We start from the raw sequence: 576,716 nt of genomic DNA, 5'->3' as shown, positions 1-576,716 counted from the left end.
TTGTACCGTGAGAGCCCACCCTTTTTTCTTCTTTCAGATTTCTCATTTCCAGCTCAGATGTCACGTCTTCAGAGCAACCGTCCACCTCCAATCAGAATCCATTTAGTCTGCGTTCATCCCCCCCCCAGCATTTTATTCATACCTCTATCACTTACCAATTATGATTTGTCCTAATGTTAATGGAGCCTGTCTCCTCTACTCAACTGAGTCCTTGAGTGTCCCCAAGCAGAGTTAGTCTCGCCACCATGATACTTTAACTTAATGTTCAAATTTTCTCAGCTTACTGGCATATAAATATGGAACAGGAACTACCTGCAAATGGGCTACGTGGATTCCCTCTTCCTCACTGGGCAGTAGCTCCCTTAACAACGTGGAGCAGACTCCGTAAATTTCCAGTACCTGTTAGATACCAGAAGGTCTCGTGATCTGGTTTAGACCCCTCCTCCTTCTCCTTTCCTAGCCTTACGTCCCTCAAGTGTTGAAAAGAGAGAGGAGGCATGGTGGACCGTAATCTCCTTGTGTGGTAAGGGGCTCTCCCCAAACTCACTTTGATACAGTCTAGTTCCACCCGTGGCTCGTGGCTGTCAAGTACGTGGGGTGATGGCGTTCTTAGGAAAAGATTAGCTTTAACCGAGCACCGTCCACAACTGGGGGCCCCTCCCAGAAGGGTGCCACCATCTCTTATGCTCACTAGGCAGGCTCACTGCTACTTCTTGGTTAAACCTGGTATCCTTCACGGAGAGCGGCCGGGACTGCCGGAGTCCTCTCCTACACCCTCTAAGGCCGATGAAGAACTTGAATGAGGTGCAAGCCATCCCATCTTCTCCCCAAACACCTTATATTACAACCCATCAAGCCTGCTAGCCTGGCCTCCTGCAATGGGTCCTTCATCCTCAGAAATCTCTAGATCTGAACTCTGTTGGTCCAAGGATGTCCCCCAACTTCAGGGAACTTGTGAGATTCTGAGACCCAAAAGGACAATGTAAGCTCTGCCCTAGAATTCCAGCACGCTCCACCAATAACCCTGAAAGCATTCACAGTGCATGGGCGCATCAGAGTGCCCCTGGGAGGCCGAGAGCTCAGCACACGGCTAGTCAAGGAGCAAGCTGCCAATCTCCACATACTGAAGTTCCCTCCAGTCTTTAAGAAAAATTCTATTAGAAGCCCTCTTGTTTGGCTTTAGGAATGGGAGGCAATGGCCTCTCACCTGGGGCACTGCGCTGTAAGACGCCCCTGCCCTCCCAACGCTCTCGCCTGACAGGGGATGGTGGGGCTGGGGCCAGCACGACTCTGGTCCCTCCCAGTGAGCCCTAAGGAGGCAGCACTGGCTTGTGTGCTCAGGAGTGTCTTTGGAATGTGGCGCATGTGGGATCTTTCTCCAGCTACAATTCTGGGGCAGAGAAAAACCCATTTTGAGGGCCTCCCTGGTGGCGCAGTGGTTAAGAATCTGCCTGCCAACGCAGGGGACACGGGTCCGAGCCCTGGTCCGGGAAGATCCCACATGCCACGGAGCAGCTAAGCCCGTGTGCCACAACTACTGAGCCTGTGCTCTAGAGCCCATGAGCCACAACTACTGAGCCCGCGAGCCACAACTACTGAGCCCGCGTGCCTAGAGCCCGTGCTCCGCAACAAGAGAAGCCACTGCGGTGACAAGCCCGCGCACCGTAACGAAGAGTAGCCCCCGCTCGCTGCAACAATAAAAAGCCCACGCTCAGCAACGAAGACCCAATGCAGCCAAAAAACAAATAAAATTAAAATTTAAAAAAAAGCTTTATTAAAAAAACCCATTTTGACACACTGTTAAATGTCTTCTAAGTACATACAGTCCTGTTGGCCTTATCACTGTTTTTTATAACACATTTTCTAAATGCACATCTCCCCGCAGACACTGGAAACTCTTGAAAAGACTTTATCGTCAACATTTTGTTTCACCAAACGAGCACTTCACAGGTGGGCAATAAATGTCCGATACATTATTTTCTAATCTCCAAAAAAGTTAAAGTACCAGGATAATGATATGCCAACCTCCTTATTTTTCAGAAGGCGAAACTCAGGTCCCAAAAGATGAGGTCGCTTATCCAAAGGCACACAGCTAGTTGGGATTGCATTTCACATACAAATTTCTACACTTAATGGTATAGCAGAAGCAGAAGCCAGCCAAGCAGATTTGATGACTGGCCTTTGGAGAAAAGAAAGTGGGTAATGGAAAACACTGTACAAATTCCAAAAAGTAATTTTTGCAGATGAGGCACATTTTTCATTCCCTGGTCTGGTAAGGTTTGCCAGTGTGTGCCGTGACTAATTTCTGTTGGCCCAGCCTAGGATTCTTGTTTGCAGGGCAGCATGACAGATTTGTTGGTATAAGCTGGCTTTAATTCATTTCAGGCCAATCCTGGAAACCAGAGGCTCTGTCATGTCTTCATTGCAACATTAACTCCATTTTTCTTTCTTCACTCCTTCTATTAATAAGCAGAGGCCACTCAATAGGGCAATCTTAACTGCCCGCTGAAGGTGGCAGCCAGAAGTATAAATAATTCTTCTCATGGACCCTTTTCTTCTTTTCCGGGAAGAGTAGTGGTTTTGTTCTCTTATCTCTCAAGGAGCTCCAAAGCGGATAAAGTCATTCAAGACAGCTTAAAGGTTTCCCGGAGAAATAGAAATTCCAGGGCAGGCTTCCCAAGAAGGCGCAAGTCCTCCAGTGCCATCTGATGAACTCCCCGGGATTTGGAGTGGCTATAAGAATTCCCTCTAAGCCCCAGTTGTGTCCACACTTAACTCCATCTAGGAAAGCGTGGAGTGGTTGGGACCTGAGATATTATCCAGGGAGGTTTTTCCCCTGCTTTGTCTACAAACACAAGAAAGCAGCTGACTTATTGAGAAATCTCAGAATAGGGGTGGAGAGGAAGAAAGGTGAAAAGCAAAGCCTGCAGCTGTGGCCAGAGTCCTCCACGTGTGGGTGGATCCACAGGGGCACTCGGGACAGTCTGCGAGGGAGGGCGGTCTCTGGGCACAGACCCTTTGGAGGGAGCAATGCGTGAGTCAACAGCCCCCAGCAGAGGCACCTGTCTGTCTTGTTCATCTTCATGCACTGGGAAAGGCCTCATCTAAACCTACCCAAGTGCAAAGCCATCCTTGGCAGAGAAATAGAAGCCAAACACTTTGTTCACTGGTGCGTCCTTTGCCTCACCATGAACTAATCAGCTCAGCCAGGGCAATGTGGAACACCGGCTGGGCACGGTGTACCGTGTGCCCACACCCAACTCTGTGAAGGGAAAAGAGCAGCCAATGAAGAGCAGAGGGGCACCCACAAGACATGGGGAGCGAGGCAGAGGGTATTCCGCCGAGGAAGAGTGCTGGGCAGACATCTATACATCAGCACGAACCCCTATACACTTTTCAATTTATATTCCTAAACTCACTCATTAACGCATTACCTAAGATAACTGTGATGTTTCCCTTAACATTTAGGTATTTACGTAAGGCCTAGTGAATCCACTGGACATAATATTAAAATGTATTGTGCTCTTCCAGAGACTGTTAGGCTGTGTACACAACACCCAGGAACTGTATAGCCTGCTTACATTCTGTGCTTTTCCAGCAATGTAGCGTATGTCAAATTTCTGTGTCAAGTGTCCTATCATTCCCAATCAATTTCTTTCCTTTCCCACCTCTAAGAGTCACATGGAACATTTTTAGAAATACGCAAGTATTTCAGAATGGAAAAGATGGGGAAGGCATATTGCTATCAATCCGTCATATTTATCTATGGGAAAAGTTGAAATATAGAACATCTAGAGGGTCTAAGAATAGTAACTGATTATGTTCAAGTATGTTTTCAGAAAGCAAAGCAACAGTAGAATTTTCTTAGACAAAACCTAATTCTCACAGACTCACAACTTAGAGAACGAACTTACGGTTACCAGCAGGGAGGGGTGGGGGGAGGGATAGATTGGGAATAGGGGATTGATATGCACACACTACTATATTTAAAATATATAGACAACAAGGACCTACTGTATAGCACAGGGAACTCTGCTCAACACTCTGTAATAACCTAAATAGGAAAAGAATTTGAAAAAGAATAGATACATGTATATGCATAACTGAATCACTTTGCTGTACACCTGAAACTAACACAACACTGTTAACTCTACATTTTTTATTTATTAAAAAAAATAAATAATCAAACAACTTCCCATGAGCACTACTTCCCAGGAGGCCCTTAATAAAAGCTTCATAACGATGGCAAAAAAACCAAACTAATTCTCACAAGGTATATTAAAAGAGAGGCTGATATCTCTACGTAGGATCTGGAAAGCTGGGAGTTCCCTTTTCCTTAATACTTCTCCTTTTTCTCATTCTGCTGCTGGACCCGTGACCATTACTTCCATGACACAACTTCTTGATACTGCAAAGGTAACACTAGGCTGATTGCCCCATTCATCACATGATGTGACCAGGAGTCCCCAGTGCTACAAGCAATACCACAGACAAGCAAGCGCCAGTTCCCGTCATTTTCATTTCACTCTAAAGTAAATGCGGGCAGCCAAGAATTGTGAGTGTTCATCATGGGGTGTTCTTGTAAGATTTCATACGTTTCTCATCTGCCATCAGCATAACACTAGACTTTTGGTATTTCTTATAAATGGGTCTTTCCTCTTCAAAGAACATCTTAGCTGCTCTCTGTCCAAAGATTCACTTAAGAAAAAGCATGACCTAAGGGAAAATAAAAGAATCACAATCTCTTTTACCTTCTAAATCTTCTCACCAGCAAATACTTAGCTCTAAAGGGAAGAGATGAGAAGGTGCTGGGGTTATTGATTAGAGGAGGCTCTAATCCTTAGGTAGAAGGGCATTGCTCTAAGCAAGGCAAGGATGGAAAAAGGGAGAAGGAACGATAATTCCTTATAATGGTTGCTTCACTCCAAGCACTCCCTTAGATATGAGGTTGACAAAGATAAATAGAAAAAGATTTCCATCCCTCAGAGAAATCAAACTCATAGGGAAGACAGACATGCATATTAACTAGAAAAGTGTTTCATGCGTAGATGGGGTCCATTCAATGCTTGTTGGCCTGATGATTTACCTATAATAAAATTCAAATTCTCATACTGCACCATACCTGGGTCAAACTCTGGCTCCACCACCAACAAGCTGTGTGGTATTACACAGGTTACTCAACATCTCTGTGTTATTGTGAATTACTTTGCTCAGTGCCTGGCAAATAAATGTAGTAGTAGTTAATATTAATATTATTATTGTTACTGCCTGCCTCATCCTTCATCTCTCACTATGCTCCCCCATCATCCCTTCCTTATAACCTACACTCCGGTCATACCAATCCAGGGGCTGCTTTCCGGACACACCATGATACTTCCCGTTTCTGAGTTTGAGATTTTCGTTCTGTCTTGTGCATCGAGAGTGGGCTTCTCAAACTGGCTGTGAACGCTTGGAGGGAGGCACTATGCTTTTTCACATTCATCATTCCAGCACCTGGCACATTTCCTGGAACAGGGTAGACACTTAACAAATATTTGTCGAATTAACTATGTGTTAAACTAAATCATGTGAATAAAACTGTACACATCAAGGTAGGGAAAAAGTGAGGAATTCTTCATAGGGAATAAATCAGAGAAAGGTTTCCCATAGGAACAGACAGTTTAACCTGCAAGGCTTGGAAGGATAAATTCCTCAGGGGCTGGAGGTTTGGTGTGTGTAAGTGTTGCAGTCGGCGTAAGAAAACACAAGACGTTGCATAGAGTGCGTGCTCTCTAAGCAGGGAGCTGAGTGAAGGAAAGAATGGAGACACACGTTTGTTCTCAAAACAACAGCTTTTTTTTTTCATGCTAAGAAAAAGCCCAACTTGGACTGTTTGGCTTCATTTTAGCCTCTTCCCTGCATCAATAATATTATTTTTGTAAACTTGTGAGTAGTGAGGAAGGAAAAGGTCTTAGACATTTCTCAGACTTTAATAGATAAACCAAATAACAATAAACAATCCTCACTATTATTCAGTCCCCTCATCTTCCAAGTCTCCTTTGCCCCAGCTCTTTACTCCCCAAAGGCAATGGCAACCTCTTCTCCATTCTCTTCTACATCATCTTCATCTGAGCCTGTGGAGAAGCAGACCTCAGCAACCTGATGTTCATGGGGAAAGGGAGTTTTGCTCAGAGTCACACCTTTATAAAATGTATACAGTACAGACCAGCTATTTTCCTGTTTATCCGTGTACAACAAGCAATCTAACAAAAGGCAAATGTGGTACAAGACCTAAACCAAGGCATATCACCAAACCTCCCATGAAGTCTGCCTCTAGATATTCTGCTAGGGTTGGGTGGAAAGACATAAAGGGCTAAAGAAAATGAGGAAGGGGCCACACAGAAGATCAGCGAGGACCAAGACCTGCGGCAAGAGGTACTTGGTATGTTTGGGGAAGAGCAGGGAGAACAAGGGAAGCGGGGAGGCAAGAGTGGCAGGAGGTGGTGAAAGCAGAGAGATCAAGGACCAGACAGGTTAGGTGTTGACGGCCATGGTAGACTCTTTGGATGCACAAGACAGACATACTCCCATCCTTTATACACAAATGGTCTACCAGGGAAAAGATACGTCTAAGAAACAGTCGTCACAAACATGATAAGCACTATGAAATGAAAATGCAAGTATTAGAGGATCATCGGACGAAGGACACTCATGCACCTAAGGGATTTACAAAAGGCTTCCCAAGTTCTTTAAAGAAAGTATCAGTCAAGCAATAGATGAGTTGGGGTAGCAGGTAGAGCATTCCAGGGAGAGGAAACAGAATGGACCAAGTCTCAGGATAGAGAGAGAGAGAGAGAGAGAGAGAGAGAGAGAGAGAGCACTTGAGGCTAAACAGTGAGTCTGAGGAGGAGAGAGGTGCTGAGGAGGGAGACCACAAAGCGTGACAGGGCTGGATCTTAGGAGCCCTTGTAAAACATGGCAGAGATGTTGGTCTCTATCCTAAGAGCTTCAGGAAGCCACCTTAAGCGTGGAGAAATTTATCAGATGGGAGTTTTAAGAAGGTCACATTGGCAGGTAATTTAGCGTGGCTGAAATACAGAGTGTGGAAGGGAGGTGGCGAGAGATAACACTGGGGAAGTTAGCGGAGGCCAGGTTGTGCAGAAAAAAATACAGAAAGCTCCTTCTGTCCAAAAATTTTTTAAAAAGAAAGAAAAAGAAAAAGGATAGGCAATCTAACACGCACAAAGGAAAATATCAAATGTCTCTCTTGGGAAATATTGCTCTCTTGCCCACTAACTTTATTTTCTTGACCAATGAAGCTGAAAGTTATGTTTCCACCTTGCTCTTAGCTTCACAGTAACTGCCAACGTACGGGTCATTTACACTAGTGCTTCTCACACTCACTTGAATGTGCACTAGGATCCCTGGTGACATTAATAAAATGCAGATTCTTGTTCAGTAGGTCTGGGGCAGGGTCTGAGATGCTGCATTTCTAACATGCTCCCAGGTGATGCTTGGGATGCTGGTCCGTGAACCACACTTTGAACAGCAAGCCATATACAGCTCTAGAGCTAAACAGAAGGTATTTGGGGCTTTCTGAACATATATGTAATAGCAGTGTTAAAAATGCAAAACAAGCAAGCAAACAGAACCAGCAGATTATGCCTCAGTTACTGTGCTGCCGGCTTTCAGAGAACCTGGGTGTGACATGTCTTTCTGTAAAGAGACTTGAGGAGATGTTCAGTGCGTAACTTAACTGGAAGCAGTTCAACTCCAACAATGCTTCTCTAGGAAGCTCAAAACTGGAGTCCTTCTGACTGTGACCCTACACCACAGTGACACCTACTGGTGGATTGGTGGATTACATGTTAAGGCTTTGAGAATAATTTGAGTCAAGTGAGCAAACTTTTTCACACATAGCTTTAACGGAAGTGCAACTTCTGGTTGTGAAAGGACCCTTTAAAATAAAATGTCAGAAATACCTTGATAAAGATTAAGGTCTGCACAGTAGTATGCTGATAAAAGTTCAACAACTGGCTCTCCAGGAAAAAAATACGTGAGTAAATACATATATTATAAATTTTACTCATATAAAGGATATGCAGCACATGATTTATCAATAACAAGAACAGGTTTTGTTGTCAATTCTGAATAGAAATTTATTCTCACAGAATACTTTCTCTTATTTTGCCAAACTCGTATCAGTTGCTAATCCATAACTGCAATTTGACAATGTTTTGACAAAAATAGTCTCTGAAAGAATGCTTATTTAGTATGCAATTTCCCAAAACTCCATTCATGTCATTGATGGCATGAATGTAGTTCTGACATGAACGTTGGTTGGTATTTTTGTTTACGTTAATGAATAAAACAATGAAACAACACAAACATACGTTAGGACATCACTCGTTACTCAATGACATGAGAACGACTTCTTTGTGAAACTGGGCGACAGTTTTGAATACTGGAAGACTACTTCTTCAATTTGGGGACTATTTATAATGTAACAGGTAACGACATGACACAATTTTAAGTTTAATCTGCATTAATAGCACTTCTCCATCATTTTCTTAAGTCTAGTTGATCAACAAAACAATAAATCCAGACCTGACCTGTGGCATTTTCCAGCTTCCATGTTATAAATACTCCCACCAAGACCAGTTTCAAGCTACTGAGGTGGCATCACTGACTGTGAAGTTGGGAAGATGTGCAGGAGCACATAATTCTATAGTATGTCTACCATGCAGGTAAAATAGAAGTAAATAACTTCAAGAGTATAGGTAAAAGAAACCTGTAGTAAAATAATCAAGAAGCAATCAAGTTTTGAGTGTTTTACCTGTGTTTTTAAACAGTTTATTTAATTGTAATATTGTATAATTTAATTTTTAATAGTGACTGTTTTTAACAACCAGCTCACAACATTCCTAAAAATTTGACAGCTGGTTCTCATGAGCCAGTAAGAGCCAGCTCTAGCAACACCACTGGGTCTTTGGGATGGGGAGGTTTGAGGATAACATAGAAAAGGATTCAGGGAGATTGGAGGCTACTCTAGGACTTGAGACCTAAGAAAGGTCTATGCCAGGTCTTGACCAGGTCAAAAAAAAATGGCAAATGAAGTTATGGAAATCACAGTGGAATATAGAACTACTCCTGATGTGGGGAAAGAACTAAGACAAGTTGTTCTACTCAACAGTGGACTTTAGCAGGGACGTGGAAGGGACAAGGCAGGGGGCTGAGGCAACGACAAGGTTGCCAAAAGGGAAAGAAGGGAGAGAGGGCAGACTCCCGGGGCATAATCTCTTCCAGCAAAATGAAGAGGAGGAACTACTCCCTGATTCATTTTATGAAACAGGTATTACTCTGATACCAAACCAGACAAAGTACAAAAGAAAAAACATACAACTACAGCCAATATCCCTCATGAATGTAAACACAAAATCCCTTAATGAAATATTAGTATATAGAATCCATAAATGTATTTTTTAAATTATATGTTATGACCAAGTGGAGTATAATCCAGGGATGCAAGAATAGTTCAATATTTTAAAAAGTCAATGTAATCCACCATACTAGCAGGCTAAAAAATATGACATGATCATATCAATCAATGCAGAAAAAGCATTTGGTAAACTTCAATACCCATTCATGACTTTAAAATTTTTTTTAAATTCGGAAAAATAGGAAATAAGGTGAACTTCCTCAACTTGATAAAGTGCACCTACAAAAAACCTACAGCTAATATTATACTTAATGGTTAAATACTGAATGTTTTCTCCTTGAGATCAGGAACAAACAAGAATATCCACTCTCATAGCTCTTATTCAACATAGTGCTAGAAGTTCTAATCAATGCAATCAGGCATGAAAAGGAAAAAGAAGACATAGAGATCAGAAAGGAAGAGATAAAATTGTCTCTATTTACAGATGACATAATGATTGTCTACACAGAAAATCCCAAGGAACCCAAAATAAATTCTGGGAACTAATAAGTGAGTTCAGCAAGATAAATATACAAAAATCAATTGTATTTCTCTACAGCAGCAGTGAACATATGGACACCAAAAATTAAAAATACGATACCACTTATAAACAATACATAGGGGTAAATATAACAAAACATGTTCCAGACTTATATGCTATAAACCACACAAAACTGAAGAAAGAAATCAAACATCTTAATAAATGGAGAGAAATGCCATATTGATGGATTAGAAGACTGAACACAATAAAAATGTCAATTTTCTCCAAATTGATATACAGTTTTAATGCAATTCCTAGCAAAAATGTCAGCAAGTTTTTAAAAAAATATAGACAAGAATATTCTAAAATTTATATGAAAATGCAAAGGAACTAGAACTAAAACAATTTTGAAAAAGAGGAATAAAGTGGGAAGAATCATTCTACTCATTTCAGGACTTATTATATAGCTACAGTACTAAAGACTGTATGGTACTAGTGGAGGAATAAACACATAGATCAATAAAACAGAATAGAGAATCCAGAAATAAACTCACACAAATATGCCCAACTGGCTTTTGACAAAGGTGCAAAGGAGGAAAGATAGCCTTTTTAACAAATGGCACTGGAGCAACAGGATATCCACAGGCAAAAAAAAAAAAAAAAAAAAAGAACCTCGAGCTAAGTCTTATACCTTATATAAAAATTAACTTAAAATAGATCACAAACTTAAATATCAAATGTAAAACTAAAAAATTTTTAGGAAAAAACAAGAGAAAATCTTTGAGATCTAGGAGCTAGGCAAAGAGTTCTCAGACTTAACACCAAAACATAGATTGTAAAAGGAATTAATTATAATTAAAATTAAAGTCATAAAATGATAAATTCAAAATAAAAAACTTTTGCTTTGCAAAAGATCTTTTTAAAAGGGTGAAAAGACAAGCTACAGAGTGGGAGAAAATGTTTGCAAACTACTGACCCAACAAAGGACTAGTATCTAGAATATATTTTAAAACTCTCAAAACTCAGCAATAAAAAAGGAAGCAATTCAATTAGAATATGGGCTAAAGACACGAAGAGACATTTCATAGAAAAAGATATAGAGGTGGCAAAAGAAGCCCATGAAAAGATGTTCAGCCCATGAAAAGATTATTACCTATTAGGGGAATGCAAATTAAGACCACCATGAGATATCGCTACACCCCTATCAAGATGGTGAAAATTAAAAACAGTGAGAACGCTAGATGCAGAAAAACTGGATCACTCATATGTATTTGATGGGAATGTTACAGCCACTCTGAAAAACAGTTTGCCAATTTCTTTAAAAACTAAATATGCAATTACCATATGACCCAAAAATTGCACTTCTGGGCATTTATCCCAGGGAAATAAAAACTTATTTTCACACAAAAACCTATATCAAACTTAATTTTAAAATATTGAATTGCCTTCTCGAGAGTTACACAGACGTATAAAAGCAGACACAGGACAAGATCTCTGTCCAGTCCTCTGCCTGGTCACCACCTCTCTGTTCATTATATCTGGAATGGCATGTTAAGTTTTGTCTTCATCTGATGGATAATGGATGCTTGCAATTCTGTGATGAAAAGGATTCTAAGGCCTTGGAATTCCAAGGTTGGCAGGAAAAGTTTTCACAGTTAATTAGTGTTGTCTGCCATGAATATAACCAGTAAGAATGGCAATATACAAGCTTAATATTTGCCAGTTGTAAATTGAAATATGTTGCCTCACCAATCATAGAATACTAAAACCAGAATAGGTATTAGCAATTACCAAGTAGATAACTCTTTTATTTTACTGATGTGGAAACCAAAGAAGTAAAATAAGAGAGAGCCAGACCCCAAGTTTATTATCTGACCTCTCCATTTTACCAAGCCCAGCCTGCTTCCAGTAGTAACTGACTAGATATTTCAAGTCCATGAGTTTTCTCTTTGTGTGGAAGGGATTTTACTTCTGTGGTTATTTCTCACAAACAGCTTCTTGATGCTGGAATTGTCCTAGGAAAAAGGGGAAAGCACTCTAGAAAAGAAAATATCCAACTCCAAAAATCTGAAACAGAATCTCTTTCATATTCATCATCTTGCTAGCCAGGCTAAAGTTCTCAGAGACTATCTGGCCTTACTTTAAGAAGTACAAGTGTTCTTCTCTCATATTTTGGGAAGTGGAGAGATGTAAAAATGTGATGCTGGTACCTTCAAGCCCTTTGCCTATGAAAATCATCACTGCATCGTGCTGGGAATTTACAGAGGTCTTTTCAGGCTTCCAGAAATAGCAGGTTCCATCTTCCCTGTTAGTTCCTTTGCCCTGCTAATATCAAAGAGATCACTAAACTAAACTCCATGAATAAATGGAATCAAGTTAAGATTTTCAGATTTTGACTTTCATGTTTTAAAAGAGGGAAAGAAGACAGCTACTTAAACCCTTTGCCCCTGAGAACAAGCTGTGCTAAGAGATCTGAACTCATGACTGGCTGCTTTGAGTCTCACGTGCCTTGAGACTTACAGAAACTCTGTCTGAAGCCTCGCTACAACCTCCCCAAGTAACTACGTAGTGACAGTTAATGAATATGCAAGAATTTGAGGATCAGGCTGGGGTGAGCAGGCCTGACATTTGATCTTTTGAGTGAAACTCATGATAACAGCTCTCAGTGTGCCTTCTGAAAGCCTCCCATGGCCCTTACTGCTGCCAGCCTCCCACCTTATCTGCAGGCACCAAAAGCTTCAAATTACAGCAGCTAATCGGATGAAAGCAGAAATGCATCCTTCTAATGGAGGGAGAGGTTAATGCCCTGACCTTTTTCCTTCACTGGCAGAGGCAAAACAAAAACACAGATGAAGGTTGTGAAGCAGAAAAGCAGATGAGCTCTGCTTCAGAGCCCCCAGAGTGGACGTTCCAGCTAAAATCTAAGATGTTTTAGAGACTACAGACACACATCAGAAGGACAGAAAACAACCCAAGATAGCAGTTACCAAATTATCCCCGAGACAATATGCAAATCCCTTGCTCAGTAAAAGTGATCAGTAGAATTTACTTCCATACATAGGTAAGTTACTTTGCACCTAAAATTCATTTCATTTATGGCCTGGTTTTATGATATTTTTATATCTTTGACACCCTATATGGGCCCCAGGAATAAACAGAGCTGAAAAATAAGAAGCATCGAAATAAAGATTTAATGTGAAATGTGAAATTGTCTAATGCAATTGGGACTCATAATTTAGCCCAAAGAGTATCTTTTTCTTGAGTATTCTGTTGCACCAACAGATTTCTTCTGGACTAATATAGTTTGTATTAAAAACATATTTGCCATTGATTCAGGAAAGAAGACTCTTCTGACATCAACCTATTTTATCGAAAGAGGTGCAGTTAAAAATGTATGTGGAGTAATTTCATCTTTTTATTCAATTACTCTGGAGAGCAATGTTACCATAGGGTGATTGAGACACTAAAATTCAAAGAAACTTGAGAGTGAGATAAATTGGATTTATATCATTTGAAAGATAAGTCTGAGATCAAGGTTCTGGGTGATTTTCTTCTGACAATCACCATGTGTGGTATATTTTAATGTGTTTTTATACTCCACTTTTGAGGGATGAAATATGTGAGTGCCTGAAGGAAGTGTCATCCTGATGGCAGGGGGAACAGTGGGGAGTGAAAAGAGGAAAGATGATAGTAATCAGGCAATTACAGAACTTGGTATTTAATACATTTTTAAATAATAGCCTACCACTCAGTGCGAGGGAAAGAAAAAGAGAAAACTCTGTGAGAGGCACTCAAAATGCCTAATAGTGAGCTAAATGTCTTCTCTGGAGTACTCACCTTATTGTTTTGGATAAACTTCTAGATCAATAGAGGCCCATCATGTTCTGCCATCTGAGAGTTTGGTTCACAGTGTCAAACCAACAAACCCATCTCTCTTAATCACCAATTAAAAGCGGAGCCTTGGATTATACACTGCACAAATGACCAACATGGAACAGACCTAACATTCAAATGACATAAAGAATATACCAATTCCATGACCAAAAAAGTGCCGCTTGTCTGTTTTATTTTGTCAGCTAAGGGATCTCTAAGTACGTGCTTTGGAACAATTCTGTTTCTTTAAAAAGTATATTGCAGAATGGTCATGAACTTGGATCTATACCTGGACTCAGCTATTTACTTGCTGTAAATTTGGATAAGTTACTTGACACACTGAATCTGTTTTCCCATCTGCAAAAATCAGAGTAATACTACTTTCACTTTACAAAGTTGTTTTGGGACTCGAATCACATGACAGCCACAGGTAAAAATGTTTGGAACACAGTAGATTTATATCGAGCTATAGCGAATGCAAAGACATGAATGAACCCCTAGGACAAGATAATCTAGTAGATGAGCTACAACTTGGGAATATCCTAAGGCAACATATAGACACACATTATATAAACACAGAGAATATAGACAGCCCACATGAATGTTACAGTTACTCGAAGCAAGCAAAGGTCATCTTGAGGGAGCTTAGTCAGAGAAAACTTCCAAGAGATTTTAGCCCCTGGTAGGGGAGTATGATCTCTCCATAAAGTCTGAAACCACAGTACATCGTTGGCATTTCAAGCGCGTATATATTTCCAAAGGACTTCTTGAATGCTTTACCCAACTTTCTGACACTTAGCAATACAACCTATTCTTCAACAAACATGTATCAAAAGCCAGCTGATTTCCAGGTGTTCCTTCTCCTGGGCCTGTCACCAACTGTACAGAAACAAGAGAACCCATCCAGGCTTTTCCACCCCCTGAGGAAAACAAGGAGCCCCACCTTGATCTCGGCAATCAGCACTCTGAACTGGCACTCAGCTTCCTCTTTTAAACGTGGTAAAGAAAAATGTGTACGCTATTTGGCTGCATTTTCTCTGATTGGTTATTGTCTTCTCTTTTAGTATACGCTTGATTCTCCAAATATGGCTTCTTTCTATATATTATATCTACATGTTTACCACCGGCAGTAAGGCTTGGCAGATTAATTATCCAAATTAATTACCTAGGCTTGGCTTTAATTTCTATTTTAAAGGATAATGTCTTGAATTAGAAGTACCAGCACATGAAAATACTGCCTAGGTTTATGGCGAATTTTAAACAGAAAATGTTTTAAATTCAAACGTATTTGTAGATGTCCATATTTTACTTAACTCACTCATGAACAAGTTTTCAATTAAGGTCGAACATGCTACTTATAAATCATTAACTTGGATAATATAAGTGTGTATAGGTAGGATTCAAATTCATAAATGAGATTCATTCACTCATCGATTTTGCTGGGCACTAGGGATATATACAAAAACAGAAACAAAAAACACCATCTGACCTTCAAGATACTTAGTCTGCAGTAGACAAACATGTAAACAGATCATTAAAGTGGCTATATAGTAAGTCCTTTTAGAGACATTGCAGGATCGGTTTTTCCCATCTCCCTTTTCTCCTCCTGATCTCAGGTGCACACCAGACAAGGATGACAGGAGGGAACAGGAGACAGATGGTATTTTAGCAGGACAATCTACAGGACACGCCTATGGGATTGCAGACGCTACATCGTCCAGAATATCGGGGAAGCCTCCTTCCCTCCCCCTGGGGTGGCATCCAGCAGAGGGCTTAGCAGTGAGAGGAGACTCACCTGCAGAGAGAAGCAGACCCTGAGTGGGCAACAAAAAGTAAACGTGCTAAGTCTCAGACCAGCTGAGACAGACCAGAGAAGGAGAAGTTAATGAACTGTGGTAGGAGAGGCTCCCAAAGCCTACCTCCTCATTGAAACTCTTAAATGAGCTAGAAGGTAGACCCAAGAGTCAAAAACCCTTCAATGTGTTCCTCCTCGTTCCTGTGGGTATGGGGCTGTGCACACAGGTAAGTAACGCACACATGAGCTCACCCTGTCAACTGTCAAGACTATTTGGGGAATGGGTTGTCCTGTTTCCTCCTTCTCTACACTGGAGTATAATCTTGGTGATTACAAAGGAGAAATATACAATGTGTAATGAAGGAAAAGAAGAGAAAATAATAATAGTCTTTGAGGGTACTAGGGAAGGCTTCACTGAGGAAATCATTTGAGCTGAGTCTTGAAGCATAAATAGGGATTCATCAAACTGATATTCCGAGCAGAGGAAATAAAAGTGTATACAAAGATGCAGAGGTCTGAAGAAAGCATGGCGTGTTCAGGCAACATACAGTTAATTTGGTACAGCAGAGCACAGGGGCATGCTAATAAACAGGGAAGATGTAAGAGGTGAGCTTAGAAAGTCAGGGAAGGGCTGTTTCAGAAGAGTCTTTATCCCAGAGGGAATGTGTGGCTATTAAAGGATATTAAGCTAGGGAGTGTCTCATTTACAAGAGGAAGGTTTTTGTTGACAGAAAGGTCCCAAAGTGTGCAGACTACAAAGTCGACACCATGTAAATAAACTGGGGAAAGGCTATGCAAAGGTCATTGAGCTGTGAGGTGGAAGGATGTGGGGCGTGACCTTGGAAGAGACCCACAGCGCTCCTGAACTTGGTGGGACTAGATTGTGGTTGGTGAGGTCCTACACAAAACGGTGGCAGAAGGAAGGGACTGATGTGAATATGTTAAAAGAGTAGATTGCTAAATGGGATGGGTTAACATGGAGAGAGAAGGCAAGGAAGGAACAGAGAGGATGCCCGGTTGTGTAGTTTTGGAGATTTGACAGACCCATCTATGGGGAAAGATCTCGATTTCCATCTCGTTAAGGTCAAGGGGCCTGGGTTGAATCTAACTCAAGTGTCCCAGTGGGTAGTTGAACATACACTTTGATCATGATTAGAAGCGTGGCTTTGAGGAGAAAAAATGTTTGGTGTCAGAAGACAGATCAGTGATTGTCTAGGGCCAGGAATGGGGGAGTACTGACTAGAAAGGGGAACAAGGGGTCTTACTGGGGTGATGTACATGTTCTACATCTTGACCGTGGTGGAGTATACACAGCTGTATACATCTGAAAAAAACTTATTGAACTTGAAATGGGTACACTGTAGTTTATGTGATTATAATGCAGTAAAAGTTCATTTTTTAAGAGGTTTTGTCTTAAGTATACGAATGATAGTTGAAAATGCGAAGTGGACAAGATAGATGAGAAAAGTTATAGAGTGAAATAAGAAGAGGATGGAGGCGAAAACTGTATCGCAGGGGTAGGAGAGGAAAACTCGCAAAATCACCAGCTAGTTTTTAGTGTTTAGCCGTGAAACAGAATAGTACCATCTTACAGCTCTTTGCGGGGGACTTCCCTGGTGGCCTGGTGGCTAAGACTCCACGTTCCCAATGCAGGGAGCCCGAGTTCGATACCTGGTCAGGGAACTAGATCCCGCATGCCGCAACTGAAGATCGTACACGAAGCAACAAAGATCCCGCGTGCCACAACTAAGACCTGGTACAGCCAAATAAATATTTAAAAAAAAAATAAAAAAGCTCTTTGGGGGCTTATACGTCATCTAGTTCTACTTCATTTTACATATGAAGGAACTGGGATTCGTACTGAGGTAAAATGCTTTGCTCAAGGTCACAAAGGTAGTTAATAGCAAAGGCAACACTAGTTCCAAGCCAGGACCCCTGAGCCTGGGATGGCTCTGTCCTGGACTACTTCATCAGTGGGACTCAAATGTAAAAGGACACCCTACACCACAAAAAAGGGGTCCCACTGGTGTCCCACTGGAGTCGAGCCATATATTTCCTCCTCTTAGTTACTGCTTTCTTGTGCAGGGCTCATCAAAGAGCCACGTGACCCTAAGAGCTTGCAGAAAGCTTTAGAAGACAAACTCACCTTCCACTATCTGAGGTTTTGGAAGTGAAAGGAATACGGTTAGATCTAGACGTGCACCACCATGACTGAAAACAGAGGAGACATTTTTTTCATCACACAGATATCTACCTACAAAGCAGGGGTTTTGGTTTTGTTTCGTTTTCCTGGGATGACACATCTCTGGACATTGCACAGGCACTTTCTGACAAATCAAATAAACGAACATGTCACGAGTCAGTGAAAATTAAGAAAGAGGAGGTGTAGAGAAGGTATTGAACAATTTATCAAGCCAAACACAACCTTTCCATTTTTATTTTCTTTTATGTTTCTTACAAAAATGAACTCACATAAGTGTACTTTTGTTTATAATAAGAAAAGAGACCAAGTGTTGACTTCCTTGGTGAGTATTGAACAGATGGAGCCAGAAGCATCGAGGGGAGAGGAAATAGAGACAAATATCGTTGTCATGGTTTCTTTGAGATGCAGTAAACGAAGGGACCCAAATGGACAATGAAAGCCCCCATTGGGTAAAACCACGTCACTCCTTTCTTTTTAGGTAATTGCCAAGCTCACTTGGAAGGTCTGAAGTCCATGGGAGATGAGAAAACAGCAATGCTGTCACTCACCCCTGGCTATTCTCAAATTATATTTACCCTGGAACCATCCTATCCTCCCATATAACAGACATCAAACAATTAATGACTACCTCAGATTAATCTGTTATCCCAGTGGGCAGTGCCCTGCAGAAATATGTGACACATGTAAACACAAGACATGAGGGAAGCTGGGCACTGCCCAAAACCAAGTTGTCTGTTTCATTGGGAAGCAGCAAGCACATATGCAAAGAACAGTATTGTGAAAGATCTGTAAATCCTGGTGACACATTCAAGGTCCCTGTCTTGGTGTCACTTTCCAGTCCTCTCCAAATTAACCCAAATCCACCTCCACTGTATTCCAGGTAATATGCAGATCGGACGAGAGCTTGATATACCTGTATTGCCCAATCATGTCCCCATAATTTGTTTATGGGGGTGTTGGAAAAGGAGGGAATGGGAGTAGAGAGGGACCCCTTCTCAACAGCTTTTCTGAGGGCCAAATCGAAGTCCAGCGCAATGAAGACTGTCTCTAGGTGATGGAGAACAGGCGAACGTCGGAAACATTCAAATGTTTGGCTGAACTCACGTGTTTTGTCTGGAGGTTCTGATCAGGTTGATACAAGGTCTTTTCCAAGGTCAGCGCAGAGGCTGCCAGCGCTGAGATCAGACTGTTTCAACCCCGAGCTCTACAGCAGTCCCCGTCCTGTGCCTGCCAAAACAGATTCTCCCCAGTCCACACAAGATCAGGGGCTGTTTTCTCCTTGTTCTCCATGCCCTGCGTGAATGACCCTCTAGTTTGTTACAGGCTGGTGCAACGTGAGCAGAGGTCCTGTGTTGAGGGGAGGAATGTGGCTGTGTTTAGGAAACACCGGTTCTGGGGTGATGGGCGGTGACACGCCGGGCACCCGAGCCAGCTGCACACAGAAGGAGGAAGGGGGGTTCACCTTGGCTCGGCTGCATGTCCTCAGAAGCCAAGAAGAGCAATTTTTAGGCTGTTGAAATGTATCTCTCTCGTGAGTCTGTCCCCAAAGCCCAAAGCCTGCAACATCTCATTTCCTGTTTGGGGATTTCCTGAAATCAAAACGGAGATGTTGGCCTCTGTAAAGAAACCTGTAGAAAGACTTTTCTCTGGAACTAGGACCATGTGTCTCAGCTTCAGCGTACAATTTGGCCTCACCAGCTTGATGCTCTTTTCCCATCTCCTCTGAAAAGTGCATGTACCACACCTCTCCTTCATTGCCCATACCCTCTGTTCCTGGTCATTGGCACTCCCCCTCAGTTTTTGAAAATGCGAAAGCCTCTTATTATGAAGTTTATTTGGAGTTATTGCTTTTCCAGAAGAGGGGGGCAGAATATGAATTTGGGGGAACCACATTATCCCCTATAATTGCAAAACTGAAGGAAATTTTGGATAAGCATCAAATTAGAAAGAACACAGCCTTGATGAATGGTATCTTTGTTTCTTAGATCTGGGACTTGTGTGGGGAGGGTGGAAATGGGCATAATAAGTAGGCCATAGGAAATGGCATCATACACTCTTTTCTTTGACCCTTAAAGCTGGTTTTCCATAACCATGATCATGGTTTACTAGAGTGTCACTTCCAAGATCCAAACATTATTTTTTTCTGAGTTCTTGTTGTTCACACAAATACATCATCATTACTTCACAAGTCCTTTGTGAGCTTTACTCTGCCAGCTTTCACAATGGAGAAGAAGAAGGACTTGTGTCTACAGAATCGCATGAGCCTCTGCAAACAAATAGGCGCAATACCAGCAAACTGAGACCTTCCCAAAGATGGGAGTATGTTTAAGGCCAATGTATGGGCTTTCCCAAGTGTTTCACTTCCCAATATATACAAACCAAATTACTTATACTTCCAATATCACGAGAAAGCTTCTGAAGAAGAAACAGATTGACTTATAAGCATGACACAAACTCCCCTCCACTAGTAAAGAATTTCATACCTATTTTAAAGGCTATAAGGGTAGAACTAGATTTTTCCATATCAGTGGGGATAGGGACATTTTTTTTCAGAGGTACTGTAAAGAATTGCAGCCACGTCTTTCTCTCCCCATGGGAGAAAACAGAGTATGGCGGAAAGAATGTGAACAAACAAAACAATCTTGGGTTTGAAATTTGGATCTGTCATTTATTAGTGATATGGTATTGCATAAGCTATGTATATAATTATTGTGTCCTGCTTTACCATCTTAGGTGAAGTAAAATCACATTTCTTTTAATATGAGCTTCCACATTCCCTATCTCAAAAAGGATTTTTTCTCAAGGGAACCCTCCTACACTGTTGGTGCAGCCACTACGGAAAACAGTATGGAGGTTCCTCAAAAAACTAAAAACAGAGCTACCCTATGATCCAGCACTCCCACTCCTGGGCATATATCTGGAGAAAACCATAATTCAAAAAGATATGTGCACCCCAATGTTCACAGCAGCACTACTCACGATAGCGAAGACATGGAAGCAACCTAAATGTCAATCGACAGATGAATGGATAAAGAAGATGTGGTACATATATACAATGGAATACTACTCAGTCATAAAAAAGAATGAAATAATGCCATTTGCAGCAACATGGATGGACCTAGAGATTATCATATGAAGTGAAGTAAATCAGACAGAGAAAGACAAATACCATATGATACCACTTATATGTGGAATCTCAAATATGACACAAATGAACCTATCTACAAAACAGAAACAGACTCACAGATGTAGAGAACAGACTTGTGGTTGCCAAGGAGGAGGGAGTGGGGGAGAGATGGATTGGGAGTTTGGGATAAGCAGATGCAAACTATTATATATAGAATGGATAAACAAAAAGGTCCTACTGTATAGCACAGGGAACTATATTCAATATCCTGTGATAAACCATAATGGAAAAGAATATAAAAAAGAATATATATATGTATAACTTAATCACTTTGCTGTACAGCAGAAATTAACACAACTTTGCAAACCAACTGTACTTCAATTGAAAAAAAAGATTATCAAAATGTATTTTCAATGGCATCCCTAGAGTTACTGCAAAAATAAACAAATTACGGAGAGGAGCGTCACAGCAGATGTGTTTCATTTTCTTATTTCTGCTTCATCACCTCCAGGCTAAAGACATACACTGAAGTTGGGATTTTAGACCATGAAAACAGGAAGTAGAAGACATCTGTGATTATACTTGACTACCTAAAGATGTTCATCTAAATGACCTGCATTCTCTCAGACTAGCAGATAATATTATTTCACTGGTGAAATGAGTCTCCTTATTAATGGTGTGTGAGCTATATACACGATGACTGAATGCGACTGGTAAGATAAAACTTTTTCAGGTGCTGCAACTAAGTGAATATTGACTTGCCCCAGCCCCGTACTGAAGGTGAACAGATGGAGTTTAGCCACACAGCGGGACGGCTTGCCCAGTGAGCTCACCATTGTTATTGCCATTCCCAAGTCAGTTCTTATTCTTGCCGGAAATCACATGACGTTGACAGGAGAAATGTCTCCTCTTCTGGGGAACAGGAATAAAACAATGGAGTAAAAAATGAAAAGAACAGAGAAAGGATTTGCTTTCAGACTTGCCAACTCACTCCAAACCTGAACTTTCAGTACTTTTAACCATCTTGTCAATATAGCACATTTAGTACACCCTATCAATATAATCCACTTATATCACATCTCATGCTTCAAATAGAGTAGTAGAAATTCAGGAAATAAATTCCATCTCAAGGGGCTCTTACAGAATAAAGAAACAAAACCTTCCTGGAAGTGGTTTGTATTTTGCTAAGGCGCTTCCATTTTCATTCCCCTACTAGAATTAACACGTAAGCTCTATGGTGGCAGGGGTTTTGTCAGTTTCACTCACTATTGTAGCCTCTTGGCCCAGAATAATTCCTGGCACATATTAAGCGCTCAATAAAAAATTATTGAGTAAATTAATAAATTCCAGGCAGCCTGACATTCTGAGTGACCCAAATAATGATAATTTCCTTGATAATATTTTAAAAATAATTTTCTTGTTCTTTAATACATTTTTTTCTTGTTTCCCTAGTGAAAAAAACCAAAGGCTTCTTTTCCTTCATGGAAAGTTCTGATTACCTTTTACCTTACCCCAATTTTCAAGTGATCAATAATTTTAAAAATATCCACTAGAAACTCCATTCTCCCTTATGGAACACTTCAACCAAAAAAACTAAAAATTTATTTATTTAAAATAAATGCTCTCTCTCTAGTATATAACACTATTTCTTCCTTCCTTCAAATTATAAAAACAAACTAATAAACTAAAAACTCCTGGCCTTTCTCACCTTCTGCGATGGCCCACACTCTATCTGCGGAGTGTGTTTCTCTCTAAATAAATCCACTTCTTACCTAAAAAAAATAAAAATAAAAATTCCTTTACACGTCATCACCTCTGTTTCCATTCAATGTCAAAAGTAACATTTGTTAGTCTCATCAGGAGAGTCTCAAGAATCAGGAAGTTGTCAAGTTCAAAGTGGTGGAAATTAGTTTTCCAAGATTTTAATTTTCATTTGAAAGCTGAAATTTTATCATTGGCAACAGAGTCTATTGGTTCTCTTAAAGTGACAGGCTCACTACATTTCCATGAAGATGACTGACAAAAACCCATCACTGAACAGCCCACAGTTTGCCAGACACTCTTTTGAGCAAAAATGGTTTTCCAGGGAAAAGTTTAGCTCACAACTCAAACAATCACACAGTGCTTTTCTTTGAGATTCCCATTGTGCTTTGGTGTGCAGCAGACATGCTTTATATATACGCCCCATTTTGTCACATAGAATATTAAAAAGACATGTACTCAAAGGTCAAGGTTTTATAAAATGAGTCACTTTTATTACTTCATCAAGGACATCATTAAGTAAACTGGCTTTATTTTTCTGTGAGTGTGACTCATCAGATGAGTCTGCAGTCACGTTTACTCTGTATACATAAGAAGCCATCTATGTTGATAGATATAGATAGATGATAGATGATAAATAGATAGATAGATAGATAGATGGATGATAGTTTTGTTAGTCAGCCTTAGTCTTTCAAATCAGAGGTAGAAGTCTAGAAATTTATTCTACTTCCTGCAAATTATTTTTGTTTTGATTTGTATTCATGGAGTACACAAAAAATGTGAGGTCAATCTGATAGTACCTACTCTGCCACTATTCTACTAGTTAAACTTAGTGTTTAGCTGAACACATGGCACATATTAGGTGCTCAAAATTGATGAATCAATTGCTAGGTATATGACTGTTTAGGTGGTTTCGAATATATTGTTATATGTTGTCAGCCTCCTTAAATACTTCTTGAAAATGAGTTAACGTCTATGTTACGCATTTTGAGATTTAGGCTAAGTAAATTGTTTGAAATAGTTCTATGAGTAAAAGTAGAGCAATATTTTGAATAATTTTAAACCTGAAGTGGATTTTAATAGAAAAATAATCTAGCTTGGTTAGGTAAATAGCCAGGTTATAAAGATTTCAGAGTGTCGGGGAGAATCACTGACACTACATGCTTTTAAAATTCTGTCCAAGGATTGGAGAAGAATTTAATGAAAAGTGAGAGTGAGTTAATCTCTTTAGTATTTATGATAATATATAAGAAAACCACATTTTCAGAAACTAAAGTGAAGTAAAATAGAATGGATAATTTTAATAAAAATGTACATAATATTCTGTAGTGGATGTTTTCCTTTTATTTTATGTTGAACTTACTATAGATTATTAAATTTGTTTATGAATCCTGTTTATAAAAAAAAAAAAAAAAAAAAAAAAAAAAAAAAAAAAAAAGAAGCCATCTATGTGAGGCTCATTCCAAAGGCTCCTGGGATACTGCCCTTTCCTTAAAACCATTAATGGCACCCACTACCTACATTGATAGTCTCTAAAATCTTTAATTACCTACTCAATCAGTTTTTTTTTCTTTTAATTAAGGAGTTTGTGATAGTAAAATTCCAAGTATTCCTAATGGCCTATTGGGGCTGGTTGTATAACCTCCTCTGGTGAGCGAAGCTGGATGATGAGGTCATGGTTTGCAATGGGAAATAAAATAGGGAACAAATTTTTGACTTAATGTTCACAATTCTCTTGGAGACATTGATCAGCGTTCAGTCCTGATTCATTGCAGAAGCTTCAAGAGACAGAGAGCTGAACGGCTCATGTCACTGGCTCCAGGGGGATACCACGGAGCAAGGGTAGTTATCAGGGAGGAAGCCCAGAAAGGTGAAAGGAGGTCTCTGCTGATCATGATAGGTCATACCCTCCTGGGGATACAGTCCACCTCTGACTGACCCCACGCTTGGCTGTTAAGCCCAATGCGTTGAGAGGACAAAAATCATGGAGGGTCACTCCTGCCCCTTCTCACACTTTGCATCCTGCCCAAGTCCTTAATAATTCCCCTTCCACCAGCACCAACGGGGTCACTAATTTAATCGGTTGGGCCCAGGATATTGATGAGGTCACGTTTACTAGTCAGAGAGGTTACTATGACTTAAAAGGGGGCTCTCATGCAACGCACCCCATATTCTTGCATCCATAGCAAGTGGAGAGCAAAGAGGGCTTGTCTCCTGAGAGGTTTCCCCCTCTTTTATTCCTGTTTTGATCCTTGGTTAATGAGTAAGCAGGGTGAGGACTTACAGACTTTCTCTCCTTTCTCTTGGCACATTGAACAGGCTGGTCCTAAGACTGAGAACTGAGAAACAGAAAGGCCGTAAAAGATGCTCCTTAGGCTTGAAATCTAAATTATATGTTCAAATCCAGCTTTTACCGGAGTTCATTGCACTGGGTTTATTTGGGTTTGCACAGCAACTATAAAGAGGTTGTTGAGTTTCATTATGCTCTTGGGAACTTTGTGTAAAACTCCATCAGAAATCCCATGGAAGGGAGAGACAGAGTACACTTCAAGCATTCCTCTGACCCTGGTTTTAATACCATCCGCGTATCACAATGCCCCTCACACCTTTCTCCATTGTCCTGCTTGTATCTGCTCAGTGCCTACCACAATGCCCATCTCATAACAATAAATATGTCTGAAACAACTAAACGAAGAACAAAAGGGTACCATCCCTGGTTCAATCATTAGTCATTCCCTTTTCCTGAACCAATCTCAACCCGGGTCTTCACAAACAAAAGGGTGATGGCCACAGATAGCTGGAACTACAGCTCGCATTTACTGAGAGAAGTATGAACACAAGCTTACTTAATCATCACAACAACCTCATAGGGAGCAAACATGACACATGAACAAGATAGCGCTTTAAAAGGTCGAATAACTTGACCAAGGTAATAAAGATGGTACATCAAAGAGTAGGGACTAAAATCAGGTCTTTCTCATTCCAGTCATAGCTCATAATTCTATATTCCCTCTGAGTTCCTAAAGCATTTTCATTTCTGTAATCAGAAGGAAATAAAGATATATGTTGACATTAGAATTATGAGGTAAAGATATTATTATCTAAGATATTACCTAACGACAACAAGCAACAAAAATGGAAACAAAGGAAAGAAATTTCCGAAAGAAGGGCGAAGAAATTCTTTGTAAAATATTCAAGATTGCAAAGGTACTTGAAACATAAACTGACTACCTTTATTCGTGGCCTGTGGGCTTCTATACTGTTTACTTCGAAGATTCTAAGAAAGACATATGTCATTTATGCAGAGTTATACCCTCCTGGCTTTAGATAATCAACATTATTCATTGAAAATTAACTTTACACTGGATTCCCCTAAGGAATTGTTGTCTTTAGCAGGAATTATGTGCTACTAATAATTTTTAATGCACAATATTACAATGGGTATTTCAAATTTCAAGTTCAGGTCTGTACTGTGCTTAGATCCTTAAGGTGTTCTATTGATACTGAGCCATTCTCCTATGTGTAATACACAATGTTTGACCCTGAAAGAATGATGCTCATTTTTGCCTATGTCTTTATTTCTGAGAAGTGCATAGAACACTGTATGCATTCAATCTGTTACTAATAATGATAATGACCTCAACTGATATTTGAGTTGCTAGAATCCAGTCCTTAAGAGCAACACAGAAGCCAGTCAGCATTCAGGTTCTGAAATATTATATTTGCTACGTGATCAAAGGTCAAAGTTGCCTCCATTTTCAGGAAGAAGTAAAGACTATTAACTAACATTAGTAATCATTTTTTTCAATATTTCTGAAAAGGTTTCTGCCCACCTCATCATACTGCTTTGAAAATCAGTCTTTGAGAATAATCCAAGTAAAGCGTACTGAAACACTAAACAGAAAGCTGCATTGCAGGAAGTCCTTCACAGCCATGAGCCATTCCACACAACAGCCTGTGAGGTAGGACACTTGCTGAATCATATTTCAGAAATGGAGTCACTGAGGTAAAGAGAAAGGTGTCTTATGATGGGGTCAACACAGATAAAATACACGGAGGGCCTTCCATGGAACTCCAAAAGCAGAGCTCCCATTTTGCAGATAAGAATCATTCCATGATAGCAATTATCACAGACAAGAGGGCATTATCTTATTAATGAAAACCCTATTGCAAAAGACACATATGTTAAGCAAAAAATAATAATAAAGTATCAAATCTATGGGTACTCAAAGAGTTCCAAAGAATCCTTGGTTTATTTTCTTGAAATACATCTCATTTTTATTTTTATTTTTTTATTTTTTACAATTTCTTTATTTTATTTTATTTATTTTTGGCTGCCTTGGGTCTTTGTTGCTGTGCACGGGCTTTCTCTAGTTGCGGCGAACAGGGGCTACTCTTCATTGCAGTGAGCGGGTTTCTCATTGCAGTGGCTTCTCTTGTTGCGGAGCATGGGCTCTAGGCACGCGGGCTTCAGTAGTTGTGGCATGCAGGCACAGTAGTTGTGGCTTGCGGGCTCTAGAGCACAGGCTCAGTAGTTGTGGCCCAAGGGCTTAGTTGCTCTGCGGCACGTGGGATCTTCCCGGACCAGGGCTCGAACCCGTGTCCCCTGCACTGGCAAGCGGATTCTTAATCACTGTGCCACCAGGGAAGGCCCTACACCTCATTTTTAATCCCATGAAATTCCCTCTCCTTTATCCTCTTCCTCCACAAAATTTTTATACCACATTAAATGAGCAATGATTTTATTTCACTAAATTTGCTCAGCACTACATACTGCATACAAGTTTAGGGTGAATTTGATCGATGGACTCGTGATGAAGAACCAAGCAGAACCAAAAAAACACATGAAATGTTGGGGTTTAAGACCTACATGCAGGGACTTCCCTGGTGGCGCAGTGGTTAAGAATCCGCCTGCCAATGCAGGGGACACAGGTTTGAGCTCTGGTCCAGGAAGATTCCACATGCCGCAGAGCAACTGAGCCCATGTGCCACAACTACTGAGCCCTCGTGCCACAACTACTGAAGCCCACACTCCACAACAAGAGAAGCCACCGCAATGAGAAGCCCACGCACCACAATGAAGAGTAGCCCCTGCTCGCCCAACTAGAGAAAGCCCATACGCAGTAATGAAGACCCAATGCAGCCAAAATTAAATTAAGTAATTAAATAAAAATTTTTTTAAAAGACCTACATGCAGCACATAAGCACGGGGGGGTATCTGCTTAAGGCATTTGTGAAGGAGAACTGAATCTACTTGATAATGTCTCATCAGAGGCACAAATCATATCCTGGGCTTTTTTTAAGAGTGGGGAAAAAAAGAAAGAGAAGAAAAGAAACAAACAAATAAACCCATTTAATATACAATTTAAAATCTGGCCTTTCCAATCCTTTCCCTTTTGATATTATCAGATAAAACAGCAGAGAGATAAATAAATTCCTTTCCATCCCCAACACTACCCAATAAGTATGCTTCCTCCTTTAAAGAAGAGTGTGCTTCCCTTGAAAAACACACAGTGGCTCTAACCTAGTTTGTTACTGTCCTAGTAAAAACACCTACAAAATGAAGCTTCTTAAATTTCGATAATTAAAGAATGTTACACAGAAAAGAACTTCCAAGACCAGCCCAATCACTTCTTTTTAGGTACAAAAACTAAGGCCCAGGGAGGTTAAGAGATTTGTTCAAAATCATAGTTAATGGCAGAGCTGAGATGGAGAAGAACCCAGTCAGAGGGAAGAAACAATGTGACCCCTCTTGCTGCTAAAAGAATGTACTGGTTTCCGTCTTTATTTCTCTGGCACAGCCAGAAAGACAGCTACATAAGGAAGAGATCGCCCTTGGCAGGAACAGAAAGGCACTGGCCTGTGATACAAAGGCAGCTGGTGCCGAGAGGGTGCTTTCCTCAGGTTTCCCCTGATGCCACATCAGGGACATGAGTACCCAGGACTCCTCCTGTCCTCTGGAGCTTACGTCTTTCCACAATAAAGAATATCAAAGCCATCACACGTCGGGTGGCAACAGGCTTTAGTGTGATCTAGAAACCTCCCCACGCTCACAAGGAAAGAGAACGAGAGCCAGTGTTTTCTCCTTGTCTTTCGAGAAGCTCCAGTAGAAGCTCCAAATAAGACAGCTGAAACTCCTCTGTGACAGGATCAGAAATGACAGGGAATGCCCCCAAACTGGCAGGGCTGCCCACCACTGCAGGCTGCGCATCACCCTAAGACAAGACAAATCCGCTTCCACACCACTGGAGTTCCCCAGGGCACTCACCTTCATGCTCACAGCGATCAAAACGCACAGGCTGTCCAGCCTGAACCACAGGACTCTCTGTCCTATTCTGCTCAGTGGAATACGGGAACATAGGGAACAACTCACCACTCAAAACACACAAGGAAGAGGCACATCTTCCCAAGACGTTCGCTCCAGGGAGGAACGGGGGAGGACGCAGGGCAAGGTGGTAATAAGAAAGGCGGGAGAGGTGGCTGAAAGTATGGAAGAGGCAGAGACGTGCTATGTTCTTTAGATCTGGGGACACAGCGGATCAACCCCACGCAGCCTTCACTACTCACTCACATGCCTGGAAACCAACAGATGGCATCTCTCATTGCCAAGTTCTAACGCATTTCATGTTCCTGCTCAGCGCCGGGACACTGGGCTTGCCAAATACCAATAAATACAGCCAGTGAGGTGAGTGTAAGAATCCACAGCTACACCCTCTGCCTTCCTTGCAAGGACTCTTTCCTTGCAGCAAGGAAAACACTCATTCTACAGTAGGTGAATTTCCACACAAGGCGGCAGGGATGCGGGTTCAGACATGTACACTGAAGGTGACCAGTGTTCATAAGAAATATTTCTTTTCTAGTATAAAAAACAGAGAAGTGACCCCTAGGGGTAACTCGTATCTATTATTCAATAGAGCTCACTATGAGTACGGCAGCCATTAATTCTCATCCTAGTGGATCGTCCACAGAGCAGCTATTATATTCAGATACTAAGGCAACCTAGAAAATAAAACTGACACTTTTTGATATTAGTCCTTGAATACTAGGGCCCAAAACTCTTGAGTTGAAAAGTTTTGATTCCTATCAACCAGCCACCTTAGTGCTTGGGCTTCTTTCTTCGATTGTTGGAAGCTTGGTATCCACATCTCTCGCAAAGAGCTCTGACGTGGGGCGAGGGGTGAGAAAGCAAACGCTGTAGGCTCTGGACAGCTCAGGTGGGTAATGTCTGCCTTCCATCGTTTGAGTGGTAAGCCCTGCATTGAGAGACGGGGCGGGGGGGAGAATTAAAAACATAAGATAAGTTAACACAGGTCTTATGTTCCCTAAAGCAAGTACCTTCACTCCATAGAGTCCACAAAGTTACGCGCTGAACAGTTGAAGGACAAAGAATCTAACATTGAGAGTATTCTGTGCACTAGATACTTCGCTAGGCGTGTTACATAGCTTGTCTCATTCAGTCCTTCAATCCATTCAACATAAACAGTCTCGTGCCAAAGTACAGTCTTATGGAATTTTATTTATTTATTTTTAATATTTATTTATTTATTTGGCTGCACCGGTTCTTAGTTGCGGCATACGGGCTCTTAGTTGCGGCATGTGGGATCTAGTTCCCTGACCAGGGATCAAACCCGGGCCCCCTGCATTGAGAACGAGGAGTCTTGCCCACTGGGTCACCAGGGAGGTCCCATTTATGGAATTTTAGAACACAGGGAAAAAGGAAGAGATTCTACAACATTCCTAAGAGGAAAAGACCAATTCTGAGGGTCAGAAGTTAGGATGGTTTTGGATTTCTGGACAGTAACACTGGAAGTTAAAAAGCAGTGGTGAAATTCATTGATGAATATTAACATTAGTAAGCACAACTTTAAGGAGAAAAAGGGTATTTGCATAGCCTCAAAATACCTCCCCCCCACATATTTATTAATTATTGTGGTGTTTTAACATGTCCACAAATTATTTTATATTCCTCCCTCAAGGAGGTGAAGCTTAATTCCCCTCCCTTTGAGTGTGGACTGGACTTAGTGACTTGCTTAGTGGAAAGAGAAAATTAGTAACTTCACAGAGGAAAAATCTAGCAGACACCAAGTGATCAAAGTTAGCATCACCAGTAACATGTCATGTTGATATCATTTATCCTCTGATATGATACGATGAGAAGACCTTTCTCACCTCTGTGGTATTATTCTCCCAAATCCAAAACCCAAGTCTTAACATGAGAAAACATCAGAGAAACCCTACGGAGGGACATTCTACAAAGTACTGACCAGTCCTCTTCAAAAATGTCAAAGTTATTAAAAATAAGGAAAGACTGCACAACTGTCACAGACTTAAGGAGTCTAAGGCGACATGAGGAGTGATTACAATCTGGTATCCTGGATCCGATCCTGGAACAGACAAAGGATATGAGTGGAGAAGCTGGTGAAATAGGACTGAAGTCTGTAGTTCAGTTCCTAGTAGTATTAACAGTCAATATTAGTTTCTCGGTGTTGACAAGTGTGCCGTGGTTATGTAAAATGTTAACATTAGAGGAAGCCAGGTGAAGAGAATTCAGGAACTCTGTACTATCTTTGTAACTCTTCTGTCAATCTAAAATCATTTCAAAATTAAAAGTTTTTTTTTTAAGCCAATAACAAAATGCCTTCAAAATTCTGAGAAAAACTGATGACCACTTTAATAGTTTACATTCAGCTGAACTATAGCTTAAATGTTAAAATAAAATGAAGACATTTCAGACAACCCCCATACACCAGGAAGCTATATGAGGAACAATCAACCCACAAAAGAGGGAAAGCTAAGAAAAAAGGAAGAAAACATACAGGAAACAGAGATGTCAACACAACAGAAAAAGACAAGGAGATTCCCAAAACACTGGGGAAGGGAGATCTCAGGCTGATGTTCTACACAGTGTAGAGGGCAGCCAGACGTATTGATGTATGTCAGAAGGCTCCGGGAGAGATTTACTCAGCAAGATGAAATGAACTGGATGCCTGGTATAGCTGAATGTCTTCAAAGGAGATTTCAACAATCAACAAGGATTGAATTAGTGATTAAAATTTTAAAATAAACAAGTAAGAAATAAGACAAGTATTAACTAGAAGGAAACCAAAAGCTGTACAAAGGGAAACAAATCATAGTATACTACATTGCTCGTATCTATAACCAGAGAAACACTGAATATCAAAAAATTAGTGTATAAGAGCATGTTATTTAGAAACATTGAGTAATAACCAAAATAATTAGCTAACTATGGTGATAAGTGGCTGCATCTAGGGAAGGAGAAAAGGGAAAAGAAGTAGAAGACTTTTTTTTTAAACTAACTTTGCAGAACTATTTGATACTTTAACCTATGCACATGTACATCTTTTTCTAAAAAAAATTTTTTTTTACTGTGAAGATAGTAGGGTTTCGGGGGTGGAGTCAAGATTGCGTACTAGGAGGATGTTGAATTCACATCCTCCCACAACCAGGGCACCTACCAGGCACCAGTGGGTGACCACGGACACCTAAGGGGGCGGGATGAACCCCCAGCGACCGGGTAGGACGTGGAGTGTTGGGGGGAATGAGGGCGGAGAAGAAGTGGAGGCGGGACAGGACTGGAGCCCCTGAGGGGTGGCTGGGGGAGGGGAAGGGGTCCCACACCTGAAGGGGTAAATTGAGGGACCACTGGGAGGGCAGAGGATCAAAAGGGAGCATGGACAGGTCTCCCCCACCCACTTGGGCCCCCAGGAGCCTGCTGAGATCCTGGGCCTGATCTTCTGCCCACCAAGGCCTCCTCCAGCTGCGCGGGTCCTGAGGGAGTGGGAGGGAGGGAAGGGGGAGCAAAAGTAAAGGCCCAGGGGACCTGGCACCCCTGGGGGGCGGCTGGGGGAGGGGAGGAGTTCCTACACCCAGCGGGATCCACCCACAGTTAGGGGTCCAGTGGGGACAGGGGAGACGCTGGCGGAGACCCTTGAGGTGTGGCGCGGAGGAACAGAAGGGAACATGGCCAGTGCTTTCCCTGTCCACTTAGGCACCGGAGAGCCTCTTGGGCTGCCAGGCCTAATCCTCTGCCCGCAGAGCCCAAGCCCCGCCCCTAACCCCCACCCAGGGCCTTACCTCCAAACTCCGGAACTCCACACTTCTGAGGTCCCGCTTTGGATCTGCAGCGTCTCCCCTTCCGCGCAGGTCCTAAGCAGGGGCCCCACCCTATGCTTGAATATTGCCCCGCCTAGGCCCTGCCCCCAATGCCTTTTCCAGTTGCATGGGTCCTGAGCCCAGGCCCTGCCCCATGCTCAAATGTCACCACCCCAGACTAGATCCCGCCCCACCCTAAACCCCGCCCCTACCTAACTTCCACCCGGGCTAAACTCCGCCCCTCATAGCCAAGACTTTTTTTTTTTTCTCTTTTCCTCTTTTAGATTGGGGGTCTGTTTTACCTTGCTGTTGATTCATTTATATTTTTATGTTTTCTAATAAATCTTTTATTTTTCTAATTTTATTTTATTTTTTATACTTTGTTATCGTTCTGCTCCTTTTGGCTTGTTCCCCCTTTTTTTTTTCTGTTGTGGTTTTGTTTTACCTTGTTGCAGTTGTTTAAATTATATTCTTATTATTCTTAATATATATTTTATCTTTTTAATTTTATTTTGTTTTTTATTCTTTGTTATTATACTGCTCTTTTTTTTTTTTTGCTGCACCATGCAGCTTGAGGGATCTTGGCTCCCACGCCAGAGGTCGGGCCCGAGCTCCTGTGGTGGGAGCTCTGAGTCCAAAGCACTGGACTAACAGAGAACCTCAGATCCCAGGGAATATTAACCGGAGTGAGGCCTCCCGGAGGTGCTCATATCGGCACCAAGACCCGGCTCTATCCAACTGCCTGCAAACTCCAGTGCTGGATGCCTCAGGCCAAACAACCAGCAAGACAGGAATACAGCCCCACCCATCAAAAAAAAAAGATACGACAAAAAAATATGTTACAGATGAAGAAGCAAGGTAAAAACCTAAAAGACCATATAAATGAAGATGAAATAGGCAACCTACCTGAAAAAGAATTCAGAGTAATGATAGTAAAGATGATCCAAAATCTCAGAAACAGAATGGAGAAAATACAAGAAACATTTAACAAGGATCTAGAAGAACAAAAGAGCAAACAAACAGTGATGAACAACACAATAACTGAAATTAAAAACACTCTAAAGGAATCAATAACAGGATAAATGAGGCAGAAGAACGGATAAGTGAGCTGGCAGATAAAAAGGTGGAAATAACTGCCAAGGAGCAGAATAAAGAAAAAAGAATGAATGAAAAGAATTGAGGGCAGTCTCAGAGACCTCTGGGACAACAGTAAATGCACCAACATTTGAATTATAGGAGTCCCAGAAGAAGAAGAGAAAAAGAAAGTGTCTGAGAAAATATTTGAAGAGATTACAGTTGAAAACGTCCTTAACATGGGAAAGAAAATAGTCACACAAGTCCAGGAAGCACAGACAGTCCCATACAGGATAAACCCTAGGAAAACACACCAAGACACATATTAATTAATCAAACTAGCAAAAATTAAATTCAAAGAAAAAATATTAAAAGCAGCAAGGGAAAAACAAAACATAACATACAAAGGAATCCCTGTAAGGTTAACAGCTGATCTTTCAGCAGAAACTCTGCAAGCCAGAAGGGAGTGGCAGGACACATTTAAAGTGATGAAAGGGAAAAACCTACCACCAAGATTACTCTACCCAACAAGGATCCCGTTCAGATGCGATGGAAAAATCAAAAGCTTTACAGACAAGCAAAAGCTACAAGAATTCAGCACCACAAAACCAGCTTTACAACAGATGCTAAACGAACTTCTCTAAGTGGGAAACACAAAAGAAAAAGACAGACAAAAACAAACCCAAATCAATTAAGAAAATGGTAATAGGAACATACATATCGATAACCACCTTGCATATAAATGGATTAAATGCTCCAACCAAAAGACAAAGACTGGTTGAATGGATACAAAAACAAGACCTGTATATATATGCTGTCTACAAGAGACGCACTTCAGACTTTGGGACACATGGAAATAAAAACAAAATAAACAAATGGGACCTAATGAAACTTAAAAGCTTCTGCACAGCATAGGAAACCATAAACAAGATGAAAAGACAACCCTCAGAATGGGAGAAAATACTTGCAAATGAAGCAACTGACAAAGAATTAATCTCCAAAATATACAAGCAGCTCATGCAGCTCAATATCACAAAAACAAACAACCCAATCCAAAAATGGGCAGAAGACCTAAATAGACATTTCTCCAAAGAAGATATGCAGATTGCCAACAAACACATGAAATAATGTTCAACATCATTAATCATTAGAGAAATGCAAATCAAAACTACAATGAGATATCATCTCACACCGGTCAGAATGGCCATCATCAAAGAATCTACAACCAATAAATGCTGGAGAGGGTGTGGAGAAAAGGGAACCCTCTTGCACTGTTGGTGGGAATGTAAATTGATACAGCCACTATGGAGAACAGTATGGAGGTTCCTTAAAAAACTAAAAATAGAACTACCATACGACCCAGCAATCCCACTACTGGGCATATACCCTGAGAAAACCATAATTCAAAAAGAGTCATGTACAATGAACATGTACAATGTTCAATGAACATGTACAATGTTCACTGCAGCTCTATTTACAATAGCCAGGACATGGAAGCAACCCAAGTGTCCATCGACAGATGAATGGATAAAGAAGATGTGGCACATATATATACAATGGAATATTACTCAGCCATAAAAAGGAATGAAATTGAGTTATTTGTAGTGAGGTGGATGGACCTAGAGTCTGTCATACAGAGTGAAGTAAGTCAGAAAGAGAAAAACAAATACCATATGCTAATGCATATATATGGAATTTTAAAAAGCGGTACTGATGAACAGAGTGGCAGGGCAGGAATAAAGACGCACATGTAGAGAATGGACTTGAGAGCACAGAGGGGGAAGGGTTAAGCTGGGATGAAGGGCTTCCCTGGTGGTGCAGTGGCTAAGAATCTGCCTGCCAATGCAGGAGACACAGGTTCGAGCCCTGGCCCGGGAAGATCCCACATGCCACAGAGCAACTAAGCCCGTGCGCCACAACTACTGAGCCTGAGCTCTAGAGCCCGCAAGCCACAACTACTGAGCCCACGTGCCACAACTACTGAAGCCTGCACGCCTAGAGCCTGTGCTCCGCAACAAGAGAAGCCACAACAATGAGAAGCCCGCGCACTGCAACGAAGGGTAGCTCCTGCTCACAGCAACTAGAGAAAGCCTGCACACAGCAACAAAGACCCAACACAGCCAAAAATAAATAAATACATAAATTTATTAAAAACAAAAAGCTGGGGTGAAGTGAGAGAGTAGCACTGACATATATACACTACCAAATGTAAAATGGATGGCTAGTGGGAAGCTGCAGCATAGCACAGGGAGATCAGCTCAGTGCTTTGTGACGACCTAGAGGGGTGGGATAGGGAGAGTGGGAGGGAGGCTCAAGTGGGAGGGGATATGGGGATATATGTATACATAAAGCTGATTCACTTTGTTGTACAACAGAAACTAACACAACATTGTAAAGCATTTATGCTCCAATAAAGATGTGAAAAAAAAAGATAGTAGGGTTTATAATGTGTCAGGTTTGTAATGATTAGACTCTTCATACATACTAAATTTAGAAAGCAGAGCAGAAAAACCAATCTGAAATATAACAATGTAGGTGCCTACCTACGGTTGGATGAGCATATTCTCTTTCCTTAAAACTCCAATAGAAAACATATGAGAAGACACTAAGGGTGTTTAGCCTGAAAAAGAGATGACTTTGAGTGAACATAAAGCTTGTTCTGAAACATCTATAGGGACTATAGGGGACTTCCCTGGTGGTCCAATGGTTAAGAATCCACCTTCCAATGCAGGGGACGGGGGTTCTATCCCTGATCGGGGAAAGAAGATCCCACATGCTGCAGGGCAACTAAGCTGGCGCACGGCAACTACTGAGCACGTGGGCCACAACTAGAGAGCCCGCACGCCGCAGCAGAGGATCCCACATGCCACAATGAAGATCCCACGTGCCACCTTGAGTTACACACCGATTCCTTGACCAAATCACTGAAGCCAGGAGGATACAAGTACCTGCCTCCTGACCAATTGTGGTGACCAGGGAGGCAAGGCCACACATAATGACACCTCCCTTTCTAATTACATGTCTAGAAGAGTAAGGCAGAAGCAGAATCTGAGGAGAAGGGGCAGTTCTGTCCCAGAAGACAGGAAGAGTGCTAGGCAGATAAAATAAATGTTCCTACATACACAAGTGAGAATCTGAGTTAGCTGGGAGAACATCTTAAAATTAAACCGCGAATCTTGCTATCGTTCCACATGTGGTAAATTGAGAGGTGAACATGTGTCTTCTGAAAGAGCTTTCTGGGAGTTTATGATAGGTATCCTAACCCCGGAGAAGCCCCTCTTATATAATGGTGTGTTACTTGTGTAACACGTGTGTGTGTAACTAGGCACCACAGGCCCAAGGGTAATAATAGGGAAATAAATAAAAGCATAGATCCACCAAATCAAACTTTAAATAAATAAAATAAGTTAGGCACATCCGGGCGCTCCTGCGCCGGCCGCGGGCTGCATAATTGATGGAGGGCCGGGCGCAGTTCTGGGTGTCCTGCTGGCACGCTACACCTTTCACAAGTCTACCTGTCCGGGAAGAAATGATGGCAAAATACTCTAACCTTTCCTTGGAGAGTCATAACATATCACTGACTGAACATTCCAATATGCCAGTCGAAAAAAATATCACTTTAGAAAGACCTTCTAATATAGAACTCACATGCTAATTCACGACATCTGGAGATTTGAATTCAGTAAATGTGACTTGGAGAAAAGGTGATGAACTACTTGAGAATAATTATCTCATCAATGCAACAGGAAGCATCCTGTATACCCAATACATGTTCACCATCGTTAATAGCGAACAAATGGGAAGTTATTCTTGTTTCTTTGAGTAGAAAAAGGAACAAAGGGGCACATTTAATTTCAAAGTCTCTGAACTTCATGAAAAAAAGAAACCGTTGATCACTTATGTAGGGGATTCAGTTGTCTTGATGTGTAAATGTCAAGACTGTTTTCCTTTAAATTGGACCTGGTACAGTAGTAATGGGAGTGTACAGGTTCCTGTTGGTGTTCCAATGAACAATAAGTATGTGATCAATGGAAAAAATGCTAATGAAACAAGGCTCAAGATAATGCAACTTTCAGAGGAAGATCAGGGATCTTACTGGTGCCATGCAATATTCCAATTAGGCGAGAGTGAAGAACACATTGAAATTGTCATGCTGAGTTATTGGGTGCCCCTCAAAGCATTTCTTGCAATAGCTGCTGAGGTTGTTCTTTCAGTGGCTATTATTCTGCTTTGTGAAATGTACACCCAAAAGAAAAAGAAGCACTCAGATGATGGGAAGGAATTTGAACAAATTGAACAGCTGAAATGAGATGATAGCAATGGTATAGAAAATAATGCCCCCAGGCACAGAAAAAATGAATCTGTGGGCCAGTGAATGAGAAACATCATGTCAAGAGTCACAGGAAGATGTCAAAGAGTTTGGATTTCAGCCTTGTTTCTGCTTCCTGTTAAGAACACGTGAATTTTTATTTTTAAAAGGATGAAAAGTTTATGCAAGATGCTCAGCAGTAGCTTTGTAAATAATATATGCTATTTCAGATCTAAAGATAAAAATAAATAAATAAATAAATAAATAAATAAATAAATAAATAAAATAAGTTAATGTGGAAAAAAAAAAAAAGATCCCACGTGCCGCAACTAAGACCCGATGCAGCCAAAACTTTAAAAAAAAAAAAAAATATATATTTTTAAATGTGTGGGTGTATATGTTCTTGTAAATAAATAAATAAATAAAAATAAAGGGACTACAGGTGGAAGAGTGAACTAACTTGTTCGGTAGAGCATGAAGGGTAGAGTTGCCTAAATCCTCCCTTCCCTTGAGCACTACTGACAGATGGTCATAGAGCTTGGCTTCCAAGAGCCTGAAACTAGAGTAAGGATTCTTTACCAAGACAAAATTGAGCACAGAAAACCAGAACACAAACCCAAATAGCAAACCATTAGGAAATGCTAAGACTTACAATTTGGGAAGTCTAAACACCAACTGAAAGTTCAAAGGATCAGAAGCAGACTCAAAACTGGGGTTACTATATCCAGAGTTCATGGTTGTGTGGAGACTGTATTTGGAGCAAGACAGCAATCAAATAAGGAGGACTCCAAGCGATTACTACAAAACAGCTCTGGAAAGGCCATTGCTCACCTTTATTGACTGATGGGTACAGACGCAAGGCTCTATCTCACTGAACTAGAGTCAGAAGCAGGTAGCTAAGAATGAACTACAGAAGGGGAAGTCTGGGTTCAATATAAAGACAAATATAACTGTCAAAACTAACAAAAGATAAAATTTGCTACCCTAAAAAATAATGAAATTGCCAGCACTGGGAATGTTCCAACATAAATTAGTGGATGACTTGTTCATGATACTTGAATCACCAGTCAGCTGGAAGCTGTACCGACCACATAACTTCAATGGCCTTCCCAACCCTGACCTTGCATAGCTTTCTACATGAGAAAGTCAGTAGTAATACTCTCTTTCCTTGCCTGCCCACTCAAAGTTCTTCCAACAGTGTAGGATAAAGTTCCATCTGAGGTGACGTCATAGAGAAAAGAATCTTGTGAAATGGACTCTTTTAACTCTAGTGTTCTTCCAGAAATATTTCACAGTGTGACCTGAAGGAAGTGTGTCTGATGAAATAGTTATGACGTATTTAGAAGTGACTAGCTTTCAGCATCCTAAATTGCCTTTCCAGCGGAGGTCCTGGGCAGAAAAACAAGCTGTTCCTAAAGTACAATTAATAAATATTTTGTCTCCAAGGAGAATATGGCTCCTATTTTAACAATAAGGAAAAAGTCAGATAATCTACAAATTCATAACTTTCCTTGAGTTCATCGGGGAACCGAGATCACAACAACCAAGTAAACTAAATCCCAAAGAGTGATATGCCCCTCCAAGGAAAGATGGATACAGGATCTATTTCACCTTTGGCAGAACACAGGAGAATGAGGTGGCTACCACACAAGTAGGTAACAAGAAATCAACTAAAATTTTAACAAATCCTTAAAGGTATGGGCTACCATGTTAGTTTGGAATAGCTGGGAGTTTGCACCAATGAAGAGCTCAAACTCACTCAAAAGCTCTTTTCCATGGACCTCCATTAGATGCCCAGGAAGAAGACTGGGGGCAGCGCAGGACCCTGGAAACAGGCCCCCTCCTTGGCTCAGTGCAGGGAGGGAGACATTCAGGAAGTCCCTTCCATCACCTAGATTCTTCCCTCACAAAGAGAAAAAGCTTTAAGACACTGAGGAAGCAGGAGCAAGGGAAAATCTACCTTTCGCCCACACAAAATTCATCTATCTGTCTCATGGTTTGAGGGAGGCTGGAAACTAGGCCTAGGATCCTACTGTTATACCAAAGGTCTCCTACCCCTGAGAGGGACACAAAATTCTTTCCCATCCAAACCAACCCCAGATAAAAGGCAAGATTTGGCTGCCATATGAAGGAGAGGCAAGAACAATGAGAAAGCTTCACTCCTGAGGTCCAGGAATGCAAAGCCTGTCTAAGCCTGAGGCTGCCAAGATAACAAAGAACGCACCCTGCCCACACCATGAGCCTACCACTCAGTAACAGGCAACAGCAATTTACTGCCGATGGAGGAGCAAGAGCATGGAGACCTCCTCTGTGACCCAGCAATGCAGGAACTGCCAAGAGCTGAGGGTAGGGGAGAAATGCTGAGAAAAACTATTTCGTCCCAGGTCCCACTGCAAGCACAGGTAATTATTATAATTATCAATAATAATATTTAATTATTTATTATTATAATTATCAATACTGGAATAATTTGAAGTTGTGGAGCACTAAAGGTAACAGTAGCAACACAAACCCAAATTTAGCTCAATTCCTGACTAGACCAACTCAATCCCACATACACTAACAGCCTGACAGAAAAAGAGGCATGCCCATTTCTGAGAATAAATGTTATTTCCCTCAGTCTCTGTACTTCCATACATGATGTCCAGCAATCAATCAAAAATCATGAGACATATTAAACAACAACAACTGTCAAAAGAGAAAGCAATCAACAGAACCAGACTCAAGGATGACTCAGATGTTGGAACAATCAGGCAGGAACTTTAAAATAACTACCATTAATATGTCAAAGAACACAGTGGAAAAGGTAGACAACCAGCATGAATATAAGGGGAATTTCAGCAGAGAGATGTAATATAAATAAGAGTCAAATGGAAATGGTAGGATTCAGCAGCTTAAGAGATACTGAATTAGGTGATCTCTGAGCTACTTTTAAGCCTGACATTCTATGATTTTAAGACCATCACTTCAATAAGGTAAGAGAAGAAAAATCAAAATAATGAAATGGATGGTTTACATGGAGAAAACCTGAGGCAACTGGTAATCACACACTTGGAATTGTTCCCTCACATCTTCAATTTAAAATATTTTTAAAAATGAGAAATTACTATACACACCTTTGGTTAGAAAATAAATTCTATTAACCTAAAGACAGACTGTCTGCTTTGTTTATTTTATTCTTTTAATAGATCTTTATTGGAGTATAATTGCAATACTGTGTTAGTTTCTGTTGTACAACAAAGTGAATTAGCCATATGCATACACATGTCCCCATAGCCCCTCCCTCTTGAGCCTCCCTCCCACCCTCCCTATCCCACCCCTCTAGGTCACCGCAAAGCACCGAGCCGATCTCCCTGTGCTATGCTGCTGCTTCCCACCAGTCAACTACTTTACATTCTGTAGTGTATATATGTCGATGCTACTCTCACTTCGCTCCAGCTTCGCCCTCCCACCCCATGTCCTCAAGTCCATTCTCTATGTCTACCTCTTTATCCCTGCCCTGCAACTAGGTTCATCAGTACCAATTTTTTTTTAAGATTACATATATGTGTTCGCATACGGTATTTGTTTTTCTCTTTCTGACTTATTTCACTCTGTATGACAGACTCTAACTCCATCCACCTCACTACAAATAACTCAATTTCATTTCTTTTTATGGCTGAATAATATTTCATTGTATATATGTGCTACATCTTCTTTATCCATTCACCTGTCGATGGACATTTAGGTTGGTTCCATGTCCTGGCTATTGTAAATAGTGCTGCAATGAACATTGGAGTACATGTCTCATTTTGAATTATGGTTTTCTCAGGGTATATGCCCAGTAGTGGGATTGCTGGGTCATATCATAGTTCTATTTTTAGTTTTTTAAGGAACCTCCATACTGTTCTCCAGAGTGGCTGTATCAATTTACATTCCCACCAACAATGCAGGAGGGTGCCCTTTTCACCACACCCTTTCCAGCATTTATTGTTTCTAGATTTTTTGATAATGGCCATTCTGACTGGCAAGAGGTGATACCTCATTGTAGTTTTGATTTGCATTTCTCTAATAATTAGTGATGTTGAGCACCTTTTCATGTGTCTCTTGGCCATCTGTATGTCTTCCTTGGTGAAATGTCTATTTAGGTCTTCTGCCCATTTTTTAACTGGATTGTTTGTTGTTTTGATATTGAGCTCTATGAGCTGTTTGTATATTTTGGAGATTAATCCTTTGTCTGTTGTTTCATTTGCAAATATTTTCTCCCATTTTGAGGGTTGTCTTTTTGTCTTGTTTATGGTTTCCTTTGCTGTGCAAAAGCTTTTAAGTTTAATTAAGTCCCATTTGTTTATTTTTCTTTTCATTTCCATTACTGTAGGAGGTGGGTCAAAAAAGATTTTGCTGTGGTTTATGTCAAAGAGTGTTTTTCTTATGTTTTCCTCTAAGAGTTTTATAGTGTTCGGGCCTTGAGTCTTTAATCCATTTGGAGTTTATTTTTGTGTATGGTGTTAGGGAGTGTTCTAATTTCATTCTTTTAAATGTAGCTGTCCAGTTTTCCCAGCACCACTTATTGAAGAGGCTGTCTTTTCTCCATTGTATGTTCTTGCCTCCTTTGTCATAAATTAGGTGCCCATATGTGCGTGGGTTTAACTCGGGGCATTCTATTCTGTACCATTGATCTATATTTCTGTTTTTGTGTCAGTACCATACTGTCTTGATTACTGTAACTTTGTGGTATAGTTTGAAGTCGGGGAGCCTGATTCCTCCAACTCCGTTTTTCTTTCTCAAGATTACTTTGGGTATTCGGGGTCTTGTGTGTTTCCATACAAATTGTAAAATTTTTTGTTCTAATTCTGTGAAGAATGCCATTGGTAGTTTGATAGGGATTGCACTGAATCTGTAGATAGCTTTGGGTACTATAGTCATTTTCACAATATTGATTCTTCCAATCCAAGAACATGGTATATCTCTCCATCTGTTTATGTCATCTTTGATTTCTTTCATCAATGTTTTATAGCTTTCTGAGTACAAGTCTTTTGCCTCCTTAGACAGGATTATTCCTAGGTATTTTATTCTTTTTGTTGCAATGGTAAATGGGAGTGTTTCCTTAATTTCTCTTTCTGATTTTTCATTGTTGGTGTATAGGAATGCCAGAGATTTCTGTGCATTAATTCTGTATCCTGCAACCTTACCAAATTCACTGATTAGTTCTAGTAGTTTTCTGGTGGCATCTTTAGGATTTTCTATGTATAGTATCATGTCATCAGCAAACAGTGACAGTTTTACTTTTTCTTTTCCAATTTGTATTCCTTTTATTTCTTTTTCTTCTCTGATTGCTGTGGCTAGGACTTCCAAAACTATGTTGAATAAGAGTGGCGAGAGTGGACATCTTTGTCTTGTTCCTAATCGTAGAGGAAATGCTTTCAGTTTTTCACCACTGAGTATGATGCTTGCAGTGGGTTTGTCATATACGGCCTTTATTATGTTGAGGTAGGTTCCCTCTATGCTCATTTTCTGGAGAGTTTTTATCATAAATGGGTGTTGAATTTTGTCAAAAGCTTTTTCTGCATCTACTGAGATGATCATATGGTTTTTATCCTTTATTTGTTAATATGGTGTATCACATTGATTGATTTGCATATACTGAAGAATCCTTGCATCACTGGGATAAGCCCCACTTGATCATTTTGTATGATCCTTTTAATGTGCTGTTGGATTCTGTTTGCTAGTATTTTGTTCAAGACTTTTGCATCTATGTTCATCAGTGATATTGGTCTATAATTTTCTTTTTTTGTGATATCTTTGTCTGGTTTTGGTATCAGGGTGATGGTGGCTTCGTAGAATGAATTTGGGAGTGTTGCTCCCTCTGCAATTTTTTGGAAGAGTTTGAGAAGGACTGGTGTTAGCGCTTCTCTAAATGTTTGATAGAAGTCACCTGTGAAGCTATCTGGTCCTAGACTTTTGTTTGTTGCAAGAGTTTTCATTACGGTTTCAATGTCATTACTTGTGATAGGTCTGTTTATATTTTCTAATTCGTCCTGGTTCAGTCTTGGAAAATTGTACCTTTCCAAGACTTTGTCCATTTCTTCGTGGTTTTCCATTTTATTGGCATATAGTTGTTTGTAGTAGTCTCTTATAACCCTCTGTATTTCTGCAGTGTCAGTTGTGATTTCTCCTTTTTCATTTCTAATTTTATTGATTTGCATCCTCTCCCTTTTTTTCTTGATGAGTCTGGCTAAGGGCTTATCAATTTTGTTTATCTTCTCAAAGAACCAGCTTTTAGTTTTATTGATCTTTGCTATTGTTTTCTTCATTTCTATTTCATTTATTTCTGCTCTGATCTTTTATGATTTCTTTCCTTCTACTGACTTTGGGTTTTCTTTGTTCTTCTTTCTCTAATTGTTTTAAGTGTAGGGTTTGATTGTTTATTTGAGGTTTTTCTTGTTTCTTGAGGTGAGATTGTATTACTATAAACTGACCTCTTAGAACTGCTTTTGCTGTGTCCCATAGGTTTTGGGTCATCGTGTTTTCATTATCATTTGTTTCTAAGTATTTTTTACTTCTTCTTTGACTTCTTCAGTGATCTCTTAGTTATTTAGTAGTGCACTGTTTAGCCTCCATGTATTTGTGTTTTTTACAGTTTTTTTCCTGTAATTGATTTCCAATCTCATAGCATTGTGGTCAGAAAAGATGCTTGATACGATTTCAATTTTCTTAAATTTTCTGAGGCTTGATTTGTGACCCAAGATGTCATCTATCCTGGAGAATGTTCCATGTGCACTTGAGAAGAAAGTGTATTCTGCCACTTTTGGGTGGAATGTTCTATAAATATCAATTAGATCTATCTGCTCTATTGTGTCACTTAAAGCTTTTGTTTCCTTATTTATTTTCTGTTTGGATGATCTGTCCATTGGTGTAAGTGGGGTGTTAAAGTCCCCTACTATTATTGTGTTACTGTTGATTTCTCCTTTCATGGTTGTTAGCATGTATCAAGGTGCTCCTATGTTGTGTACATAAACATTTATAATTGTTATAGCTTCTTCTTGGATTGATCCTTTGATCATTATGTAGTGTCCCTCCTTATCTCTTGTAACAGTCTTTATTTTAAAGTCTATTTTACCTGATACGAGTATTGCTACTCCAGCTCTCTTCTGATTTCCATTTGCATGGAATATCTTTTTCCATCCCTTCATTTTCAGTCTGTATGTGTCCCTAGGTCTGAAGTGGGTCTCTTGTAGACGGCATATATATGGGTCTTGTTTTTGTATCCATTCAGCCAGTCTGTGTCTTTCTGTTGGGGCATTTAATCCATTTACATTCAAGGTGATTATCAATATGTATGTTCATATTACCATTTTCTTAATTGTTTTGGGTTTGTTTTTGTGGGTCTTTTTCTTCTCTTGTGTTTCCCACTTAGAGAAGTTTCTTTAGCATTTGTTGTAAAGCTGGTTTTGTGGTGCTGAATTCTCTTAGCTTTTGCTTGTCTGAAAAGCTTTTGACTTCTCCAACGAATCTGAATGAGATCCTTGCTGGGCAGAGTAATCTTGGTTGTAGGTTTTTCTCTTTCATCACTTTAAATATGTCCTGCCACTCCCTTGTTGCTTTCAATATTTTTTCTTTGAATTTAATTTTTGTTAGTTTGATTAATTAATATGTGTCTTGGTGTGTTTTTTCTTGAGTTTATTCTTTATGGGACTCTCTGCTCTTCCTGGACTTGGGTGATTATTTCCTTTCCCATGTTAGGGAAGTTTTCAACTATAATCTCTTCAAATATTTTCTCAGATCTCTCTTTTTCTCTTCTTCTTCTGGGACCCCTATAATTCGAACGTTGCTGAGTTTAATGTTGTCCCAGAGGTCTCTGAGATTGTCTTCAATTCTTTTCATTCTTTTTTCTTTATTCTGCTCCTCGGCAGTTATTTCCACCGTTTTGTCTTCCAGCTCACTTATTTGTTCTTCCTCAGTTATTCTGTTATTGATTCCTTCTAGTGTATTTTTCATTTCAGTTATTGTGTTGTTCATCTCTGTTTGTTTGTTCTTTAGTTCTTCTAGATCTTTGTTAAACATTTTTTGAATTTTCTCAATCCGTACCTCCATTCTATTTCTGAGATTCTGGATCTTCTTTACTATCATTACTCTGAATTCTTTTTCAGGCAGATTGCCTATTTCCTCTTCATTTATTTGGTCTTGTAGGTTTTTACCTTGCTCCTTCATCTGTGACATATTTTTTTGCCATCTCATTCTTTTTTCTTTTTTTTTAACGAGTGGGATTGTGTTCCTGTCTTACTGGTTGTTTGGCCTGAGGCTTCCAACACTGGAGTTTGTAGGTTATTAGGTAGAGCTGGGTCTTGGCGCTGAGATGAGGAACTCCATGAGACCTCACTCTGATGAATATTCCCTGGGGTCTGAGGTTCTCTGTTAGTCCAGTGGTTTGGACTTGGAGCTCCCACCGCAGGAGCTTCAGCCCGACCCCAGACTCGTGAACCAAGGTCCCGCAAGCCATCTGGGGCAGCAAAATGATAAATAAATAAAATAACAATGTCAAAAATAAAATTAGACTGGGAAACTTACAGATATGTTAGGAAGAATATAAAAATAAAAATATAGATGAATCAACAACCGGAAGGTACATCACTACCACAGTAGTAAAAAAGAGGAGGAGAGAAAAGGAAAAAACAAAAAAACGGGGGGAGAAAGGCCTTGGCTGTGGAGGGCAGGGCATAAGCAAGGGTGAGGTTTGGGCAGTGGGAGGGGCCTATGCTCAGGACCCACAGGGCTGGAAAAGGCCCTGGGGGCTGTGGGAGGTGGGGCTTAGTCTCAAGGAACAGAAGGGGCCCAGCTGTGCTCCCCACCCCTGGTCTCAGAGGGCGGGGGACCTCACCTGGGAGCCCAGCAAGCTTCCTCAGCTCAAAAGGGCAGGGCAAATGCCCTCCGATCCTCTCCTGCTCCTCCCAGATGGCTCCTCCCACCTGCCTCTCCTGATCTCCCTGGCCTCCCTCCTTTGCCCCCAGGACCCATGAGGCCTGGATGGGGCTTTGGAGGGGGGGTACTGGCTTGGGAGCTCAGCAGGCTCCCCAGCCCAAGTGGGCAGGGCAATCGCCCTCCGCTCCTCTCTCGCTCTTCCCGGAGAGTCCCTCCTGCCTGCCTCTCCTGATCTCCCCGGCCTCAAGGGCACTGATCCTGTCTGGCCTCCACTTCTCCTACCCCTTCAGTCCCCCTGTGTCCTACCAGTTCATTTTGGGGTTCCTCCCATCTCCCTGGGCGTCAGTCTCCCACCAGCAGCCGGCAGGCACCCTAGTTGTGAGGAGACGCTAACTCTCCGTCTTCCCACACCACCATTTGTGCTTTGTTTATTTTAAATACAAATAGGAAATCTCTAAATTGTCTTGTCTTCTAGAAGCATGGCATACTGCATATTTCCTTTTTCTTAGAAATCCTCTCCATTTTCATACCTTATTTATAATTCTAACTTCAAAAGATCATCCAAGCTATTTACATCATATTTAATCTTTAAGAAGAAAAATTTTGACCTGAGGTATGTCTATTGGATGACTTTTAAGAGCTGACATTTATGATACAGGAAGAATAGGTCGTATACTCAGTAGGTATTAGATAAAAGTGTGTTCAAAGAAAAAAATGCAAAGCAGCTCTTTCTCTCCTGGCAGCTGTTCATTTGATAACTTAGGATTATTACTCCTGGTGGTGATTCAGTACCATCACTAAAATGACAGGAAGGAGTTTTTTATTAAGGCATAAATTCACAAGGACAAACAAAATAATGGAGACAACAGCAACAAATTTTTGGAACTTGCCATTTGGTGGCAAATGACTCAGTTGACCTGAGAAAGCTGAGTTCTAAAAAGCAGTGGGAAAGCAGTAAAGCAACTCAGTCTACAATGCAGAGTTCTCAAGATATTAGGAATTTGGTGGCATAAAGAATCTCTGAAAACGGGTAAAAAGATGGGACTAAAACCAGAGAGCTGCTTGTCATTTTTGGTAAGAAGCAATTAAAACGCCAGATCATCACTCTGCACAAACAGGAAACGGGTGTTCCCCACCCCAGAAAAATCAGAGGTGTATCCTCCAATGAAAGTTGAACAGTGGGTCTCTAGACTGGGGGAGAGTGGACACAGATGAGGGTAAGGACGCTGTACTCTAGCTGACACCTCTTCTGTACCTGAACCTCTTATCCTCACCTGTCTCTTGTTCCCGCTGTGTAGGGCTCTAACCAACTGGGCACCTCACCTCCTCCCATGTGACTCAACTTCCTTTCCTGAGATTTAACCATTGAAATCATTGTGAAACTCTTCTCAGCACCCATATCACACATGTACAACCTGAAAGTGAGGAGGAGCTAAGCCCAGTGGGGCAAACTTTTGATCAAAGGGAAACTGGAGCAATGGATAAATTCTCTCCCCTTCTTTACCTTAAAGGAATGGTCCTGAGATACAGTAAATGCTTCTCGGGGTGGGGCCCCAAGGATTAACCAATGCATCCCACTTAGAGGCACTCAGTTCAGTAAATTCTCAAACTGGCTCTCGTTCCTTCACTGCTTCACTCACCCGTTCCTCACTCCCCCTTTCTAGGACTGTACCCCCAGTCAAACCAAAGCACAAATGTCTCTGCTTCCATTTCCATTTTCTGTGTTTAAATAGTTGGTACCAGAAGTGGTCCTAGAGAGTATTATTCACCTGATGGCAATAAGGTCCCACTGCCAATAGTAAATTACCAATAAAATTAATAAGGCTGTAAACTGTTCATCATCAGCACTCAGCACATAAGTGAGAAAGGAGTCCCTGCTCAGAGAGGAAATAGCTTATATGCCAAAAGGACCTGAAGGACCTGGTTAGGATGTACAGGCAAGAATTGGGGCATGTGTAAGAGTGTATCTTGAGGTAGTGTATCTTGAGGGTGGGAGGAATATAAGGCTAAACAGGGCATTATGGACCTGGAGGGACTCACTTATGACATGGAACTCAATGTTCTGGCAATGTTCTGAAGCTGGTCCTAATAGCTTGTTGACTGGTTCTTTAAAACTTAGACATGATGACAGTCTACTATAAATGAGATAGAGATGCTTGTGGATGGGCATTAACATAAAAAGTTGACTGGAACAGCTCTGATCTGCTATACAGATACCAAATTCAGCAAGGCAGCTGCAGTTGGGTCTACTGTCAAGTTAAGTAAATGGTCATCCCCCACCGTTTTCCATGATTTATCTTGTTTTTGTCAGTGGTCAGAAAGGTAAATTAAATGTGGGGGGCAGATATGATGGGCCCATCATAAATCCCATCATAGAGTATGCCTAGTCAGTGCAGTAGAGGAAAAAGGAAGAAATAAAAGACAGATTGAGGGGGACAGGGGAAGAGTAAAATTGTCTTTATTTGTAAATGACATGATCATTTACATAGAAAAATCCTAGGAATTCAAAAAAAACAAAAAAAGATACCAGAACTAATCAGTGAGTTTAACAAGGTTGCAGTATACGAGGTCAAACATACAAAATCAATTTTATTTCTATATACTAGCAACGAACAATTGGAAAATAAAGTTTTTTTTAAAAAAAATACCACTTACTGTGGTATCCAAAAATGTGAACTTCTTAGGGATAAATTTGACCAAAGAGTTATAAAACTTGTACACCAGAAACTACAAAACACTGTTTAAAGAAATTAAAAAGACCTAAATAAATGAACAAATATATCATGCTTATTGATTAAATGTCTCTATATTGTTGTCAATTCTCCCCAAATTGACATATAGATTCAACAAAATCCCATGAAAATCCCATCAAGGATTTTTGTAGAAACTGACAAAATGAATCTAAAATTTATGTGGAAAAGCAAAAGACCGAAAATAGTGAAAATAATTTTGAAAAAGAACAAAGTTGGAAGATTAACACTACCTCATTTCAAGACTTATTAAAAAGCAACAGTACTCAGATATAGATATACTGATCAGCACAGAAACTGACCCATGCATATATGGCCAATTGATTTTTTAAAAAAGAAGCCAAGGTAATTCAATCAGGAAAGAATAATCTTTCCAGCAAATGAGGCTGATACAATTGGATATCCAAATAAACAAACCTCAACTCTTACATCACACCACAACACAAAAATTAACTCTAAGTGGATCATAGACCTAAATGTAAAAGTTAAAACAGCAAAACTTCTAGAAGAAAACAGAAGCAAATCTTAGAGACCCTGGGTTAGACAAAGATTTTTTTAAACAAGCCACAAAAAGCACAAGCTATAAAAGAAAAAATTTACGAGCTGGACTTCAACAAAATTAAAAACTTTACACTCCTATAGACACTATTAAGAAAATGAAAAGACAACCCACAGACTGAAAGAAAACATTTGTTAATTTTATAATTGACAAATGACTTGTATTCACAGTGTATAAAGAATTCTTACAAGTCAAGAATAACAAGTCAAACAACTCAGTTTTTAAAAAATGAGCAAAAGACTTAAAGAGATATATCACAAAAGAAGATATTGACAGCAAATAAGCCATCAAAAGATATTCAACATCATTAGTTATTAAGAAAATGTAAATTAAACCGCAGTGAGATACACTATACACCCACTAGAAAGGCAAAAATTAGAAGACTGACCACACACCAACTGTTAATGAATGAACTCTCATACAATGCTGGCAGGAATATAAGATGGAGAAACTCTAGAAAATAAATTAGTAGTTTCTCAAAATGTTAAACGGACATCTACCATATGACCTAGCCAATCCACTCCTAGGTATTTACGGAAGAGAAGTGAAAGCATATATCCATACAAAGATCTGTACATGAATGTTCACAGCAGCTTTATTTGTAATAGCCAAAAACTGGAAACAGGTGCATGGATAAGCAAATTTTGGTATATCCAAACTTCAGCAATATAGAGAAATGGACTCTTGATACACACAGAATTGTGGATAAACGTCAACATTATCATGCAGGATGAAAGAAGCCAGACACAAAAGAATACACACTACATGATTCCATTTATACAAAATTCTAGAAAGCTGCCTTGGCTTCTTTGTCAAAAGTGACAAAAAGCAGATGAGTGGTTGCCTGAAGAAGCGGGTGGAAAAGGGATAGATTACAAACAGACATGAGGAAACGTTTAGGGGAGAATAGAAATGTCTGTCGTCTTGACTGAGGTGATGGTTTCACAGGTGTTCGCACATGTAATAACTAATTCAACTGCAAACTTTAAATATATGCAGTTTATTGTACATCAGTTATACCTCAATAAAGCTAATTTTTTTAAGTTTACCCCAATTCTGTAAAGTTATACTCCTGATTATTCCATGTTGTCTCCCCTATTAAAGCCTCTTTGAGGACAGGATCATGTATCAATAAATGTTCTTTAACTAACATTAACTCCTGGGTTGGTCTCTTCAATACTGAAAGACTTTCCCCTACATAAATCAAGCAAACGACACTGAGAATAGGCCCACTCAGATTCACTAGGTGTGAGGAACAGATTCAAGATGGCCCCATGATATCCACACCTCCTGGTATTCACACCCTTGTGTTATCCCCTCCCCTCGAGTGTGGGTGTTACTTGTCACTTGCCTCTAACCAACAGAGTATGCCAAAGGTGAGAGGATGTATGTGATTACATGTATGTGGTTACACTCACGAGACTGTAGCACTGGTCTTGGCATCTCCCCCTCCCTTGCTGGCTTTGAGGAAGCAAGCAGCCATGTGGGGGAAGCACAGGACAGGGAACTGCGGGTGGCCTCTAGGAGCTGAGGGCAACCTACAGCCTACAGCCAGCAGGAAACTGAAGCCCTCCGTCCTACAACCTCAAGAAACTGAATCTGCCAACAAGCATGTGAGTTTGAAAGCAGACCTGTCCCCAGTTAATAAGCCTCTAGATGAGAACCCAGCCCTGACTGACACTTTGATTGCAGCCTTCCAGAGAACCCAGGTAAGCCACGACCAGAATCCTAACCCACAGAGACTGTGAAATAACAAAAGTTTGTTGCTTTATGCCACTAAGTTTGTGGCACTATTGTTTAAACAGCAGTAGATAACTAATACACTAGGCTTGTACGTTTATGAGAGGAGGAAGCAGAATAGAGGAAGGGGAAATGCATTGAATATTCTAATAGTGTTTTCTACATCTAAATACCATGATTTAAACTACTATCAATTGTAAGATAAAAAATAATCAGAGTTGAGGAGATCAAATTATTTCTTTCAGTTTTTATTTGTCTGAAAGAGAAAAAGTGAAGAAACATTTACGTAGCTTACTTTAAGGCATACCCTATATATAAGCTGTAACAAATCTTACAAACACAAATGAAAACAGCTGGCCTAATACCGTTTAATTTACTTTCATGGTATGTTTTGTTCTGCTTTTCAATAATGAGCACATTTGCATTTGAGAATTGCACCAAGTTCTCTGAAATGCAAGCAAAGCCGTCCAGTCACCTCCACTGACCACCTCTCTGGGAGGAGAAGAGTATGCTGGAGGACGGCTTACTCTGTTTCTCCTCAAAGACTCCAGAGAGAAGGACGTTCAACTACACCACCTTTAGGCACTCTGAAATACCACAACCAGACAGCTGGTTCTGTGGGAAATGCATGAATGTATGTATCCTCCTATATCTTTGAAAAAGCTATTGCCCAATGTCACTACACCCTCTTTTCCAGTCCCCAGTAATCATCCCAATAGGGTTTCTGTGAGATGCGGGAGCAGTTAGGGTTTGGGTGCTTCTTTCAGTTTTCTGTGAATATAATCTCCAACATCGAAAAGGATCGTGAAAATAAGCCCAGGCAAATCTTCATCCTCAGAAGTTCTGTTTTCTGCCTTGATATATTTTCAGAATCAATAATTGGTAAAGCATGGGCAATTAATGTGGTCTCTACTTTCTCATGTGTTTTTTGCAGGGGCATGTGTGTGTGTGTGTGTGTGTGTGTGTGTGTGTGTGTGTGTGTGTGTTTTGGTTTTTGCTGTAAGGTGGCCCTATAAATTAGGTCATAAAGGAAGTCACTGGAAATCAGGATGCATTCCCTGAGAAGAATGATGTAATATTTAGTGTTCCTGTTGCTGACCAAGACGCTCAGCTTAAAATAAAGATTTTATGAATAAAACTTTGCTATAAGAAACCAGATAAAATAATTTAACTTCTCATAATTATTAAAATTAGGAAAATAATGTTTCACATATTTTAAATCTGTCTAAGCATATACATATGTAGCACACGAAAGCCTCATATAGTATGTGTTCAATACATTAAAATAATTCCACACACTGTTTATGTTTATGTTTGACCTGAAATTTCTATGCTAGCTAAAATAAACATTTAAATATTTAACAAAATTGTTTACCTTCAGAGAATTTAGATAAAACGTTATGTGTATATGGGAGTCAAGGAAATGGTGGGTGACAGCCAAGTAGGGCCATCTCATATTTTTCTAGATTTCAAAGGTAGTTGAAAGTAACCTTTTTCTTTCAACAAGTTTCCTTTTAATGAATTCGTTTCTCTATAAAGTGGAACCATTCCTGTCATAAATAATAAAGTAAGCAAATAAACATTAAGAGCATCTAGAGGGCTTCCCTGGTGGCGCAGTGGTTAAGAATCCGCCTGCCAATGCAGGGGACACGGGTTTGAGCCTTGGTCTGGGAAGATCCCACATGCCGCGGAGCAACTAAGCCCGTGCGCCACAACTACCGAGCCTGCGCTCTAGAGCCTGCGAGCCACAACTACTGAGCCTGCGTGCCACAACTACTGAGCCCACGTGTCTAGAGCCCGTGTTCCACAACAAGAGAAGCCACCGCAATGAGAAGCCCATGCACCGCAATGAAGAGTAGCCCCCGCTCCCCGCAACTAGAGAAAGCCCGCGCGCAGCAACGAAGACCCAACGCAGCCAAAAAATAAAAATTAATTAATTAGTTAATTTAAAAAAAAAAAGAGCATCTAGAATTTGAAGATGTTACTAAGAACTTTAATTTTAATAATTTAAGAAAAAGAAGTCTTTTAAGGGTTATCCCCGACATTAATTGAATATTCTCTTTATATTAATAAGCATGTGTGTGTACCAGACACAGAAAGAGCAGCACTCAGGGAGTGAGAGGAAGTGAGAGAGAGAGAGACAGAGAGAGAGAGGTTAATTGAGTGTGTATATGAAATGAAAATAAGTTTCAAAATGGCAGTCCATGGGGCATGAGCATAAGGGGTCTGGCATAAACCACAGCCTTGATGGAGAGGTTAAAGGACTGACCATGTGGATGAGATTCAGAACTTTCCATATTTTAAATTTTTTGGCCTTCTCCCTCCCCTGCAGCTTCCTTGTATTACTGCCCAGCACCTGCAGTATATTATCCTCCAGAAGAAACAATAAAGGAGAATTTAAGGCCTTCAGGAAGAGGGACAGGACTAGTAAACTTCATGACCATCCTCAAAGAATAGAAATGAAATAGTCACCTCTCTGATAGAAGTGAGGACCAGTGATGGGGCAGCTGCAATAGAATAATGCAGAGCAGCAGAGAACATCAAGACGGCCATCCCAGCACCTCTCTGCCAAACCCGGATTTGCTTACCTTTTCCTGGAGCCTAATGTTATCCCACACCTTGGTGCACACCATACACTCAAATGCGTCGATGTAGTTGTCCTGCTTGATGTCCTGCACCCCCCATTTCCGTTCCCTGAGAGCAGTGAGAAGTCGCTGATTCGAAATCTCACCCTTCAGCTTCCATTCTATGTAGGCCTGGTACAGTCTGTCGTCGTGATCCAGCTGTCTGATGTAACTTGCCAGTTCTCTAGGGTGAGAAAATTCTGATACCAGGATAGCACTTCTATTACTTGGAAGCCAGTCTGCGATGCTGGGTGATCCGTAATACACAGGGACAACCCCCAGTTTCAGAGGTCTCCAGAACTTCTCAGTGATGTAGTCATCGCAAACCGCATTCTCAAAAGCAAGGATAAACTTATACTGGGCAAGGATCCTATAAAAGTCACCAGCGTCCATAGAGGCTGGACCGTTCAGCTGCTGAGGGAGAGCTTTGTTTCGCAAACACTCACCATAAGAATCGACCTCAATGTACGTCATCAGCTCTCGAACGTAGCTGTCTCTGTCTGAGGGTGGGTCACAGTCGGACTGTACGTACACCAGAGGAGCGAGGCTTTTTCGAAGGTTGTTTTTGGACTGCAAGGGGACCAGGTATCGGAGTGACTTCAGGACTTCTGTGCCCTCCAGGTACTGGGTAGTTAGTGGCAGGTGGGAATGCCGGCTGAAGGTGGCCGTGTAGTTGAACAAGGTGATGACTGGCTGGTGAAAGAGCTTATAATTGTTTTTCGGAGACTCTTCATGAAAAAGGGCCCAGTCGTGATGGGCTTTCCGAGGCAGAGGTAAGCTATCTATGTTAAAGTCAGTACCTAGGAGAAGAAAAGACAATGTAGTGTGTCCAAAGAACTCTGGGGTTTAAGTTTGAGTCCACCTGGTAAGATTAGTATACAGAGAAGTTTGAGGCTATAAATAAGTAGCATATTACAGTGTCTGCAAAATGCCTGGCAGTCAATCATGAAGCTTCCACCCTAGAAACTGCTCAGGGAGAGAATCACCAAGGAAAGGGACCCCCCTCTCTCATTTTATGAAAAAGGAAATGGGAGAAGTGCCTATCCTGATTTTAAAGAATTTATTCCACTGCCTCCTGGCTTTTCTTCCAGAGGCATTGCCTAAGAGAGGGAAGGAGAAATGAAGAGACAGTTCTTAAAAAAGAAAAAGCAAGGGGCTTCCCTGGTGGCACAGTCGTTGAGAATCTGCCTGCCAATGCAGGGGACACGGGTTCGAGCCCTGGTCTGGGAATATCCCACATGCCACGGAGCAACTAGGCCCACGAGCCACAACTACTGAGCGTACGTGTCTGGAGCCTGTGCTCCGCAACAAGAGAGGCCGCGATAGTGAGAGGCCCGCGCACCGCGATGAAGAGTGGCCCCTGCTTGCCGCAACTAGAGAAAGCCCTCACACAGAAACAAAGACCCAACACAGCCAAAAATAATTAATTAATTAAAAAAAAAAAAAGAAAAGGAAAAGCAAGAGAAAGGAAGCCAAAAAGGGAAATGCAACCAGCTTGGCAGACTGATTAACTGAAAAAAAAGTGAAATCATGCAAAAGTAGCCAGAACAAATATACAGGAAAAAAATTTTTTTTAAAATCTAAAATGATCAATTTCAACAAAGCACAGCGAATCAACCTTAGTAAAAATCGTAGACAAGAGGCTTTTAAAGACTTAAGAGCTGATAATAGCACTATGTTACAGACTGCTACAGGATGGACATGAATTAACAAGCACATCAAGAAATAAAGAAGGCATAACAGGATTATAGTTATGAGTGATTCCAGCTTCCACAGGATTAATTGGGGAAATCTTTGAAACACGATAATGTGCAGACAGAAGTGATGGATATGGTAAGCCATTGTTTCCTGACTGTGTGGGTGGAGACCCAACCAGGAAGAAGTTATTTCTATAACTGAGAAAGAAGAATTAAGACAATATCACAATACGTAATACAGAATTTCTAAGGTGTTCCGGACACTGATGATTTTTTGGCTCCGTGATTTGATTTTTTAAATATAAGAAAATGGCACACACACAAAAATCCATCTTCCAGCATCCACTGGGGGAAAACACACCAAATAAATTCTTCCAGCATAATAAAACATATTCTCTGGTAGAATTCATAAAAATTAGTTATTTAATGCCAGTGCACACTCTCTCAAATAAATATATACTCTCTGGTGCCAACAGTACATCAGTGAGGAATCAGTTAATCAAGAAAGGCTTTTAAACAATTAAAAACCAAATAAAATTATGCTGGAAGATATATACTGAGCCCACAGAAACTGCTGGAGAAAGTACAGACTACTGTCTTGATAACAGGCTTTCATTTCTCAATGATCAGGAATGAAAGACTAACATCTAAAAATGGTCATATATTTGTTTACTTGGCATTTGCTACATTGGACCTTTAGCATCAAAAAAGAATTTCATCCACACACCTGAAGTGTAATGGCATGCAGAGCTGGATGGTCAGTAATGGTTAATGACCAAACATGGAGACATGGAAGAGAACTTGAGAGGAAAAGCAATTTATCACATTGAACTAGCTGCTGCTCATAAAGGTTCTAGGCTGGTCAAGTGGCCAACAATGGGAACTGAACCCATAAATTTGAGTTAGAACATAAAGCTTCCACCAAAGGCAGAGCAGAGAATCAAGGCCATCTGCCTGGAGCAGGAAGAACCAGAGTCCGGTCCATAGGAGTCAGAGGCAGGGATCCAGATGTAAGATTAGAGACTGCAGGGAATACGGTTAACACTAACGTGGGTCTAGAATTAACTGGGGGATCCAGCACAGGTGCCTTGAGACGGCCACACGAGTGGCTGTCTGCCGCTGTTATCTGGCACATGGGTGATTCTTAATCTGCCTTACCCTGTGGTTGCCACGGCAAAGATCCAAACTGCAGAGCAGAAAGACACAAAGCCGACCTCCAGTGTTTCAGAGAATGGAGAGGGCCTGCCTTTCATCAGTGTTTGGCTACATCAGTGAAGTATTATAAGAGGAACTAAAAATGGCTGTCGAGACCTTTTCAGGGCCAATATCTAGGTCCGTGTGTTGGTAATAGGAATGAGACTTGAAACTGGTACCAGTTATAATGAGCTTTTCATTCATTATAGCTAGAGGTGAGTCTTCCAGGCTCATTCAGCCAAGTTGCTACTGGAACTTTGATGTTGGGAAGAAGGAGGGAAGAGCATAAGGTCCCTCAAACGTGCAATCTGTAGTAGAAAAAAAGCCTGCAGAATCTAAGCAAGAAACACTTATTTATATTCATGCCCTAAAAACAAACACAGTTTTTTAAAAATGAGAGCTTGAGGTTCTCATACATCTGAATTCTGTTTCGTTTGTAGGAGTGGGACTATCTTTAATAGTGGGGGAATGCCTCTTTAATAGAGAAGAAAGTTTAAGGGACCTAACTTTCCAGAAACATTTCCCATTATTTGCTACTTTAAAAAGTATTTCCTAGTTACTTCCCTAAGGTACACACACACACACACACACACACACACACACACGATTTTAAAACAGGTTTTTCTTCCAAACTAAAATTCTCTGAGGAAGATTAAAAAACATATGTCATTTTGCCCAGCAAGCTCCTCTCCTAAACTTAGAGCTTCAGATGGTAAACACTTAAGAATCCTAAAATTAGAACCATAACAGACCTAAAATACTACTTTGAGGATATCACGGCCTAGAACGTGAGTGGTGATACTGAGCAGTTTCTGAAAGGTATCAGATGTGGCTCAGGAACCAGCTGACTTATCTAGCTCTGACTCCAGGGCAATGCCCACTATAACGAGAGTTGGAACTGGGGTCTTTAAAGAAATGTAAATCAGTTAAACTATGATAAATCCATAAAAATGCGACTAACTTGCGTATGATTGGTTCAGTAGTTTTATACAGCCATCTTCACTAGCTTTACGTTTAACAACTTCAGATTTAAACTTTCGTTTCTCTGGATTATTTTGTGTTTATTGAATACTGACAAATTCACTCGTTCCTTTAACAGCTGACAGATAGATCTTAAGCACTAAAGTGCACTGTAAAGGGAATTGCAACTTGGAGCACAAATGGAATAAAATTAATGCTGGCGAACGGTGTCAGATTGCTGACGATGGGGACTGAATCTGAAATGGCAGAGAAGCAGAGGAGCGACCATCCTTTATGATATGTTTATGTGCTCCCTTTCTTCTGCAGGGGCATATACTCTTCCTTTATGGTTCCCACACAAACTGGTAGAAGCAGAAGGCAACACATACTATTAACTCCACTCTATGAAGAAAGTTTAGTTTGAGTCATGTACCTGGAGTTAAAGATCCCCGGTGGGGACCAGAATTTTCAGACTGGCTAATGGCAAAGGACCAGAGAGATCACTGGCCCCGCTACAATGCTGATTCTGTTGAATAACTTACTCTTGGCACTCCCAAGACACTCATGGAAATATTACCCAGCTTAAACCCAGCCCACCTGGGAAGAGGCATGCCTTCACTCAGAAAAAAGGAATGCTCCCACACAATGTCCCCCAGAGGTCACCTGTTTCTAAAAAGAACCTCTACTGTAAAACGGTGTTTTTCCCATAAAATGTGATCCTGCAAAAATACCCCGATAGAGGAATCTAAAACTTTGGAGGAAAAACAATCTAGGCCAAGGGGCTGCCTCATGATATTATCATTTGCATAGTTCATTGCTATTTTTAAAGCCATTTCATGTGACTTTTCTTAACCAACCCACACAGCCCCATCAGGTCTATTTTCTCTAAGGTTCTGAGGGTTAACTAAAAATGCCACACAGGCACCTCTGCAGACAGCCTGGCTCTAGCCAATTCAAAGGGGCTCTGGCAGGAGCCCTAACTTCTAGACCCATATTCTTCCCTCTTCTCCCATCTTCTCTATTCATGAGTCCTTTCACCTGCCGCTTAATCAGTTCTACGTCACGTAGTCCTCTCTCAAGTATACATGTTCAACTAGGCGTCTGTCCATTCTACCCCTGGACGTGGAAATTTCTCAAGCCCCCTCACTGAGCGCATGCTGAGGGCCAGTCAATAACTTTGTAGTCCCCTTCCTAACAGTGTAGGGCCAGAGGCAGGAGTACAAAGAGAGTCCCGCCCACCATAGGCCTGAACGTTTAAAGGCTATAAATCAATCTAACACGCTGCTACATGTTTTACCCTTCTACCTTTACATACGTATAGATTCATGACGTTTTTAAATGTGCAAAGCAACGGTTCACACCAAATATGGATAACATCTATTCAAAATTAACATCATTCTCTGCCACAAACCATGATTCTCTTTGGGGCCTGGCACGGGGTGAGAAGAGGAGGGAGAGGATTCTTCCTCACTTGTTGGCTCACCCTCACCTAATCCCTCAAACCTTCCCCTCCATTCGCTCAGGACACCACGGAGGAAACACCCACACTTGCTCTCCCTCCTCGGGGACTTGCCCTCTGCCCCCACTGTCCAGCTGCCTCCTGAAGCTCTCCGGTGTGTTGTCTCTAAGGCTTCTCCACCACTGAAAGAGTCCCCACCAGACAACCTCCTCCCCACCTTTCAAGGCCCTCAAAGGACCCTGCAGCTGAAGGGCAGGTTCCATTCAGAACTCTCAGACCCCTCCAAGTTCCACGCTAGCATGCAGGTGTGCCTGTCCCCCATTCCTTCCACCCCTGGCTCTGTCCCACACCGTGCGGACCCTGTGCACGTGGACGCGGACACCTCATTCTGCAAGTCCAAGTTCTGTCCTGTGCCCTCTTCTCACTACGCCTCAAGCTCGGCTGGCCACCTCCCTGGCTGCAGAGCCCAGTTTCACCAAGGAATCAGGCTATGCTGGTCTAGGGAGAATGCCCCACCTTGAGGTCTGACCAAGTTCCTCACCCCACACACTCGACGGCTCAGTCCCCTGGCTGCCTTTAGCAAGAATCCTGTGGCCTTCCCTGGTGGCGCAGCGCTTAAGAATCCGCCTGCCAATGCAGGGGACGCGGGTTTGAGCCCTGGTCAGGGAACTAGATCCCACACATGCCGCAACTAAAAAGCCCGCCAACCACAACTAAGGAGCACATGTGCTGCAACTAAGGAGCCGGCAAGCCACAACTAAGGAGCACGCCTGCTGCAACTAATACCTGGTGCAACCAAATAAATAAATAAGTAAGAAAACAACTGAGTACTTTTTCCAAAGCAAGTCTACCCACCAGGTAGATACAGAACTGCCAAATCATTCCATCCCACTTAGCCTTTGAGCCATTTTTTGACCCTAGTTGGAAGCTATGACCTGGAAAAATAAACTTTCCTTAGAGTCTCTCCCTACCCAAGAGAGAAGACTCCAGAATAAAGCACTGTCCTCCAGGGGATTCTCTGGCGGTCCAGTGGTTAGGACTTGGAGCTTTCACTGCCAGGGCCCGGGTTCGATCCCTGGTTGGGGAACTAAGATCCTGCAAGCCATGCAATGAGGAAGGAAGGGAGGAAGGAAGGAAGGGAGGGAGGGAGGGAGAGAGGGAGAGAGGGAGAGAGGGAGGGAGGGAGGAAGAAAGAAAGGGAGAAAGGGAGAAAGAAGGGAAGGAAGGAGGGAAGAAAGAAGAAAGAAAGAAAGAAAGAAAGGAAGGAAGGAAGGAAGGAAGGAAGGAAGGAAGGAAGGAAAGAAGGAAGGAAGAAAGAAAGAAAGAAAGAGAGAGAGAAAGAAAGAAAGAAAGAAAGAAAGAAAGAAAGAAAGAAAGAAAGAAAAAACTGTCCTCCAAAGTTAATCATGTGTAGGATACTCTCAGCTTGATTTTCTAATATACACAGAAAATCTAATCTTGACCAAGGATTTTAGGTCCACATTAAGAATCCTTAGTAACATAATGAATAAATTATATTTTATAGGCCCAAGTTTAATACTGTAAACAAATAAAATGCACCCCTCCTATGGCAGTCAAAAAGAGAAAGACAGTAAATGCATAAAGCAAAGAACATAAATACTTTCCTATAATTGTTATTTTATTTAAATTTTTTCATCCAATTCCTCGTATAATAAATGCTCGATACACGAAATTTTATTGCACTAAAGAAACATAAAAGAACGACCAGAGGGTAGAGGGGAGGAGGAGGAGAAGAAAGATCATCCATGTTCCCAAAGAAAAGCAAGGTTTCACGTCGGGGTGTACGAGTGTCTGAGTGTGTATGAGTGTGCCAGTGTGTCAGTATGTGAGCGTGTGTAGGTAAGATTCAGATAAGAACATATTTACTACAACTCTTCAGTAGAGTCACAGCTAATATGGCTTGGAAAAAATTCACAGTGATAATAGTTTATGCTGTAATTGTTCATACTCAAAGAAAGATAAAAGTTGTCCCAAAACACACCCTATCCTATAGAGACTGTGGGCCCCAAAATCAGAAATGAAAATCCCCTCATACACTCTCGTCCTGACGCGGGAAGCCTAACAGGTGAGACGTCTTGCTTCGCGGCTCAGTATATCCCCCCCTGTCCCCCAAAGCTGCAGTGCCAACAAGTGAGCAGGTGTTTGGGAGCAAAAGTACAAGACATGGAGTGAGAAAATGAGGCTGCTCGGAGAGGGAGGTCATCACACAAAATCTGGGGGTTGATGGACGTGTTCAGGTAGGTGAGGTCACAGAGGTTTCAGCAGCCACAGCCGTCAGATGACCGTGTGCAGAAATGGCAGAGGAGAAGGATGCTTCTGTGAACTGGTGAGCTGCTGAACAAACAGGGTAGCCTACCCCAGATTTCTGGCTGATTTAAGAAATAAATGCCTTGATTGCTAAGCCACTTTTTTTTTATAAATAAATTAATTAATTAATTAATTTATTTTTGGCTGCGTTGGGACGTCATTGCAGTGCGCGGGCTTCTCACTGCGGTGGCTTCTTTTGCTGCGGAGCACAGGCTCTACGCGCGGGCTTAGTAGTTGTGGCTCGCGGGCTCTAGAGCGCGGGCTCAGTAGTTGTGGCGCACGGGCTTAGGTGCTCCATGGCATGTGGGATCTTCCCGGGCCAGGGCTTGAACCCGTGTCCCCTGCATTGGCAGGCGGATTCTTAACCACTGCGCCACCAGGGCAGTCCCTAAGCCACCTTTGGTCACGTTCTTCATACTTGCAGCCTGATCCATCTGAATGACGATGGTCTTAGTCTGTGGCCTAATGTTTGGGAAGTCTGCGTGTTGCTGTACTGAGAAGCGATCTTATAGATGAGACCCCGCTGCTCTTCTTCTAAAACAGGCTAAATTGCTACTGCCAGTGGACCTGGAGGAGGTGAATTCTTCTGCAGGAAGAGCTTTCCAAGTTGCCCAACCCCTCATTTCGTTGTTCCCTATCCGATTATCTCGTGGTCTATTGAATAGGCCTGAACTATAGCATTTATCATACTCAGCTGTAATTATGTGAGTACCTGTCCAGCCCTCCAGCAGACAGGGAGGCTTTCAAGGACCCATGTCTTGTTTCACCTTTGCCTGCAGAACCTAACATACTGCCTGGGATGTAGCAGGTACTCAAAGATATTTGGAAAATAAATATAGATGCATTTTTTTGGTCTTATTTTGCAAATGTCAGGCCTAAGCTTATTTGGGCAAGAAGAGGTAGAGAAAGAGCAAGAAGTAAAAGTAGAAATTGGGTGTTAATGGCAAGCATTTGTCAAGGGGATAGAGCTCAAATGTGGAACCACTGGGAATTCTAAAAAAAGAAATCTTAAAATTAAGTCAAAGCATTGAAAGCCCTTCATACAAGTGTCACCTGCAAATTATGTAAGTCCCATCAAACAAACAGGAATTTCAGTTCACAGTCCTAGCTGTTTGATTTCATGACCTGCATCTCCACCCAATGAGGTCAACAGGTTTCTGTAAACATAAAAGGATAGGGCTTCCCCGGTGGCGCAGTGGTTAAGAATCCGCCCGCCAATGCGGGGGACACGGGTTCAAGCCCTGGTCCGGGAAGATCCCACATGCCGCAGAGCAACTAAGCCCGTGCGCCACAGCTACTGAGCCTGCGCTCTAGAGCCTGTGAGTGACAACTACTGAAGCCTGCACGCCCAGAGCCCATGTTCTGCAACAAGAGAAGCCACCGCAATGAGAAGCCCGCACACCGCAATGAAGAGTAGCCCCCGCTCACCGCAACTAGAGAAAGCCCGCGTGCAGCAACAAAGACCCAACGCAGCCAAAAATAAAAACAAATAAAATAAATAAATTTATTTTAAAAAAAACATAAAAGGATATATTAAGTTAGGGAGAAAGAGGTGAAATGAATTGATGAGAAAATCACTACATCATCTTAGGACCTTTCTCCTGCCTCATTTACTCTGACAAACATAGCAATTTTATTTTAATTACTTATGATAGTACTTAATGGTAGACTAGTGACACTACCACGCCATAAAAAAAAATAATGAAGTCTTAGCAACACTTTGACATCCAGTTATTAATTCTTTGCAAAAAAAAATTTGACAGAGTCAATGATTTGAGAAAGAATTAGTAAGTTATAAAAATTTAAAAATGGGATAGTAAGGAAAAGCTAAAGAACTAGACTCTTAACTGATCTTTGGTATGGAAGACCTTCTAGGCGGAGGTCATTTCTGTACTATTCAATATGTACTTCACAATTTTTTTTGATCACAATTAAAAGTATTAAATGTTGGCAATGTCAGAGCTCTTAAAATAGCATTCTGGAAAGCAGAAAAGTAATGAAGCTTAGTATGTCCTTAATAAAATAGGGAACCAAACTATAAAAAATATTTTTTTTTAAAAATCAGTTGAAATCAGGTAAGTGATACAAACCCAGCCCTCCAGCTGCACAGCTTCCAGCTGCATGGCTTCCGGAGGCATTCTCCCAGAGCTGGGTCCCTTGTAGCTGAGCCTTAAGGTGAGGAAACATAAAATGTCCATTTTTCTTGCCTTTCCTCTATTGTTTAGATGCTCATTCCCCTGGTGCCCTAATGTTCTTTACGGTATCTAGTAGAGGGGGCTAGGGCAACCAACTCATCCCAACTTGCCTGGGACTTCTCCAGTTTTATCAGTGAAAATCCTGTATCCGAGGAACCACCTGAGTCCTGGGCAACTCCAGACAGTTAGTCACCCCTCAGGCCACACTCCCACGAAAGAAAAAATCATCCAGGCAGAAGGGGCATGAGTCTTATTGCCTGTCAGTGTGGGCTACAAATCAGAGTTTCATCTCTTTTTGACTGGAAAATAGAGTAATCTCAAATATATGCTGCGAGACAGAAGCCAGACAAAAGAGGGTCCACAGTGTACAATTCAATTTATACAAAGTCTCTAAACGAGCAAAACTAACCTATAGTGATAGAAATCAGATCAAAGGGATAGCAGAGAGCAGGGCGTAGGGGCAGACTGGCTTACAGAAGGGCACAGGGGAAATGTCTTAACTGATAAATTGTCACCAACTGCTGACTTAGAATGTGTGCCTTTCTTATATGTAAACTTCACCTTTCAAGAGTTGATTTTTAAAAGAAGAGTGAGATCTTCCATCACCCTGATCTTCCTGAAAAGATTCAGGACAGACTGGGGCAACACCTTTTAGGGATGCTGTTGGAGGGATCCCTGAGGCTTGAAGAAAGTCAAAGATCTATGGTCACTCTCTGCTCTACGAGAGCATAACATTATCCCGGTCCCTGTATAAAACAAATTCAAAATTCACTCAGAGCTTGTGCAGTCCTTGATTACAGGAAATTGTACAGATTCCTTCTCTGGAAATATCGAAAGAAAAGCATAGCTACTGTTCTCCCATTCTACGTTGTTTGGTTGTTGTTATAACTATAAACTCATCAAAAGACCAGAAGACCAGAGGTACAATAGAAAGGGAGGTGGGGTAGATTTCAGTGCCTCTAATAATGCACTAGAGCAGCCCAACACAAACAGCTTTTAGTACAGAGATAATCCCAGCTGTGGGAACCTAATCTAATAAAAACGTGTGAAGTGGCTTTTGTTCAGGAGGTGCTCTCCATTCTGACCTTGAGGCTCTATTTACTTACTTCGAGGAAACATCTGAGAGTTGGCTACATACTAGGGGATGGAGGAAAAGACTTCCAGGTTGAAAGGATGGGGTACCTGAGAGGGAAACAGAGGATTCAAACCGATGCCCTTCAGTGAATCGTTAAGTGACCCTACCCTTCAAGGGAAACAGACCTTGAGTATTTGATTTTTTAGAATGTTAACCTTACCCTGATCCAAGGAAACCATCACTTTTCAGTTCTCTGCCTCTTCCTTGATTCTAATACTGCCCAGAGAACTGGTAGGCACTGAAAATAATTGGCATCTGAGGCTGGAACGGATGGAATCTGCTTTGTTGCTAGGCAGTCCGGCGATAGCTGTGATCCTGCAGCACCCACAGGAGGGGAGGTTCTGCATGCTGGTGGTGACTGTGGGAGAAGAAAGCAGTCCAGCCTTTAAAAGGCCCGTGGGGAAGCTTCCATGGACTTGCACTGGAGATTTCTCAAGTGAAAAGCCAGAAGTCTCCCACTTGTTACATACCTGGTGAGGGCTAAGACTCATGAGCCTCGGGAGTGTGCATGCGTGTAAATTTCCATGTGCCAAATGTCTGCGGGTTCCTGTTAGCCAGGAAAGCGGCTCTTTGCACTGCACCAACAGAGCCAAACATCTTCCCAGAATTATTTCCCAATTGGGAAATGGAAAGTTATTGGGTTGACTCTCCCATCTGCTGGTATGTAATGAAGTCTAGTCCATAGCTGAGATCCTGGCCGAGGGAAACATCAGAGCCAATTCCCTCCTCTGCAACTGTCAAGCTGAGCTGGCATGCAGGGGCCCCAGAGCAGTGCCATCTGCCCAGCCAGGCCCTTCAGGCCAGCCACTTGTTACTGATGACCACCCTGAACAGCCATTTCACTCAGGTTTCCTACCATACCGTCAGCTCCCCTCCATCTAATAATGAGCAGCGGCTGGGTGTTATGGTCCAGACCATTCAGATACCAAGCCTTGAAAATAAATCCTCCCCCAGTAACTTGGAGCTAGTACTCAGGAAAAATAATGGCACCACAGAGATATCTTTGAGCTTGCATAAAAGGAGTTAGAGGATTAGAATTGGTGAATGACGTTATGAGAAAAATAGCACATTCACTGATCCAAGGTACATAAGAAAATGAAGATAGAATAACACAAAATCAGGATGAAGGAGACAGACAGGGAAACGCTGAAGTAGTTTTAATCTACAGCTCAGGTGGAATGAGGCCAAAATGAACCACGGAACAGCATTTCTATTAATCTGCTCCCTAGCAGATATGCTGAAGAAGAGGTGCTGGTTTCCTCTTTACTGAATGGCTCTATCTTGAGTGAAAAACTGCATAGTACCATTAGTTAATTAGAAAAGGAATCTTTAGAAAAATCTTCATTTGGTGTTTAAAACAACAACATGTCAAACTAAGAGGGGTTAATCTGGAAGACCATTTCAGGACAAGCTCTAAGTAAAGCACATGTGAATCTCACTGAGCAGCATCAGAGAGTTTTGAAACTCAAAACTCTTAACTATACTTGCCAAGCATTCACCATTCACAGCTCAGAACAGGCATTTGACCACTACCAACCAGTTCTGGTTGAACATCGAGTCACACCTCCTCGTGGACATTATACAGGCCACTCAAACCACTTTGACAGAGTTAACATATGAGCAATGATTAAATAACAATGCACCATATTTAAAACCCATCCTTACTAACTACACATTTTCATTGTCTTTAAGTCTAAAGACCTGCAACAGTAAAGCCCTCAATAGCAGTGATACTCTCGACCTTCGAAATCAACATTACCAAGCTACTTTTTTGAAGAAGCCCTCAAAATATCTTCAAAGATATAAATACAGAGCCAAGGAAAGCAAAAGCAAAGCCCTGGGAATAAATGGTAAACCAGTGAGAAGCTTAAAAAGGCTTCAAAAACACTCAGCAATGACTATACCATTGGAACTGCAATTCGATCCAGTCAATTCACTCTTCAGCCTCAGAGCCATGCAAGGCAAGATAGAAAACACTGGCCATGTCATTCACAGGCCTAAGTGTCCATCGCAATGGGAAAAAAAGACCCACACCAAGCCACAAAACACCATGAATTTTTAGAAAACTGGTTATTTACAAAGGAATGGGAAGCAAAATAGTATCAGACACAAAGAGGCATATATACAAAGAGGTATATATAAAGGTGAACCCGATTCCAGCTACCGGTATTCTTAGTTAGTACTTATGGTACCTTTCCTTCAAAGACAGAAAGCTGTACCAAAATCAGAAATCTAAAGCCCCTTAATTAAATTAGCCTGTGTGACTAACTGGTCGCAAAGTTCACTTACAAAGGAAAAAGAATCAGAATGACATCGGACTTCTGGAACCCAAAGGAGCAAACCTTTCAAAATTCTGAAGGAGGACTTGCCTTATATTCTTAGGAAACAGTTAGAAGGGGCTGCAGCCACCCAAGGAAGTAAGTCAAGAAAGCGGGAAATAGACCTAGAAAATGAGGAATCCATCATAAAGCAGCAAAGAAAAAAAAAAAAAAAACCCTCAGGATATTTGAAATTCCAGGATGAGAATATTCAGCAGAATTAGCAAGTAACAAGTCTAAACTGAGTGGGAAGGGTGTGCAGAACAAATGTTCCCTGGAGGAGAAATAAAATCAATAGATTATCTAATATGTCAGACCATTTATTTATTAAACTTTATTTATGTACCTAAAATTTATTTGTTTTATATACACAAAAATTCTACCTACATAGATAGGCATTTCATATATTGGATGGAAAACTGTTAAAATAAAATTAATGATAATGAATTAATAAAAACTAAGCAATTTTTAAAAGACAATTATTAGCTCTAGGTTTAAAAGTATCAAAAAAGGAAATGTAAGATGATATAACATTTAGAAATTGTTTAAAATAATTAAGAGGGCAAGGAGGGGGCTTCCCTGGTGGCGCAGTGGTTGAAAATCTGCCTGCCAATGCAGGGGACACGGGTTCAAGTCCTGGTCTGGGAAGATCCCACATGCCGTGGAGCAACTAGGCCTGTGAGCCACAACTACTGAGCCTGCGCGTCTGGAGCCTGTGCTCCGCAACAAGAGAGGTCGCGACAGTGAGGGGCCCGCGCACCGTGATGAAGAGTGGCCCCCACTCGCCGCAACTGGAGAAAGCCCACGCACAGAAACGAAGACCCAACACAGTCAAAAATAAATAAATAAAGTGTAAAAATTAAAAAAAAAAAAAAAAAAAGAGGGCAAGGAGGAATGTGGGGATAATCAAACACAAATAAGAGAAGACTGATGATTGTTGAAGCTGGGTAAAATGTACCAAGATGAAAACTTAAAATTCTAACAATTATATAGTAAACAATGATTTCTGATGTCATTAAAAATAAACCAAATAACTGTCTCAAGAAATACAAGTATGCACGTATTATTTAGATATATGAACACAAATTCCAGGAAAGCTACAGGAAACAGAGGATAGGAGAGAGGGAAAGAGAACTTTTTTTTCATTTAAGAAAAAACCTTTTAGAAGATGTGGTACATATATACAATGGACTATTACTCAGCCATAAAAAAGAATGAAATAATGCCATTTGCAGCAACATGGATGGACCTAGAGATTGTCATACTGAGTGAAGTAAGTCAGACAGAGAAAGACAAATATGATATGATATCACTTATATGTGGAACCTAAAAAGAAGGTACAAATGAACTTATCTACAAAACAGAAATAGAGTTACAGATGTAGAAAACAAACTTACGGTTACCAAGGGGTCGGGGGGGAGTAATAAATTGGGTGATTGGGATTGACACATACACACCACTATATATAAAATAGAAAACTATTAAGGACTTACTGTGTAGCACAGGGAACTCTACTCAATACTCTGGAATGGCCTAAATGGGAAAAGAATCTAAAAAAGAGTGGATATATGTATATGTGTAACTGATTCACTTTGCTGTACACCTGAAACTAACACAACATTGTAAATCAAATATACTCCAATAAAAATTTTTTAAAAAACCTTTTAATACTATTTCATTTTTTTAATTGTTTATGCATTACTTTGGTAAAAATTAACAAAATTCTTTATCCTCATAAGATATTTTTTGTTACGGCTGTATATAATTTCAATGTCTTTTTCCCTTTATTTATTTAATGAAATGAAAAGAATTAATGAGGGGTGACATTTGAACATAAAAAAGCATAACTGGAAATGGTAAGAATTCAATAGCCGGTTCCATTACGAGGTTTGACTGTATATACTGCCCTCTAGTGTCATGTCAAGGGAGAGCATCTCAAATTTTATAAACTATAAATTTACTTAAATCTTCAAATGTCACATGCTCTCTTTCTCCTGGATCGTCTCTCCTCCCCATGTAGTAAGTCTCCTACTTCTAGGACCCAAAAATCAGGTTTGGACTATTAGTTTTATGGTCTGGCTTCATTATGGATTCAAAAGGTTTTGATAGGAGGGTCTTGGAACCTGATCATGATTAATGGGGAAGTGTTCTGAGTTCTTAATAACTGTTTATTCAGTTGGGGAAAAGAATACATTTGTTTTCCATTCCTTCAATCCCTTGAAGGTATATGCCTACAGAATCAAATACAGTGCTGGACAGAAGTCCAACATGTAGATGCTCCAAAAAGATTGAGTGAGTCTGGCAAGTGACTGATTTCAGAACTCATTTTGCTATTTGTGGGCAGTCAGGAGGGATGAAGTGTCACATAGGAAAGTGCTCATTGTTGTCATTAATAACTGCTTAAACCAAATATTTAAGGAATATGGAAGGCAACACGGACAATATAATCTAAATCATTCCTGGGGAGAAAATGGAGAGATTAAATGATGGAAGGTTCCCCTTGACAGCCTCCATCCCCTCCCAAGAGAAAAAACAAAACCAAAAAACACCCGCTTTTCACCACACTTTTGCAATGAAAAGAATGCATTTTCTTCCTAAGCTTTATTAACTATTAGATAAAATCACACATCTCTCCCTGCCAAAACGCTGACACACGTTCAGTTCCAAGATGTGTTCCACTGCTCTTAGATAAGGGGGGAGCCCTGTGATGCCCCCCTGCCCACCACCCCAACTTCAACCATTTTCCATTTCCAGAATGCTTGCTCCTCCTCCCATCCCCACCCTTGCTTTGCTGATCACAAAGAGATGCATTTGGACCTGCTGTTCAAATCATGCTGTGTCAATAGCTACAACAGCGTGGGCTGAGTTCTCCGGAGAAGCATTCTCTTGCAGGGCTTCACACAAATCTTCCTCCTCCAACAGTTCTAGTCAAGGTCGGAAATTCTTCAACTAGCTCAAGGTCATTCTAATGTTGGCTCTTGATCTATGAGCAGAGATCCTATTTCCTACATCCGTATTGCCTTGATTAACACTTTGGCCAAGAAAACAGTACAGTGAGTTTGTATCCATCCATATAAAACCAGGATGATAATTCCTGCAACGTGTGACCCTCATAAACATGCACACAGACCTTGGACATTTCAGATTCTGAGTCTCTGTTCGGAGATTATAAACTGTCAGTTACACAGATGTAGAGAATGGACATGAGGATGTAGGAAACAGGAGGGGATATGGGGGTATGTGTATACATATAGCTGATTCACTTTGTTATACAGCAGAAACTAACACAACATTGTAAGGCAATTATACTCCAATAAAGATTTTAAAAATCAATTAATTAATTAATTAATTTTAAAAAACTCTCAGGGACTTCCCTGGTGGCGCAGTGGTTAAGAATCCGCCTGCCAATGCAGGGGACACGGGTTCGAGCCCTGGTCCGGGAAGATCCCATGTGCCGCAGAGCAGCTAAGCCCGTGCGCCACAACTACTGAGCCTGCACTCTAGAGCCCGTGAGCCACAACTACTGAAGCCCGTGCACCTAGAGCCTGTGCTCCACAACAACAGAAGCCACCGCAATGAGAAGCCCGCGCACCACAAAGAACAGTAGCCCCCGCTCACCACAACTAGAGAAAGCCCGCGCGCAGCAACGAAGACCCAACGTAGCCAAAAATAAATAAATTTATTATAATAATAATAATAATAAAAAAACAAATTGTCAGTTAAATTGCAGTTTGGGGCGGGGGGGTTCTTTTTTCTTTTTCTTCTTCCAGCTTTAATGAGACACAATTGACATACCGCACTGTATAAGTTTACAGCATAATGATTTGACTTACATACATCATGAAATAATTACCACTAGTTTAGTGAACCTCCATCATCTCACAGAGGTTAAATTGCAATATTTTATATTTATGGTACACTTGCTTTCCCAAGGGCCAACAAGTCCGTAAACAGGGATGATAATTTCTCGTGTAAATGTTGAATCTACCAACATGGCACAAAACTGAACAGGGCCTGTTTCCCTTTAGGCATAATAAGTTAAAAAAGGCCATTGCCAAAATCTTTAAGAAGTTACCAGAATATCTAAGAAAGAGCATGGGCTTTTGAGCCAAGGGAGTCAGGGCTAAAAGCCCAGTTTAGCCATTCGAAGATGACTTGGAGCATATTATTATACACTCTGAGTCACAGGACCCTCGCCATTCAAATGAGGATAATACTGACCTTCCAGGACTACTTTGTGCCTGTAACGCAGAGGGTACTTGAGAAATACTAGTTTCCTCCCCTTCCTCTTCTCACGTCCCAGCACCCCGAACTCCCTCCACCCCTCCCACCCCCTCATCAGTCCCGTCCCCCAGGCAAGGAGTAGAACTGCCACCATGTGTCATAAGCTCCCAAACAAAGCTGTGGCGGCAAGAAGAAACTGGCTCCTCCCCTTTCTTTACACCTCCATCTGCATCATACGGCTTCTCTTTTCGGTTTATTGGGGCAGGAATCTTTCCAACCCTAGAGAGGCCTCCTGAGACGCAATAAGCCACAAACTTGCCCAACTCACATCTGAGCAGCCCCCTTCACTTCTGCCACCCTGGCCTCCTCTACCGAACTCCAGCTGCAAGTTTCTCCCTCTGGTTCCATTTCTCTTCTGGATAATCTGTTCTTTTGCTTCTCAGTTTTCACTCGTGTGTTCTCCCCTCCCTTTCCCCTTATTCCTGACTAAACAGCCTGACAAACTGCATTTTCTAACCTAAAAGACAAACCAGAGGCCTCTCCTCTGGCAGCTCTCTGCTGCCCCCTCTTGTCACAAAACGGAACTGGTTGCCACTCCGGCGGCAAAAATCTCATTTCAAGCTTCAGGAACACTCAGCATTTATTGAGGGCCTACTGTGTGCCAGGCACTATGGCAAGTATTGGAAATACAATAGTGAGCAAAACCAGAAATGCCCCTGTTCTCATGGAGCTTACAGTATACAGTGGAAAAGGCAGGCATTAATCAACTGATCACATAAGTAAACATAAGGCCAGAGCTCAAACGTGTCATGAAATGCTCAGAGAGCCTATAATAGAGAGGTCAGAGGGGTCAAGGAGGGCTTCCTGGAGGCAGTGACCCAGGCTGAGATTGAAAGACGAGTGGAATAAACAAATGAAGAGGGAGGAGGAACATCCCAGGGGGGAGGCAGCATGTGTTCTAAGGTCTATGGTAGGAGAGAACATTAGGAACTACAAGGGACCACAGGAAAATCAGTGCATCCAGAGGAAGTGGGAGAGTGCAGCTGGGTGAGCTGGAGGCCACAGAGGTGGTCCGGTTACGGTGGATTAGAGTAAAGCTGTAAAGGTAGAGCCTGAGAAAATGAAGAGATTAGAAAAAACATTTAGGAACTATATGCTGTATTTAGGAAATACAATCAAAAGAATTTTACGATGGACTGGACACCCATGGAGGGTAAGGGGGAGGAGGGCTCCAAGGATGACCTCTGCTTTCCTGACCTGCATAAATGGGTGCGCACTGCAGCCATTATCTGAGTTTCGAGGTGACTTTGTGACCCATAAAATGCATACAAGCAGACAATCAGTTATTCAGATACGGAGGGCAGAAGAGAGGTCTGGAGTGAAGACTTAAGCGCGGGCGTTATCTGCTTTTGGGCTGCAGCCCCTGCCCAGGAGGAGACGGCCCAGGGCAGTAGTTCTAAACTACTGCGCAGGACCCCCAGGGGGAATGGGAATTTTCCGGGGCTGGGGAGATGGGGGCGGGTATGTCACAGTGACTGGGGATTGCTACTGCCATTCACAGGAGGGGACCCAGGATGCCAGACACTTTGCAAAACGCAGTGCAGTTCACAGAGAAGAAATGTCTCATGCCCCACATGCCATGGAGGTTAAAAACCTGTTTTTAATGATCTGAGCCTGGAATCTAACTTTATCTTTAACCATATAAACACCAAAGCTTGTATTTCTTGCCTCGTTTCAAGTTACACTGAATTTTCCAGGAATGTAGGAACCATGTAAATTAAGGGAAAAGCGGACTACTGTTTGGTATTTATCCAGACCTACTCACCATTTCAGAAAATCTCATCACTGTCCGAGGTAACTGAGTGCCAGTTCAACACCTCTCTGTCTGTCTACAAGGTAGAGTCTCTGTAAACAACACCCACATTCACAACCAATGATTCTACACAGAGGCACAGCACTTGGCTACATCATTATGCCTTCATATGGCCAAGCACACACATACTGAAATGCCTATTACATATAAACTACTTTTCTTTATATTACAGAGAAAGCATGATATTTTTTAAATTACATATTGTTATAAGAAGCAGGCATTTAGGCTGATGGGATTGGGGACCACCAGCCAAGAGAGAAAGTCTAGAGTAAGAAACAGAGAGGGCCTTGGATGAGTCTTGATGGATTCCAACATTCAATGGCCAGCTACAAAAGGGTCTTGCGAGGGCAGACAAAGAAGAAGAAAAACCAGAAATGCTGGGTTGGAAAAGCATAGGAAAGAGGATATTTCAGGAAGGAAGACGGAGATACCGATGTCAAATATTGCTGAGAAGTCAAGTACGCTGAGGACTAGAAAATGCCTCCATCTCAGTTAGCAATCTGGAGGATCTGACAACAGGGATGTCACTGATAATTTAGCAAGAGCTGTTTCACTGGAAAGGTGGGGCTGGAGCAGAGAATTGAGAAGCAAGTAAGAGGTGGAGTGAGAAGACGGAGATGATTAGGATATGCTTCTTGGAGAAGTTAGGTAGTACAGGGAGAACGATAAAAGGTGATAAAATGTGAGTAGGGGATTGTGTTTTTGTTGAAGGGAATGATTTGCCTACATGTATTTGCTAACATGACCTTTGTTTCCCTAGTGGAAAATGATGACGTGGGCTCCCTCTACTCAGGGGAGCTTAGGTTGGTTGAAGTGGGCAACAGAGGAAGGGGAAGAAGGTGGGACCGTGGGCTGCATCTGGAGCTGGGGCCTGAGTTCAGACTGGCCCCCCTCTCACAATATGCAACATTTTAAAGAGCCCATAAAATTCACCTATTGGAGTTTATGAAATTAAGTTCAACTCTGTAAGTTTTGAATTAATCCTTCACATTCAAGCTTCCTATAAGCAGGAGAACAGGTAAGGAAAGAGCAGGTAAGAAAGGAGGTCATTACTAATGAAATTCACTGACTCATTAAACTAATCAATAATCTTAAGCATGTGGTTTAAGATTTCATGAAATTTAGGAATGCTATGTCTAAATTTAAAAGTTTTTTTTAAAACACTATCTATAAGCACTTCCCAACTTTAGATACAATGTGTCCCTGGAGATCGCATCTTTTTTTAAAATTTATTTTATTGAAGTATAGTTGATTTACAAGGTTGTGTTAATTTCTGCTGTACAGCAAAGTGATTCAGATATATATATACATATATATATATTCTTTTTCACATTCTTTTCCATTATGGTTTATCACAGGATATTGAATATAGTTCCTTGTGCTATTCAGTAGGACCTTGCTGTTTATCCATTCTATATCATTTTCTATATAACAGTTTGCATCTGCTAACCCCAAACTCCCAATCCATCCCTCTCTTGCCCCCTCCTTGGCAACCACAAGTCTGTTCTCTATGTCTGTGAGTCTGTTTCTGTTTCGCAGATAAGTTCATTTGTGCCATATTTTAGATTCCACATATAAGTGATATCATATGGTGTTTGTCTTTCTCTTTCTGATTTACTCCACTTAGTATGATTGTCTCTAGTTGCATCCATGTTGCCGCAAATGGCATTATTTCATTCTTTCTTATGGCTGAGTAGTATTCCATTGTGTATATATATGACATCTTCTTTATCCATTCACCTGTCGATGGACATTCAGGTTGTCTCCACGTCTTGGCTACTGTGAATAGTGCTGCTATGAACACTGGGGTGCATGTTGAAGGTCACTTCTTAAAGGGATTGCAGATATAAGGTGAACTCCGATCACACAGGAGGCACTGCCGACGTCTGTGGACAATACTGAATGAGCACTGAATGTGAAGTAGTGAAAAATAGGGACTGTGTCTATTCCATTTTGGTGCTAAATTACTTTTAGATAAGTTCGACCACTGGCTACGAGGCTTACAGTGATCTTGTCTAAAGAGCTTTAGAGACCTTGGGAAAGAAGGCACAGCAAGGAAGCAAAGAAGCTGTAGGAAAGGCAGTTAATTGTTCAGTGATCAGGCTGAAAATTTGCTCACACACTGCAATTCAAACACGGAAGAGGAAATGGAGTGTATCTCCTGTATAACTAATCCATTTTTGCTCCTAAATCCCCATCCACTGGGCATAAGGGAAAAGCAATGGATTCAGTCCAATCTAATGGAGAACCTCAAAACAATCCTCCTAGGTACTATCCATTCTCTCCAGGTAAAAAGGTCTATCAGCTTTCTCAGATTCTACCTCCCTCTCTACCTCCTCTCCATGGCCATGTCTGCCAGGGGAAAAGATGTCCTGGAACCTGTGTGGTGTCCTCTGATTTCTCTGAGCTGGAAGTGGACATCCTGCTGCTTTGACAGCTGACATCGGCACCTGGTGTAGCTCGTGATCTGGTCTCCTGAGGAGCCCTGCCAGGGCTGGGGATGCCCTGCTGATGACTCAGCCCCCCTCACTGCTCTCTGGGGACACACCTCTCTGAGGATAAGCACATCATTTATGGTACAATTAGGACACTTTTAAACAGAAGGCACTGACTGGAGAGGACGCTGGCGCTGCAGTTGAAAACAGGACTGTCCCGGGCAAACTGAGGCGTCCAGTCTCACTGCACCTGACTCTCTGTTACACACTCTACCGGGCCTTAGCCAGGCATCCACCCCCAGCCTTTGCTGATGGGCACTTCCCCATTAGGAGACATAAAACACGAGAACACAGAAGCCCCCTGCCTGGCCGGGCTGCTCTGACCAATGAACCATCACTGGACCCCACAAAAACCTGCCTGTCTTTGTGGTTTCTTCACCTTATCAAGATATTTCTAAAGGCTCCTCTTCACAATCTGAGCCCGAGGCAAGATTTGGGGTTGACAAGGACAAATTTAAACCTGCCTCCACCTTCCTCCTCTTCTCTCTCTTGGTTCTTTTCCCCCCATCACCTAGGACCAGAGAGGATGAGGGCTTTCTCCCTTCCTTATACCAAGGAGCAGCAAGGCGTGTGACCAAGCTGTCACAGCTGGAAGAATGATCTCAACAGGAGAAATCTATGAGCTGAGTCCTCTGGTCTTAGTTCCTGTTATGCTAAAGCGGGAGCTAAAAAAATTTAGAAAATCCCCTCAAGAGAACAGTCTGACTTTAGAAGGCTGCTATAATCTTACAGAAAATATCTTATTATGAAATTCAATGCTGAATATGAATTTCAAGCTTTTCTTCTGTAACAGTCCTATCTTCCCCCAAAACAGATAGAGGATGTGGACCAGCAAGAGAGACAGTAACCTACTCAGAAGGAAAGAAATCTTCTTTACCCAAAAATCATCTCTATTAGTTTAGTTTTTAAATCTATTACAATCCTATTATCAGCACTCTTTATATTAGCTCACCTAAATATAAACATGATAACAATCTTAAATGTGTATACACTTATCAACAGACTGTCAAACTACATGAGGCAAAAACTGATAGAAATGCAAAGAGAAATAGACAAATCCACTATTATAGTTGGAGACTTCAGCACTCCTCTATAGGAAATGGACAGATCCAGCAGGCAGAAAGTCGGTAAAGACATAGTTGAATTCAACAGTCAACTGGATATAATGGAGGTCTATACACAACTTCATCCAATAACAATAAAATATACACTCTTCTCAAGCTCACATGGAACATTCATCAAGAAAGACTAAATTCTGGCCATAAAACATACCTTAACAAATTTAAAAGAATAGAAATTATACAATATCTGCTCTCAGACAATGATGGAATTAAACTAGAAATCAAACACAGAAAAATAACTGGAAAATCCCCAAATATGAGCAGATTAAACATCACACTTCTAAGTAACATGTGAGTCAAAGAAGAAACCTTAAAATTAAGAAAAAATTAAACTACATGAAAATGAAAACACAACATACCAAAATTTGTGGGATACAGAGAAGGCAGTGCTTAGAGGTAAATTTACAGCATTAAATGTATATAATAGAAAAGGAGAAACATCTAAAATCAATAACGTTGTCTCCACCTTAGGAAAGTACAAAAAAGAAGAGCCAATTAGATCCAAAGTAAGCAGAAACAAAGAAATAATAAAAATTAGAGTAGAAATCAATGAACTTGAAACCAGAAAATCAAATGAGAAAAATCAATGAAATCAAAAGCTAGGTCTTTGAAAAGATCAATAACACCAATAAACTCTAGCCAGGCTAAAATAAAAGAGATAGAGGACACAAATTAGTAATATCAGAAACGAAAAGGGGGACATCACCGCAGACCCCATGGACATCAAAGGATAATAAAGGAATACTATGAACATAAACATTATGGTAACTCTCAGGTTATATTAATAATTCTACGCCATTATTTATTGAGCATCTACCATGCCCCAGGCAACACGATGTGCATTTTACATGAATTATCTTAAAACTTCACAAAAACCCTAAAGAAATTGGATTTATCCTCATATTACAAACAAGAAAAGAAGCTTAAAGAGTTTCAGTAACAGTGCTAATGTCACAGATCTAACAAGTAGTAGAGATGAATCCAGACCAGCTCTTACTGACTCTCAGACAGCAGGTCTTTGCATTCCACTACAGAGTTCCTCAAGCAATTGGGGGTATATAGTTTGGTTATGGTATAGCTCACCCTACCCTCTCCCTGCCAAAAAAAAAAAAAAAAAAAAAAAGCCACCATTATCTCTGAAAAGTATGGAAATATCAATACATAAAATTGACCTGCCTTTGGTCATGAAGAGAGAAGTTCTTCCTGTCAGCCTGAGTATTTAGTAGTAGTCTGGCTAGTGTAAAACAACTTTCAGCTTCTTTCTCCCAAGGAATAATGTGATATAAAAAGGAGCATGACAGCAAAGGAAACCATAAACAAGACGAAAAGACAACCCTCAGAATGGGAGAAAATATTTGCAAACGAAGCAACTGACAAAGGATTAATCTCCAAAACATACAAGTAGCTCATGCAGCTCAGTATCAAAAAAAACAAACAACCCAATCCAAAAATGGGCAGAAGACCTAAATAGACATTTCTCCAAAGAAGACATACAGATTGCCAACAAACACACGAAAGGATGCTCAACATCACTAATCATTAGAGAAATGCAAATAAAAACTACAATGAGGTATCACCTCACACCAGTTAGAATGGGCATCATCAGAAAATCTATAAACAACAAATGCTGGAGAGGGTGTAGAGAAAAGGGAACTCTCTTGCACTGTTGGTGGGAATGTAAATTGATACAGACACTCTGGAGAACAGTATGGAGGTTCCTTAAAAAACTAAAAATAGAGTTACCATACGACCCAGCAATCCCACTACTGGGCATATACCCTGAGAAAACCATAATTCAAAAAGAGTCATGTACGACAATGTTCATTGCAGCACTGTTTACAATAGCCAGGACATGGAAGCAACCTAAGTGTCCATCAACAGATGAATGGATACAGAAGATGTGGCACATATATACGATGGAATATTACTCAGCCATAAAAAGAAATGAAACTGAGTCATTTGTAGTGAGGTGGGTGAACTTAGAGTCTGTCATACAGAGTGAAGTAAGTCAAAAAGAGAAAAACAAATACCGTATGCTGATACATATATATGCAATCTGAAAAAAAAAAGGTTCTGATGAACCTAGGGGCAGGACAGGAATAAAGACGCAGACGTAGAGAATGGACCTGAGGACACGGGGAGGGGGAAAGGTAAGCTGGGATGAAATGAGACAGTAGCACTGACATATATACACTACCAAATGTAAAATAGATAGCTAGTGGGGAGCAGCTGCATTGCACGGGGAGATCAGCTCGGTGCTATGTGACCACCTAGAGGGGTGGGATAGGGAGGGTGGGAGGGAGACACAAGAGAGAGGGGATACGGGGACATATGTATACGTATAGCTGATTCACTTTGTTATACAGCAGAAACTAACACAACATTGTAAAGCAATTATACTCCAATAAAGATGTCCAAAAAAATAATAAATAAATAAATAAATATCATGTTAAAAAAAAAGGAGCATGATGGGGTGTTACAAAGAGAAACCTTCTATAGTTAATGACAGAAGAGCATGAAGCAATTGGGGAGGAAGAGGAGACAAGGGCAAAAATCCTGGTCAGTAAATAAGGCAGATGAGGTATGACTGCAGGGGAAAAGGAGGAGAAACACTTGATCTTAACTAAAATGAAAAGAAATAATCTAGGGACTACCCTGGCGGTCCAGTGGTTAAGACTCTGCACTTCCACTGCAGGGGGCGCGGATTCCAACCCGAGTCGGGTAACTGAAATCCCGCATGCCGTGAGGCCAAAAAAAAAAAAAGAAAGAATCTAGTTCATATTTAAGCCTAGCAAATCTTTCCCATGTGCTGAAATTCACCACCCCTACACCACCAACACCATTACCAACCACCATTTCATATGCTGAAACCGGGACTGAGAAAATCAACTACTTGTATGAGCACAATGGTGTCCTGGTACCAAATGTCAATTAAGACACAGCATTGGCTAAGGGGATCAAAGTTATAGGATAAGCAAAAACCAAGCAATCACTTGGTTGCCATGAAAAGCAAAAATGCTCATTTCTTCTTTATGCTTTCAACTCCTCTCCAGATACTGGCAACCCAACCAGGGAGTGTTTGGAAAACTGAATTTAGAGGTTGAAAGTAGGCAACTTGAGAAATTGGAGTGAGTATTCGCCTTCACTTCAAACTACGAGACAACTTAACTAGGAAGGTTGCAAGCTGCTTGATGTCAGATATGAAAATAAAAACTAGAGTTTAAAAAAAAAAAACAAACTAGAGTTTAGTTGCCTGGAGAATAAAGAAAAAAAGGGCCACGCTAGCCGATCATGTAGCAAAGACTCGAGTCTCTGAAATTAGGAGCTTTACAGTCATTGATCAATGGGGAATTTAAAGGGATTGTTTTGCAGGAATCTATGAACGTGTGCACCACAACAGACAGCTAAGTTAAATGACCTTGAGCCCCTGGCCCCCTTCCCCAGCCAGCCTCACTCAATAATTTTACAGTTTTACAGCAACACACAGAATCCTCTCCGCCCTCCCCCAAGGATGTGCATTGTGGGTCTGTGCACCACTGGGTGGAGACAATCAAGAAAAACTTGTATCTCATCCCTCCTGGATCCATGCTTTTGCTCAGCATCAGCTCAATAATAAGAATTGATTCTAAGCAGAGGCCCCCGGTTCTGATGTTTTCAGGCATCATCAGATGCTGCACTGGTCCAATAACTAAGTGCTCCCGAGAGACTAAATTGTGCCCAGGTGGCTAAAAGAATATCCTAATTGCATAATTCCTTTGAAAGAATCATCAAAATCCACATTTTCAATTACAAAGTTTTCCAGTCTCAACATAAAACATTCTTGGAAACTTTGTCACAAGGCAGATGTCTTTAAGGGGGATTTTATTTTCCCGAAGGCATGAAGTTATAATTGGATATTCTGTCACCAAACACTAAGCATCAAATAAATCATAGGCATACAGAAGTGACAACAGGATATGAAAGCAAAGACTCATCTACAAATTCCCATGATGGAACTTAGAGATTTTATATTAAGTCATAAAATATTAGTGGTGGAAACCACCTAAGAGATCATCTAAAAGCTGGTCCCAATACCCCCAGCCAGACTGGCCTCAACGTGACTTCCTGGGGAGCTTGGTAAAGAGCACAGATTCCCAGACCTCATCTCCAGAGATGCTGATTTGATATGAAGCGGAAAACAAAATGCGGTATTTTCCTCTTAATTTTTCCAGGTGATTCAAGACTCTTGGGGCGGGGGGTGGGGGGGAGGTGGGGGGGCATGACCCATGTAAATGACACTGCGTGTGTTCCTCCTAACTTACTAATTAAATGCTAAGGGCTTCATCAGTAAATGAATGAGCCTGATGAATCTGTATTTACATCTCTAGACGTTAAAGGTTTTGGTGCTGAATTATATGACTACCCTTGCACACACAGATTTTAATCACTGCTCCTCACATGCAGCTGAAATATATAGTCACCAATGATTTGGATGTCAAATATAGATGTCTGTACTCAGGAAAGTAAAATATGCAGATGTCAATAACCTTAAGGACTAAATATTTATATACCTATGAAAGCAAAATATTCAGTGATCAATAATTTACTGACTTATTTTTTTCACCTGTCAGGAAGGAAATGAATAGCATTTTTTATCCATCACAGTTGTGGTAAGTTGGTAACACAAGGTGGAACTAAGTATCTGAGAGGCCAAGGAGTTAAATGAATATGCACAGTGAATTTTTCTCCTTGGACACCTGCATAAATGAAAATAGATACCACTAAGACATCAGGACATCAATTCTATCTTGAAATCACATCTCAAATCTACCCATTTCTCTCTCCACTACATCCCACCCTAGTCCAGAGCAACATCACTTCTACTTATTTAGCAGGAACTGTGTCTTGCTTCCACTGTCACATTCCAATCCATTCTCCAAAGAGAAGCCACAGGGACCTTTTTACAGCATAAATGAGAACAGAGCAAAACAGAAGTCAGAGCATAGCACCCCTGCTTAAAACCTTCTGCTATTTCTCCATTGCCCTTAGAACACATCCAACTCTCTCACCCTGTCTTGGGGAGCCCTTTATCACCTGGCTCCTGTCTCCCATTCGAATCTCATCTCATTCTATCCTCCTTCACACCCACTCTGTACCCAGCACTGTGACCTTCTTTCTGACCCTCCATCACACCAAACTCCTTTCCACTCTCATTTGCATCTGCAGTTCCCTATACCTGAAATTAATTCCCTCCATCTTCACAGGACTGTCTCCTCCCACCTTTCAAGACTCAGCCTCAAATGTTACATCCTCAGAGAGGCCTCCCTGGTCACTCCATCTCAAATCAAAATGCTTATCCCTGCCTGGTAGCGTCCTATTTACCTATTTCATAAGCTCCATGAGGGCAGAGCCTGTTGTAGACAGGCTGACAGAACCAGGTAATAGAACCACTATAACCCCAGCACCTAACACAGGGCCACACATATAATAAATGTTTCTTCCATGTCAGTTGTACTAATGAATGAAGAACAGATCCCCAACATCAGGAACGGATACATCCTGAGACATTCTCAAACTCTCCCAAATCATGAACACCAGTAGCACATGATTTCCTCAAAAAATGGAGTTATGTGGTCTATTTCATACAGATCCAAACCTTAAGTTAGTCCAATATTCTACTCTTTAATCTATTTAAATAGCTAACTTCTGCCTGATAACCACTGTTTCTTAAAATACTTCTCTTTGTCCTCATTTCCATTATCAGCATTAGTAGTTTACTTTCTTCAAAGAGGTTATTTTTTCACTAATAAAGAAAGTGTTTAATATTTCAGGAGATTTCCAGCATACACAATATAACACAAAGCCAGTTGAGAGATGGACAGATGCTGGCTGTTCTTTTTTTTTCTTCTTCTCTTTTCTTTTTTTTTAATTTTTATTTTATACTGGAGTATATTTGATTTACAATGTTGTGTTAGTTTCAGGTATACAGCAAAGTGATTCAGTTTTACATATACATATGTCCATTCTTTTTCAGATACTTTTCCCATATAGGTTATTACAGAGTACTGAGTAGAGTTCCCTGCGCTGTACAGTAGGTCCTTGTTGATTATCTATTTTATATACAGTAGTGGCACGTGAGTCTCCAAGTACCCCCACCCCAAGGTCAGGAGACGCGAACCTGTGCCCTAGAACTTACCGAGGTGGTGTGGGTCAAACTGTGAATGTAAACTCTGCAAAAAAGAAATTTTCTGCTGTACTTACTCTTTAGTTGAAGTTGTTTTAGGTTTGTTTTGTTTTTTAATTTTTAAGAGCAAGAAAACGTATTCATTAAAGCTGGTTGGTTTTATTTTGGGCGCCTGTGAGAGATGGGCACCTACGAGAGATGTGCGCCTATGTTGTCTGCTCTGAAGAACGAGCTGCCAGCTGGTCTCAGAGGATCTCTGGGTGTCTGAGAATCTGCCTAGAACTGGATGGGTGCCAGCATATCCATTGGCTCAAATGGCTGAAACTGCAGTAATGAAATCTGTCTGCTGGCTCCAGCAGGAAAGCGCCTGACTCTTGGCCCTTGTCACTTCTGTGCTTCCTTTCAGATCTTTAAGCCCAACCTGAAAAGCGCTTTCTGATTTTCAGTCACTTCTGCTCTTCCTTTGATCTTTATACTATCACGTGCTCTGGAAGACCAGAGAGGGTCAAAAAGGCTGAGTTGGAAACAAAGGGGAAGGGACTTCCCTGGTGGCGCAGTGGTTAAGAGTCCGCCTGCCAGTGCAGGGGACACGGGTTCGGGCCCTGGTCCGGGAAGATCCCACATGCCACGGAGAGACTGGGCCCGTGTGCCACAACTACTGAGCCTGTGCTCTAGAGCCCGCGAGCCACAACTACTGAGCCGGCATGTCACAACTACTGAAGCCTGCGCACCTGGAGCCCGTGCTCCGCAACAAGAGAGGCCACCGCAGTGAGAGGCCCACGCACCGCAGCGAAGAGTAGCCCCCACTCGCCGCAACTGGAGAAAGCCCGCGCGCAGCAACAAAGACCCAACACAGCCAAAAATAAATAAATAAATAAATTTTTTAAAAAAAGGAAACAAGGGGAAGAGACCTCCCAGTCCTGACCAGAAAACCCTTAAAACTAAACATTAGGAGACTCACTACAGCCTATGTCCTTATATCAAACTAAATCTAGCAAAACTCAGCTGATTTATTTTTTTAGCTGGAAAGATTGAAAATCAGATAATATTAATAGGCAATTTTTTCATGGAAGGAAATGAGTACCTTAGCTGTAAAATATTAATATCTTTGCATAATGAACACTCTTCCTAAAATGTATCGATAAGCAAAAAAACCTAGGAATTGGATAATTTATTAATAACTGTTCTTACTGTCTTTGTGGTTAACTGTCTCCTAGGACAAAATGTCTCTGTTAATTCACTTTTTATTTATATCAAATTAATACCTGCATATAGCTTTAAATGCAAAATAGTTTTATCAAGACGATAACACAAGACAGCAGGGTGCTGCCCCACTCCACTCCCTATTTCTACATGCCAGAGGTCACCACCCCAATTTTTTCAGGTGTTTCTTCTGTATTTGCACTTCAAAAATATCTAAATAACAGGGTTAACGTGGTATTTCTTGATTTTTTGGTTTTAGATAATACCTATTGTCTTGTTGCTATGGAAGGTGTAGATTTAATTCTCCCTTCCCCCCACATACCTGTCTTCCCTCCTCATCCATTTTTGATTCAGGGTATACCCAGTACTTTCATTATTACAAGTATAAATATTGTTTACAGCTGCACCAAACCAGTGCATTACAGTCGTTTTCTTTCTTGAAAATTTTTGTTTTGTTTTGTTTTGATTTGATTTGGTTTCAAGTCTCTGGCCAACACTTACCACACCTTTCAAAAGCCCTGTGAAATGCTTCTCAAGCCAATGTCCCACGTGGGCAAACTGACATATATCTGACAGATTATGAGTCTTCAACACTAGAGATTCTGAGTAAGTTTGGAGTGCGGCCCAGAGACTTGGGGGTTTGTTTGTTTGTTCATCTATGATCTTGGAATGAGCTTGGTCTGGGAACCACTCACCCACAGCAAAACAAGTAGGATCAAAAACTCTCAAGTTTTAGAAATTTAAGTGGCAGAGAATTTTGGTTCAGCTCTCCACCATTCTCGCATCACTTGCATTAACTTTCTAGAGGTGGAAGTGAATGTGAAAGAATGACCCACACCTTCTATTGCATGAATGATCAACAAAACTATCACAACTCCTATCAAAAGGGCCAAAGTTTTAGCCAAGGTTTTGGTTTTCCCGCTTTCCAACCATGGACCTTGACACCAGAACTGAGCATTTTACAGTAAGACTGATAATCTATCATCTCCGACTGAGATGATAAAGGTTACAACACAACTGTCCCCACGTGGCCATGCTGACTTTCGGCAGCCCAGCGCCAGGCATGTGGCATCAGTGCGGAGGGTTTGGATCGGTGGGCAACCAGAGTGAACTCCCCTCCTCCTTTTCCAAGTCATAGAGGGTCCATTCATACTTTCTCAGCTCTCTTTTTGTCAGACAAATCATGAATAAAACTTGGTTCGGAGTTAGAGACAACAATAAAAAGTTTTTAATAATTAAAAAAGATAAAAGTAATAGTCAAGAGGTATTTTTTTAGGGCATAATCTGAAAGAGGCAAAGAGAGATAATTAAATAGCAATCATGATGGAAAGCAGAGTGAAGAGAGTCACTGACTTAGACTCCAGAAGGATGAATCTAAGGCCCGCAGGGGAAGGCCAATGAGCCACCTAATTTACCCATAAACCCACAGAATGCTCAAGAATTTGACAGCATTAGGTGCAGCTTGTAAACAAAGAAAAACAAAGAGAGTTGCTCACCACCCAGTTCTAGAAGGATTAAGTCATAACCCACTGCAGTTGCTGACCGACAGAACATTCGGAGAGGAAATTAAGGTGATAACAGGTCGCTCTGTGCTTTGGACAAGCAGGTCCTTGGATAGTTAGATGCGTGTCTCAGGAAGAATTTCAATGCACCAGATTCTTCCGTCTTCCTGTACATAGACAAGCACTAAAATCATTAGCTTGAGATATCCGTTCCTTGTGACTAGCAGTAATCTTTCACCAAGACGTGTGCTGGACCACGCGTATCCCCAGCCAAAAAGCACGTATAACTGGCTCCCCCCTGACCTCTTTGGAGCAGTTTCCTCAGAGCTAGCTGAGAGGCTGTGTCCTGGGTTATAGTCTCCAGTAAGACCCTGAATACAACTTAAACTCACAACTCTTATGTTGTGTGTTTTTCTTTAAGTCAACAATCCAAAAGTAGAGGTGAAGATGGGACTAAGCACAGAGGACTGTTTAAAAGTCAGCTTAAGGGACAGTTAAAAGCCCAGATCCCTTTATTCTGTGCAACTGAGCAACTGTCCCTTCCCCACCCTGAGAGAGTCCTGGAGGTTTCTACTCTCAGGAGTTCAAAAGAAAGGGTCTTCGGGCAGGGGGTACAGGGTCTTGTTGAGGTCAGGGGCATCACACTGAAAAAAGAATTAAGTGATAGTTTACAGACTGAGCAGTAAGAAGCTCCCAGAAGATGGCCACCCCTGTGATACCCTCCAGGTAGAGAACTGAAAGAATCCTCTCTGGGAGATGTGACCAGCCCAAGAGAAAACGCCTAAAAATACTGACATGAAGGGTAATCATACTACATAGCTGAGCTGTGAATTGCAATTATGTGAGTTATAATAACGTAAACGCTGAATAACAATCTAACTGAAATCCCCATGTTCCCTTAAGGGAAGTCAATGGATAATGCCTCAAATTACAAATTCCAAAATTGCAAAATTAGGAAGTAACAATATAAGCATGTTATTAAGAAAACAGAGAGCTGAAAGAGCAGAAAGTGGTTGCTTCTAGGGACTGGAAAAGGAGGGCAGATTCTACTGTTTCTTTGAAATAAGCCTTGCACCAGAGTGTTTAATTCAACTAGGTACACAAATAAATTTGATAAAATGTAATTTAAATAAACCAGAGTTTTAATCATAGGGTCTAATGCACTCATTCAAGAAGAATGCCAGGCACAACCTGGGTAAATTATATAACATCTTAAGACCCAGTGAAGATGATAACACCAATGTTCTCATTTCCTCCCCGACTCCATGTGAGGATCAGGCCGGCTTCACCTACTGAGTCATCCATTCGACAATGTTGCCTGAAGCCTGGCTACGTGTCGGGCACTGTTCCAAGCAGTGGGGTAACAGCAGTGAACCCAACGAAGTCCCTGTTCTCCTGACTTAGATTCCAACATGGCACACAACAGGTAACTGGTCCCAAAATAGTAAGAGAACTTCGGGGGGTTAATAAGTGCTATGAAAAGAAATAAAGCCGGGCAACGGTCCACGCCATCAGAGAGCCATGTGGGAGGGGAGCCCTATTTTGGAAAGAAGGTGAGGAAACAGGTCTCTCTGAGAAAACATCACTCCTGCAGAGACCCAGTCGGTGGGGAGGAATAACCCGGGGCAGAGCATCCCAGGTGGAGGAAGGCAAATGAAAGGTTCTGAGGCTAGAACAGGCTTTCCCTGTTTGAGGGACAGCAAGCGGCCCGGAGGAGAGAGGAGTAAGACTGAGGGTAAGAGACAGACCGGGAGAGGGGCAGAGCCTGCAGAGTCGGAGGCCATGGTGAGGACCTGGAATTCTAACGAGATGGGCCGTCACTGCCAGAGTCTGAGCAGAGCTCTGAGAATGGTTTTACCTTCTGTAAAGTATTATGCGATAATTATTTGCTTAAACAAAAATAAAGTCTATTTTTTTGCATTTTTTAAATTGAGATATAGTTGGTTTACAATATTATATTAGTTTCAGGTATACAACATAGTGATTCACAAATTTATAGATTATATTCCATTTGTAGTTATTATAAAATATTGGCTATGTTCTCTGTGCTGTACGATATAGCCTTGTAGCTTACTTATTTTAAACATAGCAGTTTGTACCTCTTATTTAAAGTAAGGGGTTTGATTACAGCAAAGATGTATATATGTAGATGGATAGATAAATACACATTTACATCTCTATACATTTATTGTATATCATATATGATCTATCACTTAGTTATGACCTTCTTTTTCACGTTCAACTTTGTTGCTGTCCACACAGTTCAAGTTAAGTCCATTTTCTTGCCATCTCCCAAGTAAGTCTTAAGCTGGCAAAAGCAATTACCTACTATCTGCATTCAATGCACAGGGCCCACGAAAGTCAACCTCCAGAAAAAAACTACTGGTAAGAATCAACTCACAATGGGTGAGATTGGCAGAAATTACCCCGAGAACAGTTCACAGATGTGTCACTCATGAAGTGTCAGGGACACTCAGTACAGTCAAGATGACCAGGGACAGCCGTATAAGGAAGTCTATCAAGGTTGTTACCATATCAACTGTGCTACAATCTTACCAAACTCTACTTGTTAGTTTTCTGTGCTTCTCCAACACATGGCAAAGGACCTGGCAAATTGTGACTGTGCAGAGACGTTGTATCACTGAATGTTGGGATGCAACTGACAGGACAGATATCAAGACTCAAAGTAATTGTGAGACAGAAGCCCCCACTTGCAGAATTCACAGAAGGAATGAAGGAGAGCTTGTTCTACGACTCTTGAATTCCTCAGCAAGGTCAAGAATACAGAAAGGGGTGAGAGAGAGTGGGGAGTCTTGGGTCCTCCTAAAACAAAGAGCCCTAGGCGGACATAGAGAGCTCAGCAGAAAGAAGCTGGATGTGTTGCGGGTACCAGGAGCTGGGAAGCGGTCCCACGTGACTACCTGGAGCAGAGAGGCGGCTCTCTGGGAAAGGACACTGGAAAAGCCAGGGTTCCAGCAGGGAAACTCCAAATGCCATGAAAATGCCCCAGAATAGAAAAAGTATACTTTAATCATCCACCAGACCCACTCAAGGCCATCAGATCAAACCAGCTGCTGAGTTCACAGGACATAAAGCCACACGGCCAAGTAAGAAATGTCCAGTCTCCTTAACTCTCCTCCCTTTCCTCATAGCAACTCTGCCAGTCTCCAGAAAGCAGCAGATGAGGGAGGAAGAAGGAGGCAAGCAGAGTGTAGAGAGAGGAAAGACTGCACTGCAGAAGAAGGACCGCAGGCCTGCAGCGGCGTGAGAGAGGTCCAAGCTGGGGATGCAAAAATATGCAACCCTAGGCATGGCATGGGGCTGAACGCTCCATTTACTAAGTTTGAAACTGTGTTTTCAACTGAAAGTGACCATAAAATTGTCCATTCCCTGAGAGTGAGAACAAAAGCTGGGGCTCTGCCAAAGCTTCCAGTTAGAGGACGGTGAAAATTAACCCCCTGAGTGAGGTCTTAAAGGGACAGTAAGAAACATAAATAAAGAATGTGTGTTTGCAAAAATAAACTCAAAGTGGCTTAAAGACTTAAATATAAGACATGACACCATAAAACTCCTAGAAGAGAACATAGGCAAAACATTCTCTGACATAAATCGTAGCAATGTTTTCTTAGGTCAGTCTCCCAAGGCAATAGAAATAAAAGCGAAAATAAACAAATGGGACCTAACCAAACTTATAAGCTTTTGCACAGCAAAGGAAACCATAAACAAAATGAAAAGACAACCCATGGAATGGGAGAAAATATTTGCAAATGATGTGACTGACAAGGGCTTAATTTCCAAAACATACAAACAGCTCATACAACTCAGTAACAAAAAAACAAACAACCCAATCAAAAAATGGGCAAAAGACCTAAATAGACATTTCTCCAAAGAAGACATAAAGATGGCCAACAGGCACATGAAAAGATGCTCAACTTTGCTAATTATTAGAGAAATGCAAATCAAAACTACAATGAGGTACCACCTCACACTGGTCAGAATGGCCATCATTAAAAAGTCTACAAATAATAAATGCTGGAGAGGGTGTGGGGAAAAGGGAACCCTCCTACACTGTGGGTGGGAATGTAAATTGGTGCAGTCACTGTGGAAAATAGTATGGAGGTTCCTTAAAAAACTAAAAATAGAGTTACCATATGACCCTGCAATCCCACTCCTGGGCGTATATCCAGAGAAAACTCTAATTCGAAAAGATACATGCACCCCAGTGTTCGCAGCGGCACTATTTACAATAGCCAAGACATGGAAGGAACCTGAATGTCCATCTACAGAGGAATGGAAGAGGAAGAGGTGATACATATATACAGTGGAATACGACTCAGCCATTAAATGCCATTTGAAGCAACATGGATGGATCTAGAGATCATCATACTATCGATAAGTGAAGTAAGGTCAGAAAAAGACAAATATCATGTGATATCACTTATATGTGGAATCTGAAATATGATACAAATGAACTTATTTACAAAACAGAAACAGACTCACAGACACAGAAACAAACTTATGATTACCGCAGGGGAAGGGGTTGGGGGAGGGATGAATTAGCAGTTTGAGATTAGCAGATACACACTACTATATGCAAAATACATAAACAACAAGGTCCCACTGTCTAGCACAGGGAACTATATTCAATATCCTGTAATACACCGTAACGGAAAAGAATATGAAAAAGAACAGATATAAATATTTTGAAATCCGTGGATGGGGCAGCAAGAAGCCTGCACCTGGAATGAAGGTCCGAGGGCCCCACCAATCACTCAGGACCCAGCCCCGGAGACGGATTGTAGTCTTCCTCTGAGGAAGACCAGAGCCACATTCTTCCTGTGTGTAACCTCCAGACTTCAACAAGGTGTGCTAATATCCACTTTCCTGAGGAAGTTAAACTCTTCAGTAGCCTGCTTTTCTCTTTCTGTCCATGTACCTGTATTTACTAAAAGTTCTATTTAGAAGCTCACCCAAAACAAAAGCAGTTCCCGACCCTAACTACCCTCATTCTCATCAAAGGCACTCCAACCCCTCTCTCATGACAGACGGGTTTCAAGAGAACTGTTTTAAAATGCAGAGCTGTGTGTTGAAATCACTACAGTGATGGTTTCTAAGACTAAATTCTCTAACTCTAAGGACTTTTGTTTTTAAAAAAATTATTCACTGGTGACTGCTTAATTTTTGTTTCAGAGAATTGCTGATCTAGCTGAAGCCTCACATTTCTCAAATGACTCAAACCAGACACAGAATTCACTGTATTTCACTGTGAAGGTCTTTTAACTATTACTTCCAGAAATGTGTTTATATTAAGTAAATGAATCATCTCTAGAAAGAAAAAAAAAGAAAGGAAGCTATAAAGGAAGCAAACAAAGTCAAAAATATTCCTGGTTCTAGATAAACAACAAGGTACTACTCTATAGCACAGGGAACTATATTCAATAGCCTCTAACAAACCATAACGGAAAAGAATATGAAAAGAATATATATATATAACTGAGTCACTTTGCTGTACAGAAGAAAATAACACAATGTTGTAAATCCACTATACTTCAATAAAATCTAAAAAAAATAAATTCTGGTTCACAAAAGCCTCAAGGTCACATAATCCTTTGAGTTTCCATTTCTGTTAATTAGGTCAGCCTTTGACACCTGAATCATTTTCCTGCCTTTTCTTTTGCAATCTTGCTGTACCAGAGTCCCATTTGCAGTTGTAAGTGACCTACTTAATTACAATATGGAACCCTCAGACAGAAAAGTGTATTGTATTCACTCTATTTCGCTCAATAGATCTTATTAAAGAACTGAATTTCTAATTGGGTTTGTTACAAACCCTACACTGTGAGCAATTCCAAAATCCAAATATCTAGGTTTTATTATAGTCAGGAGTGTACATGCAGGGAGAAGGAGCACAGGATCAGGCGTCAGTGCACCTTGGATCTCCGTCCAACGCTGCTGCTAACCCCTGTGTAATCGTGGCACATCCTTAACCTTCCTGAGCCTCAGACTCCTCACCTCGACAAAGAGGAGGTTAGACTCCCAGGTCCTTTAGGGCTCTAAGTATCTGTGACTACTTCCTGAGTGCCTAGCATGTATAAGGCACTATGCTCGTATGGGGAGAGGGGAAGTACAAAGATGAAGTGATGTTGCCCTGTCATCAAGAGCTTTACACTCTAATATGGAAGAGAAGATGATATAGGACAAAACCAAATGCCATAGTTTCCTTATTTATCTTCTTTATTCCTCATCATTGGCATTGTGCCCGGCATACTGTATTAATAGATGCTCAATTAAATGACATAAAAGAGATATAAAATGCCTATGGACATTTAGAGAAGACAGGCTACATCCAATGGAGGGGAATCAGAAAGCATTCACAGGTGTTATATTTGAGTTGGTTTTTAAAAGGGCATTCAACTTTCACTTGCTCCTAACACCATCCTCTAATTTGATGCAAAATCTTAAGCCAAAGTTCAAGATTCTCCATGCTCTGGTTCCAATATATCCTTCGATCTTAATCTCTCTCTTACATAAAATTATGCTGTAGCCAACCAATCTCCTTGCTGCAACCTCAGATATTACCCATAATTTTCTACCTCCATGCCCCCATTCATGCTGTTCTTCATACCGAAATGTCCTCCAATCCCAACATAATCCAATTCCATTATCCTTCAAGGCCTACTTCAAATTTCCGCTATTTTATGAAGGAGATTTTATGAAGCCTTTCTTGATCCCTCCAATCATATGTGCTCTCTCCCTTCTCTGAAATCCCACAAGACTTGTCAACATTTCTCTTATGGTATATACACCCTTTAGCACTGCATGACAGTTAGGTAATATCTGTGTCTCAAGATTATACTATTTGACATCAAAAACTGTATTATTCCTCCACATTGCCAAACAAACGGTAGTGTTCAGTAGATTATTTTGACAGGACAAATTAAAAAAATGCTCCAGGACACAGAAATTGAATGAACAATTGGTGCTAAGTCAGGAACATCTGTGGCATATGCCTAAAATGCTGACTCTTCCAGTTTGACTTCTGAACATAAGTTTAGCTGATATAATCACAGGAGTTAAGCTTAGAAGGCAGGCCTGAGTCATTACACAGAGCCTTAAGTGGCAGGGCAATAAAAATGGCATATATTCAGTTCTCAGTGGAGTCACTGACAGTTTTGGGAGCTGAACAGTGACAAAATCTGAGCTATGAAAAGCAAACCAGAAGCATCCTGGTTGACACATCAGTCTCCTGGGATTTTGGTTGGAGGCAAGTCCATCCCTGAGAGAAGAATCGGGTCTTAAGTGTGCAGATAAAATTAAGTGCATGCTCTGCAGGTCTGTGAGTCCTAAAAAAGTCACCAAGTAAATACTGCTTTGTAGGCTTCCCGGCAACCAGATATTTGAGTGCGCATCTCAATAGAAGGAAATAGACAAACACGAAAGCAATCATCACTGAATTTCCAAACTGGTGAAAAAGCGAAGGTTCTATATTTTTCTGCAAAAGGGAGAAGGGAACAAAAAAGCACACCACACACAAAGGACAGGAAATCAAAATAGCTCTGAATTCCTCAGCAATAACACTGGAAGCTAGAATACAGTGGGAAAATGTCTTAAAAATTCAGAAAGAAAAGAATTTCCAACTTAGAATTCTATGCTGAGCCAAACCATCAGTGAAAGTAAAGGTAAAATAAGCACATGTTTGCACATACAAAGTTTCTAAAAACTTACCTTCCGTGAACCTTTCTCAGGACACACTGAAATAAAGACACAAACCAGGACTTCCCTGGTGGTCCAGTGGTTAAGACTCTGCACTTCCACTGCAGGGGGCGCGGGTTCTATCCCTGGTCAGGGAACTAAGATCCCGCATAGCCAAAAAAAAAAAAAAAAAAAAAAAAGACACAAACCAAGAAAGAGGAAGATAAGGCATAAGAGAAACAGAAAATCCAACACACGAGTGAAGTACAAGGAATCCCCAGACTGATGGGCAGCTAGGACAGCACCTGGGCACCAGGCAGAAAGGATGACGGCTCTAACTGGACATGTCAGGAATCTCTGGGAGACATTTCTTTAAGAATATCTGGGGGCTTCCCTGGTGGCGCAGTGGTTAAGAATCTGCCTGCCAATGCAGGGGGCACGGGTTCGAGCCCTGGTCTGGAAAGATCCCACATGTCACGGAGCAACTAAGCCCATGCGCCACAACTACTGAGCCTGCGCTCTAGAGCCTGTGAGCCACGACTACTGAGCCCACAAGCCACAACTACTGAAGCCCGTGCACCTAGAGCCCATGCTCTGCAACAAGAGAAGCCACTGCAATGAGAAGCCTGTGCACCGCAACGAAGAGTAGCCCCCACTCGCCACAACTAGAGAAAGCCCGCGCACAGCAAGGAAGACCCAACGCAGCCAAAAATAAATAAATACAATAAATAAATTTTTTAAAAAAAGAAAAGAATATCTGGTGCCACTACAGGGAAAACGATTTGTGCAGGAAAAGAAATCTTAGTATCTTAAATCGTGGCTCACTGTGACTACACGATGATGTAAAAACTGGATGCTAATCTACCTAAAATGATGATATAACTTCTGGGGAAGAATACGGGGCTGAGAAATGAGTGGGGGGAGCAGGGGTGAGGGAGGAGAGTTAAATACTCATCTTCCATAGTAAGAATCAATATGTAATGCCTAAAAGTGAAAAACCAAGAAGTCACAATCTAAGTGTGTTACTTGAAAATACAGGAGCTCTATGTGCATGTATAACACGTTAAAAAGTTTTAAATGTTTAGCCCTGGCCTGGTCCGGCCCATCCCCCTCCCCGCTGGGTCCTTGAGGCCCAGCCTGGTCGGGCTGCTGGCGGCTGGGCGCCGACGGCCGGACAGATGGGCGCACGCGAGGACGGACGGACGGATACATGGAGGGCCGCGGGGACGCTCGGCCCGGGCCGGTGCTACGAGGCCCCCGCGGGAGGGCTGGGGACGCGCTCAGAATTTTTATTTGGCTGCTACCTTAAAATACAGGCCCTAAAAATGCCAGCTTGTTTGGACTTAGAAGATGACCTGGATAAATGATAAAAATTAAGAAAGACATTTTGATTTTTTATTGTCCACTTGGCACATGCTTCTGGAATAATATTCACCATGGTTTTGGATGACCTTCCAAACTCAGAAGACATCTATACTCCCTTGTGTTCATCAACAGTGGAGGACTCAGAGATGGATTTTGACTCTGGGCTAGAAGACAATGACTCAAGAAGTGATAGTATTTTGGAGGATTCCACGATCTTTGTGGCCTTCAAAGGAAATACAGATGATAAAGACTTCAAATGGAAACTGGACACAATACTGGAGAAAGTGCCCGATTTGTTACACATGGAATCCAGCAAGCTAAAGGTACAGAAGGTAGAGCCCTGGAACAGGATGCATGTGACATTCAACATCTCCCGGGAAGCAGCGGAGCGGCTACGGACCCTGGCTCAGGGCAACAACCAGCAGCTTCGGGATCTGGGAATTCTCTCCGTTCAGACTGAAGGGGAAGGTGCTATCAACCTGGCTTTGGCTCAGAACCAAAGCCAAGATGTGAGAATGAATGGACCCATGGGAGCTGGAAATTCAGTTAAGATGGAGGCGGGATTTCCCATGGCAGGTGGTCCAGGAATGCCTAAACGCCTCCCACCTGGCTTCTCAAAGGGACAGGCCAATCCGAACTTTATGCACGGTCAGGTGCCTTCGACCAGAGCAACCACCCCTGGGAATTCAGGAGCCCCTCGGCTGCAAGCAAATCAAAATGTCCAGCATGCAGGTGGTCAAGGAGCTGGTCCTCCTCAAAACCAGATGCAGGTGTCCCACGGGCCACCAAATAGGATGCAGCCCAGCCCCATGGGAATTCATGGCAACATGAACAGCCAACAGACTGGTAGTTCTGGGGCTCCTCAGGTGAACCTGGGCAACATGCACGGCCAGCCCCAGCAGGGCCCACCATCTCAGCTGAGAGCATGCACCAGCAGATCTTGCCCTCCCAGGGCCAGAAGGTCCAGCAACAAAAACCCTGAACCCTCAGAACCCTATGATCCTTTCAAGGGCCCAGCTTATTATGCAGCAGGGTCAGATGACGGTGGATCCTCAGAGCCAAAATCTTGGGCCCTCGCCCCAGAGGATGACCCCACCCAAGCAGATGCTTCCCCAGCAGGGCCCACAAATGATGGCGCCACATAACCAGATGATGGGGCCTCAGGGGCAAGTTTTGCTTCAACAGAACCCAATGATAGAGCAGATTATGGCCAATCAGATGCAGGGGAATAAGCAATAGTTTAAACTCAGAACCAATCTAATGTCATGTAGGGATCAGCACAGATAACGAGAAGACCAACTCCAAACATGCAAGGAAACATGGTGCAGTCTACGGGACAGATGTCAGGACAGATGCTGTCCCAGCAAGGGCCCATGAACTACAGTCCATCTCAGGCTATGGGGATTCAGGGGCAGGCCTTGAGGCCACCAGGGCCCAGCCCACATATGGCCCAGCAGCATGGCGATCCTGCTACTACAGCAAATAATGATGTCAGCTTGTCTCAGATGATGCCTGACGTCAGCATGCAACAAAGCAACATGGTCCCCCGCTCCGCCGCCGTGCAGGCCATGCTGGGAAACAGTGTCTCGGGAAACCACTTCTCAGGCCATGGGATGCCTTTCAATGCACCTTTCGGTGGAGCACCCAATGGAAATCAGATGTCCTGTGGTCAGAATGAGGCTTCCCAGTCAGTAAGGATGTCACGCTAACAAGCCCATTGTTGGTCAACTTACTGCAGAGTGATATCTCTGCAGGCCATTTTGGGGTAAACAATAAGCAAAATAATACCAATGCAAATAAACTGAAGAAGAAGAAACCCCCCTCGGAACAAGAAAAATAGTCAGCAGGATCTAAACACCCCAGGTACTCGCCCACCTGGTCTGGAGGAGGCTGATGAGCACCATTGCCTAGAGAACAAGGAATTAACTTGGACAACTCAGGCCCTAAACTGCCAGAATTTTCAAAGCGGCCACCAGCCCCTTCACAGAGTTTAGTCCCAAAGGAAACTCCAGCCACAGCACTGCAGGGGTCTGTTCCCAGACCAGAACTCGAGGCAAATGCTGCCATAGTCTCTAGACAAAGCAGTGAGCCCAAAGAGATAACTGAAAAGTCCAAAACTCCAAGCCAAAGAAACTCCCGAACTGAAGAGCCAGCTGTGGCTTCTGAAAGTGTGGAAAATGGACATCGTAAGCCATCCTCTCGGCCTGCTTCAGCCTCCAGCCTGACTGAAGACATAACCAGTGGGCTTCCCTGGTGGCGCAGTGGTTGAGAATCTGCCTGCCAATGCAGGGGACGCGGGTTCGAGCCCTGGTCTGGGAAGATCCCACGTGCCGCAGAGCAACTGGGCCCGTGAGCCACAACTACTGAGCCTGCGCGCCTGGAGCCTGTGCTCCGCAACAAGAGAGGCCACGATAGTGAGAGGCCCGTGCACCACGATGAAGAGTGGCCCCCGCTTGCCACAACTAGAGAAAGCCCTAGCGCAGAAACGAAAACCCAACACAGCCAAAAATAAATAAATAAAAAACAAATACTTAAAAAAAAAAAAAAAAAAAAAAGACATAACCAGTGCAGTGCAATCCAAGCGAAGAAAATCCAAGTAAACAAGCTGGACGACGACTTGATATTTGTAAATGTGTGTGACGTTTACAAAAAGCAATTTTGAGCTGTGGCTTTTTAAAATCCATTTCTGTACAGTTATTTTAATAATGTGGTCCTTTTCCTGGTCCCTGCAACCTGTTTCATAAAGTGCAATGGGGAAAGCAGAGTTGTTGAACCCTTTTGGTGTTGCAAGATGAAGTTCAAGGTTTCTATACTGTTGCCATGTATTGAGAGGAGCTAAATGCGATTATGTTATTAGTTTTCACACTTCCTAAGCAGCCTAGAGTACAGGGTGAGCATTTTTAGATCTTCTAATAATGTATGGTGCTGTGGAAGTACTGTGTGTGAAGAGCAGTAGTGGGGCAACAGGAATCTTCTCATTTGGAAATGTTGTAAATAATTTTATTATACAGTGTTTTGGATGTATTTGTTGTAGAAATGGACCAGTGAATAAAGAGAATCTAAGGGTTTGTACAATGTGAAAAAAAAAAAAGTTTTAAATGTTTAAAAGATAGTGACTGTGATACAACTGCTCTGGATATTGGTCTGGAAATTCATAAATGTAAATTCATACCAAATAATTCCACTGCTAGGTATGAATCCTCATGAAATCTCACACATGTACATGGATTGTTTATTGTAGCATTTTTTGGTCATAAGCAAGTTTTTTTAAAACAACCTAAATGTCCAACAACAGGAAAATGGTTAAATGAAGTCTGATGTATAAATACAACGGAATTCTATACGACAGTAAAATGGGTGAACTGGAGCTACAAGGACCCAACATTAATAAACCTCAAAAACCATGTAAGAAAAAAGTAAGTTACAGAGAGAGAAGGTTAACATATCATACTATTCACGTAATTTTTAAAACATACAAAAAAATACTATATGTTGTTTAAACACACACACACACACACACACACACACACACACATACACACACACACCAACTTCAGGATCATGATTCCCTCCCGGTAGGAGGAAGGAAATGGGATGGGGTCAGTGAGGGGCTCATAGAGGCTTTCAGTTTTACTTGTAATATTTTATTTCTTAAGCTATGTAGTAAGTACGTAAGTACCCATTCCATTATCTATATATTTTTGTGTCTAACTGAAGTATGTCTAGGGGCTCCTGGTAAAATTTGGGAAATTAAACTCATACATTTAATGTTGTTTCATCTCAAAACACCACTAGAGGATTATAGTCCCTTATCCAAACTCTCAGAGATTTATGTGTTTCAGAATTCAGAACTCTTTGGATTTTAGAAAAAGGTATCAGGATGCAATTCCATATGTTACATTACACCTTCAGTGGGACCTGAAATCGAGTGATGTTCAAAATAAGCATCTGACACTATTCAGAGGGTTGTTCGCCCCTCAGAAAAAATCAGCCACCAGCCTGGCGCTGGACAAACAGCCCTCACTCCTCAGACCTTCACTGACGCCCCTCTAAAAGCAGAGGAGGAAAGCAAGCGCATGGGGACACCTGCAGGCCTTTGGAGGCTCTGGACTCCACCACATCTGGATGTGTGAGTGCCTGGAATTCCCTGCCTCCTCACCTCTACCAGGCATGCGTGCCCATTGCTCTGCAGCCCTGACCAACTGTGGGGCACACACACCACCTGATTCCTGCCGAGCCCATTTTCTGCTTTATTTAAGTTGTTGTTGGGCAGATCACTGAGGATGACTCAGCCCTACAGCCCAGTCTCAGTCCTGCCACTCCAAAGCCAGCACTACACACACACACACACACACACACACACACACACACACACACACACACACACACACACACACACACACACACACATTCATACCACACTCTAAAGCAGATGTCCTTTCACTGACTTCCTAACCTTAGTGATTAACCTTGCCTATCTTTGGTCAAGCTTGCTAATCTGTGTTCCCCCGTGCCCCTATCACTCAGCCCCCAGGAGCTCCATATTTCTAACAGCTGCTGGCATCTTGCTACCTCCACCTGGCTGGGTCTGGCTGCCCTTCAATGCCAGCATGACATAGAATCAGCCTCGGGAAGTGATGAATACCAACTTGCTCTTGAAAGCTGATGCTGAACAATCTTTTTATTTTTATTTCTGAGTAATGAAATCATACTGTGCTGAGCTTATGTCCAATTAAACATCTGTTATGGTAATCAGAATCTCCTGGCCATTATCACAGATGACATTCTGAATTAATATCAGCAGTATAATCAATAGCCAATTCCTAAATAACAAATTCAGTAAGCACAATACCCAAATGTGAAAAGGTGAAAAGAACTAGGTCTTCTCCCCCATAAATACCAAGTGGCCCAGCCAACCACCCCTCTGTTGGTCCAGCTCACTGATTTATTGTATTTGCTCAATGCTCAGGCCTTCCACAGAGCAAGTGCAGAGGAAATCGGGCGTGCCAAGTGCTTTCAAGGGGAGCCCACCATCTCTTCCTTGGGAGAAAGGCAGTAACTCAGTGTTGAAGTAGGATGTCAGCAAGCTAAGGGAGAAAGGCAAAAGCCCTACTTACCATAGAAGAGGAAGGCTTTGGTCCTGTGATGATGGAGGTAGGTCCGGTTGATGGTGAAGAAACAAGTGTCTGCCCCGCACTGGCCTAGCCTTCCATTTTCCCCAGTCAGTGGGGACCACCAGAGCATGATGGGGTAGCTATCAGCTGCCAATGTTTTTTTCCTATTCAGCGTCAGTCCTCCTCTCTTAAGGAACGGATGGAGATGCATAGGCTCTTCTTCCATTTGTGCATGTCCGTCTTTCCAATTAGAATTTTTAAACTTCTTCCCTTCAAATTTTCCCAGCTCAACCACTACCTAAAAGAGATGACGATTATTACCAGTGTCAGACTGTTTAATTTCCTTCTGTACATCTCCCATTCATCTTGATGATTTAGCTTCTTATTAGTTTTCTATTGCTACCATAACAAATGATCACAAACTGAGCAACTTAAAATGATGCAAATTTATTATCATACGATTCTGGAGGTCAGAAGTCTGAAATGGTCTCACTGGGCTAAAATCAAGGTGTTGGCAGGGCTATGCCATTTTTCAGGAAACTCTGGTGGGGAATTTGTTTTCTTGCTTTTCTTTTAGAGGCACCCACAGTTCTTGGCTCATGGCCCCCTTCCTCCATCTTCAAAACCAGCAACGTTGCATGTCTCTGACCCTTCTCCTGTTATCGTATCTCTCTGTGACCACAGCCAGGAAAGAGTCTTCTCTTTTAAGGACTCATGAGATTACACTGGGCCTGCACAGATAATTCAGGGTTATCTCCTCACCTCAAGGTGTGTCCCTATAATTCCATCTATTTACAAAGTCCCTTTTGCCAAGTAAAGTAACATATCACAGTTTCCAGGGATTAGGGTAGGGACACAGCCTCCAAAATATCTACCAACAAGGATGCTGCATTCCACTAATCACGCAACAGATACATCTCTCCTCCATTTCATAGGCAAATACAGAATCCAGAAGTGGTTGTGTCTCTTAATGAAACCTGTGAGAGTCAGGGTTATTATCTGGCTATTGCTGGAGATTACACTCTGGGGAAAATAAGTTATAAATTACCAGTTGGTTTCCTTTTAGTACAACTAAAGGAGCCATAACATGGATTTTATATTTCTAATAATATCCACTATGGCATAGAGATGGCATAAGTACTGGGCTCCTTCTCACTTAAAACCATGTTTTTTAATTTATTTCAAGAGAGTCTGGGTCCTGGAGAGCTAGGTCATCAATCACAGTAATCTGAAGGGCAGGGTAGACTGAGTGAAATCAGAGGGGCAGTAGTTCTCCAAAAGTGCTGCCTTTTCATCAAACTTTAAGGTTTGATATTGACATGGCATTACAAAAATATGTTAGAGAGAGCAGTATAAAGTAGGAGCTGGTCTGTTTCATATATAACAAAACATTAGTAGTCACACTATACAACAAATAAAGCCGGTAAAAGAAGGCATATTTTCACGTATTAACTGGTCCACTTGTCAACAGAGGGCACTACCTGTGTGGCCCGCAGACCCCACTCTCAGCAGCCAGTGGTGGTGCCTTCTTTATGTATTTGCTACCTTTGGTGTCAGAAAAGGGCCCTGCCCACTGAGGTGATACAGAGTCTGTAACTCCCTGGGGAGGGTCTATAATGTTCACTGGATTCTCTGAGGGATCCAAGGCCAAAAAGCTATTAAGAGCCACTCAGTGAACGCCACATAGTATTCCAAATGGAAGAAAGAATTCTATTAGCTTTAAAAAAAAAAAGCACAGATCACTTGTGACACCAAAGTCATCATTAGAACAGTAAAACCATCACTGAAAACTAAAAGCCCTTGCCAATAACTTTCTAAGCCTCTTTATGATAACATAATAATGTGGCTATTCCCCAATAGCTTGATGGAATGGAGTTGACTTGTAGCTACAAACACTCTTTTCACCCAACCTTTCCTGCAAATATACAACCAGCAACTTGAAAGAAACACGTTTAGAAAGCCATGTTTATAACTTCAAAGACAAATTTTGCTCCACATTTCTGATCAAAGTCTACTATGTAAGGTATAAGGTCGTATCCAAATAATAGGGACTGGGACTTCCCTGGCAGTCCAGTGGTTAAGACTCCACGCTCCCAATGCAGGGGGCACGGGTTTGTTCCCTGGTCGGGGAACTATGGTCCTACACGCTGCAGGGCGTGGCCTAAAAATTTTTTTTAAATAAAAAAAAAAAACGAATAATAGGGATTGCTTTAAGGAGAGAGATTTCTGAAGCAGAAAACTCCAGCCCCTCCAGTTCAAGCAGGTCCTGGATACCCACCTCCAAGACAGACAAGCAGGGAGCCAGGGGTTTCCTCTGACCAGGATCCCAACCTGGCAGTGGAAGGTGGTGGAAGTACAGTGCAGTACTATCTGCCAAAGTCCTTTGATAAGCATAAGCTCATTCAGTCCTAAGCGAGGAGAAGGGAAGCCCTCCAGAATAACACGCCCAGAGAACACTTCTGTCTCCATCAGTTCCACATCTGAACTACTCACATCCACAAATAATCTTTAAAAGTCCTCTTGGATTTTGAAATGGACAGCTGGTCCTTGAGTGGGTGCTAAAAATATCTCAACTCGTATTTCTACTTCTAATATCACTGTGAAACTTTTATTTTACTTTGAAATCAGCAAATGAAGTTGAGAATAACCAACTAAATGAAATAAATGGGGGGACTGAAGAAACGTTTCAGGTCACTCACCCTACTACAGACAAATTTATTAATGCAGATGTGTGTGTCCTGCAGAGCGACTAGCTTGTCCTCAGAATAGTCACTATTTCTTCAAGAATGGCATCTTTTGGGGACTTCCCTGGTGGCGCAGTGGTTAAGAATCCATCTTCCAATGCAGGGGACACGGGTTCGAGCCCTGCTCCGGGAAGATCCCACACGTTGCGGAGCAGCTAAGCCCACGCACCACAACTATTGAGCCCGCGTGCTGCAACTACTGAAGCCCGTGCGCCTAGAGCCCGTGCTTCACAATGAGAGAAGCCACCGCAATGAGAAGCCCACACACAGCAACGAAGACCCAACGCAGCCAAAATAATTAATTAATTAATTAAAATTAATTTTTAAAAAAACAGAAGGGAATTTCCTGGCGGTCCTGTGGTTAGGACTCTGTGTTTTTCCTGCCGAGGGTGGGGGTTCAATCCCTGGTCAGAAAACTAAGATCCTGCAAGCCACACAGCAGGGCCAAAATAAGAAAACAAAACAAAACAAAACAAAAGAAGAATGGCATCTTTCAGAAGGGATCATGACTTGGAGTAAGCCATCCAATTCTGACCCAATAAGACAGACAGAACTCTACCTTCTGCTACTCTAAAACCAGTACCCTGCAAGAGTCGCAAACTGATCCCCTAACTCACTGATTTTGTTTCTACCTGACACATCCACTCACTAAACCTGACACATCCGCTCACTAAACCTCAGTTTCGTCTGTTAAAAAAGAAAGTATTTTCCTTGCTTTACATAGAAAATCCTGATCCTGAGAGATGATGCAAAAAGTAAAGTACTTGGAGAGAACGGGGTGGGTGGCAAAGGCCCAGGAATCAACACTGCATAACCCAAATTCTTGGTACCTGGAGTGTGACGAGCAGAAAGACAGTAGCCGTGACGCACAGGCAAGATGCCAGAAGCTTCCTCCTCTGAATCCGCACCATGCTGCCCTGCCCTGGGTGACTGGCAGAGGGCTAGCCTGGTTACCAGGTGTTCTCGAGTCGGCCCGCAGCCCAAGACAACTTCACGTGGAGGAACCATCTGGGTGCCAATTTCCTCCACTGCCATTCCTGCTGGGACCTGGTCTCCATGAAGGACTGAGAACTGAGCTTCTGAGTGGGCCTGGCTTGGCATTGAAAGGGGACAGCATGCAGTCTTCTTAAGCGATCATCAGAGCAGCTGGAGGTTCTTTAAACCAGAAGGCATCAAAAAAAAATCTGTAACAAATGAACAATATTTTAGCCATAGTGCAGAAGATTTCATAAATGTAGTCTTGTAGGGTTACCGTGTAGAAACCCAAAGCTTTAAAACTAAAAGGAGCCTTTGAGATCATTTAGACCTAATACCTCACTCACAGATGAGGAAACCAGGACCAGAGAGATGAAGTGACTTGCCCAAGGTCAGAAAGTCCATTACAGGAGAGTGAGAGATCGACAATCAGGTCCCGAGACTAAAATGATGCTTCCACTTAATTTTCCCTGCCATCAGACTTGAATTCCAAAAGTCATTGACATGTAGTCATTTCCTTCTATCTAAGTTTCAAAACAGCAGAGAAGTGGAGCAGAAATAACCAGGACTGTCCACCCACTCCTGTAAAAATTAGGGAGAAAACAAAGTAAAGTTTCAGGCATTGATTAGAAATAGAAATGATCAACTGACCCCAGTTCCCCCCAAGGAAAACAACTTCAGCTACAACATAAGGAATTCAGATTACTGATTTATTTGTTTAGTCCTTTATGGCAAGTGCACTAAAGCAGTGGGTTATATGGGCAGTATGGTTCTCTGGACATCTTGAAATAAGATTTCCATCCATCTGAAATGGATGATCTTTTCCAAAAGTTTTTTAAATGCGCTAAATAGTCCCATAGAATGCCTCTTATTCCCGGGGTTCTCTGAAGTCGAATGTCTTGAGCAAATGACCCTGTGGAGCTCAGAGGAAAGCAAGGGTCAACATTCCAGAGGAAGGGAGTGCTCCAAGGGCTGGTCCTAAGATCTGACTGTACACCTCTCAGATACAGAATTGAAGATACAATGAGAAATACAAAAATGATGTAGAATTCTGGTTAAATGTCTTGGTCTTAAAGGTATGCTCCCCTCTCATGCATCTACCTTAATTAACTTTTAGGTCTAGTCTATTTCTTCTCCTCAGAAACAAAATAACTCTTGGTCTCAGAAACAGCCAAAAGCGCATTTTTCTGCTTTCATCCAGGAAGTCCCGCAATCCACAGCGTCTAAGAGAACGGGCTCTAGAGTCAGCCTGCCAGGATTCAAATCTCAACTCCCCAGCCTCTCCTTGATTCAATTCCCAAAACGTAGATAATAAGGTGCCTAATCAGAGAGTTACTGTGAGAATTCTATGAGATAAAACTGACAAAACACTTATTTCAGAGCCTGACACATAATAAATATCCAAGAAATGTTTGCTATCCTCATGTTTAAATATTATTATAATTTTTATCATAGCTTTAAGTGGAAAATGAAGTTGAATTCATATAAAGTATGATACTGACAGATCAACTGGTACTTCACAAGGAGGAGATACTTTGCCAAAGAAAAAGAGATCACGAATATTTGCTGAGTGACCTATTACGTCCTTTCTTAAGTACTCAGCATGCATGAGCTCATTCAGTCCTCCCAACAACTCATGAAGTAGCAATTTTTAGCCTCGTTTTTAAGGGTAAGAAAACTGAATTTGAAGGAAGTAAAGTAACTTGCCCAAAACTATAACTTTGATGAGTAATACAACCAGAAACTAGTCAGACTCTGAAGTTCACACATTCTTTTTATATTTTGTTAACACAAAGGCTATAAAATTCCCACCAGATAATACTAACACTCACAGCTTGTCTGGCTAAATCACAGAAAAAAACCTGTGTACAATAGCTCTCTGTCAGATGATGTACCAGGGAAAAAAGCATCAAAGTCCAAAAGAACTCGAAAAGCGCCTTTCCTTCTACTCAGTAGATGCTAGTAGCTATTAATCACATAAAATGGGGAGCTAGCACATTTGGGCACCAATCCTAGCTGTCATTTATATGTAATATACATTTGGACAAGTTGCTAAATCTTTCTAAGCCCCAGTTTCTTCACAGTAAAGAATAAATGTTAACTCTCATTATTTCTTTCCCTTTTATAACAGAAAGATTATCTATTTTTCATTTTATATGCAAAAGCAATTTATTATAACTACAATTAATGTAACCCAGATTAGGTAATGAAATAATATTACCACTTTAAATGGATATAAAGCTAAATCATTTTCAAAAGATTTTTCAATATATCACTCCACTTAATCTTATCCATTAACCACTTTGTAATGTAGGTACAGCCATTATTATTATTCTCGGTTCCCACAAATAAGGAAACCGATCCTTGGTAAGTTGAAGTGATTTACCCAAGATCATAGTTTTTAAAGATGACATGGGTCTAGAAATCAGGTCACCTGACTCCAAGATCAGTGGAAAAGAAAGAGAAGGGGAAAATAGTGACAGCTTGTGAAGAGTACAAAAGAGTCAGGAATAAAGGAAACCAAAAGATGGAGAGAGTGTGTGAGGACACAGTTTGGGATATTTTTACAGCTAGTACATGGCTCAGACCTGTCCTCGGGCCTTTTTAAGTCTTTACATGGCTGTACAAATTATGACAGAAGAATTTAAGGTTACAAATTTCCTTCCATCCAAAGAATCTCAATTTAGGTTATATTCCCCAAACCAGAAGTACATAGTATGGTCTCAAGGACTGAGCTGTGGGTAAATACCCACCACTAAAGAATAGAATCAGCTAGTGTAGATGGTATTATGATTTAGAGCAGGCAGCAATCAACCAGGCCTTGGGGCACATCAATCTAATATACGTATGACATTAATTACCTGGGAGTTTGTCATCAAGGAAGCAGTTCCCCGGCTGGTGGGACAGATGGGCTTGCAGAGAGCACCGTGAAGGCCAACAAGCTCCAATACAATGGGACTCCAATGGGTCCCCAAGAAGAAAGCTCCCTTCTGTTTCATCGTTGCCCCCAGGGTGAATCTCAGAGTCCTCCAAGAGAGTGCCCCAGAACACTCCTTCCCAGGCTGGAGTAGTGTGTGTTTGTTCAGACAACCATGTAGATAACATCTGAAATGGACTTACTAACCGACCCTCTTGACCCAAGCACTGAGCTCTGAAATGCATCATACGGCTGTGTGCACGGCCTGGGGCCGGCCATCTGCTGCCCAGAGAGGGGTCTGGAGCTGAGCGTGACCACCTCACACTCCTGCAAGTGCTATTCCATCAAAACCAGCAACACTTTCACTCCAAAATAATTTCAGCGCTGTCCGCTTTAATTTGAATTAAAATGGACAGAAGATAGACTGAACATCTGAAAGTGAACTAGCAGCCTGAGGATGCCAGCTTCAAATGTCAGCCACACAGGGCCGGCCCAAGGTGCAGGTGAAGGGTCTCAGAAATGGGACTAAGAAGATTTCTGCGCTGTGCCTCTGAGTGTAAAATGAGAAGCCAACCCTAGGTGCCACACACCGGGGAGCTCTGGGAAGCCTCCTTGGATCATCTCTCCTCTAGTGATTGGTGAGTCATTTGGGTTAATGAGCGACTGTCTTAACTGAGTTTAAGGGTATACCAGGGAGAGCCTTTCAAAGGAATGTATCTAATTACCAAACTTAAATTATTCACACCAAAGTGCCATTTTCAAATAAGTTGACTCTCCCAACCTGTTTTCATTTTATAATGGGTAAACCCTCAGAGCGTCCCTTTAAGTGGGGTGCTGTCCTGGGAAAAACTGATGACAAGGCAGGCAGATGGGAAGGCCTAAGGCCCTCCGGACAACTCTCCAGGCAATTTTTAACTAACTCTCTTCAACTCTACTTGTCCTCACCTACACTCCTCATCCATTCCTACTTGGTGACTTCAAAAGCTTGATAACTGGGATTTCTACCAGTCTGACCCGCTAGCATCCTCCATTCAGCTGTAGAAATGTTATTGGAATGTAGATTGGATATCTCTCCTCTGATTAAAATCCATCAATGGCTTCCCAAAGAATTCAAGATAAAGACCAAATTCATCAGTTTAGAAAACAAGACTCCCTGGACCCCGCCCTACTTCTCTAGCTTCTACCACACATACCCTTTGTTCTGGCTGTTCCTGGGATAGAGCTCCCTGTTCTGTGCTCTGGCCCCTACCTACAACACCCATACCTCTTTCACTACCATAGCCATTCTCCTGGACGTTCAAGGCTACCTGCTTTGGGAAGGGTTACTCCTCCCCAGTACCAAGTCAGGAGATCTAGATCCATACCTTGTGCTTGTTTCTGTCACAGCAGTGGGGAGAATGCTGGGGGGTTTTAGGAAACTCTTTAAAGCTGCTTTATTGGGTACATATAAAACAACTGTTGAACATTAAAAAGTTGACTAATGTAAACAAAAAAAAAAGTTGACCTGTGTTGTTAATTATCAGAAGACTGTCCCTTGGCCTGATGAGCATGGTGTGATGGTTCCACAGTTTACGCTTTCATCCAGTTTTCTTTATTAACATTTATCTGTGTTAATCTGTTCCTCACCCTTTTTTAATAGACTTCATATTTTGCTGAGTATTTATTTTTAAGTAAAGAGTGCTCTGGCTTGCAGATTTCTGTCTGGGAAGGTGATCCTCTTGGACCAAGCACACATTGCAGGAGAAACAAATAGAGAATAATGAGAGAGAAAGGGATACTGACAGCCTCGTGAATCAAGACTGGTGATTAACGGGGGTGATTAACGGGGGGAAGGAAGTTGTAGCACCAGCACCTTTACTTTTCTATTGCAGAACTGAAGGTGATGCCATTCTTAAATTCTTAAATTCCAGACACATACTGAAGCACTCAAATTATACAGTATTTATACAATCTCACTTAGTGGGTCTACTTAATGTAGAAACTAGATAAAAACAAACCCAGACAGACAACTAAATAAAAAGACTGATATAAAGACCCAAATAAAAGCATTCCAAAAAAATAGGTTTTTTAAATGGAGGAGGGGGTCCAAGACTGGGAAAACTCTGTATCACACTAAGAGCTGAACCAGCGCCTCGAGAATAGGACTTTCTTTCTCCTCTTTTTCCTTGGAAGGTGTTCTTTTTAACTGTTCTTTCTCCAACAAGGGCTTACTGGTTACTCAGTAACAATTTTCCTTCCTGGAAAAAAGTTGTGAATTAAAGTCCCTCAACCGCTTTGATCATTCATGTAATCATGAGTGAGGAACCGATTAACAATGACAAAATCTGGCTAATGTTTCAGATGCCTAAAGACGAAGGGCTGGACCAGATGATCTTCTGAGGTTGCATCCCAAAATTAAGCTCTCTGATCCCATGAATAGTGCCCAAGAGCACCACAAAGAAGAAAAATTAATCAAGTAAAGAGATAGTAATCAAGACAATCCGAGTCATCACAAACTAAAGATTTCTGGAAATATATAAAACAAGAAATATTTCTATGTGACAAGTTTTAGGATTACTTGATCTTTATTCTCCTTTTGAGTAATTCAACATTAACTTCTGAAAACTCAAATTTTATTCTCAAGTAAATAAATATCTGAAAAATACTGTAAATAAAGATAAACTTATTTTTTTTAATTTTTAAAAACTCATGGTCAAGAACCCTATTACAAATGTTTATTGTAGAATGCTGGTAATTGAATTAGGTACTAGATTTCTTACTGAAATCAACTCTTTACATTCCAAATTTAGAGAGCATTTAAATATGGGTTGGAAACGTCTGCAAACTGAGCAATAATTACACATATATGAATCACATCATTGTTTGTCCAAACAGTACGTTCATTTTATTTCCTAACTTTAACCCTAGTTTGAATTTTTTTCAAAAATGCTGTTTTAAGATAAGAAGAATTTAAGCTGAGCCATAGAACAGTAACAGCTGAGACTGTATATTTAAATTCACTGCTACACACTGCCATCTAGCAGGAAGGCAGCAAATGAAGAGTCAGGACAGCAATTTCAAAAATGGGGCAGACGTAAATGATCCTCGGATGCTAGGACATTGCCTCTGGCTTACAGGCAGTAGAGGAAGAAAGTTCTAACACTGAGGCTAGATTGCTGGCTCTGCCCCTTTATTGTGCAAATACCTGGGCTGCTTATTCAATGCAGATAATAGCCAGGACCCACTTAAGAGTCCCCGTTGGGAGACCACGTGGAACAGGCAGGAGAAACAATGCCCTAGTTGTAGAGTGACATCACTAACGAGCCCACCAGTGGTCATGAGCTTCTAGGGTGTCTCATCTTCAGAGAAGGAAGGATGTATAAGGAGATTGAGGTCCTGAAGACCAACTTGCCAGATTCAAAATTACAAGCAGCCCTCAAATGAAATGAACAATCCAAGTCACGACATGCATACTACTCTCCCCGACTATCGCAGGGCGCTGTGACAGTTGGGGCCTGCTGGAGCAAAACAGTCATTTTGCGTGGCATTTGCTGTATATTAAAGAAGCGTTAAAAGAGCCCCCCAAAATGTCTTTAAATCACACCAATGTTCTTTTTATCCATTACACTAGCTGAGTCCTGAGGGCGCTAATCAGGTGCAAAAATACTTAAGAAATGGCTTGCATATGATAAGCAAAGCCTGCAGTGCCGGGGACTCTCGCGGAGCATCTTCTTCGTTAAACAGGCAATGCTCTCTACAGCTCGACAGCCAGAATCGCTCCTACTTCAGCACACAAATTTAGCAACAAGTGATTCTCAGTCAAGACGCGGGGAAGAAGGAAGCCGTTCACAAAGCACAGAGGCGGAGTTAGGTTCTGGAATTGGTGGGGCTGGGAAGATCGTGGCAGACGGGGAGGTACGCGAAAACCTTCCTTGGGAGGCGGGTGGGGGTGGAGGCGACGGGAACCCGCGCGCTTCCCGGGGCTCCCGCCGAGGCCCCTGCTCATCACCTGCCTCCCACCTGTGCTTTTCAGCAGCCAGATGGGTTTGCATCTCAGGCAGTGTCCCTGGAAAGCACTGCCCAAGGTTTCCCAAAGCAGACTTGGATTCCTTCTCAGCACACTACTCCGCCTTCCTCCGACACACACTCCCGTCTGGGCACAAAGAGGTTTCCTACGGCTGTGAGTCCGGTGGGCAGCGTCCCAGCTCCCGCGCGCGTCAGCCAAGTCTCTTTTCGTTTCTCGGCACCGAGACTCTGCTCCCACCAAGCCACTGCTCAAGCCAGGAGAGACCCAGAGGTTCACACTCACCTCGTCACGGAGAAGTAGGCTCCCACGGCCGGCTGCAGCCCCGCGGTTTTTCACTTTCAGTTTGCGCCCGGCCGGAGCTCAGGCGAAGACTCGGAGAGGAGATTTGGGAAAGGGGATAACCCTCGGCGCGTCCAGGCCCAGCGATCCTGGATCCGGGTTTTCATGGATGCCCCGTTTAAAAGCCTGCGGCACCTCGGTTCTGGGGAAACACCCGCCCGCCCCTCACTTGCCAGCCCGGGGCGCACAACCCTCTCAAGTTCCTGAGAGGCTCCTGAGACCCTCTTTCTTCTGCTTCTCAAACTCTAAGAGTGGAGCCCCTTCAAAGTCACCTATTCAGGAAAATTGAGAACCTTTTAAGCAAAGCAGAGGCCTGGGTACCTTTAATCAGCTGCCAGTGTTTGGTGGGCTGAGCAGGATGATCATTTAGCTCTATTTCACTGGAGAAGGAAAACTGACTTTTAGCTACTGAATTCCAAATTCAGAGAACCCAATTAAAATTATTTTGGCCTAGTGTAGACAGGAAGTGATAAACCTAGGGAGGTCTTTCAAGACCTTGGGAGGGCCGGGACTGAGGTGAGGCATCTAGGGATCAAAATTTGAGGAGGGATTGACCCTCAGAGTCATGCACATGCTGGGCACACTTGCAGGAACCTGTCAGTGATTGCTGCCACAGGCCTGCCCCACTCTCCTCCAGGTCCTGAGAGCTCCAGTGCCAAGCACCTCAATTAACTTCTCTGCAAAAGCAGGTTGCTAATAATGATATCAACTTCTAGAAAACACCAAACACAAAGGGAAAGACTGATAAACTGGATGTCATTAAAAGTAAGAAATACTGGGGCTTCCCTGGTGGCGCAGTGGTTGAGAATCTGCCTGCCAATGCAGGGGACACGGGTTCGAGCCCTGGTCTGGGAAGATGCCACATGCCGCGGAGCAACTAGGCCCGTGAGCCACAACTACTGAGCCTGCGCGTCTGGAGCCTGTGCTCCGCAACAAGAGAGGCCACGATAGTGAGAGGCCCGCGCACCGCGATGAAGAGTGGCCCCCGCTCGCCGCAACTAGAGAAAGCCCTCGCACAGAAACGAAGACCCAGCACAGCCATAAATAAATAAATAAAATTTTTTAAAAAAAGGTAAGAAATACTGTTCATCAAAAGACACTATTAAAAGAATTGGAAACAATCCAGGGAGTAGGTGAAGAAATCTGCAATCGATTTATCAAACAAAGAATTCATATTCAGAATAAAGCAAGAACATCTACAGTGCAATAAGGAAAACACAATCCAATAGAAAGGGGGAGGGAAGGAACCAAAGACACACAGCACTTCACCAAAGAGGAATCCAAATAGCCAATGAGTACGTGAAAAGATGCTTAACTTCGTTAACCATCAGGGAAATGCAACTTAACACAACAATGATATACTACTACACACCCACCAAAATGGCTATAGATTTTAAAACTGATAATACAGAGCAAAGGCAAAGATGTGGAACACATGGAACTCTTGTGCACTCTTAGTGGGGGTGTAATTGTTACAGCCACTTTGGAAAACTTGTCTATCAGTATTTACTAGAGTCAAATATGTACTTGCTTTGTGATCCACAATTTTACTCCAAGGTACATGCCTAGAAAACATGCATACATATGTACATCAAAAGACAGGTATACAGGGCCACAAAACACACCTTAACATAATTCAAAGAATAGACATCATACAAAATATGGTCTTAGACCACAATAGAATTAAACCAATTAAATCAGTAACAGAAATATTCTAAAATACTTGGCAATATTTTGGAACATCCCCAGATATTTGAAGATTAAACGACACACTTCTAAATAACACATGGGTCAAAGAAAAATTCTCCAGAGAAATCAAACTATTTCGAACCAAATGAAAATGAAAATATAACCTATCAAAATTTGTGGGATGCAGTGGAAGCAGAGCTTAGAGGGAAAATTGTAACACTGAATTATATCATTGAATGTTAGAAAAGAAAACATCTAAAATCAATATGCTAAGCTTCCACTGTAGGAAACTAAAGAAAGAGGAGCAAATTAAATTCAAAGTAAGCAGAAGAGAAGAAATAATAAAAATTAGAGCAGAAATCAATGAAATTGAAAGCATGGAATTAGCAGAAAATCAATGAAACCAAAAGCTGGTTCTTTGAAAAGATCAATAAAATTGACAAACCTTTACCTAGGCTAACCAGTAAAAAAGCGAGAAGACACAAATTACTAATATCAGAAATAAAAGAGGGGCTATCACTACCAGCCCCATGGACATTAAAAGATAATAAAGGTCAAGAGAATGAGACAAGTCCAGACTAGGAGAAAATATTTGCAAAAGTTATATATGATAGAGTCCGGTTATCCAAAATATACAAAGAACTCTTAACACTCAACAATAAGAAAGCAAACAACCCAATTAAAAAATGGGCAAAAGACCTGGACACATCACCAAGGAAAATATATAGATGGCAGATCAGCATATGAAAAGATGGTCAACATCATGTCATCTTGACTACCGTAATACCTTCCCAACAGCTCCCTGCTTTCACACTTGCCTCCACATGACAGCCAGAGTGATCCTTTCAAATCACAAATCAGGGCTTCCCTGGTGGCGCAGTGGTTGAGAATCTGCCTGCCAATGCAGGGGACGCGGGTTCGAGCCCTGGTCTGGGAAGATCCACATGCCACGGAGCAACTGGGCCCGTGAGCCACAGTTACTGAGCCTGCACGTCTGGAGCCTGTGCTCCGCAACAAGAGAGGCCGTGATGGTGAGAGGCCCGCGCACCGCGATGAAGAGTGGTCCCCACTTGCCACAACTAGAGAAAGCCCTCGCACAGAAACGAAGACCCAACACAGTCATAAATAAATAAATAAATAAATAAAAGACCGTGAATTTCAAAAAAAAATTTTTTTTTAAAAAATCACAAATCATATCATGTCCATATTCCACTCAAAAATAGCCATGTAAAATAAAGTCATGAACTATAAGGTCTTATACGATCTGGCTTTTGGCTACTTCTCCAATTTTCTTTCCCAGTATTCTCCAGCTCACTCATTGCTTTCCACTCACACTGCCCCCTTGCTGTTCCTCAGACACACCAAGCATGCCCAAACTCAGCCCCTTTGGATTTGCTTGTTCATATGCTTAGAATGGTCGTTCCCCAGGCATTTGCATGGCTCACTTTTTACTGTTTCATATTCAGGAAATCGTAGTAGTTTGTGTTTTTCAAGGGATTGTTTCATTTCATCACAATTGTCAGATGTATGTGTGTAAATTTGTTCATAGTATTCCCTTATTATCCATTTGATATCTTTAGTGATATCCCCTGTTCCATTCCTGATATTGGAAATTTATGTCTTTTCTCTTTTTAAATTTGTCAGTCTCTACAAGTTTGTCAATTAATCTTTTCAAAGCACCAGCTCTTTGTTTCACTGATTTTCTCTATTTTCCTGTTTTCAATTTCAATGATTTCTGTCCCTATCTTTATTATTCCTCCCTTCTGCTTGCTTGCGGTTGATTTTGCTCTTCTTTCTCTTGGTTCTTGAGTCAGAAGCTTAGATTATTGGTACTTTTCCTCTTTCCTGATGTATTTGCATTTAATGCCATAAATTTTTCTCTCAGCACTGCATTAGCTGTGTCCCACAAATTTTGAGATGTTGTATTTTTAATTTTCATTCAGTTCAATGTATGTGTTGATTTCCCTTGGGACTACATTGATTATTTATAAATATATTATTTACTTTCCACGTGTTTGGAAAATTTCCTGTTATTCTTCCAGTTATTAATTTCTAGTCTGATTCCATTGTAGGCAGATAACATACTCTGTATGATTTCAATTCTTTTTAAATTTGTTGAGGTTTGTTTTATGGCTCAGGATATGGTCTATCTTGGTATATGTTCCATGTACACTTGAAAAGAATGCATTCTATTGTTGAATGGAGTAATTTATAAATGTTGATTAGATCCCATTGGTTCATGGTGTTGTTGAGGTCTTCTATATGCTTGCTGCTTTTCTGTCTAGTTGTTCTATCAATTATTGAAGTGTTCAGCTAAAATTGTGCATTTGTCTATTTCTTCTTTCAGTTCTATCAGTTTTTGCTGTATATATTGAGCAGCTCTTTTGTTTGGTGCATACACATTTAGGTTTGCTTTATTTCCCTTTACATTTCTTTACCCTTCACCATTTATAACATAATTGTCTTAAGTACTTCCTCTACATACATTTAGAACCACATTAAACAATGTTATAACTTTTGCTTTAACTGTCAAACATAATTTAGAACATTCAAGAAGAGAAGCAAAACCTACTGTATTTATCCATAATTTTTCTTACCACGTTCTTTCTTCCCTCCTGATATTCCAATGTTGATCATTTTTGTTTAGAGAACTTTCTTTACCCATTCTTTTAGGATACATTTACCAGCGACAAATTCTCTTAGTTTTTCATCTCAGCATGTCTTGATTTCTCCTTCATTCCATATTTTTACTGGTTATAGGATTCTAGGTTGGGGTTCTGTCCCATTTCAGAGTTGGGACCAAAATCTTAGGGGCATTTTCTTCTTTTGTCATCTCTGTCATAGTATCTGACCCAGACCTTGTGGATTCACAGACACATCTAACTCAAATGTAGTCCTGCTTGGGAGATGTCCAGAGCTTTAATCTGTTTTACTAGTATTTTTTATTTTTTAAAGGTGGCTTACTGCTCTGACCCCCAGTTGCACACATGTCCTTTTTTTTTACCAGGTGGCATAAAGGTTGGAGGCATTGTGACAGGCGGGGAATAAAAGTTCTCTAAAACCCCCAACCCCCTACAAAGGCTTATATTCTTTTACATTTTTAGGAGTTGTATAGTCTTGTATTTTACCAAAAACCGTGTTGGGGATAACTTGCATCTTATCTGACCAAATGACTTTCAGAACCTTATATGGTGTCTGGAGCTTTAATTTTCCCCAGGTTCACTGTCCATCTTTTTTTTTTTTCCCCATATGTTTCAGCAAAGCCTACAAAGTGTCCTGCAACAGAGGTAAGTCTTCACGTGTTAATATTATATCATTAATGTAACTGGCCTGTTTTACTAATGTGAGGAAGGAGATCAGGGGCAGGTCTTGGGTAACCATCCCAAGACATATGGGTAACCTGTGTAGGTAACCTGGGGGAAGCACTTGAAAGGTTTATTATTGTCTTTCCCACGTGAAGGCAAGTTGATCTTAGTTATCAGAAATGTGTACTTGTTGGAGCTTTTTTTTTTTTATAAATCTCTTTGAAGGTGAAGTACCTTTGTTTTGTAGAAACACCTTTGTAAAAGCATCACAGTAAAACAATAACTGTCTGTAAATGATAAAAGACTTTAAAATAGCCATGGTTAAAGAGCTGATAAAAACTTTTTAAACACAAAATCTTTGTATTCTAGGCAGACTATATTAAAGGTAAAGAAAAACCTTTGTTCACAATTTTTTAAAAAGCAGAGTAATAATCTAAGAAAATTTTATTCTTTTAACAGGGAGAAAACCAAATTTTAATTTTGTACCATGCACTTTTGACATTTTTTCTTAAATTTAAATAATTTAGTTTAATCTTAGCTTGACCACAAATAAATTTTTTAAAGGTTTTTCCTTCACAAATCTTTTGATTTTTACAAAACTTGTGATTTTACAAATCTTTTGTGATTTCCATAAACATTTTGTAACTTTTTATATCTCATTAGGTTTCGTCTTTTTTTAAATTTTGAAATAATAATTTTATTTTAGGACAAAATTATTATCTTTTTAATGTAAAACATGTCCTTTATATCTGTGGACAAAAAGATGCCTGACATTCCAGTAAACAACAAATGTTCCCCACCATCAGTCCATCAGCTACCACAGTCTCCCCTGATGGTGTACCCTGAGGGGAACTCAGGATGGAGGAAAACAGGATACTGGCCCTAGATACTTAAGTGCGTATCAGTGGAAAAATTTCAGTGAACCCAGACGCTTGCATCTTCCCATACATAGAAAAGCACTAAAATCATTAACTTGAGATGTCTGTTTTTGTGATTAGCAGTAATCTTTTGAGGTTTGACTACACAGTTTTTGTGTTTGTTTTGGTTTGTTTGTTTGTTGCAAAAACTCCTATATTTAGGCTCCTCCCTTACCTCTTCGCAACAGTTCCTCACTAATGCCCTCCAATAAAACATAATTCTCAGCTTTTACGTTGTGCAACTTTTTTTATCGAAAAACAAAACACATTTTATTTTCTTTACCAGAAGTGCATCTCACCCTTCTTTTACCAGAAACACACATTCTACTATTTATATACACTGATTTTTTTTCATCCTTATTGTTTCTACTAGCTTTGTAAAAAAAAAAAAAAAAAAAAAAGGAAAACAAAACCTTAGTTCTTTTACAAATTGATTTTGGCAAGAGAACTTTTATGAAAAAGCCCTCCACCCACTCACCCATCCCCTTTTTTTTTAGTATCTATGGGCAATGTTTTGTTTAACTCCTGGGGTGTTTACATTTTAAAAACATGGTAAGGTTTACAACCACAAGGGACAGAGAAAAAAATGTAAGTTTTCTCCTAGGCTTTGGGGTAATTGTTATTTAAAGTTTCCCTTTGTATTAGGAGTCAGATGGCAAGAGGCTTTTTGTTCTTTTCTCATCAATCACTGCAACATCCTCCCCTTTGTTTTCTTCTTCTTCCTAGAAACTCCACCTTTTAGTATCCTAACCAGGTTTGTCACAAGCTCAGGTCTCTAAACTTACCAACCTGCTCTCCCAGCCTGTGTGTCGGCCCAGAGCTAGCAGAGCCGTGGATACTGCACATCCTTCCGTACCTCAGCTCTTCCTCTAACGTTTTAACTTTCATTTCAGCCTCTAGTTGGGCATCGATGTCCAGCCCGAACTGCCCCCAGTAGAGGCCAGCCCCCTGTGGCAGCCACAAGTTTCCCTTCTTTGTCACAGGGCACTCTGCACAGTTCCTTAAACAGCGCATGGCAGCAGCCGGCGTTCTCAGGGCGCCCCCGTACTCCTGCATTGGCCCACAGGCATCCCACACATCGGCCACGCCCGCCCACGGAGAGGTGGAGGGCCCACCTGGGATCTCCCCTGTGGATCCCTCTTTCCTACAGCCCATTTCTTTGGTCTCCTGGCTCACTCTTCCGCTGTTGGTTCGCAGCCTCCCAGGGAGCTTCCTGGGTGAAACGTGAAATCACCACCCCACCCCAGCACCACCGCCACCATAAGCAGGCAAGGGAGAAACCAAAGAGGCAGACCGCTCCAGACTGGTGGGCAGCAGGTTCAGTAAGCAAAGGAACTTACATCGGAGGCTGTAAGACAAGCAGATTTCCGTACCCACCCACCAAATCTTACAAGTTTACGCAGAAGATTACCTGGGCTTGGTCATGTACACAGTCCATGTGGTCTCAACATTGCATGACTGTCTCCAGGCTGTGTCCCTGGGCAGCTTCGAGATTGGGGAAGGCAAGCGGAGGGCACATTTCAAGGACAGGGGAGGGAGTGAGCAGCCGCTGAATGCCCGGGTCCAGCTTGAAGGCCAAACCTGGGGTCACGTCTTTCTGATGACCTTTCCCAACACATGGCTATGATGTCATCCAACATATTCTTACATCCTTCCTATTTCACGCAAAATGATATTTAAATCATGAAACTTAATCAGATTCAAAATCAGATTGGTTTTTGGTGAGGATACTTCATAAGTGGAGTTGTGTAGATTGCATATATCATATCAGAATAAGAATTTTGGTTTATCCTCTCCATCTGTGATTTTATGATTGATGGGGTACTTTGGACATTCTGCTGATGTAAAATGGTATCTAGTTATATTTGTAATTCACGTTTCACAATTATAAATTAGAATGAGCACATCGTTTCCTGTGTTAATTGACCATCTGTGTTTCTTTTCCTGTGATGTACCTATTCACATATTTTGTCCACTTTCTGTTGATGTTTCTCTTTTTTATTGATTAGTAGAAATTCATCATGTGTTCAGGATTCTAATTCTTCTTCAATAATATACATTTCAAATTGCTTATAGTCTGTTTTTTCTTTTCATTTTATTATGACTTTTTAAAAATAAATTAAGTAATTAATTTTTATTTTTGGCTGTGTTGGGTCTTTGTTGCTGCGTGCGGGGTTTCTCTAGTTGTGGTGAGCGGGCGCTACTCTTCGTTGTGGTGCGCAGGCTTCTCATTGTAGTGGCTTCTCTTGTTGCAGAGCACGGGCTATAGGTGCGCAGGCTTCAGTAGTTGTGGGCATGGGCTCAGTAGTTGTGTCGCTCAGTCTCAGTAGTTGTGGTGCACAGGCTTAGTTGCTCCGCGGCATGTGGGATCTTCCTGGACCAGGGATCGAACCTGTGTCCCCTGCATTGGCAGGCGGATTCTTAACCACTGCGCCACCAGGGAAGTCCCTTTATTATGACTTTTAATGCCCACAAGCCTTTCATTTTTGTGAAAGGTCATAATTACTAATCTTTTCCTTTATGGTCTGTGCTATTTGTATCCTAATTAAGAAATCTTTTTCTACATTGAGATCATAATGATATCCTCCTCTATTTTCTTTTTAATATTTTGTTTTCACATTTAGGTCTTTATTCTTCTATGAAATAAATTTTTATATGTATAATACAATATCCAATTTTATCTTTTTCCACATGAATGACCCATTGTCCCAACACAACTTATTCATAATTCATCCAGTCTGCACTAATCAGCAATGCCACCTCTGTCATATATTGGCTTTCCTTCTATGAGTAGAAATGTTTCTGGTTCTCTGTCCTGTTCCACTATTCTCTTTCTAAAACTTGGTGACATTGCACATTGCTGCAAATACTATATCTTTAAAATAAATTTTAATATCTTGTCAGGAAATGGTATTCACCTTGTTCATCTGTTCCGTGCCTCACAATTAGGTGTTTTGTAGCAGGACAGCTATCTCCCTTGAAGGTGGTTGATATTACCATTGTTAAAAATTATCAAGAAAGGCTCCAAAGTAGTCTAACTTATTTCTGACCCACCCTACTACCAAGAACAATTGTTAAAGCTGACAGAATATGATGAAAAGATGACAAAATATGAACACTTGTCAGGCTTACATCCTGAAGGGAAGGGAAAGCCAGAGAGGTGAGCCCACTTATACCCTCAAGGAACCTACATTTTGAAGGTGGCATCCCAAAGGCCTAGAAGGTGAGCAGAAATATGTAGCTGAAAGGATGTTGAGATGCTGAGCAAAGCTTTCAACAGTTTCACAGGGCTGTGGAGAGGAAAAATGGTCCAGGAACCACTGAAAAGGAGGGCAATATATAACTGACTATAATACAATTTAAGAGACATATGAGACATGTTGAAAAGTTCTAACAGAAGTGTCTTAGTCAATTTTCTACTGATAATAATTGCAATGATAACTCATTCCATAACGTTTTTTTCTTAATACATAGAGCTTTAAGATGACAGGATATTTTTTTAAAAACTATTTCAATTTATAACAATATTTCTGGTAGGGGATATGATAGGATAATCAATAAAGCACTTCTCAAGATTAAAAATATATTACATTAGGATAAAATTCTGTTGAGGAAATAGAATATATTTTTGTTCAAGAAGAAGGGGAACTATATAATATTTCTGACTGTTAGGGTTTATTCGGTTTTTGTTAATTAAAGATTTTGGTTTTCAAATCTCTATGATACTTAGGTTCCAAGAATCTAAATGTAATCTTCTAAAATGCCCATGTTTATAATATACCATAAATTACATAATTTTAACTATTTAAATTTACGATGAACATTCCTCGGTATCAGTTTAATAATGTGTGATGGAGCACACAGTTTTCCAGAGTCATTTTAGGGAGCAGCCCGGAAAAAAAGGTCAACGTTACAGCTCTAAGGTGATCTCACCAGGTTCACGGTTTTAAATGAGCTCCAAATGTATATCCATAGTGCTATTTCTCCCCTGAATCCAGAGTTGTATACTAACCGCCTTTTCAGCATTTTCACTTGGATATCTAATTTGGCATTTTGAACTTAGCAAGTCCAAAACTGACCACCCACCGAATCTGCACACTTCCCAGCACACTCTGGTCACCTAGCTAGGTGCTCAGACCCCAAATGGCAGAGTCATCATTGACTCTTTGCTTTCTCTCACATTCCACATCCAATCCATCTGCAAATCTTGTGAACCATACCTTAAAAATATATCCTACTACCTTCTAACTACCTAAATTCAACCGCTGTTAACATTTGGTGCCATTTGCTTGGCCATTCTTTCTCTGTTGGTCTATGTGTGTGTTTGTGCATATGTCTGTATACACACACACACACACACACACATCCCTACACATACATATTTTTTCCTGTTTCTTTTAGATCCTTTGCATTTCCATATACACTTCACAATCAGCTTGTCAAATTCTATAACCATCTTATTGGGATTATGATTTAGAAGGCACCGGATCTATAGATCAAGCAGTGGAGAACAGATTTCTTAATGATAGTGAAACATTCAAGTCTTGAACATGATATATCGTTCCACTAAAAAAATTGTCTCGACAAAGTTTTTGAAGTAGAAATCTGGTGTCAGGACTTTTGAAAGCCTCCAGTTTGTTTTACTGTGAAGGCGAGGCTGACTACACTTGTGCCTAATTCGGCCCCAGTCTGCTCCCCAGTCTCATGTCCTTCCTCTCTCCCCTTTTCTCACCACCCTCTGGCCCACACGTTCCCCGTGCTACTCCTTGATCACTCCAAGCATCTTACCTCTGGGACTCTGCATTTGCTCTTTATTTGCCTTTACAGATACTCATACGTTTTCATATGACTTATTCCCTCACTTCACTGAGGTTCCCTAGATATCATTTCCTCTGAATCCTTCTCTGATTACCCATTCTAAAAGAGCATCGCCCTTTCCACCTCTGTTCACTGACCTAGCTTTATCATTTTTTAAAATAACATTACTACTGCCTGACATCACATCATATAATTTGTTTATTTGCTTACTATCTGTCTCCTTGCTACCAAGTAAGCTCCATGAGGGCATAGATCCTATTTTTTTTTTCACTGCTGCATCTCTAGCACCTAGAACTGTATCTGGCACATAGCAGGTGCTCCAAATTATTTGATGAATTAACTAAAGGCTTTTGGAAGGAGGAGTGAAAGAAAACATTTACTTCTCACTTAACAGGCTTTAGAAAATAAACTAGCCTGCATTCTTGTATTACTTGTAATTATTTTTTTAAAAATATTTCTCACTTTGAGGATGTTTCTACATTCTGCATTTCCATTTGAAGTCCTCACTCTTTAGGAGGAAAACTTGTTAAGAGCCATTTCTAAGGTTGGTTGCAAGTCAAGATTATTTACCAAAAAACTGTTACAACTAAAAAACGAACTCAGGGGGCTTCCCTGGTGGCGCAGTGGTTGAGAATCTGCCTGCCTATGCAGAGGACACGGGTTCGAGCCCTGGTCTGGGAAGATCCCACATGCCGCGGAGCAACTAAGCCCGTGCGCCACAACTACTGAGCCTGCGCGTCTGGAGCCTGTGCTCCGCAACAAGAGAGGCCACGATAGTGACAAGCCCGCGCACCGCGATGAAGAGTGGCCCCCACTCCCCGCAACTGGAGAAAGCCCTCGCACAGAAACGAAGACCCAACACAGCCAGAAATAAATAAATAAATAAATAAATAAATAAATAAATAAATAAAAAAAGAACTCAGTAAGTTGCAGAATACAAAATCAATATACAAAAACCTATTGCATTTCTATACACTAATAATGAACTATCAAAAAGAGAAATTAAGAAAACAATCCCATCTACAATTGCATCAAAAAGAAAAAAATACCTAGGAATAAATTTAACCAAGGAAGTGAAAGATCTGTACACTAAAACTGTAAGACATTAATGAAAGAAACTGAAGAAAATGCAAATAAATGGAAAGATATTCTGTGCTTATGTATTAGGAGAATTAATATTATTAAAGTGTCCATCCTACCCAAAGCAATCTACAAATTCAGTGCAATCCCTATCAAAATTCCAATGGCATTTTTCAGAGAAATAGAACAATCCTAAAATTTGTATGGAACCACAAAGACCCCAAATAGCCAAAACAATCTTGAGAAAGAAGAACAATGCTGGAGATATCATGCTCCCTGATTTCAAACTATATTATGAAGTTATAGTAATAAAAAACCAGTATGTTATTGGCATGAAAACAAACACACAGATCATTGGAACAGAATACAAAGCCCAGAAATAATCCATGCTTATACGGTCAATTTACAACAAAGAGTGAAGAACATACAATGAAAAAAGGACTATCTCTTCAATAAATAGTGCTGGGAAAACAGGACAGCCACATTCAAAAGAGTAAAACTGGACGACTATCTTACACCACACACAAAAATCAACCCAAAATGGATTAAAGACTTGAATGTAAGACCTAAAACCATAAAGCTCCGAGAAGAAAATGTAGGTGGTAAGCTCCTTGTCATCAGTCTTGGCGATGATTTTTCAGATCTGACACCAAAAGGAAAGGCAACAGGAGCAAAAACTAACAAGTGAGACTACACTAAACTAAAAAGCTTCTGCACAGCAAAGGAAACCATCAACAAAATGAAAAGGCAGCCTACTAAAAGGGAAAACATACTTGCAAATCATGTTTGATAGGGGGTTAAAATCCAAAATATATTTTTAAAAAACTCATACACCTCAATAGCAAATAAAACCCACAAACAATCTGATTAAAAAATGGGCAGAATATCTGAATAGACATTTTTCCAAAGAAGACACACAAGATGGCCAACAGGTACATGAAAAGATGCTCAACATAACTAATCATCAGGGAAATGCAAATCAAAGCCACAATGAAATACCCTCTCACTCACACAAGTGTTGGTGAAAATGTGGAGAAAAGGGAACCCTCTTGCACTGTTGGTGGGAATGTAAATTGGTGCAGCCACTGTGGAGAACAATATGGAAGCTCCTCCAAAAATTAAAAATAGAACCACCATGTGATCCATAATTCCATTTCCGGGTATTTATCCAAAGAAAATGAATACACTAACTCAAAAAGATGTATGCACTCCCATATTCATTGCAGTATTATTTACAATAGCCAAGATATGGAAACAACCTAAGTGTCTATTGATGGATGAATTTAAAAAGAAAATGTAGTATATATGTACAATGGAGTATTACTCAGCCATAAAAAATGAAACCCTGCCATTTGCAACAACATGGATGGACCTTGAGAGCATTACGCTAAGTTAAATAAGTCAGAGAAAGACAAATACCCTATGATCTCACTTACATATGGAATCTCAAAACAAAATAACAGAGCTCATACAGAGAACAGATTGGTGGTGGCCAGAGGGGAGGGGTCGGATGGGGGCAAAATGCTCCAAGGGGGACAAAAGGCACAAACTTTCAGTTATAAAATAACTAAGTCATGGGGAGATTATATATATACATATGTCATGGGGATATATTATAACATATAATCAGCATGGTGACTGTAGTTAATCATACTGTTCCAAACTTGAAAGTTGCTAAGAGAGTAGAATTTTTTTAAAAAATCAGAATTAGTCTGTATTCTAAAACACACACACACAATCTGTACCAATTAAACACAATAAAGTTGAAAGGAGATATAAGTTAGGTTTTCTTTTTTTAAACAGACAATAGTAAAATACTAGTCAACTCACTATACACAAAAATAATGAACAGCAGCTTTGCATTAAAATCTCCAAAATCTTACTCATAACATTTCATGTAATGTTATATGTCAATTACACCTCAATTTAAAAAAATTATTTATGGGACTCACCTGTTGGGGGTGACAAGGGATGGAGTGTTATAGTAAATCATACTGAAAACATACACTATTTCCCCTACTTAATTCAGGGAGTGTGCTGCAGTCCAGGTGGTGAGTCTCGTCCAGCTTTGGAGTTCTTCCACATTTTCCAAACTTCCAATCAAGTTTTAACTTGATTTTACTAACATAAAAGGGTACGGGTATTTATAGTATGACTTTCCTCTGGTCTCTAAACCAGCCTTGCATAAGGCAGTAGGCTAGTGAGAAGCATCACACTGGTTTTTTAGGAAGCAATGTAAACTATGCTTTTAACATACTGTTACCAAGTCCAAGCCCGGTGCATGGCAGGCCAATGAATCAAAAGCTGAGTTACTGAAGCAAGGAAGAGCAATTATATTCGGAAAGCCGGCGGATGGAGAAGATAGTGGACAAAGGCTTTCTTTACACTAAAAGGGGAAGGGGTGTGGCAGATTGCTGCAAACTTCTTGGGGCCAGAATCCTTTGTTCTTGCAGCCGTCCACTAGGTCAGGTCAGGAGGCTCCTATTAGCCTCCAACAAGGCAAACGTTACTCTCTGCTCTGCAACTTTTTATCTCTATATGAATGGGAAAGGGTTACACCTTTAAAGGTCAGAGCCTTGAGGATGGGCTCTCCCGCATATTTCAGGCTACAGGCAACATTCTTTTAGTTATTAAGGTGTAGCAAAAGAAAGAGAATACAAAGGTGAACGTAAAGGAAGACTCCAATATGGAGTCACATTTGTTCTTCTCAGTTACAATAATACCTGCAGTCCTTGCATACACCCATTTTTCTAATGGGAAACAGTTTTGCTAAAGGTTGACTGACGTTCCCCAAAACATCTAGTAACTGAAGTTGGTTTTTATAACCTAAATTTGGCTCCCCAAACCAGTGCTAAATCAATGCTTTCTAACAGGGTGGTTCTAATGCCTAGTTTTCATCTGCATGCAACAAAATTATACTATTTATGATACACTAAATTATTTTATAATGTGATACGCAAACTAAGGGCCATCCTTATTCTGGGATTGTGCCTTTCTTACTCTACTGGTATTGAAGTGGCTTTTCTTTTGAAAAACGGTATGAGCTAGTAAAGATTTTCTTCTTCCCCTGTCAAAAGAAAAAGCGGGGGGGAAAAAATCTATTGTTTTTTAAATATCTGACCCAGGAATTTCGAAAGTCAGGACCCAATACCACACCAAACAAAGGGGGGTAAGTGCGGAAGCGAGGGTTTTAAGTCTAAAAAGCCCGCGTTTGAGGTCCACAGACTGGGCGAAGGAGCGAGAACACTGCAGCCCCGACGGCCCGGAGCTGAGGCCCCGCCGGCGGCGGTGCGCGCCCCGCGGAGGGAAGGCCCAGCGGGCGGGGCCGGCGGCTAACACTCAGGGACCGTCAAACCGCTCGCTGGACAGGGGCGCTCCCGGCGCTCTCGGCCTCCGCCCTTCGAAATGCCGCCGGCTCCTGCGCGGGCTCCCACGGGCCCTTAGCCGGGTTTACAGTCCCAAGGGGAGCCGGGGACAAGACCTAAGCGGTACGAGCGCGCGGTGACAGTCCGGTGGCGGCGGTGACCTGGCGGCGGGCGCGGAAGTTAGACCGACAAAGGGCGCTGCGCAAAGCCCCTTCCAGAACTCAGAACTCTCGCGATAGGCGAGACTGGGCTCCCCGGAAGTGATTCTCCGGAAGCAGCATGGTTGCTTCCCTGCCCTGGCCAGGCTGAGCCCGCTGAACCGCTGACAAGATGCAGTCAGATGATGTGAGTCCTCTTGCGCTGCCACCCGGGTTTTATGAAGTGTGTGTCGCTCGCTTTAGGAGACTCAGAAGCCAGCTACTCAGCTAGCCCATTAGCGTCGGGTGGCTCCGGAAGCGAGGCTTCCAGAGCCCTGATTTCCGAGCCTGGGGCTCTCACGTGTCTACCCGGGCCTTTCGGGGTTAAGGGGTCAGGACACCGCCACCTCAACCCCCAGGGTCGGTGTATCCAGTCCTTGGTGCCTAGCAAGGAAGGACTTTGCGTATGGTCCCCTGGGGACTCGGGAGGCGGCGGGGGTGGGTGGCGGCCTGGGGGACGGTACGGTGAAGCTTAGACACCAAATTTAAGCATCCTTTTCAACCACGTGCACGGTACTTTTCAGCTTGCTTTTCCTGTGTTAGGTTTGTTTTTTTTTTTACGTTTGCTCCACTCTCTGCCCGCGTCAAAATTTTGGAAGCATCCTAGATTTATTCGTTTAGTTATTTGTATGAGATATACTCAAGCGCCTACAGTGTGCCAAGAGTAATTACTGGAGATTTGGTTGTTATTAAGCCAGGCAAAAGACCTCTATTTTACTGGAGCTCTGGCGAGGGAGACAGTAAACACGTGAACAAATTAAATACAGTTGAACCGTCTAATACTACTATGAAAGAAACATCGGGGTGATGAAGTAGAGAGTGATGAGGAGAGACCACTTCGGATAGAGCTGATTAGGGAACGTTTCTCTGAATAGAAGGTATCTGAGGCGAGATCTAAAAGATGAGAAGGAACCGCCACTGGGGGCTGAGGGAAAAGCAATCAATCTGGGCAGTAAGAACAGTAAAGTACAAAGATCTGGAGGTAAGAGAGAAGGAATGTGGTAAAGGACATTAGTGTGACTGTGTTATAGAAATCAAGGGAAGAAAGGTAGGGAGTGAAGTTGGATATCTTTGCAGGACAAGATCATGTAGAGTCTTGGAGGAGGTGTTTTAAGGCTTTTTTTTTAATGAGAAGTGACATCTGACTTACGTTTGTGAAAATGTCTCTAGTTGTGAGAAAGGTTTTTGAAGGAGGGAAAGAATGAAAGCAAGGAGACTAGAGCATGATGAAAGTAGCTTCAACTAAGGTGGGAGTGGTCATGAAATGGATGAATTAGAGATCTGTTTTATCATTATAACCGGCAAGACTTGGTTATGGATGAAATGAAGAAGGGAAAAATCAAGGGATTTTTGGATTTGAACAAACCGTTCCGTGGTGGTTTTATTTATGGAGGTGGGGAAGACTAGGGAAGGAACCCAGTATTCTTTTGAGAGGTGTGGAATTGAGAGCTCCATTTGGACCTGTGAATGTGTTTGATGCCTTTTAGACATTCAAGTGGAGATGTCAAGTAAGCAGCTGCATGTATATACAAATCTGGTGCTCAGAAGAGAAGTCTGACCAGGAGATGACAGTTTGGGAGTCATCAACCTGGAGATGATATTTAAAGCCACAAACCAGAATAAGCTCCTACTTCTCCAGTTTCATTTCCTCTTACCTGTTTCCCGCCATCCCCTACCAAACACACATCCTGTAAAATTCCAAAAATGTTGTTCCATTCTTTAACGCTTCTTTGTGGTTTTCCCTTTAACTACTTTAGAGCCTTTCCCAATTCCTCAAGGCAGCTCACTCAAAGGCTCTCATGCTGTTACACACCTCTACTGTGGCATTTAGATTGCTGCTTTGTGGTGCTTTGTTTACATCTCTTTCTGTAGCTAGAAAGAAAAAACTTTTTAAGGATTGTACCTTCCTTCATTCAGCATGTGCCTGAGTGCCTCCTGTGTGTCAGGACTTTGAAATGTCAGTGTCTTACATAAGTATTAAGTGTACAATAAATGCTGAATGAATATAGAGCATATGAGTTAGTGGAGGCTAGCAACAGAGGATCTTCCTTGTCAATGAGATAAAATCATGGTATGTGTGGTACGTATATCCAAAAATCTAGTAGTGTGTGACGATGCATAATGAACACATTAAAAAAAAAAGTCACTACTATATATATAATCTCATATCGTTTAAAATATACATGTAGGCATGCTAGTTGGTATAATATACAAATTAAAATACTACGAAATTGTATCTCTGGGCAGTAAGGTTATGGTTATCGCTAATTTGTATTTACTTTTCCTACAAGAATCTGTTATTTGTGTAAAAAAAACAAATAAATCAGACTATTTTACAAAGCATATCTTTGTCCTCTCATTCTTCAAAGACTCGTTTCCTCAGGAAAGCAGGGTGCTGCCCTAGCGCATTGTTCTCTTGGATTAATATGGCATCTGTTAGGTAAGAGCAATTGAAATGGGTTCCTACTTTGTCTTGCAGGTTATCTGGGATACACTAGGAAACAAGCAATTTTGTTCCTTCAAAATAAGGTGAGTCTAGATTTTCAACTTGGATATAGATTCCATCAGTTGCCCTCTTGGCATCCCATCCTATAATCTTTGCTCTTTTCCTCTCATTCTAGAACCAAGACTCAGAGTTTTTGCAGAAATGAATACAGCCTGACTGGACTGTGTAATCGGTCGTCCTGTCCCCTGGCAAACAGTCAGTATGCCACTATCAAAGAAGAGAAAGGTAACTCCTCGGTTTTAACTTACAAGAGAAGTACTCAACAGCTTTTAAAAGGATATTCTTTAGTCTCTCCGTAAATAATAATAAAACTATTTATCCTGCAGGACAGTGCTACTTGTATATGAAGGTTATAGAACGAGCAGCTTTCCCTAGGCGTCTCTGGGAACGGGTAAGACTTAGGACATAAAATCATGACGACCATTGATCAAGAGCAAAAAGGCCACATGCTTTTCTCACTTCCTTGACCACATCTACCTTAAATTCTTGGAGCCATCCTTATTAGGCCCCATAAGTGTTGTTAACAGTGAAGACTTAATATTACCCTTGCCCTTCAAGCTTCCTTTCTGTTTAACAGGTCCGGCTTCATAAAAACTATGAGAAAGCACTGGAGCAAATAGATGAAAATCTGATTTACTGGCCCCGTTTCATTCGACACAAATGTAAGCAGAGATTCACCAAGATCACCCAGTACCTAATTCGAATTCGAAAACTTACACTAAAGCGACAGTAAGTACTGATCGTTCATTTATTTGTTTTTAAATTACCTTTCCATGCATCTTATTATGAAGCTGAGATATTGTGAAACCTCTAGTAATGTTCTCTGTTAAGTTCAACTTTGGGTAATTTTTTATGACGTGCTAAGCAGCAGCAGCTTTACCACAGATTAAAGTTGTGCCCTTTAATTTTGCAGGATTTTAAAAAACAGTAGAGTACAACTTGATTATCAGCTTCAGAAAATTGTCTTTATAACCCTGAGGGAATCCTAAAATTAGGGAGTTGAAAATGATCTAAAAAATGTGAAATGGAGTGTAAGAACTTTACTCTGGGTTCACTGAAAACTTATTTTTTAAAGTGATATGAGATCCACAGAATTAATTGCATGCCGTCTTTAAGGAGTGATAGGCCCTAATTCATTGTGACCTGCAGAGAAAGCTAGAGATGTCAGTCTTCTGTAGAAAATTATTTTTTCTTAGCTTGCAGAAGCATTAATCTTTAGCATTGTAAACACCCTCAGAAATTTCAGGATGCCTAAAGAAACAAAAACAGCCACGTATGTGAACAATGTCAAATATATGTAAAAATGCCTGACTTTTTATAGCATTAACTATCTAGAAAATTTTATGTAACTTGCTATATTTAGCTGAGCCCTACAAAATCAATTCCAATCCTTTTTTTTCTTTTTTTTTAAAGGAACGTATAGAACATGTACTTGGGGTCTCTGATCATGTGTTTTATTTCCCATAGGAGAAAACTTGTTCCTTTGAGTAAGAAGGTAGAACGGAGGGAAAAAAGAAGAGAGGTAACTTATTCTGATAATCGTAGGTTCTGTATTTTCATTGAGGGTAGGGCTGTGTAGTCAGGGCTCATGAGAACGATTCAGTCACTGCTGTCTGTGAACTGTTCAGGCCCTAGATTATGGACAACAGTATTAGTTGCATACGCTATCTGATATTCCATATCTGAAGATTATGACTTTCAGGGCAGGTTAAAATGTGGGTACTTTGGGGGTGTGTGTAACGGAGAACAGAAAAAATACCTTAAATAGAGATCCACAACTCCTTGTCTGAAATTCTTGAGGTCAGATTTAGAATTCTGGTATGTTGCCAATCTTATGTTTTACATATTACCCTCAGCCGGTTTTGAGCATTCTCATTAAACACACTAGTAGTTGTGCAGTGAAATATAACAGTGTTTCACTAGATGAATCCACACTAGATGGAATTTAAAAAATGTTTTTTTAAGGAGCCTCATGTCGGTTCAGGTCATATTGGGCATCTAACTGGGTTTTGGGGGTTCTGAAATTGCTGGTAGGGATTAATTGGGATTATTTGTTTCTTTGAAGTAAACGTGTCAGCTTTGTTACTGAAGTAGTGAACAGTGATAATATTTTGCTGTCCATGGATAATCTAGTCAGGAAATCCCAGCCTTTGTCACAGAGAGCAGTCTGCCACTCCACCTCATGAGACCTCACTCAGGCTGAGTATTCTTATGCTTTTAAGACCCAGGAATTAGCTTTTCCTGACAAGTTCACATTTTCAGTCATTCTAGCTATTTGCTTTGCTTACCTTCCTTCCACCAACAGACATTTACCTCATCATTTGTCATATCCTATCAAGGAATAGCTTTAATAATCTTGATGCTTTTGTTTCCATTAATCACAGAGTTCTGTATCTCAAACCTGTTATATCATTGGTCTCCAAACTTATTTTTTTGGTGCCGAAACCCGGGATTGAATCTCCAAACTTTTTTGATCACTCAACCCATCAATAAAATTTTTGAACATATGCTCCCCAATATATTACTTGTAAATGTTATTATACATGTATATTTGCACTAATAGGTGTATTATAAGTAAAAGTTTGTGATGTAGTGAAGTGAAGGTTTGGTTCTCAGCAGTGTAAATTTGCCTTTAAGGGCTGTCATAAGTGATAGAGAGCTCAGAGACAGAGAGAAAGGAGGGCATTTTTGAGTGCCTGCATTTAGTACTTGCTGTTCATTTTTCATTCTCTACCACCAATTATGCAGACATTTTTGTTTAAATCTGGCTAGTGAGTTTTCATCCTCCCTGAGTCAAAACAGGCATTCTTGCAAATCTTTCAGAAGAAATTAAAATTTTCTATTTTTACCAAATAAGTTTGAAGCCCTCTGAAATAGATTTGGAAGATTTTTAAATGGGTTAGAAAATTCCGTTTCCAAATTTTTTAAGTGTGTGATTGCAGTTTTTATAGAAGACACGTTTTCAGCAATGTCACATATAGATGTAATCACTTTTTAAAATGTTCTAGCCACAGAACAAGTTTTTTTTGGAAAAACAATTCTTTCAAACTCACTGTTAAAATATTGCCTTTCCTTTGAAAGAACAGAGTGAGTGTATTTATTTCTTAAAACTTCTGCTACAGGGGCTTCCCTGGTGGCGCAGTGGTTAAGAATCCGCCTGCCAATGCAGGGGACACGGGTTCGAGCCCTGGTCCGGGAAGATCCCACATGCGGCGGAGCAACTAAGCCCGTGCGCCACAACTACTGAGCCTGTGCTCTAGAGCCTGCGAGCCACAACTACCAAGCCTGTGCACCACAACTACTGAAGCCCATGTGCCTAGAGCCGGTGCTCTGCAACAAGAGAAGCCACTGCAATGAGAAGCCCGCGCACTGCAATGAAGAGTAGCCCCCGCTCACCACAACTAGAGAAAGCCCACGTGCAGCAACGAAGACCCAACACAGCCAAAAATAAATAAATTAAATAAATTTAAAAAAAAAAACAGAAAAACTTCTGCTACATTACATACTGCTGACAGCCATCTGTCATCTTAGAAAAGGTTGACAAATCTGGAACATTTTTCTTTTTGTGAAAAATGCATGGTTCTTTAAGTTCTACAACTCTTTTTAAAGTACTAAACCATTAAATAACCAGCATACATCTTTAAAACTACTCCCTATCTTATTGCAAAGTACTCAATATCATCTGTAAATCCACTTAACCAAGCAAATAGCTATAGGCTGCAATAATCTGAATAAAGGAGTGAGACCACCACTTTCAAACTCTTTGTGCAGTATTTTTTCCCTTGGCATATCTTGCTCACTGTAATGTAACACACAACTATTTCCTTTATGGACAGAGTCAAGGCAGCTATGTCAGTATGCATAAAAATGTGTAATAGTTAATATCTTAAAGAAAAAAATATACAAAAAAGTTGTGAATATTTGCTTGCTACATCGCAGTGGATCACCCCTGAGGTGTAAGCACCCGCTTTAGAGAAAAACGTAGATCACAGGAACCTTCTAACTGCTCTGTGTGCTCCCAGTCTCCCTGCATTGTAATTGATCCTGTGCATTGTTCATCCTAACATAGCTTCAGTGTGTGACACTAACTTTCTCTATGATTTTTACTCTCAAATTAATGCACAGTCTTTGGCAAGAAAGGTAGATTGAGGTTACATTTTTATGTTTTGTTTGTGTAAAGGTTGATACCATGTATCATTTCCTACAAAAGACCACTGAAGAGATTTTTTGATCTACTTTCTATCTAGCACATGGAATCTAACATGGTTTTAGAAAACGTAAATGGGTGAAGGTCTCTGTTTCCTTTTCGCAGCTTTTATGGAGTCTGCTTCAGGACTTCTAATTTTCTGAGACACTTAAATGTATGTAGACCTACTTGCTTTGTGTATCTGTCAAAGGCTTTGTAGAATTTAATTTAGAAATCTATTCGTAAGGGACCTCCCTGGTGGCACAGTGGTTAAGACTCCATGTTCCCAATGCAGGGGGCCCAGGTTCGATCCCTGGTCCAGGAACTAGATCCCACACGCATGCCACAACTATGGGGCCCACGAGCCGCAATTAAGACCCAGTGCAACCAAATAAATAAATTTTAAAAAAATTAAAATAAATGATCAAACTATTTAAAAAAATCTATTCATAAAACCATAGGAATTTTTAAAAAGATATATATATATCTGGTTGGACAGGCAGAAGTTCCTATTACAGTAAGAGGGAAAAGGGGATTACATGTTTCACATAAAAACTTGATTTCTCCGACTTCTGCAGGCTGAAAAATGAGTCTAATGAAGTAAATGGGTTTGCTCTTTTTCTCTTATAGGAAAAGGCATTAATAGCTGCTCAGCTGGACAACGCCATCGAAAAGGAATTGCTGGAGAGACTGAAACAAGATACGGTGAGAAAGCTAGGAACTCTGGGGTACAGATTTTATTTTTTAGGTGGTAATATGCTAGGAAATGTAGGAATAGTGGGAAATGTGTTTTATTTTTAAAGATGCTAGAAAGATCTTCACCTTGATTTTATTACTGGAATAAAATAAATATCATATAGGCCCTGGCTTCCTCATTTTAGTTCCTTGATCAAGCACATAAAATACTTTAGTTACCCTTGATACTTCAGTAGAGAGACCTTTCCTTTTTGCCATTATTCCCAACTCCTCCTCCCAAACACAACAATTCCAGATCTCTCTATAAAAGCCACACAGTGTTGGTCCTCCTGCCTAGTCATCCTAGTCTTTTAAGGTTCTTTAAAATGAATTTTTATTGTCTTTTGAAAAATTAATGTCATTTACAGAAACAACATGAATAAAATTTACTTTTTCCTTACTATTTCCCCTTTATCAGCAAAATTACATTTGTTCCAATCCATGGGTTTTATAGACTATTAAGTTTTAAGTGATCTGGTATCCATCCTTCATGGAAGGTGCCTGTTTGGTATTGATCGCTGATTATTTAAATGTCAAATATGGGTTTTTGAAAGACACTGCTGGCTCTAGGCCTGAAAATAATATAGTAATATTACTAATTATTTTTGTTTAATCACTGAGGAAAATAATACACTTGTTGGACAGTGGACTTCAAGCATAAGATCCAAATGTGGTTAAAGCTGACCCACTTTATGTTCTTTAGTATGGCGACATCTACAACTTCCCCATCCATGCCTTCGACAAGGCCCTGGAACAGCAGGAGGCAGACAGTGACTCTTCAGTTGCTGAGGAAAAAGATGATGAAGAAGATGAAGAAGTAAGCTTTGTGTTTATTCTTTGTCAAGCAGTAATCTATGGGATGAGATCTATTTTTATGTAATTGAGACAGAATATCATTTTCATTTCCCTAACCCAAAATAGATATTTGATTATTTTTTCCTATCATTTTTGATTAATTTGGTTCAGTAGTGGCTGCTTTGTTCTCCAGGTTCAGCCAACAAACTATTTATGCATTGACAATTTGATCTTATTTATTAGCATTCTAAAATTTTTCCTGCAAGATGACAAATGAAGGGTCCTTATTAGCTGAGGGAATATAACATTAAGGAACCTACTGAAATTTACAAAGGGCTTAATTTTACTGTTATTATAGGAGAAGTACTTAAATGATAGTATTTTTAGGTAAAGGGCAAATTTAACAAGTAGATTCACAATAGACTCACACAGGTACACAGGTGTAACTTTTCCTAGTAGTAAACTATTTTTTAATATTTGAACTTAATAGTTTTCATTGAATGTGCAAAGAATTGTTCTTGTACTGTATATTGACTTTAACCATTTAAAATTAGGATGTTTTATCTCTAATGATTTAAATCAGGCGTGAGAATTGATATCCCTAAAGTGTTTTAAATTCAGAAGTATTAAACTTGGAAATAAGTTAATTTTGGTTGCCTAGTAAGTAGACTCTCATTCTGTTTATGTTATTGATGCACTTATCAAAGAATAAAACCAGATGTCTAAGCTGAATTTTCATTATGTATCTTGAACATAACAGTTACATTTTATTTTAGGATGTGGGAAAAAGAGAGTTTGTGGAAGATGATGAAGTTGATGAGAGTGACATAAGCGATTTTGAGGTGAGGTTCATGGGTAAACATCTGTCCTTTGGCTTCAGACAAAAAAAGGAAGGGAAGTTCTGGTCACACAGAGCAGATAAATTCTCTAGTTTTAGTTCTAAATAGGCAGTTTGGGGAATGAATCTAGTGTCTTTCCCATTTTTTTCCCTCCCCATATTAGGACATGGATAAACTGGACGCCAGCGGTGATGAAGATCAGGATGATAAATACTCCAGTGAGGAAAAAGAAAAGGCCGTTGACACTAAACACAATGGCAAAGCACCCTTGAAAGGACCTTGGAGGAGGAAAAAAGCATATGTAGAGATAGAGTACGAGCTGGAGACAGAGCCCGAGGCCAAGGCCAAAACCACGTGATTTCCCTTCAGACGTTTATAAAGAGGACTGGACATCTTGAACTTCTTCCCTTTTTTTTATCTTAAACACATACACACTTCTGGGTTTTGCTCTTTATCTTGTTTTTAACACAATATTTGTGTTTTTAATATTTATGCTACTTCTGTGGGGCAAAAAATCTGGGAGGGAGTGGAGAAAAGCCTAAATTGTGAACAGAGTATTTTTATAGCATTGTTACATGTGCTGAAGTAACAGCTTGAGCCCAAGAAACGTAACAGATGAGTTTGTGGGTGTAAATATTTCTAAATTTTAAATGCTACCCACCCGTTTCCTTGGTATCCTCCCCCTGCATTCCTCCCCCTCCCCCCTTTATTTAGAAATGTCCAGACTTCAATTTTTTCATGTTCTCTTTTCCCTACTTCTATGGGAGTAAAAAGGAAAGAAGGAAAAAGAAGATCTAAGTTATAATGTTTAATATAAATATACCTTTTTCCTGAAATAATTCCATTTAAAACAACTGGAACAGAAAGAAAATCTTTTCCTCTTCAGGAAAGTAATACAAGTCTTAAGTTGCATCGTAGGGAGCGCCTTCAGAAACCTGCTGCACTCTTCGGATATAGTTCCCCACCTTATTGTCTTCACAGCTTTGGGGGATTTTAGCCAGGAGACCCTGAAACATCAAACCAAACAGTCTTTGTTTTTTTTTTTGTTTGTTTGTTTGTTTGATATGTGTTTTCCTTCTACCTTGGTTGTTCTTTCTTGGTACCATACTCAAAGAAGGGAAGGACGGATGACACTAGGGCACAGTTCACAGAACAGGTGTAACTTTAGAAACGGAAATGTCCTACTGGAGCACAAAGAAGCAGCTTACTACCAGTCAGGGTGAATCAGATTAAATCTAGGGCTTGAAAAGTGGCCAAGATTAAAAAGCCAAGATGAAATAATTTGAATAAACCATGCTACCCCTAAATATTTTTAGGATATGAATTTCTTTTCATGCTGCCTTATAACTTTCAATTGAAGATTTCTAAATGGGGTAAGAAATGAGACAATAATTTATAAATTATGTACACATGGACACACAGCTATTATATGCTATGGCTTTGAGAAGTTAACTTCTGCGGAATATGAGACCAAAGGAAGAATTCCCACGTGGATAAATAAGCATGTGGAAAACACAGTTGCCTCTGAAAAAGTGGAAACATTTCTGGTAACTGAATTACTTATTCTACCTAAATTATTACTCCTTGGTGGTTTATAGCCCATTATTTCAACCTTTTTATTTTTTCACTCAGACCACTAGAACAGAACTTAAATTTTACAAATTCTTGATCATGATCCTTTTGCCCATTCTCTGTCCTGGCTCCAGAAATATCCACTGATCCTCTTGCCTTTTGGTCTAAACAGTTCTGAATAGCTTTAAAGGAAGAATAAGGTATTAATCAAACTCCATTGAAGGCTAGAAGGCTCAGAGGTAGAGACGCGAACCCCCCATGTTCATTTACAGACGTGGTCAGGCACGTAAATGTAAATTAGAATCACAGGAATTACCTGAGGATGAAGAAGCCTATCTGAAACCAAGTCGCAGACTGTCCCTTACCTTCACCTGTCCTTGAGAGCAGCGGTCCAGGAGAATAAGGCAGTCTGTGGCCTCTTCTAACAAGGCACTCTTAACAGATTCGGGTGTGAGGCTTGAATCCGTTGCTACGTCACATATCAGTTTCAAGAGAGCCTTCAGTAAGACCACAAGTCTACAGGGAACTCTGGAATCAAGAAGAAAAATGATATTCAGACTCCGAATCAGGTTATTAAAACTGAAAGAGACTTCAAAGGCCATCCAGTAGAAAACCCTCATTTCATAAATGAAGGAACTGAAGTCAAAATTTAAGACCACAAGCTGGAAGCAGAACTAGAGACCAGACTCCAGATTTCTGAACTTTAAGGCCCTTGTTTTTTTCTACAGCACGCTGCCCATACACACTGACATTCTGGCCTGCCCAGGGATACCTAGTTTCCTTCCAGAAGCATGGTCCTACCGTAAGGAAACAGCCCCTCCTGGAAAGGGAGAACTGGGACCTTCCTTACCAGGGGCCTATACTTTTGACCAGAGAACAGGAAATGGCCCATAGTTCTTTAGCTTTAATGCGGTCTTAGGCCTGGAGATTAAAAATACAGTGAGGGAAATAAGCTTGGCTTTTGAGACTTGTCAGTTTGAGTTTTCTGTCACTATATTTCTAGATCCTAGATTACCATCAGTTAGGCCCAGTCTATTTACTTCTACTTAGTGTTTCTAAAAGTTTTTATGATAATGATTACACAAAATTGTAAATGCACTTAATGCCACTGAATTGTACACTTTAAAATGGTAAATTTTATGTATTTTTTAACCACAATAAAAAAATAAAAAGCCTTAAGGAAGCTGAAAAATAATTTAACTTGTAGTGTGAAAATATAAATAAACTATATTTGTGGGCAGAAATGTGACTGGGAGAAGAAAAGTTTGCATCCCTCATCTTGATCTAAAAAACATCAAGTGGTTTCCTGTAACTTGTGTGCTGCTCAGCCCTCCACCTGTCATCACTCAACACACAACTTGCTGTTTCCCACTCCCCAGGCCCCGCCCCCTCCATAATTGACATTAATTTTCTGACCTCTACATTTGCTTGCTGACCTCTTCTACTTGGACAGTATTAGTCTGATTCAATTTCATTCATGCATCTATTCCAGTCACTTTAAAAATCTGTGTACTTAATACCAGGTTGTGAGTAAGTTCTGGAGTTCTCAGTGTGCTAAAGGGGTCAGTCCTCCATCCTCCTGGAGCTTCTCGTTCAGCAGAGGAGAAAGACAGTCAGCAAATAAATGTAACCTCGTTACAAATGTGACTGGGGGGTACATTATTAGGAGATGAGAGAATATGGCTCAGAACAGAGACACACACATGTTGCTGAGGCACTGGACTCTCACTGAATTAAACATTGTTATTTCATGCAAGAGAGCCTTCTGCAGACCCAACATGTTTGGGTTCCAGCTTGCTGTTCGGGACACCTACCTCGAGCCAGAGTTGGAATGCTAAGCAAATATATCCCAGATCAGTATTCTGATCACTGCAGATGTTCAGTGATGTGCTATGAGTGCTGCATTCTCAATCAGATTTAAGAAACATTAGGGTGAACAAAGTTAAGTACGTCTACTGTAGCACTGCTAAATGGCCTTTAAAATTCTAATATGCATTATAAATCCAGAGAAATGTACACCTGAAGGAACTGACTGTATCTTTTCAGTGCCACTTTCACAGTGCAAAATCCAATTGGTATGGAAAAACAGGAGGTATTCAAATATATGGCACATCCTTAATACTTTCTACTGAATGTACATCTGGGCAAGTTCTGAAGGGAGTATTGGCTGAGTTTTGCCCCTCTTAGCACACCTGTCTGTTGGCTGTCATACCTGGGCCAAGTATACTGCATGAGAAGTTTTAGGGCTTCCAATATCTTCAATCTAGCCTCCTCCTCGGGTCCATCATAAACCTCCAGATAACCAATGATGACTCGCTCCAGCCTCTTTAAGTGCCGGACAGTTAAGATCCCCAACCTAAAAATGACAGAGAAAATGTGACTCCAAAGAGTGAAGTTGAGGAGTATGGCCACGCCCAGCTGCCCTGGGACTCACCTCTTCACAAAAGCCGGTAGGTTTCTTGCGTAAGTCCTGCGTAGGAGAAGGCGGTGCTCGGGCTCCATGTGCATCAGGATCAGCTGCAGGACCTCATCACAGTGTGTGCTGGGTCGGGCTGCATCTCCCTTCCAGTGCACGGCTTTCTCCAGGATGGGGAATAAATCCAGCAGACACAGGAGCACAGCCTAGGAGGAAGTAATAGAAAGGAACTGTAGTAAACTAATTTGTATTCACAACACTCAGATTTTTCTAGCAACTTCCACTAATCTACCATCCTTGGGGTCCATGTCATAGAACTCTAAAACAGTCTAGTAAATAAGTTTAATGTATATTACTTTACATTTTCAAACTTTTTTTACATTCTTTTATCTCCATCGGACCGTCTCAAGTTAATACCTTCTCCTCAGGACGATTCTTTGCTAATCTATAAAATTGGAAGAATAGCAGAGCTAAGACTTTAATCCAAAACTTAGGAGTCTAAGTCTACTGTCAGTAAATTCCTGAGTCTAAGTGATACTAACAAGTATTTACAATAAAACCACTCTCAAACAGAATCTCAGATGATCCTATTTGTATCCACTTTGACAGCCCTATCTGAAATTTCAGTGTCTAGGCACTCCCTTTTAGCTCTCCCGGGATCTTTGTTTTTTTCTTTTACGTCTTTTTTCCTTTTACCTTTTTTTTTTTAAAATCACCATCTCAAGAGCCCTAACACCTTTCTGGCTGTTAGCACAGCCTGGGTTCTCAAAACCAAAAATAGTATTTAAAAAAGAAAGGTGACAGACTGAGGTGGGAGGAGGGAGACTAGGCATAAAATAAGAAACAAGGTAATTTCGACCTCTGATTTTATATAACTTGTTTCTTCTGTCTTCAGAATGTTCTCTGCACACCCCCATAGCGGAAACTTTTTTTTTTTAACATCTTTACTGCAGTATAATTGCTTTATATTGTTGTGTTAGTTGCTGCTGTATAATAAAGTGAATCAGCTATATGCATACATATGTCCCCATATCTCTTCCCTCTTGCGTCTCCCTCCCACCCTCCCTATCCCACCCCTCTAGGTGGTCACAAAGCACCGAGCTGATCTCCCTCTGCTATGCGGCTGCTTCCCACTAGCTATCTATTTTACATTTGGTAGTGTATATATGTCCATGCCACTCTCTCACTTCATCTCAGATTACCCTTCCCCCTCCCCGTGTCCTCAAGTCCATTCTCTACGTCTGCGTCTTTATTGCTGTCCTGTCCCTAGGTTCTTCAGAACCTTTTTTTTTTTTTTAAAGATTCCATATATATGTGTTAGCATATGGTATCTGTTTCACTCTTTCTGACTTACTTCACTCTGTATGACAGACTCTAGGTCCATCCACCTCACTACAAATAACTCAATTTCGTTTCTTTTTATGGCTGAGTAATATTCCATTGTATATATGTGCCACATCTTCTTTATCCATTCATCTGTCGATGGACACTTAGGTTGCTTCCATGCCCTAGCTATTGTAAATAGAGCTGCAATGAACATTGTGGTACATGACTCTTTTTGAATTATGGTTTTCTCAGGGTATATGCCCTGTAGTGGGATTGCTGGGTCGTATAATAGTTCTATTTTTAGTTTTTTAAGGAACCTCCACACTGTTCTCCACAGTGGCTGTATCAATTTACATTCCCACCAACAGTGCAAGAGGGTTCCCTTTTCTCCACACCCTCTCCAGCATTTATTGTTTGTAGATATTTTGATAATTGCCATTCTGACTGGTGTGAGGTGATATCTCATTGTAGTTTTGATTTGCATTTCTCTAATGATTAGCGATGTTGAGTATCCTTTCATGTGTTTGTTGGCAATCTGTATATCTTCTTTGGAGAAATGTCTATTTAGGTCTTCTGCCCATTTTGGATTGGGTTGTTTGTTTTTTGCATATTGAGCTGCATGAGCTGCTTGTATATTTTGGAGATAAATCCTTTGTCAGTTGCTTCATTTGCAAATATTTTTCCCCATCCTGAGGGTTGTCTTTTCGTCTTCTTTATGGTTTCCTTTGCTCTGCAAAAGCTTTTAAGTTTCATTAGGTCCCATTTGTTTATTTTTGTTTTTATTTCCATTTCTCTAGGAGTTGGGTCAAAAAGGATCTTGCTGTGATTTATGTCATATAGAGTGTTCTACCTATGTTTTCCTCTAAGAGTTTTATAGTGTCTGGCCTTACCTTTAGGTCTTTCATCCATTTTGAGTTCATTTTTGTGTATGGTGTTAGGGAATGTCCTAATTTCATTCTTTTACATGTAGCTATCCAGTTTTCCCAGCACCACTTATTGAAGAGGCTGTCTTTTCTCCATTGTATATTCTTGCCTCCTTTATCAAACATAAGGTGACCATATGTGTGTGGGTTTATCTCTGGGCTTTCTATCCTGTTCCATTGATCTATATTTCTGTTTTTGTGCCAGTACCATACTGTCTTGATTACTGCAGCTTTGTAGTATAGTCTGAAGTCCGGAAGCCTGATTCCTCCAGCTCCGTTTTTCTTTCTCAAGATTGCTTTGGCTATTTGGGGGCTTTTGTGTTTCCATACAAATTGTGAAATTTTTTGTTCTAGTACTGTGAAAAATGCCATTAATAGTTTAATAGGGATTGCATTGAATCTGTAGATTGCTTTGGGTAGTATAGTCATTTTCACAATACTGATTCTTCCAATTCAAGAACATGGTATATCTCTCCATCTGTTTGTATCATCTTTAATTTCTTTCATCAGTGTCTTATAGTTTTCTGCATACAGGTCTTTTGTCTCCTTAGGTAGGTTTATTCCTAGGTATTTTATTCTTTTTGTTGCAATGGTAAATGGGAGTGTTTCCTTAATTTCTCTTTCAAATTTTTCATCATTAGTGTATAGGAATGCAAGAGATTTCTGTGCATTGATTTTGTATCCTGCTACTTTACCAAATTCATTATTAGCTCTAGTAGTTTTCTGGTAGCATCTTTAGGATCCTCTGTGTATAGTATCATGTCATCTGCAAACAGTGACAATTTTACTTCTTTTCCGATTTGGATTCCTTTTATTTCTTTTTCTTCTCTGATTGCTGTGGTTAAAACTTCCAAAACTATGTTGAATAATAGTGGTGAGAGTGGATAACCTTGTCTTGTTCCTGATCTTATAGGAAATGGTTTCAGTTTTTCACCATTGAGAATGATGTTGGCTGTGAGTTTGTCATATATGGCCTTTATTATGTTGAGGTAAGTTCCCTCTATGCCTACTTTCTGGAGGGTTATCATAAATGGGAGATGAATTTTGTCGAAAGCTTTTTCTGCATCTATTGAGATGATATGGTTTTTCTCCTTCAATTTGTCAATATGATTTATCACATTGATTGATTTGCATGTATTGACAAATCCTTGCATTCCTGGGATAAACCCCACTTGATCATGGTGTATGATCCTTTTAATGTGCTGTTGGATTCTGTTTGCTCGTGTTTTGTTGAGGTTTTCTGCATCTATGTTCATCAGTGATATTGGCCTGTAGTTTTCTTTTTTTGTGACATCTTTGTCTGGTTTTGGTATCAGGATGATGGTGGCCTCGTAGAATGAGTTTGGGAGTGTTCCTCCCTCTGCTAAATTTTGGAAGAGTTTGAGAAGGGTAAGTGTTAGCTCTTCTCTAAATGTTTGATAGCATTCGCCTGTGAAGCCATCTGGCCCTGGGCTTTTGTTTGTTGGAAGATTTTTAATCACAGTCTCAATTCCAGTGCTTGTGATTGGTCTGTTTATATTTTCTGTTTCTTCCTGGTTGTCTCAGAAGGTTGCGCTTTTCTAAGAATTTGTCCATTTCTTCCAGGTTGTCCATTTTATTGGCATATAGTTGCTTGTAGTAAATCTCATGATCCTTTGTATTTCTGCAGTGTCAGTTGTCACTTCTCCTTTTTCATTTCTAATTCTATTGATTTGAGTCTTCTCCCTTTTTTTCTTGATGAGTCTGGCTAATGGTTTGTCAATTTTGTTTATCTTCTCAAAGAACCAGCTTTTAGTTTTATTGATCTTTGCTATCGTTTCCTGCATTTCTTTTTCATTTATTTCTGATCTGATCTTTATGATTTCTTTCCTTCTGCTAACTTTGAGTTTTTTTGTTCTTCTTTCTCTAATTGCTTTAGGTGTAAGGTTAGGTTGTTTGAGATTTTTGTTGTTTCTTGAGGTAGGACTGTATTGCTATAAACTTCCCTCCTCGAACTGCTTTTGCTGCATCCCATGGGTTCTGAGTCGTTGTGTTTTCATTGTCATTTGTTCCTAGGTATTTTTTGGTTTCTCTTTGATTTCTTCAGTAATCTCTTGGTTATTTAGTAATGTATTGTTTAGCTTCCATGTGTTTGTAATTTTTACAGATTTTTTCCTGTAATTGATATCTAGTCTCATAGCGTTGTGGTCGGAAAAGATACTTGATACGATTTCAATTTTCTTAAATTTACCAAGGCTTGATTTCTGACCCAAGATATGATCTATCCTGGAGAATGTTCCATGAGCACCTGAGAAGAAAATGTATTCTGTTGTTTTTGGATGGAATGTCCTATAAATATCAATTAAGTCCATCCTGCTTAATGTATCATTTAAAGCTTGTGTTTCCTTATTTATTTTCACTTTGGATGATCTGTCCATTGGTGAAAGTGGGGTGTTAAAGTCCCCTACTATGATTGTGTTACTGTCGATTTCCCCTTTTATGGCTGTTAGCATTTGCCTTATGTATCGAGGTGCTCCTATGTTGGGTGCATAAATATTTACAGTTGTTATATCTTCTTCTTGGGTTGATCCCTTGATCATTATGTAGTGTCCTTCTTTGTCTCTTGTAATAATCTTTATTTTAAACTCTATTTTGTCTGATATGAGAATTGCTACTCCAGCTTTCTTCTGATTTCCATTTGCATGGAATATCTTTTTCCATCCCCTCACTTTCAGTCTGTATGTGTCCCTAGGTCTGAAGTGGGTCTCTTGTAGACAGCATATATATGGGTCTTGTTTTTGTATCCATTCAGCCAGTCTATGTCTTTTGGTTGGAGCATTTAATCCATATACATTTAAGGTAGTTATCGATATGTATGTTCCTATTACCATTTTCTTAATTGTTTTGGGTTTGTTATTGTAGGTCTTTTCCTTCTCTTGTGTTTCCTGCCTAGAGAAGTTCCTTTAGCATTTGTTGTAAAGCTGGTTTGGTGGTGCTGAATCCTCCTAGCTTTTGCTTGTCTGTAAAAGTTTTAATTTCTCCATTGAACCTGAATGAGATCCTTGCTGGGTAATCTTGGTTGTAGGTTTTTCCCTTTCATCACTTTAAATATGTCCTGCTACTCCCTTCTGGCTTGCAGTTTCTGCTGAAAGATCAGCTGTTAACCTTATGGGGATTCCCTTTTATGTTATTTATTTTTTTTCCCTTGCTGCTTTTAATATTTTTTCTTTGTATTTAATTTTTGATAGTTTGATTAATATGTGTCATGGCATGTTTCTCCTTGGATTTATCCTGTGTGGCACTCTCTAAACTTCCTGGACTTGACTATTTCCTTTTCCATATTAGGGAAGTTTTAAACTATTATCTCTTCAAATATTTTCTCAGTCCTTTTTATTTTCTCTTCTTCTTCTGGGACCCCTATAATTTGAATGTTGGTGCGTTTAATATTGTCCCAGAGGTCTCTGAGACTGTCCTCAATTCTTTTCATTCTGTTTTCTTTATTCTGCTCTGTGGTATTTATTTCCACTAATTTATTTTCCAGGTCACTTTTCCTTTCTTCTGCCTCAGTTATTCTGCTATTGATTCCTTCTAGAGAATTTTTCATTTCATTTGTTGTGTTGTTCATCATTGTTTGTTTGCTCTTTAGTTCTTCTAGGTCCTTGTTAAATGTTTCTTGTATTTTCTCCATTCTATTTCCAAGATTTTGGATCATCTTTACTATCATTACTCTGAATTCTTTTTCAGGCAGACTGCCTATTTTGTCTTCATTTGTTTGGTCTGGTGGGTTTTTACCTTGCTCCTTCATCTGCTGTGTATTTCTCTGTCTTCTCATTTTGCTTAACGTACTGTGTTTGGGGTCTCCTTTTCGCAGGCTGCAGGTTCATAGTTCCCGTTGTTTTTTGTGTCTGCCCCCAGTGGCTAAGGTTGGTTCAGTGGGTTGTGTAGGCTTTCTGGTGGAGAGGACTGGTGCCTGTGTTCTGCTGGATGAGGCTGGATCTTGTCTTTCTGGTGGGCAGGACCGCATCCAGTGGTGTGTTTTGAAGTGGCTGTGAACTTAGTATGATTTTAGGCAGCCTCTCTGCTAATGGGTGCGGTTGTGTTCCTGTCTTGCTAGTTGTTTGGCATGGGGTGTCCAGCACTGTAGCTTGCTGGCTGTTGAGTGGAGCTTGGTCTTAGCGTTGAGACGGAGATCTCTGGGAGAGCTCTCCCCGACTGATATTACATGGGGCCAGGAGGTCTCTGGTGGTCCAATGTCCTAAACTCGCCTCTCCCACCTCAGAGGCACAGGCCTGACACCCAGCCAGAGCACCAAGACCCTGTCAGCCACATGGCTCAGAAGAAAAGGGAGAAAAAAAAATAAAGAAGGAAAAATAAAGTAAAATAAAATAAAGTTATGAAAATAAAAAAATTTTTTTATTTGTTAAAAAATAAAAAAAAGAAAGAAAGAAGAGAGCAACCAAACCAAAAAACAAATCCACCAATGATAACAAGCATTAAAAACTATACAAAAAAAAAAGAAAAAACAGACAGACAGAACCCTAGGATAAATGGTAAAAGCAAAGCTATACAGACAAAATCACACAGAGAAGCATACACACTCAGAAAAAGAGAAAAAGGAAAAAAGTATACATATATGTATATTTTTTTAAAAAAAGGAAGAGAGTAACCAAATCAATAAACAAATCTACCAATGATAATAAACTCTAAATAGTAAACTAAGATAAACATAAAACCAGAGACAAATTAGATGCAGAAAGCAAACCCCAAGTCTACAGTTGCTCCCAAAGTCCACCACCTCAATTTTGGGATGATTTGTTGTCTATTCAGGTATTCCACAGATGCAGGGTACTTCGAGTTGATTGTGGAGATTTAATCCGCTGCTCCTGAGGCTGCTGGGAGAGATTTCCCTTTCTCTTCTTTGTTCGCACAGCTCCCGGGGTTCAGCTTTGGATTTGGCCCTGCCTCTGCATGTAGGTCGCCTGAGGCCATCTGTTCTTCCCTCAGACGGGATGGCATTAAAGGAGCATCTTATTCGGGGGCTCTGGGTCACTCAGGCCGGGGGGAGGGAGGGGTACGGATGCTGGGCGAACCTGCAGCAGCAGAGGCCAGCATGACGTTGCAACAGCCTGGGGCTTGCTGTGTGTTCTCCCAGGGAAGTTGTCCCTGGATCACGGGACCCTGGCAGTGGTGGGCTGTACAGGCTCCTGGGAGGGGAGGTGTGGAGAGTGACCTGTGCTTGCACACAGGCTTCTTGGTGGCGGCAGCAGCAGCCTTAGTGTCTCATGCCCGTCTCTGGTGTCCGAGCTGATAGCCGCGGCTCACACCTGTCTCTGCAGCTCGTTTAGGCGGTGCTCTGAATCCCTTCTCCTCGCGCACCCCGAAACAATGGTCTCTTGCCTCTTAGGCAGGTCCAGACTTTTTTCCGGACTCCCTCCCGGCTAGCCGTGGCACACTAGCCCCCTTCAGGCTGTGTTCACGCAGCCAACCCCAGTCCTCTCCCTGGGATCCGACCGAAGGCCGAGCCTCAGCTCCCAGCCCCCGCCCGCCCCAGCTGGTGAGCAGACAAGCCTCTCGGGCTGGTGAGTGCTGGTCGGCACCAATCCTCTGTGCGGGAATCTCTCCGCTTTGCCCTCCACATCCCTATGGCTGTGCTCTCCTCCGAGGCTCCGAAGCTTCCCTCCCGCCACTTGCAGTCTCCACCCACGAAGGGGCTTCTTAGTGTGTGGAAACCTTTCCTCCTTCACAGCTCCCTCCCACTGGTGCAGGTCCCGTCCCTATTCTTTTGTTTCTTGTTTTTCTTTTCTCTTTTGCCCTACCCAGGTACGTGGGGAGTTTCTTGCCTTTTGGGAGGTCTGAGGTCTTCTGCCAGCGTTCAGTAGGTGTTCTGTAGGAGTTGTTCCACATGTAGATGTATTTCTGATGTATTTGTGGGGAGGAAGGTGATCTCCACGTCTTACTCTTCCGCCAGCTTGAAGGTCTCTTCACAGCAGATGCTGTGCACCGCAGCCTGCCCAAGACCCTATTGTTTACATCTGTCCTGGTGTGATTCCAAACACCATGCCTGAAACTCTTATTCATCCTTTATAAGCAAATATCACCTCCTTACCCGATCCTCTTAAAACCACCCCAATACCATCAAACCTCGTTAGCTGCCTACTGTTCAACACCCACTGCACTTTACAGAAACCTTTTAATAGATTTATTACTCTGTATTGTATTTACATATACAGTACATATATTTGCATAAATGTCTCTCCAAAGGATTTCTTAAAGTCAGAAACCCTGTCCGACTCATTCATTCTTGGAACCTACAATGGTTACTGGCACAGAGTAGGTACTCAATTTCTACTGGATGAAAGAATAAATGACACAAAAAACCCAACATACAAGGCGTTCCCAGAGTGTGTGTTGATATAAAAGCAGCCCAGAAGGAAGGACACTTAAATTAATAAAAATGGAACTTTTTTGGGAGTTCCTGGTCAGCCCAGTGGTTAGGACTAGGTCCTTCCACTGCAGGGGGCTCGGGTTCAATCCCTGGTTGGGGAACTAATATCCTGAAAGCTGTGTGGCCAAAAAGAGAAAAAAAAGAAAAAGGAAAGAAAAAAAAAGAACCCATCTCTCTTTTGCTCATAAATAGGTGAGACTAAAAAAAAGTTAAAAATAAAAAACAGAACTTTTTCAGACATAAAGCTGCCCCCAAGTGATATATAATTGACCCAGATGAAGACAAAACACTGGCTTTTCTGTGGAGACTCAGGAATGTGGATGCCTCTTGGGACTGAGACATTTTCACTAGTCACTTGCTACCCCCATATTTTCAACTTGTCAATGGCTCTCGGTTATCATCTTTACCTTACACGAAGAGAAAAATGTGTACCAACTATTCTTATTCACATAGTGCCACCTTCTACTCAAATTTGAGAGCTCAGACTCAGAGTTATGAACAAATCTTACCATTACCTGAATGAGGTGGTGCTCCCGTGTGTACAGGTGGTTGAAAAGGGCATGGTATAGGACTTGGGCCCTGTTGTACTGCAGCAAATCAGCAGCTGGCTGCAATCAAACAAATTACCCAATTAAAAGCTTCCCAAGGTTGGCAAAATGTTGATAATTTTTGAGATTGAACATGGTACATGGGATTCATTATACCACTCTCTCTACTTCTGTGTATATTTTAAAAGATCCATAATACACAGTTAAAAAAAAAAAAAAAGCAGTTTCCTTGAGTAATAGCTTGCACATTTGGGTATAATCCCTTTCAGCTTCTGAATTTTTTTTCCTTGAAAGTCAGCTGTTAATGACTCAAAGTCTGGTTCTTCAGTTTGACGATGGTCTATGTTTCTTATATACATCACCTATGAGATACAACCTACTAGGTTGGCAGAGGAAAATACAGAGAGAAAAATATAAATTAGTGAATTGAGAGTCACATGACAGCATTAAAAGAAAGCCAGTTAATAAAAGATATAGACATAGGCAACAGTAGAGCAGTGATGACATGAACGAGGAATGGCCATGAAGACTCAGCCTGCGCCATCGGTACAGAAGACAGAGAACGGAGGCCACTTACCACATTTAGCACAACGTGATGGAGGCAGTGGACACCCAGGATTCTGTTCTCGGTTTGATAGTCATCTGAGATGAGCAATGATGGGGCAAGTACCCTTTCCAGATGTTGGCTCAGCCAGGGTCGAGTGACCTTTTGCAGAGTCCATGAGAAAACATGTTTGGTGGCTGGGTTATTCTTCCAGGAGTCCCTAAATGGAAATGTGAAACCACATTAAGTGACATGGTGTCCAGTTCAAGCTAAATGTATTTTCTTGTACTTGAAAAAAAATACATCCCACATAAGATAACTCTTGATGATAACAACATACATTTTTAAGATTTAGATCAAAATAACTTACAGAACTTACACTAAATACATTTATCACCCAGGGCTCTGGGTCTAAAGAATATCTGATGAAAAGCAGCCAGTTATAACCACAGCTATGTAAAGAATCTGTGGTGATGGTGGTGGTTACAGTGAGAAAGTGTTGAGAAGGGAGAGAGGAGGAAAGGAAATGTCTTCAGTATCACTATTATTATTATTATTACCACATGGGAGCAAATGAATCAATATTCAAACAGCAATTTATAGCTTATGAAGTGAGTTTACACACATTACTCAACCAATCTTCAAATACGGTGTAACAGGTAGTGTTATCTTTATATTGCAAATGATGAAACTGGTTCTATTCAGAAGCAATGAAAAGAAGCATCAGACGTCCTCAAAACTAAGCCTTTTACCTCCACGTTCCTGGTAAAAAGACAGTTATGTACTCACTTTTTTCTCATCGCTCCAGGGTCACAAACACAATGTACAAAGTAGCGAGTGGAAACTCACAGAAAATACTTTAGCTAACAGCAATCTAAAGGACTTTTATTTTTTCATCCTTTCATGCTTCCATATGTAATAACTAGCGATGCGTTTCAAGATCCCTAAGTTTAAATTCAAATCGTAAGTTTAAATCTTCTCGAAGTTTAAACCTTCTCCGAATCGATTCCCCAACCCCACCTAACTGAAAAAAGTTAAGGCTAAATAAAAGGGACAGAACTTCCAATTTCAGGGCAGTTGTCAGGACTGGAAAAAGCACTAGAAAATCAAGTCTGAAGACCTGGATTCTAATGTCGAACTTGCCACTACCGAGTTAATGTCATCACAATCACAACCGTTCTGGGCTTACACCTTTATGTCGCTGATGCAGAAACAAGACTCCTTTGAGCTCTAACCTTCTAAAACATTAGGCTGAAGCTTAAGTCGGTGGCCCTTACGGCAGGAGTACTCACTTATTCAAATCGGGTTTGAGAAGCCCCATAACCGCAGTAAATCTCCCTTTCTCATCTTCATTTTCTCCGTGGAGGAATCCAGCCACAGAACCACACTCGGTAACCTGAAGCAGTAAGGCGAGCACCTGTCCAGCGACGCCCTGAGATTTTGGGCTGGTCCATGGTTGCTCCAAGTTGTGTGTGACGGCAAAAATATAGACGGGTCCTGCCAAGTGACGGAGGCCTGCCTTCCATGAAGGGCAAACCAAGGAATTCTTAGCGGTCTCAACTTTCCTCAACAGCTTAAGGAAGAGTAACCCAACTGCTGCCGCTTTCTCGGCCACTTCGGAGTGACGATCACTTCCCCCTTCCGGCCCCTCGGGAGGAGCTGCATACTTCTCCAGGGCTTTTGCCACCTGCCCCAGCATCTCGGGCATTCCACGGAGCGAGGTGTCACTCCCCTCAAATAACTGATCACATTCTTTGGCTTCTAGTAGAGCACTGAGGTCCCGAAGAGCTGCATTTCTGGCCTTGCCCCGTCGGGATTCCTGGCCGGCAAACTGGTGCAAGATGTGGGAGAAGGCCTGTCCGAGGGCGGAGGAAGGCCACCGTCCAGGAAAGGAAGAGCCCTCCCGGGGTGGGGATTCCCGAGAGCCGTGAGGCTCCATGCCTCAGACCGAGGACGAGGATGGAGGCGGGCGGGGATCCGCTAAAGAGGGAAGGAAAGATAACTCCGGGGCTGGGACTCTCTCAAAGAACAGAACTAAAGTCAAATAAAACGGCGAGACGTCTTGGAGGACCGAGGGAGAGTCTAGCCTGCAGAAGAGTAAAGGTATAAAGGAAAAGATGCGGGAAAGGGGGTTCTCTGGGAGTAACAGAATCTCAGATTCCCAACAGTGGAGGGGAGAAATTACTCTTGCCTCTCTGAAGACTCAAACAAACAAACAAACAAAAAATCCCAAAGAGCCTAAGAAATAAATCTCTAAGGCGTAACACTAACACGGCCGCCGTTACCTGCAGCCCTTCCCGCACGCCTGCGCCTAACAGTATCCGACTTAGCAGACGTTGTTACCGCAAAGCACAAGGCTAGCTTCCGCCATTACCGCGGCTACGCTCCGTCATTTCACGACATACTACCGTAAAGCAATAGCGACCCGGGTTCAAGAGAGGGTGGAGCTATGGAGAGTATATTTGCATGGATAATAGCCGCATCGCTATTTTGTTTCTGTTTTCATTTACTGAGGTAGAAACAAAAGAAATATCAGGCAATGTCGGTGATCGTGATAAAACATACAGGATTTTTTATATCAAGTCTAAGTAAATATGCACTACATCTGTCACCTTTACTGTAAAGTTAGTGGGTCATACCCGGGGCTCCTTAGCCGACCAGTCACGTTGATCCTTTTGTAGTTCATAAGCGTGATGATTGGGTATTCACGCGCTTGTGTGACATGTGCCTCCTTCCAACCTTGTTACGACTGTGGCACATTACCCGTCTGACGTGAACTATGAAGGATCTTTTTATTTTTGTGATGATATAGGTATCGTTTGGTTGCTGATAGTAGTTATTTTTTTGTGTCTATTACGTGGTTGCAAAGCATGCTTATCGAGTTCTGTGTTGGCTTTGGTTTTTATTCTACAACTAGCTGTTCAACGTTGATTGCCGTGGGCTTTCAAAAAGAAAAAAGCTTAAGTCGCTGGGAAGCGAGGAGTTTAAAAATTGCGACGACGGGGGTTTAGCTAGAAACGCTGCTAGTCGGGGTGCGGCTTAGGTTCGTTCGCCCGCGGGTGTGGACGTGTGGTGCTCCCCGCGTGTGTCCCGGCGGCTCTCGGGGCGGGGTCGGCACTTGTAAGTGGTAGGGGAGGGGGGAGCGGGAGGAGCTAAGGGCCCCGTGCGAGTCCCCGTGCGAGTCCCCGTGCGAGTCCTTGTCTCGGTTGGTGTCTTGCTGCGGGTTCTGTGACGATGGAGCTGAGAACTTTACACCTTGGGTTCCCCATGGGCCGGTCACCGTCCCGGCCTTCCCTGGGCGTTTGCCGGTGACTTCTCATAACTTCCGTTGTGTGGTAGGTGCCCGGGGAAGCACACTGTATTTGCGCCAAGGCGTGGGCGGGAGCGCTGAGAAACGGGCTGCGGACACGGGGAGGAGTTGGAGAGCAGGTCTTGTCGCTTCTCGGGGAGGCATCCGCGGCATGCGGCCCCCGGCCGAGGCTCAAACTCACGCTGCCCGGGCGGCCGGCTTAGTTTCCGTCCCCCGTCCCGCAGGTTGCTTCTGGGCTTTAGAATTCTTCTGGTCTCCGACCCCCAAGGCGTCTAGAGCATGACCTGCGGGGTTTTCGGATCTTGGGGCGGAGGGGCCGCGCCGGGGGTGTGTCTAGAGTAGGCTCTGGTCCCCAGGGGGCTATTGGAGTGAAGGGAGACTTAAGGGCTTTCGTCCCGCCTTCGAGAAGGCACCGCTTACAGATACTCTCTCTGCGGATCTTGACTGCAAGTGCTTCCTTGCTACCCACCCCTCGCCCGTTCTGTGACCTTGATGGAAAGTTCGGCACCCTCTCCGTGCCTGAATTTTTTTAAAAGGTAAAATGTGGGTAGTAATAGTCCCTACTTCTTAGAATTGTTAAAGTTGAATATACTTAAACGGCTGAGAGCAATTTTTGGTCCGTGGTCAATTTTATACAGGTGTTAGTTCTTATTGTTAAACCACAGCTTCTGTATTAACTTACATTTTATCTTTTCAGGGGAATTTTATGGTTAGGACCCTTCCTCTCTATGTCTTTCCCTTGGTCTTCCGTTCTCCGACCAACTGGTGGCACTCATGATTTTCTAAGCAATTTCAAACATTGATTAAAAACTCCTCCCAAGGGGATTCTCCCATATCAAGATCTCCCAGATATTGACCCCTGTGGGAGCAAGATGGCAATCCACAGACAGTTACTGTATCCCTCCTGTGTGGGACACTGTCTTCCCTGTTCCACGTGCCCTTTGTGCTAAGCGGATCCAAGATCTCACTCCCTTAGGAAAGTACTTGTATTGCAAGCGTTCACCCCCTCTACACTCTGAGTTTCCTGAGGCCAGACACCATGCCTTGCTCTCCAGTGCCTGGCACAATTTAGTTATGCAGTAGATGTTTGTTGAACCCATATGTCCATCCGCAGAGGACTGGCTGAATAAAGCACGGTACATCCACACAATGCAGTTCTGTGCAGCCGTACAAAGGAATGAAGACCATCTCTGTGGAGGCCATGGAACGCTAGGATATATTGTTTAAGTGAAAAAAGCAAGGTTGAGACCATGTATATGTTGCTTCTCTCCTAAGAAAGGTGTGGTGCATTTGCTCACATTTTAAAGAAGCAGCAATGGCAGACTAAATTACAAACTAATAAAAAAGTGTTATATGTAAGAAAAGAACAAGGTGAAAAAAATGGGTGTGGAAGCTAGCCTTCTTTCCATATACTCTGTCTTATAGTTTTGACTTTGGCATCATGTAAGTACTTTACATAATTATTTTTTGAAAGAAAATGCAAAGTATTTCCTAAAAGAAAAAGTCATGAATCAAAGTATATTTCAAGTTACTGGCATAGCTGCATGGAAAAATAAGAAACTGACTTTAAAACTCATGATTTTGACTGTATATCCTTAGTGGGACTTACCCTCAGAACAGAAAGGAATGGCAAAGAAATCAAACTGCATTTAGTAATAGTAACTGTTAGTAATAATACCGGTGTTGTTAATTATATGCTGTCACATGTATATTTTACACATATCTGTGTATATAAAATAGGAGGTAAGTATCTTAGTGTTGTTAGAAACCAAGGTCTGCGGTGAAAGATAAAGAGATAACAGGTATCAAATCAATGAAATTAGATGTAAATTCTATAAGCAAAAATTTGAATTGACAATGGTAGTATGAATTCCTGATTAATTTTTCTCTATCTACAAAATACATATATCCTAGCTGTGTCCACTGAAAAGGCCAAGAAGCAGAGACAATCCAATGGCTATGAGCAGCCCTAGTGTCCAAATTCATAATCTAAATGCCATTGCCCGCTAAGAAGAACCAGGACTCCTTTAGGAAATGACTGATTTTAGAACGGGGGCAAGCAAGGATTGTGTAAGATGAGCTTGTGGCATTTTATTATGACAGAAAGCAAAGTAGCTATCAAATACTCCTGAGGTTATGTCAAAAGAACCCAAGAGCAAGGTTGAAGGGGCACCCTTTGGCCAAAGTGGAACAGTTTGGGCTTAAAAAAAGAATAATGACTAATGGATTGAAACATAATCTAATATATACAAATCCATTCATTCATTCACAGTAATACTAACAAAGAAAAAAAATCATCATTCATGCTTGGATCACCTAAGGAACCAACTCTTTTTTTTTGAAAATTGGTAAAAGGAAAAAATCAAGCATTTATTCTGCTGTATATTTCATGGTATCCAAATAGTTTGTAAGGGCAACAAATGACACAGAAGTAGTAGAATTAGAAAGTTACTGTTCACAGGTCCTAATGAAGCACTGGGCCTAGGCAACAATCATTCATGGCTATTAGAATTATGAAGTGGAGCATTGATGGGAATCTTACAATAGCTGGATCAAGCTAACAAAACCTGAACCCACCGATTTCTCTCAACATCACTGAAAGTGAGACAACCAGATACCGCGTGCCTCTTGATGCAGTGCAACGGTATATACCCACCATCTATGAAATACTGTTGCACAAAAATTGACCCTAAACCTAATCAAACATCTAGATCTAACTACAAAATGGCAAGAAATAGGAAGGACACAGAGACAGATTAAGACACCAAGACGATATGATCAGCCAAGCTAAGGATACAGGAAATTCCACAAATTACCCAGTTTCTTCAATTAATAACTAGCATGAAAGAAATGGAGTGGAAGAGAGAATTGATATAGTTTTTAAAGACACCTCAATCAAATGCAGTGTTAGATATTGTTTTCAATAAACATATTGCAAAAAGATATATTTAAGACAACTGGGGAAATCTGAACATAGTTCTGTTACAGGGTGTTCATATAATTATAATTTGTCATCTAAACAGGGCATATTGAGAGTTAAAGGAGACACTTTTAATAGTTATGCTGGTACAAAGGTGTAAATTGGGTCTGTCCTAGGCAAGCTTGATTGCCCAAAGTTTTGTATCACAAAACTTTGTGAAATTATTGTTAATTTGATAGTGTTATTAGGTTTATTTTTTTAACATATTAGTTTCAGCTGTACAATGTAATGATTCAATATATGTATATATTGTGAAATGATCACCACAAGAAGTCTAGTTAACGTCCATCACCACACAATTAAATGTTTTTTCTTGTGATAAAAACTTTTAAGATCTACTACTCTCTTAGCAATTTTCAAATATACAATGCAGTGTTTATTAATTATATCACCATGCTGTACACTACATCCCCAGTACATATCTATTTTATAACTGGAAGTTTGTACCGTTTGACCACCTTCACCCATTTTGCCTGCATCCTTCCCCACCTCTGGCAACCACTAATCTGTCCTCTGTTTCTATGAACTTGTTATTTACAAAAAATGCTTTCATGTTTTTTTAAAGTTATTTGTTAGAAAAACAATTCTCAAACACTTTAGCCTCAGAACCCCTTATACGCTTTAGAAATTATTGAGTCCTACAAAGATGACCAGAATCAAAAACACTGAAAATAAATTTTGGTAAGGATGTTGAGATAGTGAGACACTCATATACGGGTGGTTGAAATGTAAAATGGTGCAGCTGCTGTGGAAAACAGTTTGATGGTTTCTCAAAAAGTTAAATATAGAGTAACATAGAGTTAATCGTATGACCCAGCAATTCTATTCCTAGGTATGTAGCCAAGAGAACTAAAAACATGTATTCATACAAAACCTTAGACACTAATGTTCCTAACAGCATTATTCATAATAGCCAAAAGTGAAAACAACCTAAAAGTCCACCAACTGATGAATGGATAAACAAAATGTGGTATATAGGTACAATGGAATATTATTCAACCATAAAAAAGAATGAGGTTTTGATATCTGCTGCAATATGGGTGAACTTTAAAGGCCCTATGTTAAGTGAAATAAGCCAGACACAAAATACTTCATTTATATGAAATGTCCAGGAGAGACAAATCAGTGGAGTCAGAAAGGGGCTGAGGAGAGGGAAGAATTGACAGTGACTATTAACAGGTATGGGGCTTCTTTTTAGGGTGACAAGAATGTTCAGGAATTAGCTAGTGGTAATGGTTGCCCAACTTGTAAGTATACTAAAGCCTACCGAATTCTACTGTAAAGTGGTGAATCCTATGCTATGTGAATTAAATATCAGTTTAAAAACTAATTTAAAAAATTATTGAGGATCCCAAAGAGCTTTCTTTACATTAAATATTTTGATAGATATATTTTCTCTACGTTAGAAAATAAAACTGACAAATTTTTAATATATCCATTTAATTATTTTAAATATAGCAACAATGAACCCATTACCTGTTAACTAAAAACTTATTTTTATGAAAAGTGGTTATATTTTTCAAGACAAAACAAAAATAGAGGGGGCTTCCCTGGTGGCGCAGTGGTTGAGAATCTGCCTGCCAATGCAGGGCACACGGGTTCGAGCCCTGGTCTGGGAAGATCCCACATGCCGCGGAGCGGCTGGGCCCGTGAGCCACAATTACTGAGCCTGCGCGTCTGGAGCCTGTGCTCCGCAACACGAGAGGCCGCGATAATGAGAGGCCCGCGCACCGCGATGAAGAGTGGCCCCCACTTGCCGCAACTAGAGAAAGCCCTCGCACAGAAACCAAGACCCAACACAGCCATAAATAAATAAATAAATAAATAAACCCAAAGTTTAAAAAAAAAGACAAAAATAGAGAAGAGTAGCATTATTTTACATTTTTGTAAACAGATCGGTAAAAATTTGCAACTCTCATACCTGGTTTAGTAGGAGAAAGCTGGATTCTCAGATCTGTTGCTGCATTCAGTCTGTGTTGGAAAACTCCACCATACATTCATGAGAGAATGAGAATGAAAAAGACAAACAATATATTAATATTAGTATAAAAATAGTTCTGACCTGGCAGACCTCCTGATAGGGTGTTGAAAACCCTCAGGGTTCTCCAGATCACACTTTGAGAACTGCAACTGGAAATTTACACAAGTATTTAACAATTGATATCATGTGATATCTGGGATTCACTTTAAAATACTCCATAAAGAGGGGTGGTGGGAAGGAGTGATCAAGAGATGAATGAAAAACTCTGGTCAGGATTTCCCTGGTGGTCCAGTGGTTAGAATTCCGTGCTTTCATTGCTGAGGGCCTGGGTTCGATCCCTGGTTGGGGAACTAAGATCCCACAAGCTACAAGGCAGAGCCAAAAAAAAAAAAAAAAGCAAAAAAACAAAAGGTTATCAACGTGTTGACAATGTTGAATGTGGGAGTGGATCATGGGTGTTCTTTATATTAGTCTCTCTATCATAGTGGAAGTCTGATATTTTCCATAATAAAAGAATTGTTGTTCTTCCTCTCATTTTTAATCAATGCTGGTTTAACTGAGCAAAAGACCTTAAGGTAGTTGGTAGCAGGGAAAACCAAGTGAGGGACTGGATATATAAAGATGCAGCGAGGAGACTTCCCTGATGGTCCAGTGGTAAAGATTCCGAGCTTGCACTGCAGGGGTCGTGGGTTCCATCCCTGGTTGGGGAACTAAGATCATGCCATGCAGCTGAGGGTGGGGGAAAAATGCAGCGATGAATTCGATGCAGTTCCTGCCTTCAACAAGTTTTCATCTGCTTGGGGAAGAGATATAATGAAGGCACCTGAGAAAAAGTGGCACCTGTAAGGAGCACCAGGCACTCTGCTCAGGGCCTCAAGTCCGTTGCTTCCTCGTTACAGCCACCCGAGGAGGCTGGCATCATTATCTCCATCCTGCAGACGAGGAAACTGAAGCTCTGAGAAGCTGAGAAACTTGCCCAAGATCTCACAGTGGAAAGTGGTAAAGATGCAATTAAAGCTGAGTCCGTTGGACTCCCAAGGCTTTGCTCTTCCCGGTTCTACCCCTTTTTTGTAGACCCTCCAGGTATACAATCCTGAAGGTCACTCCCACTGTGTACCTCGTGAATGCCCTCCACCAGCAGAGACCCAGGTGGTGACCTGGGGAGCCCACAGTCTTTAGGAAAAGAACTAATAATAATTGTCAACTGTATTGGTTTTTACTCTGCACCTGTCCCTTCATTCAATCCACACAATTTAAATTCATGGAGTAGGCGTGTTATCCACATTTGGCTTCCTTTCCTTGACTCTCCTCCTCCAGCTTTTGGAAACCAATCTGCCAACATCCCTTAAAAGAATAAATGAATTCAGTGGCAACTGTAGTCTTGAGACTCTATCAGATACAAATAACTCTATGTAAGGATATGGGTTCAAGACCACAAGGATGAACAAGTAGGTTCTTTGTGTGACTGTTCATAGGGCAAAAACCTGAAAACAAAGTGAAGGTTCATCAAGGACACATCCCCACTGGGGAATCATCTAGCTATTTACTAAAAGAATAAAAAGTGGAGCTAAGCCAGAGGACCAAGAGGAATTTCCACAAGACATTGCTCGGTGATGAGTGTAAGATGCAAGAGATGCTATGATATCCCAGTTATAAGACAATGCCTTAAAAAGTGAATGCCAGGACTTCCCTGGAGGTCCAGTGATTAAGATCTGTGCTTCCAGGACTTCTCTGGTGGCACAGTGGTTAAGAATCCGCCTGCCAATGCAGGGCGCACGGGTTCGAGCCCTGGTCCGGGAAGATCCCACATGCTGTGGAGCAACTTAGCCCTTGTGCCACAACTACTGAGCCCGCAAGCCACAACTACTGAAGCCTGTGCGCCTGGAGCCTGTGCTCTGCAACAAGAGAAGACACCGCAATGATAAGCCTGCGCACCGCAACGAAGAGTAGCCCCCGCTCGCCACAACTAGAGAAAGTCCGTGCGCAGCAAGGAAGACCCAACACAGCCAAAAATAAATAAATAAAATAAATAAATCTTTTAAAAAATTAAAAAAAAATAAAAATAAAAAGACTCTGCGCTTCCACTGCAGGGGGCCCAGTTTCCATCCCTGGTCAGGGAACTAAGATCCCGCATGCCGTGTGCTGCAACAAAAAAAAAGTGAATGCCTTCAGGTCTAAGAATACTTGCATAAGGAGGACATTTGCGAGGCTACATCCCAGGTTCTCTGCACAGACAAACTTGGGTGCTGATGTGAGGTAAAGAAGGGACAGAGGAAGATGGAGGAGATCAGCAAAACCAAACCAAACAGAAAGAAAAAATGACCGCATATTTTTACAAAGCATATATGTGGTTATATTTTTATACTTATGTAAAATTATGTATGAATGTGGTTACGTATAAAGAGATTAGAGTTTTAAATCTTTCTTTTAAGGAGAAATGGAAGAATGCAGTAAATTCCAGAGATTTTGTGGCTGAACATTTAGTAATACCTCTCAGTTTTTCAAAGACCATAGGATTGACGATTTAAGGTGAAAACCTCTTCATAAAGAAAAACAAAAATGAGAGAAAGTAAAAAAGAAATGTTTGCTCCCTTTCATTCAACTAAGAGTAAAAAATGATGTGATTACAGCTTTACTGTATTCCAGTCATGTCTTTCAAGGTTCGTATGGTCTAAACATGGTTAATAATAGGATTTGCAAACACACTATAAGATTACTGCTTGCAGCAGAGTGACATTTCTGATTATAGGCCAAATAGAAAAATGATAATATAATGTTTACAACCCTGAATACCCGTGGAGAGTGAGGTGACCACTAGATCCTTTTGCATACGAGCCTATAAAATTTTTTTTTTTCTGTGTCCCTCTGGACGTAGGGAGGACACTTTTTTTTTTTAAAGTAACTATTTCTTTTTTCAAAATTTTATTTATTTATTTATTTATTTATGGCTGTGTTGGGTCTTCGTTTCTGTGCGAGGGCTTTCTCTAGTTGCGGCAAGCGGGGGCCACTCTTCATCACGGTGCACGGGCCTCTCACTATCGCAGCCTCTCTTGTTGCGGAGCACAGGCTCCAGACGCGCAGGCTCAGTAGTTGTGGCTCACGGGCCTAGTTGCTCCGCGGCATGTGGGATCTTCCCAGACCAGGGCTCAAACCCGTGTCCCCTGCATTGGCAGGCAGATTCTCAACCACTGTGCCACCAGGGAAGCCCTAAAATTTTTAACATTGATTATGACTCTAACTCTTGGGCTAAAGAATATACTAATTATTTTGAAGGTTCACATATTCATTAAATTTGTAGAACAAGCACCAAATGGCTCTTAATGAACCAAAATTCTTTTGAAACAGTATAGAGAGCTATAAACCAAAAGAATCTTGTAAACATGGAATATCCATCAAAATAACAAAAGTCGTAGCCATGTTGAAAATTTGACTAAATGAGTTGGCTTTCACTGTGACAAGAGTCCATTACATCTCCAATATACCTTTCTCCCTCCTAAAATTCTAGGTTCGCTTAGCTTCCTTTCTGTGTCTGTGCTGTCAGTTTAATATTTCTACAATCATTTCTTTTATTAAGGTAGTATATGATCTAAGAACATCTTACCCACGGGCTGTTCCTTCCTCAAGGGGTGTGGATCCTGCCCACTTGTTTTTCCTCAAGGACCTCATTCCAATGGCATGACCTTCCTACGTTCTCTACTCCATCATTCCCATTAGTTTCCAAAAGGCTCACTCTATTCCACCATTAAAACATTCTCCCTGGGACTTCCCTGGCAGTCCAGTGGTTAAGACTTCTCCTTCCAGTGCAGGGGGTGCAGGTTCAATCCCTGGTTGGGGAGCTAAGATGCCACATGCCTTGCAGCCAAAAAACCAAAACACAAAACAGAAGCAATATTGTAACAAATTCAATAAAGACTTTAAAAATGGTCCACATCAAAAAAATGTAAAAATTTAAAAAAATTCTCCCTAATGCCATTTTCCTCTGGAGCTACCACCCTACTTCTCTGCTCAGCAAAATGTCTTAAAACAAAAACGAAAACAACAAACATATTCATGTTGTCTCCAACTCTCCACTTACCATTCACTTAGATTTTTTTTTTAATTATGGAAAGTTTGCACCTGGTTGTATCTCTTAATTTTTTGTTTTGTTTTGTTTTGTTTTTGGTTTTTAATTAATTAATTTATTTATTTTTGGCTGTGTTGGGTCTTCGTTTCTGTGCGAGGGCTTTCTCCAGTTGTGGCAAGCGGGGGCCACTCCTCATCGCGGTGCGCGGGCCTCTCACTATCATGGGCTCTCTTGTTGCGGAGCACAGGCTCCAGACGCGCAGGCTCAGTAGTTGTGGCTCACGGGCCCAGCCGCTCCGCGGCATGTGGGATCCTCCCAGACCAGGGCTCGAACCCGTGTCCCCTGCATTGGCAGGCAGACTCTAAACCACTGCGCCACCAGGGAAGCCCTCTCTTAAGTTTTTAAAACTTTATAATACTCCCCACTCTTTTAAAAACAAAGGCCATTGAAGAAGGAGGGCCATTTGTTCTGTAAAAGGACCCAAACTCTGAATTCGGCAGATTGCTTCTTCTTGGTGTCATTTAAATTGTTCCTCTATCTCCCCCACCTCCTATGAAGAGCTAGTTGGATCTAGAGGCAGGATTACATTCAGGATCAGTCTTGGAGGGCAGGGCTGTGTACTGACTGTATCACAGGAGGCATGTAATTTCCCACTGTTACTGATAAGAGAAATATCTGATATAAAGTTCCTTATCAATCTCTACCCTGGTGGCATTAACAGCCATAGATGATCTTTGCTTTATTAGAGGTTACAAAATGGCAATTCTCTAATTTTATTACAGGCAGACCTCGTTTTGTTGCTTTTTGCTTTATTGCACTTTAAAGATAGAACGTTTTTCACAAATCGAAGGTTTGTGACAACCTTGCATCAAGCAAGTCTATCAGCACCGTTTTTCTAACAGCATTTGCTCACTGTGTGTCTCGGCATCACATTTTGGTAAGTCTCGAAGAATTAGAAGTGGAGCCTGAAGATGTGACTGAATTGCTGCAATCTCATGAAAAAAGCTAACAGTTGAGGAGTTGCTCCCTATGGATGAGCAAACAAAGTCGTCTCTTGAGATAGAATCTACTCCTGGTGAAGATGGTGTGAACGTTGTTGAAAAGACAACAAAGGATTTAGAATATTAAGTAAACTTAGTTGCTAACGTCATGACGGGGTTTGAGAGGACCGACTCCCGTTTTGAAAGAGGTACTGCTGTGGGTTGAATGCTCTCAAACAGCAGTGCATGCTAGAGGGAAATGGTTCATGAAAGGAAGGCAATGGATGCGGCCAACTTCACTGCTGTCTTAGTTGAAGAAATAACCACGGCCACTCAAACCTTCAGCACCCACCAGCCTGATGAGTCAGCCGCCATCAACATGGAGGCAAGACTCTCCACCAGTCACGTGAAATAAATTTCTTTTTCTTTATGGCTATGTGACCAACTTGATATATCTTTAGATTCACTTTTTATTTCTTTTCAGTTTTTTAGGAGTGGCTTCTTTCTTGCTTCTCAATCACTTTTCAACACACTCAAGCATGCCTTCACCCCCCGAATCCAGCAAAACTGCTCTCGTCCAAGCCATCAGTGGCCCCCTTATGGCCAGATTCAGTGGGCACTTTCATATCCCTCTTATCTGGTCTCTAAGGAACATTTGGCTCTTGACCTTCCTCTCCTTAACACTCTCTTCTCCTGCTTGTGGTCAGCCCACCCCTCCTGGTTGTCCTTCCATCTCTCTGTCACCCCTCCTTTCCTGGATCCTCTGCTTTCTCCTGGTCTTGAAAGCTTCTAGTTCCTCAGAACTTGTCAGGGATCTTTTTTTCATTGCCAACCCTCTCTCCTGAGGTGATCTCATGCCTCCCACGGCCTTCAACACCATTGATGTGTCCAAACCCCACTGTGGACATCTAGCCCATACCCATCACTGAGCTTCAGAATCACACATTCAAATTTCTACCTCTATCTCCTTTTGTAGTTCTCATGGGTAAATTTAACATTTCTTGTTTTTTTCTTTTTTTCTTCTTTTTTTATTTTTGGCCGCACTGTGCTGCATGCAGGATCTTAGTTCCCCGACCAGGGATCGAACTCATGCCCCCTGCAGTGGAAGTACAGAGTCCTAACCACTGGACCACCAGGGAATTCCCTAAATTTAACATTTCTAAACTGAAATTTGAACCTTCGCCTCCAAAGCTTTTCTTTCTATAATCTCATTCCTGTTGAATAACTCTTCCATCCACCAAGTCATTTAGCCAAAAACCTGACCGTCATCCTTGTTATTCTCTCCCTTCCAGCTGGCCTGTGGCTTTCATTCTTATCCACCACTCCATCTCCATTAAACAACTAACTCAAACAATGTCACTTCTGTTCTTAAATCCCATTATCATAAATTAAAACTCCTGTCCGTGGCCCTTACATGATCTGACCCCTGTGTCCCTTCAACCTCGTTTTGTACTGTCTTCCCCCCCCCCCCCATTAAGTTCCAACCACATGGAATTTGTTCTCCAATAAGCCAAGCTCTATTTTGCCTCAAAGTTCTCACATATGCTCTTCTGTCCGGTCTTTCCCCAACTCTTGCCATTCTTCTGGTCTCAGCTTAAATGCTTCTTGCTCAGAAAGGCCTTTCCTGGACTCACGTCCACACCCCCTCCCAGTTTAATTCAGGAAGGCACTGCATACTTTTTCATGGTTGGCACATGTATATGTTAACGTTTGTTTAGTCTCTGTCTCTCCTGTTAGACCGTAAGTGTCTTAGAAATAAGGACCATATTGGTTTTTGTGTGTTGGCACAGGGAACAGTGGCTGGCACATAGTAGGCACTCAATTAATATGCGCTGGCAGTTGAATAAATAGGAAAATTTTGAAATATATACTTTTCAACGTTTGACTCTAAGTACAATTATCCGTATCAGACTTCTCTACAAATGGCATGTTCAATAGGTATCCGCTATGCCCAGTGAAGTAAAAGCAAATCCTTTTTATGCAAAATGAATGCAGCACCTGCAACACAGTATATGCTCCATAAAGGATGCTGAATTCATTAGGACAACTAGGGGAAATACACAAGCTTTCTTATTTCTGCAGACCTATCATTTAGCCCCCTTATTTTTGGAGACTTGACTTTAGAAACAAAAAGAGCTTATATTTGAGAATGACTTTGAGCCTTTATTATGCATTCTTTATTTTTGAATTTTATTTAATTAATTTTTTTATACAGCACGTTCTTATTATCTATTTTATACATATTAGTGTATATATGTCAACCCCAATCTCCCAATTTATGCATTCTTTTATATACTCTTCCTGACCACACTCTGAGGCAGTTATTATGATCTCCATTTTACAGAGGAGAAAAGCGAAGCTTAAAGAGAGTAAGAAACAAAGCCAGGGCCTCCCAGCTAATTAGAGGCAGAGTTGGGTTTAAAACCCATTCTTTGGATTCCAATGCTGGCTTTGTTTATTCCACTATACAAATGAACCTCATAATGAGGAACAGAAGGGAGAGGGCCCCTGATTTCCTAAAACACAGCCCCAGTTCATCACTGACTCTTACCAGTGAATCTTTTGTTTCTCAACTACTGAGCCCTTACCCCTTTTAGAATGAATAACTATGGACAAAAATTGTTCATTCAAAATGGCTCTTTCTTGATCCGTGCTAGCTACATGCATTGCTCTTTGTAAACCAGACTTTAAAGAAATTCCTTCTAATTTATTTTACTCTATAGGCACGGCTCACTTTAAAAAATAAAACAACAGATTTTATATGAAGATTTTCATGTTTCAAAGTATGTAAATGAAAAAGTGAGAGTCCTTAGATCTCATTTTAAAGACTATTTTAGTCATTAAAAACTCAGAATTCCTTTTAAATAATGAAATCCACCTGGCACAGTTAAGGCAATTATTCAATTCAGTGTGCACCGTGGCCAGAACACACAAAGCCTGGAATGCATGGCCTGTTTCTCAATCTGAATGTATAAGTTTTTAATCTTACACACCTGTAATGAATTTGCTGGGGCACTGTCTTTGCTCTATCCTCAGCATACGATAGAGGAGTCTGCTTCTTTGCAGAATTAAATTGAGGCCATTAGGCTTCCCTGGTGGCGCAGTGGTTAAGAATCCGTCTGCCAATGCAGGGGACACGGGTTCGAGCCCTGGTCTGGGAAGATCCCACATGCCACGGAGCATCTAAGCCCGTGCGCCACAACTACTGAGGCTGCGCTCTAGAGCCCGTGAGCCACAACTACTGAGCCCACATGCCACAACTACTGAGCCCACACGCCTAGAGCTGGTGCTCTACAACAAGAGAAGCCACCACAATGAGAAGCCCGCGCACCGCAACGAAGAGTAGCCCCCGCTCACCGCAACTAGAGAAAGGCCGCGCGAAGCAACGAAGGCCCAACTCAGCCAAAAATAAAAAAAAATAAAAAAATAAAAATAAAAAATAAATAATAAATTGAGGTCATTGCATCCTAACCACAAGGAAATGCAGATTTCCCCCTCCTCAGCGTCTTCCTTTCGAAAAGGTTGCTTCAAGTGGCGCTTAAAAGATAATTCTAGCTTGCTAAATTTAGGGTGTGGAAAGAGTCCAAAATGAGAATGTTCCATGGGTAATTGTGCAAGAAATGTTAATATGTGCAGTAAGAGGAGGATGTCTCACACTTCTGATGCGCTTCTCTGTCTCTCTCACCCTCTCTCTCTTTTTGCCTTGACACCCAACATATAATTTAGCAAGGTGAGACGCTACCTGAGGCAGTGAAGGATGCTTTTCCACTGTGACCGCATTTTCGGTATAAAATGATTTCAAATCTGAATTATTTCTCAAACCAGCCTGAGTCAGAGCCACTCATCAAAATTTATCCACAAGTTATCAGAAAATCCTTATCTTCTTCATATTCGAGGTAGATTTCCAGTTATACTCAGTTCCCTTGTTAAAAAAAAATAGTTAGCTGTATAATTTAAGTTACCTGTACAAGAAATGTACTGGTATCTGAAGCTTGCTTTGAAATGCATTGAAAAGTACCTGGATTAAGGCTAGATGGATAGATAGGGGATAAAACAAATATAGCAAAACGTTCATTGTAGAATGCAGGTGTTCACTCTACAACTAACACATCCAATCTGAAACGGATAAAGGTGGGCGGTCCCCATGGATTCTGCTAAACATCCTACAAGGCAGCCCCACAAGAAAGAAAGAACCAATCCCAAATGTCACTTGTTCTGATGTTGAAAAAGCCCTGAACTAGAAAATCTTAACATAGATTAATAGTAAGACTTTTAATTAGCCAGTAACTGGAGAGAACAGGCATGAATAAATGAAAAGCTAAGAATGAAAATAAAATGTTGTCAGTCTAAGATTTATATGGGATTCCCTGAAATCACTCTAGATGATTAAATTCATATCTACTAGCAAATAATATTTTGACTTGGAATTTTGTCACTGTGATTTGAGACTTTCTGCCTTTCAATCTGTAAACATATTTTCAATACTGTGAAAAATACATCTGAATACATTCTTGGAAAAAAAAAAAAGGTGGCCGGTCCCAAGGTTGGTGGGAATCTGCGCCTTAGCTCCTAGGTAGCACCCAGGAGATGGTGCCAGTGGAGGCAGCTGTGTGGGACATGGACAAACTGGGCCCTTGACATCACAGCAGGCTTCCCATACTGCAAACCAGGCACGAAACCAGTGATAGAGGCAGGGTCTCTGGGGACCAGCGAATGGACCTCTCCATGGTTAAATAGTGTTTTCAGAAGGATGGAGGGAGAGGGTTGATCTGTGTAAGACTCTGACTCATGAATAATTTGGGGAGGAAGGCAAGCACTGCAGATGGAGAGAAAGTCTGTGACTCAGGGTCAAAGACAACTTAAAGAAAACTATACATTTCTGGAACGTCTGAGTTTGTGATGGAGATGCATGCTTACAGCGTAATGTTGAAGGTCACCACTAAGTTCTTTCCCCTTGCTCTTTATCCATCCACGCTTAAAATACTCCAGCTTCTTTCTCATGGTACTTTTTATAGCTTCTGGTTTTTTGCAGACATAAAATCTGAGCAAAACAATCCCATAGAGATCTGCTCAATACTGAAGAAGGCCAGAAGGATGACTCCCTGGCTGGGTATAGTCGTACTATTGCATTTTGGATTTGTTTGGATTTTTTTCTGACTTATGCCCAACTTGACAGCCACTGTGCTTCCAGATCCATTTCTCCCACTGATGCAAACCTGGTTTTTCCTTCTTTGGGGTTTGGATTTTTTAGCCTCTCTCACATTGCATCGTGTCTTTAATGTATCAGCATCACCATGGATTCTATTTCTGCCTTTGAGGATATCAGCCGCCTGCTTGAGACTTAATGAACATGTATAATATTAAATATATAGAAACTCAGAGGTGGTCCCTGGGGTTGCTTACACAATCATTTGGGTATAAACCCTTTGGAACTGGTGTTTCTTTTGAACTATTCATGACAATGATGGCCTGTCAGGAGGACTCTGCAATGGCTTTGGGGCTCTCCGTCGTAACAGAGAATAGGCTGGGATGAAGCAAGAGAGGGTAAAGAGAGGAAGAGGGAGAAAAAAGGAATGAGAGAAGAGAGAGGATGGATAAGAAAAATGTGCTGGGACTTCCCTGGCGGTCCAGTAGTTAGGACTCCACACTTTCACTGCTGAGAGCCCGGGTTTGATCCCTGGTCGGGGAACTAAGATCCTGCAAGCCGAGAGGTGTGGCAAAGAAAAAAAAAAAGAAACAAGAAAAAAGAGAAAGAAAAATGTGCTGAGCTGCAGCACCAGTGGAGAGGTGATAGATTGTGATGAACAGTCAGAAGCCGTCAAACACGTTTTCTTGGGCTTCCAGGTGCTGTTAGCTTCCCCTTTGTCTGCAGAGCACAGGCCCTAGTTTACAGCTGAGACTGTCACATGGAGACAGGATCCAGGGCCATGACAAAGCACGAAGGTGACATCGGTGACGTCCTCCCTTGTCCACAGAGTCTGCCAGTTTATCAGGGAAGGAGCTAAATGCCCATGATGCTTTTTAAACTCGGATCAGTAGGAATCCAATGCCGTTGTTGGCCTGGGGCATGGCAAACAGCTAGTCTCTTTTCCCATGAATGGCTTTGTTGTACAAGCTTGCATGACTGGTCATCAGTTTGTGCTTCTTGCCTCCAGTTTGGTCACATCTGGCCCTCTGAATCTGTGTATATGGCTTTAACAGAAGATTCACCTGTGAGTGATAAGGTCAAGGGCACTCCAGGTGTTATTCCGATGCCCAGGGAGATAGAAGAGGGTGGTAGAATGGAAGTCAGAGGATGGGTTAGACTTACGGGGAAAACATGGCACAACTGGGGAGGCATCAAAGGTCCTAGTGAGAAGGGGGAAAAGCCCCAGTGGGGCTGGAGGAATTGACGGGAGAAAGGGGGCATGGGAGGGCACAGTTCTTCAGCATCAGTTGCCCCATTCTCTCCAAGTCAGTGATTTTCAAATTCTGCTCTGAGTTCTCACCCCACTTTAATTAACCATTTTGTCAATGGTAGATCCACATAAGATTTCTTTAAAAGAAGCAATCCACTGCAGAGTTTTAAAAAATCTGTAATCCTGGATAATGGCAAGCACAAATCCTTTGACAGTTACCTGGGTTTCCTGTCCTCCCAACTGCATCAGCCCAGGAACTAAAAGCACCTGCTATTTTGAGTATCTTCATAGCGAGCAATCTGCTGCCAGAGCTATGTGGGGCATGGAAGCCAAGGATGCTTAGATCTGCACGAACGGAGTTTGTGTCTTGGTTCTGATGCTTATGTCTGCGTAGTTATGAGTAAGCCATTTATTTGCTTTCCAACACTCTTTTCCTGATCCCAGACTCAGAGGGATATACATAGAAAGGAAAGCAAAATGTATTTTGTGAAAGAACTTGGTAGGCAAGTGCTTATCTTTTGAATGATTGATGGTGTTTGCTTGCCATGGATAAGCTCATTGAAGTCGGAATCCTGGTCTGTATGATTATCACCCAGCTTCTTTCCGTTTTTTACCCTTTGAAACATGTCTAGAGTCAAATTTTTCAGTAATGGGAATAGTACTAAGCACAGTAGTTGCCCATGAATATTGTGTGCATGGATAAGATCATTGGCTTTGCTCCCAACTGATGGGTGCAGGTTTTAAAGAAACTTTAGGATTCTCACCCTGTCAGGTCCCAGGTTCCTTGCACTACACAGAACTCTCTAACCCCCAACCCTTCCGCGCTCCCACTTCACATGAATTCTTTGCACTCTCTGGCACCCACGGCGGTTAATCCTTGTGTCTTTTTCTCCATGTTACTCTCTCAAGCTCCAGCTCTCGTAATGTTTCCTTGCAGGCACCCCTGCTGTCACTTCCACACCGGTTGAGCTAAGAGTCTCTCTGCCATATGAGCTCCTCACCCAAATTAGTGTGCTTATGCCCTTCCCCAAGGCAAGGGCTGTCCTGTCTTCCAGCACCTGGCACAGTGCCTGGCCCAGGCAGCAGATGCTCTAGAAACTCTGAACTGAGTAACAAGACCACATTTATGACTATAAAATTGGGACTTGTGACTATTTAACTTGTGATCAGCTATTGATCGAATTCCACCTGATCAGCCAAAAAATACCCAGTGTTCCTGTCTCTGTGTGCTGTAACACCATTCTACCAAGCTGTGTTGAAGCCTCAAAGGTAACACAAGGCATTCTTACCATCGTTTTGACGTCAGGACAGTACTATTCCAATTTGCAACACAGACATTCTGGTGCCAACATTTTACTCAGAATACGCCAACACTGATGAGTTTTCCTTGAGATGAAGGGAAGTGGTGAGGGAGGGGCTGGAGAGGTTGAGGCCCACCTGGAGACCACCTGTTTCCCACCTCATTCCTGTGATGCATCCACCAGGAGGCGGCGGCAGGAGCTAGAGGGAGGGCTCTTTGTTTTGCCTGGGAAATGCATTGCATTCCCTGCACTGAAGCAAGCAGGCCCACCTGGAGGGGAGGAACTGGTGCTCTCAGTGAAGAGATCCAACCCTGCGGGGTTGGCAGCAACAAGCAGCGGGTAGAGGCTCTAAGGAGCAGCAGTTACTTCTCAGCGTGTGAAGAGGTGGCAAGAACAGGCGCACCGTGGGGCAAAGGACGCCACCAAGACAGGTAGCGACAACTTCACCAGGACTGTCAGATGCCCAAGGGGCATCTCGGGTCTGCCCTGCCATGAGCACCAACTGTGCCCACAGGTTCCATGGCTCAACTGCAGGGCTGAGAGGGCATCACACCTAACCTGTAGGTGTGGCTCCTCTGGAAGCACAGGCATCTCTTGTATGTCTGTGACCCACCACTACACTAGACTTTGCTCAAGACATTCTGGGAAGTGGAAGGTGCGTTCCTAAGCAGCATAGTTGGGGAAACACATGAGTTTGTGTTCTGTTTTACTGCAGCACTGATTTTTTTTTTTCTATTAAAGACAAACAATAATGCATTCTACTTCTGAGATATTGTCTCAAATGACTTTTTTAAAAAGAAAATAAAATCTTGGCAGTATGAGGAAAAAATAAGAGATGCTGGGATGACCATTGGCCCTGCCCTGTTCCACTGAGCGGGGCCCAACCACAGCCCAGCTGCTCCCTGCTTGTGATGGCCACGAAAATTGTTCCTGGCTCTCTCCATCCATTTTGCAAACCCACGATCAACTCAGCACCCCTTTAAGACGTTGACAGAGCACCGTTGGAGGGCATGGGTGCCAGATCTGAGTGCAGCTGGGAACACAAAAAGTTAACAATACTTCTAGATGTAGTACACAGGGCAGGATGAGTCAGTGATTGTCAGCTAGTGGGTAACAAAAAAAGTCTAATCAGAGAAAGAAATCAAGCCTCTATGGTAGCAATGTGGACCTTTCCTGTGTTAAGAGCTCAGTGGCTTGAATTACAAGGAGAATTCTATGAATGACAAGTCTTGGTAGCTGGAATGCTGTGGTGCCATACATCAGCTTTCTTTAAAAATATTCTAGAAATCATGTGAATGAGCCTGGCTCAGTCAGGTCTTCAAGCATATTGATGTTAGTCCTAACCTATGCTGAACAGGTAATAATTAATACGAATTCTTCTTGTCAAGGATCAGGCAACTTTGTGCACATGTATGTCCGCTCTGAGCATGGGAAAGTGAGAAGAGGCAGCTCGAGAACTTTGTTCCCTCTGTTGGCAGAAAAGGGCCAATGGACACAAGCCACAACCACAGGCAAAAGGTTAGAGAAAATTGTTATTAAATTTAATCTGCTTTAAATACATACCTTTTTCCCACCCTCACCCACTTGGGGGAGGAACAGAAAACCCCTACCCCTTCCATTTGGGGGATTCCATGTATAAAGCCTGAGATGGTAAGGATGAAGTATAAAAATACTATTTACAAAGGGGAAGAGGGTGTCCACCGTGACCTTAATATCCAGACACCCCCATCCCCAGGCCCCCTTTTTGCTCCTTTAGAAAAAACCCCTGGGAATCCATTTGGGTGTAGACCAAGCCCTTCCTCTGGGGCGGTGGATACTCAAACCCCAACAGGGAATAGGAAGCTCTGAGATCAACCGAGGAACAGTGAACGGATAGCACCTCAGATCTAGGAGGGGCAGGGGGCTGCCCTCCACCCCCTGTGGTCAGCAGGCCGGCCGGCCAGCCTTTGTTTCCATAGGTCCCATGTAAACATTGACTTTTCTTCTGTTCATCCCTGCTCTTTCCTATTTCCTACAGAGCCTCCCTCACTTCCACTGGAGGCACTTGGTTCCTCCATCTTTCCTTCCTTCCCTTCTAACCTTCCTCTGGAAGGAGTGGGGAGGGGGGCGGGGAGGTCACAGGTGGGGCAGAGCCCATCTCATCCCTTCTTCTAGGTCAGGGCAGCTTGTCCTCCTCAGGGGAACCCTCAAGGGGGTGTGCTCCAAGTTTTTGGCCAAATAGGAATGGATTTCTTTTCCCAGAGCAGGGACAAGGCAGGCAGAGAGTCCAGTACCAGGATACAGTGGTCCTGATGGGCAAGACCATCAGAACTGAGTAGCAGGGAAGCAGGCTTCAGGAAGCAGAGCGGTGGGCAAGTCTAGTCTCACCCTGAGGCTGGAAGACCAGCCCTGCACCCCCGTCCCTCCAGGTGAGCATGCCCATCACCACCCGACAGTCTTGTTCACCGCGGCTTCGCGGGAGGACCAGGCACCCGCGAGGCTAGAAGTCTTCTCCAGGCCTTGGTACGGAGGCAGCACTCACACTAGCTCATCCAATAGGATCCCGATGCTCTGGGTGGCCTCTGAGGGACCAGCAATGGGCTTGTTACACATGGGGCAGACACAGCGTACTTCCAGCCACTTCACCAGACACCTGCGGGCAAGAGATGACCTGTTTTTCCCTAAGAAGATACCAGTCTGCTCCAGCTGTCTTTTCACGGAGCCCAGCTGCTTCTCGGGACAAGAACCTCTCTATCTTTACCCTGGTCTAACCCCTCTGGCTTGCCTGGTGTCCAGACGGGATGAAGGGCATCACCGGCAAAGGGTAGATGGGAGGGGTCGGGATGGGAGGCTCTGGAAGATGCTCCCTGCTTCTTTCTTCCAAGCCACCCCGGGACACACATCCCCACTGGGGACACTTACTTGCGGTGAAAGGCGTGTTGGCACGAGAGCACACCCAGATCATCCTTGCCCTTGAAGTCTTCCAGACAGACTGCACAGGTCTGCTGTGGGAAGAAGGGGGCCGCGTGAGAGGAGGTGGGGGAGAGCCTCACTCCTCCATCCTGAATACCCAGCACCTCATCCTCACCCAAGAGAGAACTCACCCTGACAGGGTGGTGGCCATGAACCACAGGGGACCGCCTTAGATTTAAGTCGACCCAAATAAGAGGAAATTCAACATTTAGTTCCTCAGTCACACTAGCCACATTTCAAGTGCTCAGCAGCTGAGAAGTGGCTAGTGGTCCCCACACCGCATGGTCAGATAGAGAGCATTTTCTATCCTCAGATTTCCACTGGGCAGTGCTGTTATAGAGGAATCTTTTTTTTTTTTTTTAAACTGAAGTATAGTTGAATTACAATGTTGTGTTAATTTCGGCTGTACAGCAAAGCGACTCAGTTATACATATATATGTTTTTTCATATTCTTTTCCATTATGGTTTATTATAGGATATTGACTATAATAGTTCCCTGTGCTATACAATAGGACCTTGTTGTTTATCCATTCTCTATATCATAGTTTGCACCTGCTAATCCCAAGCTCCCAAATCCATCCCTCCCCTACCCCCCTTCCCCCTGGCAAGCACAGGTCTGTTCTTTACGTCTGTGAGTCTGTTTCTGTTTCGTAGATAAGTTCATTTGTGTCATATTTTAGATTCCACATATAAGTGATATCACATGGTGTTTCTCTTTCTCTTTCTGACTTACCTCATTTAGGAGGATAATCTCTAGGTCCACCCATGTTGCTGTAAAGAGCGTTATTTCATTCTTTTTTATGGCTGAGTAGTTATGATTTTTAAGCCTTTCTAGCCTAGGACCTTTGGTGGGGGGGCACTTATCAGTAACTAAAGGATGGGGGTCTGGTGTATGGTTTACATTCTTTAAATCCAGCCTTACATCCCAATATATTATAACCCCTTCGATCCCAGCTGAATTACTCTTCTGGAGGAGAGCTAAAGAAACACTGGAACTTGTGGACATCATGACAGTGGACCCCAAAAAGAGGGATGAGATGAGGCCACGTCCAGGCACAGTCTTGTGTGTAGTGAGACCTGTGATCCTCCCCACTCAGACAACCACACACACGCTCTCTGCAGGAGTGTCCATGGTTATGGAAGGAAGTCTTGGGAAATGAGTTAGGTGACCCCAAAGGCATAGGTGGGAAAGGAAGAGGAAATGGTGTAGTCCTAAAGGAGTCAGAGTTGAGGGGCCCCAGGGAGTGGGTGTGATGGGGGAGGGGAGGGGAATGGAGGGAAACAGGGAAGAACCTGAGGGCTGGACACACGCATCAGATCCACAGTCACTAGGACAGAGCATACACAAAGGTAACCTCTTTCAGACCAAGACCTGGGGGGGTCTGAGCAGGGGAAAGTTGCTGAAATCTGGCATGGAGTGGTCTTACCGTCTTCCCCATTAAGATTATGCCTAGTGGGCTTCCTGGGGCCATGGGTCACTCCATGTATCCAAACCCTTTTGTGATCCTTTTGTTTTCTGCCTGCGCTGGTTCAGTTCCAGACATAACGGATTCTGCATATTGATCACCTCCTGGGATGAGTTTTATTTGGCCCAAGGAAATAGGAAGGCAGGGACTAAAAAGGTTCCTGAAAAGGTCAGGCTGAGATTGCTGGAGAAGGTTTGCCTTACCCGCTGGGCACTCCCGCGACCTGTCCCAATGCACTCACCCCATATAACTGTAACTTCTTGGCATCACCTTTAAGCACCACCTGGGGAAAAAAGGGGAGGCCTGGTATCAGGAGCAACCAAACACAGGGGCCAGGTGGTATCAGCCGCCAAGGAAGGGAGCGAGTCTCTGGCCCCGCACAGGAGTGCCCCCGTGACCCTCCCGTGAAGGAGGAGGGCTTTGGGCCCTGCCTGGGCCCAGCCAGACTTGAGGACGGGGAAAGGAGTTAGCCTCAGAGGGGGCCAGAGGGGAGGCCAGGCCAGCTTAAACCCGCTCTCTGCCCGCACCCCCTCCCCAAGCAGGGCTAAATAGTGGATGAAGTCTCGGGGCAACACGTAGACTTCATTTACCTCTTTATATCCGTACCGTTCGCTCTGTGCCTGGTTCCGGAGTTTGCTGGGGAAGCAAGAAAGAGGGGAGAGAAGAGGTCCTTATGTCTTTGCACAAACAGCCATTCAGAGCAGGAGAGGCCGGCCGGCTGCTTGGGGCGTCCTTCTGGGGGTGGGGAGGTGTGCTTCCCGTAGACACACGGAGTATGCACGGCGCCCTCTGCAGGTCACCAGACTGGGTTAAGGACTCAAGACTCTTACTCAGGTTCAACTGCCTCAAAACTCACTGCCAGCTCCCCCAGATTGGGGGCGTCTCTGCAGAGCGCCCTAATATTGAGCTGGCCAAAAAGTTCGTTCGGGTTTTTCCGTCTGACGCGGCGGGAAAACCCGAACGAACTTTTTGGCCAACCCATAGTTCATTCACCCTCCCTGCCGTCTCTGGTAGGTCACCTCCTTCAGGCTCCCCGAATATACAGATCAACCATCTGCTTGCTGACTGTACAGTAGATTTTTTTTTTTTTTTGGCCGTGCCACACAGCTTGCAGGATCTCAGTTCCCTGATCAGGGACTGAACCCACGCCCTCGGCAGTGAAAGCATGGCGTCCTAATCACTGGACCACGAGGGAATTCCCAGAAGTTAGATATTCTTAAGAGGGACATTTCCACCAAGCCAGGGCAGCAGGATAAAGTCTGTTGAGCCTGGGGAATTTTCCACTCAGAGAACACAAGTATTCTGGAACCAGAGCACACGCCTTCCCCACTTCACAGCACCAGGCCAACACAGGCAATCCCTTCTTTGTTTTCCTCTTTTTGTTTCAAGCTGGTGGCCCGCATACAACCGGACTCTCAATGGCCAAAACACAATGGCCAGAACACGCCGTTACTAATGGCAGGAGCATAATTGTGATGGAGGATTTGCTACGCCTGATCTCTGCACCAATTCCAAACAACTTCCAGGGGGAGAGACGTCCCTTTTTGCAGATGAGGAACACGGCGTCCAAAGAAGTTAAGTAACTTGCCCAAATGCCAGAGCTGGTTGGCAGCAGAGTCTGGATTTGAATCAAAGTCGATCTGATGACAGAGGCCGAGCTCTTCAACACACACTGTGGCCTGCTTCACCAATTAGGTGGCACATACCATGGTCCTGAGAATATGAGATGGTTTTGGGAAACGCCCTTTCATCAACAAGCCTCTGACTCTGAATGGCTTACTATGCAGGTGGCTGGGACCATGATTACACATTGATCATAATTATTATTATTATTTTTTTTCTGTTTTATTTTCAGTGAGGGAAACCTTCTGAATTGCGCAGGGAGCTCTATGGCCTCCTGTACTTGGAAACTAGAGGGGCTTTCTCTCCCACGGATCATTTCAACCAAAGAGCTGCGTTATTGGAAGGAAACATCAGAAAACCACCAGGTTAGGTAGGATAGGGGTAGCAAACCACAGCCTCCTGAGAGCCAAATCCAGCTGACTGCTTGCTTCACAGGGCCTAGAAGCTAAGAAAGGTACTTATTCTTAAATGGCTGATAGCAGGAATCAAAAGAATATTTCATGCCATGTTAAAATTATATGAAACTCAAGTTCAATGCCTATAAAATTTTACTGGGGCAGAGCCACGTTATACTGGGTTGGCCCAAAAGTTCATTCGGGGGTTTCCACAACATCTTGCAGAAAAACCCGATCTTTTTTTGGCCAACCCAATAGCTTAGGTACCGTCTACGGCTGCTTCTGCACAGTAGGTCTGGGTGGTTCAGACAGAGATCATATGACCTGCAAAGCCTATAATATCTGGCCTTTTGCAGAAAAAGATTGCTGGCCTGAGTTAGAGGAAGAGAATCTCCAATCACGAGCCTCAGTCGAAGGGAGCGAGGTAAGATGCCCCAAGAGCAACACCGAGATGCTGGAACCAGAGTGGAGGGGGGTGCAGAAGGTCTGGAAGAGCCGTGCCTGATGCACAGCCAGGGGGCAGATTAAGATCGGGCTGCCGCCACCTCCATGGCTCCTAACAGGAGGTCAGGGGACAGGTGGGGTGGGTGTCCCCCTGCCTTGGTCTGAGGGTGGCATCGGACAGTTTCTGGTCATTGGAGGGTTGGGCTAAGGGCCTAACCAGGGCTTGCACCGTTCCACCCTTACCTTTGCACTTTCATATATACACTGTGTCCCCACTTCCAAATGAGAGGGGCGGGGAAGGATGTACCCAAAGCTTAAGTGATCAAGTGCGACCTGCCTGACACCGGGTTAACCTGGGGAAGAAAGAAAGTGATCGCATCGCCGGAGTGCTCACAGCCGCCTTCTGAGGGAGACACTGTTGCTCTGTTAGCAGGTATGCACAGAGTAAATAAGGAAGTGGTGAGGAGTCCACTTCCTGACTCAGAGCGAGGGGTTGCCCATCTCTTGAGCCTCGCCTGCCTCGCCTGCAACATGGCTACACCTACGGAGTACGTGCAGGGCCTTTCTGCTTGCTGTGTCGTAGGGTGCCTGGCGTGCGCCCTCCTTCTCCAGCCTCGGCCCTTCCATCTGCCTGGCTCCCTTTAATGGTCTCACCTGAGGATCCTCCAAAAGCCTGACTCTTAGAGCCTAAGACTATCTGTCGGAACAGCCAAGCGCTTCAGGGCCACGTTCTATATTCACTCTGCATGTAGATTTCCATATCAGGAAGGTATAGATTGTGATGAAATGGGGCCAAAAGGGTTGCAAGGGAGACAAAGCAAAAAGCAGAGATCCTGGGCCATCCCAGCAGGGGACGGAGTGCCAACAACTCTGGACAGGTGGCCTTCTCAGCTGTTGGGTGAGCAAAGCAACTAAAAATACCCTGCATTCAATGAGACCATTTCTAGCCGCTGCCAGTGGGCTCTCCCCAGCTTTTCCCTTTTGCAACAAACAATGCAGCCAGGTCCTGAAAATAATGGTTCCTTTCCTGCCCAGTTGTACTTCACGGGCCCCTCCATCCTGTGTAGGGCAGAGATCAGCTCCTGCGGTCGGGGGTTGGGAGTCAGGGAGACAGAGAGAGGGGGAGCTGGGGAGCAGAGGCTGGCCTTGGCCGATGAGCTCACCAGGTCAGGAGGGGGGTCACGGGCCTATTTTGGCTGAGGAGGAAACCGAGAAGCAGGGAGAGGAAGTGGCTTCTGTGCTTGTGTGTCTTTCTATATATAGACACTCCCAGGCTGCCACATGCCAGCAAGCCAGGGTCAAACTGGCTTCGGGCAGGCTGCAGGACAGAGGGCAGGGTGGCAAAGGGGCAGATTACTGCAGGAGGAACAGGTGGCGCCGAGCAGCCCCGCAGTGGGGAAAGCTTCTGGTATCATGTGGTTGCAGCTCTGTTCTTTAACTCCAGCCAAACAAAAAATACATCAGCCATACCCAGAGCTCCCAGCCCGTCCTTCTGCAGGACCACGATCTCTAGCTGCAAGGGGGTGGCCATGGATGCCACAGCTGTTCCCATTCAAGGAAGAGAAATCAGAGAAGACCAACATCTAGAATCTGAAAGACTCTCCCTAACTGTCATCAGACTAGCTCACCTCTCCATCTTCCTGGATATAGGACCTGCGGCAGATCTTTTACTGTCTGAGCATGCATTTCCTCATCTATGAAGCAGAAGCAGGCTGATACCGAAACTGGAGGCAAGTTCTGAGGACTAAGTAAGCTAAATGTTTTACAAAATGCTGACCATGATGCCTGGCACACAGAAGGCACCTGGCAAAGAGTAGCTAAAACCCTAAGATCACACCTATTAGTGGCAGCATCAGGAAATGAAGCCCGGTCACCCACATACTGGCTCAGAGTGATTTTGTAGAGTTTCTTCTCTTGACCACGTTTGCAGCCTGGCATGGGTGTGCCTCTGTGTGCGTGTGCAGGGGCCAAACAGAGTTGGTTTTACAGCCTCCTGCCAGCGTCACACAAAAATCTTTGCTATGTCTCCATCTTCCGTCTCTGGGGAGTTGCATAAATTGCTTCATATGGGGAGAGCGCAGTGGTTGGTGGTCAGGAAGACGAAAGAGTTTGCAGAAGAAAACTTAGGCTTGGGGAAAGGGGAGGGGTGGTGAGATACAGGAAATCTACCCTCACTTACTAATTAGATGCAAATTTTAGACTCTACCTCTTCTGCAAAGACTTGTAAGTGGAAAATTTCAGTCCGGGGGACTTTCTAAAGTCCTGAGAAAGAAGGAGCCCAAGGTAGTGGATGGGGAGTACAAGAGGGCAGGGCCCACGGGCACCTCCCCTTCTTAAGAGGGAGCTCCTCCAGCCCGAGGAATCCGGACAAGTCTCTACTTTCCCTCTAGCCTCCTGCCAGGTGAAGCACTCAAACCCACTGGGACATCTCCGTGGGGAACAGGAACTCCTTTTTCCTTCGTCTTAATTTAATCTTCTTAGGTGATTTGATCAGACGCCAGCCTAGACCCCAGCTGACATCCGTCTACCCAGGCGTTGGGTGATCATGTGTTTGTGTATGTGGGGTTGTGTGGCTTGGTTATCACAATGGCTCTCAGGACCATTAGCACGTTCTAATGGTCAGGGGTGTCCAGTGTTCCCCAAAGCACAAGACAGTCCCATACAATGAGGAATTGTAAATACCAGTAGGGCACCCTAGTCAGAAACACTACTGTATTTTCCACTCTGAATACCAGGCATGCCCCACATTTTTTTTTTTTTTTTTCCTGCCCCACATTTTTGATAGAAAACAGCCACCAGTTCCCTTGTCTGCAAGTGAAGAAAACAGTTCCTGGAGCTTGGCTAGCACTGCCACGCTCAAGACGTGATGGTTTTCAGTTTTTTCTCTCTCAAACTTAAGAGCTTACAAGGCAGAACAAACAAGCAGCTCTGCAGACACCAGCTTGCTAATATTAGCATCTGGAGGGATGACAGCAGGATTTCCCAGGAGGGTAGAGGATCATGACATTGGTGTAACGATGCCTCCCATCCCTGGCCATCCAGAGAGTGTGAATGGGCGGAGAGAGACGGCTAGGGACCACTGATGATATTACTTGGACAGTCATTCTAGGCAACCTGAGAATAACTGGCCAAAGGGTGGGAATGCAGCATGACCCATGTTGACCTTATATGCTCTCCAACAGCTTGATAGGCTGATGTAAATAGAAACACCAGGCCTCAGGGGCCCAGCCAGGGGCAGGACTAAGTCCTGTCCTCAAAGCAGCGGCCCCGGCTGGAGGCTGGTGACTCTGTGACCGGAGCCTCACTCAGTTCACCCTCCCCATGGCCGCCGCCTCCTAGACTCCCCCAACCCCAGGTCAGCCAGCAAGCCACCCACCTGATAAAATAGCAGCAGAAGATGAGGCTGAGCATGAAGACGAAGATGCCTGTGCCGAAGATGACCATGTAGATGTTGAGGGGAAGGTCTTGGAAACTGATGGGTGGCATCGAGCAGGACTTGTTGGTGCTCACCAGTCCCAGGCCGCAGAAACACCCTGCAAAGAACGGGGAGGGAAAGTATTACGATAGTGGGAAATTTACCATCGGGGCCACTCTGTGTGAGCAAGGACGCAGGGAGAAATGGCAAACCTCTGACTCGGGGGCTTACTTTTTTTTTTTAAATTGGAGTAGAGTTGATTTACAATGTAGTGTTAGTTGCTGGTGTACAGCAAAGTGATTCAGTTGTACATATACATATATTCTTTTTCATATTCTTTTCCATGATGGTTTATTACAGAATATTGAATATAGTTCCCTGTGCTATACAGTAGGTGCTTGTTGTTTATCTATTTTATATACAGTAGTTTGTATCTGTTAATCCCAAACTCCTAATTTACCCTTCCCTGATTCCCTTTCCCCTTTGGTAACCATAAGTTTGTTTCTGTGTCTGTGAGTCTGTTTCTGTTTTGTAAATAAGTTCACTTGTATCATATTTTAGATTCCACATACAGGTGATATCATATGCTATTTGTCTTTCTCTGACTTACTTCACTTAGTATGATCATCTCTAGGTCCATCCATGTTGCTGCAAATAGTGTTATTTCATTCTTTTTTATGGCTGAGTGATATTCCATTATGTATATATACCACATCTTCTTTATCCATTCATCTGTGGATGGAGACTTTGATTGCTTCCATGTCTTGGCTATTGTAAGTACTGCTGCTGTGAACATTAGGGTGCATGTATCTTTTCGAATTAGAGTTTTCTCCAGATATATGTCCAGGAGTGGGATTGCTGGATCATATGGCTATTTTTAGTTTTTTAAGGAACCTCCATACTGTTTTCTGTAGTGGCTGCACCAATTTACATTCCAGGGGCTTATATCTGTACCCTAGTTCCAACACTTACTAGCTACATCATCTTGGGTAAATTATTTAACCAATCTACGAAATGGGATCATACACACAGTACTTAAACCAGCATCCCCATCTAGGGGATCAAGGATTCAGGCAATGGGCGGAAAATGGAAAACTCACTTCCATCAGGGAGAAGCCTATACAGTGCAGTAGCAAAATGAAGAGCCTTAGGTGAGGAAAGGTACACTTGGGCTCCAATCCCACCTCTCCCTAGCTATGTGACCTTTAGGAAATTACCTCGCTAAGCTCCACTTTGTCACAGGAAAACAAGCAATGTGCAGAGAGGACCGAAAACCGTGGTGTAAGAAATACGCTTTGTAAATTGCAAAGTGCAGTTGCAAAGGTCATTTGTCATTATTAAGCTACCTGCTCCAGAAGCCAAACTGCACCAGGACCAGAATAGAAATTGCTCACTCTGAGGCTGGGCCAGCATTCCAGAAAGGGGCAGGGGGTGAGGGCTGGGAGCTACAGCTAACTTTTACTGGCCACCTTCCCCCGTTCTACTCAAAGCCTTGCCGTGCAGTCCCCTAATGGCAGTGGCATCCCCAGAGCTCGTCAGAAATGCAGACTCTCCGGCCCACCCCCACTGAAATGAATCAGAATCTGTTACAGTTTAACAAGGTCCCTTCAGCTTGGGAAGCACTGGTGGCCACTGGATGCTTCCCTTTCTCACATGACTCAGGGGTAAATCCTGATTGGTCCAAAGGTGGTAATCACCTTGTCCTTGCCAGGGGTTTGGTTTTGGGGTACGTATGTGACAGGGCTCTGGCTGAAGAAACAAAGAGCAGGTCTGTTGGAAAAGACAAGATTTTCTTTTTTTGGGGGGGGGGGGGTCACATCTCTCCAAAACACCTGCAAGGGTGGCAGCCAAGTTATAGCTGGAAAGAGAGAAGTTCAATATCAAGCTGGTGGCAGATTGGACAAGGAAAGAAGAAAGATGTTGTCAGTTGAGTTGCTGGATTAAGCAATCCTAGAGCCACTATCTTGGGACTGCTGGTTCTGAGAATTAGTAAATTTTCTATCATGTTTATAAAGAAAGAAAGAAAAAAAAAGATAGGATTTAACCACAAGCCAGTTGAGTGTTTTTTCCTGTTTGCAGGCAAAAAATATCAATGATCTGAAAGGTAAGCCTCAAACTCTTGGATTTCAGAAAGTGCTGGGACAAGAAGGCTAGACTTTACCATACACCTGCTATCACCCAAGCACATTCTCATGCTATAACTTAACCTTTGTAATAAGGCCACTGTGAAATGTTACTCCCCACCCCGCTATGGGGAAAAAAGACTCAATCATCATTAAACAATGTGTCTACAGTCAAACAGCTAAGAAGGCCTGGCTTCAAAGCCCTCTGGGGAATTCCCTGGTGGTTCAGTGGTTAGGACTCCGTGCTTTCACTGCCGAGGGCGCGGGTTCAATACCTGGTCAAGGAACTGAGATCCTGCGAGGTGTGATGGGTGGGTGAACCTCTAGACTCAAGCCCTCAATGTGGGTTTTAAGTACTTTCCTGACATCGTGGTTAGGAGCCAGACCACCATTAATACACTTTGGAATCCTACACCGTAATTAGCGAAGCGACCCCAACTCAGCGGAAGACTGGCTTGAAAGACTGGAGTCATCTTTGACCTCACACATCTCAGCCCTCTTCATCCCCGAGATCAATCTAGTGATCGATATAATGAACCTCCCTCCAAACCTCTTTCAGATTGTGTGCCAACTGTACTGCCAAGTCTCTATTCCAGACAGACTTGGAGCCCAATTCTACTCCAAGTGCCTATTAATTGATGTCTAGTCCCTCCTCTAATTTAGCCCACATGTCTGACATTTCCTTCCACTTGGTTTCTAACATGTGTTTCCCAGACTCATGACTGGCTTCAAGTCCTCCTAAACACGCGTGCATTGGGTCCCCTCTTTACCGCCCTGACTCAGTATCCTCCAGCCTCACCCCAGGTGGGCCAGCCTCCTCTCTAATTCTTGCCCATCTCTGTCTTCAGCTGCCTCCACACCTTTGTTCATGAAGCTTTCTCTGCCTGAAACTCCCTCTCCTTCCCCAAAGTCCCCCAAACCTGGTCTTTGTGATATTCCAGGGACTCCCCCACCCCGAAATCTATAGTGCTCACAGCCTGTATCACGTGTTCCGGCTCTGGCACACTCCGTAACTGTCTTATGTTGCCCCACTGTTCCTAGAATCAACTTCATTTAACTCGAACAGGCATTAAGCAGTGATTACATGACAAGTACCACAACAGACATTGAAGATAAAAAAGCAAAGAAGAAAGACAAGATGATTTTATCGTCTAGGGAAGAAGACAGACACAAAGGTTTTCACCATACAAAGTGAGGCCCATAGTAGAGGTGTGATTATATACAATCCTGAGATCAGAGATGAGGAGTTCTAACAAGCCTGAGTGCTCCTAGGTCTAAGGACAGCGACGTGGACTTTTGTACGTTCTCCAGTGCCTACCCTCGTGTTTGGCTTGTTTTCAATAACTAGTTAACAGATAAATAACTCCTGATTTTTCTCAAGACGATCTGGTCATCTTGGCAAAAGCTCTCACTTCAAAGTAAGGAGACTGAAGTTTGGGAAAATTGCCCAGAAACTGCCCTCAGCTAACAGATGACCAGTCAACCAACAAGTACTGCTGCTGGCTTGATTTACACACTGACCTAGACACTGTGGGGAAACAAAAAGTAAAAGTAGTTCTTATCCTGAAAGACTTTTTGGCTAAAGTTGGAAAAAAATTAATTCGCTACTAAACTTTGCTCAGCCCTTGCTTCTGAGCCTCCAGCTTGGGTTAGAAAGTTCTCACCACCCCTTCACCCTCCACTTAAATATTTGATCTCTGTGGGCCAAAGGAGATCAATTTTCCATGAAGACATCATGGTGGGCTGGCCAGGGAGGGACAATTTTCCGTCTACTCGAAAAGGGCCTTTGGGCTTCTCTTCCATGGAACTCTGTCCTCAATGCCAAGAGGCCTTCTTCCCCACCAGGCACATCTCCCTAATCCCTGTCTCATCAATTGTTGATGCTGTAAGAGGGTCTAACCCTCAACCTGCCTTTGCTCTCCACGCACCTTTTATGAGCTGGATCCTGGCATCTTTAGGGTCCCAAAGAACTTCACTGGGTTCCCTGTTCTGGGAACTTGCACAGCAATGGCCATAGCGAATACAGAGGGTTTACATGTATTCACTCTGGAGGCACTCTGGCCTCAGCACTTTATCAGTTTATCTTGACCAGGTTATCTTGCTGAGAGAAGCTTCCCCTGGGGCTCCAGGATTGAGTCAGTGAGTTTGGGACTTTCTGTGATAAAGAAGTATGGTTGAGAAGAGCTTCATAGCTGAGAAGAGATGGTCCATTTGCTTGCATTCTGATTAAAAAGAAGTGAGAAAAGTATACCTTGGGCTAAAAACTGACAGTGGAGTAGTTTTTCCTCTAAACTTATAAGGACAGAATACCAACCCCAGGAAAGAGGGGCTTTAGATATTTTTCACAAAGGTGTGGGGAGGAGGATTGCTTCTTCACTGGAGTCAGAACAGTCATCTCTCTGTCACTTTAAGAAGTGACAAGAGGGACTTCCCTGGTGGCGCAGTGGTTAAGAGTCCGCCTGCCAGTGCAGGGGACATGGGTTTGAGCCCTGCTCCTGGAAGATCCCGCATGTCGCGGAGCAACTAAGCCCGTGCGCCACAACTACTGAGCCTGCGCTCTAGAGCCTGTGAGCCACAACTACTGAGCCTGCGCTGTAGAGCCCGCGTGCTTAGAGCCCGTGCTCTTCAACAAGAGAAGCCACCCCAATGAGAAGCCCGGGCACCGCAACTAGAGAAAGCCTGCACGCAGCAATGAAGAACCAATGCAGCCAAAAATAAATAAATAAATTTTTTAAAAAACTATTAAAAAAAAAAAAAAAGAAGTGACAAGAACAGGGAACTATATTCAGTATCCTCTGATAAACCGTAATGGCAAAGAATATAAAAAAAGGAATGTCTATATGTGTAATAACTGAGTCACTTTGCTGTACAGCAGAGATGGACACAACATTGTAAATCAGCTACGCTTCAGTAAACAAAAAAAATTGAAAAAAAAGAAGTGAAAAGAAACACAACACTGTAAATCAACTATACTTCAATAAAAATTAAATAAATTAAAAAAAAAAAAAAAAAAAGAAGTGAAAAGATAAAGCAGCAAGTCCTCTGCTGGTCTAAACCCTCACAGGAAAGGGGGCTGCCCAGAAGAACCACCTTGGTTCTTCTCCTGAAGTCTGTTCCATTGTTTCCGCCGACCTATGAAAGCCTTGACATCAGAATGTTTCGTGTCTGAGCAGCGGGCCGGGAGCTGGAGTGACGTCAAGAGAAGGGCTGGCCAAGAAAGACCAGTGGATCTGGGAAACGCTTCTCCTTCCCAGCCAACAGGAATCTTTCCCAGATGCTGGGATGCACCGTCCTTCCTCACCCCACCCCCTCGTCCCCACTCCAGCAATGCTGCCGATCACACACACAGCTTGGTTCATTTTCAGGAAATTAGATCCTACCAGCAAGAGGAAGAGGGGGATGGGGGCCCCCTTATACACATGCTGCCCAAACCCTGCCTTAAAACAAAAGCCTCTTGAAATAATTAATGCAAGATCTGGAAAGAGTCTGCTCTCAAGAATGGATTTTTTTTTTCCCCCCTAACTAGCCAGCCTACCCTACTCAGGGATAAGGCCTGCTGCTTTGGTCCCCCCCGGTCCCCTTCCCCCTTTCACCAGAAGAAGTGCCTCCGCCGCGCTTCCCCCTTTCACCAGAAACTCTTCAAGCTTCAGAACAACGCAGTCAAGATTCTAGGGCCACTGGAGGGTATTAGGAGCCAAAGTTTTGAACTGACCCGTACAGAAGGGCCCTCTTTTCAGGTAGCCTGGGCGAGGAACCAGACCCAAGCCCAACCTCTACGCATCACCTGAACCGCTAAAAGCCTCAGGTGGGGTGAATTTAGCATCACCCAGGCCGGGGTGGGAGGGGTGATCGGGTCTGGAGGCGCGGCCACCGCCGAGGCACAGGAGCTAGTACTGTGGTCTGGCCTTGGGGCCCGTGAGCACAGCTCCCCAGGCAAGCCCTGCTCTCAAGGTTAGCCGGGCGCCGAAAACTCTGCAAGGCTTTATCAATCCAATAAAGCCACGCTCATTAGTCCGGCGTCTTCCACCGTCACAAAGCCCCCTAAGCCGCCGGTGCGAAGCCAACAAAGGCGCAGAGGAAGCCGCCCCGGCGCGCCGCCCCGCACGCCGCACTGTATACATATTTAAAATAGCCTGAAAAGTTTCAGGCCAGGAACTTGAGCTCCCTCTAGGAGATCCGAGCCCGAGCGCGGATTTAATTCTCCTCCGACAACCACAACAAAGAACAGAGTTTGAGCGCACAAAGGCAAGGGAAGGGGGTAGGAGTGCGAAGCCGCCACACAAAGGCCGGGAACCCCTCGGCTCCCACGCCCCCACCCCGCCCCGCCCGCCCGCCCGCCGCCAGCTCAAGAGATCCTTCCCAGCCCTGGAGTTAAACCTGAATTTTTTCCCCCCCCCAAATTCCGCGGTGTGCAGAGCAGAGTCGGGCGCCAGGACGCCTCCCCGCCGGTCCCGTTTCAGGAAAAACTTGGCTCGAGAGGGAGAACGAGCCCTCGGATCTGAAGCCTGGCGCCCCGCTCTCCGCGTCTCCGGCCGGCTCCGCGCCCCTCGCCCTCCCGGCCCGGGACTCACCGTTACACCACTGGAATGGGTGCATCAATGAACTCTCGGCTGGCTTCCTCGGGCGAACGAACGCAGGCGGCGGGTCTGGCAGGCGGGGTGGGCGCGCCGGCTGGCGGGGTCGCAGGAGGGGCGGATGCGGTGCGCGGCAGCCGCCTTCCTCTGCAAGTCGAACTCCCTCCGCAGCGGGGGGCTTCGGCGAGGTGGGTTTTAGAGCAACAAAGAGGAAAGAAGAGAAAACAAACAGAAAGGCCCCCGGATCAAAGCACCGCGGAGGAAAGGCAGGAAGGGCCCCGGGGCTGGTGGGGGGCGGGGAGCTGCGGGGCGCCGCAGGGCCTGGTGGAGGCGCCCGGTGGGCAGAGGAGGGAAAAGCCTTAGCGCGAGGCGCGATCCAGTTGCCTGGGCGCAGAGGGGAGAAGCCAGGGACTTCGAAACTGACACGGTGCGCGCACGCCCCCCTCCCTTATACTCCCCCTCCCCCTGCCCCGGGAAACTCCGCCCCCCCGCCGTCACCCGCCCTCTGGCCAATGGGAGCCTTTCTCTGGTCCCGGGCATTATTTGCAGGTCTGCCCGGATCGGAGGGTGGGGAGCATCTTTGCTCCTCGGGCGCCTTCCCCCTTCACCTTCCCAGTCCTCGGGATACTTGAGTCGAGAAAGAAGCGCGCAGCGCGGTGGGATGGCCGGAGCAGCCGGGGCCAGCCTCCCCCGCTAGGAAAGCGGAGGAAACGGAACAATTAGTGCCACATTGTTTTCTGCCTCCAGATCTGTTACTGTTTAGCATTTCTATAGCTCTTTGAGAAGCCAGCTCCGGGGAGTGGTTACATTTCTGCCCAGAGGGCAAGAACTTGGTCCTAGGTGGCGGCTCGCACGTTCCTTTGCTGGCTTCCAAAGAGGGAACTTTGCAGCAACAAGGTTGGACCCAGAGATTATCATGCTAAGTAAAGTAAGTCAGATAGAGAAAGACAAATATCGTAAGATAAACCTTATATGTGGAATCTAAAACAAATGATACAAATGAAATTATTTACAAAACAGAAATAGACTCACAGACAAAACAAAGTTATGGTTGGTTACCAAAGGGGAGAGGGAGGGATAAATTAAAAGTTTGGAATTAACAGATACACACTACTATAGATAAAATAGATAAACAACAAGGACCTACTGTATAGCACAGGGAACTATATTCAACATCTTGTAATAACCTATAATGGAAAAGAATCTGAAAAAGAATATCTGAATCACTTTGCTGTACACCTGAAAGTAACACAACATTGTAAATCAACTATACTTCAATAAAATAAATAAGTAAATAAATTAATAAAAAATTAAAATAAATAAAATTGCTGAATAGAATTCTATTGTATGACTATAACACAACTTTTTTGTCTGTTCACCAGTTGTTGGATATTTGAGTTATTTCCAGTTTGGGGCTATTAAAAATAAAGGTTTTCAGAACAAAACAAACAAAAAACAAAAGAGGGAACTGAAGCCAGGATTTGAAGCAGATGAATTAGGAAGGTGAGATCTGGAAAGTGCTTTAGCTGTCTTCTTATTTTTGGAGAGCCGTCACTCCACCACCCGCCCCCAGTTTTATAAACAAGGAGCTAAGGCCTGAAGCTTAAGCTTAAGGTAGACTTATCAGGGCTCTAAGCTCCTGAGCAGCAGAATCAAACCTAGATATCCACATTGGCAATACCATAAGGGCAGCATCTTCAGCATCTAGCACCACACAGATGTTGAAGAAATAGTACTTGGAAGAAAGGCTGAATCTCTTAATTTTCTGTCCAATGTGATGATTTCTTTTACCTGACATTGCATTGTTTCTTTCTGTCTCTCTTTCCCTTTCTTCCTGCCTTTCTTTCTTTATCTCCCTTCCTCCCTCCTTTCTCTTCTTTCCTTCCTTTCTTCCTTTATCTTCCTTTCTTCCTCTTTCTTTCTTTCTTTCTCCCTCCCTTCCTTCCTTCCTTTCTTTTCTTTCTTTCTCTCTCCTTCTTTTTCTATCTTCCTTTCCTTCTCCCTCCCTCCCTCTGTCCCTTCATTTGTCTCTTCCTCTGCCTCCTTTTTCCTTGCTTTGTCTTTCTGTCTTTCATTTTTTCAGAACACATTCACTACGAGCCTACTTTACGCCAAGAACTGTTTCACTGGAGACCCATCAATGTCCTCAAGCCTGCTCTCCTGGGATTTACATTGCATGAGGAGGTAAACAGTAAGCAAGCAAGAAAACAAATAAGAATGACTCAATCTAATCTTCCTATTAGACTTAATGTCTTAATTGAAGGTAAGTACTTTCCCTGACTCTTGAGAGTTTGTAACACTCAGATAAGACTATGAGGATCAGTACTTTGTCATTTAAAAGCATGATGGTTAAGGTATCAAATGACTTGGCCAAGATCACTTAGCAATCTGCAAAAATAGTTCAGCACTTACGTAATTGTCTGAAAACAGTTGTTTTTCTTTATGAGCTACTCTGGAAGGGCATCATGGACAGATCCAACTAATTTCATCTCCTAATTGGACAATTACAAAAGCTTCCTAATTGGTCTCTCTGTCTCTAGTCTATGTCTTAGACTTTAGAGCCTGCAAGAATCACTGTTATGCGAGAGATGTTACATATGCAGACTCCCGGGTCTCAAGCCTGGAGATTCTGATTCAGTAGTTAAAGGTGGTCCCCAGAAGTGTTCATTTACCATGCCTTCCCCGCTCCACCGCCAAATTCTCATGCAGTTATGCTGAAAGAAATAATGCTCTGATCTTACTCTCAAATCCATCCTCTCTGCTGGCCTCAGAGTTATCTTTCTAAAATATAAGTCTCATCATTTCTTTCTCTTGCTCAACAACGTCTATTGGTTCCTGGTGTTTACAGGACAAAGTTAAACTCTAGAGTGTGCCATTCGAATCATTTCTTTTTTTTTTTTTTTTTTCTGCAACGCGTGGCTTGCGGGGATCTTATTATAGCTCCCCGACCAGGGATTGAACCCGCCTGCTTGGCAATGAACGTGTGGAGTCCTAACCACTGGACTACCAGGGAATTCCCTCAAATCATTTCAGTCTGGCCTTTGCTTGTCAACCTAATGCCAAATGCACCCTCTCCTTCTCCATACACTTAATCAGCCACGAAGCTTCTACTGTTGTTCCTTGAATATATTCTTTCTTGACTGTGATTTTGTCCATGGTAGTGCTTATCTTTGGAATGCTCTTTTTCTTTCTGTGCCTGTTATTTTGTAAGATTTGCTAAAAATTCACCTCTTCTGTGGCCCACCATTGTCAGCTTTCCCCTCTCTACGTCTCTTTGAACACTTTTCATGTACAATGTAGTATGTAGTGGGATTATCAAAATAATTATATGATTTCCTGAATTTGATCCCTTCATGAGCCCTCCTCATAAGAGATTTTTCAAGGGCATGAATCATTTTTGTGGTGGTTCCAGTGTCTGGTTCAATAAATTTTTTTGGAATGTATGTGCGTGTGAGTATATAAATCACCATACAATTTGAGACAGATTCTCAGCACGCTATAGAGGATTAAAACAACAACAACAGTAGAGTTGTTACTTATTCAATAGTTCTTTCTATTGGCTCAGGGGAAAGGTGTTGATAGGTGAGTCAGATGGTATTAAGGAATTCCTGCTAGGTGCCTCTAGGGCACACCTGGGAAAGAGGGCGAGCCTTTGAAGGGAAAATTAACAGGAAGTGAGGAATACCTCTTCCCTGCCTTAGGCTAAGGAACCCAGGTGGGAAGACACTCTAAAGGTAAGAAAAGTGGAAATTTTCATGGAGACACAGCTGGTCAATTAGGGCAGTGGACATGGGCCATGAGTACAGTCACCAGAAAGTTCTTTAACAATTCAAGTGTTAAGCCTGACATTTTAAGCATTCACTAAGGTCTTCTGAGGCACTCAAGGACTCTAATTTAGGAAACCCAATGCATCCCTTCCCAATCTCCCACCCTCATCCCTCCTGGCCATTGTGGCCTTAGGGCAGTGCCCCAAATACTGTCTTAGATTGGGAGATATAGGTTGAAGGAAGAACTTTGGTCTTGAGCATTCTTGGTCCAGTGGTTAGGGCTCCGGGCTTCCACTGCATCCACTGCAGGGGGCATGGGTTCAATCCCTGGTTGGGGAATTTAAGTTCCCACATGTTGTGTGGTGTGGCAAAAAAACAAACAAGCAAACAAAAGGTTAGTTCAGTCCAGCATTTTCTTGGACTAAAGGGATGTATCAAAAAGAAGTTGATTTCTCACATCATGTCAATACAATTTAGATAACTCACCTTCCCCCCCCGACCTCAACCAATGATGCTTCATATGCCCAGCTTCTTGCAAATCAGGAAGACAAGTCTGGTTGTTTTGTGAGGAAGAGACGGAAACAGTAAAGAAGATGATGGATTATACATCCAAAGCCAAAGCCACTTGAGAAGTCTGAAGTAGAATTATGTTTCTAAATCTTCCACGGCAAGAGAGAAAAGTAATACTAAACCTCCAGAAAAACTTCTAAGGAGTCAGGGACTCTCTTCATTTTCAAGGCCGCACCTCAACATCCTCTTATACACCCCCAAAGCCCCCTCATTTTAAGGGCTTGTTAGCACTAGAGAAACGTATTTCGGAGAGAGTTAATTCTGTGGAGGAGACCAGAAACCTTAATCCCATCATTTTACCTTTACTAAGAAACTCCTCTTCCATGGGCCTCCAAAAGCAGCCCTAAAATATGGAAGAGAATACTAACCCTGGTTGGTTGTAAAAAGTGATAATTAACCCCAAATAATCATGTCATACTTCAAAATTAGACAAATTGTCACAAGCTTTTTCGTTTCTTAAGAGAACAATTTTCAGAGGAACATGCAATTCTGCAATTCTTTAAAGGGGTTTAGAGTTGTTCAGTTTATATTTGGGCAAATGAGGCCCTTCACTCATTTTTCTTTTTTAATTTTATTTATTTACTTTTGACTGCATTGGGTCTTTGTTGCTGTGCATGAGCTTTCTCTAGTTGTGACGAGCGGGGGTTACTCTTTGTTGTGGTGCACGGGCTTCTCATTGCGGTGGCTTCTCTTGTTGCGGAGCACGGGCTCTAGGCACACGGGCTTCAGTAGTTGTGGCGCATGGGCTCAGTAGTTGTGGCGCACGGACTTAGTTGCTCTGCGGCATGTGAGATCTTACCAGACCAGGGCTCGAACCCATGTCCCCTGCATTGGCAGGCTTAACCACTGTGCCACGAGGGAAGTCCCACCCTTCACTCATTTTATTCTTAAAAGATCTGGCCTTCCTCTGTCCAGATACCCTGGAGGTCTCAGTACCAGGATGTTTGTAGGGGTGATGATTGATGCAACTCTTTTTTTTTTTTTTAATTTTTATTTTATATTGGAGTATAGTTGATGAACAATGTTGTATTAGTTTCAGGTGTACAGCAAAGTGATTCAGTTATACATATACATATATTCATTCTTTTTCAGATTCTTTTCTCATATAGGTTATCAGAGAATATTGAGCAGAGTTCCCTGTGCTATACAGTAGGTCCTTGTTGGTTATCTATTTTAAATATAGCAGTGTGTACGTGTCAATCCCAAACTCCCGCTCTATCCCTCTCCTGCACCCTTCCCCCGTAGTAACCATAAGTTCATTATCTAAGTCTGTGAGTCTGTTTCTGTTTTGCAAATAAATTCATTTGTATGATGAATTTGGCCAAAGGTGTTCATAATTTTCCCAGCAAAGCCCAGGTCCTGTCTGTGGTTATCTAGGGAAGTGAAACAGCAATTTCCCCACCCCCGCCCCCAGCTCCCGACCCACCTGGGAAATCCAATAGGAGAATGAGGCTTTCATGTGACCTTGGAGGCAAATCTTCCTTTCTTTCTCCCAGAGGCTCATCAGTTCTGGGTTGATGGCCCAGGCTTTTCCTCAGGTATCTCTTAAGCATCCCTGATGATCTTCCTAAGTACCAGGGGAGGCCGGAAGGATACAGAAGCTATGGGGTTCAAGCTAACCTGGTTTCCCAGGAATCCTGCACGGTCCTGCTATGTCTTTGGATTTCTGGAATGAAGACAATACTCTAGGCCAGAGCTGAGCCATCATCCCTTGTGTGAGAGTGGAGATTGGAGAATAAAGCAGAGGAGGAGAGAAAAACTCCTTTGATTGACCACCTACTGCATGCCAAGCCCTGTGTTCAGTGCTTCACATATTTTCATGGATTCCTCACCAGAACCCTCGGGGTATGATTATTTTCTACTTTCTTATGAGATAAAATAGAAACCCAAGAAGGTTAGATTTCCCCCCAAATCACATAAGTGTTGTTGACAGAATTCCAACTGAACTTGTTCTCCATGAAACATGCTCTTTCCCTAAACAGTTAACCGTAATGAAAGCTCTGGAATCTGGCGTGGTATTAACTTATTTTCTGCCCTGGAAGATTAGGGCTTGTCATAACTCCACCACAGAGGGTCATATGAGAAAAAAAATGTTTGATAAGAGGGTCATACGAGAAACAACATGTTTGAAAAATGCTTTGCATGTACCTGGTCCATAAAAAGTCCTCGATAAATGTTCATTATTATTATCATCGAACTATATCATGAAGCATCATGGCTCAGAAGTCGCATTGGGCCAGGAGCCAGTACCTGTAGTGTATTAATTAGGATGCAGGCTAAGCTACTGTGGTGGGTTTGAAAATATGTCCACACATTTTTAAATACTCCTTCCTTCAAAATGGGGAGCCTACTTCCCATCCTCTTTAATGAGAAGAGATTGGGCTGGACTTGCGGACCCTTCTAACAAAATGAGTGAAGTGGAGGTGACAGTGGTTGATTTTGGAGACTGGGTCATAAAAATACATTGTGGTTTCCTTCTCTTTCTCTCCCTCCCCGCCCCCTCATCAGTCACTTGCTCTGGGGAAGCCAAGAGCCATGTCACAAGGACACTCACCTGTGAAGTCACATGGCAGGGAACTGAGGTCTCTGCTAGCAGCCGTGTGAGTGGAAGTGGATATTCTGGCTTTAGTCAAGCCTGGAATGATGGCAGGTTCTACCAATGTCCTGGCGGCAGCCTCTTGAGAGACCCTGAGGCAAAACCACACCGTTCAGCTGCGCTTGAATTCCTGACCCACAGGAACTAGGAGACAACCAATGTTTGCTGTTCTAAGCCACTGAGTCTGCGGGTAATTTGCTATTGAGCCATAGATAAACAATATAGTCACTGTCACAAAGAGACAGAGAAGTACAGGAACGGGAATTCCCTGGCGGTCCAGTGGTTAAGACTCTACGCTTCCAATGCAGGGGGCGCGGGTTCGATCCCTGGTGGGGGAATTAAGATCTCACGTGCCGTGCAGTGTGGGAAAAATAAAAACTAGAAAAAAGGACAGGGGCTCCAATCATCTAGTTTATTTCTGTCTCATGAATATTCCAAAGAAAGGAGGTGGGTTCCGCTTCACGAGGCCATCAGAGACCGGGGTTCCTTTCTCTCGCTGTTTGGCCGCGTCCTAAGATATGTTCCTTGTTCATATGGGGAAGCTGACTTACCAGTTACACAGCTGATGTTTTAACCCCAAGGGAGGGGATGAAAGAGTGGAAAGACAGCATTTTCCTTGTAGGAATTCAAGTTTTAACTTTTGTTCCCATTCCACTGGTGAGAGCTTAGTCACAGGGTCACACCTATTTGCAAAGAAGCCTGAAGAATGGAGGCTCCCGCTGGACAGTTGGGCTGAAGCTCGGGCATGTCTGTGATAACAGGAGGAAGTGGAGGATGGAATGTGGTGGATGGAGGCCTAGGAACACCCCTATCCCCAGTCCCAGTGTTGGCACCTTCTCTGTGGCTTGCAGTGACACTTTTCCAAGGCTCAGTTTTCTCATTTATAAAATGAAGGATTGGGGACTTCCCTGGCGGTCCAGTGGTTAAGACTCCACGCTTCCACTGTGGAGGGCTCAGGTTCAGCCCCTGGTTGGGGAACTAAGATCCTGCAAGGCGCCGCCAAAATAAATAAATTAAAAAAAAACAAAAACGATTACTGCACATGATGTTTCTAACCTACTTTATTATTATTATTTTACTTTTCATTTTATGTTGGAGTAGAGTTGATTAACAATATTGTGTTAGTTTCAGGTGTACAACAAAGTGATTCAGATACCCATAGACAGGTATCTATTCGTTCTCAAATTCTTTTCCCAATTAGCTAACCTACTTTAAAAAAAAATTAAAAATACAATGAAGGATTGGATAAGCTTGGTGGTTTTCAATTTTGTGTGTGTGTGGCAGAACGTTGTTTATTAAATAATATTTAAAAACAGACACTGCATGGATTAGAGATAAAAACAGAGCTGATCTGTTTGAATCATGTGGGGTTTCTGTCTCTACTCTCCACTCCCCTCACCCCATCAGTGGCCCCATGGAAAGCTATTTCAAGCACTAGAGCTCTCTGAGGCACGATCAGTCTCACCGAGTGAGAAGTTCTCCTGGCTTCCTTCCAGTTCTGGTATTTTTGAGGCTCTGATCACTCACCTGTGTTCCCTGCCCTGGGCTGGCACACAGCCCTGTCCTGCTTGGCAGCTGGGGGCTTGTACCCGGCATGTATTGGCGGAGGAAGATGGAATGAGCCCTTGCCCTGGGTCTCCAGCCTCACCTCATTTCCTTTCATCCCTTTTCTGATCTTGCGACATATCTCTCCTTTCTCCTAAGGCAAGTGAGGGTTCCCCCTCCCTGGACCAGGGGTCTAGGTGCCCGCCGTGGAGCTCAGGAGTGTTCCGAGGTGCCGGTACACCACTGGCCTCGTGCTCCACCCCTTGGATGGGGACGTGGAAATTCTCAGAGCACACGGGCTCCCTCCCCAGGCTAAGACTTTTGCTAACCCTCTTGTCTCTTCTGGGCTGCCATTGGCCTCACCTGGATTAGGAGCTCAGGCTCTGTCAAGGTTATAGACCGAGAATGTGGACTTGCTCAGCCCTGACCAAGTTTGTGAGTGACCCCCAGGGACCAAAAGGGGACACGCCTCCCCCCTCTGATTTTTCCCTACCCCAATTATCCCAGAATTCTCAAGAATACAGACTGCCATGGGGAAAGTTACCTAGGGGGAAGAGAGTTCCTTTCTTTTAGTTCATGACCATCAGAAGCTGGCTCCTCCAAAGATAAACATTTCCCTCCCTGCTTCCTGAGGTTCCTTCCGGAGAGTCTGCCACCTTCTCCCAGGCTGGCTCCAGACGCTGAAGGGGAATTTGATAGAGGCCTTAAGGAACAATCCCAGGCTATTCAGAAGACCAGTAACCACTGCCCACAAACAACATTCTAAGAATGGCTGGGACAATCCCACTCCTGGGCATATATCCGGAGGAAACCATAGTCTGAAGAGATACATGCACCCCAGTGTTCATTGCAGCACTATTTACAATAGCCAGGACATGGACGCAACCTAAATGTCCATAGATGGGTGAATGGATAAAGAAGATGTGGTACATATATACCATGGAATATTACTCAGCCATAGAAAAGAATGAAGTAATGACATTTGCAGCAACATGTATTGCCTAGAGATTATCAAACTGAGTCTAGTAAGTCATACAGAAAGACAAATATATGATATCACTCATGTGGAATCTAATTTTAAAAAACAATACAAATGAACTTATTTGCAAAACAGAAAGACTTACAAATATCGAAAACAAACTTATGGTTACCAAAGGGGAAACGTGGCAGGGAGGGATAAATCAGGAGCTTGGGATGAACACACACACGCTACTACATAAGATAGATAACCAACAAGGACCTACTGTATAGCACAGGAAACTCTACTCAGTATTCTGTGACAACCTATATGAGAAAAGAATCCAAAAAAGAATGAGTATATGTATATGTATAATGGAATCACTTTGCTGTATACCTGAAACTAACACAACATTGTAAATCAACTATACTCCAATAAAATTAAAAAAAAAAATTTATCTTAAAAAAAAAAAGAAGAATGGCTTGGGGCGGGGTGGGGACTGGGAGAAGATGAGGGCCAGTGGACCATCCCAGGCTTCTTAGGCTTCTTACATTTCTGGGTAAGACATTGGGACACAGTGGTGGAAGGTAGATTTACCCCAGGTTTGGAGGCAAATGATCTTCAAGAGTGAAGCAGGTCCAGTGTGAGGAAAGAGTTATGGGCAGTGATGACTGGAGGGCAGACATGTCCTTGTCCCAGTGGGACAGCCCCTGCTCAGACTGTTGTCATGTGCAAACGTGGGCTCACTGTCACTCTCAACATTTTAAGAGGAGCTGGAAATCCGAATGTTGCGTAACACTTCCCGGTTATTGAGAGGTTGCACAGAAAACCAAACACCCTCTGCTGGTGGGTTTTGCTCTGTGATGTGGAGTCCGTGCCCAATGCACCTTCTTCCCTGTAGTGTGTGCCGCTAGTTCTCAATTTTTAAATCGAAGGTAGAGATTAGTCCTGACATTTTTTTTAAACTTTGGGTTTATTTATTTATTTATTTATTTACGGCTGTGTTGGGTCTTCGTTTCTGTGCGAGGGCTTTCTCCAGTTGCGGCAAGTGGGGGCCACTCCTCATCGCGGTGCGCGGGCCTCTCACTGTCGCGGCCTCTCTTGTTGCGGAGCACAGGCTCCAGACACGCAGGCTCAGTAGTTGTGGCTCACGGGCCTGGTTGCTCCGCGGCAGGTGGGATCTTCCCAGACCAGGGCTCGAACCTGCATTGGCAGGCAGATTCTCAACCACTGTGCCACCAGGGAAGCCCAGTCCTGACATTTTAAATGTCATGTCCCTCCCCGTTCCCTCTCCCCACTGGTAACCACTAATTTGTTCTCTATATCTGTGAGTCTGTTTCTGTTTTGTTCTATTCACTAGTTTGTTTCATTTTGTATTTATTTTATTTATTTATTTTTCATGTTTCATTTTTTAGATTCCACATATAAGTGATATGACACAGTATTTGTCTTTCTCTGTCTGACTTATTTCACTTAGCAGAATACCCTCCAAGTCCATCTATGCTGTTGCAAATGGCAAAATTTCATTCTTTTTCAATGGCTGAGTAGCATTCCATTGTATATATGTGCCAATCTTCTTTATCCATTCATCTGTGGATGGACATTTAGGTTGCTTCTATATCTTGGCTATTGTAAATAATGCTGCTATGAACACTGGGATGCAGGTGCACGTGTCTTTTTGAATTACTTTTTTCGTACTTTCGGGTAAATACCCAGGATTGGGATTGCTGGATCATGTGTAGTTCTATTTTTCATTTTTTGAGGAACCTCCATACTGTTTACCATGGTGGCGGCACCCCTTTACATTCCCACCCACAGTGCACGAGGGTTCCCTTTTCTAAGGGCTCTGTTTGGAGCGATGGCCCTTCGGTGCGTGTGGTGCCCCCTCCAGCCAGCGATATTCGTAGCTGTCTGTCTGCTTTCTGGCTCCATCTGCTACCTTGGGGCCCAGGAGCAGCAGTTTTCTCTTTGCTGTCGCTCCCTGTGGAACTTCTCAGCTGGGATTAGTTACAGGGGGAAGCACTGGACTAACATTCCTCCCTCTCCCCAGAGTCGTCAAAGGCCCTGGGGCCTGCCCGGAGGGTTTGAGTCAACATCAGGAGACCAGGGAGGGCAGGCAGGGAGGATGAAGGGACGGACTTGAGTTGCAGCTCCCCAGGAGCACGAGGCTTAGCCGGCTGGAAGCACAGGCTGCAGCTAACAAGAGAATATTTATTCTTGTTCATTTTCAAGTCCTTGGCTTGGGTCCAACTGGTCCACTGCCCAAGAACCGGATGCAGGAGGAAGGCTTTTTTTTTAAGCATCTTTTTTTTTTTTTTAATATTTATTTATTTGGTTGCACTGGGTCTTAGTTGTGGCAGGGGGCTCCTTAGTTGTGGCATGCGAACTCTTAGTTGCGGCATGCATGTAGGATCTAGTTCCCTGACCAGGGATCGAACCCGAGCCCCCTGCATTGGGAGCGTGGAGTCTTATCCACTGCGCCACCAGGGAAGTCCCAGGAGTCTGGACTTTTAATGCCGGTTTTGGAAGGTGGGAGCGAGACCCACTTGTGACAGGTGTCACCTTCATTCCCCTTGGAGGGTAGGAGGACTGATTCCATCTGTGTGATCACCAGGCTGTGCTCTTTCCTTCTCTCCCTTGACCCCCAAGACACACACACACACCCCTAAATGGTGGAGGTGGAGGGATGCACAGCAGTGTGATAACTACACACACAGATTCAGGAGCCAGAGCTCCCATGTTTGAATCTGAGCTCCTCCGCTTACTATTTGTGTGTCCCTGGGAACGTTTCTTAACCTCAGTTTCCCTGTTTCTAAGCAATGACAGTGACACCACTTCACAGGGTTTTAAATGAGGATTAAATGACTTAATATCTGAAAACACAGAAGAGTGCCTGGGCAGAGCCATAATATGGCTTTGTTAAATAATAATAATAATAAATGTATATATATATATATGAATGATCTGCTCTATGAGGATAATCTGGAAAGCTGTTCTTTGGTCAAATAGACTTTGGTAGCTATACATCTGTACTAGAAGTTAGAATTAAATTCTCAAGTTATTCAGTTTGCAAGAAGTCTGAGGGATTTAGCCGAGGCACATTCAGACTACAAAAATAGGTCTGTGGCTGTGGGTTATATTAGTAGTGATATACTTACTAGGAAAAAGGAGGTGACAGCTCTACTGTAGCCTACATTGGTCAGATCATGGCTATAGTCAGTCCTTCTAAGAGCCTGAGTTATTTCTGGGTTCTTTTTAGTTATACATAAGTTACCCATGGTTCTGACAGGAAATCAATGCAATCTAACTATCAGGTTGGCCAAAAGGTTCGTTCAGTTTTTTCCATAAGATGGCCCTAATAGCACTTAGTTGTCTTTAACTTCATTCAAAACAATTTTGTTAGATTGTATCGTGACAGCTGTCATATCAGTGTGCATTTAATAAAAGACTTATCAAAATTGGTGAATTTTTGTGTAGCCATTTTAATATTGAAGATGGAAGAAAAAAGGCAACATTTTGGGCACGTTATGCTTTATTATTTCAAGAAAGCTAAAAACGCAACCGAAATGCAAAAAAAGATTTGTGCGGTGTATGGAGAAGGTACTGTGATTGATCGAATGTATCGAAAGTGGTTTACGAAGTTTCGTGCTGGAGATTTCTCGCTGGATGATGCTCCATGGTCGGGTAGACCAGCTGAAGTTGATAGAGATCAAATCGAGACATTCATTGAGAACGATCAACGTTATACCACGCAGGAGATAGCCAACATACTCATAATATCCAAATCAAGCATTGACAATCATTTACACCAGCTTGGTTATGTGAATTGCTTTGATGTTTGGGTTCCACGTAAGTTAAGTGGGAAAAAAACCTTCTTCACCCTATTTCTGCATGCGATTCTCTACCGAAACGTAATGAAAACATTCCGTTTTTAAAACAAATTGTGACAGGCGATGAAAAGTGGATACTGTACAATAATGTGGAACGGAAGAGATCATGGGGCAAGTGAAATGAACCACCACCCACCACACCAAAGGCTGGTCTTCGTCCAAAAAAGGTGATGTGTCTATGGTGGGATTGGAAGGGAGTCCTCTATTATGAGCTCCTTCCGGAAAACGAAACGATTAATTCCAACAAGTACTGCTCCCAATTAGACCAACTGAAAGCGGCACTTGATGAAAAGCGTCCAGAACTAGTCAACAGAAAACACATAATCTTCCATCAGGATAATGCAAGACTGCGTGTTTCTTTCATGACCAGGCAAAAACTGTTACAGTTTGGCTGGGAAGTTCTGATTCATCTGCTGTACTGACCAGGCATTGCACCTTCGCATTTCCATTTATTTCGGTCTTTACAAAATTCTCTTAATGGAAAAAATTTCCATTCCCTGGAAGACTGTAAAAGGCACTTGGAACAGTTCTTTGCTCAAAAAGATAAAAAGTTTTGGGAAGATGGAAGTATGAAGTTGCCTGAAACATGGCAGAAGGTAGTGGAAATAAAGCGTGAATACGTTGCTCAATAAAGTTCTTGGTAAAAATGAAAAATGGGTCTTTTATTTTTAGTTGAAAACCGAAGGCACTTTTGGCCAGCCTAATAGAATCAACATTCATAGCGAAGCCCTCACTTTTTCCCTTAGATAAAATTGTCTCTCGATGATAATAAAAATGTGAGGCCCCAGCCAGCAGATCTTGCTGGCCTCTCATCCCACAAGTCTTGCCTGAAACATTGAGACCAGTTCTAATTTTGGTTGCCACAATTAGAAAGGGGTACCAATACTGGCAAGGCTGGGGAGGAAACTTGAAATATGACAAATTCGGACTCGTGGAGACAAGCATAGCTGTTAGGCTGAAAGTGAGGGGACACAGGAGAGTCACAAGAGCTGCCTTCAGACCATGGAAGGGCTGCCATGAGAGATGGAGCTAGATAAAGAACACATTAAATACTGAGTGTGCTCAGAGCTTTCCATCGCATATCCAATTAAATGCCCACAGCAACCCTGCGGAAGTAGACAGACTATTGCATGTAACCGGGGGCGGGGGGGGGGGGGAGAGAGGTAAAGTGACCGTCACCAGTGCCCTGATGGATATGTGCCAGGGCCAGGGATCCTAGGCTGTCAGATCTTTCAGCCTCATCTCACCACCACTGTAACGTGATCGCAGGATGCAAGTGTAATATTAGAGCTTTCTAATACTGTGTGTGGGAGTTATGCAGTGATTCCTGACCATCAAAGATGGCCAAGCAGGGACTTCCCTGGTGGTGTAGTGGTTAAGAATCCACCTGCCAATGCAGGGGACATAGGTTCGAGCCCTGGTCCGGGATGATCCCACATACTGCAGAGCAACTGAGCCCGTGCGCCACAACTACTGAAGCCCACGCACCTGGAGCCTGTGCTCCGCAACAAGAGAGGCCACCGCAATGAGAAGTCCGTTCACCACAACGAAGTGTAGCCCCCGCTCACCACAAGTAGAGAAAGCCTGCGCGCAGCAACGAAGACCCAACGCAGCCAAAAATAAATAAATAAATTTATTAAAAAAAAAAAAATGGCCAAGCAAATTAATGCTTGATAACTATCGTCAAGTGATTTATTGAAAAGGCGATTTATTTATGCCCTGTTGGAGAGTGGAAATCGTTCATCTGTGAAGGTGACTTCTGACTTTGAGATTCTGAGTTTCTGTACTTTGGGGTAGAATATACACTTTAGATATATTAAGTGATTTTTTTTCCCCCTGTATTTTTCACTTCCTCTTACATCCCATCCCGTTCTCCCACTCATGTGGATATTCTGTTCTGGGAACATACCTATTTTGTTTTATTTATTTTATTTTATTTATTTGGCTGCAACGCGCACGGCATGCAGGATCTTAGTTCCCGGGCGGGGATAGAACCTGTGCCCCCTGCAGTGGAAGTGGGGAGTCTTAAGTACTGGACCACCAGGGAAGTCCATCACACCCTTTTCAAAAAGAGGGATGTGGTGGCCGGCAGTTTGACAGTTGGGATATAAGATCATACTATTCTCTCTGGTGGTGGAGTTTATTTTTTACGAAATTTACTAAGGAGATTATGTTACACTCCTCAGAGGAAAGCTTGGAAAGATTAGAAGAGGAAGCAGTCACATCTCCTCTCCTCCCCTCCCCTCCAGTTTCCTGGCACCAGGCAAAGCCCAAACCCATGAATGTGGGATTTAGGGCTGGGATTGATTTAAGATTAATATTCTGCTCTCCTACTAGCATGGGGGACTTGATATAGAAATCAGGTTGACTCTTTGAAAATAAGTTATATTTCTTACACCCCTGAGCTTGTGAACAGAGACCTATTTTAAGCTTGGGAGATGGAGGGTGTGCTCCGAGTCCTAACGCAGTTTGCAAATCTGAATTTTTTGGTCCTCTGCTTCCCCCGTGTGGACATACATGGAAATAAGTTCAGGATACCACTTGCCCCAGGAGTGTGAAATTGGACTGGGGAGAGACCTCCCCTAGGAACTGGTGGAGGTGTGAAGGCCGGTGAGGGCTTATGACCCTAGGAGGGAGTCAGGAGCTGTTCTCAGGGGACAGGTTCCGACCTCGTACAAGCTGTCAGTGATTCAAGAGGCTTGCTTCGTATTCACCATTTTTATTTTTCCTGGAGACACTTGGATCCAGTAAGCGAGGGATTATCTGCAGGCCCCGAGTCATGCACCTCTGCAGTTCTGGGCCACGACCAGCACCCATGGGCACCGTGTCAAGCCTCCCACGCCTCTTCTTCCCGGGGTTTGGAGTAACAAGTCTGTGGGTTTCTCCCTTAGCTTTTCACACCCTCTCTTCACCGTCTGTCCCTGAGCCACCACCTCCACACGACTCGACACCATCTCGTTTGTGTTTGCCGCATCCCTGATTCCTGGCAGAGGTACAGGGCAGGGCTGGTCCTTTTGTTCTGATACGCGGGGAAGGGGAGCACTTGAGCACAAAGAGGGGCTGTGAATCGCCGGGACCACCCTGGCTGGGATCCAGGACTGTCTTCTACCTGCAGCCTACCTGCCTCCTTCCCTGGCCAGCTCCCTCCTGGGTGACTGTCACACTGCCCAACCTCACCCCATCCCCCTCGATAGATAGATAGCAGCTATGGCCTGGGGCCACCTCCCAGCCCTCTCAGGAGAGAATGGGTTCGCTGGGCCGCCTCCAACCTGCCCCCTGGGCCTCCGCTCTCCAGCTGGGATCCAGGGACCCACAGGCCTGGCCTGACCTCCCTCCCTCCCTCGGCCCCCTCACGCCTCCAGACGCTGCCGCAGCCTGCGGTCCAGGGCCAGGAGCTGCCTCAAGAAGCCCCTGTTGGGGATGATGCCTCGGTGGTCCTTGACTTTTCTGATGGCCTCCACGAGGGTGAGGCGGTGGTACAGCATGAGGTAGGCCAGCACCAGGGTGGCCGAGCGGCTCACCCCCACGGCGCAGTGCACCAGGATCCTCCCTGTGAACGCAGACACGAGACACGGCTGGGGACCCTGCGGTGGGCTGGAGGAGGCTGGGGAGAGGGCCCCACGGACAGGCGGGGAGGAAGACAGGTAAGCAGAGGTGCACGGAGGCACAGACTGGTGACGGTAAGAACCCAGATCCTGGCCCGCGGGGGAGCCTGGACGGGATGAGATGGAGAGCCTGCAGCAGCGCAGAATCCGTAAACCCAAAAGGGGCTCGAAGGGAGAGCGTCATCCCTAAGGCAAAACCGAGCTTTGCGCCGAGCAGGGCTTCCTTCTACGTGTGCTGAGTGCGTCCATGGAAAACCCTTTACGTCTAACAGGGTCCTTCCTCAATCTCCCAGTCACTTTGGGGTGGATGATTAATAATATATTTTTTTCCTATTAAAAATTAAAAAAAATTTTTTTTTTTGGCCACGCTCTTTGGCGTGTGGGATCTTAGTTCCCTGACAAGGGATCAAACCCACACCCCCTGCATTGGAAGCGTGGAGTCTTAACCACTGGACTGCCAGGGAAGTCCCATATATATATGTGTATATATATATATTTTTTCCTGATCACTAAAGCAAGACAGGTTCAAGGTAGAAGTCATTAGAAAGTATAGAAATATATAAAGAAGCCAACAATTGAAAAATATATCGCCCATAATCTTACCACCCAGGTGCAACTTTCCACTCTCTCAACATTTGGGATTATTTCCTTCTTTTTATGGACTGCCTTGAAAAGATGGTTGAGAGGATAGTTTCCTTTCCTGAGCATTTTATCACACCATTCAAGTCTCTCTCTCTCTCCACACCCAGACCCCTGGGCTGTTCTCTAACCCATTGTCTGTTGGTCCTTCCCTCCTCCTTGCTCCCCCCCTACCTCCCGGCTGGCTCAGTGCCCGGTGGATGAAATCAGCGGCCGCCTGGAAGTGGACGCTCATATCGAAGGCTGGCGAGTCGTGGGCCTCGACCCCCAGGTAGCGGATGCCCAGCCCCTCGTAGGCCTCGGGTGTCCCTCGCCACCTGCTGTGAGAGGCGTTGAGGACGTGGCTGATGCCCAGGCGACGGAGCTCCCGGTGGTTGTTGGCTATTTCCCTGCATTGAGGAGTGGAGGTTAGGGGGGCGCGGAGCCGGGCAGTGGGACCAGACATCCTTGTCGGTACCCTGACCACTGCCTGGCCAACATCGTTGGCTCCGGGCCTCCACTTCACTTCCTGAGGACCCGAGATGGGCAATGAGCTGGCGTCTTGTCCTGGAGCAAAGGTGGGGAGTCCTGGGGAGATTTTGCCTGGAGGCGAGAAGACTGAGAGTTGGGCAAACACCAGCCATGATAACATATTGAAAGAATGCTCTGAGGCGGAAGGACTTTACTTGATCCGTGAAAAGGACTGACAGGGTTTGTGCTTCATGTAAGGAAGTACCTACCAACGGGGGAATCTAGCTGGAGAAAGATTGGGGCGCCTTGGGAGAGAGGGACTTTCTTCACACCAGGGTATTCAAGTAGAGAGAGGAAGTCAATGGATAGGGTCTGGAAGCGGCAGAGGGAATCTGAACATTGGATGGGTTGTTGGACCAGCTCACATTTAACGTCCTGCTAACTTTTTTTTTTTTTTTTTTTTTAATTTTATCTTAATTTTTTGGCCACGCCGCGCTGCATATGGGATCTTAGCTCCCTCACTAGGGGTTGAACACGAGCCCCTTGCAGTGGAAGTGCGGAGTCTTAACTACTGGACCCCCAGGGAAGTCCCGGCCCCGTTACTGTGGACTCTCTCTGATGCCCAGAATCTTCTTGTGTTTTGCCAGTTACTCCACGCTCATGGTTACCCTGTGGCGGAGGTCACCTGCAGATGTTCCTGTGGCCCGTACCCCTCAGCTCAGCCAACATGATCATATCAAACGCCCTGTCCAGCGCCAACTCCTCGAGCAGAAAGAGCCCTGAACTTGAACCTCCAAGTCCTGGCTCTGCTACTTACGACCCGTGTGACCTTGGGCCAGTCCCAACTTCTCTGAGCTTCCGATGCCTCCTCTGTAACCTGGGGATAGTGGTACCTACCTCACAAGGCTGTCGTGAAGATTAAGAGAGAAAAGGCATGTGAAAAACTCCTTGTAGCCTCTAAAGCCCTTGGGAGAGACAAGTGGGGCCTCCTCTTTCTTTGACGCCCTTCTCTCCATCGACCCCACGCACCTGAGTGGGCCTCTGCACACTCTGCGGCTTGGCTTGGTCAACCTTTCGCCTCACTGACCACTGTTCCCGGCCCCAGGGATGGCCTTTTCTCAGCGTACAATAGGTGGAAGGTCAGAGAAGTCATCTAAATGTCCAGCCCTTAGCAATGGCACGCAATCATACATTTTGCTAAATGAATGATACGATTACTTGAACAGAGTCTGTCTGTCCAGAGTTGGGTCTATCAGTAATCCTGTCCAAACTCCCCCAAACCCTCCTCCACTCTGCCCATGCACCCCGTCCCCTCCATCCTCCACGTGGAAACAGCAGCACAACTCAGCGCCTCTCTGCCACTCTTCTGCTTTCTTCCTGCACATACACACACACACAGACACTCAGCTGTGGCCCCAGTCTGCTGGGTACATACTGGTCTCCGAGGTAGAGGCCTGGCCAGACCTCGTCGGCGTGGTTACAGGCCGTCTTGCCCGTGTAGAGAAGCCTTTCCAACTCAAAGACGTTGAGGAAGGGATGCTGGACAGCTGGTACCTCTTCCAGGGCCCCTCTCGTGCGAACAGGAGGCCTCGAGCCACTCCGGGAGAAGCGGGCCATAAATGTCACCGAGGCCCAGAGCCAGTTACCGGGGCACATCTCAGAGGCGGCAGGAACCGTGGCAGCCACGGGGGTGGCCGCGGCGATGAGGGGTCGGTCTCCAGGTAGCTGCTGCTGGGAGAGGAAGGGATGTGAGACACACTTGAGTGAGTCTGGAGCAGCTGCTTCCCTTCCCGCCAGCTGGGCTGGCCCCTGGGGAGAAGATTCTCCAGGGACGAAGGTGAAGTCTGGCCCTCCGGTGCGGGAAGTGCTCCGGATGCTCCTCTTCTCTGAGCTGCGGCAGCTCCTTTTCCCTGCTCTTTGGCTCTGCCGGGCAAGGAGGTGGGAGAGTCACATGTCCTTGTTTACGGGAGAGGGAGCTGCCCGGCGGCTGAATGTCTGCTCCGACACTCCAGCCCAACTCCCAGCGCAGACGTAAACACGCACGCAAACATTTGGTATTTGGGTGGCAGGGCCCGCTGCCGGAGCCCTTGCCAGCCAGAATCTGGGTCTCGTCTGTCTGAGGCTACAGGCGGAGAGGCTGCAGAGCTGGCAGGGGCGTTGGGGGTGGCTTTGGACCCATGGGGGGAATTAGCATGAAGACAGTGGCAGCAGGGGCTGTGACACAGCACGCCTGCCTCCTCAGTGCCAGAGGGATGGGCTGCTTTAACCCGTTCCTGCCCTCCCTCTGCCTCAGCGATGAGCCTGCTCTGGGAAGTCTATGGTGGGGATGGGACGAGCGGGGAGTAGTAATAAAGACGAAGTGTCGGTGTTTGAAAACTACTTGCCGAAGGCCCTTGCTGACGGAGGGAAGCGCCAACCTGTGTGCGCAACAGGAAAGCGTCCTCCTTCGATCAGCATACAGATATCATGGATTAAACCTCATCTCTCTGGGTCCAGGCAGGGCTGGAGCATTGTGTGTGTGTGTGTGTGTGTGTGTGTGTGTGTGTCTGTGTGTGTCTGTGTGTATGGGTGTATGGGTGGGTGGGGAGAGGAGGAGGGAGGAAAGGGAAGAAATGAGGGATCCTGCCAGGCCCAGGGGCTCAGAGTCTGGAATTAGCATCTGTGTTGCTGGTGGAGTTTAAGTGGCCCTACTTAGCACAAGGGGTCCTCAATGAGGGGACTTGGCGGATGCGCCTCTGACTCTCTGTGGACAGCTGGGCCTCCTGAACGTGGGACCACGCATTGAGCTGCAGAGCTGGGAAGGGCCAGCCTTTGAGACTTGCCCTGGGAACTTCAGGGCAAGAGCCACGCCCACCCCCCCCTTCCTCTTCCCCCTCCTCCTCCTCCTTCTCTTTCTCTTCCTCCTCCTCCTCTTCCACTTCCTCCTCCTCTTCCTCCTCCTCCTACCCCTCCTCCTTCTCTTCCTCCTTCTCTTCCTCCTCTTCCTACCCCTTCTCCTCCTCCTCTTCCTACCCCTCCTCCTCCTCTTCCTCTTCCTCCTCCTCTTCCTCCTCCTCCTCTTCCTCCTCCTCCCCCTCCTCCTCCTCCTCTTCCTACCCCTCCTCCTCCTCTTCCACTTCCTCCTCCTCTTCCCCCTCCTCCTCCTCTTCCTCCTCCTCCTCCTCTCTTCCTCCTCTTCCTCCTCCTCCTCTTCCTCCTCTTCCTACCCCTCCTCCTCCTCTTCCACTTCCTCCTCCTCTTCCTCCTCTTCTTACCCCTCCTCCTCCTCTTCCTCCTCTTCCTACCCCTCCTCCTCCTCTTCCTCTTCCTCTTCCTCCTCCTCCTCTTCCTCCTCCTCCTTTCCCCCCTCCCCCTTCCCCCTTCTCCTCTCACACTGTGATCCTGACCCTCTGAAAAGGTGGGCTGGTCTGAAGGATCCCCCTCCCATTCCCTGTCCTGTCTTCTGCCCCAGGGACTCAAGAGAAAGTCCACAGTGAGAGGCCATCTTTGTCCTGCCCCCAGCCTGCTTCCCCAGCCACGCTCTCAGCCAGGGCCCAGCTCTCCCCATCCCCCATCCCCCAGGGCCAGAAGAGATCTGGCGCTCACAGGGCAAAAGGAGCAAAGGTCTTAGGATCAGGACCGGAGAGGGGAGACGGGATCTTGGGGTGTTTAGGGAGAGAGGCTGTTTTCCCTGGCTGGTCAGAAGGAGCACAGAAGCAGAGCACGAGAGCCACCACCACCACAGCCATCAGCTTCAACATCATCGCCACCGTCATCTACTTTTCCTCCGCAGGCCTGAAGACCCCACCATCTGGTTCCCAAACAACCTTTCCTGGAAACAGATTCTGCCGCCTGTGTGAAGCTGAACGGTGCAAAGAGAGCGGGAAGCAGACCAGGTGTAGCAGGAGCTCCGTGTGACTCTATTTCTCCCCATTCCGTCACGGGGTGCCCCCCCGGGCACTCTCCAACCCCATCCGCAGGCTTCTGGGGGCCCTGGTCCGCCGCCCCCCTCCCTCCCTCTGCGGTCGCGGTTGTAACAGGTTCATGGCTGTCGCCCAGCCCTCGTCAGCCCAGACAGCCTGGCGCGGAGGGCGGAGGGGGGGAGCCCAGGCGGGCCCCGCAGGTTCGCTCCCAGGCCCCTTCCCGCCGCCTCGCCCCGCAGCCCCGGTCCCCGCGCCTCGCCCACCCGCCCCGGCCCCGCTACCTCGGGAGGCGGCGCGGGTCTCAGTCCCGGAGGCAGATCGCAGGCTCAGACAGCCCCACGGCCATGACTCTGCTGCCACCGCCGCCTCGGCTGCCAGCGCCAGACCGGTTGACGGATTAGCATCTATTTTTAAGCCATGACACGCACGTCGAAGCAGGGCTGATATCAGTGTGCGTGTGTGTCAGTGACACGCAGGGACACAGCCTCACACCCGCTGGCCCGAGTGGACACGCGGCGTGGGCCACGCAGCCCGCACCCCCTGCGGCCCCGCCTCACAGGCATGCTAGTGTGTATGTGTATTTTCGGAGCTGCGCCAATGACAGGCACTTTGCCTAAAGCTGACATTATGTAAGTCGTCCCAGACTGTGTCTTGAGCACACACGCTCCCCCCCAGGCAGCATTAATTAATTACACAGACACGAGGATGATTCCCACTCACTTGTACATTTCTCCTTCTCCGAGAACACCGTGGTACAGATAACTATTGTTCGTAACCCTGATCAGTATTTACTATATACCACGTGCTTCACATATCTTAGCTCATCTTATCCTCACCACAAGTCTGTGAGGGAGGTGATATTGTTATTGTACCCATTTTAGGCAGGTGGAGACGAAGAGGCACAGAGAGGCTAAGTGATCTGCCCAGGGCACGCTGGGCATCGCCAGAGCTGAACTTCACACCCTGGCTGCCTGGCTGGGAAGTTCAAGTCCTTAACGGCTTTCTGAACAAATGTCCCCCGCACAGTGGGGAAGGCACAGTGGATTTCTATCCGGAAAGCCATTTCGGGCAGCTCAGCTCCTAGTGAATTTCCCTCTCCTCCACTCCTGAAGAAATTCATGTGCTGCTTTTTGGGGATATTTAGCTTCACTTGCTTTTCTACCGTAAGCACCTTGTAGGCTCCAGTATTGTAAACACTTGCAAGGCAAGGACAGTGTTGTGGTCCCCGGTGCCCAGCTCACTGTGTGATGTGGAGGTGGGGGCAGTAATGAATGTTATCAGGTGACGCTTTGAGAACCAGGAAGACTCGGACTCCAGGAGAGCTGCCTGACAGGAGGAAGGCAAGAAGAAGATAAGGTCATGCTGGACCTGGCTTAGGATGGGTAGGCGGTATCTACTGTAGCTGAAATCAGGATGGACTACATTCCCAGAGGGATAGTAGATCAGGCTTTGAAATCTGAGTCAGAGAAAGTGACACAATCCCCAGTTCAGTTCCATCACAGGGTGTCATCGAAGAATAATTCCCCCCTCCACCCAACCTTTTCCTCTCTAGAGAAGCAAACACAATTCCTCTCTGTTTTCCTTGTGCCTTCTTGGTATGCAATTTACCTGAAGACATGAATCCTCATCATTTAAAACAAAAAAAACCCTTCAGGGCTTCCCTGGTGGCGCAGTGGCTAAGAATCTGCCTGCCAAGGCGGGGGACACGGGTTCAAGCCCTGGTCCGGGAAGATCCCACATGCCGCTGAGCAACTAAGCCTGTGCGCCACAACTACTGAGCCTGTGCCCTAGAGCCCGCGAGCCACAACTACTGAGCCCGTGCTCCACAACAAGAGAAGCCACCGCAATGGGAAGCCCGCGCACCGCAACGAAGAGTAGCCCACGCTCGCCGAAACTAGAGAAAACCCGCGCGCAGTAACAAAGACCCAATGCAGCCAAAAATAAATAAAATAAAATAAATTAATAAACAAACAAAACAAACAAACAAACAAAAACCCCCCTGGGAAATTTGAAATTTGAATTTGTCAATCCAGGAAAGCCCAGGTGAAAAATGGTCACAAATCAAACTGTCAAAGAGCATATATCACACACTAACCTCATCTGAAGTGACAGAGTCTTTAGGGTTGGTAGGTTGTGAAGACGTTGTACATGATGAACTTCATCCCAATGTTTAGCAAGATTTCTGTTTCAACCCTGCATTGCACTTTTCTCAAAAAGCTGGGAAAATATGCTTTAAAGCATATGATAGACAATATAGGCAGATGTTTATGGGTAACCATAGAAACTGTCCCCGGATTAACATCTTCATGAGGATGGGGTCAACCTACAACTCAAGTGGCTTCATACTTTTCTTTGTAACTAGAAGGCTTATTATGCTTCCAGGTGACACCAACCTAAACTAAGGATGGAGTAGGGAGAGAGAATGGAGGAAAGAGTTAGCAAGGAGAAGGTAATGGAGAAGGTGGGACAGGTAACGGGCAGAAGGAAAGAGAAGAAGCATGTAATGATAACTTAGTCTCATCAATTCCTTGAACTTTCACATTTATCAACTCATTTAATCCCACCCTCCTTTTACGTGGGTGTTATTTTCCTCATTGAATACTTGAGGAGACTGATACTTGGCCAAATTAGTTAACTCACCCACAGCTAGTAAGTGGCAGAGCAGCGGTCAAAGCCCAGGGCTATCCGATTCCAAAATTTTATCTTCCAAGATGAGGCTGAAGTGTCACTTCCTCTACAAAGCCTTTCTGGATCTACTCTTATTTGTCCATTTCCTTCTTTGTGCCTGTGATGACTTCTAGCCAAGGACTTCTGAGCTAATTGGACTTCCTGAGTTTCTACATTTATTTAAATCTCTGTTCCCATTACTAGAAGTCATGAATGGATGTACCACACTGGGATAAACAGAACAGAGATGGAAAAATAAGGCTACTGAGAACTAGGAATAGATTTCCAAGTGGTTTCTAAAGAAATACACTCTCTTCTAAAAATAATTGCGTAGAGAGAGAGGGCAAAGAAGTTCAGTATGAGTAGAGAGGGGGAAAAACACACACACACGAAAGACTAACAAATATATGTTAAATGGTAATTCTAACTGCTATTGTTGAACTATGGACTCTGTGGTACTGGGTTAAATGCTAATTTAATCCCATAAATAGGTACTACTAATTTCATTTTACAGTTGAGGAAACAGGTTTAGTGGTGGTAAACCCATTCCGCAGCAGGTAAATAACTAATAATTGGGATTGGGGCATGGATTGAAACCTAGAACTGTTTAAAACCAAAACCTGGGCCTCAAAGCACTGTAGTATACCTGAAGAAAAATCATAGTTAATAGTTAAAGTGTATCAAGCCCTACTGTGTGCCAGGCATGCAGCAGCACTTACAGGAATTTCTCGCAAGAATCGGGAGCAAGGCATTCTCAAGCACCCCGCACGCCCCCCTTGTCCCTTAGGGGGCGTGGCTCCCCGGTGGCAGGATCTGCCCGTGCTGGAGGTTGGGAGCAGCGGCCTTTAGTCACCGGGGAGTGTCAGCTGCTGCTCTGCAATCCTTTCCCCTAAGTAGAGAAGTGCAGATCGAGAGGGACCTGGCTTCCTTTCAACCCCGCCCTCGGCACTGCCCCTCCAGCCTATTCTGGGCTGGTGCACCCGGACCTCACTTCGGCTGCGGGTTTAAAGAGCCCTTTCATCTACAGGTTCAAACCGCAGAGGACCGACAGGTGTGACTTTATTTAGCGATGGGAGTACGGTGAGGGGAGGCGGGGCAGAGAAAGACTCCACGTCTTTCCTTTGAGGATGCCCTGTATGGATGCTGACTTATTCTTCCAGATCTCCATCCTCCCAGGTCCTGCGCTTCTTTGGCTTCTTCCTCCTCCCCTATTTAGCATCTCCTCTTCCCCCGGTCCCTGCATGTGATTTGTGTGCCTGTCCTCCCAGGCGTCAGCCAGGGATTAAGGGGCTGGTTTCCCCACCCAGGCTCCTGCCAGCTCTGAATAGGCGAGGAGGGCTAGTGGGTCCTCTAGATAGAGTGAGAATCTGGGTTTTGCCTCAACTCTACAATCTTCCTTCTCCGTCTCTCCACCAAAGCGTTCTGTAGCCACTATCTCTCAGATTTAACTAGGGGTGGACACATCTTACCACTATGAATATTCATTTCTTCTAAGAACCACACGTTTATCACAAGGAGCAGATATTCTTTCCATTAGCCTGGTACTGTAATGAAAATAAACTCTGGGGAGACTAGTGGTCCTAGAGTGGAAATAAACGAGGATCATTATTTGCAAACAAAACAGGATATAGAAGGAATATACAGTAAATATCACTATTACAAAAAAAGAAGAAAAAAGAAAAAGAAATCATGTAGGAACACACATTTTGAAAAAGATTGAAAAAGAAATATGCCAGATATTAAAAGAGGTAAGCTCAGAGTGAGATTACAGATAACTTTTATCCTGTGCTTTAAACTGTCTACATTTCCCGCATTTTCTACAATCAGTATGAATTAATTTAAAATGTCAGTTCTATGAAACTGGTTGAGACTTCCTTAGTGGAAGTAACTGTCCCACCAGTGCTTGGAGAGAATATTCAATCTGTTTTGGGATACAAATTTCTATCTTTATTTCCCTTCTGTATAAGGTTTTAAATATTCTAAATTCTTAATTTCTGATCTTGTTTTACCAGCTTTTGAGGGAGGGATTAAAACCCACCACATGTTTGTGGGTTTGTTAATTTCTTCTTCTAATTCTGTCCATTTTGGGGGGTGGGAGACAGTACCAGTCTGTATTATTAGATACACAAAGTTCATAGGTTTTTTTTCCTTTAATTAATTAATTAATTATATTTTTGGCTGCACTGGGTCTTCATTGCTGCACCCGAGCTTTCTCTAGTTGTGGCGAGCAGGGGCTACTCTTCGTTGCCGGGTGTGGGCTTCTCATTGCGGTGGCTTCTCTTGTTGTGGAGCACGGGCTGTAGGCCCGCGGGCTTCAATAGTTGTGGCACCCGTGTCCCCTGCATTGGCAGGCGGATTCTTAACCACTGCACCACCAGGGAAACCCCAGTTCATAGGGTTTTAAAAAATGTATCCTTGTTATTTAAAAAAATTTTTTTTAGTCAATAGGCAGTTTCTCTAAGACTTAAAAAAATCTCTCTTTGTTGGAATAATATATCTTTACATATAATTCTATTTTAAGTGTAACTCAAACTGTTTATAGCTAGATTAAAAATTAATCTATATTTTAATCAGTGACTCTCTTTTTATATTTATTGTGTTTACTAGTATTTAAAAAAATGACTTCCACCATCTTATTTTGTGTTTTCTATCTGTTGTGCTTTCTCTTTCTTCTTTTGTCCTTTTCTTTCTTTGGGTGAATTTATCTAGTGTTCTTTATCCATGTTACTGCACTCTGTTGATTTGAAAGTTAACGTCTACATTTAATTGATACTTTTATGCTCTCCCTGAATAAGACAAGGATTTTTATTTTAATTTCCCTCAGAAACACTTTCTTTCCCATTTTCTTTATTATTATTATCTACTACTTTGAAACCAGCTTTAAAAAAATTTCTTTGTTTTAGTCATCAATCACATAAGGCACGTAATTTAAAGAATCAACGCATTCTGCAATATTTATACAAAAATAGCGACCTTCTAATTATTGTCTTTCATCCATATCCCAAGGAAACATATTGAACAATTTCAGGTATTAAAATTTTTGTACCTCTCAATATGTTTATGTTGCTATTTCTTAATTTTTCAGTTTTAGGCATTATCTGTTAATTTCTCACTATGAATGCTGAGGGTTTATTTCTCTTCTATTTCATACCTCCAAGATATATATAAGCATTCCCTCTTTATGCATTTTTTATATGTACAGCTATATCATAATTTTGTTATATAAATATTCAGTATTTGAGATATTACAACTATATAATCATTATTCACATTGAATCGTGTTGTTTGTTATGATTACTTTTTTTTCTTACATGACTTTGTTTTCCCTTCAGTTAATAATTATTTTTTTGTGTGTTTCATTGCTTAATTTTCAATGGATGTCTCACTAATTCAGCCCCACACTTTTCCCCAGTTGCCTAAATTTCCTGTCAGTAAACATATCAGTTATTTTCTCAGTATCGTTTTTTTCCCTAAGTCTTTTCTGGAGCCTTCTGACTTATCCCCATCTGGATAGGTTGCTCTCAACACTAGTGAAGAACTGTTACTCTGGGGTCGATCTCCTTTTACTCTCATGCTGGGAATTCCTTTTGCTTCTGGAAGCCCTGTTTCCTGGGCATCCTCTGTTCTTCGTATGCTACCACCATACTCAAATATCCCTGATATCCTCCCAGTCAAGAAAGGCTCTGTTTTACTTCTTTAGAGAATAAGCTTTATTTCTTCAAGGAAGGAGAAATTGCCTGATTGCAGTGATTGGAGGTCTGTGGAGTTTAATTTAAACAGACTTCCAATCCAGTCTATGTTTTTATTTATTTTTATTTTTTATTTTTTTTAACATCTTATTGGAGTATAATTGCTTTACAATGGTGTGTTAGTTTCTGCTTTATAACAAAGTGAATCAGCTATACATATACATATACCCCCATATCTCCTCCCTCTTGTGTCTCCCTCCCACCCTCCTTATCCCACCCCTCTAGGTGGACACAGAGCACCGAGCTCATCTCCCTGTGCTATGCGGCTGCTTCCCACTAGCTATCTAATTTACATTTGGTAGTGTATATATGTCCATGCCACTCTCTCACTTCGTCCCAGCTTACCCTTCCCCTTCCCCGTGTCCTCAAGTCCATTCTCTACGTCTGAGTCTTTATTCCTGTCCTGCCCCTAGGTTCTTCAGAACTAGTTTTTTTTTTTTTTTAGATTCCATATATATGTGTTAGCATACTGTATTTGTTTTTCTCTTTCTGACTTACTTCACTCTGTATGACAGACTCTAGGTCCATTCACCTCACTACAAATAACTCAATTTCGTTTTTTTTTAATGGCTGAGTAATATTCCATTGTATATATGTGTCACATCTTCTTTATCCATTCATCTGTCGATGGACACTTAGGTTGCTTCCATGTCCTCGTTATTGTAAATACTGCTGCAATGAAGATTGTGGTACATGACTCTTTTTGAATTATGGTTTTCTCTGGGTATATGCCCAGTAGTGGGATTGCTGGGTCATATGGTAGTTCTATTTTTAGTTTTTCAAGGAACCTCCATACTGTTCTCCATAGTGGCTGTATCAATTTACATTCCCACCAACAGTGCAAGAGGGTTCCCTTTTCTCCACACCCTCTCCAGCATTTATTGTTTGTAGATTTTTAGATGATGGCCATTCTGACTGGTGTGAGGTGATACCTCATTGTAGTTTTGATTTGCATTTCTCTAATGATTAGAGGTGTTGAGCATTCTTTCATGTGTTTGTTGGCAATCTGTATATCTTCTTTGGAGAAATGTCTATTTAGGTCTTCTGCCCATTTTTGGATTGGGTTGTTTGTTTTTTTGATATTGAGCTGCATGAGCTGCTTGTAAATTTTGGAGATTAATCCTTTGTCAGTTGCTTCATTTGCAAATATTTTTTCCCATTCTGAGGGTTGTCTTTTTGTCTTGTTTATGGTTTCCTTTGTTGCACAAAAGCTTTTAAATTTCATTAGATCCCATTTGTTTATTTTTGTTTTTATTTCCATTTCTCTAGGAAGTGGGTCAAAAAGGATCTTGCTGTGATTTATGTCATAGAGTGTTCTGCCTATGTTTTCCTCTACGAGTTTGATAGTGTCTGGCCTTACATTTAAGTCTTTAATCCATTTTGAGTTTATTTTTGTGTATGGTGTTAGGGAGTGTTCTAATTTCATTCTTTTCCATGTAGCTGTCCAGTTTTCCCAGCACCGCTTATTGAAGAGGCTCTCTTTTCTCCATTATATATTCTTGCCTCCTTTATCAAAAATAAGGACCATATGTGCAGTCTATGTTTTTAATTCATCTTCCAGAGATACCTAGAGCTGCCAGTTCCTTGGCCTTTTGGCTGCTCTGATGTGTCAATCATATCGATCACCAATGTCCCCAACTGACTTGCCTTCTGCTCTTCAGCATCCAATATATATATATATATTTTTTAAATTTACTTTTGGCTGTGCTGGGTCTTCGTTTCTGTGCGAGGGCACTCCAGTTGTGGCAAGCAGGGGCCACTCTTCATTGTGGTGCGCAGGCCTCTCACTATCGCGGCCTCTCTTGTTGCGGAGCACAGGCTCCAGACACGCAGGCTCAGTAATTGTGGCTCACGGGCTTAGTTGCTCCGCAGCATGTGGGATCTTCCCAGACCAGGGCTTGAACCCGTGTCCCCTGCATTGGCAGGCAGATTCTCAACCACTGCGCCACCAGGGAAGCCCCCAGCATCCAATATTTTGTTGTAATTGAAATAGTTCCTGTTCTTTTTATTCTGGTGGGTTTTATGTTTTTTAAAAAGTCTTTCAACTGTCATTTTTGTGGGGTTTCAGGAAGAAGCAGAATTAAATTTTTTTTTAAAAATATGCTATCTTTCACCAGGAATGACAGCTGGCTTTTGAAAACACACAAAAAAATGATTGATATTCTAATTGTTTTCACATGCCATATTTATCTAGCTTTACCAGCATGTTTTAACAATTCTTTTGCCTACTCTTGCTTCTTTATCCTGTTCATCTCTTCTAGGTCCTTTTTTTTCTGATTTTTTAGTTCTTTTTGTTAGGGATTGTTAATAGTAAATTTCTAAGTGCTTGAATGTCAAAAAATTTCTAATTTGCCTCAACTTGTAAATGATATTTTGCCTGACTTTAGAAATTTAGGTTCCCAATTATGTTTCCTCAGCACATCAAAGATATTACTTTGTTGTCTTCCAGCAGTTATTTTTGCTGATGAGAAGTCTTTTTTCTTTTTTTTTCAGTGTTGTCATCATTAGTTTATTGTAATCTGCTTTTTCTCTTCGTTGGCTTTAAGTTTTTCTCTTTGTCCTTGTAGAATGCTGGCTTCCCAATTAGTACCCGAAAAGCCTCTTGGTAACACAAAACTGAGTTTATTGCTTATTAGAGTAAGGGAGAATTCTAACTTGACAGATAGCATCTCCTAGAAGGAACTATAAGACCTGATCTATTGAGACTTTCAAGTCTGGTTTAAGGTGGGTCTTTCACTGCAGGGACTTGATTGGATTATCATGACATAGGAGTTTAGGATTTGTAGAAACAGCAAAGTGAAAGTTTTTGTTGTTGTTATTTTTGTAAAGGAAAGTACAACATTTATTGCAAGTGTCAAGCAAGGAGAATGGGCAACTCATGCTCCGAGACGAAGATTTTGAGATGAGGCATTTAAAGAGTCTTGGAATGTAAACTATGTGTTGATTCTTTCTGGAGTTGCTGGGCCTTTTGACAAATTTCTATGATGAACTATAATGTTATCTGTAACTTTCATCTTCTTGGACAAGAGTCACCTGGGATAGCAAAATGATGCTAACGAAGACAGTGAAATAGTAAAGTCATGTCAGTGCAGACAACAAACTGTGTGTGGGGTCCATCGCTTTGGTTTTCATTGTCCTACCTTGTGGCCATTTTTCAGCCTTAGCTGAAGCCATTAGTATCTGGGCACGTAATCAATCTAGATCGTCTCTGCTATTGGAGGTATCACAATCATGTATCAAATTTCTGGGAATGGTTGGTTCATTTGCAACTTTTATGTTTTTGACAAGAGTCACCTGGGAGAGCAAAGTTATGCCAATGAAGAAAATGAAAAGGAAAGTCACCTTATTAATATAGAATTAATTTGTGTGGAGCAAGTTATATGGAAGTAGATTATTTTATTTCTCATTCTTAATGTTCTGTAGTTTTATGAAAAGTATTGAAATGTGATTTGCTACAGGCTTGGGTGTCCTCAAGATGTGGTTTCCTGTAGAGGAACTGGTGAGAGAGAGAGAGAGAAAGAGAAAGAGAGAGAGACCCTCAAATGGAAGCCATAGTCTTTTCATAACCTAATATTGGAAGAGATATCCCCTTACTTCTGGGGTATTCTATTTATTTTGAAGAGTGTCACTAAGTCCAGTCTACACTGAATAGGAGGGGAATTAATTTCCACCCCATGGAGGAAGGAGCATCAAAGAATTTGTGGACCTATTTTCAAAACCACCACATTCAGGGAAGAAGTCTGGCTTCTATCCTCATTCCCTCCTCCATTTTGCCTTCTTCCCATTGTGTGTAATGATGTTAAAAATTATGCTTTATTTTTCATTGTTTAGTATAAGAAAAAAATGATCTTGCCCATCTTTTTCTTTGATAGCTTACTGGTAGCTTACTGTTTATACTTTTCTCCAAAATATTTTTTCTTAAACTTAACAATGTATTTTGAAGATCATTTATTTGCAATATAAAAAATACTCCTCATTCTACTGTGTAGTGATACCATAGGATATTCAACCAATACTCCACTGATGGACATATGCTTTGGTTTCAATCTCTTTTTACCATAAATAGTGTTGCAAGGAATATTCTTTTGATATTATTAAAAATTCTGGATAGTGGGTTTCAGCCCATTGAACTGTGGAATGGTAGCTTAGTTTAGTTTAGCCAAAACCCTGTCTCAGGATTTTGTTCTCAGAAGACAGTTCATATCTGAGTCCAGGACCAATGTGTTATAAAAACTCAGGGTTCTTGTTTTGTGTGGATACTTCTGTTGGTTTTTTTTTTAAATCTTGGCCCCTACATTTTATTTTTATTTATTTATTTTGGTCTCACCGCGTGGCATGTGAAACTTCCCCAACCAGGGATCAAACCCATGCCCCTGCAGTGGAAGTGCAGAGTCTTAACCACTGGACCTCCAAGGAAGTCCCAATATAGCTTATTTTTTTAACCAGTGATCCAATCAAGGTTCACAGATTACATCTGGTTGCTTTGCCTTTTGAACACCATGTTTCCCCCACCATTACATTGGCTTATGAGACATCCCTAGCTAGTTGTCTTAAAGGATGTCCCGCATACTGGACTTGTTTTATCATAGTGACATTTGAATTTTTCCTTTATTCCTGTATTTTCTGTAAGCTTAGAGTTCTGTCAAAAGCTGTGGGTCTTTAAACATTTTGACAAGAACCCTCATACATGGTGGTGTGTACTTCACAACACATTAGAAATGGCACTGTACTTTTCAAGTATAATTTTATATTCCTATTTTATTAAGCATTTTTATGTGTTTTCAGCTGGGACAAAGCACAACAATAGTGCTTTTTTTTCTTTCAGTTTAATTTTTAAAACTTTTGCAGATTATATTCCATTATAGGTTATTACAAGATATTGGATATAATTTCCTGTGCTATATAGTAAATCCTTGTTGCTTATCTATTTTAGGTATAGTAGTTTGTATCTGTTAATCCCATACTCCTAAAATAGCCTGGCAATCCAAATATTGAATGAATGAATAAATAAATACAAATTTAAAAGTTATGCCCAATGCTGGTTGGCATGAAGGGGAGTGTGGTTGAGAGACACCGTGAGGAAGATCTTGACATTTTTGTCATAACGGTCAACACCCCCCCCACCCCCCGGTGTTTAATTCAGCATTAATTTAAATCGGCCTGGTGTTTAATTCAGTATTAGCCTAAACACTGGAAGTCTATTGTGTGCAGGGCACAAAGCTTACCTGTCAATCTTCTTTATTCATTTTAGCAACACAGATTCCAGACATGAGAAAATACAATCACTGAAGAAAAAAGCTTAAATGATCTGTAATTTGGCTGCAGAAGGGAAGATTGAAGAGAAATTCAGAGATTTTTTTTTTTTCAGTTTATCGAAGTATCCTCCATCCTTTTTGAGGTCTGATGTGGTTCCATATTAGAGCATAAAAGTAGATAAAAAGGACTTCTAAACATGTGTGTCTGTTACAAAATGTTGCCAGCAATAAATACTTGTAATGAATAAATAAATAGTATAGCTTTAAGCCAGGATTAATTTCTTCAACCTGAAATGGTTTAAGTTAACTTCTATAGTACACCAGGTTGAGGCTCTCAGTGATATTTTTAGGGCTTTTCTGTACTTCTGATTGCAGGTTCAGAATAAGTAACAAAAATTAATTTAGCTGAATCTTAATTATCCATGGGGGAAGGAAAGTTGGGAGCTTAAATGTATGACTGACTAAACACCTATAATGGCCACAATCTTTACCAGTGATCCTGAGAAATTATATCCAGTGAATTCACTGGGAATTCCAGCTAGAGTTAGTGAAAGCTTGGTGAAGTGTATATAAAAATTCCTTGTACTATTCTTGCAAGTTTTCTATAAATTTGAAATTATTTCCACAAAAAATGTTAAAAATAAGGACTCTGGTGCCTAAGATGAATGAAATAGATATATTGAGTATATTTTAATCTAGGTACCACACATGCATTATTGTTAATATATTTTACTTTCATGCCCTTATCAAGCATATTTACCTTTCTCTGGATATAATCCCAACACGATTGGTGTATACTTCTAAATCAGTAGGAAATTAAAGGAAGCAAATCAGAAATCCAGAGTGGTGATATTTAATAACTTAAAAGCAATGGAGGTACAGGAAAAGGGAAAAATCCAAGAACTAAAAAACATAGAGGCAAATAGTCCCTCATACTTCAATAGCCCCTTGGGCATTGCTGTTTTGCAGCATTGCAAAATAATTGAGGGAATGAGTTGACATTGATGTATGAATTCATGTACGTAAAGCAATTAGAACAGTTCTGGCACATGGCAAGCTTTGAATAAGTATTAGCTCTTGTTAGATTGATCACGATATTCTTGTGCTATCACACAAAGGGTAAATTCAGCTCTATTACTTCTAGGAAGGCAAAACACTTTGCAATAGATTGTGTTGGATGAACGGGTGAAGGAAGTAATGAAACCTCAGTGCCTCCCTTGTGCTGTTTTTTTTTTTTTTTTTTTGGCTACTCCATGTAGCATGTGGGATTTTAGTTCCCCGCCCAGGGATCAAACCCACGCCCCCTGCATTGGGAGCGCGGAGTCTTAACCACTGGACTGCCAGGGAAGTCTTCCCTTGTGCTGTCGAGAAATGTTGACCCAGTTTTTCCCTCCTCCCTACACCCAGGTTGGTATAACTCATGTACATAGTATGTTCTGCTTGGGAACTTGCCCCAGTGGCTATAGCCGCATTGTGGACGTTGGAAGGCAGCTGTATATGGACTATCCCAAATGGTTTAAAAGCAATTGAGGGGGACAGAGGAGAGGAAGGGGGATAAAGGAAAGAGGAAGGTGTGAAAATTGGTGATAGGGCCGCCAGCAAGCTCTTGGCTCGCTAGAAAGCTCAGCTGTTCACAATGAGTCATTTCCTTCAAGTTCAGCTGGCACCAAGGACTTCTTTTTAATGATGGAATGAAAGGCTTTGTGTCTAGGAAGGGACTTTCAGAGCACAGGGGAGCAGGAGTAAATAAAGGCATGCAGTGTTTGAATGTTGGTTCTAGGCCTTTTTGCCTGTGGCAAATCATTAATCCCATTGAGCTTTAGTTCCTTGCCTGTAGTTTGGGGTAAATAGCTCCACCAGGCCCTGTTGACCTCATAGGGCTATTGTGGGGCTCATAGATGCCACACACACACACACACACACACACACACACACACACACACACACACACACACACACACACAGAGTGCGATGCAAATTGAAGGGGTTATTTTCAGGTTGAATGGTGGGGCTCAGGAAGCCTTTCCCAGACCTCTCCACAATCACCCCACCAGGGCCGAGAGCATATTTACTAAGGAAGACCACGGGCTTTGACCTCAGATACCTGGTGCGAATCCTGGCTTTCTGCCTGAGTGATGTGGACAAGTTACTTAAAAGTTTCTAGATCTCAATTTGCTCATCTATAGTGTGACTTGTTTGGTTGTGAGGATTGAATGGGATAAAGCACATAAAGCACTTCACTTACTCAGCACCGGTTTGTAGTAAGCACTCAGTAAATAGCTATTATTATTATTCCTGTGTAAATCATGTACTAACTCCTCGCCCATAGAGAATTTATTGGTTCATTCATTCCTTTATTTATGTTTCACATATATGTGTGTGTATGTGTGTGTCTTCTCTCATTTAAGTGGGCACAAAGAAGCAAGAACATGTTTAGAGATCATTTAAGGAAGTCATCCATGGGGACCACATTTTTGGAACCAAGAATCAGAATGCATGATCAGAAAAAGTATGAGTGACATTAGGGCATCATGGGACAGGATACCTGTAATTGGGTGGCCTCGGAGAATCTGGAATTTGTTGGAGGGGGTAAATGAACTGGGACCAAAAATACCAAAAAGCAGGGGTTTGGGGTTGGGAGAAGGAAAAGAGACCTGGGAGGAATTCACCTCTCCAGCCACTGGAGGCTGCTCTGGTTGTTCTTATAAGTAGCTCCATGCAGCCAGCAGACTTTACCAGCCAAGGAATCTCACACTGAACAGGGAAGAGTCAAGATGGGAAGGAACTATTATCAAACGGGAACACCATGGACACAGAACTATTCATCCCTGGCAGGAGAGAGACAAGTCATGAAAAGCGGGTCTCCTCTGAGGACAAAACAGCATTATTTATGAAAGTCTGGTGGGGAGGTAGGTCAGCTAAGCCACATGACATCTGAACTTTATAGAACTCAAGATTTCCTCCTAATTAGAGAACATAATGGGAACGTAAATACCTCTGAGGGAGAAGTGTCAAATTCACACTGATCAACATCAAATTCTTTCCTGACAGCAAGCTTTTGTGAGACACAGGAAGGAAATAGAACTGTTTCCTCTTAAAACCTGTTTCTAATTATAAACTTTTCCATCATGGGAAAAAAAATGCAAAAAACTGTAAAGAAAATATATTACTCTTATTCTCACAATCCAAAGATAACTTCTGCTGATGAAGTAAATTTGTTTTCAGTTTTAAGATTTGCCACTGTAGGTATAGAATAAATTTATAAGACCAAACATTTGGGAAACAATATTAATTTTTAAACTCTAGTATATTAAATATTCATCATTTTGAATTTGGCAAATGCCTGAAGTCACAATAAGAAAATAAAAAAGTCACTCCAAAATCCCAACACTCAGAGATAGACTGAATAATATTTGGCTCTTTTGCCTTCCATTTTTTACCTTGTGTATAGATACACAGATATTTTTATGAAAATCAGAATCATATTGTACATACTATTTTGTAAATGGCTTTTCCACTTGGGGGTATTTTCATAATTATTTCCCCATTCATTAAATATTTTTTAATATAAACCATTTTATACGGTTACACAGTATTTTACTGTGTGAATGCCATCACTGTGTAACCAATTAGAAAGAGACATTTTAAGAAATATGCAGGAAAAGAAGTTTTCTCGTACCTTTAAACATTTTGGAAATAACCATTTCAATCCAAACAATTCTAAAATTCTTACATGTTTACAAAAGAAGATTCAATAAGGCAGGTCAAATAGGAGATAGTCAAAATAAAAACAAAATAAAAAAATCATCATAAGAAAATAAAGCAAAACAAAACGAATACACAGTCATAACTTTTCACATAAAGTCTATAATTTAGTTTTCTATTAACTCAAATTAGTCTCTGCCCAGTGAGCCCAAACTAATAAGAGGCTTTTTCAATTAGTGTTTATCTTAGAAGCACTCAAACCTGATATACTCCAAACCAAACTGATTTCTTCCTTCTCCCTTCTCCTCCTGCTCTATTTCTTGTCTCATTAGGGTGCGGCTCCTTTTTGGTCCCTAATCCTCAAACCTAAACTCCTCAGCCTCCCTTGGTTCCTTCCCCACCCCAACCTGACTCAACAGGTCACCAAATTATGTCACTTCCGTAACGTTAATCTTTCAAAGCACCCCCCCCCACCCCCGCCATCACTGTCACTCCGTGGGTGGGTCCTCCTCAGTTCTTAGTTGGACCACACTGAGAGCCTCCAGACGGCTCCAACGCTCTCTACTTTACCCTGTTGGGGAGGAAGACATTTCCTTCTACCCTTCTAGGTGCTCTGGCTGGTCTAAGAGTTACATGGACATGAGACAGTTAAACAGGAGAAAGTCAAACAAAAGTTGAATAACATGTATCCATGGAAGAGATCCAGGAAAACTGAGCAACTCATCAAAATGGCCCAAGCCCTCCGCTTAAATACCATCTTCAGCTAAAGACAAAAAGAGGATGTTGGGGAGTAGTGGTTTGGGACTTCAGAAGAGAGGAAGGCAATGCACATGGAGATGGAAAGCAAATGTTTGGTAAACAAATGTTTGCCAAGCCCTGCAGAGACAGTGGGAGCCAGAGTGGACGCTGATATCTAGGGGGTTCCCCCATCACACCTGGTCCATATTCTTTGCAGATGTCTCTGGTGACAGCTTTATTCCAGGAACAGGCCCTCTAATTAAATTCTTTAAGCAGCTAAGGGGGGAGGTCAAAGTTTATTCCTGAGTCTTTTGGGCTGCAGAAATAAAATTCATATTTTGTGGCAAGACAAGGAAAATTTAAACATAAAAATTTTCTCTGCCTGTTGGAGTCTCCTCCCTGCATTAACCAGACCTCCTTAGGAGATAACATTCCTCCTTAATCTTGTAAGGGGTCATAATGACCCACTCTTGCTTTGTACATGCAAATATGGATGGTGTAAACTGTCATTATATCCTTTGATGTATAACCCTTTGTCTCAAGAACATATATAACTGTGCTTTGACCTCTAATGGATGAAACAGTCCTCAGAGCTTTCTGAAAGACTGTCTCCCTGGTTATAATCCTCAGGTTGGCTTGAATAAAATTTCCCATTTCTTTTTTTTTTTTTTTTTTTAAACAATCCCTCCAGGACATTCTTTTTTTTTTTTATTAATTAATTAATTTTTATTTTTGGCTGTGTTGGGTCTTCGTTTCTGTGCGAGGGCTTTCTCTAGTTGCAGCAAGCGGGGGCCACTCTTCATCGCGGTGCGCGGGCCTCTCACTATCGCGGCCTCTCTTGTTGCGGAGCACAGGCTCCAGACGCGCAGGCTCAGTAATTGTGGCTCACGGGCCCAGTTGCTCCATGGCATGTAGGGATCTTCCCAGACCAGGGCTCGAACCCGCATCCCCTGCATTGGCAGGCAGATTCTCAACCACTGCGCCACCAGGGAAGCCCCCCATTTCTTTCTTAGATCAACTATTGATTACATTTTTTGGCAACAGGGCCTTGCTTGTTTTCAGCTCAAAATAATCTGCATGCCAAAGAGACATGTTAGGGTGGCAAACTTTGATCCCCTACAACCTCAGATATATTTCTACATTGCTAACTGAGTAGCGATTTTTTTTTTTTTTTTTTTTGCCACACCGCGAGGCATGCGGGATCTTAGTTCCCTGACCAGGGATCAAACCCATGCCCCCTGCAGTGGGAGCATGGAGTCTTAACTACTGGACCGCCAGGGAAGTCCCCGTAGTAACTTTTTTAAGTGCACATTTCATTTTGTCCCTGTTGCTTAAAGTGGTTCATTGTTCCCCACTGGCTTTAGAGAAAAATCCAAACTCTTCAGCAGGGCAGCCCCTGTCTAACCTCATTTCCTATTTCCCACTCTATTGCACACCAGTTCCAAGGAACCATGTGCAAGTTCCAAAATATTCCATGTTCTTTCTCATCTTCATACCTTTGTAGGAGCCTGGGATCTCTTAGCCTGTTTTCCCTCCTTTTTTACTTGGCTCTATCTACCCATCATTTAAAACTCAACTCCAAGGTGATCTCACCCAGTAAGTACTTCTCTCTCTCTTCTTACTATCCAATCTGGAATAGTTATCTCTTTTATGTGCTTTTGTAGCCCCCAGAAGCACAATTCTATCATAGTGCTTATCACACTGCATTGTCATACTGGTTACTTGTTTCTCACTTACGCTCAACTTGGGGCCATCTGAGCCCAGGACACTCTTTTATCTCTGCTTTTCCCTCTAGGTGAGAAAGGGCTCACACCAATCTTAAATGTTAAAGTCAAGCATAACTGATGTGTGGGAACTTCTCAGGACCTGGGACCACTTGGGGCACTTCACTGAGAAAGGTAAGATCCTCACCAATGGGAAGGAAGAGGTAGGTTTGTGTTTCTAAATTAATTCTTTCTTAAGTTGATAGGTATGGTGGTATTAAAATATATCCATGTTTTTTTTTAGCTATCCATACATTTTTTTGATAGTTTTCCCTTTAAAAAGTGGAGCCTAATCTCCTCTCCTTGAATGTGGTCTATACTTACTGATTTTTTTTTTAAATTTGATTTATTTATTTATTTATTTATTTATGGCTGTGTTGGATCTTCGTTTCTGAGCGAGGGCTTTCTCTAGTTGCAGCAAGCGGGGGCTGCTCTTCATCGCGGTGCGCGGGCCTCTCACTATCGCGGCCTCTCTTGTTGCGGAGCACAGGCTCCAGACGCGCAGGCTCAGTAATTGTGGCTCACGGGCCCAGTTGCTCCATGGCATGTGGGATCTTCCCAGACCAGGGCTCGAACCCGTGTCCCCTGCATTGGCAGGCAGATTCTCAACCACTGCGCCACAAGGGAAGCCCTATACTTACTGATTTTTAAGAAAAGAATGTGATGAAAGTGCTGGTGTATGACTTCTGAGACTAGGTCATAAAAGGAATTGCAGGTTTTCTGCCTTGCTCTTTCTCAGATAACTTGTTTTTGGGAGACCAGTTGCCGTCCCCAAATCTGTTCTTGATTTTGAATGTTAAATTGGTCTAAGTTCACCCAATTATTATTTTAAAAATTTCTTTATTGTGGTAAATATATATATATATATATTTATATTTACCATTTTAACCATTTTTAAGTGTAAAATTCAGTGGCATTAATTACATACACCATGTTGTACAACCATCACCAGTATCTATTTCCAAAACTTTTTCATTACCCCAAACAGAAACTCTATAACCATCAAGCAATAATTTCACATTTCTCCTTCCTCATCCTCTGGTAACCTCTAATCTATTACACCTTCTGTGTCTATGAATTTGCTAATTCTAGGCATCTCATATAATGGAACCATACAATATTTGTCTTTTTGTGTCTGCCTGGCTTGTTTCACTTGGCGTAATATTTTCTTTTTTTTTTTCCCCGTGGCATATGAGATCTTAGTTCCCTGACCACGTATTGAAGCCACGCCCCCTGAAGTGGAAGTGCAGAGTCCCAACCACTGGACCACCAGGGAAGTCCGTGGCATAACGTTTTCAAAGTTCACTTCTGTTGTAACATGTGTCCAAAATTTATTCCTTTTTGATGGCTGAATAATAATCCATTGTATGGGCAAAATTAATCAATGGTGCTGGAAGTCAGAGTAATGCTTATCTCTGCGTGGGAGGGTATTGATTGGGAAGGGCCATGAGGAGGCCTTCTGGGATTTTGGAAATGTTCTGCAACTTTTTTGTTTTTTTTCTCATTTTTTCCAGTCTTTTTGAGATATAATTGACATATAAGGAAATGTTCTGTCTCTTGAACATTTGTGTTCTATTCTGCTGTACACATAAGATTAATGCACCTTACTATATGTACCTTATACTTCAGTTAAAAACAAAAGACCTGCCTTCTCACTTAGAGCTCCCCAGGTTCCCTGGCTAGCTTTCTTAGGGACCATGCCAGTCCTTAAGCCTCAGAAGAATGATACTTCCATAGGAGGGAGTACTTCTCTCTTGAGAAATTCTCCCTAACAGAAGTGGCAGCTAGGGAGGGTGGCAGGGAAGGCCTCATGGGGAGCGGGGGTGGGGGTGACCATTTGGGTGCTTGGTGTGTTAAATCTTCCAGGTATTGGGGTGAGGTGATAATTCTGAACAATTACTTAATAACTGTCCTGAACTGAGTCATCTCTTTTTAAAAAAAAATAAATTTATTTATTAAAAAAATTCCATTGTATGAATTTACCACATTTTGTTTATCCATTCACCTGCTGATGGACACTTGTGTTGCCTTCACCTTTTGGCTATTGTGAATAATGCTGGTATGAACATTGGTGTGCAACTGTCTGTTTGAATTCCTGCTTTCAATTCCTTTGAGGAGTGGAATTGCTGGATCGTATGATAATTCTACGTCTAGCTTTTTGAGGAACTGCCAGAGTGTTTTCCACAAAAGTCACACAATGCTATGCTCCCACCAGTAAGGCACACAGATTCAAATTTCTCTGCATCCTCACTGACTTTTGTTATTTCTTGTTTTTTGGATAACAGCCATCCTAATGGGTGTCGAGTAGTATCTTACTGTGATTTTCATTGGTATTTCCCTAATGGCTAGTGAAGTTCAACATCTCAGGTTTTGTGGGTTTCACAAACATTTTCTCACTTGGTTCCCCAAACCATGATTAGTATCATCATTTTGTAGATATTGAAACTGAGTCTTTTATACCTTGTGACTTGACGAAGTTTCACAGTTTTAAGAGTCCAAACCAGGAGGGGTATTCAGGACTTCTGACTCCAACGTGCCTTCTTGTTTTGTTAATTCTTAAACATCTTACAGTGCAAGGCAATCTTAACACTCTTTTTACATGGCAAGGTATAAGTCAAGGTTCTGGGCAAGCTTTTCTGTTTCAAGCATGAATATTTTGGGCACATGAAAAGCAGTACCCTTTTATCTCTTAAGAGTGGACAGTAGTTCCTGCTACCCACACTTAAGGTCATGGAGAACACAGGTGACTTATCGGTGAAAAATGTAACCATTTATTGATCAGGAAGGATCAGGGAGAATCTCTGCTTCCCATTCAGTATTGACAGTTCCAGGGAGAAAATAGAAGGCAGAAGTCTGGCCAAAAAAACCCCAAAAAACAAAAAACGCTTCCATAATCTTGGACCTGAATTCAGATTCTTTTTTTCCTGGGCTTAGTCTCACATTCCTAGAAAGTTCCTATTTGTACTTGGAAGGAAATACAAGTCGCTTACGCAAAATCTTTGATATTTTGTTTTTTCACAGCCTCAGCAAGCGCCACCTGGTGGAAAGATTCTGAAAATACAAGACTGCGTTTTTCCTCCCTTTAGGATGTTTGCACCAAGTCCCTTGGTTACTGTCTTCCTGCACGTGAAGTACCAGAAGGTGGCATGAGTCAGTGTTTTCTTTCTGGTGACTGTTTATTCATTTGTGAATCTTTTTCAATTTTATGTTCATGACATTGGATTTGGGGAAAGGAAGGAGTCACGAGTATATGGAATTGGGATATCCTTTTGTCTTTCAAATGGAATTGAGATCAAGGTTCCAATTGCCCTGAAGTTCTGGATCTGGTTCTGAGGCATCAGAAGTCCACCACTACTGCTGGGGACGGAGGTGTGTGTTGGAAATGGGCGTGGAGATGACCACGGAGGGCTCAGTGTTCAGAACACCCGTGGCAGATCCTGAGGTCCTCAGAGTAGATCACTTTCAGGGGAGCAGAGCCAGTGTGCAGCCCGGGTCCTGATCAGACTTCAAAGACCAGGATGATGCAAGAATCCGGCTACAGCGACATCCCCCAGAACAGCCCCTGCAGCCACTGGGCACACACTCCGGGTTCCTGCAGGTTTCCTGCTGGCTTTGGAGAACCCGGGAGATGCCACTGCTTCCAAAGTCTGCGTCCTAGCATCCGAATACATCGCAGGCAACACACATTCTCAGGACTATGTGTTTTCCACCTGGCAGTCAGGCTTGGATCTGCGTGGCCTTCTTTCAGGCAGTTTTCATCCAGTTTTCGGCGGATGGCTTTGCGCTTATGAAACAGTTTGAGGCTGTAGCAGGGTTTCTGATGCTGAAGATGGGCCCGAGAGATTCTGCTTGCCTCTTTCCTTTGTGAGGTTCTCTCTCAGCTTCCTTCATTTTCTGATCCAACTCACCAGTGTTGGCTCAATCAGCTTCCAGCCATCAGGGCACTATTCCGCTTCTTTTCATTTCCCACGTGTAGGCTGCTTGAATTGATCTGAGCGTCGGGACACGCGGAACTCGTTTCCCCGTCCTTTCTCCGCTGCTGCCTGCAGTCCTGGGCCCCTGTGAAGGTCCACGGGCTGTTTAAAGTGCTCCCACTTGATTTAGTCATGATTAACCCAGGGATTTGGGACTTTGTTTACATCTGCCAATCCCTTCAGAGCTGCATCTCAACTAAGGTTTGGCTGGCTAACTGGGAGACAGAATGCTACGGACCATCCAGGGAATAATAATTATAACCCAGCCCAGATAATCACAGAGCTGTAATTGAAACAATTCACAAATCCAGAGTATAAATAATATGTTTATGAATTTAACTAAACGACGGACGGGAAATGTTTTCACAGGCTTGGCTCTTGCTAGTTTAATTGCCTCTTTATATGGCAAGAATGATGCCATATTTTCTATAGCATGGACAGAAAAGTAATTCAGCCTTTCCTCCAGCACAGGTGATCCCAGTGAGTTTTCTAGGGCTGATCATTTAGAAAAGCTCCTTTCAGCTTCTCAAGCCCACCCTGGCTGGTCCCCTTCTTGGGTTTCCCCACAGTTTCTGGTCCAGCAGGTGCCACCTGCCAGGGGATCCTCTGGCAGCCCTCTGTCCCAGTTATGGAGAAGAACTTATGTATGTGAGGGGCCTTGGGTAGGCTGAAAATGGTCCCTCCAAAGATACTCATATCTATTCCATGGAACCTGTTACCTTGTATGGAAAAAGGATTTTGAGAAGGGGAGATTATTCTAGATTATCTGAGTGGGCCCTAAAAGCAATCACATGTATCTTCTTCTTCTTTTTTCTTTTTATTTATTTATTTACTTGGCTGCACCGGGTCTTAGTTGCAGCATGTGGGATCTTTGTTGCCGTGTGCAGGATCTTCATTTGCCATGTGTGGGATCTTTAGTTGCAGCATGCGAACTCTTAGTTGCAGCATGCAGGATCTAGTTCCCTGACCAGGGATCGAACCTGGGCCCCCTGCTTTAGGAGCACGGAGTCTTAATTGCTGGACCACCAGGGAAGTCCCCACATGTATCTTCATAAGAGGGAGGCAAAGGGAAATTGGACCCAGGATAAGGCAATGTGATCATGGGGGGCAGAGATTGGAGGGATGTGGCCACAAGTCAGGGAGGGCTGGGAGCCGCCAGAAACTGGGAGGGGCAAGAACAGATGTCCCCTAGAGCCTCTGGGGGGAGGATGGTCCTGCCGACACCGTAATTGGGGCCAGGGATACTGATTTCAGACTTGTGGCCTCCAGAATGGTGAGAGAATAAATATGTGCTGCTTTAAGTTTCCAAGTTTGTGGTAATTTGTTCCAGCAGCACATGAAAGTAATACAACCCTGAGGCTTAAGTTTGATTAGCTTCATACCAAACCCAACTGTTTTGATGTTTTAGGCTTTGGGACAAAAGATTGAAGGGGTGGGGGCGGGTGGAGAATCCATCTTCAGAAAGGTGTTTGGAGATTCCACGTATCTGCTAAGAAGGGCAGTCAGGTTATCGCTGTGGGACTCTGGGGGGCTCTTTGAGATTTCTCAGTTCCCCGATGTTGGCGCTTTCTGTCACTGCTCTGCTTACTTTCATGGTTAGCAAGAATAGAAGGGCTTGTGTGTTTGTTTTGGTAGAGACTGTAAAGGGGGCGCTGGATGGGAACAATGAATTCTTTTACATAGGAAGTCTTGGGAGAACTAGGAATAGAATCCTATGAAATAAAATCAAGGTGGCAGTTTTGAAGAGGGACTGGAAAAGAATATGTCAGGCTCAACACAAGAAAATGAGAAATCTGGGATTGGGAGTATGGGATTAGCAGAGGCAAACTATCATATAAAGGGTGGATAAACAACAAGGTCTTACTGTATAGCACAGGGAACTATATTCAATATCCTGTGACAAACCATAATTGAAAAGAATATGGAAAGGAATATATACATGTATAACTGAGTCACTTTGCTGTACAGAAGAAATTAACACAACATTGTAAACCAACTCTGCTTCAATAAAATTAAAAAAAAAGAGAAAATGGGAAATCTGAAGCTACTGCTTACCCAGAGGTGGGCGTCCATGGGTTCTGCCCCATCAGCACTGCACAACCTTACACAGACTTAATTCCTACTAGTGAAGATGCAAGAAGAAAGCTATTGGTCTGTAGCAGATTGCATTATTTTTCCCGATTATCTTCTCTTCCCACCCCTGTAAGAGGAGCCTACATCTCTGCCTGTTGTCATGAGATTTACTGCGTGTGACTTTGGGAGGAGGATCTTTCCCACCTCACCTGTATCAGGCTTAGCATATGATCTGATTTGGCTAATATGATTGGAAAGAGCAGTGTGCCAGTTCCCTGGAGAAGCTTTAGGAACCATCAGAATGTTCCTCTTGCTTTCCTGCTTCTCTCCTTCTGCCAGGGGATAAGTAAGTCTCAGGTAGGGACTGTTCCTTTGACCCAGACCCCCGAAGACAAGGAGGGAAGCCACGGTTGACCCTCCACGGACAAGTAGTAAGAACAGTCTCTGTGGTTTTCAGCCTTTGAGATTCTGGGGTTGGTTTTCTCACATAAACCCATAATTAAGTGGAGATTGGGGGGATATGAGAAAGGAGGCCCCCCCTTACCACATCTCCATTACCTTAAGTGTGAAGGCAAGAACTATAGTGGTGTTGTGAATGCATTTTCAGAAAAGGAAGCATGAGTGGGTGGACGAAAGAGTCCTTTTGACCAGGGAGGTTCCTGGTAAGAGTGAACTTTGAACTTTTAGAAGGATATGAAGGTGTTAGCTAAGTGGAAAAATAGGGAAAACACTCCAACAGAGAGTGGGGGACACATCCCAGGAAAAGTAGAGAACTGCACGAGAGAATGGTGCCTGCAGAAAGCCTGGGTGGGGACGTCCCTGGTGGCGCAGTGCTCAAGAATCCGCCTGCCAATGCAGGGGACATGGGTTCGAGCCCTAGTCCGGGAAGATCCCACATGCCGCAGAGCAACTAAGCCCGTGTGCCACAACTACTGAGCCTGCGTGCCACAACTACTGAAGCCCGCGTGCCTGGAGCCCGTGCTCAGCAACAAGAGAAGCCACCGCAATGAGAAGCCCGTGCACCGCAACAAAGAGTAGCCCCCGCTCTCTGCAACTAGAGAAAACCTGCGTGCAGCAACGAAGACCCAATGCAGCCATAAAAAAAAAAAAAAAAAAAAGCCTGGGTGGGACGGCTGCGCTTCGGTTGTGTGTGTGAGGTGTTGTGAATTTCTTGCAAAAGGATTTGAATTTCATTTCCAAATCTCTGGAGAGATAACAAAAGAGTTCAAGCAGGAACAGTAGTATCACATTTAGGTTTTATAACGGATGGAATGGATGATCTCTTAGGTAACGGGTTGTGCGCAAAACAAGTACTGAAGGGCTGAAAAGAACCAGTGAGCTCTACCACGTCCTAAGTGTTCCAGGTGCTTGGTTTGCAAAGGTGTTCTCCAGCAACCACCTCACTAAAGGCAGCAGTAGCGGGTTTCAACTTCTACGAACAAATACACATAATAGTATTGGAATATTCTTGGCCCTTTAAAAAGGGAACAACATGAGATCTTGCGAGTGTGTGTTAAGTGAGTGCCTTGTGTTTCTCCCACTTGGCAGATGGGCTACTCCTCAGCTGAATGCCCCTGGCTATGTCACTCTTAATTATTGTTTACTCCGTTCCTAGAATGTGCCATTGGTTGAAGAAAGGAAGTGTAAGGAACACAGATTTTAAAACATTACAAGTTAGGAGTAGAGATTGAAAATATTTCTGTAAATTCCCTTCAAGTAGATCTTTATCATCAGTTTGAGTTATCTCCCATCGATCAAATGTTTAAGAGACACATTCAATGTCTCTGGCCTAAAACATAGGTTAAAAAGAGAAAATAGAGTGGTGGGTATACAGCACTTCTCCTTTGCATTAAATGGGAGTAAATTCTGTTCGTACCCAAAATATGTTATTTGCAGAGAAGTACAGTTGACCCTTGAGCAGCATGCATTTGAACTGTGTGGAGCAACTTATACGCGGGCTTTTTTTTTTTATTATAATTTTATTTATTATGTTTATGTATTTATATTTATTTTTGGCTGTGTTGGGTCTTTGTTGCTGTGCGTGGGCTTTCTCTAGTTGCAGCGAGCAGGGGCTACTCTTCGTTGCAGTGTGTGGGCTTCTCATTGCAGTGGCTTCTCTCGTTGTTGAGCACGGGCTCTAGGCACGTGGGCTTCAGTAGTTGCAGCACGTGGGCTCAGTAGTTGTGGCGCACGGGCTTAGTTGCTCCGTGGCATGTGGGATCTTCCCGGACCAGGGCTCGAACCCTTGTCCGCTGCATTGGCAGGCGGATTCTCAACCACTGCGCCACCAGGGAAGCCCTACACGGGCTTTTTAAAATAGAAAATACTACAGTATTACTCGATCCTCGGTTGGTTAAATCCGAGGATGCAGAAAGTCGGATATGAAGGAACTATGAGTATAGAGGAACCACAGATGCAGAGGGCTGACTATAAATTATACACAGATTTTTGACCACGAGTAGGGTCAGGGCTCCTAACCCACAAGCTGTTCAAGGGCCAACAGTACTTGTAAATAGCATGTTCTCTCATCTTGGCAATTAGGAATAAAACACACAAATATTAAACGCCTTCATATTTTAATGCAAAATAAATGAATTCAGACATTTAGGGAGTGCAGGCAGTTTCTGCCTGGATTTGATGGCTTAACATAGGGTTGATCTGAATACATATTTTGATATAAATTCAGTCTTCAATGTAATTTGATGCCAGTTTAGAATTTTTGACAACAGAAATATTTTCTTCAACTTAAAAAATTTATTTATTTATTTTATTGAAGTATAGTTGATTTACAATGCTGTGTTAATTTCTGTTGTACAACAAAGTGATTCAGTTATATATATACATATATACACACATTCTTTTTATATTCTTTTCCATTATGGTTTATCACAGGATATTGAATATAGTTCCCTGTGCTATACAGTAGGACCTTGTTGTTTAACCAGGACATACTTTTTATTTTTTTTATTTTAATTTTATTGGAGAATATTGATTTACAATTTGTGTTAGTTTAAGGGGTACAGTGAAGTGATTCAGTGATACATAGACATATACATGTATTCATTCTTTTTTAGATTCTTTTCTCATATAGGTTACCACAGAATATTGACTATAGTTCCCTGTGCTATACAGTAGGTCCTTGTTGGTTATCTATCTTACATACAGTAGTGTGTGTATGTTCATTTCCAAAATATTTTTTCTATATAAAAAATTTAAGGGAAATTAAATGACATATCACGTACTAAATGAGACTCAGTTAACATGTGTCTATATGAATTAGCACAGTACCCGGCACACATCAGGGCCTCAAGCCATATTTATTGAATAAATGAATATATATTGTTAAGATTATATTAAAATAAATTTTATAATACAATCTTTCAAGACATATAGATCTAAAATATTTTTTCTACATAAAATTGCTTCCATATCGTAGATTAAGTAAAAGGGTGAAATAATTTTAGAAAATCTTAAGAAAGTTTGAGGTTCTGTATTACTGTTTAAGGGGCAGGACCACGGAGTGGCTGTCTCTAGGGGGCGCTATTCACACGGACCATAATGTGAAGGGCACTAGAAGTGAATTCAGAAATCAAGGAGATTGGGAACTTCCCTGGCGGTCCAGTGGTTAAGACTTTGTGGTCTCAATTCAGGGGACACAGGTTTGATCCCTGGTAGGGTAACTAAGATACCGCAGGCCTCCCCCCCCCCCAAAAAAAAAAGAAATCAAGGAGAATGACAAATATCTCTCTGCATAGAAGGTTTCATCACATCCTCCCACCATCTTGCAAAGATGGTATTATATCCTATTTCAGACGTAGGGAAACTAAGCCTAACAAGCTTATTGTCTTGTTCCAGGCCACGTGGCAGGTTAGTGGAAGGCTTCAGATCTAAGCACAGGTCTCCCTGGTCAGAATGCCTGTCTGGCTGCCTCAGATCCTGCCTTGAGGGCTTATTACCGAGATCTTAAAGGGCAACGAGGAAGACCTGAAAAGGTGGCGGGTCAGAGAAAGGGACGAACAGTCCGGAGCATTTAGGAGGTGGTCCATGGGCGTGGGGTGTGATGGAGCAGGGGCGGAGCTTGCCGCTGGGTGGGCGGAAGCAGGTGGGAATTGTTGGGGGCTGGGCTTCGGTTTGGGACACGGTGTTTGTGAGTCGCTGGGACAGTGACACGCACAGGCCAGGTTGGTAGTTGTCGGTGTTTGCCTGGAGCTTCGGAGTGTTGTCTGCGTCCCGAAGACGCTTTGGGCAAAAGCTATAGAGGAAACTACCGAAGATAATGTTGACTTCCTTCTAGATTTTGTCAGGGGATGGCGCTGGACAGGAACCTTGGCTCGGGGTTTACCTGGAAGTGGATGCAGCTGGGGCCCTGGGAGTGCAGGCAGGCCCTTCACAGTCTCACCTCCCTCCCCAGCCCCCGTGTTATCTTTATTTTATTTTTTTAAATTTATTTTTATTTTTTTGCTTTTTCAATCCCCTCCACTCTTCCCTCCTGGTAACCGTAAGTTCATTCTCTAATGAGAATTACGTTACTATGTTACTGTGTTATTTTTACTATGGGGGTGGAGGGGTTAGGTCAGGCCCTCAGCCCTGGGTGCTGCAGGCACTGCCCAGACTTTACTGTCTGTACAACCCAGCATTGCTCAAGGTCATGGGCACCGAAGGACGAACATCGCTGGGCCAGGGGCTTCACTCCGCTGCCACGAGCCTGAATTGAACCTGTGATCGTACCCTAGCCCGCCCTTTCCCTGCAGACCTGGCCTGGCTCTCTGCCTGTGCCTGTGGCTGAGCCGGGAGGTGGGGGCGGGGGGGGCTGAGATGCTGAGAAAAGGTGTGACGGGACAAGGTGCGTGTGCTTCCGCTCTGCCTCCAAGCGGGGCTTGGAATGTTGCCACGGGGTCTATTATAATGCAGTCAGTTTCTGACTTTCAGTGGGAACACAAAAGCTGTTGGCAGCTACGGCCCCTCCTTCCTGAGCTGCCCTGGTGAGCCTTTATAGGTGTGTGTGTGTGTGTGTGCGCGCACGTGTGTGTAGGTAGGTAGGATGGGGGTGGGCACAGAGGAAGGGCACGAGTTCATAAAGAAAATGAAAAGAATCACAAGGATCGGAGAGCGAGAAAGAGCTGGGGAAACAGTGACTCCTACCTACGTGAGCGATGATAATTTTCGCTAGGAAAGGGCAGAAGGTGTAGTGAGATGAGTGGCCTTTCTGGAGAGCGAGGGAGTCACGCGGGGAAGCAGAAGGAGAGGCACTGTTCTTGGCGGTGCCAGGGGCACTGCGGCTTTTATTAAAATAAGAAAGGTCCGCGATTTGTAGTGAGGTGGATGGACCTAGAGTCTGTCATACAGAGTGAAGTAAGTCAGAAAGAGAAAAACAAATACCGTATGCTAACATATATATGGAATCTAAAAGAAAGGTTCTGAAGAACCTAGGGGCAGGACAGGAATAAAGACGCAGATGTAGAGAATGGACTTGAGGACACGGGGAGGGGGAAAGGTAAGCTGGGACCAAGTGAGAGAGTGGCATGGACATATATACACTACCAAATGTAAAATAGATAGCTAGTGGGAATCAGCCTCATAGCACAGGGAGATCAGCTCGGTGCTTTGTGACCACCTAGAGGGGTGGGATAGGGAGGGTGGGAGGGAGATGCAAGAGGGAGGGGATATGGGGACATATGTATATGTATAGCTGATTCACTTTGTTATACAGCAGAAACTAACACAACAACGCAAAGCAATTATACTCCAATAAAGATGTCAAAAAAAAAAAAAAAAAAAGAAAAAGAAAAAAGAAAGGGCGGCGGAAGACAGGTGCTGAGAGCAGGCAGAGTTGTAGCGGAGTCGCTCACCGTGCCCCGAAGTGGAGGTCTTAGCTATTGGCTGCTGGCTTCTGCGGCCGCCACCACTTGTGGGGACAGCAGGTAACCCAGCTGTCCTTCCCACCCAGCCTCTTTGTGATGGGTAAGCAGCTGAGCACATGTTTGGTCAGAAATATGCATCCCAGATTCTATCTGGTCCCTGGGAGAAGGAGCTTTAGGTAATTACACATATTCAGCTCAGAGGGTGAATTCCACTCGACCAAGAATCCTCGTAGATACTGTGTCTCTACAGAACCTGTTCATTCGAACAGTGTTCTGTGCACTGTTTGCACCAGTGCACCAGGGAGGTCAGTTTCCAGTTTAGGGTGCTAAGGAGACTCAGTTCACGGCTCTCCTTTGTAAGCTGCTAAAATTCACTAACTTGCAGTGCCTTTCTCGGCCAGAAAGACTGTAGAGTGAAAGGACAGCTCTCCAATTTCTTGGTGCTTCTGGAAAACAAGCCAGGTCTTGCAAGGATTTTATTGTTGCCTCTTATGGGTTGAATTACATTCTCCCAAACTCATACATTGAAGTCTAACCCCCAGTAGCTTAGAATAAGACCTTTTTAAAAAAAATTTTATTGGAGTATAGTTGACTTACAATGTTGTGTTACTTTCTGCTGTACAGCAAAGTGACTCAGTTATACAGATACATACATCCGCTCTTGTTTAGATTCTTTTCCCATACAGGCCATTACAGTGTACTGAGTAGAGTTCCCTTGCTTTACAGTAGGTCCTTATTATTAGTTATCTATTTTACATATAGTAGTGTGCGTATGTCGATACCAATCTCTCATTTATTCTACTCCGCCTTCCTCCTGGTAACCCTAAGATTGTTTTCTACATCTTTAACTCTATTTCTGTTTTGTAAATAAGTTCATTTGTAGCATTTTTAAGATACATATAAGTGATATCATGCGATATTTGTGAATAGGACCTTTTACGGAAATGGGGTCCTTGCAGATATAATTAGTTAAGATGCAGTCCTGCTGGAGTACGGTGGTCCTTTAATCGAAGGACACCTTTTATTAAGTCCTTAATAAAAAGGAAATTTGGATACAGACAGGCATACGGGGAGAATGCCATGTGAACATGAAGGTGGCCATCTACAAGCCAAGGAGAGAGGCCTAGAACAGACACTCCCTCAGTCCTCAGAAGGAACCAATCCCGCTGACACCTTGATCTTGGACTTCCAGCCTCCAGAACGGGACACTACCTTTCTGTTTAAGCCACCCAGTCTGTGGGACTTTGCTATAGTAGCCCTAGCAAATGAATACACTGACCATTGGTGGTCACCAATCGGAAATAACCAATGTGCACACACTGCAAAAGGAATTAAGTTTCCAGAATTGTAGAAAACCTTTACCATTTTGGTGGGGTCCAGGTTGCCTTCTGGGTGTTCTCTGGCTTTTGCTTTCAACTAGAGTCTAGCATATCCCTTTTGAAATTACTCAGTCATTCTAATAGGTGATAGCATGTGCTATTTGTTCACATTATTTATTCTCTCTCCACCCTTGCCATATCTCCCTGAGCAGAACTCACATGCCCATTTGACTGCCTTTGGTTCTGGCCTTATAACTTGAGTTGGCTGGTGGAGCATGGGTGGATGTAATAGCCCCACTCCCTGCCAAACAGAAGCTTTTTTTTTAAAACTTTATTTATTTGTTGATATTTATTTATTTTGGCCATGACATGCAGCATGCGGGATCTTAGTTCCCTGACCAGTGATTGAACCCGTGCCCCCTGCATTGACAGGCAGTTATTTTACACTATTTTTAAAAATTAATTTATTTTATTTTTAATTTATTTTTGGCTGCGTTGGGTCTTCCTTGCTGCGCGCAGGGGGCTACTCTTCGTTGTGGTGCGCGGGATTCTCTTGTTGTGGAGCACGGCTCTAGGCACGCGGGCTTCAGTAGTTGCAGCACATGGGCTCAGTAGTTGTGGCTCACGGGCTCTAGAGCACAGGCTCAGTAGTTGTGGCGCACGGGCTTAGTTGCTTCGCGGCATGTGGGATCTTCCCAGACCAGGGCTCGAACCCGTGTCCCCTGCATTGGCAGGCGGATTCTTAACCACTGTGCCACCAGGGAAGCCCAAAAGCTAGTTTTTTTTTTTTTTTTTGGCCACGCCGTGCAGCATGCTGGATCTTAGTTCCCCGACCAGGGATAGAACCCGGGCTCCCACAGTGAAAGTGCCGAGTCCTAACCACTGGACTGCCAGGGAACTCCCGAGAACTACTGCTTTAGAGAAAATAACAGTGATTAAAAAAACTTCCCTGATGACTTGCTATTACTGCCACTTCTTGACCTGTGTAAGTTCCCTACACTTTCCACCTTTCTACCTGTAACATTAAGCAGAAGACTAGATGTCTCCACCTATGATCTGGGTCTCAGTTCTGTCTACCTCCTCAGAGGTGGTTCAATCAACTTTTCATTTTTTTCTCCTCTATTTTCCAAAGTTTTCTCTCTACTGGCTTTCCCTTCTGAATAGGCATGTATCTGAGTCTCTCTCATTTTATATATATAAAAAAAAGACAAAAGCAAAAAACAACTTCTCCTTGACACGATGCTGCCTTCTGTCTGCTTCCAGAACATTTATAACCCATCTTCTTGAAAGAGTTGATATGCTCACTGTTGCCACTTGTGGTAGGAAGAATCCTAAAGATGCCTCCCCCAAGATTCCTGTCCCTAGGTTTCTCAATCAAACACTAATCTAGATACTTCCGTGAAGGGATTTTGCAGGTAGAATTAGGTAATTAATCAGCTAAATTTAACATAGGGAGATTATCTGGGATTATCTAGGTGGACCCAACGTAATCACATGAGCCTTTAAAAGCAGAAAAGGAAGGCAGGAGAGATGATCCAGGTGGAGAGGTCAGGGAGATTTGAAGTGTGATCAAGATTGGACCAAAGTCAGCTATATTTGACTTTGAAGATGGAGCTGGGGAATGTAGGCCGCCCCTAGATGCTGAGAACAATTCACAGCTGGCAGAGAGCAAGGAAATGGGGACTTCAGTCCGACAACCACATGGAGCAGAATTCTGCCAACGACTGGAAAGAGTAGATTTTTCCGCAGAGTCTCCAGGTAAGAGCCCACCAGCCCACACTTTGATTAGCCTGGTGAGACCTGAAGCAGCCCTCTTGGCTTGTGACCTATCAGCTATGGCATAATAAACTTATGTTGGGTTAAGTCACTACATTTGTGGTAATTTGTTATGACACAAGTAGGAAGCCAATACACCACTCCCTCGTCTCCCATTCGCTCTTCTGCACATTGTTTTCAACTTTCTCCTCATCACTCTACTGAAACATTTATGATTAAGTTTTCAGTTATATTTTGTTGCTAAATCCCATGGATGCTTCTCAGGCCTGTCTAACTTGATGCCTTTGCAGGATTTGATGCTGCTTCTGCAACTCTCACCTACTGTGAATTCCATAATACTGCTCTCTACATTTTCCTGTCCTCTCTCTGTCACTTCTCATTTTTCTTCAATAACTTCTTTTCCTCTGCTGTCACTGAAATATTTAAATTCCCCAGAGTTCTATTTTTAATTCTCATTTTATGACCTTTCCCTGATTCCTCTTATTTTTTTTCATGACTTCTACCACAGAATGATGGACAAAGTTGTCAGGGAGGAAAAACTTTCCTTCTACACTGTTTGGTTCATGGTCTAGGGGCCTGTGAATTAAACTTATAGAAGAGAGATTAACAGGAGAAAAGTCACATAATTTTTATTAATGGGAGGTTGGGCCATTGATAGGGAACTATCAAGGGATAACAATAAAAACATAAAAAATATTGAGATATTATCTAACCACAATGAGCTATCACCTCACACCTGTTAGAATGGCTTTATCAAAAAGATAAGAAATAACAAGTATTGGTGAGGATGTAGAGAAAAGGAGACCATTGTGCACTGTTGGTGAAAATGTAAATTGGTGCAGCTGCTATGGAAAACAGTATGGAGGTTCCTCAAAAAATTAAAAATAGAATTACCACATGATCTAGCAATTCCACCCCTGGGTATTTATCCAAATAAAACAAAAACACTAACTCAAAAAGATATAGGCACCCTTGTGTTCATCAGAGCATTATTTACAATAACCAAGAAATAGAAACAACCTAAATGTCCATCAACAGATGAGTGTTAAAGAAAATGTGATATATATATATATGAATATTAGTCAGCCATAAAAAAGAATGAAATCTTGCCATTTGTGACAACATGGATGGACGGTGAGAGTACTAGGCTAAGTGAAATAAGTCAGACAGAGAAACACAAATACCCTATGATCTCATTTATATATGGGATCTAAAAAGCAAAACAAATCAAAATGAAACAAACAAGCTCAAAGATGCAGAGAACGTATTGGTGGTTGCCAGAGGTGGGAGTTGGCAAAATGCGTGAAGCGTGTCAAAGGTACAAACTTATAGTTATAAAATAAGTAAGTCATGGGGATGTAATGTACAGCATGGCAACTATAGTTAATAATAGTACTGCATTGCACATTTCAAAGTTACTAAGAGAGTAGACCTTAAACGTTCTCAACATGAGAAAAAATAATTCTGCAACTATGTATGATGATGGATATTAACTAGACTTATTGTGGTGATCATTTCACAATATATACAAATATCAAATCATTATGTTGTATACCAGAAACTAATATAATGTCGTATGTCAATTATACCTCAATAAAATAAAAGAAGAAATTTGATAAAATTGTTAATGACTGTTATAGTATTATATTTTTGGCCTTCTGATGGTATTTCCTGTTAAATAAGAAGAATTACTTTCAAAGGAATGAATATCTAATGGAATTTAAATGACGATAGTCCGAAACTACCAGCCCTGTTTACCAACTTAAATTGTATCAGTAAAGCAACTATCTTTCTACCTCTCCCAGAAAATTGATATTACTTTTGCTGATCTTTTTCCTCTCACTTCCACAATATGTATTTTCCTTTTCATCTTGTGGTTCCTCTAGGGCCTCAATAATCAGTAAGCTTCATCTCATAAATGAACTCTATTCTATTGAGAGTAACTGTTTGGAGCAAAGTCTTGTATATACTGTATTTGGGATTAGTGAGAAATAGAGCCAGGATCAGTTAGTAATGTCTACAATGGGAGTGGTTGTTCATATACAATAAATTTGCTCCTCCAAATTTAACCAAATGTTTGTATGATACCATTAGTATTATTTGACTAGACTGTGTGTCTACAGTCTTCAAGTGCTCAGAACTAGAAATTAAAATAGGAATTAGAAGTTAAAAAATCTTGAACAGATTTTTTTTTAATTAAAAAAAATTAAACCTCAGTAACACCAGTAGATCCTTTAAAAAACCTTTGAATACTGTAGCAGTGAAAATATCATCTTCTTGGCTCTGGACTGAAATCTGAACTTTAGCTAACTACAAGTTTAATTAACTTGATGTAGGCAGAGTTGGTCAGAAAAAGGCTGATTGTCTCGTGTCTTATGGTAAACTAAATATATATTCATTAATTAGCCTTAGAACAATATTATTAACTGGAACTGCTGGGCTAAGCTCATCCTTAATCGTGTTAACGATGATGTTACGTATTTCTGTGTGCTATTACTAGATATAAACATGCCACACATATAAAATAAATAAAAAATAAACATTTTATTATATAAAGTTTAATAAAATGTTTATTTTTTGCATGGCAGTTCACAGCAAAGAAGTGAAACTCAAAGAAGTGTTTAGACCTGAAGGCTTACATATCATTTTTAACAAAGGGAAGGGGCTTTGGGCTTCGGGGAATGATAAATCAATGGGAAGTGGCTAGGAACTCTAGGGGGGGAAACCAATGGAAGATAAAGATGATTTTAGAGGTTTGTTGATGCAGACTTATCTTCATTGCCAACTTCAGTGATATGAGTCACTCTCCTCTCCCTCGTATGGGAGAACAGGCAACTTCACAAGGGAAATTTATGCTCTGCTTTTAGGCAGACAAAAGGAGGCCAGAGAATTTCTCTTACATCTTTTGATTCTCAATTGCCTTCAGCTCAAAGTAATCCTTATGCCAAAATGGCATATTTTGGGGTAACATATCCTGATCCCCTTCAAAATCTTTATCTATAGCTCTATGACTATTATTATTTAATGAACATTTATCCTCTACCTGGTCCCACAGACACCTTAAGAAGAACTTGTCTTAAACTGAAGTCAACTTTTCTCTCACCTTTACGGGACCAAACTCTCCTCTTAGAGGGTCCATTTGTGAATAGCATCAGCATCTACCCTGAATTAGCTAGGATTAGGATTGAATAACAGAAAACCCCAAATAACAGTGCATTAAAATAGATGTTGGGCTCTCCCACAAAAGAAATTCACAACCAGGCCAATCCAGGCTGGTATGGTTGTATACTATGGACTATGTCTGTCTTTCTGCCTCAATATTATAGAACACGATTTCTGTAGCCCAGGTCACCTCATGGTCCAAAACAGACTATGTCTGTCTTTCTGCCTCAATATTATAGAACACGATTTCTGTAGCCCAGGTCACCTCATGGTCCAAAACAGCTGCAGAGATCCTGCCATCGTGTGGGATTCTAGGCAGCAGAAAGGAGGAAATGAGGAAGGTCAGCTAAGACTGTAGGGGAGAATGACTATGGGACATGTTGCCACCTTAAATAAAGTTCTCCATTCATACATCACTTCTTGCAAGAAATACTTCCTGACCTTCTCTCTCACCCAGTTTAGGCTAATTTCTCTCCCTCTGAGCTGCCCTGACAGCCTGTATAGACTTGTAAACTAAAGGGCAGTATGCACACTATTTTGTAATTGTCTATTTCTCTGTCCATTTTCTCCCATAGTGTCCAAACTCCTTGAAGGAATGGACCATGTCTTAATTATCTTTGCATATCTAGGACCTAAAAGAGTGCTTGGCTCTCAGTAAATGCTGAATTACTGAACGTGTCTCCAGAATAAAGCAGATTCTAAATACATATCTATTTCTCTATGATTAAATCATATTTACATCAACATTTCTAAAATTTAAAAAAGGTAGTAGAAAATGGGCACAATGTCAGGGCTTTGTCATAAAACAAATGTAACACTTAGGTTTCTGGTACACTTGAGTGGGAAGAGGTGGTCTTACTTGGCATTGGAGGGGTATGGACTTTGGATAGAAGTATGTTTTTTTTTTTTTTTTTTTTAAATTTCAGAAGTATGTTTTAATTCTGGCTCTGACACTTATAAGTCTTACAACCTCGGGGAAATTGTTTCACCTCTGAATTTTGGAATCTTTTTCAGTAAAAATAGAGTTAATAATGGCGACCTTTCGGATTCTTGTAAGGAGTAACATAAAATATAACGTGAGCAATGTGGTTTAACGCTTGCCACGTGGAAGAAAACCAACAAATAATACTATGCTTAATTCTTTCTCCCCAACTTCTCTTTCTATCTCTTTGCTTGATTCCTCTTTTCTTGCCCCCCTTTTTTTCCCAGACAGATATCATGTCGATGGAATAAAGAACTCTGTGTACAAAGATGGGAGTTTGAATCTCAGCCCTGCCACTGACTGTATTTGTTATGTTTCTACACTGCGTAAGCTGTTTTTATTTTATTCCTTGAGTTACATTTCTTTGCTTCACGCCCAGCCCCTACCATAGTGCTATGTACAGAGTTTATTCAGTCATATTTATTCATTAGGAAATATCCACTGGGCCCCTATGGTTTCTAGTTAAAGAGCCGCTCCTAGGGGAAGGATTTTCATGGCAGGGGAGGGTGAACCAGTTCCGGGATGAAGCAGCAGCTGCTGACCTGGCCCATCACTACGGGCTGGCAGCCATCTGCTTGGTCAGCACTTGATTGATGGGACATAGAAAGGAATGAAAACCAATCAAGAAAGATGACCTTTCGTGGAATTAAGCAATTTGCAAGCAGCTGCAGAAATCCTGGGAACCCACTCCCTACCCCGCCCGGTAAGAGCTCGCAGCTTTGCCGGGCTTTTCTGTTGGACTCACATCAAACTCGTTAATGTCAATAAGAAAGAAATTGAGCTAGTAGTCTTTGTTGTGAGCCTAACGAAGCCTTTGCTGGTGCACGGAATTTCTCCCTTTGATTTTCCTCTCTTTGCTTTTTTCTGTTTCACTTGATTTAGTGTCCTTCTTGGCAGTGGCTCTTTCACTTTTTATTTTCAAACAACAGAGGGGGGGATGGAGAAGGGGGAGAGAAGTTTAAAAACCAAGGAAAACTTTGAAGTGAGTGTTTACCCTTTCTCCAGCGTGAGGCACTTAGATCCTCCCCAATCCAAGTCTGGGAACACTTCGCCTTAGACTGATGAGTGGTGAGGGAAAGGTGGGGTCCCGTTATGTTGTGGGTTAGAATTCACTCCAAGGGAGAGCTGAGTCCCTCCTTCTCTGCTGAACCACTTCTCAATGTGCTGTTTCTCAGCTGGCAAGATTGGTAAGTTATGCCCTAACTTACTTCTAACTGGTAAGTTAGGTTGTAGATCACACGAAATCCATCTCAAACTGACTTAAGCCAAAGGGAGACTTTTAGCTCATCTAGCTGAAAACTCCCAGGGTGAAGTTGGCTTTAGGTAATGTCATCAGAAATTGGTTCCTCTCCATCTCTTGGTTTTATAGTCAGATTTATTGGCAGCCTTCATGCGGTAGTTTCCGGAAACTGCAGGATAATATCTACCCAAGGTTAAGTTCAACAGAAGAAAAGAGAGAAAAAAGAGAGAGAGAGAATCTCTTTCCTGCAGTTCCTGCATAAATCCTGGGGTTAACTCTGATTGGAACAATTTGAGATGACTGGACCAATCACTGTGGCAAAGGAATGAAGTTTGCCAATAGGCCAGACCTGGGTCATATATTCTCACTGACCAATCACTGGACTAGGGAATTTGGGGACCATGACTGTCAAGCCTTAGTTACACATTGTACTCTTGATCTGGGGTGGATCCCACCCAGATCATATGGCCTGAGAACAGAGAAGGTTTGTGTTCCTGCAAATAGAAAAGGAAATGTGACATACTATTGCCATTAAAAAAAACAACAAAAAAAGGAATGACTTCAAGGCAACCAAACCAAACCAAACCAAACAATTATCCGTAAAAACTGAGTGGTGGGTAGAGAGATGAAATTTCTTTTAAGTAGAATAATGCCATTCATAGCCACAGTTGGGCAAACATGATGAAGACTCTGGCTTAGTGCTTTATTCTCCTATTCCAATAATTATCATAGTCATAATCAGCATTTTAGTAATTACCATAATGATATGGAATAGATAATCTTATGATACATTGTCTCATTCTATGTATATTAGTCTTGACAATTCTTTTTTACTTTAAACTTTGTCATACACTACTTTTTGGTCCCCCACAAAGGCTGAAATAAAAGTAAATATAAACTAAAAAAGGAAAGCTTTTACAGATAATTATGACAGTGTACCATGAACCGAAGAGTATGATTAAATTAACTCTTGCCCCATGAGTCTAAAATTTTTTTAAAAACACATTTTTTTTTTTTTACCATGACAAATGTTCAGACAATATATTCTTAGTGTTCAACAAATACTTGAGTTACCTAGTCTTTTGGGATGAGGGACATCTTTTCATTAGTTTGAGGACTAAAGGAAATATTACCAAAACAGAGGTATAGGTTATGATGAAAACAAAAAAATAATAGAAATTTAAAAATATAAATAATTAAAAAACTGTTGTAGATATAAAACTTTTAGAATACAAAAGATTTGTTTAAAAGGGGAAAAAGTCTTAAAAAAGATGATTTTCTTTGAGTCACAAGGCATGCTGATTCACCTATATATAACTGAAGTAACAAAACAGTGAGGTCATGGAAACTCAGTAAACTGTCACAAGGTAGCTGGTTAAAATAAGCCTTCTGTGACCAAAATAGTTTACAAGCTAGTGTTCTAACAGTTTACTGTAGCAAATACTTTAACAAGTGTAGTTTCCTATAACAAATATTTATAGTATCAGAACTGTCAGTCAACAGCGCTTGGGACTATTAAAACAAACCTTTCAATATTACAGGAAAGTTCTTTGCTATTCTCAGTAAACAGTCTCAGACAGAAACTCAACTTTATGCCGACAGGACACAGAACAAGTCTACATTTAACGTGAATTTTATGATTTGTTGCCTGTGAACGTTCACTAAGCTTTTCCTCCAGTCTAAGCAGATGGAATATCTAGTAGAACACTTTGTCTTTTCAAAGTTCCCATTCCACAGTCTTCCAATTCTTTTCAAGCGTTCTCATTATCCTGCTAATTAGGTTTTGTAGCCTTTGGCTTCAGTTACATTTTCTAGTCAAGGTGGAATTTTAAAATCTGGGGCAACTCTGAAGGAGAAATGTTATCAGCGGGCTGTGATTTCTCTGGTGGGCGCTAGGAGCCCATCATTTACCATGACTGTGAGGTATGATTCTGGAATTTTACATTTTAACCTGATGGGGACGGGAGAAATAGGTTACCACACCAAGGCTAAGTGTTTTGAAGTCAAGCATTCTGTTCCTGTTTCTCTGTGTTCCCCGCAGGAAATGCAGATGTATAATAAATGCCATGTACGTATTGAAATGGATTCTCCTGCTCTTCTGAATTCAGCAGCAAAACCAAAGAGAATATAAATAGCAAGTAAATAATGTTACAGATTATGGCCCAGATCCACACCTTGGACTTTATGTTTTTCGGGTTCATGCTGCTGTTGTCTGAAATATTTCTGTATGCAGAGTGATGTTTTCCTCTGGGGCCCTAGAGACTCCTTGGCTAAAGCTCAGAGCATACGATTTTATTTTAACTGCATAACCGATCTTATAGGAATCCTACCTCATCTATTCCAAGTTGGTGAGCAAATGGTTATCTATCAGGGCCAAATAATGAGTGGTAATATGCCAATAATATCCATCTCCCAGCTTAGGAAAGAAAATTCTGAAATTACTCACTGCAGTATGAATTTGATAAGAGATGTCATTTACAGAACACTCTATGACATAAATCACAGCAAGATCCTTTTTGACCCACCTCCTAGAGAAATGGAAATAAAAACAAAAATAAACAAATGGGACCTAATGAAACTTAAAAGCTTTTGCACAGCAAAGGAAACCATAAACAAAATGAAAAGACAACCCTCAGAATGGGAGAAAATATTTGTAAATGAAGCACCTGAAAAAGGATTTATCTCCAAAATTTACAAGCAGCTCATTCACCTCAATATCAAAAAAACAAACAACCCAATCCAAAAATGGGCAGAAGACCTAAATAGACATTTCTCCAAAGAAGATATACAGATTGCCAACAAACACATGAAAGGATGCTCAACATCACTAATCATTAGAGAAATGCAAATCAAAACTATAATGAGGTATCACCTCACACCCGTCAGAATGGCCATCATCAAAAAATCTACAAACAATAAATGCTGGATAGGGTGTGGAGAAAAGGGAACCCTCTTTCACTGTTGGTGGGAATGTAAATTGATACAGCCACTATGGAGAACACTATGGAGGTTCCTTAAAAAACTAAAAATAGAACCACCATACGACCCAGCAATGCCACTACTGGTTGTATACCCTGAGAAAACCATAATTCAAAAAGAGTCATGTACCATAATGTTCATTGCAGCTCTATTTACAATAGCCAGGACATGGAAGCAACCTAAGTGTCCATTGACAGATGAATGGATAAAGAAGATGTGGCACATATATACAATGGAATATTACTCAGCCATAAAAAGAAACAAAATTGAGTTATTTGTAGTGAGGTGAATGGACCTAGAGTCTGTCATACAGAGTGAAGTAAGTCAGAAAGAGAAAAACAAATACCGTATGCTAACACATATATATGGAATCTAAAAAAAAAAAAAAAAGGTTCTGAAGAACCTAGGGGCAGGACAGGAATAAAGTTGCAGACGTAGAGAATGGACTTGAGGACACAGGGAGGGGGAAAGGTAAACTGGGACAAAGTGAGAGAGTGGCATAGACATATATACACTACCAAATGTAAAATAGATAGCTAGTGGGAAGCAGCTGCATAGCACAGGGAGATCAACTCAGTGCTTTGTGACCACCTAGAGGGGTGGGATAGGGAGGGTGGGAGGGAGACACAAGAGGGAGGAGATATGGGGATATATGTATACACATAGCTGATTCACTTTGTTATAAAGCAGAAACTAACACACCACTGTAAAGCAATTATACTCCAATAAAGATGTTAAAAAAAAAAAAAGATGCCATTTAATTTAGCCTTTGCTGGAGCTGTAAGGAAAACTCATCTGGCAAAGGGTCCTTCTACATAGTTTTCCTATTAAAGTTTAGATTTCTCTTTTTTGTTTATTTGTTTTTGTTTTTTTTGGCCACACCACACAGCATGTGGGATCTTAGTTCCCTGACCAGGGATCAAACCCGCGCCCCCTGCAGTGGAAGCACGGAGTCTTAACCACTGGACCCCCAGGGAAGTCCCAACATACAAATATTTGAGGGTAGTTAATATATTAAGTAATTAGGCACAGTAACTTGGCTTTCAGTTTATGTGATTTGCCAGAAACAATTAACCAGATCATTCAGGAGTGGAAACTGGGGTAGTAAGTTTCCATGGGGGTGTGTGGTCAGTGGTGCTTGAGGGGGAATCAGGAAAGGTCCGAGTCTGGGAGGTCCCAGATTTTACAATACGCTTCGTTGAGTATCTCTGAAAGATGTTGGACAACTAAAGCTCATCAAAAATTGTGGGCATGGAAAGCAGGAGAAACTGGAAAATACATCTCCAAAAGGTGAGTAGAATGCTGAACATTAACTTGGCTTATGTCATAAGTTTTCTGAAATCTGGCTCCATCTCTGTTTTGCTTAATTGTACTTAGGTCAGTGTGTGTACATTTCAGGTGCAATAGAGGGTCTGAACATTCTATGTTTAACTAAATATTCTTTTAATGCCTACATATTAAACAAAGTCTCCTACTCAGTATACCTGGGTGTATACATATATAAAACTTAAGAGGAGAAATGTGATGGGTGTGCACTTATTATGTCTCCCTTGTACTCAGGCTATTTTTTTTTTAAATTGGAGGATAGTTGATTTACAATGTTGTGTTCTTTTCAGCGGTACAGCAAAGCGACTCAGTTATACATAGGTGATTGTATATCTATTCTTTTTCAGATTCTTTTCCCTTATAGGTTATTACAAAATACTGAGTAGAATTCCTTGTGCTGTGTAGTAGGTCCTTGTTGGTTATCTATTTTATATATAGTAGTGGTACACAGGCTATTTTTGAGACATGAGGAGATGGTCTCATAATGGTCTTATAATGACGGGGCTCATCATAAATTCTGACACTACAAACAGTGTTTCAACATTAAGTAATCCATCTTGAGTAAACGAAATGAAAGAAAACAGAAAGCCTAGTTGCTGCATAAGGGGCGAAGTCTGTAAAACAATGTAGGCAAAAGGGTAAGTTAGCAAAACAGCCTGATGAGTGTAGGTAAGTGGAAGGGTAACCTACTTCTATGATGTGTTGAGCTACTGGGATAACAGAATATTTACCTAAGACATTTGCCATGGCATCAATGATCTTTTCATTCTTTCCATCCGAGGAAAGCGATTTCACTTCCATACAGCAGGTGGCAGCATTGTGGGCCACAACCCCTGCTCAGCCATGGTTGGCTGACTTCGATGAATCCGACAAGGCAGACATGCTTGTTTGCATTACAGGAGACTGTAGCTTTTTAGAATTTCATTAGGAAGAGAAAGACCACACTTACTGCTTTACAATCATTTAACATTTTCAGTATGTCCTTAGAGCAGGCAAATAAGGTAGCTGTGTTACAAGCTCCTGGGTGGCTATTTCAAAATCAGAGATAATATTTTGTTAAATTCTTGCCCTCAGTGAAAATAGATCTGCTTTTAATTATATTTACAAAATAATATTAGTGGCTACATCTTGGTGAGGTTACAGTCTGAAAATAATCATTGTGTTGCTAAAGCCAGACTATTAGTTTTCAGCTGGAGAAGTTATTCTTTTACATATTTTATTTTCTTGATTCTGTTCATATTTTGAAGAATGCCTTCTTTAACAATAAAAACTGGCAAGTTTTTACCATTTGCTGAGTTTTGTTCAGAACATTTAAATTCTTAGATTATGAGCTCCTCGAGAGTAGCCATTGTGTCTTAATTATGGTGTATTATTAACACTTTTTTTTTTCTTTTTCTTTTTGGGCCACACCACAATGTGGCATGCAGGATCTTAGTTCCCCGACCAGGGATCGAACCCATGCCCCCCTGCAGTGGAATTGTGGAGTCTTAACCACTGGACCACCAGGGAAGTCCCTGTGGTGTATTAATTATCAATACTGATAGAATACATGGAAAAATAATGATATTTAATATTTATTGAGGGCCAACTCTGTGCCAGTCACTGTTCCAAATGCTTTACAGGTATTAATACATTTAATTCTCATCACAAGGCTCTAAGGAAGATACTATTGTTATCTCTGTTTTATAGATGAGGAAAGGAGGCATAGAGAGATTAAGCAGCCTCTAGAGAATTTCCGGGATATGATAATCTTGGTTATTTCCTGGTTTCTGAATGGTTTTTTGGTTTGGTATCCCTCAGAATGCTAAACTTGTGAGTTCCTTAAAAGTTGATGCAAAACAACGTTTCATATATTTTATAAATTGTATTTTGCCATGTATGGAAATGCTGTGTGATTCCACTTACAGGAGGTCCCTAGAGTAGTGAAATTCATGGAAATAGGAAGTAGAATGGTGGTTACCAGGCCCTGGGGAAAAGGAGAAATGAGGACTTCTTTAATGGATATAGGATTTTACTTTTGCGAGATGAAAAAATTTCTGGAGATCTGTCAACACATCAGTATGAATATACTTAACACTACTGAACTGTACACTCAAAAATTGTTAAGATGGTAAATTTTGTGTTACGTTTTTATCATAATTAAAAATGAAAAAAAAAAAAGAAACTTGTCCAAGAGGGACAAACTAAACATCATATTTTGTCATTATGTAGTAGATTGTTTGTAGTTAATTAAAATTTCGTTTGAGGCTCTTAACACATTAAAATCATATTTGTTGGACCAGGAAGCAAAGTAGCATGTTTGCTTCTATTCTTTTAATGTTCCTAACAATGAACTCTTAAAGAAAATCCATTTGAAATGCCAAAGCCCTTGATAAGGAGCTTTAATAGTATGCAAACGTTTTTGTGTGTGTATGTGGTAAAAAACACAACACAATTTACCGTTTTAACCATTTTTAAGTGTATATTCAGTTCTGTTAAGTGTATTCACATTGTAGTGCAACAGATATCTACAACCTTTTCATCTTGCAACACTGAAAGTCTATACCCACTAAACCCTAATTTGTTACCCCGCGACCCCAGCCTTTTCTGCTTTCTGTTTCTATGACTTTGACTACTTTAGATGCTTCATATGCACGCACTTGTACAGGATTTGTCCTTTTGTGACTGGTTTATTTTGCTTAGCATAATGTCCTTGAAGTTCATCCATGTTAATGCATGTGACAGGATTTTTCTTCTTTTTTAAGGCTGCGTAACATTCCATTGTATGTATATACCACATTTTCTTTATCCATTCATCTGTTGATCAACATTTGGGGTGCTTCCACCTCTTGGCTATTGTGAATGATACTGAGATGAACTTGGGTGTGTAGATATCTCTTCAAGATCCTGCTTTGAATTCTTTTGGATACATCCCCAAAAGTGGGATTGCTGGATCATGTGGTAATTTTATTTTTAATTTTTTGAGAGACCTCATACTGTTTTCCATAATGGTTGCACCATTTTACATTCCCACCAACAAGATTTCCAATTTTTTCACATCTTTGCCAGCACTCGTTATTTTCTGTTCTTTTGACAGTGACCATCCTAATGGGTGTGAGGTGATATCTCGTTGTGGTTTTGATTTGTATTTCTCTTGTGATTAGTGATGTTGAACAGTTTTATATGGTTATTCATATATCTTCTTTGGAGAATTGTCTACTCAAATCCTTTGACCATTTTTAAATTGGGTTATTTATTTTCTTGTTGTTGAGTTGTAGAAATTCCTTATATTTTCTGGATATTAACTCCATCAGATATATGATTTGCAAATATTTTCTTCCATTCCTTAGGCTGACTTTTCACTCTGTTGATTGTTTCCTTTGATGTGCAGAAGTTTCCAAGTTTGATATAATACTATTTGTCTCTTTTAGCTTTTGTTGCCTGTAATTTTGGTGTCATATCCAAGAAACCATCGCCAAATCCAGTGTCCCAAAGCTCCCCCTCCAATGCTTTCTTCCAGTTTTATAGTTTTAGGTCTTACATTTAAATATTTAATTCATTTGGAATTAATTTTTGTATATGGTATAAGGTAAGGGTCCAACTTCATTTATTTGCATGTGGATATCCAGTTTTCTCAGCACAATTTGTTGAACGAGCTGTGTTTTCCCCATTGCGTAGTCTTGGCACCCTTGTTGAAAATCATTTGCCATATATGCAGGGGTTTATTTCTGGGCTCTCTGTTCTATTCCATTGGTCTATGTATCTGCCTTTATGCCAGTACCACACTGTCTTAATTACTGTTGCTTTGTAGTATGTTTTGAAATCAGGAAGTGTGAGGTCTCCAAGTTTGTCCTTCTTTTGCAAGATTGTTTTGGCTATTCAGGGTTTCTTGAGATTCCTTATTAATTTTAGGATGGTTCTAATTCTGAAAAAGTGCCGTTGGGATTTTGATAGGGATTGCATTGAATCTATAGATTGCTCTGGGTAGTATGGATAGTCCATAAACAGTTTTTAAATGGAGACGAAAAGTGTCAATAAAGGCACAATGTGTTAATGTACTAATTACTCCTAGTTTGTAAATATTACCATAAATATGGTACAGTGGGAAGAATCCTAGACTTTGAAACAGAAGATTTGGATTTAAATAATTACTTTGCTCTGTGACCTCATGCAAATTACTGCATATCTCTGAGCCATAGTTTTTTCATCTTTAATGAGGATAATAATCCTTTGTGTCTCCTAGAATTACTGAATGGATTGAATGAGGTAATGGCAGAAGAGCACTTAGGAATATTAATGATTATAATTATAAAATTGTGATCAATACTAGTAATGCTTTACATTTACATGGCAAATTATATAAGAAGTCTATACTTTATGTCAGAGGAGACTATCTTAGCTTGTGAAATGATAGAAGACAAAGAGTAGTGCTTGTTTACTTTCTGTATGTGTCACGTAGAAACACAAACAACAAACTTCTGGGCAAGCTTTCTGGTGATGCTGCCAATGATAGTTAAGATGGTCATGGATGATATTCCCAAATATCAAAAGACAGTTTTACTTAGGAAAGAGATATATCTGTAGTTTGACTCTCTTAAGTGAGCCCACTTAAGATAACCCCTTATTATAAGTGTGGACTTTTTAGAAAGTGGAATTTCTTTTTTTTTTCTTGTTGTTGTTTTGTTCATCCTACCACCTAGAGATCTAGCACCCACCGCTGTTAACATTCTGGGACAAATTTCCTTCCTGTTTTTTTATACATATTATTACATAGCTGAGCTCAAACTCTAGATGTAATTTTGCATCCTACTTTTCATATTTAAAAACATACTGTAGTCATTTTCCTATGTCTTTAACGCTCCATAAAATCATATTGATGGCTGCATAATATGATGTATTTAACCAATTGCCTACTGTTGGACTTCTAATATTATTCAATTTTTAACATTAATACTAGGATTTTGTTGCTTCCACTAGGGAAGAACTGATCTAGACCTGACTTTGTTCCTTTCTTAGGAGAACGATCCAGACTCTCTGGCCCTAAGAATTATGGTTCTTATGAGAATTTTCCATCAAGGGGGATGTGGAGGTCTCTCTGAGATTTAATGGGGTCTTCAAGGACTCTCTGAAATCTGTACCCGTGTTGGTCCCCCAACCTTTTCTTTTGTGAAGATGGGAACAGCACGTGGTATTGCCATTTCCTCTTTTTAAACCATCACCAGGCTGTCATTTCAGCAACATCTTAACAAATGAAAATCCTCCTCTGAGTCAATAGTAATTATAGGAATTTATCACAATTGCCAATCAAGGTGTTCTGAAGAGACTCATCTTTTCTTGTTAAATTATCTTTCACTGCACGCAAACAGTGAGTTATCTTTAGGAAATCAATTGCAGGGAAATTACAGCTTTCACGGAGTGATATAACCTTGCCAACTGTCTTGTTATACATAATTCCTCTACCAAGAAATTCAGCTGGGCTCATATGACTTACTTTTTGGATTCATATTTCAACGCAGAAAAAGTGGACAAGTCAACTTCTAAAAGCCCAGGAAGGAGGTGGAGGCAAGGACCAAGACACTTGCAGCTACTTAAATCATCACCCCAGTAGAGGTCAGTAGGCTGGAACTTGTCATCACAAGGGACTTTGATCCAATGGATTTGGGGGGAACAGTTGGTTACAGGTGGTAGATGTTATTGACTACTCTTTTTATTTTTTAAACATCCTTATTGGAGTATAATTGCTTTACAATGGTGTGTTAGTTTCTGCTTTATAACAAAGTGAATCAGCTATACGTATACATGCATCCCCATATCGCCTCCCTCCCTATCCTCACCTCTAGGTGGTCACAGAGCACCGAGCTGATCTCCCTGTGCTATGTGGCTGCTTCCCACTAGCTAACTGACTACTGTTTACATACCTACACTAGAAGAAACTCTAGTTGGAGGATACTTTAGGCAATTAGTGAGCTCTTAAAAAAACAGTAACATAGGAGGTTTTTCTGAAAAGCCATGGCGATATGGAGTGAACAGGGATCATTTCATGCAGCAGTCGGAGAAAGTTCATTTTAGCATTTAATCTCTGCTGCAGGTTCCCACATCAAATGTATGGCTCATTGATGCTATAACAAGATGGTAATTAACATGTTATTAACCCAGAATTACTAGGAATTTACCATGTGGTTTTTAAATGAACTTGACTTAGCAATTTTTATATTTATTGGCTGTGCCCAGTGCATGTTTTCTTCTTGGAACATGTGTGAGTATACTACGTGATGCCAGTGGTCATGAAAATCAGACAAAATCTTAGACTCTCACATTAGCATCATCTACCTTGGCTTGGCATGTGTATAAAATAGATATGCTGTTATACACTTTGGGATTGGGAGGTTATTAGCAGAAGGCAGAAGGACTTCTTTTAAGTTACGCCTCAGTACCATGTTAATCACTTCTTCTGTGAGTTATCTCATTTAATTCTCACCTCAACACTATGGGATCAGACTATTACTATTCCCATTTTACAGATCAGGAAACTGAAGCACTTGCTCAAGGTCACAAAGCTAGGAAATGGCAGAAGAGGGGTTTGAACACGGCCAGTGGACTCTGAAGTCCATGTTCAATGGCTCTTTCCTTACTGTGTTCTCTAACAAGGACCCCTGGGGCCCCTGCACTAACAGTCATGCACGAAAGCACAACACCTTCATTATCTCAGTCTGTTGGGTATTGCTTTTCTTGAGAATATCAGAGACCATTTCCCTATATAGAAGCTTGGTCTCTCCTTGGTAGATGGATAAATGCAGCTTCTGGGGAAGGACAGATTGCAAGAGCTGCACTTGACTCCTAGTTTTGCACTAACACTTGTCTGATTTGGGGTAAGTCACTTAATATTTCTAGCCTTAGTTGCTTCATTTTCTTTTTTTTTTAATATACAATTTTTAAAGGTTACTTTCCATTTACGGTTACTAAAAAATATTGGCTGTATTCCCCACGCTATACAATACATCCTTGAGCCTATCTTGCTTCTATATTTGGCAATTGTAAATAAGTCTGCTATGAACATTAGGATGAATGTATCTTTTTGAATTAGTGTTTTTGGTCTTTTTTGGATATAAACCCATGAGTGGAACTGCTGGGTCATGCTTCATTTTCTTTTTAAAAGATAAAATTGCATCAGTTGAAGGCTTCGACCCCTTCCAGAAACTGGATTTTTAATTCTATGGAACTAATCGTTTTAGACACCTTCCTGAATTCTCATATAGTTTCAGGGCTCTGTAACATAGTTCTAAAATCGTGAATTCAGACAGAAGGCCTGGTTAGGAACATGATGACATTATTCTCAAAGGGCCACTAAGGCTGGAAGAAGGAAGGTGCGAGGCAAGGAAGACAAGGCTGCGAGGGAGGGTGGCCAATGCAAGAGGATCCGATGGGGACAGTCAAGGAGAAAGGAGTAGGGCTGGCATTGTCAGGGGTCAAACACAGTGGAACTTGCAAGGGAAAACGACTGAACATAAGAACTGTTGATGGTGGGACCTAAAAGGGAAATCTGATTTGAAAGTTAAATGAAGCCTAGGGTAGTTTGTTGGTGTCTAAAGAATTTTTAAAATAGAGTGGAATGGAATAGAATAGAATTGAATAGAATAAAGTAAAACAAAATAAAACAAAATAAAGTAAAATAAAATAAAATAAAATTAAATTAAATTAAAATAAAATAAAATGAAATAAAATGCTAGGCTTCTCTATCTGGACAGTTGATGTCCAGTTTTCAGGCAGATTTCTGTGCTATTCGGATATGGGACTCAGACACGTGTTGGATGGCTTTCTGGTTTTGCACAGGTAGGGCTGTTGCTGCTACATTCGGTGCTTTGTGTGGAAAAGGTCCCGCAGGGCAGGCACAGCCCCTTAGGAATGTGGCTTGGGAGCCAAAGGTGCTCCTTCTCGAAGGCAGCTCTCCACGTGCCAGGGGCGTGACCAGGTGCGGGGCCCAGATGCTGGCGGTCACCCGGCTTTCCCGCTTAGCCAGGCACCTTTGTGTGTATTCAGCTTGCACACCGACCCGCAGCGCCTCCACCTTGGGAACAGGGGTCCTGATGCTGGAAGAATCAGAGGCTTAGCCCATGTCTCTACAGGGTTAAATGTTCTCTGTCTATGTGACTGGCCTTCTGTCTGCACAGCGAAATTGAGATGTCTCCCTGATTCTGTTCCTCCTGTTTATAGGCTGCGGCTTCTGATGGATGTCAGGGGTGCTAATACTCGTTGGTTCTACAGGTTGATAGACTGGGGAGATAGCACAAGGGCATAAAATCAACCTGCCAGTCCTGGTTTCTCTCCTTGATCTAGTTATGAGCTTAGCAGCCAAAATAGTTTATGACCCTCTCCGGTCTGGAGAGGATGATGGGGGCAACCTTGCTCCGAGAAATAATGTCCTTGCACTAATTCAGCCAGCAACTGAGCAAATCAAAACGAGGGTCACAAGCATCTGAAGTCAGTACCTTTTCTTTCAGAGTGGGAAGGGTAAGGGCCTTGGAAACAGCAGCCTTTGAATCAGAGCCCAAGGCCAAACACAGTTTGATGGCCCTTCCCGTGCCCTCAGCATCCTCTGGAGCCCTGACTCACAAATCTATAGAAGGCGGCAGCTCTTTACCCTGAAGGGGCGTTGGAGAATCCTCCGGTTCTGTGCAAGCTTCTGTCATTGCTAGAAGCAAATGCTACCCTCTGAGCCTCCAGGGCTTAATGGTACAGGGCCTCCGAGCATCTTGGAAGCTGGTGGGGGCAGGGATTGTGGGTAAGTAGTCAGCAGAGAAACCAGCTGATAAACGTTTATGAAAGGAATGTACTACTTTTTCTCTTGTCCTCATTTGTTACGGCAAAAACAATAAAACAACATAAAATGAAATTAAAAAAAGAAAAATGTAACCCACAGCCCCCCCATCTCTACACAGCTATTTTCCCTTTTGCACATTGACTCCCGTTCTTGTATCGGTATAGTTACACAGTTCTACATCAGCGATGCAATTTGTAATATATTAGGTGAAGGTAGTCAAATCCTAAATGCCTTCTCCTATTTCTCCTTCCTGTCTTCCTGTTTCTCAATTTTAATGGCTGGATAATATTCATATGTTAAAGTAAGAACATACTTTCAAAGCCTTGCTCTTTAACCTTTATTCCTTCTCTGCCCTTCCATCTGTCTTAACTTCATCCTGCATGGATAGGAAGGAGTGCATATCATGTTTAAACTTGAGAAAATATTCTGGGCTGGCCAAAGCCGAGATAATGGAAACATGAAGGTCTTGCCTTCAATAATTATACTTTATATCACTTGTCATCAGTGAATTTATATTGAAAAATCCTCCTGTAGTTTGTAAAACCATTTCAGGCATGTTATCTCATGAGATCCTCACCAAAAGTGTATGGTTGATCTTTTCTCACTTTTATAGATGAGGAAAAAGAACCACATAAAAGGAAGTGGCAGTTCCAGGACGTAAAGTCAGACTTCTAACTCATTGTCCAGTGAACACCTATTCACCCTTCAAAGCCCAGATCACACATAATGATTTCTCAGTAACTTTTTTTTTTAAAGTGAATAATTCAGTGGCATTCCATTATTATTATTATTTTTTAATATCTTTTTAAAAAATTAATTAATTTATTTATTTTTGGCTGTGTTGGGTCTTTGTTTCTGTGCGAGGGCTTTCTCTAGTTGTGGCAAGCGGGGGCCACTCTTCATCGCGGTGCGCGGGCCTCTCACTGTCGTGGCCTCTCTTGTTGCGGAGCACAGGCTCCAGACGCGCAGGCTCAGTAGTTGTGGCTCACGGGCCTAGTTGCTCCGCGGCACGTGGGATCTTCCCAGACCAGGGCTCGAACCTGTGTCCGCTGCATTGGCAGGCAGATTCTCAAGCACTGCGCCACCAGGGAAGCCCGATTTCTCAGTAACTTTTGTTATCAGTGTTCTCCTAAATTTCATTCTTGTAGAGTGAAAATTTCCCTTCCTTGATTTAAAAAAATTTGTGGTAAAATGGACACAACATAAAATTGACCATCTTAACCATTATTAAGTCTACAGTTCAGGGGCATGAAGTACATACACTCTGTTGTGTGGCCATCACCACCATCCATCTCCAGAATGTTTTCATCATCCCAAACAGAAACTCTGTACCCATTAAATACTAAGCTCCCCATCCCCTTCAGTCTCTGGTAACCTCCCTTATTCTTTCTGTCTTTATGAATTTGCCTATCCTAGGTACCTCATATAAGTGGGATCATACAATATTTGTCCTTTGTGCCTGATTTATTTTACTTAGCATAATGTTCTCAAGGTTCTTTCATGTTATAGCATGTATCAGAATTTCCTTTCTTTCAAAGGCTGTAAAATATACCTGTGTGTGTGTGTGTGTGTGTGTGTGTGTGTGTGTATCACATTTTGTTTATCTAGTTATCTGTTGATGGAGACTTGGGTTGCTTCTATCTTTTGCCTTTTATATATAATGCTGCTGTGAACATGGGTGTTTAAGTGTTTGAGTCCCAACTTTTAATTTTTTGAAAGTGGAATTGCTGGATCCTAGAAGTGGCATTGCTGGATCATGTGATAAATCTATGTTTAACTTTTTGAGGAACCACCCAGCAGTTTTCCATAATGGCTGCACCATTTTATATTCCCACTGGTGATGCCCAAGAGTTCCAATTTCTCCTCACTAACAGTTGTTTTTGATAATAACCATCCTAATGGGTGTGAAGTGGTACCTTCATTACCTTTTAAACATCTATGAAACATGTCTCTATTGGCAACTCCACGCCACGCGCCATCTTGCGTGCTTTATGTGCCTGAATCCTGTGGGAGATGGTGAGGTGTCTGAAGATGGGAACGGCATATCCCCAGTCCCTAGAATGGTGCCTGGCAGAGCACAGGTGCTCAAGAAATTCTTGTCGAGTTGAATTCTGACTGCTCACTAGCTCCGCATTCTGGTTTACCCATTGCCATCTCTTTTTCAGAAGTGCCCTTTCATTGTTTTGGCATATGAGGGAATGATGACGATGAAAAGGGTTTTTGTCCCCTGAGGAGTCTGGAATAATGAACCATTGCTGGACATCATTTGGCCTTTCCGTTTCTTCACAGCTACCAAGAGCCTCACAACTTCACTGCACCTTCCGTGGTTTTTATTGAACGAAACGCTTGAGAGCACCTCTTGTATGATAGACAGTGGGTTGGCGCTCAAGATGCAAAGTTGAACAAGACACAGTGCCTGCACTCAAGAAGTTCCTGGTCTGTTGGGGGAAATACGTATAAACAGAGCAATAAAACAGCGTGGAAAGGGCATTGTTTACTATACTATGACAAGAACGAGAAAGATGGAACTGATCATGTGGAGGAGCCGGGGGGGGGGGTCTAACAGAGGAGTTAATATTTAATTTGTCTCTTAAGTATGAGTAGCGAGAGGTGGGGAGAGGGGCGATCCCAGGAAGTAGGACCAGCCCTGCAAAGTCAGGGAAGGAGGTGAGAATGAGAATCTCGGAGTAATGGAGTACTGGGCAAGATTGTGAGCCAAAGGGAAGTCATGGAAGAATTTTAAACAGGAAAGGGAAGGGTGGATTAGAGGAGGCTGACGTAGGAGGCAAGGAGACCCATCGGGAGGGTCTTGTCATCCACAGTCTTGGAGAGAGAAGACGGGGGCTGGAGCCACATTGACGACCGTGGGGGTGAGAGGCAGGGAGAGGCGCTACAGGTATTTCTAGGTATTTGTAGGTAGTGGCCAATTGAATTGAGGGGATGAGAAAGAAGAAAGTGATGTAGATGGCTCCAAAATGTCTGCATAGGGTAATTCCTCTCTCTTCATCAACGTTTTAAGAGTATTTTATACTGAACACCGTGTGATAAGTCTTTTACCAGACTTTTGAGTGTGTCTCAAAATACCAAAGGTGCATTTATTTATTTATTTTTGGTTCTTTAGAGGATAAAGTTTGCATGTGTTTGGCTCATCTTCCTTGTCATGTCTTCATATATCAGTATCAATTTTTAGGAGTCTCTTTATTATGTGCCAGGTGCTTCACATACATGCATCCCGCCCAAATTCCCACAGGGTAGTTATCGCTTTTCCCAGGTAGCAGAGAGACGCATTTGTTATGTCATAGACAGGGGTGTTGAAGAAGTCATATTATTAAATCAACTCTATTCCAATACAAAATAAAAATTTAAAAGAAGAAGTCATATTATCTTATCTTAATGGAATCAATCTAACTTCATGTATCCATTGGAGTGGCAGGAAATTCAATCTGTCATTATTGGAATTCTTTTATCACCCTCTCCCTTGGGGCCATGCAAGGGTCTTAAGGGTCTTGCCTCAAACAGAAGCTTTGGAGAAAGCCCTTTGGTTTCCTGTCCATGATGATCACAGCTCATTTGCTCATTGCCAAGTCCACATGTTTTTTTAAAGGCGTCCTTGTCAAGACTGGGCATAAAGGTACTCATGGTTTTCACTTCCCTGTGAAACTATTCAGCCATCCCCTCTTATGTACTGCATTCTCTTAGGGATCCTGCCAGATTAGGCTTTTTGAAAACAAAAGCCAAGAGAAAAGCTGTCTTCAGTCATCATAAAGCCCCCTGAGTTGAGGGAGGCATAGATACCTTCTTAGAGTGGGAAGGTCAAAATGCAGCAATAACAAAATAAAACAAAAGAATAGTAATTCAGTAAAGCATCCTGCCTTTTAGAGTTGAGGATCGTTACTCAGGTGATTTGCCAAAGTCATTCTCCAACATATAGTAATAGTGGCTCCACAAAGGTGTCCACGCCCTAATCCCTGGAAGTTGTGAATATGTTACTTTACATGGCACAAGGGAAATTGCAGATGGACTTAAAGGGAGAATGATTCTGGATAATTTGAGTGGGTCCAGTCTAATCACATGAATCCTTAAAAGTGGAAGAGGGGAGCAGTAGGTGGGTCAGATGTGAGTGAGGACTTGACTCCATATTGCTGGCTTTGCAGGAATATGGCAGACGTTAGAAACCTCTAGAAGCCGTGAACAGCCCTTAGCTACAGCCAACAAGAAAACAGGGATCTTGGTCCTACAGCCACATAGAACAGAACTCTGCCAACAACTGGATGAACAAGGTAATGGACCCTCCCCTAGAACTTCTGGAAAGAAACACAGCCTTGCCAACACCTGAGTCTGTAGGTATGACTTAAGAACTGAAGTTCTTAAGAACTTAAGAACTGTAAGATAATACATTTTTGTATCGTTTTTTTGGCCACAGGGCATGTGGGATCTCAGTTCCCCGACCAGAGATTGAACCCATGTCCCCTGCAGTGGAAGCGCAGAGTCTTAACCACTGGACTGCCAGGGAAGTCCCTAAATTTGTGTTGTTTAAACTGCTAAGTTTGTGATAATTTGTTATAGTAGCAGTAGAAAACGAATATAGTCACAAAGCTAGTAAAAGCGAAGATTGCACCTGAGGTCATATTCCAAAGCCCATGTTCTCTCCGTTATATAATGTTTCAGGTTAAAAATGTTTCCAGGTCCAGCACTATCCTATACTAAGTTAAATTAGAAAACAGAAGATGTGATTTTTCTTTTTTTCTTCTGTTGAAAAAACAATAGATCTTCTTTAAAGAGAGTCAAACAATACATAAAAATACACAAAAGTAAAAGCTCCCAGAAATTGCATAACCTAAAAGTCATCGCTAACACCATTTTCACAAACATCTTTCCAGAAAAGTTGCTTTGCATGTGTGTATGCTATTTATATTTTTATATATGTTTCTGTAATGGCTTTCTTTTTTTTTTTGGAATTTTAATTAATTAATTAATTAATTTTATTTCCTTTTTGGCTGCGTTTGGTCTTTGTTGCTGTGTGCAGGCTTTCTCTAGTTGCAGCGAGCGGGGACTACTCTTCATTGCAGTGTGCAGGCTTCTCACTGTGGTGGCTTCTCTTCTTGCAAAGTGCAGGCTGTAGGTGCTTGGGCTTCAGTAGTTGCAGCATGCAGGCTCAGTAGTTGTGGCTCACGGTCTCTAGAGCGCAGGCCCAGTAGTAGTGGCGCACGGGCCTAGTTGCTCTGCAGCATGTGGGATCTTCCCGGACCAGGACTTGAACCCGTGTCCCCTGCATTGGCAGGTGGATTCTTAACCACTGCGCCACCAGAGAAGTCCCTGTAATTGCTTTCTTGACTGGACAATTTTTCATCGATATCTTTGTGTCACTAAATATAGATCAACACCATTATTTTAGGTGACTGAATACTATTCTATTGGATGGATGTTTCATAATTTATTTAAGCAATTCTTATAAATGGACATTTATGTGTTTACAATATTTTGCTCTTAAAAACAATACTGTGATTAATGCCTTTTTATCTTATCTTACTCATTTAAATATCCCATAAAGGTAATTCCTGGGAGTGGAGATTTTCAAGGAGCGTGCATAAATTACATTTTTATATATTTTGAAAAAGCTACCTTCCAGGATGATTTTATAACTGGCATGCTCACCAACACTGCTTAAGTGAGTTAGTGTTTCCATAGAGCCATTATCACTAGGCTTTGTTAATCTTAATCTTTGTCTACCTGATAAGCAAATAAATAAATAAATTCATCATTATTCTTTTGGTTTAGACTTTTTGGTTACTATCACAATGAAATGTTTTAAAAATGTTTTTTGGTCACTTATATTTCTTTCTTTGTGGGTCGCCTGTGAAAAATTGATGTGACATAGTGTAAAAATACAGACTTACAACAGACAGACCTGGTCTGAATCATTGTTTCATCATCTGCTAGTTGTGAGAGCTTGAGCAAGTTACTCAAATCATCTAAGCCTCAGTTTTTCCATCTGCCAAATGGGTATAACATTATTTCCCTCCTAAAGCATCTGAGAGATTTAAGGGAGATAATTTAAAGCTTTTAGGCTATGCCTGGCATGTAGTAAGGTTTTCATAAATATTAGTTATTATTAATGCTTATGCTTTGTGATTTGCAGGAGCTTAGCAGCTCTTTAATTATTAAGGCTATTTATCCTTTGACATGGATGTTGCAAAATGTTTTGTGCGAGTATATTTTGAACTGGTAGAAATGGAGAGGAAAAACATACCTGTAGGGCTTCCCTGGTGGCACAGTGGTTGAGAATCTGCCTGCCAATGCAGGGGACACGGGTTCGAGCCCTGGTCTGGGAAGATCCCACATGCCGCGGAGCAACTGGGCCTGTGAGCCACAATTACTGAGCCTGCGCGTCTGGAGCCTGCGCTCTGCAGCAAGAGAGGCCGCGATAGTGAGAGGCCCGTGCACCGCGATGAAGAGTGGCCTCCGCTTGCCGCAACTAGAGAAAGCCTTTGCACAGAAACGAAGACCCAACACAGCCAAAAATAAATAAATAAATAAATAAATAAAAAGACATTCATGGAGTGAAACGTTTATTAAAAAAAATAAAAATAAAAAAATAAAGGGCCAGTTAGGAAATTCAGAAGAGAAGGAAAAATGACATATTTAAAACAAACAAAAAAACCCCCCAAAAAACCCACACCTGTACAGTCATATACACGGTGGAGGGCCACACCATCAAAACTTAAGCTGTACCCCAAACAAAACCTGGTAGTCTTCCTAGCAGGTTAGACCCGGCCTCACAAACCCTTTCATTAGCATGATATTAGCAGATCTAAATTCTCGGTCTTTCGGGGGCCAGGAGCCCTGCCCTTTATGGCTTCTTCTTGGCTATGAGGCCCTGTACGGGGCTTTCTGGTTGACCTTTATGTCTCTGACTGGTGTGCATCTCCTTGGGGCCTTGTTGCTATGCTGAGTTCTCCTCTCCTTCCTGGTAGGCGGTAGCTGGCTCAGGTTGGAACAGGGGCCAATGCCCTGGCCCCTCCCCTTGCTGAGACTCGCCCTGAAGCGTCAGCTTTCTTTTTCTTTACCGATTGACCCGGGGGCCCAGCCTGACAGCCGCTGACAGAGGAGTGATCCGCTGATTCATGTTAACAACTATTAATAGGGCTCGTTATTTCCCAGGAAACCGACAGGAAGATGCGCCTCCTTGTCTTCTGTTTTCAGGGCACAGTTGATTCCTCTTCACCACATTAAGCGGCAGCCATTTAAATCAAATTGATGTCTCCAGTTCAAAGCGATGCCTCTGCTGTCTTACCTGTTAATAAATTAAATACGGACGCTGGACTCCTGAGCGTGCCATCTCCCTGCTTTCCGACACGGGATGGAGCTCGTTGCTTGGAGTGAGGCAATGGGGCTTCTTATTTTGAGGCATAAGTGTGGTCATACAGCCTATTTGTGTGGAGTTTCCATAGACGTGTCTTTGCGTCTGTCATCTGTCTCTGAATGCATTTTTTTTTTCCTGGATTTCCCTCTTTTTATTTATTGCTAAGTTTTATTTTACACCCCCAGTGCCTCAGTGGAATTAACCAAGAGGATTTTACAAGGTCTGGCCTTTCTGGTCTCTTCTAGAAGGATACTGAATTTGTTTAAAGTGCATATGTATTGGGTAGGTGGAATGGACAGTCAGGCGAGTGTGAATAAGAAATTAAAGTGGGCTTGGAAGGAGAAAACATAAGATTCAAGATCAGTTACCTCTAAAAAGATGTTAAAAAACGTCTAAAATAAAGTCACCTAATATGGATAGCAGCACAGCTTGAAATAACCCAGGACACTGGACTATTACGGTTTACCAGTTGTTTTTTATTGAAAACAAAATGCAAATGAACAAAACCATTGTCCTTTCATCTACTGTGGCCTGCCTGCTTGCATTGTTTGTTTTTTTTTCAATTTTTTTTCACTGAAGTATAGTTGATTTATAATGTGTCAGTCTCTGCTGTACAGCAAAGTGACTCAGTTATACACATAGAGACATTCTTTTTTTATATTCTTTGCCATTATGGTTGATTACAGGATATTGAATATAGTTCCCTGTGCTATACGTTAGGACCTTCTTGTTTATCCATTCTAAATGTAATAGTTTGCATCTACCAACCTAAAACACCCAATCCATCCCTCTCCCTCCCCACCTCCCCCCTTGGCAACCTCAAGTCTGTTCTCTATGTCTGTGAGTCTGTTTCTGTTTTGTAGATAGGTTCATTTGTGCCACATTCTAGATTCCACATATAAGTGATATCACATGGTATTTGTCTTCCTCTTTATGACTTACTTCACTTAGTATGATCATCTCTAGTTGCATCCATGTTGCTGCAAATGACATTGTTTTGTTCTTTTTTATGGATGAGTAATATTCCATTCATAAATGTATCACATCTTCTTTATCCATTCATCTGTCGATGGACATTTAGGTTGTTTTCCATGTTTTGGCTGTTGTGAATAATGCTTCTATGAACATACGGGTGCATGTATCTTTTTGAATTATAGTTTTGTCTGGATATATGCCCAGGAGTGGGATTGCTGGATCATATAGTAATTCTATTTTTTAGTTTTCCAAGGAACCTCCATACTGTTTTCCATAGTGATTGCACCAACTTATATTCCCACCAGCAGTGTAGGTGGGTTCCCTTTTCCCTACACCCTCTCTAGCATTTATTTGTAGACTTTTTGATGATGGCCGTTCTGACTGGTGTGAGGTGGTACCTCATTGTAGCTTTGATTTGCATTTCTCTAATAATTAGCGAAGTTGAGCATCTTTTCATGTGCCTACTGGACATCTGTATGTCTTCTTTGGAGAAATGTCTATTAAGGTCTTCTGCCCATTTTTTGATTGGGTTGTTTGTTTTTTTGTTGTTGAGTTGTATGAGCTGTTTGTATATTTTGGAGATGAAGCCCTTGTCCGCTGCATCATTTGCAAATATTTTCTCTCATTCTCTAGGTTGTCTTTTCATTTTGTTTATGGTTTCCTTTGCTGTGCAAAAGCTTGTAAGTTTGATTAGGTCAGGAGGGGACATTGTTGATGGATCTTCTCTTTTCCTCTGACATGTCATTTCTTCAGGGAGGGGTCTGCACCATGTGACCTGGTCAGCGAGGCTGCGGTACTGCCAGTGGTCCTGTGCCCCAGGGGGTGTGCATCTTTCCAAGTGTCTGCGGGGGGATGCTGCCCGCTCCCCGGGGAAGCCTATTTCTGTGTGGGTGCATTTCAGAATATATGTGGCTTGCCTGGGAGTTACTGATTAGCCAAGTGCAGCCCAAAGCCATCGAGGGAGGAAAGACCCCTGAAGGATTGATGTGTAATGGCTTCACAAAGTGGACTGGACTCAAATAAAACTGCCCAGAGAAGGAGCTGACGTGGCGATTGCTTCCCTCAAACCCCTTAAGTGAGTTGGCAGGCCCAGTTTCTGTGGGTGGCACACCTGATGGATTGATTGAACATGGCTGTCAGCCTCCTGCTGAGTGAGTGGCTGGTACCTGAGAGACCCCCGGGGTGTGGGGGAAGCTCCTGCTAGCTCAGAGCCCGAGGGCTCCCTTCTTTTTTTTTTTTTTTTTTTAATTTTGTTTTATGGCCACACCACACAGCATGCGGATCTTGGTTCCCCAACCAGGGACCTGCGCCCACTGCAGTGGAAGCACGGAGTCTTAACCACTGGACTTTCAGGGAAGTCCCGAGGGCTCCCTTCTTGTTTCACCAGCCTTGCTGTTGCTTAGCTGACCCTGGGGTATCCAGACAGTTTAAGAACTCTGAAGGTCATTGTGCAGACAACACACACATGCATGCATGCACGTGCACACACGTGGTATCTTCTGGGGTCTCACAGCCAAGGGGCAAAAGGAACGAGACCATCGTGAGCTAGCTATTTATTGGAGCAGAGTTACAGAAGAGTCCCTGCGGGCAGGCCTAGCATTCTGGCTGTGTGTGTGTGGGACAGGTGCTCTGCAGAAAAAGAATACAGTGCAGGCAAGCAGGAAATGTGTCTACCCCCAGGGGACTCCACATCCTCCTTCTGGAACAGTCAAGGAAACCACTTTGAGTTGTATGGGCAGCCCTACTATTTTCTCAGGAGGTGGCCACAGAGGAATGTGAGTCCAAGGCCACTGACCCTTACATTCCCTTAGTCTGTGGCCAGATATTTCATTACTTTGTCCCTTGGTTTAGGGTGTTGGCTACTTTAAAGCTCCAGTATCCCTAGGGGGGAGGAGTGTTTTCACTTGTTTCTTCTTTTACTCATTTACCCCCTACGGTGAGTTGATTTATTAGATCCCCTTCCGTGAACATGTTTTGAGGGGGTGAGTGAGTGGGCATGGTGGGCACCAGAGGATTCCTTAGGAGATAACTAGCCCTGCTGTCTAGGGGGATGGATGTGATGACTCACAATCTAATTGAATGTGACTCCGGGGACACTTGGCTGTCCTCTTGAAATCGAGTGGGACCTTGTGGGCCTTACCAGGTATAAAAGGCTTTCCATGCCCCCCATTTCTTGTTTGTAGGAAAAAGACTTTCAGCCTCCTAGACTCTCCCTGAGTTCCAAGGGGCAGATTCAAACAGATCCTAATTAGGGAAGTGAGGGGATGCAGAGAGTAACAATAGTGCAATGATGGGCTAGGGTCCTGGTCCCTCCTTGGGTGATGTACATGACGATCTCATACACATCTCTGAGTTCTTCTACAGGAACGAAGGCCCCCACCCAGGTAGAGGATGGTCACTTCAGGCTGAACGCAAGCACGTGAACCCAGACTGGTTGGAATCGGAAGGCTGATGCCTGGGACGCCACCCTCTCACCTCACCACCAACCAATCAGAGGATGGTCACATACCTTGCAGACCTCCCCTCAAATTTTGCCGATTAAAAACTCTTCCCCCAAAACCATCTGGGAGTTTGGGCTTTTTGAGCATGAGCTGCCCATTCTCCTTGCTTGACCCTGCAATAAACCTTTCTCTCCTCCAGACTCTGATGTTTCAGCTTGTTTGGGCTCACTGTGCATCAGACACATGAACTTGGGTTCGACAACACTCTTGAAGAGGTGGCAGAGGTAGTGGGCGTGGGCAGGGGGAGACATTCATATGGGGGAACTAAATACACTCATGCTTCTTTTGATCTTTGTTTCTTTAGATTTGTTTGTACCATTGCATGGGGGAAACTGAGGGCTTAAAATATGCTTCAGGACGATTCCTGCTGAACGTGGCCTGAAGGCCAAAGGCATCGATAAATGATGTGCTGCATCTTACATCCAGGCCAAGCTACAGGGAGATGTGGGTGGTGTGAGGTCTGTGCTTGCTGCATCCCCTCTAAGCCCACACCTCCTCTTGCCACTTCACCCCAAACTCCTGATCTTCCACCCCCACCTACTCAGTGGCAGCCTTCCCTGTCTCAGGTGACAAGTTGACAGCCACTTCATCCTTCAGTAGCTCAGGGCCAAGACCTTGTACATCACTCTTTCCGGTGAGCCTGGTGGTCCCACCCTCAGCATCTAGACAGGAGCTAAGCCTCTTCATGCCTCCACTGCTGTCATCCTGGCTCAACCACTGTCAGTGCTTGCCTGTGAAGTTCAATATAAGGGTCTCCCAGAAGCTCACCTGCTTCTACCTTTGTCTCTATCGGCTTGAGTCTGTTCTTAGCACAAGAGTCAATGTGGTCCATCTGGTCATAATCCAGATCAGGCCACTTTGGCTCACAACCTGGTCATAGCTCCTTACTACAGAGTGAAACCAAATTCCTTACAGTGGCCTGCGAGGCCCTGCACGATTCAGCCCCTTCAGCTGTTTCACCTCTTGTCCTCTAGTCTCTTCCTTATTGACCCAGCTCCAACTGTACTGGTTTCATTATTCCTGGAACAGCCCAGAAAGCTCCCACCTGGGCTTTTGCTCTAGACATCCCCTTTGCCTGGAAAGCTCTTCTCCATTGAGATCTGTGTGGCTAACTCCCTCACCTCCTTCAACGCTTTACTCATCTTTTCAATTATCATTTCCTTGATCATCCTATTTAAAATGGAATCTCCCACTCTTTATTCCCCCAATCATTCTTTACCTTTTCTTTTTTTCTATAGAATATATTACCTTTTAATATACTATATCAACTTAATTATGTTTATTTATTTACCTGTTTTTTGGTCTGTTCCTTACATTCACCAGAATGTAAGTTCCATGAATTGCTGTGTCCATCAGTGATGTATTCCCAATACCTAGAACAATGGCTTGCACAGTGTAGGTGCTCAGGATATGGGTTGCTTGCTTTTTGATTGATTTCCTCTCTTAGTTTTGTGCCCTCACCTTAAAAACTCTCCTCTGACTACTCATTCTGACCTTGTAAACTTATCTACCTTCCCAGGCAATGTTTTGAGCTTCTAGATATTTTTAGATTTTCTATCCACCCCCTTTATAAAAACTTACACATTCTGCGTTCTGTTCTTTGGGGACTTTGTTTTTAGGTAGATAATGTTACTCAATCATCCCTGCTACGATGCTATCATTCATTTTGTTGCCCTTTGAGGTGTTTACAGTGTAATATACAGTAAGTCCCCTACATACAAACCTTCAAGTTTTAAACTTTCAAAGATGTGAACATGCGCTCCATCAGCGTCAGGCGTGAGGGAAATGGCAGCTTGCCCTCCGTCTCCTATTCCTGACGATCCTTCAGCTCTACCATCTCCCACCTGCTCTCCCTCCTCCAGTCAGTAACGCTTCTTGCCTGTTCACTTGATGCCAGCCCCTGTATACCGGCTGTTGTACTGTACTACTGTACTTTTCAAGGTACTGTACTGTAAGATAAAAAATGTTTTTTAAATTTTTTGTGTTTGTTTGTTTTTTATGTATTATTTACATGAAAAGTATTATAAACCTATTAACAGTGCAGTACTATATAGCCGATTGTGTTAGTTGGGTATCTAGGCTAACTTTGCTGGACTTAATGAAGAAACTGGACTTACGAATGCGCTCTCGGAATGAAACTCATTCGTATGTAGGGGACTTACTGTATTTTGGTCCTAAAAACCAAACATGCTACTCCCAGGAGTTGCTACTGTTTGCTTTTCAAGTTTCCAGCAGGGCAGTGGGGCAGATAGCTTTCAATGGTGGAGGAAAAAACTTATATCTCAAATCAGGTAATAATATAGGTGGTGCCGTCTGGGCTGGCCCTGCCTCTTTCAGTGCGGCAGTCTGGAATCCTAGTCCCAGCCTCTGCCCCAAATTCCTCATATAATTCTCCTATTATTCTTAGCTAAACAAACATTGACTGTGTGTCTATACTTATTACTTCATTTTAACCTTTGCAACATTTCTATCTGGAAGATATTATCATTCTCATTTTTGTAGATGAGGCCACTGAGGCCCAGAGAAGCCGAGTAACTTGTCCAAGTTGGCACAGCCAGACTGCGACCAAGACCATGATAGAATTAGACTCCATATATTTTGAGTCCAAGTTTAATACTTTTTTGTTTTATGAATAAATTTTATTTATTTAAAATTTTTTTTTATTTTTTAGGCCACGCCGTGCAGCATGTGGGATCTTAGTTCCCCAACCAGGGATCAAACCCATGCCCCTGCAGTGGAAGCATGTAGTCTTAACCACTGGACTGCCAGGGAAGTCCTTAAACTTTATTTTTTATGAGCAGTTTTAGGTTCATAGCAAGATTGAGCAGAAAATACAGAAAGTTCCCATACATTTCCTGTTCTCACACATGTACAAAAGCCCCTGACCACAGTGGTACATTTGTTACAATCAATGAACTTACATTGATACCTCACCATCACTCAAAGTCTTAGTTGACAGACACTAGGGTTCACTCTTGGTGTTGTATGTTTCATGGGTTTGGACAAATGTATGAATGACATATATCCATCATAATATCATACCAAATAGTTTCACTGCCCCCAAAATCCTCTGTGCTCTATCTGTTTATCCCTCTCTCCCTCCTGCCTCTAAAAACCGCAGGTCTTGTTACTGTCTCCTTAGTTTTACCTTTTCCAGAATGTCATAGAGTTGGAATTGTAAGGCATGTAGCCTTTTCAGGTGGCTTCTTTCACTTAGTAATATGCACTTAATGCTCTTTTCAATATAGCAGATGCCTCTTGGGTCCAAAAACGTACCCTCTATTGCCCAGAGTATAAAGGCACTCAAACGTGGCTGATTTTGTCATTGTAATGCATTTGTATAATACGTATTTATAAGATGCCTTAATTATGGCCGATTGTGAACATGCAATATGATTTCATTATTCTGACTTCCCGCCTCCTGGTCCTCAGCCTCTCTTGAAGACAGACCCTCTCCCAAGCCCATAGCAACACACTCTGAGCTGGTGGCTTCCTTATAACTAATGAGGTGTAAATGGTAAGACAAACAAGATGGGGAGGGAGAAGCCAGGAAGGAAGCGGGGGACAAGGACGCAGACACAGAGATGTGGTGACCTCTGATTATCCAAAGCTGTTTATTGAACACATTCTTGTGCTAAGACCGCCCGCTGTCTCCAGTCTGCATGCTGCCTTCACTCCTCCTAATTAAAGCCAGCGGGCTAGGATGGAAGAAAACAATTTCAAGGCAAGGGAGTGGGGGAGGGAGCCAGCAATCACTTTCTTTTCTCTCTTTTTAGGGAGACTCTGAGCTTGTCCGAGGTGAAGCTGGCCTGAAGGACATGCCTGGGAAATTAAAATCCAAGGCAGTCAAAGGCAACCTTTGAATTTACTGTGTTCTATTTCACCCAGGCCTCTGGGACTTCCCTGGTGGTCCAGTGGTTAAGACTCCACGCTCCCAATGCAGGGGGCACAGGTTCGATCCCTGGTCAGGGCACTAAGATCCCGCATGCCATAACGGGGATGCCAAAAAAAGAAAACAAAGAAAAGAAAATACAACGTGTCAGCCGGGACTCTGGACTAGGGCTCAGCCTGCCGTAAGAAAGGGAACCATGAATGAGGGCAAGTTAGCCTTTGTCAGGCTGATGACCCCAATCTGCATGACTCTCCCTCTCCTTGCCTGGATCATTGCTGGAGTCTCAGCTGGAGGAAATAGCTATTCAGAAGTGACTGCATTTGCCATCCCTCTCCTTTCTTCAGTCTACGACACAAGAGGTCCTCAAATTTTGGTGGACGTCAGAATGACCCAGAGGGCTTTTTAAAATACAGATAACTGGGCCCCATCCCCGAGTTTCTGATTCAGTAGAACCGGGTGGGATCCAAGAATATGCGTTTCTAACAAGTTCCCAGGTGATGCTGATACCGCTGGTCTGGGGACCACACTTGGAGAACCACTGCCTCAATCAGCTCTTCCCAGACTTTCTCATGTATAGACCTTCAAAGTCACACATTCTTTTTTATATTCTTCCAAATTTTATTTTATTTTTTTTTAAGAATGATAAACTTTATTTTTTAATTTTTTAAAATTTATTTTTCATTGAAGTATAGTTGAATTACAATGTTGTGTTAATTATAGCAAATTTACTCAGTTATACATATATATAAATTCTTTTTCATATTCTTTTCCATTATGGTTTATCACAGATTGAACATAGTTCCCTGTGCTATACAGTAGGACCTTGTTGTTTGTCCATTCCATATATACCAGTTTGCATCTGCTAATCCCAAACTCCCAATCCAACCCTCTCCTATCCCCCTCCCTCTTGGCAACCACCAGTCTGTTCTCTATGTCCCTGATTCTGTTTCTGTTTCATAGATAGGTTCATTTGTGTCATATTTTAGATTCCACATATAAGTGATATATGGTATTTGTCTTTTTCTGACTGACTTCACTTAAGATGATCATCTCTAGTTGCATCCATGTTGCTGCAAATGGCATTATTTTGTTCTTTCTTATGGCTAATATTCCACTGTATATATGTACCACATCTTCTTTATCCATTCATCTGTCACTGGACATATAGGTTGTTTCCATGTCTTGGCTATTGTGAATAGTGCTGCTATGAACATAGGGGTGCATGTATCTATTTGAATTAGTTTTGTCTGGATATATGCCCAGGAGAGGGATTGCTGGATCGTATAGTAATTCTATTTTTAGTTTTCTGAGGAACCTCCATACCGTTTTCCACAGTGGGTGCATCAACTTACATTCCCAGCTAACAGTGTAGGAGGGTTCCCTTTTCCCTACACCCTCTCCAGCATTTGTTATTTGTAGACTTTTTAGTGATGGCCATTCTGACCAGCGCAAAGTCATGCATTCTTGAATTTTCCTGATTTGTATTATCCCCACAATACATGGAGATGAATTGTGCCATCATGAGAGGTAATGTTTTCAGCTCAGGGCATTTGTATTGCTAAGGCCGTGGGGCAGGGAGTGGGGAGGCTTTAATATTGGATTATAATTTCTGTTTGGAAGACAAAATCTGTACCTGTTTTTCTGGTTCCACTGAAACTTCTTGGCTGGTGGGGATACTCAGCAGGGCGCCGCTGTGTTTCCTCTCCAGGGGGGCTGTGAGAGTGTATGTTTATCAGAAGGGGTTGCCGGTGACCGGGTTTAATAAACGTACCCCCAAAATGCAGCCCCTTGGCTTGTTGAATATTTCAAGCTGAAGGAATTTGAGAAACAGCAAGTGCAGGAAGGATTTTCTGACCCTCCCCTGAAGCAAATCATAAGACCCTCACATAAGAGATGTCCTCCCTCTACCCGGAGGAAAGGAACCACTTGTCTCTGAAGATGGAGGGATGCTGACGGCGTGTGAACCAACAGGCCTTGCTCAGTTTCTTCCAGTTTACTAGCCTTAGCTTTTCGTCCTGTCACGTTTTTCCATGACCCTCCTCTTCTCCTCAAACCTGGCACAGAAGGCCGTTTCTGGGGTCTTTATTTCCTATGAAGGCTCCTGTATCACATAAAGCTTGTGTTAAATACATTTGTTTGCTTTTCTGTTGCTAAACTGTCTTTGGTTTTAGGGGGTCTCAGGTGAGAACTTAGAAGGGTGGAGGAAAAAGATATTTTTTCTCCCCTACATGGGGTTAAGAAACTTCAGAAAGATTACCGGATGCCTCTTAGACACTTTTGTATCTGTGGTTCTGAGGATCCAAATCGTCTTTGTCATCTAGATTGGCCACTGAGGCAGGGGGGATGTCAGGTACCCTGGAAGACGTCTCTGTCCCTCTGCCCCCTGACCCTTCCACCCTTCCTCAACGGGCTGCAGGCACACGTGGGAAGTTAAACCTTCCGTCTCTTCCCAGTATCTGACATGCTTTGTAAAGAGAGGAAAAGGTAAAAGCATAAGGACCAGTTGAAGCCCTGGAGTGAGATGGGTGGGGCAGGGTGAAAACGGAAAACCATCAGGTACTTTGCATCCTTGATTGTAAGGAAAGGCATGCGTTTGGCTTCAGACAGGCCCAAGGTTGAATTCTAGCAACTCCACTTAGACTTTGGGCCAAATACTTAAGCTTTCTTTTTCATCCATGAAATGAAAATAATGATGATGATGATGATGGTGATAAATTTAGTGCCTCCTTCTCCATTGCCCCATCCTCTCCTGCTCAGGTGAGAAGTGTTTGCTTTTGTCTGGGCTTCATATTTTAGGGGAGAAAGACATAAACTGTGTCAATCTACATCAGATGCTGCCTTTGCGATGGGAATCGCCTTTTATTTTTTTATTTTTTTAACATCTTTATTGGAGTATAATTGCTTTACAATGGTGTATTAGTTTCTGCTTTATAAAAAAGTGAATCAGTTATACATATACATATGTTCCCATATATCTTCCCTCTTGCATCTCCCTCCCTCCCACCCTCCCCATCCCACCCCTCTAGGTGGTCACAAAGCACCGAGCTGATCTCCCTGTGCTATGCAGCTGCTTCCCACTAGCTATCTATTTTACATTTGGTAGTGTATATATGTCCATGACACTCTCTCACCCTGTCACATCTCACCCCACCCCCTCCCCATATCCTCAAGTCCATTCTCTAGTAGGTCTGTGTCTTTATTCCCGTCTTGCCACTAGGTTCTTCATGGCCTTTTTTTTTTTTTTTCCCTTAGATTCCGTATATATGTGTTAGCATACTGTATTTGTTTTTCTCTTTCTGACTTACTTCACTCTGTATGACAGACTCTAACTCCATCCACCTCATTACAAATACCTCCATTTCATTTCTTTTTATGGCTGAGTAATATTCCATTGTATATATGTGCCACATCTTCTTTATGCATTCATCTGTCGATGGACATTTAGGTTGCTTCCATGTCCTGGCTATTGTAAATAGAGCTGCAATGAACATTTTGGTACATGACTCTTTTTGAACTATGGTTTTCTCAGGGTATATGCCCAGTAGTGGGATTGCTGGGTCGTATGGTAGTTCTATTTGTAGTTTTTTAAGGAACCTCCATAATGTTCTCCATAGTGGCTGTATCAATTTACATTCCCACCAACAGTGCAAGAGTGTTCCCTTTCCTCCACACCCTCTCCAGCATTTATTGTTTCTAGATTTTTTGATGATGGCCATTCTGACCGGTGTGAGATGATATCTCATTGTAGTTTTGATTTGCATTTCTCTAATGATTAATGATGTTGAGCATTCTTTCATGTGTTTGTTGGCAATCTGTATATCTTCTTTGGAGAAATGTCTATTTAGGTCTTCTGCCCATTTTTGGATTGGGTTGTTCGTTTTTTTGTTATTGAGCTGCATGAGCTGCTTGTAAATCTTGGAGATTAATCCTTTGTCAGTTGCTTCATTTGCAAATATTTTCTCCCATTCTTTTGATCTTGTTTATGGTTTCCTTTGTTGTGCAAAAGCTTTTAAGTTTCATTAGGTCCCATTTGTTTATTTGTATTCTTATTTCCATTTCTCTGGGAGCTGGGTCAAAAAGAATCTTGCTGTGATGTATGTCATAGAGTGTTCTGCCTATGTTTTCCTCTAAGAGTTTGATAGTGTCTGGCCTTACACTTAGGTCTTTATTCCATTTTGAGTTTATTTTTGTGCATGGTGTCAGGGAGTGTTCTAATTTCATACTCTTACATGTATCTGTCCAATTTTCCCAGCACCACTTATTGAAGAGGCTGTCTTTTCTCCACTGTATATGCTTGCCTCCTTTATTAAAGATAAGGTGACCATATGTGCGTGGGTTTATCTCTGGGCTTTCTATCCTGTTCCATTGATCTATATTTCTGTTTTTGTGCCAGTACCAAACTGTCTTGATTACTGTAGCTTTGTAATATAGTCTGAAGTCAGGGAGCCTGATTCCTCCAGCTCCATTTTTCGTTCTCAAGATTGCTTTGGCTATTCGGGGTCTTTTGTGTTTCCATACAAATTGTGAAATTTTTTGTTCTAGTTCTGTGAAAAATGCCAGTGGTAGTTTGATAGGGATTGCATTGAATCTGTAGATTGCTTTGGGTAGTAGAGTCATTTTCACAATGTTGATTCTTCCAAACCAGGAACATGGTATATCTCTCCATCTATTTGTATCATCTTTAATTTCTTTCATCAGTGTCTTATAATTTTCTGCATACAGGTCTTTTGTCTCCTTAGGTAGGTTTATTCCTAGATATTTTATTCTTTTTGTTGTAATGGTAAACGGGAGTTTTTTCTTAATTTCACTTTCAGATTTTTCGTCATTAGTGTATAGAAATGCAAAAGATTTCTGTGCATTAATTTTGTATCCTGCTACTTTACCAAATTCATTGATTAGCTCTAGGAGTTTTCTGGTAGCATCTTTAGGATTCTCTGTGTATAGTATCATGTCATCTGCAAACAGGGACAGCTTTACTTCTTCTTTTCCGATTTGGATTCCTTTTATTTCTTTGTCTTCTCTGATTGCTGTGGCTAACACTTCCAAAACTATGTTGAATAATAGTGGTGAGAGTGGGCAACCTTGTCTTGTTCCTGATCTTAGTGGAAATGGTTTCAGTTTTTCACCATTGAGGACAATGTTGGCTGTGGATTTGTCATATATGGCCTTTATTATGTTGAGGAAAGTTCCCTCTATGCCTACTTTCTGCAGGGCTTTTATCATAAATGGGTGTTGAATTTTGTCGAAAGCTTTCTCTGCATCTATTGAGATGATCATATGGTTTTTCTCCTTCAATTTGTTAATATGATGTATCACGTTGATTGATTTGCGTGTATTGAAGAATCCTTGCATTCCTGGGATAAACCCCACTTGATCATGATCCTTTTAATGTGCTGTTGGATTCTGTTTGCTAGTATTTTGTTGAGGATTTTTGCATCTATGTTCATCAGTGATATTGGCCTGTAGTTTTCTTTCTTTGTGACATCTTCGTCTGGTTTTGGTATCAGGGTGATGGTGGCCTCATAGAATGAGTTTGGGAGTGTTCCTCCCTCTGCAATATTTTGGAAGAGTTTGAGAAGGATAGATGTTATCTCTTCTCTAAATGTTTGATAGAATTCGCCTGTGAAGCCACCTGGTCCTGGGCTTTTGTTTGTTGGAAGGTTTTTAATCACAGTTTCAATTTCAGTGCTTGTGATTGGTCTGTTCATATTTTCTATTTCTTCCTGGTTCAGTCTCGGCAAGTTGTGCATTTCTAAGAATCTGCCCATTTCTTCCAGGTTGTCCATTTTATTGGCATAGAGTTGCTTGTAGTAATCTCTCATGATCTTTTGTATTTCTGCAGTGTCAGTGGTTACTTCTCCTTTTTCATTTCTAATTCTATGGATTTGAGTCTTCTCCCTTTTTCTCTTGATGAGTCTGGCTAATGGTTTATCAATTTTGTTTATTTTCTCAAAGAACCAGCTTTTAGTTTCATTGATTTTTGCTATTGTTTCCTTCATTTCTTTTTCATTTATTTCTGACCTGATCTTTATGATTTCTTTCCTTCTGCTAGCTTTGGGGTTTTTTTGTTCTTCTTTCTCTAATTGCTTTAGGTGCAAGGTTAGGTTGTTTATTCGAGATGTTTCCTGTTTCTTGAGGTAGGCTTGTATTGCTATAAACTTCCCTCTTAGCACTGCTTTTGCTGCGTCCCATAGGTTTTGGGTCGTCGTGTCTCCATTGTCATTTGTTTCTAGGTATTTTTTGATTTCCCCTTTGATTTCTTCAGTGATCACTTCGTTATTAAGTAGCGTATTGTGTAGCCTCCATGTGTTTGTATTTTTTACACATCTTTTCCTGTAATTGATATCTAGTCTCATAGCGTTGTGGTCGGAAAAGATACTTGATACGATTTCAATTTTCTTAAATTTACCAAGGCTTGATTTGTGACCCAAGATATGATCTATCCTGGAGAATGTTCCATGAGCACTTGAGAAAAATGTGTATTCTGTTGTTTTTGGGTGGAATGTCCTATAAATATCAATTAAGTCCATCTTGTTTAATGTATCATTTAAAGCTTGAGTTTCCTTATTTATTTTCATTTTGGATGATCTGTCCATTGGTGAAAGTGGGGTGTTAAAGTCCCCTACTATGATTGTGTTGCTGTCGATTTCCCCTTTTATGGCTGTTAGTATTTGCCTTATGTATTGAGGTGCTCCTATGTTGGGTGCATAAATATTTACAATTGTTATACCTTCCTCTTGGATCGATCCCTTGATCATTATATAGTGTCCTTCTTTGTCTCTTGTAATAGTCTTTATTTTAAAGTCTATTTTGTCTGATATGAGAATTGCTACTCCAGCTTTCTTTTGATTTCCATTTGCATGGAATATCTTTTTCCATCCCCTCACTTTCAGTCTGTATGTGTCTCTAGGTCTGAAGTGGGTCTCTTGTAGACAGCATATATATGGGTCTTGTTTTTGTATCCATTCAGACAGTCTGTGTCTTATGGTGGGAGCATTTAATCCATTTACATTCAAGGTAATTATCGATATGTATGTTCCTATTCCCATTTTCTTAAATGTTTTGGGTTTGTTATTGTAGGTGTTTTCCTTCTCTTGTGTTTCTTGCCTAGAGAAGTTCCTTTAGCATTTGTTGTAAAGCTGGTTTGGTGGTGCTGAACTCTCTCAGCTTTTGCTTGTCTGTAAAGGTTTTAATTTCTCCATCACATCTGAATGAGATCCTTGCTGGGTAGAGTACTCTTGGTTGTAGGTTTTTCTCCTTCATCACTTTAAGTATATCCTGCCACTCCCTTCTGGCTTGCAGAGTTTCTGCTGAAAGATCAGATGTTAACCTTATGGGGATTCCCTTGTGTGTTATTTGTTGTTTTTCCCTTGCTGCTTTTAATATTTTTTCTTTATATTTAATTTTTGATAGTTTGATTAATATGTGTCTTGGCATGTTTCTCCTTGGATTTATCCTGTATGGGACTCTCTGTGCTTCCAGGACTTGATTAACTATTTCTTTTCCCATATTAGGGAAGTTTTCAACTATAATCTCTTCAAATATTTTCTCAGTCCCTTTCTTTTTCTCTTCTTCTTCTGGGACCCCTATAATTCAAATGTTGGTGCGTTTAATGTTGTCCCAGAGGTCTCTGAGACTGTCCTCAGTTCTTTTCATTCTTTTTTCTTTATCCTGCTCTGCAGTAGTTATTTCCACCATTTTATCTTCCAGGTCACTTATCCTTTCTTCTGCCTCAGTTATTCTGCTATTGATCCCATCTAGAGTATTTTTAATTTCATTTATTGTGTTTTTCATCGTTGCTTGGTTCCTCTTTAGTTCTTCTACATCCTTGTTAAATGTTTCTTGCATTTTGTCTATTCTATTTCCAAGATTTGGGATCATCCTTACTATCATTATTCTGAATTCTTTTTCAGGTAGACTACCTATTTCCTCTTCATTTGTTAGGTCTGGTGTGTTTTGACCCTGCTCCTTCATCTGCTGTGTGTTTTTCTGTCATCTCATTTTGCTTATCTTACTGTGTTTGGGGTCTCCTTTTCACAGGCTGCAGGTTCGTAGTTCCCGTTGTTTTTGGTATCTGTCCCCAGTGGCTAAGGTTGGTTCAGTGGGTTGTGTAGGCTTCCTGGTGGAGGGAACTAGTCCCTGAGTTCTGGTGGATGAGGCTGGATCTTGTCTTTCTGGTGGGCACGTCCACGTCTGGTGGTGTATTTTGGGGTGTCTGTGGCCTTATTATGATTTTAGTCAGCCTCTCTGCTAATGGATGGGACTGTGTTCCTGTCTTGCTAGTTGTTTGGCATAGGGTGTCCAGCACTGTAGCTTGCTGGTCGTTGAGTGAAGCTGGGTCTTGATGCTGAGATGGAGATCTCTGAGAGATTTTTGTCGTTTGGTATTACATGGAGCTGGGAGGTCTCTTGTGGACCAATGTCCTGAAGTTGGCTCTCCCACCTCAGAGGCACGGCCCTGATGCCTGGCTGGAGCACCAAGAGCCTTTCATCCACACGGCTCAGAGTAAAAGGGAGAAAAAATAGAAAAAAAGAAAGAAAGAGGCTATAATATAGTGAAGTAAAATAAAGCTATTATAAAGCAAAGCTATACAGACAAAATCTCACCCAGAAGCATGTACATATACACTCACAAAAAAAGGAAAAGGGGAAAAATTAATATATCCTGCTCCCAAAGTCCACCTCCTGAATTTAAGATGATTTGTTGTCTATTCAGGTATTCCACAGATGCAGGGTACATGTAGTTGATTGTGGAGATTTAATCCGCTGCTTCTGAGGCTGCTGGGAGAGATTTCCCCTTCTCTTCTCTTTTCGCACAGCTCCTGGGGATCAGCTTTGGATTTGGACCCGCCTCTGCGTGTAGGTCGCCTGAGGGCGTCTATTCCCCGCCCAGACAGGACGGGGTTAAAGGAGCAGCTGCTTCCGGGGCTCTGGCTCACTCAGGCCGGGGGGGAGGGAGCGGTACGGAGGAGGCGGGGCGAGCCTGCAGCGTCAGAGGCGTCGTGACGTTGCAGCAGCCTGAGGCGCGCCGTGCGTTCTCCCAGGGAAGAGATCCCCGGATCACGGGACGCTGGCAGTGGCGAGCTGTACCGGCTCCCGGGAGGGGCGGTGTGGAGAGTGACCTGTGCTCGCACACAGGCTTCTTGGTGGCGGCAGCAGCAGTCTTAGTGTCTCCTGCCTGTCTCTGGGGTCCGCGTTGACAGCCGCGGCTCGCGCCCGTCTCTGGAGTTCGTTTAGGCGGCGCTCTGAATCCCCTCTCCTTGCGCGCCACGAAACAAAGAGGCAAGAAAAAGTCTCTTGCCTCTTCGGTAGGTCCAGACTTTTTCCCGGACTCCCTCCCGGCTAGCTGTGGTGCACTAGTCCCTTCAGGCTGTGTTTACGCCGCCAACCCCAGTCCTCTCCCTGGGATCTGACCGAAGCCCGAGCCTCAGCTCCCAGCCCCGCCCGCCCCGGCGGGTGAGCAGACAAGCCTCTCGGGCTGGTGAGTGCTGCTCGGCGCCGAGCCTCCGTGCGGGAATCTCTCCGCTTTGCCCTCCACACCCCTGTGGCTGCACTCTCCTCCGTGGCTCCGAAGCTTCCCCCCTCTGCAACCCGCAGTCTCTGCCCACGAAGGGGCTTCCTAGTGCGTGGAAATCTTTCCTCCTTCACAGCTCCCTCCCACTGGTGCAGGTGCCGTCCCTATTCTTTTGTCTCTGTTATTTCTTTTTTCTTTTGCCCTACCCAAGTACGTGGGGACTTTCTTGCCTTTTGGGAGGTCTGACGTCTTCTGCCAGCGTTCAGTGGGTGTTCTGTAGGAGCAGTTCCACGTGTAGATGTATTTCTACTGTATCTGTGGGAAGGAAGGTGATCTCCGCGTCTTACTCTTCCGCCATCTTCTCTCCTGTCGGGAATCGCCTTTTAAAAGGAAGCGTTCTGTGGAGAAGGTGAAGCTTAACACCCAAGCTAGAATTTCAGTCTTCCAAGGCAAAGCTCATTTGGGGTGAGGATGGATTGGAGACTTTCTGGTGTCGGTCAAAACCCCCCTCCAAATCACCTGTCTGGTTCTCATTCCTGGATCTTAGAAAGTGGGTATTTGCACCACCTTTGCAATTGCCATGCTCGCTGCGGGAGAGGCTTCTCTATGAGAGCAAGCGGGTAAGCAAGACCCTTTCTGGGCCTTAACAGGGTTCTGTTAGTTTCTGCCCACAATCTGGTGGTGATGCTGGTGGTGAGTGTGTGTGTGTGTGTGTAAAATTATATATACATATAAAATAGCTATATAGAAAAATAAATAAATATATATGTATATATAATAGTTATATATAGTTATATATATAAAGTAGTACTATATATGATAACTCTGTAGATGGTAAAATTATGTATATTACATATATGTATATATAATAGCTATATAAAAATAAACATATATAAATAGATACATTTATTTATGTACATATAATAGCTATATTTATAATAGCTATATGTAATAGTTATATATATTATATATATAAAGTAGTACTATATATGATAATTCTGTAGATGGTAAAATTATATATATTACATATATATGTATATATAATAGCTATATATAAATATATAAAATATATGTATATACATATTTATATATGTATACATAATAGCTATATATAAATATATAAAATATCTATAAATAGATACATATTTGTATATGTATATATACTAGCTCTGTATATTTGTATATATATATTAGATAGTACTATATATAATAACACTGTAGATGTGACTTGTTGTTGTTGTTACTTGTTTCCAAGATAGGCTGTGACAAATGCTACACTAGTGGTAGCAGTGAAGGGCCCCGGGCCACAGGTGAGTTGGTTGGCAGTGCTTGGAGGAAGAGGAGTGCAGCTGGCAGGAAGGGCACCTCGGGCAGAGGGAGGGGCCCGAGCAAAGGCGCTTATCCAGACAGCTCGCATCCTGGGTGAAGTGATGGAGGGCAGTGCAGGAGCACGGATAGAGCTGTGGCCTCTGGCCCCGGGTTCCTGTCCCCTCCGCATCACCTCAGGGCCTTCCAAACCACTGAGCTGATAGCAATTCATTTGTCTTGAAGGACAAACTCCATGCCCTTGCTTTACTCTAATGCTGCATTCTTTGGGTGTCAGATTCCAAACAGCCCAGGAATGGTGCAGCTCTGTCCACACGTGGCTTTTTGAGAGGCTGATCGTAACCTTTTGGGTCCCTGGGTAGCTCACCTCTGCGGTTGTTTGGCCCATTTGCTATAAATGACTATCTCTAGCATTTGGTTAATTATGTGATTACAGCACCCAGTGACAAGGAGAAAATTAAAAACCCGTGCTGCATTTTCTATAACACTTTATTGCTCTATGCAAAAGAGGGCAAAGGCAATTTACCTGAGCTGCGGTGAGCAAGAGCTGTTTCCTTTCCCTCATTTTGGCCCCTCTCTCCTCTTGCCCTGGGGAGAAGTTGTGTTTGCAGTTGACTAAAGCAGGGAAGAGAGCAGGTGTGGAAGAAAACATAAATTACCATTATCCCTGACAATTCTGGGCAGTGCCCCCCACAGAGAAGGCGCTCAGCCAGACATTTCCCCTCCTAATTTCAATAAAGGCCAGGAAGTTGTGGGCTTTGGGTTGAGTGCATTACACTGTGTAGAACACAGGTTCAGCCTGGGCTCTGCATTTGATCTTTATTTCTTTATGTTCACCTGTTGTGATTGTGCCTCCTTAGAAAAACCAAAGAGACACAGACCAGGATGCACTGCTAATATGCAAAGACTACATTTCTTGGAGCCGAGAGACCCGAGTTTGCTTCCTAACTCTGCCACCTGCCTGGTGTCTGATGTTGGGCCAGTGCTTACTCCCTCTAAGCTTTGGTTTCCTCACTTATAAAATGGAGAGTTTTAAGATGCACTTTTTTTTTCTCACATTTTACCATCTCTGAAATCAGGATGCCCTTGTAACAGATGGTGTCTGGGCAGGTGTCAAAGTTTAACTGACCTCATTTTTTCTTTTTTAGTGTTCCATAAAATAATATTGGGTCTTAGAATTGGCATTTTAGGCTTGACGAATTAAGGTACTGTGTAGTCTCATAGGGATCTGAAGAGGAAATAGATGTAATCCACGTGGCTCCCTATAATATTGTAAGACTCTGAGGATATGAATTCTAATTCTGGCACCTTGGTGTCACCTAGGCAAGTTATTCAAACTTGACTCTCTCATCTGGACAGTAGAATAATCCCCCAAATCTCCTTAAGAATTATCATAAGGCAGTCTAGGACTGAAGAAGTAAACAAGGATTAGAAGGCAATATTATCTGTACCGTCTCTACCTTCAACAAATGTTTGTGGATATGCAAAGATTCATGGAGGATAGAAAGATAAAGAAAAGCTGGTCTCAGATGGGGCTTATGGTTTATGGATGGAGGTGGCATATCTGGACGCAATAATATTAATATACTGTGTACTATTAATACACTAATATTAATAATATGAATTATTAATGGTGGAATGGGATACATGTGGTAATTGAAGTACAAAAAGCATTGTGAATAGAAGAGAGAATTTCAGCAGGCAAGTGCAGGAAATAGAACATTGGCTTTGAATCTTGAACTATGTCTAGGGTTTGAAAATGCAGAAATGAAGGAAATGGACAATGAAAGATACTAGAAAAGAGTAGGGTGTGCTCAAGAGGTGACATGTGATCTAGTTTGACTCTAGTGTTTGGGGGCTTGAGGGACACGTAAGAGGACACGACAGCAACTCTGTAAATGGCACCACTGTCAGCCTGCTTGCTCAAGCCAAGCACTTCAAAGTCATCTCTGACGTCGTCTTTCACGCTTCTTTTTCTTCTGCCTCTCTCACGTGTGATCCAAGAGTACATTTTGGTGATCTACATCCCCGACATACCAAGACTCAGTTCATCTCTGTCTGTCTCTCTTGCTTCCACTCTGGTCCAAGCCACAATCATCTCTCACTTGAACTTGACCTCAGCTTCCAACTGGGCTTGCAGCTTCATCCCTTGCCCCACTGCCACCCCTTGTAACTGACCCACTTAAATTGAATATCACATTAGTTTGCTTCCTTGCTTAAAATCTACTAATGGCTTCTCATCAGACATGGAGTAAAAATCCAGATTTCTCCCCTTGCCTGCAAGGCCTCAGTGGTCCACGCATGTCCCCTCCCCACCCTCATCTTACGCTGCTCTTCCCCATGTATCAGATAACCTGCCCTCTGTGGTCTTCTTCATGGTTCCGCCAGGTCTTTGTCTTGGCTGGGTCCTTTATTTGACACCCTTACCCCCTAGAGGGTCACATGGCTTGCCCTTTGTTATTCACATCTCAGCTTAAATGTCAGTTGCTCTGATGCTCTCGCAAAACTCCCCTGCCATCCTCTGTCACTCAGCTTCCTTTTTCTTCACAGCATTTATCACCATTTGAAATTTTTGCTTGCTTGCTTAATTTATCTCCCTTCTACTATTGTACTATGAAACTAGGAATCTTTTTTTTAAAATTTCTCTTTGACATTAAAAAGATTGAAATATAGTTGATATATGATATTATATAAGTTATAGGGGTACAATACAGTGACTCACAATTTTTAAAGGTTATTCTTCATATATAGTTATTTTAAAACATTTGCTGTATTCCTCGTGTTGTACAACATATCCTTGTAGCTTATCTATTTATTTATTTTTTTGTTTTTTGGCCACGCCATGTGGCTTGTGGGATCTTAGTTCCCCGACCAGGGATTGAACCCGTGCCCCCTGTAGTGGAAGTTCCACGGAGTCCTAACCATTGGACGGCCAGAGAATTCCCGACATACCCTCGTAGCTTATCTTACACTTCATGAAACTAGAAATCTTGACGGTCTTGTTTCCCCAGTATCTCTCGTGTCCGGAACAGTGCCTGACACTTACTAGATATGTATTGAATAAATAAGCAAGCCTGGAACGGAGGTGGAGGTTGGGTTTTGGAGTGCTTGGTGCCATGCTAAGGAGTCTGGACTCCGCTTAATAATCAAGAGGAGAAGCATTGCAAATCTTTCAGCAGGGGATTAACACAATTAGAATTAAACTTTAGGAGTATTAGCTAGTGGCAGGATGAAAGATGAATTAGGAAGGAGACTAGAAGTAAGAGGTTACTTAGGAAACCAAACCTCAAGTACTAGACTACTTGACTTTTTCTAAAATATTTGTTGATTTTCTGCCTTCTTTCTTTAGCCTTGTGCACAAGAAATAGTATTTGGATGCTCATATAATCCCCTGGGCATAAACCATTACAGCATCTATCACTTTCAGATGTCCTTCTTTGTACTCATTTGTTTCCTCCTCCTTTCCTCCCATCACTAGGCTCTGGCCTCATCGAGGCTGTGGACCATGTCTTGTTTTTCTCTTGCTCTCAGAGTCTGACACAATGTAAGGCACATGGCAAGTGCTTAATACATGTTTGTGGAGTGAACAGATGTGAAAAGTAAACACCTTCAAGTGTTTGTGGAAGGCTATTATCCTGACTCATTTCAGGTTGGTCAATAGGCAAAAGCCTTTCTTGTTGCAGAAATCTAGAAATGAAGGCTTTAACGACTTGGGAGGCTGAGGTACAGAGATAAAAGAATGATGAGTGAAAAGATGATGAGATTTTATTTTAGTGTCTTCTCTAGACTTTGACCTATTACAGAGTTTTTCAGGTCATAAATGAAGAAGAGATGTTTAGATCGTTTCTAGGAGTGCTGAGAAGGTGTCTGTGGTCATAATTCAGTATGTTTTATTTTGGGGAATGAGAAATCCTGTTTTCATTTCATTTGTTGTTTCTAAGCTCTGAAGATTGCCAATTAGCCCTTGCCCTCACTGGATGCCTCTGTAAATTTTTAAAATTCATGGTCCTTGAAAAAACAAAGCAAACAGCCCTATTATTTTTTGCTGCACTTTTGTATCTTTATTATAGCCTGCTTTTTTTTTTTTTCAGGCCACGCCATGCGGCATGTGGGATCTTAGTTCACCGACCAGGGATCGAACCCGGGCCCCCTGCGGTGGGAGTGCAGAGTCTTAACCACTGGACCGCCAGGTAAGTCCCTATAGCCTGCTTTATATTATGGTTATTCTTTGGTGAGTCTTCTCTGCTAGATGGGGTGAGTCTTCTCTGCTAGATTATTTTAAAAAATTAATTAATTTATTATTTGTTTTTGGTTGCATTGGGTCTTTGTTGCTGCGCGCAGGCTTTCTCTAGTTGCAGCGAGCCAGGGCTACTCTTCGTTGAGGTGCGCGGGCTTCTTGTTGCGGTGGCTTCTCTTGTTGTGGAGCACGGGCTCTAGTTGTGCGGGTTTCAGTAGTTGTGGCACACAGGCTCAGTAGTTGTGGCTTGTGGGCTCTAGAGCACAGGCTCAGTAGTTGTGGTGCACGGGCTTAGTTGCTCTGCGGCATGTGGGATCATCCCAGACCAGGGCTCGAACCGGTGTCCCCTGAATTGGCAGGTGGGTTCTTAACAACCACTGTGTCACCAGGGAAGCCCTCTGCTAGATTTTTAAGGCAGGCACTATGCTCATTCATTTCTTAGCATGGAGCCAGGTACATGGAAGGGGCTTAATTGATGCAGGTTCTATTGAATTTATTATAATTGTTCATTAAGAACCAGAGAAGGGACTGTTTAGCTTTTTCTCAGTCCCCACAGAAACTAGGAGTTCATGTCATGTTTTTTCATCTTTGTTAGAGCTGAAAACATTTGTACATTGCCTTCAGATAATTCACAAAAATTGTATATACCTGTTGTATGGGTCTATCTATCATCTATGTATGTATGTAGTACGTATCTGTCTATTATCTATCATCTATCTATCTATCTATCATCTATCTATCTATCTATCTATCTATCTATCTACCTACCTACCAATCTATCTATCTATATCTATCTGAGTCTAACAATACAGCCGTCTCTCTCACATTAGATAGCTGTTCAGAAACTGGGTGGTATCTGTGGTATTAAGATTGCCCTTGAAAGATCTCTATTGATGTCTTTTTGACATTTTTGCATTATTTTGCAGCTTCCGGGGTGTGGGCAGGAGGGATTTCCTGAGTCTTTGTCAACGATGACTTCTGTGGAGTTTTCCTAAGGGGAGGACTCTGTCTGAGGTGGTGAGCAGAATCAGAGCTTACAGCGATTCTTCCTTGAAGAGCGGGTAGCTGCCAAGGCTCTCTGTGGTCTTGGGCTGAACTTGAGTTGTACAGATATATTTAGCCCTGGCGTAGGCACTCAGAACCCCAGGAGATGTTGGTTCTGAATCCCGAGAGGGCCTTGGAAATCCCTAATGGGATTGCTGGAGCTGCCATCACTGGCACATTTATCCCCAAAGGTCTGATTCTCTAGACTCAGTCCGAGTTTGGTCAGGCAGCCCCCTTCTTGTTCCCCTTAACTCAAGAGGAAATCAGCGAACTGGGAATGGGAAGGCCAACTTCCAAACAGCAGCTTGGTAGGACCTGTGAAACATAGGCAGGTACTGGTGGCAAACGGTCTTCTTGGCTGCCGGACTGCGGTCATGCTGGAAATCAGGATTCAGTCCATACATCCAGGTAGACATCCAAGTTACTTTACTCCATGAGCCCTAGTTTCTTTTTGGGTTTTGATTTTAAGTCTAGGTTTCACAGAGCTAATTAAAAAAATCATAGTATTGATGTATGTATGTATGGAGCCCGGAGAAGAGAAACCTGAGGCCTTGGGGAAATGCATCAGAGTGAGGCCGGGAGATAGTCAGTGCCCTTAAAAGCTTCACAAAGGTGGCCCCAGTAGTTAAAAGGAACCCCTGTGAGCCAGCCCTGAGCCAGCCATCTTCAAATGATAACCTGGGAGGGAAAATTTCCAACAGCCTCCATTGGCGGCTGACAGTTACTGATTTCCAGAGGAAGCCATGGCACTAGGTAAAACTGGCCACAGAGAAGAGTATTATACAGAATGGTACCTGTAAGAATGAACAAGTTACTGATCCTCTCAAGATAGATCAGTATAAAAGATTTTTACGTAAGTGGTCACGTCAATGATGGAGAAAAATGATTACGGTCAAATGAACTAAATAGATTCTGGAGATGGAAGAGAGAGGACTTTGGGATGAACAGGCACCATGCCCACAAGCCAGGCCAGGTGATGATTTCTTGGCTTCTGGGTTATTTTCTAACCTGGGTCACTGAAGGGGAGGGTGTTAGCCACGAAGTTCCTACTGCAGCGGTAAAAACCATCAATTTATTCTTCTTGCCGATGGACCACCTGTAGAGATGACCTAGAGGGCATGATAGATAGCTCTTTCTTGTCTGGCAGGGGGGAGGTTAGGGACAGTTCTGCACAGAGGCAGAAGAATGGCCATACCATCCTGTGGCTGCAGGTCCCTCGAAGAGGTCGGGAGCCCTCAGCGTGGATGAACAGGCAGCTGCAAGGCGTCGCCCAGGGAGACGGTCGTGAGACTGTAGTTATGGGTCTAGCTGGTAGATTCCTTGGTGTGCGCCCAGCACAGACACTCACTACCCGTGGGACCTGGCAAGTATTTCCTGTTTTGGTGCCTTGGATTCCTTACCTGTCAAGTGGGGATAATAAAGGTACCTCCTGCATAGGCTTTTGCTGGGGAAAAAACCCACTAAGTATTATTATAGAGCAGGTGTCCACAAACTATAGCCGGTGGGCTAAATCCAGCAAGCCACCTGTTTTTGCAAATAAAGCTTGATTGGACCTCCGCCACACCCATTCGTTTCCTGTTGTCTGCGGCTGCTTTCAGGCCACAACGGCAGAGCTGAGTAGTTGTGACAGACACCATACATCCCACAAAGCCTAACGTATTTATTCTCTGGCCCTTACAGAAAAAGTTTCCCGACCTCTGTTAGAAGCATAAAAATCAGGAGGAACAACTATGAAAGAGAATTTGCAAAGTGTCAGCGTTGGTAGATAAGAAGACTAGGGGTGGAGTACATGTGGGGAGGTGGGGTTTGACTCACAACCTTAATTTTTCCAAAATGTGTGTGTGTCAGTCATATTTAGAATGGAGCCCTGTGGTATTTTCCACTGCATCTCATGCACAGGGTTACGCTGCCTGCCTGCCAGCGCACCAGGCTTTATCCCCTGCCAGGGAAGTGTGTTGGCTGTTCCTACTGGGCCTCTCTTTTGACCTTTGGGCTTTCTACCCATCCTTCTCTGATCGTGGAACACAGTTGTATGTTGGGATCTCAGGATGGTAGGAATGAGATGCCAGAACAGGAGACACAGGACTGCATTTTTGTTTATTGTGTTTGAGTTAACGTGTTTCCATGAACTCCCTTCAGGCAGAAGGGAGTCTGCAGCCTCATAAAAAAAAAATCAGTGTACTTTCCTAGTGATCAGAGATTTGGGCTCACTCAGGGGAATGCTCAGAAAATGCTTTGAATTTGAAGCCTGATGGGGCAGGACCAGGCTTTGTGGTATAATTGGAAGAATTCATATAAACCAGCTTTAACTGAAACATCCCTGTTCCCTCTCAGGGGCTGAAGCCTGAGGGTTGATACCTAATAGGCTTCAGGAATCATCCTGAAGCATCCTTAGGAAGGAGATCTGTGTTTTGATGGTATTTATAATATGCTGTTACCTGGGGGAGCTGACTCCCAAACTAAAAAACGCATTTGAAGGATTAGGGTCTTAGAATCACAAAATGACAGGGACAGCAAGGCCCTAGAGACCATCCAACTGCATCCTCTTCAGGAGGCAGAAGAAGAGACCCAGAAATGAGATGAGACCAATCCAAAGCCATACTGTCAGTCACAAACCAATGCTCCAACATGAAAGAAGGTGACATGAAAGGTCTGACTCAGTGGGACCCCCAGACCTCTAGGCTGTTTTGAAGTTTTTATTAGGAGATTTGTGAGTGGTTTTCTATACTTATATTTATACGTGTTTAGGTCAAATAGGTTAACTTGAATGTCAGGTTTTATTATTTTGGTTAGAAATATATTAACCTAGTGTGTTAACACTGGTTCTTGCCTGCAACTAGAAAACTCTGGTTGGCATTATATATATGTTTATATATATACATATAAATCAGAGCTTATTACTGTGCAAATATATAATAGATATCATATAGTATATTTATAATTCAGTTGGAGAACTAATTCTATCCAGAAAATGCAGTGGATTTGATAGATACAATATTTCTAAGTATGGCATCTATTAGGTGATGGCTAATAAGAGGGTTTCCCAGTAGGGAAGTAATTTGGGACCACTGATCTAGACCAGGGTCAACAAACTATAGCTGGCAGGCCAAACTTGTTTTTGCAAGTAAAAATTTATTAGAACCCAGGCACACTCATTGTACTGTCTGTGACTGCTCTCCTAATAGCAGCGGAGATGAGAAGTTACACAGAGACCCCATAGCCCCCCAGAGCCTAAAATGTTTGCCTTCTGGCCCATTACAGAAGAAGCCTGTAGACCTCTGACCTGGTCTGCCCTCTCATTTCTCATATCCCGTGAGGACACTAGCCTGGGAGGTAGAGTGACCTGCCCTGAGTCCTGTGGCTGCACCAGGCAGAGCCTGAATGGAAACCATCTTTTCTGTTTCCCTCTTTGTGCTTCTGGACCTACATCACAGGGTACCGCCCACACCTGCTCAAGGTTCTGCTTCTCCAGTTACCATCCATTTACATCAGGAGGAAATGGGTCCTATGAAGAGTAAGGTTTTGAAAAGGGAAAGGGAGGGAAAGGTCTGGAACATGGTGACTCTTGGGGTCCAGGGAGGTCACAGTGGGAGATTTGGGCAGGGTCCACAGTAAGAGGGGATTCATAGTTAGGTGTGGTCAACTTCTTCAACTTAACGTTTTTAGTTTTTCTGCTGTAGGAGGCTTAGGTCCCTGCCTTTACAGAGCACGTATTATGTGCCAAGCCCTGGCTATGTCTTTGTAAGGGTATGTCATCAATTCTTATGACAAACATATGGGGTAGGGGGTATTTTTCTTCCTATTTCAAAGAGGATGAGACAGAGTCACAGAGATGTAAAGTCACATGGCCACTATCACGGAGCTGGAACATGGTAGGGTTGGGATTTGGACCTGTGAAGATAAACTCTAGGGCTAGCCCCATCTTAATAGCCCCTTGTATACAACATTCTTGCTTCTTTTCTGATGCTGGGCCTGTCGTAATGCGGAGAAGCACTTATTTCTTCTTTGGGAAAAAAAAGCAGAATTTACATTTATATTAACTCTAGTTTCCTTCTCTGTGACTCAGCACAGAGAATCTTTCTTACAGGGTTCTGTTTTCTTCAGGATGAAGCTGCTCATCCTTCAGACACTGCATACAGAAGAAGCAACTAATAATAATAATAATGCTTACCTCCTGTTTACAGGACCCCTTTCCATATAATTTACTCCAAGAGACCAGGATGCTCCAAGACAGAGAAAGAATAAGATTAATTTCTCGGGAAGGAAGTTCTGTAACTGAATCCAAATTATAATTTGAAAATAATAAACAAATCCAAATGGAATTATCTTTGAAACTGTCTTTAGTGTGATTAGAAAGGAAATCATCTTTAGAAAAATAACGGTTAACATTTTATTTATTTATTTATTTATTTATTTTTGGCTGCCTTGGGTCTTCGTTGCTGCACGCGGGCTTTCTCTAGTTGTGGTGAACAGGGGCTACTCTCTGTTGCGGTGGACGGGCTTCTCATTACGGTAGCTTCTCTTGTTGTGGAACACGGGCTCTAGAGCGCAAGCTCAGTAGTTGTGGCACGCAGGCTCAGTAGTTGTGGCTCGCGGGCTCTAGAGCGCAGGCTCAGTAGTTGTGGTGCACGGGCTTAGTTGCTTCGTGGCATGTGGGATCTTCCCAGACCAGGGCTTGAACTCGTGTCCCCTGCATTGGCAGGTGGATTCTTAACCACTGCACCACCAGGAAAGTGCCAACAACTAATATTTTTTTAGAAACGTTTTTTTTTTTTTGTAAATCACTAGAGACTCATAGAAAGTTACAAGAAAAGAAAAAATATATATACAGGGAAGACCTATTTTTCCCGAATGGTAACATCTTGCATAGCTAGAGTATAATATCAAAACCAGGAAACTGACATTGGTACAAACGTCCACCCACAAAACTTATTCAGATTTCAGTAGTTTGACATATACTCATTTGTGTGCATATATGTATAGTTCTTTGCAATTTTATCACATGCGTACATTTGTGTAACCATGACTGCAATCAAGATATGAATTGTTTCATCACCACCAGGCTCCCTTGTGCAACTGCTTCATAACCACCCCCTTGGCCCCTCTCAACCATGTCTCTGTTATCTCTCTGTATAATATTGTTATTTCAAGACTCACGTTAAATGCAGTCATGCAGTATTTAGCCTTCTGAGACTGATTTTCTTTTTCCCTTTTTTTTTTTTTTTGGCCACACTGCGGGGCTTGCGGGATCTTAGTTCCCGACCAGGGATTGAACCAGGGCCCTCTGCAGTGAAAGCACTGAGTCCTAACCACTGGACCACCAGGGAATTCTCCGAGGCTGATTTTTTTAACTCAGCAGAATGCCCTTGAGATCCATCTAAGTTGTTACATGTGTCAGTGGTTCATTCCTTTTTATGGCTGTGTAGTATTCCATGGTGAGGATGTACCACTGTTTGTTTAACAATTCACCCGTTGAAGGACATTTTAGTTGTTTCCAGTTTGTTTGACTATTATAAATAAAGCTTCTATGTACATTCAAGTACAGGTTTTTTTTTTTTGACATAAATTTTCATTTCTGGAGCTTCCCTGGTGGTCCAGTGGTTAAGACTCCACGCTTCCAATGAAGGGGGCATGGGTTTGATCCCTGGTTGGGGAACTAAGATCCAAAATGCTGTGTGGTATGGCCAAATAATTTTTTCTTTTTCATTTCTCTGGGATGAATGCACAGGAGTACCATGTTGGGTCATACAGTAAGGACATGCTTAGTTTCTAAGAATCTGCCAAACTGCTTTCCAGAGTAGCTGAACCATGTTACAGTGTATGAGTGACCCCATTTCTCTGCATCTTCACCAGCATTAGGTGTTATAACTATTTTTCATTTTAACAGTTCTAATACGTGCATAATGATATATTATTATGGTTTTAATTTGCATTTCCCTAATGGCTAATAATGTTGATTATGCTTTCGTGTGCTTGTTTGTCATCTGTATATCCTTTTCAGTGAAATGTCTATTCATGTGTGATGCTTATTATGTAATTGGATCATTTGTTTTTTATTGCTGAGTTTTGAGAGTCTTTTATATACTTTATATCTGAGTCCATTGTTGAATATGTAGTGTAGTGTGTATTTTCTCCCACTCTGTGGCTTGTCTTGTCATTTTCTTCACAGGTAGTTTTTTTTTTCAGAGTAAAATTTTTTATTTTCATGAAGTTCAATTTTATCAGTTTTTCCTTTTATGGATTGTGCTTTTGGTGTCAAATGAAATGATCTTTTACTGGAAGGTGGGAGTTGGCTGGGAGTAGTGAGAGGGCAAGAACAAGGGGGTTAATGATAAAGCACTAAAAGTCTAAGTGACCTTTTTATTCTCCCTGCATGAAGGGTGGTCTTGGGTCTTGTTTTAGCATCAAGCCATCAGGGGAGTGCGAGTCAAGCCCTCGGCATGCCACGAGGCTTCAGGGAAGGAGACAGAGGCGGGGTGTCAGTGGTGTGGGCTCAGAATAAAATCCTCAAGAGCCAAGAGCTATCTCTGAGAATTAATGGACTGCTTTCCTCCAGCCTAGTCAAATAATCCAGCTCATTTCATGTGAGATAAATTACAGGACCTCGTCACCCTGGCTCCTAGGGGAGGACACTTCTGTGATTCATGGTGCTCGCCCCCTGGGAGCCCAAGGCGGCAGAGGACCTGCCTCGCTGACTGATGACTTGTGGCTCTGTGACCTCGCCACAGGGCTGCTATTCAAGGAGACGGGGTGGGGTGGGAGGCGTGTGCTGGGGAGGATTTCAAATGAAGTCACTGCTCCCGGCACAGACTGAGAGCCGGCCACCCAAGAAGGACAGTCTTTAGGACTACTGTCAAGTTATACCCAGCATCACTATCTAGTGTTCTGAGGGGCCTGGCCTGACTCAAGCAAATGTCCCAAACAGTCAGCGTTCAGCTTCGTGGTGCTTGGCGTTTGTGGGTGGTTGTGTTGTTCGGTGCTGTTGCGTATGCGTTCAGTGTGTGGAGGGTTGTTTGGCAAGGGAGTGGAGAATGCTGGGCGTATGCCAGTACGAATGGGGCTGGCAGAGATGGAATGGATCGTGATCTTGGGGGCACAAGGGATTCTACCAAGTGGCATGTGTGTCTGGTCCTTTGAACAATGGAGAGGAACGGAAATTAACCACAGAGCAGCTTCCTGCCACCACTGCCCCTTTAAACCTCTTCACAGCAGCTGGTTTTCTTGCCGCTAGGTAACAGCTCAGGTATCTGCTGACTTTTCTGGTCACTCGGAGGTAGTATAAAATCCAACAATTCTTTTCAGTAACTAACAGCCTAGGTTCAGAAAGTAGAATGCCTACTGCCTGATAGTAACCTGTAAGTCAATTCTAACTCACAGTTAAGACTTCTCCCCTTCCTCCAGCCCTAGCCAAGTCTAAGAGAGAAGCCTATAGCAGATGAAGAGGGCTGTGATCAGCTTCTCCTACATTTCCTTCTCCTACATTCCTGCTTTCCTACATTTCCTACATTTTCCGTCTGACTCCCTGTTATTTCTGACCCTTCCAGGTTAGAGATGAGAGGCCAGATGGAGGTGACCAGGGGAGCAGAATATTATTTAATAGACACCGTAGGGAGCTGGCTTCAAGCTCTCTAAGCTTGACAGATATTTAAACTAGAATCTTTCTGGCTTCTGGTACTCTGGTTGGTTCTTTGGACATGCTTCACCTCCCAGCTGCTGGACGTCTCTCACCAGCTGTCTCCTGACTGCAGCTGGAGATACCTGTATTCTGGCCGGTCACTTAACTTCTTCTACAGCCCTTGGGAATTTGGCAATACCTTCAGCTAGCATCTCTCGAGTACAGTGTCTGAATGGGGGTGATTTTGTCTTCCAGGGCACATTTGGCAATATCTGGAAACACTTCTGGTTGTCACAACTATCGGCACCTAGTAGATAGTGACCAGGAATGCTACTAAGCAACGTACAAGGCATAGGACAGCCCCACACAACAAAGAATGATCCATCCCCAAATGTCAATAGTACCAAGGTTGAGCAACCCAACTCTAGTACAAGGAAAACTCTCATACATCCTTTGCGCTAACAAATTCTGGGCTTGCAGGTGGCTATCGTTGGAGTCCGTCTCCTTCAGCTTACCTGTCAACAGCCAGCCAGTACATCCCTTGCCTGAATCCCCCAAACTGCAGTTCTCTGAGTGGTCCTGCTGAAATCCGGCTTCCTTGGCTTGGGGGTGGGGCACACAGTACAACTTTTTTCAGAGAAATTATCCTAATAAATCTCTCTTCTTCCACTTTTACTCCCTTGGTGTGGGTGATGGACTTAGGAGTTATCTAGCTGAGTATTATAAAACTTATCAGCTATTTATCGTCGCAAGAATTCTGTGTCACAACCTCAGAACCTCCATGGTGTACAACAATGTGCGTCTTTATTGCCTGCGTCCTTCGTGTGGTCGACTAGGGTTCTGTTAATCTGAACTTGCTCATATATCTGGGGGTCAACTGGCCATTTCCGGAGCTGGGCTGGGGCTTGGTTGGGGCGATTGCCCTATGTGTCTTTCATCCTCCGGAAGGCTTGCTTGGACACGTTCCCATGGCAATGACAGAGGAGCAAGAGTGTGGGCAAGTTCAATTAGCTTTTTAAGCCTCTGCTTGTGTCATGCTTGTGTCATATTTGCTAATACCCCAATCACCAAACCTAGTCACATAGCCAGGTCTAGAAGTCCAGAGTCAGCGTGGCAGAGCACAGAAAGGCAGAGTGGATGGATACAAGAAGGGGTGAAAGATTGGAGACATTGATGCCAGAGATCTATCCCACTTCCTTTCAAGTTTCTACAATGTATTCACTTAAGAATGTGGCATCTCTTAGCTTCAAGGCTCAGCTGAAACATACACAGGAAGATTCTCATATTAACATACAATAAACACATATATATGTTTATCTTACCCACTGTTGTACGTATAGTTGGCATGCAACGGATATCATTGCCTTTATTGCAAAAAATAAAGAAAATAAATGAATGAATGGGTGAGTAGATGAATGAGACGGGAGCAGCTTGACAGCCAGCATCTGAGGAGGCAAAAACCTACCAGCTCTATCTGACCTGGCCTCTCTCAGCCACTTGTTACCACGTCCCCAAGAAACACAGGTTATAAACCCATACCCGATCTCACACCTTCAAATCAGGGAAATAAAAAGTAGAAACTTTTCAGGAAAAAGACAAGAAACTCCAGAGGTATAGGAAAGAAATGTTAGGATTTCTTTGAATTCAGATAGACACCAAAGTGGAAAAGCTCAGTAAGACAGGGTTGGACTTACCCACACCTGTCTTTTCTTCTTCTTTTCTCCTTTCTCTCTTATGTAACAATCTCAGACATTTATTGGGAGCTAAATATGTGTAAGGCACTGACATACCAGTTTCACAAGCGTTATTTCCTTACAACAACTTGGAGAGGCCTGTATGATGGTTATTTTACTACGGAGGAAACTGAGGCTTGGAGAGAGGTTACAGAACTTGTTTAATCTCACAGAGCTGGTAATGAGTAAAATAAAAAAAAGTTGAATTCAAGTCTGTCTGTCATTTAATCACTGTATTTTTCTGCCTCATACCTTAAGTTTGGGTTTGCTTTGTTTGAAAAAAAGAAATCTCAAGCCATACTTTGTTCATACTTTCCTCTATTTTGGTGGAAGAAATGGGTTGATTCATTTCAAGCACTGAGAAAGCTTTACCCCTTCAAACATCAGCCCGTCACCCCATACGTCTATCATCCAGGGATGTGTTTTCTTCGCCTCCTCTGGGCCACTTAATTACATTCTCTCTTCTTTAGGAGGAACGCTGACGTGTAATTATTTCCACGATTAGCACTCTTGTGCAGCTAATTGTAATTATGCCTTATAATCACAGTTATAATCATCAATTACTCATTGCTGCTTCATTTGAATGTTTTCCTTTATCCCAGCTTCACAAAGTTGATGGAGGTAATGTGCCTGCTTACACACACACACACACACACACACACACACACACACACACACGCACACTTATAAATCATGCATGGTCATTATTTGGTCTTCTCTGTTCTCACCTTTGTTCTTGTCCCAGATTTCATTACAGTATTTCACTGGCCAATGCCCAGTTGGTATTGCCTCTCGTTTCTGGCTTGGCTTGCTTTAAGCACTTTCTATTGACCCTACAGGTGAGGGAGGGATTCTTACCCTAGAATCTGGGGGATGGCTAAACACATGACACCGGACACTGGGCAGATGAGATGGACAGCAGTTGATTAATCACATATACTCACAGCCCTGGGGAGGGGAACACTGGGCCATGCCAGCCTACACAGCAGTTGTCCTTGGGAGCAGAGTGAACAACCAGGGGCTGTAGGAGGCTGACTTTGTAGTATCAAGAGATTGGGGTGCCCCTGGAAGGAAGTGATTGGCTTAAATCATTCTGTGCCTGCTTCCCATGATAGGGAGGGTCCTTTGGCTGTGGGGCTTTACCTGTGGGAGCATAATGGCGAGTGGAACTTGCAGTTAGGCTATTCAAGAATTTCACCAGGTATCAAGGCAGCGCATAATATTGGTCTTATTTCAGGCCTTAGACCACACCACTCCCACCTAGAAGTGGGAACAGGGTTACTGTAGAAAAAGAGGTTGTAAGCCCGGGCCCTGGTGGTGGACAGTGCAGGTTTGAGCTTCAATACTTTGATCATGGGAAAGTTCCTTAACATTCCTGTGTCCTGATTTCCCCACCTGCAAACGGGAGTGATTCTGCAAGTACTTCATCAGGTCGTTGCAAATATTACTCTTGTTCTGTCTTGTCTATAAAGCACTTAGCTCTGCGCCTACCCCACTGCACTGCTCCAAACATGTATCTAGTCTTCAGGACAAGATGTCTCCGGTTTTGATCTTCCAGTGAGTTCTCTAGGGTCTAGAGGACAACTACACTTTCTCTATTTCTTTCATTTCTAAGATGCTTGAGGAAAATGATGCTGCTAATAGAGTTTTAAGATTGCAGAACTCAAATTCTGGGGCCAGGCTGCACAGTCCTCATAAAGAAGAACCATGTGTGGTCTAGGGACCTTGTACATCTCTCCTTGTCACCATCAGATTATTTAAATATCACTTGTAAGCACCTCACACCATACAAAATTCCTTAAATATTCTTTGGCCTGGGCTGCAGCCTGAACAGCTTTGAGACCCTCAATCCAATACTGTTTTCGAAGAGCTTCAAGACACATGGAGCTGAACCACCAGGCACCCTGGATATTGTTTTGTTTTGCAGGCATCACTGCCTGCTTCAGGGATGCCTCGTCATACTCCCTGACTATCAAAAGCTCTAAATCCATTAATCCGTTCTATTCTTCAAGTCCTGGATGGCATCTTCCCATCAAACTTTCCCTTTTCTCCTAAGACATGATACTGTCCTTTTCTAAATGCCTCTATTCATGGTCTATTCCAATCTTGGACACTTATCTATATCATTGCAGTGTCTTGTGTTTCTGATTATATTTTTATAAAAGCAAACCTCATCTGTCCACCTAAGATGTGAGTCTGGCACAGAACGGGCACTGATTGTACTGCTGCTAATTAACCTTCCAAAAACTGTGTGTGAGATGATCTCTGTGTTCCAAGCCCTGGTGGGATTGTGTAGATGGTCCCAGAGGAGGAACAGGGCCCGAGGCTGTTGACAGGCAAAACCTCCTAGTTCTTATTTTTGGTCCCGCTGCTGATGCTGTACTTGGCTTTCGCCATCTAATAGAAGGAAGCTGATTCTGGGCTTCGTCATCATATCTGGTCTCAAATCAAAGTCAAATAGAAAAGGGCCCTGATCCTGGAGAGTTTAGTAGCAGGTTTGCTGTGAAATTGCCCTTTGGGAAAGCTGAGAGAAGTAAGAGAAACTAATACTGAGTGTCTTCTCTGTTAGTCACATGACAGACGTTACCACCCCAAAAATGGCATCTCTGCGTTACAATCATAGAGCACACATGTGGCAGGTTGGATTCTCCAAGAAGCAGCCTCTGAGATGGAGATTGTCATGTGGGAAATTGACTAGGGAAATTTATTAGGGTTTAACACCTGAGTGGGGGCAGGAGGGTGGGGAAGGGAGGATGCAGGCATTGGGTGGAGGGAGAAGCTGGGCTGCAGTGTAGTCACCACAAAGCCCCCAGCAAGCCCATGGGACGTTCTAGAGCTGGGATCAGGGGCCCAGGCCTTTAGAACGTCAGCCAGCAGTCACTGCATGTGTGTTGTCTCTGGGAAGGGATGCAATTTGGGGCAAAGCAAGGTGGCTCTCTTTCTTCAAGGACAATTCCCAGAGAGGGAAGACAGCTGCGGGCAGCACCCACAGACATTGAGGAAATGAGTCATTGACTTCTGAAGGGGGGATTTCATGGCGCAGCATGGCACTCAGCACACATTTCTGATGTCCGTGGAGCCTGTGCTCTTCATCTCTGAGAAATGCTTCTCACTCATCCTGGCAGGTCCCAGTGGCCATGTTTTCTTTTGACACCATTCTCTTGACCTTAGGTGAATGGACCAGGCATGGATCCTGGATCAAGTTGGGCCAATCAACTGTTCTGCCCCAGGGACAGATACACTGGATACCAGTTGGTTGGAGTGGTGGCCTTCATTTTATGCCATATGCACGGAGATGCTGAGAAAGCCAGTCTGTAAAGAGACACAGATGTGATAGCTCATGGGGTCAAAAGGAGGTGAAGGGACAGACTGTCTGGATTCCTGAGGACTTTGTGTTTCCTGGTGCTCTTTGCCCGTGAGGCCTGATTGAACTTCCTGTTCTTGGGTTCTGCATTAAAAAAGCCTGGTGTTCTCTTATTTCCCATCTCCTTTTCCTCAAGTCAAAGAGGGCTTCTGTTACTTCCAAAAAAAAAAAAAAGAAAGAAAGAAAAAAAAAGAGCACTGATTAAGACCACAGATGATGAAATTGAGGTTCAGAGAAGTCAAGGAACTTACCCCCAAATCACAGCAAATTAGTGACAGAATAATGATTCAAATTCAGTTTTTTTTTAATTTCCAACAGAAAAATTTCTTTTCTACTATACAGTGTAACACATTTAAAGTTAACCAAAATGAAATCCAAGGTTTGGGATTATTATATTCATCTACATATGTTTTATCTTTTAAGGTTTTAAAGTACATTCACATGTATCATTTCATTAGATTTGATCAATACGGAGAACTTGGGTGTAGACAGAGCAGATACAATAATCTCCATTTTGCAGATAAGGAATCTGAGCCCAGGGCCAAAGTCCAAGATAGAGAGAGAGACTGAATTTTGGAGGTGGGTCCAATTGAGCCTAGAAGTATCTCTCTTTGATGCCAGTATATTCAGTTTTGGCCTCAACAGTTGGCTCAAAAGGGACAGAAGCCAAAAGGCTGTGTTAGGTGCTGGCTTCTATGGAATCAGAGTTGGGTGGAGCTTTCTGGCTGAAGGATCATAAGATGCTGAAAACTGGAAGGAAAAAGAAAAGTCAGGATCCTAATCCTGTAGAGATCAGGGACAAACACCGAATCCTGGGATTGGAGGGGGTCCCTTGATTCTCATAGATCCAAGGGTCTAAAGAGGAGATTGGAGCAAAGCCCCAGGAGACTCCTGGGTCTGTGTAGCTCCCTGTCTGCTGTGGGGTTGGCCGTGACCATGAAGATGAGCATGAAGAACGAGAAGCTGGGAGACGGTTTACTCAAGAACATCGTGTGACAGAGACTGGCTGGTCCTGTGTACATTTTCCCAGTCAGTGGCAAATTCTTTTTCAGAATGAGGCCATGTATAAATAAATATCGAACCAATAAGGGAAGAAGGAGTGCTTCTGGCTGATGTGAATTTAATATAATCAGCCCCACTTCTTAGACTCTGAGCTATTTTATCTTTGGAGTCTTGAAAACAGATCTAATATAAACCATACTACTTTGAACTTTGTAAGTTATAAGATAGGCATAGAACTGCCGGTTTCTTCCTGATAATTTTCCGCTAGTTATCTCATTCTCTGCATATTCAGGATATACCTTTGGGAACTGAGTGCCAGCCTTCTGTTGCCGAATTACAATTGGTACATGTGGATACTCCTTGTCATTGGTTACCAAATTCCTACCCGTGTCTCCCTGTTGGAGATTCTGGTGAGCAGAGTAACCATGGTTACCTGGCTGGGTGGATCATCTTATTCTAATATTTCCATGTCCAGTCCTTATTCTTAAGGTTGACCCAATAACAACTGCCGATGAGGGAGCAGTGGTTGTCTGAAAGTTAAATGGATTTTTCTGGGGTCTATGATGGAATCTGGCACACAATTTTTTGAGAAGGTATTGATAAATAAGCAATTTTAAGAGACACAAGAGGGAATTCCCTGGCAGTCCAATGGTTAGGACTCTGCGCTCTCACTGCCGAGGGCCCAACCAAAAGAAAAAAAAAAAAGAGAGAGAGAGAGAGACACGAGAGAGGTGGTAGTGTGTGTGCCTGTGCCTGAGTGTGTGATGGACGGAGATGAGGATTCTGTGGGTATGGTGGACACAGAGTGCTAAAATGGCTTTGTTAGTCAATGATTTCATCCTTTTTTTTTTCCTCTTTATTTTTTCCTCTGATAGAACTCTGGCTAGATTTTCATACAAATTATGCCAAGTTAATTATTTCATTCTTTTCAACTAAACAAGGACAGTTAGGAAAATTACTTCTGTGGTCCTAGATTTCACTGAAACTTGGATTCAGACCATGTTTCTTACCTCACCTCTAATAAAGGGCGCTGGCGGGGGGTGGGGAAGGGCAAGATTAGAGCTGCAAAATGATTCTGTTTCTTATTCTGAGGAAGCCAGACTCCTTTGCAGATGAATAAATAAAGAACAGTCCTCCAACTCTGAGGTGACTGCTTTCTTAATAAAACTTACAGGAATATATACACTTCTTACTTTTGATAAATTTTTTTTTGCAAAATTAGAGAAGAGTAGAAAAAAGAACAAAAATTCTTGCACCCAAATTCCACCTCTCAGACTTTTTCCATCACATTAAGTGTTCATCCTTCTATTCATAGGCACTGTACATATAGACACAGAGAGAAAGGAATAATCCCATAAGATAGGATAGACCAATATGTTGCTTTTTGCACAACGTTTTAACTTTAGTTTTATATGACGTCAACAGAAGAAAAAGAAACAAGTGAATTTTTAGGCGTTGCTGAACTTACATAAATGTTTTTTCACCTCAAGAGTTTTTAGGTTTTGAAAAGATCTTGTTAAGGTTATGAGCAAAGACTAGGAAAAAAATTAGGAAATGGAAACCCTCTTGTGTGTTTTATAACTCAATGCTTCCATTTTTGACAGTATTGAGTGGCTCCTTGCTATGAAGATGAAGAAATTAGCACTTTGAACAGCTTTCTGCATCTCCTCTTTCCTCCCAGACTCCCAACTACTATTTTTACTGTGTCAATGTTTATAACATTTACATTCTATTCTGTAACCATAATTTTGGCACTTATTGAGTTTAAGTTCTGTGTTTAAGAACTTTCAAATTCCAAAGATGGTAACACATATCTCAATGACATTCCTTCTCCCACCCAACATCTGAGTTCTTTCTCCAGGAGCCAAGCCCTGTCCAGATCCATCTAGTTTTTCTGTGGCCTTTCATTTCTCTCCTGGGTGGGATTCATGGTTGCCTGGACCAAAAGACATCTTCTTTCTTGGTTTATTCCACGTATTTTGGGGAATATTTACTCAACTAACTTCCTGGGGACACCTTGTTTTATGAGACTAGACTCTTTAAAAATGTTTGTGGGTTGCTGCATTTGGCAAAATCTGAAGGTTGACAACAAACACAGGTACAGATTTTAAAACCCCGGCATGATTGTTTGAGAAGGTGAGACATTCTTCTATTTAAAAAAAACCTTTTATTTTCTTTAAAGTAAAACATGTCCTTTATATATAATTTAGGAAATAGAGATAAACAAAAAGCAAACAATGAATCTTTCCCACAATTCGACCACCCAGAGATAAGAATTGCTAAAAATCGTAGTAATTAGGTTATTTTGTATTCTTATAATCTCCTTCTGTATTCACAGAAAAATACTTATTTATCTTTAAAAACAGAGATATGATTATACTATAATATTGTTTGTAGTCTGATGTTTTAAAACTCAGTGTTATTGGGAAATATCTTAATTGCATTTTCATTTATTGTTTTAAATAAGTGTAGCCTTTTAAAACCAATTCAGAAAATGTCAGAATCAGGATGATCTGAAATAACATTACCATCAAGTAATACAATACTTTCATTTTACATAGGTCTAAAGATTTTACCTATATCATTACATTTATTAAACTCACACACACACGCACACACACACACACACCCTCAAAAGCATGGAATAGGGAGGAGACATTTGTAACCTGTTCAATTTTTTTTCTTTTCTTCTGAACACAATAATTGAGACAGATAATGATTTGTATAGAGATGGTAACTGTGATGATTAATTTTATACATCAACTTGACGGGGATGTAGGGAGCCCATATCAAACGTTATTTCTGGGTGTGTCTGTGAGGGTGTTTCAGATGAGATTAGAGTTTGAATCAGTAAAGTGGATGACTTTCCCCAATATGGGTGGGTATCATCCAACCTATTAAAGACCTGAATAGAACAAAACGGCTAGGAAAGGGAGAGCTCTCTGCAGGGAAAACATTTCCTGATCTTTCCTAAAAGCTACATATCTCAAATGTACAGTGATAGCCAGGAAAAGCTTTTTATATTCCATCTGCCTCAGTTTCATCATTGTCTAGTGAAAGTCTCAATCAGTGGTATGAGGTCATATTTTCATGTAAATTCATTTCACTGACCATTCAATCCCCTACAATAATAGTTATAATTTTCTTCAGTTGGTCTGCAGTTGGTTGAAGACCCCTTGGAGTAACTCTGAGGTCCTCAGGTAGAGGGACTTCTGCTGAGATGGCCGGAGCCACATAGAGAGTCCAGGCACCTTTCTCCACTTAAAGCCAACTGCCCAGGTCAAAGGAAGCATCAAGAAAGAAATGAGAGAATGGCTGGATTAGTTTGCTAGGGCTGCCATAACAAAGGACAGCAACCAATGTGGCTTAAAACAACAGAAATGTATTGTCTTACAGTTCTGGAGGCTAGAAATCCAAAATCAAGGTATCGGCAGGGCCGTGTTCCCTCTGAATCCTTCCTTGCCTCTTTCTAGCTTATGGTGGTACCATCCATCCTTGATGTCCCTTGGCTTGCAGAGGTGCAGAGCTCCAATCTCTGCCTCCATCTTCACATGGCACCTTTCTATCTTCATGCCATCTTCTTATGAAGACCCCAGTCTGACTGAAATAAGGACCCACACTATCCCAGCATTACCTCCTCTTAACTAATTGTATCTGCAAAGGCCCTGAATCCAAATAAGTCACATTCTGGGGTCCTGGGGGGGTTAGGACTTCAACATCTCTTTTTGTGGGACACAATTCAACCCATGACCATGGCTGCTAAGATTTTAGCCTTGGATGCAAGGCTTTAAAAAGTAATGACAAATGTCACACAGCCAATACTATGCTTTTCTTTCTTTTGCCAAATCTACACTTGCCTGATGAGAGCGAGGAAAAGGGCAAAGGAAACGATATGATATTTGGTTTCCTGAGAAATTGTGACCCTTGGAAGGTCTAGTTATTAGAGGTAGTTTTGAAAAATAACCACTGTGCCTATCATTAGTGTAACCTTTTAGAGTTTACAAGATGCTGTCACATACGTTGTTACTTTGATCCTGACAAGGATCCTGTGGGATGGACAGGGCAGGCATTGCCATTTCCTCCATTTTACAAAAGTGAAAGCAGGTTACACAGCTAATAAGTCGTGGTCTCTGACATCAGATTACTTTTTCACACCACCCACAGTGACTCAAATCTCTCTCTTCTCTGGCCCCTGTATTATATTTAGCAGGTATTAACAGGCATTTCCTTGGGCCACATCAGTCTAGGACAATTGTGGAGAAGCAGCAGAATAATAAACCCATCAATCCCTGGGAATGGCTGATAAACATTCTGTCCAGCTTTTTCAAGTGCCTAGGAGCTCCTGGATGGCTTTAGGGCTTTTTGTTCCTTCAGTAGATTTAACAGAAAGTCTATGCTTTCCTTCCAGTCTTTCGCTCCATGTGTGAGCAGTTATAAACACATGTTTATATAGGCAAAAAGAGAATCTTATGAAGAGAGGGTGCTTTTATTTATTTATTAATTTAATTTATTTTATTAAAAATTTTATTGGATTATAGTTGATTTACAATGTTGTGTTAGTTTCAGGTGTACAGCAAAGTAAATCAGTTATACGTATACATATATTCATTCTTTTTCAGATTCTTTTCTCACATAGGTTATCACAGAATGATGGGTAGAGCTCCCTGTGCTACACAGTAGGTCCCCGTCGGTCATCTATCCTATATATAGTAGTTTGCGAGTGTTCATCCCAAGCTCCTGATTTATCCCTCCCCCCGACATTTCCCCTTTGGTAACCATAAGTTTGTTTTTGATATCTGTAAGTCTGTTTCTGTTTTGTAAATAAATTCATTTGTATCATTTTCTTAAATTAGATTCCACATATGAGTGATATCATATGATATTTGTCTTTCTCTGTCTGACTTCACTTGATGTGATCATCTCTAGGTCCATCCATGTTGCTGCAAATGGCATTATTTCATTCTTTTAAAAATTTTTTTTAATTTTTTAAATTTTTTAATACAGCAGGTTCTTATTAGTTATCTATTTTATACATATTAGTGTATATATGTCAATCCCAATCTCCCAATTCATCCCACCCCCTCACCCCCGCTTTCCCCCTTGGTGTCCATACGTTTGTTCTCTACATCTGTGTCTCTATTTCTGCCTTGCAAACCAGTTCATCTGTACCATTTTTCTAGATTCTACATATATGCGTTAATATACGATATTTGTTTTTCTCTTTCTAACTTACTTCACTCTGTATGACAGTCTCTAGGTCCATCCACGTCTCTACAAATGACCCAGTTTTGTTCCTTTTTATGGCTGAGCAATATTCCATTGTATATATGTACCACATCTTCTTTATCCATTCCTCTGTTGATGGACATTTGGGTTGCTTCCATGTCTTAGCTATTGTAAATAGTGCTGCAATGAACACTGGGGTGCAATGTTCTTTGGGGTGCAGTGTATCTTTTCGAATTATGGTTTTCTCTGGATATATGCCCAAGAGTGGGATTGCTAGATCATATGGTAATTCTATTTTTAGTTTTTAAAGGAGCCTCCAGACTGTTCTCCATAGTGGTTGTACCAATTTACATTCCCACCAAGAGTGTAAGAGGGTTCACTTTTCTGTACATGACAGGGTGCTTTTAAAGGGAAGGGAGATTTAGGCTTTTTCTTACCTGGAGAAGGCTTATGATCCTCACTCACAGTTACCTATTTTTTTAAAAATCATTAAAAAAAACTTTTATTTATTTATTTTTGGCTGCGTTGGGTCTTCGTTGCTGTGCGTGGGCTTTTCTCTAGTTGCGGTGAGCGGGGGCTACTCTTCGTTGTGGTGCGCGGGCTTCTCATTGTGGTGGCTTCTCTCGTTGAGGAGCATGGCCTCCAGGCGCGCGGGCTTCAGTAGTTGTTGCTCCCGGGCTCTAGAGCCCAGGCTCAGTAGTTGTGGCGCACGGGCTTAGTTGCTCCGCCGCATGTGGGATCTTCCCGGACCAGGGATCAAACCCGTGTCACCTACATTGGCAGGCGGATTCTTAACCACTGCGCCACCAGGGAAGCCCAAAAAAACCTTTTACCAGTAATACATGTAGATGGAGCATACATCAAAACTACATAAAAAGTACACACTGAACAACCCTGATTCTCCTCATGCCTCCATTGCCTGTTTCCATCCTCTGCAAATAGGAACATATATTTTTATTTCCCCAACACCCTACCTTTTACACAAAAGGAAGCATACTATATACAGTCTTCTGAATCTTGCTTTTTTCATTCAGCAATGCATTTTGGAAGCCTTTGCATAACAGTGTATAGACAACTTCTTCATTCTGTGTTACACTGCACAGGAATCTATTATATGAATGACCATAAGTAACTTAAATAGTCCCCCATGGAAGAACCCCTGCATGTTCAAACTTGTTATTATAGACAATGCTGGAAAAAAATGTGTACACACACCAGTTAGTACATATGCAAATATATCTAGGACCAATTCCAAGAAATGAGGTATCTGGGTCAAAGGATAAATGGATGAACTTTGAAAATGTTATGTTAAATGAAAGAAGTCTGACACAAAAAGGCCACATGTTGTCTAATTCCATTTATATGAAATGTTCAGAATAGGTAATTCCAAAGAAATTGACAGTAGTTTAGTGGTTGCCAGGGGCTGGAGGGAGGGGGGAATGGAGAGGTTCTGCTTATGGGTCTGGGCTTTCTTTTTGGGGTGATGAAAATGGTCTAAAATTACATAGTGATGATGGTTGCATGACTTTGTGAATATACTAAAGACTACTGAATTGTATACTTTTGCAAGATGAATTTTATGGTATGCGAATTATAGCTCAATAAAGCAGTGACAAAAAATAGTTAAGATCTTGGGGTGTCAGAGGGCAGGAATAGTTCCTTGATCAGGCTGTGCTCACGTTTCCAGAGAAATCCTCCAAGACGGGTAACGTGGAAGCACTGAGCCATGTAACTAAATTCCACTGCATTGCCTGGAGACCCCTGCCCTAAATTATCCTGAAGACTTTGCAGTACCAATTCAGAAAATTAATTCAAAACTGGAATTGGGAGAAATTCTCAGGAGGGAAGGTATGCATGTCACTGAGCCCCTTCTGACATGCTAGACAGACAGAATGAAGAATTGATCAGATGGAATGATTAGGAAGAGATGCCATCCCCCAAAGAATCCAATTTTGTTATTGCGGGCATCTTTGCTCATTATTCTGATGAAAGGTGTGAGCCTCTGCCTTTCTGTGCAGATGAATATGGACGTGGGGTGTCTGCTGGAAGATGAAAGCATGCCAGCTGGCTGGGGCAGATTATGGTACCCAGAGTTAGACTTAATCAGCGGCAAATACGGTCATCCACGCTCCCTCTTGCTTGTTCCAGGTCGCCCCGAAGAGGCCACCAGCTGGTGTTTTGGGGATTGAGCTGATGAGATATTATTACCTGACAGTCTTCATTTTCAAAAATAAAAAGAGATTCAAATGAATGCAGGGATCCTTGTTTTTAGCTCTCAGCCAAAGTATGCATGACGTTTGGGCAACTGTGTATAGAGTTTAAAGGGTAAGGAGTTGGAGAATGGAGGCGCTCATGGGCCATTTGCTTGTGACCCTAGGAAGAGGGAAGGTGTCCAATACACACCCCTTTCTCTCTTTTCCATCCCCAACATCCTAGTTTCGGTTCTCCCGTCTCCTATTCTGTCTTTGAAATTTCCCTTTTGCCAAGTTTCTCCGTCTTCACTTTTCGTTACTCTACTTGAATCACTCCTCTTTCTCAAATACACATTTGACACTGTGGCTCCCTTGCTGAAAAATCCCTGGTAACAGTTTTAGACCGTAGAATAAAGTACAAAGTCTTTACCTAGGATTCAAGTTCCTCATCGGGTCACAACAGATCCATCCACTTTGGCTTTCCAGCCATACATCCTAAGTCCCCGATACATTTAAAGAGTTTAGAGAGCATCTGTATCTTCCTTCATTTATGTTGGATATTTTTATTAATCCTTGAAGGCTCAGCTCAAATATATCTTCTCTAAGAAGACTTTTTCTGATTCCTCCAAGCAGGATTAAATTCACCCTCCATGCCTACACCCCATCCCCCAGACAGATTGCTTATGGGGGTTCGATCAGTTTTCTACACTAGGCTAAATGCCCTAAGAACAGGCTCTTATCCAGCTCTGTATTTTTAGTTCCTAGCACAATCAATATCTTGTTCATTGCTGGTTCTCTGTCTCTCTGTTTCTCTCTCTCTCTCTCTATATATATATATAAATGAAAAGGTGGACCGTGGGACCAGATACATGAATAAAATATAGGCTAAGATGAAATTCAAACTGGGAAAGATTATGCTAAATTTGGAACTTGCATCTTCTGTTTTTCCTTTGCAAATGAAGGGCACCAAAAAGGAAGGCAACAAAAAGGAAGGCAGTGAGAAATGCCAGAATTGTCAGGGGCCTTTGTGATTTGAAAATGGTGTCCTTACCAAGAAATTAAACTGAGCTCATTATCTCATTAACTTTTGACTGGAGAGGGAATATGCAGCTGAAATTGTGTTCTCTTTCCAATATGACAAGTTGGTAACAACCTGGGATTTTGAAAGACATTTTGTTTTCTTAGCAAGAAATTCCACCCATACAAATGAGGATCCATGGAGAGGAATTCCATTTGAGAAAGATTCTTAAAGGCAAGAAGCATCTGTGTCTAAATTGCTTTGAGTGCATGATAAATCCCAATGGGTGATAAAGGTATCCTTACACTAAGATTAAATCTTACCACCAACATATTGGAGTAGTTAAAACTTTAACTGCTATACAAGATAATTGTGTTTGACCAACCTTTTTCCTTCTCTCAAGAGATGCTTTGAAATGTGGATAGCAATGCCAGCATGCTTATTAGTGGCCACCATTTTTAATGTCCTTCAACATCTAACAGGATATTACAAATGGAGATTCTTAAACTGCTTGTTGGTCAGACACTTACTGTATAAACCAGAGGGGATCTGTGTTCCTGGAATAAATTATTTTATTTCTAAAAGTAGGAGGAATGGTATAGAGTGGGAAGAACAATGAACCTGAAGTCAGGGACGTGGGTTTTTTTCTGAATTTTATTTTACTTTTTTATACAGCAGGTTCTTATTAGTTATCCATTTTATACATATTGGTGTATACATGTCAATCCCAATCTCCCAATTCATCCCACCACCACCACCCCTCGCCACTTTCCCCCCTTGGTGTCCATACGTTTGTTCTCTACATCTGTGTCTCTATTTCTGCAGTCAGGGACATGGGTTTTAAATCCAATCCTTCCCCAAGTTTGTTTGAATTTAGTCTCAATTCTCTTAACTATAAAATAGGTAGAAAACATATGCCATAAGATTTTTTTTTCGTGGGGTGCTACTAAGTAGGATCAAAACGGTAGACCACTTGGATGTCTTCTCTGGCTCACAAAGACCCCCATGTCTTAGACTGTCTGGAGAAGGTTCTAAAACATGCTAAGCAAATAGTCTGAGGAGTGATTTTAATTGATGTCTTTCAAACAAACCACTTTGTATATTGTACCTCTTAAAACTTTCAGTTAATACTGGGAGGTAAGGAGTTTAGTATTTTTATTTATTTATTTACTTATTCGTTTATATATTTATTTATTTATTGGCTGTGTGGCATGCGAGATCTTACTTCCTCGACCAGGGATCGAACCCGTGCCCCCTGCAGTGGAAGCGCGGACTCCTAACCACTGGACCACCAGGGAAGTCCCAGGAACTCAGTATTTTTAAACTCCCTGATGACTATCATCGCTGTTTGCAGGGTGAGTGCCTATAAGCACTGTACTTGGATATGACAGCAAAAATCTGAGGAGACACCCAGCAAGGTCACTTTCTTGAACAGCAGGCTTCTCCATCTGTGTGAAGGCAAGTGGAGGGAGTGCCATCAGGGTAGCCCCAAATTCCCTTTGTAAAATTATTTTGAATCTGCTCTCTCTCACAAAGTAACGAGCACTTACGTTTGAGAAACTAAAATCACACCCTCTTTACCTAATATAGATTTTTCTTTGTTTTCCATAGCAAGATGGGCATGCACCTGCACAGTAAAGAGGTCACAAAGAAACAAGTTTAGAGAGTAGAGAAAACTATTCATTCTACGGGATCCCTACCCAAAGCTCAAGATCTGCACTCGGAAATAAAGGAGCGTGGGGTGAAAGAGATTGCCCATGAGGACGAAGACACGGCTTTTCAGAGCTAGGGCAGTTAGGGGTGGGGAAAGCCTTTCTTAACATCTGCACATAACTTTGCACTGAGATGAAAAGGTAACAACATCTGAAAGAATGTTACAGGTGGCTGAATTAATTAACTCCAAATCCCAACACCCCTGAACATCCGGTGTTGGGATTAGGGAATCAGAGCTAGTTTACTAGTGAATCCCAAATCTCAGACATTATTTGGATTCAAATTGGAACAGTTGCAGATGGATCCAGGTGGGAAAAGGATTAGGGAAATAGGGTGGTTGGATATTTTCTTTCTCCTCTGGGAAAAATGATTCCATTTCTTCCCTTTGTCCTCTCATGCTCTCTTCTTTCTGTCTCTTCCATGGACCATTCTTTTCTTTCTTCTCTCCATCCATCCGTCTGTCTCTCTGCTCCATGGCACGTCTGTTTCTTATCTCTTTTCACTCCTGTCACCATTGCTCTGTCTCCACTCTTTTTCTTTCTCCTTCCTTTCATTTGTGGTTTATTTTTGCTTAAAGGCACAAACGTGCTGCTTGATGAGTTTCTATCATTTCCAGAAAATCTGATTTAACTACAAAAGTGAAAAAAATACTGCCGGTATGAAAGTGGGAGTATTAAGGATGTAAATGAACAGCCATCAAGATTGGCAAGAATGCAGTAAAGGCATGACTTCTAAGGCCATATTAAGGTAGCATGGGTGTACCCAATACTGGCTGAGCACATCAGTGGCTAATGGGATTTTATTTTCACGAGGACTAAGCATCGCATCATCAAATCGAGGAACCCTGGGTATCCTCAGCTTCCATGGCAATGTTTCTGAAGGAGAAAGATGAGATTTAAGGGGAAAAAAAGTCAAGGGAATCTATTATGTGTAGGGTTTTTAGAATTAGGGATGGGATGGGTTTGACGAAAAAAAAAATTTGGGTGCAACAAAGTAGGGTGTTAATCCCAATTTATCTTCCCTGGGGATGGACATTTGATTCTTATATGATGAACTGGGCTTTGGAGTTAGACAGACTTGAATTTTCACTTGACCTCGTATTGGTTGCTTGACCTTGGGAACATTGCTTAGATTTCCTAAGCTTTGGTCTACTCACCTTAAAAAGGGGGATGAAACCTGCTTCAAGGGATTTCAGAGTGTGTGTTCGATAAGTGAGTTACTATTATTCTTATTTCCATGGAAAAAAAGCCTATGCAAATGCTTTGGTCGTACTTAAAACACCCTGCTACTGAAATAATCACCTGGTACTTTCAACGTCTTTTAGAAAGAATGCTTTATATGAATACGAGTGAGGAATTCTCTGGTAGAGTTTGGTATATTAACAGAGCAGCTTGGAATGATGCTTTAGACCAGGCTCAGCAGACTTTTCCTGTGAAGAGCCAGCTAGCAAATATTTGAGGCTTTGTGGGCCGCCGTCTCTGCTGCAGCTCTTCAACTCTGCCGTTGGAGCGTGAAAGCAGCCGCAGACGGTATGTAAATGAACAAACGTGGCAGTGTTCCAATACGACTTAATTATTAATGGCTGCTGAAATTAGGATTTCATATACTTTTCCTGTACCATGAAACATTAGTTTTCATTTGTTTTTTTTCCCCCCAACCATTAAAAAAAATGTAAAAAAACCATTCTTGGCTAGTGGGCTGTGCAAAAACAGGCAGCTGGCTAGATTTGACCTGAGCGGTATTTTGCTGACCCCCATTTTCAATCTACAAGATGCTAAGACGTCAGTTTGCTTTCTAAGTCACAGATGAGGACTCAGAAGCACAGAGATGTTCTGTCACGTGGCTGGAGTCTCTCTCAGCTGAGTGGCAGAGCTGGGATTAAAACCCAGATCTTTTTTTTTTTTTAGTAATTTATTTAAACGGATATATCGAAAATATTTTTACTTCAACATGCTGTCAAATAAAAATTAATGAGATACTTTACACTTTTTTGTGCTAAGTCTTTGAAATTCAGTGTGTTTTATACTTACAGCATACCTTTCAATTCAGATGCTAATTTTTCAATGATTAAAGAGAAATGTAGTCCTACCAAAACAATAAATTTGTGTTTAATTGAAAAATATTTTACATTGCTTCACTGTTTTTTTTTAACATCTTTATTAGAGTATAATTGCATTACAATGGTGTGTTAGTTTCTGCTTTATAACAAAGTGAATCATCTCTACATATACATATATCCCCATAACTCTTCCCTCTTGCGTCTCCCTCCCTCCCACCCTCCCCATCCCACCCCTCTAGGTGGTCACAAAGCACTGAGATGATCTCCCTGTGCTATGCGGCTGCTTCCCACTAGCTATCTATTTTACATTTGGTAGTGTATATATGTCCATGCCACTCTCTCACTTCGTCCCAGCTTACCCTTTGCCCTCCCCGTGTCCTCAAGTCCATTCTGTAGTAGGTCTGTGTCTTTATTCCTGTCCTGCCCCTAGGTTCTTCATGACAATTTTTTTTTTTTTTTTAGATTCCATATATATGTGTTAGCATACGGTATTTGTTTTTCTCTTTCTGACTTACTTTACTCTGTATGACAGACTCTAGGTCCATCCACCTCACTACAAATATCAATTTCGTTTCTTTTTATGGCTGAGTAATATTCCATTGTATATATGTGCCACATCTTCTTTATCCATTCATCTGTCAATGGACACTTAGGTTGCTTCCATGTCCTGGCTATTGTAAATAGAGCTGCAATGAACATTGTGGTACATGACTCTTTTTGAATGATGGTTTTCTCAGGGTATATGCCCAGTAGTGGGATTGCTGGATTGTATGGTAGTTCTATTTTTAGTTTTTTAAGGAACCTCCATACTGTTCTCCATAGTGGCTGTAGAACCCAGATCTTTTGACTATTGGATTCGTGATGGTTTGTCCCTGCTACCTTTTGCTGATTTTATTTTATTTATTATTTTTTAAATTTTATTATTTATTTTATTTATTTATTTTTGGCTGCTTTGGGTCTTTGTTGCTGTGCACGGGCTTTCTCTAGTTGCAGTGAGCGGGGACTACTCTTCGTTGCGGTGCATGGGCTTCTCATTGTGGTGGCTTCTCTCATTGCAGAGCATAGGCTCTAGGTGCCCGGGCTTCAGGAGTTGTGGCACGTGGACTCAGTAGTTGTGGCTCACAGGCTCTGGAGTGCAGGCTCAGTAGTTGTGGTGCACGGGCTTAGTTGTTCCGCAGCATGTGGGAGCTTCACGGACCAGGGCTTGAACCCGTGTCCCCTGCATTGACAGGTGGATTCTTAACCACTGCGCCACCAGGGAAGCCTCCCTTTTGCTGATTTTAGTTTCTTTTTGCTCTAAAAGTTCCCTTGGTCTTGACACTCTTCTATTGTTTTGTTCTCTCAGAATACAGTCTCAGTCATCTTGGGTATTGATTTCTGCTGTGATCCCATTGCTCAGCAAGGGACACAAACCCAGATGCCTCAGGGGCCAAGCAATTAACTAACCTCGTTACAAGACCATATTGAGGGGTGGGAAATGTAGCAAATCGGAGACCACATGTCACATCTAACGGAGGAAATTCTATTCAGCTCAGATGACGGTGGCCCTTGGGAGTGAGTCAGAGACACCAGGTCTCCTGCCTTCTCAGGAGGTGCCAGAAATCTGGATTTTTTGTGGGATTTTAAGATATTAGCATAATTTTAAAAAGCCTACGATGACCATACAAAGCACATCTAAGGACCACAGCCAGCCTCCAGGAGATCAGTTTGTGATCTTTATCTCAGACTGTGATTTCTTCATGGCATGACAGAAACATGCACTATAAGTATTTTGAAAAGGCTTGTTTCATTTAGAAATAGAGTGGTTAAAATATATTTATTCAAAAGATGACAAGTAAAAAATATTTGCTTGAAAGATGACAGCAACGAACACTGGTCAAGGACAAATAGTTAGCCTGTATTTACTTTTTTACTTGTGTATTACTGTACTTGAAAACCCACCTGTGAGATTTTGGAGGGGGACCGAACAGAAATTGCAAAGCACTTCAGATTTAAAACTTGTGAGATCCTTGAAGCCTCCTGGAATCTTATACTGCTTGTCTTTCTCCACCACAAAGAGCCAACTGTCATGGCAGTGGTTTTGTTTATTGAAGAAGTGAGATTCTTGTGGTGACTTATTTCTCCTCATTTCATGGATACCTAAAATCATAAGGTTCTCTCCTGAGGTGCTGCCTTGCTACGGAAGTTTAGAGGAGTTTGGGATTGATGTATACACACTACTCTAAAGTAGATAACCAGCAATGACCTACTGTATAGCACAGGGAACTCTACTCAATATTCTGTAATAACCTAAATGGGAAAAGAATTTGAAAAAGAATAGATATATGTATATATATAACTGAATCACTTTACTGTACACCTGAAATTAACACAACATTGTAAATCTACTATACTCCAATAGCAAATAAAAATTAAAAAAAATAAAGTGAGGGAACTGCAGCTATGATGGGTGACAGTGGGGAAGAGAGGAGAGCTCTTGTGATAGTGACAAACTGGCTGGGCAGAAATCAGCTAAACTAGAAGTTCCCAGGTTTGGTTGCTCAACATGAGCCAGACTGGCTGCATGATAATCATCTGGGAGCTTGTAGGTTTCTGGACTGCATCTTCAGAGACTCTGATCCAGTGGATCTGGGGTTGCAGATGGGGATGTGCATTTAAAAATCCACACAGGTGCTTCTGATGCCCAGCCAGGTTTGGGAACCATTAGTCCACACTGGTCCTAGGCTGGCAGTTCTAGTATCAAGAAGACTCTCTCAGAATTCCCAGAGAAACCCCCTTTGGGGAGTGTTACCCCCCAGCTAGGGAACACTGGGAGGGGGTGCTCTGTATTGGCACAGAACCAATGGAAATGGCCAAAGCTTAAAACAGAGACACAAGCAAAGCATAATTTCTGTAGATGGAGCGAAGTCTCTCTCAAGGAAGAAATCAAAGCTTGAGGACTCTTGGTGGTGAGTGGGTTAAATTAACCTGTGTCACAGTGTACGTAAAACACACAACCTCTGCCAAGGGGAAAAAGGGGGAAGGATAAATTGGGAGATTGGGATTGACATAAACACCCTACTATATATAAAATAGATAACTAATAAGAACCTACTGTATAGACAGGGAACTCTACTCAATACTCTGTAATGACCTATATGGGAAAAGAATCTAAAAAAGAGTGGATATATGTATGTGTATAACTGATTCACTTTGCTGTACAGTAGAAAGTAACACAACACTGTAAATCAACTATACTCCAACAAAAATTAAAAAGAAAAACACAACCTCTAAAAAATTCTCTATTCAGGGTATACTTCGAGCAGTATCTCATTTCCCACTCAGACTTCTTGTTCTCATTTGTTACTTTCCTTCAGAATTATTATTTTTAAAGAATGTTATACACACACTAAATGCTTCCTTCTTATAATGTTGAAATCACTGCTCTCCCTAGGTAGGGAGTTTGGTAAGTAGGCACCAACCATCACTACCCTGCAGTATATGCTGCCTTCATACCAAGAGGTGGAGTTCTTTTCCCTGCCCCTTGCATCTATCTGGGCTGAATTTGGGATGGACCTTGACCAGTAGAAGTGATTCTCTAGAAGTGGTGTGGTGCCTGTAGGCAGCCTCTAATTCCGCCCTCTTGGAAACCAGCCCTCAGGTAAAAGGTCTGCCTCTCTTGAGAGCATCAAGCTGTGAGGAAGCCACTGCATGGAGAGGTCATACAGAGAAAGAAGATATCCAGTGTTGGGGGTGCAGCTCTGCATGTTCCTAGATGTCTGTGACAGCTTTGGTCTTGAACTGTCTTTTCAAGGATATCTGCATAACAAAGATCCTTGAAGGATAGAGATAGGTTCTCCCTCCTGGGCAGAGGGGGGGTTTGTTTCCTGACCAGGATAATAAAGATAATGTTTCCTTCTGGGACAAAGTTGGCTGTGTTTGCTAGCAGTTCCCTTGTAAGATTGGGAGTTTCCTAAGCTCAGGGTCCCTCAGCTGTTGGTACAACCCAATGTGAGCGTCCTGAGTCACTGCATATTGCTGCTGGGGGACCTGAGGGGGACAAGGGGAACCCATGCAAACACGAAGCTCATGCTGACTCCTGTGCCATGAGCAATAACGTCCTCTGTTGCTCACATAAGATTCTGCCAGCATCTATGAAACTGTGACTAATCTGCAAGCAGGGTCAATCTCATACCCTTCACAGTTCTTGACCCCTGGCCAGCCCCTAGGCATAGATGTGGTTCAGAGGCAGCTGATAGATGAGTGATGAAGCCATCTTGTTCATTTCAGCCCCAGTAGACACCACATGGAGCAGAAAAGCTGCTCTGCTGAGCCGAGCCCGGAGTGCAGAATCATGAAAAATAATAAATTATTTTGAGCTAAGTTTTGAGGGTTTGATATGTAGAAGTGGATAACTGAAATAGAGAGCATAGCTGTCATCTTCTCCTTCCGAGACAAGCTCAGACGGTTTCCATAGTCCTTTCTGTTCATTCCTCATAAATCCCTACATATCTGAAATCTTACTTTAATGTCCAAATAGATGTGCCTATATCTTGAAAAAATATATATATATATTTCAAAATTGAACATTCAGGCTCAACAATGGCCAGTGGCCCCCATTGCTGATAGGATAAAATTTAAGGTTCTCTGTTATGCCTCTATCCTCCTTATCAGGTGATATTATCCATAGCTTCCCTGACAGAATTTTTTTTCCTGTTGTAGCCCGTGCATGTCATTCTCCTTGTTGACTCTGAACTTAAACTCCTACTGTCCCTCTGGACTAGCATGCCCTCTCTCTGTCACTACTAAGTCATCTCCATTCTTCCAGCTTGTACTCGTGTTGATTTTCCTTTTCTGCATTCTTAGTGTTACACAGATTATTAATCACATATTGATTTATGTTGTATTTTAAAAAGTGGAATTTTGTATGCAAAAGCAAATGTATTCATTGTAAAACAAATGCAAAACTACAGCTATTCAGATGAAAAAAAAAAACAAAACTCATTCTACCTAACATGAGCAACTTCTAATTTCCTTTACTATATTTTCCGAACTTTTTTTTACATACATGGGTGCACATATGCACACATTTACATGTGATCATTTTATTGATCATTTTATTTGTATAAGTGAATGTCATAAGTAATTTTAAAAATTATGTAATTTATTTATTTATTTATTTATTAAACTTTTTATTGGAGTATAGTTGATTTACAATGTTGTGTTAGTTTCAGGTGTACAGCAAAGTGAATCAGTTATACATATACATATATCCACTTTTTTTTTCTTTTTTTTTTTAGCATTCTTTTCCCATGTAGGCCATTACAGAGTATTGAGTAGAGTTCCCTGTGCTATGTAATTTATTTTATTTTTATGTGAAGTTACTGGAAAACGGATGTTATTGGCAACATTCTCAACACTAGAATTGCTCTAACGAGTACTGAGTTGGACACATGCTACAAACCCACGTGTCACTTTGGCATTCTACGACAGCAAATTAAATAAGAGCAAGGCAGTGGATGTCTTGGATCAAAAGATACGTGCATATTGAACGTCTTTTGACATAGATTGGTAAATTGCAAAATTTAAGCCTGTTTGTCCTTGCTCCTGCAGTGTTATAGAGGGTACATTTTCCCCACCCTGCCAAGATTGGAGATAAAATATATATATGATTTATCCTTGAAGAACTTGGGGTTAGGGGCCCTGACCCTCTGCACTGTGGAAAATCCAAGTACCGTAAGTCCCATATATACAAAGGAGTCCCGTTCTGAGAGCGCATTCGTAAGTCCAATTTGTTCATAAGTCCAATAAAGTTAGCCTAGGTACCCAACTAACACAATTGGCTATACAGTACTGTACTGTAATAGGTTTATAATATTTTTCACACAAATAATACATAAAAGAACATAGACGAAAAGAAAACACTTTTACTCTTACAGTACCTTGAAAAGTATAGTAGTACAGTACAACAGCTGGCATACAGGGGCTGGCATCGAGTGAACAGGCAAGAAGAGTTACTGACTGGAGGAGGGAGAGAAGGTGGGAGATGGCAGAGCTGAAGGATCGTCAGCAACAGGAGATGGAGGGCAAGCTGCAATTTCCCTCACGCCTGACACTGAGGCCACAGGTTCTGGTTCCTTGCTGGATTCAAGCCTATCTACCCTCTTGAAAAAATGATCCAGGGATGTCTGGGTAGTAGCTCTTTTTCTCTTGTCATAGATGACGCAGTAGCACTGGATTGCATTCTGAACGGCTGCTGCAACTTTTGTGTACCGTTCTATGTTCAGGTCCTGTGCCTCAAAATCTAACAGTGCCTCCTCAAATAAAGAAAATCCCCTTGCCATTTCCTGCATCGTGAATCTCTTCAGTTCTTCAGTTACTTCTTCCTCTTGTCTCTCTTTGTCCTTTCTCTGGGGCTCCAATTCCGTCAGGTCTTCATTAGTTATCTCCTCGTGTTGCACAGCAAGGAGTTCAATGAAGTCGTCCTCTTGCAGATCTAGCTCCAGCTTCTTGCTGAGGGTCACTAAGTTGCTTAAGACCTCTTTGGCCTCCCTACCCACCTTCTTAAATCCACGAAAATTGTGAACAAACTGTGGGCAAATGTTCCTCCAAACCCCATTCATGGTGATGGCCGTAACCTCACGCCAAGCAAAGCTGCTTTTACGCTTGCTTCCGGATATCCTGGGCTTGAAATAAAGATACTGGTACTACTGTACTCTATACAGTACTGTGCAGTAAAGTACACAAAAGCACAACCACTTGTAGAGGATGCACGCACGGGACAAAGTACGCCAGACATGTGAACTAACTTACGTGACTGGACATGCAAACGCACGTTCGCATCTTTGGAAGTTCGCAACTTGATGGTTTGTGTGTAGGGGACTTACTGTATAACCTTGTAGTTGGCCTTCCTTAGCTGCAGATTCAACCAACTGCAGACTGTGTAGTACTGTAGTATTTACTATTGAAAAATACCTGTGTGAAAGTAGATCCACGCAGTTCAAGGGTCAACTATATATAAAAGTTCAATACTCCTTTACATCACTTCTTAGTTATCATCCTAATGCTTTCTGTGTACAAAGAGCTTTCATAAATACCATCTCCTTTATCTTCACAGCAATGCCACGAGTAGAAAGAGCAGGTATGTTTCTTCCCACTTCACAAAAGAGGAGATCAACACTGAGAGAAATCAAATAGCTCACATGGTTTGCATGGGGAGCAAGAGAGCCCAGAGAAGAACTCAGTCCTGTATGTCCTCTCCGGGAGTCACAGGCACCCCGTCCAAAGGTGTCCCTTGGAGAGAACTCTGTGGGAGCCCTGGTCTCCCCGCATTCCTGTTCTGAGGGGTGGTGCAGAGTTGGGGATCCCAGCCTGTCCCGACAGCTGCTGGCCCATCTGATGGGTTTCCTGATGCTCTCAGGGTCTTCTTCCTTACTTGGACTCCTTATGAGCCCACCAATATATCCCTGGCTTGTAAAGACCATCGATTTTGATTTCATTCTCTTAATGCAGAGTTGTATTAAGGATGTGTCGATGAAAATGAGAAGACAACTCAGCCATTTTCTTCATTAATCATAGTAGAGTCTACAACCCCAAGGTAAGGGGGAAAATAGAGGTAGGATGACTGGGAACAAGAGGAGAATGTGTGCATTTCAGTTCGGTCTCCGACGGCTCTTCTCCAAGCTGCCAGCCAGCGTTAGCAGAGTGATGGAGAGAGCCCCGTCCCTCTGGCACACCAGCAAATCTTGCTAATGTAATGGAAATGATAATTATTCCCAGTGCCTAGCATTTCACTTCCTCTGGACTGTAGGGGTATTAAAGTTGATTAAACACATATGCTTTGGGTAGACAGCACATGCAGTTACATATGGAGCCGTGAGTTTTCTTTGTGCTCAGGAAAGAGACACCAAGACCACAAGAGCCAGGCAAAGGCTGAGCAGGACTTAGGAGATCATAAATGAGGGAGTCCACGTCCTTTTACAGGCCAGACAGGGGCAAAAACCTGAAGATTTTTTTTTTTTTTTTTTTATTCCCCACATCTCTGTACAGGAAAAAAAAAGCTCAAAAAGGCTTATTAAAGTTAAAATTCAGTTTTAATAATTTTAATAGAATTTGCATTTCCCCTCTCCTCTCAATATATATATATTTGACAAAGATGAATAGGTTATACCCGTTTATATAAAATTTGCAATTTAGGTACACATGTAAGCATATATGTCATGGATTATGAGTTGGAAGAACTAGTCCATTTTACAGTGTGCGGGAAATGACTCACATGTCCTCAGGATGCAATTATTTTTTTAAAAAATGTGTTTCTCCAAATGACTGTTCTGCAACATTTCTCAAAGCCAAGAAGTGATGTTTATCTCATTCGGAATCCTATGTTTGATTAATCACAGCTTGATTTTTCCACACCATTGGCATGAGGGAATATTAAGAGGCTATTCTAAACAGGCTTTGGAATAGTTGATGCTGGGTCTTGAGATTAAACTTTTGAACACTCCACTGCTTGCCCTGCAGCCTCACCAGTCTCTCCCAGTCCTGACGTAATGAAGGGCAACAGCCCACAGCTTCCCTGCCATGGATGGCTATGTTGGCTCCAAGTCTAGGCTGGACGGCAGGTTGGCTGTTTGTGCAGCAGCTGGGCTACAGATTCTCCTGGGCTATGGAGATATTTTGCTTGGCCACATTTCACTTGCTTCAGAATAAGGAAAGTCCCTTCCCGCTCCATGTATGAAATCCATGTATTAAAATATATGTATTATATGGGGGAGGATAAATTAGGACTATGGGATTGACAGATAAACACTACCGTATATCAAATAGATAAATGACAAGGATTTACTGTATAGCACAGGGAACTATATTCAATATCTTGTAATAACCTATAATGGAAAAGAATTGAAAAAAAGGAATATACATATCAATATACGGTATATATATATTTCTGAATCACTTTGCTGTATACCTGAAACTAACACAGTATTGTAAATCAACTATACTTCAATAAAAATTTAATTAAAAATATATGTATTATATCTACAAGAAGGGAATTCACAGAACTGGGTACAAAAAATATTTTTAAAAATATTTTAAATATTTAAAAAATGCCCATTTTTGCCAATATCAACTCCCTTATATTTTTAATTCTTGAAAAAAAGAATCTTTGTTGTTTGCTGTGTTCTAATTCAGAAAAATTTAAGGAAAAAGTTAAGGTCACTCTAATCCTGCCATTAAGAAATACCAAGACTCATATTTTAATGTGTTTACTTTTTTCATCTATAACTTTGGATAGAGTTGCAATCATAAGAATTTATCCTCCGTGAACAGATATGCAGGGAGCTTACATGCATATTAGTAAGTGAGATAGGAATTTACCCTGACTTTTTTAATAGGCATTTGCCCACCCCTTCAAACTATTTTAAAGCATAATTTTAATAGTTTCACTCATCAATTAAGCTTTTACAATAATGAGAATTATTCTCAATTATAAAAGTAGAAAACTTGGAAACTTAGAAACATGAAGGAATATAAATCACAGAAGAGCCCATCAAGTGATCAACAAATATTTTTAGTGTATTTTTTTCTCTCGCAATCCGCCTTCCTTTTATACACAAGCACATGACACACACACACGATGATTACCTATATGTGTGGATGTGTTAAATTTTGAAAAAAGTCGAATTGAGTGATTTTTAATCTTTTATTTAAAACTAGTTTGAAAATTTTCCAATGGCTTTACAAAATTTTTGACAACCTTAATCTAATATCTACATAATATTTCATCATATGGATGTACCATCACTCACTTACTAGTCTTATATTGTTGATATTTAGATTGCTTGCAACTTTTTGTCACTGTAAATATTGGAGCAAACTGCATTCATATGTAAAACTTGTGAACCCATCATTAGGGACTTCCTAGGACAGTTTCTTAGAAGGGGTACAGTAGGGCCAAAGGAGACAATGTGAGTCTTCTGCCATGTACTGCATAGGACTCCCCAGAAGCTTTTCCCGTGGTGTGTACCCTCCTACAGGACCTGGGAGGGCGTGTCGCTCTCAGCCCTATGGTCTGTCCTCTGTACCTCACTGCTGCTCTTCCAGTGAGCAGTGGAAAGACTAGCTATTCTTTCCACTTTCAATAGATGAAGAAATGGCGGGCGGCTCAGGTAACCTTACCAGAGTCATATGAACAAACAAGCGGTTAAGAAAAGTAGCTAACTGACCTGAATCTTAACTCAGTGCTAGATCCTTGAAACAAAATAAAGTAAAATAAACGCTGTTTGTGATGCCCAGAGGCAATGGAACTGATGCAAAGCAACGAAAGAGATACAGATCAACAGGTCTTCTGGCATCACCAGCCAGCTGGCGACCCTAAAGGGAGAGACAGAAATAGCTTGTTGCTTTGAAATGTGCCTTGGTCTGTCTGGGGAAAAAAAAGTGTGAGAGTTCTAATTTGTGGAAGTCACAAACTAAAGGGCTTTGAAATGTACTTAAGAAAAAAAAACAATCAAAGTGCTGAGACAGCTTTGTTCCCCAATAACCACAATAGAAATTTGAGGTATGGTTTTTAATCAGATGTTTAGGGAATCCATGTGGGTATTCTCTCGATGGTGGCTGTATTTATTTATGTATTCATTTGTTTGCGTATTTATTTATTTATTTTTAATTTTTAAGAGGGAGCCAGACAAAAGTGCCTGAGGATAAAATGCTTCGGACCTATATTAAACTAACAGAAAGCCAAACTCAAGCATTAACTCTTTGATGGCTCATTGTATTGGAAAACAAGTCTCAGAATTCATCACACTGGGCACCGATCATGGAGTTTCGCGCAGTCGCTGGTGTATTCTATTCTGCAGCCGCCCCCCGGTCCTGCTGGTCACATCTGGATCAATTTTCTGAATCCTGGCAGCCTGAGCTGGTGTTTCGCTGAGGGGTATTTACTCTCACACAGCTGTTCAGCAGCAGGAGCAGAAAATGCACTCAGATACAATTAATACCATCTTGTAATAAGGAGACATCACCAAAAGAAACAGTTGCTGAATTGATCCGGATGATGCCGAGGAAGGTAACTCTAATGATAACGGTGATTAATATATTAACCATTACTGGGTAGAGACTCATAGAAGGAACATATTTTAGTCCTGGCTTTGTTTACACTGTTGCAATCTTTCATGCTCCAGTTACCCACATAGATCATGCACAGCTGCAGATAAACTTTGCTTTGGTCTGAATTCTCTATATAATCGATGAAAACACAGGTAGATGATGGAAGGACACCCAAATACCAGTATGATTTTTTTTTTTCTTTTTTCTGCTGGAGATAAACTTGTCTGAAATTGCCAAAGTTCTCATAAACTGAATCTCTTAGAGATGGCCAAGTAAGGCTGGTTACTCAGTATTCCTCCGTGTCCTGTTGGGGGGTGGGACTATTAGAACTCCTGTACTAGAAACTGTATCTCCACCCCCTAAGGGGGTTTCTCCATGGCTACCCTTCTTGCACCTGGAGGGCAATTCCCCTTTATTGGACCTGTTTGGAGAGCTGTGGGCCATTTAGCATTTGCGGGGTCTACCTGCCCTTAGTTCCCAGTCATTGTGACAATCTAAAATGTCCCTGCATGTTCCCAGATTGCCTTCCCTGCGTAGAGATCCATTGACCTGGGTGTCAATGGGCGTCAAATCCATTGACTTTGTTCACATTGACTTTTAAGGTTGGAAAGAATTCACTGACATCTGTGAATTCAAATCTCCTTATTTCACAGATGAAGTGTAAGAGTGTGTGACCCTTTAAGACTCTCCCTTAAAACTGATGCCTAAACTCCCACCACGGGGGATTGTTATGACTTACTACCTGGGTTCCAATCCTGGGTTTTCCACTTCTTAGCTGGGTGATCGTGCACGCGTTGCTGAACCTCGTGCTGCAGTGTTGTCGTGGTTCAAAGGGGGACGAAGTAGTCCCTTCCTCACAGGATTGTTCGGATGATAATCAAGATAATGCATGTAAGAGACTGACCCCAGATGACCACTCCGGCAACCTTCTCTCTGCGCACGCGTGGTCTGCTTTTATTAAGAGCCGGACTTGAGTTCCGCAGTAACAGTGGCTGCCAGAGATGGCCAGCGTTTGTGACCCAGGGGGAGGTCCTGGCTGGGAGAGAACGGCAGGCGAGACAGAGCTGCAGCTTGCCAAGGATGACTCGGATGTTAGCAATGGTAATTACCCTGTTCACCAGGATACCTACCTCTTGCTGATTTCAGGTGCCCCAAGAGGAGAGACAAATCCTGTTAGAAGCTTCCTCCTCTGCGTGGGTAGCTAGTCAGAACCAGCGGTTACTCCTGCGTCTCAGAGATCTCTCCTAGGCTAGGGGCTCTCAAACTTGACTGTGAAGGGGGACTATTACAAATACAGATTCTGGGTATCTATCTTCTTGGACTCCAATGGTTTCAAGTGGGCCCAAGGTTCTGCATTTTCAAACAAACTCCCCAGGTGATTCTGAAGTCGGTGTCTGACTTGAGAAACATTGACCCGGAAAATGTTTTCATCTTTAAAGATGAGAAGGACTTCCCTGGCGGTCCAGTAGTTAAGACTCCCCGCTTCCACTACAGGGGGGCAAGGGTTCTATCCCTGGTCCGGGAACTAAGATCCTGAATGCCGCGAGGACAAAAAAAAAAAAAAATAAAGATGAGAGAACATGAGGCCCACAGCTGCCCAGCATCTTGGTGGCAGCATGGGGCCTGAGAGCTGGCAGCCTGATAACCTGATAACGGCCTGTATTATGTAAAGGAGACCTCAGGAAGGCAGATGTCCCACCACTCAGTGTCAGAACTTCTTCATTTCTATAGTTTTCTGCCCTTAGGGCCTTTCAGCCTTTTCATTTAAGCTTCCAACACGCTAATTTGGTCATCAGAAGTAAATACTGGAGGATCATTTTGCGAGCCATTTCTTAAAAGGATGTTGAGACATTTGCTCTAATGAGCAGTGGTGTTTCTGCCCAACTGGAGAGAATCAGAGAAGGATGGAAGGCAAGGGTTTGGGAAGGCCTTGGTCCCTGCACGGTGCCACGGTGGGAGCTTTGGCCCCCTCCCTTGGCCACCTGCTACTCCACCCAATATGGGTATGTGGCAGGGAAACTGGAGAAAAATTCCAGTTATTGGGATCCTACTCACCACCACATCACCAAATGTGCTTATATATTATTTTTAAATGAACTTCACAGTGAGAAGATAAATTTCACTCTTTAACCCCCTGCCAGCAAACCTACTCTGAACATGGCTTTCACCTGCCAGTCAATATTCCCAGGCTGTGCAATCACTATTTATGGGCGTTCTGTGAGACAGAGACAGTTGGATACCAGCCTCCCTCCCTAATAGAATAATGTGAATGATAATAATATCTCCCATTTCTTACAAGGTATCAGGTACTAGGCCAAAAGCACTCTATATGTAATTTCTCATTTAATCCACACAAAAACCCATGAGATAAGTGATATTATTACCATTTTATGAATGCAATACTGAGGCTTAGTGAGGTGAAGTCATTTGTCCAAGCTTACACTGCTAAGAAGTGGTTCAGATAGGGCCCAAGGTAAGACTCCCTGACTCCCAGGACCATATTCTTGGCCGGTATGTTCTACTGCATCTTGTAAAATCTCAGTCTGCCCTTTGAAACCTGAGTTGCCCACTCCTGCCTAGGACTGGGATGTCTTGTCAGGGATGGGGATGGAAAAGATGGATTTGGTGCTTGTGGGTCCATCACTGTTCCTCCTGTTAGTGACATTTCTTCCACATTTGGAAACTAAAACTGGCTTCAGGATCCCCTTTGTTAGAAATGGAGACAACAGGGGAGAGAAAGAAGCAGATTTGGACTTGTAGAGAGTGAGGGGTCTGGGAAGGTAGAGAGAAAGCCATTTGCCTGGACCCAGTTGACAAGAGAACGGAAATTCCTCTGTTTCCCGTTGAATTTCATTTGACGTGAGCCATTGGGTGAAGGGGCTCAGAGAGCACTGGAATGTGGGGGGAGATGGAAATGGAAGGATGGAAGATTTGAACTTGGCAGAATTAGACATTTTTGGGTGCTTACACATGTCTTTTGCCGAAATCCAGCTCCCAAATAGACAGCAGGCCACAGATACAGTCTTCCTCCTCTGATCCAGTGGGTCCCTCCCCCTGAAGTTTATTTCTACTTGTTTCAGCCATCAGAACTCCTGTTCATTGAAAAATTGGCCCTGTGATAAATGTCGATGACGGTGAGCCATCTGCCTTGCACTGGCATTTGTTCACGTGGTGGTGACTCCTTTCCAACCGTATCCTTTTCCTCTCATCAGCACCAATTGACCAGCCATCATCCTTCCCAGGGTCCGCTCAGTGAAGGAAGGAGACAGAGATGGATTCTAAAGTGACTGGACAGCAAGGCTTCCAGATGGATTTGCTCCCCCTTCCCCTTCCATTCCTCATCCCGGGCTCTAATGGGACATGTGGCCCAGTTGCCCTTGTGCCCCAGCTGGCACTGAGCCAACGTTTAAAAGACAAGTCTTTGACTTCAGACACATGAATGATCCCAGCTGAGAGCAGCTGAGCCCACACCAGAACTGCCCCGCTGAACCAGCCCAAACTGCTGATCTGCAGAATCATGGCCTAAATGGCTACTGGGTTAAGCCACCATGTTTGGAATGGTTTGTCTCATGGCAAAAAGTTACTGATGTATATGTGAGAAGGTAAGAGTTAAATAGTGAGAGAAAGAGATTTTGATTGGCTTTGCCAGATGCTGGTGTAAGATTTCATAGTTCCAATAACTAGGTCAAGCCCAAGTGGTAACGTTATCACTGCTGGGCCATGGAGTGGATATACTTGGCCTTTAATGAGGCTTTTTTTAAATGCAAAGAATTAGTGCTTTCTAACTCTCTTGGTACCTTTTCTCTTTTGGAGGCAGAGAGGCAGGTCTGCAAAGCAGGTGTGTCTTTATGGCTTCGAGACCTTAGCGTGGTGGATCATATTAGCAAGAGATTTGGATAGTTTTTTCTAGTAGGTTAGGGATAAAGATCATGGAGGTCTAATTGTTGAGATGTTAGAGAATCCAGGGCATCAGCCAGCAGGGCCACTAATTTCCCTGGAATTGGTTCTCTCAGGAGTAATCCCATCATAAATGAAAGGGGATCCCCAGGAGGAGAATGATTGAAAAGCCAAAGGCTGGTGCAGCCTCAAGGTGTGGTGGTCACTTGTGAAGTCCAGCAACGTAAGCAACGTGATCTTATCTCACTGCAATTAATCAATTTTTGTGACCTTGTGTGAAGCTTTTCATATCTAGGAACTTTGGATAATTTATCCTAAGACACGAATATCTGGCTCCCTGCCACAGTTTCTGGATGGATGGATGGTCCTCAGACCGGGATGTGCCAGTTGAGAGTTGCCTGTGGGAGGAGCATTGGGTGGGAGGAGCATAGAGTCTGTGCTGGTGTATGAGTGTGTCTGGGCTGGGCGGGGAGTTTTCCCTCGTTCAGAACCCAGTTGCTGAGTCTGGGGGAGGGGCGGATATCTACAGCTCCATTCGGGGATCAGACTCTAGGAATCTGCTAATGCTTAAACTGTGTAATACGTTGAAGGCTATAACATACCTTCGGAATACATGCTTGTTGGCATGTAAGAGAACTGATGGAACTTCTATAACATGTTTCCTAAATGCACACATCCTGTGCATCACACCGTGAGTGCACTTCCACAAGAAAAGATATGACATCAGTCTCAGAAATGAAACCTCTGAATCAGGCTGATGGACGACCCAGCTGCTCACTGATTGAGGGATGATCTGTGAAGGGAAACCACGGGACACCGATTTGCGGAAAGTCAGTCGCACAGTGAGATCGGTGAGCTGTGAGGACGCATCCACTCATTAACCAAAACCTGTGCAAGGGTTTGGGTGGTTTACTGTCTACACTCCTGGATGCATTCAGTGCAAAAATGGTCATTTTTGTTATAAGTCCTTAATAATTCCTGGAGGTTCTTCAGGAGGTAGTAAAGAATGTATTTGGGCTCTGAGAGAAACATTAATATTTTCATTCAACAACACTTTATTGAATGTTTACTCTGTGCCAGGCACTGTTCTAGGTACTTAAAGTACATCAGGGAATAAAACTCACAAAGATTCCCTGTCCTGGTGATGGTGTGTGTGTGGAAACTGACAATAAGTAATGAGCATAACAAAGTAAGTAAATGTAAAGTTTGGCCAAAGGAGACATTTTCTTGTATGTGCCGAGGAAAAAAAGGATAACATAGGGATAAGAGATTTCAGGAGTGCTGAAGGCAGTGGCAGTGTTTAAAATGTGTTTGGAGTGGACCTCACTGGGAAGGTGAGATCTGGGCAAAGACATGAAGGAGGTAAGGCTTACGTGGAGAGATGGCAAGTCCTCTTGTTTTTTTTTTTTTTTAAACATCTTTATTGAAGTATAATTGCTTTACAATGGTGTGTTAGTTTCTGCTTTATAACAAAGTGAATCAGTTATACATATACATATGTTCCCATATCTCTTCCCTCTTGCATCTCCCTCCCTCCCACCCTCCCCATCCCACCCCTCTAGGTGGTCACAAAGCACCGAGCTGATCTCCCTGTGCGATGCAGCTGCTTCCCACTAGCTATCTATTTTACATTTGGTAGTGTATATATGTCCATGCCACTCTCTCACCCTGTCACATCTCACCCCTCCCCCTCCCCATATCCTCAAGTCCATTCTCTAGTAGGTCTGTGTCTTTATTCCCATCTTGCCACTAGGTTCTTCATGGCCTTTTTTTTTTTTTTCCTTAGATTCCATATATATGTGTTAGCATACTGTATTTGTTTTTCTCTTTCTGACTTACTTCACTCTGTATGACAGACTCTAACTCCATCCACCTCATTACAAATACCTCCATTTCATTTCTTTTTATGGCTGAGTAATATTCCATTGTATATATGTGCCACATCTTCTTTATCCATTCATCCGATGATGGAAAAATATGGAACGCTTCACGAATTTGCGTGTCATCCTTGCGCAGGGGCCATGCTAATCTTCTCTGTATCGTTCCAATTTTAGTATATGTGCTGCCGAAGCGAGCACAGGTCCTCTTGTTTATCCCTGCATCCCTTTTCCTGAGAATCTAGTCAAATACTTTATAGACAGTAGTGGCTTAATAAAACTTGATGTACATTGAATTAAAGATGACCAGATATTTCTTCAGCATGAGGTGGGTGGTTTTTCAACAGGTGAATGGATAAAGAAGATGTGGTATATAGATAGATGGAGAGATAGACGGAGATGGAGATAGGTAGATATATAGAATGGAACACTATTCAGCCATAAAAAAGAATGAAATTTTGTCATTTGCAGTAACATGGATGCATTCAGAGGGTATTATGCTTAGTGATACAAGTCAGACAGAGAAAGACAAATACTGTATGGTATCACTTATGTGTGGAATCTAAAAAATACAACAAACTAGTGAATATAACAAAACAGAAGCAAACACAGATATAGAGAACAAATTAGTGGGTACCAGTGGGGAGAGGCAAAGGCGGGGCACAATAGGGGAAGGGAATTAAGAGGTACAGACTATTATGTATAAAATAAACAAGCTGTAAGGATATATAGTACAGCACAGGGAATATAACCAATATTAAATAATAACTATAAAAAAATTAAAGAAGACCACACACTTCTTCAGCATGGGATGGGGGGTGCGTTTTCCCAGAAAGGGAGGTGGCTAGTTTTATCCATGATGTGTCTCTATTTTATTCTTTATTCTTTTACTATCCTCTTGCTCTTGCCCATTGCAATCTGGAGTCTGTCTGGATCGCCCCAATGAACAGTCACCATTTTTGCCTTGGTCCAGCTCTAGCTGAGGGTGAAATCCTAGAGCTGCTGTGATTTTTCTATTCAGCAGCCGCATTCTAGCTAGTGATGCTGCGGGAATAGGTACTGACGTTCCCCTTTCCGCTGGCCCACATGGCCAAGGCACTGCCGGGACCGCCAGGACACAGCCTCTTTCTTCTCTCTCCTCCCGCCGTGAAATCCCTGGCAGGAAGCAAGAAGAAACTCACTTGCCTCAACTGTTAGAGGGGTAAGATGTTAACTTCCTTGATTCAGGGGGAAATAAAATTGATCGACGGACTAGAGAGAACTGCTCCCCATTTACCCAGCAGAAGATATTATATGGCTGTAAGCAGGGTTCAGGAGCATGAGAAGGTAATAAACAATGTGTATAAGCTTGGCTCTCAAGGGAAGGAGAGCTGCTACCAAACCCACACTCAAATTGTTTTTTTAAATTAATTAATTAATTAATTAATTTATTTATGGCTGTGTTGGGTCTTGGTTTCTGTGCGAGGGCTTTCTCTAGTTGCGGCAAGCGGGGGCCACTCTTCATCGCGGTGCGCGGGCCTCTCACTATCGCGGCCTCTCTTGTTGCGGAGCACAGGCTCCAGACGCGCAGGCTCAGTAATTGTGGCTCACGGGCCCAACTGCTCCATGGCATGTGGGATCTTCCCAGACCAGGGCTCAAACCCGCATCCCCTGCATTGGCAGGCAGATTCTCAACCACTGCACCACCAGGGAAGCCCTCAAATTGTTTCTTTCTTTCTTATGTCAGGGCCTCTGTGCATGCCATGCGTAATAAAGGTAATAAAAAGGTAAGTTTATAAAGAAGAAAGAGACCCGTCAAGGACGGAAGCCTCTTTATTTGCTCTCCTGTCGTGGAATTCTTCTCAGTCCACTGGTATTTCAACACAGAAGGGGTGACTGGCTGAATGGCAGGCGTAGAACAGAAGAGCAGATGAGGGTCAGATGGATTATTCAATGAATTTACAGTGTCCCCAGTGTTGTCATAGTTTTTTTTTTTTTGATGGCAATCCACCCATCTACCTCTCAAGAGACTGATAGCTCGTTCTCAAAAAGTAGAGCTGCTTCTTGATCTACTAGGTGGTGTGTCAAAAAACTGGGTCAGAACTCAGGCTCTGTGCTGCAGTATTGGGTCACCTTAGACAGGTGGTGTACTGTTCATGTGCATCTTCCATCCCTGAGTCCACAACTGGGTACACTGCAGGTGCCAAGTAAAGATTCATTTATAAATGAATTAGTCTCCTCTATGCCTTTGATGCCTCCGTTTCCTCAACTGTAAAATAATACATTAAAAATATCCTCCCCATTCTTTCCTCCAACTCTACATGAAAATACTTCATCAGCATGTTATTCACTAGAATGAGACTAAGTCTGTGGAGTTTATGAACTCCTTAAGGTAGAGTCTTTGTAAATAAACACCAGAGAGTATTACCTTGTCTTTCTTGGAAACTTCCAGGTCTTAGGAGGTCCTGGGAAGAGTCCTGACAGAACAGGATAATCATGTGACCCTTGCATATTCAGCTAATAAGGGACGTATGTTGAACACAATGTATCAGATCCTGTGCTTCTGTGTGTTAATTTCTTTAATCCTCACAACATGAGGGGCGTGGGGACTACTATTATCCCCATGTTATAGATGGGAAAACTGAGCTGCACAGAGCTTGAATAGCTAGCTATGTTTCCTAAGATTGACAGTTAACAAGTAGCAGAACCCCGGCAAGATTATATAGACAGTAGTGGCTTAATAAAACTTGATATACATTGAAGTAAAGATGACCAGATATTTCTTCAGCATGAGGTGGGTGGTTTTTCAACAGATGAATGGATAAAGAAGATGTGGTATATGGATAGACGGAGAGATAGACAAGATTTGAACCCCGGCGGTCTAGCCCCAGAAACTTCTCTTGTAGCCACCAAGATAGAATGGCTCCTTGGAGGAGGCTTTCACAGGAACCTTAAGCAAGCTTTGCTGATAAAGGAAATATTATAATGACTTCCAGGTGACTGTTATTTATTCAGAGTTTGTCACCTTTCTCTTCACTGCTCAATTTTTTTTTTTCTTTCAAGTTTCAATTTAAGAAGAACCCATAATTACTGGGGCAATTATTCGTTTTGACAGACAATATAAATAGCCATAGAAATTCCTCCCCGTTCATTTATCCAGCTGACTAATACAGGCCACTGTATTATTTACTGTGGGCTAAGAACAATGGGGATTATATGGAAGCCACAATTTCTGTCCTCCAAGAGCTTTGCCATCCATTGGAGAAACAAGAATATACACCTGAATCCTGAATGGATATGGTGAAGCAATACATGGTATGTGTCCAAGGGGATGACACAGACACTCTGCTTCATGGAAATTGAGCTTATAATGGAGCTGGAAGGACTGGGGGATGTCAGGGGGGAGGGGCAGCTTGACCCTGCACCTTGTGGGGAAGGTAAGAATTTGATGGGAGTGGAGGTGACAGCGCAATTCCAGCCTAGTGTGTTAGTGAGGTAGTGTGTCAGGGGCTGCACGAGAAGTTTCTGGAGCTAGATTGGTTGGAGTCAAATCCTGGTTCTGCTACTTATTAGCTTTAAGCTTTGAGAAACTTGACAGTTTGACCTCTGTGAGGCTCAGTTTTCTCATCTAGAAGGAGGGAAAGAGAGGGTCTCAACGGATGCAGTACTCTAAATAGATAAGAGGAGCATGATTTGTTTACAAGTAACCTGGAGCAGTGGGGTGAGGGAAGAGAGAGGGCTATTATCCTCAGACCTCTAGGACCGAGAGAAAGAACAGTCATTAGAACCAGCAGGCACAGTGTAGAGGGAGCTGCCTCTCAGGGAGCACTGTCCTTTAGGTGAGGGGCACAGCTAGCTTTTTTTTTTTTTTTAATTAATTTTTATTGGAGTATAGTTGCTTTACAATGTTGTGTTAGTTTCTGCTGTACAGCAAAGTGAATTAGTTATATGTATACATATATCCGCTCTTTTTTAGATTTCCTTCCCTTTCAGGTCACCACAGAGCACTGAGCAGAGTTTCCTGTGCTATACGGTAGGTTCTCATTAGTTATCTATTTTATACATAGTAGTGTACATATGTCAATCCCAATCTCCTAATTTGTCCCACCACCCCGCCCTTCCCCCCTTGGTAACTGTACGTTTGTCCTCTACATCTGTGACTGTTTCTGCTTTGCCAGTAAGTTCATCTGTACCCTTTTTCTAGATTTCACATATAAGCGATATTACATGATATAGCTTAAAGGAGACAGAAAGGGAAGAAACAGTGGATACCTTCCCTCTGACCTCCTGCCTGGCTCCGCCCCTCTCCCCCTATTGGCTGAGCCCAACCAGGAAGCCACCATCCTTGGGAACTGGGTGAAATCCCACAGGTCAGGCTCCCAGGATGAGAGCTGGTGCAGATAGGCAGATCGTGGGTCTGGAGGGGCAGACAGAAAATATCCGGCACAGAGTGGGAACACCAAATTGCAGAGGCAGGGAAAGGCTTGCTGGTGCCATCTTGCCAATTCTTGAGAACGGCATGTAGGGATTTGGACTTGGTTCTGAAGGCAGTGGGACCATGGAGAATTTTTCAACAGGAGGGTGACACAGTGAAGGCGTAAGTCAACCTCAGTGTCTCAGGTGGACTGAAAGGCAGAAAGACAGAATAAATCAACGCTGGGAGGAGACGTTCTGGGTTAGACCTCAGGCCCCGTGCTTCATCCCCTGCCTTCACTTTGCAGCAGGCTTCCCGGAAGAAACTCTTTCTCTGGGTTGCCTCTCTCTCTCCTTCCTTGCCTGTGGTTTTAAGATCTGCCCTGATAACTGTAGCCTGCTTGGCTATGAACTTTCCAGAAAAGACAGAAAGCTGGATCTGAAGCAGCTCCCTGAACCACAGTCTCGCAGCTGTCACAGAGCCAGGCCACCGAACACTGTTTTGGAAGGAAAGTGAACGTGCCTCATTACAGCCTGATGCAGATCGCCTCTGACAGACACCGCGGTAATGGTTCAGAATGAGCACACTCCCACGAACAACGGGAAAAGAGACTTCGCATTGTTCTCCGGGCCCATAATTCGTTTGCTGTAAAAATGACTGTGTTGTTTGTAGGACATGTTTCCTCTCTGAACGATGCCTTTATTGAATCAATTTAAATATTTTAGGAACGAAGCACTTTGTGAAAGAAGCAACCTGATGCCTGGATGTGGGCTTGAAACATCGAGGTGTCCCTGGAACCAAGTCTTTAGGGGCTGTTTCTCTACCCCCCTGACAGTTGTATGTATGTCTGCCTTGCCACAAGGGACTTGACCCTGTGTTTTCCCATCATTTTTGTGTGGCAATGGACGGCAGGGGTAAGTGGCAACCGGAAACCAGCAACAGTGACCTCAGGGAACAGATGGATTTACTCATGTCCCTTTGTGAGTGGGCTTTGGAGGAAGACGCCTGTCCAGAGATGGCTCGCGATTAGATCAGTTGGGAAGTTTCAGTTCTTCTTGCTTTCAGGTGCTCATTCCAAGCCTCTAAACCCCAAACCAGGGGTGCTACTGCTTCCTCAGAGAAACAATCACACGGCAAGACATCACGTTTCTTTCTAGAAACACATTCATTGATGCGTCTCTTATCCAAACTGTAGGCCACTCAGAAGACTGGCTGATTGCAAAGAGGCTGGATTTCAAGGTGGGAGAAGTAAACAGGCCTCTTTTTTGGATGAATGCAGATGAAGTTGCAATTTGCCGTTTTTCAATCAACAGCATCAGGCCACATCAGCAAATGTCACCCACTAACCATGTTTTATAAGAGAAATCTGAGCTCCCTTCATATTCCAGTCTTCAAGGGCAGTTTTCTGCCTTTTCCTGCCATGCCCTTCAATTATAGGATGATCTCAGATGAATCTGGATTGGGCTTTAGTTTTGCTTTTGGTTACACATAAAATAATTGTTTTCGAAACAATACCCTTGTGATTAGAAACCACTGCAGCTAAAAATATTTAAATCAGGAAGCATCCCAAATAAAGGACTTGGCAAAACACATCAGATAGGACAAAAATTTTGCTGCAGAATGTAAAATAAATATCAAAAGACTAAACTACACATAAGGCACCACGAAGCATCGGAGTTTTGATGGGTACCATTTGCCCGAGATGTTTATACATCTCCGTGAAATTGCAGCTAATCATATAAATTCTTTGTTTCAGCTTGAAATCTGTTCCGGTTGACACCTTCACTTCTGTGTTGACTATTTTTCTCCCATCTTCTGATCTCCTTCTGCCTCTTTTTTTTAAAAGAATAAATTATTGGCAGAGCATGGGCTTGTGAAGCAGGGATTTGATTCTATTTAACTCTTTTTTTCCCCTTTTCCTCATTTTCTTATGTTTGTTTCCAGCAACTCTCAGGCTTAAGCTCCAGATGCATCTCAGATTCTCTCAATAAATCCTTCTTATTTTAATTTTTACCTGTTACACTGATTTCCTCCCTTCTTCTTCCTTCTTTTCTTCCCTTTCTCTTTCTTATTTCCGTAACAGGACTTTCTCTGTTTTATGGGGTAGTTATAAGCTATATACTCGCAGGTATTGTGGATGGACTGTCCTGCTTGGGGGGCTGAGGCGTCACAACTACATGTCATGACATCAATTTCCCCTCTTGGAAGAGAAAGGCTTACACTGAAATGAGGACTGTTCTTCCTCCTTTTGTCACTGCTTTCCCTGACCAATTGACCAAATTCAAGTTGGGCAACAGGAAGGGTGAATAACGGTCACGAATATTGTCCTCTCCCTTCCCCAAACAGGGAAGCTGTACCCAGGGATTGTGAAGTTTGTGGATAGACAAAGGTGATCCATGAGAGTGATGGGAGTTTCTGTGCTTCTATGGTCTGAACGTTTGTGTCTCCCCCAAATTCATATGTTGAAATCGTTACCTCCAAGGTGATGGTATTAGGAGGCAGGTCCTTTATGGGGTGATTAGATCATGAGGGTGGAGCCCTCATGATTGGGATCAGTGCCCTTGTAAGAAGAGGCCCCAGAGAGCTAGCTTGTCCCTTTGGCCGTGTGAGGGCACAGAGTGACTGTGAAAGAGGAAGAATGCCCTCACCAGAACCGATCTGCCAGCATTTTGACCTTGGACTCCCCAGCCTCCAGAGTGTGAGAAATAAATTTCTATTGTTTATAAGCCACCCAGGTAGTGGTATTTTTGTATAGCAGCCTGAACAGACTGAGACAGATAGAGAGTAGTGTTTTGGAGACATGAAGGGCAGGAGCAGGGTGATGCTAATGTAGAAGAGAGGGTTTGTCTCACTCATTCCTCCCCTTCAGCATCTGTGTCCCTAGAAGGGAAAAGAGTCAGGTGCAACTGCAGGCACCAGGCAGAGCCGCCCTTCCTGTCAGGTCTCACCGCCCTCTGACTCACCACTTCCTTGGATCATCCGTGTCGGTGTTAACTAGGCGTGATCCCAAGGTTGAGAGCTAGGGATTTTTACTTCCCTATGGATCTTGGAGTAGCATCATTTTAGAATATTTTCCCTTCTGCAACATTTCAATTTATTTGACACCCTCCCCCCATTAACATCCCCAATGTTAAAACAACACGGCATCAATTTCCATCCAGAACTTACTAACTTCCTGCTTCCTGTGATTTCAAATTGCATTTTTTTCTGATGGCTCAGCCCACAATGATCTTTCCATTTCAAACTCCCCCATGTGATACTCTGTTTCCATGAGGGTGGGCACTGCATCTTGCTCTCTTTGAATCCCCAGCATTTAGCAAAAGGCATGCCACATGGCTGGAACTCAAGAAACACCTTCCAGCAGTCACCATGTATTGATGGTGCGTTTAATTTTTTTCATTTAAATATGCTTTGCTTTCCAACTGGATTGTAGCTCTTGGAGGGCACTGCACACCCACCACTGCCGAGTGTGCTGTTCTTTTTGCATGAAGTAGGTGCTCATTAGAGACTTGTTTTGATGATGATGATTAAACTCCACAAATATTTTGTTGAATCCTTTCTCTGTGCCAGAAAGTGTAGTGGGTACATAGGGTGAAAACATTCAAAAAAAAAAAAAAAAAAAAGAAAGAAAGAAAAGAACCCTGTCCTCTAGGAAGTCATAATAGACATGATAATAATAACATATCCCTGGGGTCTGGCAGAGAGATGCACCTTATTCGAATAGCTGTTGATTTAATCATCATTATGTAGCCCGGATTTAAGAAGTACCTGGGCTTTGTCATCTGATCACCTGACATGATTAATGCAAGGCAGGGATTGAATTAATTACCTTTGAAGTGCCCTGAGTTTTTTAGCTTTTTTAGTCAGTGAATTGCATGTATTGCTTCTCATTTAATAACTTTCCCAAAGAAAATTCGAAACAACCATCTGCACAGGCTCTGTGCTGGGCACTGGGCAGAGAGAGAGAGGATGTAGTGGATAAAATACGAGGTCTCAGGGACTCACAACTGGGACTCACACCAACACTGCTTACCCCTCCCGTGAGGCCGATCTGCTAAGCGCAAGACAGAGTAAAAACCAAGTGTTACCGGAATGATTAATTTTGACTGCAGTGATTCTGGCAGACTTCACAAACAAATTGACATTTGAGTTGGACCTTGATACTGGATTTTGACAAGCAGAGACTGAAGGAAAGACCAACTCAGACAGGTGAAACAGGATAAACAAAGGCATGGAAGTCTGCAAGTTTCTGCCCTTAGTATGCAGTGGAGGCCTAATATTTGGGTGTGGTTGGAATACAGATTTTTCAAGGGCTGTGAATGACTGCAGGCAGGGGTTGCCTTGGCATTTTCAAGGTCAAATTAGGCCTTTGGCCAAGTTTTGTTTGGCTCAGCACAAGGTTTTAAATGTTTTGATTGGCTGCCAACATGTAAAAATCAGATTTCACAGACACGTTCAGATTTTGGGCTTCTCTTAAAAACAATCTAGCAATACTGTGCCTGCATTTCCTCTAAGTGACAAGTGGCTGGAATTGAGTAAGGGCTGTTCTTTTTAAACAGGCAAGTGGAGTTCTTCAGCTTGTCACCATCCCTGGCTAACGGGCCACCATCAAATGGCACAGACAGGTATTTGAGTTTGTACCCTCTGACCCAAAAGCTTTACTGACTGCTGCATGCTGGGAGAGCTGGTGTCTGTTTCAGGGAACTTTATACAGTGGGTGACTTACACACACATCTGGATGGCTCTTGGGAGTTGGCAGACTCTTCAAGGAAGGAAACGTGTCAGGAGGTCATCCCAGATGCTGTTCTGAGGAATCTTGTTTGTCTAATGAGATCCTAAGCTGGCACACCTGGTGCATTTTGAAAGGCGGGGGTGGGGGGCGATAATGACCCTCACGGTTGAAAAGATCTCTTTCCATGGCAACCCACAGTGCTTTCGTCAATCTGAGAGCTTGTTAGCCTCCCTTCTCTGGTTTCTCTTTCCCTGATAAGTGAGTTTTCTTTTCTTCTGGAATGCAGGCTGGCAGCGTGCCAACAAGAATTGGAATTCATTTTCGGAACAAAGGAGGACACGTAGGTATGTTTTTCTCTTTTCATTTCCTTTGTTCAGCGGTTATGCCAATCAGGTGTTCGTACTTCTTGGACCTTCATGAACTAACTCTTCATTTCCCTTTTTCTCATGGAAAAGTGCACTTTGGGTGTACTGGTGCCCATGGATTTGTGCTGGACTTTGCACGCAAGGGCATATGAGCGCGCCCAAATGCAAACACAGGGTGATACACACACAAAATGCAGGTGTTTGGCAGACCTGTGTGCTCTTGCTCGTGCACAGACATGCTGAGCCTGATGCCCAGTAAGAGTGAGAGGTTCCTGACAAAACCTTCTTTTTAGAAGGATAAAATTGAAGGTTACTGAGTCGACGAACTAATCTATCTAATTAGATGCCTCTGAGCAAAATGCATAAAATTTGCATGAATTATCTTAACAGGCAAAGAATAGGACACAGGAAGGAAAATCTCCAGGAAATTTGCATTTTGATGGGGGAGGGGGAGGCTTGGGGACTAAAATCCAGAAGGTCCTTTCTGCTTTTATGTTTTGGAACTACACTCAGGAGGACCTAACCTGTGCTGCCTGTTGTCAGCAAAGACGGCCCTTGTATCCTTGGCTTTGCGAACAGTTCCTCCAAGTCTTGTCTGCGGACTGCCTGCCGGGGAAGGAGCCAGCAGGCGGCGGAAGCTCCATTAAGGCAGTGCCCGAGGACGGGGATGATCAGTTTCAGTCCTGGCCTCTCCCTGGCTGGAGGGACAGTTGCCTCTTGGCCTCTAGGTGGCACTGTTGTATCTATTGTAAGAAGCACTTCACTTTGTAGCTACATCCCTGCTATTGAAGCTGGAGGGGGGGAAAAAGAGAGAATAAAATACAGCTCCCTCTTCCTGCTGCCCCCCGCCGCCCTCCGCCTAACGTCACAACCCTTTCCACCTAGGCACAGCTGCTCCATGCAGCCCAAAGGACATTATATCCTGTTTAACCTCACATGATTTATTTAAAATCAGTGGTTCTTTTAGTTCCTTTGCTCTGTGTGCACATATTAAGCTCAGGGATAATTCATTTGAGAGCTAAACTACCCAAGATAACACTCGCCTCTCTCCATTTTACTCCCCCCCCCCACCCCATCCCTCCCAGTTCTCATATTCACAGGGTGATGGGAGCGCTGTTGGAAGGAGGGCCGCGGTAGGGTATGTTCCTTGGACCCTGAAGGCACGGCTTAGTAGGGCAAGTCAGGGCTGAAAGGAGCAGATTGGCAGTGCTGTGACAGGGAAGATGGCAACCTGACCGAAACGCGGCAGGGATAGTGAGAAGAAAGCCGTGAGTTCCACTCCCATTCCATTCTTTCCGGCCACCTAGAAAACCTGTCTCCTCCTGGGCTGACAGGTTTGGGCCAAGTGTGAGAATCACATTCTGATGTCTAATTAGAGGTAGTGAGGTGGAGATGGAGACGGAAGAGCTCACTCATTAAGATTGCCTCAGTTTCCCCGGTGCTGAGACGGGAAATCTTACTGACCCATTAGGCAAAGACTTGAGGATAATCGAAAAGGTATTTGCAAAAAATATGGTAGGCGTTCGGGAGATGGGGACTAATTCTCACAACATCATAGCATACACAGTCTGTCCTCAGTATCCAAGGATTTCGCGTCCGCGGATTTCGAATCCGCGAATACGGGGGACCGACCGTATCCACGGTACTTCACCATTTTACATAAGGGACTTGAGCATCCGAGGGTTTTGGTATGAGCGGGGGTGGGGGTGGGGTCCCGAAACCAATGCTCTACGGATACCGAGGGGTGACGGCAGTGAACAAGAGGGAAAGATACTGGGAAAATAGATAACATTTGGCGGCACTACTATGTTTGCAAAGACGTTTTTCTCTCTGATGTTAATCATCCCCTCATCATCCTCCACACAGTGATGTTATCCCTACCTCACCTGGGAGGATCCTGGGTCCATTCAGTGACTTGCTCAGATTCACAGAGTTAAGGAACAGAGCCAGTTCTTAAAACCGGTATCTGCCTCCAAGTTCTACTCTCCCTGCATAGTTGTTTTATTTTTATCCTGAACAGATTCTTCAGTTGGGAAGCAATATTCAAGTCTAGCCATCAACATTTGCCTTACTTGCCACCCAAGAATCAAATCAAGATATCCTTAAGGCAAAGTAATAAAAGAAGCACCAGTTTTCTTTTGTTTTTGTTTTTTTAATGAAAATTCTTACTTTATTTTGACCTGAGAAGCAATAACCTTAGGGTGTACTCTTTGTTCGCTTTCAATTTCGCTGTAGTTGTTTTCTGTTTGTTTGTTTTGAATTTTAGTTTATAATTTTATCTGTTTGAGTCTTAATGGTACCTTCTGTAAAATAGGTTGAATAAACTTTATCTGGGCCTTGGGAATCAAGGGAAAATAATGTTTTATGAGTCACTCAGGGGTCTTTGAATGAAAGATTCAAGACAAGCATTAGTTTTTATCATTGTTTTAATAGCAATTTATTAAGCCCAAACCTTAGGGAATTATGGAAGAATATATGATTTCCTCTGCCTGATTACATCTTTGAGTTTTGTAAAAGTTTATAATGGATGAAATAGTACTTAACAGCTTCATAAACCAAACTGTTACGCACATTTAAATGGTCTTCACTCTTATTATCTTAACTAATGAATTTTGCCAGGCATCTCTGTTATAGCTGTATGATTTATAAAGATTATATTTACTTTTTCTCCTTATAAGAACCTAATGAGACCAAACTGGTCGCACGTAATCAGCCACTGGCCTTTTTCATCTCTTCGGGTTTTATTTACGAAAGCTTATTAGAGCAAACGTACTGAGTAATATGCAGCGATAGCTAGGTTTTGCCCAGTGATCCCAAACAGCCAACACAGAATGTAGATAATGAAATGACAGGCTGATTAAAATGCAAGGAGAAAAGTAAATGCACTCAGGGCCCATTTCGAAAATCCTTACCTAGGCAGAACACCCATTAACATGTTTTCAACCTAAGAACGTCTTTTTGTGCAGAGACCCGGAATGATACTGTAACACATGTCTCAGAAAATGAGGGCTGAGCTCTTTGTTTTCCACTAGTGCAGGACTGGGTTAAAGTACGATGCACAAGTGGTTGTACGGAATGGTGAGTGCTGTGGCACCAAAGATTGGATGACCCCTAATTCATGACGAGAAACCATAGGACGTAGTCCACAGGGCTTAAATTCAACAACAACTGAAATAAATAATAATTTGGACTAACATGGGTATTTTCCTCCTAGAATCTCTTTATTAGAGCCAACATCTAATACAACCTGGATCGATATGACCCAAGTTAGAATTTATCACATGTCAATCCTCTCTCAAAGACATTAGCAAAGCACATGATGACAGGGCTGGACCAAGCACTCACCACCATCATTGGTGTATCATGACTCTACACAGTCTTTTGTTGTCTTTCATCCAGAGCATCTTCTTTTTTTCCCTGTTGTGATGTTCCTTTCATTATTTTTTTTAAGTTTTTTTTTTTTTTTTTGCTGTGGACCATTTTTAAAGCCTTTATTGAATTTGTTACAATATTGCTTCTGTTTTATGTTTTGGTTCTTTGGCTGAGAGGCATGTGGGATTCTAGCTCCCTGACCAGGGATCGAACCCACACCTCCTGCATTGGAAGGCAAAGTCTTAACCCCTGGGCCTCCAGGGAAGTCCTGATGTTCCTTTCATTTTACTGAAACAAAGACTCGCTACACTCTCAGCAGAGCATTGAACTGACATTTTCCTAACCTGACTTCAAAGGCCCTTAGGGATGAGGGACAGCTTAATTGTTTTCCCAGATGTCAACCTTAAATGTTTCCAGTCCTCTGTAATGTTCTAGTCTGTCATGATTGGCCATTCATAAAACTTTCTGAAATTGTTTGAAACCATTTATACATTTGTTTCCTTTCTGTACCACCTGTTGGTGTAATGCATTTGGTAAGTAACAACTTCCTCTATAAAGTTTCAAAGGGTGTCCCCTTGTACTAGTATTTTGAGATCTGTTTTCACCTTCTTCACATTATTGAAGATTTTATAGTTTAAGACAATGTTCCCTTTCTAGTCTTCATGTTTCTAGGCCACTGATATCCTAAGACCTTGGACCACCAGTTGGTTTGTGAAATATTCTCTTCAGGCTATCCCACTAGGAGAGCAACATTTGGGTTATTTATTGACTTATTCAGGCCTTTGCTCTGCAACTTTGTTTCCTTCACCTAGACTATACTGCACTCATCTAGAATGACCTGAATTAAAGGGTGAAAGCAATTATGGAATCAGAGAATGTTAGAGGCCACCCTTATTGTTGGATGAAGAAATTCAGGCTTAAAGAAATAGGTGACTTGCCCAAGGTCAGACTGTTAAAGAGAGAGTTAAAGAGAGACCTGGATTAGAACTGGACTCTCAGGCTGATATTCTTTCCGAGGTCTTGCTTAAGGTCAAATGGACAACTGTTTTTTGTTTGTTTGTTTGTTTTTGGTTTGTTTTTGGTTGCTATTGTTATCCAAATGTGGTCAAAAGTTCATGGTCAAAAAGTATCAAGGGTGAAATTGTGAAGTAGGCTATCCGTGTCTTCAGTGCTTCTCTGTCCCCTACATGCCTCCCAGTCTGGTGAAGGTGTTCCTGGTCGTGCTTGCCGAACACCCAGGGTCCTGGTGCCACTCCTGTCTCCCACCCACACCCATCAATGTGACCTATAAGGGGTGTGTTTCTTGCTGCCCCTTCTGACCTTTTTCTGCTGCCTTCCATCAACCTGCTACGTGGCCCCTGCGTCGAGATTTCCTAGTCTGGTACCATACGGTGGTCTTGGGACCCTGAGGATAACACTCTAATCGATACACCACTTCCAGCTGAGATACTCAGGGCCCCAAATTCATGCTTTTTTCCCTGTCTTCCTCTTATTACAATGACACAAAGAGTGAATATTGTGTAAATAACAAGGTCTGACTGTATAGCACAGGGAACTATATTCAATATCCTGTGATAAGCCATAAAAGAATATTTTAAAAAAAGAATTTCTATATGTGTAAAACTGAGTTACTCTGCTGTAGAGCAGAGGTTGGCACAGCATTGTAAATCAACTATACTTCAATAAAATTAAAAAAAAAAAAAAAGAGTGAATATTGTGGAGCTCTGGAAATCATGACCGCTCTATGGAGAAGGTGCTTTTGCACAGAAGGGCCTTTCCACTGTCTATTGCTTTTAGGTGTTGGCTTGGGCTATAGCTGGTCCTATATATGATTCTGAACCCACCTTGTGCATAGAGGTTACAGCTCTGCCATTTTGATCCTCCTCCATCTTCAGGTCCTTTCCTCCCAGAGGAAGGCACGGAGGTTGAATAACCATGGATGTGACTAGACATGGAACTCAGCCAGGAGCAGCATGAGGGCACCTGGGAGAGGGCGCTTGAAGGCAAGAATGCTCAAGGGAGGGGCGTATGGAGAAGGGGGAGGAGTAAAGGACAAAGGAAAGTAGGTTTTCCTGTTCCCATGTTTTCATTGTTTTATTACATCTCTCCTCCCACAGTTTTGGTTCACTTTTCCTCATTTTGCTTTGTTTTACAGTTTTTAATCTCTTTCCTGAGTTTCTCCTGTTCTACTTCCTGCAGTGCCCTTGTAGGCACATTTCTTCTTGAACTGCTGAGCAATTTTTCTCTGCTACATTGTCCCGGAGAAGTTTCCCCTGGTGAACTTTCTCCAGTTCTCCACCTATTGGTTTTAGATATTCTTCACATTTGCCTGTGTTGTTTGGGATTCTGGATTTGAAGCAAACATTGACTCCTTTGCATTCTGAGTCTCGAAAGATGATATTTCAGAGCTTAGTGCCTTTACTCCTTCTATCTGAAGCGTTTGAACCTAAAAGAATTCCCCAAATTTGACACTCGACGTTTATGAGCATCTTGTAATAGCAATGCTGGATGTTATCATGTGTCTATTACCTTGAAGACTGCAAAGTGTATCTGCAGGGCTTGCCTCACGGAGCTGCCCAATCTGCCTGCTGTGTAAAGGTTCCAGGTACCTGATGTTTCTACCCTCCTTATCATTGTAAACTCACGGGTAGAAATGCCACTAATTCCTCCTTTCCAAACTTCGCCCCCTTGTTGAAGAATGCTCTGCACACAATGGGCACTCAATTTTCTAAATGGTAACTCTCAATCCTGAACTTAAATGTCCCCAGTACAGATGTACTGTAATTTAAGAAAATCCAATATATAAAAACTAGAATTTACAGAAAAATATATTATTTGTATTACAAAAGAATTTATCATAGGGCTTCCTCTAATAGCAAACTCCTGTAGTGGATTCAAGTTATCTTTTTTCTTAGAAGGCAGTTTAATTTATATGGAAAAAAATAGATGGATTGACAGGGTCATATTGATTGCATAAAATAAAAACCTTTGCTTCTTTGTGACTAAGGGCTAGGTATCTCTTTTTTTTTTGTTTGTTTGTTTTAAATAACAGAGGTCTTTAAAGTATTTATTTATTTGTTTATTTATGGCTGTGTTGGGTCTTCGTTTCTGTGCGAGGGCTTTCTCTAGTTGCGGCAAGCGGGGGCTGCTCTTCATCGCGGTGCGCGGGCCTCTCACTATCGCGGCCTCTCTTGTTGCGGAGCACAGGCTCCAGACGCGCAGGCTCAGTGGTTGTGGCTCACGGGCCCAGTTGCTCTGCGGCATGTGGGATCTTCCCAGACCAGGGCTTGAACCCGTGTCCCCTGCACTGGCCGGCAGATTCTCAACCACTGTGCCACCAGGGAAGCCCTAGCTATCTCTTTTGATCATATAATTCTGTCATATACAGAGGTAACTATTTGTCATTACTATGAACCACAAGTTCTCAATTTATGGAAATGGAAAGTATGTAAGGTTAAGGAGCACAGAGCGAAACAGCAGTGGTCTCCCGGGTTTCAGCCCAGAGATTAAGGTCTATCCTGTCACAGGTAACTTGAAAGGGAATTGGACACACACACACACAATATTCCCCCTTTCCCAGGTAGGAAGAGTGCACAGCACTGGCCTGCAACCCAGAATGACCCTGGCTTTGCTTGTGGACCTCCCCCAACCCTGCTCTGACCTGTCCTAAGCTCTGTGACGCTCAGTCTTTGCCCTCGTGGATAGCTTTCCCAGGGCCCAGGTCATACCCATGCTGCAGGACCGGGTGGAGAAGCGGACACAAACGTTCCCCAGCCGGCTCAGCTCTGCCACGGTGGAAACACTCCCTCACTGGCTCTCCTCTGATGGAAATAGTCCCGACCTCTCAGCCCTTTCTCTCTCTCTCTCACTCTTGAAAGCCAATTTCCTGCTTCAATCTTATTCTTATGAATAGAAACACGGAGCTTGCATGGAGAATGAGAAACTACTGTATCATAGGAAGCAATCACACAGAACACAAAAAGCCATTCAAAGTAATTAAACGACTCCCATCCCCTTTTCTATATTTCTTTTCAGCTCCGCGCTGACGGGCTGTTTATCTTTGCCATCACAACTGCGGCAGCCGCCGCAGCGGTGCCTCGGCTGATGCCGAGAGGCCAGAATTCAGACAAACACTTTCATTGTCGGCTGCCAAAGCGTTTTAGCTTCCGAAAAGCAAGGGAGGCGAACGCCATCACCCCGTAAGGAAATACATACATACATACATACATACATACATACATACATACATACATACATAAAGGCCCGGGGGTGAGAGAAGCTTCTGGGTGATTTTCCACTTGTCGGAGGAAAGGGGGTGGGACCGGTCAGGATGGGGTGGGGGGCAGGGGAAGGATGGGGGAGCTCATTGTTTCCAGCCCCTGGAAGCTTTTGTTCTCTTCAGCTGGGGCAAGGAGGCTGCAGCTCCGGTCCCAGCTGTGCAGGAGCTTGCAGGCGATCTAAGGAGAGGGTGATGTGTCCCCAGCAGGCTTTGCCTGGGGAGGCGACAGCGGGGCGGGAAGGTGGAAGCCGCTGGTTCTGACTGAGCAGGGCTGAGTTAACAGGGCTCCCCGTGTTACTTCCGGCATAGATGCCCTTTTCCAGGGCAGTTGCAGAGAGAGAGCTGAGAGGTTTGCCAGAGGGCTTAAACAAAAAAATTTCCCCCTTGTCCTGGTCCCAGCGGGTCTGTGGCTGCGGCTTCAGAGAGTAGGGTACCTTGGATAGCGTCACGGGGCTTAGAGTTGGAGAAAAAAGGAAAAGCTCAAAGTGGGTCAGTAGCCTGTGCTCTTCCATCAGCCCAACCTCACTAGTGCAGCTGGAATGTATTCGTTCGCTGGTGAGAATCAATGTTTCTTCAGAATACATGGTGCTGGGGCACTGGTGAGAGAGCCTGGGGAGGTTTGCCCAAGAAAGGGCTTCTGGGCTGTCAAGAAGTCGGTCACTCAGTCAATAGCACTTTTTAGGTGGGAACTGAGAGGTGTCACAAAGGACCCACATGAAAAAGCTCGTAACATCAGGATCTCCAAGGAGCAGGCTGGGCTGCTTTGGAACGTAACTCCCTTGTGTGGACTTTCACCTGCTCTTACCCCTTAGGACCAGCTCTGCTGCTACCCTTTTTGGGTTTTAAGAAACTTTGCATCTAACAGGCAGCCTCTCCCAGATTGAAAATTGTGCCGAAGATGGTCCATAAAAAGCCAAATCAAGCTACACGGACCATCTCAATTTTAAAGACTAAAGGACTTGCATTCCATTCCTCACTCCCCACTGCCCCATAGACTCATTGTAGTAGGTTTCGCTTCCTGGTTTCTGTCAATTTCATTGCAGGTCCAGAGGCCCTGGATCCACTTCTTCCCCAGTCTCACTGACCCTGCGCGTGGTGTTGCCTGTTTGGTTTAATTTGGGGAGCTGGCACCTTGCCCATTCCCCCCTGACAGACCTGCAGTATTCAGTGCTCATTTTGCATCTGTCATTATCTTTTGTATGCAAGGCAGTTTAACGTGCACTAAATGCAAATGGGCAATGTATACTCTGCGTTTTATTAACTCTCACTTGGGCCTGTTGTTGCCAGAGATGGCTCTGCCTTGCCAGGATTCATCAGCAAGACCCTCAGTACTTGGTTTCCTCTGCTTGCCCCTTCTCATTTCTGAAAGCTGCTTGTACCAAGGTCTATTTTCTGCAGAGGCCACTGTGCCCTCCTCCTCTGGCTCGTGGAGTGATGGGTACGCCCACACTTCAGATGGCAAAATCTTTCTGGGACATTGTACTTCAATCATGACCCAGATTTGGAGGCAGGGGTCGGAGGAGAGCGGAGAGAAAGGCTTCTTGTGCACCTGTCACCTACCTACAAGTGAATATTTCAGCAGATAGAGAACAATGAAAATATTTCCTGATAGGTAAACGCAAATGTTGCTGCCTAGACAGGAACATTAAATCCTTTCCCCCCATTTAAACATTTTTAACAGGACGTAGTCTTGCGATAATTTCACTCTCTTTGCAAAAGTGTTCAATATGCTAAATGAAAATGGTCATTCAATTTATTCTCTCAGTAGGATTTCTTGTAAGGTACAAGGGAGGTGGGACATTGCCTACTGAAAATTAAATTGAGTCTTTGGGCGCAATGGCAAAAGATCTTGGAATTCTTGACTGCCAGGGCAAGTACATTGACATTCGAAGGTCACCGGGGTTAATATGCCTCCTTAAATACTCACCTTACTCCTTAGGGTGGCTTCAAGTAAGGCGACAGATTTTAATTCTGACTTTTGGGTGAGAATTGGAAGTAGTAAATCAACGGAAAATGCATTCTTATAATATTTTCTTGGAGACGTAGCCAGTGAATATTTCTGGTTTGAGGACAAGAGGGTATCCACAGTTGAATGTCAGACACGGGGCGGCGGGGACACATCGTGCTAGCAGAGTGTGTCTGTCAAGGTCCTGGAAGGCTGGAGTGGCTGTAATTGCTTCAAAGCTGTGGTTGTATTTGAGAGGGCAATCAGAACCCACAGCCATACAGCACAAAGGTCTACTACTTTATATATTTAAAATCGTACTCCATCCTATCAACTTTGATTTCAGCAGGACTTCTGTGTGTGGAATTTAAAGTTCTCCTTTTTTGTTTCATAATATATTATCCACGAGGATGTTGATAATTTGAGAATGTTCCAAATTATCCTTGGTGTAAGCTCAGGGATAAGGCTTAGCTCCTGTTTTGTGGTTACTGTAAGTCTCAGTTGCTTTATGATTTGTGGAAGTGGTTGACCCAGCAAGGGAAAGCCTTGTGCAAATTAAATAAGAGAATTAAAATTAAAAAAAGAATCAAACAAACCCTTGAGGGATTTGATTTCATAAGTTTGAGGGTTACTTATTTTGTTTGTGTCAATGATGTTGTGAGGCAGGGCGGTTGAGTGAGGTAATTTTAGGTCCTTTGTACTCGAGTGACGTGTAGGCTGTTCACTAATCATTTTTTAAAAAACTAAGTAATTTATTTATTTTTGGTTGCACTGGGTCTTCGTTGTTGGGTCTTCATTGCTGCGTGCGCAGGCTTTCTCTAGTTGAGGCGAGCTGGGTCCACTCTTCATTGCGGTGTGTGGGCTTCTCATTGTGGTGGCTTCTCTTGTTGCAGAGCTCGGACTCTAGAGCACAGGCTCAGTAGTTGTGGCGCACGGGCTTAGTTGCTCCGCGGCATGTGGGATCTTCCCGGACCAGGGCTCGAACCCGTGTCCCCTGCATTGGCAGGCGGATTCTCAACCACTGTGCCACCAGGGAAGTCCCAGTAATCATTTTTCAAAACAAAAATAGTATTTCTTCTGAATAAAAAAAAATCAGTGCTTGTTTAGAGTTTGACGGTTAGGATCTCCAGTTGCTGAGTGGACATGTGGAAATCTGCGTTATTAGAAATGGGGTCCTCGTTCGGAGATTGTATGATGGTGGGCGGTATTTTTCTGGGCTTTCCAGAGAAACAGAATAAATGGAAGAGGGAGGGAGGGAGGAAGGGAGGGAGGGAGAGAGATAGAGAGAGAGAGAGAGAAGTGAGATTTATTATAAAGAAATGGTCCATGTGATTATGGAGGCTGAGGAGTTCCAAGATCTGCAGTTGGCAAGCTGGAGACTTAAGAGAGCTTGTAGTACACTTCCAATCTGAGTCCAAAGGCCTGAGAACCAGCAGAGTGGATGGTGTATATTCCATTCTGACCCCAAGTCCTGGGACAGGAGAAGACCTCTATCCCAGCTAGAAGACAGTCAGATAAGGAGAGAGAATTCTCTCTTACTCTGCCTTTTTGTTCTATTCAGCCCTTGGACAGATGGGGTGATGCCTACCCACCTAGGGTAGGCAATCTGCTTTACACAGTCTGCGGATTCAAATGTTCATCTCATCCAGAAACACCCTCACAGACGCCCAGAGTAATGTTTAATCAAATATCCGGGCACCCTGTGGCCCAGTCAAGATGACGCATTAAGTGAACCATCATGAGGGTATTGTAGAGGCTTAGCTCCATGTGTCAGCTCTGCAGTGTCTACTAAAATCCCTGGAAAATAATTTCTTAAAGCTGTACCCTGCTTACTGGGGTGATATGATCCCATAAATTGCAATCTTAAAAACACCCTAAAGAAAGAACTGTTTCAAAGAGACAGGATACACTTTATTCTGCTCTTGTTTTCCCAACTCATACCGGCTCTGCTTATATCTCAGACCATTTTTTATTAAAGATTCACATAATTTGGAGAAGGTTGAAACAGCGCCCAGGATCCAGGATAGTATATGATCTACTAAGCCTTTCAGTGGGCAACTGGACTCTCCTTCAGTATACCTTTGGGAGATAAGTTTCTCATGGCAGCCGTTGCTGCTGGTCCAGAATTTAATTATCACATACTCTTGCATGAATAAGTGCAAATGCAGCTGTACCAGGCCAAGAATACAGCCTTCAGCCTGTGCCCAGGCTTAAAAATCACCAGCACCTTCAGAAGAGAAGGGCTCTTCATATCACTAGTGTTGCCATTTTGGAAATGTCAATAATTACTGAGTGTGTCCCATGGAAGGCTTTGGTTCTGGGATATGAAGTGAGAAAGATGACATTAGCTTTGTAGGCCCACTTGTATAGCAGGCATCTGCTTTCTGCCATCGTGTTTATATCTCTTAGGAATATTTTAAACCCCTTTGGCAACTGAACACACTTTCCACTGACTGTGGGATATTAATGGGTTATATAAACAAAGAGCCAGTGAAACTAATTGAAAACAGAAAAATCTAGTCAAACAGCCATTTAGAGTCCAGGGGAGGGGGTAGGGGAGGAAGTGGATAGCAGACAATAGGCAACACAATATCAGATAATCATTTTTTTTTTAATGTATTACCCCCAGTGAATTTATTGAATGTGTGAGCAGGTTGCCATGAAACCAAAGCAGCCAAGCTGAATGGTCAATTCAGTCAATTAGCACTGGCTTCTTTTCAGGCTTGTTCTCAGAGGTGCGCATAAATTATGCAGGGTTGTCTCCAGGCTTTTGGGCAGGTAAAACCTTTGCAAGAGAGCAGTCTCTTTGCCCTCTCAAAATGTGCTACATTTGCAACTCCTAAGTCTGTGTGGTTTTCTATCATGGTATGGTTGGACTGGAGATGAAATTCTTTGTAGTTTGAAAACCCGAAACCAATATGATTTGGAGCCAGAAAAGAATGGGCCCAGTGATTATGAATCTAGCTGTTGGGCTCTTTCAACCAGACAGAAACTCGGAAGATGAGTGAAAGGACTGAAATCTATACACATTTTCTTGCATGTTATTAAACTGAGAAGTAAAGATTTGTGACTATTTCCCCAACCCTGTCTCCTTCAATCAGATATCAATTCACCATCCTTGAACCCCCTTGTAATTTTGTGCTTTTTCCTCTTCCTCTTTTTCTTTCTTCTGCTTCTTCAATCAGACACTATAGTTTTTTAAAGCATTTGTCTTATTTCATTTTACTTCATCCTTCTTGTATTCAGGAATGTTCATATTTATCTTCTTATATTTTCCAGCCTCCCAGCACAATGAATTATGCATATGTTTTGCAAATAAGTGAATGAATGAATGTATACCCAACTCGATTTGAACTTTACTAGGTTTCATGTAGGACAAGAGGAGTGATTCAAATTCACAAAGAGATAGTACACTCTAAAATGCTGGTAGTTGAATTTGAATGTCAAAATCACTTATTTTTTAAAACAAAGAAAGCCTTTTCCCTATGGTACCTAGAGGGGCATAGTTATTTTTGAAAATGTTGGACTGACAATTCCTGCAGGTTTGTATCATATGAAGAAAAAATTCAAAATTGTAACACTTTTGTCCTAAATCAGTTGCTTTGGAGAATATCTCCTTTACTGCATGTCTTAAATTTTAACTTGTGGAACATGGCATGTATTGGGTTGGGCAAAAAGATCGTTCGGGTTTGTAACCTCTTACAGAAAAACCCAAATGAGCTTTTTGGCCAACCCAATATACAAAAAGATTTATAAAATGTATATATCCAGTTTAAAGAATGATTTTAGAATAAACATCCATATACCCACCACTCAGGTTAAGAAATAAACTATTACCTTAGAAAAGCCTTTGCGCTTTCTCTTCTGAGAAATCACACATCCAAGAGAGGGATCACACATCCCTCTCTTGCCCTCACAGACAAGCACTAGATGTTGAATGAATCATTTCCTGGCTATTCTTTATACTTTCAATTTCTTTTCTTTATACTTTTAATGAGTACATACCTATGAATAGACAGTCAACAGGGTCTTGCTTAGTGTTTTCTAAATTATATATAATAATGTTCTTGGAGGGAAAGATTTAATCTCATGAAGATGTCAATTATTCCCAGATTGGATTAAATTTGATTCCCAGATTGAACAAAATTTCCATAGATTTAGTAAATTTCAATAAAAATCTGCGTTTCCGTGGAGTTTGAAAATATGATTCTAAAATTTATACAGAGTGGCGAAGGGTCAAAAACAGCCAAGACACTCCTGAAAAAGTGGCAAAAAGTATGTATGTGTGGAATGGGAGGCTTTACCTAACAGATACCAAGATTTCTTGTAAAGCTAGAGCAATTAAGACAGTGTGGCATTGGTGCAGAGATTGACAAGTAGACCCACACAGCAAGATAGTTAGATCAGAAGCAGGTCCATGATTGTATGGGAACTTGATATACAGCAGAAGAAGCACTGCAGACCACCAGGAAGAAAAATGAACTATCTAGCAAACCATTATCCATATGGACAAAATAAAATTGGATGTCTACTTCAAACCATGCACAATAATACACACCTATTGAATTAAGTATGAATATGAAAGTTAAGAAAGTCAAAACTATAAACATTTGTGAAGAAAATATAGGAGAATATCTTTAACAACTCTGGCTGTGAATGACTTCTTTCACGAGATGAATTAAAAAAAACACAAACATAAAGGAAAAGGTTGATAAATTCAACTACATTAAAAAATAAGAACTTCTGTTCATCAAAAGACATCATAAAGAGACAAATCATAAACTGAGAGAAGATATTTGCAACAAATGTAACTGACAAAGATTTAGTATCCTGAACATATAAAAACCTCCCATGAATCATTAAGCAATAGGCAAACAACTAAATTTTAAAATGGGCAAAAGACAGGAATATAAATTTCAGAGGCGAGGTAACCTATAACCCGTAAACACATGAAAAGATGCTCAACGTCATTAGTATTCAGTGAAATGCAAATTGAAATCACAATGAAACTTTACTGCATATCTACCAGATGGGCAAAAGTTAATAAAAGGTTTCTCTCTACCATTTGTGAGAATGTGGAGAAACAGGACAGGATCTCTCATCCACTTCTAGGGTGGAATGTAAACTGGTTCAAAAAAGTGTGACTCTACTTAATACATTTAAAACCACCATATCGTGTTGTCTTAGTAACAGAAAAGAGATGACAGGGAAGGTGGCAGTTCCTTGAAATTATCATTAAATGCTCTTAGAAGTCAAACTGTTTGGGGACTTCCCTGGTGGTCCAGTGGTTAAGACTCTGCCCTCCCAACACAGGGGTCACCTGGTCAGGGAACTAGGATGCCCCAGGCTGCATGGCCAAAAAAAAGTCAAACTCTTCAGAGGAAGATTGGGGTGCATTGTTGATTGGAAAAACTCTCGATGGCTTTTTTTTTGAAGCTTGGCATTTTTGCATGGGTCAATTTGTTTCTTAGGAAAATGGATGAAGTTTCATCAATTTTAGAAATCTTTGGTGCTAAGAACTGGTTTATATAACTAAAATAATCACAACATAGATCTACCATCCACACACCCTTTGCGAGACCTGTACTTGTGGCCTTAGGATTGTATTAAGTTAGAAGTGGTAGGGGAGATCTCAGAGGTTGTTCTGTCTAAAAGCTCTGACTGCCAGTCCCAAATGGGTGGGGAATTGTGGGTCCTGACTAGCAGGTTACAGACTGCGGGTAAGTTAGGAACCAACTTTTGAGTCACAATGCCTGAGTTAGAATTTTAGCTCTTCCAAGGGACTTTAAAACACAGTGATTTGACTGTACATTTCTAATGGTATATACCCTAGGAACAAAAAGAACTGTTAAAAAACCCCTTAAACTGATTATGTTCTTTATATGATTGGCAATAGTTGTAGTACTGGTGCTCTTGTAAATATTGTATATATTGTAGAATAAATTTAAAAAGCTTTTATGAGGAGAATCTAATTCTATCATTTCTGGTGTCGTTGAGAACTGTAATTCTTTGTGTGGGAGAAAGGAAATAGAGATGTAAATTTGAAAATATTAAGTATGAACCTTGAGGTCTGAATTTGAAGTGGTATTGAAATGAGTATAAACTCGTGATGTATTTTGTCTTAATATTTTTTCTTAGTTCTGTCCATGGAAGAGGTCTAGAAGGAATGATCAATTCAGTAACAATGTGCAGATTGATGTCTTTAAATATCACTTCCGCTGAAAGGAACCAGCCATCCTTGGAGAGAGGTCTGGGAAAGGAAATTACATGGGATTAACTTGGAAAAATCTTGTCTGGGCAGATAGCAAGGCAGCTATCAAAAACCACTAGGATTTTGCCAAAAGGTTTCAGGAAGCAACTTGAGTTGGCCAAGTATGGAATAAATGAACATCAGTAAGCATAACTACAACGAATTTAAATACACATAGAATTAAATCCATGAGTTTACCATGAGTTAATAATAATCCTGAGAAAACAAACATTACTGTTCATCATGGAAGGATGCCAGCAAATCCACTTATTTAGAAAACTGGTATAAAAAGGGAAAAAATCAAGCATTTATGCTGCCATTCCCATGAACTATATAATTGGATAACTGAATGGTAGATATAGGGAAAGTAATCTTTATAGAAGTATTCCTGCTAGTAAATGAAGAAGGAAGATGTAATTAGAATATCACCATTTGTTGCAGGGAAGAAACAGAGACACATATGTAGAGAACAAACGTATGGACACCAAGGGAGGAAAGTGGCGGGGGGCCGGGTGGTGGTGTGATGAATTGGGAGATTGGGATTGACATATATACACTAATGTGTATAAAATGGATAACTAATAAGAACCTGCTCTATAAAAAAATAAATAAAATTCTAAAATTAAAAAAAAAATCACCATTTGGCAACCCCTGATGAACTACTACTAGATCTAGGTGTTGAACATTAGTGGCTGCTAACATTATAAAAGAGAAAGAATCAGGCATTACGTATCCTTACAGGAGAGCACACACTGCTTATGAATCAGTCTTGTTAAAAAAAATCAATTAAAAAAAGTAATTTATTTATTTTTGGCTGCACTGGGTCTTTGCTGCTGTGCGCGGGATTTCTCTAGTTGCGGTGATCAGGGGCTACTCTTTGTTGCGGTGTGCGAACTTCTCATTGCGGTGGCTTCTCTTGTTGTGGAGCACAGGCTCTAGAGCGCAGGCTCAGTAGTTGTGGCACATGGGCTTAGTTGCTCCGCGGCATGTGGGATCTTCCCAGACCAGGGCTCAAACCCGTGTCCCCTGCTTTGACAGGTGGATTCTTAACCACTGTGCCACCAGGGAAGCCCAAAAAATCAAATTTGAATGTGATCACTCCTTTAGGTTGACCCAGCAGTACAGGAAGTTCAAGGAACAAAGCAACATGTTTGACACCACCATGAACATGTAATCAGTGGAATTCAGACTATTGGAAATTGTACAAGACAAATGATCCAGTTTCCTTAACAATTAATTTATAAGAAAAAAAAAAAAAGAAAAAGAAGGAAAGAAAGAAGGAAAGGAAGGAAGGAAGGAAGGAAGAAGGCACTTTTAAATGAGACTAGCCAAAAGGTGTATCAGTTGGAAAGAATGAGCTTCATTTAGATCTTGATCCAAACAAGCAAACTGTAGAAGCCAAACAAAAGCATTAGCTTTGCTGTTGATGCTTAAAAGTGTTTTCTTAAAAATAAGTTCATTTATTCTCTGTAAGCCTTAGTTTCCCCATCTGTGTAATGGAGATAATAAACATAGCCTCCCTCATAGGGCTTTAGTTGGAGTTAAATAAAAAGATGGTCATAGGGACTTCTCTGGTGGCGCAGTGCTTAAGAATCTGCCTGCCAATGCAGGGGACGTGGGGTTGAGCCCTGGTCCGGGAAGATCCCACATGCCGCGGAGCAACTAAGCCTGTGAGCCACAACTACTGAGCCTGTGTTCTAGAGCCCCTGTTCCACAACAAGAGAAGCCACCACAATGAGAAGCCTGTGCACCACAACAAAGAGTAGCCCCCGCTCGCCACAACTAGAGAAAGCCAGCACGCAGCAACAAAGACCCAAGGCAGCCATAAATAAATAAATAAATACATAAATTTATTTTAAAAAAAAAGATGGTCATAAACAACAAAGACCTACTGTATAGCACAAGGAGCTATATTCAATATCTTGTAATAACCTGTAATGAAAAGAATCTGAAAAAGATTATATATATATATATCTGAATCACTTTGCTGTATACTTGAAACTAACACAATATTGTAAATCCACTATACTTCCATGAGAGAATAAATAAATGAAATGATATTTGTAAAGCACTTAGCACAGTGTCTAATACATTGTAAGGACTCAATAAATGTTTGTTGTTGTTATTATTTTATTGTTATTATTATTACCATGAAAGATGCTTGTTAGAAGCTTGGGAAGCAGTCTTGTGTCACACTATCATATTCAAAATTGGAAAATTAGAAAACAATAGGAAAGCCGATCAGGTTGGTACTGGACATGACTGGAGGTGGAAGTAGGTTGTCAAAAAAGTGAGACTAAGGAACGCTTTCATCCAGAGTTCTGGAATGAACTGCAGCCTTCTAGCAAGTGTTCAGAAACTCTGGTGTGCGTTTGCCAAGAGCAGAGACAGCAACTACCAAGAAGTGAATACAACCTACAGCATGTTAGTGGTTAAGGATGGGATTTGCTTCAAGACTGAGGCAGAGCTGGGACTCAAATCCAGGTTTCTTGGCTGCTGGGTTCAGGGCTCTTTTTCTTCCCCCACACCCCATCATTATACATTTCGCTGAAGTCGAAATGCAAAGAAAGTAGGGGCCTAAGTACGAAGTGCACATTGTGGTCTTTGCAATATTGCCAGGAATACTTGTGGAACAGGGAAACATGCTGAAAGATGTGAAAAACGGCAAATAGGTAGTCTTGTATTTCCCCCCCATCCTGCCTTTATAGTTCGAATGTTTCCTGAATATAAGAGCGGTTGGAAGTTGCCAGGCGAAGCTCTACAACTCTAATTGATGTGATAAGAGAGAGGACATGCTCTTTATTTATTTATTTATTTATTTTATTTATTTATTTTGCACGCCACACGGCATGTGGGATCTTAGTTCCCCAACCAGGGATCGAACCCGTGCTCCCTGCGGTGGAAGCGTGGAGCCTTAACCACTGGACCACCAGGGAAGTCCCGGACATGCTCTTTCATTCTCAAAATAGCCTTGAGAATTCATATTATTATTAGAACCGTATTTCAGATGAAGAAACTGAGGATTAGAAAAGTCAAGTATCAGCCAAGTTCACAGAACCAGAGAAGGCTGAGCTAGAACTCAGACCTAGCCATGCTTTTTACATTCCACCATCACTGAGATAAAGCATAGCCTTTAAAAAGGAAACCGTCCTAGTATTTTCATGAATAGAGGGGCAAAATCTTGTTCATTAGTTAAAAGAAACTAGATGTTTCTCCTCTCTTTCCCTTCAAAGTGTGGTTTTAAACCCTGAAATAAGATCACTGTTAAGGTCAAAGTAATGGTTACAGTAAGATCTCAGTTATTCCAGTTTTAAGTGCTCCATGTACCTATTATTCCTTAATTTTAAACCCTATCCATTACCATCAGGCCCATCTGATGTGCTCTTACACTTACCGTTGGGGCCCCATTCAATTCCTTTGTGGTCGTTACACATTAGGAGAAGGAGAGAAATCTCATTAAAGACACTACCAGTATTAAAATTAATTTTCCTCTTATTCTTGTAATTTGCTGTTACTATCATGGATATCATATCTTTTTAAGACTGTAGAAAATTCTCCCTTCTGGTTGTTTTAATAAAAGATCATATTTAGGGATGTCAATTGAAACTTGATTGTGAGCTACATTTGAATTAGGGAGCCGGAAGAAATGAACTTAAGATTAACCAGTGTTCAGAAAGACAGAAATTATCTTACTATGACCACTAAGGCTTGGTCTCGAGACAAGTCATTTCATTTCCACCCATGGCAAAGAGAGCTTTCAGAGAATGACTCCAGGCAGACTAGAGGTGTTATATCTCTCAATGCATTTCTTCTCATTCTCTTTTTTTTAGAAGACCATCTCAAAACTTTAGGAGACTTTTGGGGGCTTTTCTTTTGACTGTCTGTATTACTGAATTCCCCAGTGTGTCAAAGAAAAAGCTCTAGCATCATAGAATGAGAATTAGAGAATATTGCTTAAATGGAAAAAAAGCTCTTCTAGTGTGTTTTTCGATAGCTCATGGATCACTCTTTTTCACTGCACTTTTATGTCACTTAGTTTTGTGCCTTAATACTATCTAATGCGCTATCCTGTATATGAAACATTTCTAGGAACTGACCTAGACTGACTCCTCATCTACTGGCCCCTCTGCAGGATTAAGTTTTGTCACGGATGGTTCAGAAAGAATTTAAAGTGATTAAACTATGTCATGTGATCGAGTTTACAAAAGGGACCTGCTGATGCGAATGAAATGGACTTTAATTCTATCATTATAATGAAATATCTTTAACTCCCAAACAGATATTAATATCATTTCTGCTCAAAAATCACTGCAGAACTTTTCATGCCATAACATCACCCACAGAATTCCAATTTGCTGTAGGTATTACAAGCATCATTGAATCTTCTGGGCCAAGAAAACCCCCAAACAAACCACCAAACCACCAAACCTGTGCCAGGGCTCTTTGTAGCCTGGATCACTAGAGATTTTCTCTTGTTCTGGACTGCAGTAAAAAGTTCCATCCTTGGTACATAAGTCACAGCAACACATCCACAATGCCATGTGTTGGTTTCAAAAAGCTCACCCGAGCACTGGGCCATTTTTTGTAGTAGTGGTAGGGGATATAAAGTAGAACAACTTGTCTTTCACTTTGGAGGATATCCAGTCTAGACCACTGCACTTCCAGATAGTTCACTGAGTTGAACCATCTTGGCGTTTATTGCCCATCTTCTATCACAACTGTGTCTAACCAAGGCATTTAAGGTACCTGCTGCTTCTTGTTCACCACGTTGTATTCATGTGATGTTACTAATAACGTGGACCAGTATGATGTTCTAGGAAATGGGGAGACCATCAGAATCCCTGTGAACAAAAATATGGCAAAAGTTTGGATAGTTGATGTGGCCCTGGAGCAAGAGAATGAAGTTATATTTCTGACCAAAAAGAGAAAGTAATCCACTTCTGGTGATTTCTGTTCCATGCTTTAGAAAATGAAGCATTTTCCACATCAGTGCTACATACCAGGTGCTTCACTTTGTGTTGACTTGCTCCAGTAAAGAGACCACGTCTGGAATAGCAGGTTGATTTTATGATTAAGTTTATGATAATTTACTGTCCTTTTTCAAGACCCATCTGCCTTTTGCACAAGCCAAGCCAGAGAGTTAAATGGGAATGGTAAGAATCCTCACCCCTGAATCTTTCAAGTTATTAGTAGTGGCACTAATTTCTAATACCCCAGTATTGGTTCTGGTTCACTATTGTGATCAAGAGATGGGACCCTATGGACCTCCTTTATGTGCTTCTTACAGTCTAGTCCTCCACCATTGGCCAGGGAACTAGTGAAGGTGTTTTGCTAGTTTTTGACCATCCTATTTCAACTCTATATTTAACTATTCTGGGAGGAATAGCCATAGGATGAACTAGACCCGTTATGAAATAGACTGGGGCCAAAATTTGCTATCAAACCCACATAAGCTCTGGTAGACCTCAGAATATCTGAGGGACTTATACTTCAGTAAGTTTGACATATTAGATATCTGGGGGGGGGGGAGTATCTTCAAATTTAAAAAATGGGAGTCTCATTAAAAAAGATTTTATTGCATAGTTGGGCTCTCAAGATGTAAGGAGATCTTCATGGGGCAAGGAAAAAGAAAGAGGAGGAAATAATATAAGCTGAAACTAAAATTGTAAACAATGAGCACATTTGAAGAGGTTCTCTGCAGGGGTTTTATATCACCTGCATAACTTTCCTCTGTGGCCCTGTTTTTCTGAGGGCATGTGGATATACCTTTTCTACTATAGAAAAAGTGCTTTGAACAGTGGAAAAAATGAGGAAGTTGAACTCAAGACTCCCAGATATATCGTGTGAGATTGGGAATAAACTGCAGAGATCCCAGATAGGTAGAGCCTCTGGCTTCCAGCAGAAGCAAAACCAAATAATGTAAGGAGGAATGTCTTCTCAATTTAAATTCTGAGCTCTCCCACAGGCTAAAATCAACATTATGAGCTCACAAATCATCCTGAGGGAGAGAAATAATAGATTTATTTCCTCAAACATTTCAGATGATGGAACTATTATGTATGGATATAAGACAACTATGTGTATTGGTTTTCTATGGTTACTGTAACATATTACCACAAACCTAGTGGGTTAAAAAAACAACACAAATTTATTCTTGTACGGTTCTGGACTTCAGAAATCTAAAATCAAGGTGTTGGCTGGAATGTGTTCATTTTGGAGGTCTCAGAGGAGAATATGTTTCTTTTACTTTTCCAGCTTCTAGAGGCTGCCTGCATTCCTTGGCTCACAGCCCCTTCCTCAATCTTCAAAGTGCATCACTCAACTTCTGGTTCCATTATCCCACCTCCTTTTTCTGACTTTGCCCTCTTTTTTTCTTTTATAAAGACTCTTGTGATTACATTACCTTGGTCCCACCCAGATAATCCAGGATAATCTCCCTATCTTAAGATCCTTAATCACATCTGAAACGTCCCTTTTACCATATAAGGTAACATATTCACAGTTTTGGGGGGATTAGAATAAGAATATCATTAGGGGAGGTACATTATTCTGTGTACCACACTATGCATGAATATTTAGAGTTTTTTAAAAGAATGGAATCACAGAAATGACAAGCACCATGGCAATATATAAGTAACCATATAGATTTGAAAAGAACCAGATAACAATGTTAAAATAAAATGTAATTGTCAGTTTAAAAAAAAAACACTGAAGATGTGGGCCAAACAACAGAGTAGATGCAGCTGAAGAGAGAACTGGTGAACTGGAAGATAAAATTGAATAGTAATTCAGTTGGATAAAAAGGAGGAAAGAATAAAGAAACCAATATTAAGAATGAAAAAAAGGACATTACTACATATTTGACAGACAGTTAAAAAATTAAGATATTATAAATAATTTTATGAGTGAATATTTTAAAATTGAGTAAAGTAGGTAATATTTTGAAAAAAATACAACTTGCCAAAACTGATACAAGAAGAAATAAACAATTTTATGAGTATAAAAAAAATCTTAAATCTACTATTTTCTTTCCACAAAGAAATCTAGGCCCAGATTGTTTCACCTGAGAATTCTAGCAAACAAATACTAAAAAAGCCAAGTCAACCCAACACAAATTTATCCTTTTTACTGGTCATTAAGCTATTGTGTCCCAGCTCCAAGCCCATTCTTTAATACTTTGCTTTCTGATGCCAGAGCTGGGATTTTGCAATTCACAGTTCTTTTTGATTGGCTTCCTGTTAGGCTCTGTAGAAAGAGTGCACTAAGGGGAGACTGGAAAAAAGGAGGTGGAATTATATAATATCAAATATCAAAAAATTATATATTAATTAAAAAACAGATTATAAAAATCAAAAGACAAAGTAGATAGTGGTCAAAAGAGAAGTCAAATACAATGAAGACCAAATATAATCTGTGAATTTTGTGAGGTAACCATTGTACATTTAGGGAGAGCTGCTGAGGGGTAATGATGGGACAGAAGCCAGATTAGAACAGGTTTACAGGTGCGTAGACAGTAACCATGGAGACCTATGGTGTGGGCTGGTGCTCACTATTTCTGGGCCCAGATGGTACTGCAACTATAGGTTTCAGGTCTTTAGCAGCTATATATATATATATATATATATATATTTTTTATAAATTTATTTATTTATTTGTTTTTATTTTTGGCTGTGTTGGGTCTTCATTGCTGCGCACGGGCTTTCTCTAGCTGCATAGAGCGGGGGCTACTCTTCGTTGCAGTGTGCGGGCTTCTCATTGCAGTGGCTTCTCTTGTTGCGGAGCACGGGCTCTAGGCACGCAGGCTCAGTAGCTGTGGCACACGGGCTCTAGAGCGCACGGGCTCAGTAGTTGTGGCGCACTGGCTTAGTTGCTCCGCGGCATGTGGGATCTTCCCAGACCAGGGATTGAACCCGTGTCCCCTGCATTGGGAGGCGGATTCTTGACCACCGCGCCACCAGGGAAGCCCTAGCAGCTATAGTTTGACATGGCTGGAACAAACGTGGACTGACAGCATGGACCCCCAAGTTCTAAATATTATGAGGCTTAAGTGTGGATTAGATATTAATTCAGGGCTTTATCTAGAGTTAGCTCCGTAAACCATACGTTGGTATTGCAGAGCTAATATATTGTGGTTGATTGATTCACCCTAGTTCTTTTAATGTCAAACCTTGTTGTAGAATAAAATTGTTCTTGATGATCCAGGCCACCTGAGAATTTTCCATTCGATTCTGGTTTTCTATTAACACAGATATTTAGTCTTCTTCCATAGCAGATGTTTATGCCTCTAAGGGAGTCTAACTTTACTACTTAATTAATAGTGAATAGGATCTGGTTATAGGATTAGATGGCCCAGTCCATTAAAAAAGTCTTTTGAGTCCAAGCTTCTGCCACTGGTTACTTGTGTTTGGGTAGGAGATTTGGCAGGAAGGAAAGTTTTGCTCCTGTAGGCTATTTCCAGGAAGTGATTTTAATCTGAACTACATTTATGGCGGTTCTCCTTGGTGTACCATCTCGTGTTGTGTTGGAAGATCTTGGTTTTACAGAACAGCTACAGCAGTGTTTCAGATGAGCTGGCAAAAAGGTCATGGCAGGGAGTCTATTAATGAGGGAACCTCAAAAATTTTGTGAAGGAAAACCTCCTTCCTGGGATCAGTATTAAAATTTTTATAAATAATGTCCATATGTGCTTAAAATGAAAGAGTTTGGTTCAGTTTATGAAGTTTACCTTTTGCATAAAATTCAAGTAATTTATTAGGCCATGGAACTTCCCTTGGTCCTTAGGGAACAACCAAGAAGGGCAAAGAGGCACAAAGCAATTCATGTGCATCCCTTGAGAAATAACTCAGGCAGAGACTCATCCAATAAGAAGCCTCTCTGCTTCTCCACGAGCTCCCTCCAGGTACCACTTGAATGCTTGATTCTCTCAGGACTTCTTTGTTTCTTCTTTCTTGGGAAACTGGAGCCTCATTAGCCTGTTTTCCTTACCCTCAGAATTTTTTTTCCCCAATAACAACTTGTTCCCAGACTTTAAAGACACTGGATAAAGAGGAAAAGCTGGAACAGGACACCTGCTAATCTCAGACCATTCTAAACAGAGTCACAGTAGTTGGTCAGGGTCCCAGGGAGAGAGTATGAACAGGAAATGTTAGCTGATGGGGAAAAGGAATCCACCCTGAAATGTCTTCTTCACATTTCTCTTGTTCATTCTCTCTTTCTCATTTTTGTTCATGGCAGGAAGTATGTGTATCTTGTGTTAAAGAAGCCATCAATCATCTTTTATAACCCAGGGGTGTATTTCATTTAAGTGTGTCTTCAAGGTAAAGTGTGCCCTACAGAACACACAATGCAAAGGTTTTTAGACTGTTTGAATTCAGACACGTCATCCTTTATAGGAAGGGACAATTTCCAGTATCTTTGGGCAATTATATGATACTGGGCCACGTGGTAGATTGTTAAGTAATGACTTCCAATGAGTCATACCTTCTAGTATCCAAGCACTTATGTACTCCTGTCCCACGAGGACTTGAAGTGGGCCACTGGCTTGCTTTGGCCAGTGATCCAAGTAAGACATTGTCAAGCACTTGCATATTGGGGCTTTCTTCTTGGAATGCTGCCCTTGGCCGTTGCCATGTCAAAAGCCAGAATGAAAGGCCACAGAGAGAGAGAGGGGCTGAGCCACCCCGGTTGTCTCTGCTGAGCCCAGCTGCTAGCTGTCCTGCCAGCTGAGTGAGCCACATGGATGGTCCACCGAGAGAGCACAGGGAGGACCACTCAGTCAACTTACAGGATCATGAAAAATAATGCCACCTCTTTGAAGAAAAGCAGTAAGTTTCGGGGTGTTTTGTTGCACAAATACAACTAAAATGGGTCAGGACCTTATATTTTCATATTACATTAATTTTTGGCATATTTTTGAGGGTAATTATATTTATGATATTTCACAGCAAATCACTATGTGTAGACCTATACATATCCCTGCACATATACATTAAAATATGACTCTACAGGAAGAATAGATCGGTGGTTGCCAGGGGCTGGGGGTGGGGGAAATGGGGAGATGCTTGTCAAGGGGTACAAACTTCCAGTTATAAGATGAACAAGTTCTGGGGATCTAATGTACAGTATGGTGACTATAGTTAACAACACTATTATATATACTTGAAAGATGTTAAAAGAGTAGATCTTAAATGTTTTCACCACAGACACACACACACACACACACATAATTACATGAGATGATAGAGGTGTTAACTAATCTTATTGTGGCCATAATTTCATAATCTATATATATATCAAATTATCACTTTGTACACCTTAAACTTATACAATGTTTTATGTTAATTATATCTTAATAAAGCTGGAAGAAATTTAAAAAAAATGACTATATAGAAATGGGACAAATTTCCATAAGGCAAAGCCAAAATCTGTTTCTTTGTTCAGGACTCTATGTGTATATATTGTATAACTAAGGGTGGTAAGAGATTATAAAGGTTGGGTTGAAGGGTATGTGTAATTGGGTGACTAGAGAAGACTATGGCTGTGTGTGTGTTTGTTACATGCATGTGCATTCAAAGAAAATGAGAGAGAGAGAGAGATCAGGGAAATGATTAGAGGAAGCTAGTTAAATAGATAGGGTTCTCGGTGGGTGATGATGTACTAAACAGCGCAGGTGGGAGAAACATGCTAACTTCTGAGTTCAGGACCTACTGATTAAAACAATTTCCATGTGGTGTTGAAGCAGTGGCTCATAATTAAAAGTCAGATGAATAAATGAATAAAAACATTGGTATTTCAGGGGATTCATTCCTAGGGTTCTTTTTACTTTTTCATTACAGTGTTTGAAATTCTTTGCAAATTAAATGTGTAATGTTGGAGCCACAAAGAAAAATGGGGCATTAAAAAAGCAGATAATCTCACTTTATACCAAATTGCCTATAGACTGTCCTATGATAGTCCGGATTTTCTTTTAACTACACAGGACACAGAAAAACATAGACTTTTCCTGATGAATAGGAAAACACAATATATTAAAAGATATTCATAATCAGAATTATGTTTGTAAAGCAATGCTGAGCCTTATTTAAAACATTCTTTCTAATGTGTGTGTACACATGTATGTATGTGTGTTTTGCAAAGCACATTTTCAGTAGCTCACATGTTCTCCAAGTTGAGGTTTCACTTGGTTTCACGAGGGTTGAGCCCTCGTACCGTCATTGAGGGCACTGAGGCTTTAGTAGTAGGACAGGCGATGGGTTACCACCTCCTTGTCTGAACAGCTTTGTTCTGTGTATACATGTAATGCCCATTTGCAGTGAAACAAAATAAATCCTCTTGCAGTAAACACTTCCCACAGATCTGCAAAGTAGTGAGGAAACTATGCATAAATAATTACTTTTGATTTATAATAAGCAATTAAAATGTACATGACCACCCATCCACCCACACACACACAGATACATCACACATATTAAAAGACACCACCACTGCTGCACCCCTTTGGGATCTAAACCTCTTGACTGTTTCTGGCATAGAAACCCACATTTTTGTTAGCTGGGAATAATTGGCAGCAGTATTAATCAAATCCTTCTCACTGCTTCCCTAATTGTCTTGCTATTATAACAGCGATGATTTCTTCGGAAGAAATCACTTGATGTGAAGCAAAGCGCTATTTGCCGAACGCCCCATCCAGACTCACCAGGTTAGATGGCTTTCTTCCTCCCCAGAAACTGATAAGAACACAAATGGAAAGGAAGCACATGTGGCCGTGGGATGTGCTGTGTCAGTTGCTCCTTGGGGTCTAAGGATACCTTGCCTTGCTGAGGAGTATGAAGGAGAACCTCAATGGTCTTATTTCTAAACGATTAGCTTAAGGACTCTTCTTTGTGCTCATAAATCATTTAAAATTACAATCTTACCTCTTCCCTCTTCTCACTTTACACCCTCCACCTGCATCACAGGGCTCCACCGTCCACAACACATTCTCTGTGAAAATTAAGGAATCCCTAAGCCAGTGTCAATGGTGAGGTCGTTCACAGTGAGTTTGCAATGAGTTTGGGTTAAACGACTGTACTTTCGTTTAAAAGCAGTATTGCTGAAAGTGTGGTCTGGAGACCAGTGCTTCCACAGAGGGTGAATGGCACTCCAGGGGCTGTGTAATGTGTTTGCATTTGCCCTCCCAAGGCTGTGCTTAGAATTTTCCTGGGAAATAAACACATAGCAAAAAAAGTTTCTACATTCCTAGGAAAACCAATCTGAAGACCGATGAATTGAATTTTCCTACCGGCATTTTTGAAGGGTCTCAGAACGTGTGCTGTCCATATTTTCCCAGTTCCCCTCTGCTGGAGACCAACTGCCTTGGTTACTTATTAAAGCTACTTGTGAAAATACGGATTCCTGGAACCACTGGGAAAGTTCTGGTTTAGTAAGTCTAGCATGGGAGCAAGGAGTCTGTGTATTGTACAAGCACCTGGAAGATCTCTATGCTCACCAGTGCTTGAGAACCCCTGTTAAAGATGAGTGAAAGCTTAGATAGCATGAGGATTAACACCCTGATACACAGGATTGCTCTTGGAACAATTTGTTTGTAATTCACCGAAGATAAGTGCTATTTTATACTGTGAAGTAATTTGTATCATCAAAATGCTGTGTGTGTGTCTGTGTGTATACATTATCTATCTATCTATCTATCTATCTATCTATCTATCTATCTATCTATCTATCTATCTATCATCTATCTATCTATCATCTATAAGAGACATTTGGTCTTCAGAATCAGTAGGGAAAGGAAGTTAACATATATCAAGTGTCTACCACCAGTCAGGTACTCTGGCCCCATTTTTCTGTTGTTACATCATTTTATATACATGCTGAGCAGTACTGCCACCTTCATTTTATGGAGGGGATCACAAGACAGATACTAATGATTAACTTTGGGCCCATAGTCTTTCATATATGAGGATAGCAGAGGCTGTCAGTGGTCCCCCAATATCGATGCTCCCTTTCTTTCTTTGCGATAAACTAAAGCTCTTTGTAACTGGGCACATGGACCCAAGAACTAATGACTGCATTATCCAGCCTTCCTTTCAGCTAGATATGGGCATGTGATAAAGTTTAGCTCTTGGTATATAAAGAGGAGCCATTTGAAGCTTCCAGGGGTATCCTTTTGCTATTTTTCATTTTATTTGATTAACTTTTATCTTGTGGAAAATTTCAAACTTTTAGAAGAGTAGAGAGAATAATACAATAAATCTCTAGGTACGTGTTGCCCAGCTTTAACAGTTACCAACACTTGGTGAATCTTATTCTATTTCTTCCCCTTCCTCTACTCACTTGCAATGCCTGCCACCCTCCACTGGCCATTAAATGCCACTAAAAGGGGAGGTATGCACTGCCCTTGTTACTTCCTGCCAACTGGGACATGTATGTGACAGGTGAAACCTGAGTAAATATCTCCCATCATAGGTGGAAGCCACAGGATAAAGATGGCAGAGAAAAAAGAAAAAAGGGTCCTGGGTTCCTGATGTCTTTGTGAAGTCATACTTACATCCAGGACTCTACACTGTTAGACTTTTGTATGTGAGAGAAATACGTTTCTACAAAATTTAAGCCACTATTCTATAACTCGCAGCCAAAATTATCTCTAATGTTTACAGTGGGTCAAATAGAAGAGCCTGTTGAACGATTCTTACCAAAACAAAGCAGCACCAAACCATTCTTGTCCACATTCCTGCCTTAGTAAATTCAATGTCACCCATAAAAATGGAATCCTTTTTTTTTTTTGAATTTTATTTTATTTATTTTTTATACAGCAGGTTCTTATTAGTTACCCATTTTATACATATTAGTGTATACAAGTCAATCCCAATCTCCCAATTCATCCCACCACCACCCCCTGCCCACTACTTTCCCCCCTTGGTGTCCATATGTTTGTTCTCTACATCTGTGTCTCTATCTCTGCCCTGCAAACTGGTTCATCTGTACCATTTTTCTAGGTTCCACATATGTGCATTAATATACGATATTTATTTTTCTCTTTCTTTCTGACTTACTTCACTCTGTATGACAGTCTCTAGATCTATCCACATCTCTGCAAATGACCCAATTTTGTTCCTTTTTATGGCTGAGTAATATTCCATTGTATATATGTACCACATTTTCTCTATCCATTCATCTGTCGATGGGCATTTAGGTTGCTTCCATGACCTGGCTATTGTAAATAGTGCTGCAATGAATATTGGGGTGCATGTGTCTTTTTGAATTATGGTTTTCTCTGGGTAAATGCCCAGTAGTGGGATTGCTGGGTCATACGGTAATTCTATTTTTAGTTTTTTAAGGAACGTCCATACTGTTCTCCATAGTGGCTGTATCAATTTACATTCCCACCAACGGTGTAAGAGGGTTCCCTTTTCTCCACACCCTCTCCAACATTGGTTGTTTGTAGATTTTCGGATGATGCCCATTCTGGTGTGAGATGATACCTCAATGTAGTTTTGATTGGCATTTCTCTAATAATTAGTGATGTTGAGCAGCTTTTCATGTGCTTCTTGGCCATCTGTATGTCTTCTTTGGAGAAATGTCTATTTAGGTCTTCTGCCCATTTTTGGATTGGGTTGTTTGTTTTTTTAATATTGAGCTGCATGAACTATTTATATAAAAAATGGAATCCTTGATAATTAAAGATGTTCACAGGTTTCAAATGATCAATCTGATCACCTTGAAGTCTTTACTGTAGACTCGGTATACATAGGCCACCAAGTAGACTATGTATTGATTATAACATGAACTTATTAGTTGGGTTTTGGGCCAATAATTAACATTAGTTAATAAAAGTTGAGTCAGAGACTACTTATGGTTTGTTCTCTATTATCTGCTTTTCTTTTTTTCCCCCTTATACTCGGCCCCAAGTTTTCAACTGAGCACATGACCTTATAGAATAAAGTGTGTACTTCCTAGCCTTATTTGTATCCAGGAGCCATCAGGTTACTAAGTTCTGAACAGCGAATGCAAGTTGGAGAGATATAGTCGGCTTAAGGGAAGTACCCATAGGGGACAGATAAGCTCTTCTCTTACTCCATCCTCCCCTTCTTACTGCCTGGGATACAGATGTGATTCCTGGAGTGTACAGGCATTTGAGACCATGATGTAGAAGCCTCGTGTTAAGCATGGTGAAGTGACCAGTTAGAATAAGCCCAGCCCTGAACCATTTACCTCTAGACATCATTTCTGTGTGAGAAAAATACATTTCTATTTTATTTAAGTCATGTTATTTCAAGTTTTCTATTGCTTGCAGCCACACCTAATCCACACTGATTACTATTCTCACACTTTTTAAAAAAACATGAAGTGTGACTGTAATTTGAATTTTGTTAGGTTAGCTGGATTTTTATTTAATTGAGGCATACCATAATATTTTAAACAGATCCTACCTTGGGTGTATAATTTATAATGTATGTATATATATATATATTTTTAAAAATTTTGGCTGCACTGTGCAGCTTGCAGGATCTTAGTTCCCTGACTAGGGATTGAACCCAGGCCACCACAGTGAAAGCACTGAGTCCTAACCACTGGATAGCCAGGGGATTCCCTATAATTTATAATGTATTATTAGAAATATGTGTTGAGAAGGCAGTACAAGATAGTAATCCTTGACCTGGATCTATGCAAGAAAGTAGACTTGGAATAAATACACTCCTTCCCATCCTTTTCCTATTGCTATTGGCTAAAAATTCTTTGTTCCCAAATCTTGTTTTGTGATTCTTTTTGGAGGCTCCAATGTAACTGCAGACACTTGGTCAAAAGCTCTAGATGTTCTTTGAATTAGAAAACAGATGAGTGGGTATGGTGTGTCTCTTCGGTTTTCTTCTTCCAGGCCCACTCTCTAACTTTCTTCATCCTGCTCTGTGCCTTGGGAGGCTGACTTATATGAAACCCATGAATGGGTTCTGTCACTCTGCTGTTAGATGAATAGCAGTCACTCACAGGTGATCCAACGGACAGAAAGAATAAGTCAGGACACTTATTCTTATGACTTCCTACCTTGGCTGTTTCTCTTGACTAAAAGTTTATATCAATCAGCTATTGCTGCATTTAAAAGTTTTCCCCAATTTAATGACTTAAAAAGCCATTTAAGGCTCATGGTTCTGTGGGGTGGAAAATTATGCTGGGCTCAGTTGGCTGGCTCTGGTCTGAGCCTGGCTTGGCCAAGTCACTGTGGAATCTGCAGTCAGTTGGTATGTTGGCTGGGTACTGACTGGCTCAGGATGGCTTCCCTAAGAAATTTGCCAGTTGGCTAACTGTCAGGTGGGACAAGGGAGATGAGGATATATGTGTCTTATCATCCAGCAAGGCTCTAGGTCATTCTCATGGAAGCTGGGGGGGAGGGGAGTGGTTTAAAGGAGCAAGTGAAACACACCAGGTGTCTTGGGGCCTCATCTTCACTTCTGCTACATTCTATTGGCTAATACAACACAAGATCAACCCACATTCAAGAGGCGGGTGGGGGGAGAGTCTGGCTTTTAGTAAAAAGAACTACAAAACTGCATTGCAAAGAACATGGTATGCCCTTGCACAAGAAAAGAATTGTGGTCATTTTGATGATGTAATAGGTCATATCCTCCATCCAAAAGCTCTCACCATGCAGAATTTTCTTTGAGTTCTGGTAACATCTCTCTATTTTTGTTCATTATCCTTAGGGGTACCAATGGCTCATGCTGTCATTAGCAGATTGCTAAGCCATCTTTGTTCATACCTTCCTAAAGAGACAACTTCACTAAACTTTCCTGTTATCCAGCTTGAGTTTGTCTTCTTTTCCCTACCAAGACCTAGCCTGAACTATTGGAGTTTTTCTATTAAACCTGGCAAACTGAACATCTGTTTTTACCTCTGGAAATCCCACTTTGAGGGGAAAAAAGCTTTAAACCCATAAGGACAAAAATAATGTGAGAGCTGACAAAATTAATCAAACAATATTTTTGAAATATGGAACACTTTCCACCTTTATAGATGGAAACATAGAAATCTAAAAAGAGCAGGAAAATCTGAAATGAAGAGTTTGAAGAAGGGTAAGCCAGCAAGAAGCAAGTCAGTTCCTGCTGCAGGACTACACAGAAAACCTCAGGAAACTGAGGTACCAGGTACCTGAAAGTAGGGATAAAGGATGAGGAGAGAACAGGAGGATTGGATAAGGTCTGCAGGAGGGGCAAATCCAGGATGCCTTCTAAACACTTGTTGAAGACAGGTGGTTTTTCTAGAGAAACTGAACCCTTGAGAATCTGGATTTGGGGGCAACTGGCATAGAAATGAGCAGGAACAATTTACCTTAATGAGAAAAGGGGACATGAAGTGAGAATCCATACACTGAAATGTCAGAACCCATGGTTTCCCCTTCCATCTCTCAGCCCTCACCATTCCAAGAATGCTTGCAGCCAGGTACCTATTGCCTCTACGTTGGCAGAGCAGAAAATTGGGGCATTCTTCTCTGCTGAAGTTGGCTGATCCTAGGAAAAAAATCTATAGATACTGACATCTGGATGTCCCCCAATGAAAAGGTTGGGCCCTGACAGATGATAGTGGAGCTCACTTATTGACTGTCTACCTTACACACAAAAGTTCCATTTCGCTGCCCAGTACTCAATATTCCATTAAGCCAAGGATCATTGCCCAATCAAGAAATGGTCCAAACATGACTATGTCAAAAATCAACCCAAGTGAATAAGGGTAAATTCGAGAATACAGAAACAATGCAGAGAGCTAAAAATAATACACACGAAACAACCAGCATAGTCATGATCTATATTCTCAGATCCACAGAAGCAGATATCATGTCCATAAAACAAAAATAGGATAGTCTTACCAAAAGCAACCATAGCAACTATGACAACAACAAAAAAACCAGAAAAACAATGTAAGAGAACCAGGCAGAACTCTTGGAATGCAAAAATATAACCCCAGAAATGAGAAAAAAAAAAGTCAATTGAAGAGTTAGAAGTTAAAATTGAAGAAAACTCCCCAAATGTATGAAATGACAAAATGGTAAAAATTGGGGGCTCAATTTAAGAGCCCTGTCTTCAGCTATAGGAATTTAGAATGAAAGAGAAAATGTAGAGGGGATATCAAGGAAATAATTTATTACAATTTCTCTGAACTGAAAAGCATGAGTTTTCATATATGAAGGGTCTACTAAGTACTCATTATAATTAATGAAAAAAATAATTGCACCAAGGTATTCATGGTGGGTTGAAAAGTCATAAGAGAACTTCACTTGAAAGTTTCCGAAGAGAAAAAAAAGAAACAGGTCACAAACGCAAGATCAGGAATCGGATTGGTACTGGCTTCTCCAGAGCATCCCAGGAAGGTAGGAAGACAATGTGAAGATGAAGCAGTTGGACAGAGAGAAAGAGGTTTGAAGATCTAGCTGCTGGTTTTGAAGACAGGGGAAGGGAGCCAAAGCCAAAGGATGCAGGAGGCTTCTGGAAGCTGGAATGGGCAAGGAAAAGGATTCTCCGCTGGAACTGTTCACAGGAGAGTAGTCCTGAAGGGTTTATTTGAGACTTCTGACTTCTGGAACTGTAATAACACATTTATATTTTAAGCCACTAGGTTGGTGGTCATATGTTACAGCAGCAAAAGGAAACGAAGTTACTGGCCAAAATATCAACAAAGTGTGCCGGCAAAGTAAAGATATTTTGGATACTCATGTCTCAAAACTTTCACCTCCCTTTTCCTTTTATCAGGAATTTACAAGAGAACATGTTCTATTAAAAGAGAGGGGACTTTCCTGGCGGTTCAGTGGTTAAGACTCTGTGCTTCCACTGCAGGGGGTGCGGGTTGGATCCCTGGTTGGGGAAATAAGATCTCGCGTGCCACATGGTGAGGCGAAAGAAAAAGGTCCAGCGCGAGAAAGAATATGACATGAGGTCCAGAAAACAAGATGCCCATAGGAGGGGGGTGAGGGACATTCCAATGATAAGGGTATAAGGAAGTCCCAGGTAGATAACAGGGCAGAATTTTGAAAAGCAACTGTTCCCTACTGGAGCATCGCCAGGCAGGGGTGTGCGAGGTTCTTCATCTGTGCATTTTGTGAGAGTGAAGAGCTCAAGCTGTCAGAAGCCAGAATGCCTGGGTTTCAACTCAGTTTCATCACCAACTATCCATGCAGCCAACTTATTTCACTCAGTTCTCTTTTTTTGCAAAGTGGAATAATAGTCCTACCACATAGTGTTGAGGTGAGGATTAAATTCATACATGTGGAATGCTTAAAATAGTTTCTGGTACCTAAGAGCTCAATTGTTGTTACCTTTTTATTATTAAAAATGTTTTAGAGTTCCGTTGGATATTTCAGGAGAGGAATTACTGATAGGCACATGGAATATTGAACAAATACACCTCTTTCCATGAGTCAATTATAAACAGTGTTGTAGTGCAAGTTGCTTACTACTGATTTAACCAACATCGTGGTTTAAGTGCTTTGGGAGGTTGGTAGAAGGTGTGGTGTGTGTGGTGGGAAAATGAGTTGGGTGAATAGGACATCAAATGAAGTATCAAACTGTAAAATCAGGTATAGCGGTATAAGCATATTATTTAGATACAGGTAAAAGAGTTAACATTGATTGCCTCTACAGATTAGGTATCGAAGTGGGAGAAACTATTTATTTCTATTATAAGCCCCATGGCACTATTTGACTTTTAAAAATGTGTACATAGATACTTTGTTAAGATTTTTTAAAATGGATAATTAAATTAACATATGCTATAGAACACATTTAGCAAGGTAGGGCAAGCCACATAAGCTTTATTACCAATAGTGATATATTTAAAATTCTTTGACTCTTTTGTCCAAAAATGTGAGCTATAGAACAAAAATTAACTTCAGAGTTTTGGAAATTGCAAATATTCAGCAACCTTTAGGTCTTATCTCTAGCGATATTTCAAAGTCAGTGGTGCTCAAAATGGGCTGCAAATAAAAATCATCTGGGTTATACATTGCTGTCGCCTAGGGAACTTTTAAAACTTCTAATGCCTCAGCTCTACTCCAGCCCAATTAAATCAGAATCTCTGGGGGTGGATCCAAAAAATCAGTATTTTAAAGCTCCCCAGGTGATTATAACATGTGACCAAGTTGAAGACAACTGAAAGAAAACATTTTAAGTGATGTTTGATAGAATTGTTTTCACTCATTGGCTTTATAGTAAGCAATACCCCACATTCATCAGCTTGGTAGGAACAGATGTGGAACTGGTGGTAGTTTACAGAAATAAATATATATAAAGTATAAATATATTCATCTGTGGGTGGGTATGGGTGAGTATTTCCCACATGTCATAATTTGGATTAAGATCACGGTTGAGCATTTCTTTGGTTAAGTTTGTAAAACCATATATAGCTTTACACTTTTTGGGGGGTTATTTAATGCACGAGTCAGATTCCCAAGCCTTAGATGTTTAAATAGTGATTTCTATTGTTGAAACACACTGATTTTTGTGAAGACAAGATTTATTAATGAACTAATGAATAATAACTAAATTACACCAGGAAGACCTAGTATTAATTACCATGTAATTCATACTGCAGTTTATAAATCAGATACAAAATCCAATAATTATAAGACAATTGCTATGTAATTACCTTGACTCCACATAGTAATTACAGGGTAATTTTGTCAATAGTTCACATCACATATCCATAAAGAGAACTGCTATTACTTTGCACCCTGGAGTTGAAAATAACTGGCTAGATTATTCTAGCATCGGTTTAGGGAGGAAAAAATATATGATCTTTACTCTAGTTTAGGCTATAGAAGTAATCTCAGATTTCGTTTGTAACCTGCTCAGAATTTGGCACTATAATCATTGATACCAGAGATATTTAACATGTAACACAATTAGTACGGAAGGTTTTAAGCGTTCTGTTATTCTGTAGCATCCAATATTTAAATTAAATCATACCTAACTAAGCAAATGAAAGTGGATATCTATGTGTAAGAATGGCCTTTGATTAAGAACAATTAGAACATGGTAGAAAATGCTGCTCTTCCTTTGATGATACAGCGTGAATAGTTTTAGTCTCGCTGAACTTGAGTTGGCCAAAGCCTTCCTTAGCAAGTGAGTAGACTACAATTTACTTAGCTCTCCGCAGGGGTTTTTTTTTGGGTTTTTTTTTCAGATGTTTCAGCTCCATTAGCAGCACACTGTGCTGGGGAGCTAAGGAAGAGACATCCAAGAGGAGGAGGAACTAATAGAATCGCTGTGAAATGGGGAGAAAACCCAATATCATCCCCTGCCCAGAAAAGGGGCTTTCAGTCTAAGACCAAATCTAAAGAAGGACTAAAACGTTTCTGCCCACGTCCAAGTAGAGCTGAAACTGGAGGGAGATTGAATCTGGAAGACTGGTATGTGGGTGCACTTCCTATGGTTCATTGGCATATGCCAATGACTGAGATAAGTCGTCTCAGGGATTTCATTAGAGAGGTGGAGAAACAGTGATAAGACATAGATGTATGTGCCAGACTTCTGCTGCCCACACAAAGGGTTAATCTTGGACAGTCAGCTTCCTGGGGGAACAGATAAATCCCAAACAAGATGAGGTCCAGGAAAATGTTCAGAAAAGCCTCTTTCTTCATTACGGTCATAGAAGTCCTCGGACATAGATTTGAGAGGATGATCCTTCTGAGACTCTAGGCTGAGGTTCTGGATATCCTGGATTTGGAACGTTTTATTCTCATTGTTTAAAGTGGTGACAGTAATAACCACAACAATCTTTGGAAGGTTATAAAAATAAAGTTCAATTAAATGATGACAGCTAATCTGTTAACTCTCAAAGCTTTCCTGCCGGGTTAAGGTTGGCCAAAGCTCAGTTCCTGGAACCACGGGAGTGTTTATAATAAGGAACCACAGAGGTGTTTGGATCAACTTTCAACTACACCAAAATAGGCTGCAGACTCCCTGATTCCTGTTCACCCAAACATAATGAGGTCATTGCTAGCGGATCAATAAAGCAATGAAACTACAAACAGGATGCAAAATCCACTGGGGCAAGACTTCGTAAATGGAACAAATGGTTCTGTAAATGTATCCTCGCCTTCCTGAAGTCTGAAATGCCCACCAAATTAGGAAGAAAAAAAAAAAAAGAACTCCAAAGTTTGGCCTTTAATGCCCTGCACAAAGTGTCTTCCTATTATAACTGGAGTCTTTTCTCCCACTGTGCACTTGAGTGCATCCAATAACTCGGTCGTTTAGAATCTCATCTTTTGTTAGGCAAACCCTGCAGTTTCCTGTTACCAGGCTCTTCCCTTTATATGAAAGACCCATCCATCAGTAATGTCTCCTGCCCAAATCTTATTCTTTAAGGTCTAGAATAAATGCTACCTCTGCCAGGAAGCATTTTCTTATCACCCCAGTAAAGAGACTCCTCTTCTCTCTTGGAAATCCTAGACATATTCTCTCTGTATTTTTATACACATCTTTTCTATTGGCTCTTACCATGATTTACACATCTTCAGATTATTCCAAGATATGTATTAAATTTCACAATACAGGTAAAACTGGAATGAATGTACTTTTTGGTATTTCCTTTTTTATTTTATTTTATTTTTAAAATTAATTAATATATTTGTTTTGGCTATGTTGGCTCTTCGTTTCTGTGCGAGGGCTTTCTCTAGTTGCGGCGAGCGGGGGCCACTCTTCATCGCGGTGCGCTGGCCTCTCACTATCGCGGCCTCTCTTGTTGCGGAGCACAGGCTCCAGACGCGCAGGCTCAGTAGTTGTGGCCCACGGGCCCAGTTGCCCCGCGGCATGTGGGATCTTCCCAGACCAGGGCTCGAACCCGTGTCCCCTGCATTGGCAGGCATATTCTCAACCACTGTGCCACCAGGGAAGCCCCGGTATTTCCTTTGTTAGAATTTAAGCATTTTTACGCTATACAAATTACTGGACTCCAGAGGTGCTGATCCGTAAACATTTTTAGTGTGAGATTTTGACCAAAAAAAGGTCCATTTTATCCTGGAAGTATTTTCTTGTTATTATACTGATGATTATTAACAACTTGCTTTTTGATTGACACTGAAGGTTCAGTGTAGGAAATTGAAGGTGACATCTTTGAGTAATGTTAACAGAAGATCTAAGATTATATAATTAGACACAAGTAGCACTTTTGGAGGAGTTAAGGTATAGTCCCCTTAAAGCTTTACAAGTACCATCAGATCTGAAAGTGGGGACAGTGAAACAGGTCATGTGTGCTGTTGGAAGAGCCCGGATGGGGGTTCAGGAGATGGAAGGCTGCCCATTTCCCTCAATAACTAGCCAGGTAGTTTCCATCAGGAACTAGTGGGGCAGGCCAAGGAACACCTCTGTAAAATCAGGGATTTAGTTTAGGCGCGCTCCAAGGCATCTTTGGGCTCTAAGACTTCATGAGTCTTAAGACCAACATGCTGTGAATAAATATCGTGGAGAGAAATACTGTAATGAAAAGGAAACAGAAGGCTGTGATGAAACCTTGAACTATTGGAAACAGTAATTATGAAGCACAGATAATTTTTTCTTCAGACTTGTCCCGAGGAAAATCGTGGCTAGGCACCCCTCTCTCTTTTTCTCCACTGTCCTGGTCATTTATCCTTGTTTCAATCGCAAGGGCATTGCTCTCAGATTTCTCAACCGATTCCAGTGAAGGTAGAACAGAAGGCAAGTTAAGGTATTTTTTTCTCCTGCAGAACTCTTTGCAGGAGGCACAAGAGGCCTGGCAGTTTACCAAGGTCCAAAGAAGAAGGTTTTTAGGTACCCTCACATGGGACAGGACCCTCAACTGTCATCCCATCCACCCTCATCTCAGGGAAGAGTTGAGCAATTAGGATAAATCATTCGTTCTAATAATTTAGAAATATCTACTATTATTATTTCAATCACACTGGCACTATCATTTTAAAAGCAGCTGAAAGTATTTTAGCTCAAATCATTTTCCCAGAGCACGTGGAATTAAAATGTTCCAATTATCAGGGCACTGCAGGGCTGAGTGACCAGCCAGGGAGGAGAGGTACTCAGTTTGTTTTCTGTCCAGTCACCATTACATCATGAGCAAGCAGGAGGTTCCCGCCGTCTCAAAGCGACTGGTCCTTAGCCTTCCATGACAATGGAGATTTATTGCTGGGGCATGTGTCTGTCCCCACCACCTAAAACAATGCCTGGCGCAGAGTTGGATGTTAATATAAATTAACTGAAAAACAATCCTAATTGCATTATGTAATTAATGAATGTATTACACAAACACTCTTATCAGGTTACTATTTCCATCTCTGTGGGGTAATTGACAAATAAATCTTCTGAATTATATTAATGTTGGGTGAATTAGAATCTAATTATTTGGAAAGCTCAGATTTTAAGGAGAGTAATTCAAGGTCTTAAAAGCAATATCTTCTTAGGAAATTACAGGCTAGCAGGTGTATAGGTCATTTCCCTGAAGTGACCCAATTTTTCTGGCTGAGCAAAGTATACATTTATTTTTACTTACTATTTCTGGTCTTCCGAGTTGTTGAAAATTCAATTGGCTTTCACTTCTCTTGACCAACACTTACTTGAAATGAGCCTAGAGTTGTCTTGCAAAACCATATTAGGATTTAATGAGGGACCAGAGTATGGTGATGAAACATATGATTTACAAAGTAAAGAATAGATCCTTTGTGGAGAATGGAATTCAGAGTTTTGTTTATTTGCTTATAGCTTCAGGGAGATTGTAGCCGGTAGTGCTTCTTCATTGGCTTCCAAACTATTTGACTTAAATAGACCAAGGAAATGCAGACACTAGCCATTTGTCTACCATAGAAGAAAGTAGTCAGTCATTGATTTAGGGCCCTGCCCCAAATGGCAAGGCCACTGTGATGAGTATAACTCAAGACCATTTATAAATATGCTAAAGACTAAAGCAAGACTGGAAAATGTCATGATTGATTGTCCTGGAAACACTCACAATAAAACACTACCATTTTTCTAAGGAGTGTCCACCCCTTACAAAATGAAGTCACTTCTCTCCAAATTACCCAGTAAGGGTAGCCAGCAGGAGTGTAGCTGATACCTCCAAATAATCCAAAAGTAACTTTAGATGCTCCAGTTGATTTACCTTCCTAATTATGTTTTACATCACTTGATACCCAATAAAAACTTGGCACATTTTCATAGTGTTTAAGGTTGACTTAATAATCTTTCGATAAAAAAATGAACATATATAATCTACCAAGTCATTAGGAAAAAAGATCTGTCAGATCTTAAAAGAAAAGGACCACTGAAACACAGCCTCAGCTCTCATTCACAGCTGCTGTAAGTAAATTATCTAATCTTCTGGAGAACAACTTGGCAATACGAATGAAAAATGGTATAATGTACATTTATAAAAATACAGCAATTCCCATTCTAGGAGTTTACCAAGAAGAAATAATGTGTGTATAAATATGTGTTGAATATACCAGGAATATTCCACACAGTTTGGCTTACACGACCAAAAATTGGAGTCAAAGTAAATGTTCAGCAACAGCGACTTGGTAGCATAAATTAGCAATCATGAACACTGAGGATGCAGATCTATATTTTTTCAGAATATATTGCTAAGTGGAAAAGCAGCTTCAAAACAAAGTGTATGATATGAAACCATTTTATAATTAAAAAAATTTTTTTCATGTATAGGAAAAAGTCTGGCAGGCTATGAATTAGTTTTCAACTGTGGTTATATTTAGATGATAGAATTATGGGTGATTGTTTTTCCTTTTACTTATCTACCTCTTCTATTTTTTTCTCATAAGGAACATGAATTACTTATGTAACGATCTACCCCAGTTATTATCCTCTTAGAACTTAGGAAATAATAACTCTACCGATATCTTTTAGACATTAGAGTTGTATTATTGTATGGGACATGTCAAAGAAAAAGTTTAATTTTTTATTTAACAAATATTTCTGTAGTGCTTACTATATTGCTATATGCCAGACACAATATTCTCTCTCTGTGTTACTGTCTCCTTGTCTTTTATTTATTTATTTATTTAACTTTATTTATTTATTTATTAATTTATGGCTGTGTCAGGTCTTAGTTGTGGCATGCGGGATCTTTCATTGTGGCGTGCAGGCTTCTCTCTAGTTGTGGCATGTGGGTTTTCTCTTCTCTAGCTGTGGCGCATGGCCTCCAGGGCACGTGGGCTCTGTAGTTTGCGGCAGGTGGGCTCTCTAGTTGAGGCAGGCAAGCTCAGTAATTGTGGTGCGTGGGCTTAGTTGCCCCACGGCACGTGGGATCTCAGTTCCCTGACCAGGGAACCTGCGTCCCCGGCATTGGAAGGCGGATTCTTTACCACTGGACCACCAGGGAAGTCCCTCCCTGTCTTTTACAGGTACGGTTATTGAGATAAAATTTATTATTTTTGGTGTACAGGTCTATATGTAGTGTAGTAGTGTAACCACCACTGTCATCAAGATACAGGACAGTTCCAGGACTGCAAATGTCCCTGTGCTCCTTTGTGGTAAGTTCCTATACTCTCAACCTCTAGTTCCTGGAAGCCATTGATCTGTTTTTTGTTCCTATACTTAGCTTTTGCTTTTTCCATAATGTCATCTAATTGCAGTCACGCAGCATGTAGCCTTTAGGGTCTGGCTTCTTTTACTTAGCATAATGCATTTGAGATTCAAGTTGTGTGGCTCAGTGGTTTGCTCTTTTTTATTTATGAGTAGTATTCAATTACATGGATGTACTACAGTGTGTTTATCCATTCCTCAACTGAAGAACACTTGAGTTGTTTCCAGTTTTTAGCAATTTTGAATAAAGCAGCTATAAACATTTGCATATAAATTTTGCTGTTGTTGTATCAGTACTTCATTGCTTTCTATTTTTGAGTAATAGTCCATTGTATGGACGAACTGCAATTGTTTTTTTCTTTTTTTTTAATCGAAGTACAGTTGATTTACAGTGTTGTGTTAGTTTCAGGTGTACAGCAAAGTGATTCAGTTATACATACATATATATACACACACATATATATATACACACATATATATATTCTTTTCCATTATAGATTATTATAAGATATTGAATATAGTTCCCTGTGCTATACAGTAGGTGCATACAGATTTGTATGTGAACATAAGTTTTCATTTCTTTTGTGCAAATACCTAGGAATGAGATTACTGGGTCATATGGTTAATATCAACTTTATAAGAAGCTGCCAAAAGTGTTTTCCAAAGTTGCTGTACCATTTTGTATTCCCAGTGGTAATGTATGAGAGTTCCAGTTTCTCTGCCTCTTTTTCAGCACTTGGTATTGTCAGTTTTTAAAAAAAAAAAATTAGCAGCTGCTATCTGAAATATTTGCAAACACTAACTCATTTAACCCTATGAGATAAATAGTATTATTCATCTTTAGCTCATGATAAATAATAGTAATAAAATTTAATAATTATTTAAATAAATATCTCATCACTTTACTGATGGACAGTAAACTGGAAGGGACATCAAATTACTGTCTTAAGGTTGCATAGCCAGTGGGTGGCAGAGCTGCATTGGAACCCAGGCATTTTAACCTCAGAACACATGCTCTTAGTATTATACTCTGCTATGATTGTCTTTCAGTCAGTAAAGGAAAGGAAGGCTTTTAATATTTCCATTGCCAGTTTGAAAGTTTATCTTCTCATCTTGGAAAGGTGGCTAAAATTTATTGAATTTCAATTTAATTTTCCCAAAATGTACAGTGTGATTCAGCATAGTACATTCCCATCAGCTAATTAAAGGATGTCAGTAGGCTCCTGAGAGATCTTTCAAGATGCCGTGAACTTGCTGGATTCCCCATGGCCCAGCATCTTGCTTTCAGCACTGAAACCCAGAAACCTGATCCTTTTGGTGTCCCAGAAATGACTGAACTCAGCCATGCTGGAAAAATCAAGATACAAAGTTCATCAGACTCTGATACTTTAAACACAATGGCAATTTATTAATTTACGGTGAGACATATAATGATTAAAGAGAACAAATATTCATTTCCACTTGACAGCATATCTTCTCCCTGTAGAGAAACTTCATGGGAGCCAAATTATAATGTGAAGTTTTCTAGGTGTGCCTAGAAACTTAAGTAGGAGAGTTCACTGCTTTTAATAGCCTGAAGCCTTTAAACACTCATTCACAAAACTAAGTCTTGATAGTTTGTACCTGAAATACCCTTATTTGTTCACTTCTACTGACTGCATTAATCTGCCCAGGGGCCACTGAGAAAGATCAAATGCTCTGAATGGTCATGTCCAACATCTGCCTTTTCATTGCTTCACCCCTGATCAATCCAACTTCTCATGAATATCAACTTTCCTTAGATGTGAATCTTCAGCCTAATTAAAATCAATCCTTATTCATCTTTGACAACCTAATATTTGTTGATCATCGGTTATGTGCCAAGACTGTTGTAGAAGCAGGGGATATAGATTATTTTAGGAATCATTCTATTCTTTTAAGATTTTGAGGTATCTCTTAAATGATAAATAAGGCTGTCCTTAGAAGGTTATATATTGACATGAAATAGATCTATTTCCATGACATGTGCTAATCTTTGATTTAACCTGGTTGCTAAACATAAAAACTTCTTTTATTTCCCCTAATCTATAGAAATTCCATTCTTTAAGCAAATTCATTTTCCCCTTGAATTCTTTCCTGTTACCCCCCCAATCAGAAAAGTATCCTGTGCTGCTTTTAAATTAGAAAAGTGCTTTCTTTTAAGGTCATATTTTACTGTGCTTAAAAGTTATTTGTATATCTATTCCCTACTTTTCCAGATTATAAATTTATTGAAGATAGAAGCTAAAGCACATTAGCTTTTAGTTTCCCATGCACTTCCTAGCAGGTTCTCTGCCACTCGAAGGAGCTTGATGGCTTAAATCTCCTGAATGAACAAAGGACAGGGCGATGAGTCACCTCAGCCTTACACACGCGTCCTGTTGTTCTCCACTCATCCCATCACACGACTTTTTCTTTAACTCCATACATGTAGATGGGCCACCATTTTCAGACAAAGCCCACAGTTTGTTCCCTTCTGCCAGCTTAAAGCCCTCGTCATGGACCATAGCCCCAAGAGTACCCTTCTTTCCTCTGATTCCTCCTTTTCTGAATCTAGTTACAGGTGTGCAGACGGCAGCCCTCCCTCCCTCTGCTGGCTGCATGGGAAATTCCTGACATAATGGTCTGACCTGAAATGTCACCGAGGCCGGATTTGTGCTGGCTCCAAGCCGAATGCAAACAGTGGGAAGAAACGACAGTGCCCTGCTCAACTCCCCACCAGTTAAGCTGTCATTGAAAGGGAAACACCTGCTACCCAGAGAGTCTTTATATTCCACTTTACCGCAGGAGTCTACTCTGGGCTTGTCAACTGATTGCTTTGGGGCTAAGTTGGAAAAAAAAATTACATTATCTCCCCATGTAACTATCAAGTAAGGAAAGAAGTTTTCTCTGTATGATTGGGCCCATCCACAAAACAGGCTCATGGAGGGTAGAGAAACACAAGCTATACTTTAGAAAAGGAGAAATACGCTATGTCTAGCTGTTCTGTGGAAGAATAGAACAGGAGCAGACAATATCATTGTGCAGTTAGAATACCGTGATCAGTGGGGGGGTCTCTCTCCCACAGCAGCCATCTCTGTTATTCTAGAATTTTTTGTTAGAAGATGGCAGCGTAAAGCCCAGGTCTGCAGTCTTCTGAATTAGTATAGTGTGGGACGAAGGAGTCACAAGGGTTCAAGTCCCAACTCTATGACTTACTGTTTGTTTGACTTTGGGCAAAATAGTTAACTTCTTTGGAACTACTTCTTCATCAGTATCATGTGGGTGTTAGAGTTTGCCTAACTAGTTCTAACAGTTTAAGACTATGGTTAGTTAATGCATCCCAACTCCTGTACTTAACATTACTTAAAGCACCCGTCAGCATCACTTTATAAGGCAGAGAATTTTCTCAAGATTTACAGTGAAATCTCCCTGGTTTGCGTTCAGAAGGGGCAGTGAATAGTTTGAATTATGAGATACTTTTTCAGCAATGCCATTTTTATTACTTTCAAATGGGCACAGTAAATATGCTAGGCTAACAAAATGTTGCCAGGGTGTCTTGCCAAGTATAGATCTTTGTGTGAATGCATCAGAATGATATGTAATTAACTTTTATTGTTTATACATCAGTGTGAACTCCTAAAGTACTTTAAAACAGTTTGTTCCCTTAAGTGTTTTCACAAGTACCTTTGTCACTAGACTCTCATTTACATGATACCCTATGTAAAATCTGTTGGTGCAAAGGTAAAGCTGAACTCATATTTTTCTCTACTATCAGAACTTAAAGACAAGTGTTTATGATGTTTTGAACGATGATGAGTTGGTATTTACAAGATTTTCCTAGATGTATATTTTATCCATGTAAGCATCATTACGAAGCTCTAGAATCCTGAAATCTCTGCAGGCTTTGTCTTCATATTTACACCACTGATTCAGAAGTTCTGCTTCCTTGTCTGGTTCAGCTTGAAGTGCAAACTTATGTTGAAAACTCCAAGAGGCTCTTTGGATTTGAATCTCTTTTACTCAGTGAGTCACTGGCTATGCCTTCTGTCCTGCGCCCTTACCCTCCAGATCCTACTTACCTTAGTACCAACTAGAACCTTGGAACCCTTCTTATCTTCTTATCCCATAGGACTTCTCAACTCTAGAGCTCCTTAATATAATTCAGGAACACCAGTCTCTATGGGGCAAAGCATTACAGCTTCAGAAATGACAAGTGATGGTCCCTGACAACCAGGTCTTTGAATTCTTAAGTCAGTATCTATTTATTGAATACCTACCATGAATAAACTGTAGAGGATTGAACAAAGATGAATAAGACACAGCCCTACTCTTAGGAGCTTGCTCACAACCTAGTAGAGGAGGCTAATTCCTTCATAATTATATTTCTATTTTCTAGGAGAACTAATTTTTCCTTTGTCCTCGGGCTTCAATATCTACCGCATTCCGCAGAAAGAAGCTATCACCTTTTTGGCACTAGTGACAGCAAAAGGCACACTTTTCATTAGGCTTAAACTATTCCAAGGGAGAAATGACCTCAAGACAATATTACTTGGCTTAATTGCAGCTTGCTTAAAACAAACAATTTACAAAATTATTAGAAACCACAAAATAGCCTAATGATATATTGAAAATCCCAGAGCAAGTGCATAGGGAGAAAGAATAATGGGATTTTCTTTTTTTTTTGAAACAAGAAATTAAACTCAGTTGTTAACAGTGGTTAGGGGGAAGGGATAAGGAGGATTTCAGCTCAAGGCAGCATCAACTGATAGACCACATGAAGGAAGAAAAGCCAATGAACTAGAACGTCTTGACTACCTTCCATGAAGCAGAATCTATGCTGACCTCGCCATATAACTTCATTGCTTTCAGTATTGTTAGAAAGAGGTAGCACACACTTTTATGACCTGTTGCTTTGCCTGTTGACAGAGAAGCAAAGCCTGGTATGCTTTCTGTGTGGTGTGACCCAAGGTATGTCAGGGCCAAGATGACTTCCAATAGTTCTTCCCCTGGTTGGCAGCAACCAAAACTCCCACCTTTAGTGTTTGCAGGTAGGTGCTTTCTGGAGACATTTACTTCATAGACAGATTAAGACCTTATTATCTAGAAGGTTCATGTCTTGGGTAGCTTCTATATAACAGGGCTTTGCTTATCTAGAGAGCCCATTAAATTGTTTCCCCTAAGGGAGAGAAGTGAGCTGGGGAAAAAGAATGGGAAATTGATAAGGTTTAATGAAGGGTGGATGGGAGAGAGAGGACAGAGAAAACAAGTTACGGCTGCTGATTGGTTTTAGAAAAATGTGTTGGGACTTTCCTGGCGGTCCAGTGGTTAAGAATCTGCACTTCCACTGCAGGGAGCGTGGGTTTAATCCCTGGTCGGGGAAGTAAGATCTGGCATGCTGCGTGGTGCAGCCAAAAAAAAAAAAAAAAAAAAAAAAAAAATGTGTTGAAGGCTTTGGTCATCCAGGGCTGGAGGAACCGTGGTTCCTGCCTTCTACCTTCTTTAGCCTCTCCTGATCCAGAGGGATGGCTGAGGTCACTCAGCATCAAATGGTAACATGTATGTGCTTGTTTGTAGGGTCACGACTGATGGTTTTGCTATGAACCAAACCAGACACCAAGAGAGTCCTTCACTGGATAAGAGAGTATTTCCATGGGGGTGGAGATAGCACTGGACTGGATACCAGTTCCTTAGGTCCTCAGCTTGGCTCTGCCAGGATTTCCTGGGTGGCCTTAGGCCAATCCATTCCTTTTTCTGGAGACCCAGTTTCACTAACTGTCCGTGCCAGGGGTGTTGGAGGGAAGGGAAGTATAGGAGTAGTTGCCTTGGTCCTAGTTGGAAGTCGTGCCTGTGTTTTATAAAAGCAGAGAAGTCTGTAGTATTTGAGAACTGGATCTTACCCGTCATTATTTCAGAAATATCTAAACTTCAATTTCACAGCACGATGGGGTCCTGAACTCTTCACATGCTACTTGGGGAGAATTTAATGCATACTAAGGTAGAGAACCAAGCTACCTACCCCAAACCCTTCCCAAGGCTACCTGACCTTCAGAGTCATCTTCCCAAGTCTGCAGATGTGGCTCCTGGGATATGCCCAGGCTTGCTCTGAGCTAGGCAGCAAACATCTACTAAGGGCAGAAGCTTGGATTTTAATATAACAACTGAGCCAATTTACAGGAGTAATATGATTTTCTAAATCATTGGAATTAGTTAGTCAGGCCTGAGAGTTACAATTATTCAGAAGCTCACAAGCCCTAATAACATCTGGCAAACTCCAGCTGGGGTAGAAGGAAACAAAACAAAACAAAAAAACCCACACCATATGCAACAAGCAAATAAACCAAAAACAAACCCAAGGCACCATCAACCATTTTTATTATGACATCCTTAGGGTCACCATGTCAAGGGATGAAAGGAAATTAAAAGGAAGCTTCTTAGAGGACACAGCTTACAAGGATTCCTTTACTTAGAGCTTGTTAATTTTCACAGTACAGTTGCCCTGGGTTGTGAATGAAAGAAACAGATGAAAAAAATATTGCGCCTTTAACTGTACTGGAGGCCCCATGTATACTCCTGTGCCTTTTGATGAGAAACATTAAACATTTTTAATTTAGTACATCAATTTGAAAATCTAATTTTTTTTTTAATGCTTTGTAGCAGCAGACGCGTTCACGGTGCTGTCACGACCATTGAAGAATTATGAGAAACTTGAACCGCAAAAAGTAAATTAGAAAAATCTCATTTCAGTTACTCTAAAAAGAGGGGAAATTAGATTTTGATTAAAATCACTCACACATACAATTTTAGGTAAACTAATTTAGCAAGACTGACTATATAATTTTTTTTCCTGTCAGTATGTCCTTTTAATACTGGCTGTGAGGTATTTGTACCCATAACCTTTCTCAGAACCAGTGGATGAAAAAAGAAACTCTAATAAAGTGGCTTCTTGACCACTGTGTATGAGGTCTGGTAGGGAGAGATTAAAGTAGTGTATTTGTCAATATAACAAGCAGAAGCTGGGAATGAATTAAGACTCCTTGTATAGTCTTTGTAGCTGGCCCTCAGCTTTGCCTTTTCAACTTTTTTTTTTTTTTAAGTTTTCAACTTGGAAATTTTGACTTTAAGGAATGACGTGTCAGCTAATGTAGGAATTAATTGCATCATTAGTGCTGCATAATGTACAGTCTATGACCAGAGGCCCCAGTCTGGGTTAGACAAATGCTGCCACCTCCAAGGTGAGACAGAACAGCAACCCACGGTTCTCATTAATTACAGGCAGACCCGGGTCCTCTCCGAAGATGTTGCCAAGTTGAAGTGAAACAATGCATAGCAATATGTTTCGTAAACTCTATAAAGTGCTGCCCAAGACTGTGGTGTCAGTATTATTCTGACATCTAAGTTCGGATGACTGCCCTGTGGTGTCTGAACTTGGCTTTCTGAAATCCCAGCGTCGAAGCTAGATTCTAGGGGGGAAAAGATTGATAGGACATTTTAGTTATTAAGCGTTTCATACAAACTTCATTTTGAAAATTGCATTGTCAACGAATTAGAAACTTTTAACTTAAAGCTGAGGGGTGAATTATTAACTCTGTAAGGGTGGTGTCCAAAACCCATTTGCTTCCCAACTGAGCACAAGACATGAAGAGGCAGGCTTCCTTGAACTTGCCAATGGCATGTTATGAGACCTCCATGACATAATGGGTGTGAGAGCCTTTGAAAATAGTAACATAATGTATAAGCAAGATACCAATTAAAAAGAAATAAACTCCATGACAGTTCCCTGGTGGTCCAGTGGTTAGGACTCCACGCATGCTCACTGCCAAGGGCAGAGGTTCAATCCCTGGTCAGGGAACTAAGATCCCACAAGCCGCATGGCATGGCCAAAAGAGAAAAAAAAAAAATAACAAACTCCAAAAATAACAGTTCAATGGAATGTATGTAAGTAGTAGGACAAGGAGGGTAGAGAGATTAGTTTTATTCACTAATCCCTTTACTGCCACTGTCTCCCAATACTGGTATTCCAAAGGAAGATAGATAAAAGGGATAAGATTGAATCAGGAGAAGAAGAAGAGGAATGAATTAGAAAATCTTATGTAAACTATGGGCTTTGGGTGATAAGGACATGCCAATAGAGCTTCATCAATTGTTTAACAATTGGACCACTCTGGGTGGGGGGGATGTTGATGGTGTGGGAGCCTGTGCATGTGTTGGGGGAAAAGGACATATGGGAAATCTCTGTACCTTACACTCAATTTTTCTGTGAACCTAAAACTGCTCTAAAAAGTAAAGCCTATTAAATAAAAAGACTTAAGATACATGGATGAATACCAATTAATAAATAAATTTGAGGTTACTAAAAGGGGTTATAATGAATATGGAATTTGAAACTAAAAAATTTTTTTGTTTGTTTCTTCTTATCTATGCTTAGAGTGATAGGAAGAGCATGCCCTTAGTATTGGATACAATCATTTGAATCCCAGCTCTGTTATTTACAAACTATGACCTTGGGCAAATTACTTAATCTTTCTCTAAATCTCAGTAATCCCATCTATAAAATGTATACTGTATTCACCCCAATACTGATTTCATTGCATTATTGGCAAGATTAAATGATTTAGCATATGTGATAAATATGGTGTGTTGCACTATAACCTTTGTAGTGGTTAGGAACAAATGTACTGCTATGTGGTATCATGTGCCATTTGTGGATAGACTATGTTTGTAAAGGACTTTATAGGTTAAGAGATGTTTTGAACATCATTTTTTTTTGATATTCACAATAGATCTGTCAGGGAGATATTACTGTCTTTTGTTACAGAGATGAGAGGCTGTTTTCTTATGCAATTGGCTTGCTTAAGATTATATGGCTAGTGTTTATGCTAGAGAGAAAATAAAAATAATACTCTGAATTTTGAAAAAAACAACTGAAATAAAAAGATGTAGGAGTTCAATGACAAAAAAAACAAAACAAAAACAAAAACAAAAAATAAAAACCAAAAAATGAATGGTAGAGTTCAGGAAAGGAACTGAAAACAACCATAAATATTTTACCAGAATGAAGCGCCATGTTAGAAGCTGTAAGTAGAATAGATGGAATCTGGGGTATGGAGAAGATGCTTGAGAAAATCACATAAAATCAAATGGGGAAGAACCAAGATATAAAGATGATTCTGTTGTGGAAATCTCAGCTTCTCTGTACGCCGGTGCCAAATGAAGTCTCAGAGACGGAGTTTTGGGTGAAGTAGAAAAGGATAGCTTTATTTCTTTGCCAGGCAAAGGGCGACACAGTGGACTCCTGACCTCGAAGAAAACTACGTTTCTCTGTTTGAATCTGCCCTTTGGAACTCAGGGAAGATCATGGAGGCTGGAGTCTTGCCTACAGGAAATGGGGGACAAAAGGGCCTCATGCCCGGGAGCCCCACAGGGCCTCACTCAGTTTCACTCCACCCTTTTTGTTGATACTCCTCAATCTTGAGGACAGATATTGGACAAGAAAGGGAACAATCATTTTGGATAGAGATGTTACTCATAAACGGAGGAACCCTGTTTTAGGGAGACTTGGTTTTAATCCTCACTTCAGTTTTTATCTTTCCCCAAATCTTTCAGGGAAGTGGGCAATGACTGATCTGAATACTTCCTGCTGAGATGGGGCATAGTCCTGCCTAATTTTGGGGGAATAGATACCGAATTAAAAATATTTGAGTTCCACGTCCTGGATCCAAGTCTTATATGATTAAGATCTCAATTCCCTGGTCCGGTTAGAGGTAAGAGTGATGACTGGAACTTTAGTAGACAGAATGGATCTCATTTCCTTAGGAATTCAGGAGAATAGGTCTGAAGGCCGGTTTGGAACTGGTACTTAGGAGAGACTTGTTGTAGCCAATTGTTTCGAAACCATTCCTTGTATGGGGAAAACCCATCAAGGCAATCCTGAAGACCTGGAAATAGGAAGCTGACCACATATCTAGCAGTTAGAATTATCAAAAGAATCAGCATATGAATCTATAGGTAGAAGGTATGAGAAAGGCTAAGAAAACAGAATTTTCATTCCACTTGTCGGAACAAATACTTAAGTTTCCCAAAGGGTGAGATGTCCGCTTCTTGGGAGTCTGCTCGCTGGCTGTAGGAAGGCTTGGCTGGTCAGTCTCTGGTAATCTTCTTACTCTGGTGTGATGTACCCATGGTTTTACTCCATCCAATTTTAGAGAGACGTGAGTAGTAAGAAGAATGTCATAGGATCCCTTCCTAGGATCCCTTCTGTTTCTCTTTAAGCTGCTGCTTAGGTCCTTGCTCTTTCCATACCTTCAGCAGCACCTGGTCTTCTGCTTTGAGGGGATGCAAGAGAGCTTCCAGGTGAGGGGGAAACCTGGGGAACATAAACTCATCCATACATACAGTTAACAATTGACCAATCTGTTGTACATACTATTTAGTTTTTTTCCTCCTGTGTTAGATATGTTTCTCTTTTTTACTGTTGCTACTTTTTCCCTTCTGGCTGGAAAGACCTCTACTCAACCTTGATCCAGGTGTAATCCTCTTAAATCTTTAGCCAAAATCTCATTGAAGAGGGTGGGGGAATTTTTAAATCCTTGTGGCATCCTTGAGTTTGACATAGCTCAGAAAATTCCAAGTTTGCGACAATACAGGAATGAATGTGTCTGAAATCACATCCACAACGGTCATATAGTTTTATCATAATTACTCCATTTTGACTCTCAAATGCACTCCCCATGTCAATGTTACAGCAGATGTACAATGCATGTCTGAAAGGCCACAAAACAGGCCGCTTTTTACTGCTTTTTAAAGTTAAACCATGTATAGGCCAGAGTGACTTCCTCATACCTCAATATGTGCAGATTGTTTTCTTTTATTTCCCCTTTTGATTGCAAGTCTTTCAATAGAAGACATTGATGATCAAAATATCTGTCCCTTGGTGCCAGGTTGATTCAGCTGTTTGCTCCAGGTGTAGATCATGTCCCTTGGTGCTAGGCCTCCTTTGTATTTGCCTAGTTAATCCACATTGGAGGAAAACTGATCAAGTATAGTGAATAAGCACAGTGGTATGTTAATGAGGATATGCTTTATAGGCTATACATTTTATCATTTATACCCAATTGTCACACAAGCATTGTACATGTGCTTTCAGCAATAGACCTAAAATAAGCAGTGGTACATGATGAGTAATTACACTCTGATAATTTCACTAGGTAGTTTTCCTTTCTTCCTAAACATCAGGGCAAAAGTGTGGCTAACACAATAACTTTCATAAATTCAAACTTCAATTAACAGAACTAGAATTTCATATCTATTGAAGCATAATTCTTTTCTCGAAAATTACCCTCATTTTCATAACCCAAGAGTCTCCAATTTCTGGAAGGACCAGGCAGAGATAAAAGAATATTTCAATTTTTCCTACAGAAGTGTAATTTACTCAATTGTTCTAAGTCGTAAGTAGCTTGAGGGGAAGGGCTTCCCTATGTCTGGGAAAACCATAAACATTATTTACCAGCCCGCTCAGTAACTAATCCTTTTGCTAACTTTTTATGAAGCCATCAGACTCTCCATTAAGATTTTTAAAGTTTTTAACCAGTTCAGCTGTATGATATGAAATTTATCAGAGACCTGTATTTGTCAAAAGTGGTCCTTCACATAAGTCTTCTTGAAGATGAAGCACCTTTGCAAAAGCATCAGAGTACAGCAACAGAAAGACTTAAAAGAGTGCAGTTAAGCATCTGACTGCAATGTAATTGGTAAAGAAACTTGGTTACAATAACCAGGATTACATTTAACTTGACTGATTACATTTAATTTAACATACCAAATAATCCTAGTTAAATATTTCTGAGATGCCTCAGGGGCCCTCTGAAGAATCTCAAAATTAGCCAGAGGTCAAAAGAAACTGTAGAAACTGCCAAACAATACTTATTCATTTTACCAAAGTGAAAGATTTCAAGGGCAAATAGGAATCTGGTCTTGCCCTAGCCCACTCCCAACAAAATTTACCCAATTAGATTTAATCCAATCTTTGAAAATCCTGATCATACACAACTTTAAAAACATGTGCTTTCTTATGGAGAATTATTCCTAAAGAGTTTACCCAACAGCTCTTATCTCACTTGCATTACTTAATATTGATGACTCTAAAGACATGTCTATATTAATCAAACCAACACGCTTAAGCCACCTTCAATAGCAGATATTAATTCAGTACTGAATATTTCCCAGATCATGTGGTCCTAAAATTTATCTTGGCCAATTTTCTAGACATTTAGATTTAATTTGTAAGTGCTTACTTTTAAGTTAAGTAGATAGAGCTCATTTACAAGTTAACTTTTACATAAAGACTGAACCAGAGATCTCAGTTTTTTTGCTTGACTTTAAAAAGGCCTTCCTTCCCTGCCTTCTTCTTCCATCTCAGGAACTAGAGATGGTCTAGATAAAATAAGTGTTATGGAGGGCCCAGGCACAGGGGGACAGAGATAACAATTCCTTTTCGTGGGGGAATAGCTGAAGATCTCCCAATTTTGTAAAAATACCCTTGATGGGGTGTTATAAGATGGAACAGAGCTCTGATCACGCGTAACAAGGCTAGTCTAAAAGGGAAAATCCCAACCAGCATTCTGCCACAGGCAAACCCAGACACAATAGGATGGATTCCCTGGTGTTGTCACATGTGAGCCGTTAGTGAGCCCTGTTATTCAAAGACATCTCAACCAGTCAATGTAAGTACTGACATGCATACATACATACAACAAACATGGTCCCACAAACAAAACATGTACAACTCTTTTCTCAGTCTCCCTTATTTTCCTTTCCCTTCAGAAACAACCAGCTCTAGGCAAAATGACTTTCCTTTCTCTTTGTGCCATCAGCTTATTACCTAGCTGCTCACTTTTATTATGTAATTGTGTGAATGCTTGAACATATGGAATTTCTCCTGTCTTTCTATTCCTGTGACAAAACAGCTCTAGCTGGAGAATAGGATAATAATTTAGGCTACCAGTCAAAGGCCATCTTTCCTCATTTTCAAGAATGTACGTTGGCCAAACAGAATTACAATAGAATTTCATTTTTTTCCTAGTTATAGGTTTAGAACTATAGGTCGGTGAGTCTGCCAAGATTTTCCCCAGGGGGCTATCAGATGGAGAAGGAGGAGCAGAAGGAGAGGAAGGTGGGGAAGGAGGAGGAGAAGGAAAAGAAGAAGAAGAAGAAGGAGGAGGATGAGGAGGAGGGGGAGGGGGAGTGGGAGGGGGAGGGGGAGGAGGAGGAGGAGGAGGAGGAGAAGGGGAAGAGGAAGAAGAGGAATAAGAAGAAGGAGAAGGAGAAAAAAAGAAAAAGGAGAAGAAGGAGAGGAAGAGGAGGAGGGGGAGGAGAAGGAAAAGAAGAAGAAGAAGGAGGAGGAGGAGGAGGAGGAGGGGAAGAGGAAGAAGAGGAATAAGAAGAAGGAGAAGGAGAAAAAAAGAAAAAGGAGAAGAAGGAGAGGAAGAGGAGGAGGGGGAGGAGAAGGAAAAGAAGAAGAAGGAGAAGGAGCACTTCCCATATTTGATTGATAAGACACTCACTAGCAGACTGAAAACAAAACAGAACCCTCGCCAGCAGACGGAAGGCTTATGCCAGAAAAAAACAGACAGCACAAAGCTCAGACTGGCTGCTTCCAAGTCCTACTTATCCCATGACCTTAGTCTAAGTGGCACCTTACAGATAGGATTTCTGAAACAGAAAATCCCCAGATGGGAACCAAACGTTCCCCAGATGGAACCAAAAGTTCTTCAGAGGGACAAAATTGAAGGAGCCTGGGAGTGCACTCCCAGGGATTAACCCAGATTCTGGCAGAGGTGTCGTGACATCAGACGCTATCTTTTCTGCTTCCCCAAAACAATTCCTAGGAGTAGGAAGTCCAGGGCGGTCCAGGCTGGAGGATGAGAGGAAGGTCCTCAAGGCAAAAAGGGCCTCAGCAGTTGCTAGGGCGGTCCCTCTTCCTCTGTCTATTCCCACCTCAGAGTTCCAGCTGCTAGGATGGCAGACGGGGTGTGACTGGGGGCTCGGCCTCCAGGCAAGGGTCCCAGGTGATCTGGCCTCTAGGGACAGCCACGCCCCCACAGGACCGTCCCCAAGGTGATCCCTTGGTGATCACCAAAATTGTTACCGAAAGCTTAGCCTCTCTCTACACCGGTGCCAAATCGAATCTCAGGAGACAGAGTTTTGGGTGAAGTAGAAAAGGATAGCTCTATTACTTTGCCAGGCAAAGGGGGACCCAGTGGGCTCCAGCCCTCAAAAACTGTGTGTCCCAATCCAGGAGGATTTGAGGAGGGCTTTATAACAGCGGTTCAAGGGTGGGATCTCTGACAAGATTAGGGTGTGAGCAGGGCTTGCCCTCCCTTAATCTTGTCTCAGGTGGTCGGTGGAATCTTGATGAGCTTCTCTGGTCCCTTCAATCTGGCCTCAGGTGGTCTCTTGGCGGCTCCTCCCTTGATTAGCAGCTGTTCAAATCTGCCCTTTGGGACTCAGGGAAGGTCATGGAGGCTGGAGTCTTGCCTACAAGAAATGGCTGACAAAAGGGCCCCCATGCCTGGGAGCCCCACAGGGCCTCACTGGGTTTCAATTCCAAAGAGAAAACAGATACGTAAAACAAAGCAGAATTCAGTATGTTAATAATCATTTTTATTGAGAGAAAAATACACAAATCTAATAAAACTTTCAAGAATTCATTGTCCTAAAAAAGCACGCAGTTTCAAGGAAAGAAAGATAATACAGAATAAAAGGTGTTGAGAGGTAGCCTAACTAACTTAGTAAACTTCAAGAGAAAGAAAACTCCGGTAGAAATCCAAGTAGAAAAAGCATGAGGGAAGATGTGAAGCTGAATTCAGCTTACTACACGCTATTATTTTAAGATAGAGTGGATAAATGTCTACAGATTTGTATAGGGATAAAAAGAAACAAAAATATTTTATTCTATACTAGCTTGTCTTTCAAGTGGAAAGAAAAGCATTCTTAAACTTGCAAGTAATTTAGGAATGTAATGCTCATAAATCCTCTTGAAACAATTACTTCATGATGGACTCCAGCAGCCAAATAAAGGAAATTAAACAGGGGATTCAGGAATGGGGAAGCAGCAGTATGAAAGATCTGGAGGTAAGCAGTGAATCTATTTGCATACATAAGAAAGTTAAGAAAAAAACAAACTATGGGGGTTTTAGTTACAGAAGAGGATGTAACTGATATAAGCCTTGACAATATAAAATGATAATAACATAGCTACAAAATCTGCAAGGAGACAGGGAAGAGGGGAGTTAGAAGTACAAGAGAGGGGACAAGTTTCTTCATCTTTCATAATTGGAAGTCAAAAGACACTGTACAGAGTTGATAAGTCAATAAATAGAGGCTGAAGCATATAATTTTTAAAAATTATTTTTTATTTTTATTTTTGCCCATGCAACTTGTGGGATCTAGTTCCCCGACCAGGGATAGAACCCAGGCTCCTGCCTTGGGAGTGCAAAGTCTTACCCACTGGACCACCAGGGAAGTCCCAATAACTATTAATATTTGAAAAGGTTGAATTCAAAACAAAAAGCATTACACACAGCCAAAATAATTTATATTAGTAATGGCATATACCACCGTTACTTTGGGAATAAAACTTCCTAATCTTTTTGCACCAGCTAACACAGCATCCAAATATTTAAGGCTAAAATTGCAGTAAATAAATGAGAAATTGACAGATATTCTAATGCAACTGCTCTTATGCCATGACAGGTAACATAAATAAAAAATAACTAAAATTACATTGGGTTTTTACAGTATAAATAATGAGTGTTCACATACACACTTATACAAACACATGTCTATCCAAGTTAATGGACTATTTTAAAAAATCAATCATATACCTTCACTTAAATTTTTTGTATGGAAAAAAATCAGCAATTTCTAGAAGCTTCTACCCCATAGTTTTGGCAAGTTTCCCTGAAACCATAGAGTTTCATAAACTAGAGTTTGAAAACCTCTGGATTCAGAAACTAGAGCTGTGTTATTAGACTGGCAGCATGAGCAGGTTTTCTTTTGATACCAAGGAATGTATATGTAGTTTTTCCATTGTTATTTCAGAGAAAACATGGTTCTGATTACAGTTGTCTGGGCAACTGTTAGTTACAACCAATTCTACCATTTTCTAGCAAAGGAACTACAGAAAACCTGGAATCATAAACCATCTCTCAAAGATGAATCCAGTAATAATGTTTTAGGTTGCAGTGATCGTGGGCTCGTCAGGGACCAGTTGGTGTGCTCAAGGTTCTCTGATCTTTCCCCTGTAATACACTCATAACTCACAAAGATTCACTTTAATAGATGAGGATGTGTTCCTGTTAGTAACAGATCTGGGGATTGAAGCCGTATCTCTTGAATCCCCATTCTTCATTTCTTTAAGCCATATTGCTTTTCCTCAGCACACACAAGGATTGTGAGTATAATGGAGCTTTTCCTTTGACTTAACGACGTTACAAGAGATGTTGGATTTAACTGGTTTTCTGACCAGGGCTCCTGTGGCTTCAGCAACTTTCCAAAATCTTCGTTCTCAGCCTGAATGTCCATTATGTAAAATGTGTTCTATTGGTCTATTCTTTATAGTATATCTTGCTCACACCCAATTATTGCTGCAGAGGAGAGCTGCAAACACAACTTTTCCCCTACAAAAATCTCTGCTCAGCCTTCGGCCCACACTAAACTCATCTGTCCCAGTTCTGAGCTGACATCTCCTGGGTACTAATCTACTAGCTCTGGTCCCATGACCCCAGGTACTGCACTACATATATATTTCTTCTAACACACCATGCATGTGGTTGCATGCATTATGAAGACTGTTTTGTTTTGTTTTGGCCAGACCTCTGTCTACATACTCCTATCAGTTGAATGTGTGGCCAGGTGTTTAATAGGTTCTGAGTGTTTCCCTTTACAAACATATTTCATTTGTAATAAAAAACTAAAAAGTTCTTACTTAAAGATTATTCAAAGAGGTCGTATAGTTTAAAAATGAAATATTGATTTGTTTACTGTCTTTCTAGACATCTACTCTGAGCTTTTTGGCTCCTACCGAAGAGATAAATCTCTCCTAAGCCACTGGGAAGCTCTCATCCTAACTAAAGAGAAGGGCTGGATATTAGTAGCTGCTTCTAGAAGAAACACATTTAAATAATTTTTTAAAAAATTTTATATTGGAGTATAGTTGATTTACAATGTTGTGTTAGTTTCCGGTGTACAGCAAAGTGATCCAGTTATACATATACATGTATCTGTTCTTTTTCAAATTCTTTTCCCATTTAGGTTATTACAGAGTATAGCAGAGTGCCCTGTGCTATATAGTAGGTCCTTGTTGCCTATCTATTTTAAATATAGCAGTGTGTACATGTCAGTCCCAAACTTGCAATCTATTCTCCCTCACCCTTCCCCCCCAGTAACCACAAGTTCATTCTCTAAGTCTGTGAGTCTGTTTCTGTTTTGTAAATAAGTTTGTTTGAATATTTATTTATTTATTTATTTGGCTGCATCTGGTCTTAGTTGCGGCATGCGGGCTCAGTAGCTGCGGTGCATGGGCTCAGTTGCACTGCAGCCTGTGGGATCTTAGTTCCCAGACCAGGGATCGAACCTGTGTCTCCTGAATTGGAAGGAGGATTCTTAACCACTGGACCACCAGGGAAGTCCCTAAATAAGTTTGTATCACTTTTTTTAGATTCCACATATAAGTGATATCATGTGATATTTGTCTTTCTCTGTCTGACTTACTTCACTTAGTATGATAATCTCTAGGTCCATGTGTGTTGCTGCAAATGGCATTATTTCATTCTTTTTAATGGCTGTGTAATATTCCATTGTATTTATGTACCGCATTGTCTTTGTCCAGTCATCTGTTGATGGACATTTAGGTTGCTTCCATGTCTTGGCTATTGTAAATAATGCTGCAATGAACACTGAGGTGCATGTATCCTTCCGAACCATATTTTAGAAGAAACAATTTTAACATGGACAGTATCTTTATTTTTTTTACCATCAAGACTGTCTCTAAGCTAAGATACCACACTTGGGTCCTCCTGGACAAGTATGGGAAACTTAATGAATATTTATAAAGCTGGAAATCTGACTGTTTTAAAACCCGTTGAAGAAAACTTCCTGGAATGGTGAATCTGTTAGTGCAATGTGCTATCAATCACTTCTCATCTTTCCCTTTGGTGTCCCTTTATACATTTATAAAAACAAAAAATTAAAGCTGGACTAATTAAGCTTTGTGTTTTAGAGGAAATCTATTTTGAGATAATAATTTACCTCTGGCCCATGAGGCAACTTGCAAAATTTCAAGAGAGTTTTTGATGAGTATCTGAGCTATGTAATAGAATTGGCAGGAAATGACTATGTAATCCATTTTCATTTATTCAGTTATTCCATAAACATTTGTTAAGTTACTTCTGCTCCAATGTACTGTGCAAAATGTTATAGGGTGTGTGGGGAAAATGAAGCAGGCATCTTCTCAGCTACACTGCCCGCTCATTGAGGCCAGCATATGAGGTGTGTATACGGTATTTTAATAGGAGACAGGAAATATTAAGTATAATGAGATATGGAGGTGAAGGACTTGGAGATACCAGGTGCGGCTGAGATAATTTCTTGCTGAGGAATCTAGGAAGAGACAATATTTAAGATGAACATGGAGAAATTGCTAGGATCTTGATATGCTGAAATAGGCAGCAGTACACTTAAGCAAAGGCAGCACTGTGATCAAAGTTCTATCAACTTCTAATTGAATTATTTTTCTTAGGATCTTGCCAGGGAACCAGGTCCATTTCCAATTAGACATCCAATTTCTGGACAATAATAACTCTGATCTCTGTGTTCCGGGTGTGTATGGCTCTACAATTGCAAACCCAAGGCCAGATGACAGTATCTACCTCTTCAAGGCTCTTAAAGCCTGTGGATCACCGAGCATGTGATCAAGAGACTCAGGGCATTGCGACCCATCTGTTCTTCAGAGCCCCAGGCTGGAACATTCTTCTCCCGGCCCTCTGCTCCTGACAGCTGTGCATCACCTTGGAAAAGACCTTCCTTTGGTGAGCTATGTACAACACACGTATTGCTATGTGTTGGGTTCTGATTTTTTCTTCTTAATGCATAGTAGGATATACTACAATACAATACCACAATAAAGAAATTGGAGTTTTGTGGCAATGTCACTATTTTCTGTAATTTTTAACAAAGTCAATTTATATCTCTGAGTTTCAGTTACTCTACTTGGAAAATGGGAATATTCCCGTTGGATTTGTTTCTGCCATTCATAGCAGTTGAGAGAATAAATGAGGTGCGAGGTACTGCTTTGACCTTGGCTTTTTACATGAAAACAGATGTATCTCATTCTCTGGACAAGATTTAGTTCTATACATTGAGCTATGGAATATTTTCCACAGATTAAAAAAAATATTTTTTCTACCAATTTTCTTTATGAAAGCAAAGTATATTCAAGGAGGGAAAACCTCAAGGCACAAAATCATAAATAATGGCCAATGCATTTTCAAAATCTCACGTAACTAAGATCATCTTTTTTGATAATCCACTAGTATCAATGTATAAAATAAGCCGCCCAATAAAATAATGTACTTGAAAGTAAGTTCTCCTGGAATTAATCCCATGTTAGAATAAGATAGGTGATAAGAGTTGCATGCCATTTAAAATAATGTATTGCCTCTGTAATAAGGGTCTGGGGTTCTTCAGCCATTCCAAGCATTTATTAAAATTCTGAGGCACTTTTCTACATGGCTGATGGGCCTGTAAACTTGAACAGCTTCTTGGAGAGCTACTTGGCAATAAGTATCAAAGGCCTTAAACTTATTTACACACTTTGACCCAGTAATTCCATGCCTGGGAATTTATCTTAAGGCAATAATCAAAGATGTGCCCAGAGATTTATGTATGATGATATTTATCGCAGCATTTTTTTTGTCTTTACAATAGCAAACAGTGGAAACAACCTAAACGTCAAACAATAGCAGAGTTGGTAGAATAAATTATGATACATCTATAGCCAGAATACTATGTGATCATTAAAAATAGTAATCTCAAAAATATGGGAAAGCTGTGGGAAAATGCTCATGATATTTTATTAAGTGAAAAAGAAAAGAGTTGATAGAGCAGATCCCAATTTTTTTAAAAAAAGTAGATATATCTCTACATAGCAAAAAGATTATGGATGTATAGGAAAATGTTAATAGTGATTATCTATGGGTGGAACAAATGACTGTATTTTTCTTCTTTATACTTTTTCTCAATTTTTTGGTTTCATATATATTATTATTATTATCTGCAAAAAAGCTTATGTATTTATTGTGTTTCTTAGTACTTTTGGACTGCTATAACAAAATATCACAGACTGGGTAGGTTATAAACAACAGAAGTTTATTTCTCACAGTTCTGGAGCCTGGGAAGTTCAAGATCAAGGCACCAGAATGGCCGTGTTGTGGTGACAGCCCTTCTTTGCTGTGTCCTCATATGGCTAGGGAGGGGTAGGGAGCTCTCTGGAGCCTCTTTTAAAAGGCACTAAACCCATTCATGAGGGCTCCACCCTCACGACCTAAGCATCTCCCCAAAGCCTACCTCCTAATCCTATCATTTTGGGGGATTAGGATGAATTGGAGGGGACACAAACATCTGAACCATAGCATTATAGGCAGACCTCATTTTATTGTGCTTTGATTTACTGCACATATGGTGTAAACATAACTTTTCTATGTTCTGGGAAAACAAAAAAATTCATGTAATTCCTTTTAGTGCTATATTCTCTCTATTGTGATGGTATGGAATTGAACCTGCAATATCTCTGAGGGATGCCTGTATACATATATATTTTTTTAATTTACTTTTTATTTTATATTGGGGTATAGTTGATTTACAATGTTGTGTTAGTTTCAGGTGTACAGCAAAGTGGTTCAGTTATACATATACATATATCAATTCTTTTTTTAATTTAATTTTTATTTTCTATTGGAGTATAGCTGATTTACAATGTTGTTGTTAGTTTCAGGTACAGCAAAGTGGTCCAGTTACACATATACACATATCCATTCTTTTTCAGATTCTTTTCCCACGTAGGTTATTACAGAATATTGAGTAGAGTTCCATGTGCTATACAGTAGGTCCTTGTTGATTATCTATTTTATATATAGTAATGTGTATATGTTAATCCCAAATATATATGTCATATAATGTATAGCTTATGTTAAACATCTCCAAAATTTCCCTGCCTAATTCAGGAGATTCCTGACCTTGCGGTTGTTCTCTGTTTCCTGCTGGGATTTCCCTTGAACTCCATCCTGACTTTGTGGTGGTTGCCCAGGGTTCCACCTTTAGGTTCAGAAAGTTGATTTCATCAGTAGATTCAGAAGGTGACATGCCTCTGGGAGATGAACTCTCACTAATCAAACTCAAAAAAAAGACTGATTTCCATGAAAATAAAATCAACAGTTAAGTAATTTGGAAAATGGACTATAGCTTTCCAGTGAACAGAATTCCATTGACTCGTTGCAAATATGAGCTGGAAGAGCTCTAACAATGACAAACTCCAGAATGGTTGGGGTAACTTTCCAAGGTCACATGGTTGGGAGTGGCAAACACACTGGTCTAAAGGGGACCTTTAGACTCCTTCCTCTTCTTAGCTGCTTTTTTTATTTTATTTTTTTAAATTTTTTGGCCGCACTATGAGGCATGCGGGATCTTATAGTTCCCTGACCAGGGATGGAACCCCTGCTGCCTTCTTTGGGAGCATGGAGTCTTACCCACTGGACCACCAGGGAAGTCCTAACTGCTTTTAACTGAACTCTGAGGTTTGCTCTCTAGGACACTCTCTTCTTGCTGTCAAGATGCTGGACAATTTAACAAACCACTTTAAAAAAAAAAAAAAAAGAGAGAGAGAGACTGTTTTAAAGAGCAGTTTTAGATTCACAGCAAAATTGAGAGGTACATTGATTTCCCATGTATACCCCCTAACCCCACATAGGTATAGACTCCCCCATTATCAACATCCCCACCAGAGCCGTGCATTTGTTACAGTTGATGAACCTGCATTGACACATTGTAATCACCAAAGTCCATAGTTTACATTAGGGTTCACTCTTGGTGGTGTACATTCCATGGGTTTGGACAGATGTATAATGACATGTATTCATCATTATACCATCATACAGAGTAGTTTCACTGCCCTAATAATCCTGTGTGCTCTGCCTATTCATCCCTTCCCCCATCCTCAATCCCCAACAACCACTGATCTATAGTTTTGCCTTTTACAGAATGTCAGATAGTTGGAATCCTATAGTGTGTAGCCTTTTTAGATGGGCTTCTTTAGCTTAGTCATATGCATTTAAGGTTCCTCCATGTCTTTTCATGGCTTAGTAGCTCATTTCTTATTAGTGCTGGATAATATTCCACTGTCTGGATGTACTACAGTTTATCCATTCACTCATAGAAGGACATCTTGGTTGCGTCCAAGTTTTGTCAGTTAAAAATAAAGCTGAATAAGCTATCTTTCGATAACTAATTCAGTCTGAGCAAGGAGAGTTGAAGAATCTTCTGGGGATAATACAGACTGATTGTATGAGCTCTTGAGGGTGGGACTTCTTATTCAATAAAATATCTACTGGGTGGGCTGAAAGACAGTGCTTACATATGCCAAATATAGGGGTCCTTTCCAGTCTGTGGAGAGAACAGGAAAAATCAATGAATTCTTACTCTTTTTCCTTTATTCAAGATTTTTAATGTTACCGTGGACTTCTGTCATTCTGACACTGTCTGCTTGCAGTTTTCTAAGAGGACGGTTGCTGTTTACATTTATATGGTTCCTTCTTGATGACCCAGAGGAAAAGTACCACTGCTTATTACGTGTGACTCTAGTGCTATCCGGATATAGGGAAGAATTATTTGTGGACCTCATCCTCTTGTTGAGAAGTAGTTCCTCTTTTGTGAGGGACACTTCCCACATTATCTCCTAAACCGTGATGATATTTAAAATATCATAATCTAATTGGTATCAGTACTTTGAAGTTTTGCTCAAAGACATCAAATAGGTCAGTATATATGTTTTATGCTGACCAGAATCCTACATCTAATTTTTTCTTTCTACGAGGAAACTTTCTTTTCAAATGATATCAGACCATGATAAAAGATTTAGGCTTTACATTTATTTCTCTTATTTATTTATATCTCAATGTTTGCACTACGTGTTTCCTTTAAATAGTATTTTTCTGTATTTGGATTCTATTGTTACTGCAACTGATTTTTATATTTCTTTGTGGGGAAACTGGCAGGTGGATGATATGAATGTTGTCAAATAAAATAATTGAGTAAACATCTTATGATTTTTCTTCTTCACTATACAAATATTTCACCTCTAGGTATGGGATACAGAGGGTATTGGTCTGGGCGGAAGTGCATTTGGGGAATTCAGCATAGATAATACCAGTGCATCTTTCTATTAGATTACGAACACCACATGAATCTGAACACCACCTGAAGGTGTAGCAGCAGAAAATTAAACCCTGTAAATGCTGCCTGGCAAATTAAAAGACATAATTGATTATATTAGCTTACTTAAGTGCTTCTAATTGCCAGATAGCGTTTGTTTGGTATAGCTTTTCAACTTGCCAAGCAAAGTTCACACTGTCAACAAGCAAGGAATAGAAGTTGCCAAATGGCTCTTCTAAAAATTTCAACTCTTAGGTGCTTAATTTTATATGATATTTTGCTCCTGGTGCCAGACTCTCTTCTGTAGTCTACAGTAAGTGGGAGAATAATAAAATCATCGTGTTGGACTTGGAAGGGGTCCCCAGTGCCCATCTATTCTTCCACATTGCAGCCAGCAGTTCTAAACCCACATCCAGGCAAAGAGATTCTATTTCCTTTTGAGTTACGGATTGTGACGGTCACATCTAATACTCAGAGATTCCTAGAGCAGGTTTTCTTGGTCAGCGCTGAGGGATACCATTTTCTCTCTTCTAAGCCACAATGGTGGTTGCTTTGAGGTGCAGGGAAATCACTGCCCTTGAATCAGCACCTAAGTGCTCCAAGACTGGAGGACTCTAGCATCATGCTGGTTAGGCATCCTTTGGCGGTCCATTATTCCCTGGTACAATTGGGCTGCATTGGAGCAGCATTGGAATTCCAATTCCTGCACTGAAAAAGCGCCCTGATCATTCCTGCTTACTCCCATAAAGTTCTTAATCACACACACACATTTCTTACAGCTATTAGGGATGGACAAACAAAGGATTCACAGGTCCCCTCCACCTGGATGAAATTGCATTTGTTTTCTGAATCCTGAGTCCTGCTATTAATGAATCAATACATATTTATTGGGTACTTTTTATGCACACATCACCATCCTAGATGCTCTAGGGAAAGTGACAAGAGTATCAGTCAAAGTTTTAGTCCTTAAGGAGTTTACAATATGTTAGGGAGATAGTGCATGTTCAACCTTAAAATAGCTACACGGAAGTCAGTTATTTATAAGTGTCAACCAACACGCCTTAGGGACTTGTTCTAAATTCTGCTCCATTGTAAGTACTGAGAAAGTAAGAACTCAGAATTCCTGAAGGCTAACTTGGGGTTACTCTCTCATGTTTCCTCAGCATCTCTGCCAAGAGATAGCACGAAACATAGGTCATTGTGCTTAGTTGTTGAAAAATTTCATAATTCAATGATCTATGTCTCCACTGTCGTCCTTTTCCACCTGGGCGGATGAAACAGTAAATGGTCATTGGCAAGCTATTTTCCTGGCCTGCCACCTCTGTTTGGAAATATCACTTACTGGAGGAATGGAACAGAGACAGAGCCAAGAAAATTTTGCTGTCTTATACATGCTCTCACTTTTGTCTGCTGAGCCCGGTACCGGATTTTCCCCAATTCAGATGAAACTGTGACTGGGAAAGAGTATTTAAAAGCATAAATAATAGTAACCACCAGCATTTATGTGTACTGTGTACCGGGCACTTGGCTAAGCATTTTGTGTACATGATTTATTTTAATACAATACATGTATATGTGATTTATTTTAATCCTTATGACAACTTTAGGAAGTCAACTCCTATGTTTAGTGCCACTGTTTCACAGATGGGAGTACAGAGCTTTAAGTGGTGAAGTTGCTAGTCTAGTCTCACAGAGGTAATGACGGCTTGCAGAACAAGGACTTGAGCCTAGGTCAGGGTCACACTGGTACTCAAGTTTTCTACCACTACTTTATTATTATTTTTTTTCACATTTTAAGAAGTTTATTTTTGTATTTTTTTTTTAATAATTTTATCTATTTATTTATTTATTTTTGGCTGTGTTGGGTCTTCGTTTCTGTGCAAGGGCTTTCTCTAGTTGTGGCAAGTGGGGGGTCACTCTTCATCGCGATGCACGGGCCTCTCACTATCGCGGCCTCTCTTGTTGCGGAGCACAGGCTCCAGACGCGCAGGCTCAGTAGTTGTGGCTCACGGGCCTAGTTGCTCCGCGGCATGTGGGACCTTCCCAGACCAGGGCTCGAACCCGTGTCCCCTGCATTAGCAGGCAGATTCTCAACCACTGCGCCACCAGGGAAGCCCCAAGAAGTTTATTTTTAAGAATTAATTTTATTTAATTTCCATCTACTAAATTAAAAAGCCATAAATTCACACAGTTTGAGGGAGCTAGGAGTGGACAAAATCAGACTTTACCTAATCTGACTTACAGAAATTAATTCTACCACTTTCGCCTTTGCACCTATTAAAAGGAACCTGCTTTTTCTCACATTCTTATTACCATTCTACCACTAGTGTAAATAACCTCTTCTAAAGCATTTTATTTCTCTAAGGGATGGCCATGTAGATAACGATGGTGGCAGCTCGTTTTCCACGTGTAGAAGGAGGCTCTCTGGCGCCACCTGTTGGGATTTGCCATAATCCCATTTTTCTCCTCGACCTTAGGATGCATTGCACACAGGTATCACTTCCCTACTTCAACCATGGAGTCTAGGTCGGTCCTCATTGGGACACAGGGTCCTGCCTTGAGACAAAAAAACCCTCTGTCAGATTAGGTCACACCTTTCACTTTGGCTTACACCAGTTGCTTGCCATTTGTGATTCCCTGGCCACAGTTGCCTGAGGACAACTTAAAGTCTTCCTTTGGTGCTCCGGATTCCTCAAGTCACCTGTGGCCTTTCATAGTCATTCACGGGCTCTGTAATTGTGATTGAGGGTCTCTGACTTCCAGGTTCCTTCTTTCTCCTCCATATCACATCACTGTGTGTTTCACTGTTGACTGATATCAACCTCCAGGTCGGACCCGCTCTAGCTTTGCTGCTTACTGGTAGCGTGGCCTTGGGGAAGTTATTTGAAATTTCCAAGTTTTAGCTCCCTCATATCCAAAACTATTTAGTAGTGCTTATACATTTGGGTGGTGGTGAAGATTAAATAATGCTTATAAAATGCTCAGCACACTACTAGGCACAAGGAAACCAGCCAACGCACAGTTGACTAGTATTAATGAATGCCCATCTTTTTACACAGCTTTTTCTCTCTCTGAGTAACTGGACTCCTGCCAGTTTACTACCAGTATCCTGAGGCCATGATCTGACTTAGCCTTTAGACAATGTCCTAGAGGTGAGAAGAAGTGAGTGGATGAGTCTTGGGTGTCTAGATCATTTGGATCTGCTCCAGGTACCCCTAAGGTTTCCCCAGAAGGTGGTCCTGCCCAGGAGTATTGACACCCTCAGATAATGTGATTCATACCACCCCGTGGAAAAGTGACCTCTCCGTAAACACTCACCTGCTCTGTGGGGCTGATAGTTTGGAACCACAGGAGCCCCAGCTGGCCGCTTGGGAGGTGCTGCAGCTGGGCCACCCCAGCACTATCTTCATATTTCCACCCCTTTGCTATGGCTTCACTGAGGCTGCTTCAGTTACTCCAACTAAAATCTCAACGACTTAATTTCTTGCCTTGCTCCTTAACTTCTGACCACCTGCTGATCTGACCTGCCACAGATTTGCTTTAACTGTAGGGCTTCAGTTAACCCTTCCTCCTCCAAGGGCCTCCCTTATTCCTTGTCTTCCTCAATTTCTATCACCTCTGTTTTGCTTCTAACTGAGCCCTTTGGTAGCAATGCTGCAGCCACCTCGAGTAACCTGATTGGAAGTGGGAGGAAAGCAATTCCTTCTCCAGTGACCTGAGCAAGGCCATCTTCCTTAGCTACAAGTGGAGAGTTGTTCTCATTAGGACCATTTTAACGTAGTACATCTTTGTGCCTCACTAGTGATACAGAGTAAAGCCTCATTAATTAAAGCCCCACTGATTCAGAATTTAAGATAATTTGTTCACAGGCCAAGCTGAAATTTACATTTGTACTATCTATGAAAAAAAGTTTCATTAGGTAAATCAATAAAGTAAAGAAGATTGGAGGAAACCTGTTTAATTAATTAAGAAAACAAACTAGTTTCAAGCACTTCGTAACACCATTGACATATAAACAATGTGTTCATTACAAATGACTTTTATGTGTTCATTAAAGCATATTGAGGGAGATTCCTGTTTGACAACTTAAAAATGAGTAGTTCAAGCAAATGTATTTAATTGAAGATAATGAAACTGCTTTTAAAAATACTCTGCAGGGATGGGAATAAAGATGCAGACAATGGACTTGAGGACACGGGGAGGGGGAAGGGGAAGCTGGGACAAAGTGAGAGAGTGGCATGGACATATATACACTACCAAATGTAAAATAGATAGCTAGTGGGAAGCAGCCGCATAGCACAGGGAGATCAGCTCGGTGCTTTGTGACCACCTAGAGGTGTGGGATAGGGAGGGTGGGAGGGAGACGCAAGGGGGAGGGGATATGGTGATATATGTATACGTATAGCTGATTTACTTTGTTATACAGCAGAAACTAACACAACATTGTAAAGCAATTATACTCCAATAAAGGTGTTTTAAAAAAAAAAATACTCCACAGTTTTGGCCTCTCCTGTCAAGGAACATAAAGTAAGGTGTTGGTTGAGGGGAGAGCAGAACTGGGAACCAGACCGACTCGAGGTTTCATCTTGGCTCTGCCTGTGAACTTGGGTGTCGACTGGAAAGAAATATGCACCACCTAGATGTTTAGAACTATGTTTTATTCGGCGGACTTGTTGAGGACTTAAGCCCGGGAGACAGCCTCTCAGATCTCTCTGAGGGGCTGCTCTCAAGAGGTGAGGGAGGAACCAGGGTATCTAGGAGCTTTTGCAACAAAAACATCAAAAGATGACTGTTAATTAAAGAAAACCAGACATCTCAAGTTAATGAAGTTAGCTCTTTTCTATGCATGGGAAGATGCAAGAGTCTGGGCTCATTGCAATCATTCCTTTGATAAGCACCTTCGCTATCTAGGGCCAGTATCCTGCCTTTCTCCATCCTGAATCCCCTCAGGGTGCACAGTCTGGGTGGCTACAGTGGCTGATGGCTTGATGGCCACAGCATCCTTTGTTTACTGATACGGCAGGGACATTTTTCATCCACGTGGGCAAGGTATTCCCTTTCTATAAGCTGTGATTTCCTCTTCTCAAAGGGGTTTTGAGAAGATGAAATGAAATAATACATGTAAAATGCTTTTCACTGGTTCTAGACATATAGAAATAAAGCAACAAAAAGTAACTATATTGTCTCACTTCACCCATACCCCAGAACCTGAGAAAATTCTTATTATTCTCATTTTACACATGAGGAAACACAGGCTCAGAAAAATCAAGTAACTTCTCCCGGTAGTAAGGGGAGGAGCAGGGATACAAACTCGGATTCCCTGGCTCCACGCATACCCTGCCCACCAAGGCTCACCGTGGGGTTCTGTTTGGTGGTGCCAGCAGGGTAACCTGCACCCGGGACACCCCATGAGGTTGCTTTCTGCTGAGTACACTTGGCTCTACTGTGTTGATAATCAGCCATGGTTGACAGCTGTTTGTCTTCCCTTTAGGGCAGGAGAAAGAATAAAACCCTTTCTCTGTCGCATTTATTTGATTTTTAAATGTTGGAGGAGGACTAACTTGACAATGAGAAGGAAAACAAGATTAAGGATATCTGAAATGGGGCTTTTAAGAGGAGCAGAAAAATTCTGGCGTCTCCGAGAAGGCAGGGGAGAGAAAACCAACCGTGCTGTCGTGAAGGCACCAGCTGAGTCCAAGCAAGTACATATCGCTCAGATGAGGCCAAGAGCCCTCTCTCTCTTTTATCCGGAAACCAGAGCTTCCAAAAGGATGGAACGCTATGGTTGACAAGAGGGAAGAAATATGGATGAAGCCTATAACTACGTTTGGAGCATCAGGGGATGAATTAGCCTAATTGGAATATTAGTCTCAGTTACAGAGAGTAATCACTACAGGCTGCCTCTGTTTTCATTAGAAATTTAATTAAGTTTATCAATGTTTGGCTTCTCCAGCCTTCATACTCCAGAATTTCCCTGGACAGCCCTATTGTTTAAGAGGATTTTTCTTTCGTTTTATTTTGTTTCCCAGGAGGGGGGCTGAGCTGAGACCTTGGCAAGCTTGGTGGATGGAGAGGCGAGGGTGATGATTGGCAGGGCCAGCCCTTCTCAGTGAGCCTATTACCGCTCCTAGAGCGGCTGCCGCATCCAAAAAGGGCACCCATATCCCAGCATTGTAAATCAACTATACTGCAATAAAAACAAACAAGCAAAAAACAAGAACAAAAATAAAATAAAATAAATAAAATAAAATAAAATAAAATAAAATAAAATAAAATAAAATAAAATAAAATAAAATAAAATAAATAAAATAAAATAAAATAAAATAAAATAAAATAAAATAAAATAAAATAAAATAAAAAGGTGTGCTTATCCAAGTCAGGGAACTGAGCATTTTCTAAATTAACTTGGAGAAGCACCAAAGTGTTTCTTTAGTTTTCTCTGAGAAAGCATAGAGATAGCCCTTTATGATTCTGCAATTTAGGATTTGACAGACCAGTCTCCTCCAGGAAGACAGATGGTGTTAACTAATCACATGGTGTCTGTGGCCACAATTTATAGGAAGAATTATGGGCACAATGCAAATGTAAATGCTCATCAGAAGAATCAGAGCTTTTCAGTTCTGCACAGAGGATGCCTCCCTCCCTCCCTGTTTTTCTTCTTCTCCTCCTCTGCCTCTCCCTCCTCATTTCCTTCCCTCTCCTTCACCTTACACTCTTTCTAGCCTCTCCTCCTTCTTTTGCAATGAGTTTAGGTCTCTAATGACTAAATTCCCTTCTGCTGGTTCTTCTCTTCCTGGCCACTTCCACCATTTTATTTAAAACAGTTTTCAAATCTATAGATTGTTACTGTCTTGCCTTTTATACTTCCCCCCTCTCTCCACATATGTATAGATCATGTGTGTAAATATATGTGCGTTATTTGTTTTTGCTGAATCGTTTTAAAGTGCGTGAAAAACATCAATGTTCTGTACTCCAATATTTCAGCATGAGAGAAGGCTTGTTTTGAAATGAATTTCAAAACAGGAAATACATGACTCTGAACATGAAGTGTAAGGACCTTCTCTCTACAGGAAGAATGCCTTGAATGGGGTCCTTTTGGGATGAGGGGAGGAAGAGGCTACATGGAGAGTTAACTGCTGAAGACAGTTTGTACCAAATTGGTGTACCAATCCCCTCCATCCCTATACCAAGAAGAAGAAAAAGAAAAGTCTTTCTTGCCACCTCAACAAATGGAACCTAAGGCTTTTTCAACATTTTGTTCTCTTTGGTTAATAAATTCATTTTCTAGAGTAACTGATCCATTTTATCCTTTTTCTCTTGTTCCGTGCCTGGTTGTAAAAAAGCAATGTGCTCTAGATCAAGGTTTTAGGGACCACTCTCAGTGTTGCCTACAGGGGCAATGAGACATTGGTGAAGCCATTAATCTTTCTGGTCTTCAGCTTTTCCTGCTGAAAAATAGGGGGTGGGGATAGGGGGATATGGATCTTCTAGGAACTTGAAATCGAATTTATTGAGTTATTTACATATAACAACACGAACCCGTTTTAAGTATACTGTTCAATGAATTTTGACAAATGCATACATCCATGTAACCACCACTCAAATCAATATAGATCATCCATTACCTCCAAAATGTTCCCTAGGGCTTCTTTGCAGTTGATCTCCGTGCTAGTCTCCACCCTAGGCAACCCCTGATTTATTTTCTATCCCTATAAATCAGTTTAGCCTATTTTAGAATTTTGTGCAGTGTATACTCTTCTGTGTTGTCTTCTTTGCTAAGCATACTGTGTTTGAAATTTTACGTGCTGTTGGATGTAACAATAGCTATTCCGCTTTAGTTTTAGTATTCTATTGTGTGGAGTGTGTATGGATTTCCATTGATGTGGCTTTTGTGCTAATGTTGTCACATGTGTTTCTTCTACCGACAGTGCTTACCCCACAGCATAATGTGATCATTCTTGCTTTTACATTATGTTTTAAAGGTACTTTAAAAATGAGAAAAGTAACTTTTTATATTTGTCCTCACATTGACCATTTCCCGTGTTTTTCATTCCTTTGTGTAGATCCAAGTTTCCATTTAGTGTCATTTTCCTTCAGCCTGAAGAACTTTCTTTCACATTTCTTATAGGGCAGGTCTACCTATGGCAACTCTTCTCAGCTTTTGGATGTCTGAAAAAATCTTTATCTTCTTTTGGAAGTATATTTTCATTGGCTATACCAGGTGGACAGCCTTTGTTTTGTTTTGTTTTTTTCTGCTATTCTTTCAGCACTTTAAAGATATCATTCCATTTTCTTTTGATTTTGCATTTTTCCTAACAGGAACTCAGTGGTAATTCTTTTTTTGTTTTTTTTTAAATTTATTTATTTATTTATTTATTTTTGGCTGTGTTGGGTCTTCGTTTCTGTGCGAGGGCTTTCTCTAGTTGCGGCAAGCGGGGGCTACTCTTCATCACAGTGCGCGGGCCTTTCACTATCGCAGCCTCTCTTGTTGCGGAGCACAGGCTCCAGACGCGCAGGCTCAGTAGTTGTGGCTCACGGGCCTAGTTGCTCCGCAGCATGTGGGATCTTCCCAGACCAGGGCTCGAACTGGTGTCCCCTGCATTGGCAGGCAGATTCTCAACCACTGCACCACCAGGGAAGCCCCTTTTTTTTTTTTTTTAATTGAACTATAATCAATTTAAAATATTATATTAGTTTCAAGTTTCAATGTTATATTAGTGATTTGATATTTTTCTAGATTATACTTCATATAAAATTATTATAAAATATTGGCTATATTCCCTGTGCTGTATATTATGTCTTTATAACTTATGTATTTTATACCTAGTAGATTGTATCACTTAATCCCTTTTGCCTGTCTTGTCTCCCCACCCCTGACCCCTCTGGTAACCACTGGTTTGTATCTGTATCTGTGAGTCTGTTTCTGTTTTGTTATATTCATTCATTTGTTTTAATTTTTTACATCCATATATAAGTGAAAACATACACTATTTGTCTTTCTCTGTCTGACATTTCATTAAGCATAATACCCTCTAGGTCCATCCATGTTTTTGCAAATGGCAAAATCTCACTTTTTTTATGGCTGAATAGTATTCCATTGTGTGTGTGTGTGTGTGTGTGTGTGTGTGTGTGTGTGTGTGTGTACATATATATAGAGCATCTTCTTTATCCATTCATCTGTTGATGGACACTTAGGTTTTTTCCATATCTTGGCTATTGAAAATATGCTGCAATGAATATGGGGATGAATATACCTTTTTTTATTATTAATTAATTAATTAATTAATTAATTTTTTGTCTGTGTTGTGTCTTCGTTGCTGCATGCAAGCTTTCTCTAGTTGTGGTGAGTGGGGGCTACTCTTCGTTGTGGTGCACTGGCTTCCCACTGCGGTGGCTTCTCTTTGTTGCAGAGCAGGGTCTCTAGGTGTGCAGGCTTCCGTAGTTGTGGCACATGGGCTCAGTAGTTGTGGCTTGCGGGCTTTAGAGCACAGGCTTAGTAGTTGTGGCGCAGGGGCTTAGTTGCTCCATGGCATGTGGGATCTTCCCGGACCAGGGCTTGAACCCATGTCCCCTGCATTGGCAGGCAGACTCTTAACCACTGCGCCACCAGGGAAGTACGAATATATCTTTTTGAATTAGTGGGTTTTTTCCAGATAAATACCCAGAAATGGAATTGCTGGATCATATGGTAATTCTATTTTTAATTTCTTGAGGAACCTCCATACTGTTTTCCATAGTGACTGCACAAATTTACATTCTCCCCAACACTGTACAAGGGTTTCCTTTTCTCCACATCCTCACCAATGCTTGTTATCTCTCATCTTTTTGATGATAGGCATTCTGTCAGGTCTGGGGTTTGCATTTCCCTGATTATCAGTGATGTTGGGAATCTTTTCATGTGTCTGTTGGCCATCTGTATGTCTTCTTTGGAGAAATGCCTGTTCAGGTCCTCTGCCCATTTTTTTGATGGGGTTTGTTTTTTTGATATTGAGTTGTATGAGTTCTTTATCTAATTTGGTTATTAACCTCTTATCAGACATATCATTTGCAAATATCTTCTCCCATTCAGTAGGTTATCTTTTTGTTTTGTTGATGGCTTCCTTTGCTATGTAAAAGCTTTTAAATTTGATTAGGTTCCATTTGTTTATTTTTGTTTTTGTTTTCCTTGCTTAAGGCGGTAGATCCAAAAAATTATTGCTAAGACCTATGTCAAAGAGTGTACTGCCTATGTTTTTTTTCTGGTTTTATGGTTTCAGGTCTTACACTTAGGTCTTTAATGCATTTTGAATGCAGTTTTGAATATGGTATGCAAAAATGTTCTAATCTCATTATTTTACATGTAGCTGTTAAGTTTTCCCAACACTGCTTACTGAAGAGACTTTTTCCCATTTTATATTCTGGCATTCTTTGTTGTGGATTAATTGACCACATGTGCATGGGTTTATTTCTGGGCTCTCTATTTTGTTCCATTCATCTATGTGTCTATTATTGTGTCAGTACCATGCTGTTTTGATTACTGTAGTTTATGCAGTATAGTCTGATGTTAGGGAGCATGATACCTCCAGCTTTTTTCTTTATTCTCAAGATTGCTTTGGCTATTTGGGGTCTTTTGTGGTTTCATACAAATTTTAAGATCATTTCTTCTAGTTCTGTGAAAAATGCCATTTTGATAGCGATTGCATTAAATCTGTAGATTAATTTGGGCAGTATGGACTTTTTTTTAAAATTATTTGCTTTATTTTTTATTTATTTTTTAAAAATTTATTTATTTATTTATTTATGGCTGTGTTGGGTCTTCGTTTCTGTGCGAGGGCTTTCTCTAGTTGCGGCAAGTGGGGGCCACTCTTCATCACGGTGCGCGGGCCTCTCTTGTTGCAGAGCACAGGCTCCAGACATGCAGACTCAGCAATTATGGCTCACGGGCCTAGTCGCTCCGTGGCATGTGGGATCTTCCCAGACCAGGGCTCGAACCCGTGTCCCCTGCATTGGCAGGCAGATTCTCAACCACTGCACCACCAGGGAAGCCCAGTATGGACATTTTTAAAATATTAATTCTTCCAAACCATGAACATGGGATGTCTGTCCATTTATTTTTATCATCTTCAATTTTCTTCACCAATGTCTTATGGTCTTTCACCTCCTTGGTTAGATTTATTTCTAGGTATTTTATTCCTTTTGATGTAACATTAAATGGTATTGTTTTCTTGCTTTTTCTTTCTGATAGGAATCTTTACGGTTTTCCCTGTATAGTATCATGTCACCTGCAAATAATGACAGTTGTATTTATTCCCTTCCAACTTGGAGGCCTTTTATTTCTTTTTCTTGTCTGACTGCAGTGGCTAGGACTTCCAGTACTATGTTGAACAGAAACGGTGAGAGTGGGCCTCCTTGTCTTGTTCCTAACCTCTGAGGAAAAGCTTTCCACTTGTCATTGTTGGGTACAATGTTAGCTGTGGGTTTGTCATAAATGGCCTTTATTATGTTGAGATATCTTGTCTCTATCCCAACTTTGTTGGGAGTTTTTATCATGAATGGATGTTGAATTTTGTCACATGCTTTTTCTGCATCTATTGAGATGTGGTTCTTTGCTCTGCTTCATGTAGTTTCACTCAACACATGCACAGCTTAGTACTCAGCCACAGACTTATGGGGACCCCTAGGCAGTTTTCTGGGTCTCTTTCTCTGCATACCTTCCTTCTTGTCAGTACCATGGCCCACAGATTTCAGCTGCCTCAGTGTCCTTGGACTCCCATCTTCATTTTATCAAATCCAGGAGACGGTTGTGCTCTGTCTGGTCTTCCGTTCCCTGAGTTACAGAATGAAAAGTTCCTCTTGAGAGAAAGCTGCAGTGATTGTAGGACTTACCTTGTCTGTTTTTATTCTTTCAAGGATCACCATTCTGTGCTGCATGTTGTCCAATGTCTGAAAACTCTTGTTTCATATATTTTGTCCAATTTTGAAGTTGTTTACAGTGAGAGAGAAAATCTGGTAATAGTTACTCCATCACGGTCAGAAGCAGAAACTTTCCTAATCCTTGTATCTCCAAATTTCACCACCTCCAGACATAATCGTATCTTATTAGACTTCATAACCTGAAAAATTCGTTTTTATGCTCATATGTCAGAAATGAAAACAAATACAAACACAAAGTCTCAAGCTTCTCGAATGAAACAACAAATGGTAACTTTTGGTATTTCTCAGCATCCTTTCTCCCCTAGATCTTTCTATTTACAGACTTGTATATATTTTTTCCTCTAGTGGCCCATTAAGATCTATGTCTGTCACTATAAAACTCTAAGAGGAAAACATAGGCAGAACACTCTATGACATAAATCACAGCAAGATCCTTTTTGACCCACCTCCTAGAGAAATGGAAATAAAACCAAAAATAAACAAATGAGACCTAATGAAACTTAAAAGCTTTTGCACAGCAAAGGAAACCATAAACAAGACAAAAAGACAACCCTCAGAAGGGGAGAAAAATATTTGCTAACGAAGCAACTGACAAAGGATTAATCTCCAAAATATACAAGCAGCTCATGCAGCTCAATATCAAGAAAACAAACAACCCAATCCAAAAATGGGCAGAAGATCTAAATAGACATTTCTCCAAAGAAGATATGCAGATTGCCAACAAACACATGAAAGAATGCTCAACATCATTAATCATTAGAGAAATGCAAATCAAAACTACAATGAGATATCATCTCACACCGGTCAGAATGGCCACCATCAAAAAATCTAGAAACAATAAATTCTGGAGAGGTTGTGGAGAAAAGGGAACCCTCTTGCACTGTTGGTGGGAATGTAAATTGATACAGCCACTATGGAGAACAGTATGGAGGTTCCTTAAAAAACTAAAAATAGAACTACCATATGACCCAGCAATCCCACTAACTGGGCATATACCCTGAGAAAACCATAATTCAAAAGGTCATGCACCACAATGTTCACTGCAGCACTATTTACAATAGCCTGGCCATGGAACCAACCTAAATGTCCATCGACAGATGAATAGATAAAGAAGATGTGCCACATATATACAATGGAATATTACCCAGCCATAAAAAGAAATGAAATTTGAGTTATTTGTAGTGAGGTGGATGGACCTAGAGTCTGTCATACGGAGTGAAGTAAGTCAGAAAGAGGAAAACAAATACCATATGCTAATGCATATATATGGAATCTAAAAAAAAAGGTTCTGAAGAACCTAGGGGTAGGACAGGAATAAAGACGCAGACATAGAGAATGGACATGAGGACACGGGGAGGGGGAAGGGTAAGCTGGGATGAAGTGAGAGAGTGGCATGGACATATATACACTACCACATGTAAAATAGATAGCTAGTGGGAAGCAGCTGCATAGCACAGGGAGATCAGCTCGATGCTTTGTGACCACCTATTTGGGTGGGATAGGGAGGGTGGGAGGGAGACGCAAAAGGGAGGGGATATGGGGATATATGTATACGTATAGCTGATTTGCTTTGTTATAAAGCAGAAACTAACACACCATTGTAAAGCAATAATACTCCAATAAAGGTGTTAAAAAAAATCTATGTCTGTATTTCTGTTATCCATATCTATATTTGTACCTATATTTATTTCTGTTTTTGTATTTCTATATCTAAGTTTTATTCCTATGTATATGTCTGTTTGAACCTGTATTTTTTACCTATCTGTCTTTCCATCTATTTAATGTAGATGTAGAAAGGCAGTATAGTCTAGTATTTAAGAGTCAGGCTCTTGGGATTTGAATTCCATTCCACCAAATACTGTGTATCTTTGGGAATGTTATCTAATCTTTACATACCTGCCTTTCTTCACCTGTTAAGTGGGATAACAATAATGTCTATCTCATAAGTTTGCAGTGAAGAGTAAATGAGTTAATATATGTAAAGCACTTAGAAGAGTGTCTGGTACGTAGTAAGCATGATTTGAATTGTAAGAGTTAGTAGCTATATCTGAGTACTGAGAAAGGTCTTCCCGAGTCCCTGGGACTAAACTACCTGCATTGCTGTGTTTGAGCCTTCAGCACCTTGACTTACTTTCAGAGACATTTGGAAGTGAATTTGCTGTTTCCTGGGGTGAATGGAAATGATGTGACATGGAAAAAAATGAAAATTTCTATTTATATCAAGTACTATCTTCTCAGGAACAGTAGCCCTTCTAGGTAAACAGTCTGGGCCCTACGAAGACTCATGCCAGAGGGGCTCACATTGTACCTGATAGTTATTCTATAGGGCTTCAGGTTTCTGAAGCCCTTTTACTTATAACCCGATGTGGTGGTACTCACGGTGTAACCCAGCTATCAGTTGCCTCTTCTTAAAACCTCTTTTCTCTTTCCACATCAGACTTAACACTCAGCTGCTGCAGTTTCCATGTGTGTCTTACAGGCCTTCCCCGAGGCCTCTCAGTCTATTATGACTGGCTTATGCAGAGCAGTTGATCTCTTTTCCTGCTTCTATTTCCTCATTTGCATGTCATCCCCTACCTCCTACATTCCTCATCCAAAAAAGCTTCTTTACTACCAGGACCCATCTTCCTTAACGCTTAGTGAGGAATTATTAACAAACAAATGTGTTCTCTTGTTTTATTACATTAGCAGAAGTATCTCAGAAATGATGCTATTATTAGGAATAATAATTCCTTAAGGAATAGAGAGCACAGTCAGGGTCACATGGATAGGATGTTGCAGAATAGAACCCTAATTTCAGCCTGACTGTCCCCAGATCTAAGTTGTTTATATTCCCCACATCACACAGTTCAGATGGTTTCATTAGGCCTAGAGGAATCCAACAGTCTAGGGAAATCCAAAAGTGGAAGCTGAGACCTATGCTTAGCCTTTCTTTGGTATGTGTGACAGCTTTTTTTTTTTTTTTATTACTTGCTTCATGTACAAGTCACATTTCCTTTCTTTCTTCCAGTTATTAAAAATATAAATATATATAATATTATGTTATATTTCTCTCTGTTCTTGAGTCATCAGAATGGATACCCAAGGCAATGGAAACTCCACTTTTCCTATTAAGCCTGCTGGACACCCACGTAAGTGGTTATTTTCTTCTAGTTTCATAACTCTGGTGCTGGTACTCCTGAGATATTTTTTCTCCTAGAGGAAAATAAAGGGGTGGGAAAAATGTGAGACTTTTTGAATCCATTACTTGCAGACTCTCAGACTGCTGCATATTTTTTTCCACGTGGCACTGAGGGCCTAAGACAGCCTATTTTCCTCTACATGATGTGGGTTGAACAGGTTCATGTACCCCAAGAGCATTGTGTTGGAATCATGCGATTTTTTAATGCAGAATTCAACTCTCTCTAACTGAAGTTTACAGGGTTTTGCTTTATATAGTCACACTAGTGAGAAACAGCTGGAAACTGGACTTGTTCCAAACTGCAGAAGTGACTGCTGAGCCCCGGCAGGATCACTGTCACTTTCGAATCTCTTCCATGACATCGCTTATTGTATTGAGTGTGTAAATGTAAACAATGACATAATAGCTAGCATTCTCCTGCTTGAAAACCAGAGCCCATGATTGATCGTTCTGTGTCTGATCTCTGCTGAGGACCAGAGAGGGAATTAACGTGGGTTGCATTTAGTGTTTGTCAGATACTGTAAGCTGGTCTTAGTTGAAAAGGTGAAAGGATGTGTCTCTTTTATAGTAAATGCTTTACTGTAAGCAGATATTAAAAGATGACATGGTTGATAGATCTTCCTGGTTCTCTATCAGTAGGACGTTTGCATCTTTGGGATTCATCATGTTAATGTAGAGGTCTGAGGGTGACACCTTACTTTATCATCACACCTTAAAAACCCAATACATATGCACAACTATGCAGCATTGCTTAGCATTTGTCGTTAGAGCAAAGGGGTCTGGCAGTGGCTACATACCCCGGTGCATTGTCTAAATTAATCCATTGAGGGATATTGAATCACTTAATCACAACGCAGACTTGCTGCCTTGGTAGGCACGCTCTCCCTTCATTAGATTTAATATATTTCTCATTATACAAATCTGCCGCTGTGACAATAAGTCTTGTTCATAAATCAGTTTGCCCTTTTGCTTTGCAGATGCGGAGAACTTTCATCAAACAAGACATAAACGGAGCTGTTAGATAGGAGGTCAGAACAGTCATTACCAGATAGTAATATCTATTCATTAACATGATTTTTAATAGCATGTTTTAATGGGCAAAGGTAAAACAATTATGATTCTTCCTGTTTGCATTACAAACAGGAAAAAGGAAATGTAATAACGAGGAATACTTGGAACTCCTCCAATAAACCCCCAGACTTCTTCCCCTCATTCCCTCTGAGTGCAAAACAGATGCTTGGGGATCCAGAGCTGGCATGTGTGGTCTCTCAGATTATCATGGTGCCATACAGGCTGATTTAAAATCCAAGGCGTAAAAAATGATATGCGTATAAAGATATGCAAAGTGTTTGGAAATCACTTGAAAAGTGACTATCGAACAATGGAGCTTGAATTATGATTATTGACTCCAGAAAAATCTCCACTTTTATTTTTTCCCTTTCTCTACCCTAGTGCTCAGTAGACCAGAAAATTTGAATAACGTTATTGTAAGATAAATTCTGAATGATTGCATATTTAGTACATCTCCTGGCACACTTTTGGCCTTTCTTGTTTTCTTGATCATATTCCTCAAAGGACTGTCTCTGTCATTGATCTTTTCAAAGAACAAGCTTTTCTTCCCCATTGATCAATTCTACTGTTTTCATTTTGTTATTATTTTATTTCATTAATGTCTATTTTTATCTTTATTGATCTCTCTTCTTCTCCTTTCTTTGGATATTGTTCTTTTATTAGCTTTCATGGATTGGAAGCTTCTTTTATTTATTTTCTGTTTGTTTTCCCTAGATCTCAAATGCACAAAAGTGGATTAATCATAGTCTATGGTTCATGACATACCATCAACTCACATTTTTTTGTTAGATTACTTATTTAATATAAAAAGCTCTTGTAAAACTACCATCTCACATGAAAGCTGGGACCTTGACCGTCTTCATCTAACACTATGGCCTCTCTGTCCTCTCTCCCTTTCTCCCTGCACTTGAGGGCACCATCATCCTGAATTCTATGTCTTTTTTCCCTTTTCATATAGTTTTATTGCATTTATACATATACCTAAAATTATGTATCTTTATTTTAGTTGTTTTATACTTTATGAGAAGAGAGTCATGTTGTATATAATATTTTGGAACTTCCCCTGCCCACCATTTAATACACGTGTGTATTCTACAACTGTATGGATACAGTGTTTTCTACATGTCAGTCAGATCATGTTTATTAGCACTAACATTTAAACCTTTTACATATTTGATGACTTTTTTCCTTATTCTATCCCTTACCGAGAGAAGTGTGTTAAAATCTCCCACTCAGTTTGTGGGTGTGTCTACTTCAGCCAGTTTTTTGCTTTATGTATTTTTAAGCTATATTATTATGTGAATGCAATTTAGAATTGTTCTATTTTCCAAGGTAAAATAGACCTACTACCTTTAAGAAATCTCTCTTCTTGGGACTTCCCTGGCTGTCCAGTTATTAAGATTCCATGCTTCCACTGCAGGGGGCACGGGTTTGATACCTGGTTGGGAAAGTAAGATCCCACATCCCACATGCCACCTGGCATGGCCAAAAAAGGAAAAATAAAAAAAAAAAAGAAAGAAATCTCCCTTTTTTATTTCTGGTAATTTTTTTTTTTTTTTTTGCCATGAAGTCTACATTGTCTGACATCCATATAGCAATACTAATTAGAAGAAAAAGACTGAAAATATAATGGAAAAAAGAATAAAAGACATAAACAGAAATATTACAGATAAAGCGAGGAAAGCTGCTCTTAAACACATGAAAGATCTTAACCTTACTCTTAAGAGTAATGCAAATAAAAATTCCACTGAAATACCATTTTTCATCTATCATACTTAAAATAGTCAAACACTTTTTGCAAGTTTTGCTCTGTGTGTTGGCAAGACCGGAGACAGAGGCACTCATCCATGGCGGTGGTAATCTGAAAAGGTGCAGCCCTCACAGAGAGAGAGTTGGCGATACCTGATAAAATTACATACGTATTTATTTTTTGATCTAGAGTCAACGAGCCTATCCTGATAATACTCCTAAACAAATATAAAGAAAATATGCAGGAAGTTATTAATTACACCATTATTTGTAATAGCAAAAGAGTGGAAACAACCCCAATGTCCTTCAATAGAGGCCTGTTTGAATAAACTGTGATATATCATAAACATGAAGTGTTAGGTAGCTGTTAAGACAGAAATGAAGACGATCTTTATGAACTGACGTCTACTGATTTCTATGATATCATTTTAAGGGGAAAAGACAAGTCATAGAGCAGAATAAATGGTTTGCTACATTTTGTATAAGAAAGGAGGGAAAGGATGAAGAGGTACAAACTACTATGTGTAAAATAAATAAGCTACAAGGATATACTGTACAGCACATGGACTATAGCCAATATTTTATAATAACTTTAGAGTGTAACCTATAAAAATTGTGAATCACTGTGTTGTACACCTGAAACCAATATAAAGTTGTAGATGAACTATACCTCAATAATAATAATGATAATAATAAATGACACCCCCCCAAAAATAAAGGAAAGGAGGGGAAATAAGAATAAATGGATGAATTTATTCTTTTTATTCCCAAAAGAAACACAGGAAGGATAAACTAGCAATTAGGGAAATTGGTTACCAGTGGGGGTGGAAGAAGGGGTGGGAAATGGGCTGGGACTTCCCTGAGAATCCACTTATGACTTTTAAAACACACATGTTCTGGGACTTCCCTGGCTGTCCAGTGGTTAAGACTCTGGGCTTCCACTGCAGGGGGCACGGCTTCAATCCCTGGTTGGGGAACTAGGATCCTACATGCCGCACAGTGCGGCCAAAAAAACAAACAAAAAACCCAAATCTATGTTAAACTGATTGATAGGGAAAGTAATTATCTCAAGTAACTTTTGAACCCACTACTTTGTACACTTTTAGCAGAATATGCTATAAGATCAAAAAGGACTGCAAAGAAATCTTAAACTTCACACAATAGTTATAGTTAGTAGTAACAACTGTAATTTTGAAACTTTAAAAGATATATTGCAGGATAAAGGAAATAGGTAAATATATTAAGGTTTTTAAATAAGAGAATAAAATGTAAAACATTTTTAATTCCTGTAATTTAAATTCAAATGAGAATTACCAATATGAACTTTCAATTAAAAAAATTTTTTTTCCAACCTCTGTCACTGAACATACCCGGGAACAATGACACCTGAGGAGCAATGAGCACATCTAGTGTCTCATCCCCCATTAGAGCAACCAGGGCTTCTTGGAGACATGGAGGATTCCAAGTGTGGGCTAGAAAAGAACAAGGTGAGCTTAGAACATCTTATGCTAGAAAATAAGGAAGCACTCAAAGACAAATGAGATTATGTTTAAGGAACACAAAAGTCACCTTGAAGGGGCTCTCACTGAGCAAATCTGGGACAATCTGAACACGGCAAAGAATAATGACTGTGGTCAATTTCAACATATGAAATGAACAAAATGTCATGAGTCCACTGTGATGGGGCTGTAGGGTGGGCGAGAGGGGAGGGACTGACTATTACGGGGGAATGTTAGTTAATAAACGAGAAGGACTGGTAGAATTAGAAAATCACCATTTGCTTTTTTTTTTTACTATGGTTTTTAAAACATTTATTTATATATTTGTGTATTTGTTTATTTATTTATTGTGGTAACATTGGTTTATAACATTACATAAGCTTCATGTACACAACATTGTATTTCAACTTCTGTGTACCGTACGTGTTCACCACCAAAAGTTTAGTTTCCATCCATCACCGTACAGTTGACCCCCTCTACCCATTTAACCCTTCCCTTCGTGCCTCTTCCCTTTTAGTAACCACTGCTCTGTTCACTGTGTCTATTTAGAAAATCACCATTTTCAATCTCCAATGAAATGTATGATCCATTTTGATCCAGGTCAGTGTCAGCAAATGATGCTAAAGCCATTAGATAAAATGTTGTTTGGAAGCAGGATATTCAAAAATGGCTGAAGCATCACCTTACAGATTAATTACTTCCTGCCAACTTGCAAAGGGAAAAATGCACTTTTATAATAGAGAGATCTGGGTTGTTACTGCAACCAAATGAACAAAGTTAACATTGAGAATGGTGGGATGACCTGACTATGAACTTCTTGATGTGATGCAATATGAAGTGTGCAACACCTGTGGGGTAGACTTGCCAAAAATGTTTAACTTGTTAAAAATATTCAACTTGAATGAATCCTTTAAGTGTCTAGGCATAAGTTGCAAGTAAAGTCAAAATTCAATAATACCATGAGGAAACGGTTAGGCAAATGTAGACTATGAGACATCCTCAAAGACAAGTGGTCTGAATTTTTCAAAAAGTCACTGTCATGGAAAATTTAAAAGAGAGAGAGAGAGAGAGAGAGAGAACGTTGAGGGACTGTTCTATAATGACCAAGGCAATGCCTGAACCTTGACTGGATCTTTGTTCTTTTATAACGTAGTTATTTTGGGAACAACTGGGGACATTTGAAAATGGGCTGGCTGTTAGTAAGGGTTACAGAGTTGGAATTACTGTTTACTCTCCGAAGTGGAATAATTGCATTGAAGTTATTCTCTTAGGAGATGCATGGTGAAGCATTTATGGGTGAAGTGTCATGATGTCTGCACCTTTACGTGGTTTGGAGAACATCTATGTATCTATGCAGGGGGCAGAAAGAGAGGCAGAGACGTGAGAGGGAGGAGCAAATATGGCAAAATGTGAACAGTTCTTGACTCTAGTTGGTGGGTATACAGGTTCATTGTATTTTTCTTCCAACTTTTGTGTACGTTTCATGTTCGTAATAAAATTGCGGAAACAAAAAAACCTAGTTGAGAAAGAAAAGACTTGCATAGCCCTCTTGTTAACAGTGACTGTATTCCAGACGCTGTGCACTCGAACTTTGGTGCACAAAGTGTGGTCTGAGAATCCTCAGCATCAGTTATTGCAGCTCTATTCACCACGGTCAAGATCTGGGAACAACCTAAACATCTGCCAGTGGATGAATGGATAGAGGCAATGTGGTGTATATGTACCACGAGAATCGAGAACTGTTAACATTTTGCCATCTTTGCTCTCCCTCTGTTCCCTTTGTCTCTCTCTCCCTCCCACCTCACCTCTCTGTCTACACACACACACACACACACACTCACTCATGAAATGGAATATTATCCAGCCTTTTTAAAGAAGGAAATCATGCCATTACAACAATGTGGATGAACCTTATGCTAAACGAAATAGATTGGACTCAGAAAGACAAATACTGTATCTTGTTACTTATATGTGGAATCTAAAGAGCAAAACTCAGAGTAACAGAACAGAATGATAATTGCCAGGGACTGGGGGTGGAGGAGAGGGAAATGGGGTGATGTTGGTCGAAGAGTACAAAATTTCAGTTATGCAACATGAATATGTTTTTGAGATCTAATGGACCAGCATGGTGACTATAGTTAACAATACGGTATTGTGTAGTACTTGCAATTTGCTGAGACACTAGATCTTAAATGAAATCTTCTCATCACACACGCACAAACACACACACACATACAAAGAAAGAAAGAAAAAAAGAAAATGGCAACTATGTGGAGGTGATGGATATATTAATTAGCTCAATTGTAGTGATTATTTCACAACGTGTATGTTTCAAAACACCAAGTTGTACACATTAACATACAATGTTTGTATGCCAATTATATCTCAATAAAGCTTTTAAAATTAAGGGACTTCCCTGGCAGTCCAGTGTTTAAGATTCCAAGCTCCCAGTGCAGGGGACACTGGTTTGATCCCTGGTCAGGAAACAAAGATCCCACATGCCATGTGGCCAAAAAAAAAAAAAAAAAAAGCTATTAAAATTAAAAAAAAACTTAAATGATTAAAAAAGAAAAAACACAGAATTTTCAACCCTACCCCATACCTTCTGAATGAGAATATCCGGGTGATTCACTTGCCCATTAAATTTCGAGAAATACTTGTGTGTAAAACAAAATGACAATTGAATTCTCAGTGAAACATGTATAATTGTCTAACTTCTTCCTTAATGCTGCAACTATAACCGTCTGAATTTACACAGTCTTTGTAAACTTAAACAGGAGGACAAAATGTGTCCCTGGATCTTTTTGTCCCCCTGAGGGACATAGGATAATTGCTTCATAATTATGTTTGTCTCAGGGCAGGTAGCCTATGAGTCAATAAACAATAAGCCTGCAAGCAGATTCGGACTGGTTTCTGCTCCATTTGCCTCTGTATTTCCTCTCATCAGATACAATTACAAGAAAACAAAGGGGCTTCCTTAAAGGGAGAAAAAAAATGTCCACAGGAATCTGTTCTGGATTTCCTGTGCCAGTTCAGTATTTGCAGATTGCATTTGAACAGTTTCTCTGCTCTGCCTGGAGAAGAGAGCTGACCAGCAGAACTGAATTTTCATCCCATGAAAACCTTACTTCAAAAAGACTGGTTGGATGATGGCTATAGACACCCGAAGGGCCGAAAAGATTTTCTCAAACCCTAGTTTATGAAGACTTGTAATCCTTTTCCACCTTAGGAGAAGTGTTTTACCATCTCCCTCACCATGATTTATTTGCTTTAATACATCTAATCCGGGCTTTCCAAATGCATCACGTTCCTTGAGAATAAAAAGATCTGTGATAATTCAAGGTAACTAGCACCATGGTAATCTTTTTTCTACTTCGGATCTACACATGAATCTAAACATAATTTGGTGCATTTCTCCCCATTTTCCTGTTAAACCCCGGGCAAGAACTAGGAGAGTTTTCATCCCCTGAGTCATTTATCTCCAGAATTACGGTCCAGCTGCTGATGTTTTCTGTGTGTTCTGCCCTGAGAGCCTTGCACAATAGCTGCCTAGCACAGGTAATAAGGCTGACAAATTGCTCCCCGTTTCTGACAGTTTTGAATGCAATTAAGAAGTGATATCTTGTGTAAGCACTACTAGTGCTCTGGGGTTTGGTGGTAAATAAACTCTAGATGCTTTGATTCATATCTCTTCTTGTTTTTTACAGCTTCCTGTCTTAATCTGGCTGGGGTTTTCTGAGGGATATTCACATGACTTAAGCCCAGGCAGTGCGCTTTTTCCTCATTTACATGTAAAAGGAAATTGGACTGCTGGGATATGATGTCTCTTCTCAATGACCAGCCCTGGCGCCAGCTTTCTCCTCAGCATTCCTACTTCACGATGCATACGTAGTGTCGGATCTTCTTTCCCTGGGAAAAAAAACAGGCAGGGTGGGCTATACCTCTTCTCCCAAGTTTTTTCTCTTTTCCTCTACAATCAATATTGGTTCTGCAACCTTGTGAAATTTCCCCCTCTCAATCCGAAATCTTTGTTAACCTGAATGAATTTAAACGGACATGAAAATCATAACACAGCAAAACAAGATGGACTGCTGTGGTTGAGGCACTGAATTTCTCAGTATTCTTACAGATTTTGGAAATTTGTTTAATTTCTCTGAGTCCTAACTTTCTCATTTATTTATTTATTTATGGCTGTGTTGGGTCTTCACTTCTGTGCGTTTCTGGGCTTTCTCTAGTTGCGGCAAGCGGGGGCCACTCTTCATCGCGGTGCGCGGGCCTCTCATCATCGCGGCCTCTCTTGTTGCGGAGCACAGGCTCCAGACGCGCAGGCTCAGTAGTTGTGGCTCACGGGCCCAGCTGCTCCGCGGCATGTGGGATCTTCCCAGACCAGGGCTCGAACCCGTGTCCCCTGCATTGGCAGGCAGATTCTTAACCACTGCGCCACCACGGAAGCCCCTAACTTTCTCATTTTTAAACTGCGGTTAAATGATTTAGCTCCCTGGACTATTTCCTGAGGATGTATTGAGCAACCAATGCACTTGAAGTCAGAGCACTTTTTTATACTTTTGTTTTGAGACAATTGTAGATTTACATGCAGTTGTAAGAAATAATATAAAGAGAGGCTGAAAATCTTCACTTTCCCCCTACAGTAATTCTTGCACAACTATAGAACAATATCACAACCAGGAAATTGGCATTGATGCAATGCACTGACCTCATCAGATTTCACCAGGTTTTAAATGCATTCATTTGTGTATGTGTGTGTATTTAGTTGTTTTAATTTCCTAGGGTTGCTGCAACAAAGGACCGTAAAATTTATGGCTTAAAACAATAGAAATTTATTCTCTCATGGTTCTGGAGTCTAGACATCCAAAATCAAGATGTTGGTGGGGTCATACTCTCTCCAAAGCCTTGAGGAGAGGGTCCTTCCTCGCCTCTTCCAGCTTCTGGAAGAAGTTCTGTGCAATTTCATCACACGTGTAAATTCGTGTGACCACCACTACACTCAAGATAAAAAGTTTCATCACCACAAGGATCCTTTTATAGCCAGAGACCCCTTCTTCCGTCTCCTTTCTTCTACCCCACACACCCTTGGAATATCTCTTATTTGTTGTCCATCTCTGTAATTTTGTCATTTGAAGAATGTTATATAAATTTCAATCATACAGACCACTTTTAAAATCTAGAACACACACACATACGTATAGAAGGGGAGTTGGATGCACCTATAAATTTTCTAGACTATCAAATGGCAGGAATTTCATATCTTGGTTTTGCCCAGTTATTTTCTTCTGGGCTCTTTGCTGACCTGTATAGAGTGTTGGCCAGCAATTCCTACTTCCTCATCTTCTTTATCAAGGGAGGACTGGGGACCATGGGACATGTTTGTTCTCTGATGAGTAGATTGAAACGTTGCCAACATCACACTGCTCCATGGTAAACCTGTACTTCCTGCAGCAGACACTTGACTTGGATTTCCAACATGCAGAAGAGTTGTCAGTCTTAAGAAAGAAAGATCGTAACTTTCCCAAGGGCTATTGATAGCAAAATGCATAACATATCAGCGATAGAATCACACGGTGTTAGAGTTATATGGGACTGTGAAGGCCCTTTTGTCCCTTCTCTCGCCTTTATGAAGGATGTATTTACACTAATGCAGATAAGACACATTCCACCGCAGGATACTCAGTTGTTCTCTAGAATGTTTTGGGGAGGTTGGCAGGTTCTGAAGAGGTTGAATGCTTTTTCCTTAGGTCATTTTTTTTCCCCACTCTTATCTGATTTGCCTCTTTCTACTGCCTAACAGCCTCTTTCCCTGAATTAGGTCACATAGATTTGCCTTATTTCTAGGAATTAGAATAAAATTGGAAGTCACCACAATGTGCTTTTCCACTTTCAGAATTTCCAAGCAAAAGGTATCAAATTATATTTCTAAAGAGAAAGCACTAAAACAAGTTTTGGATGCTTCTAAATGAAGCCAAAGGTTGATCACTCACGTGGTCCAGAATTGCCAAACCATTCTTATTGGACAGTAAGTGGGACCTCTCTCAAAGCTTCTTCATTGTCCAACACTCCAGCTATTTTTGTCCCTTACAAATATTGTAGCCATTTAGCAATCTATCGACTTGACTTTTTTTCCATAAACATGCTGCCTGTTAGATGCATAATTCAAATTCACACACAAACCCTGAGATGTTTGCTTAGCAAGAGCTATAATTTAAGTGTAACCTCTGTAGAACACCATTCAGCAGCGCCTGTGTGTAAAGTGTAATTTAGTCTGTAGAAGCAATCTTCCCTCTGCCGTTCTAATATGTGAGCTTGTTTGCTAAATAATCATTGTAGCGTTTTGCTCAAAGCGGTGGCTTTATGTATTTTTCCCCCACTACTCGTAAGTGTTGCCAAGGTAAATGAGAGTTCTTTGGAAACTGTTACTTTTCACGTAGTTTTCATTTGAAAATGTCACAATAAAGGAATGTTCTTTGATGCCAAGAAGCATGGAACATTAGAACATGGTAAACATAATACCTAAATACAGTAAAATAACATAGCATAATGGCCTGATTCTCTCTTAAAATGAGAGGCTTTTTGTTGTTTTTATTCTAAAGGGTCTGGTTGGGGGACATAGCTGGGAGTAAGATGGAGTGCATAAAAGAACCATCAAGGTGATAGTTTGGAGGAAATTATTATTATTTGCAGCTTGGGCCGAATGGAAAGGAAGAGAAATTTGGGAGAAAAATGTACTCCAAATAAGTGAGATGGAGATTACAGTCCAAAATATGCCATTAACACCAAATTACAAAAGTCTTTCCAAGAGCCAGGCAAAGGCACAAAGTAAAAGCAAAGTTTTAAAAGGTGTAATTTGAAGAGTCAGGAGAATATACAAACAGGAAAAAAAAAAAAAAAAAAGGAAGAAAGTTAAGGAGTTAGCCAGATAGGAAAGGACACTACACTATTTTTCTAAGTGCATTTTAGGTACTTTTTTCTTGTCCTGCCTACTACAATGTTAGTGAATATCAACTATACATTTTTGTGTTTGAGTCCTAAAAAAGTTGGTGATTGTTATATTATCCCTTGTACTTTTTGTATTTTAAAATTTTGATAATTTCTAAATTAAAAGATGAGGTTGGGAATTTGAGTTCATTAAAGAGACTTCAGGAATGGTAAACAAATGACATCATGATATAGTAACATATGAAATGCTGTCTGCATTGCTTTTATATATTTGGACGCATAATTATTGTCTTCCAGCAAGATAATGGAACCAGTTTGCTCTAGTTTCAAACTCCAAACATTTTTTGGGTGATTACTATACGCTATTCTCTATGCTGGGCACTAGCCATCCTAAAATGAAAGATTTTGCTTTCTTCTCTGGAAAACTCAGTATCCTGTAACTTCTTAATGCTAAATTCTAGGGGAGCCCATGGTGGCTTATTTTCCCTTCTGGAGAGTTCTGTGTCTAATGTTTCTCAACTTATTAAGACACTACTTTTTTCCCCTGTCACTTCTCATCATTTCATGAGATACAGAAAATTAATCTTTTCCTATTATAGCCACACCTTGATTCTGATTATTCCTCTTAAACATCTTTTTCATTATTCTTCTTCATGCCTTATGATTGCTTCCAGAGAACGATCACCAATGTATGATGTTTTCCACCATGGAAGATTTTTTAAAAATAAATTTATTTATTTATTTATTTATTTATTTGGGGCTGCACTGGGTCTTCCTTGCTGCGCACAGGCTTTCTCTAGTTACGGAGAGCTGGGGCTACTCTTCGTTGCGGTGCGTGGGCTTCTAATTGTGGTGGCTTCTCTTGTTGTGGCTCACAGGGCCTAGAGCACAGGCTCAGTAGCTGTGGTGCACGGGCTTAGTTGCTCCACGGCATGTGGGATCTTCCCGGACCAGGGCTCGAACCCGTGTCCCCTGCAGTGGCAGGCGGATTCTTAACCACTGCACCACCAGGGAAGTCCCCCAAAGGCTCTTATTGACATGGGCCAGAGATGTCTTGAGTGCCTCTGAATCTGGTCAGTGATTTCAGCTTTTCTAGAAGAGTCTACAGCTCTAGCAAATCAAGGGTTGTTTTTCTCAAGCCAGGATACTTTTGTAAGTAAAAAGGGACACCATGAATAATGTTGCTGGGACAGCAATTGTAAACCAAGACAGTCCCAGGCCAAGGAGGATGAAAGGTCACCCTACCTAAAGGGATTGTCCCTGGTTAGCATTCAGCTGTTTCTGAGCACACAGAGTTGTCTAAAGGCCATGACTGGCATGCTTATTTGGTGGCATTCCTTTTGGGGTTTCCCAGAGCAGTCTTGCCCATCATCCTCCACTTTGATCTTCCTCTACCCTAGTAACCTGGGCCCATCTTGCTCTAGGCTCCATGCCAGTCCTTTCTCCTGGCTGTCCTGTCGCTGCTCACCTTTCTTGTTTGCATTCAAGCTGATTTCCCTGGCTGAGGACTCAGGCTGACTTAAATGTTGCTGCCCCAGACTCCCGAAGCTGCACCTCTAACCTGGACTTGTTCCTAGAAATTGACTCACCCTAGGATACTGGCGCTTCTCAAGAATGGAAATGGAATTCTGCCACAGAACTTGGGGAAAGGTTTCCCATGGGCGGTCTGTGCTTCTCTTGCATGGGTGGAGGTGCCAGGGCCTCACACTGCTCTCAGCCCATTTCCATTGCGTCTCCTCTGTGGCGAGCCCCTCGTAATTCTCAGAGCATCCCAGGAACAGCGTTTTGTCTCAGTATCTTATAATCTCTCTGGGGGGTGGTTAAGTCAGAAGATTACTTTGGATCACAAAGTATACAGGAAAACTCCAGTTTGTGAAAACATTCTTGGAATGGGGTTTTCTCATTAGAAGATATTTCTACTTAATTGGAGTAAAATAAATTTTGGTCTTTTATTATCCAAAGATAAAGCAGTCGTCAGTAGTAATGTAGTTAACAATAGCAAACATTTACTACGTGCCTACTTTTTAAAAAAATTTATCTTACTGACGTATAGTTGTGTTACAATGTTGTGTTAGTTTCTGGTGTACAGAAAAGTGATTCAGTTATATATATAACACATATATGTTATATGTACGTATAACTTATATGTATATGTATTCTTTTTCACATTATTTTCCATTATGGTTTATCACAGGATATTGAATATAGCTCCCTATGCTATACAATAGGATCTTATTGTTTATGTATTCTGTATATAATAGTTTGCATCTGCTAATCCCACAAGTCTGTTCTCTATGTTTGTGAGTTTGTTTCTCTTTCATACCACATGGCTATTACATGCCAAGTACTCTTATTATATTCACTACTAATCTCATTTAATAATAACTTTGAGAGGTAGGAGCATAATTACTCCCATTTTGTTGATGAGAAAACCAAGTCTTTGAAAGGTTATGTAACTTGTCCGACATTACATAGATAGTAAGAGGCAAAGTAGGGATTGGAAACCAGGAATTTTGTACATTAGTATTTAGACTTGAGCTACTACTATATTGTCTCCCCACTGACAGTAGGTAATCTCACAAGCTTCTGAGATAATTTTTTTTTTTTTTTCTGGTACTATCAGAATTTATTGAAGGGCTTCTTCATCTACGGTTTGTGAACTTGCGTGGGAATAAATTGCATCTTTATTTTCACTAATCTCTAACTGAAATTTGGCATGTTTTCCAATTGTAATGTAAGCAGCAAATCACAGTAATATTAGCATGACCTTGACTTTGTCACCAATACAAATCATGGATTTTTCACATCATGCTGGAGTCATCGTAGACATTTCAAAATATGAAAGAATTTTTTTTTTTGTAAGAGTGCACTTTTCAAGGATATCCTCCTTGCTTCCTGTTGTCAGTCCCAGACTGTTGCTACTGCACCTGCCATTACAACTTCTACTCCTTTGAGGTCCTTGTTATTCAACTAAACTGTCATTCTTCCGTAAGGACTGTCCAGGCCCTCTATTTCTCCTTGTCATGGTGAATGAATCCAAGTGACTGAGTCATTGCCTCTTGGTTCCTCCCTCCTGTCATTTCCATCAAGAGCGGGGGTAAATTTTGCAGACTCCTATTATGACTCTGACGCTGTAACAGGGAAGAGCCAATTTTGACTCCATGGTGGATCTGTTTCTTTGACTTTAACCTTTGCTTTTTGTTGCTTTTGTTATTACAATCATACTTAACGGCCTGCCTCAGGGAATCCTACCCACGTGAATGGCTGCAAGAAAGGAGAAATGAACACATCCCCTCCTCCAGGCTGACCCTTCCAGGAGATATTTTGCAGGACTGATGCCTTTTTACTTTACTTCCTTCTCTGATTCTGTGAAAGAAACTGACATCCAGACCCCGATAAGATGGCTATTTTGAGACACTAGTCCTCCATCTTCTCGGTCTGCTGGCTTTCCTGATAAAGTCGTATTCCCTGCCTCAACACCTCGTCTCCGATTTATTGGCCTGTTGTGTGGCAAGCAGAGCGAGCTTGGGCTTGGTAACAACACCACTTCCAATGTGTGGGTTCTTTCCCCCCACCAAGCAATTCTGTGACACCAGCTGGGTGTCCTACAATTCAACGCAGTTCTGAGACTATCTACCTGAAGATAGCATCAGATCCCACAGCTTAAGGGCTCAGTCCAACAAGACTGTTCCCCCACCGCCAACACTTCAGTGGCCAATCACAAAACCAAGTTGTCACTTGTGCTTCTGACCACAAGTGATTGAGAGATCAGAACCACTCTGATTGTAAATCAGAGATTCCAACAGGTTTGATTAATTTGTGAGAGCAGCTCACAGAACTCAGAGAAACATTTTACTTACTAGACAACTGGTTTATTGTAAAAGAATAATTCAGGAACAGCCAGATGGAAGAGGTGCACAGGGCAAGGTATGTGGGAAGAGGCGTGGAGTTTCCAGGCCCTCTCTGAGTGAGTCTGAATCTCCACCTGTTCACCAATCTGGAAGCTCTCCAAACCCTGTCCTTCTGGGTTTTATGGAGGCTTCATTCCATAGGCAGAGTTGATTAAATCATTAGCCATTTGTGATGGAACTTAATCTCCAGCCTCTCTCCCCTCCCCAGAGTCAGAGGTGGGACTGAAGTTTCCAACCCTCTCTAATCAAGTGGTTGGCTCCCCGGGCAACCAGGCTTTCAGAAAGTCACCTCATTAAAATAACAATGGAGTTAGAGTCTGTCATACAGAGTGAAGTAAGTCAGAAAGAGAAAAACAAATACAGTATGCTAACACATATATATGGAACCTAAGGAAGAAAAAAAAAGGTCATGAAGAACCTAGTGGCAAGACGGGAATAAAGACACAGACCTACTAGAGAATGGACTTGAGGATATGGGGAGGGGGAGGGGTGAGATGTGACAGGGTGAGAGAGTGGCATGGACATATATACACTACCAAATGTAAAATAGATAGCTAGTGGGAAGCAGCTGCATAGCACAGGGAGATCAGCTCGGTGCTTTGTGACCACCTAGAGGGGTGGGATAAGGAGGGTGGGAGGGAGGGAGATGCAAGAGGGAAGAGATATGGGAACATATGTATATGTATAACTGATTCACTTTGTTATAAAGCAGAAACTAACACACCATTGTAAAGCAATTATACTCCAATAAAGATGTTAAAAAACAAACAAACAAAAAACAAACAAAATATACCTTCATCACTGTTATCACAGGAAATTCCAAGGGTTTTGGAAGCTCTGCACCAGAACAGGATGAAGACTATATCCTATTTCTACTGTAGATCACAATATCACACCTTTGTACTCAGCCCAGATAACTAAGTTCTGTTCCATGGCATGTGCACTATGATGATGTGATACTATTTCCCCATGTGGGCTGTGAAACCTCCCACGCGCTCTTCCACACTCGCCCTATCTTCCCATTTATTGCCTGGTCTCATGTAATGGAGGACATTGGTCCTTAGGGATGGTTCACCCAGATCCTTGCTCCATCCCCATCCCCATCCTCTGAGATGGCAACTTCCGTGTTTCTTCCTCAGGAACATCCTCCCTTTCCTCCTAATTAGGTCACATTATCCGTATGTTCTCAGAGCACCAAGGGCATCGCCTTCTTCACAGCTATAATAAGTAGCAATCCTTTAATTGTACATTTATACTTTAAGTGTCCTCAGGGCAGGGTTTACTTCTATTCTGCTCACCTCTGAATCTCAACAGTGCCTGACACAGAATAGGTTCTAAATTAAAATATACTGAATAAATGAATGGATGAATGAGTGAATGAAATACAAAATTTTATTCTTATACTATTCTCCTATTTCCAGAAAAGAAGATATACACATTTTCCCCCTTAGTTGAAAAAATGGAAAAAGACAGAATTTTCTGAATGGCCTTTCTTGGAATCCTAGTTCTATATGAGCTACCTTGGCAATGCGTACTCTTGATTTTTCCAAAAAAATTGTATTTTCCACTAAACTAGAATGTAAGTAGAAGTTTGGTCTCACAGGAATTTTAAATATAGCAGAGTTGTGTTTTTGAAACTGTAGGCAAATAAGCATCCCTATGTTTCCTGATCACGCGCTATAATTTGTTTTGTTCGCTGCTACCTCTTTCAGTGTATCTTAGTTCCCTAGAGTCTGTAAATGGTTGAGAAAAAGAGAAGTTATTTCCTTTGGTTTATGGAAAATTGTTTTCTTACTTTTCCAGTGGAATAAACATTAGAGTCTACAGTGCTTTCTACCTGGAACTAGTTTGCCAAAGTGTGAAATTTCATGCTTTATGACCCTTGCTGATGGTAACTAACATATACGAGTTCTTTCAAAATGACTTTTGTAATTGCATTTTTTTTTGGTCTGAGACTTCAGACATTCAGTTGTTTTGTTGCAAAATTTTGAATTCTCTAAGAAGTATGTTTCTGCTCGTGCTGTCAATTCCTTAAAAAAAAAAAAAAAAAAGAGGCTCTTTCTTTAGAATTGGTCTCTTGGTTAATGTTTATCCAAGATTTTACTGAGTTATTTAAAAATACACCTACCACTTTTAGATCACGCCTTAGGGAAATTGTTATGCTTAAGAGTATAAATTGTGATATTTTAATATGCTAAATTATGATGAAATCACTGAAGGCATCATCACGTGAAGAAACCCCCAGGGAGGTTATTAGCAATTTAGCATTTACAGTTCATGAGAGAATGCTAATTTCACTTACAAAGACAGTACTCATTATGAATAAGACCCAATGATTGTAAAAGCCTGAAAATGTGAAGTTGATGATTATACAGATATACTTAGAATAAACGCATCTGATAGTGTAGAAGAAGTTGAGCATCTTGATTCAGTTAAATTTCCTTCCAGATTCTTTTTTTCTGGAAACCCGAATTGCAGTGACCTGTCTGCCTTGAATGTGTATCCCAGTTCTGTGATTTTAACCTGTGCAGGTGAGCACTAGCTATTGATTAGAGTATATGAGCAGATCATGGAGTCTTACACAGTAACTAAAAAAGCCATCACCGTGTCTCCTAATTGGATTAAAGCCCACCCTAATGATCTCATTTTAACCTAATTACCTCTTTAAAGACCCTATCACCAAATACAGTCATGCTCTGTGGTACCATGGCTTAGGGCTTCATCGTATGAATTTGGGGGGGACACAATTTTGTCCATAACAAAGGCAGAAATGCTGAGGGGCTGACATGACTCTTGGAGTTACGTACGGGGTGAAGCAGGGCTCCCAACCCACCCATTTGCTCAGAACAATGCAACCATTTCAACCTCATGGATAAAATCACTTGGAGGCCTTGTTGAAACAGATTGCTGATTAGAGTTTCTGGTTCCGTAAGTCCAGGGTGGAGTCCGAGAAACTGCATTTCAAAGACATGCCCTGGTGATGTTGCTGGCTGCTGGTCTGGAGACCACTCTTCCAGGGTCACCGCTCAGGGTACAGCCCACAGCCCAGCGCCAATACCCCGGATGACCCCTAGAGGGCTCTGAGCAAGACTGCACTGCCCGGTCAGCCAGCGGCCTGGAGACAGGCTGTGGGGCTTTTTCTCTTTTTCCTGCTGGTGGTAGAAGCTCTTTTTTTTCTGATTGCCATGTTTAAGAAGCTCAATTCGCTCTGGAGATAAAAAGATTGTCACTGTTCCCTGTTCCTTTCTCTCTATTTTTCTGAGCTGTTTGCTTCAGCTAGGCTCTTCATCTGTCTGTGCGATGGGGCCATTTATCCCCCGCACAGCGTGGTGATTTCCAGCCACGCAGAAGACAATGGCTCTGGGATTTGTCATTGTTAGCCATGGTCTTAGATTTCCTTAACACGCTTAGTTGTCTGTTTCCTGAACTCTGTGTGTGAGTGTGTGTGTGTGTGTGTGTGTGTGTGTGTGTGTGTGTGTGTGTGTGTGTACCTGGGGAAAAGAGAGGGAAGAAGGTATGTCTTATTTAGTGAGTTTTTCATCACATAACTCCAGCATATTTTTTCCCTTAGGACAACTCTGGTTGAGGGCTGGTGCTTTTTGATGCTGTCTTGAAGCTGGGTATTACGATTTAATGCCAACTACTACCAATTACCATAAAACAAAACTAAGAAATTATGTTTATAACATTCGGTTCTGCAGGTCCTAAATTGGCTACAAAGGCGTACATCATCATTATGGACATTAGTGTTAAGTGGGTGCATTAATATTTTACTTCTGTATTATCAGAGTTGAATGGTAGTAAACACTAACAGGCAGAGTACAAAGAACTTAAAGAAGGGGTTTTTCTTTGTTACTCTTTTGCCTGTTTGTCCACTTATGTGATGTGCACACGGTCCAAACCAGTCTTTCCAGCCAGCTCTATAATCCATTTGGGCGACTCCATGATTAATCTGGCCCAGACAATCGGTAGCAGGGAGGAAGACAAAGGAAATAAAAGACCAGCTGTTGTCCCGTCCAACTGCCCACTGGATAGACATAGCCTCTGCCTGCTTTACGAACTTTGTTCTAGAAAGTTACATGACTCAACTAACATTTTTTTTTTGTGTGTGTGTGTGTGTGTACATAAGTTCACGGTCATGAACAATGCAAACTTAAAGAGATTGTACAAATGTACAGTGTAGGTGCAATAGCAAAAGAAAATGACATAAAGGGAGTCATTTGTTTTGCTCATTAACCATTACTTGGTCTGGATTGTTAAGAAGCTGCTCTTCCAAAAATATAAGTCCTTCTTGAGATAGTTATGCCAATCATCTGTTCACTCCGCAAATATTTACAAAGTGCCTTCTCTGTGCTCGGCATTTATATTAGCAGCTGTGAACAGAGCAGTAAATAGCACATAGCTCCTCTTCTTATGGAGCTTATAATATGCTGAAAGAGATAAGCAATAAAGAAGTAAATAAACAATTGAACAATGGTAGAAGTGCTACAAAATAAACAGGGTGATGTGATAGAGGATGGGGGAAGGGTGCGACATCCTTTGAGGGGGTGGTCAGGGAAGGTTCAATGAGAAGATGACATTTAGCTGAGACAAGATGGAGAGAGCAATGTGGGTAGAGAGGACCGCGTGCGGGAAAGCCTTAAATCACCAACATTCTAATCCGATGGTCTCCTAAGGGCTATGTGTTTGAAAGGATATATTTTCACTGATGGGTAAAGGTCAAAAGTAATTTTGGATCTAAGATAGTGTCAGGGGAAAGCAGAGCTTGGTGGGCAGTCTGTGGTCATTGTGAAAGCCATGGCCAGAGGGAAGAATAAAGGAAGTGTGACAAAGGCATATTTTTCTATTTTGCAATTATGTCTAAAAACCTGTGATGCCACCAGCAGTCTGTGTGCTATAGGAAATTTGCCCTAGGACAGCATCCTCTGAGAAAGGGCAGAATTCCTTAACTCTTGGTCTCTTCACATTTTGCTGGTTCCACGTTGTGGCCTAAACATGGAGAGAGGTGCACTGCGCTGTTTTTCCTTGTGGTCTCACCTGCTTGCTGGGCTGTGGGCATGATGGGCTAGTCCACCTGTATAAATAATCCAGGCCTATTTGGAACTGCCCATTGATCTGAACTGCACCTCCTTTGGCCACTCAGCAAAGACAGAAGGCCAGTCTTGTATTCTATATTAGGCCATGGCTCTATCCTGCAAAACTACTCGGTTGAAGAGTGAAAAATCTATTCAATCAACCCATTGTTTAGTATTCAAAACATTTAGACAGTTTGACTGGGCTTTTAGCTGAATTGGCCATAATTTGAATGGACGTAAACAACTGTTCAAATTAACCAAAATGAAATGGGAGATCAAGACAATTAATCTAGTCTAATCATTCACTCAAATACTGAATGAAAAACAATCATGTGTCATTGAACCCATCTTATTCTACCTGCTGGAGGAGGGGTTTCAGAGTCAGGACTGCTATTACACAGCTGAGTCTGCTTGACAATGGGAAACCCAGACCAGACTCAATCACTTTCCCTTTTCGTACCTCGGATGTGGAATTTACTGAGGCATCGCCATGAGCTTGCAGCAAAGATCCAGTTAGAGCTTTGGGTACTGATTTCTCAACGTTTTTCAAAGGGTAATATAGTATCTACCATTTATTGAGATGAACGGAATGTTACGAGATGGTTAGGGATGAAGCTGTCTAGACAAAGGGAACAATATATTTTGGGGTTGTGAGGTTGGGGAAAAGTTCAGTACGTTCAGAAATGGTTATTCATCCGTATGCTAGAACATAGGACCAGTGGGAGAGAATGATGAGGGAATAAAGGTAGTTGGGGCAAGTTTATGAAGGATTTGTAAGCGCCATGCTGAGAAGAATGAGTTTAGTTTTCAGTCTAGTGGTTCTCAAACTTCTGTGTGATTAAGGATGGCAGGGTAGGGGGGAGAGAGGCAGTGTCTACAGCGCAAATTCCTGGCTTATCTACTGAGATGACAATTCAGTAGGTCATGAGTGAGGCCTGACTGAGAATATGCCTTTCTAATGTTTCAAGTCATTTAGATGCAGGAGGTCCAAGAAGAATCACCATCTGAGAAGCATTTCTGTAGGTAATAGGAAGCTCTGGGAAGGTTTAAAGCTAGGGCGTGTCTTATAGGATTGCACTACCCTGGTCTAGCTGAATTCTTCCAATAATTTGCTGCATTCTCAGCTTTACTGATGCTATGGTATATGACCTGGTCTTGTATATTTTCTCATTGGTCACTGTCAGCTGGTACCCACAGGAGACTGATATGAATGATAACAGGAAGTCAAAGATTCTCTGGTACTGCCATGTGATGTGGCCACCATGAAACTCTTTCATGCTGAATTGAAATGTATAGTCATGATTCAATTTAAAAATTCCCCCAAACACAATTAAGTTTTATCTACATTTGCATGGTGCAATTGTGCCTAGCACTCTGGTGCTACATTGGCTACTCCAAATGTTTTGGTCAATCTAATTTCCTACAACTAAAGCCATTCAGAGTTCTCTGGGAGGGCCCTTCTCTGTTCCTTAATGATATAATTTAGCTGGTCTCTAACGCCAATCTTCTGCTTCTGAAATCTATTGTATTTTTCATATTATTGCCAGAGTTGATTTTCTAAAACTCTGGTAAAGATCATTCAACTTCTTAAAAAAACAAAAACAAAAACAAAGCAAACAAACAAACAAAAAACACCTTTATTCCTAGGAAGGGAGCTAATTTTCATTGACTCCTTCCCTTGTACCTAGGGGTAAGTGTAACAAATTACATTAAATTACATTTAACCCTTATGAAGCTGGTCTTGTTATTTCCATTTGAGAAGGAAACCTCAAGATCCAACTTCCGGGAAGCAACTGTGCTGGAATCTGAATTCGGTTCCAGAACCTGTTCTCTTTCTAGTATATTATCGAATGGTTCAGATAAAACAGAGGTAGTAGAACTACCTCACAAAGGAAGTTTGGTTCAGTGGAAATATCACTGGCCCAGGAGTGAGTCACGAGGGTCTTACTGGGTAAACTCTTGTTACCTTTTCTCTGTGTTCTCTGGCTTTTTATCTGTAAAATGGGGATGGACCCAAAGCTGATCTAGAATGTACTTTTTTATTTGATATTTTAATTGGCTTATTATCTTTCTCTCTCTCCTAGCTTATAAGCTCCATGATGGTAAGGATTTTAAAATTGTGGTAAAAAATATATAACATGACATTTACCACTTTAACCATTAAAAAACATTTTGTTCCTCTGGGGGACCACTTGCCACTGTTAGAACAGCCACAGAATTCAAGGCAGTTTTGCTTAACTCGCAGGGTTTCCTCTTCCTTGAATACGCCCTTTCCTCTAATTGTGGGAGTTCTACTTACTTTTTGTACTTCTTCCACGAAGACATTCCACATTCTCCCGGTCCTAAACAGTTGTTCTCTGCTCTCTTCTTTTCACTGCACGTTTGACCTTGACTATAGAGCTAATTTAATTTTGCCATATGACATACAATAGCGTATATTACCATATTTTACAGATGTTTCCCTATTCTTCTGTCCCCACTTCATCGTCTCCAAATGATTATATGGCATATTTTCTCCCGGAGGCTGGGGATATAAAAGTGACTTAAGGTTTGGCTTCCTTCAAGCTGATCACAGGGCAGGGCAGCTAACATAGGTCTTTCTCTTGCCAGTCTGTATTCACCAGGGTAGCCTCTCTGCTATAACAAGCAACTGCCTAATCTCACTGGATTAACTTAAGGAAGGTTTGTGTTTCTGCTCCTGTCCTGGTCTAGTGCAGGTTGATGGAGAAGCTCTGTTCCCCTCAGTCACGTCCATGGCCCCAAGCTTCCTTCTAGGGACTCAAGTATCTCCTGGGCTCTTGAAGTCCTTCTTGGGATTTTTATTTATTTATTTATTTTGCCTCAGGCCAGCAGGCAAGGAAAGAAAGCAACAAGGAGGATCGAATGGGATCTTTCATGGGTCGGGCTTGGATGTGGAAAGAAGCATTTCTGCCCAGATTCCTTTGGCCAGAGTTCTGTCTCACGGCCGCTCCTGATTGTGAGAGAGGCTTGGAAGTGGAGTTTAGCTGTGACCTGGGAAAAAAGAAGATGCAAGTTTGATAAGTATTTAATTGAGTTCTCTCACACAGACCAAAAGCAGCTTGAAATCTCCTTAAGAGCCATGTTGTAGCACACAGTTCAGGGGGATAGACTTTCTTGGAAACAATAACAAGATAAGCCAAGTCGCTGAGTGGCGAGAGAGCATCACCTGGGCAGGAGATTGGCAAATAGTATTTGGTGGTACAGCGTGTGTTGGTTACCCTGATGACAGCCCCGTGGAGGTAAGCCCCAGTCTTACCAGGTCAGGGTCAGACCGGAGTCAGGGATCTGATTTTTATAGCGAGGCTCCCAGAGCAGAGGGCATTCAGTTTGGAAGTGAATGCAAACGCTCCTCCCTGAAATCAAATGGACCAGGCTTCTGCTTTTATCAGGACGGGACTCAGTGGCCTGCCCGCTCTGTGTGGAAGCAAGCTGCGCCAGGCGGCCTCGGCACCACTTTATTGGAGGCGGAGGAGGGCACAGGTTCTGTCTCGCATGTGACTGATCAGAACGGTTTCCTTCTGAGGCTCATCCGCCACGCCAGTCTCTTGTTCCTCAGTCAGTCCTGCGTTCTCCCTAAACCCTTTACACGGATGGGCATTTTTGAGTTTGACAAATGGGACTGTCTGCATGGAGATGAACGAGAGCGGTCTGATTCTTATTTAAACCCAGCACGTCTGTGGTAACCAGAGATGTGTTGGAGCAGACAGCAACACCTGGAGCCCAGCAGAAAACAGGACTGGGACTGGGGTAAAGCCAGGGACAGCCCAGAGGCTTGTGCAAACCATTCCCGCAGCATTAGGGGGGAAGCGATCAGATGAGTCTGATGTGCTAATTAACAAGCCTTTCCAAGAGTGAGGGAGGCTCCTCTGGGCCAAGTCCAGTCCGATATTGCTGTGGAAACGAATCTTCTGTTCCTTTTCTCTTATAGAACCCAGGGGCCTCTTGAACATTCTCCTTTGTCACATTTATTTGTTTCAAAGAAGGAGTTTGCTGACAGCACCCCCATTAAGACGACTCCCCTTATTTATCAATCCAGCCAAGCCCCCTGACAGAAAGGGGGTTTGGTGTTTTAAAAATAAGTTTTCTTCCCAGATGAAGCAAAGCGTGGAGAAAGGGGAAAGAAAAGTGAAACGTGAAGCCTGTTGTGTGAAAGGCAGTTTCACTGTTTTCCTTTGGCTGCTTTTGTTCTCCCTGAGGGAGTGTTTGTGTCTGTCCCCAATTTGCTAGAGATGAAAGCCCAGTTGTCCAACCATAAAAGACAGGAAAGGATGTGGGGAGGAAAGGCTTTTCCAGTACTAATTCTTGATCTTCAGATTGAAAGAGGACCTGGGGACCAGTTATAGTTGCTCAGTATATGCGGGAATGTTCCATATGTGAGTTTGCAAGGCTCTGTGTCCTGGAAAGTTCTGTTGGACAATTGAAGTTCCCAGGGGTGGAAAATAACATTATTGGTATAGAAATTTTATTTTTTTCAAAGCTCCTTTTCATCTCTCTGAGCTCAATCTTCTTATTCCTTTTTACCATCAGAAGAATCAAAGGGAGCTCCCTGCCCGCGCCACCATCACCCAAGACACGCTAATCCCAATGATTCCGGGAACACAGTCACCCCCGAGGGAATGGGACAGGGGCTACAGATGGAAGGATGATTCAGTAAGTGCTATGGATCAATGGCGTGGTGTCGTAGAAACAGCACTGGGTCAGGTAGTGATTGGAAACGCGAGGGTGGAACCTGCCTTACATCTTTCCACTTCTCTGGCCGTGTAGAAAGCATTCCAACAATTCGGACCTCATCTCCTACACTGTAAAATGTGGCTAGAGTGGTATTGGGTTACTTAGCATCTGTACCCATCTTCCTTATGATGGGGTTATGTCCTGATAAACCATCGTAAGTTGAAAATGTTGTGAGTCGAAAATGCATTTAATACGCCTAACCTACAGAACATCATAGCCTAGCCCAGCCTGCCTTAAACGTGCTCAGAACACTTTCATTAGCTTACAGTTGGGCAAAATCATCTAACACAAAGCCTATTTTATAATAGAGTGTTGAATATCTCATGTCATTTATTGCAAACTGTACTGAAGGTGGAAAAGAGTGGTTGTCTGGGGGCAGGATGGTTGTCAGTGTGTCACGTGTTCACCCTCGTGGTCGCGGGGCTGCCTGGGAGCTGCGACTGTCACTGCCCAGCATCGCAAGAGAGCAGGTCACTAGCTCGGGAAAAGATCAAAATTCCAAGTACGGTTTCTAGTGAATGCGTATAGCTTTTCTCACCGCCATAAAATTGAAAAATCAAAATTTTATTAGGTTGTTGGTTAATCATTTAGTAAATTCCTGTGTTTTCAGAGGACTGAAGCAGACTCGTCAAGGTACTTAATGTTCAGTGTTTTGAGAAAGGCTGGTTGTCTCACCATCCCTGTATTCTTTAAATCTGCTTTCAAAGTGATCCAAAACCACAGATAAAAGATACCAATGAAAAAAATTAGCATATTTTTCTTCCTGTGTAGGTGGGTGCCTATGTAAATGTGTGTTCCGCACTCTCAGTGTGTGTTAACACAGGAGTGAGTGAGGTATGAAGAACAATGAAAGCAATTTAATTAATTCTACTGACATTGTTATGCCTTTCAATACAAGGAAGAATTAAGATTGGCGACGCCTAGAAATCTCCATGGCTGCTATTGATGTTCCTTTTCTGTTCAGTAAAAATGGAACTACAAATGAACAAAACCAACCAACCCCCGGCAGCTGATGGCTGATTGATGGTCAAATCTCTGAGGAAGTTGGAGGAATGACCTCCTTGCCCAGAAAGGAAGGACTTCTCCATCCCCATCCTCCCTGCACAAAGAGGAAGAGGGCATTTCAGCTCAAGGGAAAGGAGAGAGATTGGTATTGTGTGAATTACCTATGGGGCTCCAAAGAGCTCTGTGTCACCCCTGCTAATTAGCAGAAATGCTTTCTTGATAAGCATTATTAGAGGCAATTTTAGCCACAAACGTTCTGAAGAATGAAACCAGAAAAAAAACCATGGAAGGGTAAGAAAACTGGGTCAACTTGCAGGGCTTTATTTGAATTGTCTGCATATGTGAATAAAGCTCTGGAAACTAATTAACACTCATAAAAAATGTTTAGTTTTCAAATGGTCTATTCTAGCACTCCAGGGAGATGGTGGATTTATATGTAGCCATTGCCACTAACTTGGGCAAGTCACATAACCTCTTTGAGAAGTCCTTTCTATTTTTAAAAGTTGGATTGCTTGATTGAAGAATTTCTAAAGCCCTTGTCATTTCTATGTTGTATAATTCTCTGTCTGTAGGACAATGGTGCACAAGGAGGGGAGGGGAGTAATTTGTCTCCCAGGGGGCATTTGACAATGCCTGGAGACATCCTTGATTGTCGTGACTTGGGGCAGGGGAGATGGATTGTTGGGCTGGTCCTGGCATCTCATGCGTAGAGGCTAGGTTTGCTGCTAGACATCCAACAATGCATGGGTTGTCCTGCTGCCACCCCCACCCCCCAACAAATAGTTGTTTTGGCCCAAAATGCCAATAGTGTCATTGAGAAACTCTGCTCTAAGAATATAAACAGTGAACTTAGATCCTTGATTCCACTACTAAAGTTCCTTGGAAAATTTTTAAAGATTTAATTTCTTAATGATTACCACCCAACATTTTATATGATGGTTTTTAGAGGCTAACATTAGGTCCAAAGACAGATGATGGGGTGGGGCGGGAAGGGCTCCCTTATGAGGGAAACATGGTGCTCAGGTCTAGGGAAGAGGCCGTGCAAGAGCCCTAAAGGGCTTAGGGTGTGATTAGATAAAGGTATTTTCACTCATTTATAGGGCTGTTTGTCCATGATACAGGCATCAGATCAAAGCGGTAAAAGATAAAATAAAAACTCACTCTCCAAGCTGCTGATAAAGCAGATACATCTACACTTGAGCTATTTATGCAAAAACTGATCATCAAGTACCCTTTAGAGTCAAAGCTGCAACACACATAGTGGCCTAAAACAACAAAAATTTATTATCTTAAAATTCTATATATTAGACGTCCAATACAGGCGTCACTGGGCTGAAGTCCAAGGCAGGGCTTCATTTCCATCTGGAGGCTCTGGGTAAGAATCTATATACTTGACTTTTCCAGATTCTAGAGGCTGCCCATATTCTTGGGCTTATGGTCTCTTCCTCCATTTTCAAAGTTAGTCTGTCTGACCCTGACCTTAACCAGGGAAGGTTCTTTTAAAGACTCATGTGGTTAGGTTGGGCTCACATGGATAATCGAGGAGAACTTTCCATCTCAAGGTTCTTAACCTTAATTCCGTGTGTAGAGTATCTTTTGCCATGTGTGGTCACACAGGTTCCAGAGACTGGGCTGTGGACATCTTGGTGGGGGGGGGGCATCGTTCTGCCTACCACAGCAGGGTTATATGTGTTGGATATTGTGGCACCTTCTAGATCCCCTGCAGAAATGAGACACTCATTTCCCCAGTTTTAGGGAGTGTTGGCAGTTGACGGCTCTCAGCTGAGTTTCTCCCTGGGAGTTGTCCTCAGCTAAAGAGAATTGCCACTCCCAAGCTCAAGTCCCCTTCCCAGAGGGAGCCCCCAGCCAATGACTGGTGGATGCAGCGATATAAAACTATTGGCCCCTTGTCTCAAGATAGGACACTTTGCAAGGGCCATTCCAGCTCCAGAGCTCGCCACTGGATTGGCGAGATTTGCTGTGATTGCATTGCAGGTCAGCCCCTCTCTCTGTCTTGTCCTTCCTCCTTTACCTCCTACTGGCGCTGATCCTGAGGACACTCCCCGGTCAGCTTCCTGAAAGCAAATCTTCATCTCAGAATCTGTTCCTGAACTGTTAAGGCCAAGAGTTGTATGAGGGAGCAAATCCTCAAATGGGCTTCTGGAGCTGGCAATGAAGACCCAACCACTGTTGGAAGAATGTGTATCGTTAGCTTCCCACCACATGCCACAGTGAAATGAGTGTAAAAACCTTCACCATGCTGAGCTGCAATCAGACATTGGTAGGAAAGTCTTGCTGGAGGCAGTCTTGGATGTTTGGGAAGTTTGAGGGGGGAGTAATTATTAGACTGGAATTTCTGGGGGCAATCTCTGCACTGAGAAATACAATAGTGGGTTAAGGTGATCGATCACCAATTAAAGGTTAAGTCTGAAGGCCTCCTTTCACCATATATTGAGTATACGGTAGCCAGAGTGTAGAAAAATCTGGGGATTCTGCCTAGGACTTAATTATAAGAGTGCCAGACTCCAGAGGAGGTTGAATTTTCAGCCTCAGCAAGTCTGCTCTGTGAGAGCAGGGCCTTTATCGGACTTGAGATAAGGATATTTGAATTAATGCACTTGAACCTCTTATATCTTCAGATCCCTCTGAACTCTCTGGGCCCACAGACATGACCCATTAAAGGCTTCTCTTATAGGCTAATGCTCTTCTGTTGCTTAAAGACAGTGCAGAGGTCTGTGCCTTGCAAGACATGCACATGCCCCTCAGGACCTCCCATCCCCTCCTATCCTGATCACCAGATCAATAACTAGGGTTAAGTTACAATATAACTTGGTCAGGGAAGTTCTGGACCAGCTAAGAGAAGATGAAGGAATTGCAGGACCTACCTATCATGTACTTACATGGTCTGGGCCACATATGGGACTGGGTCCTGAGATGCTGGATCAAGGTAGGATGTAAAATATAAGGTTAGATAAGGAAGAGTTTATCTATATGGAAGCACCTCATCATACAGGATTTTAAAAACTGGCAAGTTAATTACTTTCCCAACACCTTATTGCTAATCCAGGAAGAAAGAGAAATGAAAGATCAAGAATTCAGGCCTAGCTGAAAATCATTCTATGATGGATCGAACCCTCAAGCCTTGGTGATATAAGCCTAGTTCTAGAAATTTCAACCAATTCAGTATATAGTGGTAAGAAATGAATTAAGACCTAATTATTCCTTAAAAATTTACAGCTAATTTCTGGAGAACCCTGGTCTAATGATAACAAATCTTAATTATCCCAAACCTACAAAATCATCTAATCCTTAGATGATTTTATGTGATATGCTATATACAGCTTTTCCAGCAACTAGTTAAAATTCATTTTTAAGAAAAGCTATGAAATAACATCATTTTAAAGCTGAGAACAGTGTGGAGAACATTTGATTCAAAGCTCTATCACGACTGAGCTCCTAAAGGGCAGTGACTATATCCCCCCAAATGAACATAATGCCAGGAACTGAGTTTTGTTAACTCAGTGTTGAGCCCCCTGATGAGACCCACAGATGTTACCTAACATCCCCAAGGTTGGACAGTGTGTTTGTGGCAATGTGAAACTGAGCTGAGTTTTATAGTCATGACTTTTTTTTTGAATTTTATTTTTTTTATACAGTATGGTTTTTGTTAGTTATCTATTTTATACATATTAGTGTATATATGTCAATCCCAATCTCCCAATTCATCCCACCACCACCAACCCCCTCTCCACTTTCCCCCCTGGGTGTCCATATGTTTGTTCTCTACATCTGTGTCTCTATTTCTGCCTTGCAAACTGGTTCATCTGTACCATTTTTCTAGATTCCACATATGTGTGTTAATATACGATATTTGTTTTTCTCTTTCTGACTTACTTCACTCTGTATGACAGTCTCTAGGTCCATCCACATCTCTACAAATGACCAAATTTCATTCCTTTTTATGGCTGAGTAATATTCCATTGTATATATGTACCACATCTTCTTTATCCATTCGTCTGTCAATGGGTATTTAGGTTGCTTCCATGACCTGGTTATTGTAAATAGTGCAGCAATGAACATTGGGGTGCATGTGTCTTTTTGAATTATGGTTTTTTCTGGGAGTCATGACTTTTTAAAAGATCTTTCTTCTCCATTAACTATTTCTTAGTTCACTGAAAGATCAGCCATAAAATGTAAATGTCCTTAAGAGAAGAACCGTACATTCACATTATTCATGTGGAAGTAGGTCTATTTCCACCTTGGGTTAATGGAAATTCATGAGGCAAATAGATGATTAGAGACTTTGGATGAGTGCAAGAGGGTCTTGCAGTTACCTTGAAAATAGCACCTCACTGATCCTTTCTTTATCTGGCTTATCTCTAAAATTTGCTGTGTGTTTTTTGTGGTGCTGATGATCTTGGGGGAAGAGTCAGGGGAAAAAGGTGAAAATAGGTCACTGAAATCTTTTGTTGTGGGCAGTAAAACAATGACCCCAGATGCCACCCCTCTGGATCCACTGTCACATTCATGTCATACTCACATTTCTTTGGGCTGCTTCCAACTTGCATGAATATGGCAACGTTTTGAAGTCAAGTTTATTCTGGCAGCATCGTAGGACTCTTCCAGCGGAGGACGTTGGCTTTGGGACATCCCAGCGGCTGCATGAACCTTCTTGGAATCATGCGGCTGTTGAAAGCTCTTCCTGGTCAACTTCCATCTTTGTCTTTTTCCTTCCCCAGCATCATTTCTGCATCCGAATCTGAAGATTCTTCCAGCTTACCTTGTTCCACTTGCACTTCAGATCTTGTCTTGACACCTGCTTCTCAAAAGATCCAAACTAGTGTAAGTGGTACTGAGAGTGCTCTGAGAAAGCAGGCAAAAAAGATGAACATTTGGGACTGGATAGCTCACTTCCTAGTGGGCAAAGGGAACACTATCCTGAGTGGTGAGTTGGCTATGGATGCCCGTGGAACAAAGTGGTGGCCCAGTTGCAAACGATTTCACTGGTGAGCCGTTAGAAGATGTCCTGGTGGAGGAGAATGTCCTTGCAGGTGATGTGGAAGAATGATGCCTACAGAGACAATGGAATTGACTGATTACTGCTAAATTCCATTGAAGCCTTGCAGAAGCATAACGAGAAATTGAAGACTATAGGAAAATATCAATGAAAATAAGAGAACACCTGATTCAGTGAGTAGGAACCATAGAAATGAAACTAAACACAGGTATATAAACCATACCATCTACTTTGTGCCTAATAACAATAGGTTTTCAATGACTAAAATCTGTGTGTGTGTGTGTGTGTGTGTGTGTGTGTGTGTGTGTGTAGCCAACTTTTAGACCTGAATTGAGGCTAACATATAGAAGGAAAGGAGGAATGGATATTACATTTCTGAATCACACCAGTGTCTCCTAGACAGGAGAATTAGCTCACCCAATGAATGGATAATAGCATTTTTTTCTAATCTTAGAATTTACAGAAGGCATCACTGATGATATTCATTTCTATCTTAGATTTGCATAGAATTTTTCTTTTAAACAATCTGGAACCTGTACAGACAATGTTAGAAGCATGATTCACTTTGCTTGAAAATTTCATTAGAACAACCCACTATTAATTAAAATATGGTTATGATTACAACTGGGGATGCAGAAGTGGTGAGTTTGGTACACAGAAAGCTGGATTAAAGACACAAATTGGCAGCCAGTGCAACAAACTTGGGTTATACATGTGTTTGTTTGGTGGGGACATGCACCTTCCAAACAACCTTGATCCTCAATTCTCCCGATTGTCTGATATCTGGACCATTTCACTTGTCTGTATTACCAGCTATACCTTAGAAAGCATCTGAGACTTTCACCATGATTAACATATCACATGCAGGACTTCCCTGGCGGTCCAGTGGTTAAGACTCCATGCTTCCACTGCAGGAGGAACGGGTTCCATCCCTGGTCAGGGAACTAAGATCCTGCATGCTGTGCGGCCAAAACCAAACCAAAAGAAAGAAAGAAAGAAACAAACAAAAAATCATATCACATGCATTCCGTGTGTTCATGTGTATGTAAAGTTTTGAAAAGAAAAGAACAATAAGAAAAGGCTGTAAGACAACCAAAAAACAGCTCTTTTTTATTCCAAGCTATTTTTCCAAAATTCTCCACCCGTCTTGTGCCCTTAAATCTTTGGTTGGAAATGTTTGAATCATGTAAATACAAGAATTAGAATTACTATAACAATCAGTTATGTAGTTATTTTAAAAACAATTTTAATAGCATTTCATTTAACTGCTTTGCTAAAACAATCATTGCACCATGCAATCCAAATACAATTATTGAGATGGTTGACAATCTTTGTGTGTGTGAATATGGAAGTTCTACTCTCAGCCAATTTCAATTGTATGATACAGTGTTACCAATTATAGTCACCATCTTATGCATTAGATCCTCAAAACTTATTCTTATAACTGAAAGTTTGTACCAGTTTACCAGCTGCTTCTTATTTTCCCTCATCCCCTATCCCCTGGCAACCAGTGAAGTTATTTTTTTGTACTTCATCAACTGTTTACCTAGAATATTCTTAAATAAAAAATGATTAACTCTTTACTAAGTTAATTTCTAAGAAAGAGATTAAAAATCAAGTATGGATCTTGGTGAATCTAGAATTATCTGGAAAAATAACCATCTTCTTTTATTAGCAGTTTACTCTTGTAGTAAGAAATGCAAAGACCTGGAAACATTTTCTAAGTATCGGTTACTCAAAGGACATATAGATGCACAGTTCCCAGGGAGAGCAGAATAGACAATGCGCATGGATAATGAAACAATGCATTCCCCGTGCTTCAGTAAAAATCTTTCAAACAAGTTCTTGAAGTTGTCGCCTGTGCTAAAGGATTAAGCCATTAACCTTAACTGTGCCAATGCGTTCTTACTTTCAAATCCCACTTAATTAGTATCCAAGAACAAACTTCACACAGAGGAACGTGAAAAAGGATTAGTTGCTCATAAACATGATGGTCTTTTGAGACACCATGAAGGAAAAAAATGCCAGGCAGAATCTAAACTGTTGTCTATACAAAGGGTAATGAAATTTGAGCCAAGAGGATACATTGCCAGAAGGCTTAGTAACATACTAGAGTGTAGCACCGTCTAAAAAACTTTCTATGATGATAGAAATATTCTGTATCTATGCTGTCCAATAGGGCAGCCACTAGCCACACATGGCTGTTGAGGATGGAAATGTGACTAGTGCAACTGAAGAACTAAATTTTAAATTTTATTTAATTTTGAGTTTAAATTACATAGTCACATGTGGCTAGGGACTACCATATTGCACAGTGCAGCTATAATGATTTATCATGATTTTCCTTACTTGGTCTTACCCATCACACTGATCCTTATGTCTCCCTTCTCCAAACAGCAACAACAAAAACAATAGCAATAACAGCCTTCCAATCTACGTAATAAACATGCACACTTGCCCAGAGGGGGCAGCCAGAGCCTGTGCCTGTGTCGGGGGTGCAAAGACAGCATCACCTATACCTACCGGAATAAGAACTTTTTAAGGCTCCTTGTCTGTTTCGTGAAGTCTTGCATTTCCAACACTTTAAACACTTCTTCTTCCAGAGTGGGATCCAATTTGTAGTTTTACATGGTGGGACGTGGTGGTGTATGTGTCCCGTTCAGGTTGGGGCGGACCTTCTATTACAGTAATAATTACTTCTGACACATGGTCTGACAAAACTTTCTGCTTTCTGATTTATAGTTTGTATCCATAAAGTATTACCAAGGTGGATAAACACAAAGCACACTTAGCCGTATGACGAATTTCTTGAGTATTTTGAAATGAATACAATTGCATGAAATACTGATCGTCTCTAGGTGAATGATCACCATATTAATAGCTCTTTGCCACCCCCCTTGAATCTTCAAATGTAATTTGCTTGATAGCATATTGGCTGTGTTGACAAGTCTCGTGCTTAAGGAAAAGCAAGATATTGAAGCCGAATCCAACCTCTGTAGCCTGACACCGAATTAAATCTCAGAGACAGAGTTTTGGGTGAAGTAGGGTCTTGCTTGGTATCAATCTCAGGGCTGCTGTTTACCTCAGAGATTGTTTTGGCAGGGCCAAAGCGAAATGGAGGGCTTCCCTGGTGGCACAGTGGTTAAGAATCCGCCTGCCAATGCAGGGGACATGGGTCCTGGTCCGGGAAGATCCCACATGCCGCGGAGCAACTAAGCCCGTGCGCCACAGCTACTGAGCCTGCTCTCCAGAGCCCACGAGCCACAACTACTGAGCCCACGTGCCACAACTACTGAAGCCCGTGTGCCTAGAGCCCGTGCTCCACAACAAGAGAAGCCACTGCAATGAGAAGCCTGTGCACTGCAAAGAAGAGTAGCCTCCACTCGCCTCAACTAGAGAAAGCCCGCGCGCAGCAACGAAGACCCAACGCAGCCAAAAATACATAAATAAATAAATAAATGAAATGGAGAGATGAAGCTATGTCTTAATAAATATTGCTTTAAAAATATCTTCCTTAAGAAACAATTTTTTTCCCTAAAATTTCCAGATTGTAAGTGTTAGATTGATTAATTTCAGTCTAACACATTTCTCCCTCTGTGTTTGCTGGGAAGAGCAGTGAGCTGATGTATTATTAGCTCTGTTATTCTGAGTCTGTAGCTAATTTGTCAGGAAGTTTCTTTATTGCACAATCGCTCAAAGGTGTTTATAGATGTATTTGAGATCGCTTTATGGCTCCTGGGAAGCACATATCTGAATCATGGCATCACCCACATCCAGTCGGCTTATTATACACAAAGATATATAGAATCATCTATAAAAGGAGGACAAAGACCATATTTGAAATACCCAGAGGCCAATTATCTTCATAGCATCTAGGCGACACTATATGGGTTCGGTTATGGATCAAGTTATTTTCCAGCCACTCTGTTTGCTTTGTATCTAACAACTGCCCATATGCCTAATGCAACGAGCATATTTACCAACAAGGAACACAATTAGCTATCTCTCCTCTCTCCCTCCCTTCCACTCTTTTCCTTCCTGTAACCTTCAAGAGTAATTACTACTATGTAGAAAGGCTCTGTGCTCTGCACTGTGGAAGGCCTGAGATAAAGCATACTTGGTTTTTGCTCTCAGGTAGCTTAGAATTTGTCAGAGTTCTAGGTGCATAGAAACTATTCTATAAATGCTGATAACAAGAACTTGCCAATTACTGGGGAATTATTCCATGGGAGAAGTACTTATAGAGACCTTAATAGATGTTTGAATGCATACCATACACACCCTCTGCCTTCAGGGAGCTTGTAGTTTAGGCAGGGAGGAGAAAAAAAGTAGCACACATTAAATAACTACTGAACAATTAAATCTGAACTGTGAGATGGTGATTATTTTAATACAAACAGGCATTTACAAGGAGCGAAACTAATGAGAAAAGGAGTAGTTGGAAAAATATATCATGTAGAAGTAGAGGTGAACAATTACAAAAAGAGGTCTCTGTTTCTATTTGGCTTCTGTTATACAGGCAATGGCTTTGGTCTATGATTAGGGAATAAACGAAACCGATCAAATCCATGACCATTGATGAACCCTTAACCATTTCCATGGTAGCATTATAAGTTAAATTTATTGCCATCTTAAGAATGATTCTTATATCCACACTAGTCTAAGCCCTGCCCTGTGCCTGGGAGGTTGACCAGTATAGATAGAATCAAGAGATGCCTTGGCCTTCTGCCTTCCAGCTGGGTTTGGTCAGTGAGGGAGGCTGGCAAAACACCAGAGGAAGAGAGAAGAATGAGGTCAGAGTATTGATCCCTCTGGCTTTCTCCTTGAGGGTCATGATGGGCTGGCTGCCTTCGTCAACTGAAAGATCACAACTCCTGTTGGGTGGTCCTTTTTTTTATAGCTGTCCCTCCAGGTTCTATTAACAGACCCATTCCTTTGCCCCTTCAGGTCTAGAGATTGCAACCACTTACTAGTCTGAAGGTACTGTACAAACCCTTGTTGATTTCCTGATCCCTGCCCATTCCTTTGTAAACAGTACCTTTATTACACTCTCCTCAAGTACCCAACTGCAGTGTGCTGCCAACTTTCAGTTTAATGCAGATTCTAGGATGGCAGAGGGGCTTGGAGCAGTTGCACCACCCAACAGAACAGCCCGTCGGACCATTTCTTCCAAGCTGTGCTGAAATGCTAACTCGGATGGCACGTGTGAGTTTGAGCCTGGAGTAACTTAGTTGATGTGATGACGATGGTCAATTTACCAGTAATTTGCTTGAAAATACTGTGTACTCACCTCAGACAGTTTTCTACTCCACTTCTCAAGAGTTACAGCATTCCAAGGAGTCAGAGCCACCCAACTGTAGGCAAAGAGTACCACTGACCGCCAGCCACTCTTGTCAACATTCTCTGTAGCTACGCCAGTATCACTTCCCACTTGTGCTTGCAAAAAACATTGAATTCCACGCACTGCTCAATTAGCTAAAGCTCTAACAGCCCCATTTGCATGTGAAAAATGCTGTTTGCTCGAGAAAATACAGAGTTTTGTGCACACAAATGATTTGCTTATACAAAATTGTATCTAAAATTTTTGGTTTTCAAAAACTTATTACTTAAAGCTGATGGTCTTAGAGCAGTAATTACAAGACAGGAAAACAACCTAATGACGGTCTTTCTTTTTCCTCGTGTGGTTTTAACCCTGGCCTTCAAATCCTATCTGCTTGTCTTTACTACTTTCCCCTAGATCAGCCCAGGAGATTCAAGGACTTCGAGGGTAGGCAGGCAAGGAACAGCAAGCTGACATCCTGCTTCACTTCCCATTGACAGCTGAGCTCTCATCACAGGGTCTTGCAACCAACAATGATGTGCAAATCAAGATCTCATATGGATTTGCAAGTCCCAGGTGGAACTCACAGCAAAAACATTTAAAAAACAGAACTGATTAAGTGTGATATGCCCTTCCCTCCGAGGATAAACTTGGAGAACTCTGAAGTAAGATCCACAGGATGGCTGCTCAAACACCAGCCACTCATTCTGAGGTGGTATTTGAACATCCCAGAGGCAAACTTGGGGCTTTACTCTAGAACTTAGTGAAATTATGCCACTGAAAAACTCTGGGACTGTCCACAACCTGCACGATTTTGTTTTAGCTGTAAAGTGATATTTCCTATTCAAGTAAGGAATGTCTAGTATTGCAACTGTTAACTTGTTTTGAAAGCTTTAAATTCCTTTAAATCAATCAACCTTCTCTATCAAGTAAATATTTATTTCCTCCTGTGGGCTGGGTCCCATCTAGACTGCCAGAGAAATACATTAAGTCATGGTCCTTGACCTCAAGGGAATTATAATCTTATTGGAGTTAAATATATATGGAATGAAATAAGTAGTGAAGATTATGGCAGAGTGTCATATTCATTTCAATGTTTATTGAACCTATTAAATGTTAGCCATGGTAGTAGGGATAAAATGATGTCTTTGCTTTGATTCTGAGGTGCTTACAATTTAGTTGGTGAGTGACGTGGACACAGGTTGTATTTGTTGTAGAATTTAGAGAAGGGAGAGGGCATAGTATGTTGGGATAGTTGAGAAATGACACAGAATTTGAGTTGTCTTTTAAAAGATGTGTAGGATTTAGGTGGGTGAAGATGAGGAGTCAGCTGTAATCTAGGAGCTGGAAGCTGGAATATACATGATAGGATGGGTTAGAAAAGGAGCTAACTGGCTTCTTTAAAAAAATTAATTATTTTATTGATGTGTAGTTGATTTACAATGTTTCAGATGTACAGCAAAGTGATTCAATTATACATATATATAAATATATATACTTTTTCAGATTCTTTTCCATTATAGGTCATTACAAGATATTGAATATAGTTCCCTGTGCTATACAGTAGGTCCTTGTTGGTTATCTATTTTATATATAGTAGTATGTATCTGTTAATCCCAAATTCCTAATTTATCCCTCCCCCGCCCTTTCCCCTTTGGTAACCATAAGTTTGATTTCTATGTCTGTGAGTCTATTTCTGTTTTGTAAATAAGTTCATTTGTATATTTTAGATTCCACATATAAGTGATATCATATGATATTTGTCTTTGTCTGACTTACTTCATTTAGTATGGTAATCTCTAGGTCCATCCACATGGCTAAGAATGGCATTATTTCATTCTTTTTTATGGCTGAGTAATTTTCCGTGGTATATATATATACTACATCTTCTTTATCCATTCGTCTGTCCATGGACACTGAGGTTGTTTCCGTGTCTGGCTATTGTAAATGATCCTGCTATGAACATTGGGGTGCATGGGTCTTTTCGAATTAGAGTTTTCATCTTTTTAACTGGTTTCTTTTTTTAAGACGGGATTTTGTTTGGAGAGTAGTGGGGGATGTGTCCTTATGTCTTTGACTCTTGCCCTAGAAAGTTTAAAGACCGGGACCATCACGGTGCAACACAATGGAGAACATCAGGTAGGTGGCGTGTCGAGCTGCCAGCAACTGTGTTCCCTTCCACTCTTTTCTCTTTAATTGCCAGGCATCTGTCTTTTACAATAGTGTGCCTTTTCTTGCGCAGATAAGCGCTAGGTGAGCTCTCATTTTATATGTGAGAACGTTTCAGCAGTGTCTTCAGCAAAAGCTGTGTCATCAATCATGCTTGACAAAGTCGGGGATGAGGGAGGAGGGGAGAAGTTTGCTTTTCATTTAGCGAAGCACAAAAGTCAGAGCCAGCTTTGCTCTCAATAGGGTTTTCAGTCCCAATATTTTGGTCTACACCTTTTTCTTTTTCTCCTTGTCAGACTTGTAGGGTTCTTTTGCCCTTTTCAACTTCTTTCTTATATGAGATGTATTTTACAAGTCTCTGTCAAGTTCCCTATGGAACATCCTCGAAGCATGAAGTCTAGAGGGCTTTTAAAAAATTTCCTCATCTTGTACTATTCAGGGAACACTGATCAATCCTTTCTTGTCTTTAGGTCCCCCTTCTCGGCTCTGCTGTGAGGACAGTGCTGGGAGAACCAGAGAGATGGAGGAGGGGAGAAAGGGGGATGGCAAATAGAAGGAAAGTACTTCTGTGTCGGGCCAGCCACTGGCTCACTCACAGTGTGGGGCAGGTACAAGGGAGCAGAAGGGAATTGCAGAGAAGTCTTGGACTGGGTTCGTGGAATGGGAGTAGTTCAAGTTGAATGAAAGAGCAGACCTAGTGAGTAATTCAGATTGGACCTCAATCTAACCTGGATGATCAATGCAAGTTAGAGAATTAGAACCTGACTGCAGGCAAACCAGAGGCTTAGCATATCTCTGTGATGGTGAGCTAGGGCCAGGCATGAGTCAGAAGTCAGATGAAAGGACAAAACCAGGAAGACATCACGGCAGGAGGAAGAAGGAAGGGGGAGGCACAAGGTACAGATGTAGAGATGGAAACCAGCTGCTTCTGAGACCAAGAACAGAGAGGAAGACATGCCCTCCCCTGGGAACAGGACTTAACAACACGGGGGCAAAGTCAGCTGTCTACAGGGCCAGGTAGGTACCTAAAGAGTGAGGAGAGTGCAGTGTCAGAAGGCATAAGGGAGTGGTGAGGACTGTGGCCAGCCAGAAGCTGCACATCGGGTCTGTCTGAAGGGAGAGTTTGCTCCTCAGCTCCAGCAGATAGCTAGTCACCCAGAGGAAGACAAGCCCGGTGTTGCTAGTTCTTCTGATTTTTTTAAAGAAAAAGTAAAAAATTGGATATTTTAAATAAATCTACCTTTCAAAAAAATCTTGGAAATGAATTCATATTTTTTTGAAAAAACACCATAAGGCCAGGATTGTAAGAGGCTAAACCAAACACATCTGCAGGCTGCCCATGCGCTGCTTCTGTAAGTGGAAAGAATGGGATCCCTGGACAGAGTTTGCACCTCCGCTCCTTACTGCCTGACTGTCCAACTCTTTGGACCTGTGTTACTTGCCCTTTCAAAGACTCTGGATCCTCATGAGCAAGAGGTAGACAGTACTAATTTAGTCACAGAGTGCTGTAATGATGACTAGTAATATACGTCAAGTAGCTTATCTATTTTATTATTTTAAGAAAGGACCTTAATATCTGAGGCAGCTTAGGTGCAGGGCTGTGAGGCTGGAATCACCAGCGTAGCCAGCCAGAGCTGAGCAGGTCACCGGAAGTCCTGAGAGGCTCTAGAAAGCGGTCGTCCTTAGCAGGCAGACCCTGAATAGGACTTTTGATCCTGTACCTAACGGAAGAACAAGGAGGAAAAAAGAAAAGCAAGAATAGATAACTTGTGAGGGATAGTGTTCCTTACAGTAGAGTCACGTGACCCTGATAATTTGGGTTCCAATGAGAAAACCCAGGTAGAAAGGAGGAAGTAGCTCCCATGCTAAGCGGATTCCATGCCTTATGCCTTTAGTCAGATTCGCCAGCACATGTTTCTGGTGGTTATTTATCCAGGACAGAGCCAGGAGAGAGAGAGAAACCCTGCTCCCTTGACTCCAGGTCTGTGTTTTTTCCCAGCCCAACAACATAGGGGGGATATTGGTTGGTCATTGCTCAGATAATAATAATTGTATTTTCTAAATAATGAAGCTGAATCCAGCCTCTGTACCCCGACACCAAATTAAATCTAGGAGACAGAGTTTTGGGTGAAGTAGAAGAGAACAGCTTTATTGCTTTGAGGCAAAGGGGCCACAACCTGGACGTGGGTGTGAGGAGGTTTTTTTTTTTTTTAATTTAATTTAATTTAATTTTTTTATACAGCAGGTTCTTATTAGTTATCTATTTTATACGTATTGGAATTGACATATATAGACTAATATGTATAAAATAGATAACTAGTGAGGAGTTTTATAGTAATGGTTCAAAGGGGGCGTGATCAGCTTATGGACATTCTTCTGATTGGCTGGTGGTGAGGTAAGTGGGAGTCGGCATCATCAACCTTCTGGTTCCAACTGGTCTGGGGTCTCCTGTGCTTGTGGGCGGCACACTGTTAACTTCTCCCACCTGGCGGGGGTTTCAGTATCTGCAAAACAGCTCAAAGATATTGTTGTGTGTATCCCTTGAGGGGGAACCAGGACCCTGCCCCAAGGCTGCACTATTGTTTCTTGACTCTTTCTCCCTTGTCTCTGTATCCCCTCCCTTCCGTAATTAGCAACTGTTTAAATCTGCCCCTTGGAACTCAGGGAAGGTCATGGAGGCTGAATGAAGCCTATTTCCTGCAATCAAGAAATGGGGGACACAGAAAGGCTTTTGTGCTCAGGAGCCCCACATGGTCCTGCTTGGTATCAATAAGAATAAGTACTGTTTTAAGTTCTTAGGTGCCTGCTGTACATCAGACATCGTGCTGGTACCTGATATCCACTAGGTACTCAACTCCGAGGGTAAAGGATATTATCTCCATGTTAACTATTAGAAAAATGAGGTTTGGGTTCACACAAACCTCATTGGTTGAACTGAGATTTGAATCTGAGGCTTTTGGAAGTTTTACACCACGTGTTGCTGCCTCCCATCAATGGGGGGGAATTTAAGAGGGTTGCTATCAGGGTCTCTTTTTCTTTAAACTCTTGGAGAACATGTATAATGGAAGTTCAGAGGGAAGACTTAAGAGGGGAGAGTATGCTTTATTTCAGTGAGGATTGAATAAGGTATCAAATTGTCCCAAGTCCAATGCAACCTGGGGAATTAGCATTCAGAAAGCATTCAGATCATTCAGAACAGTCTATTCCACGGCTGCCTTCCACTATGTTTTTACTCAATCCTCCCCCAGCGCCCCCTTTGAAGCAGGGCAGACTATTGTTATGTACACTTGTCCCTAAACTTCGCAGCTCATTTTTCTTTTGAAGAGAGCAGAGGTTGGTGCTAAAGTAATGTTCTACTGCGGTCACAGAGCCTGTATGTTGGTTTGCAGAAGAAATTGGTGGGTCAGTTTGGAATGCCAGAAGTGTTTTCCTTGTTAATGTAGAAAGTATGACAATAGAACAATATTTTAAAATGGTAACAATACGAAGAGCTATGGCAAATAGACCCCCCCCCCCTAAAAAAGCAGTTTAGTTTGACACATATACTAATTCTGCTTGGCTCAAGGAAAGGCATCTAGGGATCAGGGAGAGGCTGATGGGATAGAGCATTTGTAGACATGGGAGGAAGGGGAGTCTCACAGGGAAGGTTAGTCAACCACATAATCAATTAAATAATGGTTATTTTCAGAGCACCTGGCAGAAACTAGGAACCATGCCCCTTTCTCTAGGGGACACAAAAAGGCAGCGATGCCTATAGGAGTCTACTTCATAGGTGGGAGCAAACCCTAGACAAATAAAAAGCGCATAAGCACAGAACACAAAGGTGCAGGTGATATCAGCAGGTAGTACAGGATTAGTTTCCAAATCCTCATTGCCACTAAAGGCTCCAGCACCAGCAACAAATTATTGTATTTGTTGACCTGGCTATGAATATGGCACAACTTACTATGTCAAAGACTGAAGGGATTATCTTTCCTCCTCAGTCTAAGTGTGGAGAACCTACCCTACTTAGGAACTGGTGATTCTCCTCCCCCCCCCCCCCCCCGCCCTCCAGAGCCCTCACCTCCCCAACCTCCAGCCTATCATCCCAGCTCCCATCCCCACCCTGTCCCACATCAATATGTCACCATCCTCCGTTCTCTCTCAAACCTTTCTGCTTCTCTTCCTATCTTCCATCTGCTGTCCTACTCTCCTTTCTTCTCTCATCCAAGGGGCCATTGAGTCCTATACATTCTTCCTCCTATATATCTCCTTAAATCTGTTCCCTCCTTTGTATTCCTAGTGCCTCTAAATTTCTCTTTTTCAATTCCCCTTACTCGATCTAGAGTTATGTGTCACCTTGATGTCATTCTTCTCCCCCAAAAGCTGTCTGTTGAATGAAGGTCAAACTCCTTGACATACAATTCAAGGCCCCTTACACACTTTTCTTTGCCTAGCCCACAGACTTATTTTTCTGCAGCTCCCTTCATTCTGTAAAACCTAAGATCTTCACTTCAGAAACTCTTTGTTGGGAAAGACCCCAATAGATTTCATTTAATGTTGAAGGATATCTTTATTCTGTGATTTTTCACGGATCCTATGTTAAACTGGATTTGAAACTCATATTACTTTCTGCTTAAGAATATAATACCTTCGGGACTTCCCTGGTGGCGCAGTGGTTAAGACTCTGTGCTCTCAATGTGGGGGGCCCGGGGTTCTATCCCTGGTCCGGGAACTAGATCCCCCATGCATGCCACAACTAAGGAGCCGGCAAGCTGCAACTAAAGAGCCCACCTGCTGCAACTAAGACCCAACGCAGCCAAATAAATAAATATTTTAAAAAAAGAATATAATACATTCTTCCCTAAAACATTTCTCCCATCCCCCATAATGTTAATAACTTTAAAACATCCCAATAACTTAATCCATCGTTAGCTGAAGCTTGTTTGGTAGTTTTTCCTAGAGCCATGCCTGTTTGACATATTGTCCCCTACTTAGTCATGACAGTCCTGTGATGCATTATGTCACTCAATATTTTCACCCTAGAATAATAAATTGGAGAAATGAGACATCTGCCTACAGTTTATTCCTGTTATGTCTTTTCCTTCCTGAAAAGGAAATGGCAACACTTCTAAAATGAGAAAGCCAAGTCAGCTTAACCCTTTAAAAAGCTACCCGCAGATCCATGGGACAGTCACATCATTTTTGTGTCTCTTAATATATTTAGTTGAAACACAAAAATATTTATGCCTTTCCTTGGAAAGGTGTTATATTAATGAATTAAGAGTGAATGCAAACTTATGTGTCAGGCACTGTACTAGCCACAGGGACCCACGGACACAGTAGGCTGGGCTCTCAGGGGAGGTGGCTGAGTGTGGTGAGTGGTTGAAAGCATGGGTTTTGGACTCAAGTCCTGCTTCTCTCATTTATTAAGTGAATGCCCTTGGGTATATGACTCTGCCTAAGTCTTACTTTCTTCAGTTCAAAAAAATGAAAATGATTGTCTATATCACAAAGGTTCCAGGGTGGATGAAATGCCCTAATATAAGCAAAGTACATAGCAAACTCTTAGTAAATAGTATTATTTTTCATTTGGAAGATAAGTATGCAAGCTATTATAATAGAGCAAGTATTGCTATGCTAGAGATAAACAGGTGTATGGTAGCTGTAGAGAAGAGGTATTTGATAGAGTTTTTGTGTAGATTCCATTGATATTGTAGGAGTGTCTAATGTTTATTGAGTGCTTATAATGTGCTAGGAAATGCTTAATTCCCACAACAAGTTTTCGAGGTAGATGCTATCTCTATTTCACAGACTCTGAAGGAACAGAGAGGTTAAGTAATTTGTGTAAGGTCACCCAGCTTCTTGCAAGGCTCAGGAAAGACTTCCAAAAAGAGGGGCACATATGGCCACATCAGTAAATCCCTATACACATAAAAATTAGTAACTGGATAAATTTGCGGATAGGAGGCAAGTGGTCTCCTGTCAAGGGGTCAAAGTGATGTGCGTAAGGAGTTGAAGGCCATGACAATGGAGGAGAGAGACAGAAATCTCTACGAGATCTATAGGGGAGAAACCAGGGACCTGCTTCATGCTTCTTTCCTATGATTTATAGGGGCTATCAGAGTGCTTTGTATAAAATAGTTAACAATAAATTCATTAATTTAGAAAAATAATCAGTAGAATACTGTTTGCTACAACCAGTATATTCATAAGAAACAACAATAAGCATCCCTATAAAAATTATATTTTAAAAACTTAAATAATAAAATCACTACTGTCTCCATTGAGAGATGTTTACTGTCTCAGGGGACAATTGTTTGCAGTCAAGAAGCTGGAAGGACCAACCTTGCATTATCTGTTGATGATTATTTTATAATGGAAGGAGCCTGGAAAACAGGGAGAGAGGAGGAGAAGATCCATTGCATAAAAGATTGAAAGCAGGCGAGAGAGAAAAGTAGGCAGTGCAAGCTCTACAGTGTCTTACTTAGAGACACATTCACTTATTCACTGAGAGGGAACAAGCTGGCTTGCTGAATGATGTCAAAACAACCGACGGAACATGGAGAGCTCCTCAAAAATCATCCAACTCAGTAAAACTTTAATCTCATCAGTTGTCTGACACTGAAGACAGAACAAATGGTTACCTTTCAGCGTCTTCAAACTTTTTAGCAGATTTTGCTGGGTGGTACACAGACACTGTCTTGCAGACTGGCTGCCAGTGTGAATACAGCTTGCAAGGGAAGTACCATCAATGAGGGGGGACCGTGATCCCAGGCACACTCTAGGCTCTGCTTCTAGAGGAAAGTGTGACTAAAACTTCCAGCTCATGTTAATAGCACCAAGCTTTTAGGTAAACTGTACAGTCTACCAAGTGCCTTCACACACTGTATCCCTTGTCATTGTCATAGAATCCTGATGGAATTGACATTACCACCCCAATTTTATGATATTTGAAAGACTGAGTCTCAGAGCAGTCAGCTGAAGTGTCTCGGGCTGCACAGTTAGAGTGTAAAGCTAGGATGTCAACCTCCATCGTCAGACTGGAAGCTCAGTGCTTCTTCCTTATGGTCAAATTTGCTTCTGCAGAGTGGTCATGGGGGTTATTTCAAGAGCTGAGATCAGCTCCCATGTCAGCCTCCAGAAAACCCACAGAAATAAGGACGGCACGTACTCTACAATGATTAAATGAGCTTCATTAGTTAGGATTCTATAATTATGACTAATTAATTAGTCCAGTAGAGTCCATTCAATGGAAGGATCTATGTATACTAATTGCAGAGGGTTTAAAAAAAAACTCTTTGAGAATGCCTGAATCCATTCTGTATAATGATTAATATATACGGCTTCCTACACACACATATGTTTTAAGCTATAAGCTATGCATGGATATCAGTCTCTGGTTCCTTTTCGCTAAGGAAATTCCAGAAAGTACTAACAAGTCTGTGCACCTAAGGGAGCAGTTAACTGTTTCCTCTAGACCAGTGCTGTCCACAGACACATGATGTTAGCCACAAATGTAGCTTTACATTTTCTGGTAGCCACATTAAAAATAAAATGAATAGGTAAAATTAATTTTAATAATATATTCTATTTAACCCAATATGCCCCAAATATTTTCATTTCAACATGTAATCAGTATAAAGATTATTCATAAGATATTTTACATTTTGTGGGTACTAAATCTTCAAAATCTGGTGTGTGTTTATTTTGTGCTATGGCACATGTTTATTTGGACTAGTCACATTTCAAGGGCTCCATAGTCACATGTAGTGAGTGGCTACCAGGCCTAGATGTCCTTCTGTAGATGTCTCATGATTTCTTGCTTCAAGCTTTGATGACACAGTCATGTACTTGTTGAAAGCAACCTCAAATCGTGAATCTTTTACCAGCGGCTTTCAATGAAGATAGAGCTTCTCTTAAATGTATGGTCGTCTGGTCGTCCCTCGGTATTTGTGGGCGATTGGTTCTTCTAGCACCCCCTGCAGATACCAAACTCTGCAGATGCTCAAGTCCCTTATATAAAATGCTGTAGTATTTGCACATAACCTACACACATCCTCCCATTTACTTTAAATCATCTCTAGGTTACTTACAATACTTAACACAATGTAAATGCTGTATAAATAGTTGTAAATACAATGTAAATGCTGTGTAAGTAGTTGCCTGGTGCAGCAAATTCAAGTTTTGCTTTTTGGAACTTTCTGGAATTTGTTTTTCCAAATATTTTTCCATCTGCGGTTGGTTGAATCCACAGATGCAGAATTTGCAGAATCTGCAAATATGGAGAGTCAACTGTGCTCTAAAAGATACCTAACTGTGGCCTCTCCCAGGGTCTCGAACTTCAGTTCTTAAAGGACGAGATAGGTAACAGAAATGTGTGGATCTAGCCAGGTGTAAGATAAAAGAAGTGGTTGAATCTACAGGGGATTTGGAAAACGTGGGCCCAGCCTAAATTCAAAATTAAAACCCAAAAGAAACAAACCAAAAAAAAAAAACAACAAAAAAACCCAACAACAACTCTGTGCTGGTCCAAAATATTTATTGGGACAGCATTTATGTTCAAAATAACCCAAGCAACATGCTTGTGTTCTCTTTGACACCTAAATACATTGAAATAGTGTCTTAATGTTTTTGTGCTATGCCATAATGCTATCCCTACCTTCTGGTAAAAATTACGTGGGGCATTATTGCTTGAATGTATGATTAAAGTGTTATGGTTATACCATGTGTAATAATACACAGTCTGGAGAGGATCCTGTGGGCATTTCCTCCTATGATATTTTCTTCCCGATTACGATGAGGAGTTTTAGCCTGGTGACAAGTGGAGGCGGGAAAGGTCTTTTTCCCTGGCTGACAAGGTTTCATCCACATGGCCTTGTGGAAGAGTCCTTTCCTAATCATTTAGGAAGATTAGCTGGGTGGATAGGCTGCATTGGTGTCCACATTTGCCTGCCCCAGCTGTGCGCTTCCACTCAGACTGTTGTGACTTACTATCCGCGCGACAGTAAAGTAGTGAGAAAAATCTGTGTTTGGTCACAGCCAGAGGAGTGGGGCTGGTTATTGTATTTCCTCATCTGGGAAACAATTCAGTATAACCCTGGAGAAAGGGATCTATTTTTATCTCTCGTGTGCTTGCTTTTGCTGCAGTAACAAATGCGCAACTCTTTAGGCTAGTTTCCATCTAAAATGCCACATTTTCAGGGAAGGCATCTAGAAAATTAAGAGGTTAAAAAAAAAATCCACCTCTCCCTTCCTATGTATTACATAAAAATTAGTTATGCCAAATTTGCTTTCCTGTCCCCCGTTAACCGTCTCCTTGTTATCCAAAGCCCAGTCTCAATGGCTAATCAATAGTCCCCCAGGGAACACTCATGCAATGTACAGAAGGGAAAAATTCCAGTCAGACAGGGAAGTAAATTTAGCACCTTTAGGCAAACCATTACATAATTAAAAAAAAAAAGTATGAGAGAGAGAGAGTGTGTGTGTGTGTGTGTGTGTGTGTATGTGTGTGTGTATGGATGTGGGGAAAGATTTGGTCAAATGAGAACTTTGCTGAATCTATTTCCTTCAAATCCAAGCTTGGGCCATCTAGTTATTGGCATAGATCATATAATATGGGGGCAGGGGAGGGGTTGCAGGAAGAAGAAGAAAACAGCAAAGCTTCACATTATAAATCTGTTCCTTATTGCTGACAGCTCCAGGCAGCCTTAAGAATCAACTTTTATTAGCTCCCTATTAGGGGACCATTTCCCTTATAATTTGATTATTAGAATGGATATATTTGAAATCTACATTTCCATATAGATAGAACCACTCTGTTTTTATGACCCTGATGCACTCTTAAAAACTCATAGAGAGACTCCTCTAAATTTCCACAGTTGATTATTTTCAAGAATGAAATAGGAATAGAATCCACTGAGCTCAGAGAGAGAGGGTCGAGGCCAGGGAGCGGAGAATGGCAAGAGTTGGTGCTGTGAGCATCATTAGATACAAGAAGTGTTTTCTTTTCTTGATCCTTGGCCAAAGGATCACATCAATTAAGAGCAATTTACTCTTGGATTTTTCCCTCTTTGCTCTATCCAAGGATATGTTTATTTTCTCTTTCCTCTCCATTTTTCTCTCCCCCTTCCACTTAATACATATACTGAGGATGCTCAAACACCTGCAGAAATCTTGCTGACCCATCTAGACCTAAGCGCTCATTTCCTGATTCTGTGCTGGCATTAATAGTAGCTAACACTCATGGATATTTTACCTCATGCTGGGCCCTGATGGCGTTACATCATCTTCCCAACTACCTATGTGATAGATGCAACTGTCATTCCCATTCAACAGATAAGGAAGAACCTGTGGATTAGGGCGTTCAAGCAAATCACCTAAGGTTACATACATAATTTATATACATATATAGGTATATAACGTGTGGCATGAGGAACTTCCCCGACCAGGGATTGAACCTGTGGCCCCTGAATTGGAAGCACAGAATGTTAACCACTGGACCATCAGGGAAGTCCTATACATAGTTTATAAAGGATGAGTTGGGAGTCAGATTTAGGAAGCTAGTCCATTGGCTAAATTCTGGACCATTCTGCCTTACTGCCTGCAAAGTACATCCATAAACATGATCTCATTTTATTCCCATATCTGCCCTGAGATAGTAATTGTCATCACTCTCATTCTAAAGACATACACTTAGGTTCAGAGATATTATGTCGTTTGGACAAGCCCATTTAAATTTTCATTTTATATTGGAGTATAGTTGATTAACAATGTGGTGTTAGTTTCAGGTGTACAGCAAAGTGATTCAGTTATACATATACAAGTATCTATTCTTTTTCAAATTCTTTTCCATTTAGGTTATTACAGAATATTGAGCTGAGTTCCCTGTACTATACAGTAGGTCCTTGTTGGTTATCTATTTTAAATATAGCAGTGTGTACCTGTCAATCCCAAACTCCCAATCTATTCCTCCCCCCCCACCCTTCCCCTCTGGTACCCATAAGTTTGTTCTCTAAGTCTGTGAGTCTGTTTCTGTTTTGTAAATAAGTTCGTTTATATCATTTTTTTAAGATTCTGCATATAAGTGATATCATATGATATTTGTCTTTCTCTTTCTGACTTACTTCACTTAGTATGATAATCTCCAGGTCCATCCATGTTGTTGCAAATGGCATTATTTCATTCTTTTTTATGGCTGAGTAATATTCCATTGTATATATATATCACATCTTCTTTATCCATTCCTCCATCAATGGACATTTAGGTTGCTTCCATATCTTGGCTATCATAAATACTGCTGCTATGAACATTGGGGTGCACATATCTTTTCGAATCATGGTTTTCTCCAGATATATGCCCAGTAGTGGGATTGCTGGGTCATATGGTAATTCTATTTTTAGTTTTTTAAGGAACCTCCATACTGTTCTCCATAGTGGCTGTATCAGTTTACATTCCCACCAACAGTGCAAGAGGGTTCCCTTTTCTCCACACCCTCTTAAGCATTTATTGTTTGTAGGCTTTTTGATGATGGCCATTCTGCCCTGTGTGAGGTGAGTCAGTGTCTCTAAAGTCACTACCTTTCTGCTCCTCATGTTGAGAGAGGTTTTGGAGAAGGTACAGATCCTGTCTCAGTCAACTGAGAGGAAGTTCCCAAGGGGACTCTAGATCTCTCAGATACCTTTTACAGATATGAAACTCTAGAATGCACCTGAAGTTTAGCATAATGTGTAAGGTGGAACTCTGTGGAGACAGAGGATGTCGTGCACCCTGTTATTCCCTCTATACTCCAATCATTTCTACTTCTACTTGATTATGGTTGAAAAATGCTACCTCACTTGAGACAGTAAAAATGACAAGTGGAAAATTGTTCCATTAGCAGAACAAGGGGAAATTAATCCCTTCTAGCATTTTCCCCCTTTTGGCTGAAACTTTGAATTGAATGTGCAATAATGAGTAGAAAAAATTGATTAAATACAATCATATAAAACCAGAATTGCTCCCAATTGATTCCCTTCTCCTTATTATTTTTTATTCCATTTTATGTTCCTGGGGAGCATTCACTGAGGGCAGGAGACATCCTCTTAAAGTATAACAATAGGGGTTATGTTTTAAATTTGGATGAAAAAGAAAAGATGATTTGGGTGGGTTAAAATGTAACCACATTTTTTTTGAATTTCATTTTCACTATGTACTTCAAAGGTGGGTAGACAAATATGCAACTGCTGTCATCAAGTAAGACCTGGGAGTTAGGGCTGAAGTATACAATGCTTCTTTCCAGTGAAGGGAAGACTTCCCCAGAAGAATTCTAGTTATCATTTTATTAATGATAATGTATAGGAGATCAAAAGTGCATTAGAGGTAATCTAGTCCAAATCCCTTATTCAGTAGGTAAGTTAACTGATACTTAGAGAAATTGACTTGCCCAGTCTCTTCTCAGGATGAGGTGTGCAGGAAACCAGGATTGGGTGGAAGTGGAGATAAAGGGTAAGTATCAGACTGGAAGAGAAACACGTCCAGTTGGTTCTTTAAGCAGAGGAAGTCTAAGAGGATATTCAGGACCTAAATGTGGAGCTAGAGAAGATGGGATCAGAGACATCAAGACTGAAACAGCAATCCGTGTGAGTGCCGAAAGCAGTGGTATCCTCGTGTGTTCCCGTAGCAGGATCCATCTGCAACACCCAGAACTGAATGGACAAGACTTCATTCAAGGGACCGCACAGAACGTCTGAGCAGAACCAAGATAAAGTCCTAAGTTCCCTTGTTTCCCATTACCCTGTGGGCCTAATACTGTAAAGAGTGTGCTGTGGGTAAATCACATGGACTGTGGAGGCTCAAGTCAGACATGGGGTCAACTTTCAGTTCGTTCACTCTGACCTTGGCAAATTACTCGTCTTGGTTTTCTTAAGGTTAAGTTAAAATAATACCTCGTAGGGTCGTGTAGATAAAACATGAACAGCATTTAACACAGTGTCTAGCACAAAGTGAGTTAATAGTAACTAATAACTATTATAATCACCGTTGACTAAGAAGATATGACCTGTGCTTTCAGTTTTTTATTGGGAGCTGTGTTTCACTCTGACACTGATCTCCTTGATAACAGGGACCAACGTTTATGAGAGCAGTGGCTGGGGAGAGGATGCTTTCTGTGACTGTACAAAGGGATTTCTCTGGGTGAAACTGGTTCCTGCAAGAATTGGCCTTTGGCTTTATCATCAGCACATTCTAACCAACTGAACACATGGCCCAGGTAAGAATCTGATTGTCAGCTGAAGTCACAGCTCAGAGTTTGGAAACTTAGTCCCAAGTAGACAGTACTAGTTTGGTAGGAAAAACCAGGATTCGTAAACTATGATCAGGGATTAGGCAAAGCTAATGATGGGAAATTCTTACGACTTTTGTTTTGGATATAGCCTTTCGTTTTGCCGCTCCTGATATAGCAGTAAAAAATAATCTCATGGACAAAAGGCAAATTATTTATGTGAAAGAGAATTGATAATCTGTTTAGAAATAGGTTGGAGAGGAGAAAATTGATATCAAAATACTATTATGTAACAATTCATATGAAGAAATCATTCATAAAGTAATAAAAGTTCCTAGTGAGGGGTCTGGAAAGAGAATTTACCTACGTTTTTGTTTTTCTTTTTCATATTTATTAAAGTATAATTGAGAAATAAAATTGTAATATATTTAAAGTGTACAGCATGATGATTTGATATATGTGTACATTGTGAAAGGATTCACTACATTGGATCCAATGTTGAACATCCAATACTTCACATATTTACCTGTGTGTGTTTTTTGTTTGTTAGTTTTGTTTTGTTTTTGAAGCTAGCACAAGTTTCTACTCTCTCAGCAAATTTAAATTATACAATAAGTAATATGAACTATAGTCACCTTGTTATACATTACATCTCAGATCTTATTCATCCTATAACTGAAAGTTTGCACTCTTTTACCAACTTCTCTCTATGTCCCCCACCCCTCCGTCCCTGGCAACCACCATACTACTCTGTATTACTATGAGTTTGACTTTCTAAAAAATAGATTCCACATATAAGTGATACTATGCAGTATTTGTCTTTCCTGTCTGGCTTTTTTCACTTAGCATAATGGCCTCCAGGTTCATCCATGTTATCTCAAGTGGTAGGATTTCCTTCTTTTTTAGAGACTAATATCCCATTGTATACCACATTGTCTTCATTCATCCTTTGATGGACACTTAGATTTTTTTCATGTCTTGGCTATTGTTAATAACGGTGCAATGAATATGGTAATACATATAGCTCTTTGAGATAATGACTTAGTTTCCTTTAGATGTATTTGCAGAAGTGGGATTGCAGGATCATATTGTGTCCTAACATATGCTCTCTCCTGGAGAATGTTCCACGTGTGCTTGAGAAGAATGTGTATGTTGCTGCTGTTGGATGGAATGTTCTAAATATGTCTGTTAGTTCTGTCTGGTCTAATGTATAGTTTAAGTCCAATGTTTCCTTATTGATTTTCTGCCTGAATGATCTATCCATTGTTGAAAGTATGGTATTGAAGTCCCCTACAATTATTCTATTCCTGTCTCTTTCTCCCTTCAGATCTGTTAACATTTTCTTCATACAGTTAGGTACTCTGAGGCTGGGTACATAAATATTTATAATTGTTAAATCTCTTGAAACTGTTAATATTTATAATTATTAAATATTTATAATTATTATAATTGAATTGACCCCTTTATTATTACATAATGACCTTCTTTGTCTCTTGTTACAGTTTTTGGCTTAGATTCTATTTTGTCTTATATCAGTATAACTCCCCCTGCTTTCTTTCTGTTTCCTTTAGCTCAGAATATCTTTTCCTGTTCTTTCATTTTCAGTCTATGTGTGTCCTTACTTCTGAAGTGAATCTCTTATATGCAGCATATAATTAGGTCTTCCTTTTTTATCCATTCAGCCATTCTATATATGAGATTGGAGAAATGAGTCCATTTACATTTAAAGTAATTATTAGTGATTGATAGTGATTATTCCTGTTGTCATTTTGTTAATTGTTTTCTGGCTGTTTTGTAGTTCCTTTGTTCCTTTCTTCCTCTCTTGCTCTCTTCATTTGTCGTTTGATGATTTTCTCTGATGGTATGCTTGATTCATTTCTCTTTATCTTTTATGTATCTACTATAGATTTTTGCTTTTTAGTTACCATGAGGCTTACATAAATCATCTTATAGTAATAACAGTCTATTTTAAGCTGATAACAGCTTAACTTTGAACAATACAAAAGCTCTACATTTTTACGCCCCCCATTTTATGTTTTTGATGTCACAATTTACATCTTTTATATTGTTTTTCTTTTAACAAATTCCTGTAGTTATAGTTATTTTCAATACTTTGTCTTTTAGCCTTTATACTGGAGTTATAGGTGATTTACAAACCACCATGATATTATTAGAGAATTCTAAGTTTAACTATATATTTACCTTTGCCAGTGAGTTTTATACTTTCCTATGTTTTCATGTCACTAATTAGCAGCCTTTCATTGCAGGTTAAAGAACTCCTTCTAACGTTTCTTATAGTGCCAGGCTAGTGGTGATGACTCTTTCTGCTTTTGTTTATCTGGGGAACTCTTTAGTTCTCCTTCAGTTCTGAAGGACTCGTAGATTTGCTGGTAGATTATTTTTGTTTGTCATTTTTTTTTTTTTCTTTCAGCCCCTTGAATATAACATCCCACTCACTCCTGGACTGCAAAGTTTCTACTGAAAATTCCGTAGCTAGTCTTATGGGGGTTCCCTTATACTTAACAAGTTATTTTTCTCTAGCTGCTTTTAATATTCTCTCATTGTCTTTAACTTTTGACAATTTCACTGTAATGTATCTCAGTGTGGGCCCTTATAGAGTCATCTTCTTTGATCTTCTTTGGCTTCCTGGATCTGGATGTCTCTTTCTTTTCCCAGGTTAGAGCAATTTTCTGCCCTTATTTCTTTGACTAGCCTTTCTGCCGCTTTCTCTCTCTCTTTTCCTTCTGGGATCCCTATACCACATATATTAGTCCTTCTGGTGGTGTCCCATAAGTCCCTTAAACTATCTTCCTTCTTTTTCATTCTTTTTTCTTCTTGTTCCTCTGATTGGATAAATTTCACTTTTCTGTCTTCAAGTATGCTGATCCTTTCTTCTACTTAAAATAGTCAACTGTTGAAGCCCTCTACGGAATTCTCTTTTAGCTCAATTATTGTATTCTTCAACTTTAATCTTTCTGTTGGTTATTTTAAAAATATTTTCTGTCTCTTTGTTGAAATGTTCCCTTTGTTCATGCCTTGCTTGCCTAACTTCAGTGAGCATTTTTGTGACCGTTATTTTGAACTCTGTTGGGTAAATCACTTATCTCCATTTCATTAAGATTGGTTTTAGAGATTTATCTTGTTCTATTATTTGGGACATATTCCTCTCTTCCTTCGTTTTCCTTGATTTTCTATGTTGGTTTCTGCACATTTGATAAAACAGTCATCTATCCCAGTATTGAGGGACTGGTCTCATGTGGAGATGTACCTCCTCAGTCAGTCTGATCCAAGCACCTTTGTGATCGTCCAAGCTGCTGTCTTTCTGCTTAGTGGCTCTCAGCAGTTAAGGGTGTGCCAAGACCCATCAGTGTCCCAAAAGCAGGGAAATGCTCATGTGGCTGTTTAGACTCCTCGAGGGCTATTAATTGCCTGCCTCATCACCTCCCTAATTGGAGGCCCAGGTTTCAGGCTGCACCTGGGAAAGTCAGAATGTTAGATTTTCAGTCTAGCCCCTATTAGGAACAAACTAGGAGCTGGTTTTTTTTTTTTTTTTTTTTTTTCGCTCACTCACTCCGTGCTGAGCCAGACTGAACAGTCATTAAAAGTGCTTGTGCACCCAAATAGAACTGTTTCTTTGTTTTGTGTGGTCCTGGGGGGACTCATGATTGCCAAGCCCTGTCAGTTCCCAGAGCTAGGTGATTTGGGAAGCTGTCCCTTGGGTGGCAGCGGTAACGGTTGGGGTGCTAGACGTGTTGACAAGTTCCTTCCAGGAAAAACTAGAGGCTTAGTTTTACTGTTGGAGCCAAGGAGAAACAGCAGGGGATGCGACTACCAGCTTCATCAGGCTCCCAGAAGGACCCTAGTCAGTTTCCACAGGTAGGCTTATTAGAGGAAACCCCAGGCTGCAGCTGGGGAAACATGCAGTCAAATCCCTTCCAGGAAGAAACCGGGAGACGGGTGTTTTTGCTTGATCTGTCTGTGTTGAACCTGGGGAAGATAGCTGCAGGAAGTACTTACACACCTATTTGAAAGTTGCTTTTCGTTTATTTGTTTTGTTTGCTTAATATGGCCTTTGGGACTCATAAATGCCAAGCCCTGCGGGCTATTGAAAATAGTTGATTTGAGGGACTATTACTTGGGTAGCAGCTGTATAAGTCGGGGCACTAGCTGTTTGGACAAGCCTCTTTCTGGGAGATGCTGGTCACTTAATTTGTTGTTGGACTAAGCTGGGGGGAGAATGTGGGGAAAATGCTAACAGACTTTTTTGGGCTTTAGGGAGGATTGCAGTCAGAACCTAGATTAGAGGCTCATTATTAGACGCTGAACCCTCAGGTAGCAGTTGGGAAAGTATGTAGTCAAACCCCTTCCCAGGTTGCTTGCTCTCTCTGTTCTGAACAGGTGTATAGCTGTGGGGAGTTCTTCCGTGCCCGTTTTAAAAACTGCTTTTTTGTTTGCTATAGTCCTGTGGGACTCACGAATGCAAGCCCTGCTGGCTTTCAGAGCTAGGTGACTTGGGAGCCCATCCCTCAGTGTCACTCTTAAATTTGGGGTGCTAGATGTGTGGTCCAAACTCTTTGCTCCTCAGGGAGAAGCTGAGAGTTGGGGGTTCCTTTCTGACTGCATGGTGCTGTGCTAGGGGTGTGGTTTATGGCAACACTGTCTCAGCCTTCTACCATTTTAATGTGGGTATTTTCACATTGGGTAGGGGTCACTCAACCAGCTTCTGGATTTCCCATAGGGGGAATTGCTCCATGTGTAGCTGTATATTTAGTGCACCTACAGGAGAAGGGAAATTCAAGAGTCTTCTATGTTGCCATTTTGGTGAAATTCTCTCCTACTTATTTTTTTCAAATGCTGGGGTTATGTTGAATAAATAATAGAATATGTTTTAAAGGCCACTGATGTATGGAAAATACCTTTTGGGAAAGTATTGCATATTCAAAATGCTTTTTGAATTCAAACCTGTAATTAGAGTCTGAGTTCAGAGTTCATGTTTAATATTTTCTCTGTCTCAATCTCTTTCTCTCTCATTTTTCTTTATGATTTTTATGCTTAGTAGAGTGCCTGTTATATAATATGTGCTCAATAAATATTTATTGAATAAATGGATGCAGATACTATAAAAAACCTTTATGACATTAATCATATTTATTATTAGACAACATTTATTAGACAACTGCTCTATGTCAGGTAGTGTTTTGAGTACTTTACATGTATTAACTCATTTAATGCTCTCAATAACCCTAGAAGATAGGTACTATTATTATCCCCATTTTTCAGATGAAATACTGGGAAATTAAATAAGTTGTCCAAAGTCACACAGTTGGATTCAGACTTCAACTTCCTGGCTCTGGAGCTTGCTGTCTTTGACACTAAGCTGCCTTGACACACAAGGGAGACACCAGGGATGTCAATGTGTAGAGAAAATTCCACATGGGGACATAGTAAGAAGACGGCTGTCTGCAAGCCAAGGAGAGGGGCCTTAGAAGAAACCAGTCTGCCAATACCTTGATCTTGGACCTTTAGTCCCCAGAACCATGAGAAAATGATTTCTGTTGTCTAAGTCACCCAGTCTGTGTACTTAGTTATGGCAGCTCTGGCAGAATAACACAGCCGTTAAGGAACATAGCTACAATTTAAGTATGGCTTAGTGCTGCCGTGTTCAGAAATGTGGATCCAATACTGTCGGATTTAATAATTTTTCAAAGGAAGCCATAAATCCAGATTTTTTAATTTGAAATATTTTGATTAAAAATATATTCACTTTTAATTAATGAAATATTAAACCCTGTTAGGTCAAACAAAATACCTATATGTTAAATTTGGTCCATGAGCCCTTCGTTCAGAACCTCTGACATAACCTATGTCGGCATTTAGCACAGTGTCTGGCCCATAATAAGATGTCCATAAGTTATCACTAGAGAGTGAAAAATACTATGATGGAATAGGCATCACAGGAGTGCCAGATAATCCAGCTTTGGGGGTGAGGAAGTTAGGGACAATTGGTGGTCCAGGAATGCCTTTTTAAGAGATAATGCTTGAGCTGATACCTAAGGGATGATTTGTAATTACCTAAATAAGGGAAAATGTAGAAAGAGAAAGTTTTCTAAGTAAAGGGAACAGTTGTCGTTAACCCTGAGGAAAGAGAAAGTATGGCTATTTGGTGAACCACAAGTGGTACAATATGTTTAAGACATAGAGTTAAGGGTGAAGACTGGTGATGCTTGAGGCAGGGAGAGAGAGCAGAGTCTGAATTGTTAAGGGACTTTATTCAGAGAGCAAGAGAAGGAATAGACGAGTTTGAAGTAAAGCGGGTGAATTAGATTTATTCTTTTAGGGAGGTTGCCCTGGCTGTACCGTGAAGACTGATTTGGAGGTGGTCAGTGTGAAGGAAGGAGAAACAATTAGCAGACAGTGCAAGAGATGATGATGGTTTGAACTGACTGGCAATAGAAATAGGATAAATTTGAGAAATATCAAAGAGGGAGAATTGACAAGACCTGTGATTGCTTGGGTGTGGGGTAAGGGAAAGATGACTCAAAGGTGACTCCTAGTTTTCTGCTTTGGATAACTGAGGGGATTAATAGGTCATTCATTGAGTTACCAAGCACAGAGAGTTTGGAAGCCAAAGAGGAGATGAATAGAGTTTTATGTATGTTGATTCTGACGTGCCCATCAGTTATCCAAGTGGGATGGAGAAGCATGTACATAGAAATGAGAGATCTGAGCTTGAATATACATTTGGCATTTATCAGTATAGAGATAATAATTGATGTCCTGGAGAATATGTGAAGTTGAAAGACAAGAGGACTGAATAAGAAAGCAAAGGTGGAGAAAGAGGCACTTAATATATTAGACTGAGCTCCTAACCTTACCCTATCTAAAACTTTGCTCTTTCTGTCAACATCTATAGCTAAGATTTTAAATTCTATATTAAAGCAGAGATAGCCATGTTCTAAAATAGAGGTTTCTGAAAGGCAAGGAGCTCATTACCTCAGTTACAAATAAATTGTTCAGGTGTTGAGTATCCATGATAAGTTAATATCATCAATATCATTTAGAGATGCTGGTAATATGAACTCCAATCTACTGAAATAATGCTTAGGATCTCCTTGGAAAAAATGAAATAATCTTGCTGAAGATAACAAGAAAATTATAATTACAACTATATATACAATATTGGGACATAAATAATAATAAAAGCATGCAAATAAATAATCACTACTCTTCAGATCTCAAACCCTAGAACTAGGTTAGTAACTCCTTTCTCCCAGGTATTATAAAATGTAATTTCCTGAGCTTTGTAATTACCTAAAGTCTGAGCTTAAATCAGCTATGCTACTGAAGACTCTTATGTAATCTATCACACACCAAGTACACATCTCAATTTATTTGTCCTCCTTTGAGCAAGAATAACTGAGCATCAGGGAAAGTCAATCAAGAAACCAAAAAAAGCACTGAAGATATAATGATACATGCATGACGAATCCAAACAAGGAAAACTAACTTCTAATAGAACTCTGTATCTATCATCCTATCTGGAGATAGGCATGTTTCACTTTATTTCTTGCTAAGGTGTTATGTTAATTAAGGTGTTAATTTCCTGCCACAGTAAGATTGGCTCTAATGCCAGGTGGTTCCAAGGATTTTCAAATTCAAGAATATAAGAATGCATCATGTACTAAATCATCATAGGTGGGGCTCTCCTTTCCACTAGAGGCAGCTTTAGAACCACAAGGATTAGTATTAGAAGGATGGCAAATGTTTGAAAAAGGAGGTGTTTCAGAAATCCTGACACCATGGACATTTCCAAGATCAATTTTACTCTTTACTGGTAATTGCAATGGCAATTAGTCAATTCTTCTCAGACATTTTCTAGAGTTCTGACTTACATGGCTTTTGCTCAGTTGGGCCATAAAGTTCATTGCAGGACTTGGACACAACCCAAGCGATTTTAAGTATTCTCATCCTGCCTTCATGTTCATCATCACGAAACCATGTAGAGTCTGGAAGTCTCCTTTAGTTCCACATTTCTTTATGTTATCTTCTTCCAGAAAGCACTTGGGCTTCTTCTTTTTTTTTTTTTTAATGTTTATGATTTTAATCTCAACGGCAACAATAATAGTAACAATAACAAGCATTATCAGAACAAGTGAGTTTAGCAAAGTTGCAGGATACAGGGTCCATATATAAAAATCTATTATATTTCTATATACTAACAACAAACAATTGGAACTTTCAAACAGCTTTGTGGAGGTACAGTTGACATAAAATAAACTGTATATATTTAAAGTGTACAATTTGATAAGTTTTACTTGTACATACCCTCATAAAACCATAACCACAATCAAGAAAATGAACTTATGCATCAACCTCAAAAGTTTTCTTTGACCCTTTGTAATCCCTCTCTCTCACGTCTCCATGCCCTTTCTCCACCCTCATCTGTTTTCTGTCACTATAAATTGGTTTGCATTTTCTAGATTTTCATACATATGAAATCATAGACTATGTACTCTTTTTGGTCTGGCTTCTTTCACTCAGCATTATTCTGATGTTCTTTCACGTTGCTTGGGGTGATTTAGCACTTGGGTTTCTATAACCATCACTGTCTACCTTTTATTTTTCTCTCTCTCCCACAAAGGAAGAAGAGGAAATACATTACCACATCTCACTCAAGCCCTCTAGGTAACAAAAACCGTCTCTTCCCATTTCAAGGAGCTTGTGTAAGCAAAAATGAAAGAAAATCTCTATCTTTTTTGGTAGCACACAGGAGAGGAAGCTTTTGTACTAGAGGAGATGAAATAAAAGAGGTCACCGTTCAGTGGACCGACCTCTGGGTTAAGCAACTCTGTTCTCAGCACTTTATGAATGCTAAGGTTACCTCATCCCCATGGCTACCAGAATATGAATTGTATGGCTTTGAAAATGCCTAATGGTGCTACTTCTCCATTTTAAGTTTAAAAATATATCACTCTTACAGTTTGGCTTTGGTCTGCAGTGTTGGGTACTGGAAGGGTAGAAACCGAGCTGTTCTCACAGCTTGTAGTGATAAGTGAACTGCTCAAGGCAGACTATCATTGCTATGGATGTGAGGGTGGAAATCTCCAGTCTAACGGGCATTTTACAGCTTTGTTTAGATTGGTTTATTTTCTTCTGCCTGAGCATTCGTGTCTTGAGAAGCGGCATATTCAATGCTTGCCTCTCACCTTCAGGATCCTGGAGTATTGTGCTTAAACTAGGATGTGCTGTTGGGGTGAAGAACTCAGAACCAGACGGTCTGAAATGGGAATACCATATGGGACTTCCCTGGTGGCGCAGTGGTTAAGAATAAACCTGCCAGTGCAGCGGACACGGGTTCGATCCCTGGTCCGGGAAGATCCCACATGCCGCGGAGCAACTAAGCCCGTGCGCCACAACTACTGAGCCTGTGCTCTAGAGCCCGCGAGCCACAATTACTGAGCCCACATGCCCCAACTACTGAGCCCACGAGCCACAACTACTGAGCCTGCGCGCCACAACTACTGAAGCCCGCGCACCTAGAGCCCGTGCTCCACAACAAGAGAAGCCACCGCAATGAGAAGCACATGCACTGCAACGAAGAGTAGCCCCAGCTTGCCACAACTAGAGAAAGCCCGCACACAGCAATGAAGACCCAACACAGGCAAAAAAAAAAAAAAAAAAAGAGAAATGGGAATACCATAAATAGTTTATATGGTTACCACTGCGAAGTGATCAGCTCCAAAGCAGCTAAAGTTTTACCCAAGGCTTCAAATACGTCTCAGAATTATCACAGAAAGACATCTTAGCTACGCTGTCAGGATGGATTCAAAGAGCCCTGCTAAAGGATTGTTTGTATACATTGGCCAGATGAAGTTTGTATGACAAGTTATCCTGTTTGTATGAACAGAGAAGCAAGAAGCTTTGCCAAGGCCAGTGGGAGACTCAAGATGAGTTTCTTATGCATATACTGTATGTGGCAGACACAGAGCCGCTTTATCTGTTTGTGCTTCTTTTCTCTCAAATCAAAGAAATTGATGATGGAGCTAATTGACCCCTAAAATCCATTTTCATTCTGTCTATGATTCCAAGAGCTCAGAATTCTCAGTTTCTTTGACCCATGACTGCATGCTTTCTATCTTGGGATATCTTGGAGGTATATCTGAGGATGCAGAGCAGTACCATCTGAGGACTGTTTAACATTTGCTTATTCATTTATTTTCATTCATTGCAGATATTTATCCACCACCTATTATGGGATGGACAATGTCAAGGCACTGGGGTTACAACAGATGATAAAAAGGTAGTTTCTGCCAACAAGAAGGTTTTCAGTGGGAAGAATGGTCAAATAAGCTTCAATTCCAACAAAGCAGAGGAATGATGTTTATATAATACTATAGCAGTGGTTCTCAATGGAAATGATTTTGCCCCCAAGGGATATTTGACAATGTCTGGAGATATTTTTGCTTGTTACACCTTGTGGGGAGGGCTCTACCGGTATCTAGTGGGTAGAGGCCAAAGATGTTGCTAAATATTCTACAATGTACAGGACGGCCCCCACGGCAAAGACTTATCCAGCACAAAATGTCAATAGTCTGAGGTTGAGGAACAACAAAAACATGAAGTCAGCCTAATTAAAACCACAGGTCCCTGGAGGCTCATCTAGCTTTCACATTAATTCTGCAGGAGTGTAGAGGGAAAGTGGCAAAAGGCCTCCCAATGATTTGATGGTTAATTTGAGTCATGAGGGATGAGTAGAAGTGAACCAGCTGGATTGGTGGAGAATGCGAGGGAGGAAAAGCTTTCCAGGGAGAGGAACCACACAGACTTAGAGGGTGACAGATCCTGGCATCGTGACTGATCGGCAGGTATTTCTATACAGCCCAGAGCACCTGTAGGATCTATGTGGGCGGAAGTGGTGCAGTGAAAGGTCTTGGGTAAATTGCCAAAAATCTTGTGTCTTTTCTTGGAGGTGATGGGATCCAGTGAATGATTTTAAGTAAGACGGTGAATAGGTCAAATCTCTGTTTTCTAATAATCAGTCTTTGGGGGAAGGCAGTTCTAAAGGGGTGAGAAGAAAGGGTGGTGAGGAGACTTTTGTATTTAGCCCAGGTGTGAAGTGCTGAGGGTCCAAATGGGCAGTGACCACGCAAATGGAGATATAGTCACAGATCCAAATCTTGAGAAGATAGTGTTGTCAGGAGAGGTAACCAGTTAATTGTAGATGTTTCAGAACAGAGAATATTAGACGGTGACTCTCAGGTTCCAGCTCTACCAGGTAAATAGTGGTGGCTTTTTACCAAGATAGGGGATACAAAAGGAGGGGTGGGTATGGATGAGAGAGAGAGGTGGAGGAGATGGAATTCCTACCTTGTTGATAGAAAAAAGTGAAGCCAGCTTAATTAAAACCATTGCTCCCTGGGGGCTCGTTGAGCTTTCAAACTTGGCTTTGAGTGGAACACATGGAATGATTTCCTGAAAAATAACCTGACTTGTTAGCTTGGTCTAAAGATGGAAATAGAAGGAGGCATCAGTTCTGACAGGTTTACAAGCAGCATAAACTCATAAGGACATCCCTGAGAATTTTATGTTTGGCCTTTATTGGAAGCAATTATTCTGGACAACTGAAGCATATTTATAAGGGCACCAGCTAGAAATGACTCAGGCTGTGTTATCTTGATGGCTGCTCTCTCTTTCTCCTCCTGCAGACCGTGACGGCCATCACAGGTGGAGAAAGCCCTTTAATCACATGGCTCTGTCGTCCCTTGATTGGTTACTACAGTTGGGATGAAGGCTTGGTCTCCAGTGCAAAAGAGGCCTCTGGGATGATCAGTTTGGTTTACTCTTCTCTCAGTGCTCTGGTAATTTCCTGGCCCCTTAAAATTACAAGAGACTTTTGTCTTTCTGAGATTGCTTCTGATTTTTCTTACCACAAGCATTGTCTTTTGGTATAAAGCGATCCAGCAGGAAATTGGTTTGTTCATAATTTCTAGGATGTGAATTTATAAGCTTAAGTGTGTACTTTGGTGTTTCTGCATAACTTGGTTGCCATGTGAGTTCGTCCTTTTTGGGGTTCCAGGAATTGGGTAGTATTTTATAGTTGGTGCAAGAAGATTTATTTCACCCCACTTTTTAAAACAGCATCCTATATAACAGCACTAAGATATGTGCCTTTACTCTTGCCTGAAAAATTCTAATAAAAGCAAGTGGCATTATTAAGCACTTATATTTCAATATAATTATGTCACTTTAAGCCAACTCAAGGGGGTTTTCAAAACCCCTTTGAAATAGTCATTGTTCCTTTTACAGATGAGGAAACTAAGATTTGGAAACATTAATAGCACTAGCAAGTAGCAGGGTATAACCCTTCCCCTTGGCTCCACCTGGCTCAATAATCTTTCTATTGTCGCTTGACCTCTTAACATCCTCTGTCCTGGAACAACGCAGGTGGTGGAGCTGTGATTTTTTTTAAATTAATTAATTAATTAATTAATTAATTTGGCTGTGTTGGGTCTTCGTTTCTGTGCCAGGGCTTTCTCCAGTTGCGGCAAGCGGGGGCCACTCTTCATCGCGGTGCGCGGGCCTCTCACTATCGCGGCCTCTCTTGTTGCGGAGCACAGGCTCCAGACACGCAGGCTCAGTAGTTGTGGCTCACGGGCCCAGTTGCTCTGCGGCATGTGGGATCTTCCCAGACTAGGGCTCGAACCCGTGTCCCCTGCATCGGCAGGCGGATTCTCAACCACTGCACCACCAGGGAAGCCCCTGGAGCTGTGATTTTTATGCAAAGCCTCATTGCACAGAAGGCAACGTTCTCCCATCCTAAGTGACATTCTATACTTGTCTCAATTTGAAAGTTCCTCTGCTTTGAATTTTAGTTATGTCTGTACGTGTCACCCCCAACTAGACTGAGAGTTCAAATACACAGAATCGTTGTTAGCGTGTTTCTTCTGTTGCGGTTTTGTTCATGCTTGTGCAGTCTTATTTTCCTGTGTGAATGGTAATATGCGACTGCTTGCTACTTCTTATTCTTGAAAAATCATCTGTGGGAGGAGAGAGGCTTTGTTTTGTTCCTGCTAGGTGCTGAGGAGCCTCCAGATTGAACTTCCATGGACCAAGTTTAGGGCTGGGGCAGCTCTGCATCTCCATCCCATGTGTATGACACCCAGCATCATCGTATGCTTCCCAAGGGCCACTGGGCAGCCATTGGGATGTCTTCCTTTTCTTTTGCTTTTTACTTTCCTCTCCCCTTCAGGCCCGCCCCCAAGGCAGTCCTCTCTGGATTTACATTGGCTGGGGGAAGAGAGGAACTGTTTAGGTCTACTTCACCCTTAACTGGTTAGGGTGTCATCTGGGGCCCCAGCTGTGTATGAGGAACATCTCCCCAAAGCCCCCCAAGCTCTACATCTCTAGCCCCCCATGACCAACACTACTCACTTAAGCACAAAGTTTGTGGCATAAGTAACTTCCCTCCAGGAAAAGGCAGCTCTGGCATCCTGATATTCACCTTATCTCTCTGCTTACCCTCTCTCTTCCAAAACCTGTTTTTCAGATCTTTGGTATTTTTGTTTATTTATTTATTGGAATAGTTTTTATTCAGCACTTTATCTTGGGTGTGTGAAAATAAGTTAGAGAAATTGGAGTATTATTAACAATGATAAGAGTTATGTTGATAAAGCCAGAATCAAGAACAGGAGAGCTTTGCATTTTAAATTATACTAGGAACTTATAAAGAATGAATTTGAATATATATGTAGGTCATTGGGAAGAAGGACAATGGGCTTAAGTTACTGGAAATCAACTGAGACCAGGAGTTGGTTCAAACCCTGGGATGTCATCAAGTGAACCAACTCAGTAGGACCCATCAAAGGCCATATTAATAAAATAAAGGGGTCAAGGCTTGGACAGAAAGCATAAGAGATAGACAGTCTTCTTGGGGAACATTAAAGGCAAGGAAAAGATTAGAACCCAAACAACCCAATGTCTACAATAATAATATAACTTTTATTTGCATTACATTGTACTTTCAAATACTATACTCTGTGTTACATTTAATTTTAACAACAGCCTTATGAAGAAGGTTATTATTATCAACATTTTACAGGAAACATCACGGAATGTCAGCCACTTGCCCAAGAGCACAGCGTAAGTGGTGGAGCTTTGATAAGAGAGCCCTGGATTTTTGACAGGAAGTTCAATATCCTCCCCACTACATCTGTATTCCATCCAAACCCTGGAGGAAAGTGATTTCTTGCGTTCTAAACTGTCGGTTGAATGTGATGTTATTGATGAGTTCATACTGCAGAAGGGACATAGAATACAGTAGAATACATAGAATACACAGAATACATAGAATACAGTTAAGGACAAGGATTCCGCTGTTTGGGGATAGTTGTCACAGTAACTCAAGGGATTCTTATAGGTTATGAGAGTTTAATAGGAAAGTTATCCTAAAGCACAGTTCTGATTTCATAGCTTCTCTACTTTAAAACTTAGATGACCAAACTGTGGCCGAGGCCTTCTTCTCTCTGGCAGATGTCTACCATTCCAGCCTCTTTATTTCCCATCATATATATGGGTCATACAGTCATACCAGACTACTGGACAGTCTTTGCCCTTCCTTCTCTCTGTCATGTTACCGATGTGATTCATTCCTTTAGGATGCCCTTCTCCTCTGTTTCCACCTGTACAATCCTGCCTGTCTGTCAACATCTGACTCGTATGATGCCTTTTCCCATATGGCCCCTATTTCCTCCTGCCCACTAACTGCCTGCCCATTCTGTGTATTCCCACTGCATTCTGATTGCATCTTTATAGCACAGGTTGCAAACTTAGGTGCATGAACCAGCCCAGTATCCTAAATAAAGGAGGTTGCTGAGTATAAAAAAATGGGAGCTATGAAAATTGTGGCAAGCCCCTGAGCTCTTCTCTTAATAGGTAGCCTTTACTCAGTTCTGGGCATACAATGAGCCCAAGCGTGTGTGTGTGTGTGTGTGTGTGTGTGTGTGTGTGAAATTACTCGGTTTTAAAAATATTGGCAAATAAATAATTCAAATATTTTTGAAAAACTGAGTGGGTTAAACAAAAATCTGCCTGAAGGCGGTGTTTGGCTGATAATCCTGCTTTATGACCTTACCCCGTAGACTCTGGGGACGAATAAATGGTACAGGTCAGAATATAATATCTCGATGATTAATTATAAATACACTGAGAATGAGAATGACACGTGGTCATCTTTCCAACTGTAGAGTGCCTTTTCTGGAATAGGTGCTTAGTATGTTTCTGTTGAATTGCAGGAAACTTTTGGAGGGTGAGGACTGGAGAAAATGAGCTGGCTGGGTTGAGTGTGCTATTTTAGACCAGACAGGTTGAGACCACTTTTTGTAAACTGTTTCATTTGGATGTTTTATTAATCACTTCTGCTGGTGAATTTAAATATTTTAATGATGGGTGTATTTTACTTTTTGCATGCCCTGGGGCTTTTTTTTTTTTTAAAGAAGTAGCAGTTTAAAAAAATGAAAATAGAATCCCTGTTCAATCAGCATTCAAACTGCCTGGTGACACTTAGGCACTTCCTCCACTCTGAATCTGGGTCAGCATGGCATTTGGTGACTGGGACACCTGAATTGTCTTCTCTAACAGGTTATAACCATGCTGAAATCAGGCTCCTTAAGTAAATTTATCTTTCAGGTTACAACCCTGAAAATTACCCCGTGAAACAATTCTCTCTTTGGAAAGTGAATCTTCATACTTCTAACAAAGCTTGGAGGAAAGGAAAAAAAACAAACATATACCTGTAACCACCACATTTCAATCTTCTTGCCTTTATAACTACTGAGATATCTTTTCTAAATTATAGGTTGGATATCTCTAGGGAGCCTCTGCTGAGTACAGGCAGACCTCGTTTCCTTGCGCTTTGCTGATACTGCATTTTTTACAAGTTGAAGGTGGGTGATAACCCTTTTCAGAGCAAGTCTCTCAGCGCCATTTTTCCAACAGCATTTGCTTACTTTGCGTCTCCGTGTCACCTTCTGGTCTTTCTTGCAATATTTCAAACCCTCCAGCAGCAACAAGATTATTATTTCCTGAAGGCTCAGAAGATGCTTAGCATTTTTTAACAATAAAATATTTTTAAATTAAGGTATGTACATAGTATTTTTTTTAGACAACTGCTATTGCACACTTCATAGACTACAGTAGGGTGTAAACACAACTTTTATATGTATCGGGTAACCAAAAAAATTCATGTGACTCAATTTATTGCAACATTTGCTTTATTGTGGAACCAAACCCACAGTATCTCTGAGATCCACATGTATGAGTTCAGACCTCCTCAAGGCTATTAAGCATTTATTAAAACAGAGGTTGGGGAAGGTGAGTTTATTTACCAAGCCTGCGAAGACTGTAACAGTGAAAGGATGGGGATTGGATTTTAATTATTTTATTTTTAGTGGCAAGGGTCCTTGTTCTGTGCCAGGATGCTAATGTAGTCACTCTTGAAAAGAGATTGTTCTCTTGTTTGCTGCCTCTCTTTTTCCCATTGGTGAAACCGTGTAACTCAGATTGGGACCTGAAACCAGCCAAAACCCAGATTGGGACTTGAACCCATGGTCTTTTAATTAGAGTCACTCACCTGGTGTCTGGACTTATTGAGGCTCAGGTTCTTTGTGTCTCAGCACAGAAGGAATTCAGAGAGGCAAAGTGATAGGCAAGAAGTAGATTTATTAATATAGGGTCCTTGTGAGAGATACAAGCGGGCAGGCGAGGGGGCTCTGCCCCGAGGATTAAGCGGGCTACATTTTTATAATCAAAGGAAAGTGGGGGACGGGAAAAGACTGCCTTCTTGGAGTAGACGTCGGGCTTACATCACTACCTCCTCCTTCATATCAGGCAGGTGAGTTTCTGACCCTATGAGGTCAAACTAGGACCGTCATAGCGCTTATTCAAATTAGCAGAAGGGTAGTTACATATACTAAGATATGTTGAATCATCTCACATTTCCTTATAATGAGGGTCTCCTACTTTGGAATGTCACCTTTCCCTTAAATTCCTGTCCTTGGTCTTAAGGATAATTATCTTGCTGAACTCGACCAGTGGAATGCAGACCTCATTTTTTTCTTTCACTTAACGATCTGGGTCATATCTCGCGCTTTTATTTATGGCTTTATAGTTAAGCAAGGCTGCTTCATTCCACTACGTTCTGATAGCTTTCTTGAGCGATCATTAACTTACGGTGGTCTCCCAAAGTTCCCTAGATTTCCCTCTCTATCTGTATTCCCCAACTGGGACTTCCACAACTACCTGTATAACTATCCTATACCAACCCTATTAGAAGCATCTCTCTCACATGGAAGTGAGGGCACAGTCTTTGCTTGTTCTTGTGCCAGGAGTTCCTTCCGGTTGGCTCCCACCATGGAGGGTTCCAACTTGGCCTTTTTCTGCCCCTTTTCCTCCTGCAGCTCATCCAGTGACCCCACTTGTGGGATCGTAATCTAGAATTGCGAATCCCTCCACCTCACTGGTCCTGTTTGTCACTTCCCATCACGACTGCAGTCTTGCCTTTTTCAGTGCCAGGGTTTGCTAATTTCTCACGCTCTGTGTTGCTATCTAATTCGGTAAATCATTAACAGGCAGGGTGTGAAGCCCAAGTCATGTCACAGAATTGTGATTTTTTTCATTCCCTCCCACTCAACCATTTATGAATTGTCACTTTTCCGCCAATTCTTAGACATGGAGTTTAAAAAATACATAAATAGCTTTGTGACTCACCTGAGGGATTCTTTGACCTTTTCTTTTCTTTTTTCCCCACTCAGTTGGAAATCAACAATCTGCATTTTAAAACCAAACTCATTGCTTGCCCCTAATAAAGGTAAAACAGGGCTTCCTTGGTGGCGCTGTGGTTAAGAATCCGCCTGCCAATGCAGGGGACACAGGTTCGATCCCTGATCCAGGAAGATTCCACATGCCACGGAGCAACTAAGCCTGTGCGCCACAGCTACTGAGCCTGCGTTCTAGAGCTGGTGAGCCACAACTACTGAGCCCACGTGCCACAACTCCTGGAGCCCGTGCTCCACAACAAGAGAAGCCACCGCAATGAGAAGCCCTCGCACCACAACGAAGAGTAGCCCCCACTCGCCGCAACTAGAGAAAGCCTGCGTGCAGCAACGAAGACCCAATGCAGCCAAAAAAAAATTTTTTTAAAGGTGAAACAGAGTAAGGAAGGATTTTAAAAGACTCCACAGGGAAGAGGTTGGGAGGGATTATGAATAGGGAGGAAAAAAATGTAGACCTGGATATTTTAAAGAATATAAAGATATTCCCTTGCAAGCGGGTCCCTATCCCACCTTCAGCCCCCTGACTGCACAGAAACACACACCCACATTATTCTCTCTTCATAAAAACATTGCCCTGAATTCTGACTTTGAGGAGGATATGCCACGGGGCTGATAAAGCCAAAGCCCTGATAGAGGTCCCAGCAATGTGTTCACATGGTTATATGCTCTGTAAAATTTGCAAAAGTAAGATATTTTAAACCGCAGTTGGCATTTTTCCATTCCAATTTTCCCAATGACCCACTGACTCCAATGACCTTTGGGCATTTTAAGGATCTCCCTAAGGAGTTGAGGACATATTTAGTTTGGGTTTAATGAGCTACATTTATGTGACTATCTGTCCCTTCCATACATAGTTAAGTTACTGCCAGCCCGGGTTCCAGGAACACTCCCACCTTCTGTGCTGCCTACAGGGCAAACTGGCTAATTAGAGGGTTGTCACTTAAAAGAGAATTTAAGTTAGCCGCTACAAAAGAAAATTTTAAATGTCCTGAAATCTTACAAATTCAATATGAAAGAAGCTCTAAAGAGTTTTCCCCACACTTGTCAATCCTAAAATCTGCATGACATCACCAATATTGCGTTGTGATGCTGAAGCCTTTCTAAACAATTAATAATCAAAGGAAATTTTGTGCAACCAAAGCTAAATGAAAGGTTCAGTGTTTTTTCTATTCTCTTTACAGAAAATTATTTTTGTCACATTCTTATTATATGAAGAGGTGATCAAAAAGTAAGCAGTCCAAACCACGGGGAAATATTATAGATGTGTGTCACAAGGTTAATTAATAAAAATATTGTATTTTCTGGATTTTTGTGATGTTTGTGGCATTTACCAGCTTTTAAAAATTTATCATTTGTTATGATTTCTTGTCCCATATATATTTGTGTACCTTAATTTTTTGTTCTTTTTCTTAAAGGGGGCCTTCAAATTTGTAAAAGCTTCAGGCCCCAGAAAACCAGGATCCATTCTTGATCTGGAATAACAACTGAGCTGAGAGACGTTACATGACTTGTCTCAATTACGTAGCCAGTACTTGGTACCCTACTACTTGAAGATAATAAATCTGTGTCCAGAGCTTACCTATTTATCTATGAGGTTATACTGTCTTTTAATGGAGGCTATTTGGGTTGGAGAGGTTCAGAGGGAAGAAAGACTCTTTCCAGATGTTCTGCTTTAGTGACAGTGGTAGAGGAGATTTGAAGTGTGACAGAGTTATGGGGAGATTGTATCCAAAGGACTTAGGTCTTCTCTTTCTCTCTCTGTTTCTCATATCTGAAAACAGATGCAAGAGATCTCTCTTTTCTCCTTGATGAGCTCCTTTTCTGAGTATCAGCTTGAGGAGTCGGGACATTTGCTTGGCTTTACTATATATTAGGGACAGCACTGGAGATCAGTTGCTACCTGTTATGGACTGAATTGTTTCCCTGTCAAATTCATGTATTGAAGTCCTAACTCCCAATGTGACTACATTTGGAGATAAAGCCCTTAAGGAGGTAGTAAAGGTTAAATGAGGTCATAATGGTGGGGCCTTAATCAGATGAGACTATTGACCTTTTTAGAAGAGGCAGAGACATGAAAGAGGTCTCCTTGTTGACCTTTGTCGCTCTCTCTGCATGTGCACAGAAGAAAGGCCATGTGAGGACATGGCAAGAAGGTGGCCACCTACGTGCCAGGATGAAAGGCCCCACCAAAAACTAACTTTGACAGCAACACCTTAACCTTGGACTTCCAGCCTTCAGAACTCTGAGAAAATACATTTCTACTGTTTAAGCCACCCAGTCTATGATATTATGTTAAGGCAACCCAAGCAGCTAATGCATTATCTGTTTCAGATAATCTACTGGAAAATGCAGGAATGGTTTACTACCTCAAAGATGACTGACACATCCTAGAATTGAAATGATTACTTTCTAAGAATTTGCATTGTGTTGGCTGCCTGCCTCCTTTTAAAGGAGTCCTTTGAAATAGTTAATATCCAAATATGGGTTAGGAAAAAAAAAAAAAGGAACCACTTCTATAACCAAATGAAGAGAAAATATAGTCTCCACAAATTTTTCTTTTTATCACAATTGCTTTTCCCATGAAGGCCAAAACTTCTGCATTAATGCTAATCAAATAGGCCACAAAGAGAAAGAGGGGTGAAGTTTATAAATGAAGATTCATCAAGGTAGAATAAAACAAATGTAGGCAGTTATAAATATATATTACACAGACAGTTTGCAAAAAGCATGTGAAGGTGATGCCGAAAGCTCAGCCTCTCTGCATTGGTGCCAAAATCGAATATCAGAGACAGAGTTTTGGGTGAAGTAGAAAAGGATAGCTTTATAGCTTTGCCAGGCAAAGGGGGCATAGGAGGTTCCTGCCTCGAAAAACTATGTGTCCCAATGCTGGAGGATTTGATGAGGAGTTGTATAGCAATAGTTCAAGGGTGGGGTTGCTGACAAGATTAGGGTGTGTGCAGGGTCTCAGGTGGTCAGTCTCCTAAACTTGATGAGCTTCTCTGGTCCCTTCAGTCTGGCCTCAGGTGATTTCTTCTGTGCTCCTCCCTTGATTAACAACTGTTCGAATCTGCCCTTTGGGACTCAGGGAAGGTCATGGAGGCTGGAGTCTTGCCTACAAGAAACGGGGACAAAAAAGTCTTCATGCCCAGAAGCCCCACAGGGTCCTCCTCGGTTTCAAAGGGGCCGACAAAAGAGTTGAGTGTTTTGGACAGAACCCAGGAGAGAGAGTCAGGTTCCCTGATGAGGAAGGGCAGCTCCAACATTCACTAGTGCTGTGGTCTTTGGTAAGTTTGCCTAAGTCCTCTAGCTTTATCTTCCTTGGAGAAAATTGAACATAACAACACTGCCCTAACTACATCACCGTGTATTTGAGGGATTAAGTGAGACTGAGCATGTGAAATGCTCTTGGCCTCTTACATCACTGGAGAATGTGTACTGCCATGAGGATAAGACATAACGTAGGTGAAAGCTTCTAATACAGTGCTCAGCCCAAAGTAGGCAGCAGTTATTGAATAAATGATGACTATTGAATAGCCTCAATTGAAACACTGATATTCTGGATTCTAAACTGCTATGGGCTTTAAAGAGATGGATCTAGGGCTTTTGCAAATGTACCTGGTACGGTGAATGTAGAACTCCCAGGATGTAATCAAAATGCAATTCTATTTTTTACCAACACTGACCCATTAACATCTTTTTTCCCCATGGGCGAGTTATTTTTCTTTGTCCCTGGATGGAAAATTTGGCACATCCCATAATTTTCCTGCTCATTCTTAAGTCACACAGTCACATGGTCATGAGTCAAAAAGCACGAACACTGTTTTTTCTTGGTAACTGGAAAGCATCCGATTCAAGATATTAACCAATCTTCTTCAGTCTTCCATTCAAAGCCCTTCTTTCCTTTCCTTGGGTGTGTAGTTGGTTGCAGTCTACCTTCAGGGTTGGTTCCTTCTCTCTCTCACTCACCTCCTTCACAAGCTAGCAACTTATACTATTTTGGACCCCTGGTTGGGGCACTAGGGAACTCAGAGATGAAAGGATAAGGAAAGCCTTAGTGGCTGGGCTCTATCAAGCTCTCTGCGCCTGGCCCCCATTTAGAGTTGCCTCTCTCTTGGCTCTTCAGGGTGTTCTTCAGAGACTGCAGTTCCTGGCAACTCCTCAAACACAGGGGATGTATCCTATTTCTCAGCCTCCTACACACTCCTCAGCACCTGATTCTCTGGTGTTTTACCCCCATTGCTGTCCTCTTGTGTTCCCACTGAGACCTTTTGGGCAGGATTTTAAAGGGTTATGGCCCTGATCTCTTTCTTGTGAATAGTCTGTATTTGGCTCAAGGACACATACTGTTACCTTTTTTCTTGAAAGACCATGATGGTATAGAGGGATCCTGATGAAGCCATTTTTTCCTGCTGCCGTAAGAGTTACTTTAGCTTTATCATGATTGCATAGACAGATCTTTTAAAGCTCCATCTTGCTTACTTAGTTCTTGGGTCAAATGTTAGCATCTCTCTCACACCAACTCCCCTCCTCCCCGCTTTGTAGGGGAGGACTCAGCAGTTCAACAGCTCTCCCTAAAGGAAACGTCACGAATCCTTTTTCTTTCTCTACTTTCTGACTCTGTTTCTATCCTTGATCCTTTTGAAGGATCCACGATTTACGGAACCTTGTCTCAATCATCCCTTATAAAAAGTGGTGCTCGTAGTAATGCTTTTGTTGAAACTTCAGTATTAACATCTTATTTCACAAACAATGAATTGATATCCATCAGACCATAAAGATTTAATCTCTCAGAGGGACCTGTCCATTATTTGTAACTTCTTACATAATGGGGATCAGCAGAGATTTTATTTGTAAAGAGCTTCGCAGCTAAGAAGATTGGAAAAGGACTGCATTAGTGAAACCACTTTGTTCAGGAATTTCTCCATATTTCTAATTGAATGACTAATAAAATATGAATCTGTTATGTAAACTGAGCTGGTTTCCTGGCAGGTACCACTACCATCACGGCTGCTGTTGAAACCAACATTAAGGCAGCCAAAGGGTCCTGTAGGAATCCCCTTGTTTTTCAGATCTGGACAAAGTATTCCATCACCTTGGACTCCACAGTCCCTGTCTCCATCATCTCACTTCCTATTTCATTTGTTTAGTAATTTTGTCGACAATATGAGGGCTGAGGACAAGGAGAGAGGGTCACAAGGAGAGATCCCATGAAGAAACGTGCAAGGAGCAACAGGTGGGTTTTCCCAGCGAGGGCGTCCCTTGTCCATTTGGGTCCCTTCGTTTACTGCATCTCAAAGAAACCATGACAACCATATTTGTCTCTACTTCTTCTCCCCTTGATGCTTCTGGCTCCATCTGTTCAATACTCACCAATGAAGTCAACATTTTGTCCCTTTTCTCATTATAAACAAAAGTACACTTATGTAAGTTGATTTTTTTTTTAAAGTAAAAAAAAATTGAAAGGTGAAAAAAACCAAGAAACGTGCAGCTTTCTGACACCACACAAAACCACTCCCTCCTCCTTTCTAGTAACTAGAAATTGCTAGTTACTTCTCCAGAGTAACTAGCAATTTCTGCGCCCCACCATTTTGCTCAGACCAAGTCTAGCCAAAGACCCTCTTGGAGTAATACCTTGCACACAATATTAATATAATATTTTATATTAATAATAACCTGATCCACATTTTTAGAACACTTTGCAGTTTATCAAACACACTTAAATCTACATACCCTCTTGATCCTTATTATTTTCTAGGGTATAGATATTATGGGCATTATTGCCTGCACTTTATAGGCCTAGAGATGGTTAAGATATACTACTTACACTACTAGAATTTATAATCTAGATAGGAAGGCTGACATACAAATGATAAACTATGAGAAAAAGACAAGTTTTAAAAATATGCATATTTGAAAGCTTCTAAAAGAATAGATCTTAAAAGTTCTCAGCATAAGAAAAAAAATCTTTTCTAACTGTACGGCGATGGATGTTAGCTAGACATATTGTGGTGATCATTTTGGAATATATACAAATACTGAATTATTATATTACACACATGAAGCTAACATAATGTTATATGTCAATTATACCTCAATAAAAATGCATATAATAGTGCTGTGCAGCATAGATTAGATAGCAATTATTTTGGATTTGATAAACCACACAACAAGACTTTAGGAAAGAGAAAATAATTGGGCTGACTACTAAAAGAAAAAGATAGAATTTTGTCCAATCAATCAAGAAAGGAAGAAGAAAATTTTAGACGGATAGGTTGGCAAGAGTATATATATACTTGGGAAAGCATGCAACTTGTTTAGAATAATATCTGGAAGCTGAACTTCAGAAAGAGAGTTTGTGGCCAGTGGAGGAGGAAGAAACTGGAGGAAAAGTGAAAAGAATTGTGGAAACTTTTGTCTTGTTTTATATTTTATTTTTAGTCAGATAAAACTGCTATTCAATGTATATAACCAGACTATGTGTGGATTTGAGTTGGCACAATCCGTTATGCTGTCTCAGTCTAACAATCAAATCCATAATACCCAACAGAGCTATTTGGAATTATTTGTATGAAATTTTGATTCCTATAGTGTATGATGCTTCTGCTGTTGACAACAACATTTAGTATGAAAAGTCTACCTATGAAACTACTATTTGGACTTTTCTTACTAAAGGAGGGCATTTCCTACCCCTTTAAATGAACACCTTCCCCAAACATCTGGATAAATCTGAGTGCAGGTTCTTTCCTGTTACAGAAAATAGTTACAGGGTGTATTGTTGATGGTTTTAAAAGATATAAGATATCAAAAACAAACTTATGGTTATCAAAGGGGAAACGTAGTGGGGGAGGGATAAATGAACATACCCACGCTGCTCTACATAAGATAGATAACCAACAAGGACCTACTGTATAGCACAGGGAACTCTACTCAGTATTCTGTGATAACCTGTATGAGAAGAGAATCTGAAAAAGAATGAATATGTGTATATGTATAACTGAATCACTTCACTGTACACCTGAAACTAACACAACATTGTAAATCAACTATAATCCAATAAAATAAAAAAATTTAAAAAATAAAAGATATATTAAGGAATTCATACTTTGTTTGCCTAAGGGAGCCATTATGGGTTTTGAACAGAGACGGAAATTGTTTAACCCTATTAGGTATGAGGTAGTCCAGTAAATTCCTTAGTTTTATAGATGAGAAAACAGAATTTTTTTTCTTTTTTTTTTTTTTAAATCCCACCACCAACCTCCCACCTCCCCGCTTCCCCCCTTTGGTGAGAAGATGTCTATATAATATTCTTTCTCTGAACAAATATTACTTTTTAGTAAGTAATATTTGCACTTACTATGTGTCAGACACTCTTCTAGGGACTGGCCACAGGGATTTGAGTAAACCCCTTCCAGTAGAGGCTCTGAAGAAGTGTACACGGATCCCTGGCCACTTTCCCTTTCTCACTTGCAGGGATGTGAAGAATTACAGAAGCTTTCCAGGACCATATTTGCAACTAGACCTAAAACACTTACCTACAGCTGTACTGTCCAAAATGGTATCCACTAACGAGATGTGACCATGAGTACTTGAAATGTGGTCAGTGCATCTTAGGAAATGAATTTTACATTTTGTTTAATTTTAACAAATTTAAACATTGATACTTGATTTAGGACTTGGAACTTTTAAAAAATGTTTGGAACAATTTGAGTGTATGATTCTACTTTTTCAACAGCAAATTTTATAAAATCTAAATACAGGTTAAGTGTTTCCAATGGAAGTGTAAAGCCCAAATTGAGATCTTCTGTACATGTAAAGAATTTCAACAATTGAGGGACTTCTCTGGTGGCACAGTGGTTAAGAATCCGCCTGCCAATGCAGGGGACACGGGTTCGAGCCCTGGTCCGGGAAGATCCCACATGCCGCGGAAAAACTAAGCCCGTGCACCACAACTACTGAGCCTGTGTTCCAGAGCCTGTGAGCCACAACTACTGAGCCCACGTGCCACAACTATTGAAGCCCACGTGCCTAGAGCCCGTGTTCTGCAACAAGAGAAGCCACCGCGATGAGAAGCCCGTGCACCACAACGAAGAGTAGCCCCCACTCGCTGCAACTAGAGAAAGCCTGCGCACAGCAACGAAGACCTAAGGCAGCCAAAATTAAACAAACAAAAAACAACAAAAAAACCCCCAAAACAAAACAAAAAAGAATTTCAACAATTTAGAAAAAAATGTAAAATGTCTAATTATAATTTTATCTTGATTACATATCGAAATAATATTTAGCTATAGTGCACCAACTAAAGCAAAATATTAAAGTTAATGTAACTTTCATTACTTTTTAAAATGTGGTTATTAGAATATTTAAAAGTACATATGTGGCTTGCATTTTATTTCTTTTGGAAGAGGTGCTTTAGACCATTACATGAGAAAAGAAAATGAATTCCAATCTTTTTAAAGCCATTGCATTTTTCTTTATTTATTTTGAAGCTAACCCTATTTTAAAATAAATGCAGTGTTTTTACAATTTTTTCCTTGTGTTTGATGTTCTTCAAAGTTTCACTATAATTTGGCTAGGTGTAGATATATTTTTATTTATTCTGTAGAGGATTTGGTGGGCTTCTCCTAATGCGTCTTTCTTAAATTCTGGAAATTCTTTTTAACTAGCTCTTTGAATAAAAATCCTCCCTTTATCTCTATTTTTTCCTATTTGGAATGCTTATTTGATGTGTACTGCATCTTTTTTTTCCCCTCTAGCCTACAAGTCTCTTCATTATCATTATAATTTTGTATCTCTCTTTCTATGTGCTGAATTATGGATGATTTTCTCAGGTTTTTCTTTCAATTCATTAATTTTACCTTTGTCTGTACTGTTAAATCCTTCCATGATATTTTAATTTCACTGACTGTATTGTTTGTTTATGGAATTCCCTTGGATTCTTAAAACTCTGCCATTTTTTTCATACTGTCCTATACTTGCCTTTGGTTTCTATTCTCTCTTTAAACATTTTAAACATAATACTTTCAATGTTTCTTTCATATTGTTTTTCTATTTTTAATTTTTAGGCTGCACATTCTACCATCTACTTGCATTCCTAATCGTTCCTGATTATACTTCATTTCTTCATGCTACTTATAATATTTGGTTATGAACCCGGATTTAGCCATGGCCATTTTCCATGGAAGTGATAACTGTAAATCTTGTCTATAGAAGCCTCTTTACAATGTGGTTTTACACAGGTATCTGATAAAATCTGGATCAGTTTTTAATGTGAATTCCTTGTTTTGGAATTCATGTATCCTTTCAGTGTGTGAATTCAAATGCCAGTCCTGAAAATGGCATTGGCCTGGATTCAGACTCTTTTTCTGAACATGGGCCTGAATGGATGGAAGTTTTCCTTGCCATGTCCCTCAGTGTCAAGTTCTTGTAGCCCCTGTTTTACAGATAGGATCTGTCTTTGTGACTCTTAGCTTCATGCAAATAGCACAGCCCTGAATCCCTATGTTCTTGAAGGTTATAGCCTGGACTCCCCTCTCTGTAAGAGTCAGACAGTATCCCATTCCCTAGTTGTTACGGCCTGTTTTAGTTTCCAAAATACTGTGAGGTGTCTTGGTTTCAGTTCATACTCACTATTGTGACTTCCAGCTCCTTTTGTTTCTAGCACCAAAGGGTTTTCCTTTCTTGGTGTCAGGTTTGTTAATTTTTGTTAAAAAATGTTAATTATTATACTTCATTAAAATTTCTCAAGTTGTTTGAACCAATGGTACATGTATATCTCTACATCAGCCTAGTATACCATTCCAGAAGTATCCTGGTTGATGATACGTACTATCTTTCCAGTAACCACAATGAAGTCTTCCATGATTTTGCTATGGGTTAATCATAAAAGTTGAAAACAAATGAACAGAATTTACATTATTATAATTATGCAAATTAATACTTACTTCAAAACCACCTAGTGAACTCAGATAGTATTTATTTCTTTTTGGATGTAATATCATTGCCCCTGTGTCATCAAAGGATAATTATTCTATCATCAAGTTTAAATAAAGACGGATATAGCCATAGGTCCTGGTCTTGGCTTTTGAGACTTTGTTGAGAGATGATATTTCATGGGTTTCTCATGGTTCTGTATGTCTTAGGAAGAGAGATACTGATTGCCCTTTTTTTCTGGATTGTTTTTTCAAGAATGTATTGTGATTCTCCTTGGAAGGTAGAGATAGTGTCTCCTTCTGGAGCAAATGGCAGGCATGTCTACTGCCCATTAGAAAAGTTTGGGGTCCCCTAAGCTCTGGATTCCTCTCTTGTAATACAACCAACTTCCTGTATAGGCATATGGGCCTCCTGATGTCATCCCTATGGGACTTGGGAACAAGAGGGTCTGACACAAATATGCTGATACTCATCCTGCTTGATTTACCTTGGCTAATGAAGTCCTTTATCTCTGAACCGAGAGTTTCATGTTTTCTGCCAACATCCAGGAACATTGACAGGTTAATGTGTTAGCTTGTAAGAGGGGTAAATTCTCAGGCCTTTCCAGTTCTTGACAGAGATTTACAAGAAGTTATGCTAGGAGGTTTTCGGGGGAAAATCATCTTAAAAAAAGGAACAGATTTAGGCACAACTTCTCATTTTTCTACCTGCCTCCTGCCTATCATAAGCTTGGTTATGAAGTCTGGAGTAATGGTATCCACCTTGAGATCGTTAAGTGGAGATGAATTCTGATGTCACTGAATCATTTAACAAATGCCAGCAGCTTCTCAATATTTTGTGATAATGTTAAAAAAAAAAAAAGAAGAAAAGAAAATGAATGAAAAGAAACCTTCAAGCCAGCAAAAACCAAAACCAAACTAGCTACTGTTAGCTAGATCTTATATTTCTTTGACCAGCACCTTCAATACTGTTGTCATTCATCATTTCCCTGAGAAATTGACATTGATTCTGTATAAAATATTGTGCTAGGTATTAAAAAGGATAAGAAATGTTCATTATTATCCTGCCCTTGAGGAGGATACGGCTTTTTGGAGAAAATGGTAATTAGCAAAATAAAGCAGTGCTATAAATTTCCAAGAGAGTGGAACAGGTAATAAACATAATGGGAACTGAGGGGAAGGGATCTGGCTGAACTTTACATGCCTGGAGGGCTGCCCAAACTATGGAGTATGGGGAAGCCATTTCCTCAAGTGTAAGATGAGAAAGTTGACTAGAATCAGATGTTTTGGAACAGTAGTTTTAATAGCAGAACTATTTTTATTAATGCACATTTACAAAGACCTTCAATCTATAAACCAGGCAAAAGCATAGATTCCTTGAAGCATAAACCTGGAGTTGGATCACTGGATGTTCTGCCCTCACACCCTTTCAAAGTCCAATATGCACCTCTCTGAAACCCTAAAGGTCACAGAACACAGTTTGAAAATTATCAGGTGTGATGACTGCAGAGTTATAGAGCTTAAAAGAATGCCTTCCTTAAAGATCAAGCTTGTCTGAGATTCAGTGGGTAGCTGTGCCGGCCTTATTAACACAGTGAGAGCCCAGCCAGACCCCACCCCTGTTAAACTTGACTGCTTAGCCACAGACAGCAGCCTAAGCAGAATTCACCAACCTCTAGACACATGTCATTTGAGAGTGTGAATGAATCAGTTCAAAATCCATCATCACTAACTAGAAAGACAGCTCACAGCTCATTCCTCACTGACTGTGGGTGGGTGACTTATCTCCATGTAGTAAGGGAGACAAGCTCTTACTTGGAAATCTGCATTTTGAACATCATGAAAGGAAAAATGCTTTTTAGATTAGCTTCTCCCCCACTGTACCCGGAGCGGGAGGCTATTGTGGTCATTAGCTTTTCCGGCATTAAATCTGCTTGGTCTGACTAGTCCATTTGATTTCAGGTTTATCCTAAAGCCACAGAAATCGAGTTGCTGGGTATTTACTTGGGATTAATGACCAGTTAGGAGAAGCTGTGCTTTATACCATTAACCCGAGCCAGGTGCTAATTTCTGGAACATGCCCTGCAAACAGAGGTCATTATTGCTCTCTGAAAGTGCGAATGCTGCCTTAGAGACCACAGGCTTTATTTAAAGACAAAGCCATTTTGATTAGTCAACATGGCATATTTCTGGAGAAAGGATACCCTGTGTATAAGCCAATCTGATTGCCTGGAAACATCTCCCCGTGCTCTTGCTGTTCAGCTGATAATCCACTTCTAGACACGGGGCAGCCGGCTGGAAACTGTAGCAGGTTCTATTTTCAGCACATAAAATCAATGCCGCACTCCAGCAGCCTGGTCTGCTCCCTCATTATGTCCCCTGCCCCATGAGCTGAGCTCAGCTTCCCTTTGCCGGAGATTAAAGCGAGTCAGGGAGTTTGATAAATGCTTTCAGTCATATCTGCTGTCATTTGAATAATACTAGGTGTCAGGAAGAAATACGTCCCCAGCCAGTTTTAACCAACCAAACTCTTTTGATACTCTCCTTCCCCTTCGTTCGGTTTATATCTTCAGGCTGGGTTGAATAGTCTCTCTGGAAAATTCTGTTTTCATTTATCCAACAAAAGCCAGGAAGTTTCTACTAGGTTGGGGAGGTATTTCCTCTATTTACCAGAAGAGAAAGTGGATCCATTTTGCAAGAAACTTCAAAGTTTGGGGAACACCACATCACATTTTTTGACTAAATCTTGATCTGTTTATGTGGGTTTTTTTTTTTTTTAATTTTTATTGAAGTATAGTTGATTTACAATGTTGTGTTAGTTTCAGGTGTACAGCAAAGTGATTCAGATATATATATGTATGTATGTGTGTGTATATATATATATATATATATATATATATATATTCTTTTTCAGATTCTTTTCCATTATAGGTTATTACAAGATATTGAGGATCATTCCCTGTGCTATATAGTAGGTCCTGGTTGGTTATCTATTTTCAATCTGTGTATGTTTAAATTGACCTTGGTGAATATGCTTATTCATCCTTTGGTTTTTCTACTGATGAAATAGAAGGAAAAATAAATGCATGATGCAAGGCATAATTGGATGAAGGAGGAGGGTATAAGGCATGAGTCCTGGTCCTCCCTCTCAAGTCACATAGGCTGTGCCTACCTATGCTGACATTATGCAGCCAGAGCCAGCCATGGGCAGCACTGAGGCAGGCTAAGTTGATCTGCAGTGGCCCCAGGGTCTCCCCTTAGAGGCTATTTGCCACCCAGGTGGGTCTCCCTTCATTCATCTTTCAGTAAGCCAGGGTCCTCAGTTCTGTACCCTCTCCCTGTTGAGACCAGATCTCAGGAAGGGATCTGAAGGATTTGCTCTTGGTGGGATAATGTTGACAAGAATCTTCTCTGGGCAGTAGGTGACTGGCACACCTTGAACGTCGGTTGTGTGGCTCCATCTGGGCATTTAAAATCTGTGAATGGCTCTCAGACATTGCTATCAGGCATTCTCAGATTCCAAGGATGAGTGCCCAAGGGCTCTGTCGTGGGTGCTGGTAAACTGGCTCTCTGAGAAAAGAAAGCCCTGATTTGTAACTTTTGCTGAGTTCAGTATTATAACTGTTCCCATGATGGCTGAGTTCAAGCTATCAATGTAAAGGCACTGAACTTGGACTTGGAAAGAGATTCATATAATCAGCTCCTGTGAGCCACTATGAGGCTTTTCCTGGCCCTTGTTTAGGGAATCTGTCCAGTGTGGATTTTGCATTTTTCTTTATAGCTCTCTGATTTTCCTGGAAGTAAGATAGAGTAGTATTAAGAGTTAGTCTGAGAAACTTTACTTTGAATCCTGGATCTCTCCATTACTTACCAACTTTATGGTTTTGGACAATTTAACATCACTGAGCCTTTGTTTCCTTGACTATAAAAATAAGGATAGGTATGCGGCCGCGGGATTGGTCGTCCGGCTCCCGCGAGGGTGAGGGGGGGCAGCGCGCACTCGCGCGTGCGCGAGCCGGCGCGCGAGAAAGGGTCCGGTCGCGCTGAGGCTCGAGCGGCCGTCGCCATTTTGCAGGGTTCTCTCTGACGCGGGAGCCGCCGCCGCCGCCACCCGGAGGCTCTTGTCAGGATGGTGAAGCTGTTCATTGGAAACCTGCCCCGGGAGGCCACAGAGCAGGAGATCCGCTCGCTCTTCGAGCAGTATGGGAAGGTGCTGGAGTGTGACATCATTAAGAACTACGGCTTTGTGCACATAGAGGACAAGACGGCGGCCGGGGATGCCATACGCAACCTGCACCACTACAGGCTGCACGGGGTGAACATCAACGTGGAAGCCAGCAAGAGTAAGAGCAAAGCTTCAACCAAATTGCATGTAGGCAACATCAGTCCTACTTGTACCAACCAAGAGCTTCGGGCCAAGTTTGAGGAGTATGGTCCGGTCATCGAATGTGACATCGTGAAAGATTATGCCTTTGTACACATGGAGCGGGCAGAGGATGCAGTGGAGGCCATCAGGGGCCTTGACAACACAGAGTTTCAAGGCAAACGAATGCACGTGCAGTTGTCCACCAGCCGGCTTCGGACTGCCCCTGGGATGGGAGACCAGAGTGGCTGCTATCGGTGTGGGAAGGAGGGACACTGGTCCAAAGAGTGTCCGGTAGAGCGTACGGGTCGTGTGGCGGACTTTACCGAGCAATGTAACGAGCAATATGGAGCAGTGCGCACACCTTACACCATGGGCAACGGGGAATCCGTGTATTACAACGACGCGTATGGAGCGCTCGACTACTATAAGCCTTACCGAGTCCGTTCTTACGAGGCAGTGGCAGCAGCAGCAGCAGCAGCTTCCGCGTACAACTACGCAGAGCAGACCATGTCCCGTCTGCCTCAAGTCCAGAGCACAGCTGTGACCAGTCACCTCAACGCCACTTCTGTTGATCCCTACGACAGACACCTGTGGCCCAACTCAGGCGCTGCTGCCACCTCAGCTGCTATGGCGGCTGCCGCTGCCACCACTTCCTCCTATTACGGAAGGGACAGGAGCCCCCTGCGTCGTGCTGCAGCTGTGCTCCGCACAGTTGGAGAGGGCTACGGTTATGGGCCAGAGAGTGAGCTGTCTCAGGCTTCAGCCGCTGCACGGAATTCTCTGTATGACGTGGCCCGGTATGAGCGGGAGCGGTATGTGGACCGAGCACGGTGTGAACCTCAAATGGACTGAATAACCTTGAGTTGGTTGCAGTCCCAGGAGCCTGATGTTAATGAGGCTGCCAGGATGAAATACTCCAGAACTGCTGGGGATCCAAATTCGGGTCTCACCCTAGCAGAACTGATTCAAGAACGTCACAACTTTTGAAGTCGATTGGCACAGGTCAAGACCAAGATTTGGCCCTTTGTCTGTAATAAGTAGAGGAACTTGGTGTGAGTTAACTTTTTTTTTCCCCCAGCCATTGGTGTCTGGAATTCCCATCATCAGTGGAAGAATTAGAGAATTTAGGATTTCTTCTTTTGATTTGGTAAGGGAGATTTGGTCAATTAAAAGAACTACTGGAATTACGGCTCTAAATCTGTGACAGTATGATATGCAGATATATTGGAGGATGAATGAACCACTCCTTGAAACCCTTTGTGATTGTCATTTCTGGAAATTTGTTCACTATGAAAGATTAAAAATGAGACAAATTTAGAAGAGTGCAGTTGGCCATATTTGAGACCTTGGCATCTTCTGATTTTTCTGGATAAATTATGGTTCTTGATAATATCTGTATGCCCTTTGTTGCAGCGACAGTAGCCTTGTATCACAGAAGTAGTCTTGCCTAAAAGATTGGTAAGAAAGTGAGAAAGATATGTTTACCACCAGCACAGCAGTCTTCCAGATAGACTGCTTCTTGTTCTATATATAGCTAAAAGTAAACTCCTATATACAGCCATAGTAGACTCCTAGGTAATTATATGAGTTGTAAGTTTGATCCGGTCTGACTTGGTTTTGTTTTGTTCTGTTCTTTTTTTTCCCCCCTGGAATACAGGACGGGACCAGGGCCCTTGTACTCGGAGCCAAGCTGCTCTCCAGGCATTGTGTAAGCCTCTTGTGTTGTGCTCTCTTTCAGGTAGGATAATTGCGGACTGAACCCTCGGGCTGCGGTCATATATGAGAACTTGCTCCGCGCGGTCCCCTTTGCTGGGATGTTTCCATTGCTTCATGTTTCAGTAAACAAAGGAGTTTGTGACCAACTATGTTTTCTTTCTTAATTTAATTCTTCTAAGTTGACTTTTCTTTCCTCCTGATACTAGTCTCTGTAGCCTTTCACTCTATTCCTTATGTTCTCAGCCTCTGAGCAGCCCTAGGTAAGGATTATGCTGGCATCCCCTTTTTCCTGTACAGTGGAATCCCTCTTATCTTGCTTTCCTTAGGAGTTGAACCCTTCTCCCTGTCTACCTGTAACATCTCCTTTCCCTTTAAAATGACCATGTAGTGGCAAGAAGCCTTTTACTCTTCTCTGTTAGCTCTGGACTCTAACGTTGAAGCTAATCTTCTGAAATTGCTAGGACCATTGGGGTTTTGGTTGTTGTTTTGTTTGTTTTGTTTTTTTATGTCTGACCTGTGATCATGGTACAGCATTGGCTGAAATTTAGCCTTGTTTTACTCCACTTCTCCCTTTTTTTTTTTTTTTTAATATTTTGACAAATAAACGTTTCTAACACTTAAGTAAAAAAAAAAAAAAAAATAAGGATAATATATATCTCTCAGAGGTGTTCTGAGAATGAAATCATATAAAAGATGTGAGAGAAGCTAGCACATGTTAGTGGCTCAAAAAATGTTTTTAGAATCTGCCTTTTTGGAAAGTAATGTCATGTCTATCATATTTATTTACTTCTGTTTAATCTTAATTTTAGAGAAAGAAGTAGGAAACAGCAATCACTGAGGACATATACGAAAGTTGCCATTGTTTCTACATAGGGAGGCTGGATCCTTTCTTTCTCTGATTTTCCTTTTCTTGTCCCTATTCTAGACCTTGGTGAATTTTTGATATGAAACTTAGTCCTCCCATTTTTGGATGGTGATGTATATGTGTGATACATATGATTATTTCTCCCTCTTCTTGCCTAAAAGACAACTCATATCGTGGTTTTACCGATTGTTCTATTTGGTTTTCAGAACTTTTCAGTACTTCTATGAGAAAATTTTGCTTTATAACAAGGATAAGGATTTTGAGTCAAGGGAATGTATGTCATAGCTAACATCCATTCATGCTTACTGCAAAGGGACTGTACTGAGCCTTTTTATAAGGACTATCTCATTTCGTCCTCATAATGACCCTATGAGATGGGCACTATTATCCCATTTTACAAATGAAAAATCTGAGACTTAGAAATCTTAAATAATTTGCTCAAGGTCACAGAGCTTCAGAGTGATTGATTTTAATTATGAAATTTCAAGCATCAGTGAATTTATACATGGGGTAAGTTGGAGAAAAAGACATCTCTTTAAGGTTCCGACAGTCATGCCTCATGGGCAGTCTTTGCATGGTTAACTGTATTAATACTTGACTACAAGAAGCTCTTTGAGGGCAGAGATCTTGTTCTGTTCACCCCAGTATCTTCTCATCAGTGCCTGGCATGTGCTTTGCACAAAGTAAGTGCTCAGTAAAAGATCGTTGAACCGAATCTTTAATTTACTCAACATGTTTTCATAAAACACTTATTAAGTGATAGGTTCTTTTCTAGGCACTGGAGACAGGATAGTAGAAAAACAAACAAAAATACAGAAAAAATTCTTGTTCTCAGAGACCCCATATTCTATTAGAAAGAGACAAAGAATGTAATTCATGAGTAAATTATTTTATATATTAGAAGATGATAATTGCTACAAGAAAATAAGGTAGGATAAAGGAGAAGGAAAATTAGAGGAGGGAGGTTCAATAAATCTCTGGTATTTGGTACAAGTCTCCTTTTCTATTTATGGATTTCTCAGGGTATATGCCCAGGAGTGGGATTGCAGGGTCATATGGTAGTTCTATTTTTAGTTTTTTAAGGAACTTCCGTACTGTTTTCCATAGTGATTGTATGGTGGGATAGGGAGGGTGGGAGGGAGGCTCAAGAGGGAGGGGACATGGGGACATGTGTATGCACATGGCTGATTCTCTTTGTTGTACAACAGAAACTAACACAGTATTGTGAAGCAATTATACTCCAGTAAAGATCTATTAAAAAAACCAAAAACAAAACTTTGGTATTTGGGTAGAGACTTGAAAGAGTAAAGGCGTGAGCCGTGTGGTCATGCAGGGAAGACTGTTGTGGGCAATGGGAAGGCCCGGAGGTGGACGAGCAAGGAGGCCACTGTGGCTGGAGCAGGATGAGCAAGTGGGAGGGTAGGAGGAGATGAGTCAGAGAGTCGGGAGATGTGCATCTTGTAGGGCTTTGTAAAGACTATGGCTCTTACTCTGATGCAATGAAAAGCCACTGGAGGGTTTGGAACTGAGCATCTGTGATCTGACTTATACCTTAAAAAGATCACTGTGTTGAGTGCAGCCTCTAAAGAGGAAAGGCTTGGAAGCAGGAAGACCAATCAGGAAGCCATGGTAACGATCCAGGCAGGTAATGATTGTGGCCGGGACCAGGGAGGTAGAAATAGTCGATGGAATTTGAAAGGCAGGAGTCAAAAATGATCCCAAGCAGTGGAAGGTTGGGATTGCCATAACCTGAGCTGGGAAGACTGCTAATGGAGCAGGTTTTGGGGGAAGACCAAGATTTCAATTCTACGCATGTTAAGTTTGAGTCGTCCGGTACGCATTTATTCAGCCGCTGGACACAGGAATAACGAAGTTTAGAGGAGATGACTGGCTTGGAGGTTTTTTAAAGTAATTGGGAGTGACCAGCATCTGGATGGAACTTAAAGCCCAGAGTTTGGAGGAAAACAAAGAGAGAAGGAATGCAAGGACTCAACCCTTTGGGCCCAAAGTCAGGGAAGAAAACAGAAATTTACAAAGAATATTAACAAAGTGTGGTCAGAGTCTAGAGAAAAATCAGAACTATATGGTGTCCTGTAAGAAAATTAAAAATAAAAGGGGAAGGGGGAAGTAATGAACAACCGGGTTAAATGCTACTGGAAAGTCAATTAAGATGAGAACTAATACTGACCCAGGGTCTAATGATATGGAGGTCGCTGGTGACCTTGACAAGAGCGGTATCAGTGGAGTTTTGGTGGCAAAAGCCTAAGTGGAATGAGTTTAGGAAAGAGTGGAGTGAGATAAATTGAAGATAGAACTAAGTCTTTTTTTTAATAAATTTATTTATTTATTTTATTTATTTATTTTTGGTTGCACTGGGTCTTCATTGCTGCATGTGGGCTTTCTCTAGTTGCGGCGAGCGGGGGCTACTCTTCGTTGCAGTGCGCGGGCTTCTCACTGTGGTGGCTTCTCTTGTTGTGGAGCACGGGCTCTAGGTGCGTGGGCTTCAGTAGTCGTGGCACGTGGGCTCAGTAGTTGTGGCTCGCGGTCTCTAGAACACAGGCTCAGTAGTTGTGGCACACGGGCTTACTTGCTCTGCGGCATGTGGGATCTTCCCGGACCAGGGCTCGAACCTGTGTCCCCTGCATTGGCAGGCGGATTCTTAACCACTGTGCCACCAGGGAAGCCCAGAACTAATTCTTTCAAGGAGTTTTAATGTAAAGGGGAGCTGAGAAGTGGGACTGCAGCTACAGGGGAAAGAGAGACTAAGAAAATATTCATTATTATCATTATCTCTTAAGTTGGAGAAGCAATAAGGTGTTTATGCTGATAGGAAAAATACAAGAGAGGTGAAAATGGACGATGTAAGAGACAGGTTGTATGTCCTTGTAGGAGAGGAGAGATAGGATCCTGTGCAAATGTGGAAGGATAGAAGCATTCTACCTTCTACGTCATTCATAGTAACAGGAGGGAAGACAAAATCTATGTGTACTGATTCTTCTAGGATTCCTTGGTCAAAGATTGCTCAAAGACTATTTGTATTATTTGCTCAAAATTTATTTGTTTCCATGAAATGTGTTTACGTATTACAAATAAACAGGTATATGCATATATAATACAATGCAAAGATTGTCCATTTGGAACATATTCAATATATATACATATATACATACATATATATACATATGCATACATATATAGTGATATTCTCTGTAAGGGGGAAAAGAGCAACGGACAAATAAATTCTCCTTCAGTGAGATTTCCAAACTCTTTAGCAATATAGAATTACTTAAAAATGTCCAACCTTTCAAAGGCATACTGTTAAAGCTCAATTAGTTGTTTCTTTTTTTTTTCTGGAGCTCCCAGTATTAAATTAAAATGAAAGAGCAGTTAAGTATATTTAGGACACTTTATTTAAAGTGTTTTTCAATCAGGAAACAATGAGGGTTTTTTTGTTTTTTTTTTTAAGAATGAATCTCTGAAGTGAGTCAGCTGCTGCTTCTGTCCCGTAATTGAAGTGAGAGAGAATTATATAGAAAGAGTCCAGGGTACTCTTTAGTCCAGACAAAGCTGTGATGATTAGGAGAATGAATTGCAAATGAGGAAGACAATAGGGAAGAAAGTTCTTTTATGGAGGGAGAGAGGACGGGTGTTGCAGAAAGGACTTTTAATAATTACAATCCAGGCTCAGAAAGCACCTGGGAATGTGAATAATTCAGCAGCCATTAGAGAAAAGGAAACCTCTGGAGAATGTCAGTCCATGGACACGAAATTGTACAGTATGGGTGCAACATCTGTGCCTTCCCAGAATGAGCCTCGCTGATAATGGATGGAAAACAACAAATGCAAACTGTTTGTTAAGCACTCTCAATTAAGAAAGGGACAAACATGAAACAGTTTTAATTTTTCTATGATTACTGGTCCAAACCCTTCTATGTCAAATCTTCCTTCCCCCTGGGGAGTACATCCCTTAATACATTTTGGTCAGATTCCACAATTTCCCAGCTACTTTCAGTTATTAAAAGATTGTCCATTTTGAACTTGACTCTCATATCTCATTCAAAGATTTCCTTACTATCATTATATGTCAGGCTTACAACCAGGGAGATGGGAAGTGGGGAGGAAGAATATTCCAATACTATGTTAAGACGACTGCTTCTGGAAGGTTCGATATGTGATACAACCAGGGAATCCCATGGTCATGAGCACATCCCAGAACCTCCTTCATAGTGAAGTGGGTCCTTTGGTGAAGTGCTACCTCGTGTGTGATTCTATGTATGACTCTGTGATTCTACTGGCCTCTGGATGGTGGTGCTGGCTGAAGCTCTGCCAGCAGGAAAGGCAAACCCATAACCAGAATAAGTATCTGTTCTTGCAAGAATGTATCACGGACTCTTTGAGATTGAAAGGGACCCATTGTAGCCAACTTGCCATCATGTGGCCAGTCGGTTTCCTCAAGGAATAGTGCCAATCCTGTTTTGGTCTCTGTTGCTTACAGGTTAGACATTCAGAGGTGACAGTGGCTAGATCACCCTTAGTAAGTGGGATCCTCTGCTGTTTGTCCCATGCATGGTTGTACCTCTGCCACTTTGTTCAGGAGCCTATTTTCCAGCACTTGGGATGGCAACTGACAATCACTGGTTAATATCAACTGACTGGTTCAATTTATCTCATTGGTAATTTTCTGCCTCTTCTGTGGTGGACGCTTTCTGATGGTTATTAAAGGATAATGCTGCACTTGTGCCTCTATTGCCATCCACATACTTCTACCCCAGAGCTCCTTGTCTCACTGAACTTCGACTTTCTTGGCCCTGACCAGTACCCAAGACATTTGCCAATTGCCCATAATATATCTATCACCACCATCCAGAGGCCAGTAGAATCACAGAGTCATACAATCACACACAAGGTAACATTTAACCAAAGGACCCACTTCACTATGAAGGAGGTCTGGGGCACTCCCGTGGCCATGGTATTCCCTGGTGTATCACATATTGAACCTTCCTGAAGCAGCCGGCTGGCTTGATATAGTACTGAAATGTTCTGCTTCCCCACTTTCTATCACCCTGGTTATAAGCCTGACATATAATGATAGCAAGGAAACCTTTGAATGAGATATGAGAGTCAAGTTCAAAATGGATAGTCTTTTAATAACTAAAATTATCTGGGAAATAATGGAATCTGACCAAAATAGATACATGAAGATGAATAGGTAGATAGGTAGATGGATAGGTAGATAGACAGATGAATTAACCTCAAGCTTCTTTTTCTTTCATTCAAAGTAGACGATCAGTGTACTACCCAAACCAACCACCCACTGGAAGATATTTTCTCTCCACTGTAGTTCAAGGCTACCTTTGAGTGAGATTGTAAAGCAGCTCTCATCCATTTTTGGCCTGCACCCCCTTACCAGCCCAGCCGTCCATAAACCAGTCTTGGGTTTTTCCTTCCTTCTTCAGCTTGTCTTATGGGACTTCCCATATGGCCTCCGTGTGAGCTGAGAGAGGTGATGGTGAGCCACGGTGGGTGTCTGGGGAGTCGGTGCTCGCATGCAGCTTGCCGGCGCTCTCTGTTCCCACTAGTGCTCAGTCCCTTTGGACTGCCTTTGTGTTAGCTTGACTTTATTACTTAGGGGGTCAGAGACCCAGCTTATGATGGGCAGTTCTGGCTACACATTTACTTGGTGTTTCATGGTTAAGTATTTCCTCTCCATCAGGGCCCAGGAGCATAACAAGAGCTTTGTTTGTCTGTTTGTTTGATTTTTTTCCAAAAGGCATATAATTCTCCACTGCAGAAGTCAAGTAATACCAGAACCACAGATTCTGCATTTTGATTCTCCCCCTGAGCTTGCCGTCAACACACATCTTTTGCCATCACTGGCACCTCAAATGCCATAGTGTTTGCCAGAATGTATTCCTCAAGGGATAGGGCTAGTTGCACTGCAGCCTGGACCTGCCGTAGAGCACTGCCTGCTTCTGGCTCCACTCACAGAGTCTTCTCCATCACCCGGTGTATGGGCTGGAGTGGTATTCATACGTGTGGGATATGTTGCCTCTAAAACCCACAAGAGGCTTACTAGGTCTCGTGCTTCATTCTCTACAGTAGGGCAGAGGTCCCCAACCTTTTGGCACTGGAGACCGGTTTCGTGGAAGGCAATTTTTCCACGGACCAGGGTGGGGTATGGTTTCGGGATGATTCAGGCGCATTACATTTATTATGCACTTTATTTCTATTATCATTACATTGTAATATATAATGAAATAATTATACAACTCACCATAATGCAGAATCAGTGGGAGCCCTGAGCTTGTTTTCACTTGCCACTCACTGATAGGGTTTTGATATGAGTCTGCAAGCAACTGATTTATTATGGTGTCTGTGCAGTCAAACCTCTTTGCTAATGATAATCTGTATTTGCAGCCACTCCCCAGCGCTAGCATCACCGCCTCAGCTGCACCTCAGATCATCAGGCATTAGATTCTCATAAGGCGTGCGCAAGCTAGATCCCTTGCGTGTGCAGTTCACGGTAGCGTTCGTGCTCCTATGAGAATCTAATGCCACCGCTGATCTGACAGGAGGCGGAGCTCAGGCGGTAATGGGAGTGATGGGGAGCAGCTGTAAATACAGATGAAGCTTCTCTCGCTCACCCGCCACTCACCTCCTGCTGTGCAGCCCGGTTCCTAACAGACCACGGACCAGTTTGGTTGGGGGGGTGGTTTGAGATCCGTGCAATAGGGGATGCAAGCTGCAGCAATTTGTCTTTTTCTTTAGAGGGTCTGTCTCAGCACACTCCTGACCACTGGACCCCTAAAATCTTCATGGAAGTGACAGGTCCATGAGACCTCTGGATTATTTGTCTTAACTAAGCCTCCAGTATACCAGCTACTCTTGCTCAGTCTGCTGGATTAGTACCATATCATGAACATAAAGGCTCAACGTGACATGATATGGGATATTTGGACAGAATAATAGATTATGAGGCCAGTGGAAGAGTTGTAGAGCCCTGGACAAAGCTGTTAATGTATAATGTTATCGGTTCCATGTGAATTCTATGTGAACAGTTTTAACTCCTCTTTCCTGTTTGGGAGAGAAAGAATGCCTTCACCAAATCAATGGCTGCATACGTTTATTTGACTCCATGTAAGTCTGCTCTATTAACAACATAACCTCCTGTGTGCAGTCGTTCCCCAGCCAGCATCCGGTTGCCATATGGACTGACTGGTGAATTAAATAAAGATATAAGGATTGCCATTTCTGCATCTTTTAGATATATAAGGGTGTATCTAATCTCTGAATTTCCCCTGGGATGCAATATTGTTTATAATTTACTATCTGAGGCAGGAAGGTGGGACTCAGTTTCAGAGGCTCAAACTTGGCCTTCTACACTCAATGGCTTTTACTTCCAAGGTCAAGGACCCAAAGTGAGATTGACTCCAGTCCAACTAAATGGCCATAGGTCTCTTTGAGAAAGGATTGAGAAAATCATTAGAGTATATACCTGCCGTGGTGTTGCCAGTATATGGGCAATAGGTTCTAGTTTTGAAAACTGGCTTAGGGATGGGATCTGGGCAAGAGATGGTGACTTTTTATTGGGCTGACCACCCTCATCCTTCTACTCATCCATTTTTACTTTCTTCTGATTTTATGTACCAAGCTGTATCCTTGTTGGCTTCCCCACCCCTCCTTTTGCCTGTAGGATGCTTTATTGAACATCTCCACAACTCTCTGAGATCAAGACCTTTAGCTGCTGCTCTGACCAGGCAGACTGCTGCAATAATTGCAACCCCCCTGGCTTCTGGCAGTTAAATGCTGCCACCTGGTTTCTATTGCTTCCAGAGGAATATTCCATGACAACCTTTCCTACCTCCGTCTCTGGTCCACAGATGAGAGCTGGACTGAACGTGGTGAGGCTCATGCCTTCTCACCAGCATGCTCCTGATGGCTTTGGTGAGTGGTGTGTCCTCTGGGCTTTCCAAGGAACAAAATCATCATTTTGACCATACAAAGTATATCCTCTCCAGCATGCCCACTTCCCTGAACCTTTTAAGTTCTTTCTCCAGTGTCTGTCATAGCAACTCAGTGATTTCAGTCTTGCTCAGAACAAACCTTTGCTTCCTCCTGGCATCCTTGATAGGGTGTGAAATCCCTTATCCCAAGAGGGTGCCCACAGGTGCCCAACTCTTATTATCCAGTTGTGTACTTCAGCTTTTTTGATCAAGCACCCTCAAAATCCACTCCTATGGGTACTCTGCTGATTCTTGTTGATACATGCTGGCTAATTCTGTAACTCCTTTGGACTACAGTCTTTTTCCTTTCTTAGGTGGATTGTATAATTCTGGCTGGATTATGCTGAGATTTCACGCTAGTTATAGCCAAGAGAAAAAGTGGAATCTTTTTTTAAAATTTATTTTTATTGAGGTATAGTTGAATTACAATGTTGTGTTAATTACTGCGTACAGCAAAGTGACTCAGTTATATATATATATACATTATTTTTTGTATTCTTTTCCATTATGTTTCATCACAGGATATTGAATATAGTTCCCTGGGCTATACAGTAGGATCTTGTTGTTTATCCATTCTATATACACCAGTTTCCATCTGCTAATCCCAAACTCCCAGTCCAACCCTCTCCAACTCCTCTCCCCCTTGGCAACCACCAGTCTGTTCTCTATGTCCCTGATCCTGTTTCTGTTTCATAGATAGGTTCACTTGTGCCATATTTTAGATTCCACATATAAGTGATATCATATGGTATTTGTCTTTCTCTTTCTGACTTACTTCACTTAGTATGATCATCTCTAGTTGCATCCATGTTGCTGCAAATGGCATTGTTTTGTTGTTTTTCATGGCTGAGTAGTATTCCATTGTATATATGTACCACATCTTCTCTATCTATTCATCTGTCGATGGACATTTAGGTTGTTTCCATGTCTTGGCTATTGTGAATGGTGCTGATATGAACATAGGGGGCATGTATCTTTTTGAATTATAGTTTTGCCTGTACATATGCCCAGGTGTGGGATTGCTGGATCATACAGTAATTCTATTCTTAGTTTTCCGAGGAACCTCCATATTGTTTTCCACAGTGGCTGCACCGATTTACATTCCCACCAATGGTGTAGGAGCATTCCCTTTTCTGAAAGTGGGATCTTATTTTGAGATGTTAACTTGCAGAGCAAAAGTCTCTGCAATGTTTTCCAGCACAGGACCGCAGGGGAGTGGTAGTTCTTTTTTTTTTAAACTTTAAAAAAGTTCTATTTTATTGTTACAAAATATACTTAACCCAAAATACACCATTTTAACAATTTTTAAGTGTATAGTTCAATGGCATTAGTTATATCCACAACCATTACCGCTATTTTCAAAACATTTTCATATAGAAACTCTGTATTCATTAAGCAATGACTCTCCCCTGGTATTTCTACTGTATTTTATGTCTCTATTAATTTGCTTATTCTGGGTATCTCATGTAGGTGGAATCATAAAATATTTGTCCTTTTGCGTCTGCCTTATTTCATTTAGCACAGTGTTTAAGAGTCATTTATGCTATAGTGTGTATCAGAATGCCATTCCTTTTTTTTTTTTTTTAAATTTATTTATTTATTTATTTATTTTTGGCTGTGTTGGGTCTTCGTTCCTGTGCGAGGGCTTTCTCTAGTTGTGGCAAGCGGGGGCCACTCTTCATCGCGATGCGCGGGCCTCTCACTATCGTGGCCTCTCTTGTTGCGGAGCACAGGCTCCAGACGCGCAGGCTCAGTAGTTGTGGCTCACGGGCCTAGTTGCTCCGCGGCATGTGGGATCCTCTCAGACCAGGGCTCGAACCCCTGTCCCTTGCATTAGCAGGTAGATTCTCAACCACTGCGCCACCAGGGAAGTCCCCACCATTCCTTTTTATGGAGGAATAATATTACATTGTATTTATATACCATATTTTGTTAATCCATTCATCTCTTGGTGGATGCTTGGGTTGTTTTCACTTTGATTTTTGTGAATAATTCTATAATGAACATTGGTATACAAGTATCTCCTGAGTCTCTGTTTTCAATTTTTGGGGGTATATACCTTGGAATGGAATTGATGGATCATATGGTAAATCTACATTTAACTTTTTGAGGAGCTGCTGAATGAATGCTGGTTGTCTGGTGCTTTTACCCCATATCGAGTCCTTAAGAACAATGTACCAGCTACTTGGATCAAACCAGGCTATCCCGGGGACTTCCCTGGTGGTCCAGTGGCAGAGAATCATCCTTCCGATGCAGGGGATGCGGGTTTGATCCCTGCTCAGGGAACTAAGATCCCATATGCCACTGGGCAACTAAGCCCGCACGCACCACAACTACTGAGCTCGCGCGCCTCAACAGAGAGCCCATGCCGCAAACTACAGAGCCCACGCGCTGTGGAACCCGCGTGCTCCAACTGGAGAGAAGTCCGTGCCACAACAAAGATCCTGTGTGCCGCAACTAAGACCTGATGCAACCAAAAAAATAAAGAAAATAAATAAATATTTTTTAAAAAAACAGGCTATCCTTTTAGATTTCCATTTGACCCTCAGGAAATCCTCTCATACCTGCTGTGTCAAATGTGGGAATACAACTGATGTACATTTGTTCCTTCTCTATGTCCTAACATCTCCCTCCCTATGTCCTGACATCTCCCTCCATGAAGCTTCCCATGTTTAATAACTTGGTATAGAGCACAAGAACAAGTTCTATGTCTATATTAAATGAGCAAATGGGTATCCAGTGCCATTTTCTTCCCCTTGCAGTCACTTCTTTACTAGGGCACTTGGCTCCGGAGAGTATAGAACACCTCTTTCCTTTCCCCTACAAGGAACAGCACGGTCCCACCACTGAGAAATCTCCGTACAATGTGGGACACTGCTTTCCTCTTTGTCCTCAGCTTTCATCTCTAGTTACCTATTCTGGGAGAACAGAAATGCCACTAACAGGAACAGAGAACAAATAGGCAGTATGGCTTAAAGAGTCTGTTTTGTGCTGTAAATATACAGAAGTCTGTTCAGCTTGACTTCCCGGGTGGTAGTCATAGAGAATAGAGGCCCATCCTGAGTGAGAGCTGCTTCTCTGGTAGCAGGGAAGGAATGCCTGTGTAGGGGTGTGGTATAGTGGCGGGAAGAGCCCACATGGTAGTCATCAGGAAACTTGGATTAAAATCCAACTCTGCCACGTACTTACTGCTTGGCGTTGAGAAAGTCATTTATCCTTTGTGAGCTGTTTCCCTCATTTTTGAAATGGGTAAATCATATTTTCCCTCTATGTCGTAAAAGACTATTTGGAGGATTAAATTGGGTTATGTGTGTGCAAACACACTGCAAAATAATAAAATGTTTCCAAAGGTAATTTGATATTCTTGTGAAAGTAAATGGAACCCATTTTTGAGGGTTTTGGTTCTGAGGATGAAAGTTGACTACAAAATTGTACTTGTAGGATACTCTTTTCACCCATCCAACCATCCATCCATCCATCCATCCATCCATACAACCATCTGTTGGTCCATTTATTCATTTACTCACTCATTCATTCAACAATAACTGAGCAACAATCATGCGCTGGGTGCTAGAGATACAAAGATGAATGAAACATGCCTCCTGTCCTCAAAGAAGTGACAATCTAGTAAGAAAGGAATGCACATAAGTAGACAAACACACTACAGTGGGATAGAAGTTTTGATGGAGGTAAGTCGTGGGCTATTGGGAGCACATCGGAGGGGCACGTAACTCCTGGGAGAGTCAGAGGAGGTGAAGATCCCATCACATGTGAAGGCTGGGAGAGTGAACACATTTTGAATTAGGCTGGACATCTTCCAAGCATTGTCCCATGATGAAAATGACCTCCTGGTTTATGTTCTCAGATGTTGCCAATTTTCCTGCCAGGCAACATCTGCTGTAGCACCTGTAAGCCTCACGCTAATGATTATTAATGACACTCTCTTCCTGCCTTAGAGTCGATTGCAGCGGGCAGCAGCAGCACAAGGCCCTCCACACAGCTTGTGCCTTGGCCACTGCTGAAGGGACCAGTGTCCTACGCCAGTGCCGCTGGGATCAGCCCAGCTGTTTTGGATTACTCTTGCCTGCAGCGAGCAGGGCCTTAGTTTTTCTTTTCCTGCATCTTCTCTTCCTTGAATATTCACTTTGTATCTGGATTTTAAGCTCTCTCAGAAAAGGGGCTTGTTTTCCCTATTTATGATTCCCCCCCCCATATTATCCATTAAAAACAACACCAACCATTACAACAAAAGCAAATTCCCATAGGTACTCACTCATTTGACAAATTTGTGCAATACTGGGCATGAAATGGATGTTATTGATTCACTGACCAGGACAGCCCCTACATCAGCCTCTTTTGGTTGAGAAATAGGACTTTCCTGTCTTTCATATAAGATAGGGGTTTAAGGTATTTTTTCTGGAGTCAGGTTGAACTGGGCTTGGATCCCAGATTCAAAGTTTTCTAGCTCTATGGCCTTGGACAAGTTGCTTATTTCCACGAACCTTAGTTTGCTTCTAAACTCCTATTTCTATGGGATATTTAGGAGGATTAAATGAGATAATGTGTGAGAAAGACACTTCTCACAGTGTAGGAACATCGTAGGAGCACCATAAATGAAAATATTGCAACTATTGCTATTGCCATTGTCCTGATTCCCACCACCTGTTTTCTTCCTTTGGGCTTAAGATTAATAGTAAATGGAAGATCCCAAAAGACAGAAGAGGGATCGCTGGGGAAATCATCCCTTTGGTACTATCTCCAGTAATGGGAAAATGTGAACTCATCATCCCCTAAGACAAACACTGTGACTCATTTCTATGCCTGAAGTATTTACTGAACAAATACTATGGGAGCGTTTATATACATGTCATCTTCACCGTTTTATTATTATTTTTAAATTAAAATTAAAAAAAATTTTTTATTGAAGTATCATTGATTTACAATGTTGTTTTAATATCTGCTGTACAGCAAAGTGATTCAGTTACATATATATACACATATATTCTGTTTTTAATATTCTTTTCCATTATGGTTTATCATAGGATATTGAATATAGTTCTCTGTGCTATACAGTAGGGCCTTGTTGTTTATCCATTCTATATATAAAAGCTTACATCTGCTAACCCCAGCCTCCCATTCCATCCCTCCCCCAATGCCCTCCCCTTTGGCAACTACCAGTCTGTTCTCTATGTCCATTGCCTGCACCCTTTTAAGTAGTGTTTTGTTTCTTGGAGATTGCTGACTCATGAATAAAGTGCCAGTCCTCCCATCCTTTGCTGAGTATCATGAGGTATATTTACCTGATTGTTCAGTGGTCTCATCAACCCAACCTGATTGTCCTATGGTCCGTCGTCCCCTGGTGACACAAGGCAATTCTCAAAGTGGGTATTGAGATGTACTCCTGAGGAAAAGATGCTGAACAATTGGTGTGTCAAAGAACTAGTCTGTGTTCTAACTGGAGAACATTCCTCCCTTCCTGCAAAACAGTTCTTATAAATAATTGGGCCTTACTTTTAAACTCCGAGTCTGCAGGATTATTTACACACACTGTTTATTTCCTTTGTTAAGAGAGACTTGACTTTGGGTGGCACTATCATTTTCTTTCTATTGTTTCTCTCTTGTCTTTACTCACATTGCTGTCATTATTAATACTCAACAAAAACATCGATAAGAGTAGCTGTCATTTAAGTTGCACTTGCAGTGTGCCAGGCGCTAGTCTAAATATTCAGTGAACTGTCACAGTACCATGACCTCTGCATTTTTTTTTTTTAAACCCCACATTTGTTTATTTATTTATTTTTGGCTGTGCTGGGTCTTCGTTTCTGTGCGAGGGCTTTCTCTAGTTGTGGCAAGCGGGGACCACTCTTCATCGCGGTGCGCGGGCCTCTCACTATCGCGGCCTCTCTTGTTGCAGAGCACAGGCTCCAGATGCGCAGGCTCAGTAGTTGTGGCTCACGGGCCTAGTTGCTCCGCGGCATGTGGGATCTTCCCAGACCAGGGCTCGAACCCGTGTCCCCTGCATTAGCAGGCAGATTCTCAACCACTGCGCCACCAGGGAAGCCCATGACATCTGCATTTTACAGAAGGGAAATTGAGGCACCAAGAGGTCAAGGATTCCTAAATCACACAGCTAGGAAGTAGTGGAGTGACATTTCAAACGCAGTCAACCCAGCTCTAGAATCCAGTCTTTACCATTGCATTATTGTCTTTCAAATGTAGTATTTTATGGTTTATAAAGCAGTTTCATATATACAATTCATTTAATCTTGCTAGCCAGCTTCCGAGGCAGGTATTACTATTTTTCTATTTTGTAGATGGGGAAACAGGGTTTTAGAAAGTCTTTGTGATTTGCCCAAAGTTTCACAGTTAGTAGCTGGAACTCGGAACTAAGATTTCTAACTACAAATAATCTTTCCATGTAGCATGTTTATCCAGTTAGACAGAAGATATCAGAGTATTAGTACAGAAACTGCTCATTTAAGGAGCACTTGAATCTTGGGTCTGTTCGTTGTCTTACCGCAGTTTTGCCCCCGTGAAAAAAACTGCACGTAGACATTGAAAAGGCTTCCCCAAAACTCTGTTCTCCAAGGTCTGATTTTTCTTTTTTCCCTTTCGCACAGGAAGAAAATCTAATTGAAATTCATGTCGTGGTCTTATGAATTATGAGTCAGAAGAAAAGAAGCACTTAATCACTTAATGCAGTGATTGTCTTTTCAAGCAAGCAAAAGGGAATAAGATGGAGGAGAAGGGGGGCAGAGAAGAGAAGAGTGTGCAAGATATTTTATGGGAAACTCTTTGAAAACACGACTCCTTGATCTTTGCAGTTTTTTGGGGTCCTCCTGTGTAACTCAATATGCTCCTTTCTTATACTCTAGCCAATAAAGAGAAAGGTAGCTGACTATAGTTTTGTATCTGCTTTGGTGTCAAAAGATAAAGCCGTGTGTGTGTGTGTGTGTGTGTGTGTGTGTGTGTTGATTAGCCAGGGTCAAATATTTATGAGAATTCATCCAACTGGGATTATGGATGCCATTACCCATCTGGGATACTGGGTTCCTTCTATGTTGTTTACAAGGCCAAGTTAGATTTGTTTCTTAGAGTCAAGCTTAGATACTAGGAGGACAGACACTGTCATTGACTACTTTCTGCCCCTTCCCCCATTACCTGTTTTCTCCCTCTGTAGTTAGGCGCCAAAGTCATGGTTTATGTAGGCGTGTAGTCATAATTACTCTAGAAGAATCCCTCAAGTTCCCCATGAAGAACACATTCTCTGATTTTATACAGATTGCACTGTCCTAGTGAATCCAATGCACAGCCAGTTTTGCCCTCCAGTGTTGAAAGAAATGTCTGTTTCTTTGACTTTTGTACTAGATGAAGTAGTTGGCTGGTGTTTAGAACCATGTGTTCTAAACACGTTTATTTTTAAAAATGTTATATTTATCTGATCTTGCATATTTGAATTTGTATAAGCGAATGTCATCATGTTGGACCTGGGCCATAAGGCACCTGTACGTGTGTCGTATGTTGAAGATAACTGATATTAACATGTTGAGTTATCCTGTGATTAAGGCAGAAGAGATAGGCCACCATGCACTGCCAAGAATGTCACACAGTAGGGAGGGATTAGAGTCCAAGGATATTTCACAATTTGGACAGTTCTTACATTAGACTACTCTGAACTTCTTGAACATGAGAGAATTCATGTTCCCCTGTTTTTATGAAGGATTGTGTTTATGTATCAGATATAAATGCTGTGGGTATACATAGCATTTTGGAAAGGAACTGAAGACATAGAAGGGTTGCATATTCAAGTATGAGTCTAGAATATGTGCCCCTATTTTCTTATCTCTAGATAGTATGACCTTGGAGACGTCAGAAATTCTTTGAGCCTCCATTTCTTTATTTGTAAAATGGGGATAAATATATTTGACTCATCAGTTTCAAATTTGTTGTAAGGATTTAAATAAAGCAATCTGGGGGAAAGCACTTTGTGCTAAAAGGTAATGATTTCCTATTATAAATATCAGATTTTTTATTTTATAATTTTAGGATACTCTTTTGAACTGTTTATTGATATCTCTATGTAAAAAAAGCTCTTTTATATTAGAGAAAACAAGTCACTGCATTTTTAGAGGAATCATTCAAAGGAAAAAAGAAACCCAACTAATTGTATTAGACTGTACTAAATTAGTTACATTTTATAAACACAAAGGAGAAGGAAGAAGAAAATGGAAAAAGAAATGTAAGTAATGTTTAAGGCTGTTAGTGATCAGTGTTAGGTAAAGATTATGACTCAGAACACGCAGAGGGAAGTTGATTAAGGAACTGAGTTGATCTCTATGACGTATCAGTTGGTAACATGTGGCATGGAAAATGGGAAATAGACAAAATAGATGGCACATTGCATGCTTTTCTGTAGCCTTCTGGATTTGGATAGCCTGGAAGATTTCTAGCATATGTGAATGGGTCACACTTCTCAGGAACCTTTTGTTTTCAAAGACGGTCTGCTTTTTTGAGTGTTGTATCTCTAGAGCCACAAGTTTTGATGATGTATTACCCAAAGGAGCTACTGGAGTATTATACCAACTTGCCAATGGAATTGCCTAGGTCACTGATATACACTCCCCTCTTCCAAGTTCAAGTGAAAGGGAAAAAGGCTGAGTCCATTCCATCTTAAGGTCCAGCAAATTTCCTAGTGATTCAGATCATCTTCTAATATTACAAATAGAAATAATCTTAAAGAACTTTTAGACAAATTTTCTCACCTTACATATATATAAAGTAGCTAGAAACAGTACTTTCCTACGGTGACATAACGTAATTTTGTTTTTTGTGGCCGTGCTACACAGCATGTGGGATCTTAGCTCCCCAACCAGGGATCAAACCCGTGTCCCTTGCAGTGGAAGTGCAAAGTCTTAACCACTGGACGGCCAGGGAAGTCCCCATATAGCTAATTTGTTAAAATCTAATTTCCATTCTCTACTTAGTTACTAATTTGACAAAGAATAAAGCAAAAATGAAATAAGATACAGTAAATTTGGGACAGCAATTTTCTGGTTTGATTGAGCACATTGATCTGGTTAATTATGAACTTGCCAAGTTTCCACCTTAACCTCAGCTATGAAGGAAACCTACTGGCATTTACCTTAGAAATATGAGCTTTACTTGAGTAAAATAGCGTTAAAGTTTATTTTTTTTTTATTAAAGCAACAAGAACATAATTCCTAATGCCAGAAAGGTCAGCTATATTTCAGCTACCAAAACCAAGGTCCGGAGGAGATTATTTTATTTTAACTTGAAGTTCTTTCAGTGTTAGAGGGAAGGAGTAGCTACTAAATCATCTCCCGTTGGAGCAGTGGTAGCTTAAAATATATCCACAGGTTCTTTGACATTCCTCCCTTTAAGAGGTGAAGCCTGATTTTCCTCTTTAGTGGGCTGGACTTAGTGACTGTCCTCTAACAAATAGAATAAAGCAGAAGTAATGATGTGCAACTTTGGAGGCGACATCATAAAAAAGCATGAGGCTTCCTCCCTGATCCTCTTCTTGCATTGCTGAGTCTGGGTGATGTTAGCTTCCGTATTGTGAAGAGGACCGTGTAAGCGAGGAACTGAAGTCTCCTGCCAATAGCTGGCAAGGAACAAAGGCATCTGGCCAATAGCCACATAAACATGCCATCTCGGAGGTAGATCCTTTAGCCCCAGTCAAGCCATCAGATGACAGTGGACGCTACTGACATCTGACTACATCCACCTGAGACACCCTGTGCCAGAACAACCCAGCTAAGCCCAAATCGTCCTGATTTGCCCAGAACTTTTCTGGTTTTAGCACTTAAAATCCCATGTCCCAGGAATCCTCTGAGTCCCAGGCAAACTAGAATGGTTTGTCACCCTAATCTTTCCTGAATTCCTGACCCACAGAAACTGTGAAATAATCGCTGTTATTTTAAGTCGCTAAATTTTGGGTTAGTTTGTTACATGGCAATAGATACTCATACTGGAGCCATTGTTTAATACCGGTTGTGGTTGAAGCATCAAAATGCAGAAATGATGATTTGTCTCAGACACTCATTTACACAATCTTAACTTTAGACTCTGACCCTAGTTTTCGTAATCTAACAAACAACCAGTTGAAAACTCAGTCATTTTACCCATTGCCTTACCCCTAATGATCATTTAGGTGATTTTCTTTTTTTCTAAACATTATGGTTGTTTTGACATCTGGTGGGTAATTATCACACTTCTAACCAGTGTTACTCAATATAGTGTAAGCAGACTACCTATCCTTGGATCACCTGGACAATCTATTAAAAATGCAGATTCCCGGTCCCATGCCAGATCCACTGAATCAGAATTTCTGGGGGTTGGGGATCAGAATTTTATGTGCTTATTAGACTTTTCAGGTGATTCTTAGACACTGCTTTAAGACAAATGATTTTTAAAATCCTGCTACTAACCACCAACTTTCAAGCTGATAGAAATAATACTTTGACTATAATATGTTATGAAAGAGCTGTTATTGATAATAGGATTACAATTACCCTTGGTTTCAATCTTCTTAATTTCACTGGGGGAAGCAGAGACATGCATACTGACAGAGTAGATGGATGAGTTCAATGATTGCTTTCAGGAGATGGTTTAATAGGTCAGCAAACATGCTGTGGACTCATTTTAGGAAGTGCCTGGTGTTATCTGGTGATGAGAGCAGAGGAAAACAACTGAAAGTCCGCTGGCTTGGAGGCATTTGTGCATATTTTCCCTTTCCTGTGAAGTTATACAGACATCAGAAGGCCCAGCTAATCTGTTACAAATCCAAACAATTATAACTGCAGTCAGGCTGTTTTTGAAGGGAGATGAGCAAACAAAAGACAAATTGAAGAGGCACAGAAGAGCCCAAATGAGAAAAACGATCACAGTTCCAGCATGAAGACAAATATGAATAATAAACAAGCACACTTCCTAGCATACACATCTCTGCTAATGAAACACTCTACAGATTGTACAGATAACATGTCCATCATGAAGTGGGAGAGTATACCAAAGTGAATCCTTAGGGAAAGCAACTCTTCCCAGGAAGGATGTAATACAGTAGAAGCAACAGATGGAAGCTAATGGAAGAAAAGGAGAAGGGAGGCTGGGAGAAGCTCCTTGTGCTGGTATAAACAAAGAACAGGAGGGGAAGGAGATAGAACAGAGCAGGACGGAAATGATTCTCAAATAGTGTATTTTTCTCTTTTTGATGCACTCATTTAGTTAGCATAGATTTGATTATCTTCAATTCGGTTAAATTAAATTCAACTCAATTCAACATTATGAACTTCAATACTTCATTTAGGCACTGAGGTTATCCAGGAATGAGTAAGGTGAGATTCATATCCTCAAAGAGTTTAGAATCTAGAGGGCAAGAGCGGGGAAGAGTAAATAGAAATATAAACGACTAGTGTGATGATTATACCAGTCTCTACTAGAAGATCTGCTTCATGCCCTCCTCTGTATCCTGAAGGGTATTTCCTATGTCATTCTGGGTGGATGAAAGATAAAACAATCTATGGAACTAACCCAACTCATCTACAAAATTCAGACAATTTTGTTGTTGTTGAGTTATTGTCTCAGATTTTGGAAGTTGTTGCTCTTTATTTCTTGAGAAGGAAAATATCAGAGGAGTTTATTTAGTAACAACTATTTAGAGAAAATATTTCTTTCTGACACCTCTTCTTTAAATTATAGCAGATATTCGTAAGTATATAGATTTCTCTATTCCTCATAATAAATATGTGGAATATCTACCATTAGCCACATTTTAGAGATGATGAAAAGAGATTGAGACAGTTTAAACTAAGTTTGTTGCCCAAGGTCACGCAGCTAGCAAGGGGCTAAGCTGCAATTGTAACCCATGTCTTTCTAATGTCATTAGCATGCTGTCTCGTAAAAACCCTTATGTTGCCTTTTGAGATAGCATGGAAGGAGATGAAATAAGTGCTAAGTAAATGCACAAATGAACTAAAGGCAACCAAATGAAGAGACAATTTTTTTCTGACATGGGGTTAGATATTCCAAAGGCATAGTGGCAACTGAGTTGGGTCTTGAAGGATGGGAAGGATTTTAATAAAGACCTGAGAACTGAGGAAGCAGCAGGAGCAAAAATATCAAGACACACAAATTAAGGGCCCATTCTGAAACTGATTAGAGCACAGGACACACAGCATTATGGAGAGAGGAACAAGACTAGAATGATAATTTGCAACTAGATATTTTAAAGTTCATGATAAGAATTTGGAGGCAGTGAGGAAACCTTTGCAATTTTTGAAGAGGGGAATGAACTAACCAGATTTATATGTTTGGTTGGTAAAGGATGGGAATATTATCAAACCCAGGTTCGTGTTCCTGATGCACAGTGAGGCCAAACAAACCGAAACATCAGAGTTTGGGACAGAGAAAGGTTTATTGCAAGGGCCATGCAAGGAGAAAAGGTGGCTTGTGCTCCAAAGACTGGAACTCCCCCATGGGTTTCAGGGAAGCGTTTTTAAGGGGAAGGTGAGGGAGGGGAGTTGCAGGGTGTGTGATCAGCTCATGCACAATTCTCTGGTTGATGGTGAGGTAACAGGCCAGTGTCATGTGATTATCATGATCAATTCTCAAGCTCCAGTAGGTCTGGGGGCAAGGTACTTAACGCATGGTCATCAGGTAGTTAACTTCTTCCATTTGGTGGGTTTAGCATCTGTAAAACAACTCAGGAAATGTACATCGGACACTGTTATCTAGGTACTTCAGGGAGGAACTAAAGATTCTGTGACTGCCATATGACTGATACACTGTTTGAATTCTTACTAGTTCTCCTGGCCCAACTGTTATTTTTGTCATTACATGTTCACATGCTTTCAATCATTTATTCTTGAGCCAGGCTTTTGTGACTTAGAGGAGGCCTGGGAGACTATAGCTTTTCTACAAACAAGAGGCAGGTTGAGGACTTGGTGGTGGGGGTCTGACTCTGGAAGGCCCCATAGGGTCCTGCTTGGTTACAACATGGTGAAAAAAGGAGGCAAATGTTTAGTTTGGAGCCTAATTAGGAAGTTATTGAATTAGCTTAAGCTGAAACAAAAGCAAACAAATAAACAAAAAACCCAAGAATACCGTCAAGAGCAGAAGTGTTACAGAGAATAGAATCATCAGGATGTATTGAGTACCTGTATGCAGTGGATGAAGAAGAGAAAGCTGTTGAGGATCACTCCCAAATTTGCACATGTGATTAAGATATAATGTTATTAAACAAGGCAGAAAATTCAGCAGAGAAGCAGTTTACAGGAAAGGGATAATGAAGAGTTCAGCTTTATTAGAATAGAGTTTTGGAAACATATGGAAAACAGTTAGAAAACTTGTTCGGGAGCTCAAGAGAGAGATTAAACCTTGTGATATGGATGGGAGCATTTAAGCTCATTGAGTGATGTGTAAGATTACTTCCCTCCAAACTTGAGGGAGAAACAGGAACATTCGCTTCCCTATGAGTCTATATACCCACACCTAAGTTAAAAAAGTTAATCTCCACCAACATTTAATGAAAAAAAGGACAGTCTTTGACTATTACAAGCCTTCAGTCCAAGGAGGACAAAAGAAATAATTCATATTCTACAAATATTCTGCAAATTCCTGTGAATATCTCATGAAATTAGAGACGATTAACCCTTGAGCGACCTTAGTAAACATGCAACATTCTGCAGGATGGGAACATGAGAATTCTGTGGGTCCAGGTGACCCTATTTTTAGCCTACATTCAGACTAGAATCAAGCTTTGGAATAGGATGCTATAGGCATTTCCATAATTTAGTATTCATACCCTAAAATTTTTGCTGACTTTTATCATTCCTTCTTTACCTAGTTGAAGACCAGCTTTGCCAAATACATTGTTTCATGCTCTGTCTTGAAAACCTTTTTGAAATCTTGATGTTGTTCTTTCTACAACTTCTGAAGAAATTTGAGTGGAAACAGTATGAATCACAATCTAGAAATATGTTTTTACTCTCCAAAATTGAAGAGATTTTTGCAGCTGTCATTTTGAAAATTAATTATCTTTTATGTCACATATATGGCATATTATCACATTATTTTAGAAACACTGGGAGCATTATTTTAGCTAGTGTGCTGTAATGCTAAGAGCATAATGATTATAATTATTCAAAATCTTTTCCGATAGAGTTTAAATGGACCTAAGTGATTTTATAGTGAAAGTTACAGTTCTTGCAAGTTGTTTGCAGTCTGACTTGTAGATTTTAGTTTCTGAAGTTTAGGAATAGGAAAATTTTCCTGTTAGTTTATAGAAGTCCCATAGGTTATAGCTTTCCCAGAACTTAACTTCTGAAATTGGGGTCAGCCAAGAGAATATCCAAAAAATTCATACTCTGTGACTTGTATCTTCTAAATACCAACTTTTTGACTTTTCTGAATAGCCTTTTGAGCCTATGAAGAAACCCAAGGATTAAAAAACCAGCAGAGATAGTTGATAGTGGCTATCTTCTTGAGCCTTAACCTGTTCATTCACCAAGTCTGGAGGCACTTCAGAGCTTCGGCACATCTGGAAAAGAAGTGGCACGAGAAGACCCTTTAAGCATGCTACGTATGATTGAGCATATTTTCTGAGGTCAGGCAGGTGTTCCAGTTTTATGTCCTGGGAGGTAGAACTTTTATTATCAGCAACCTATTTCATAACCACATGTGATGAGTTGACCATGAGTAAGTCAAATCCCTGTTTTGTCTTGAGGCAACTGAGATTTCATTAGGGTTTTCATACTATGCTTGTATGACAGGAAAGGACACTCAGTCTTAGTATCTTATGACCACTTCTAATGCTTTTTAAAAAAAAAATAAATTTATTTATTTATTTTTGGCTGAATTAGGTCTTTCGTTGCTACGTGTGGGCTTTCTCTAGTTGTGGCGAGCAGGGGCTACTCTTCGTTGCGGTGCACAGGCATAGTTGCTCTGTGGCATGTGGGATCTTCCCGGACCAGGGCTCAAACCCGTGTCCCCTGCATTGGCAGGTGGATTCTTAACCACTGCGCCACCAGGGAAGTCCCCACCTTTAATTCTTAAATCAATGATTCTAATGAGATTGTTTGTCTTAGAAGAGTCTCATTTACATTATATAACACTAAGTACCCCAAAATACCCAAGTTTACAAATATTATGTTCTGTACCTATTAAGGTATCTTGAGAATGTAGACTGTTCTTTCATGGAAATAATTAAATAATGAGTTATCAAAGGAGGCTAAGCGAGAGCTTCAGATTCGGGCTTTTGTGTCAGACACACCTCTTTTGGGGCTAGCTCTGCCACTTACTAATGCGTCAAGTTGGTCAAATGATTTGTACTATCAAAATTCTCAATTGTTATAATAGTGTAATTACATCTCAGGGTTGTTGTGAGCATTTAATGACAGAATGCATATGAAGTGTCAAGGAAAAAGAAAGTGAGGTTATTTGGGATTTATGTATCTTGACCATTCATTTGCTACAGGAAATTTTAATGATCTCTGTTTAAGAAAGTCATTGAGAGGCAGCGATATTCATGAATGATACAGTGTTCGTGCACAAAATAGTAGCTAAACTGCGATTGGGGGTGAATAGAGTGGTGGGGTGGAGTAAGGAAATTCCATTTACACCCACTGGCTTCAGGAAAGATGGTACCTACCGCAGACAAGCATGTGGGAAGAAGAAACCAAGATGCTCACTTAGAAACAATATTGGGGGTAGGGGTGGGTTTCACAAATGGGCACATACCACTTCAGCCACCTGTGGAAAGGAATTATAAAAAAATTTATTCAGTTACTACTATGTGTAATTTGTTATCAAAATCATTTCATTTTGATAATCCTGTAATATAATTGTCATTACTTCAATGTTGGAGTTTAATTTCCTTACACTTGGAAAATTTAATTTTCTCACGACTACACATCTAGAAAGTTCCAAAGTCATGATTTAATTTCTGGGCAGTAATGGTAAAGTTCATGAACTTTCTATTGTTTTCAACGTTGCCTCCCTCACCTGCTTGTATGCATTGGACATGGGACTGAAAGAAATGGATTAAGGAAGATAATATGATGGATACCTCAGCCAAGAGAAACCTATTGGAAGGATCAGGTGGTTTCACCAATATCTGTAAAGAGACCCCATCCCAGCCCTCCCTTTTTAAGGTGCCGAGACACTGTAAATCTGTAAAGACTACAGCAATAACCCACAAAAGTATCACAACACTGTCCAGGGCTGGAACAGGACTAATCAGGTTACTACATGCTGACTGAAAGCTAGAAACAGGTTTTGGGAGAGAGAGAAAATTCTCTGAATCTTGAAGGGTTGGAAACACAAATATAGCTTAGATAAGATAGACTGTGGCCAGAACAATCCTGAATGGTCTGAATTCAATTTTGTAATTCTGAATTCTAGTCTACAAAACTTGCAACCAAGAAAACTTTCCCTGGCTTGTAAACCCATCCATTTCACAAATGCTTTGGGGCACCACTGTGTTTTCTTTGTTGGCCTAGGGTTTCTAAGCAAATTTCTCTGGTCCAATGTAGAAGTAACTTGGGGGTTGTCAGAGGGTAAAAAAAAAAATAGTCTTGTCAAACTTCAGTCAGCATAATAGGACATTACACCATTACAAACACATATCTTGATATGTCCCTTTAGGGACTGGTGTGGTGATGGCAGGCTTGAGATTGGCTTCTTTGTCCAGGGAGATAGCTGAGCTGGGGAAACAGGGAAGAATTAGAGACAGTTCTGCGTGTGGCTCCTTCTTTCCCTAACCATCTCCTTACAGATTTGATTCATTTATTGACTCAACAAATATTTATGGAGCATTATCTGTGCCCCAGAGACTATGCTAGATGGTGGGAAAATATCAATGAACCATTCAGAAAACGTCCCTCATGGTACTTACATTTCTGTGGCTGGGTGGGCAAGGGATAGACATATCAAGATGTAAAATAATTTCAGTTAGTGATAAATACTTGGAAGAAAAATAAAGATGGATAAAGAAGGAGTCAGAGAACAACTCAAGAGAAGTGACTGAGGGAAAAAAGTGAGGGTCAGGGTTAAGCTAGGTGGTTAGGGAAGATTTCTTTGAGGAGGCGGTACCTGATGCTTGAACAGATACTCTGGGGGAAAAGGAAGAAGCATAAAGGGGAGAGTGAGAATGCTTTTGGAACAGAAGAGGGTGACATTGCATTGGAGAGGTAGAGAGCAGTGGCAGTGATTTACAAAAGAAACACAGAGAAGAGCTTGGATTCTCAAATACGTGCAGGTGTGTTTTGATCTCAGTGTTTTTTTTCTAACTCATAACAAATGAAGTCTGATAAATTTAGTAGCAGATTTCCTTCATCTGAATGTATCCTTTCCCCCACCCTTCTTTCGTTTCCTCCCCGAAGAATGTGTTGTGGGAGAAGAAGTTAATTTAACAAGAAAAGCTGAAACTGACAATGTGGAACCTTGATTCTCTTACAAATGCAGCCCCGATTATTACAAAATCTGCCTATGACAAGTCTAATATGTCTCTCTTTACTGGTAAATTATCATTCATCCTGAAGGGTGTGAGGACTTAATCCTTTGCATTCAAGGAGTTCAGAGCCTGAGCACCGCAATCATAAACCCATTTATTTTTCTTGAAAGGCTCCAAAAAGTGCTTGAAATGTGCTCATGTACCTTCCCTTGGTGCCACTGTAGGCTCAACTCTGCTGACTGAGGATTTACCTACTTGCGATATGTTTTCTCTCTGGTTCTCTTGATTTCGCTAATGTTTTGGCTGGAGCTTCACTTGCTTAGTACCTCAATAAAACAAAACAAAATATTTCACCTGGTACTATTTCCACAAGTACAGATACTCTAGGAGGTAGCACAAAATAAGGTCAAGAGTGGGCATATTGGAGTCAGGCAGTGTATACAGCTCCATCACTTACTTGCTATTTGAGCTCAAACATGTCAATTTACTTCCCTGAGTCTCAGCTTCCTCTTGTACTAAGGAGAGCTAATAAGATTTACTTTGTCTGACTGCTTAAAGAAAGATGTGGAATGTGGTACCTGGATGTCAGGCAATGGGATATGACTAAGTCATTCAACTGGTATTAATGTGTCCTTTAAAATTTAACATTAAATATTGCGATGGTAGATGTGTGTCATCATACCTTCGTGAAAACCTACAGAATGTACAACACCAAGAACGAACCCTAATGTAAACCACGGACTTTGGGTGATACTAATGTGTAATGTAGGTTCATGAACTGTAGTAAATGTACCAGTGTGGGGTAGGGTGTCCATCATAAGGGAGGTTGTGTGTGTGTGGGGGGGCGTGTGCAGTGGGTATCTGGGGACTCTCTGTACTCTTGGCTTAATTTTGCTGTGAACCTAAGACTGCTTTAAAAACAAAGCTTATTAATTTAAAAAACAACATGAATAAATATTAGTTGGATCACCTCTCCATCACACATTGGGTAGATAGTCCAGCATCCCTCCAGATATCTGGCAAGTTTTGGAGAATTCTCTTGTCTTAGACTCGGGCTCTTCTAGCTTTAGCTTCAGGTGCTGCTGTGTTGCCAACCTCAGTTCTGCCTTCTCCATCTACCTACTCTGTCCCTTATTAAATGGCACTGACCAGTACACATGTTGTGTGAGCAGGAGAATGTATTAAAAGTTTGGGAGTGTGAGTGGGGAAGGGGAAAAAAGCACAGCCGCTCAAGAGTTAGTGCTCTCATTCTAAAAGTCTCTGGGTTTTACCTGCCATTGCAACAGTTCATTGGTCCCTTCACATAAAGCTTTATTCTCTTGTCATGATTTACTGACCCTTGCACCTACCACTCTGTTCTCCAACCCCGTCCCTCCTTTTTTTTCAGTCTACCTGGAGAAACGAAAAAAAAAGCTTACTTTCTTAATGCAGATCAATTTTCTTTCTTTGGTTTTGTTAAGAATTATTACCTTCTTAAGGGTAAAATCACGACTGTATAAATACATTTAAAAATTAACACATGACAAATATCATATTTAACTCATTATTCAATGAGAGGACTGGTAAGGTGTTACAGCTGGTTCAAAGGAAAGTTCAAAGAATCACATGTATATAATGGCAAAAATGGTCAATATTCACAGGGCAGTAAGAAACTCTCTCCTCTGGACACAATTTACGCGTCTATGGGCAAGAATCACTTGCATTACTATCAATATTCTGCAACTGACAAAGTTTTAAAAGAACTCAATAAAAGAAGAAGGTAACCTGGAAGGGTATGTCAGACAGGACTCCCCTCCCTGATTTTTTTCTTTTTTCTATTTCAAAGTCGTTCATATTTTTTCTTGACAGCTCACTCCTGGCTTATCTTGACCATACACAAATGGATGGTTTTCATAGTATCTAAATTATCCATCAGTTACACAGTATAGCTAAACAAAGATCTATTCTTTCTTCCCAGTATAATGTTGCTGCCATCTTTGTTTCCCTTTTTCTACTATGTAAATAAAATAACTGATACATTATACACATTCAATAAATGTTACTTCCCCTTTGCCCTTCCTGACTTGTTCTCAGCTCAGTGTGTCTGTTATACGCTTTGCAGGGTTTCCCTAAGCTGAAAGTACTCTCCCCTCTCTGAATGTCCATGCGTTTGTACTGTTACTGCCCCATCACAAAGTTAAGAGTATTTAGTGTCATAAGAGATACAGGTGTCTTATGAAGCTATATTTGGTTATATTTTGATTTAAACCTCATTTTAGCACAAGAAGATGGTCTTGAAAAAAACTAGGCCTGAATCGATGGCATAGAATCTGGAAGGAAACAGACAAGATAGGACTACAAGACCTTTGAAATCTTTCTAATTATAGTTTCATTGAGAAGATAAAAAAATACTTCTATTTAGGTAGTGAGATAAAAGCAGGGAGAAGTTATTTAATTGCCTTTCATAAAACAGAAGAAAAATCTTATTGTTTCTCAACCCATTCATCAGGATTATATTCAGTCATGTAGAACTGTGTTTCTCAGGGTGCGTTTCATGGTCTGACTGCATTAGAATCATCCATGGCCTTGTTAAAAATAGATTTGTAAACTAGATTTTTTGGGGGGTGGGGTGGGAGGGCATCATCTACTACATCAGAATATCTGGAGGTGAGTCTCTAGAATCTGAATTTTTATGAAAGACTTGGATGACTCTTAAGTCTACTGAAGTACGGACACTAGGGTTATAGAACATATTTTTATATTCAAGAGGAATGTTGGGGAACTCCTACTAATATGGCCAGTGAAGTCCAGTGTAAAGAACAATGTCACAGCTTTCAGAAGACCTAGAATCTGATCAGTGCTCTGTCAAGAATCGGCAGGTCACTTGGATAGCCTTTAAACCTCACTGGTCCTGGGTTTTTCAGAAAAAGATTTGAACTAAATGGTCTCCATTTCTCTTTCAATACTAAAGGGTGGTTTATTCTTTTTTTTTTTTTTTAATTTTATTTATTTATTTATTTTTGGTTGTGTTGGATCTTCGTTTCTATGCGAGGGCTTTCTCTAGTTGCGGCAAGTGGGGGCCACTCTTCATTGTGGTGCGCGGGCCTCTCACTATCGCGGCCTCTCTTGTTGCGGAGCACAGGCTCCAGACGCGCAGGCTCAGTAGTTGTGGCTCATGGGCCTAGTTGCTCCGCGGCATGTGGGATCCTCCCAAACCAGGGCTCGAACCCGTGTCCCCTGCATTGGCAGGCAGACTCTCAACCACTGCGCCACCAGGGAAGCCCAGGTTGGTTTATTCTTGTCCTAACTAAGCATGAGGATAAAACGTGTTCTCCTAATAACAATATGTTCAGAGAGTACTGTCTATTTGGGTGAGGGCTCATAAACATTAATTCAATGGCCTGTTAATAGATGGCTACACAGAAAATCACCATGCAAGGTTCACTGATATCATTTTATGAACCATTAGTCATCCTGGTTCTACTCATGTGATTGTTTTTTGTGTGTTTGTTTTCATTTGTTTGGGTATACGTAGCACTCTTTTCTTTTGAAGGAACTGAAGCAGAGACACACTTTTAAACTTCCTCTCCTGGAGGGATAGTGCACCTCAAGCCTAAGAAAAAATTAAATCAGAATACAGGCACTCAGCATCACTGGCCAAAAAAGCCCCATTGTCCTTTCAGAAATAGACTGAATGGCAATGTTCGCCCTCCCTTCTACTCGAGCTCAATTAATTCGGTTAGACTAATTTTTCTTCCTTTATTAACTGTCCTCTGTGCTTAATGGGACCAAATATGAGATGGAATGAAGAAGTACTCAGGCATCTATAGCACTAATTTTAGCATCAGGGACGGTTGCATGGGGCTTGGAGCCAGGTGCATTTCAATCTTAATGAGGTGGCACCTCCTTGATGCTTTTGACCTTGTCCATTGTAGGTGGGAATTTGTAGAAACCATTTAGACAGCTTCAAGTGCCGTTGACAGAACTGTCTGCACCATTCATCCTTATCCGTTTCAGCACCACACGAGCAGGCCAACTGCCATTTTCTGTAAACAGAAAGTAACATACATTTATCCCGTCATGGAACAGACACAAACGCGGGTTGACACCTCTTGTTGGCTCACTCACCCAACAGGAAATCAGCATTAATAAATCTCAGATGGTCCTATTTTGATTAGAGTCACACACCAAATTGACAAGTTTCTTATAACACCATCAAATCTGTGGCCGATACAAGACAATAGATACTGTGCAGTAAAACTCATCAAAAGGAGCCGTATGTCCAGGGCAGTTTCTTCCAGGGATGTCTCTGATCACCTTCCCACAGACACCTGCAGGCTTGTCCTTCATCCCAAATCTGAAGAATCAGAAACACTGATGGTGTCATTTCTATCTGTAAATCTATGTTTACTGACCTTTGCGACACACCCTCAGGACTATTTTTTTTTTATTTTAAATATTGCTTTCCCTCTTTTTTTTTTTTTTTTAGGGAGCATTTTCTTTTTTCAAATTTTATTTATTTATTTTTTATTTATGGCTGTGTTGGGTCTTCGTTTCTGTGCGAGGGCTTTCTCCAGTTGTGGCAAGTGGGGGCCACTCTTCATCGCGGTGCGCGGGCCTCTCACCATCGCGGCCTCTCTTGTTGCATAGCACAGGCTCCAGACGTGCAGGCTCAGCAATTGTGGCTCACAGGCCCAGCTGCTCCGCGGCATGCGGGATCCTCCCAGACCAGGACTCGAACCCGTGTCCCCTGCACTGGCAGGCAGACTCTCAACCACTGCGCCACCAGGGAAGTCCCCTCAGGACTACTTTTAAAGTGTTTCCCAAGAGGAAAGGTGATGGTGATCCTTGAACTTTGCTAATACTTGATCAGTCCTCCTGTTGAGTGTTCTTGAGAAACATATTACCTAAGATGACTGCAGTGTTGAATTCTTATGTTAGTTTTTTACTTAGTTTATCACCCCCCCCAATCTATCCCTCTCACACCTTTTCAGTGACAGCTATCATTCTAATAATTCAAAAACAGTAAAACAAACAAAACTTTTCCCCACTGCCATTCCCTTTCTCTTACTAAGAAACTGCCTTGAAAGAGAAAAGTAGCTAGTAGGTACAACCCACTTCAACAGAAAAGCTCTTCAAGAGCACAGGCTTTGTATGTGATAAGTTCCCTTGAGATGAACACAAGATGGGTTGAATAATTTGATGGTTTCACGGCTGTTGGGCTTAGTAGTAAGTCATTGATTTAACAGTGATGTTAAAGACTTGCTGGCTTTGCTCAGAACATCTTGTTAACGTCTACATTTCCTGAGGAGGAAAAAAAAATCTTTCCTTTCTTTTTCTTAGAAGTAGAAAATCTTAGAAGGGGAAGAAGTGTCTAGTGACAGAGTTAGAACCGGAGTCCTGGAAGGCTGTAAGCTATTTTTGGCTCATTGGAACATTCCGGCTTCATCCGTTCTCAAGATGGCAAGAAGCCACTACTTTTTTTTTAATTTGAAAATTTATTATTTATTTGTTTATTTTAATTGAAGTGTAATTGACCTATAACACTATATTAGTTACAAGTGCGCCACGTAGTGATTCCATGTTTACATCCATTACTAAATGATCACCACTTTTTTTTGACCTTTTTCTTGCTAGTTCCTTCTTTGCTCCTCACAATTTCTTCCCACCCATGTATACCCAACCATATTTCCAAAGCCTAAGACGTGCATGGTACATGAAGAAATGCATAGAAGAGCATTGATAAAGGAAATCATTTTATTTCTAGCACCTGTGATTACAAAAATGCTGTCAAAAAAACACTGAGATCAGAGTCAGAAGTACTAAGTTATATACTAGGTTTTCTCAGTTCTGTTGACTAGCTGTCTGACCACTAGCATTTTAAATAACCTGAGTTCAGTATACTTATCTGAAAAAGAAACAGTAGTAATGGCTCTGCTTAATACATAGGATGGATATAAATATCAAATATGTTAATCTAGTTGGAAATGCAATTCTACAGCATTTCCGGAAAGAGTTAAAATGAAAAGAATAAACAATTAAAAGGACCTTTTCTCCTAGAAAAGCAGCACTTTGAGCATACCCCAGAGTTTTCCATGTTGACAAAAGTATATAAGCCACACACACAAAAAGAGGTATATGTTTTGGTTTTTTTTCTGAGAAAACAGGAGTCTTCCCACTGGGCCTTTCCCATGAGTTGTTCCTTCTTATCCTACATCAGATCATAAAAATCTTTGGGACCCAAGGATCAACCAAACTGGAGTGATCATTGAAATCCAAGAGTCTCTACAGACCAGAGAGACTGACAGTACAAAGCCTGGACAGACAGTATAACGATAGCCCCTGGCCTGTCAGCCATGGTGGCCAACAAGGCTGAAGAGAATCATCTGCTTCTCAAGGTTGCGATGAACACTCTGAAGGAAGCATGGGTCGGGATCCCTCAGCAGTTACTACGGGGCCAGAAAACTGAGCCCGGCGCAGAAAAATGCCAGGTGCCAAGTGCACACGGTACATCAGATAGTGTGGTGCTTAGACGAAAAGACAACTCTTCCCTGCAACGATGTAATACAATGCATGGCAGTGCAAGTGCAAAGAGACAGAGATGGATGAAAAGGAAAAGAGTAATGGTAAAAGCAATAACAGCTAAAGCAGAAGGGCTTAAATATTACCAAGTGGACTTAAATAAATGCAGTGGTGGTGTGCACTGACATTTTGGGGAGGGTTCTAGAAATATTAGAAACATAAAAAGAGGAAATTAGGTGTGGATAATTATGGGATCTTAGTAGGACCAGGACCAAGACTAAGATTTAGCAGACTGGGAATTACAGAAGAACCAAACCTATGTTTAATGTCAGCATAATAGGGTATGCACATGCTTACCTTTTACTCTTAAATTTAGTCATGTGTTTCTACCATGTCAGAGTTAAGAAAAATGAGTATTGATAGAAGAGAAATGACTAGATTTGAGTCGATTCAACTAACGTGCAGACAAAATTTTGGTGCTGAATGGATGTTAATCTTGGAAGAGTCTGCAAAACCTATAGCTGAAACGTTGAAAATCCAGCTACAACCAGAAGAGGAACTGTCTCAGGTGTGAGCAGGCCAGAAAAGGTCAAAGCAAAGCATGTGGGGGAGCCTAAGATGCGACCAAAATGCAAGGTTTTGTGCCTAAAAATAACTCCTTACCACAAACACAACAGGCATCTCTAGAACTGGGTCCATAAGCTGCCACTTCCCTCTCTGCATCCATCTGCTGTGCTTCTCCTCTTACCGGAGTCTTCATAAATAAAGGGTGCTAAACTCGTTGAGAAGTATAAAGGTGTAAACGCATAACTCGGATTATTATTACTATCATCCAGAATAACCTTTGTCTGCTAACTGTTTCTTGTTAGTATCATCTCTTCTGATGCTTTTCTAGGCTGTTAGTTCCTCATGCCAGTGTTCACCCTTCTTCCTTCGATAACCACCAGGACTTACCCTAACATGTGCCCAGCGCTCTGCTTTGACAGCGCGTCAGTCTTTAGCAAAGCGGACAGACTCCCTACACCTCATGATGCTGATAGCCGAGGGAGGAAGTAGACATTTCGTGCGTAATTGGATGCCTGTGGGTGAAGGACTCTAAGCTGTGATGAACATAAAGGTGTACAGGACGCATGAGAGGATGTAAGCAGGGGATCTTGTTTCGACTGGGGGTTCAGGGGAGGTCTCTTGAAAGAAGTGCCTTTTAATCTGAGACCCGAAAGATGGGTGAAAATGAGATAATATGGGGGCAGGGACAAGGGCATTTCAAGCACAGAGAACAACAGGTGCAAAGACACTGAGGTGAGACAGACTTGGCATATTTTGAATAAAGTGAGAGAAAGCTGAGGTGATCCGAGCCAGTAATCAAGAGGAGGAGGGAAGAGCAGAGGGGAGGCTGGAGTTGGCCGTGTTGCATCAGGACCGTGTTCAGCCTTTGGGTTTTACCTCCTGTGGGATTCCCAAGTTCCTTACATTCACTCTTGTCTCCAGCTCATCTCTTACCTCTGCTCTGTTTTCTTCATAATTATTTCTGAATTCCTCATGCCCAGATTTTCCAAATAGCTCTATCTTCTTTTGGCTGCCAGCTTCCAGTGTTCCTCCTTCATATTTTATCCAAAGTTATACACCTGAAAACAACCTTGGCTGAAACAACACTATGATAAAAAAAAAAAAAAAAGAATGACAACAAAGTAGCAACCAGAGCCAACACTGCACATAAGATGGCACTTGATGTTCAGAAAGGAGCTCTTAGTGGGGCTCAGGGACCCCGTGTACAGCGTGTGAGGGCAGTGTTTCCTGAAGTGCAAGGAAGTCAGTCTCAGTGCTGCTGTGATCACTTTCCAAGTGCTCAAAGGCAACACGGACGAGAGGAAGACACATTACAGGGACACGAGTTTTATTTTCCTTCTCCTAGCAGTAATATCAGCTCATCCCCAGTTCATCACTCAGATAGCAGTCTGTCATACAAGCAAATGACAAAGGATTTTAAAGCGCAGTGTGTCACTGGTGGCACTTAGGGTTGTGTTTCCCTGGCCAGAGCCCTTTGATTCCGTGCACCCAAGTCCAGGACCCGGGCAGGAGCATCTCTTGGGGTTTTAGTAGCAACCTTCCAGGTGACCTCATTAACTCTGAGTATCCCAGAGCAACCAGGCCCATCTGAGGAGCACTTCCCAGAGGTTATTTTTCCTGGGTGATTTGATCTTAATCTTTTAAGTTCTCTCCCTCCCCCAATACCTTCTCAATCACGGCTCCCATACCAAGAGATAGGGTCCTGTGGGAGGACATGTTGGAAAGGTAGAGAGGTATAGAGGGAGGGAGCTAAGGAGAAAAAACTTCTTTTTCCTTAAGGAAATTTTCAGTGGGGACTTATGTTTTAAATCTATGCCCTTAAAAATATTCACTTGGAAAAATATGTATCTATATAATCCCAATGGCTACCAATTTTGGACAATTGTTACTCAACAATTAAATTAAAGGGATGCAAAAGCAATCCTTAGGTGCCTAAGGGCATTTCAACCTTGGGAGAATTTGCCTTAAAACCATGATAAACTAGTTATTAATATTACTTTATTATTATCAAATTTTTCCTTAGGAAAATATAATGTCAGCAACTTCTAGTTTTTATAAAGTCTGTATCAGCACTAATTTCCTTTCTTTTGCCTGTCGCTTGGTTATTTATATCTAAAGTGATGTAATAGTCGGTAGATCCCATAGGGCACCCAACATTAGAAATTATCCTCTAGACTTAAATATGTGAGTTTAATTACAGTTCCAGGTGAGACCCCTGGGGGCTTTGCAGCTAGGAGAACGTACAGCCACTACTCACATACTTTTTTTGCGTATTCCACATTACTGTCTTCCAAATGTAACATGGGCTTCCCTAGAGAAACTCTCCTAGGAATAAAAGGAGAACTAATAAAAATAATGCTTAGTAATATTATTTTTTGGCCCTGCTTTTCTCTAAACTCACAGAGCCACACCAAAAAGGAATGGCAAGCAGCAAGAGTCTGTCCCTGTGGATGGAGAAATTAACCTCTAACCAGAATCCCAGGGAAGTGATCTTGCTGGGTTACAAATGTGCAGAATTGGTCTAGTTAAATGGTCATTCTCTGTCTCATTTTAAAAAAACAATATTAAAAATAATCAGGATAATAACATTGCTTTGTTGCTTTCACAGTGAGTGGTTAACTACAGGGATGGAAGAATGATGAGAAAAATAAGAGTGAGCTTCATGGTTGGGTCTAGGGATTGGTTTTTAGACTTACTCTGGAAAATAAGATTGTTATAAATTCTAGATACTGAAAGAGTTGGGGAGGCATGAAACTTTCTGTCCTGTCATCTTCTTGTCCTGTTTCCCTTTTTTCCTGTCCTCCCCACCCCATCTCTCTCTTGATGGAAGGGATACTAGGGATGGGAATTTCTACCTCTCAGAGTATTGGTCTGGGAAAAGTTGCTTTTCTCTAATAAGGTTTCTTTTCTTGTGGATATGCTTTTAGATGATTTGATCTCCAAGATTGCCATGTCTGTTCACAAAATAAAGCTGATGTTTTCAAAGACTTAGTCCTTAAAGTAGATGACTCTATTCAAAGGAACCCTAAATAAAGATTTTCCAGGAATTAAAAAAATGTGAGTAACAAGGAAGATGTGGTACATATATACAATGGAATACTACTCAGCCATAAAAAGAACAAAATAATTCCATTTGCAACAACATGGATGCAACTAGAGATGATCATACTAAGTGAAGCAAGTCAGAAAGAGAAAGACAAATATCATATGATACCACTTATATGTGGAATCTAAAATATGACACAAATGAACCTATCTATGAAATAGAAATAGAATCAAGGACATAGAGAACAGACTGCTGGTTGCCAAGGAGGAGGAGGGTGGGAGAAGGGTGGATTGTGAATTTGGAATTAGCAGATGCAAACTGGTATATACAGAAGGGATAAACAACAAGGTCCTACTGTATAGCACAGGGAACTATATTTGATATTCATATGGATATATATATATATATATATATATCAATGGAACTATAGATATCAATATCCATAATGGAAAAGAATATGAAAAAGAATGTATGTATATGTCTAACTGAATCACTTTGCTGTACAGCAGTAATTAACACAACATTGTAAATCAACTATACTTCAATGAAAATTTTTTAAAAATGTAAATAAATCAGATTTTTATTTTGAAATACCCCAGAAGACATGTGAAGGATATTTGTGTAGATTGAGGGACAGGGGGGACACAGTAAACCCATTTAGGAAGTTTTGTAAAAATGTGAGTAATTACAAAAGGGACAGTGGCAGTTAGAATAAAAAGGCCAAAATAGATTTAAGGGATATTTAGGAGGAGAACTATTAGGGCTTATCAACTATCTGGATGTAGAAAATCCAGGAAAGGAGAGTGTTAATGATGCTTGATCACTTAGCTAAGTGGGTCCCATTAACCAGAAAAGGTGTACCAGTCAGAGAAGGTGGGTCATGCTGCACTAACAAAAAGCTCCACATCACAGAGGCTTAAAACAGCAAATGTCTGTTTCTTGTTAGGCAGTTTGGCAGGGGGATTTCTGCATCGTAGTCACTAAGACCCAGACTGAGGGAGGTTACTATGATGCCACTATTTCAACATTTCCCTGCAGGTACTAAGTTAGAGGGACAGAATGTGGCGAATTATACACCAGCACTTGAATCTGTTTTCATGGAAGCAACAGACACACATTAGTCTGCTCATACTTCCATAGCATGGCCATACTTATTAAATGGGTAGGGACATGTGACCTTCCACACACATGGAACCACAAGAGAACTGGATACTGGTGACTATGAGTGGTGCCCACTACCACAGGGGGAACAGGAGAAGCAGGCAGATGGGATGGTGACAAGAGTAATGGGAGAGGTGTTCAAGGTTGGTGGACAGAGGGTTGGGATGGCGTACAAAGGTGATGAGTTCATTGTTCATGGTGAATTGGGGTTCCCCTGAGACACAATAAGTATACAGCAGCCAGATAAGAAGGTAGGTACCACGATATAGCTCAGGTGAGAGATCTAATGAGAGATCACGATTTCAAGTCATCAGATACTGTGGTACTTAAAGTCCTGGGAGTATCTGGAAACTTACAGGGAGAAAGGAAGTATGTCAAGAGAGAAAGGAAATATGTCAAGGGATAAAGAAAACAGAACAGAAATATGACTTTGCAAAACTCCAACATTTAAGGTGCAAACAGCTAGAGAAAAAAGCAGAAAAAAAAGGAGGTACATAATTAATAGCATTATGGAAAGTATAAAACATAAGATCCCAAATTAAAAAAAAGAACATGGAGATATGTAATGATACATTTTTCATATCTGCTTGGGTAAAAATGAAAAGAATCTGAAAAAGAATAGATATATGAATATGCATAAATAAATCACTTTGCTGTCACCTGAAACTAACACAACATTGTAAATCAACTACACTCCAATATAAAATAAAAACTTAAAAATAAATAAATAAATATACATTCATGTCTAGCACATGCAAAAAAAAAAAGAACTAAACCAAAATTCTGCCACATGTGATTTCCAGCAAGCACGCTGCACGTGGGTATATACAGTCCCTCAGAGGTAACCTTGAAACAATTCTGTCTGCCAATCAGTCAGCAGCAGAACAGAGCTAAAAAGAACTAAATACCTCATGCAGTGAGAAAAGCAATCTTGTTAAGTTGGGTTTCTAAGTGACCCCTGACTGACATACCTCAGACTTGGGAAGTCTTTGGCCTTCATGGTGTCGAGACTGCAAACTAAAGAGCAGCTGGTCTTTTTGATATAATGATTACAGAAACTACAAGAAGAGTGAACTTTCAAAGTTAAGCTTGTGAGAGCCTCCAAAAGTGATCCTTGCTGATATCAAAAGGCAGTTACTCTGTTGGGCTGAGGGCCTGCCACTGGAAGAGGTCACGTGACCCTAGTAGAGGAAGCCAAAGATTTGTGAGTTAAATGAAGATGGAGATTCTCAGAGCTGGGAAGCCTGGAAACATCAAGTAGTAAGATAAACCGATTATGTTTGTGATTCCTGGAATGAGACTGTATTTTGAAGAGGTCATTAATCATGCAGCAGGAAACCCTAAAGGACTCTTGGAGGACCAGTCCAAGGCAAGGTCCTTTGGTGACCCTGCCCACAACTCCCTCTCTTGGTCCTGGGAGAGAAAGACCTTCTATTCTGCTTGTTGGGAACGGCTGTTAGTTTTGTAAATGTAATTCTAATATTGTAAAAGTGAGGAAGCATGCTGCTGATGTGAAACAGCAGTCAGAAGGAAGGAGAAAGATGCCTGAGTGGTGAGTTTCCACCAAAAGCCTGGGAAGTGGGTGGTAAACAGAGCTGGGGTGAAACCTTAGATTTTTCTTTGGGATCATTGATTACCTGTTATCCCTGTTCCATGAAGGACATCCCCACTGGGGAATAGGAACTCAGGGGGCAGGCAAAGAAGATGGCATGCTTTGAAACAAGAAGAGACAGGGAGTTTTCCTCTGGTCTTTGGAAAGTGTTGGCTTGAGGAAGAGAACAGTGGAAGGAAAAGCATCGTCCTGCAACAAAGCTGCGTAGGCAGTGGTGACATTTGCTCTAGATGGAAAATTGGAACCAAAGGTGGAGAAGGCAAACTTCCAACAGAACAAGTCTTAAGAACAAGCTGGTGTCTGAGTTCAGTGAACGAAAAATGTTGGCTACCACCTTATTTTCTAATTTTGCTTTCCCCAGGTTCTCAAGGATGAGTTTATGGTTTGTCCATATCTATGGATTAAAATCCTGCCCGGGGTTCATACCCAAGTTAGCCAGAGACAGGGAGTGTAGCAGTAACCTCGGGCTCTTTCCCACAGGTCTCTGCTTAACCCCCCAACAGGAACATAGAATAAGGGCTGGGTCTCACTGGCCCACTGATGATTGCTGGTTTCTCATCTTTCTCTTGGAAATACGGTCCTGCCAAGAAAATGTGCCATCTGTCTTCCCAGTTGCCATGAACTGCTTGGCAAAAATGTCCTGGTTCCCTGCACACCTTGAACTACCCAAGAGAGATATTTTATCTGGAACTTTGATGCTGGTGAGTTGGATATTCTTTATCTTCTGCCTATATCTTTGTGGCCCATGTCTTTGCTCTGGTCATTGTTGCAGGAACCAGCTGCTGCAAATCTAGACTTCCAGGATTTTGCTTCAGCTGCACGTCCTACGTTTTCCTTTTTCCCCTGGGGATCCTTTGCCACCACCATGTTTAACACCTGCGGGGGCTTCTCTGGGCCATTCCGATGCATGTGCACACCTGGAAGTGTGGGAACATTAACTGCCCATTGGGTAACATTTGACAAAGAGAAGATGGGAACCAGAAGGAAACTACTCCCTTGCTCTCTGTCTCAGGTAGACACTTTGGGGAGAGCTTATGTGTTTAAGTCCTTGTTGGAATCAAGACCCCATTGCCCAAAGAAGTTCTCTCAATAATCATGGTGAGATTTCTTTTTCTACGCATTTGCCTTACCCTCTCCCCTGTCCATAGCTCCTGCACCACAGAATCGCCTCCCAAATAAACTGCCCTCATGTAAGTCTTGGTCTCACACTCTACTTTTAGAGGGAAATCTAACCAAGTTGTCTTTGTCCTCATTCGTTATCCTTTGCCAAATGCAGGTGCTTTACCTCTCATTTCTATCCTCTCTGGTGAAAACCCTTTTTAAAAAATAATTATTTTTCTTTAAATAAATTATTTTATAACAGCTTTGGATTTACAGAAAAATTGTGAGGATAGTATAGAGAGTTCTCATATACCCCACAGCCAGATTCCCCCGTTATTAACTTCTTATGCTAGTATCATGCCTTTGTTACAATTAATGAAACAATAATGGTACATTATTATTAACTGAAGTCCACACTTTATTCAGATGTCCTTAGTTTTTCCCTAATGTCCTTTTTGTGTTTCAGGATCCCATCCAGGACACCACATATGTTTAGTGGTCAATGGCTTCTTTATCAGATTTCTCCACTATAAAGTTACTCTTTTTCCTACTTTCCATACTTTGCTCTTTGGAAGGAAGTTCTTATGTGCAGCCCACGTGGAAGGAAGGGGGAGTTTATGATCTCATTACTTGAAGGCAGAGTGTCTAGATAAATTATTTGGACTTTTTCTGTACAGGAGATTTGTCTATTCTGTCACATTTATTTCTTTGTTCAATCATTCATTTATGTCACCAAGGACTCAAGGATATTTATTCTCCTTTGGGTTATAATCCAATACTACTTTATTTTCTTGTACAGTTTCTTCTCTGGCCATTGGGAGCTCTTTCAGTTGCTTTCTGGATTCTTTTGACATAACTCCATCATTGTGTGTTATATCCCATTTTGTGTTACATAACAAGATGCTCCAGGGTCATCTTATAAATTTTCTGCTGCAGTCTTAAAATTTGCCATTGCTCCAAAGTGTCCTGGTTCTTTTTATTGGAAAGTAAAGCTAGAAACCAAGATGTGGGTGTTAGGTGTGCTCTGAAAAGCCTATTTAAAATTTCTCTTTTATTCTCTTATTTCATTCCCCAAACAGAAGTACCTTTGTTGTTTGCCTTAACTGAGTCAATCATATAATTTCTACTTTTAGGGACATAGTATCTGTTTCATCTGATTATTATCTATTTTTAGGATAACTGATGCCTTCTCTTACACTCAACCTAACCACATTTGATTTTCCTAGGAGTCAGTGTGCCTTTTTAACCATTTATGCAGTCCCAGGAATGTGACAGGTGAGCATGACCATGGAAATCACTGGTCTCACCATGGCCTCCTGGAAGGATGGAATGGCCTATTAACAGGTCAGTTAAGTTGACAGCTTGGGGACAAACCATGTGGGGTTGGAGTACTCTCCTCCAGGATTCAGTTTATGCACTGAATCAAGAACTGACACCTGATGTTGTTCCCCAGTAATTAGAAACCTGAGTCAAGTAATCATGGGGTGAAAGTTGAACTGGTCCCTCTCACAGTCATTCCCCGTGACCCACTTGTGGAATTTGTCTTTTGATCCATGCATCTTTAGACATTATTTGTTTGGAGGTCCTGGTTCCCATAGAAGAAAACATTTACACAAGGGGATGAGTAAATTTTCCAGTGAGTTGTAATTGATCCCGAATCTTAAGAGAACCTAACTTCATTACTATATAGGATGGCAGAGAGGATATTCTATGAAACTCAGTGGTTACTGGGGTGTCTCTTGGTGTTTTCATGCTTGGTGAGAATGATGAATGAGCAGTGTAGCAACCATGACTTGGCAAGTCTAAGGTGATCAAAGGCTGAAATTTCTCAGGAATAAAGGTTTGTGATACCCTAACAAGGAACACACATATCCATTAATGTTCTGGCTGAGTGTAAGGAATATTTGGAATGGATGGTGGAGATAGGAGATGATGAATGTAAGTTATGGGTTTGGGACCAGTTGCAGCAGCAAAGACTGTAGTTTGTTTCACTAACCATTTCATATTGAGTCTTTTGTAAAGATTGAGCTTACTACCATCCTGAAGGCTGTATGACGACAAGAATTTATGTAGGGCATGAGTGGAGCCACGTCGTTCAAGGGGTAAACTGTTAGACTTCTTTGATAGATATCTTTGTTAAATTTATTTCTCATATGACCTAATTAAGCTTCAACGGCACTGTGGATTTCTTACTTTCTGCCCTAGGACTTTCTGCTACTGTCATGCAGATGCTACAAGGAATCCACTCAGCCTTTCTGGTACGTCTGAAAACCTGGACTTGCCTTCTGAATTAATATCCTTTGGGACAATCATTAACCAATGGGACAATGGAGCTCCATTGTGTTTCTAGTTGACACTTCTGGCAATTGTATGTTTCTCAGAAAGTACCAGCAAAATTAAGTTCCCGTTGCCCACAGGAGTGACCTTGATATAGCATCCTTATATTAACTTTTCTGTTTCACTCTCTCCAGGTTCTCACTCTACCTCTCTTGGTTTACCTACCAGATAAACTGCCTATTCAAACATCCTTGCATCAGGCTCTGCTTTTGTGATAATCCAAATGAAAACAACTGGATAGGTTTGCAGTGGTCTAAGGGGGAGGGAGAGAAAATTGCATAAGTAGAGGAGTTTGAAATTACATGAAAAATCTCAGCATAGCTCATGCACTGGGTTCTAAAATTTTTTCTCAAATTCTATAGCCTGCCTAGTTCTTTTTTCCCTCTTTGCTTTTTCCCCTTCACAGATTTCCATTAGGTTCCAATTAGAAATCAGGCGCTGTATGACAAGATCTGATGAATATAGAGTCATGCTCTTAATGACTTTATGAGGTCTTGGTACAGTGAAGAAATCTATGGAAGACTCTGTTTGCATATGTGTGTGTGTATGTGCACACTCCCATGTGCACTGAGAACTTGGTGAGGGAGATGGGGAATAAAGAAATCATATTAAAAATGACTTTCGGGTCTTCTCCCATCTGATCTTGGGTTCATATTAAACGGCCAGGTATGAGCACAGGGCAGCTGTGTGACAGCAAGAATCACTAGGCTGTTACTAAATTGCTCTCACTAGAGAGATTGAACCTCTGACACACGTGTGATTGGGGTATTCACTGTTGTCTCTGATGAAACACTGGAGACTTAACGATTGTCTCCACCTTCCAAGGAGGCTGCCTGCAATCCGCTGCCCTTGCCTAGATCACGTAGGCTCATTATCCTCCAAAATGTGACCACGATGCACAATCACCAGTTGCTTTAAAATAAACTAACAGGGAAATTGCACTTACAGTTGCCCGTATTCTTCAGAGTCAGCAACCAACTTGTAATCAATCAACAGGGTTAAGAACTAGGGTTTGATGCACCAACATTTGCCAAGTGGGAAGAATCATGTGATCAACTGAAGGCCTTTCTCAGTGGCCCTGTGCCCACACCAAAGCAGGCGAATATGAAGTTCTGTGTATACATGTCCAGCACATGCTTATGTGTCTACACACATGTGCGCGCACACACACACACATACACATACACACACTTTTAAAGGCAAAGAGTATAATGTTATGGAAAAGAGCACAAGTTCTGGGGCAAAAACACCTGGGTCTGATACTGGCTTGGCCCCATAGTAGGTGACTCTGGGGATTATATTAAATAATTCACTGAGTGTCATGAGGATTATTATGTGTCTATAAAAGACACATAATAGATGTTGATAAGTGATAAATATTATTAAAGTAACTGCATTAAAATGTATTTCACATGTTACATAACCTTGCAAAAAGACAGATGGAGGAAGAAAGATGGGGTCTTGAGAGAAAGAAATCAAATACATGAGAAGAAGATGAAATATTCCTAAAGAAATCACGGGTCCAGGGGAAAATCCCACCCAGTACCAGGAGCCAGGGCACCTGATTTTGTTAAGTTTCTCCTTTTTTTTTCACTATTTCAACTGACAACATCTCTTGCACAAAATTTTTCTTGAAAATGGGGAAACTGTCTTTACCTTCTTTTTTGCTTTTCTCCTTTTCCTTTCCTTCTCTGGTCTGGTTACCCAAATCCTACTTTTCTTAAAGGGCTAGTTCAAGTATCTTGCGTTCTGAAAAGTCTGTCCCAACCTGCAGCCTTCAGGGTCATTTCCCCTCGGACCTCCTGTAGCATCTATGACCTGCGTCACCATCCAGGTAGCCCTAATGTGGTGTACTTAGTTAAGGCAGATAAATAAAGAAGGTCTCTCCACCTGGGCTGTAAGCATATGGGGGCTAGATCTTATCTTTGCTTCTTTTGTGCTGAGTATAATCCTTCATGCATAATAAAGGCTCCATGAATGATATATTCTGCTATTGATGGGGATGATGTCTCCAAGAGATACTGTGCTGTTAACAACCCTTTTTGAAACTTCCTCACTGAACATCTCCATGGAGATGAGTAGAGGGTACACGTCTGCATTATTGCCTGCAATTGATGTAAAAGAGTTTCGGACTTTCATATGGTATTCAATATGACTTATCTTATCTTGCATAGTATCTATAAAAAAAACACTAATAACAGGATCCACAAACATCTCTGTGAGGTAGGAAAAGAGTTATATTATTCCTATTGGATGGATCATAATAACAGACATTTAGCGAGGGTTTCCCCTATTCCAGGTACAGTTTTATTTATTTATTTATTTCCTTATTTAAAAAATTTATTTATTTTATTTTTGGCTGCGTTGGGTCTTGCTGAGCGCGGGCTTTCTCTAGTTGTGGTGAGCGGGGGCTACTCTTTGTTGCGGTGCGTGGGTTTCTTATTGTGGTGGCTTCTCTTTGTTGAAGAGCACAGGATCTAGGCATGCGGGCTTCAGTAGTTGTGGCTTGTGGGCTCTAGAGCGCAGGCTCAGTAGTTGTGGCGTACGGGCTTAGTTGCTCCACGGCATGTGGGATCTTCCCGGACCAGGGCTCGAACCCGTGTCCCCTGCATTGGCAGGCGGATTCTTAACCACTGTGCCACCAGGGAAGTCCCAGGTACCATTTAAAATTTTTTTTTCATATGAAAACTCATTTAATCTTTCTACCAGCCTTATAAGGTAAGCATTATTATTATCAGTTTTATTTTACAGATGAAGAAAGTGAGATGCAGAAGGTAGATTATATTTTGCACACAATTACTTACCCCCTTCCAAGTAGGAAAATTATGGATCCCTGCCCTTTGCTACTTGACCTGCTTATCCTCCCTATGGTAGGAATCGACTTCTTTGCACATTGATACGATATCATCACTTAGGCCAATGAAATGTCAGTGGAAGAGACTGTAGGCTCATTTCAATCATTTTCTTTAAAAGCCATCTCATGTCTGGTCATTGCTTTTATTTTATTTTATTTTATTGGAGTATAGTTGATTTACAATGTTGCATTAGTTTCAGGTGTATAACAAAGTGATTCAGTTATACATATACATATATTCATTCTTTTTAGATTCTTTTCTCATATAGGTTAGCACAGAATATTGAGTAGAGTTCCCTGTGCTATACAGTAGGTCCTAGTTGGTTATCCATCTTATATGCAGCAGTGTGTGTATGTTCATCCCAAGCTCCTGATTTATTCCTCCCCCCACTGTGTTTCCCCTTTGGTATCCATAAGTTTGTTTTTGATATCTGTAAGTCTGTTTCTGTTCATTTGTATCATTATTAAATTAGATTTCAGATAACAGTGATATCATATGATATTTGTCTTTCTCCATCTGCCTTAATTCACTTAGTATGATAATTTCTAGGTTCATCCATGTTGCTGTAAATGGCACTATTTCATTTTTTTAATGACTGAGTAATATTTCATTGTATATATGTACCACATCTTCTTTATCCATTCTTCTGTCGATAGACATTTAGGTTGCTCCCATGTCCTGGCTACTGTAAATAGTGCTGCAATGAACATTGGGGTGTATGTATCTTTTTGGATTATGGTTCTCTCTGGATCCCAGGAGTGGGATTTCTGGATCATATGGTAGCTCTATTTTTAGTTTTTTAAGGAATCTCCATACTGTTCTCCATAATCTGTGGCCATACCACCCTGAACATGCCCAATCTCATCACTTTCTTATAATCTGTTAAGAAGCCAAGACACAGGCTATATCTCCGCCTGTATCCATAGATGAGGAAGACATGTGGAACAGAGCCACAGAGCCTCAGGACCACAGCCGATCCACAGCGACAAGGTGACATGAGTGAGAAACAGATCTTCATTTTGGCAAGCTGCTGAGATTTTTGGGGGGTTGTTTGTTGTGCAGCATAAACAGGTATAAGTTGCCTAATACAGAAATGAAGTGATTTGTCCAAGGTTACATAGTTATTAAGTGGCAAAACTCAGACTCAAAACTATGCAATTTGGTTTGAAAAGCCATGTATTTAACCGCCCCACCATCATGCTTCATAATAGATAAAGATGCTGAGGTCCAGAGAGGTAATTATCTTAGCTCACCTAAATCATACATGAAACATTTCACCAAGTTTGGGCTAGGATGGTAAGTCCTGAGCTCTTCCTATGACACAGTCAGGATCTTGACTTGCAGCAGTATTGCTGCCATGCCATTGTTCCCATCACACTGGAAAAGTCTCATCACCCAGCTGCAAGATGATTCTCCGAGGTGGACCTGAAGTTGACCACACCACCCTCTACAGCATTCAGGCTCTGTCTCTGTGGCCATCCTCCTCTTTGATGATTATGTATGAGAGATGAAGGAAGAGAGGGGTTGTGCAGAGTTATTTGTTTTCTGCAAAGCCAGGGGATTGGAAATATTTTAGAAACATAACTGGTTGACACAAAGGATAAAAAGTTAAACATACAGAACCCAACATGGTCTCTCGTGGGACCCCTGTCTTGCTAACAGCAGGATTCACTCTGACGGTGTACTGCGGACTGAATGAGGGAAAAAGACAACCTTGTTCAAACAAAGGCTTGAGTACAATGGTTTTGAAGCCTTGTACTGAGTCCTGGGAGGGTGTTCAAGAGAAAGTGCAGCTTGAGTGCTAGTTTGGGCCTAATACAATATCAGGATCTGCTGTTGAAGGGTCAGAACACTAGGCAACTGAATTCAGAGGTTTTCTGCTTGGTTTTCTGTATACATGAACATCTCTAGGAATCAGAGAGGAAACTGTACTGAGAAAAATACCTGCATCCCCGTCCCCCACCCCACGCCCCCCCGAACATGGACACATTTCAGGAGAATACAATATAGAAATTACTACTGCAACAATTTGCTTTAAAAATGTTTTCTATTTTTACCCTTTAGGATACTGAACAAAATGGTAAGTTCTTGATAGTATTAGATGATTAATTTACTATTGCCTCCTAGTAAGTTGCAGAATCAGAGGCCGGAAGTTTCCTTTGATATGCTGTCTCTAACAGCAGGGATTTTGCAGATGATATTTGTGAGCTAGATGTGTTCAGTGGATTTACGCAAGACTGTAGTATTGAGTAAACAGCAAGTTGGGAGTGGTGTGCAGATTCCCAGGGCAATGAGCTTTTCATCTATACCTTTTGCTTCCGAGAAAGCAAAAGTGATGCCTTGCCCTATTGGATAAGGGATAATCATATCATATACTACAGACAGAAAGAAAAACTACATTGCATCCTAAGATAAACTCAGTAAGCAAAAATACCCTATTTGGAAGTAGTCCCCCAAATAAATGAAGGCTTGAGCTCTAGTTAATTGCTATTTTTTTTTTGGCCGCACAGCTCGTGGGAACTTAGTTCCCCAACCAGGGATCGAACCCAGGCCCTCGACAGTGAAAGCGCTGAGTCCTAACAGCTGGACCATCAGGGAATTCCCTAGTTAGCTGCTATCTTTCTAATGAAAACAATTCTGTCCCTGACTTTTGCGATCTTGACTTCTATAATCATGTGATGAGCCTTATGTTTAGGATAATCACGTGAGGAAACTGATGTTTTCCCACCAAGGACTGACCTACTGCGTCTTTGTAGGTTAGTTCAGGTCTTCCAAGAAGCCGACACGAAAACGGGATTAGATGTGTACATGGTTTCTTCTGGGGAAGGTCTCTGAAGGACAAAGGATGAGGAAACAGGAGGAGTTAAAGAGTGCCTCCAGCCACAATACAGGTGTGACACCTGTGAACACAGGGAGGGGACAGAGGAGTGAGTAGAAAGCCTCATATTGCAGTGGAGATCTGTGAAAATTTTGCCCAGGCTGAGGGTGAGTCTCTTAGCCAGATTTACCCATCAGAGGAACCCCACATTGGGCAGAAATTGTCCACTTCCAGTCTACTATTATTCTCAGTGATTGGCAAGGAACAACCCAAGGGAAGCATGGACCAGTGTGAACACTACAGTAAAGTTAAAGTGGTAGCTGGCTACTGTCAATCACCTATTTTCCCTGCAGTCAGCTCTTTGGAAAGAAGATTTGGCCTCCAGATGTTGGTAAACTAATGATGTTTTCCCTTAAAACCTATTGTTTTATTTGGGGATCCAGTGCTTTGGAAAGCTGGAGTTACTTGCAGAGCATTACAGGGAAGAGTAATTTAATGTGCTTAATACTTAATACTCTGAGTCAGATTTGAAAATAATCTATTAAGCGCTTATTAGTAGTCAGCAATTACAGATGCTGGGTATAGCAACAAATAAAACAAAAAATTCCTGCCCTCATAGAATGTACATTCTCTAAGTGGGAGAAGGCAAGCCATAACTCTGAATATAGTTGACCCTTGAAGAACATCGTGGTTAGGGGCACCAACACCCTGTGCAGTTGAAAATCCATGTATAGCTTTTGACTGCCACAAAACTTAACTATTAATAGCCTACTGTTGACCAGAAACCTTACTGATAACATAAAGTCAATTATCACATATGTTGTATGTTATATGTATATCTACATGTATTTTATGCATTCATGATATAATTTTCTCTTAATTCTTTTGCTATTTCTAGGCCAAGTGGTTTCATCGGTGGGTTTTTTCAAATTGTTGTCAATCTCCAAAATTTTTTCCAATATATTTATGGAAAAAATTCACATATAAGTGGACTCATGTATTTCAAACCCATGTTGTTCAAGCAAACTACCAATGGCATTTTTCACAGAACTAGAACAAAAAATTTCACAATTTGTATGGAAATACAAAAGACCCCAAATAGCCAAAGCAAACTTGAGAAAGAAAAGCAGAGCTGGAGGAATCAGGCTCCCTGACTTCAGACTATACTACAAAGCTACAGTACTCAAGACAGTATGGTACTGGCACAAAAACAGAAATATAGATCAATGGAACAAGATAGAAATCCCAGACATAAACCCATGCACCATATCTTTTTTTTTTTTTTTTTTTTTAATTTCTGGCTGTGCTGGGTCTTCGTTTCTGTGCGAGGGCTTTCTCTAGTTGCAGCAAGCGGGGGCCACTCTTCATCGCGGTGCGCGGGCCTCTCACTATCGCAGCCTCTCTTGTTGCAGAGCACAGGCTCCAGATGCGCAGGCTCAGTAATTATGGCTCACGGGCCCAGTTGCTCCATGGCATGTGGGATCTTCCCAGACCAGGGCTCGAACCCATGTCCCCTGCATTGGCAGGCAGACTCTCAACCACTGCACCACCTGGGAAGCCCACCATATCTTTGATAAAGGAGGCAAGAATATACAATGGAGAAAAGACAGCCTCTTCAATAAGTGGTGCTGGGAAAACTGGACAGCTACATGCAAAAGAATGAAATTAGAACACTCCCTAACACCATACACAAAAATAAACTCAAAATGGATTAAAGACCTAGATGTAAGGCCAGACACTATAAAACTCTCAGAGGAAAACATAGGCAGAACACTCTATGACATAAATCACAGAAAGATCCTTTTTGACCCACCTCCTAGAGAAATGGAAATAAAAACAAAAGGGACCTAATGAAACTTAAAAGCTTTTGCACAGCAAATGAAACCATAAACAAGAGGAAAAGACAACCCTCAGAATGGTAGAAAATATTTGCAAATGAAGCAACTGACAAAGGATTAATCTCCAAAATATACAAGCAGGTCATGCAGCTCAATATCAAAAAAACAAAAACCCAATCCAAAAATGGATGTAAGACCTAAATAGACATTTCTCCAAAGAAGATATACAGATTGCCAGCAAACACATTAAAGGATGCTCAACATCACTAACCATTAGAGAAATGCAAATCAAAACTACAATGTGGTATCACCTCACACCAGTTAGAATGGGCTTCATCAGAAAATCTACAGACAATAAATGCTGGAGAGGGTGTGGAGAAAAGGGAACCCTCTTGCACTGTTGGTGAGAATGTAAATTGATACAGCCACTATGGAGAACAATAAGGAGTTTCTTTAAAAAACTAAAAATAGAATTACCATATGACCCAGCATTCCCACTCCTGGGCGTATACCCTGAGAAAACCATGATTCAAAAAGAGTCATGTACCACAATGTTCATTGCAGCACTATTTACAATAGCCAGGACGTGGAAGCAACCTAAGTGTCCATCGAGACAGATGAATGGATAAAGAAGATGTGGCACATATATGCAATGGAATATTACTTAGCCATAAAAAGAAATGAAATTGAGTTATTTGTAGTGAGGTGGATGGACCTAGAGTCTGTCATACAGAGTGAAGTAAGTCAGAAAGAGAAAAATAAATGCCGTATGCTAACACACATATGTGGAATCTAAAAAAAAAAAAAAGGTTCTGAAGAACCTAGGGACAGGACAGGAATAAAGATGCAGATGTAGCGAATGGACTTGAGGACAAGGGGAGGGGGAAGGGTAAGCTGGGACAAAGTGAGAGAGTGGCATGGACATATATACACTACCAAATGTAAAATAGATAGCTAGTGGGAAGCAGCCACATAGCACCGGGAGATCAGCTTGGTGCTTTGTGACCACCTAGAGTGATGGGATAGGGAGTGAGTGAGGGAGATGCAAGAGGGAGGAGATATGGGGATTTATGTATACATATAGCTGATTCACTTTGTTATACAGCAGAAACTAACACACCATTGTAAAGCAATTATACTCCAATAATGATGTTTAAAAAAATAAAATGGATAACACACAAGGACCTACTGTATAGCACAGGGAACTCTGCTCAATGTTATGTAAAAACCTAAATGGGAAAAGAATTTGAAAAAGAATAGATACATATATATGTATAACTGAATCACTTTACTGTACACCTGAAACTAATACAACATTGTTAATCAACTATTCTCCAATACAAAATAAAAAGTTAAAAAAAAAGAAATTTGTGAAGCAACATCATAACAATATTACATAAAGATAAAGTAACATGGTTTTTTCATTGACAGCTTTCTTGAGGCCAAATTGACATATAATAAGCCACACTCACTTACATGTACAATTTAATGTTTTGACATTTGTATACCTTCATGAAACCAACATCACAAGCAATATAATGCACGTTTCCATCACCCCTTAACTTTTCTTCATTCCTTTTTGTGTTTGTTTCATCTGCCCCACTCCTATTCCCATGCAGACTGTTGATATGATTTCTGTCATTATAGACACATAAGTGGAATTATGCAGTATGTTCTCTTTTTTAGGTCTGGATTCTTTCACTCAGCATAATTATTTGGGGATTGATCTATACTGTCTCATGTATCAATATTTAATTCCTTTTTATTGTGGAATAATATTCCATTGCATGGATATAACACAGTTCATCAATTCACCTTTTGATGGTTATTTGGATTGTTTGTAGTTTGGGAGTATTACAAATAGTACTGCTATGAAGATTTATATACAAGCGTTATGTCTATTTTCTTTTTAAAATTTATTTATTTATTTTTGGCTGTGTTGGGTCTTCATTGCTGCAGGCGGGCTTTCTCTAGTTGTGGTGAGCGGGGGCTGCTCTTCATTGTGGTGCGCGGGCTTCTCATTGCGGTGGCTTCTCTTGTTGCGGTGCATGGGCTCTAGGCTCGCGGGCTTCAGTAGTTGTGGCGCACGGGCTTAGTTGCTCTGCAGCATGTGTGACCTTTCCAGACCAGGGCTCGAACCCGTGTCCCCTGCATTGGCAGGCGGATTCTTAACCACTGAGCCACCAGGGAAACCCCTGTGTCAATTTTCTAATTGTTTTTTTTTTTTTTTTACTGTATATTCTAGATATAAGATCTTTGTCAGAGATGTGGCTTGTGAATATTTTCTCCAAATCTGTAGCTTGCCTTTTCATCCTCTTAACAGAGCATGGCATTACAGTTCTTAAAATTTTTAAAAAGTCCAGTCTATCAACTTTTTTCTTTTATGTATCGTGCTTTTGGTGTCATGTTTAAAAATTCTTTCCCTGTCCTAGGTTTCTAAGGATTTCCTTCTATGTTTTCTTCTAAAAGTTTTACAGTATTATGTTTTACATTTAAATCCATGGTCCATTTTGAGTTCATTTTTGTGTGTGGTGTGAGGTCTAGGTTGAGATTCACTTTTTGTCTGTCTTTGTCAATTGTTCCAGCTCCATTTGTTGAAAAGTCTATCCTTCCTTCATTGAATTGCTTCTGAGGCATTTGTCAAAAATCAGGTGGGCATATTTGTGCTGTTCTTGATTTCAATAACTACATGCTATATCTTAGCATTGGGTGGAGTGATTCATTCTGCTCTATTCTTCTTTAAAAAAAACTAGTTTTAACTATTCTAGTTCCTTTGTCTCTCCATATAAACTTTAGAGTAGCTTGCCTATGGATGTTACAATCTTGCTAGAATTTTGACTTTTTTCTTTACGACCAGTTTTAAGCAATTTGATTATAATATGCTTTTGCATAGTTTTGTACACATTTATTGTTCTTGGGTTTCATCTAACTTCTTGGAACTGTGTTTATGATTTTCATTAAATTTGGAAAAATTTTAACCATTATTTCTTCAAATACTCTATGTTTCTCCCTTCTCATGGTTTCTAATTATCCATATATTAAGCCACTTGAAGAGCTCACAGATGCTTTTTTCCACTTTTTAAAAATTATTTTTTTTCTCTGTGTCTCATTTTGGTTAGCTTCTTTTGCCATGTGTTCAAATTCATGAATTTTTTTTTCTGTAGTAGCTAATCTTTTTTCTGTAGTGTCTAATCTTTTTTCTATTAATCCCATCCAGTGTTTTTAATCTCACACATTATAGTTTTCACCTAACAAGTTCTATTTGGGTGGTTTTTATATCTTCATGTCATTACTTAACGTTTGAACACTATGGATTACAGTTATAATAGCTCTTTTAATGTCCTTGCCTGCTAATTCTGACATCTGTGTCCATTCTGGGTTGGTTTCGATTGATTAATTTTTCTCCTCATTCTGGATTATGTGTTGCTACTTCTTTGCATACCCAATATTGTGAATTTCACTTTTTTGGGGTGCTGGCTATTTTTGTATTCTTACATGTATTTTTGAGCTTTGTTCTGGAATGCTGTTAAATTACTTAGAAATAGTTTGATTCCTTCAGTTCTCACCTATAAGATTTGTTAGATGAGATATGAGTGGTTCTTGGTTCAGGGATGATTATTCCCCACTATCAGGGTAAGACCTTTTTGAGTGTTCTACTCCATGCCCTGTCAGTCATGGTATTTTTCAGTCTAGGTGGTGAAGTGGGCACTATTCCAGGATCGAGTTTGAGCCCAGGCACTATTTCTTTGAATCCTTCTGGATGGTTCTCTTTTTGTCCCTAAGTAGTATACTCATACACAGGCACTGGTCAAGATTAACCTCTGCAGATCTCTGACATTCTCTCTCCGTGTAGGTCTTCTCTATTAGCTGCTTTGATATCCTAGGTCTCTCAATTCTGGCTCCTTAACTCAGGAACTGTGTCAAGCTTTGCCTGTGTTCTGCCTCCCTGTGTTGTAGCCCGGAAACATCTTTAAGGCAATGAGCTTGGGCAGTTGTAAGGCTCATCTCATTGGTTTTCCTTCTAGATGATTCCTCCTACATGGGTGGAATGAAATTAGCTCTAAGATAAGGATTGTTTTGTTATTGTTTGAAAAGCAGGCTTCTAAAGAGGCTTCCATATATATAAAGTTGATCTTTTTTCTTCTTCAAATAAAAATTGTGTTGGAAAATATGTCAACCACAAAAAGTTATTTAGAGCTCAAAAGGACCTTAGAAATAGCCTAGTCCTACCTCCTCACTTTACTAATGAGAATATCAAGGTCAGGAGTGGGCAAGGGTCTTGCCTAGTGTCATACCAGTTGGGTAGTGTCAGAGCTGGAATTTGAACATGAGACCCCTAACTCAGTCTAGTGCTATTTCCACTGTACCAGTCACCTTGATAATGAGAAAGCAGTGCCTATTAGCACACTTAGATTGTTATTATTGTAACTGCACATGAAATAAATTTACATTTTTTTAACATTTTGAACTTTCAAAATACTTTCACATCTGCTATCTAATTTGATTCACACAATAGCCTGTGAAGTATTTATAAAGTAATTTCATTTGAAAAATAAAACAGAGATAACACTACAAATTAGGGCAGGTCTCAGAGTTTAAAGAGAATGTGTCCAATCAGACAGATGGAGAAAATGTTGTTCATCATTCTCCAATAGTGTCTTTTAAGCCAGAGATGGGGGAAAATAGCCTTGCAATGACATCTTCAAACATTTTAGACTTCATGAAAAAAGTCACATTTTTTAGTGTTGGATATATCAACGGTCACAAATTTACACATAGCATAACTCTGATGTGCAGAGAAAACCTGTTTTCTTTATTTTGCCTATTCAGGTCTTATCTTGATACCACACTGCTGGTTAAGGTGGACAAAAATTAATTTGGGTCCAATCCTATATAATACTTTGTCCATGCTAATCATTTAAATGTTCCCCTGCGGTCGTGCTGTTTCTGTCTAGAAAATAAATATTTTGTCTCTCAGTTGTCTGTACCCCTCTCAGTGAGAGAGTACCTAAGAATATGAGGGAGAAACTTAGACAAACTTAGGGTAGAATAGAAGGCTTGGGTCCTTGGAGAAGCGTCTCTTCTAGTTTTAGCGAATTATGGAGTCATGTTCCTTGTCTGCTGGATGCTGTTTGCCCTGCTGGGATTCATGATTGGAGACTGTGACTGGTGTAAATCACAGTCTGGTTGGTCAATCTTGGCTTGGTTAGTTCAGGGCATGTGGGGAAGGGGACTTCTGGCGGTCCAGGCGTCACCTTGACTTTCCCTGGTATTACAGGTCCCTTGAGGTCTGGTTATAGTTGTCATTCAGCTCCACCTGTGGTAGATTGCAATGATAGCTCCAATTTCTAGAGTCTCCTTTTGTCCATGCCCTTTGCAATCAATTTTTCAGTTGCTCTCACTAAGGAGGTGGAGTCTAGTCCCCATGTCTCCCCACCTCTGCCACAATCTGATCTAACTGTGTGACTTGTGTTGGATACTCGTTGTAAGTGCAGGTTCTTCTCTTCATTTCAAAATGAAGCGGAGTGATGGTGTGTCAGTTCTGAGCCTAGGCCCTCAAGAGGCTGTGCACGTTTCCTCTTGCTCTACTGTGCCTCTGCCATCACGGTGAGATGATGCACGAGCTACCCTGTTGGAAGATGAGACATACTTGCGACAGAGCTAAGGTGACTAATAAGCCCAGCCCAGCACAGCCTAAGTCAGCCAGGAGTCAGGCTACCCCAGAAGTCTGAGCCAGCGCAACCCAAATCAGCAGCCAACCTGATTGCCATATTCATGAGCAATAAATACTTGTATTGTGCCATTGAAGTTTTTGCTGTTGTTGTTATACAACAAAAGCTAACTGATAAACCACTTCACTCTCAAATATGGCAACTGTCTCGAAATCTTGGCAACCATCCTTGCCTACTGTCAATGTCTTTCAGCTAGACACCAGCAGGAACACACTTGTTGATGAACAAGTTGGATTTCGTTCTCATTATAATGAGGAAACCATGGAGTGCCTCAGTAAAAGGGTGCTTGAAAGAACATATTATAGAATTTGGGCTCTTTTTGGGTAGTTTGGAGAAAGGTCTAAGGAAGCAGAGGCTTCTTCTTGATTGGGTGTTGTCAGAAAACGAAGGCAATTTTATGATTGTGTATTTCAGGAAATCTTATCAATAGGGAAGAGACTATAGTGAGAATTAATTGTAATTGTAAGGAAATAGCAGTCACTCAAGTAGGGAGAGGGGGATGTCGGGTGTTTTGTTTTTGCACAATGACCTTTGTTTTGTCTTGCTTTATCATGGTCTCAGAGCCATCTCACTTCATATAATATTCTGGGAGATCATCTGTATCAAAAGGAGAACAAATTGTCTTGACTGTGAGCATCAGACCAGCTTGTACTAATATTGAGGTCTCGTTGTGAATGTCAGATCAGTTCTGGACATCAGCAGCTGTGTTTTCTCTTTCTCATTACCTTCGACACGAAATCATTCCAGAGGACACACAAGAATTTCTGGATTCCATTGGTGCATATGTGGGCTGAGGGAGATTCTGCAGAGTTAGATTCAGGTCTTTTCTCTTTTCTCAACTCTATTGTACACAATATCTTTTACCCTGTTGAAGACACTCCCAGTTTAGTGTGTGTGGAGACTTTGAAGTGAGGATCAACAAGAAATTTCAAGAGGTAGCGGGGAAAGACCTCCTTTCCTCCTCTGCTCTGGTATGTTCCTCCCTTATTTACTGTCCTGTTCCTGTTCCAGGTCACAGGTAGGAAAATTAGGACACTCTTCTCTAAACTGGCGTCTTGCTCCTCCTCAACTCTTGGGCTGAAAAGGGTGTTTATTTAATTTTCACTTTTGAGAAGCAGAATAGTGCAGTGCTATGAGCTCCCAAGAACTTCTAGCTCTGCTACATACTAGCTGGATCTTGGACAGAAAAGTAATAGTTTTCCAAAACACTACATCCATTACAAACCTCAGTGGTCATGGGTGGAGAATCAAAAAGAGTCTGTTTCTCTAAGCTGCTACTGCTTTTTCACTAGACCCTTTAAAGTCAGTCATGTCTCTACTTGTAGGATTAAGAGGATTAATTTCCTCCTTAAACCTCTTCTTTATGATCTATAGAAAAAATAATATTTCTCCTATTACCACATCTTTGACTCTCTTTAGGTCAAGCGAATCTAGAATGAGAGCAGCGTGTTGTAGCCGTTAGAGTGTACAGTACAAGCTCTGGGGTCAAGCTGCTTGGCTCCATTCATAAATTCACCAAGAAAGTGAGCAAGGGAAATTTACTAACCTTTTCACGCCTTAGTTTCCTGTATATAATATGTGTGTGATGTGAAGGTCTGCCTCAAAGCTCACACGTTCATTGTGATGGTCACATGAGTGAGCCACCAAAACATTTAGAACAAGGTCTGATGTCTAGTTAATAAAAATAATATAGCTTTGTAGAGCAGTGCCTATCATATAATTATATAATATAGATGTTTACTACGGTTATTATTAATATTTTTATTTTTAAACTAAGACTCCGATTCTATTAAGCCAAGGAAATATTTCCTGCTCCTTTCCTGATCTGTATCATAAATATTCCTTGCCCAAGAGCTGTCATCCTAGAGTAGAGAATGGAGGATGGGTGGGTCCTTTTTTCACTTTCTAGAGCTTTGTTTTCTGTAGTGAACAGCCCTTAAGTGTATTTGTATGTGATCGATGCTTAATAATTATTTGTTGAATCAATGAACAAATAGTCTGTAGTCAACAAATCGTTCTTGACTTCTCCTTTTATTCAAGAGCTTAGAGCTCTTTAGCTCATAAAATATTGCATGAAACTGCACTTCCAACACTTAGAATATCATTGTGGACTGATTTCCAAACTCATGAAAGGCAGTGGCAGGAAGGTGGCTGGTAACAAGTTTATTATACAAGCTCTGTCCTTTGCAGAGCATATGAGAAATGTCAAGTGGATTTGAATTCACTTAAATGGCAAAGTTTATTTGTCCATCATGTCCATTTCCTCCTCTTTTCTCCCTGCCTGAAAATATGAAGTATTTCTTCATATTTAGACACAGCAAAGAGACTCATTGATAGATACTGTTTCCATATCTGAGTGAGAATTGATCTAATTCCTCATCATTTCATAAAAAATCAGGGTTGGAGAGAGTCAGGATGATAAGACTAAGGTAGGAGATCAGGGACCAGGAAACAAGAAGAAGAAGGGATGCCTGAGCAGCCCCGGAGCTGTCTCACTGTGCTTGGGTGGGAAAGCTCAAGGGGATATCCACTCCATCTCTATCTCCCCATAACTGCTCTATCTCAGCGGCCACAGCACAGAGCCCATTTTGGAGAATAATTTAATGTTCTTGGCTGGGCAGAAGATAGGAAGAATAATATTGAAATTAAAAAGGAAGGAATTTCTAGTTTGATAGAGAAGGCATAGCATTCTAAGCCATCTTCTTAATTATACCAAGTGTACATCCTGCTGGGTTCAAGGGAGATGTAAGTGCAAGTGTCTGTCCACAGCTGATGTGCATCTCCCAGGCCCCGGTCTCCTTTCAGGGCAGTGTGGACATGCACCAATGCTTTTTAAGTGGAGACAAAGCTCAGCAGAATCCAGCACCACCAGAAGTGTGAGGAACATCCAGGATGGTAAAGCTGCTCTGAGGAGGTGTTTGGTACCCAGCCTGCAGGTCTGGGGAGAGAAGGGAAAGAGAATGGCAGCGTGCCTTTCCTAGGTGCTGGGACCATGGTGCCACCTGCAGAAACACAGAAGGACTGAAGCAATCCAGAGCAGTGTTCTCTACAACACGGGGTCATGCTCATTGGTCTCCAGAAAGAATTCATGAGTGTTCTGTCTATAGTTAATGTTTAGTTCATTAAAAAAATATAAAAATATAAATATACACATATTGGTGGTACTTACTCAAAAAAGGTGACAAGTCCTGGAATTTCAAAAGAATCATTTACTCCTAGGGTAGGAAAGGACGTTTAGGGTCGTCCACCTTGTTCCATGTTGTCTATTTCCATGTCTGATTGGGTAGCTATTGCTGTATATCAAAATCCCCAAAACTCGGTGGCTTAAAACAGTAAGTACAATTGCCCCTTGAACAACATAGAGGTTAGGGGGTCTGATCCCTTGCACAGTTGAAAATTTGTGTATAACTTTTGACTCCCCCCAAACTTAACTACTAATAGCCTACCGTTGACTGGAAGCCTTGCTCATAACATAAATAGTTGATTAACACATAGTTTGTATGTTACATGAATATTTACATATTCGTATCTATATACCTAATTTTTTTCTTAATTTTCCCCCATATTTCTAGGCTATGAGGTTCATCTGCAAGTTTTTTCAAACCATTGCAAATCTCAAAATAGTTCCAATATATTCATTGAAAAAATTCTCTGTATAAGTGGACCCGTGCAGTTCAAACCCGTGTTGTTCAAGGGTGAACTGTTTTTATCATTGTACATAAGTCTATGGGGTTTGTTAGTTCTGCTGATGTAGATAAAGTTCTGCTGATCTCAGTGAGTTGCGTTCATGTGTCTGTGGTCAGCCGGCTGGTCAGAAGGAGACTGGCTGACTGGTCTAGAATGGTCTCACCTTCATGTCTTGTGGTTGGATGATGATTAGCTGGTGTGATGGGGGTGATTATCACACATCACCCAGGCTGGTCCAGGCTTTTTCTCATGGTAGCTGGTCAGGATTGTAAGAGGACAAGACTTCTTGAAACCTGGGCTCAGAAGTGGCACGAGTTTGCATCTACTATATTCTATTGGCCAAAGTCAGTCACAAGATCCACCCAGATTCAAGGAGGTGGGAAGGGGGAAGACTTCACCCTTTGATGGGAATAGATGCAAAAGTTACATGGCAAGAGATACGAATGTGGGAAGGGGAATAATTGGAGCCATCTTTGTAATCGGCACAAGATAGATGACGCTAAATACATTTTTGCCAAATGAATCAGTGGCCTTAAAGGATACCTAGTCCCTCACCACTGTAAACTTCAATGCTCTTTACTACATCTTAACCAAATGGTTACCCAGCCTTTGCTTAAGCACCATCCATAATAGGAAACTCTACCTTCAATTGTAGCCCACTTCTGGAGCCAACAAACTGAATTAACCTGAAGAAATTACTTGACCTGTTTTTCTGTGAAATATTAGAATGATCTTCAAAATTAATAATAGATTTAACAGTATATTTTTAATGAGATTCTGTGCATGGTTTCTGAAATAGGGATCATCTCTCCTCTCTTCTCCACCTCTCCCCTCCATTTAGTATAAAGGAATCATATATTTTTGAAGACTGGTGTACCAGAAAAAAACATCTACCCAGATTTTGTCAAAGACCCAGAGGTCAGAAATTGATGTGCTCCAGTTGTTTTTTTTTTTCTATATCGCTTTTATGCTGGTCTCTGCTATAGAACATTTCCTGCTGCATTGAAAGAGGTACTTCCAAAGAGGTCATCTGGTATTTCCAAAGGGCTCTGCAGACATTCTGAGTTTTCCCTGTGGCAATTCTGTGAAGTCAGTGAGAGCTTTCACTCTTCTCAATTTATGGATAAAGGTTTAGATGCAGGTAGTATGCCCTAGTTCACAGGATATGTTGATGGTTGAACTTGCATAAAAGCTCATGGCCCGATGCTTCATCAGTTAGCTGACCTGTACTTTTATAGGTAGGTTAAGACAGGTTGAGTCCTTGGGCTTGAATTCTACCCTGCAGCTCTCACTCAGCTGCAAGTCAGAGTCTAGACTATACAGCAAAAAGAGACTTCAGAGTCTTCTGTTTTAGGGTTGGGGTCTGATCTGGTTGTGAAACCAGTTTAGTGGATTGTAGATAAGCATTTAAAAAAGTGAAATAAAGTAGAATTAAAAAATAGAAAATAGATTCTATTCACAGAGTAAATGTTAATAAAAATGTTTGTATTGTGTATGTATTTGTACATATGCATGTATATGTACAGATATATATATAGTGTTGCAATTTAAAGTATTATTTCTTACTGTTGGCCATGTTCAAAAAAAATTTTAAAGCCATTGATGTAGTCTAGCATTCCTTATTTTAAGACTCAGGAACTGAGGGTCATGGATGTGAAGTGACTTGACCCAGGTTACCCAGAAGGTTGGTGGCCAAAGGTAGGTTTAGAATTTAGGTTTCCTAATTCCCATGGGAGGCAGCGTGGCATAATGCAAAGAGCAGGGACTTTTCAAATGGAAGTTGGTTCAAATCTTTGCCCCATTATATACTGGTTGTATAATGATAGATGCTTATCTTTAGTTTACAGATGGGGAAACTGAGGCTTGAAGAGGTTAAACTGAGGTTTGAAGACCTGGCTTATTTGGTAAATAGTTTTTCAGGCCAGGAATTTTTTTTTCTCTCTCTCATTCCCAAAGACCACCATTACTCTGCTTTTTAATATAATTCATACATATATGTATACCTAATATATATATATATACATATATACATAACTTTGGTATAATAAATGGTAAGCAAACACCTATGTAATTCTAAATTTAACCCTATGTAACAGGTAACAAATATTTGCTAGGGTTTCTAAAGATTATAAGGAAACATAATTAATCTATTGGACAAAAATGAAATAGATAAACATAAAAAGTTATTTTGAAAAACAGAGCAGAACTTGCTAATTGTATTATATGAATGCCCACACCACCCCCCTCCACCCAATAAATGTTATAACATCTCTGAAGAGAGGGAAGTCACTGTGGGATAAAGGAATCAAGGGAGACTGCCTGGAGGAAGTTTGACTCAGTGATATTTGAAGGATTGATAGAATTTAGAAGCATGGGAAGAAGATAGCATCATGGGAAAGAGGGAGGGCACAAATAAAGGCACAGAGATGGAAGGTCTAATCTAATGATCCAGGATATATTCAGTTTGGGTAATGTGGAAGCTACAGATAAAGGAGCAGGAGTAAGGAAGCCTGGGAACAAATTGTGGAAGGCTTGGACTGCCAGGCCCAGGTTTTGGGATGTTAATCCTGCAGGAAGTGGGGTCCTTACTGTAAGAGGTTGTGTCTGAGTAGTGGCATGAGAATAGAATTTTAAAGATAATTCTCAGTTTAGTCGGAGCACATAGGATCATGGAGATGATATGCCTCATGAAATTTTAATCATGGTGGGTTGAATGATCTTCAGTCGTTATAACTGTGTATCACGTTCAAAAAAAAAAGCAAAAGTAATTGGCTCAATTTGAATAATTCAAGTATGTGGCCAGGCTGGCTAACACCACACCTCATGAATTTGGGGTAAAACAGATTTGGAAAAATTTCTCCCAAAGCATTAGACAAGAGGTGGATAAGATGTTAAGCTCTGGAGATCAGTCATGGAAAGAGGAGCAATCCAGTCTCAACAGGGGCCAGAAAAATGGTTGAGATGGAGGGATGAACAATACCTGAATGAAAGTGTAGAAATTGTCTTATCAGAAATGACTGATGGGGGACTTCCCTGGTGGTGCAGTGGTTAAGAATCCACCTGCCAATGCAGGGGACATGGGTTCGAGCCCTGGTCCGGGAAGATCTCACATGCCACGGAGCAGCTAAGCCCGTGCGCCAGAACTACTGAGCCTGCGCTCTAGAGCCCGCGAGCCACAACTACCGAAGCCCTCGTGGCTAGAGCCCGGGCTCTGCAATAAAGAGAAGCCACTGCAATGAGAAGCCCGCGCGCCACAACGAAGAGTAGCCCCCGCTCGCCACAACTAGAGAAAGCCTGCACGCAGCAGCAAAGACCCACCACAACCAAAAATAAATAAATAAATAGATAAATATAAAAAAAAAAAGCAATGACTGATGGCCCTTAGAAGCATAAGAAATGGCTCGTTGGAGTTCCACAGGGGCAATGCAGTTGACAGCCTTTGAGGGCAGTACAGGAAATGGATGATTTGAGGTTCTCACCCTGACCCAAGAATAAAGAAATCACTGCCTCTAAACTCAGCACAAAGCAAGTAATTACTGTATTTTTCTCATTCTTGAGGCTGTGGTCTTTTTTGCTATCCTCATAATCCAGAAACATTCTTCTTATTTTTACATCATCCCAAGATTCAGCTCTTTTGCTTAAGACAGGACTGTTGTGAAAACCAAAAACTATAAGATATAAATATTCTTTGTACCTCTAGTGCACTCATATTATTTAATTATTGTTGTTATTCTTATTAGTAGTGTTTTAATTTTTATTACTTTACTGTTTGTATCTTCTTTCTGGAAATATCAATATATGCTCTCAGAGGTAACTTTTGCTAAATAACAAACAGCAATAGTAAAAATGTTATTAGCATCTCTGAATAAGAAACACACTTTGTTGATACTATTTGTATTTTTTCCAGCTTTATTGAGGTATAATTGACAAAAAGTGTAAGGTGTATAATGTGAGGTTTTTCTGTATGTATACATTGTGAAGTGATTGCCACAATCAAGCTGATGAACTCATAAAAGCAGAGAGTAGAACGGTTGTTGCCAGGGGCTAGGAGGTGGGAGAAGATGTGAGGGTGTTTGTCAAAGGGTACAAAATTTCAGTTATCTTACTGGTGTTTAACTAGCCAGTCTTTAGATCATAGTTCCAGACCTCCCAGTTGAATATCTGAATGACCCTGTAATAGAGCCACTCATAACAATTTAGAGATCATTAATTCTTCTTCTTGTTCTCCCTCCCCTCCCCCTCCTTCCCATCCCCCTCCACCTCCCTCTCCTTCTTCTTCACACATAATCACAGTGCCTTCAACAGTTCCTCAAAGTATGTCTTCCAAACACTTGCTCATTATGGCTATCTTTATCTTTTTATCTTCTTGTCTCCTGCTCATCATTCCACTTATATTAGGACAATTGGAACTGAACCCAGCGCTCCATCTATGGTTTGACTTCAGTGAGTCACAGAGGGATGATTATGTGATTTTTCCAGGACATAGAATTTCTGCTGGTGCAGTTAAGTATATTAGACTGGTGATATCAAAATAATGACACAAATTATACCATACTCAAGTTATATACTTTTCCAATTTTGCTTGGCTCTCCCTGCTTCCTGGTCCCTCTCACTTGTTCTACCAAGTCTTGATGCAACTGACTCATCTCATGACATTTCTAGCTGTCTCTGCCTCTCCCGGTTTAGACTGGTCTCCAGCACTGCCTTCATTGTTCCCCCTATGGCAGAAGACTCAACCCAACTGGAGCAACAGAGACTCTGGTTCAACTCACCTCCTTGGACTCAGATGAAGTGCCATGGGGGCATGCGATCTGGCTTCTCCAGTGGCTGCTCCGAAGGGCCAGGAGGCACAGACTGATATAAGAGGGTGTTAAGATCCCATGGGACAAAGTTTAACCAATGACAGACAGGAGGTAGAAGGCAGCCAGTAGAATTTCCCCCTTTCTCCTATGGATTGTTGTAATGTGCATTCAGCCCAAAATTCATAGAGATATTCTATGTGAATGAAAAATCAGCTAGGTTTTCTTGTGAAGCTATGGACAGCATGATATACACAACATTTTACGTACTTTCTCTCTTTCCCTGCCTCACATTCCCACTTTCTTCAATCTTGCTGGCCAATGTTGCCATATAAGTAGCAGCATATAAGCTTTGTCTTGAGCTCTGTCTTCTAGGGAACTTGGGCTAAGCCACATTCTAATTCAGTTACCATTTATTCTATACACATTTACTAATGCTTTCCATGTATTCCAGATAATGTGCTGAAAAGTTGTGGCACTTACTTGGAAAGTTGCCCACAGTCTAGTAGAGGGAATAAATTTTTTTGTGTGTTACCTATGAATCTTTGTTAAATCACAGCTTTTCTAACTGGTATTAGTACAGTTGATGTTTAGTACAGATTAACGTGAAATTTTGCACTAGGATTTAAATAACACTTTATCATAGCATTTTCTCATGTCATTTAACATATTTCAAGGCATTGGGTTTGTGGTTATATATAAAATTCCAGTTAATAAATATCTAATATTAATTGACCATTCTCCTAAATTTAAGTATGTTGTATTCTCGTTTTCCTTCACCCTCTCTCCTGTCTGTTTCTTCTTCCTCTTCCATGTCCTCTTGCTTTGTTTCCATCTCCTCTTCCTCTGTTTCCATCTGCTCTCCTCATTCACTTCTTCCTCCTCTTCCTCATCTTTCTCCTCCTCCTTGCTTACACATTTAATGCTGAGAAGAGCATCTTGGCACACAAATCTTGGCTTGATTTTTATGTCTTTAAGAAAGATTCCTAGAGATGGAAAATGTGTCAAGGGGTAAGAGTGGAGTCCCTCAAGGTTACTGATAGGGATTGCTAAATTTCTTTATAATAAGTTTAACCTTAAAATTAAACATCAACATTCCTTTGAGATTTGCTCTTTTATATATTTTTTAAATTTTTATTTTTTTAATTGAAGTATAGTTGACTCACAATATTATATTAGTTTCAGGTGTACAAGGCAGTAATTTTATATTTGTATAGATTACACTCCATAGAAATTTATTATAAAATATTGACTATATTCCCTATGTGTACATTACACCCTTGTAACTTACTTATTTTATTACCTAGTAGTTTGTACCGCTTAATCCCCTTCACCTATTTTTCCCCTCTTTGTTCCAGAGAGGAACTAGTGGTTCCTCTCTGGTAACCACTAGT

General features: G+C 41.4%; 5 protein-coding genes, 2 long non-coding RNA genes and 3 pseudogenes across 43 annotated transcripts in view; 5 read left to right on the top strand and 5 right to left on the bottom strand.

Moving 5' to 3' along the window:
* FUT10 (fucosyltransferase 10) overlaps window positions 1–127,144 on the bottom strand; it is a 259,413-nt gene extending 132,269 nt beyond the window's left edge. For 3 of the 20 annotated variants that reach the window (XR_014258323.1, XM_082444662.1, XM_082444649.1), the window contains exons 1-4: window positions 104,377–104,601; window positions 100,806–101,100; window positions 54,729–55,564; window positions 29,793–29,950 (exon numbers count right to left, since the gene is read on the bottom strand). Coding sequence is in view for 17 of the 20 variants with exons in the window: in XM_082444662.1 (XP_082300788.1) it covers window positions 29,793–29,950; window positions 54,729–55,564; window positions 100,806–101,100; window positions 104,377–104,457 (1,370 nt within the window). In the remaining 3 variants the exon portion in view is untranslated. The other 17 variants (XR_014258324.1, XM_082444654.1, XM_082444660.1 and 14 more) reach the window with 16 other exon arrangements.
* On the top strand, window positions 20,801–41,395 carry LOC309651716 (embigin pseudogene; annotated as a pseudogene). The gene is made up of 2 exons (XR_014268733.1): window positions 20,801–20,817; window positions 35,391–41,395. The product of XR_014268733.1 is annotated as an embigin pseudogene (transcript).
* On the top strand, window positions 95,043–97,957 carry LOC309651699 (nuclear receptor coactivator 6 pseudogene; annotated as a pseudogene). Its single transcript has one exon. The product of its transcript is annotated as a nuclear receptor coactivator 6 pseudogene (transcript).
* Window positions 127,145–127,175: 31 nt separating the features above from the next.
* On the top strand, window positions 127,176–138,982 carry MAK16 (MAK16 homolog). Of its 2 annotated transcripts, XM_082444683.1 has the most exons (10): window positions 127,176–127,302; window positions 129,634–129,683; window positions 129,776–129,885; window positions 129,987–130,051; window positions 130,238–130,389; window positions 131,128–131,182; window positions 134,477–134,551; window positions 135,285–135,398; window positions 136,153–136,218; window positions 136,379–138,982. In XM_082444683.1, the coding sequence occupies exons 1-10, from the start codon at window positions 127,288–127,290 to the stop codon at window positions 136,571–136,573; spliced, it is 897 nt and encodes a 298-aa protein (XP_082300809.1). In that variant the 5' UTR covers window positions 127,176–127,287; the 3' UTR covers window positions 136,574–138,982. The 2 variants fall into 2 exon arrangements, with proteins under 2 accessions (XP_082300809.1, XP_082300808.1); XM_082444682.1 differs by lacking the exon at window positions 127,176–127,302 and having other exon boundaries at window positions 129,595–129,683; window positions 136,379–136,652.
* TTI2 (TELO2 interacting protein 2) lies at window positions 137,009–152,333 on the bottom strand. Its single transcript, XM_082444647.1, has 7 exons — window positions 151,240–152,333; window positions 149,981–150,167; window positions 149,371–149,463; window positions 140,222–140,409; window positions 140,000–140,143; window positions 138,153–138,315; window positions 137,009–137,222 (listed from the first exon to the last, which is right to left on the bottom strand). The coding sequence occupies exons 1-7, from the start codon at window positions 151,884–151,886 to the stop codon at window positions 137,118–137,120; spliced, it is 1,527 nt and encodes a 508-aa protein (XP_082300773.1). The 5' UTR covers window positions 151,887–152,333; the 3' UTR covers window positions 137,009–137,117.
* Window positions 152,334–152,408: 75 nt separating this feature from the next.
* Window positions 152,409–181,206, top strand: LOC309651743. The gene is made up of 3 exons (XR_014258351.1): window positions 152,409–153,282; window positions 163,064–172,478; window positions 176,768–181,206. It is a non-coding gene; the product is annotated as an uncharacterized lncRNA (long non-coding RNA).
* RNF122 (ring finger protein 122) lies at window positions 172,480–188,398 on the bottom strand. 2 transcript variants are annotated; one of them, XM_082444713.1, is made up of 6 exons: window positions 187,950–188,398; window positions 181,217–181,373; window positions 175,969–176,014; window positions 175,620–175,661; window positions 173,862–173,941; window positions 172,480–173,592 (listed from the first exon to the last, which is right to left on the bottom strand). In XM_082444713.1, exons 1-6 carry the CDS (start codon window positions 187,972–187,974, stop codon window positions 173,478–173,480), a joined length of 465 nt encoding a protein of 154 aa, XP_082300839.1. In that variant the 5' UTR covers window positions 187,975–188,398; the 3' UTR covers window positions 172,480–173,477. The 2 variants fall into 2 exon arrangements, with proteins under 2 accessions (XP_082300839.1, XP_082300840.1); XM_082444714.1 differs by having other exon boundaries at window positions 173,862–173,944; window positions 187,950–188,383.
* A 12,504-nt stretch (window positions 188,399–200,902) lies between these two features.
* Window positions 200,903–210,428, bottom strand: DUSP26 (dual specificity phosphatase 26). 5 transcript variants are annotated; one of them, XM_082444700.1, is made up of 5 exons: window positions 210,156–210,428; window positions 207,408–207,703; window positions 205,697–205,911; window positions 204,635–204,828; window positions 200,903–203,064 (listed from the first exon to the last, which is right to left on the bottom strand). In XM_082444700.1, exons 2-5 carry the CDS (start codon window positions 207,626–207,628, stop codon window positions 202,987–202,989), a joined length of 708 nt encoding a protein of 235 aa, XP_082300826.1. In that variant the 5' UTR covers window positions 207,629–207,703; window positions 210,156–210,428; the 3' UTR covers window positions 200,903–202,986. The 5 variants fall into 5 exon arrangements, with proteins under 5 accessions (XP_082300826.1, XP_082300825.1, XP_082300828.1 ...); XM_082444699.1 differs by having other exon boundaries at window positions 207,408–207,700; window positions 210,156–210,427; XM_082444702.1 differs by lacking the exon at window positions 200,903–203,064 and having other exon boundaries at window positions 203,982–204,828; window positions 207,408–207,700; window positions 210,156–210,425.
* A 40,764-nt stretch (window positions 210,429–251,192) lies between these two features.
* On the top strand, window positions 251,193–521,359 carry LOC309651709 (RNA-binding protein 4B pseudogene; annotated as a pseudogene). 9 transcript variants are annotated; one of them, XR_014268728.1, is made up of 11 exons: window positions 251,193–252,407; window positions 290,902–291,000; window positions 336,602–336,641; window positions 338,831–338,887; window positions 344,287–344,344; window positions 476,930–477,076; window positions 485,730–485,773; window positions 486,301–487,057; window positions 492,942–493,223; window positions 500,064–510,263; window positions 510,869–521,359. The product of XR_014268728.1 is annotated as an RNA-binding protein 4B pseudogene (transcript). The 9 variants fall into 9 exon arrangements; XR_014268727.1 differs by lacking the exon at window positions 486,301–487,057; XR_014268726.1 differs by lacking the exons at window positions 485,730–485,773; window positions 486,301–487,057.
* Window positions 521,360–527,066: 5,707 nt separating this feature from the next.
* On the bottom strand, window positions 527,067–539,845 carry LOC309651760. The gene is made up of 2 exons (XR_014258371.1): window positions 534,463–539,845; window positions 527,067–534,290 (listed from the first exon to the last, which is right to left on the bottom strand). It is a non-coding gene; the product is annotated as an uncharacterized lncRNA (long non-coding RNA).
* Between the last annotated feature and the right edge of the window lie 36,871 nt (window positions 539,846–576,716).

The sequence above is a fragment of the Balaenoptera physalus genome (genome assembly GCF_965194825.1).
Source record: "Balaenoptera physalus genome assembly, chromosome: 21".
In the NCBI taxonomy this organism is placed as follows: Eukaryota; Metazoa; Chordata; class Mammalia; order Artiodactyla; family Balaenopteridae; genus Balaenoptera; species Balaenoptera physalus.
The sequence above is the reverse complement of the archived record's forward strand: the minus strand, read 5'-3'. Positions and strand labels throughout refer to the sequence as shown.

Excerpts from the sequence above, each read along its gene's own strand:
- DUSP26 (XM_082444700.1), bottom strand. The coding sequence starts at position 207,628 with ATGTGCCCCGGTAACTGGCTCTGGGCCTCGGTGACATTTATGGCCCGC. Across the intron at positions 205,912-207,407 it reads GGCCTCTACCTCGGAGACCA|GGAAATAGCCAACAACCACC; the intron begins GTATGTACCCAG and ends TCCTCAATGCAG. Across the intron at positions 203,065-204,634 it reads GGCTGCGGCAGCGTCTGGAG|TACAGAAACTCAGAATCTCA; the intron begins GCGTGAGGGGGC and ends TCTACCCCAAAG.
- TTI2 (XM_082444647.1), bottom strand. The coding sequence starts at position 151,886 with ATGGAGCCTCACGGCTCTCGGGAATCCCCACCCCGGGAGGGCTCTTCC. Across the intron at positions 150,168-151,239 it reads CTCAAACCCGATTTGAATAA|GGACTCCTGGAAGAATAACC; the intron begins GTGAGTACTCCT and ends ATTTCCATTTAG. Across the intron at positions 137,223-138,152 it reads GCTCTCAAGGACAGGTGAAG|GGTCTCCTGGCTAAAATCCC; the intron begins GTAAGGGACAGT and ends TTGATGTTTCAG.
- MAK16 (XM_082444682.1), top strand. The coding sequence starts at position 129,610 with ATGGGTTCCTACTTTGTCTTGCAGGTTATCTGGGATACACTAGGAAAC. Across the intron at positions 129,886-129,986 it reads CACTATCAAAGAAGAGAAAG|GACAGTGCTACTTGTATATG; the intron begins GTAACTCCTCGG and ends TTTATCCTGCAG. Across the intron at positions 131,183-134,476 it reads GGAGGGAAAAAAGAAGAGAG|GAAAAGGCATTAATAGCTGC; the intron begins GTAACTTATTCT and ends TTTCTCTTATAG.
- RNF122 (XM_082444714.1), bottom strand. The coding sequence starts at position 187,974 with ATGCACCCATTCCAGTGGTGTAACG. Across the intron at positions 176,015-181,216 it reads TTCTGCTGCTATTTTATCAG|CAAACTCCGGAACCAGGCAC; the intron begins GTGGGTGGCTTG and ends TTGCTTCCCCAG. Across the intron at positions 173,593-173,861 it reads CAACACGCCTTTCACCGCAA|GTGTCTGGTGAAGTGGCTGG; the intron begins GTAAGTGTCCCC and ends TCTTGCCCGCAG.